The 576,716-nt window shown below is 43.4% G+C and overlaps 5 protein-coding genes, 1 non-coding gene and 1 pseudogene across 13 annotated transcripts; 5 read left to right on the forward strand and 2 right to left on the reverse strand.

Annotated features, from left to right (window-relative positions):
• Positions 1-933: 933 nt before the first annotated feature.
• Positions 934-33,632, reverse strand: FAM114A2 (family with sequence similarity 114 member A2). 6 transcript variants are annotated; one of them, XM_063085950.1, is made up of 15 exons: positions 33,584-33,632; positions 32,973-33,125; positions 28,802-29,025; positions 28,337-28,436; positions 27,859-27,951; positions 24,843-24,934; positions 23,227-23,361; positions 22,566-22,724; positions 21,464-21,587; positions 15,778-15,857; positions 9,963-10,085; positions 9,289-9,428; positions 7,506-7,578; positions 4,420-4,473; positions 934-2,221 (listed from the first exon to the last, which is right to left on the reverse strand). In XM_063085950.1, exons 3-15 carry the CDS (start codon positions 29,009-29,011, stop codon positions 2,087-2,089), a joined length of 1,518 nt encoding a protein of 505 aa, XP_062942020.1. In that variant the 5' UTR covers positions 29,012-29,025; positions 32,973-33,125; positions 33,584-33,632; the 3' UTR covers positions 934-2,086. The 6 variants fall into 6 exon arrangements, with proteins under 6 accessions (XP_062942020.1, XP_062942021.1, XP_062942019.1 ...); XM_063085951.1 differs by having other exon boundaries at positions 33,083-33,125; positions 33,584-33,617; XM_063085949.1 differs by having other exon boundaries at positions 33,563-33,616.
• Positions 33,633-33,666: 34 nt separating this feature from the next.
• MFAP3 (microfibril associated protein 3) lies at positions 33,667-51,102 on the forward strand. 2 transcript variants are annotated; one of them, XM_063087854.1, is made up of 3 exons: positions 33,667-33,754; positions 43,489-43,949; positions 46,979-51,102. In XM_063087854.1, the coding sequence occupies exons 2-3, from the start codon at positions 43,655-43,657 to the stop codon at positions 47,758-47,760; spliced, it is 1,077 nt and encodes a 358-aa protein (XP_062943924.1). In that variant the 5' UTR covers positions 33,667-33,754; positions 43,489-43,654; the 3' UTR covers positions 47,761-51,102. The 2 variants fall into 2 exon arrangements, with proteins under 2 accessions (XP_062943924.1, XP_062943925.1); XM_063087855.1 differs by lacking the exon at positions 33,667-33,754 and adding an exon at positions 33,842-33,985.
• Positions 51,103-184,883: 133,781 nt separating this feature from the next.
• On the forward strand, positions 184,884-422,771 carry GALNT10 (polypeptide N-acetylgalactosaminyltransferase 10). The gene is made up of 12 exons (XM_063086762.1): positions 184,884-185,111; positions 303,260-303,362; positions 306,672-306,810; positions 332,038-332,204; positions 375,618-375,803; positions 379,204-379,387; positions 384,712-384,829; positions 402,891-402,998; positions 407,655-407,876; positions 409,235-409,351; positions 420,932-421,081; positions 421,603-422,771. Exons 1-12 carry the CDS (start codon positions 184,953-184,955, stop codon positions 421,759-421,761), a joined length of 1,812 nt encoding a protein of 603 aa, XP_062942832.1. The 5' UTR covers positions 184,884-184,952; the 3' UTR covers positions 421,762-422,771.
• Positions 369,278-369,351, forward strand: TRNAI-GAU (transfer RNA isoleucine (anticodon GAU)). The gene has a single exon. It is a non-coding gene; the product is annotated as a tRNA-Ile (tRNA).
• Positions 422,772-428,999: 6,228 nt separating the features above from the next.
• LOC134371245 (5S ribosomal RNA) lies at positions 429,000-429,118 on the forward strand (annotated as a pseudogene).
• Positions 429,119-445,893: 16,775 nt separating this feature from the next.
• SAP30L (SAP30 like) lies at positions 445,894-459,635 on the forward strand. 2 transcript variants are annotated; one of them, XM_063087526.1, is made up of 4 exons: positions 445,894-446,611; positions 450,873-450,995; positions 453,221-453,319; positions 454,474-459,635. In XM_063087526.1, the coding sequence occupies exons 1-4, from the start codon at positions 446,414-446,416 to the stop codon at positions 454,600-454,602; spliced, it is 549 nt and encodes a 182-aa protein (XP_062943596.1). In that variant the 5' UTR covers positions 445,894-446,413; the 3' UTR covers positions 454,603-459,635. The 2 variants fall into 2 exon arrangements, with proteins under 2 accessions (XP_062943596.1, XP_062943597.1); XM_063087527.1 differs by having other exon boundaries at positions 453,221-453,323; positions 454,474-454,599.
• Positions 459,636-473,107: 13,472 nt separating this feature from the next.
• HAND1 (heart and neural crest derivatives expressed 1) lies at positions 473,108-475,346 on the reverse strand. The gene is made up of 2 exons (XM_063082981.1): positions 474,801-475,346; positions 473,108-473,212 (listed from the first exon to the last, which is right to left on the reverse strand). The coding sequence occupies exons 1-2, from the start codon at positions 475,344-475,346 to the stop codon at positions 473,108-473,110; spliced, it is 651 nt and encodes a 216-aa protein (XP_062939051.1).
• Between the last annotated feature and the right edge of the window lie 101,370 nt (positions 475,347-576,716).

The following is a 576,716-nucleotide window of genomic DNA, read 5'->3' on the forward strand; positions in this document are numbered from 1 at the left end:
TGTGTACCCACCTCAAATGGAATAATGAAGCACATACCTTCCAAAACACATCACCATAATCCAATAGGTTTCAAAGTGATCCGTGAATTTACCTAGCCACCTGTCAATGAATGTTTATGTGGTTATTTCTCTATCTCCACAGAATCAAGGAACTTTAATTATTTTTCATTACATTCTATGTCGAGGGTAAGCAATCGTTACTCAGATTTGGTCCTTTCATCATTTCACTAGTGGTCCCCAACTCCATTAAAAAAAACATTTGGATGGGTGGGAAAAGCTCATGGGGGAGATGTGGAGGAAAAAAGAGATGGTGAGTCACATCCACCTTCTGTGAGGCCTAATCTAAATCTAGCCAAATTCAGAGCTGAAATCTGGATAAGCACATAACAAGAGGCACTGCTGTCTCCCCTGTATCTACACCCCACTTGATAGAAAAGCCTTAGAGATGTTTGTAGATTAAAGAGTAAAAGCTGCCAAACTACTTTTGCACAAAAGGCTTAACAGGTAACGTGTCCAGTTTCTAAACTTTGCTCAAGGAGCAAGGGTGTTCACACCCAGCAACTGAGCCTGTGGCAACAATTCAGAACTGGGGACACCAGCTTTATTTACAAGGCAACTGTTTTTCTGAGATTTCAGAATTATTCAAGTTGGGAAGGGTGACATTTTTGTCTCTAAAAAGAAATATTTGAAACTTTCTGGTCATATTAAAACAGGATATAAGCACAGTAACACTTTAGTGCTGTTGGTATAGCTTTTTTGTTCACATTTATTTATTTTCCTCTTGCTTACAAATTGTCCCTTACCCCAAGTTAGAAGATTACATAGAAAGAGTCTCGATATCAATCTATGCTATAGCTTCCCTTTGCTATTTTTTTGGTGTGAGAAAGACACTGGGGCTCATGTTTAGAAAAAGTAAATGAAAGGATCAACTGACACGATTGTTACATTTTATTTTAAAGGTTTTAGAAGATGAGGGGCAGAGCTCGCAAAAGTTACCTGAATCATTAAATACCACAAAGTTGGAGAACTTTTTAAAAAAGAGTGGATACCAAAATAGCTTTTAGGAAGATGATACCTTAATAGTCTCTTAAATTGTTGAAGAGAGCAAGAGAAGGCTTGAGATCTGGAGCATAAGAGTTATATTTTAAAACATGCTAAAGAATACATTGAAACAAAAAGAATGAGGAAAAAACATATTGTGTCTTAAAGGTTAAATCCTATTATAAATGAACACCATTTCTATGTTACAGTCCACTTCAACAATATTGAAGTGGAACAAACAAAACCCCCATTACTAAAAGAGCTTGAACATTCCTTTGGAGTTGACTGCTAAAAAATTTACCCTGCACATGGGGTACACATGAAAAAACATCATGGAGAGACTCAGAACATCTGCAGACATAAAACTGTCTTTCTACATTGCACTTATTGGTCTTGAACCCAGTTGAAGAAGGCTCAGATACAACGTGAAGCTTGTCATCCTGGTGTGGGGGAGCAATTTGAAGCCAAAGGGCACTTTGTCATAGCTAATTTATGTGGCTACAAGTGTAATATTCTGCTCAATTCCAAGTATCTACTGAGAATTAAAGAGCAGATAAAACTTCCTAACCATTTCCAAGAATTCATTTGATAAAGGGTAATCATCACAGAGTTTATATAGGCTTAGTTTTCTTAAAGCCACAGATTTCATTCTAGAAAGGAGAAAGTACATGGCATTAATAGACCAAGCATGCTGTGAATTCTAGAATACTAAACTAAGTTCTTTTTCTCTTGCTTAACAACCAATTATATCCAAGACAGAACTGTTAATATTTTACAACATGTCAAAGAAAGACATAATAAAGCCAACATTTTTGCCTAAGTGTCACACTAACCTTTATCTAGAGCTATTATTCTTGGACTTTCTACAAAAGTTTCTTTTCAAATAATTTATTATTTATAACAACTGGGAAAAAGTGTGAGGACCTGGTAAAGGTAACAAACTTCCTTTTTAAAACTTCTCTCATGCCTAACTTTTTATATACTAAAATAATCCTTCTTCTTTTCTGCAGAAGTACCCAGGGAAAAAGTGACATTTCTCTGTTCTTCAATGTTCTGACAGAGGCTTCTCGCCCTGCAACTCATGTCTGGGTGATTCAGCCTTGTTCTCAATGAGAGAGATCTCTAGCACAGGTAAGAGTAGCTGAAAAGCATCCTGAATGTAGGAAGCACTGTTTGACGCCTGCCAGGAATGGAAAAAACAAGAAAAAGAAAATATCAGTCACTTAAACAAGAAAATATACTGTAAAACAACAAAAGAACATATTAATTTTTGCAATCTAACTGAATGCCCAGCCTGGCAAATAAGAACACATACTTGGCCTTTTGGGTAAACTTTATTATACAGAGAAGAAGAACCTAGCTCTTAAGATGATACAACAGCACCAAAAGAGAATTTAAGCATTTGTGTCCAACATTACCACCAGAAATGGTAGTTGTTCTTTGGCAACAACGTCAAACTTGACATTCAAAGCTTCTGTATTCCTTGAGTGGGTAGATTCTGTCATAGTACTGAAGTCAATTACTGAAAGAAGGATTCAAAAGGCTATGAATTCTGCACCTATAGCATTTCCAGTCCATAGTGATAGCTCTTCTCCCATAGACTCAATGCAGTCAGTGAACATGAGACAGCTGCTCACAAACATAAACAAAAACCGGTGCTTCCAAAGATGACAAGCTAGCTGATTAGCTGAATTGGTTAGAGTATGGTACGAATAACACCAAGGTCTAGGGTTTGATCCCTGTACTGGCCAGCAATAAATAAACAAATAGATAGATAGATAGATAGATAGATAGATAGATAGATAGATAGATAGATAGATAGATAGATAGATAGATAGATAAAAAGTGACACAGTATAAATATATTTCTATCTCTCACTACAGACATATTTATGAGAAGTGTTCTGGAATCATTATGCTCAGAGTTTGCCAGACCTCATTTATATCTGACAAGTTCTCACATTCCAGAAGAATAACAAGAGAGAATTCATTATATTAAGATAAAAATATATAATTTCAAGGACAAGAGTGTTTCAAATCTGTAAGCAAGAACAACTCAAAATAGCAACAGGAAACCCATATCACATGAGATTACCTTTTTTGAATTTATCAGTGGCAAATACTTATTTGAACTTCAGTGTTACATTTGCTACCAAATTTTCCAGCCAAAAGAGACCTCAGATATCATCTAGTTAAATCTCTTATTTTGCACATGAAAATGAGTCTGCCAAGAAGGTAAATGCCAGGTCCACGGTCATAAAGCAAATTAGGGAAGATTCAGGACATGACCTGGCTCCTGGTTTGCAAAGTTCTTTCAACTATACCACTCTGTCATCTACTAAATCACAAACTTATATTTTAAAAAAGTGAGAAGCTAGTAAAGGGCCACAAAAATTGATTACACTGTGTAATTATGAATATACTAATTATCCTGATTTGAGCATCATGTATTGTACACAGGTATTGATATTCAACGCTATACCCCACAGATATATACAATCAATTATATTTCAATAAAAATAAATAATTGTTTAAATGATCAAGAGTTTCCCTGACTATTTATGGAAAACTGTGCAGTTAAGGAATTAAAATCACTTCCTTGATGGTAATTTTAAAAGAATTTTAAACTAGAGAATTAATATTCCAGTAGTCAAAAAAAAAAAAAACTTAATTTATATTTAAAACCTATTTATCAAATACATTTACTTTCTCTCCCTGATTTACATAAACATGTTTCTAACAGATCATCAAAAGTCTAAATTGTCTGCACAATTCATTTACAAGACAGAGTTCTTAAAACATGGAATCCAGAATGCATCATGGAAGGAGGTAACAGATTCAGATCATGGCATCCTCTTGCACCCCCTCTTCTATGGAGTTAAACCACCGACCTCCTTAAATCTAATGGACTGATGGGGATTAGGTAAACATAGGCAAAACAAAGCAAGATTTCTTGGCATGGGAATGACAAAATGGGGGGTTTTTTTGTTTTGTTTTATAACAAATCTCTGCATAAACCTTAGTCCTTTAGGTAGCAGTGCTTGCGTGTTTGTAATTTTCAGTCCTTCACGTTTACCAGCTGGTCTCTATAAGGTGTTTCATTACTGAGAATTGTCCATTAAGCTGTCAAGGAGTAGTAGTAAGTAATGACAGCCTACCACTTCTTCCATTGCTCTTTGCCCTACAGCTTCAACTTTATGCTTTGTAATTAATGGGCAAGGAATACACATCAAATATATACCATTTTGGTCATATCTGCATCAACATGGTTAACCTACCAATCTGATTAAAAAAAAAAAAAAAAAAAAAAACACAAACTAAAGACTTAAGAAGAGTTAATCAATACGTAATACATTAGGACTTGAAAACAATTACTAACCTCTAGAAATACCGCAGTGATTAATGGGTTAAGAACGTCTGCCTTTTCTTTGACCTGGAATAAAGGATACAGTGTTTACTGAGCACAGCAGATTAAAAAACAATAAGTAGAGTTATGATCCCACTTTGAAACATGCACATACCCACACATAAACATAAGCATAGAAAGTTTGGAATGGCTTACTGACTAGCTCAGTTGCTTAGAGCTCAGTGCTGGTAACCCAAGGTCAAAGGCTCAGATCCCCACACCAGCTAGCTGCCAAAAAAAGAAAGTTTGGACTGAGAGCAAAATGTCATCTCTGGAAGGTAGAATTTTAAGTTCTTTAAGCTTCCCTCTTTATACCTTTCTGTGCTATCCAAATTGAGAGTGTACCACTTTATAGTTTATTATTGACTTTAAAAAGTATACTCATTTTGGAAGAAGGGACGGTAAAGATACATTGACCACAAAACTTCAAAACCATTTTAAAACAAAACATGCGGATAAAACATGTGCTTAAAAAACTCAATGGTTTTTACAATGAGCTGTTTGGAAAAGTCTTCATGGAAATAATGCAAATTTAATACCTGCATGTATTAGCACCTTATAGTTGATTCACTGGCATAAAGTATCTTTATGGAATATGTGGAAAGACTTGGCCTCATACACAGAGCTCTTCTTTTAAAGGAAATACTAAGAAAAGAGAAGCTATATCATGAGGATATTCTTTATAGGAATAATCTAAATTCAAATTAAGAAAATATAACTTGGGCGTGGTCTTACTAAAATAAATGTAAGAATCCACAGTAAAACTTGCTGCCACACTGACACTGACATACTTACTATAAAGTGATTTTTATTTGCTTGTTTAAAATGCCCTTGGTTTTATATCCTAACTCATGATTACTGGTTTCTCAATCATATTCCAAAGTTCACACATCTTCAGTAAATTTTTACAATTCCAATTAAAAAAAAAAAAAAAACCTTTAGCTTTAACTGCAGTTCTCCCACTGGGTGGCAACTGCATAATATGAGCGTTGCCATAGCCTAAATAAGGAACTGCTCTTTAAAACCGGAGTCAAAATTGGGGGATTTTTATTTTACCAAGGTCTACGTTTCCATTATAGGCCTGATCGGACAGCACAAAGAATACTAAAGATTTCATAAAAAGAGAGAAAATAAATGAGTTGCAAAAATCAATTATATATACACAAGCTGATCCTAAAATTCACATGAAAACACACGGGGCCCCAAATAATCAAAAAATCTTGAAAATAAAAACAAAATTGGAGGACTCACACTTCCTGATTCAAAACCTACTACAGGGCCGAGCCCGTGGCGCACTCGGTAGAGTGCTGCGCTGGGAGCATGGCGACGCTCCCGCCGCGGGTTCGGATCCTATATAGGAATGACCGGTGCACTCATTGGCTGAGTGCCGGTCATGAAAAAACAACAAAAAAAAAAAAAAAAAAAAAAAAACCTACTACAAAGGTACAATAATCAAGACAATATGGTATTGGCTTAAGGATAAATTTACAGATCAATAGAACAAAAACGAGAGTCCAGAAATATACCCATCTATCTGCGGTCAACTGATTTTCGACAAAGGGACCAAGACAATTCAATGGCAGAAAGAAGAGCCTTTCCAATAAATGGTGCTGGGACAACCAGAGAGCCACATGCAAAAGAATAAAACTTGACACCTACCTCACTCCACACACAAAAATTAACTCAAAATGGATCACAGACATAAATGTAAGAGCTAAAACAAAACTCTTAGAAGAAAACACAGGAGTAAATCATGATCTTGGGTTAGAGAATGATTTCTCGGATATAACACCAAAAGCACAAATGATAAAAGAGAATACTGACAAGCTGAATTTTGTCAATATTTTAAAACTTATGTGCAAAGGACACTATCAAGAAAGTGAAATCACAACCTATGGACTGGAAGAAAATACATGCACATCATATATCTTAAGAAACTTATATCCAGAAAATATAAAGAACTCCTACAAGTCAATAATAAAAAGACAAGCAATCCAATTTAAAAAATGGGCCAAATATTTGAACAGACATTTCTCCAAAGAAGCTATACAAATGGTCAACAAGCACATGAAAAGACGCTCAACATCCTTAACCATAAAGAAAATGTAAATCAAAACCACAATGAGACACCACTTCATATCCACCAAGATGACTTAAAATAAAAAAGACAGTAACAAGTGCTGATGAGCATGTGGAGAAACTGGAACCCTCATACACTGCTGGCAAGAATGTAAAATTAAGCAGCCACTTTGGAAAATAGTTTGGTCATTCCTTTATTTTTTTTTTTTAAATAAGATGACCAGTAAGGGGATCTTAACACTTGACTTGGTGTTGTCAGCACCATGCTCATCCAGTGAGCTAACCGGCCATCCCTATATAGGATCTGAACCCGTGGCCTTAGTGTTATCAACACCACACTCTCCAAAGTGAGCTGGGGGCCGGCCCCTGGTCATTCCTTAATGACCCACATCACCCATATGACTCAGCAATTCAACTCCTAGGTATCTACTCAAGAGAGATGAAAACATGTTCACACAAAAAATCATACATGCATGTTCAGAGCACCGTTATTCATTACAGCCAAAAAGTAGAAACAATCCAGATGTCTACCAACTAATGAATAGATAAAATGTGATATGTATCCATAAAACAGAATATTATTTGGTAATAAAAAGTACTGATACATGCTATAATGTGAATGAGCCTCAAAAACATTATGCTAAGTGAATAGAACCAGACACAAAATACCACATATTATATAATGCTATTTATATGAAATATCCAGAATAGGCAAATCTATGGAGACAGAAAGTAAATTAGTGTTGCTTAGAACTGGGAAGTGTGGAGAGAAAAGGAATGAGAAGTGACTGCTAAAGGTACAAGTTTTTGGGGGAGATTAAAATGTTCTAAAATATGATTATGATAATAGTTACATAACTCTGTAAATATACTAAAAGCCTTTGAATTGTATACTTGAAGTGGGTGAATTTTATGGTATGTAAAGTGCTAAAAAAAATAAAGCTGCTGAAAAAAAAATAGACATTAGTATAAATTCTTACCCCCTCAGTTGTTAGGCAGCTGGTGAACTCTTTAGATAGAGAGGACAACTCTTTACACAACACAACTGTCATCCTAGGAAAGAAAGGAGAAGTCAAGAAAGTTTTTTCTTTTTCTCTTTTTTTAAATAAGCTATATTTAACACTGTCAGAAGAAAATAAATCACTTCTGGCACTAAATGTGAAAGAAGAACGCTTTTAAAGAGAGTAAATATTCCTAAATCAGCTACCTAATGTATTTGGTGACCCATCGGAGCAGGCATTCATGCTACAGAAAGAGAGGTTCAGTCTTTAGAAAAACATTTTTCTATAAAATCCTCTAGAAAGCACTATACTTTCAAGATGAACCAAAGGAAATAATTAAAATAATTTTAAGGAGACAATATGGTACTTAAAAGACCCTACATTCCATTTAGAAACACAGTTAAAATATTTATTCATTCATTCAGCAAATGTTTACTTAAAGTCTTCTATATGCAGGCATGGACCTAAACACTGGAGACATATCAATGAATAAGCAAAGTCCCAGTTTTCACAAATTCTAACTTACCTGTTAAGAGGGAGTCTTTATACAAGGGTGCTTTGAAAAGTTTGTGGAAAGATTCATATTATCTTTTAATCCCATTTTTCCACTAAATTTTTGAATCACCCTCGTATATAAGTAGATATATATATATAGATACACACACATACACACACATATACATGTATATATATGTATGCATATACACAAATATACATAAACATATACACACATACATATATATGCATGAGGTGCTGATATGAGCTGAGAAAATAAAGCAGAATAAAGGATTAGAGAATGGTCAGAGATGCTATTTTAGATTGTGTGGTGAAGAAAGGGCTCTCTGAGAAGGTGGCATTTGAGTAGAGACCTGAATTCAGTGAGGGAGTGAGCTACATCTCAAAGAACATTACAAGCAGTAGGAATAGCCACTTCCACAGAACAGGCTGCTTTAAGGGTTTTGAGTCTCTCCTCTTAAAGGGTCTTCAAGGCAAAACTAAGCCCCGCTCATGGAATGCTATGGAGGGGCAGTGATGCTGCAGGTAGAGGTAGTCTGGAGAATATCAACAGCCCCTCCCAATCCTAACACACTGGATACCCTCACACATTTTTTTTTCCCCAATGAACATCCTCATTATTTCAATCAGGAGATTTATTTAGAAACTACTGGGCTTTTTTTTTTTTTTTTTTTTCCCTCCTCTAATTATCTACATTCTACTCTTTTTAAATATTTTTGTTCAAAATTGGCAATATGGTGAGAGAAAAGGATGGGTTTGGAACTTAGTCAGATCTGGGTCTAAATCCCAGCCACACAACCTGGGCAAACAACTTCTGTGTTTCCTCATTTTTAAAGTTGGACTAATCACTTACTTTTAAGATTACATGCAGAAATGATACATGTAAATCCCTTAGCATGGTGCCTGACATATAATTAACACTCAATAAATAATAACTATTATTAAGAATTGAAGTTCTTAGATCTATTTTCTGTTTTCACGTACACCAAATTCCAATCCTATTGAGACTAACAATCTGTGAAGAAATAGTTTTCAGAGCATGAGCTGTTTAATAGAAAAGGCAGATTTATAATGTAGGCTAATGGCTCAATGAAAAGAAAAAACACCCAGAATGAACAAACCTCTAATACGTGAATTGGTGCAATGTGAATAGCAACTTGTAGAGCGGAAAGTTTCTAAAACTTAGAAAATAAGCTGAAAAAACTCAGCAATTTGAATCATTTAGAGGGATACTCATCACACTTACTGGGAAAGAGTTCGGCTCCTTTCTATAGCTGTCACTTCCTGCTTCCGGCCATGCAGAACCAACGCTGCTGTTTTGTGGAACAGTTCAATTGAGCAGGCAGTCATTTCCGCTAAACTCCGGATTGCAAATGCATGGATATCCTGGATGGAAAAACAAAACAAAGCATAACAATACGAAGCATAACAAAACAAAACACTGGTCTTTTTTTAACCTGAGTGCAAATGACATTGCCTTGCTTCTCTCACACTAAAGGATTCAATATTTTGAAAGTAGCAGAGACTAATAGCTGCCCTTCAATAAACATTCTCTTCTTCTTCCATGGCAGTGATATAATTTTATAGCTGGATTCATAGCTACAAAAGTAAAGGCTCCCCTGAAGTCAGGTGTGACCATGTGACTACATTTTTGCCAAAAGATTTAGATAAAAAGTGCCTGGTGGCAGCTTCTAGGAACCTTCCTCAAGACAGTACATGTGCAACCTTTCTCTTTTTCTTTACTCCTCCTTTAATCTTATAGTCTGGATCTAAAATACTGCAATCTTGGATCACAAGGTTGAAATTATGGATAGTAGTGAAACAAAATAGAAGGAGCCTGGGTCCCTATGACACTCACATCTCAAATCTATTAAAAAAAAAAAAGAAGAAGAAGATAAAAGCTTTAGTTGCTTTGGCTACCTCTATTGAATTTTTATTGGCTTGCTCTGTATTTTCTGCTTCCAACTGTTTTTCTCCTCCTCCTTTCTCTGCTAATGGCTTGGTCAGAGATGTCCTAATCCATTCATAGGCAGTATTTCTTGCCTAAATAAAAAAAAGATTATTGTCCATCAACAATTCAATTCAACTCACCAAGATTACTGTATACCTACCAGGAACACATTTTCATCCTGGAAGTCATGTTCTTGTTCTCACCTTAACATACCATCTAGTTTTTCAGTCCTTATCCTACTAGACCCTCTCAATAGTCCTTAACACTGCTGACCACACATTCCTTTTTGAAATTCTCTAATCCTTTGGCTTTAAAAAAAAAAAAAAAAAGAGGTACAACTTACATAAAGTGAAGGGCACAAATATCTAGAGTACAACTCAAGAAATGTTTACATGTGTATATGCTGAAACTATGACCCAGATCAAAATATAGAACATCCCCATCACCCCCAGAAGGTCCCTTCAGGCCCCTTCCTAATTAATACTGCTCAAACCACGTCACCCTCCTCCTGCCCAAAGACAATCACTCTTTTGTTCAGTATAAATTAATTTTATCTGTTCTTAAAATCCATAAAAATGGAACCATACATTCATTCTAATTTGTGTCTGGCTTCTTACACACAACATACCATCTGTTAGATTTATCCTGTTGTTTCATGTATTAGTAGTTCATTTTTATTAATTATTGTGTAGTACAGTAGTTCCCCTTATCCACGATTTCACTTCCCATAGCTTGCGTTACCTGCAGTCAACTGTGGTATAAAAATATTAAATGGAAAATTCCAGATATAAACAATTCATAAGTTTTAAATTGCACACCATCCTGAGTAGTGTGAAGAAATCTCACACCATCCCACTCGGGCCATGAATCATGTCTTTGTCCAGGTATCCATGTTGTATATACTACCCACCTGTTAGTCACTTAGTAGCCCTCTTGGTTACCAAATTGAAAAACATAATGTATACAGTTCAGGACTATTTACAGTTTCAGGCATCCTCTGGGGGTCTTGGAACGTATCCCTCATGGATAAGGGAGAACTGCTGTATTTAATTTTATAGACACACCATAATTCATCCATTGTCCCAATAAAGAACCTTTGGGTTGTTTCTAGTTTTCTTTGGCTTTTGTAACACAACTATCTTCTGGTTCTCTCCCTACCTTTATGATCATTCCTCCTCAACCTCTTGTATGTATTGGTTCTACTTGGCCAGTCCCTCAAACATCAGTATTATTTGGAGTTCTAGCCTTGACTCTCCACTTGTCTCACCTTACTCCCTCTCCTTGAGCACCTCCATCCATCCTATTCCAGTGATTTTTAACCTATCCCAGCCTTGCTGCTGACTTAGATCCTTGTTTCTAGCCCTGACATCTCCTAAAAACAACTTATTCCAGATGCCTGCTGGACACATGTACCATGACATTCTGCAGGTACTGCACACAGAACATGTAAAAAATTTGAACTCATATTTCTATTGCTACCCCCAAAGTTTTCATCCTCTTTTGTCTCCCAGAGTTGTAGAGATGCTATCACATAGCAGTCACTTGAACTAAAATAAAAAACCCATCTTAGATTTTTTCCTCTCCACTCAATACCAATATGCTCTGATTTTACCCAAGTCGTCTTCCTCTTCCTACCCCTCTTCTTCCTCCCTGGTATTACCTCTTGAGTTCAGAGCCACTTCATGACTGGTCTCCCTGCTTCTGATCTGACTCACCTTAAATCCTTCTTTCATAATGTTACCAGTGCTCAGTGTCAAGCTCAGAGCTGACCATTTCTCTTTCCTTCAATGGCTCCTCATCAACTAGATCATGCTCCTTCACATGATGTAACAAGTCTCCATGACCTACACCCTGCGTACTTCTCCAGCCTCATCTCTTAACACTTTCCACTTAATGGCCTGGTAATAATGACCAATACTGTGTCTGTTCTTTAATAATCCACCCAGACATTGTCTCCTCCAGGTAACTTAAATTTCATACTTACCAAATTTACTGGCCACCTCTTAAATTTAGAACTTACCAAAATATACTGAATTTAACTATGCATCTGTTTCCAAACTAAACTACGTATTATAGGATAGCTGTAGAGTGTTTTAATTGGCTTTGCACACCCAGTGTCTGGCACATTGTAGAGAACACCTACTGTTTCTACCTGGCCAGCATTCATATCTCCTCTTCTCAGTTCATATGGTTTAGATGGGGCTACCTCTATCCCACAAAAAGTCTTCAGAACAATCCAGCTCTGATCTTACTTAAATATTAACCTCTCAAATTAACAAAAAAACAAACAAAATGAACTATATAAAGTATTGAAAGGAGGAAAATACAAAGTGTGTTGAGCAAACTGTGAGATATCTAGTAAGACCTGACTATAGGCTATGGGCATTTATGAATTAATGCATTTATTGTAAATATGTACTGTATACTGTGCTAGGTGCTGGGGTTTCAGTGGTAAACAATACAAACTGGGGGCCTTCTCTATTCTAGTGAGGAAAGACAATCAACAAGCAAACGAACACACCTGTGAAGAAAATAAAATGGGATGATGGAAAGTATGGACTGGGTAGGTAGAGGACAGCTTGAGTCTGGGTGGTCAAGAAGGGTCTGTGAGGAGATATGTAAGCTAAAATCTGAAGGACAACAAGGAGATAACCATACAAATATTTAGACAAGGAGAGTTGTAAGCACAAGGAAATGAGCTTGGTGTATTTGAGGAACAAAAGCCAGCATGGGAAGAATATAGAGGATGGGGGAGCAGGATAGGATTGGTAATACTTATAGAAGAGAAAAATGAGAGATGAGACTGGAAAGAACGCTAACAGTTGACTAACAGTCCAAACAGCATGTGAAATGGCAATTTATTTGAAGAGATAAAATGAGAGAAAAAAAACAGGGATTGATTGATTTGAGATTAAAAAAGAAAGACAGCTGGCTGATTAGCTCAGTTTTTTAAGAGTGTGGTGTTAAAACACCAAGGTCAAGGGTTTGGATCCCCTTACCTGCCAGCATCAAAAAAAGTAAAATAAATAAAAAAAATAAAAAAGAAAGAAAAATGGAGAGTGATAAGGCCACATAAAAGAAAACTTTTTATTTATTAAAACATAAATTTAATATACTTGAAGGAGATATTTTAGTAGGCATAGTGCATACCCAAAGTAACCTCTCTTGTAATAATACATTAAGTGAAGTCATCATGAACTACTCTGCCAACTCAAGGTAATTATTGCTTTCTAAAATTATTAATGTCACCCACCCCCACGATTCAGTCTGCAACTTGCCATTGGTGAAATCTGGAGACTTAGAAATTAAAAGCACTTTTGAGCTTAGCTTATTTTTCTTTCAGATAAAAAATAATGAGGCCTGGAGAAGGAATGGGATTTGCCCAAGGTTATACTACATGTGTGTATCAGAATAAGAATCAAGGTTCAGAACCCATACTGGCCACAGAATCTTATTCCCAGACTCTTTACTTCAGTGCTCTTTCCCCTAGCATCACACAGCCTCCCATATGAGTCCTTTAGGATCAGTGGTTAGGCCTTGATCCTTAGCCATTCTACATCTTAATTCTTAATGCCTAAAGTTTAAACAATCTGAAGACTGCTTTCAGAGTATGGCTAGAACTACCAGACATATAAGAAGTTACTGGTCTATTAAAAATATTTATTAATGTGACCTCCTTTAGCATGGAAACTATGTCCTTTTCACTATTATTTCCCTAGCACTTAGCAAATTACCTCGAATAATAAAGGCTTATTGAACATATGCATATTTACTGAACACCTGAATGTACAAAACATCAGGTTAACTTCTATGGGGCCATCAACAATGATCATTTATTTACCATGAGCCAGGCACTTTGGCTTTTTTTTTTTTGGTGGCTGGCCAGTATGGGGATCTAAACCCTTAACCTTGGTGTTAGCAACACTGCTCTAACCAGCTGAGCTAACTGGCCAGCCTACTTTGTAAGATCTTTGTGTGAATGAATGCATTTAATCCTCACAGGAGCCGTACATTATTCCCACCTCACACATAGAGGAACAGAGGCACAGAGAGGTTAAGCAACTTGCTCAAGGCCACACAGAAAGTAAGAGATAGAAGAGCTGGGATTTTGAGGACCAATTATGCACAGACAATTATGCAATTACGCCTATAAGAAACTTAAGATTTCGGGTGGGAGGTAATATACATGCATTAAAAAGCCTCTATGATAAATTTATGAAAATATATATGCACAGGTTAAGTGAAAAAAGCAGAGTGGTAAAGAACATATATGAGGGGTCTTCAAAGATTCATATCATCTTTTAATTCCATCTTTCCAAGGACTTTCTGAAGTACCCTTCCATAGTTCTGTAGTATGCTAACTTTTCTGTAAGAAGGAGATAAAATATATTTGCTTATCTTTACTAAAAGAAATATAGGAGGGATAAGCGAGAAAACAAGAAAGTTTAATACATAAAAGGAGAGAGGAAAATGAATGGAAAGGAATTGGGAAGGAGTGACACTTACTTTGAGTATATTTTTTGTACAGTTTGGACTTTTGGAAGCATGTTAATACTCTACATATTCAAAAATTAAATTAAATTAACATAGAGAGACAGCAAATAAACCATAAATTCCTTTTACAGCATTAAAGGCAAAGCAATGAAACTATTTCAGATGCATTATGTAATCAAGGAAATGTGCTAATGTTGTTGGGAGGCAAGGTTCCTACTGTGGAAGATGGGAGATAGACACAAATGTGTAAAAGGGAAAGGCAAGGAAGAAACCAACAGAGATGGATTAAAATTGAAGTTATGAGTGTGAACTCATAATTTCTAAAATATGTATATGTGTACATGTACGCATATTATGCACCTACATATATATACACATTCATGTATATATATGCGTATGCATGTATTTATGTTATCTATATATATGTTACACACACGTGTGTATGTGTACCTGAGTATACGTCCTAGCTCTACAGAAAGGGCCTAGGAGCAAAGACACTCCACCAGCAAGTACTCAAGTCTTGTTCTGTAATACTAAAAAGGAACCACAACTTCTTGAAGAAATTGCTGACTCCAGGTCTGGGGCATAGAAGATATGTTATGACAGAAAATAAAGTACCCCCAAAATGATGGTGGCATGTCACACGTGAGCCAGCTTAAAGGACAATTTGAACATCAAAATAATTAAGGACAGTGATGAATTACAAACCAACAGGGAAAAAGGAGAAATCCATTAAACCATACTGACGACAAATATACAAAGAAAGAACAAAATGTGGGAGAAGGGAGAGCTCTTGACTACAGTAGAATGCTGAGAACCGACTGGTAAGTGTAGAGGGAATAGTGCTGAGGCTGGAAAAAACCATCATTCTGCAACCTTTACAGTAAATATTGGTAGGACAAGAATCATGAATAGATGCTAAATTTAGGAGAGAAATTATGACAAGGAGTAGGATATCTGTATGGTCTTACAGTGTCTCCCCACAGAAAGCTTATTAGTGGCATAGGAAAATAAATCATAACATAATGAGAAAAATCAGACAACACATCACCAATAAGGGGCAGATGGACATCATGTGCCTTCAGATGGGCAGGACATATCATCACTTATGGAGTATTTTGGCCATAAATGCATAACCCGATTTTAATCATGGGAAAACATTAGGCAAACCCCAAATGAATATACCCTCAATTTTGGTGACATCCCTGCCAGCAATTTAAAATCTTAAGCTCTTTATCCACTAAATTCTTACAAGTAAAATAGTGAAATCACCAAGACATAACAACTTACCCTGGCAAGTTTCTCTGGCTTGGAGGAGACATGCAGCTGTGAAAACAGCTCTGTTATCTCTTTGGTGAAATCTTCATCCCCTATAAAACATATAGAACATATAAAACACTCCAGAAAGCCTGCTCAGAATCATGAGGAGGGGGGCGAGGAGGGAGAAGAGTGGCAGTAGCAGCAGTAGTAGTAGTAATAACTAACAGCAGCAGCAGCAGCACTTTAGATGAGCATGGTGCCTCAGTGCTTACAGAATCCTTTTATGTATATTATATCAATGAATGCTTTCAATGGGCTTGTAAAAAATGCCATTATCCCACTGTAGAGATGAAAAAATGAGGGCTTGAAGAGGTTACGTGATTTCCCCAAGATTTCACAGCAAAGGTTAGGAGTCAAACCTTGGCCCTCCCCATCCCAGTCCAAATCCTGAGCTCTTTGTATTACATCCCAGAAGCATGAATGGAGAAGTGGTGAAGGCAGAGTGCTAAGCAGGTTCTGTGCATGTGCTTCCAAGGAAGCAGAATTTAAGTTAAGACTGAAAACTGAGCACAAGTTAGCCACAAGAACAGGAAGAGTTTCAGGCAGAGAAAACAAGTGCAAATATCCAGAAGTGAAAGAAAGAAAGCATGGCAAGAAGTTTAATATGGTTGATAGTGTCTACGTAAGGGGGAGAAGAGGGGTGAAATGAAGCTAGAAAGGTGACTAAAATCCAAATAAAGGGCCTTATAAACCATAGCGAGGAATTCAAACTATAAACTGAATGAGGAACCACTGAATGATTTTAAACAGAGATAGAAATTATCATATTTAAGTTTTAGAAATATCACTTTGGCTTCTGAGCGGAGAATGGATTACAAGGGGAGGAAGGGAGACAAAAAGGCAGAGGCAATAATCCAAGACCCAGGTAAGAGATAATGCTGGATAAGAAGAAAGGAGAAGAAAAAGGGATTCCAGGGTGTTGGAAGGATGGTGAAGAAGCTGCTAGTCAGCCTGGTGAGAGATGATGAGGAACACAGACCACCAATACCTGAGACATACAAGCAAATGTGTGAGTCAAGATCAAAACAACACATCCAAACGAATGGCAGGAAATGCACTTCCCCTCTCCACTCATCTAAATCCTATCCATTCCCCTCTTTGAGGCCCAGCCAAGGCTTTTCTGCAACATGGAATGCAGAGGAGAACTCTTGTACACAGAAATCTTCTTGCACTTACAATCTATACAAGTATTTCTTAATTCACCAGTCCAAGGGCTGGCCAGTTAGCTCAGTTGGTTAGAGCACAGCCTTACAACACCAAGATCACGGGTTTGGATCCCCATACCGGCCAGCAACCAAAAAAAAAAAAAGAGAGAGAGAGAAATTCACCAGTCCATGGTTTACCAGGGCAAATTATTACTGCTTCATACCTGGTATCCTCCCCCAAATTCCCAGGAGGGAAAAAAAAAACCCATCTTGGCTCTTCTCTGTCCATCCACTATCTTTGTGTTCCTCTCTCTTGGTGTTCAAGGCACAGAAATCAAATGGTTTAGTGATCTCAGGTATAATATGGTTTGGGAAAAGCTGATCTCACTAACTGATACAACTCTGACCTACATAATTCATCTAAACAACTCCTAATAATATCCTACTACCTAAAATCTATAACTTCACTCTTAGGTAGGCAATTTGTTTTCCCAACTAAACTCTAAATTATTTTGGCACAAGGGATGAATGTGAATCCATAGTCGGATGCATGAACCTGAAGAGGTTCACAAAATAATCCACTGAAGTGCAGGAAAAAATAACGGACCTTTTATTTACAGAGATTTATCTCATTCTATAAAAAATTCTATTTTAGGTATATTTTAGAATGTAAATAATATATTATATGGCAATACATGTATATAATTTAAAAACACTCAAATATCCATATATTACATCTGAGTGCTCAAAAAACTTTTACCGCTAAGGGCTGTGATCAAAAAATGTTTGGAGATCACTGTCACATACTCTCCCAGAACTGAGTATAAAAAGTAGTTGTTACATTAAAATACAAGTATATAAGCATGGAAAGGAGACAGGGCTAGTGCTTTGGAGAGACTCTGGAGAGAGAAAGGAGTCTTGCCAAGCACAAAGACACCTGAAAGTAAAAGGATCAGGTGTGTAAGACAGAGGGGCAAAGGCTATGGATGCTGATAGAAAAAGAAAATAACCAGACAGATAAATGAACATCACCAGAACCAGGATCTACGGTTTTCTCTCCCCTCTGCTACAACCAAGTTTTTTAATTTTTTTTTTTTTTTTTTTAAAAACAGCTTCACCAAGATATAACTAAATACCAAGGTCACTGTTGCATTCTCAACCAAAATCACTGAGGACGGGTTGGGACAGGGTAGGAGGTAGGGGAAATCAACTGCGATCTTTTCAATCTCTGATGAACAGGTACGGGGAAAAAATACCATAAACACAAATCCATCTGTTTAGAAAGTCCTAGGAGTCCTCTGAATGGTACTTAAAGATCAGTATTTCTGATTCTATGCAAAGCCAGATGTTCAAAAATACTGTTAATGGCACCATGTACAAATAAATTAAGTTTATAAATAACTGGGGATTGTCACACCAGGGCTTGATTAATAACAATGGAGAAACCTAAGCAAATCAAAATTAATTTATAGATTTCCTGCTAAGGGAAACTTTTAAAATGTGGATTCTTATTGAATGCTTACTGTGTGCCACACATTAAATATTTTATTAAGTCCTTATAACAACCTGAAAGGAATTTGCATACTCTTCTTACTGATGAGGAAACAGAAGCTCAATATTAAGTAACTTCCCAAAGTTGCACAGCTTAGTAAATGGCAGATCTTGATTTTGAAGCCAGGTCTAATTTCCAAACCTATTCTTTTATTCATCATGCTATAATGGCTTCTCAATACCTCAGGATGCTTTAAAACCTTTTATTCAAGAGCTTTAAAAGCTTTATTTAAAGCTTTATTTAAAACTTTAAAAACTTATGTTCAAGAACCATTCTAATCATGATCAGTACCTTTACATAGAATAAGATATCATTTAGTGAGATGTTATATAACCAACCAGTCTGACTTATTAGAACACAATGCAGAACACAAATGGAAACAAAATAAGAAAAAGTCCCTTATCTGTGCAGAATCCACACACTCAACTTTACAACCTTCTCTCACAGGAAAGACCCTAAGACCCTCACTCAGAGCTCCTTGCTCTTAATAGACAACTGGAATAAGATTAGTTATGTGGTTTCCTACCCACAGTAGATTAGAAATAGAAAACCAAATGAGATTCAGGGAAGCAAGCTTAGTGATAGTGAAGAGAAGTAAAAGATGGACAGATTAACACACAAATGAAAATAAAGATTTGCAATTCTAAAAAGTAATAGGAGACTTTTAAAAGCACTGAAGTTTAGGATAATTTAATCAAGCAGTTCTCAAATATTATGGTTTCAGGACCTCTTTATATTCCTAAAACTTTTTGAAAATCCCAAAGAGCTTGTTTTATGTAAGTTATCAATAGGTAGATATTGATATATATAAATATTTATGTTAAAAATTAAAACTGAAATGTTTAAAGTATTAATTAATAATCATTAAAAACAATAATAAATACCCTGCTTGTTAACATAAACAGCATACTTTTTAAGAAAAATAACTATATTTTCCAAAAAAGAAAAATTTTAATGAGAACAGTGCCATCGTTTTACATCTTTGTTAAATCTCTTTAATTCTAGCTCAAGAGAAGATAGCTGGATTCTCTTATCTATTTTGGCATGCAGTTTGTTGTGATATACGGCTTTGTTTAAGTACATGAGTAAACTCATTGCTTACAAAGACACATAGTTGAAAAGGGAAGAAATATTTTAATAGTTTTTTCAGATAATTGTGGATACTGTTTAATACTACATCAAAATTCAACAAGTGGTCATTTGTTAGAGGTTAGCTGCAATTAACTATATTGCAGTAAACCTAAACGCATATCATAAAATTTTGTACTGTTACATTAAATTAAAATCCATTAGTCTATCTTTTGCCCATGCATAATTTTATAACATCCTGCATTAGTCATTTGGAAAATATTGGTTCTCTGAGTTATGCAGATCTTCCAAATGCTGACACATTTCACTGTAAAATACCCAAAAATGATCTTATTTGTTATTATAACCACGGATTTCAACAGAAAAATCTGTAAGCACTGGAAAGGTGCCAAGCTCATCATAGTAGCAAATGTATTTTACAAAATTCTTACTTTCAGTTAGTTTGAATTTTTATCATTAGTCACAAATACAGTTAGTTGTTTTCCTTGCAGTAAAGGCTCATTTCATTTTCAAGAATACGTATACCAAATATCCTGGTCTGAATAGTCTTTAAAAGTTATCCTTTTAGGTAAAAATGGTGTTCCATGAAAAAAAGTAAGCAGTTCAGCTCACAAGTCCAATAAAACAAGTGCTTTTCCTTGAGACAACCATCATACTTTAGTATACTTCAAACAGAATATTAAAAAGAAGTATACTCAAAGGTCAAGATTTAATAAAATAATAATTTTTACTGCTTCATCAAGGACAAGGTTAAATTAAACTGGTACTTTTTTTCTTTTTTTTTTTTTACTGTGAGTACATGGCAGTGTAAATACAATGATACTAGTATATTTTGGTGCTACTGTCTTAATCTATGTTAACATACCAGCAATTTTACCCATCATTGCTTTTCACCATTAGTGCAAATGTTAAAACAGTAAAAAAAAAAAAAAAAGAAAAAAAGAAAGAAAATTAATTTAAAAAATATAAATAACACCTTGGTATTATTACGCAGAGTTTTGATTCAAGGACTCCTTGAAAGGGTCTTGAGGACTCAGGGTCTGCAGACCACACTTTGTGAACCACTGATTTAATCTACCACATGGGTGATTGGCCCTATATGTCTTGATGAAGCCTGAGGAAATTTTTCTATTCATTTTTAATCTTTATAACTGATTGTTTCATTAAGAAAGGCAAAATTGTATTAATTAAAATGTACTTTTTAAAATGTCCAGTTAGTATATATCTTAGAAATGTTTCCAGCTAAAATGTTAAAATAAAACAACACTTCGAGCTTAAAATTCGGTTGTCCAAAAATTATGCTTTATGTAAAACACCTCATTTCCTGACAATTCTGCAAAAATGAGTAGTTTGCACATTTACATTTCCTGAGAGATGCAGATATTAAAATATAGAATAAAGGAACTTTTGAAAATTAAAAAGATAAACTATCGCCCACATTTTGGGTAACAGCCACCCTGCATGCCTCAATTCAAGATAGGGTCAGGAACCACAGGAGTCAGAGAGGCATGGATGAAGTATCCAGGGATATAAAAGTTCACAGGGAAGAAAAGTCAAACTGAGGCAAGAATCTGACAAAAAGCAGCTCCCTAACTGCAAAAACAGGCAGAAATGTGAGTTGCAAGATTAGGCTTAGAAAAGCTACAAAAAGTTTGGCAGGGAAGAAGTGGGAAGACATAGGCACAGGCTGACTGCCCACATCAATGTCTAGTCAGAGGCAAGGCTGCAGAGAACTATGCATAAAAATTCTCACTGAAAAAAGTAAAATTAGGCTAGTATAATTAGAGAGCAAATAATTTATCTCAAGGGCAATGCACTGCATACAAACACACTGCATCCTTCCCACTCAGACACTGAATATTCATAGTACCTTCTTTCTCTTCTTCCTCTTCCTCACAAAGCTCACCCAGGGAAAAAGCTTCCTTGAGTTCCTCTAATTCAAGTTTTAGAGTCTCTAATTCTTCTCCACTCAGAGAATTAAGGATAGATTTCACCTGAAGATAATAATAAAATAATATAATAATAAAATAATAAAATAAAATAAAAAAAAATAAAATAAGATAATAATAAAAAGTTGTGGGAGTTTGAAAGAAAAGAAATACATTCTCAATTGAAGAGGCTTTAAATCACATTTAAGTCAAAATTATGAGCTCATCAGCCAACACAAACTATTACTTAAGGATCTTAATACAAAGGCCAGTTATTACAGAAAGGCAAGGAGAATTTTTACTTCCAAAAATAATACAAACCAGAAATGTCTGGAAATTATTAGTGTGTAACAACGGCTAAGCAATCATGGGGAAAAGCTGGACAATTAGTTTAGCTGGTTAGACCATGGTGCTAATAACACCAAGGTCAAAGGTTCAGATCCCTGTACTGGCTACCCACTTAAAAAAAAAAAAAAGAAAAGAAATTGGGGAAATAAAATAGTCTTGAATCAATTCAAAGCTAACAGGTAATTGTACACAAATTAGCAGCTTAAGTCAACAGGTTTCTTGGCAGCTTAAGTCAAAAACTTAAAACCAAGGTGAAGGAAAAATAGCAAATGTGCTATTAAGACCTCTTTGTTAATCTGTCCTTTTTTGTTTAAATTTAGAGAAATAACACTTGACTCCTTCTATCTCTAGCAATTAGTTCAAATATTAGTTTTGTTTGTTTTGGTGTAGTATTTCCAGAGTCTCAAGCCTCCATAAGAAATACATTTCATCTTCCAACTATACAAAGAGAAGAGAAATTATGCAGCAGTGGGGAAAGGGAGATAGGGAGGGAGGTCAGGGATAACTGGAGGACATGGGATACAATCACAATTTGTGGTAATGGGCATGCTGCCATTATGGATCTGGACATCACCTCTTGGGCACCAGAGGTGACAATTAGCTTTGTACCATGAATATTCATAACAACAACAACAAAAATCTAATTCTCTTCCAAAAAAAGAATATTTCCAGTTAAGATTTTTGGTTTAGAATTACCTTTATTTCACTTTCTCGGGAAAGCATCTCCAAAGCTTCTAGATGTGAAAGGCCTTGAAATTCATCAAAGAGTAGCCCATAATGAATTTTCTTATCTGTTTCCATAGTAATCTCACTGGAGGTCCATAGCTCTTCTTTTTCCTTAGCCTCTCGCAAAACCTAAAAAGAGATGGGGCATCACACTGAAGTAAGTAATGAGAGCTCAAGGGTGAGTTTTGAGAGTTGAGAAAAGCAAAGCTGAGACGGGTTACAGTACAAAGCACTGCCCTTTCATTCTTGGCATTACAATTCAATCTGACAGGCTCAGGAGCTGCAGGAAAAAAATGATCACACATAATTTGATCCTAGACAGTGTACATAACATCCAAGGAACCAGGTGTTTCTCTGAAAGAGATTTAAACATCAGTCTAATAAACAACTCTGACAAGGGTTAGCATCGTGCGCTGCACTGACAGGAGGCTCCTGCAGAAAGGAAAGAGGAGAAAAAAAAAAGAGTTGGGCATTTTTCTAAGCATTAAAGCTTTCATTGCCAAAAAAAAAAAAAAGCCTTAGTAAAATAATCACTGAAAACTCTTCAAAAGAAAACACTAACAAGGTCCCAGGTTAACAGATGCAAAAATACAAACCAAAATAGAAACAAGTAAGCTGGTAAAGACATTACCTGAGACAATGTAGCATTCCGGTTCATCAGACCCTTGGTTCTTTTAAATCCAGGATCCCCTTCTGCTATTACATCCATTGTCTTTTTCCCGATGAATTCTAAGGCATCCAAACCCCCAGTGATAACACTCTTTCCCTAGAAAACACATGCAACCTCATTACAACAATACTGAGAAAATACATTTGCATGTTTTGATTACATAAAAGCAGTGACTAACAATACCAAGCACTGACAAGAATGTGGAGCAACTGAAGCAACCATACACTGCTATGGAAATGTAAACAGGTATAACCACTTTGGAAAACTGTCAATATCTACTACAGCTGTGTGACACAGCAATTCCATTCATGGTTACATGCCCAAAAGAAATGAGTACAGAGGTTCATCAGAAGACATGTACAAGAATGTTCACAGCGACACTATTTGTAATAGCTATAAACTAGAAACTAACCCAATGCTCACAAACTGTGGAATGAATAAATAAAATGTGACACAGTCACACAACGAAATACAGAAAGAAAATAGAACACACCACACAAACTGCATTATGGATCATCTGTACAAACACAATGTTGTGTGGGAAAAAAAGATACAAAAAAAAAAATACTCTGATTCATTTATATAAAGCTTAAAAGCTGGCAAAATTAATCTATAACGGTAGGGGTCAGGACTGTGAGTACCTTGGTGGGGAAGAAGACAAAAGTTGCTGGGGGGAGAGACTGGGGGAGGAGACATCTGAGTAACTGTAATGTTATTTCTTAACCTGGGTGTATTCACACCGTGAAAATTCAGACCAAACACTTATAATTTCACTTTTTCATTTTTATGTTCAAACTGAACACTTAAGATTTCATTTTTTCATTTTTCTGTATGTATGTTATACTTCAATAAAAAGTTAAAATAAAAAAGTACTAGCTATTTATCCTCATGTAGGAAAGACATTAAACTTCCTATATTATCCTTTTAAAATTGTTTCTAATCATAGTTTTACAAGAAAGATCACATTTCCTCTTTGTCTAAAAGATACAATTATGAAATATATAAATTCACACACACACATACACACACAAACCGGGGGGGGGGGGAGGAAGAAGATATAACAACCACAATTATTTGAAGTTGATACAACAAACAAACAGAAAGGACATTGTTGGGGGGGAGGGGGGGAGGGAGAAGGGAGGGAGGTTTTGGTGATCGGGAGCATTAATCAGCTACAATGTATATCGACAAAATAAAATTTTTAAAAAAAAAAAAATTTAAAATAAATAAATAAATAAATAAATAAATAAATTTTTTAAAAAAAGATACAATTATGAGAAAAATATTTTTGTAAAGCAGAGACATTTTCTAGGGCCACCAAACTAAGAATTTCTGGTCCATAAATTATGTAAATTATATCTCTGTAACTCATCCCCTACTCCCTTCTTTACCTCTTTAAAGAAAGATGTCAAATAGCTCTCACTCTGCCCATAAGATCAAAATGATTGATCTTTAGCAATTTAGCCTCCCTTAAGAATAATCAGTCCCCATGGCTTTTCAAGGAAAAGAGGGAGAAAATTATGCAAACCCATAATAAATATGTAAGGGAGCAGGCTACCTTGCATTTTTTTACTCACTGTGCTCTGAACAGCAGTAGAGATGGTCGAGAATACACCAAAAGGTCCAGCAATTGGGGAGGAGTTTTCATTCTCTTTGGCATTTGTCTCTCCTACAAGAGGGAGGGGATGTGTAAACATGAAGGGAAGGTTCATTATTTGTTTTGCTTTATTAGCAGCTATGCGAATTTTTTAAAATTAGACCCTACATCCTACACACAAGGCCTTAAGCCTTTTTGTTTTATTATTTTAAACCATTTGCTTATTTTTAAATGAAAGCTAATTAGGCAGCTTTTTTCATTTTCATTTCAAAAATAAAATCCAGTCTTTTGAATAAACTATTGATATATACAAGAACAAACTATATACTATATGATTCCAGTTATACAATCTTCTAGACAAGGTAAAGCTATAGGGTCAGAAAACAGATTAGTGGTTGCCAAGGGCTGCAAGAAGGTGGAAGAGAGTGACTACAAAGGGGCATGAAAAAACTTTTTTGGATAATGAAAGTATTCTTATATCTCAACTAATTATCTATATAGATATAGGAAATATTCTATATTTGTATAATCACAATGTACTATACAGTATAAATAGATCTGTATACATTTGTCAAAACACTTAAAACTGTATACCTAAAGAGTAAATTTTTCTGTATGTATGTAAATTATAACTCAATTTTATCCTAGAAAATTATGTCTATTTGTAGGAGTCAGACAAGCATTAATTACAAAAATGGGTATGTTTCAAAAAAATGTGTTCTATTTTATTAATTTTGAAAATCTCTTATAGAAGGTCAATTATTATATCAAGTAATCTAACTATGTTATATCAAACACTCCATTATAGGGAAGACTTCCACTTCCAGCTATGATGAATTTAACTGATATTGGACTTGCCCTCCTACCACAGTAACTAGAAAACTGGACAAAATACAAGAAACAACTGTCTTCAGACACTGGACAATGGGCAGTACAAGATAGTCCATGAGAAAAGAGAAACAAAGTGACCCTATGACTGGCTTGGTTTTCTATCTAGAAGAATGTTCTAAACCATAATACAGGGAGGGGAAACCCAAGCAGAAAATGACAATCATGATGAGTGGAGGAGACAGAGACTGGAGTTTGAAAAGGCTGAAGCAACTGGAATTTGCAGGTTAGAAAACTGTAGAGGAAAAAGCTACATAGGTAAAGAGTTTCGAGAATCTAAAAGGCAAACCCTTGTGTCTTTGGCTGAATACTACATTGCTCAGGCACTGGAAGACTGTAAGACTGGCTAAAGAACTATCATGGAGCTGTAAGCTAAACAATCCCCAGAACTCATGCTAGGCTAACAGACATTTGACTTCCAACCAACCAAAGCAGAGAGACCTGATTAAACACCTGGAAATTAGGTAGAGACCTCAGAAGAGAGAGGACTTAGTAGTAGAGACAAACAAGTTCTTAGAATAAAGGCTATTCTAGATTCATCCTAAACAAACTTAAAAACAAGCCTTAAAAACATCAATCTAAGCTATACATATCATAATCACCTGCCAACAAAAGGCAAGCTGAAGACAACACCCTTTAAAGGAAGACAACAAAATCCCTAAAGATGATCAAATGATCTCCTCAGTGGTGTCTGCTTATCTCAAGGTTCTGAAAACACACAACTTGGTTACGATATTCTTGGCAGAGGAATTAATCTCCCTCCTCAGAAACTTTAGAAGATGGGAGGGACTTATTATCAAAAGGCAGTCCATTCTAATTTTGGAAGTTTTTCACTATTAAACTCTTTATCAAGCTAAAGTCTAGGTCCATGTAACTTCCCTTCATGTTTACACAACCCCTCCCTCTTGTAAGAGAGACAAATGCCAAAGAGAATGAAAACTCCTCCCCGGTTGCTGGATTTTTTGGTATATTCTCGACCATCTCTACTGCTGTTCAGAGCACAGTGAGTAAAAAAGTGCAAGGTAGCCTGCTCCCTTACATATTTATTATGGGTTTGCATAATTTTCTCCCTCTTCTTGAAAAGCCATGGGAATTGATTACTCCCCTTAAGGGGACGCCAAATTGCTGAAGATCAATCACTTTGATCTTATCAAAGCAGAGTGAAAGCTATTTAACATCTTTCTTTAAAGAAGTAAAGAAGGGAGTAGGGGATGAGTTACAGAGATATAATGTACATAATAATTTATGGACCAGGAATTCTTAGTTTGGTGGCCCTAGAAAATGTCGCTGCTTTACAAAAATATTTTTCTCATAGTTGTATCTTTTAGACAAAGAGGAAATGTGATCTTTTTTATAAAACTATAGATGATCAGAAACCAGGATCCAATATAAAGCTGGAGCTGAGCAAGATAAACAGAGAAAGCTAGTCTGCTTTGAGAGAAAAATGATAAAGATGAACAGAGAGAAGCAGGGTTAAGAGAGAATAAAGCCCCTGAAAAATGGAGAGAGCAAACCCAGGCCCTAACATGCTTTCTACTTTCTGGTCCCAACCCTCTTGAACCCTGGTTATAATCTTTCCTTTATGGTTTAAGTGAGAGGTTTCTGTTTGATCAAGGCAGTCTCCAGAATTGAATTTCACCTTCATAAAAATCCAAATTCAAAAAATACACCCCCCCAAACTAACACATTAAAATATTTTCTCATCCCTGTACTGGCCAGCTGCCAAAAAATAAATAAGTAAAATATTTTGCTCATATCACAATAGATTCAAATTCAAGTAACTCTTATTGATTACTTACTCAATTATGCCAAGCAAAATGTCAAGCAATTCTTATGTTCTACATTCATGGCCTTATTTATTTAATGTTTGTAACTGTCCTTTGAAATATAAAATATCATCCCATTTCATAGATGTAGAAAATGAAGATTCACATGAGTGGATACAGGACACAGATCTCTTAACAGCACTAAAGATTCCAAATCCCCTTTCTCACCACAGTCCTGTGATATCTTGAGTATCAGATGTTCAATAGATATCTACACAAAAATTAGCTCAACTGTACCATTTCAGTCCATAATTCCAGATCTTAATGTTTCTATATACTGACCTGCTGCACATTTGACTTCAGTTGAAATTTCACTGGGACTAGGGATTCCAAGGGAAGTCTCTGCCTTTTCAATGACATTTGAAATACCTTGTCCTTATGAAAAAAATGATAATATTTTTTGCTATTAGTCACCAAAACTGAAGAAGCAAACCAAAAGTCAAAACTGAAGATTTTTAATATCATTTGTGGCCACAAGTTACATTATCTTGACAATACATAACTAATCCTTAGGACTACCTCCTCACAAAAAAAACAAAATTGATTCATTATCACCAAAGAACAGGCTTACATTAACAATTCCTAGACTTCAACCTTCTCATGAGGAAATGCTGCAAACTCTATGACCCATTATTATCAATGCATCCTCAAACTATAAAGCCTTTAAGTAGACATGGAAGGAAGATTAAGAAGTCATTTGTAACACAGACCTGTAGTAAAAGTACACACAAAAAAATAACAAAATGACCAATGACCTTACCTACTGTGGCTACTGTAGCTGAGGCTGAGGAGAGTAAGGACTTGCCCCAGCTGCCCCAATAGCCCCACCCGGTCTGGGGTACATCTTCAGAGACAGTCTCCTATTTTTCCCATTAAGTGGAAAAACAAAAGGCAAAGAAAAATGGAAAAATCAGAGGAGAATCAAAATGTATAGACAAGATATCTAATTATTAGCCAAAGTATGGGTGAACAAAAACATGTCATATGGCTAAAGAAATGTATTACTTGAATAACAGATGAATGTTGTCAGCATGTAAACACCATACAGCAAAAGCAACTACTCAGAAAGACATTTATGGAACTGAGAAAATTGTATTTTACGGTTGTAAAAAGAAAGAAAGACAGACAATCCTACATTGGTATTGATTCCAATTCCTTTTACCTCCAACATTTTTTAATCCCAATATTTTAACAGATACTCTACTTTGCCTGCAGCCTGTGATACCTCAACAGGGAGAACTTTTGAAGTCTCAAGGTCACTGGAAGGTTTGGCCTCTGGTCTTTTCCTAGTGGAAGGTATAGGCTCTGATTTACTCTCTGGTTTGGCACTTTGGTCAACGGAATCAGAATTCTTGGCTGGCTCACAGTTTCCATCTTCAAGGATGGGGGCTGCTTCAGTTATCACTGGAGTCTCAATATCATCTTTATATGACATGATTAGAACATGGCCTGGTAAAATAAACACCCAAGAAAAAATTTATTTATATATCCTTTTTTTGTATAAATTATTTGTTATAACTTTTTATTCTGACACTATCGTAAATTCACATACAGGTATAAGAAATACTAGAGAGATCCCCATACACCTTCACGCAGTTTTCCTCCAATGGTAACAACTTGCATAACAATAGTACAATATCATAACCAGGAAACTGACATTGACACAATCCATTGATTTTATTCAGATTTCACCAGTTTTACATGTACTCATTTATGTGTATTTAGTTCTATAAAATTTTATTTTATGTGACCATCACCACAGTCAAGATACAAAACAGACTCAATCACAAGGATCCTTTGTGCTATCCTTTTTAGTAACAGCCACTTCCCACACTCCTTCCAACCCACAGCAACTACTGATCTCTCCGATGGAGATATGTTCTCCATCTCCGTAATTTTGTTATTTCAAGATGTTACATAAATGGAATCATACAATGTGTTAGCTTTTGAGATTGACTTTTTTCACCCAGTGTAAGTCGCTCAAGATTCATTTACATTTGTGTATCCATAGTTCCTTCCTTTTTTACTTCTGAGTAGTATTCCAAGGTATGAATGTAATACAATTTTACTACATATCCACTGAAGGATATCTGGGTTGTTCCCAGTTTGGGACTATTATGAATAAAACAGCCAAGAAAGTTCACATACAAGCTTTTTCAGGAACGTAAGATTTCATTTCTCTGTGATAAGTGACTAAGAGTGCAATTGCTGGGTCATATAAGTGCATCTTTAGTTTTATAACATATAACATATTGCCATACTCTTTGTCCAGAGTAGCTATACCACTTTAAATTCCCACCAGCAATGTATGAGCAGTCAAGTTTCTTTGCATTCTTGCCAGCATTTGGTGTTGTCACTATTTTTTATTTGAGCCATTCCTACAGGTGTGTGGTAGCATCTCATTATGGCTTTAAGTTGTATTTCTCTAATAGCTAATGATGTTGAATGTCTTTTCATGTGCTTATTTGCCATCTGTATACCTTCTTCAGCAAAATATCTATTTGTATCTTTTGCTCATTTTCTAATTATATTTTTTTAACTGTTAAGTTTTGAGAACTCTTTATACATTTTAGATTCAGGTCCTCTGTCAGATATGTGGTTTGCAAATATTTTATCCCAGTATGTAGCTTATTTTTTCATTATCTTCATAAAGTCTTTCACAGAGCAAAAGATTTTAATTTTGATGAGATCTAACTTATCAATTTTTCCTTTTATTGATTGTCCTTTAAAAATCTTAATTATTAACCATTCCTACCTCAATTTTACCAGGGAGATTATGAAATTTAAGCCATTAAACAGGATTTATGTCAAATCATCTTTCGAATAGCAATGCTACCCAACGCAATTCCTTCCAGAAGTAGAGCTCTTTGGCAATTAAAGCCAAGATATATTGGAGTTGCTAAAAAGAATAGATACTAGTTACAAGGATATCACCTGGAGAGAAATGTATCTTACACATACAAACATTTATACACACAAAGACACACACACGTCTTAGGTATGTATAAATACATACATTATACTGATATATACTAAGTGCAAAATGAAACCCAATCCATGCCATTAAAACATTTCTAGATGAAATGAGAGACTAGAAAAGAGACACATTAACAACTAAGGCAGACTGAACACAGCAGTATAATTGAGGAACACACAAAATGTCAAAAGAACAGAAAAGAAGTCGCCCATTAGAATCAGGGAATATGATTCATGAACAAAATACCTAAAATAAGCCTAGAGCAGTGATCACAAACTGGGAATCTGAGTGCCAAATCCAGCCAACAGGTGTTTTTATTTGGCCTGCAGAGTGTTTAAACTTCTTTTTAATTAGGTGCTAACATTTAAAAATCATACTTCATATAAAAGTATGAAATCATACATATAAAAGTTCCAACTTCCCTTGTAAAATTGAAAGAAACATCTTGCAACACTGGGACCACATTCAACTTGGTAATAACCAGTTCATGCCAAATAGCTGCTGGGCAGTGCTCTCCAGTTCCCCACAATGCCCACCCAAATCCACTTCACTCATTTATGTTGCCTGATTAGCCCCTGTGGGCATTTGAGTTTGCAACACTTGCCTTAAAAGATGGTTAGGATTTTGACAGATGAAAATTCCAAAAAGAGAATTAAAGGCTATGGAAACAACACATGGGAGTGCTCAAAGGCCTGAGCTATGACAGTATGGGATGTAGACAGTTGCTAGAAGCAGGAAATATGGAAGAGAGAAGAACAATTAGGAGGCATAAGGCTAGAAAGGTAGATTAAGACAACATCATGGAGCCTAGATTATATGGGTATATGGTGTACACACATTATACATTCTCAAAAACACAGAGAAAAAATGCAGATATAACTACCCACTGACATACAAACCAACTTTGTTAGAATGAATTCTTGCAAACATTTTTTGAGTACTACCTACTACGTACCAAGCTGTGGAGATAAAGAACTAACATAAGACACATTTCTGCCCCACTAACGTCAAGATCCTATCCAAGGGAAAAGACTAAACAGTTCTTGCACAAAGTTCAATGTTTCATGTAGATGAAAAAACATGTATTTCCTTTCCTTATTCTCTCTCCAGGTTACAACACATTATCATTATCATCATAAATATTACATATGTAACAATAAGAACTCCCATATTTGATCATATTTGATCCTTTTCCCTAGGGCTAGAGCAGGCCTCAGCCTTGGAGGAAGTCTGCAAGGCAAACTTGACGGCTGAATCTCCAGAAGTAGAAACACACTTGTCTAGCAGAATATAAGATAAACATAAAGTCTAGTTTAGCATGCATTTCTCTGAGTTCCCTCTTTTCCCATGGTTATTTGATATCTGGAACTTTGGTTATTGGGCAGGATGATATCATTTACATTAAGTATAGAGCTGTTTTCCAGACAACCTGGAGATGCAAACTTGCTATGAGGCACATACTATCCAGACCCTGAGAAACTGAGGAAGACATCAATAAAGTTATGCTGATTCCACCCCAAAGCAATCGAAATCCTACAGGACCCTAAGATAATGACAAGGATGCACCTGGTACCTTACAAGTCCCCCTCCAGCTTGCTTTTCACTCCCTCAACATCCTCCTTAAAAAAATCATCAGTTAGGAATGGGTAAAGGGTCACAAAAATCAACTACAATGTATTCTGAGAAGTTAAAATAAAACAAAAGAGGACAGAAAAAAAAAAAAACTCTCAGTTAGCTTGGGAATACGGGATGGTTTAGCCTACCATCTCCTCAGGCTTGAATAAAGCTGCCTTCCCTTTTCACCAACACTGGACTTTTGAGTCGTTTGTTTCTGTTTGGTGGCAGGCAGCTGGACTTGGGTTCAGTAACATATATAGTATACTACACGTAGTGTGTGTGCATATATAACAAGTGTGTGTATATATATTACATAAACTCACATAATTTTATAAAAGACTGGAAGGACATATTTCAAAATACTAAACAGTGGTAATCTCTAGTCTTTGATTTGTGCAATACAGGTTTAATGAGCATCTAAAATGTGTCAGACAATTGAGTTAGGCCAGAAGAGTTGTGGAGGGTTGATAGTTTATACCATCATTACCATATTAACATTATTAGAATGGCTGTACCATCCCTGTTCTCAACAGATTCAGAATCTAGCAATAAAGGCAAAAAAAAAAGAAGAAGAAGAAGAAAAGAAAAAGAAACATGTAATAAATATCAAGTACATGGAATTGTACTATTTAACATTTTTGTAAGTTTTCCAGGTATTCTGTAGCAATTGTGTTACTTTTCATAATTGGAAAAGAAAGATTCCAATATCTGAAACATTAAAAGTAAAACCAAATGGCTGAGCCAAATTTTTAAGGAATAAAAACGCACACACATAAACGAGTATACCCTTCCTCCCACTTACCAGAATGGAGAGCGGTATATAGTTCAGTAGCTAAAAGCACGGGCTCTGGAGTTACACTTTCTTCCACCCCTGTACTGCAGCGATTGTGGGGAAGCTAGTAGTCCACCTACCTGCGTCTCTGTTTCTTCATCTGTCCAAAGGGGCCACGGGTTCCTAAAAAGATTAAATGACGCGATGTGTGCGAGGGGTTCGGAACAGTGACTAGCATATAACCGCTCACAGATCAACAGCTGCTATTAGTATTCGTGCTGATGGTGGTGGTTTATATCCTAACTATCGGTATTAATACAGCTGTCTCTAGATGGGCAAACGAGCGCTCCCACTTCCTCCCACATCCAAGAACAGTTCCCGAATGGGAGGTCTGGTGTAAACATGCATTCCTAAGTTCCACTGACGCTGACAACGACGAGTATTCCTTAACAAACGGAGCGTTTCAACAACCAAAGCGCTTTCACAGTCCTCGCACCCTGCCGTTGGGTGTCGGCCGTCCCCCCTCAGACCGCCGCCTACCCCTCCCCAGAGGCCTCGGCCGCAGGGGTCCGGCCCTGGGACCTCGCACCTCGCCTGCCTTGTCCCAAGAAGCCCCGCACCTAGCCGCCCACTCTCCTCACCACAGCCTCCGCCGCCAACTGGCTGCTCCTACTGCCCCGGAAGTGCTACTTCAGCGCGGAGGCGGGCTCGTCTGTCCGAGAACACTTCCGGGTCAAACAGCACTCCTCGAGCCGGAAAAGGCTCGCCACGGGTCCGGTGATGAGACCTCTATTGGAGTCGCTGCGAGAAAGGTACTGAGGGGTAGCCAGGCGTGGGTCGGGGTCGGACGTGAAAGGGGCTAGGTTGTTCGCCATCCCTATGAAGCCTGCCCTGGGTGGAGGAATTCGGTCGTTGAACCTTCACTGAGCACAAATATCTGCCAGGCACTACCCTGAGCGCCGTGGACTCACCGGTAAACGAGCAGACAAGGGCCCTGCTCTCAAGTAGCTGACAGTCTAGTGGACGAAGCAGACTATAAACAAGTAAGCAAACCGGATTATCTAAGGTAGTATTAAGTGCTGTAAAGAAATTTAGACAGGATAGTGGGACGGGACGGAGTGAGTGGATAATAAGCCTTATGAAGATTTGGAGTAGAGCATTACTGGCAAAGGGAATAGCAAGTGCCAAGGCCATCCAGTGGGAACAACTTAGCAAGGTCAAAGGGGAAAAAAGCCACCGTGGCTGGAGCAAAAAGGGCAAAATGAGAATGGAGGGAGATGAGGCCAGGCTCTTAGGCTCCAAATCATGTAAGGCATAAGAGCCAGGATAAGAAGTTTAACTTTTATTAGGAACTCAGTGGAAAATGATTGAAGGTTTCTAAGCAGAAGAGTAACATGCTCTAATTTATGACTTTAAGATTACTCCTGACCCTTCATCAGAAAGATGCATCTGATCTTCATTTGCCATTGGGAGTGGGAGTGCGTGAAACCCAGACTGACAGAGCCAGAAAGGGATTAAGACAACCTTATTGTATGGATATGAAAAATTGAATCCCAGAGAGGTAAAGGGACTTGGCCTTCTAAGAACACCCAGGTCTTCCAACTCCATTTAATGCCTTCAGAATTATCATAATGTCCAGATGTAATAATTGTCACTTCCTAAAACCCTTCAGATATTTCCCTTTGCTTTTGATGGTGGTTCTGTAAACTTAGATGCATCAGTATCACCTGGGAGCTTGCTAAAAATGCCTATTCCAAAAAAATATTGTGTAAGTATAAAATAGATAATTTCCTGATTTTCCGTTGTAATGGAAAATACATAGAATGTGAGGCTTACGTATGGAGTCTTGGTAAGCCACTTAACGGTTTCTTTATATTCTTATCTTTGAAATGCTGCTGATAATAATTATAGCAGCAGTTCTAAAACCTTTTGGTCTTAGAATTCTTTTATGCTTTTTGGGGGGGAGGGCAGGTAAGGGGATCTGAACCCTTGACCTTGATGTTATAACACCATGCTCTAACCAACTGAGAACTTCAAAGAATGTTTGTTATGTGGATTATATCTCTCGATGTTTACCATTTTAGAAATCAAAACAGAAGTTTCGAGAAAGTTATTAATTCATTTTAAAATAATGCACTTACTACATGTTAACATAAATAGCATTTCTGTTTAATAATAGAAATTATTGGAATGTCACTGTTTGACATTTTCAAAAATCTCTTTAATGTCTGGCTTAATAAAATACAGCTAGATTCTCATATCTCCTGCATTCATTCTCTTATTGTATATCTCATCATGTACTCGCCATACTGTGTGAGAATGAGTGCAAAATACAAATGTCTTAGTATTTTGAAAATAATTTTGAAAAAGTCTCTGGAACACGAAGGAGTCCCTTCTCCACTCTTTGAGAATCAATGAATTTGGATATTGTCATGATAATCAAAAAAATATGGACTTGATTTGTAAACCAGTGAAACTCTATGCACATCAAAAATGTAGGTGCTCAGGCCCTCCCCAGAGATGTCCAGTCAGTAAGTCAGAGTGGGACCAAGAAATCTGCATCTTCAACAAGCACCACATATTAATTCGATGTAAGCAGTCTAAAAATTACAGTTTGAGAAAACCAGTTATAGATGAGTTCTGCCTTCTAAAATCAAAAAAAGCTGTGTTTTCTTATCTTCAAATCTCTTCATTAACATTTTCCAGAACCTGAGACTGGGAAGTTAGTAAGAAGTTTGTAGCAGACACCTTTCTGACTACCAAGGTGATGAGTGTCTGAACTCAAAATGTTGAGCATTGGGCCGACCCCGTGGCGCACTCGGGAGAGTGCGGCACTGGGAGCGCAGCAACGCTCCCGCTGCCGGTTCGGATCCTATATAGGAATGGCCGGTGTGCTCACTGGCTGAGTACCGGTCACGAAAAAGACAAAAAAAAAAAATGTTGAGCATTTGCTACAGGCAGTGACCCTATGCAAAGGACTGAAGTTTTTAGACTTTTATTATTAAGCTTACAGTCTTTTGAACAGATAGATAACTGGTAAAATAGGTAAATTGATAAGTCTTACAGTAGAGTACTCTCAGTGTGCTAGGGAACTGACAGAGCAAAAGAAACTTGTCTGAAATTAAGAGGGTGGGGGTGAGAGTTTAGGGGAAAGGGCTTCTTAAATAAGGTGAAATTAGAGTTGGATATGTAGGGAGGATGGAATTTCTTCAGGAAAATGTTTGATGGGGAGGAACAGTTTTAAGCAGAAGGAACAACTAGAGCCAGAACTTTAAGATGAAGAGTTAATTGGCGAGAATAGAGAGTAAAACAAGCATGGTTGAAACTTTAAGACATGACAAGAAAGCTGGGAAAACTACAGGATTTAAGCAAAGAAAGGGATGATAATAATAATCAGCCTCCAGATGAGGAAACTGGGACCATGAGAGCACATCGTAACTAATTAGTGATATAGATACAACTAAATACCAAGCATAACTTCTAAATCCATTCATTCCTTCAGCAAGCAATTACTGTACATACAGGCACTGCTGGGCTTCTTTTTATGCTACCTGTCCTGCCACCTGAATCTTTTCCTAAAGAATTATGAATGCCAGATTGGAATTTTAAGCTTTTCTCATGGGCAGTGGAAAATCAAGAATAGATTTAAAAATCACCTTAACTTGCTTAGATTTGTGTTTAGGACCAATTCTGAAAAGGGCAGTGTTTAGATACATTAAAGGGATATGATTGGCATTAAGGATACCCGCTTAGAAAATTAAATGATAGTGTGGTTCCCAGGTGAGATAAAAGGACTGTTACCTAGGGCAGGGATAGTAGGATTTAACTGAAAAACACCTCAGAGGTGGAATAATAGTAACAATAGCATGTATTTATAATTTACCCACATTAGTTCATCTAATCCTCACAACTATCTTATCAGGTGGTTACTGTTAATAACCTTATTCAATAGATGTGAAAAATAAGACCTCATTAGCCCATTACTTCACCCAGGGATAGTCAGGCACTGTAACTCCAGAGCCCATGCTCCTAACCACCAAGCCATGATAATCCTATAATTTTGATATTGCAAAACTGGAAGAATTGTGTGGCTATCTTCCAAGCTATGCATATGCTAGACAAGTAGATCTGAGGATGACAGTGAGCAATTCTGTTTTAGTTATGCCGAGTTTAAGATATTTGGGGGTGTTTTAGAATATAGAAGAAAAAAATTGGGGGGGTGGGGAGATCATAAATCTAAGCCTGTTTCATCAATGTTTTTGTCATTTGCATCCAGTAGCTATTCAGCAAATTGTTTATGGCAAAAGATAAAAGTTACAAGTATAACTGAAATAATCCTGGGTTTGAAGCAAAGCTCCAATAAAGATAAGTAAAGATGTTTCTCAGTGTGCCAAAAAATATGTTGACGTTTGAGCTGCAACTGCCCAAATATCAGTTATGACGTGTGATGGCCCGAGGATACTACTGGGAGCATAAGGGCTATTTTAATTAGAAACTTTTAAGTAAATGTCCCTCAGAATGGTTATTGAATATTTCTAAACTTTTTTTGTTACAGAACCGTATAGTAATGCTTGAGTGTAAGCAGAACAACTTTGTTCTTTGCAAAGGATAGAGTACTGCTAAAAATCTGCTCTTCCTTTGCCTTTTCAGAGTACTATTTTGTCAATGGGCATGCCGCGTATGTAGGAACTCCTCCATTTTCCAAGTGTGACAGTGCAGGCAGAGAAGAGTGGATGAGATGAAAATACAGCCTAGAACACATTTAATTATGGAGAATGAAACATTAATATCCCAGTATATTTGGAGCAACAACAAAAAAATACCATCTGGGCATCAGCCTTTTTCCCCTTTTGAGTTATCCCAGAACTATTTCGGCAAACAACGGTTTCCTCAGCCAACTTAATATTGAGCCACCAGAACGGAAATCAGTCACATTACTTCCTTATTTACTCATGTTGAGAATTGGAGCAGAATAGAAATACTTTTTCTCTCAGAAGTTGGCAGGAACAGCAAGAAGGCAATCTGTTAGAGATGACAGCTATAGGCTCTTTTCTCTTTTTTATAATAATATAGTCAATATTCAAAATGATTTTCTAGGGTAAAATCATCTACCTTTCTGATTATTTATGATCCTAGCAAAGCTTACTTTCTATATACTACCTAAAAAGGAGAAAAAGAAGTTGGATTAAACTTGAATATCATGCTTATCTGTTTCATTCTCATTAGTGCTGAGGAAAGGTAATACTTTGCCAGTGTTTTCTCTCACAACTGCTCAACAACCTTTTATCTACAAGTGGCTTTTATCTCTTTGTAGCTCTAATCAGAAGTCCTTTGTGTTCAGGATGCCATGGTATGAGTATGAAGTACCCAGTATTGACTGGACATATAAAGCTATTAAGAGACCTGTTTCTCTCCTGGCATGAAATCAGTGTTATTAGGCTACTTCTGCCACCTTGGGCCTAAAAGCACTTTAGGGTGTTCATAGTGTTTTTCCAGACCCTGTCTTGTAGGTTTCTCTAAACTTCTAGTAGAGGCAAATGTCTGTGTCTGTACAAAACAGGAACTACAAATCTTGGCCACATAGACAGTTTGCTTGCCACATGCCAGTGTGTCAGGAGAAGAATAGAGATCAAAGATGGGGATTGCCCAGTAGCCACAGCCACAGTTCAGGCATTTTTAGTAAACTTAATCTTTTTTCCCCTATCTAACCATTTCCCCACTCCCTTCCTTGTTTTCACGTTGTCTTCTTTTTTGTGATTTTAATTTTGAATATAATTGAAGATGTGTATTTCTTTTTTAAAAAAACAAACAAACAAAAAGTTGTATTAGAGCCGGGACATAGAATTCTGTCAGGAGCAGAGCAGAGTCAGTCTCTCTTTCTTTCCCCTGCTCCCTGCCTCATGCAATCTCTGTCCTCTTACTGCTCTTTCCCTTCTCCATCCCTGTTGTCCTTTCTCTCAGCTTCTCCTTGTATGTGGCCCATACCTGACTGCCTTAGCCCCATGTATGCTTTCTCTTCCTCAAATGGCGCTAACCCACAAGTGTCTCTTCTAAAACAAAGATTCTGATTGGCTTAGCTGATGGATTGACTTCCCCCTGGGCCCAAAAAGATAGAGGCAGGGCTCAAAAAAGGGAGCCATAGGCTGAGTAGATCACAACAAAGATTCTCAACCACAAACCCAGGACACATAAAAACAATGTAACATATCATGGTTGGGATCCAAGCTCAATTTACAGTGCCTGTTTGATCTGTATTGTTGTAAAATATTTATTTGCAGTAAGAAAAAGAAAAATGTGAAATTTTAAATTAAAGATTAAAATTGCATAATGCCCCTCCCCCAAGTTTTTAAATAGTTGAATGATATTCTGAATAAAAGTGTTTTATAATGGTTTAACTGTCAGTAGTATATTTTAGCACAGTATCTAGAAGACGTATCTGAAGAATCTTCAACAATAACAATAACTTGAGCTTATTTAGTGATTACTATTGCCAGACTCTGTTTTGCATATACTATCTCATTCAGATTTCTCAATAATCATATGAGAATAGGTACTATTATTTTCCCCATTTTAAAGATGAGGAGACTGAGGCACACAGATTAAGTAATGTACAAAAGTTCCAAGGCTTGTCAGAGTCAGAACCAGGATTAAAATCAAGGAAATCTGGCTCCAGAGTAATCTAAATCCAGAATAGAATGTGAATGATTAGTTCTCTCATATTGAAAGTGTTCAGTCTGTAGCACCATTAGGCAGGATTGTTGTAAAAGGAAATAACAAGCTATGTTAGTGGCCTCTTGATGCCAATCCATGGACCCACTGCCTCAGAATCAGCCAGGGAAGTAATTAAAAACCTCAGATTCCAAGGCCCAAACCCAGAGATTCTTACTACATCTGGGGTGGGACCCAGGAATTTACACTTTTAACAAGCTCTAGGTGATTGTGATATTCAACTTGGTTTGGAAACTCTGGACTTTTGATGATCTTTTATTCTCATCATTATCTTCTGGGACAAGATGATAAATGAAGACTTTAGGGGTTGGGAGTCAATTTGAAGAGTGCCTTTAGGTAGGTACCTTTAAAGTCTTTTGAGATTGTTACCATTGGCTGTTCTTGTCTCAGAATATAATAGGTGCTAGTAAATGTATGTCAGTTTAAGTAATTATGTTCATTGTTGTATAACATTATTCAATTTATAAAGATCCATTACATACTTTATCAAATTTAAACTAATCTCCATCAGTATTTATTGAGCGTATGCTAGTTATGATGTATAGCAATAAAAAATATAGTCCCTGTGGTTAAGGGGCTCATAAGTGAGATGGGGGTAGACTGCTTAGAGTACAGAGCAGCATATGCCAGAGCCAGATGAGTAGTGTGGGTAGTGAAGGCTTTGGTGGGTCAGGGAGAAGATATCCTTTATCTGGGTTTACTCTGGAAGCCTTGTGTTCATGAGGACACTGCTTGCCCTGCAGCCCTCCTTTGTGGAGGTTGTTCATTCTCCCGAAGCTCCTGAATCTCAGCTCAGGGAGAGTAGGTTCATTTACACTATTTCTAGTTTCTTCTCCACTAGCTGCCTTGATCTTGGGAGGACATGACCATTCCCATAGGTGGTATACCAAACTCCGGAGCCTCTCAATTCTTTGACCTCTTCATCTTGACAAGTGTCTCCTTCACTCACTTCAGCCACTGCAGTTCCCAAAGTCCATCTCCAATTTTGCCATTGGCCCTATCTCTTCCCCTCTAGAATCCAGAGTGAAACCCAACATTTTCTGGTCACCACCTTTTATTACCACAACTTGTAGCTCTTTTTTCTGAACACTTCCTGACCAGTGACCCTCTGCTTTTTCTCAATCCTCTGTCCATCTACCTGGAGTACTTCCATTTTTGATTCCTGTTTATCCCTCAGGTCCTGCTGCACACCTTACTTTCTCAGAAGGCTTTCTGTGATGAGGATAGCCACCCATGTTGGGTACTCCTGTAGCATCCTGTATTTTCTCTTGGGTGGTATTGAACATATTTTGTATATGTTTAGTTATTGTCTATATCCTCTGCCAGATTGAGATCTGTGAAAGGAGAGACGACGTCCGTAGGACAGTAGGTTGGCACAAAGGTGCTTAATAGATACTATTGAAAAGATGAAAATATATACCTCTAGTCTAAAACTCAGTAGTGAGAAAGGATGGGGAGGAGGGAGATGGCAGGATAAAAAATGATGTGGTATTAGAATAAACTGGAGTGGGGGGCGGGGGTTGTTTTTGTTTTTCCTACAAAGAGAGCAAGACTCCAGCTCATAGCCTTAAGCAGATGGCAGTATCTCTGGAAGTTAATAACACTACTCTGCTTTCATTGTACTTGTGTGTGTATTTAGTTTTATCCACAGAAGTGATAATAGGATTTCCTTTTTAAATAAATGAATGAAAATAAAATAATAAGTTGATTCAAAGGAAAAGTATAAATGATGGTAATTTAGTACTTGAATATAGCCACACACACACACAAAATCATGACAGTAGAAGGAGTGGGCGAAATTTAGAAAATGCTGGCTTGAATGAAGCCACAGGAGCTCGTTATAAAAGTCTGAGGAAAGTCTGGAGCACTTTTCAGCACATTCATAGCCTATCAACATTAATGACAAAATCATGTATGCCAATTGTTGTATATCTTGTAGTGAAAAAGAATTTGGGAGATTGCATGTCAAGCCCCAAGCACAGTTCCTGGCTTATGGCCATCATTCAGTATATATTTCCATTGTTTTCGACTATTGCCACCTCCTAAAAAAAGGAGACCAGGTTTTAATCTGGGTTCTCCTACTAACTTCTAGCATAGTCTTACGAAGCAAGTCACTGTGAATAGATTTGGTTAGAATAGATTTCGGTTAAATCCCCTCCGATGCCCAAGTTTTTGTTTCCGTCAGTGTCATTTTAGTGGGGTTTTAGAAAGAAATGGAAATAAACGTGTTCAATCTATTATGTATTGCTAAAGTCTGAAATTTTTTGTTTTACTCTAAATAGTCAATCCTTAAATTTTAAAGATTTAGAAAATTATTTATTGTCATTATATTCAACCATCCTTTCAAGGGCTAATGAAAATTAAATGACATTTACAACTTATAGTAATTCAGACTTTTAGGAGTTTAATGGCAAAATACAATGATCCATTGCTTTTTATGTTCTGTGATCAAGCAGCCTTCATGTAAGTATGAAAGAGAGTGTCATTTCTAAAACTAATTATCTTGGGCCTTTACAAGAAATAAAGCTAGGCATTTCATCCCATATTTTATAGAAGTAGAAGTTGAAATTTTTCTTTGAGTCAGTGGTTTTAAAGGGGAATCGGGGCTGGCTAGTTATAAAGCTTAGTTGGTTAAAGCATGGCGCTGATAACAGCCAGGTCCAGGGTTCAATCCCTGTACTGGCCAGCTGCCAAATAAATAAAAGGGAATCAAATTACCGGGAAGATGATCATACTAGACTGGGATGTTACTTTGCTTTTTATTCATAACATCTTGCTCTTCTTTTAAATTTGCCTAACAATCTTTCCATGTAGTTTTTATATTTACATTTCTACCAGCTAGACACTTAAGATGTCAGTTCTCCCTTTAGCTAATTTTATAGACTTTTTTTTTTTTTTTAAGATGACCAGTAAGGGGATCTTAACCCTTGACTTGGTTTTGTCAGAACCATGCTCACCCAGTGAGCTAACTGGCCATCCCTATATGGGATCCGAACCCGTGGCCTTGGTGTTATCAGCACCACACTCTCCTGAGTGAGCCACGGGCCGGCCCTAATTTTATAGACTTTGAGCTAGAAATTTGGTATTTTTATAAACTGTTAAATATGCTCTATTTTGTCTCTTGATAATGAAGAAACTATTAAAGGAAAATTCTTTTATCTAACATTCTTGCCTGAGAGAGGTTTTATAGCCTCAGAAGTCAATATCTCTATTTATGTATATGCAATAAGTATAATTTTCTTCGTAATATTAAAACCAAAAAACTACGTCAAGTGTCCCTGCATTATTTATATCTAATATATCTATGTACTTGAATTACTCAAAATTTTAGCTTCATGTTTATGATTATGATGTACCAGTTGATTTACATTATTGATATAACAACAGATGGTAATGATGCAGGTTGAAATAAAAGATCATTGAGCTAAATATTTTAGCATTCATTGGCTCCCTGTTGCATAGAATTTGTCAGAGTGAAATAGAATCATAGCATTTCAGAACTGGAAGTGTCCTTAGAGATTATCTCATCTAGTCCCTCATTTGACAGATGAGAAAGCAGAAGCCCAGAGAGAATGCTATTTGCCAAGGTCGTACAGCTAGTTAGTAGCAAAGCTGGGACCAGAATCTAAGTCTGCTGTTTCCTAATTCATTGCTTTTTTTACTGTCTCTGTGTGAGATTTTTAGGTGGTTGTTCTCTCTAATCACTCTCTGTCAGCACCAATTATTTAATCAGTTTCACATATATTTATGGAACATACAGAGTTTTACCCCATTATAAGTCTCAGTTGGTTAAACTTTGTATCTGACTTTCTTTTAGGTTGGTCTCCGCTCATGTCTTTTAATCTTGAAGACTTCAAAATACACTTGGATCTACCACTCTTTCGGAAAACATCTCTACCAAGCAATAAATTACCCACTGTACTCTTATATTATAGAAGTTTTTGAGTTCTCCAAATCTAATCAAGATTTCCTTCCATTTTCCCATGAAGCCACATTATTGCTTATTCACTTTAGTGGTGAGTGTTATTGTGCCAGCTGCTTTTGTTTTGGAAGATGTGGACTTCAACCAAATGTCCCCACTGGGAGCAAATCATAGTTCTTACAATGCTTCATTTCCCCTAAGCTTTGAACTCTCAGCAAATTCCCACTCAGGTGATGATGTCATCATAGCCAAAGAGGGAACTAGCATTTCAATCGAGTGTCTTCTCACAGTTGGTCACAATGAAGATGTCCATTGGTACAACTCAAAAGGACAACAGCTGGATGGCAGAGGCAGAGGTAATGTGTCAGGGTGTAAATAATCAAGTTTACTCATTTCCTGTTTTGCCTTCTTGGTTTTATCATACCTTAACAAGAAATCTCAAAGATGAGGTGCCAGGGTGAATAGTTTAAAACTTTTGGAAGGCCTGGAGTGCTGTACCTATCAGAAAAAGCAAAGTAATTATAATTATTTAACCAGAAGAAGAAGAAAAAAAGAATTGTTATAAGTAAATAAAGGTATTCGCATGATGACAATGAGGTATTTTCTTTCCTCTTGATGTGTTGATTTCTTCATTGAAAGTGACTAAATCAGGACTGCTGCATATAGTTGTGCAAGCAGTGCTCTGAACAGCTCCAAAGGCACCATTCGTCTAGACTGCAATGTGAATTGTACAGTATGGTTGCCCTTTGTGAACATGCATCAGGAAGGATTTTAGCTGGTCTTAAGGAAATTTGTCATAAATTTTTTGCTGTGAAATGAGTTACAATGAATGTTAAAGGAAATGTAGAATGTTTTTAAATATGAGTATAAATCTGTGTATAAAACTTTTTGAGTCCCTCTGAGAGTTAGACACCGTGGAACTGTATAAGGCCTTCCAGTTCATTTTTTTTCTATTCTTTATCTTAATTTACTTGAAAACAGGGAAGTTTCTCTTGCTTTTTTTCTCAGTCTTAAAAATCACAAAAACATAACAATAATGCGACCAAAGTCTATGTTTTGACTAGTTTTTATTTAATTTTGCTATTTGTGGGCCTATGAACACTTCTTAATCCAGACTACTATTTCTTTAACCAGTGTTCTGTTAGAAAGATCTTTTTGGTGGGTACTTGAATTATAAAGTACCTCAAAAAGTAATCACCATGGAAATCCAAAAGGATGAAGATTAAGTTCTGGGATCCCTACAAGCTACACTTTCAGAAAAAGCCATCTTATCTTTTCTGCAAGAAAGATAGTCTAACCTCTTGAAAAATAAAGGATACTGGTTATTCATTTTACGGTGGAAAATAGAAAAGGAGACAAGTGGTATTTCCTTCAGAAGTATATGCTAAACATTTTAACCTTTACACACTGAGTAACTGGTCACCAAGGATTGAAGAGTTTGAATTGTTAGAACAGAGTATTTCTAATCAGCTTGTTAAAAATACAAACCTATTGAATCAGAATCTCTAGAGTAGTATCCAGAATGTGTATTTTGAACATGATTTGGGGTTCTGCATGTGGACTCACTGGCCTAGACTCCTATCTCCTTTAGGCTCTAAGAAATCCTGACCAAACACACCTGTGATTTTGAATTATTCAGTAGGTATGATCATTATAGACTGACTGCATAAACAAAGCCTTAGGTTAGGACAAGACCAGCCAAGTGGAATGGCAGTTTCATCCTGTTTTGCCTTTACTTTGAAAACCACTAACATCTATCATTGATGCTTTCAGCAGCAGCTCTGGAAAATTGTATTAAATTTTATGAATCTCAAGTGAGAGGAGTTTAAAGAGCATGTCAGTCTAGTATAAGGTTCATAAATCTTGAGGTATTATCAGCATGTGAGCTAGAGAGTTTAGATGTGGCTGTAGTAGAGTGGTTGATGAATGGAGTCTATGTAGTTTATCATACTTTGAATTCAGACTGTCTTTTCCATAGCTCCAAGTTCATAGAACAGAACCTTATGGAAAAATGGCTGTATTCATAACTACATGTTTTCCTCCTCTTTTTGTATTAGTGAAGCAATGGCTCTTAAAAATAAATATAGCTATAGAATTTAGATACGTTTTGATGATGATAAAAATGGGCACAATCCAGAGTGCTTACTAATTTATATGCTACTAAAATAATCCACAACCATACAATCTTGGGGGTGAAAGAAATTTTGAGGATTAGGCAATCAGGTGATACTTAACAAGCAGTCACCCACCCTAGAGATGGGACGGCTCCACTAGTCATTGGGATGCATATCTGCACCCCAGGTTAGTCCATCCATCCCACTATTGAATGGCTTTTGTAATTAAAGCACAGAGTGTTGTGGGAATTTACCACAAAGGTGGGAATGTGCAGGCAGAGCCAAGTTATTGAAGGATGTTGAATCAAGGTATGTGGTCAATATGTTCTGCTTTTCATATACTTGTGTACTTTTTTTTTTTTTTTTTTGGCAGCTGACCAATAGAGGGATCCCAACCCTTGACCTTGGTGCTACAAGGCTGTGTTCTCACCAACTGAGCTAACCAGCCAGCCCCACTTGTAGACTTTTGTATATGCGTCCCCTGAGTGAAGATACCTTCATGTATGACAGAGAGGCAGCATCTTATAGGTTTAAAACAGAAGCATAAACATCTTAAGGGCAACTGTATTCTCTTTGCCAAGTTGTTCGTTTACCCTGACTTGTGAGATGTATCTTGGCTTGTGCTTCATTTACTTTTGCCAGAAGTCAAGATATCATCATCAACAAACCTTTCCTAATAAAAATTAATATGTACAAGGCATATCAGATTAGTTGGTTAGTAATTGAACAAATGCATTAAACTGCTAGGTTTTTTTAAAAAGTAACTTTTATTTATTGTTATAAAAGTTCATTATGGAAAGTGAGCAAACAGTTAAATAAAAGGAAGAAAATTTTATAACAATTTAAAATGTCATTATTTTAAACCATTGTTTTATACTTCTGAGGCATTTCCTTCTAGTATATGAAAATGTATAGGTGGAGATTATGTGTAGACATACACACATATATAAACAATTTTTTATGATTATTCATTTAGCATTATGTAGAAATACTTGTCTACCTGAAAGACTTTTTATTTCTAGCAGTGAAAAGGAAGCTATGGTAATTATTACTGTCAGGAAAGATGATCTTGATTTTCTTTTTAAGTTCCAGGCTAATTAAATTCTGACTGTGGACACAGTAATCTGCCCTTGTTTATTTGATTTAAACAAACAGTAGATTCTAACAGATGAGTTAAAGTGCTTTCATGAAGAGGTGGAGGAAGGCAGCTGTTATATGTAGTAATAATATTCTCTATGCTGTAATTTTTTTCATTTCTGTTGGATTATCAGGTGGAAAATGGTTGGTTTCTGATAACTTCCTAAACATCACCAACGTAGCCTTTGATGACCGTGGGCTCTATACATGCTTCGTCACCTCTCCAATTCGTGCCTCCTACTCTGTCACCCTACGAGTCATCTTCACCTCAGGAGACATGAGTATCTACTATATGATTGTTTGCCTGATTGCCTTTACAATCACTCTTATCTTGAATGTCACACGGCTGTGCATGATGAGCAGCCATCTTCGCAAGACTGAGAAGGCCATCAATGAATTCTTCAGAACTGAAGGGGCTGAGAAACTTCAGAAGGCCTTTGAGATTGCAAAACGCATCCCTATCATCACCTCAGCCAAGACTCTGGAGCTCGCCAAAGTCACACAATTTAAGACCATGGAGTTTGCTCGTTATATTGAAGAACTGGCAAGAAGCGTTCCTCTTCCACCCCTTATTCTAAACTGTCGGGCCTTTGTTGAGGAGATGTTTGAGGCTGTGCGAGTGGATGACCCTGATGACCTGGGAGAAAGAATTAAAGAGAGACCTGCCTTGAATGCTCAAGGTGGCATCTATGTCATTAACCCAGAGATGGGGCGGAGTAATTCACCAGGAGGAGATTCAGATGATGGTTCTCTGAATGAACAGGGCCAGGAGATAGCAGTTCAGGTTTCTGTCCACCTTCAGTCAGAGACCAAAAGTATTGACACAGATTCTCAAGACAGCAGTCATTTCAGCCCGCCTGATGATACAGGATCAGCCGAATCTAACTACAAAGGTGGGGCATATGAAAACTGTTAGCTATGAGCTATCACTATACCTATAATAACAGTTCTCAGAAAAGGAACCTATTTCTTGGAGGAAATAACATTTTTACCAAAAGGTGATCGGGTTTTCCCTTTGTTAATATTAAGCACATCAGAACATGAATTGCCAAAATCTTTGTGAAAATGCAGTGTTTTCCTATATAATATTTCTCAGTCATTTTCCTTGAGCTTGATTAAATGATGCATGTTAGGATTTAAAGGAGCCTAAGAGCTAAACATGATGGGTAAAGTACTGAACTAAGAGTCTCATGGTTTCTCTTCTGGTCGCAGATCTTCCATTGGTTAGATCTGACACTTAACTTGAGGCCTCAGTGTTCCCATCAATAAAATAAGGGATTTGCATTAAATAAGATCTAAAGTTGTTTCTAGCCCAATAACTACTTACCCTTCAGCTTTAAACTACCAAAATTTTTAGCACATCTCTAAGAGAACCTTTCCCTAGACTTTTAGTCTCTTATTTTGGAGAAAACCAACCTGAGACTTTATTTTGTAATCCAGATTTCTACACCAGTGTACAGACGTGTGGGTGTTTTTCAGATATTTCACCTTGTGGAGCATGTAATTATATGTGTGAGGTTGGATCTTTTTGATGTAGCACATGTCTGTTATACAGATAGCAAGACGCTAACTGTTCATTAGTAAACTATTTTGCGTGAGTAAATTGGTCCTTCTTGGGGTATATCATGTCTTTTTAATTTACTGAGACATCACTTAGTTTATTGAGACTGGCAGTGATTTCCCAACTGATATCCCAAAGTGAGGAATTTGTTCCTAAGGAATAATGTCTTTGATGCTTTTAGAATAAGATCAATGAAAAATCATGTTTGGCAAATGATGGATTTTGATAATTCTGTTAATAAAATTCCTCAGGCTTTCCTTTTCTGAAAGAACTGGACTCTGTAAGTAGGGTCTATGTTTGGGATCCCATTCTAAGAAAACCCAGAGCTGGATTCCTCATTCAGACCTCTGTCAACACTCTCGCACTCTGTGGTCTTAAGTATGGTGCTAAAGGTTTAGCCTCCTTATCTTGTTTGTTTTGTTGATATTTTATTGTAGAAGTGTTTATTTTTTGTACTTCAGATACATAATTCTAAGCTAGGGCTGCATTTGTGGCCTTTCTGAGAAGCACTAACCTGAAATAAAATTAGATAATTATGTGTGATGTGTTACTATATTAAAGTACACACACACACACACACATACACACACACACAAATAATGTAGACATAAAGAGGGGGAAAAATGATGGATGATGCCACCTGGTTCAGCTGTGTATAATAAACACTTAAGATGTCATTTCTTGCCTGGATGAGATCTGATATAATGGAATTGTAAATACTCTTCAGAGCTATTTCTTCAGCTCCAGGAAGCTTGGTGCCATATAATTTTAAGAACTTAGCTGTGGAGCTCCATTTGGTGCTTCACGTTTCTTCATTTGGCTTCTGATTATTGAAGCATTACTTAAACTAGAGGCTCCTGAGGGAAACGTACAGAGGAGGTATTATCAGGATTTTAATTTAAGGTTTCAGAGGAGGACAGGAAATTCAAAGCATGACCAGATAGAATTCATGCCTCCCTTTGTCCAGGCTTATCAGAAGTAATACATCTGCTCTGGATAACATAAATGAATCAATGTGCAGTTCTATCAGGTGGCATTATGTATAAAGATAATGCTGCCTTTTCTGTCTCAGGCTGTTTCCATGGAAACCTCCAGAGCCAAACAAAAGCTACCAATCATTTAGCCAAAGCTTGCTTTGGCTCATAGACCTGTGTTTCTTTAAGGAAAACTACTTTCATATATTTGGTAATGAGAGCAAGGGCTCTTGAGCATATCCTAGATTATAGACCACTTTTTCCATTCAAACAATGTTTCTCTTGAAAAATTAATAAATGTTCAAATCCTTTGGGGTCAGTCCCCTGAATATCCCTCAGATCTTTAGACAGTACTCCCAACACTGTCCCAACGTAGCAGGTTTAGGATCATTTCTTAGAAGGTAGCTTGTCACATTAAAGAGAATGGTGTTACCCAACAAGTTCTCATAAGGGATATTAGTGTTTGGAATCCTGAAGTAGACATATTTAATGATTGAAGTCCTGGGAAACAGAACTTTTGAAAAATTGGGAAATATTTTTTAAATCTGTAGGTTTGCACAATATTACATAATAATTAAATACAGGCTACTCCATTGTGTCCTTGATAAATTATTTTAGAAACATAACTGTGACCTAATTTGGTGGCCAAAGTAACTGGTTTACTCTGAATGTTCCAGGTTATGGTGTCATTGATGAAGAATTAAAGTAGGTCAGAATTAAATCAGAGTTGGTATTATTTTGTAAAGCTAGTTTTCAAGAGGAAGAAAACCACACTTACTAATGTTTTTTGTATCTAATCAAATACTCTTCATATATAATTAACACTTCTTAAGTTATCCTTTTGTAAAATCCTTAACCTTTTGAACTTAAACTACAGTCTAAAATCTTTTGACAATAACGGTAGTGTAATTATCTTTTTGTCTCACTGGATTTTATAGTTAGTGAAAAATGCTTTTACCCAACAAAATGTATTTAAAATAGTTCTGTCATCTCATTTGTAAATTTTGTCTTGGATTGTGACTTAATGAATCTTATTGTCCTTATGAAATGGTAGCTTAGTGAAATAAATTTACCAAAAACTGGCATTTAACCATCTTTATAGATTCCTTACCAGCCAAAACCGGATAGACAAGTATCTTTTGAGCTGGTACCCCACCTGAGTTTATAGGTAATTCGATAACCACCTATCCTCAAAGTTGGGTCTGTTGTGATAGTTTAATTCGAGTCAGGGCCAGTGAGCATTTATATTTTCTACCAGCTACCTTGATATAAATATCATGGGAGTTGCTGACCTCGAGTGGTTGTGAAAAGGCTCCTGGCTTTCTTGCCTCACTTAACATCTGTTAGTCAGAGCAGTATCTGCACACTGCTTTTCCTTCTTTCCTCTAGCCACAGGGAGCCCCTTGATCCAGTCCTCTCCATACCCTGCATGTCATTTTACCCTAGATCAGACTTTTGTCTCGGATCCCAGAGCAGCACAGGAGGAGCACTTCATGCCTGTTTTCTAGAGCCCAACCAGTCATGGGTGCTACCCTTGTCTCTATACACCAGCAGTTGTAATGCACGTGTGCTTTATTTCCTGAGTCACCACTAAGAGAATGCAGTCTTCTCATGTAGGCCAGGAATGTTGAAAATCCTCAGCCTTATATAAAAACTGGATTCTCATTAATACATTTCACAAAGGTACATGAGTATTATTTGATATGGTTCAGATAAGATTTAAATGGTCAGCATTTTAATAAATATTTGCATTATAATTTTGTCCTTTTTAAAAAAAAAAGTTGTACTTGGATGTAATTTATTAAATGTTCAACAGTGTATTTCATTTGTCTGAAATCTTCTATAGAGTCTATTTCATTTTTATGTGTGATTGATTTTAAAAAGGAGTAAATTTGGATTCAACCTGCATTCCATCATGGTTAGCCACTTTAACCTTACAAATACTTACTAAGCATCTATATGTTTTTGGTGCTATGAGCCTCAGTGAAATAGGTATCCTGCCCACAACAAGCCTGCAGATACCAGACTGTCCTCTTTGGGCCCGAATATAGCAATTTCCCACTTCTGCAGTATAGCATTCCTGGCAAAGGCAAGAGCTTGAGAAAAGGCCCATAGATAAAAGGATTTAGTACATGTTTTGGAAAGCATGTGATTAGTGTGTAAAGTTTATAATGATGCTTGGCAGCCGGGAGGGGTAGTTCTGGTAGACGCAAATCTGCAGTCCCATAGGAGTGAAGGGTGGTGATGAGAAATGGACATGGAAAAGCACAGGGTCCCAGGAGGCAGGTAAAAAGAACAGGTGGGTGGTGTGACTCGTGACTTAAATGCCACAGACTTAGAATAAAAACCTAGCCCCTCTCTCCCTATGGCAAAAGTTCCTGATTTCACCACTAGCCTTTGTAACCACGAGCAAGTGACTCAGCCTCTCTGGGCTTCAGTAAAATGGAAGTGATAATACCTGCCTCACAGAAGTAATATGGTATTAAATACAGCAACATGTAAGCAAATGACATGCTAACTGTAACATGCCATATAGTGTAAGGAACTACTAATGCAGCCAGAGTGTTAGCTTCATTAGCAGCCATGTCCAACTGATGATTATGGTTGCATTTGTAGTCAACTAAAAATTCCTCCACACCTCTCAGAATTGCATGTGGCTGCATGCTGTAGAAACCTGATTACGGTGGCTTACCCAAATAAGAGATTTATTTTTCTCAAATAAGTCCAGTGATAGGCAGTCCAAGGCTAGGGCAGGGGCTCAAGTCTGGCATCAAGGACTTGAGCTACTTCTAGACTCCTCTCCATTCTTAGCAAGTGGCTTTTATCCTCACAGTCACAAGATGTCTTGGGTTGGGTTCCCCCAAAGGACTTCCTGTGACAAAGATATGGGTGCATGTAATTTATTTAGTAGGTGATCCTAGGATGGTAGGGGGAGTGGGAAGTGAGACAGAGAAGAGAAGAAAGCCAAGACGATGTGTTAATGAGTGGGTTACTGCTATGAGCAACTGGTGTTCAGTCCTGCTGGGGACCTCAGGGAGCTCTCTGCCCCCAGTGTATGTGGCTCATGCTCAGAGTTGTTCCACCAGGCCAAGGAGCTGGGAGGGGTATTTATCTATCAACTCTCATCTGTCATTAGTTAGCTGTTGCCAGGGTCATGAACACCCTGGCGCTTCTAGCTTGCCATATATGAGCTAAGTATGATCCTGTCACTAGTGAAAGCCCTCAGGTAAAGAATCGCAGGAGCTTCCAACAGGAAACCTGTGGTGAATATAGGAATGGGTGTGTCAAGGAGTTATGGGGAGAGTGCTGACAGCACCAGCTACACAGAACAACTTCACCTCTGGGATCATGTCTACATTCCAGGCAGGGAGAAAGGTAGAAGATCAAAGGACAGAGAAGACACATAGCAGCTGAGTCTACCTCTATCAAGATAGCTTTCCCAAAGCCTCCTGCAACTTCTGCTACTTAGCAGCTGGAATTGGGTTATTTGGCAACTTGCTGTAGCTATAGGAAAGACTGAAATGATGAGTGTGTATATTTTTAACTGGACACATTGTCCCAAAATTTGGGTTTCTGTTACTAGAAAGGAGGGAAGAATGGAAGTTGTAGGTAACAGGTAAGGTCATCTTCACATGAATTACAGGAGCAAAATGTGATTTGGTGGATAAAACTGCAAACCATGTTTCTTGAAGGTAATCACATGCATGAACAAAACAAGAATCGGAAGCAATAAATATTAGGCTAAATCTTCAAGCCTTCACTTATGTTGTCTCCAATACAGACAGCTTAAACTGCAGACACTCAAGTTACGGGATTCTGCTGGGGCATTGTTAGCTTATCTTAACCTATTTTTTTATTAGCAAATAGTTACTGACCACCTGCTATGTGCCAAGTGCTCTTCCATGAGCCGGGGACTCCAGAGTGATAAAGACTGGCAGGGTGTATCTATAATTGAGGGATCAGAAAAGCCTCTCCAAAGAGGACATTATCCTGAGACCCAAATGATGAGGAGCCAAGCATTCAAAGATTAGGGGGAGGGTACTCCAGGCAGAGGAAAGAGCAATGATAAGCTTGGCCTGTTGGAAAAATAGAAGAAGTAGGCCTATGTGGCTGGTTAGGGGAGACAGAAGCAGACAGGGGCCAGAAATATGGCTGGAAGATTCTAAAGCTCTTTTTGTCTGGCTCCAGAAATTCATTTCTTAGAAGAAATGCTAGAAGTACCTAAATTGGAAAAGGAGATTTACATATTTAAAGGAGAAAATTTGATCATTCAGTAGTACTATTGATTTTTTCCTGAAGTCATCTGCAGCTAAAAAACAATTGCACTGATTTTCTTTAAGGAATTAAACTCCTTCAGGGCCCCTTAAATTCCAATCATGTTCTTGGGTTTTCATGTTTTTGCTGGAACCTATTGATTAGGAAATATGTATATGTAAATACACATATGTCACTCCATCTGCTTGGAGGATCTGTGGCTGCTGCCAGCATGCTTATTCTTCCTTACAGTTGGAAACACTCTGCCTCCAAATCAGCTGTGTAAAAGGGAGGTATCAAGTGTCCTACGTGATGATAAAGCATCTTTCAAGGGGCCTCCTTTGGATAGAATAGCCACCCTTTGGGAAAGGGTGGCTTAGTTTGTCTCTAAGCAGAAGGGAAGTTCATCAGAAGAACTCCCTCTGTGGGGTAGTTTTGCAATGTGAAATTCATTGCTCTTTCAGAAACTGCAAGCAGACAGACCATTCCTGAGGCTACCCCTCTCACAGCCCCCTGATACCATGAACACCTAAGGCCATGCCAATTCATTTAACTTTTCAGCAAATCTTGGTTGCACACAAACTGGGGACACTACCACAAGCAAAACCAAAGATAGTCTTTGCTCTTTGGGAACTTACAGCCTGTGAAAGACAGATCCAATTCAGTTACACATAGCGTGTATAGTTAAAAACTAAGGTGTGCTGGAGAAAATGATTCTACTAGCGCCTGGAACAAAGGAGCCTGATCTAATTAGAGGTCAAAAAAGACTTCCTGGAAGAGGTGATACTCGAATCAACAGGCATTGCTTGAGGGCTTATTATGTTCCTAGCCCTGAACCAGGGGATATGGATTTAAATCATGGATCCTGCTTAGAGGGAATTGGAAGACAAGCTCAAAAAATAAGATGTTTCTATGATAAACTATCTGAAAGAAATACTGTATCAAGTGCTAAATGGATTAACACTAGATAAATGCAGAAGGACTTAAAGATGAAAAGTGAGTGTGTAAGCAGAGGACAGGCAATGCTTTGTGGACTGGGTGAGATTTGAGCTGGACATGGAAGAATGAATAAGCCATGGATAGGGAAGGAAAGGTGTTAATCTGGTCATGAAACTCAGAAATCTTCAGTGGTGCCCTGTTGTCTGAGTAGGAAAAAAAAAATCCAATTCTTGACCCTCCAAGATCTCCCAACCTATCTTCCTAAGTTTATCCTTTGAAGATCCCTTCCATTCCCTTGGAAATACCTTTAACATATTCTTCATTTTATGAGAGAACTTCAAAAAGTCCATAGAAAGATTCATATTATCTTTCAATTATGTTTTTCCACAAACTTCTTGAAGTACCCTCGTGTATTACAGTTACTCTCTCCCTACCAGTTTGTGAGCAACTTGAGGGATGGTGTCATGAATTAGTCACCTATCTGTGTAGCCCCTATTTGTTAGGGTAACACTTTTCATATAGAAGAGACAGTAAGTGTTTGTTGCCTTTAATGGAATAGAAGTGGTGAAATTGTTGTGCTGTGGGATATGGTCATGTCCATTGGTCAATGTGGGAATTAGGGATGAAGGCTTGGGAGGTATGGCTGCCCCTTCTCCAACAACACTCTCTTCCTTGGTGACATTACCCACTTCCAAAGTTTTAAATACCATCTTCACACTGGTGACTCCCAAATGTATGTTTCAAGATCCAAATGCTCCCTTCCAGACTTGTGGATCTAATGCCTTGGCCAGGCATCTCTAAATGGCAACTCAGAATTACTATGTCCAAAACAGAATTTTTGATTCCTTTCCTTGATGATAAAATAATACACAGTTTCTCTCCCTGCCATGTTCTCTCGGGAAATGGCACCACTATCTACTCATTTGTTCAAGCCAAAAACCTGTGTCATCCTTGACTCTATTTGCCTCACTCTCCATGTCCATTAGGTCCACAAGTCCTGTTGTCTCATTCAGAAAACATGTATCCAATCCACCCAGTACTCTCTTCCTCCGTTAACATTGTCCTAGTCCAAGACACCATCGTCTCTCACCTGCACTGTTTGACGGCCCCCACTGAGCTCCCTGCTTCCACTCTTGTCCCCAGGTCATCCATTCTCAACACTGCCACCAGGATGAACTTTCAGAAGCATAAATTATATCATGTCATCCTCTGTTTGTAATCCACAGTATTTACCCTCACTAGGAGAAAATTCTAGAAGGAAATCCGTACTCCTTGCCATGGCCTACAAGACCCTATATTACCTGGCTCTCTCCTGTGTGTCTCAGCCCATCTCCAGCCACTCTGGCCTCCTGCTGTTCCTCTAATACACCAAGTCTGCTCTCACCTCAAAATCTTTGGTCCTGCTGTCTCCCCTGCCTAGAATGATCTTCCCCCAAATGTTCCTTTCACTGACTTCTTCTTGGCATTTAGATCTCAGCTCAGTTGTCACCACTTCAGAGAAGCCTCCCTGATCACACTAAAGTAGTTGCTCCCAGAGTTGGGGTTAGGGTCAGAGTTAAATAACTCTCTATTTCATTTTTCATTTATTTTTATCATCGTGTTTGTCACTATTTGGTATTAATTTTTTATTTATTTGCTTACTGGACTGTCTATTTCCCCATCTAGAACATGAGCTCCGTGAAAACAGGGACCTTATCTATATTATTTCCTATTATATTCCCAGCAACTCAAACAGAGCTTGGAACCAAGCAAGGGATCAGTAAATATTTATTGTGTCATTGATATAGAGAGATGGGTGAGTACTGATTAATTGTGTGAACTTAAAGAAATCATTTAGCATCTTTGTCTCAGTTTACATCCTTACCTCATGAAAATGAAGGTAATATGCTACTTAGCTCTTCTGGAGCACAAAGGAAGGGGTTAAGATAAAATAGAAAGCTGGAGGCTTTACCACTTATTATGAGAAACATTGAAATATATGGGCAGGGATCCATTTGAAAGTGGCAATGACAAGCTAATGGAGAAAGAAGGTCATTTGTTTTCTTACCCGTGAACCTCCTGAGGACTGAGTAAAATGGGGAAAAATAAAAAATACCCATTTGCAATATAAAGATTCATAAATACAACTTACATTAATTCAAAGTAGAGTAACACTGTTTATCTGGCACCAATAAGTATTTTGCTAAGTGTTTTGTTTTTTCAGATAGTTAATATGCCCATTGAAAGACAACTTTTTTGAATTTGAACATTTTAATGAAGATAATTTTCAAATGAATTTCAGCTTCACCTTCTCTGTCAACACACCAAACAGAGCATTTTGTTGATAACTTGAGGACATCATTATAAGCATACATTACTATATTTGGGTATAAAATAGTGATAAGTTCTGAAATCACACATGTGCAGAACTGTCACACTTTCTGTGTATTGTATAGGTTTTTTCCTCTTCTCTCATTTCATTAATCAACAAGTATTTGTAGGGCACCTAGTGCATGTCAGGCTGGCTACTGAGGAATACCCAGAGTTAAACACAAGGTAAATGTGGTCCCTGCCTTCCTGGAGCCCAGAATCTTCTGAGGAAGACATACCGTGATCAAGTAAGTACAATTGTGACCAAAGTCTGAAAGACCTACCTAGGAGCTTGGGGAAGGCCTCCCCAAAGAAGTGGCCTTTAAACTGATTCCTATGAAGGAGTTGCTCAGGGGAAGCTTGCTCCAGGCAGACAAAAGAGCATGTGCAAAGGTCAAGATGAAAGACCTGCATAGCTGCTGATGATGCCACAGAGTATGCCAGGGCCAGATTGCAGAGCCCCCTGTAAACCAGGGCTAGGAATTTGTCTTCATTCTAAGAACAAATTAAATGGTTTTAAAGAGGAGAATGACATGATCATTATCACTCTTCAAAATACGTGTTAGAAGAAAACGAAGTAACCAGTAAACCTGTGCTTTCAAAACATGTTTTTGGTTTAGATGAAGTTAAAGTAAGTGGTGCTGCAGTAATCTGCTTTCCCTAGACCTTGGAATTGACAAGTAAGTGGTTCTCAGGGGCATGAGGAAAATGCAAAAATCAAAAAGTGGATATTCAGGTTTAGGGAGTTCAGGTTTCAGAAAGGAACCTCATTATCAAATCCTATTACATTACTGTACATATAAGAGCCCCAATTTAATTCAGCTCAACATTGACTGAAATACCTGCTATCTATGCAAGGCATAAGAGGAAGTTTGTTAGAGTGGAAGGACAAGCACTCGGAATGGAGACCTGAGTTCCAGGGTCACCTCAGCCACTACCTGTAGACTAAGGTGATGCCTAAAGGATCCTCCCCTCTCTAGAATGTTGAGATGCACGTGCCTTGGCAAGCAGGAGGGTCAAAAGAGGGGCTCCACCACCAGTTACTCCGCAAGCAACCTTGGACAAGTTATGTATCAGTTTACCTATCTTTGAAAACCTTACTGTATTAGGTTGTTGTGAGGGCTAAAATGCGCACAGAGAAATCAACCAGTAAATATTAGGATTTTATAGCTTAACATCTAATGGCTCACAAATTAGCCCACTAAAGCCAGAGAAAGAGTTTGGAAATGAATGTTTCCTTACAGAAAAAAAGAGGCCCCTTATAAATTAAGAATTCATGTTACATATTACATTTTTTTGTATCCTTGTGAGACTTAGTAACAATTTGGGAAGCATCTTGGGCCATCCATCTGCCCAACATTTGCACTCTGGAATATCTTTCCTCTAACAGCTTGGCTAACTCCGTTTTGAATCTGTTCCGTTCTGCTATCCCTGGTCTATTCTGAGCATGTTGTTAACCTGAGCTTGCATGTAACAGTATAAATTCTGCTAAGAACCAATTTTTTCTTCATTTCGGAGTATCAGTGCAGAAATAAGCTTGTGTGGTTTCTTTGTGGTCTTTTTGCAGACCCCAAGGGTGTTAATAACAAGTTACATATTGTATTTTCTTATTATTTTTAAGTAACTGGGTTTTATATTATAGGTTTAATACATGTACATTGTTTAAAAATATGAAAAGTATAGAAGTCTTTTAGGTTAAAAAAGAAAATCTTTTCTTTGCCTCCCACCTCCAGCTTCTTAGTTATATTCCTCATATATTAGCAGAATTTTATACATCCTTCCAGAATTTTTCTCCCTCCTTCCCTTCCTTTCTTTCTGTATATATTCTTCGTAATTGTCTTTATTTTATACAAATAACATTAGAGCATCTTTCTTTCCCTCCTCCCTTCTTATATATATTCTATATAATTGTATTTATTTTACACGAATGGGACTATACTGTTCAAATCCTGTGTCCTAGACATTTTTCCATGCTGTACATATAGATCTGTCTTATTCTTTGCAGTGGCTTTCTGGCATTCTGTTAATGAAATGTACCCTTTAACTAACTCCTGTTTATGGACATTTTAGACGGTTCCAATATTTTTCTTTTACAAACATTTCTGCAACAAACATCTCTGGACATATGTCTTTGCACGCTTGAGGGACTTCATCTGTAAGATAAGTTCTTAGAGAAAATTATATTAAGTGAAATAAGCCAAGCACAGAAAGAGAAATACCACATGTTCTCACTTATTTGTGAGAGCTAATAATAAATAAAGAAATAAATACACAAATAAATAAATGGTGAAGAGTGGGGAAGAAGACACAACAATCACAACAATTGCTTGAACTTGTTAAGACAAGTGAACAGACATGATGTTGATGGGGGGAGAGGGGAAGGGGAGGGGGAAAGTGGAGGAATTGGTAAAGGGACATGAAAATCAACTACATTGTATACTGATAAATTAAAATTAAAAAAATTTTTTAAAAACCCAGAATAGCATCCTCCTGTATGTTCACCAGACTGCTAATGTCAGGCCTCCAAAAAGAGCTTTTTCCAAAGCCGTTGGCTGCTTTATTGGACAACATAGAAACAATCAATACTTTGAAAGGTATCATTAATCTTTATTGTGAAGACTGGTGATAATGTAGCAAAGTGCTTAACAAATATCTGACATACTGTCATTGCCCAATAAGTGGTGGCTGTTAGTCATATTGCCTTTATCCTTGTGAACGTCCAGTGAAGAATTTATCTCCAAGGCCTGAGGCTAAATATAACTAGAGTCAATGGGTTGGTATAATATTGGTAAATTTTAGGTGGCACCGTTTTTAGGAAACTCAGCCATTTATTTAAGAGGAATGTCCAATGGGACAGGAAAGTCCTTTTTAGGTGGTAAAAGAAACATTATGCTTCAATATTAGAAATTTTCTCTGGCTAAATCTCCAAGAAGCCTTGACATTTTCAACAACATGAAATCAATCTACAGTTGGTAGGCATTAACCTGAGTATTTGGAGAAAAGTAATTGCCGACAAAGGACTGTTGGTTTTAATCTTAGCAAGCCATGAGAACATTATTTGAAGGAATCCTGAGCTGGAGATCATGCATTTGCATTTCATTCATTCATTCATTCATTCATTCAACAATTGTTTATTATGTACCTGCTAATGTACTAGGCAAGATTCCAGATTACAGAGGATGCATTGTAAACCAAACAGGTATGGGGCCTGCAATTAAATAGCCATGTGACCTTGCACAAGCCCTTTGTCCTTCCTGAACTCTACTCTCCAAGTCTTTAAAATAAGCTGACAAAACTACATTATCTCCAAAGATCCTTCTCAGTGTATCATTCTGTGCCTTTCCTTAATGCATTCTTAATGATGATCTCAATCCCGTGCAGCACTAATTGGTGTGCATGGCACATGAAAGTACCATAAAATCCTTCACAGGTGTACTGCCAAGTTCTGTCCAATGGCTACTATGTTAGTTTCCTTGGTCTACCATAACAAATTACCACAAACTTGGTGGCTTAAGATAACAGAAATTTATTCTGTCATGGTTCTGGAGGCTGGATGTCTGAAATCAAGGTGCGGGTCATGCTCCTTCCCTGTCTCTTCCTAGCTTCTGGTGTTGCCAGCAATCCTTGGCATTCCTTGGCTTGTAGTTGCATCTCTCCAGCCTCTACCTCCAGCATCACATAATGTTCTCCTTGTGAGTCTGTCTCTGTCTATTTTCCTATTAGAAAGGACAGTAGTTATTGGAGTAGGGTCCATACTAATCCGGTATGACCATATTTCAACTAATTACACCTGCAAAGACCCTATTTCTAAATAAGGTCACATTCTGAGGTTCTAGGTGGACATGAAGTTTGGGGAGGCAGGGACACTATTCAACCCAATACAGATACTATTCCTTTTTGCTTCTACCAGGGATATGAACAGTTACAGCAGTGTCTGTCAGCAGGTCATGCAGCCTGATGCACAGGTATGCTACTGTGAGGAAGAGGTAGCGAGCATGTCTGAACATCAAAGCTGTCAGCAAAGGAAGGGGGCATGTTTAATGGAATCTGTGAGACTGCACCCTGCAGGTACATAAGGTAGGTATGAGCAGGGTCAGGTTGAGTGCCCAGGATCTTCCAGGAAGTAAACAGTTCTGTGCAACAACAAGTTTAGAACAACAGTTCTGTGCAAAAACTATGGAAGCTTTTCTAGACACTGGGAAACTTTATAACATAGTGCTATAGTCATGATTAATTTTGATGGTTGATTTCTTTAGTGTTGTTTTGAGTCATTTCACCCCTTGTAGCTGAGCATGAAAAATTCAAGTATTTAAAAGAGCATCTCATGTGCAGGAAGGCTGATGGCTGAGCTGTGCAGAATAGAGGTTAAGGGCTCTCTCTCTGAAGGCAATTCCAGGGTGGAACCTCTGCTCTCCCATATTATTGGCTATGTGTCTTTGGAAACGTTAGTTCATTTCTCAGAGCTCAGGCTCCTGCATCTATAAACTGAAGATAAATAATAGAATCTCTTCATAGGATTGTGGTGAGGAAGAAATGTGAGGAAAATAATTTATGTGCAAAATTAAACATAGTGCCAGGAACATTAAAGGGTGCTTAATAAATGTCTGTTTTTATTAAAGTATTTACTAATTTTTCCCTGTGCTGATAGATCTTCCCCAACAAAGATATAAACATGCTAATTCTCTCATGCTTTTTTTTTTAAAAAAAAAAAAAACTTTTTTGACCTTATTCTCCAACACCCTCCCTTTACAGCAAAATTTTCCAAAAGAATTGTTTGTCCTCTCTGTGTCCAATTCCTCTCCTCTCATTCTACAAAAAGGCCTTTGCCCCTATTCCAGTCCCTCCACTGACATTGTTCTCAGCCATTGTGGTCCCCTGTGACCTCCATACTGTTAAATCAGTGATCAATTCTCAGTCCTCATCTTACTTGATTGGTCAGCAGCTTGTGACAGTTTGGTCACTCCCTCCTTCTTGAAACACTTTTTCACTTGGGTTCCTGGGACACCCCTCACCCTTGGTTCCTATCCTAACTGAAGTCCCAGGGACTCCTTCGGACTTCTCTTTTTGAATTTAACCTCTTCCCTAACTGATCTCATACAGCTTTAAGGCTTTAAACACCATCTATCACTGACAGCTCATAAACTTAGATATCTAGCCTGGACATCTCTCCTGAACGTGATCCATTCAGCATCTCCATTTGGATCTGGAACAGACATCTCAAACCTAACATGTTCAAAATTGAACTCCTGATTTTCCTTCCTGATGAAGCCTGTTTCTCACACAATCTTCCCTACCTTAATAAATGGAAACTGCATCCTTCCAGTTGCTTGTAGTAAAAACCTAGGAGTCATCCTGACTTTTCAATTTCTCTTACACTCTGCATCCAATTCGTCAGCAAATCTTCATAGTTCTGCCTTTGAAATAGATCTGGAATCTGACTGCTCCACTGCTGCCACTCTGGTCTAGGTCACCCTCACCCCTAACCCGTATCAGCAGTAGCCTCCAAATCTGCACCCTGCTTCTTTCCTTGGTCCCTTCAGTCTATTCTCTACCCAGAAGCCAGAGGGATCCCACCCTCAGCTGCACTTTAGAACCACTTGGAGAGTTTTAGAAATTCCAATGCCCAGGCCACATCTCAGACCAATGAAATCTGAATCACTGCAGGTAGGACCCAGACAAAGTATGTTTTGTTTTGTTTTGGTTTTTAAGTCAGATCATATTACTCTTCTGTCCCCAAATTTCCAATGGTTTCTCATCTCAGAACAAAAGCCAAAGTTTCCACAATGGCCTATGAGGCCTCACATTAGCAGTTCTCTGACTCACCTGGAGGGCTTGTTATACTCTGCTGGGCCCCATCCCCAGGGTCTCTGACTCAGTAGGCCTAGGGCAGGGCCTGATACTGGCATTTCTTAAAAGTTCCAAGGTGATGCTGCTGGTCTGGGAACCAAACTTTGAGGCTCTCTGCCTTACATGATCTGGACCCACTCTCTCTCAAACAGCATCTCCTGCTACTCTCCACTCATTCGGTCTGTTCCAGCTACACTGGCCTCGTTCCCAAAACAGGCCAGACGTCCTCTCTCTTTGAAGCCTCTACCCTTGCTGTTTCTTCCATCTGGATATTCTTCCCTCACCTCTCTCACATCCCACTTAGATGTGACCTTACCAGTGAGGGTTTTCTGACCACCTTTGAAAATTGCTACTCTCATCCCCTCCCTGCTCCTATTCTCTGCTTCATTTTTTCCATAGTTCTTCTGACCATACAACAATGAGGATGCTTCAAAAAGTTCATGAAAAAATTCCTATTATCTTTTGATTCTATTTTTCCATGAACTTTTTGAAGTACCCTTGTATATGTATGTATGTATATTTTCTACCCCCCCAACACACACATACACTAAAGTATAAACCTTATGAGATCGAGGACTTTGTTTTGCTCAGTGGTATGTCCACAGTGTCTAGAACCATGCTTGGCTCACAGTAGGTCTCAATAAATATAAATGCAAAGAATGAAGAAAATGCTGAAACCTACTGAGACCAGACAATAGTGCCTGAAGCTCTAGTGATGGCCGCGAGAGGCCACTGTTGCTCTGGGGAATGGAAAAGAGGGCACGCAGCAGCTCTTCCTCCCACAGCCTGCCGGCCAGAGTACTGGGTTGGAAATAGGCCGGCACCTCTGAGTCCAAGCAGGCCCGTCTGGGACATGGAAGCGTGTTTATTATCGCCTCCTAAAGGCTCGTGCTCAAAACCCAGCCCGGTAGCTCCTAATCAGCTGCAGCCCATATCAGTAACTTTTGGAAGGGAATGCCAAGGGTGAGAGTGTTTCAAGTCCCCAGTGGGGGTTGAAGGACACCAGCTCCTGCAGAAAGCCAGAGGGGGAAAAATGAACTTGGCCTGGTTCAGGTAGACGGAGCCTAGAATCTGAATCAGATAAAGTTGGGGCATACCTGAGAGTTGGAGACCAGAAACCAAATTCCCAAGAATTCCAGAGGAGATGGACAAGGAGCTTAGCCTGACTACATCCCTTTCTGCATTACAGATGTTCCAGGGCCCACTCTTTGCTCTTTCCTCATTAATACAGCCATCTTTCTATTCACATGCACATATACACACACATACATCTGAAGGCTCCAAGAAATGGGGCCCAGTTCTCTTTAAAACTCACCTGCTTTGATTCTCTATGACACATTAGGTAAAAGCTCTGGGCTTGGAAATTAAAAAAGAAAAAGCAAAGACTTCTGTGCCATATCCAGCTGTGTGACTCAAGGCTTACCTGAAAAAAGTGGTCAGCACATCTGTGTTCCCTACTTCACATTACTTGTGCTGATCAAATGATGAATATTGCCAACGTTCCTTGTAAACCATCCAAATGTCAGAATGGTTCTTCTTTTAATGATGGGGATGACTTCTTAGCTTTCACAAATGGCACTTAAAGCCAGTAGGACTTTATCAGCCAGCTGTAGAACTAAAGGGTAGACACAATTTTATTTGCATGTGGTTTGCATTTAATTTAAGAATAATATTAATAATAGCTAAAAATTAGGGAGCTCTTGCCATGGGCCCATAAACCCATTACATGCTTAATTTCATTTAATCCTTGCAACGTGTCTATGAGGTAAGAGCTATTCTAATCCTTCATTATACAGATGAAAAAACTGAAGTTCAGAGAGATTAAGTAACTTGCCCTAAATGACAGGCTTATAAACGAGACTTGAACCCAGGTAGTCAGCCCCCCTTCCCCACCATTCACATCAGAGCCTGTTGAGTGAGATAAAGGGACAGTGAAATTGGACTTCATAAAACAGCAGCACGATATGGTGGACCAGCCTTGGACCTCAGCGTCAGGCAAAACCTGGTGTGTATCCCAACGTTACTACTTCTAAACTGCATAAATGGGCAGTGATTTATCTTCTCTAAGCTGTTGGGTTTTCCTCTGTAAAACAAAAATATTGCCCTTGAAAGTTGTTGTGAGGATTAAATGAGATAATACTTAAAGCACCCAGCCTAGTTCCTGTCAAAGTAGACATCCATTAAATATTAGTCTACCCCTGAGTCCCCATTAAAGATGAAAAATACCAGAGCACCAAGAGGCTAAATGTCTTAGCCACCATTACCCTGTGTGTTCCCTTAGGCTTTGTGGTCAGTCATCAGGCCATCTGCAGATGAGATTCTATCCTCACTGTGGTTGGTAGTCTAGAATCTTGACTTTTCTAAGTTCTCTCTTAGCTAATTCCTGATCCACACCCTCCCCTGTCTCTGTCTCAGGTGGGATCCTGAGAGATAGGACCTATTGGAAGCCTTTGCCCAGCTACCCTGCCCCCTATCTGGCCCCTCTTTCCTGCTCCCTCCATAGGTCAAAAAGGAAAAGTGAGACAAGGAGAGGCTTCCCTTGGTTATTAAGAGAACTAAGGCCAGGAGAAGGGAAAATGTGGAGGGGAGTGATCAGTGGCTTGGGCCATGCCCGCTGTCAAGTCAAGAGCCTCTTAGCTCTACGTCACCCACCTAGGCACAGCAAGATTCACTTAGTGACACAGTCTAGAATCGCATTTGGTATTAGAGCTGAAAAAACCCTTAGAGATGACTTCATTTTCAGCCAAGCTTCACGCTTGGTAAATGAGGCATCATAGGGTAATTAACCTGCCCAGAGTCTCACATTAGCACAGCTGACTTCAGCACCCCAGGGTTTTGGCTCCCCATCCTCTTTGCCTTATACCACTCTGACTCCCATGACCTTGCCATTCTCTGCAGGATCATTGGCCCTGGAGCTTGGCACAGTCAAGGCTGCAGTGGTGGACTTTGCTCTACAGTGCCATCTTCTCTCCAACACTCTTGCTCTGCTGGGCATTATTTAGTCCCCACTAAGCTCCTGGCTATCCAGGAGCCCACACAAAGGTTTCTTCCTTGGGCAAAAACCCGGGTCCTGAAGTCTCTCCTCTGCCCATTTTTCTATCAAAACTTAACTTTCCAACATCCTAACCAACTTCAAAATTCAAAAGAAAATCTGCTATGTGCTGTGGATTGAATGTCCCCCCAAAACTCATTGAAAACTGATTTCCATTGTAACAGTGCTAAGAGGGTGGGAAATCCAATTATGGTATTTGCAAGGTAGGGCCTTTAAGAGGTGGTTAGATTGTGAAGACTGTGCCCTGAATAGATTTATCCATTCATGGAGTAATGGGCATGGTTCTGATGGCTTTAAGAGGAGAGCAAGTAAGGTTAGCTCTCTTGCTCAGCCCATTCTTGTCATGTGATACCCTGAGTTGCTGTAGAAGAAGGCCGTCACTAGATGTGTTCCCTGGACCTGAACTTCCCAGCCTCCAAACTCTAAGAAATAAATTTTATTTCTTTATAAATTACCCGGTTTCAAGTATTCTGTTATAAACAACAGAAATGGACTAATACAATATGTAATAAGATCCTCCATGACTTGTAAGGGACTCAAATGGTTTCATAGTTGTTTATTTTTAAAACTGGTCTCCAGAGGAATGAAACCTTTACCCAAAGGGATAAGGCCCTTATGGTAGAATTCTGGGAATTCTGAAGCAGAAAATGCTCCCCAGCATGCCTCCAAGTATACAGGGGAGACAGCATCGATATTGCCCCATGTGATACTAGCCCCAAGTTAAAGGTATGTGTGGTTTCAAGCAATATGCTGATAATGGTTTGGTCTCTTTTCTGGACCTAAGGAATTCCTTTCTTCTTATCGTACTGACTTTAAAGTCATTTATCTCCATTTCCTTGGAGCACCCTTTCAATCCATCTCTCTTCACCCAGTGCCTGTAGTCAGAGAGTGAAGGAAATGTGGGGAGGGTGTCAGTTGCCCCATTACCACTTCTTGTAGCAAATCCAGGGGCAATTAAATTCACCCCTTCTAAAAACTTCAAGTATCAAATCCCAAATGCCTCATTTCCACATGACTTTATCCCTTTCCTACAATGCTTCCTAAGTTAATTGTAATAATAAAAATGGTGGTGCTAGCTGTAATAGATTTCTTTTCCGTGTTATCATGATTCACAGTGGCCCTGAGAGATAGGGAGAACCCATTACAGAGGAGCATAGTGGTCAAGAGTTGGCATGACTGCACATCCTGTTTACACCTGCTGTCCTGGCGTAATTAATAATAGTGCCTTTCTTTCTCAAAAGTGTACTGGTTTGGATGATAAACTATACGGTCATCCTATTAGGAGCATGGGCTGGAGTGAATTTGACTGGATTCAAATCCCAGCCTTGCTTCTTACTATCTGCATGACTTTGAAGAGTTACTTAAGGTCTATGAGCCTCAGTTTCCAAATCTGCAGACAGAAGATACTATTAGCACCCAGTTCATAGTGTCGTTTGGAAGCACTGACCTTTCACAGTGCCAACTACATGGTAAGATTGCAACGTGAGTCATCTCTGATTCTAGAATTACAGAACATCCACATACATTCTCCTCATTTGTGGACTTGTCTAAGCAGGGACCTAGACTCTTTTGAGGAATGTTTTGCAGTGGAAAAACCTGGACTTGTAAACAAACAGAAGAGCAATCAAAGCCTAGCTCTACCAACTAGCTCTATGACCCTGGGAAATTAAATGAGCTTTCTGAGTCTCACCTTGCTCATCTATGCAAAGAGATAAAAATCTCAGAGTTGTTGTGAGGAGGAAATAAGGTAAATGCTGTCTCTTATTATTACATTTGAGGAAAGTGAGGCACAGAGAGGAGAGAAGACCTCCCCAGGTACACAACTAGGGTTCACCAGTAAGGACAGAAGCATGTCTGGCCCTGTGCTCTTTATACTCGATCTCATTGGTCTCCGAGGACTATGTTCTTCCTCCTTGGGTTAAAAGGATGTCTTAAGCCGTTAGCATTATTTGCAATTTTAAATCTGTCTCAAGCTTTCTCCCTCTCTATCATGGAAATTAGAAACTGGAAAAGGAAGCACCATGATGACATGCAGATGGCTCTGGGTTTTTGCATTAGAACCAAATTTCATATTTGTGAAACTGATGTGAATTTGCTTTCTGTGTGACACTGGGCAAATTACTCCACCCCGCTGCACTGCAATTTCCCCATGTGTAAAAAGAAAATAATTCCTCTTGCAGGGTGAGCAGTAAACTCAAGTCCTTCTGACTCCCAGGCCTGTGCTTTCCACCTCCATTCTGCCTCAAGTTCAGGAGCTGTTCAGTTGTTCAGTCCCATGGCCATCTGGGGGCAGTTAATATGATGACAGGTAGTAAATCTAGAGCCTACATTTTAGGTGTGTGGAACTGAATTCAAAAGTTTGGGATTTGAGCTAAGGTATGAGGTATGATGCTATCTCATGTGGTTAGGTATTTTATTTAAAATAGTCTACAAAGAATTTGGCCTGTTTTTGTTTTTTATATGTATAATCCTCTAGTACAATCTACAGCCTGCCAGCCAAAGCCTATCTTTGTAAACAGACTTTTATTGGAGCATAGCCATGCCTATTCATTTATGTACCATATGTGTGACTGCTTCCTTGCTACTATGGTAAAATTCGGTAGTTGTAGCAGAGACTGTATGGACTGTAAAGTTTAAAATATTTGCTATTTGGCCCTTTACAAATGAAGTTTTCAATCCTGTTATAGGGTATAACATTACTTTAAGTTTTAATAATAATAATGACAATAATACCTTACTCTGTGCCAAGTTCTGTTCTAAGGGTTTTATATGTACTAAGGGTTTTATATAATACTTGCAAAAAATCCATGATACACACACATGCTATTACTCCCATTTCATGAGTGAGGAAACAGGGACAGAAAGAGGTTAAGTAATATGCTGAAGGTCTGGTAGCTGGTAAAGTTTGAATTCTAACCCAAGTAGTGTCAAGTATCAGATTTCCTTAGAAACTTTCACACACAATATGATTTTCTTTCCTGATCCACTTGACCACTCTGATATGAGAGATGATTTCAGGTGTTTCACAAATACATCATTTAAAAAATCTTCTTCTATGGTGAAAAAGCTATTCCCTTTCAAGTTCTCTTTTACGTGAATCTCCCTCTCTCCAGAGAGAGTGAATAGTCTCTTCACAAACAGCAGTACCTTGCTAAAATTTAACTGTATTGCTTCATTTCGTAGCATTTATTTTTTATAGTTACCTTCTATTTGTGGCAAACAATCCTTGCTTTCCCTTTACAGCTATTTCCTTTCAAAATAAATTTATTTAGGAATAAAAAATAGAGTCCATACAAGTATGAAAGAAACCATGTTAATAATCGTGCAGATGGTGTGTAAATGTGACACAAATCACAACAGTGGTACAAACATGAATAACAAAGGTTGGACGCCCTGTCCAGAGCACTGGCCCAGGAGTCAGGTGATCTGGCTCTTGTCCCAGCCAGCAGCAGTTTGGTACGTGGCTATGGACACACCAGTCCCCTTGCTGAGCTCAGGTTCCTGTATCTGTTGAGCAAGGGAGTTTGAATTAAATTATCTCTAACATTCTGTAGCATCCCAATTTATTCTTCCTAGCCTGGAATTCACCATACTTTAACTTGAGCCAAGATTAAACTAGACTTGTTAGAGATCCATCCTTTCAAACCCTGTAAAGACAAAGGACTCAACCGCACCCGCTGTGTCTTTCCCTCTTAGAGTAAGTCTGTTAATCCCCATCTAGATTCCTGCAGAGAAACATGAGGAGATAAATGCATGTAGTGCAGGATTCAATTTGTGCTTCTTGACTAGAAATTAAATGAGTCCAGATTGGTCCGGGACATTTCCCAGGAGAAAAAGTTCCTTGACATTTCCTCATTCATAGTTATTGCACCTCGGCCCAGCAGGCCCAGCCTGATGGGGTTTCTCTGCCTCTGGAGAGCTCTGTGTTTGCTCACCCAGAGACAACTGTGGTCATTGCTCATGATGGCTAGAAGAAAAAGAGAAGGATTTTTATTAGAAAACACAAGATGCAGCACTGCAAGTGGATTCCAAGTCTATGAAATGTAACCTGACCAGAAGTAGCAAGAGTGGAAAAACCCATTCTTTTTTGCCTATAAGAAGATTTGTGGGGTAGAGGGGTACCCAGGACAGACCAGGTACAATAACCTATGCTGTCACTCTGCTAGATTGAGTTCTTTAAATCCCAGATCAATCCTAAGAGGTAGGAGTTATCATCATCATTGTTTATTGTATTAATTTTATTACACTTTATAGTATAGATTAAGGAACTGAGACTAAGAAAGGTTATAGTCCTTTCTAACTGTAATACAGTCCTAAGAGGCAAAGGTATTATTATTACCTATTTTATATGTAAGGAACATGAGATTCAGGGAGATTAATTCACGTAGCTGGTGAGTGTTAGCACCAAGATTTGAACGCAGGTCTGACTCTCTGAAGGTCTTTTCCCTGAGTTTCCTCTTATGGGTCTCAGGAAAACTTTGCTTTATTTCCTTCTAGCACTTAGCAGGAGAAAGGAAGAGAGGGTGAGAAGCAGGCAGGCTTGGTTCCGATGGAGATGATAGTACGAGAAGGCTAGGGGAGGAAGCCGGGGAATTTCTCCCACATTTAAATTTTCATAAAGGCACTCAACAAAATTGCCATTTTTCATTTCTCAGTTGGTTCAAGAATTCTTACATGTTTATTACAATGCACCTCTTTTTTCTCCCGGACATCCATGTCGATATGAAACCATCTGTCAGCCCTTCCCAATGACAGCTGATGGAGATATCTGTGGCCAAAAGCCACCACTGCCAGCAAGGAGTGGGTTAAGAGCCTGTTTTATGTCTCAATTAAAATTCTTACCCATGGGCTCTTAGGCTCCGCACACAGTCTGTGAAGCACAAGTTATCTGCAGGGCCAGAAGCTCTGTCCTCAGCAAGTCCCCATCTGTAGTGAGCACTGCTGATGTCCCACCCAGAACCCCTCAGACCCTCTTAACCACTAATACGATGCTTTGGCCAGCTTCTATGTGTTTTGCTCCTAATGGCTCACACCTACAACTATCTTCAGAGGACTGCTCTCACTTTTAGATACCTGTGAGTTGTTGGGATCCAATCCTGACTAGGGCAGGAGTATGAAAGCCTAGCTCTCTTGCCACAAGTCAGGGCCAGCTATAAGGTACAATTTACTCTACAGAGCTCCCCATGGGATTAGGCTGGGATCAAATGTGAAAGCACACCTGTGCTTGACCTCTTCCCCATCCAGTTCTGCTACTCTCACTCCCTCACCAGCTTCACCTTGGAGCACACCCTAAATAAGTCACATGCAAATACAGTATCATCTCAGGGTCTCCTTCTGGGGAACCTGACCTAAGACACTGTCTCTAATCTATCAGCTACTTTCTATCTACACACTATCTTCCCTTGAATAGACATACCCTCCCCATCGTCTCTTGAACAAGTCACCCTGTGGACTTTTGTCTAATGGACATAAACATGGCAAATGAGAGTATCTGTTTGAAGTTATCAGCAGGTTTCTAGGCAACAATGAAATTAACCTGATAGTGTCCATGTCCATCTTATATGTAAAGCTTTTTTTTTTTTTGGCAGCTGGCCATCACAGGGATCCAAACCTCTGACTGTGGTGTTGCAAGGCTATGCTCTAACCAACTGAGCTAACTGGCCAGGCCCCTACATGTAAAGCCTTTTGGATAAAAGAATTTCTCTACACACAGTGCTGACCTTAGCCCATTCCTTTTATAAAAAGAAAAGAGTAAAGAAATTCAAGTTAAGTTTCTTTTGGTCCACCCACTTATTAAGCAGACAACCTTAGATAAGTGACCTAACCTTTATTTTATTTAAAAAAGGAAAAGGAGGGGGCTGGCCAGTTAGTTCAGTTGGTTAGAGCACAACCTTATAACACCAGGGTCACAGGTTCTGATCCACATACTGGCCAGCCACCCACCCTCCCCCAAAAGGTTCCAGATCCCCATACTGACCAGCTACATGCACATGCACAGAAATAAAGTAACTAGAAAAGGAAAATGTTTTTTCTCCCAGACCCAAAGTAATACATGTCCTTTGTGGGAAAATTTAGAAAATTAGAAAAGTGTAGTAATCCAGACACTCTAACATCAACCAGTGCTTTTTGGTACATTTCTATCCAATCTTTTTTCTATGCACATATTCTTAAATAATCGTGATAGATACTACTTGTGCTCATCATCTGGTTCTCGTCTCCTTCCAAGCGCATGGAACAATTGCACTTCCTTTCCCCCCGGATATTAGGCATGGCCATATAATTTGCTTTGGTCAATGAAATGTGAGCCGTGTATTTTAAAAGCCAGGATACCATTCTCCATGCCCTCTTCCCCTGCTAATGTGGACCAGGAAGCTTCCCGTTGAGATGGTGGCTACTCCATCGGCTCAGTACCTGAATGATGACACCAGCAGAGTTCCCTGCCATCCCAAAAGGGGCATCTAGCACATGCAAGAAGCAAGCTGTTGTTTTAAGCCATTGGGATGCAGAAGATATATTAATTTGCTAGGGATGCTGTGACAAAATACCACAAACTGGGTGGCCTAACAGCAGAAATTTCTTTTGTCACAGTTCTAGATCTTAGAAGTCCAAGATCAAGGTGTTGGCAGGATTGATTCCTTCTAAGGGCCGTGAGAGAGAATCTGCTCCTTGCCTCTTGCCTCGCATCTGATGGTTTGCTGACAATTGGTGGCATTTGTTGGCCTGTGCAAGCATCAATCCAACCTCTGCCTTCATATTCACATGACATTGTGTGTGTGTGTGTGTGTGTGTGTGTCCAAATTTCCCCATTTTATATGAATATATTTGTCATATTTGATTAGGACCCAACCTAATGATCTTGTCTAGTTACATCTGCAACAATCCTACTTCCAGTAAAAGGTCACAATGTGAAGTACTGAGTATTAGGACTTCAACATATAAATTTTGAGGGACACAATTCAACCCATAACAGTGCATCTTTACTACAACAATATATTTTAGCCTATACTGACCAATACAGGGATCATCCTTCTCACACTGTTTTTTTGACCTCCTATTTTCACTTTATGAGGTTTGAGCAACTTGCCTACGGTCTTAAAACCAATAAGAGGTAAAACTAGAATTCTAATCCTGGTTTTCTAATTTGATAGCCTTTGCTTTAAACCACTCTCCAGAGGTTATTAGTCCCTGACAGTCTAAGTGCTTTGCAGTTTACCACAGTCCCCACCACTCCCTATTATTCCCCCGACACTGAAGCTAAGTACTCTTTGTCTCTAGACTTGTCCTGTTGAGCTTCCTGTACACAGCCTAATTTACTCATGTATATTACCTGTTTTCCCCCTGTGGGATTTACATTTGCAACCTTGCACTATGCTGTAGCTCCTCTTCTTTATTACTAAAAGAGTAACCCATACCCTTTTAATTCACCTTCTAGGTCACTAAAAATCCTTGAGACATTAAGACAATCTGTGCAAATCTCACCCTGAATAACGCTTGTCCCTGACTCTCTGCTCCCACTTTCTAAGCACAGACCCATGAACTAGGCCCCATCATCCCTCTTGTACCTATTTTCTGCCAAGCCAATTTCCCCTCGAAAGAATAAGCCAGGAATAAAAATATTTGATCAATTAAAGCAAATGGGTTGTAAGGAAATGGCAGCTCCTCCTGTGTACGTCCTTTATAAAAAAAAAAAAATCTCCCCATTATTAAGGACTCAATCAAATGGCAATTTTCTCCCATTCCTGATGTTTGCATTTCCCAGTGCAGAGAAAAGAAGAAACCCCGCTTTGTGAAGCTTATGCACAGTGAATCACAGAAGCCCTTGAATCACTTACTGCTTTCTCTCTCTTGCCATTCCTATTGAGCATGATGTCTTTTTTATCCCACACTGAGGGGCTTTGTGTATGTGCTACTCCTCATTAATTTGATCACACAGGGCAGATCTAAGATGTGATTCAAATAAATGAAAGGTTCTCCAGAAGCTATCCAAGTAGAGGCATTCTATTCTAAGCCCTCATCCGTGCCTTTCAATTCATTAGCTTGGAGCATACAGCACTTCCAAAGAGGCACGTACACCGAGTGTACACACTCTGGAGAGCAAGACTCTGCAGCCTGGCACCAAGTCACCTTCTCTCAACCGAGTCAACGAGACACACATTGTGTTTATTCCAATTTTCTCATTAATTCTGCTGGCTGCCTGACAGCCTCTGCCTCCCCAGATTAGATTTCTGGAATTAGACTGATCTTAATGTTGTAAGAGAACATTTCTCTTTCCAGGCAGAAATCCCCATCCCCATTTTGCAGATTAAGGCAACTGAAGCTCTACCTGGAAAGACCTCTCTAAACTGGTAAGTGCTAGGGAGAGTAGCCTTTATGTGTAGGTCAAGTGCTTTGCTTAATCAGAAAGACAACCTCACCAGAACATCTCTTGGGCTGTCTGCCACTATGCTGCAGTGTACAGCCTTGGTCCAGGATTTACATGAGGTATTCTAAAACACAGCACTTAACCCAGAAGGATTGCCATAATATGCCGTTAATGCTTTAGTGCAAATGAATTTGATCAAATTGACTTCAGCCACCTGACAGTGTCAAGAGGGACACAGTGAGATAAATTTTAGTGAGGAAAAGGGGTTCAAAAAGACAGCAAAGCCAGGAATAATAAGGGCCCTGAGACTCCAGGAACAGCAATGGACATTGGGCACCAGCTGGGAAAATGAAATGAAGAAAGACCAAGAGGGTATGAGGAGATGGAGCAGACAACTCTTAGCCACCCAACAGTCTTAGGAGGACTTGAGATGAGGTCAAACACATTTCCTAATGAATATCCAAACTGAGTGATCTTGAACGACTCCCTTAAAAATCTCTGATCCTACTGCAACTATCAAAACAAGATAACAATAGCTTACTTACTCAAAGTCAAAGGAGTGAATCGAAAGATCCCCGGAGAACTCTTCCTCCAGGAAGATTCTGTAAATCAAAGTGAACTTCAGTCAATGAAGAAATCCTCTGCTTTTACCTTTCCCAGACTTAGCATCATCTTTACAGCCCAGACAGACTTTGTTTCAATTCTCAGCTCTGCCACTGTGTAACTCACTGGGCAGCCTTAGGTAAGTCCCTCAATCTCTTTGGGCCTCGAGTTTCTCATTCTACAAGTAAATCATAAAACCTACCTCACTGAATTGTTGGGAGGTTTCAATAGCACAATGCATTTGAATCCCTCAGTTCAGCGTTAGGCACAAAATAAATGCTCAGTAATAACAATTTAGCTGCCATGTGTCATCACACCATCATCATCATCATTGCACACCCACCAGAGATCCTGTGTCTCCTGGTGGGTAGTAGTTCAGCAACATCATGGCAAATGGTCTGGGTTCTGGAGTCAGACCATCCTGATTTCAAATATGGGCTCTAATGGGGACCAGGTATCTGACCTTGGGCAAGTTATTTATTCTAAGATTCAGTTCCCTCATCATAAATGGGAATGAGAAAAATGCGTACCTCAAAGGTGAAGATTAAGCAAGACAATGCATGTAATTTGCTGAGGGTGATGGCTGGCACACAAGAAGAACCTAATAAATGAGAGATGGGTACCTCAAAACTCTCTTCCTCTGCCTGTCTCTCTCTGCATGTCCTTCTCTCTTTGCTGACAGATGTGGTTTAGTAGGGAGGTTGAGATCCAGTTCTATGGGTGATGAAAGCAGATGCAAAAACCTTGCTTTTCAACCAGTGAGACAAAGACCTGGAGAATCAGCTCAAAGAGCCAAACCTGGTTTCATCCAGCTCTCATGGTAGTATTCTGGCTTTGGGGCTGCAGTACAGAAAATTAGCTCACCTGAAGTCATCCCCTTCAAAGTGGAGCTAAGGAAGATAAAAAGTGGCTAAAGAGCTCTGAACAATGGCTAATCCTCTAATTAGCACTTCAGAGAGAAGTGATAACTAGAATCCACTCTCAGCCCTAAGCTCCAGGGAACAGCAGGGTCTGATCAATATTTTCCTGGAATCATACTCAAAGCCACTGAGCTTCTTCCTTCTAAGTTTGTCTCCTTCCTGAAGCATTGCCTTCTTTTCTTCTCTTTGGTTGTCTGCTCCTCTTCCTGTTTTCCTTTGTCTATCTCTGCTCCCTTCTGTCTCTCATAACTCCCCCTCCCAATCCTTCCATCTCTTTCTCTCATATCTGCCATAACAGGGGGCGTGTGTATAATTGGTGTTCATTCCTTCATTTGTGAGACATTTACTGAATATTTACAAGGTGCTAAGAATATAGAAAAAAATAAGATGGGCTCTTCATTCTCAAAGAGATGGACTAGCAAACAATGGAAGATGCTTCCAAATGACTACAATATGCTTCAGCAAATGCTTTTCCAGAAGTATACACAGGGTGGGTATGTACAAGCAATGCCAACTTCTGGCTGGGTTGAGCAGAGAAAGCTATTCCAGAGGAGCAGATGCTGGACCTAAGACATGAGGGATAAGTCTAGTTTTTTGAAATAGTCTAATCATTCAATCAATTATGTTGTTCTTGGTCTTCATTCAAACAGCTGTGACTTAAGCATGCATTTGTCAAATGGAAATTAAAATTCCTAAACTGAGTTATTTTTGACATATGTGTAACCCTCATTTTTCCCCTATATAACAGTGACCCAATAGGAGGAAAATGAGCTTTCCCTCTTTTGGGGGCCCCTTAATCTAAATGGGTGACTAAGGTAGGGGTAGGTGGGGAACTAAACTAGTGAAGTGATGAGAGAAGATACAATAAGGCTCCTCACCTGTAATGTTTATAAAATGAGAGCCCTATGCTTTACAATCCATAAGGTTTATTCTTAGTGATTAAGCCAAGGTTTTAAAATAACCCAATACCGATTCATCCCAGGGATGCAAGGTTGGTTCAACATACGCAAATCAATAAATGTGATACACCATATTAATAAACTCAAACACAAGGACCATATGATCATCTCTATAGATGCTGAAAAAGCATTTGATAAAATTCAGCACTCATTCATGAAAAAGACCCTCTATAAGTTAGGTATAGAGGGAAAGTATCTCAACATAATTAAAGCCATATATGCCAAACCCACTGCCAATATCATCCTGAATGGGGAAAAGCTGAAAGCTTTTCCTCTAAGAACAGGAACTAGACAAGGATGCCCACTCTCACCACTCCGATTCAACATAGTGTTGGAAGTACTAGCCAGAGCAATCAGAGAAGAGAAGGAAATAAAGGGCATCCAGATTGGAAAAGATGAAGTCAAACTGTCCCTGTTTGCAGATGACATGATCCTATATATCGAACAGCCTAAAACCTCTACAAAAAAACTCTTGCAATTGATAAATGATTTCAGCACAGTAGCAGGATACAAAATCAACACACAAAAATCAGTAAAATTTCTTTTCTCCAATAGTGAACATGCAGAATGAGAAATCAAGAAAGCCTGCCCATTTACAATAGCCACCAAAAAAATAAAGTACTTAGGAAGTGAGTTAACCAAGGATGTGAAAAACCTCTATAATGAGAACTACAAACCACTGCTGAGAGAAATTAGAGAGGATACAAGAAGATGGAAAGATATCCCATGCTCTTGGATTGGAAGAATCAACATAGTGAAAATGTCCATACTACCCAAAGTGATATACAAATTCAATGCAATCCCCATCAAAATTCCAAAGACATTTTTCTCAGAAATGGAAAGAACTATCCAGACATTTATATAGAATAATAAAAGACCACATATACCCAAAGCAATGCTGAGCAAAAAAAAATAAAGCTGGAGGCATAACACTACCCGACTTTAAGCTATACTACAAAGCTATAATAACCAAAACAGTATGGTACTGGCATAAAAACAGACACACCGATCAATGGAATAGAATAGAGAATCCAGAAATCAACCCACACACTTACTGCCATCTGATCTTTGACAAAGGCACCAAGCCTATTCACTGGGGAAGGGACTGCCTCTTCAGCAAATGGTGCTGGGATAACTGGATATCCATATGCAGGAGAATGAAACTAGACCCATATCTCTCACCATATACTAAAATCAACTCAAAATGGATTAAGGATTTAAATATACACCCTGAAACAATAAAACTTCTTAAAGAAAACATAGGAGAAACACTTCAGGAAATAGGACTGAACACAGACTTCATGAATACGACCCCAAAAGCACGGGCAACCAAAGGAAAAATAAACAAATGGGATTATATCAAACTAAAAAGCTTCTGCACAGCAAAAGAAACAATTAACAGTTAAAAGACAACCAACAGAGTGGGAGAAAATATTTGCAAAATATACATCTGACAAAGGATTAATATCCAGAATATATAAGGAACTCAAACAACTTTACAAGAAAAAAACAAGCAACCCAATTAAAAAATGGGCAAAAGAGCTAAGTAGGCATTTCTCTAAGGAAGATATACAAATGGCCAACAGACATATGAAAAAATGCTCAACATCACTCAGCATCCGGGAAATGCAAATCAAAACCACACTGAGATACCATCTAACCCCAGTTAGGATGGCTAAAATCCAAAAGACTCTAAACGATAAATGCTGGCGAGGTTGCGGAGAAAAAGGAAGTCTCATACATTGTTGGTGGGACTGCAAAATGGTGCAGCCTCTATGGAAAATGGTATGGAGGTTCCTCAAACAATTGCAGATAGATCTACCATATGGCCCAGCTATCCCACTGTTGGGAATATACCCAGAGGAATGGAAATCATCAAGTCGAAGGTATACCTGTTCCCCAATGTTCATCGCAGCACTCTTTACAATAGCCAAGAGTTGGAATCAGCCCAAATGTCCATCATCGGATGAGTGGATACGGAAAATGTGGTACATCTACACAATGGAATACTACTCAGCTATAAAAACGAATGAAATACTGCCATTTGCAACAACATGGATGGACCTTGAGAGAATTATATTAAGTGAAACGAGTCAGGCACAGGAAGAGAAATACCACATGTTCTCACTTATTGGTGGGAGCTAAAAATTAATATATAAATTCACACACACACACACACAAAAAAAAATCTGGGGTGGGGGGGGAGAAGATATAACAACCACAATTACTTGAAGTTGATACGACAAGCAAACAGAAAAGACATTGTTGGGGGGGAGGGAGGAGAGGGAGGAGGGAGGGAGGTTTTGGTAAGGGGCAACAATAATCAACCACAATGTATATCAACAAAATAATATTAAAAAAATAAATAAGTAAATAAACTTTAAAATAAAATAAAATAAAAAATAAATAAATAAATAAAAAATGAAATGATCCATTTGACAAAAAAATACAATAAAATAAAATAAAATAAAATAACCCAATACCTTTTGTCCCCTGTCCCTTTCCCAAGCCGAGAGGTGGCGAGTAAGAGAGGCATGGACTTGAAAGCCAGACCTTTCCCTACCCAGCAATTGATCAGACCTCACTCTGACAGATCAATGGTTGCAGCAATTTCTGAGTGACAGCTCACAGAGCCAGCATGTTACATTTAAACCATTTAGTTTTGAAGCCTTTTAAGTCTGTCAAAACAATGCCACCCCCTGCTGTGTCTCTGGCATAATAACTATCTTGAGCAGGGCAAATCTTGACTCAACTTCCATGTGACCATGTGAATGTGTGGGTATTAAAGGAGAGACAGAGAGAAGTTTTTCTTTATTCCCCAAATCCTTAACAAATATACGGAACTTTTGGTCCAGTTTCCTTCTGATTCAATGCCATGCCCCAGTAAATCTGAATCTGAGAAGGGCCAGTTTATCTTGGATTATTAAGGATTTAGCAAAACTCACTCCCAGGGTTCAGAGGAAGTTAATGAATATCCAGTTACCTCTATCGTGGTGAGGATCTTAGATGCCTTATTCACTGGATTCCATGGATTTGCCCACTGTCTGATGTGTAATAGATGATCAATATATTTGTCAAAGGAACTGGTGTTTTTAATAACACCATCTCTACATCTCTCAATAGATTTCCATCTTGTGGCTGAACCCATTCATTCATTCATTCATTCATTCATTCATTCATTGTCTTATGTTGTATGGAGGGTAATATGGGCCAAGCTCCCAGTTAGTGACAGGAATATAAAGATAAGAGAGATATAGGAGATGCCCTTGAAGAGATTACAGTCTAGTAGAGAAGACAAGCACACGGGCATCTAAAATCCTGGATATGATTCTGGGCAAAATGAGAAAACACAGAAACAGGAAAGAGAGGGCAATTTCACAAGGGAGCCCCCATCAAGAAGTTCAGAGGAATGAGAGATGACTAGTTTGTGGATGTTGGGGCTCAGGAATGTGGACCAGTGAAAGAACTATAAAAAGAGTGGCATTGGAGTTGCATACATATGGTGCAATAAGCATAATTGCCCAAAAGCGGCCCCAGGGTTTATTCTAGGTTGCCTGGAAACAAGCTAGCTAGGACCAAGATTCCTCCACTTCTCCCAACCAGAAGGGCTGCACCCAAACTCAGCTTTGAATAGGACTGATGGCTTTCTTTACTTGTGAAGAAGGACTCTAACTTTCTATGCACCCCAAGATGAATTGTGGGGCAACTGGTGTCCCCAGACTGTTCCTATAAATGGTTGGCCCCACAAGTCTGGACTAATGACACCAAGTAGCCTATGTACTCCACGTTCTGACAAGGCTGTTTTCACTTTTGCCCTGTAAATGGAAGAAGAACAGGGATTAGGGGGTCCCTCCTGGAAATCAGATCTTTACTGAGGGCCTAGCAATGGCTCCTCTCTGTGGGGTGTGAAAGCACCAGCTTTGTAAGTTTTCCCTGTCTACAATAAAACCTACTCCTTAACTCATGCGCAATTCAACCCAAGCCCTGATGTGTGATAGGCAGACCTGGAAGGGTCCACCTCACATGAGGTGGGCTTGAGACCCATGCAGAGTAGGCAGCAGGGCATCCCAGCGTGAGCAGGGCATAAACAGGAGGAATGGTGAATTCAGTGGAGAAGAGGGGACGGTGTACACTGGGAGTCATGGAAAGTGGGCCAGCAGGGGTGGCTGGAACCTCTTTGTGCAGGGCCTTCATGGTAGACATCTGCTGTTTCTGCCTTCCTGCCTTCTTCCCTTTCTTTTGGTAACAGTACATCAGTATTTCTTTGGGGAAACTTCCTTCCCCATAGCACACAGTCTGGCAGGCCTGTCAGTCCTGGCCACTTGCTAGCCAAGGAGAGAGCTGATCCATGCCACCAGAATCTCTCAGAAATTTAAATCCTCAGCAGAGGACATGGGGACTGGAAATCAAGACAAAGACTCACCTGATGGAGTCCCCAGGGAGTGAGTCGGTTCCTGCCCTGGATTCCAGAGCTGCCTCTGCCAGCCCTGTCCAAGTCTTCAGCCTTTCCTTTGATTCTGCCAGCCCCATAGCCTTCCATCTGTCCCTTTGGGCCTGTGTTAGCTTGAGTCAGTCTGGCAGCTTGCAAACAAGCCTAATAGTCTTTTTTTTTTTTTTTTTAAAAGATGACCGGTAAGGGGATCTTAACCCTTGACTTGGTGTTGTGAGCACCACGCTCAGCCAGTGAGCGAACCGGCCATCCGTATATGGGATCCGAACCCGGGGCCTTGGTGTTATCAGCACCGTACTCTCCCGAGTGAGCCACGGGCCGGCCCTATAGTCTTGAACACTGAAGCTCATTAAGTGAATGCCATCAAGGACAAGAATAACATCAGAATTCTAGAGCTCAGCTTTGTGACACCAAGGTCAAGGGTTCAGTTCCCCATACCAGCTAGCTGCCAAAAAAAAAAAAAAAAGAGTAACATCAAAATTCATACTTTATGTTTGTATGGTGCTGTATGTTTTCCTCACACTATTCCCTATCCCTGTTAGAGACTTTAGAAGTTGAGATTGAGAGAATTGGAGGCCACCTGGCCTAGTTCTGTGTCCTGACTCATATTGAGGATGTTCAATTAGAAATGTGTTGGGATTGGGGATAGCTCTTTACCTTTCCAACTCCAAGCTGCCTCTGAAGCTTAATAAGGAAATCAAAGTTCTGTGTGCACATGAGTGTATGTCTGTGCCCAAGTGTCCCTGGATGGTATTCGAAGAAGCCATGCAATGTATTTGTCATTGTCATTTGCTAGTGTTGCTCTTGGTTGATAAAATTCAACCTCAGCATATCCTCCCGAGCCTATTGACAGCCACTGCTTCCTGGAGCTCTGCCTGGGATCCGTCTTGCTCTGACTCTACTCTATGCTTTTCTGCATAGGGTCCTGGAGGTGGGAGATACCTAGCATGGCCCTCAGAGAAGGCCATTCTGAGCAAAAACCTTTCATCTTCAGGTTCGCCTGTAGACAGCCAGGCAGCGAGCTGCACATATGTACCCATTCCCTCCCCAGATTTCATTGCCCTGGGTAGAAGGAAGGAAGGAAGCGCACATAGATTTTCAGGACAGATGTCAACTCCAAAACCCTTGAAAAAGGGCCAATTTAACAGATGTTCGGTGTCTAACCACTTGATTGCTGGGGCTTTAGCCCCTCAGTGCTGTGCATAATCAGCAACAGGGGGCCTTGTTCCTCACTACAATGGTTTTCACTGTCAAGGATAGTTTTCTCAGAGCCCATTGTCATCTTACCAAATATGCTTTCTGAGCAAAGCATACTGGATAAGGAAATTAAATCCGGGCTAGGGAAGACAACTCAAGTCTTCTGCTTTTAAATATATAGTCTGATTAATGAGGACTTTTTTTTATCATCTCAGAATCTCAGAGCAGAAGCAATTTTAAAGGTCACCTATTTCCAAACCTTTATCTAATCCTCTCAAATTAAAAAATATATATACATAGATATGTGCATATTGAATGCTTACAGGCACCGTGCTAAGTACTCTTTATGGGTTCTGTCACTGAAATACTCTGAATCCTCACAACAACTCTTTGTGGTAGCATCATTATTCTCTCCACTGTGCAAAGCAGGAACCTGGGGTTCAGAAGTTTCTGTCACTCCCTCCGGATTATACAGTAAATATGTAGCAGAGCCTCTTCAAAGATGGCGGCCCTGCAGCTCTTGGCCAAACCTGACCTGCATGTGTGCTTTAAATTTTTTCAATATATTGCTAATAATTTAAATTTGGGATCTTGACATTAGAAATGTCTAGATTTTCAGCTTTCTCTGAAAAGTCAGAAGACCTGGCCACACTGGGCTGGCATTCCTACATTGGAAACATGAGCTGGAGCTAAGTAGCTGCCAGCACTCAGACACAAATCAGGTCACATCAATAACCTGCTCCTAATCACACTTAGGGTAAAATCCAAAGTCTTTGCTATAGTTCGTGGGCCCACATGTCTGGCCCCTGTCTCCTGCTCCACTCTCATCCTGCCTGACTCCCTGGGCTCCATCATTCTGGGGTTCTCTGCAGTCCTTCTTCAGGGCCTTTGCTCTTGCTGTTTCCTCCACTGGGAAAGCTGTTTCCTCTAGTCTTCACATTTCTGACTTATGCTGAACTTTTAGCTTCAATGTCACTTCCTCAGAGAGGCCTCTTGACCTCTCTGGTAGATAGAATAATGCCTACTCCTTCCCCCCACCCCCAACAAAGATGTCCACATCCTACTCCCCAGAACCTGTGAGTGTGTTACCCTGCATGGCAAAAGGAACTTTGCAGATGTGATCAAATATCTTGAGATGGGAAGATATCCTGGATTATCCAGGTCAGTCCAGTGTAATCACAGGAGTCCTTACTAGAGGGAGGTGGAAGGGTCAGAGTCAGAGAAGCAGATTTGACAACAGACAAAGAAGTTCGGCCTAATGCAAGGAAGGGACCATGAGCCAGCTGGAAAAGGCAAGGTGATGGATTCTCCCCTAGAGCCTCTAGAAGAAATACAACCCTGAGACACCTTGACTTTAGACCAGTGAGATTGATTTTGAACTTCTGATTTTTAGAACTGTAAGACAATAAATCTGTGTTGTTTTAAGCCACTGAATTTATAGTAATTTGGTACGGCAGCAGTGGGAAACTAATACAACCACTCATTCTAAAATACTCCCTTCCCCCTCAGTAGTCTCAAACTTAGCCATTCATCAGTATCCTTTCATGCTCTCACCACAACATGAAATTACTGCGTTTGATTGTTTGCTTGCTTAGTATTGGTCTCTTTGGTGGCTGGACCTGAAGTCCCAGGAGGATAGTGCCATATCTCTTTAGTTCATGGCTATTATTCCAGGACAGAGCAAATGTCCAGCAACCATTGGAGCTCAGCAGATATGTACTGAATGGCTAAATTGGTTATTGAATAGTTGGCCTCATTACCCATCCCAGATACTCTCATCTGAGCTTATCACAGTTTGAAAATGTCCCTACTTAATGGTGGAACTTAGAATTGAACTCAGCCAGGTGCAAGTATTTCTCTGAAGCATGAGAGACAATCAGAGCTTTTAAGGAAATTAGGCAGCAAGCCCAAATGACAAAACAGGCAATGTGCCCAAGAAAAATTAATTTCCTGTTTCCTACATCCTTGCTACTATCAGCATCACCTGGGAGCTTGTTAGAAATGCAGAGTATCAGGCCTCACCCCAGAGCTACTGAATCAGAATCTGCATTTTAATAAGACCTCCAGGAAATCCATATGTTTATTCAAATTCCAGAAGTGCTGCACTCCATATGTGGTGGTAGAAGGGCAGAAGAACAAGCTACAAGTACATTTGCCACAGGTAGGTGCAGTGAGCACTATCTATCCCATCACAGCCTGAGTGCACCCCTGACCCAACAGCTCTTTGCTGCCACATCCCATCACCTGCTCCCTAGGCTGAATTCTCTGACTCTGCTAATAATGTTTTTCATTCCCATCTCCCTACCCCCAACTACCTTCCAAGTCTGTGGAGCCAGACAAACAGATGAGATTTTAGGCACCCACAAGTCCCATAACAACCAGGTTTGGCTGGTGGAAGAATCCCCTTCCCACCAGTGGTGGTAGTGGTGGGGTCTGACTTTGTTGAATTCTGCCCTGCATTATTCTTCCAGGGAGTAAAAGAAGCTAAAAACTGCTGAGAGTGTTTAGGCAGCTGGGTCTGCAATGAACCTGCTGAGCTACTGCTGCCCCAAAACACTCCTCACACCACCCTTGTATGTCCTGTATAGACATTTGCTGAAGGAATGTGTTTATAAGGGCAGATGGGACCCTCATGTGCCTAGATAACAGATCTGCAACTGTCCAGTATCTCCGTGGCTTCAGAAAGCTCTTGTGAGTCCTTTGCAGTCATTAACACCTAGTGCAGCATCTGGAACATGATATATAATAAATATTTGTTGAATGGACAGAGAATCCCCAGATAGTCTGTTGAGAACATTTAGCCATACTGTCCTTGTAGTACCTACCATTCTCCACCTGTGTAGGCAAGTCCTTTAGTAGCACATATCAGAAAGTCCAACCAAAATAGCCTTGAATAAAAATGAGTTTATTAGCTCACATGAGTACAGTTTGATTGGAGATGCAAATTATATCCTCAGGACCTAATTTCTCTCTTTCATTTTCTCCCACATATGACCCTGTTCTCCAACAGATTCCCCCTTAGGCCACAATAGAGCTGGAACTGCTCCAGCTCTCACGCCCTCTCAGCTTCAAATTTAGGAACAGGAGTCTTATTGATTCTGATGAGCTGACATGCTCATCCCTAAGTCAATCCCCTGGGAAATGCAGTTAATGATGGGCTTAGGGCTGCTCTTATGTTTCCCATCTGCTGTAGGGTAGGGGGTGATGGCTGTCTGTGCTTGGACTTCATGGACCAAATTTGGAGGAGTAGATCCTTGAGTACCTGTTACCAGAGGTTGGGTGACAAGATGCTGAATGACCAGGGACACAGCTGTCCTTATCAACCTTACACAGCACTTGTATTGAAGAAAAATAAATCCTTTGCAGGTGGGGAGGTAAGGCTTTATGAAAGAGATAGCATTTTAAGTGAAACCTGAAACACTGGGTATGATTTAGATATGCAAAAATGGAGAAAAAGGCATTCTTGAAAATAGCAGCAGTTTGAGCAAAAGCTTGGAGAAATTAGATTATGTGCAGGGAAGAGTGAGGTCAATAGGATATGAGAAGGAATAAGGTTGGAAAGAAGGAAGTTGGAAGCCAGATTATGAAGGATCCGAAATTTCAGCCTAAGTAATCTGCATTCAGGGAGGCTTTAGAGTGTATAAAAAATGCATACTAGGATAAACAAACTGTAGTATATTCAAATTATGGAATATTATTCAGTAAAAAAAGAAATGAGCTATCAAGCCACAAAAAGACATAGAGGAACCTTAAATGCATATTGCTTAGTGAGAGAAGCCAGTCTGAAAAGGTTACATACTGTATAATTTCAACTATATGACATACTGGAAAAGGCAAAACTATGGAGACAGTAATAAGATCAATGGTTGCCAAGGTCTCGGGGGAGGGAGGAAGGGATAAATAGGCAGACCACAGGGGATTTTTAAGGCAGTGAAACTATTCTGTATGATGCTATAATGATAAGTATGTGTCATTGTACATTTGTTCAAACCCACAGAATGTACAAGAAGAGTGAAACCTAATGTAAATTATAGATATAGATTTTGGGTGATTATGTGTTAATATAGGTTCATCAACTATAAAAATATATCATACTAATACAAGATGTCAATAATGGGGAAGATGGGTGGTTGTAAGTGGGTGTATGGGAACTCTCTACACTTTCTGCTCAATTTTCTGTAAACCTAATACTGCTCTAAAAAATAAAGTCTATTAATAGTAATAATAAAAAATAGAAAAAATGCAGACCACTGTGATTTAAATCTGGGTGAGGCACTTACAAGTTGAGAGCTCTTCAGAGGATTTATTTAATCTCTCAGCCTCAGTTTACTCAGCTGTAATATGAGGCTATTAATACCCACCTCATAGGGCTGCTGTGAAAAACAAGTTAATGCATGAAATGCCTAGCATAGTTCCTGGCATCATGTAGCAACCACTCTTATGTGCTAGGATTGGGAGGTGGGCGTGGAGAAGGTGTTGTTTATTTGTTTTCTGTAAACCCTCAAGAGGCATTGAAATTTTATATGCTGAGAAGCAGTTGCCAAGAACTTTCCCTCAATAGTTGTCAAATGGCAGCTGCTTGCAGAATGGATTGTCATACAGAGAAGTTAGAGGCATGAAGATGTCAGGACATTACTCCAAGAAGAATGTTAACATGGCAGCAGAGATGGAGGAGAGTAATGACAGAGAAAGAAGAATATAAAGAGAGGACTTGGAAGGAGAACAGGGTGCCTTGAATGAAGACTGGAAATGTGGAGTTGGGGGGAAATATCACTGGGATCTTAGACTGATGAAAGAACAGGCCGGATTACTCAGATTGTTTACCCCTTCCTCTCCTGCTGAAGATAGCCATGTCTGACTGCCATCAGACAACCCTGGCATTATTTCCCTGCTCCAAAGCAGAAAGTGAATTTTTACACAGAAATTTACCTGCAAGCTGCACTGCTGCCTTGACATTTTAAGTAGTACCTGCCCTTCTGCATCAGACATTTCCTGCAAATAAGAAAGTGACAAGCTTCCCTAATGGGCACTCAAGTGTTCGATGAAGTGAGAATCCTGCTAGAGGTGGGGAAATCTGGTGTTTGCTGAAGACAAAGGGAAAATCAGCAACAAATATATGTCCGGCAATTATCTTGGGTCCCTCCCACCCAGTGTCCCTGTGCTTAGCCAAGCAAAGTCTTCAGGAGGAAAGCTGAGTGGATGGGTGCCTGCTCCCCACCTCTTGCTGAGTCACCAAGGCAAATAGCAGCAGACAAATAGAGCCACCTCAAAATTGGTAAGACTACATCCCAGGGAGCATAAATATTGGCCTTTTCAATTTGAAAATGGGTGAAAAAATATTGGCATCAGACTGTCATAGGAGAAAGAATGATAAAGGTCATGTGGACTCATGTCACCATCTTATGATTGAATCCCCTCTGTGACGTCATTGCCATGTGGTTCCCTAGCTATGATTTAAGCTTACACCCAGTGACAGAGAGCTCACTACTAAACTAAGGCTGCCTGGTTCATTGAAGGCCTTAGAGATAACCCACTCATTTTACAGCTGGGGGATTCAAAACCCAAATAAGAGAGGTGGCTTGCTCTAAATCACCTAGTGAGCCAGGACTGACCTTCCTGTGTCTTCTATAACTCATTCCTGAGCATGTTCACTAGGCATAACATGGTTTTTAAAAGGATGGGTTCTGATAGACCTATAGCCAAAACCCAGCTCTTGCCCCAAATCAAACAATCTTTCAATTTCCAGTTTTCTTGACTACAGTATAGGGACAATAATAGTACCTAACTTGCTGGGTTGTCATAAGGATTACATTAGAAAATAGATATCAAGTACTTGGCATTGTGCCTGGCACAAAATAAGTGTGCAATGGTGGCAGCTACTAAATATAATTATCACTGATTCTGCTTATGTTTACCTACCATCCCAATTGAGCATTAGGGAATCATATGTACCATCCTGACTCTGGATTGCTCATCATTTGGTTCTGTGTGGATCCCAAGGTCTCAGAGAGAGCCAAGATGAATATGGCCTTCCAAGAAGACATGCTGACAGGAAACGATTCCAAGGGACCAGGGGTCTCCTCTCCCTACCAATTCTTGCAGACTGGAACCCTAACTGTTCATCTCTCTGTGCACAGCACAGCCTTTAAGCTGAGCCTAGATGTCTCCCCGACGATTTCCGTAAGAATATCACCTGTCAGAACCTTGGACAGCGTACAAACAATTGCATCTCCAGGTACGGGAGGTGTCAATTCCTTCACATGAGGCCAGGTTGGCGGCAGCTAAGATATTTAGCAAGAAGGGGCGCAGAAGTCTTCATTCCTTATGGCCAGATTTCTAGGGAAATTTTACAGACATGGAATAAAGCAAACAAACTAAGAAGAAAACCTCCCATATGTATGGCTTTCATTTCACAAGACTGGCTGATTTGCCAGCTCTCTCTCTGAAGCATTGTTACCAATAGAGCTATTCTTAAGTATGTAATTCATTATGGACACATTATTCCTCAGAAGCAGAGAAGAGCCAAAATCAAAGGTTTATCTTCTGGCTGTTGTACGTAGAAGGCAGCAGGCTGCCTGCAGGGCACATTTGGGTGGCAATTGGAAACCAGACCTCAGGGACAAATATGCATTCCACTGAGTTCCTCCACTTACCCAGAAGAAATGACGCTATTTGCATCAAGGAAAGAAGGCTGCCAGCCCCTCTGTTGGCTTTCTGGGTAATTTTCAGTCATCTGGACAGCAATGAGTTGCTGCCAGAAAAGAAAGGGGCATGGTTACCCTCACTCCTAGAGCTCAGAGGAAAGAACAATTACCACTATGTGCCAGCATTGTGTTAGACATCTTTTTTGTGTGGGAGAGGTATTACTAAACTCCATCTGGCAGAAGGCAAAGCTGAGGCTCATAGAGGTTGTTTAGGACTCTTTCAAAGATGGAAACCTAATTCTGACAGGCTTAAATAAAAAAGGGAATATATGATGGTACTTCAAAAAGTTCATGGAAAAATTAAATTACAAGATAATACAAATCTTTCCATGAACTTTTTGAAGACCTCGTATATTGGCTCAAGTAATTTGAAAGTCTAGGGTTAAGTTGGTCTTCAGGTATAGCTGGATAAAGGAACTAAAAGATGTCGTGACTGTCCATCTGCTGCCTTGGCTGTCCTCTGTGTTGCCATCCCCAACCCCCACCCAGGACAGGCTCTTCCTCTTGGTTGCAAGATGGGGACAAACTCCTGGCCTCATCCTTCTATGCTAGCAACCCAAGTGGAGAGAAAGCTTCTATTATTTGATAGTTCCAGCTAAAGTCTCAGGACTGATATCCATTGGCCTGTGGTCAGGGAGGTGGAACAAACACTGACAGGCCAGGCCTGATTCAAGGGCCCTGCTGTGGATTGAATTATGTCCCCCAAAGTCCATGTATTAGAAACTTAACCCCCACTGTGACAGTGTTAAGAGGGTGGGAAATCCTCTTATGGTAATTGAAAGGTGGGGCGTTGAAGATGTGATTAAATTGTGAGGACCATGCCCAAGTAAATGGATTAATCCATTGATGGTTTAATGATGGTCATGGGCATGGTTCTGAGGGCTTTAAAAGGAGAAGGAGCAAGGAGTTAACTCTCTCTCTCTCTGCTTCCTCCATTTGCCATGTGACACTCTGCATCACTGAAGTCACCACCAAAGAAAGCCCTCACCAAATGTGTTTCCTGGACTTCACACTTCCCAGCCTCTGAAACAGTAAGCAATAAATATTGTTTCTTATAAATTACACAGTTTCAGGTATTTCTGTCATAAGTAACAGAAATGGACTACTATAGTCCCACAGCTGGAGTTGAGGGAAAGCCCACCACTCCAATATCATGCTGGCTGAGAAGCAGAGCAAGGCTGGTTCCTTAATGAAATATGACTTGCAACTTTAAAAGAGGGAGGAAAGGAGACAGGTGGACAACTAAATGTGCATTATAGCCACACTGCTGAAAAACAGCCACATTCTTCCCACTATCATATATGTAAATCACTTAGCACCGTACCTGGCACACACCCTACACGTTATAAAGCTTCTGCTTAGGGACCAAGCTACAGTACTTAGCAGAGATAATATTTTATGTTCCCACTAGGTTTGGAAGGAGAAAGCCAGAAAATTATGCTATGTAATTGAGACTCCATTCTGACACCTTCTCCAAGTCAGTCATTTTCCTACCTTGGGCTGATTGGATGATCAGGAAGAAAGTGATCAGGATTGTTCTAATGAGAGAACATATACCTTATCATCTTGCCCAAGGAGCGCACAAATAAAATGTGTTTAAAGTCTTAGGCAATATATCAAGAACTGAGAAAAAAACATAATAATTAAGGAATAAAGGGCTAATTAAGCCACTATTCTTGTCATCAGGGAATAAGAAATCATTTAAAATGTTTTTACAATAGTAGCAATTGCTAATTGTGTACCAAGTGATTTACACACATGGGTTCTTCATTTAATCTTCACAACACTCCTATGAGGTGTATAATATTAAAGCAGCCATTTGTTCCAGGCTTGCTGATGTTGAGCGGCTTGCCTGGTATCTACAGCTAGCAAGTGGCAAACCCGGCTATCTCTGATTTGAAATTAGTGTTTCTGATCTTATGCAAAAATCTGTATGAACCTTCATTCTTGATAGGAGATGAGGTAGTTTCTTGAATAAGGTGGCATTTGAGTAGTGTATCAATCAGAAATTTTGATTGTAAATGACAGAAATTCCTTTCATACCAGTATAAGCATAAATATAGGGTTTTTTGTCTTATGTAACTGAAAAACCTAAGAAGAGATGGGACTGCAGGCACATGCTGATCCAGGGGAACATGTGATGTCACTCTCTGTCTCTCAGTTCTTCTCTGTTCTGTGTTATCTTCATTCTCAGGCAGCCCCTCCTCTCAAGATGGCAAGATGCCAGCTGCTCAAGACTGACATTCTCCTAGCTTAGCCACCTCAGTAGAAACAAGACATCATTTTTCCAGGATCCCAAAAGAATTTGAGTCTTACTGGGCAGTCTTAAGTCATGTGCTCTTTCTGGTGGCCAGAGATAGACTAATTGGCTTCCTTGGAATCAGAGGCAGCAGGTCGGATCAGCTTTACCAGAAGCACATAGCATGGAGGACTGAGAATGGAGGAGGGTGTTTATTGATATAAAATCATGTTACCATTACTAACAAAGGGGTAAAAGATATTAGACTGATAAGAACAACTGATAGCTGCGTTAGTTATCTACTGTGCTTAACAAACCACCCAAAATGTGTAACTTAAAACCACCACCATTTATTTAGCACAGGATTCTGTGGTCAGCAATTTGAGCTCATTCATGTATCTGCAAACAGGCCAGGTCAACATGGGGCTCACTGGTCTAGGGCCCTCAGGTGGACTGGCTCATTTCTGTTTCACAAGGTTTCTCAGCTTCCAGCACAATAGCCCAGGCTCATTCACATGGTGGCAGAAGGTTTTCAAGAAAAACAAAAAGAATTCAGGCACATTCAGGCCTCTATTTGCATCACATTTGCTAATGTCCCACTGGCAAAAGCAACTCACATGACTAAACCCAGAGTCAGAATTGGAGGGCACTTGAAGTCACACAGCAGGGGGGCATGTATTCAGGGAAGGGAAAAACTTGTGGCCTTTTTTGCAGTCTGCCACTATGGCCATTTCAATAGCCCTAGACTATTGTCTGGCACATAGTAGACACACCAACCAAATAACATCTTGTCATATAAATGACAATCTTAGGATGAGAGAAGAGCAAGAAAGGCCTTCAGGCAGAGGAAGTAGTACCAGCAAAGGCCCAGAAGTGGTAAATACAGATGTCTTTGTATGCTAGTGAGTTCCTATGCTATATTTGAAACATGAAGTAGAGGAAGTGGTGGGATTTAAGGGCCATATTAGAGAGGGCCGGGGATGCTGAGTTTAGGATTTGGATTTCTATTTTATATGCACTGGGGAGCTATTGAAGGTTTTGGGGCAGTAGCATGATTCAATTAACAAACCCCAAGCAGGGTTTTAAAGAGTAGCTTTAGGCAGGCAGCCTCCTCCAGAGGATGAAATCTCAGGGAAGGGGAGGGACAATGGCAACCTTAAAAGCATAGAGACAGAGCAGCTGCAGAGTCTACTATGCTCCAAGTTTGGAACTCACTTTTGCCTTGGAATGTCCCAGATCCTGAGCTTCCTCATGGCTCCCCCAGGCTGTGAGGACTTGGAGACACTCTGTACCCTGAGCACCAGACAAATGCTGCCTGTTTTCCTTGTCAGCTTGTATGCAGCCACCCCCAACACCTGGGACCAGCTGGCTGTTAGTCCTGACACACCCAGATGTTTCTTGATGGGTCTTTAATGTGTTAGTACCTTTTTGGGAATAAGATTTCATCTGTAAGTTCCCATCTACTGCTCTCTTCTGAAATCCAAACCTCTGCTCACAGCTGACCTGTCCTGGTCATCACCAACCCCTCCCATGAGATGCTAGGAAGCAGATTGTCCCGCAAGATTTCCAGCAAATTCCAAAGGCCCGAGACACACTTCAGAGTGTCATTTCTTTGTGCAGAACCTCTCTAAGCCTAGTCACAAGCCCAGAAGACTTTGGACATGGCTGCGATAGATCATGCTTGTCCCCTGATTTGACTGCCTTCGTAAGAGTGCTTTGCAGCGTGGGCTTCTTAGTTGGTTTATTTGTATGTGTGTTTTAGCAAACAAAACAAATGCTGGCCTGTGGCAAACAACAAACCCACAGTCCACATTGTTGCCTTCTGAGAAACAACAAGCATTATGTCCACATACCAAAATGATATCCCACAGCCATCCTCGCAGCAGTGCTGCAGGGTGAACTGTGGTATGGGCTTCATCTGTAGACCCTGGCACTAAAGCCAGAGGTGGCCCCTTCAGCTTCAGGGGTAGAATTTATAGCTTGCAAGTGTCTGAATTGCTGCAGTCATTCATTCATACTCAATTTCTACCTAATGATGTCCTCTGGGATGAAAGGCAAGAATCATAGCATAGTGCAGGTCCTTGTTCTAAGCACTTCACATATTTTCACTCATTCAGTCTTCCCAAGAACCTTTGAAGAAATTAAGACACAGAAAAGTTTAGGGACCAGATAAAGCTTGCACAGGTTGATAGTAATGCTGCCTTCATGATTAAATGCTCAAACTTCAAACTGAAGCTAAAAATAAAAATAAATGGATATTTTCAATAAAATGAGTTTAAGCAAATGGAAAACTCCAACAAGTCTTATTGGAAAGAGCAGGCAATGCTGCTCCAGCATTACCATTGCATCAGCTTTTCAAGACCCCACACGCTCTACCTGCCCTCTCCACCACTGGAGAAGTGCTGTCTCCCTTCTTCAGGATTCCCATGGAGATGCCTCACACCTATTCCTATAGCATCACTTCTTAATGTAATGCACATTGCCATTCATGTTCCTGTGTTTCTCAGTTGAAGTAAAGCTTTTCAGCACCTGGCCACTGCCTGTCACATAGCAGATACTCAGCTCTTAGCTGAAGACTGAAACTTAGAAGGGTCTCTAAGTTCTAACCAGAGCTCATAATTGTAATGATCATGAGCAAGTCATTGTCTGGTCTGTGCCTTTGTTTCCCCATTAAAAAAAAAAAAAGAAAAGAAAAACCTTTAGACAGAAGGCATCACTGGTTAGTTGCTGGAGTGGTGGTTAACTCAGGAAAATTGTATCTATGGAATCCCAAGCTCAGAACCCAAGAATTGAGAAAGCACGCGTGCTCAGCTGCATGCAGGAACAAGTCTGCCCAGCCCGCTGCCCAGCATTGGTAGTGTCTTTAAGCGGAAGCTCTCCCTCAGCACCCATGCTGTGATGCTGTGGCTGCCACATACAGCAAGGAGGTGTGACTGAGTTAGCAATGGCACTTCCCTCAATCACTGCATTATCCAAAGGCTTCCAGGTGGCAGCTGGCATCTTTGGCTGCCAGGGTAGACCAGGCAGCGTCTGTTGCTCCAGGCACCCAGCTGGCTCTGTTGGGGAAGGACTGGTGACTGCCTTCCTCCTGCTGTGTGCCTTGGCTAGGAACACTGAGCAGGCGGGGGTGGGGGGCCATCAGTAACACTTGGCTTAAAGCTGATCACATCCCCAACACTGGGGGTTGGGGGTTGGGGTAGGCTGAGCGATATTCTGGATTCCTGACACCCTCATCTGATGTCTTCTGCTCGGTGCCATCTGGGTAATCTCCAAACAACTGATTACAAGTCACAGTTCCTTCCTCTGTGACCTAGGGCAAGTTTACTGGATTTCTCCAAGCAACAGCTTCCTCATTAGGGAAAAAAGGGGGTGAGGGGAAGAATAGGTATCTGGCAAGGTTGTTGTAAATTTCAAGATGAAATGTATCATCTCCATACTCCAAATACCTGAACTCCAGTCTACCTGTTCTCTCTGCAGTCACTGGCCATGATCACTCACCTAAAGAGTGCCCACACAGGCCCTCCCTACCACACTGTCCTGATCTGTTTTCTATGTTCCTCTTACCATAGTTGTTTAAGGTCTTGTTTAATTATTTGTTTGTAAGATATGTATTTGTAAAATATTTGTTTAGAATATTAATTAGTTAGGGCCGACCCTGTGGCACACTCAGGAGAGTGCAGCACTGGGAGCGCAGCGGCACTCCCGCCGCAGGTTTGGATCCTATATAGGGATGGCGGGTGCGCTCACTGGCTGAGTGCGGTGCGGACAACACCAAGCCAAGGGTTGCGATCCCCTTAACGGTCACAGAAAAGACAAAATAAAATTTTTTTTAAAAAAAAGAATATTAATTAGTTAAATTCATTCACCATTTTGTGCCTCTCCTCCACTAGAACATAAGTTCCATGAGGGCACAGACCTGCCAGTCTTAGTCCCTGCCGTTCTTCCAGCACCTTGTTCAAAACCTGGCATATAGTAGGTGTTTGAAAAATAATGGTTGCATGAATGAGTGAGTGAATAAATGTTAACTCATTTAAAAAACTCTAAAATACATGGCTAGCTAGTTAGCTCAGTTGGTTAGAGTGTGGTGCTGATAACATCAAGGTCCAGGGTTTGATCCCTGTAGCCAGCCAATAAATAAATAAATAAACTCTAAAATGCTCTTTAGAAGTTATGGGTTATTATTACTATGGAAGTATTAAAGCCAGACCAGAGGCTGTAAGTAAAACAGATACCCATGAGTTCAGGTGTTCAAGGAACAAGAAAGAAGAGTCTACCAACAATATACCTGGGGGACAATGCCAAGTGCAATGTAGCTAAAGTACACAGAGATTCACCCTCACCAGAGTCATCATAATTATGATTATCATCATAATCATCGGGGCTACCATGTAATGATGCTAACTGTCTGCCTGGCACTCCAGTAAGTGAAGGGGAAACCATTGTTTATAGCAAGAAAATATTTACTTACTGTTAATATCATCTACACTTCCATACAAATTTGCATGTGTAAATGTGCACACACACATATACGTGCACGCCATCTGTCTGAGGTTGAGTTCCTGCAGAAATGACCCTGAGACAAAGATCAGGGTGTGCATAGTTTATTTGGGAGTTAATCCCAAGAAGTGATGGTAAGGGAGAGGGTTAAGAAAGTTAGGAAAGGGAAGGAAGCCAATACCCAGTATATTTCTGAGAGGGTGTCTGCTGAGGGCACCTGGAGCTTGAATCTGCTGGGGCCCTCAGGGATGCAGGATGGAACATGCCTCAGAGCTTCCCCATCCAAGGATGAGAAGGACAAGATATTTATCCACCTACTCCCATCCATCACCCAAAAGAGTCAATTCCTGGCACTACTGGCCAGCCCATATGTAGGCTGCAGGAGGTCTTTAGACAAAAGTTCATAGGTGTGCTCATAAAGAAGCAGAAGTGACAGTCTGGGACGTGAGTGCCAAGGGGATATAGACAGAACAGGGATAATGTCTGCTACACCATCTCAGAGTATGGATCTTGACAACTAAAGTCTAGCCCGTTGTTGGATTTGAGTGTACCTGAAGACAACATTAAGTGATGGACATAAGATACAAGATTGGAGGGACAGGCTACAGTTAACTTCCTCTGTCTGAAAACAGAGAGAGTTATAAGGAGTGACTCAGAGGATGCATGGGGTTGGGGGCAGATAGAGAGTGATGATCAGGTGATTGGTAACCCAGGACAGTCTTGAAAAGATGTCTATAAAGGATTTGATGTAAATTGCTGTGCACTGTGCATGGTATACGCCTTCTTCTCCATCTCCCTAGCAATATCTTTAGTAAAATTTATGTTGCTTCTTGAGGTCATGTACCAGATTTGAGTGGGGAGGGGCAGGGAGAGTTGATCAAGTGCAAAATCTGACTTGGGAGCTGGTACAGACTGAACAAAGCAGAGGCACGTGGAGAGAGCCAAGATCCGGGTAGCACATGCATATTATCTTTTAATCCTGCTATTGCAGCTTCACTGTATTAGTCAGCTGTGGCTGCAATAACGCTGCACAACAAATTACCCCCCAAAACTCAGTGGCTTATAATAAAAAGCGTTTTATTTTCTAGTTCATGGGTCTGCAGGCCAGTTTGGGGAAGGGCTCAGCTTTAAGCCATAGGTTGTCTCCACACTGGTGATTGGTTTCAGTATGTTCCACATGTGCCCTCTTTTTCCTTAGACTAGACACTACAACGCACAGATTCTGCCAATGGTGGGTCATAGGATGTGAGAACCAAACTAAACCCTGGAAGCACACTTATGGCCTCTGCTCACACCAAGTTCATAATCATTCCATTGGCCCAAGCAAATCACATGGCCAAGTCCAACATCCATAAGGTGAGAAAATATACTCCTGTGGACGTGTGTACACTGCAAGGTCACATGGAAAAGGGAAGGTATGAAGTATTGAGAACAGCAGCCCCATTTTATTGGGGGAAGCCAAGGCTTACAACAGTTAAGCTATTTGCCTGAAGTCACCAACCTTGTATATGATGCAGCTGGGTTTTTGACCAGCTTTGTCTGACACCAAAGCTTGTATGCTTAATATGCTGAACTCCTCTGCTAAAATGCAACATGAGCTAAGCCCCTCAGGGAAGCAGCTCCTCACCCACTCAGCAGCATGCAAAGCATCCGAGTTAACCAGAAATCCCCTGTCTGTTCAAGGTCATGCCACCAGTTGGTGACAGGGCAAACCCTGGAAACTTGTTCTTCCTCCTGCTTGCAACATTCTCACCAGATAGAACCACGTGCGCCTGGCTTTAAAACATCACCCAAGGGGGTTTCTCCTCTCTGAGGATTACTCACTTTAATCTAGCCAGAGGTTTCTGAAGCAGGCCCAGGAGACCCAGAGGTGACAAATAGTTCTGTTTTCACTTCCCTAAAATTTCCCCTAATTTTGCCTACTCTGCCAATTGTATCTGCAAAAGGAAAGAAGTGAAGTTCACACAATTCAACTCCCTGGCTGTTGCCATGGAGCTCATCCTGACACCAACAAGCCAGCAACTCTGGCTGCCTTTGCAGCAGAATCAAAAGAGGGGGAAATAGTCAGTGGGGGAGCCAACTCTTGTTTAAATGCAAATACCTTTGAGAGGAAGCAATTGAGGGAAAAGAAATTATGAAAACCTCAGTAAAGAACATGGAGTTGGGGCTGAGGCTGATAAGCCATGCGTTCCCCCAGCGGGATAGTCCCTGCTCCATCTCCTGCCAAAGTGGAAACCGTCTTTCCAGAAACGATTTGCCCACAGTACACATCCTAGTCACCCCTAACAAGGTTCTTAGAATGAAGCAGATCGGACTTCCCGATGGGTGGAGAGCCTGTCAGAGCTGAGGGGCGCTGACAGGAGAGCTGAGCTGGTTTGCACTAGAATTTAAAGTGAAGGAAATGAAGGTTGAGAATTGCAGCCCAAGTGGGAGATTTTAGAAGACAGTATCAGGCTCCCCAACGAGGGGGATGTGCCAGGGAAGTGGATGAGTTGGGGGGAGGGGTCTGAAAAGCACTATTAGAGCCCGTGATGCTTTTAGATCCTTCTAATAAGAATTATAGATTTTCATTTGCTAATCCTGTTTTGTTAAAAATAAACAACCATTCATTTTTTGCTTACAAATTGCTAAAGCTTAAGTATTTAGCCACAAGGGAGATTGTGTCTTATATTGTATTCAGGATTATTTTGTCCTGTAACATTTTAAGACACCCTGCAACTAAAAGACATTTCTGATGGATCTTGGACATGACCAGCACCATTTTGCACACTGAGCACAAAATGGCACCAGTCATGTCCAAGATCCATCGATTTCATGACTCTGACTCAGGAAAGTGAGCAGAGCTGGGAGGCTTGAGATGAGGAGGATTGCTAAGACAATTCTGGTGCCTGGAAGCTCCAAATCACCCCCTTGCCGCCCACCTCCTGTCTTAAGCCACTGTTGCACTACAGGTGTTACACGCAGGCACATGGGGCAAGGGTCTGTGAATGATCTCAAACTACTATACGCAAGCACTGTAGGAAAGGACTGTAAGAAAGGGAGAGAGGTGAGAAGCTCTGCGTCTCCTGCTCCTGAGCCCTATAGCATCAAGGCTGTTGTTACCAAACAAGGGGTCCATCCCTCGGAAAGAGCAAGACCAGGATAGGAGGAAAAGGCCTTAATACTTGCAAGTAAGGAGAAAACTGGGGATCACTCCCAAAGCAGTGTTTCCCCAAACAAGGAAAAGGGGTTGTCTTGTATATCCGAAGTTCCCACCTAACTTCCCACCCAAGTTCTCATCAAGGTCCTCTCATGTAAATGAAGGATATAAGGTTGTTCAATTTGGATTGGTTGACTATGGGACATAGTTCACTGGTCAATTCTGAAGCCAAATTTGTATTTGGATCCAGGAAAGTATGTAGCCTTTGGGCAACAGTGGGACTTCAAGAAGTTGTCACATGGGCTAAACCTTGAGCCCTTGGCTAGTACAGTACAGTTCATAGGAGGTGAACTGAGACTTCCTGTTGCAGCTGACACGTGACATGAAACAGGGCAGGTAGGTATGGAGATTCCAGCTCCTCCTTGGGCAGAGATTCACCAAAGGTCATCTCTGGGGCCCATATTTCAGTTTCAGCATATACATTTTGAGGGCATTCTAGCATTCCATGGTTCATGACTTCCTGCCACCTCCCGCAAGAACAGAAACTGAGAACAAAGGGTTATGACCAGTTAAGTCCTGTTTTTGACCTTTAATAGCAGCAAGTGCCCAAGCATTTAGGAGTCTCTGGACCCAAAGTTATACTGTGAGCTTCCAGAAGAATTCCTGTGGCTTGGCAGAAAGAGCACCAGACTAGGAGTCAAAAGACCTGCGTTAGAATCCTGACTCTAATATAATCCTGCCATGCAACCCTGAGGAAGTCATTTCACCTTTCTTAGCCTTGGCCTCTATTTCCATATCTGTAAAATGGGGTTGTTGAGAGAGCTAAATTAAAAGATTGGGGTTCTTCCTTCCATTCACTGAGTATTTAATAGAGGTTACAAACTGGTGAAATGTGGGTCTACATCCTGGCTGTAGCCATGTCTTAATTTGGCATCCACTATGTTGTATAAAAAAAAAAATGCAAGCTATTATATAAAAATCAGGCCAGTTTCTCTTGGAAAAAAATCAGATCTAGCAACACTGGGACCTACAGTGTTGTAGTCGTGGAAGTAAACAGCCCCATTTAGAGGGAATATACACTCTACTTGGCCACAATCCCCACCACTCCCTATTTCCGTAACCCTAAGGCTGAGGGCCAGCTGCATGTTTATCACAGAAACTATATTTTATATTATAGTAGATAAAAATTTCCTGGACTATATATTTAATCCTCATAACAGTTCCAAGCAATAGGCAGTTAACCCATTAGGACAGTAATAAGCAGTCCTAACTCCCATTTTACAGGTAAGAAAACCAAGTCTTCTTGCTCTTCTGCCTAAATAAAATTATCCATACTTTACGTTGACTGACACTTGCTCAAGGTCATACAGGTAGTTAGTGGCAGAACCCAGATTTGATCCCAGGCTGCCTGCCTCAAAGCCCATGCTTATAACTACTTTGCTATTCCGCTGGTCTATGAAAGGCACCATTAAATATGTGACGTTATTTAGACCAGTCAGGGGGTTTAGGGAGATGGTAGCCCACCTGGGTTGCTTTTTCCACATCTCACTTGTTCCTGGAGATAAGTGGGCTGCACAAGGATCACAGCCATGAATAAATGGGAGCAGAGAAAATGAGAGCCGAAGGGGCCACAAAAAGATGGTTTAGTTGAACATCTTCATCTTAAGAAGGGAAAAGAGACTTGGAGACTTTGAAAGGTTAAAGGATTTGCCCGTGATCACATATTTCTTAGAAATATCAATGCTAGGATTAGATTTAGGAAAATGAAATGAAGTTTATTACTAGCCACATATATTTTAGGTTCCCAAATGAACTGAGATTGCAACTGTGTAGATTTTACATGTAAAAAGTTTTGGGGTGGGGATCAGAATTATCTGTGGAATTGCTTTCATTTTCTCCTATGTTCTATCAGTGATATTGTCCCCAAAATTTTAGCAAGGGGGTAACATAGCCACTTACCAGTTTCCTTTTAGAAGAATTGACATTCAGAGGAACAAATGTCATCAAAGGTCACCTAAGCCAACCCTTTTATTCTGTAGGTGAGAAAACCAAGGCCAGAAGGTGAGGGACTTGCCCAGATTGTTCCACAAGTTGGTGCAGAGCAAGACAAGCAGCATCTCCTGCCTCAGCCTCAGCCTCTGACTCCTCTTGGTCCCTCACATTGATGGTGCACTGTTACCTTCTCACCTGCTCGGCTTCCATCTCTTCCTGGGAAGAATTTTAATGATGTTGTTCAGAGGCTCTGCACCTCAGGGATGGGAGGACAGCTGGTCTAAAAAATGCTCACAGCTGGATTAATAAGAGAAGAGACACCTCTGAGTTCCTCTACTTCGGCAGGAGGGCAGGGAATGCAGCTGTTTTTCTCTCTGCTTCCCAGATGCTTGCCGGGAGGTGAAGATGTTCCTGGCTTTCCTGCCTGACTAGAATTATACATGCTTCATGTCATGTGTGTCCATGTCTGACGCTTCCCCCTCCAAGCAGCCTTCCCCGACTCCCAGCAGGAGTCAGAACTCCCTCCTCTGAGCTCACTCCATGACATTTTCAGCAGAGAAACTTACAGCACACTGATGAATGAGCTACTGCTGATCTCCCTGGCTGTAATAGAAGCTGCTTGAAGGCACGGACCAAATCTGATATCTCTCCCCTTCACCCCCAGCTCTCAGAAATGGCACACCTTGAGTGCAGTCACAAAAATAGTTGCTACCATTTGTTTAATGATTGTCATGGGCGGGTTCTGGGCTAAGTACCTTGCATATTTATCTCAGTAAATCCTCATGCCACCATGCAAAGAAGGTATTATTATATCCATTTTATGGATGAGTACACCCAAGGTTAACTTATTCACAGACTTCATTGCAGAATTAAGAAATTTAAAACTTTCCATTATGCATTACATCTCCCTCCCTTCTCGCTTCACTCCCTGCATTTCTCCAAGGCCCTCAGACATGCTCAGCTTCCTCCTGCCTCAGGGCCTTTCCCTGAGCAGTCTCCTCTGCCTACATTACATGCTCTCCTTCACCCAGTTAATTCTGGTGTAAGATCTTTGGATCTTGGCTTTAAGGTTTTTCTCAGGGCACACTCTCCTAACCCCTAAACTAAGTCATGTCCCCTTGTAATAAATAAGCTCTCATAGCTTCCCCAACTTTTCCTTCATGGCATTTACCACAGTTTGTAATTTCATGGTATGTGGAATCAAGTGATTACCATCTGTCTCCTCTATCAGTACAAGCTCCATGAAAACAGACCCCTTGTCTATTTTGCTTATTATTTTGTCCCCACCACCTGGCACAACACCCAACATAGAGTAGCTGCTGAGCAAGCATTTATGAATGGACATCTGACTTCAAGGTGCATGTGCTAACTTAACTACCATGCAATTCTGAAAAGTAGATGCTAATAAATGGTTACATCAATGAAAGAATGGATGGAAGAGGTGATCAGCTACAAGATGCCAGCTGGGAAAGATAACTGCTTGACTGCTAGAAAATATGGAGGCCCAACAGCCTGCTGGATCACTTTCCAACAAAGCAGTCTTCCTCTTTGGCAAAAAAATAATAATAATAATTTGGTTTCCCACTTTACATATATATATTTTTTTTTATTATATTTTTATTTTATTTTATTTTTTTTTGGTGGCTGGCCAGTACTGGTATCTGAACCCTTGACCTTGGTGTTATAACACTGCACTCAAACAACTGAGCTAACTGGCCAGCCCCCACTTTCTCTTTTCAGTAGCAATTGGGAGCCCATGGCTTGAACAGCCATCAAATGCAAATGAAAGAATAGGTGGGCTCATATCAGAAATGAGTAATTAAGAGCAACTCTATTACTTCTTTCCAAGTGCTTTGCATTCAGCCTCCTGGAAGAGCTACTTTATCATCAGCTCAGCCCCTGAAATCACGTGGGCAATTTTTTTTTTTAATTGGGTTTTCAAACTTCTACTTACAGGAAGATGGAGAATGGGAAGGATGACCTGAAGTGACTGGAAAATCAATAGCAGGGTTTCAAAGTCATTCTGGATGAAAGGCTTAGAGGCTGTATGATGGAAAGGAAGAGAAAAGGAGGGGACAGGGGGGCAGTGCTGCAGGTCTCTCTGGTCTTCTCAGAAGGCATGCTCCCTTTTCCCTGGGAGTGCGAAGAGATGGGCACATGCAGATAAAAAGTGTAGCTGGACAGAAACCCAAGCCTAGAGTTTGTCTGTAGAATCATATAAAGCGGAGGCTGGAAGGCACCTGTGAAATGGATCATCTGGTTCAGTCCTTCATTTTATACCTACCCAATTTCCAGAGAGGTAAAGGATCACCCAGGGTCCCACCACGAGTCAATACAGGGTCCAGACTAAAACCCTGGACTCCTGATTCCCACCCCAGGGCTCTTTTCATTACATCAAGATTCCTTACTCAGTAAATAGTCTGATGTGGTAGGCAGAATAATGGCTCCCCAAAGATGTCCATGTCCTAATTCCGAGAGCCTGTGACTGTGTTACCTTATGTGGCAAAAAGGACTTTGCAGATGTGATTAAGTTAAGGATCTTGAGATGGGGAGATTAATCTGAATTATCTGGATAGGCCCAATGTAATCACAGGGTCCTTAGAAGAAGAAGGCAGGAAGGTCAGAGTAAGAGAAGGAAATGTGATGACAGAAGATGAGGTCAGAGTGACACTGGTAGCCTCTAGGAGCTGAAAAGGACAAAGAACCGGATTTCCCCCCAGAGCCTCCAGAAGAACCTGTTAGGCTGTCAAGACAAGCAGAATGAAAGACTCCAAGCCAAATGTTTATCAAGTAAAGGAGTTCACTCCAGCAAACCTGGAGGGGAAACTGAAAGATTAGTGTTCTGCCCTTGTACAGACTAGCCGAGGCTTTGTAGGGTTTGTCTGGGAGGGGTTTGGGCAGCTATTCTGAGCACTCAGCATTCCATAACAACTTTGCGGGGTTTTTTGCGAGATGATTTTATTGGAACGCACCAGCCTGAGAGAAAGGGAGGAGGTAGGGGGAGACAGGGTGAGTTGTACCAGGCATTCTTATCTGAATGTATGGGCCTTGAGGGAAAGGGAGGGGGTAGGGGGACAGGGTGAGGGGATAGCAGATGTGCTTATGTTAAGCTGACTGTGAGACCTAATAAAACCGTAGCCCGGCTGACCCATTTTAGACTTCTGACCTCCAGAGCTATAGAATGATAAACTTGTGTTGTTTTAAGCCACTGAGTTTGCAGTAATTTGTTACTGCAGCAACCATAAACTAATGCATCCAGTGATTCCACTTACCCCACATACTAACGATGCAAAACCATCACAGACTGGAATCCTTGGGGAATCCAATCCATCCTTGAGTGGCAGTATAACATAGTGATTATGAGCATGCTCCGTGGAAGCAACCCCAATGACCATCCATAGGTAAATATGGATTGGTGTGTTCACACAATATGGAATAATACCACATGACAGTGCAAAGGAGCAAACTTCTGATAGATGCAGTGACATGGATGAATGTCACAGACACGACACTAGAGATAAAGAAGCCAGACACAAAAGAACATGTACTGAATGGTTCCATCTACATAAAACTCAAGCATAGGCAAAAGGAATCTATGGTGATAAAAATCAGAATGGTGGTTACCGTTGGAGGGAGAGTATCACAGGGAGGGATGATGAAGGGGCCATCTGGGGGCTTAAAATGTTCTCTGTCTTGATCAGGTTACAAGGACGTATACATATGTGAAAATTCATTGAGGTGTACACTTAGGATTTGTTCACTTTATGTAAGTTATACTGCAATTAAAAAAATCTTAAATAGTAAAAAAAATCAAAATTAAAAAATAAATTAATCAAAAGAGCACAAGCTCTGGAGTCAGACTCTCTGGGATTAATCTCAGCTCCATCATTTCCTAACTGCATGACCTTGGGAAAGTCACTGAACCTGAGACTGCATTTCTCACCTGTATAATGGGGATATTAACAGCTCCCACCTTGTAGAGTTGTGTGTGTTAGTACATATGAAGTGCTTACAAGTGTGCCTGATACATTAGCAAGGGCTTCATACATGCTGGTCATCATTACTTGGGTGTAAATGCAGAGTGTGCTGGAGCCAGGCTGCACCAGCTCCTGAAAGCCAATTGTGCGAATCTCTTCCCAACTCCACAATCAGAGACGTCTCCTTGGTAGCTTAACATTGGCCACGGTGGGACTATTTACATCACAACAATTAGCGACAACTATAAATCAATGTCTTTTTTGTTCAGAAAGCCAGTTGTTAAACATTTAACCAGCACATAACTGTGTAAATGGCTGAAATCAGACCTTCTCTGGAGAATGTTTTACTTTAGGAATGAGAGAGAGAGAAGCTAAGGAACCCAGGGTGAGAACAGCAGGACCTGCCATGTGCCCTCCACTCCTCACTGAAGCCCAGAGGCGGGGAGGTGCTGCCAGGGGCCAACCCCTAGAGACTCACTTGTGGACCTCATGACAGCATTGTGTCACACTGCCAATGACTATCTTTCCTCCGCTCCCATGCCTGGGCTTTAACCACTTGTTAATGCCAGCCCAGGTTTGCAGTCCCCGTCTGCCCTCAATATGGCCCTCATGAGAGGCCTGGCCAACCTTCCCACCCATCTCCTAGCACCAGGGAGGCCTCTCACCAATCCTTTCCCCGCCAGGCCCTCCTCAGAAAGCTCGTTCAGAGCAGGAACAGGGACTTCCTGGCACCACCTGTTCTTGGTCCTCTTCAGACCAGCTCTTTCTTGTCATTAATGTCTTAGCTTAAATATCTCCCCAGAGAAGCCCTTCTTGATCACTCTCAATCGTAATCCACCAGATTACGCATCACTGACTGACATTCTTATACCTGTGACTGCTTACTGACTCAGTGCCTGCCTTCCCAACCAGGGGGTAAATTCCAGACTATACACTGTTTTCATCATCCCCATTCTACATGTCAGAGAGGTGACTCACCTGTGGCCACAAAGCCAGAAGTGGCAGAGCTGGGATTTGAACCCACACAAGCCCAACCTCTTAACCACCTTGTCATGGTAGACTGGCTACTGGTTGTGTAAGCAACTGGTAAGTCCAGAGAGAAGACATCTCATCTAGAGCCTAGGGCTGGGGGACCCACTGCCAAGCTGAGGAGTTTGACAGTCTGGCTGGAAATTTGAAGTTGTAAGTCCTGAGGCCAGTGCCATGCTGAGGTGTGGGGAGCAATAACAGGCACAAAGGAAGCAGTGAAGCAGGGCATGCAGAGCACCTCTTTACGCATTTATTTACACAGGCTGAGATATTAATCAAGGGCCTATTCTTTGAACTGTCAGTGCCTCCTCCTACAGCAGCAGGTGTGATGAGCAGGGGCTGGGGAAGGAAGTAAAATTCTCTGCTTTTCTCTAAGACTCATGCCACTCCCAGGCTCCCCACTACAGAGATCTCCCACCAGGCCAGGGAATCGATCCTTTAGCCAGAGGCTCCATGCAGGAAAGCAGGGATCAGGAATGGGAGTATGGGAAAGCCAGCTGGGGCTGTGGAAGGAGGACTGGACAGGAGTTCTCAAGCCCCATAGAACTGTGTAGACCACTTAGCACAGCCCCTGGCATATACTCAGCACTCAAGAAATGGTTGTTGGTGGTGGTGGTAGTGGTGGTTGTCCTGACTCTTTGTGACCTAGAAAAGTCACCAGTCTTTCTGTGCCTCCCTCACCTCGTATGCAGAAGACAGATGAAAGAATTGCCTGCTGAACCCTCTTCTCAGAGTAGTTGGGAGATCTGATGCCTTACACAGCCCTCAGCACGGTGGTTGGTGCCCCATAAATACTTATTGAGTGAGTGTTGTGTGTGTTAACCACAAAGCCCCATAAAAATGTAAGTAGTTATTATTTCAACTGCCACCTGAAAGTGGAATAAGCCATCCGGGCAGGTGGTAAGCTCCCCATCACTGGGTTCACGCAGAGAGTAGCTGAGAGAGGAGATGCTCACATGGAGCGGAGCAGCAGCTTAGGCTCCCGTCTGGGGAGACGGAGCTGTTCAGTGATGTAGGCCTAGAGCCCAACAGTGCAAGTTCACATCCTAGCTCAGTTACTCATTACCTGTGGGGTTTTGATTAAATTCCTTAATCTCATGGGTCCTTTGTTCCCTCATTGCTAAAACTGAGATAATAACATTACCTGCCTTATGTGTTTGTTTTGAAGATTCAGTAACATAATGGACGAGTAACTGGTTTATTGAGCCATTCACATGAAATGGCCTTTCTTTCCCTTTTGTTTTCTTCCTCTAGTGGTACCCCTCACACATTTGGTGATGATGACTTTAGCAGATGCCAAAACATTCTGGTCATTAAAAGTCCATTCTAATTTAAAACTCTTGCTTGATTTAAATCTCATTTCCTCACCAGCGCCTTGGGGCCCTGCCCCAGGGGGCCCAGGGCATGGAGTGGGGGACCGGACCCCCACACAACCAGGCATACCACCACCACCAAGGAGCATGCCAAAAACATCACCTTCATGTGGGTGGCCCACCACAGCCACCACAATAACCACAGTTGCCATAAAAGTGGCTAGACATCACAACCACCAGCAGATAGTCCACCAGCCACTGGAGTGCATTAACACAAGGAGAGTCACCGGCAGAGAACAAAGAAAAGAAAAGGATGTCTCTCTCCACAAAGCCCATTCCAGAGTGACAGAAGAAACATCTGCTCTATGATAATATTGGGGGACCTGAACTCACCTCTCAGCATTGGACAGATCATCTAGGCAACAAATCAACAGAGTAACCATTACTCTTTCAGAGGAAGAGAAGAAATCTAGGGTTATCAGAGGTAGGAGGGGGTAGGGAGAGGGGGATGGGGAGAGATTGGACAAGGGGCATAAAGAATAAGTACAGTTTGTAACAAGATACATACTATTAATATTGATTTGATCAACATATGTCAACATTGAATCCTCAAAATATGTATAATCAATTATGATTCAATAAAAAATTTTTAAAAATAAAAATAAATAAATCTCATTTCCTCCCTCCTCCTAGTGTGGGTTGGACCCATGACTCAAGAAACAGGACCAGAAATGGGGAAGTGGCTGGGCCTGCTCATTCATTCCCCCTCCTCCCTAGCACCTCAGAGCGATGGCCATATCCTCCCTCTGTTCTAGGTGTCTCCCTCCTCCTCTAGGGGCCAGTGTCCAAGGCAGGCAGCTGATGTGTTACACATCTGACCACATGATGATGGTGGGCAGGTGTCCCTAGGCTCACAGAGGGTCTTTCCACATGTTGCTAGTGGCCTCTGCTGATGTGGTGGTCTTTGTACTGGTGGTATGTCTGCTTTTCTTGGGGGTGGCATTTAGCTTAGCTTAATAGCAGCTCTGAGGATCACCCAGAGAAGAACATCCTGTGCATCCTTTAGCCCTGCCAGGAGCCCATGATAGTCCTTCTCCTCTCAGAGTGCACTGAGCCTCTTTTGGCCAACTGTAGCCTCTTTTGGAAGCCTCCAGGCTCCTTCACAAGGAGGTGCAGAAACCTCCAGCCACCCAGTTCTGTGGGTCTTCAGGCATGTACTATGCACCAGCTCGCTACTCACCCAGCTGGCCCAGGCAATCCAGTTGTCCTTCCTGCTTCAGCATCAGTCTCCATGCTCACATCCAAGCTACAGGGGACCCATGCCAACCTCATCACATTCATTTCCCATAGCACTGCAGACTGGGCCTGCAGGTTCTGACACTCAGCAAATGTCCAGCTGAGAGGGACTTGTCCGTCTCCCCTTCTCGCAGGATCCACCAAACTGCAGGAGGGCTTCCCTTGAAGCCCTTACACCTCCTTCCCTTTGACTGGCTTGTGGGGAAGACGTGGTGGGGTGGAAGTTGGGGAGAGAGAAGGAAACTCTCACCAGGAACACTGCTCCCCATGAGGCCACAGCTCGGCCTCTCTCCTTCTTAGTTTTTCATTACAAACCAAAAGGGGAATTGGGGACTGGCCAGGGATGACAGGGCTCATTCTGCTGCCTTCCAGTTTGCCCTGGGGAGCATGTCTGGACACTATCGCTGGCAGTCCTCATTGGAAAAGGGAGAAAGCCTCAGTTTCTTTATCTTCTGAACTGGACTTTAGATGCCTGTCCCAGGGTAAAGGATACATTTCCCCAACATCGTGTTACACAAAGAAAATGATTAATCCAACAAACAATGAGTATTGGCTGCAGTTTAGCTGTTCCCTGCTTGACTGACTGCCTGCATTGCCTTTCTGTGCTCCAGCCTACTGAGCTGCTCTCAGTGCCTCCCATCTGCCTCTGGGTCTTCTCACCTCCCCTCCCTCTTCCTGGGGAATGCTGCTCTCTCCTCCTCATCATGGGGCTCTCGGCTGTGGTCATCCTTGGGGATGCTCTGGCGGACCCTCCCTGCATGAGTCAGGTACTCCCACTGGGCATTCCCACAACACACTCCTTCTGTTAGAGCCCTTTTTTTTTCTCACAGGCTCATTTTTCTGCTTCTCCCCTAGAATGCAGGAAGATGCCTCTTGAGTTTTCCTCAGCCTTCACTAGCATAGAGGAGGCACTCAATACTTGCTTGTTGAATGAGAAAATGCTTAGCTGTTCTTTTTCCATGCAATTTTTTGGTGAAGCTCTCAAATCCTGGGGGAATGGGAGGCCTAAGGTGTGGAAACCTGGAACCCTCTGCTCTTCCCTCTAAAGAGGTAAAGAAACCCCTGAGCAATGGGTGCCAGGCCCCCACCTCACCAAGGGCAACACGCATCCTGCATTCCCACAGTGCTCTCCCACTGCTGTCAGCAGATTTGTGGAGGCCTAGGAGGGATATGTGGAAAGACAAATAAAGAAAAAAAGACTCAATCTTGACTCTTTGAAGCTGTGAAGTCACCCAGGGCCCATTTCTCCCCCAAGACCCGAAGCCTCCTTCCCAAGGATCTGTGTTAATGGGGCAGTTACTAATGTTCCAACTGAGAGCAACCTGAGACAGCTAAGGGCTTGAGACCAAGTCTGCGGCCATTAACCAGCTAATAGGTGAAAAAGAACACGCGGCCTGCACTTGGAGGGCTGTCAAATGCCTCACCTGGGTGGTGCAACTGGCAGAACCTCTTTGGATCCCTTTCCCTGCCACCCAGTGGTCATGTGACCTTTGCTAAGTCAACTCTCAGAACCTGATTGGTAAGTGAGGATTTATTTGTTCTGCAAATATTTGCTGAGCACCCTCTAGGTGCCAGGGCCAGGGATTTCATTGATTCCTTTTCCAGTGGTTTTAGGAAGAGAAAGTACAGACTCGAATGCCTTCAGGGCACAGGCAGGTCACAGAACAAGGAGGTGGGGGTAAGTTTGGGAGTGCATGCAGGGTCTAAAAGGGCAGCAGGTAGCTCCAGCTGGATGTTTCCAGGTGGGAATGTAGCCCAGCATTGTCAGAGCTTCTCTCGCTTTCAGAGAATCTGAAAATCTATATTGTTGTGTGAAATCTTGTTTTAAATTTCCATGCTGACCAAGCATATGGGCTAGATTTGGCTTGCCAGAGGCTAGCTAGCGGCCACTGGGAAAGGCTGTGAAATAATTGATACAAAGGACCCAGTAAGAGTCCCTACTCTTAGCTTAGCTTTTATCAGTATTATTGTGACTTACAATAGATACACAGTTCCCAGAAAACTCTTAGCCCAGAAGGAGAAATAGGGTATACAAATGCACAGGTGGAACTTATGGTTGAAAGTGTTCATGTGAACCAAAGATATGTGTAGAGGATGGAGAGATCATTTTCCTAGAAAACGAGGCAGGCTGCCTGGAAGAGGTGGCACAGGGATGGGCTCAGGAGGACTTGTAAGACCCAGTGGTCCTCAGCCACATGACCACACAGAGCATTTCACCAGCTCCCTAATCTGATGAGGTAATCAAAAATGTCATCTGATACCATGTTTTCGGATAGAAAGAGTCAACATCATAAAAATGATAATTGTCCCTAAGTTAATTTATAAACCCTAGGCAATCCCAGTAAAAAAATACCACCAGAATTTTTTTTTTTCTGCAGCTGGACAAATTGATTGTAATTGGGAAGAACAACAAACCAGAATAGTGAGGAAAATCATGAAAAAGAACAAAGAAGAGGGCTAGCCCTAATAGATACTAAGACATACTAAAAAGCCTCTGTAATTGAAATGAAACAGAATAAGCAAGTCAGAAAACAGACCCAGTTGCATATGCAAATTTAGTATATGAAAGGCTGCAGCTCAAATCACTGGAAAAATAATGGATTTTTTCCCCCCAGTATTTAGATCTTTGGTGATAATTTTTCTTTATTTTTTTCCATGAACTTTTTTGGTTTTTTTTAAATTTTATTTATTTATTTTCTTTACTTACCTATTTATTTACTTTTGCAGCTGGTTGGTACACGATCTGAATTTTTTTTTTTTTTTTTTAGTTTATCAATATACAATGTAGTTGATTTTCATGTCCCTTTACCAATTCTTCTTCCCCTCCCCCCATCAACATCATATCTGTTCGCTTGTCTTAACTTGTACATATTTGTGGGGTACAGTGTGCTGTTTCAATACATGCATACACTGTACAATGATTAACTTAGGGTAGATAGCATAGTTTTGTATCCGTTAGTCCTATAATGGACTTTTAAATGATTATATTCAGATAATTAGAGAGTCATAGAAAAAGATAAAATTGGATCTATTCTTCATGTCATTCACCAGGATACATCCCAAACAAATCAGAAATGTAAATGTAAAAAAATGAAACCATACAAGTACTAGAAGAAAACATAGTTGAATTCCTCTATAAACTGAGAACAGAAAAATCATTCCTAATTACGACTCAAAATCCATAAGCAATAGGGAAAATATAGATACATTGATTTTATTTTATTTTTTAATTGTTTTTGCATGGCAAAAGATGTGCAGGAGAAAGATAATGACAAACTGGGAATAATATTTACAACCTGTGTAATAGACATAGAGTTCATAATAGGTAAAAGAGCTTCTAAAATTGGAGAATAAAAAAGCCAATAAGCCTACAGAAAAACAGGCTAGAGAATTGTACTGATAGTCTACAGAGAAAGAAATGCAAGTGGCTCTTAACCTTTTGAAAAGATGCTCAAATTTGCTCATAATAAATGTAAATTAAAACTATATTGGGGTATAATTTCTCACCTACGTAACTGGAAAAAAATTAGAGTGTGACAAATTCTCTATTGGTGGATTTGAAGAGACAGGCTCTCAAGCTCTGCTGGTACAAATATAAAATTGTACAATTCCTATGGAGGAGAATTTGACAATATCTGGAAAGATTACATACATATTTTCCTTTGAACCAGCAATCTTATTTTCTAAAAACACAACATAAAAATACACTGGCAAAATATGAAGAGATGTACACATAAGGATATTTATTGAAGAACTACTTATAGTGGTAAAAGATTGGAAACCACCTAAATGTCTATCCAAGGAAGACTGATTGAATACACTGCAGTACACACATAAAATGACAGGGCAACCAACCCACCCAGTTTGCCAGGGACACATGGAACTTTCAATGCTAAAACCAGGAAATCCTGAGCAAACTGGGACAAGTTAGTCATTCTTACAGTTGAGAACTATGCAACTGTAATGAAGGAATAGCAGTATCTTTTTATACTAGTGTGGCGTGATCATCAGAATACACAGTTACATGAAAAAAAGCAAGCTAGAGGAAAGTATGTAAAGTATACTACTATTTATCTAAGTAAAGAGTGAATAGAAAACATACACACACATACACGTACACACACAACTGCTTATATTAAAAGAAAGAATGGAAAATAAACCATAATTATAATTTTTAATTGCTATATATAGGAGATGAAGGAAATAGAATGGAAGATACAGGAATACAAGCTAGACTTGTTTGAATAAATCTTTTGTAGACTTCATTTGAAGTTTTGTAAATATTTTATATAATTACAAAATAAAAAATTAAATTACAAAATGAAATTCCTAAAAATTAAAAATATGACTTCTACTGCAGGTCAGGATAGAGTAACTAGAACTGGGCCAGCTCTTCCACCATGTAAAAATATATAAAATAACTGTTTTTAAATGTTGCACAACAGGCAGTAGAGGGCTATGATCCATTAGAGAAGTTTCCCTGGCTCTCTATTCAGAGGCACTGCTTTAGCCCACAAAGTACAGGACGATGGACTCCAAGCAGAGGTCAGAAGTTTTGCTAAGATGAGGGGGCACAGATTAGAGTCCAAGGCTGCTGAACTAGTTGGAATTGCAGGGCTGGGTACCAGACAAAAGGAACTCATGCATAGAAAGAGCTCTGAAATCTACCTAGAGGTCCCCTTAAGTCTTCAAGCAAACATTAAAAGCAAATACACAGCACTGGGTTCTGCAAAGCCTGACAGAGAACAGCTAGAAAGGAACTGTGAGCTAAATGCAGATTCCAAAAGTCACAGTTGCGGGAGATATATAAGTTCCGATCATCCAGAGTGAAGAGACCTGCTGAATACACTAGGCATTCAGCTAAGATCCTGGAAAAGCCATCTCCTAGGATATAGGACTATTCTAGCTCCAGAGTTAGGACTACTCTAGACACATCTTTATAAAGCTTAAAGACAAACCTTTAAAGGATTGAGCTGATCCACTAGTAAATTAACTGCGTTCCAGAAAAAAATTCAAAACTCTTTAAAGAAAGACACAAGATTCCAGACTCTGCACAACACAGCATCCACAATATTTATCTTATAATCAAAAGTTACTAAGCACGTGATCTAACAAGAAAAGGAAACCATAACCAGGAAAAATAATCAATAGTAACCAAGAGAAACAGACCCAGAGACAACAGAGATGTGATTAGTAGATATAGACTTTAAATCAGCTATTATAAATATGTTTTAAAGATTTCAAGGAAAAGATGAATATGATGATTGAACCTACAGAGGAATATCAGTAAAGAAATGGACACTATTAAAAATGGAAATTCTAAAATTGAAAAATATGACATCTGAAATGAAAATCTTAATGGATAGGCTAAACAGCAGATTGGGCACTGGAAGAGAAAAGATCAGTGGACTTGAAGATATGACAATAGAATCAACCCAAAGAAAAGTACAGAAAAGAAAAAGGCTAAAAAAATAATAATAATAAACAGAGTCTCAATGATTGTTGGGAAAATGTGAAGCAGTCTAACATGTGTAATTAGTGTTTCAGAAGTAGAGGAGATTAGGAAAGAAAAAATATTTGAAAAATAGTGGCCAAATTTTTTTCTAAATTTGATGAGAAATGTTATTCTACAGATTTCAATAGCTCAACAAACCCCAATCAGGATAAACACAAAGAACGTATAAGCACATTATGGTCAAATGACTTAAACCGAAGATGCAAAGAACATCTTAAAAGTAGCCAGGGCCAAAAGATACATTACATACTGAAGAACAATGGAAAACCATCCACTTTTTTTTTTCTTTTTAAATTTACAAAGAAACAAAATTTATTTCTTACAGTTTTGGAGGCTGGGAAGTCCAAGGTCCAGGGAGCACATCTGGTGAGGGCATTCTTGCAGGGGGTGAGGGGTGAACTCTATGGCAACACAGGGTATCACATAGTGAGAATGGCAAGAGCAAGCTGAAAACCACCCAGTTTTTATTGGAAACAATGCAAGCAAGAAGAAAATAACATATTGAATGTGCTGAGAGAAAGGAAATAAAACAAAACAAAACCTGTCAATCTAGAATTCTGTACAAAGATAAATATCTTTCGAAAATAAAGACAAAATAAAGACATTTTCAGAAAAACCAAAATAAAAGCTGAAAGGATCTGCCATCAGTAGATCTCCACTGCAAGAAATAATAAATTTCTTCAGATGGAACACAGATCTAGGTGAAGAAATGAAGAGAGCTAAAAGTAGTAAACATGTAGGTACATATAAAAGGCTGTTTTCCCCTTGTTGCTTTTTTTTTTTTTTTTTGACTGGTAAGGGGATTGCAACCCTCGGCATGGTGTGGTCTGCACCACGCTCAGCCAGTGAGCGCACTGGCCATCCCTATATAGGATCCGAACCCGTGGCCTTGGCGCTCCCAGCACCGCACTCTCCTGAGTGAGCCACGGGGCCGGCCCTTCCCCTTGTTTCTTAATTTTTTAAAAATATGATTGGTGATTTAAAGCAAAAGCAATAACATATTGTGGAGTTTAAAACATATGTTTTAAAAGTACAATAACAACAGAAAAGATGAGTAGGGGTAAATGGAAATACTGTCATAAGTTTCTTATGTTACATGTGAGTCAATATAATATTAACTCTAAATTGACTATGATAGGTTAAGGATGCATATTGTTTCCATAAGTCAACCATTAAATATGAAACAAAGAGATATGGCTTAAGAGCCAACAGAGAAGATAAAATAGTAAAAATAATTCAAAAGAATGTGGAAAGTATGAAAAAAAGAACAAAAGAACATATGAGCAAATACAAAACAAATTGTAAGATGGTAGACTCAAAACTAACAATATCAATAATTTCATGACTTTACGTTAAATTTAAATAGACTAAACACTCTACAATTCCAAGAAAGAAATTTTCAGGCTAGATAAAGAGTGAGATCCAACTATGTGCTAATAGCAAGAAATGCTCTTTAAATATAAAAGGACAGATGAGATCGAAAGTAAATGAATGTGAAAAGATTTACCATGCAAATAGCAAGCAGAAAAAGGCTAGTGTAGACAAAGATTTCTTAGATAGGAAACAGAAAGCAATAACAATAAAATATCAATAAATTTATCTTCCTCAAAAACTTCTGCTCATTAAAAGACATTAAGAGAATGAACAAGCAAGCCACAACCAGGAGAATACACATGTATTCAGGATACGTAGTCCAACAGAGGACTTTTATCTGAAATACATAAAGAACTCTTATAACTCAATAATCAAAAGACAATTCAGGGCCAGCCCATGGCTCCCTTGGAAGAGTGTGGTGCTGATAACACCAAGGCCATGGGTTCGGATCCCTATATAGGGATGGCTGGTTAGATCACTTTGGAGAGCATGGTGCTGACAACACCAAGTTAATTGTTAAGATCCCCTTACCGGTCATCTTTAAAAAAAAAAAAAAAAGACAATTCAACTTTTTAAAAACTGGGCAAAAGAGTTGGACAGACACTTTCCAAAGGAAGATATAAAAATGACCAATAAACAACTGAAAAGGTGCTTAACATTACTAGTCATCAGGGGAATGCAAACTAAAACTATAATGAGATACAACTCACACTCCTCAAATATGTAAAATTTAAAAGGCTGACAACTTCAAATGTGGGCAAGGATGTAGAGTTACTAGAACTATCATCTATTGCTGATAACAATGGAAAATGGCCTGTCAGTTTCTTATAAGGGTAAACATTCCTACCCAGCAATTCCACTCTTGGGTATTTACATAAGAAAAATGAAAACATGCTTATAAAAAGACTATGTTCTAGCAGCTTTATTTATAATCCCAAACAGGAAACAACCCAAATGTTCATCAACAGAAGTGTGGATAAACAAATGATGGTGTATTCATAAATGTAATGTTATTCAGCAATATAAAGGAATAAACTACTGATGTACATAACATGAATAAATCTCAAAAATATTAAACTGAGTGAAGGAAGCCAAACATGAGAGCATTCATACTATATTAATCAATTTATATAAAGGTTCACAGCAAACTTATCTATGGTAAAAAAAAAAAAAAAAAATCAAAGCAGTGGTTGCCTTTGAGGTAGGGAGGGAGGCAATGACCGATAAAGGATAGGAAGGAACTTTCTGGGTTGTTGGCAACCTGTATCTTGCCAGCAGTAGGAGTTGCATGGGTATATGCATTTGTCAAAGGTCATCAAACTGTAAAGCCACTTGCAAAGTAAAAACTTTAAGATATGAGCATTTCACTGTGTAAATTATACTCAATTAAAAAAACGGAAATAAAAATCTTAAATGAACTTAATTATGTATGTATTAGATGGCATACCACACATAGCAGAATATTTCAAGAGACTTTAAAACACAATAATTAGACTATACATCCTTAGTAGTATATATCCCAAGGACAAAGATGACTTCACAAAACAAATCATAAACTCTCTTCAGTAATCACCCTATTGCTGGTACTGCTGGTACTATTATTTTCAGACTGTACTGTGGGATAAAGCAAGCGATAATTAAATGATATTCTAATGCTGTCATTGTCATTGGCATTGGCATTGAGAACCAAGATTCTTAATTTAGGAATAAGGAGATACTGATAGATTTTTATTTATTTATTTATTTTACATTCTAAGATATTGCCAAGCAGTTGGGGGGAGGGGGAGGGAAGAAGAGGAGAGGGATAGAGTGGCAGAAAGAGGAAGAGGGGGTCTGATCAAGGCCCATGACACTCCCCTCATTCAGGTAGAGGAGCCCAGGGTGCTTCCAGCTGCAGCTTGGTCATCACTGCTGAGTCACCACCAGAAGCGACCCAAGCTCCAGAGCCAGGGCAGTGGGAGGCCGAGGGCCTCAGCCACACACCCCCCAACATCCCCACCCAGCCCAGATAGAAGATTTATTTTTTTTAAAGTGAAGTAAAAAAAAAACCTAAAGCATTGAATTTAACTTGGAAGAATCCGTATTGAACACATAAAATACTTTATCCTTAAAATTTCTTCAAGCTCTGTCTACTGAAAAGGCCAAAATTAATAACCATCCAATAGCAATAAGCACCCTTAATAATCACGTTATCATCTTGAAATATCATTTCCCACCAATGGGAACTAGGTATTCTTTAAAAAGTGTCAGGGACAAAAATGTACAAGATGAGTCGAGAATGTCTTATTCTTGATAACAAGAAGACTGTCCGCAACTACTAAGGACATGTCAAAAGGACTCAGTAATCAACTCAAAGAGGTTTCCACTGGCCAAATATAGGATAAATTGAGCATCAATAAGGCCGATAACTGCAATGGATTGAAACATTCAATACATTTAAATCGATGAATTCATTATAATATTAAAACAAAAAAGGAGTAATTGAACACTGCTGGATGATGCAAGATAACCAACTCATTATTTTGAAAATTGGTAAAGAAATGGAATCAAGACCATATCCTGTATTTTCTACTCAAAATGTATTACTGGGAAAAAAGTAGTAAAGGAGGAGACATTTTTCTTTCTAGAAGCATTCCAGCTAATACATGAAGAGGAAAACCACCACTTTGCAATCCCTCATGAATTAATGAATGTGGCAACAGGTAGCAACAGCTGCTAACATCACAAGTGAGTCAATCAGACATTATGAACATCTTAGTGGAAGAACCACCCATGAAACGGTGTCACTGGAAAAAAAATGAAACTGAACCTGATCAAGCCTCTAGATCTAACTACGGAGGACAGACAAAGGAACATGTTAAACAGCACCACAGGGATGCAATCTGTAAAATTTATTTACCTGTGGGATACGCTAAAGGACAACTTGACAGACTGCAAGGCAAGAGAGAAAGATAAAGATAGACGGGGAGGGGAAGCTATATAGATTAAGAGACTTAAAGTGACGAATCAGCTAAGCCAAATTTGTGAACCTTATTTGGACCTTAATCTTAATAAATGGAAAAAAGAAAAAAAAATTTATGAGACAATTGGAAATAATGAACATTGACTGGAAATGTAATAATATTAAGGAAATAGTATTATTTTTTAGGTATGGTAATATATTTTAGTTTTTAAAAGATTTCTTATCTTTTGAAATACATACTGAAATTTTTACAGATGAAACAATTGTAGAGAGTTCCAGGGATTTGGGGGCTGATCAAGGAAAAACATGACTACAAGAGGCATTCACACTCAACAAGCTTTACTGGGAGGCACTTGGACAGGGTTACATGAGAGGGAAGTCCCTCATAGCACGAGACCATCCAGAGGCTTAGGGCAGTGAGGGGACGAGGGGGAGAGGGCAAGGGAATACCCAGGGGAGAGGGGGTCAGAGAGGTGGCTTAGGTTTTCATTGATGGGGAGTCTAGTCTGTGGGTCAGAGAACTCTCAAAGGGCCAGTAGCAGCTTGGGCTGCATACTATCAATGATCAGCAGATACTGGTGAGGTTTCCTGGGATGTGCAACGCAGGCAGGCTCTAAGTGAAATCTTAAAATTTCCTTATTAGGGCTATTTTGCAAACATAAAAAATTCGACAGGTCTCAGCCTACAGTGAAAAAATGAACAACCTAGGGGCCAATACACAGACACCATCTTTGGCTCATTTATAACAATGCATGATTTCTGAGACTGCCTTCAAAGTAACACTGGCAGAGGGGAAGTGAGTGAGAATAATGAAACTAGATTGGCCATGTGTTCCTCATTGTTGACAATGAATGACAGGTACACAAAGGCTTGTAAATACCAGTCTGTAGCACCGAAATGATTCCAAACACTCACAGTTTGCTGCATGAGTGATATATAAATGTTTTCCTGTGGTAAGAATTTGGAACGTGCTCCCCTGCCATCAAGAATATGGCATCACAGCTTATCAGACACCAAATGTGAGTTACTGACCTCCATTACTGGACTTCAAAATACTTATAAACTCAAGAGTTTGACAGACACTTTGAGCGCTTAGGCCACAGCAGGCTACCCTCCGTCAGCCGCCTCTCCAAAGACCGACAGCTCAAGCTGAAGTGAACTTTGGGAAAGAGGGAGAGAAGGTTGATGAAAAGAAAAGAAACAGCAAGGAGAGCTGAAGGGGTCACAAAATAAACAATCCAGAAGTTGCCTGGTGAGTTCCCAGCTGCATAAAGAGGGAAAGAAGGTTTGGGCATAATTTAGGGCAATAGTTTCAGTGCAACGATGTAATAGAAATCAGCCCCTTCCTGTGGGCTCCCCAACCCTGACTCTTGAATCATCAGTAAGAACACAGAGCCCTGCAGGCATACACTGAGATTGGGATTAAGCTTTCACTCCTTTGATTTGTTTTTCTTAACCTAACAGTATCCCCACAGGCCCTTCATGTCAAAGGCCTGGGGATTTGGGAGCTGATGTCCTGCAGCCACTGCACAAAGAGATGGAAAACAACAGAAAGGGATTTTTGCCGCAAGTGCCAAGATGAACTGCTTTAGCCTCATGGTTAAGAGTTTAGGCTGTTAAAAAAGGAAAAACCAAGTTTAAATTTATCAGAGTTTATTTGAGCAAACAAACAGAACCCAATAACAACAATTTGCAAATTGGACAGTCCTCAGGAATTCCTGACTACTACATGGTCAGGCAGCATTTATGGACAGAAAACAGAAGTAGAACAAAAAGAACAACTCAATTAGTTACATCTTGGCTTTTTTTTCTTATTTGAATCAGGTGGCAGCCTAGTATTGACTAAAGCTCAGCTGTTGTAACTAACTGAAACAGCTATTTGTTACATGAGTACACTCCCAAGTTCATTAGTTTTATTTAGCACAAATGACTTCATATTGGTTTGGCCTGTTGGGCTCAGTACAGGAGCCTGGTCCATATCAATGGCCTCCTACCAATTTTTTTTTTTTTTAAACAATTCCCTGCTTTTTGACCCAAACTGAGGGCATCAGCAGTACTCTGAGTTGTCATCATTTTAGATTACCAGTCTCAACATGTCGTTCATAGGTTACGGTGTCCTTATAGTCACATTTCTTTCAGTTTTTGTTATTCCAACCAAAAGGAGACCATTTGATGTTTGACAGATGGCTGTACTCAAACATTTAAAACTTTTGAGAAAATACAGCACACTGGGGAGACCACTATTTTGACTATCAGGGAGATAATAATAAGAGTTTGAATTATTAGTCCAAGCTAAGAGTTGGACCCTGAGCCAGGGTCTCCATGAGCCAAACTAACTAAAATTAAATAAATCAAAGAATAAACTAGCTAAGGAGTCCACTTGTTTTAATCAAATAGCCTGTTCATTCATTTTTTGTATAACTGAGTGTCCACAATACCCAATGTATCCATATACAACAAAAATTATTAGCAACTGCACAGACCCCTCCCTGCTCAGCCAATAAGCAATCTAGCATCCCATGACTGGGCCCAATCAAAGCAGGGAGTGAGAACAAGTGGGTCCAGAAATCTAACTTTATAAAAGGTACCACTAATACAATTTAAATAAACAGTTGCATTAGGAATGTTGCTAAAGTTAATCACTAAGTAGAATAAAGGATCCCTTAGATCATGTAAAGATCTAGGTTTGGCATAACAGATCCAACATTTTGTAATGATTGTGAAGTTCTAACTACAGCATTATCCTGCCAAGTGAAAAAAAGTAGGCATAAACAAGGTAAAAACAAGAGGAGGAAAAGTCTCATTATGATGAAGGGTCTTGTTCTGTCATGTTGAGAAAAACTGTTCAAGTCTAAGATGCTATTTGCTTCTGGTCAGCTTTATCTTAAGGTCTCCAATAGGTTTACAGTTCCAGGAATCTAGAGGGACCTTTTGAGCTGTGAGATATGGACCCAAGGTTCAAGACCCTGAAGCATCATTGCCTTGGATAGTGAACCTCAGGTAGAGGGAAGAACTTGGTATGGGTCCTTTCCAGTGGGGTTCAAGGGAAGACTTTCTCTGAGGTCATTTCCAGAAGACCCAGTCTCCAGGGTCTAGCTTCTGAAAAACTTGATTGTTGGCAGTCAGTGGATTACAGCATTGGGAAAAAATAGAAAAATGCTCAGGGCCCCTCAGATGTTCAGAATCTTGCCAAACATTTGCTGTGAATAGGTTGTGTGTGGGCGGAGATAGTGTGCCTTCATGGCACCGCCACCTTGGCTGGAGTTTAGTGCCTTGTGTGGCCGCCACTGCACAAGCAGCCATGCTTTCCAACTTATGGCTTCCAAGAACCTGTTTACTGGTTACCTAGCTCATAGACCTGCATGTAAGGGGTCTGGTGACCCAGCCTGGCGTGTGAAGGGTCTGGGGACCCAGCCTGGCATGTGAAGGGTCTGTGACCCAGTCTGGACAATGGGCTTGAGGGGTCTGTGAGCTCCAGACCCGGCCCTAGCTCAGCAATGGGCCCAGTCGGCAGGATTACGGGCAGGTAAAAGAGCACAACAATTAGCCCCGTTGGCAGGATTCCAACATTAGCCTAGCTCTACACACAGAAAGCTTCTTTTATTGGGTGAAAATATACCTTGGCATAATGTATTAAAGCTCAATAGCATTTAATCATATCAGAATTTAGGACAGCAGGAGATAGATGAAGTTCTATTATTAAGGACATAGGCCTTCCAGTAACTATTTTGTAAGTGGTCAGTTTAGGTTTCCCAGTGGGAATAGATATAATTGCCATGAAAGCCAATGGTAGTACCTTTGGCCATGGCAATCTAATGATTCAGTTAACTTTGCCAATTTCAGTTTTTAAATGTCATTTGTCCTTTCAACCTTTCCAGAAGACTGAGAATGACAGAGACAATGGTAATGCTATTATGTTCATAACACCTTGTTTAACTGCTTCATAATTTTCCCTTCAAAATGAGTCCCTCTGTCACTGGAGATCTCTCCAAGGATGAGACATAATGGAAACATATTTTCTAAAACTTCTTAGCCACTGTCATAACATCAGCTTTCTTACATGGGAAAGCTTCTATCCAACCAGAAAATATGCAAACTATTATAAGAATATACTGATACCCCATTGAGGGTGGCAACTGAATGAAGTCCATTCGTAAATGTTTAAATGGTTCATCAGATGGTGGAAATATACCACTTGAAGTTTTCATTGTCTTCCTAGGTGTAGGGAAAATATAGGAAAATGGTCAGGGCCCTCAGGTGTTCAGAATCTTGCCAAGTATTTGCTGCAAATATCCACGTGTGCCCAGTTGTTCCTTAGTTACTATCCAATGTAATTGTGTATGGGCACCCAAGTGTCCTGGGTTATGGACCTAATGGCTCTGATACACAGTGGTTCTCAGGACACTCCGGGAGGCCACTAGGGCAGCTGCTCCTAGCTCTGAATAAAGCCTATTAATTTTTTACCCACAGCTCCCAGTATCTTTTCCTATTACCTAGTTCATGGACCTGTGGGTGAAGGGTTTGTGACTCAGTCTGTACAATGGGCTTGAGTGATCTGTGAACCCTATCCCTAGCTTGACACCAGGATTATGGGTTTGACAAACCAAGTATTTGTTATAAACCATTTTAGCAATTTTAGAACAGTCATCCCACCAATATTTTTTCATAACTTGGATTATCTTGCCTATTTCATGATGAGTTGTTGAGTGCAAAACTTTTAATAGTGGAAGCTTCAAGGACTCAGGTAGGACCAGGAAGCTGTCTAGGGTATCAGGTGCATTGCACTGTTATTAAATAGATCATTATAAAGGAGTTAACTTGGATCAATATTATGAGTTTATTCAAATTGCACATCTTAACAATTTCAGTACTGGCTGACCAAGCATGAAAATCTGCCAAAGCATGTCCTTGATAATCAGGTTCAGTTTTACAGGTATGAGCTTTACTCTTGGCTGCATCCAGCTAAGACTGAGATTCTGATAAAAGTTGCCTCAACCCACCACCTTCTTGGCATAGTTCTGGCATTCAGCACTGGCTGCTTCCATGAGCTTCTCCAGTTCCACCTCTAGATTTGAGGTGTGCTGCCTCACCTGATCTGAATTTTCAAGTTCTTTTTTTTTAGCTTCTCTACAACCTCTTTGAGAAGGTTTCACTGTGATCCATGACTTCTCGAGTTCCTTTGTGACACCCACTTTGGCCATCCACGCCTGCTCCTCCTGCTATGCATCCTCCAACTTCTCCACCAGCTCCTTTCTGACTTTGCTGAGATCCTTCTGGAGCTTGGTCAACTCTCTGTTCTGCTTGCTCTCCAACTGGTTTGTGGCCTGGTTCAAGGCATCCCTCAAAATAGAGTTTCCCTGCTGCAGACAGGCCAGCCAAGTGTTGGAGCCATTCTCCAGCTGCTCCTGAAGAGTCCAGATCTTTTCCTGCAACTGCTGTACCTCCTTTGTGTGCTCCTGGTAGCTGTCCTGCATGTACGCCTACATGGCCACAATCTCCTGCTCCCAGGCCATGGGCTGCTTTTTCACCTTGACCTTCCTAGGTGCTGCTTTGGAGCTTTCCATTGCCATCTCCTTAATGAGTTCCCTCAGGCTCCTCTTGGTGACAGCTGTATCTTCCTGTTCCATGGCCTGCAGCTTTTCCTTCTCTTCCAGCTGGCATTTTAGAATTGCCATGGGGCCACACTTCTGAGTGGAGAAATAGTCCAGTCTAAAAGGAGGAGGCTTATTGGTAAACTGGCATAGAAATAGACAATCTCTCTTCCAGTGTCCTGGTTGTATGCAATAAAGGCAGACATCTTAGGATAAAGGATTTCTTATTCTAGGTCCTTTGTTCTAGCCATTGGTTAAAATAAGAACAAAAAGGTGCCTTTGGTCTGGGCATCTTTAATTGTCATAACTGGAGAGACATAAGCTTGTTAGTGTTTAGTTTTTTTCCTTGCTCTAAAGTCATCTCAAAATGTTTACTTAAACCAACAATTCACCCATGTCTGTAACTTCTCATCCCAGTTTTTATTTCTTAATCAGACTGCTAAGTTTAGGACAAAGTCCATTTATAAATAAAGCAGTTAATGCCATTTCAATTCCTACAGGAAATATCCCTTGCTGTATTTCAAATCCAGAATGTTCCACAAATAGTGTTTCTAAACAAGCTCTGTAATCTGAAATTTGTTCATTTGTTTTTGCTGTTGGCAATATTGTATGATGGACCAATCAATTTTTGTGGGAAACCCTAGGGGTTGAGTTTAAAAGGCTTTCAGCAATTCTTATAGCTCCTTTTGGCCCTTCTATTGAGAAAGCTTTGGAGGGGTCTTTAATATCTTCCTTGGGTTTTTTCCATTCTGCTGTTGCCACCCAATTTCGAGACTCACCAAATCCCAATATTAGGTTAATAAATTGGCAAAGATCAAGGAATCCTGGATTGTAATCTCCTATGAGAATCCTAAATTCCTCAGTACACTTTTGAGGATTTTCTCTTGGATTAGGGAATTATCTTACCATGGCTTTAAATTCAGCTTTAGACTATGGAGTAAAAGTGGTTGTGGCAGGTAATCCTGGTTGTTCAGAGGGCCTAACTGTGTAAGGCATTTGTCTAACTTCCCCTTTTTTACTATCACAAGATGAAAAGGTAATTAAGGAAAAAAATGTTAGTGGACTCAGAGTATTGAGGTAAAGATGGATAGAGAAAAGGAACAATCAGGGTTAATTCAGTCAGGGACCAGTCCTTTTTTTGCCATGTTCTCAGTTTGTTACTTAAGCTTTTCATTTGCCTTTTGTAACGAATCTCTTAAAGAGGCAACTTTTGATTCATTTAGTCTTTTAGATGCCGTTACATATCAATTTTAAAATGCATCCTATTGTTCTTGTGGGACTTTCAATCTTTGTTTTTCTAATGTGCCCTGCAAGTAAACAATTTTATCCAAATTAAAAATGTCCCTACTGTGGCCAGTGTAGATGTAAATTATTTTTGGTAAGGTTCACCCATTTCTCTAGAAAAGCACATGTTCTGGGTGCATAGTTCTAAAACATGAAATTGGCTGGTATTCCAGATGGAGGAATTTTTAATTCCTTAGATCCAAATGAACCCATAATTCCCTGCCTCCTTGTAACCCTGCCTACTGAATCGAGTTCAGTTCCTGTCTGAGCCTGTTCTATTTCATGACTTCAGAACCCAGGATGTATTAAATTGCCCAAACAAACTCAGAGAGCTCAGAGCACAAATGAATGGAGCTTAGAATCTGAGAGAGAACTCACCCATGATCCTCAGTTGCCATGAGAGATCAATGAACACAATGGGTGGGCCCATGCAGATACTTTTGCTTGATTACTCAAAACCTTAAGAAAATTTTAATTTATCAGAGTTTATTTGAGAAAAGCCACAACAACAATTTGCAAATCAGGCAGCCCTTAGAACCAAAACAGATTCAAGAATTTTTGCCTGCTACATACATAGTCAGCAGCATTTACGGACAGAAAACAGAAGAGGAACAAAAAGAACAACTTAATTAGTTACAGCTTGGGGTTTTGTCTTATTTGAATCAGCTAGCTGCCTTTCCATTAACTGAAGTTCAGCGACTATAACTAACTGAAACTCAGCTATTTGTTATGTCAGTATACTCTCAAATTAGTTATAGATGGTCCCCAACTTACAATGGTTCAACTTACTATTTCTCAGCTTTATGATGGCACCAAAGCAATACACATTCAGTAGAAACTGTATTTCAGTCATTCACTTTCAGTACGATATTCAACAAATTACCTGAGATATTCAAGATTTTATTACAAAATAGCCTTTGTGTTAGATGATTTGCCCAACTGTAGGCTAATGTAAGTATTCTGAGCATATTTAAGGTATGCTAGACTAAGCTATGATGTTCAGTAGTTTAAGTGCATTAAATGCATTTTTGACTTAGATATTTTTAACTTATGATGGGTTTATTGGGACACAGTCCCATTTTACGTCGAGGAGCATCTATAGTTTTGTTTAGCATGAGTGAATCCATATGGGTTTAGTTTATTGGGCTCAGTACAAGAGCCTAGTCCAAATCCATGGCCTCCTAAAAATTTTACTTAACAAGGCTGTGGATTCAAATTTTAGCTTCACCACATACTCGCTGTATAGCTTTTGACAAGTTTCATAAATTCTCATCTGTAAAATGAGGTTAATTCCAGTTTCCAAATCATATTGTCCTGATGAAGATTAAAGAGCTAGTGTATGCAAATTACATTCTCCATGTTAACTGTTATAAAGAGGTAGATACGCCATAGTCTCTGCTGGCAAGGAACTCATCCAGTCAGAAAGATTAAGCTAGAGACACAAATGACGATATTGAAAGGCATAAAATGCTAATGTCCCAAGGGTGGAAGAGTTGAAGTGTTGCATGAGTACAGAAGAGAGAAGAGATCATTCCTGCAGCCAGACAGTACGGTGATCCCAGGGGTGGTAACATTTCAGCTAGACGGAGGATGGATGAAATCTAAGTAGCAGAGGCCAGATGGCAGGAACAAGAGAGAGAGGAGGAGGAGAGGAGCATTCCTGGCAGAGTGAGGGATGTATGGAGGAGATTAAGAGCTCCATTTGGCTGAAGATTGAGGTCCCTGATGAGAAGTGTGGGAGATAAAGCTGATGGGGCTGCAGCTAGGTTCTGGATTAGGTTCTTTGGGGAGGAGAGAGAGATTCAAGCTCGCTTGGGAAAGCCAAGTTATTTTAAGGAAGAGATGCAGGAAGATCCAGGGAAAAGGGAGAATAGTGATTTTAAGAGTTGGGTTTTGCAGAGGCCAGAGTGTTGATTCATTCATTCAACAAATAGTTACTCGGTACCTCTGAGTGCCCAGCAGTGTCCCAACTGCTGTGAACAAGGTCCCTTCCCTTGGGTGGGGGAAAAGGGGCAGACAACAAACAGGGAAACAAATCAATAAGATAATTTCATGTAGTCATAAGTGTTGTAAAGAAAATCTTAAAATAGATTAATGGGACAATGATTGGCAAAGGGAAGGGGATCAGCATTGATGGGAGTCAGGAAGGAGCTCTCGGTGAAAAAGTCAGTTAGCAAAGACCTAGGAGGGAAAGGTTGCTGGCAGAGGGAACTGTGAGCACAGAGGTTCTGAGGCAGGAATGAATGATCTTGGACTGGCAGGAGAGGAGGTCAGAGGAAGCCAGGTAGGCAGGGCCAGATCATGAAAATGTTAGTCTTGTTAGCCACTGATAAGGGGTTTGGATTTTATTTTAAGAGGGATGTGAAGCAATTTAAGGGTTTTAAGCAGAGGAGTGGCATGATCTGATAGGCATGGTTATAAGCTAGCTCTGGTTGCCATGTGGAGAATGGATTATAGGGGTGGAGGGTGTGAGGGCTGGATGCAGGAAGGCTGGTTAGGAGGCCGTCTCTGGGTCTATGTGTGGGATGATGAGAAGCTCTGGGGATCTTGGTGGGGGAGTGTATACATCTTCATAACAGGGGGCCTGATCAATAATTCATGGCACATCCATGAAACATTCGGCAGCTACAGCCCTGGTGCAGATCTGAGTACACACATCCCTCGACATGTGGTCGGAGTGAAAAAAGCATATTGCACAACTGCACGAATATTTTATGAGCCCAACTATGTAAAATTAAATACTCATTTCTGTATCAGTTTATCTACATATAAAGAGACATCTGGGAAGATAATGAGTTGTCAGTGATTTTTCTGGAAAGCAGTTTTTTAATTTGTTTTTATTTTTGCTTTTTTCACCTTGTTTTTTGAACTTTTCTGAGTTAAATGTTTTCAGTGAGTATATATCATTTTGAAAAAAAAAAGGGTGGCGTAGGGAAGGAAGAAGGGAGGGAAGGAAGGCAATACACACCAATCCCCTGTGGCCCTAACCCTGCCAGCACCCCACCACGTGCGCACACATGCACACACACACCAGCATGGAGAAGTGAAAAGCAGCTGGACCAACTTCAGATGTGTAGCTTCCAAGGACACCACTTGAGTCGCAGAGAGTTCCTCTTGGAGAGAATGATTAATCCTGCTACACCACGGCTCAGGCACCCAGAGCAAAGATCCTTCACTCCTTGAGAGGTTGGCTTTGAATTTAAGAGGCAGGAAGCAGAGATGATGATTTTGAAGCTCCCCCTCATACCTCCGCCTTTGACACACATGCGTGCACACACACGCGCACTCTCTGAGGCTGCTGAGCTGCCTTTAACCCACCTGTGGAAAGTTGCTGCAACATCCATAGGCAGGGAAAAAAACAGAGCATGGGGAGGTGGGCGGGACGACTGTAGCCTGGAAACCAGGCTCAGATCTCTTCATCCTCTCAGAAGGAAAAGTCAGAGCTCACCAGGCAGTGGGATGGACAGGACAGAAAGGAAAGGGGAGAGGGTGGAGGAGGCGTGGAGCTTAGTGAGCAATTCCTAGGTTCCATGATTATCACGTGGCGTCTATGCTCACAAGCTCCTGGCCCTCTGGACATGCTTTGTTTGGCCCACACTGTGCTTAAAAACTATAAATTAGTTGCCAAGGTCTAGACCTTGGGAGTTTTTATATAAAAATCTAAATTTCTACTTTTTCTTGGAAAATGGCACTCACTGGGCCTGCCTTCCCACCCAGGAACAGTTGGCTGGAGCTGAGTGGTGGCATGCCCCCCTGCTTGCCACCAGGTAGTGATCACTCATCTCTGTTACTTTTCTGGGCCGTGTAGGCATATGCCTTTGCTACCCCTGACATTTAGTAACTCCTTTACTCCTCATACAAACCTACAATGTGGGAACTATGTCCATTTTATGGAAGAGGAAGTGGAGACTCAGAGATTAAATGACTTTTCCAAGATCACACAACTATAAGTGAAAAGCCAGGAGTCAAATCTCTGACTTCAGAGGCTATGCCCTTGGCAGTGGGACAAAGTCACAGAAACAGAAATCAGCATGTCATCTCCCAAGTTGCTGACCATGGCCTCTTTAATTTCCAGGAAGAACTGGTCCTCCAGTCTATCACAGCCCTGGGCCCCAGGTGGTGGCTACCTGGCCCCACCTGAGTACAAAGGAATGTAGAGAGTGCAGCAGGAGGCTAGGTAGGTTCTCCACCTGTAAAGCGGAAAGGGTGAGGAGCTTAAGGTTTTTATATGTGCTGAGACCTCTGTTGCCTGAGTGAAGTTGGTTGGGCATCACCTGAGCAGGTGGGGCACAGTGGCCCTGTCCCCATTTCCATCCTCAGGCCAAAGGAGCTTGCTTTTTTATCTTTTCTATATCAGGGTTCCATTGAAAGCTTCCTTTGCACAAAAAGGGATTTTGCTGCTTAAGAATAATTTGAAAAAAATTGACCTTTTGGGTTTGTATCAAAAAGCCATAGATAAATATTTTTTGCAGCTAAGAAGCTATCACCAGAAGCAGAATCATCAAATGAGCCCCGTAGGGCCATGGCTGGCCTCTTATCTTCAGCTTTCAGGAGGGGCCTCCTGCTAGTTTCACCTCTCCCATGGCTCCTGAAATGGAGCAGGCCCTCCCAGGACTCCACACAGGGCCCAGAACTTGTCTGCATGGATTTGCATAAAAAGCTTCACTGAATGAGATTCACTGAGATTTGCTGAATGCAGGTGAGATTCTCCGAGTCCCCCAGAGCAATGATTTTCTCTTTGAATTTCATTTTCTCTTGAGAAGCAAACACTTTACTTCTGTGGCTTTCTCTCTCCACCAGGCCTGAACTCCCTTCTCATGCCCTTATTCCTCTATATCTCACACACACACACACACACACACACACACATACACACACATACACACACACACACGCACTGCGTGCACATGAACACACATGCACACATACATAAATGCACACTTGCCCAACAAGCTTTAAGTCATCGCATAAATGACTATGTTGTTTCTATCACAGATGGATCCCATACTTTTGACTCTGGCCTTAGCAAAGTCCATCTGGGGTAAGAAAAAGAAGCTCTCATTCATGCTTGCCTGAAAAGCACATGCCATTTATTTGGTCATGGCAGTGTAGCCTCCAGGGAGACATTTGTGAGACTCCACCCTGTGTCAGACTGAGGCCCAGGAATCTTCACTATAACCAGCTTCTTGGGAGAGTCTGAAGCCCGGCCAGGCTTGGGAACCCCTGAGGAAAAACCTACCTTTCTGTTCCTAGGTTGCATCTAGATTCTTGGCAAAGACCTTCTGACACAGTGTCAACCAGACATTGTCACCCACCCTGCACATGGGGAGTGACTCCAACAGTAAGGCGTATGGCATCACCACAGAGGTTGAGGTGGAAGATTTGAATGGACCCTCCTAGCAGCACACAAGCATAACATGGAATTACCTGAGGCAAAGATTCTCTCCTTGACCACTCTCAGGCTCCCCCAAACTCTCTTCTCAACTGGGCCCTGACTTTTGGGCTTCTGCGGTTGTCTGTATTGTCCAATTTTAGCAAGAATCCTGCTTAAGTCAGTTTGACCAGTATCCCCCACCTCCAGCATGTGATAATAGCTGACTGACTTCCTCATCCTCCATCATCCCCAGGCAATGTCCAGTCACCCTGGCTTGCCTTCAGCAAGAATCCTATTAGGTTGGTTTAGACAGAATCCCCCCTTACCCCTAATGTTTCCTGTTAGTAGTTTTGCTTTTTTGTCTTTAATAAGTGTCAGAATAATTTTTTTCTTTAACATCTGCCATCCTAATCAGACACCCAGACCTGCTAAGATACCTAAATCGCTCTATCCCTGGGCACTGAGGATATGATGAATGGGCTTCCCACCTCACCAAGCTCTTCCCCACACTTCCCTGCTGGACCTGGCATCCTGGGGGAACTGCATGGGGCTCCCTGCTGGTTAAGGCTCCAAGCCCACTTCTTTCTTCTGGGCTGGGTCCCTCATGCTCTTCCTTTCCTTCCATATCACCAGCCCCCACTCCCAACCAGCCCAATTTGTTCACCTCTTCCTGGTTCCCTGACCTGCTCTGGCTCCTAGGTATCTGCCCACCCCATCTCCTTCAGTCCCTACACAGCTCAGGGCCATGTCTAGTCCCCTTCAGACTGATCCCCCTGTAATGTTAACCACAACAATAGCCAACACTTATTAAGCACCTATTATGTCACAAGTACTGTTATTCACTTTAATTCTCACAATCACCCTCATGAAGTAGATCTTATTATTACTCCCATTTTATAGAGGAAACTGAGTATCAAAAAGTTAAGGAAACTACTCAAGGTCAAACAATTCGTAAGTGGCAAAGCAGGCTTCTCACTCAAGTCTGTGCTGTGTATTGCATACCCCTTATCCCTAACTGACATCATATTGCACATTTATTCATTTGGTTGTTATCATCTAGAATGTAGGCTTCCTAAGGTAGAGACTGTCTTATTCACCACTTCACATAACAGTATCTGCTATGTAATTGATGCTCAATAAATATTTAAGTGAATAAATGAATTGATGGCAAAATCCATGCTCTGTTTTTAAGATTTATTAATTTGAAAGCAACAATACACATGGTTAAAAAAAATCAAGGAGTATAAAAAGGAACAGTAAAATTTTAATCTCCTTCCTTGATACCCAGATCCCTTCCTCCAAGGTTACAAGGCTGTTATGTATCCTTCCAGAGATATATGAATATTCCATGCATGCACATGTATGCACAAGTAAGTATGTGATATATGTGTGTAGTAACACACCATAGAAATTGCATTAGTCAATTTTCTGTCCCTTATAACAGAATACCTGAAACTGAGTAATTTATAAAGAAAAGAAATTTATTTATTACAGTTTTGGAAGCTGGGAAGTTCAAGGTCAACTGGTAAGGGCCTTCTTCTTGGTGGGGACTCTGTGTAGAGTGCCAAGGTGGTGCTGGGCATCATAAGGTAAGGGTACAAGAGCATGTCCACACACTCTCTTCCTCTCCTTATGAAGCCACCAGTCTATTTCCATGATAACTCATTAATCCACTGACCCACTAATCCATTCAGGAGGGCAGAGCCCTCACGATCCAATTACTTCTTAAAGGCTCCATCTTTCAAATACCATATTGGGGATTAAGCTTCAACATGAACTGTAGAGAGGCAAACATTCAAACCATAGCAAAAACCATTCTGCGACTTGATTTTTTTTCATTTGATATGTCTCAGGAATGTTCAAATACAAACACACACACACACACGCACGCACGCACACACACATCCCTATGCTATTAACTATCATGCTAAGATTTCATACCCATCATATGGGTTCCAGAGCAGTCCCTGAAGACTTTTTCAGGGTGGGGTAGTAAGTGTAAGCTGGCATAATCGAATGACCCAGAATCTTGGGGCAGGAAAGGACTTCTGAGATGGTCTGATTCAACCCCCTTGAGTTACAAATAGGGAAACTGAGGCCTGGAGGATGGTGGTGGGAATAGACACTCCCAGAGTCACAGAGAGTTAACTGCAGATCTGGGGTAAGAACAGGGCTTCTGGAATCCTTGGCCAGGCTCCTGCTGCCCCAGTCTCCTCTCTGCTTGGCAAGCTCAAAAGAAATCATATCCAGTTCCCAGCAGGGAGAATGCTTGGTTGTGCTTTGTCAACAGCAGTGCCCTCCCAGGCAGGCTGGGGTGAAGTGATTATGTAGGTCACTTGGTAATCACGAGAGAGAGCTTGAGCCCTTTAAATGCAGGCTGTTTCATTTGGTCCCAGAAGATTGGATTAGCATCAATTGTCTGCCCTGGGCTAGTAGATAAAAGACCCACACCGAAAGGGAACATCAGCCAAGAGGATGCACCAAGCTGTACTCTCAGTGCTCTGGCATCTGGGACTTCCTGAACCCATCAGCAGCTTTCAGGAGTCTGTGTCTTCTCCTCCAGTTGGCAGAAGCAGGAGCAGGGGGAACAGAATCAAGAGGCAAAGCTAGGGGAGCAAAATGCAGGCAAAGTGGTCTCTCTTGGGATAAATGCCCTCCTCTGTCTCCTGATGTCTCCCATCCCCATCCTTCACCTTACCCTCCTTCCCTCACACCCACACACGCACACACACACAGTAAGCTCCATGAGGGCAGGAACCCAGTACACCTTTGCTGTGATCCCAGTGCCTAGTACAGTACCTGACAAATTAAGTGTTCAATAAATATTCGTTGAAACAATCAATATACGTATGCACATGTATCATTCCTACACATGGAACACACACTGTGCATTCCCTCAGTCTGCATTCTTATTTAACCCATTCCCTATCACTCACCTGCCCTTTTCCCTCCCTGCTGCTGACGGTCTAGCAAAAAGGTCTCCAGGAAACCTTCCCCACTACTCCAGCTCACATCGACCTCTTCTTTCCCTGAAGTTCTCATAGGCTCAATGGGCAAAGCAATTACCTCTTCCCAGCCCCAAACCCAGACATGGTCTGTTGGATACCTGTGACTTACAGGAAAGATGAGACAATGGGTTTATTTATTTTTGATTTTTAAAAATTTTTTTAAAACATTCAATTGGTACAAAAACACAGGGTTTAAAATTAGGACACTTGCAGAAAATCCATGCTAAAAATATGTATTGATACCACATAAGCAATACGAGTAGTTAATTCTGCATTGCCTTTAGATAGAGGTAGGTTGGGGTAGTGGAGGGAGCCTTGGGGATGCCGTCACATAAACGGGTTCAAATCCTGCCTCTGCTGCTTGTAGCCTCACAACCTTGGATAAATTGCTTAGCCGCTCAATGTCCAGTCCTCATCTACAAAATAGGGTCATAAGACCCTCCTCACAGGGTTCTGAGTATAAAACAAGTGAGCACTAGAATGCAAATTCCACAAGAACAGGATTTTTGTCTGTTTTGTTTACTGATATATCCCAGCACCAAAAACAGTGCTTGGCACATGGTAGGCGCTCAATAAATGTTTGTTGAATTAATGAACATGTAATAGTAATAAAGATAGCTGTGATTTATTAACCACTCACTGTGTGTCAGGCTCCATGCTAAGCCCTGAATATATATAATCTTACTTAATCTTCACCATAGTCTTGTAAGCTCATTCCACTTTACAGATGAAAAAAAAAATGAGGCTAAGCCCCGAGCTTCATAGAAAGTTTTCAGTAAGTACATTACCTTCCCTGCCCCCACACCTGCTTGCTTCTCTCTTTCCTCTGCATTAGCTTTGTCTCCCACACTCACCCTTCAGCTCTTCAGCTCCTAAAGACTCAGTCTTATCTCTTGAGGGTCTCAGACCCAGGCCCTCTGCTCAGGCTGCAGGGTCCAGCCTCTACTTGTATCCAAACAGGAAAGCTTTAAAGGGCCAGCCAGACAGATGGATGCCCATTTTCCCTACTCCATTTTTCCCTCTGGCTACAAAGCAGCTGTCTACGTTCCAGATCCAGCCCTCACTCTGTTCATCACTCTAGCTTAGTCTCTGACCTCCAAGACTTGGGCATTTTTCTGCCTACACTGAATCTTTGCCTAGAACACCCTTCGTATCTTCTTCACTTGCAAATGACTAGATATCTCAGGCTAAGGGTAACATTTTCCAGGTAATCTTCTCTCATCCCTCTTGCCCCATGGCAGGTCCCTTTTACTGTTCCTGTGGCTCCATACATCTCCCCTGACCCCCAGCCTGTTTAAATGTCTGCCTTCTCCCACTAGACTCTCTATTTGGGACCAAGCACTGTTTTCATCTGGCCCACACTGCATCCCTCACACCTAGCTCAGCAGCACAGAGTGGGGCTCACTAAACAATCTGAGTGCATGGCCTGCCCTCTGTATTAGCTGACTCACACTCTGCCAGGACCTACAGTTCTGCTTTCTCTTCCCAGGCCTGTCTGCAACCCTGCAACCTTGCAACCTTGCTAGCAATCCCTTCCTCCTGCTGAGCCAAACTTCTGGATTTCCTCACCAGGCCAGGCCAGTTACCACCAATGCTGGGAGAATTCTTCCTCACTAGTTCATAGAGTTTTTACAGGCTTTTGGGAAAAAGTAGATCATATAGTCTGGCCCTTTGATGCATAGAACTCAGGTAAACTGGGGTGAGGTGAAGGGGGCTTCCCAAGGTCACATGTCTGCTTAAGGCAGAGACAGAAACAAAACCCAGGTTTCCCAACTCAACATGCAAAATCTTTTCTCCACTTTTAGCCCATGGTACATACAAGGCCAAAGAATAAGACTTCTTTAGATGAGATCTTGCAATCATAAAAGTCCAAACTACAACTTGAATCTGAAATTTTGGATGTGATTATGTCTCCTGTCTGGTTGCATGTTGGGAAGCAGAATAAAAAGCATGGGTAGGACTTAGGCGTTCTTGCTCTAGCCTCAGCCCTGTTATTATTTCCACCTTCTCAGAGAACAGGGCGTTTGTCTGTGGCATTAGCATTAGGGGAAGAATAGTGGAAAATAAGGCTGGAAAGGAAGGGTGTGGCCCAATCAAGGAGGTCTCCTCTGAGTCTTTGAGATCGCCTGCTCAGCCAGGGGCTGAGCCCCTAGGGAACATTTGGCTAATAAATCTGGGTAGAGAAGCCATCATTTTATGTGAGGTTGTGACTTTAGCCATCTACTGGGGAGGATAATGTCTCAGTAACTCTACCACTCAGTAACGGCTATCTCAGCTTCCCTAAGGACTCTCATTTCACAAGCTCAGTTTTCCTGAGGGAGACATTAGAGCAAGTAGAAAGATTCCCCAGGTAAGTCATTAGCAGAGTGGCTGGAATCTCCATCTAGAGCTTTGATGAATAAATATGCTCTGAGAGGCCACTCCTTGGCTAATCTGTCATGAGGCTCTAGGGATCTCACCCAGTTTGTGTCACAGAAGCTGGCCTTCCAGGAGAGGATGGTAAGTGGAGCCAGAGAAAGGCCCCAGCAGGACCATTTCTTTAAACAGCTCCGGTCCCGGAGAAAAAGAAATGATTCCTGTAGGGGAGCTCAATCCAAGCCAGAATGTTGTATCACCATTAGTACTTCTGCTCCCAACTTGGGCTTTTAAGAGGCTGACATAGGGCAAAGAATTATCTTGGCCTGAGGAAGACACTCCTGCCACTAATAGGCTGTATGTCTCTGGGAAAGTCCCTTCACCTCTCTGGGTTCCTATTTTCCTATCCATTGAAGGAGATGTTTGGACCCATTCATGGATAGCAAATAAGTTCCATCTTCCCTTTCCAACTCTGATCAATTGTTAGTGATTGTCAGATGCATGTTAAGAATAATTCTGAGGCTACATCTAGAAAAGAGTACAGCATTCTATCAAGTTCTCCAGATGACAAAGTAGTAGTAGCCTGATGTATTATCTTCCGATTGCTGATGTAACAAATAACCACTCACTTTGTGGTTTAAAACACAAATTTATTCTCTTAAAGTTCTGGAAGTCAGAAGATTGAAATCAGTTTCATTGGGCTAAAGTCAAGCTGTTGGCAGGGCTGGTTGCTTCTGGAGAGTCTAAAGAGAACATCTCTTCCCTCGCACTTTTCAGTTTCTGGAGGCTACTGTATTTCTTGGTTGTGGCCCCCTCCTTCTTTAAAGTACTTCATTCCAGTCTCTGCTCCCATCATCACATCATCTTCTCTTCTTCTGTAACCAAGCCTCCCTCTTCCTCTTATAAGGACCTTTATGATGAACACTTAGGGCCCACCCAGATAACCCAGAATAATCTCCCCATCTCAAGATCCTTAGCTTAATCACATCTGCAAAGTCTCTTTTGACACGTAAGGTAACATTCACAGCTTCCAGGGATTAGGACAGGGACATCCTCTGGGGGACTGTTATTCAGCTTACTATACTTGGCATGTGGCACTAGTTTGCAGTCCCTACCATCAGCCTAGAATTAGAACTGGAATGGAATAATGGAAGCTCAAGTTAGTGTTGAGGGCTGGCGTATGGGAGCAATAACAGAGAAAAAGATTGCACGTGGCATTTTCTCTGTTTCAAGAATCACTTCAGCCTCATTGAAATTCTACATCCCACTGCCTTCTCCTGACACTGTATCATTTACAATGCTCCTGAGGCTAGTACAGTGACTCATTATTATTAGTTAATGAAGCATCTAAGGCCTAAATCCACAGTCAGCAGCTGGAAGAGAGTGAGGATGGAGCTGGACTGCAGCGAGGTCTGAGGCTGGGCTGTAGACCAGAGAAGAGAGAGGCAACTCTGTCCTCGTGCATTCATTTCACAGACATTTTCTGAGCACGTAGTGTGTGCCAGGAACTACGGATATGACAGCAATAAGGGCCACAGGGGTGGTCCTTGCCCTCAAAGAACTCACAGGCAAATGTACATAAATATACCAAGACACCCATAAAAAATGCTCCAAAGGGGGTGGGGGCTGGGAGAGCACTGAGGACAGTCTCTGATTCTCCAAGAATCAGGGGAGGCTTCCCAGAGGAGGGGACAGTTGAACTGAGTCTTGAAGGATGACTAGACTTTTTGAGGCTGGAAAAGGGAAGGGAAGGGGAGGGTATTTTAGCAGAAGAAATCACAGATGCTGTTGAGTGGTGAGATGCTAAGCATGCTTTCCACAGCGGCCTGAGTGAAAAGGAGAGAGATTCCAGCAGGGGGAAAAGAGGATCTGGAAAGGTTGCCCACCAACCACAGTGATGGCCAGAAGGTGACGACTGGCTGGGTCATGGAAACATGGAACCAAACCACTCAGTAAATTCAAGAGACTGCAAACAGGCCAAGTGCTGAAATGGGAAAGGCAGACTCACTTGCTAGCTCTGTGACTCTGGGAAGTTTCTCAACTTCTGTGAGCCTCAGTTTCCTCATCTGTAAAACAAGGAAAATAATCTCCACCTTTTTGGATGGTTGTGAGGTGGGGGTCATGTCTGTCTTGTTTTCTGCTATGTATCCAGCATCTATCACGTGTTTGTACATTGAATGAATAATGTCTGACCAATGTTTGGCATGGTGTCTGACAAATAATACTTGTTTTGTGAATTAATTAGTTACTTTTAGGGAAAAAGTTTCATGATCATCTGTCCCAGTCCACATGTTATATTTGGGGGTTCTGTAATATGCCTGATGAGTGGTCACCTCATCTGGGGCCATGCCAGCCTGTAATAATGGAAAAGAGCTCTGAATCTGGAGTTGGGAAGGGAAAGTGTTAATTCTAGTCCTGACTTTGTCACTCATGAACTGTGGTCTGGGAATACCCATGTCCCTAGTCCATGCACTGTGGCTTCTTCCAAGCCATACCCCAACCCAGCTCTGCCTCATTCCCAGGCAAGGTCACTGAGGGCTGAGATGGACACCAGTCCATTTGGGCTTCTTTTTTTTTTTTTTTTATTTTTTGTCTTTTTCGTGACCGGCATTCAGCCAGTGAGTGCACCGGCCATTCCTATATAGGATCCGAACCCGCGGCAGGAGCGTCACGGCGCTCCCAGCGCCGCACTCTCCCGAGTGCGCCACGGGCTCGGCCCCATTTGGGCTTCTTGATGAGTTCTATGTCCCTTCCATTCTTTCTCAATCAGCAGCTCAACAGAACCTCCAGAACCTTCCATGGGGGTCTCGTACTGCATGGTCTTTGGAGCTATGCCACCACCCACAAGCTGTGCGACCTTGTAGAGCCTCTCTGACCTTCGTATCTTTACCTATATTTCAATCCTGGCTCCAAAACTCTCTAGCTATGTGTCTTCAGGGGCTGAACATCGCTGTATTTCAGCTTCCTCATCAGTACAATGTGATAATAGCTCCTCCTCCCAGGGTTACTGAAAGGATTGATTCCCAGGGCTAGCATAACCAGATTCCCACCTGAAGATTTGGGCCTACCTCAGTGTCTCAGATGCATCCTGTCTCAGGCTGTCCAGTAGCTGACCCCACCTGTGCTGAGTCTCCTGGCTCTAGGTACCAGCATTTGGGAACTGGTGCCTGGGTTTTCCATGCAGTCTAATGATGGAAGCTTGCCACCTTCCCTGGGCCTGGGATGGTCCCTCTGGAGGAAGCCTCTGAAGGCTAACCTTTCCCCTTCCTCATCAAGTGTGGGTGGGGACGCTGGCCTTGGCCAAATAGCATATACATTCCTCACATCAAAGACCACTGGTCTCAGAGAGAAATATTTTGAAAGAAAGGGCTTTGAAGGGAATCCTTTGAATCTCTCTGTCTTTACATTTCACCTTAATAAGCTGCCATTAATTTCTGCAGTGCCTCAAATAAGAGAATGCAGCAGCTTTCCCTTCAGGTGCCTCAGAAGACCGGCCCCCTCACATCACCAACAAGTGCAGCGTCACGTGAGAAGAGGACATCTCCTCGGCTGTGTGGAGAAGGACTTTGTTAGGAACAGCCCTCTGCTGCCAACCAGTGTCCCTCCCTCTCTAACACACACACACACACACACACACACACACACACACACACACACACTCATATACACATAGTCATTCTTACAACAGGTAACCTCTACCAGTTCTGCATTGCCTCGATCCTAAACCAGAATCATACAGTGGTTAAGGCTTTAGGCTCTGAGTAACTCAGCCCATCTCCAGTGTGGGAATCACAAGTCTGCCGTTTCCTAGCTGGGCAATCTGAGACAAGGTCTGCGACCCCTCTATGAGTTTCAGGTTCCTTATCTGTAAAAGGGGAAAATAACAGTACTTCCATGATGAGGTCTCTGGTGAGGATGAAATGAAATGAGACCTGTGAATGAAGCATGGAGCACATGGTAAGTGCTCTTTAAGCAGAGGCCATGGTTGTTACTATTATTATTTCCATGAGAAGGTAAGCTCAATGAAGACAAGGTCACTATCAATGCCTCGTACATCATTCTATCCCCATCACCTAGGACAGGGCCTGGCACATAATCCGTGCTCAGTGAGTATTTGGAGAATCAATTAATGATCATACTTCTTGAAAGCATGGCCTATTCTCTCCTCATGTGATTAAAAGCACCCTCTTCTGGGCTCCCACACACCCGGACACAGTAGTTACCACAGGAGCTTTCTATGCCAGGCACTGAGCCAATGGCCTCATCACACATTGATTGTCTAGCTTCTGCCCCACCCCCACCCCAACTGTGACCTCCTTGACGAAAAAGAGTGGGGTTATAACTCAAAGAGCTTAGCAAGTATTTTCTGAAAAAGTAGATAATAGAGCAGCCTATTTTATATCTGAGGAAACTGAGCCCCAGACGGGTCAACACACTTATCCAGAGCTGGAGGGGAGTCCTAGCCCCCAGAGGGCCAGAACAGCACTGTCTCTGCCCCACTGCACTGTTCCTGCCACCCCCCATCCCCAACACTGGTGACTCAGGATGGATGGGTCCACCAACACCAGCAGGTGATGGATGAATGAAGCCAGAGGAGGAGAGAGGTGGGTGTTTCAACATTACTTCCACAGCCTGTCGTGTGGGAGGGTTACCTATGCCACCATTATGTGCTTTTCATTAAAGCAGTGCTCCCTCACAGGTAGTCTTTGAAATGTCAATTTTAATTAAAACCCTGATCCTAATAAGCACACCATAGATTAAACCCAGCCAGAGCAGCTTCCTGCTGAGTGAACTTCTCACATGCTTCAGTAGACAGAATTGTCTCCAGTAAAAGGGCACATCTGGGAACATCCAGTTTATCAGGCAGCCTCACTCAGGGAAGGGCCTCCCTCATGCACATATCACTGACTCTAGGCTTCCAAAGATACAGCCCAGAGTGAAGACAGCTGGGTGCCAGTTTCAGGTCAGCTGCTAATATGGAGCCAATGCTTAACCAAATAGAATCAGAATTGTCAGCATTAGAAGGGACTCTGAGATCATCTGGTTCATGTCCTGTTACAGATGGGAACATTTAATCTTAGCCAAAGGGACAGAGACCTATTCGTAGCAGGAACCCAGATTTCCTACCTCCCGGCTCAGTGCCCTTCCCACTCTCACACTGGTGTTGCCAAATAGCAGCCGTGTATCCATGGGTAAATCTGTTTCTTTTCTGAGCTTCAAATTCCTCAACTATAAAATTGAAGCACTTGGACTAGAGGACTAGTTCTCAGCCTTGACCACACATTAAAATCATCTGGGGAACTTTTAAAAATCCTGGTGCCTGGGCCCACCTAAGACTGATTAATCAGAGTCTCTGGGGTGGGACCTGGGCATGAGCGGTTTGTAAAGTTCTTCAGGCAATTCCAGCGCGCATCCAGACTGAGAACCAGTAGACTAGATAATCACTGTGTCTCTCTTTTGCTCTAACATTTAATGAATTTAGAATTCCTATTCCTGGAGCCCCCTTGCATATTGTATACTCCCATGCCATACCACCCTCCCCCCCTACCCACACCGCTCCACAATTGGTTTGAGCAGATCCTTCTCAAGTTCAAGTCCCAGCTTAACTATCCCTTCATTAGGCAGAGTGAGGGAGGCATTACCTGAGTTCTTCCCCTCTCACAGTCTGAATCACACTTCACAGTAATTTTATTTTATGGCTGTCTTCCCTGTAAACTGAGTGGCAGCAGAGACTATATACAGTGGACAGACTGTAACATGGTCTCCAATTATCCCCATCTTGTAGCAGTCACATCCATGTGTAATCCCCATCCCACCCCCTGATTGTGGGCAGGAATTGTGACTTGCTTCCAGTCTGTACAATATGGCAAAGGTGACAGGATGTCAGTCCTATGTTACACAAGACGGCAATGTCTGTCTTGCTAGGCTCTCTCTCATGCTGGCTTTGATGAAGCAAGTGGCCATGTTGATAAGCACCACATGGCAAGAAACCGAGGGCTTTCTCCAGACAACAACTTGCTAGGAACTAAGGCTTTTAGTCCTACAGCCTGCAAGGACCAGAACCCGGCAAATCCTACATGAGGAACTGGATCCTTCCTCAGTCAAACCTTCTGATGAGAACTTAGCCCTGGCTGACACCTTTATTGCAGCCTTGGAGAGGACTCAGCCAATCTGTGCCCAGACTCTTGACCCACAGAAACTCTGATATCACAAATGTGTTATGTTAAGCTGCTAAGTTTGTGGTAATATTGTTATGTGGCAATAGAAAATGAATACGCTGAGCCTATCTTATTCGACTGCTGTGTTCCAGGCATCTAGCACAATACATGGCACATAGTAGGTGCTCAAAAATATTCGGCAAATAAATGGATTAATTAATTAGTCAGAGTAATGTCATTCAGTCCTTTGAATCCAACATTTGCCCAATCCTTTTCCTTTCTTCCTCCTAGTCACAAGCTAATAGTTCAAAATTCAATATCAGCCTGTTAAGCAAGGGCTGTACTCTAAAACCTTTGGCTCCTCGGAGGGCAAGTGGGAAGCACACACTGTTATTATGATGATTACTATGATCCAGCCCTAATAAAATCAACGTGCAACTAAATAACAGTTTGCTGAGTATAAATCGTTATTGTTATTAATAGACCATTTCCTTCACCTGATAAAGGCATGCAGTGCTCCAGGTAAGGAAGCAATCCTGGCTTTACGGATCCAGAATCATTCCAAAAATGTAGAGGATGCCATTGACCGCTGTGGGTTGGCCTTTGGATGACACTGGCCCTCAGTTATAGCTGGCACCTGGACTCTCCTACAGAGTCCAGATTTTAGGCCTGCTCAGGACAGTTGCTCAGAGCAAACACCATAAGGCACAGTTCTGCCTGGGCATTTACTAGTGCTTTTAGTGACCTGAACAGCAACAGAAGCTTCCAAAAGTAAAAAGCAGACAGTACATCCACTTTTCCTGCTTTGGTGACAGCCAGTGTCAGGCTGCTTTGGTCTTGACAGGGCCAGGACTCTGCAGGCTCAGGAAGGCTCTATGAGGTTATCAGACTTTCCAAGGTCACTCAAGGAGTCACTGATAGAGAATGAGACAGGGGCTCACGGCAAGACTGGACTGGCCTCTGCTTCATTTCAGGGCAGCTTATCTAGAACACTGCTGACTGGAACACTGATAAAGTTCAAGTAAATTGAATGTGGCTTAGTCTTGAGAATTAGCTGGAGTACTCCATGGAGGCTGCTGAAAACACATTAGAGGTCCCTGGAGAAAGAGTGGAGGGACTTTCTTAGGGAATATTTGAACCTGGTGCTGGGAAGACAGTGTTTGGTCAGAGGTCCCGGCACAGAGAGCTGTCTGAACCCCTTTTCTCACCCTCACCCTGCTCCTTTCTCTCTCTCTAATCCTCAGCTTCCTCATCTGCCCTAATTATGTCTCAGGCTGGTCATTGCTCCCACCCACCGAAAGCTCACTGCTAAAGGCTCTGGCAAAATTGACTCTTGCTCCTTCCAACAGCTGGGCCTACTGAAGCAATCCTCCGATGCGGACAGGAACCACTCACAACAGTAATAACAGCAACAACAGGAGTTATCATTTCATGACCACTTACCATGTGCAATGGGCTAGGCTGTTACGCACGTGAACTCACTGAATACTCTTGACTGTCTAATGAGATAGGATTCATTTCTGTTTTATGAATGAGGAAACTGTGTCTTAAAGAGGTCTAAAATTTTGTTTCATGTCACACAAAACACAGAGAAAGGACACTTACATGTCTCTATGTGGCTGACATCTAACTTAAAACTCCCCAAGTCTCCCATGTTTTCACCAATAAAATAAGGATAATATAAGTTGTAAGGACTGGCACATTCATTCATTCATGGAGGAAATGTTTATTGAGAACTGGTCACTGTTCTAAGTGCCAGAGATACTGTAATAAGAAAAACAGACAGTGGAATTCTTCCCTCATGAAATTTACAGTGAAATTATTACACAAATACATGTGATGTCTGAACTATAAAAAGTGCAAAGAATGATATACATGTAGTGCTATGGATCCATATTATAGTGGGAATTGACCAAGAAAAGGCAATTAGGGATGGATTCCCTGAGACATTACGTTTAAGCTGAGGAGTTAACTAAGTGAAGTAGGATGGGAAGGACTTTCCAGTAGGGGAAATAGAATGTGCAAAGGCCCTGTGGTAAGAGGGTGTAGGGAAAGTACAGGGCTAAAAAAGCCCAATGGGGGCAAGAAGCAAAGAAGGCAAGAAGGATGTTGTGTGAGATGATATTGACCAGAGAGGCCTAATCTGTGCCTGGTCAGGGCTGAAGGCTGGGGTCCCAACAGGGAGCAAGACAAGGGCTCTGATTTGGGAGCTTATAGCCTACTAGGATAATTTTAAAAACAGACAAATGAATAAACAACAATGTTTCAGAGGTCAGCAAAAGCTATGAAAAAAGAAAATGAGGTAGTATGATATAGTCAGTAATGCTAAGCAAGGAGTTCAGACCAACTCTCCAGCTGAGAATAATAAGAAAAGCTGGACAATTTTTTTTTAAGTCAGCTTGAGTATATCAAAGGGCTAACAAGGATAGTGAAGAGTCACTGGGACAAGATCTAGGGGCAGAGGGTGGGGGGAGATTTAGAGATGTGAGTTCAGCATTTTGTCCCAGAGGTCTTTCCTGATCCAAATGAGGCCGCTGAGAGGCTGAGAAGTCCTTTTACCAGTGTCTCTAAGCTAAGGACAAAAATCGAAGTCTAGAACCCAGGTAATCCAGAAGCAAAGTAGCGCTGCTCTAACAGCAGCCAAAATTAGAAATTTTGTCTTAAAAGTGGCCCTAGAAAAATGACACGTTACTTTCAAAAAGGAGCAAAAATTAGACCAACAACTCATTTTTCAAGTGAAACAGTAGAAGACAGAAAACAATGGAATAATGTTTTTAAAATGATGAAAGTATGTGCCAAGTGAAATTCTATAACTAGCAAAACTATCCTTCAAAAATGAATGTAAAACAAAGACATTTTATACCAACAAAATTTTGTCTGAGAGACTTTATCACCAGCAGACCTGCACTAGAGGAAAGAGCAGTGTTTTCTCAGGCAGAAAAGAAACATTCTATAGAGAAAGTGAAGTCAGAAGGCATGAAAATGGTAAATATGTGGTGAAATCTAGATGATTAATTACTATATGAAGATAATGAAACCTCTATTCATATGAAAATCTAGATTAGGGAAATCTATAGAGACAGGAAGTCAATGGTTTCTTAGGGCTGGAATGGGAACGGGGGACAGAGGATGATAGCTAAAGGGTACGGGGTATCTTTCTGAAGTGAGGGCGATGTTCTAAAATTGACTGGTGGTAACTGCACATATCTCTGAATATACTAAAAACCATCGAATTGTGCACTTTAAATGGATAAATTACATGGTATGTGAACTATATTTCAATAAAGCTATTTTTAAAATGAGGCATTCTTGTGGTATTCAAAATATACATAAAGTTAAAATACAGGACACTGATAGCATATAAGTTGGAAAGAGGTAAATGCTGTTACAGCATTCTGAGTTTCTGGCAGGGTTAGGAATAAACATATATAAATTCATACAGAGATACGAATTTAGACTTAGATATAAATGGACTAAATGTTCCAATTAAAATAAAGATTGTCAGCCTGGATTTAAATAAACGTCAATAAAGTCATGCGGTTTATAAGAGACACAGCTAAAACTTAAGAATACAGAAAAGTTGAGAGTAAAAGGATAGAGGAAAGTAATAAAGATATACCATACAGATATTAATCAAAATAAAGCTAGTATAGCTATATTAATAGTAAGTAGACATTAAGTAAAAAAAGTACCATAAAGATAAAGAGGGGTTTTTCTTAATGATAAAAAGCTTGATTCATTAGAAAAAAGAGTAGCAGATTTAAATTCATGTATACCTAATCACATGGCCTTAAATATATACATATTTTAAAAGTAGACAAAAATCAGCACAAATATAGAACATGTAACAATATGATTACAATATGTACCTAAAAGGCATAAATAAAATTTGACACCTGCAAGATATATATCATTTCAAGCACACACAGATTAACTACAAAAATTGGCTATGTATTGGCCAATAGGGGAGTAGAAACTAATCTCAAAGGTTAGAAATCATGTAGAACATATTCCCTAATCACAACTGCAATTAAGCTATAAATCAATAGCAAAAGCATAAGTAGAACTCTTCACATATTTTTTAAATGAGAAATATACTTATAAATATTCTATAGATTCAAGAGGCAATCACAATGGGAGTTAGAAAATATTTTGAACTGAATGTTATTGAATATATGATATATCTGAACATTTGGATACAGTTTAAAATGTGCTTAGAGAGAAATATATAGCCTCAAATATACATGTTAGAAAAGAAGAAAGGCTGAAAATATAGTCAATTATTTATCTCAAAACAATAGAAGAAGGACAACAGATTGATCCCAAATAGATTAGAAAAAAATAATAATAAATTAATAATACAGAAAACAATTATACAATAGACAGAATCAGTAAGGCCAAAAGTTGGTCCTTTGAAAAGACTAATAACATTGATAAATGGCTGGGAAGACTGATCAAAAAAAAAAAAAGGAGAGTAGGAGTAAATAAACAAGGAAAAGGGGAATATCATTTCATATATAGAATTAAAAATATAATAAAATGATAGTATAAATTAGGTAAAATGAACACATTTCTAGTAAAACACAACTTACCAAAACAGACCCATGAAGAAATATAAACTCTGAGTAAGACTATTTATAATTCATAGTTAAAACTCTTCCTTAAAGAAAATTCTAGGCCCAGATGGTTGCACAGGCCAATTCTATCAAATGTGTTATACAAACTCTTCCAGAGAATAGAAAAAGGGGAAATTCTTCACAACTAATTTTATAAGACAAGTTATAATCTTGATACCAAACTCTAGCAAGTATACTACCAGAAAGGAAAATTACAAGAAATCTCTCACTCGTGAACATAAATGAAAAAACACTAACCAAAATATTAGCAAAATTATTCCAGTAATATATAATTATAACATTCTAACTAAATGGGTTTATTCCTGGATGCAAGGTTAGTATAAAATTAAAAAATTAGTATGGTTCACTATGTTAACTGAATAAAGGAGAAAAATTAAATGATAATCTCAATAGGTACAGAAATGCATATGATAAAATTCAATATCTAATCAGGAATAAAAGAAAATTGCCTTAATTTGATAAATGTTATCTAGAAAAAATATCTCAGTACAAATATCCTACTTAGTGGTGAGATGCTGAGTTTCTCCTGAGATGTAAACTTTGACAGGGATGCCTGCTATTCCCACCTCTATTCAACATTATACAGAAAATCTCAGCCATGATGGTAAGATAAGGAAAAAAATTAAAGGCAGACTGGAAAGCAAAAAATAAAATTATCATTATTTACATTTGATATGCCTATATGCAGAAAGAATTCATGAGAATCCATTGATCAATTACCCATACAAAAAAAAAATCAATATCAGGTAGAACACAGATCTAAATCTGAAAGGCAAAACAATAGAGTTTTAAAAGGATAACACAAAAGAATTGCCTATGATGGAGAGATTTTTTTTTTTAATGCACAAAAAACCACTTAATATAAAAGGAAACAAGTACAAATTTTACTACACTAAAATTTAAGAAATTTTTAAGAAAAATTAAGAAAGTGAAACAGCAAGCCACAGAGTGGAAGAAGATCTGTGTAAAAATTTTAACTGGCCAAGGGCTCATACTCGGAATATATAAAGAACTGCTACAAATCAGTAAGTAAAAGACAACTCAGTAGAAAAGCAGACAAGAGATTTGAACCAGAACTTCACAAAAGAAGTTATCCAAATGACCAAAAAATACAAGAAAAGGTTCTCAACCTCACTATTCATCAGGTAATGCAAATTAAACCAATAATGCAATACCACTGTATAGTATATGTATGATACTCACCAGAATAGCTAATATTAAAAAGACGACAGTGAGTTAGTAGTGAGAATGTGGAATGATAGGAACTCCTGTGTATTGCTGATGAGAGTATAAATGGGTACAACCACTTTGGAAAAATTTTATCCACATTCCCTATGACCTAGCTATTCCTTTTCTATGTCCAATAGAAATTTGCGCATGGTGGCACCAATAAATATGTATAAAAATATCCATTGTAGTATTTACTATTTGTAAACTGGCAACAATCCAAATGTCTATCAAGAGAAGAATGGATAAATAAATGGTGACATGTTTACAAAATGGACTATTACACAGCAATAGAAATGGATAAACTATAAAACAATGCAACGAACATCATGTTGAATGGAAGAAGCTGGACACCAAGAGTACATACTGTGTGATTTCATTTAGGTAGATTAATACCACATTTTAGTGTTTAGAAATGCAGCCTTAGGTGGTAAAAGCATAAAGAAAAAAAGGGAAATTGTATCAGATAAGGTGCACTCCTTATGAGACAGAAACCACTACAAGTTATTTTAACAGGCAGAATTTAACATAAAAATTATTAATCAGGTATTAAAAAACTGAAAAGGCAAAATAGGTTCATAGAGGTAGTAATTGCAGGAAGCAGTTACCCAGGGAAACAGAGGGAAAAGGTTGCAATGACTAAAACTGAGAAGCTTGGTGCTGGGACCCACACTCCCGAGAAGGGGGTGCTAGCCAGCTGACAGGTGCTGCTGTCTCTGAAAGTACACAATTAGATTGCTTCTGTGAGTGTTGGAAATACTACAAATTGAGATCAACTTCTGCTACTGACACAAACTGCCTTGCTGGGTTGAAGCTGACAGATTCAGAGAGCAAATCATAAAAATCAAGTCCTTTCTCCCTCCTCCAGGCTGTCCCTCTCCCTATAGCACCCCCATCAGCAAAATCTAGTAGGATGCCAGCTGGTAGAGGAGAAAAGTGGCTTGCAGGGTCCCAGCCTCAGCATCACAAAGCAGAGATTAGAATGGAGGGTTTGAAGCCTGGAGACAACGACGTAAGAGCCAGCACACACATGATTACCAAAAAGTCGAGGTAGTGGTTACCTTTAGGAAAAACAGAGGGGGTATGCCCAGGAGGAATATTTAGGGATGGAGGAAAGCTTCTTACTAAGGTGCAGGCAATATTTTGTTTCTTAATACGGGTGGGGGGTGGCGTTACATGGATGTTTGGTTTATAGTCAGTCACCGCGCTGTACACCCATGACCTACATACTTTGCTGTTAAGTGTGTTATTTTTCACAACTAAAAGTGAAATACATTTTTTAATGGAATAGCTGGGCATGGAGAATAGTGTTGCTGTAGACTGGAAGGTTAGAGAAGACCTCTCTGAGGAGGGACTATGTGAGCCCAGCTTGAATAATCAGAGGGACCAGCAATGCAGAGGGTGAGGGGACACCTACATTGTACGAAAGCAAGCCTGGTGGCAGTGTATAGGGCGGCCTGGAGGAATGTCAGGCACCACAGGCAGAGAAATGGCGAAAGGCTCTTGTTGTGGAAATTGAGGGGAGAATGCCAAGGTGGGCCTGGCTTCAGGGGTGGCCCAGGCGGTCAGGTGCACATGGAGCAAAGCATCCAGAGACTGAGCCACTCCTTACCCACTGGAGGGCCAAGGAAATGTACCCTGATACTCTGGACGCACTCCTCTTCAGTTCCAGCCTCCTGGAAAAACATCTCTAAGTGTTGAGAGGGGATTCTGGGACACAGGAGCCAGCAGATGGACTGGCTCCAGAGTGCCTGAGGTTTCTGAACCAACTCCACTCCGCATTCCTGGGGCTGGCAGAGGCTTCTGGAGTGAATAGCAAGATCTAGGCTTGTGCTGTCTAATTCCCTCTTTCCCTTTTTCTTCCCTAATTTTCTTCCTCCAGCCTTTCCTTTTGTACTAATTCCTCCCTCTCCTTTCCTTCCTCTCTTCCTCCCTCCCTCCCTCTCACACATTTACTAATCCCTGATCTGACATAACATCCGTGTATGTAAATATACACACCCATATGTCCACCTCCTACACACATTATTTATATCCACCTCCCACACACAGACAAATTCAAACACACACAACATATGCAGTTTCATTCACACACATCTCAGGTATATTCCCCTTACGCCTGCCAGAGCACTCTAAAGTCCAGCTTTCAAGTTCATAGCCTCCTTGCAAGTAATAGCCCCCCTATTTTATAGGTGAAGAACTTGAGGCTCAGAAATGTTGAAGAACTTCAAGATCACAGAGCTGGGAATTGACAGAGTTGAGACTAGCACTCAGGTGTGCCTGGGCCTGACTGTGCTTCGGCCACACCCTGCTACCCGCACACAAAGAAACATGGACACACGCAGAGGCATGCTGCAAACACTCATATGTATGTGGGCATACTTACCTCACATGTACTCTCTGACTACATTTCTGCCCACCTGTGCACTTACACACACTCCCAAACATGGAAAGGAAGTTCATTGACATGTTGCCAATGGATCTAAGGAAGGATTGGTCTTTCTAAAAATTTGTGGTTTTCTCGTAGCCAAGACTTGTCAATTGTACGTAATAGCTCCTCAGAGACACCCAGAGGACTTGGTTCAATAGATTTGCTCTGATAGGTAGAAGGCAAATGGTAGAGATGAGTGAGCTTTTGTGCTGTGTGTTTGATTTTCACAATCCTTTCTACCTTATCTCAGAATATTGTCTGTTCTTACATAAGCGTACAGGTAGGCATGAAAGGAACAATTGTACCCATTTCACAGATGAGAAAACTGGGAATCAGAGTGTTCAAGGGTAACCCAGATGTCTCCATCTCCTTAATCATGAAGAATCTCAATTCCTTTCAATGTCCAAATGACAACAGCCCAGATTCCCTCCTACCTTGACATCAGAAAGTCCACTACACATCTCCCCAAGTGATATTATGCGTACTCAGGAGGAATAGTTAAATGTTCTAACAGTCTCTCCTGGCTGCCCCTTGTCACATTCTACCTTGAGTAGGTTCTTTCCTCTGCTGTGCATCTTCAATTTCCTCATAACCTCTGCTCCATATTTTTGACTTTTCTCCTTTTTAAAGCAAGGATACCAGCTCTCCCTTAATTTTTAAGGCACATCTCATTGGATGCCTTTGGCTATAAGTAACAGAAAACCCAACTCGAATAAGCTTAACAAACATGGACACTTTATTCCATTCTATAATCAGTAGTTCCAAAGTGGGGTAGCTCCAGGGTTAGTTAATTTAGTAGCTTGGCAATATCATCAACAGACCACATTCTTTCCATTTTTCCCCTCTGCCATCCTTAGTCTTATTGATTTTGTTCCAGAGCTGACTCTGTTTTTCCCCAAGTCAGTCATCTGACACCATTCCAGGTGCCACTCATAGAAACCATACCCAGCAAAAGAAGAAGTCTTTTCTTCCTGTGTGTCTCTATGTAATAGCAAGAAAACATTTTCTAGAAGTCTTCCTGCAGCCTTACCCTTGCATCACATTGGACAAAATTTTGTCACATGAGGAAACTTTTAGGTGCAACTGATATCTTCATTATTTTGATTGTAGTCATGGTTTTACAGGTGTGTGCATGTATTGTATTGTATGCTTTAAATATGTGCAGTGTATTATATGTCAATTATACCTCAATAAAGATGTTTTCAAAGTGTTTATTTAAGTAATAAATAAATATGTTCTGGTGAAAAGTTAACACATTACACGTAACACTAAAGTGTCTTTTTCCAGACCACATGCCCCGATGGGCCCACGCACCAGAGCAGGTGGCCGCCATGGTGGGACACCACCAACCCGAGCCCAGGGTAGTGTGCGCTGCCCAGAGACATCCCCCCTAGAGAGGCCCGAGAGCCACCGCAACCACATGCTCCAAGACGCCTGCACCAGAGCAGGTAGCCATTGCCACAGGACCCCCAGCCCAGGTGAGTGCGCACAGCCCAGAGAGGCCCTAAAGCCCCCAGGCCCTCAGGGCCCTGAGCCACCTGCGTGGGAACATGTAGGTGCCGCTGCTGGACTCCCAGCCCAGTCCAGTCCCCATGGCCCAGAGAGGCCTGAGCCTCCTGCCCACAGGCACTGACGCAGCCATGCCAAATTGGCAGTCCTGGCAGGATCCTAGCCAGATATTAGGGTTGAACAAGTGGACTGTGAAATCCCCTGCCACAATGAATAGACACCAAAGGAAAGATACCAGCAATATGAAAAATCAAGAAAGTACACCACCAAAGAGTAATAATAACTCTCAAGCTCTAGATGCTATAGAACAAGAAGCCCTTGAAAAAACTGACAAAGAATTTTGAGCAATAATTCTAAGGAAACTAAATGAGATACAAGAAAACTCAGCTAGACAACACGATGAAATGAGGAAAAGTATACAGGACCTGAAAGAAGAAATGTACAAGGAAACCAATGCCCTGAAAAAGAATGTAGCAGAGCTTGCAAAGCTGAAGAATTCATTCAACAAAATAAAAAGCACAACAGAGAGTTTAACCAGCAGGAAAAAGCAGAAGAGAGAATTTCTGATGTTGACGATGGGCTGTTTGAAATAACACAGGCAGACCAAAAAAAAGAAAAAAAATTAAAAACATTGAAGAAAATCTAAGAGAGATGACAGACAACCTTAAGCACTCAAATATCCAAGTCATGGGTATTCCAGAAGGGGAGGAAAAAAGAGATTGCATTGAAAACATATTCAACAAAATAGTGGTGGAAAACTTCCCATGTATAGGTAAAGACACAGATCTTCAGATTCAAGAAGCTCAAGGATCCCCAAATGTGTTCTACCCAAAAGGGTCTTCTCCAAGACATGTTATAGTTAAATTGGCAAAAATCAAAGACAAAGAGAGAATCTTAAAAGCTACAAGAGAGAAGCATCAAGTCACCTATAAGGGGGCCCAGATCAGACTAACATCAGACTTTTCATCACAAACCTTAAAAGCCAAAAAGGAATGGGATGATATATTCAAAACACTAAAAGACAGAGATTGCCAGCCAAGAATACTTTACCCAGCAAGGCTATCCTTCTAAAATTAAGGGCAAATAGTATATTTCTCAGACAAACAAAAACTGCAGGAATTCACTACGACATGACCACCCTTACAAGAAATTCTCAAGGGAGTACTGGGTTTGGTACCTGAAAAATAACCACCACTGCCATAAAAACTCAAGAAAAATCAAAACCCACTAGTAAAATAAAAACGCTAACAGTGAAGAGAGAAAAAAAAGTTTATCTAATACAGAAGACGAACAGTAAATCAGAAAGAAAGGAACAAAAGACACCTAAGACATCCAAACAAAATTCATAAAATGCTAGGAGTAAATCAACACTTTTCAATAACAACTCTTAATGTAAAAGGATTAAATTCCACACTCAAAAGACACAGACTGACTGACTGGATTAAAAAGGTGGACCCAACTATATGCTGCCTTCAAGAGACTTACCTCACCTGTAAAGACACACATAGACTAAGAGTGAAAGGATGGAAAAAAATATACCATGCAAGTAGAAATAAAAAATGAGCCAGAGTAGCTATTCTTATATCTGATAAAATAGACTTTAAGCCAAAAACCATAAAAAGACATAAAGAAGGCCACTATATGATAAAAGGATTTATCCATCAAGAAGACATAACAAACATCAATATATATGCACCTAATGTTGGAGCAGCCAGATTGATAAAGCAAAACTATTAGACTTAAAGAAGGAAATAGACACTAACACCATAATAGCAGGGGACCTGAACACCCCACTGTCAATATTGGACAGATCATCTAGGCAAAGAATCAGCAAAGAAACACAAGATCTAAACAACACTTTAGACCAATTGGACTTCGCAGATATCTACAGAACATTCCATCCAACAACCTCAGAATATTCATTCATCTCATCAGCACATGGATCATTCTCCAGGACAGATCACATGTTAGGTCACAAATCAAGTCTTAACAAATTCAAAAAATTGAAATTATCCCATGGATTTTTTCAGATCACAATGGATTAAAATTAGAAATCAATAACAAATGAAATTCTGGAAACTATACAAACACATGAAAATTAAACAGCATTCTATTTAATGACATATGGGTCCAAGAAAAAATTAAACAGGAAATCAAAAAATTTATTGAGACTAATGAAAATAATAATACATCATACCAAAACCTGTGGGATATTGCAAAAGCAGTACTAAGGGGGAAATTTATCACATTAAATGCTTACTTCAGAAGAATGGAAAGATGGCAAGTGAACAACCTAATGCTCCACCTTAAAGAACTAGAAAAACAAGAACAATCCAAACCCAAAGTTAGCAGACAAAAAGAAATCATTAAGATCAGAGGAGAACTTAATGAAACAGAAACCCCAAAAATGATACAAAAGATCAATGAATCAAAAAGTGGGTTCTTTGAAAAAATAAATAAAATTGACAAACAATTAGCATGGCTAACTAAAAAAAGAAGAGAAAAGACTCAAATAACAAAAATTAGAAATGAAAAAGGTGATATTACAACTGATATCTCAGAAGTACAAGAAATCATTTGTGACTACTATAAACAACTATATGACAAGAAATTTGAAAATCTGGAGGAAATGGATAAATTTCTGGACACACACAAATGACCAAAACTGAGCCAAGAAGATGTAGAAAATCTGAACAGACCAATAACAATTAAAGAGATTGAAGCTGTTATCAGAAGGCTCCCAACAAAGAAAAGCCCAGGATCAGATGGCTTCACTGTACAATTCTACCAAACCTTCAAAGAGGAATTGAAACCTATTCACTACAAACTCTTCCAAAAGATTGAAACAGACACAATTCTGCCAAACTCATTCTATGAAGGAGACATCACCCTGATACCAAAACCAGACAAAGATACAACAAAAAAAGAAAACTATAGGCCAATATCCTTGATGAATATAGCCGAAATAATCCTCAATAAAATACTAGCTAACAGAATACAGCAACACATATGCAAAATTATACACCATGATCAGGTGGAATTCATCCCAGGGATGCAAGGTTGGTTCAACATATACTTATCAATAAATGTGATACACCACATCAACAAAATCAAACACAAAGCCCATATGATCTTCTCTATAGATGCTGAAAAAGCATTTGACAAAATTGAACATTTGTTCATGATAAAGACTCTCTACAAGTTAGGTATAGATGGAAAGTATCTCAACATAATTAAAGCCATATATGATAAGCCCACTGCCAATATCAACCCTTAAGAACAGGAACTAGACAAGGATGCCCACTCTCACCACTCCTATTCAACATAGTGTTGGAAGTACTAGCCAGAGCAATCAGAAAAGAGAAGGAAATAAAGGGCATCCAGATTGGAAAAGATGAAGTCAAACAGGCCCTGTTTGCAGATGACATGCTCCTATATATCGAACAGCCTAAAACCTCTACAAAAAAAAAAAAAAAACCTCTTAGAGTTGATAAATGATTTCAGCAAAGTTGCAGTATACGAAATTAGATAAAAAAATCAGTAGCACTTCTATACTCCAATAGTGAACATGCAGAAAAAGAAATCAAGAAAGCTAGTACATTTACAATAGTCACCAAAAATAAAATACTTAGAAATAAAAAGTTAACTAAGGGTATAAAAAATCTCTACAATGAGAACTACAAACCACTGTTGAGAGAAATTAAAGAAGATAGAAAGATATCCCATGCTCTTGGATTGGAAGAATCAATATTATGAAAATGTCCACACTACCCAAAGTAATATACAAATTCAATGCAATCCCCATCAAAATTCCAATGATATTTTTCTCAGAAATAGAAAAAACTATCCTAACATTTATATAGAATAACAAAAGATCAAAAATAGCCAAAGCAATTCTGAGCAAAAAAAAATAAAGCTGGAGGCATAACACTACCTGACTTTAAACTATACTACAAAGCTAAAATAACCAAAACAGCATGGTACTGGCATAAAAATAGACACATGGATCAATGGAGTAGGATAGAGAATCCAGAAATCAACCCATACACCTACAGCTATCTGATCTTTGACAAATGCACCAAGTCTATACACTGGGGAAGAGACTGCTTCTTCAGCAAATGGTGCTGCGATAACTGGATATCAATATGCAGGAGAATGAAACTAGACCCACACCTCTCACCATATACCAAAATCAACTCAAAATGGATTAAAGAATTAAATATACACCCTGAAACAATAAAACTTCTTTAAAAAAACATAGGGGAAACACTCCAGGAAGTAGTACTGAGCATAGACTTCATGAATACAACCCCAAAAGCATGGACAACCAAAGGAAAAATAAACAAATGGGATTATATCAAACCAAAAAGCTTCTGCACAGCAAAAGAAACAATTAAAAGAGTTAAAAGACAACCAACAGAGTGGGAGAAAATATTTGCAAAATATACATCTGACAAAGGATTAAAATCCAGAATATACAAGGAACTGAAACAATTTTACACCAAAAAAAACAAGTAATCCAATTAAAAAATGGGCAAAGGAGCTAAGGAGGCATTTCTCAAAGGAAGATATATGAATGGCCAACAGACACATGAAAAAATGCTCAACATCACTCAGCATTCGGGAAATGCAAATCAAAATCACACTGAGATACTGTCTCACTCCAGTTAGGATGGCTAATATCCAAAAGACTGTGAATGATAAATGCTGACGAGGTTGTGGAGAAAAAGGAACTCTCATACACTGTTGGTGGGACTGCAAAATGGTGCAGCCTTTATGGAAAATGGTATGGATATTCCTCAAACAATTACAGATAGATCTATGATATGACCCAGCTATTCCACTGCTGGGAATATACCCAGAGGAATGGAAATCATCAAGTCGAAGGGATACCTGTACTCCAATGTTCATTGCAGCACTCTTTACAATAGCCAAGAGTTGGAACCAGCCCAAATGTCCATCATCAGATGAGTGGATATGGAAAATATGGTATATCTACACAATGGAATACTACTCTGCTGTAAAAAAGAATGAAATACTGCCATTCGCAACAACATGGATTGACTTAGAAAAAATTATATTAAGTGAAAAGAGTCAGGCATAGAAAGAGAAATACTACGTTCTCACTTATTTGTGGGAGCTAAAAATAAATAAATAAATACACAAATAAAGGGAGGGGACGGGAAGAAGACACAACAATCACAATTCCTTGAAGTTGTTAAGACAAGCAGACAGATATGAGGTTGGTGGGAGGGAGGGGGGAGAGGGAGGGGATGGAGGATTCTGTAAAGGGACACAAAAATCAACCACATTGTATATTGATAAAATAAAATTAAATTTAAAAAATAAAAATAAAAAAATAGAAAATGTAGCAAGGTAAATGAGGAAAAGGGAATGGGGAAGCTTTATTTCTGGTTCCTATTAAGGTATTTGATTGAGTTGTCAGTAACTGTTACAGCATGTTTTTAGTTTTATAGATACTTCGAATAAACTTTAAATGTGTGGACTAATGGGTATGAAAATATGCTATCTACGCTAAGTGAATCATTGTGCAGTATATGCATATATTGAAACAACACATGTATCCCTCAAATATGTACAAGTAAATGTTAAAATAAAAATTAAAAAATAAATAAATTAATTAAATGTCTTTTTCCGCTATCCCTCAGACCCTCCAGTTACCAGATTAGTGTATTTTTCCAGATCTTTTTTGTACATCTATAGACATACTTGTACTCACAGAATACACATAAAGTATTGTCTGTTTGTTTGTTGTTGTTATTTTTATATGAGTCATGTTGTATGCATCATGTTGCAACTTGCTTTTTGAACACAATGTTTCCTGGAGCTGTTCTCTAAATCACAAGTTAGAGATTCACCTCATTCTTTTTAACTGCATAGTATTGTGAAATATAGGTATACTGTGGTTTATTCAGACATTCCTCTCTGCTTTAGTTTATTTCCAAAGTTTCACTATTTCAAATAATCCTGCAACAAGAATGTTACATAGTCCTCTTTGTGCAAAGTCCCATGACATGGATCTCAGGGCAATAGGGTTTGTGTAACTTTAATTGCCCTCCAAAGTGGCTGCATCCACCAGCAGTGGTCGAGAGCACACATTTTCTGACACCCTCCCCAATGTCTTTTATTATCAAATTTTTGTTTGCCATCTGATGGATAAAAAATGATGTCATTACAGTTGTCCCTTGGTATCTGAAGGGAATTGGTCTAGGACCCCCTGAAGGTACCAAAATTCATGGATGCCCAAGTCTGTTATATAAAATGGCATAATATTTGCATATAACCTAGGCACACCCTCTTGTATATATACTTTCAATCGTCTAGATTACTTATAGGACCTAGTACAATATAAGTGCTACATAAATAGTTTTTATACTCTATTTTTTATTTGTATTGTTTTTTATTGTTTTGTTGTTTTTGTTTTTAAAATTTTTTTCTCCCAAGTATTTTCGACCTACAGTTGAATTCGCAGATATGGAACCTGCTGATATGGAGGGCCAATTGTATTTTAATTTGCATTTTATGGGAAGCTTTCTCAAAAGAAGAGATTCCTACACCCCAATCTCAAGTCATTCTGATCTGAGGCTCAAGAATCTGCATGATTTTTTCCAGGTGATGTGTGGCGAGGTCTGAGAACTAGTGGTCTGAGGACAGGCAGTGTTCCTTCCAGCTGTTTTCTTCTAGGACCCTGGGACTCCTGCCTCCTCCTAGGCCCAGAACTTGTTTAGGCCCAGTGTCTACACCATCTTTACCACTTAAAATGCAGTTTTCTCCATGGGGGGAGATTTTTAACACAGAGGAAGTCCTGGAAACTCTGGCCGTTTACAAACTGTGGCTCATGGAGCCATATTTCAGATGTCACGCTGAGGAAATCCTGCCCCTCAGAAAGAAGGGAATAATCCGTGCTGAGAATCTATTGTTTGCTGGGCACTGCGCTGGTCTTTTTAGTCTCTTGACTTCTACTAGATAATTTAAATCTCACAGCAACCTTGGGAAGTATTACTGTTCTCATTTCACAGATGAGGCAACTAACGCCCAGAGACTCTTAGTTATTTGCCCAGCATCACACAGCTACCAAGGGGCCCCTATCCCAGGCCTATTTCACGCCAAAGCCTCTTTTCATTATATCACTTGCTTACAAATGAGGGTGCCTTAGGACAGAGATCCCATAACTGGTCAGTGCCTCCTTTCCACAGATGCTCAGAGGAATCAGCTCACTTTGGCTCCCACCTCTCAGCCCCTTTCTGCCTTAACTACCCATGTTCCTCACTCCTGGAGGTCTCTGGAAGGTGAAAATATTTCATGGAAAGAGTAGAATTTTATTTTATTTAGTATGGAATAGGTTATTTGATTCAATCCTGGATAATTTGATCTTGAAAACATGGACTGGAGGATAGATGGACTGGGGGTATGAGAGAGAGAGAATGATTAAGTTCCACCTTCTGATTTTCCCTGCTGCTTCCATCTTCTGGGGTTAATGTGGAAGCAGAGAAGTACAAATGTGATCTGTCTCACTGAAGAATAATCAATTGTTCAGTTTCTTGAACTTTCTTTTTTTTAATTCTGAGCAATTTTACAAGAACAGCATATACCACATAACCAAGTTATCCAACATCTAAAAGTGACCATTCAAAAATTGTTTGTCAGATTTCTTCTATATTTTAAATAAAACAAGCAACATATCTCACCTGAAGTGAAATCCCCTTGGTTCCCTTTCCAGGTTTCATTTCCTCCCTCCTTCATCCCCCAGCAACCTTAGTCATAGACTTAAATTATTTCTGTTTTATCCATTTTTATACTAATATGCATAAAGTATCCATTAAGAACGTTATCATGAACAAATAAAAATAAATATTTAGTTTATATAAACGGCGTCACACTACACCTATTATTCAGCTGCCTGCTTTTCTCCTCTTTACACGATGCCACTGAGAGCTCTTTAAAAGTTAAGAATCATGTCTTATTTAATCTCAGCATCCCTGGTTGCCTTGTACCTTCTGAATGCTTAATAAGTCAGAAAGGAAAGAAGGAAGGCAGGGAGGATAGAATGAAGGGAGGGAAGGGGGAAGGAAGAAAGGAAAGAGGAAAGGAAGGAAGGAAAGAAGACCAGCCAACAGGGTCAGTCATTTGAGCCAAAACTTTTTGTGTGGCTCCCAGTTAGAATGAAGGGTCATTACAAAGGTATAAGTCCTTCGTACCATGCTTTCCCTCATTCTGAGAACTGCTCGAGTCCCATTAGAGCAGACAGTCTCTCCATCCCGTGATCTGCTTCAGGAAGTCCCAGGCATGACTGCGAGAAGTTCCAGGCCACACAGCCGCCTGATGTGCTTAGCTCAACTGCGGCTCAACTCTCATTGGTCATAAATCAAGCAGCCAAGGCTGAAGACTGCATTACTCTCTATCTCTCAAAACCCCTCAAGGATTTGGGGAATTAGCTGCCAGTTCAAACACTTGTCTTCCCTCCTTGCCTTCCTCCACTCTGTCTTTGTCTCTGTCAACCACAGAGTGCCTCTCCGTGTCTGCTCTGCCTCTCTCAGGCTGTTTCTCGCTGAGTATCTCTCTGTCTCTGATTCAAAATCATGTCTCTGTGTTTCTTTCTTCAGCCTCTGCATCTACCTTCCCGCCCTTCCCCCTTCCCTCCCCTGAGTCTTGCTGCAGCCGTAGATCCAGATCCCAGCTGGGCCATAGATCTCTCTGTTACTGCTGTTCTCTCCCTCTCGCTTTTAAGAATGCTTTTTATGGTGGCTTCTAGCACAAACAGCTGTTGGAGCTTGTTTGAAAAAACCTCCAGGAGCAGATGCTCTGGCAGCCCTTCAGATTCTTTTCTCTGCAATTTGAGATGGATTTATGAAGAAATCATTCTTTCATTAACCCATTGAACAAATATTTATTGAGCTCCTATTATGTGCCAATCACTGAGGTGGATGCTGGGAATACATCAGTAGGTAAAACAGCCCTCGTGGAGTTTACAGTCTAATGGGGAGAGGCGCATATAAATCTAATAACCACTCAAATATATAATAAGAAATGGTGATCAATACTGTGAAAAAATAGTCCATGGTGTCTAGTAATAATAATAATGTCTATTGAGTGTTTATTATATACCTGGCACTATTCGAAGCATTTCACATACCTTTACCTTAACAATGACTTCCATTATCCTATTTAACATATAATGAAACCAAGGAAGAGGGTGGGTAAGTACCTTGCTCAAAGGCACACAGCTTGTGAGGTGGGAGCCAGGATTTGAACATAACGTGGAGTTTGGGGTAGCAAGAGCAGGTAAGCCTCCCATGAGTTCAGTTTCCTCCCATGCATGAAGAGAATTTTTTTCTAAGATCACATAGAAAATAGAAGGCAGAAACAGGAATAGAATCCAGCCTTGTGAATCCCAAACTAATCGGTTCTAAAGGCAAGCAAGCTGGAATATGAAGTCTGGCTCTGTTAATAAAACTATTAAGCCTTGTGGGATTTTGTGGAAAATAAACTGGAGTATGGGAGTGGTAGAAAATAGAAATAAACCCATCCTGCTTGGCTAGGCATGTGGGGGCTTGAGCGTCCATCCGTAAGCTCCGGGAAGGAGGGAAGGTGTTGTGTTCTCTGGTGCATAATAGGTGTTTAATCGTTATTTATTGAAAAACAAACGAACAAATAAGTTGCATTAAATGTAAGTAAATTAAGTAAAAAGGATGGAACAGATGGAAAGTCCGTGCTTTTTCCAGGCTAAAGGTTTATGATTCCAATAACTTCATTCCTTTCTACTCTCACAAACACCAGCCAACAATACAGAGATATCCTGCCAGGTATCTGGGTTCATTTCTCTCCTTTCTCTTCAATCTGCATATTCAAAATGTATTCCTGCTGTTTCACAAAACTCCTTCTTACATTTTTTTTTTTTTTTGGCTTTTTCTGATTCAATTAAAAGCTGAGTTTGATCTAGAAACCTTTCCTCTTCTTAAGACCCTTTTAATAAAACAGTCCCCAGAGTACCCATCTCTTTGAAGCCTTCTTTATGAATTCTGGAGCTGAGTAAAATGCCAACCACTTTCAGGATAATTACACTGGAGCTGACACATGTTCCTGGAATCTGTTTCCCAGTCTGAGTAAACAGAGCCTGGTCCTTTTCATGTTGTAATATGCACTGCCTTCTCTTCATTTTCCTCTCTGTCTGGAGAGCCTCCTGTGGGTTATTTCATCTCTGGACCAGCAAAGAGAGAAGGAATGTTTGGGAAAGCATCTTCCACAGGAAATTTGGCTAGGAAGGGACTTTTGGCTGGGGGGTATGGGGTGTGGCTGACTTGGCTGATTCTGGAACATTCCACCATCCCTCCTGCCCCATGAAGAGCACAGGGAAGCCAAGAACCATTCAGCAACCTCAGAAAAGAGTAAAAAATGAAATGTACCCACCAGCTCAAGAGTCTTTAGGCTGAAACAATCAACTGAAGCAATACCTGCTGTCAAATCTTTTTTGCAGGTGATATGTTGGATAAGGACATCTTGGTTCCAGTCCCCACTCTGTCACTTAAATTAGCTGTGTGACTTGGGACATGTGACTTAAGCTCTTGTGGCATAAATTTTCTCATCTGTGTAATGTGAACAATAATAGTATTTATCTCAAATGTTTACTGTAAGAATAAAGTTAGATAATACATCTAGAAAAGTGTCTGGCATATAATTGTAATAATTATTATCCGTGACATGCAAAGCACTTTCACATTCATGTTTACATTTGATCATATTTTTCTTGTCCTCTTAGTAGGGGACCCACATTTGAATCATTGTTACTGAATCCAAGGCCAGTTGCCTGCCTTATACAAAAAAATAAATAATCCAAAAGTCACATGTTGGTGGAATAGGAAGTCAGCTTTATTTAGGAACACCAGTGACATGAGGAGTGATGTTAGGCTAACGTATCTCTCCAGCAAACCTGAAGGAGAATGGCCAGGCTAAAACCATCTCAAAGACTCAGATTTACTGAGGGTTTTTTTTAAGAGAGGGGTGAGGGAATGGAATGTGGAGAATGAAAAGCAGGAAGGAAGGGGATATGTAAGGGGCCAGGTGCAAATTGTTGCCAGGGCTCCTTCTGGCTTCTGTTTTCGTCCTTGATGTTATCTTAGGGTTCTACTTTGGGGTGGACTCAGCATAGCTTTATTGATGTCTTCCTTGGTTTCTCAGGGTCTGGATAGTACATGTCTTGTGGCGAGTTTGCTTCTCCAGGCTGACTGGAAAACAATTTTGCATTTATGTAAATAATGTCATCTTGCCCCATAACCAAGGTTCAAAATATCAAATAACCAGAAAAGAGGGAACTCAAAGAAATGCATGCTATGAAAAAAATTGTCTTATTTTTTTTTAAAGCCCATGCGGTTTTAGGTCCCAACATGGTTTCAGACTTCCTCACTCCAACACCTGTTCTGACTCTTAACCTCTATGCTCTTTTATCTTAGGCCATTCCAAAGGAGTTTGACTCGCTCTCTGTGAGTCGATGGCCAAGTAGATAGAAACTACAGGAAGATGGATTTGGGCTCAAAATAGGGATATTTATTTATGATCAGAGGTCTTCAAAAGATAACTGACTCAAAAGAGGAGTGTGTTTCCTGTCTGGGGGCACACGCCAAGGCTGGCCAGCCCCCTGGAGAGGATATTAAAGGGAATGGAGAAGTTAGACTTTGTGGCTTTCCATTCTGAGATTGTTTCTCTTAACAGCAGGAATTGTCTATTTCTGCCAGCTCTCCACCTCCATACCCCTCATTATTTTTCCAGAAAATCCCATGGGTGGGGTTTGATAGTTATAGTAGCAGATGCAGCTGTCACATTCCAGCCTATTTGACTAAAGAACCAATTTCTTTGGGATTTGGGAAACTGGATTCTAGTTTTCTTTCTGCCTCTTATTCTCCAAGTGATCTTGGGTAAGAAAATCCTGTAGTTTATGCCTGCCCAGCATCTCCTCCCATTCCCTGGTAACAGTTCTCCATTTCCGTTTGGGAACCACCCCTTCCCTACTCTCAGACCATGTGACTGGAGTAAAACCGTCTCATCTCCAGGGAGTCAGCACATGACCCAGGTCTAGCCAATCAGAGTGTCCCAGCTCCTCCCTTGCTACAGTGATTGGTTCAGGAATGGGCATCTGATTCAAGTTGAACCAATCAGAATCCATCTCAATTATTTTGTTAGAACTGTTGAAAAAGAGATGCTTTTTCCCTAGAGGTTGCTAAACTGAATTTTCTAGGGTCTACCACATGGGCAGACCCTGTCTGAAAATGAGGCCAACACTGAGGCAAGCAAAGTTGAGAAGTGGTGAATACAAATTCTCATGATATCACTCAGATGCCTGCATTCAACAGTACCTGAAGTTAGACTTACAACTAGAGTTTTTAAGTTATGCTAGCCAATAAATTCTGACCGTTTTGTATTTAAATTTTGGGTTATTGTTTTTACTTATTTTATTTTTGCTTTTTCTTTTGGCTCAAATACGTTTGAGTTGGATTCTTATCACTTGCAACCAAGAGTTCCAGCAAACATACCACAATGCTTTGCAATGAGGAGGGAATATTCCTACAGAAGGTAAGTTTTAAGCTGCATTCTTCTCTGTACCAGGATATACATAATAAAATTCTAGGTAAAAACTGTTAATTGTTTAAGATGACACTCTATGCAGAGAACCATTAGGGTCTTAACCAGAGCCATCCATGCCTTAACTAAAGTGAAATTTGGGACCACTTCAATCACTGTTATAGTTATCTCTTGCACTACCTGTAGATAACTCTGGTCCATCCCACCATTTCCTAGGATTTCTCCCCTTTTCCTTCTTAGTGAATGGAGTCATCATTCATCCACGGAATAATGACAGCACCTGCTATGTACCAAATATTATAATAGATTATGTTTAGAGTACAAAGATATGTAAGATATTAAGAAGCTCACAGTAAAACCAGGAGGCAGCATTTATAGTGAACTTTCATGTAAGCAACCCATTGTGCCTGGCATTTTACTGATTAAAAAAAAAACACAATAATACTTTATTAGTTTCCTATTGCCGGTGTGACAAACTACCATAAACTTGGTGGCTTAAAACAACATACATTTATCTTATACCTCTGGATGTCAGAAGTCCAAAGCAGGTCTCACTGTGCTAAAATCAAGGAGTCAGCAAGGCTGTATTCCTTCTGCAGACTCTAAGAGAAATCTGTTTCCTGGCCTTTTCCAGCTTCTAGAGATTCTCATTCCTCGGCTCATGGTCCCTTCCTCCATCTTCAAAGCTAGCAGCATAGCATCTTGAAGTTTCTCCCTGACTTGGACCCTCTACCTCTCTCTTATAGGAACCCTTGAGATTCCGAGCTACTCAGATAATCCAGGACAATCTTCCTATCTCAAGATCTTTAATTTAATCACATCTTCAAAATCCCTTTTGCCATGTGAGGTAACATATTTACAGGTTCCCGAGACTAAGATGTGGGCATTTGGGGAGGACCATTATTCTGCCTACTGCAAGATCAAAGTAGGGGTTATTATCCCCATTTTACAGAGAGAAAAACTAAGGCTGGGAGAAGTTACAGTAACCCTCCTGATAACTAGAGGCAGAGCCTTGATCAGAGCCCAGGGTGTCTGATCCAGAGTCTATGGTTATGGTGTTATTCTTCCTACCAACTAGAATTATGGATTTAAGGTCACACAGACTGAGGCAAGTTGCTTAACCCCCCGTGCCTACTTTTGTTAGCTGCAAAATAAAACTAATAATTTTATGTTTATGAATATCTGAGGTTATGCATGTGGCATTCTTGGTGCTGTGTCTGGCACATGGTACACTCTCAATATGTGGCCACCATTCTTAAAACTGTTATTCAAGTTGCAAAGATAGCAGGTACCTGAAGAGGCAGATTCAATGCCCTTGAGTGGGGTGGGAGTTGCTCTAAGGAGGAAATGCTCACTTTTGGCTTAGAGGAGTTGGGTCTCCCAGGACAGCAGTGCGGCTCAGGATGAAGTGGGATGCTTTCTTCTGGCTTTTAGAACATGGATGAGAAGACGTGTAGCCAGGTTCACACATCTAGGGGAGCAAGCCTATGCCAGAGAAAGCTGGGGTGTGGAGCCTTCATTGTTGATTGGTAGGGAAATGAGCAGATTTTTAAAAAAAACACCCTCCCCTCTCCCTCCAACATCTTTCTCAGAACTTTAACAACTAGCATGTCAACCCGTCTACTCAAAACAAATTATTGGCCCAGCCCCACTTTGAGAGATGTGCTTGGGGAACAACCACGCCCTCCAGTCCAGAAGAACTTTGCTACTGGGTGTGCCCTCGGCCCTTGTCCCCTACTCAGCTGGTTTGTGGCAGGGGGTGTCTGACAACAGAAGGACAGCAGGATTTATCACTGTTCTAACTTGCCCATTTGTCTCCAGGCCAGAGGGTCCTGCTGGGGAGTTTCCAGGGACCTCACTGAAGCGTACTTGAGTTCTTGACAGAGACACATGGCAGTGATTACATGCAGCGTTAGGCACAGTTACTGCAAGACGTGGCAGCTCCAAGTCCTCTCTTGAGCAGTCTCAAACTGACTCTACAGTCTCCTTTGCTTCCAACTCCTGTTATAAATTATGTGTAAAGGGTGGAGAAGGAGAAGGGGGAGAGGGGATGCACAGGAGGCTGGAGGCAGGACTCCTCTTCCCCAGAGGCCAAGTTGGGGCACCTCTTTGGCACAATTGAATGGGGCAGCTTGAAATGCTCTTCTTCATCACCACTTCTTGTCCTAGCACACAAAGGCACTCGTTCTATTCTCAAACATGAGACCTGAGCCAAGCATCTCCCTGGGAAAGGGATCGTGGTGACATGATACAAACAACTGACGGCATTTCCTGAAAGACAAAGGGTAGAGGAAAAAGAAGATGGAATTGCAGAGATTTTCAGAGTCATGAAGTCCAACTCCTGAACTAAGGCTTGAGTCCTCTCCCATCTCTGTTGGGTATTCATCTGGCACTTGCTTGCACATCTTCCATGACAGGGAGCTCACTACTTCTCAAGGCAGCTTATTCCACTCTTGGGCAACTTTGACTCTTAGAAAAGAGCTTTAGATTGAACAAGAATCTGTCTCTCAGCAGCTGCTCTTGGTTCTGCCATTTGGTCTGCTTTCTTGGCTATCGTGTTTCTTCAAGAGTTGTCTCTTGCATAAAAACCATTTGTGGAGCTCATTAAAATTAATTGATATACAGATTCCTGGGCCCAACCCCAATGTGGTGAATCAGAATCTCTGAGGCAAGGTCCCAGGAATCTGCATATCAATCCAGGATGCCTGATCTATAAGATGAGAGTTGTGGGCCCCTGCAATGAATTGGAAGGGTGCCCACAAGCTGAATAGGAATGTCCAAAGGAAGGCCAGTGACCCGGAGGACAAATTTCCCCAACTTATTGAATTCTGCCAAGGGTGGGGCTGAGTGTGGAGGAAGCCACACCAGATAGGAACAAACTAACCAGGAAATCACAAATAACAGCCACCACTTACTAAGTACCCCCCTGTGCAAGCATAACCCCTCTATGTGTAGGCATTACCATCATCTCCATTTAAGAAACAAGGAAACTGAGACTTAGAAAGCTGATGTGACTTGCCCAAGGAAATACATCTGGGAAGTGGCAGTGCCAGGTTTGGTGTGACTCTAAACCCCTGACCGCTGCCTGACAACTTGCTGGGAACCCCAGATCTACTCCTCCCAAGGTCCAAGCCTCTTCCTTTATCCCAAATGAGCAGATGCAAAGTTGCTGTCCTTTGACTGTGGAACCAATTGCACTCCCACCTCCCAGAAGGACAGAAATCCCTCCAGCTGCTCCTGAGGCAGGGCTACCTGGGGCTTCCAGCTGACAACTGCCACCCTGGGGAGAAGAACAGACCCTCAGGGAGCAGTCTTGCTTCCCTAGGCTGTTCACCTCCCCTGGTTACTCCAGCAGTCAGGCCCACCCCAAACATTTGCTGGGCCTGAGCAAGAGCCCAAGTGGAGGTGCACATATCACCTGTTGGAATAACTAGATGTTATAAATTAACACTCTGTAAATAATACATGTTCTATCTTCTAATCTTGGCAAATATTCTTTCATCACGGCCTGGGAGGGTGAAGTTCAAATTTAGAATTTGAAGGTGCTCCCTCCTGGAACGTGGCAATGCAGGGAGAACTGGCCCCCAGCCTCGGCTCCTGGCACAGCACCTTTCCCTTTCCATCCCATCTCTGCCCCACACTCTGAAGGCCTCACAGCCTGCACACCCCAGCTCTGTGCACATGACCTGCAAACAGCTGCACCTTGGGCACCTTCAGGCTAGGCAGAGTCATTTTGGGGAGCTCTGTTTTACCCTGTCTTCTCCAGCCATGGGCCCTGTCTGGCTATCTCTGTTCCCCGAATCCATTTGCACCAGCAGCTGATCATAGGGGCCTGAGATAGGAGAGGCCACCTGCATTAGTATGCCCCTCAGCTGCCTGGGGGCCCACAGTCCCTGCTGTCAGCCTGGCACCAGGTCTGGCAGAGGTCTGTGGGAGGCAGCCCCTCCCACAGCAAATGAAGCACAGGGAAAGGAAATGAAATCTTGAGCTGTTGCTCTAGCCAGCACATGAGAGAGAATCATGTGCCTTAGGTAGGGAAAGAGGTCACCTAGATCATGAGATCATATCTGTTTCACTCTCTGACCTGAAATTTGTCTGTTGAATCTTATTATCTTTGTGTTTTAAAAACATTATGATGCATATCACTTGGGGATAATATCAGCTGTAATCCTACAGGTCAGTGATTATCAAAGTGCAGTCTGGGACCAGCAGCATCAGCATCGCTTATTGTTAGACGAGCAAATTCTCAGTCCGACCTACTGAATCAGAGTCCAGAGGTGGGGCCCAGCTATCCATGTTTAACAAGCCCTCCTGATGACTCTGATTACACTGAGCTCTGAGAACCACTGATGAAGGCAATGCAGAGTTATTGATTGCTTCAGAGCAGAGTAGTGATTCCATGAGAGCCATGTTTGTCAATATGTGTTCATTCAACACATACTTACTGTGAGCCAGACACTGTGTTAGGTACTGGGATTTAAGGTACAGTCTCTGCCCTCAGGTTGCTCAGTCAAGCAGAGGAGCAGGTAGGAAATCAGGTCAGTACAATAGGAAGTGACATATGCTAACATCCACAGGTGGAGGCACTGTGGGGGACTGTCAGATGACTTCCCAGAGGCAGTTCAATGAAGTGTTCCTGGTGACAAAGACTCTCTCCTTGGCCAAACTTTAACTGGGCTCCTCTGAGCCCTCTTCTCTACTAGACCTTGATGTTGGCTCCCATCTTGCCCTCGGCCTGCCCAGCCTAGTCTTAGCAAAGAATCCTACTAAGTCATCCCTTACTGTGAAGATCTGATCACCCTTGAGATCTGATCAAATTTCTTATCCCCCATCCTTGATGTCTAAGTCCTTAGCCTACCTTTAGCAAGAATCCTATTAGGCCAGTTTAGCAAGAATTCCCCTACTCTGATGTCTCCTCTGAGTAATTTTCCATCCATCTGCCCCTCACTCTGCTCCCTGGTTATAGATCCTCAGCTGTCTTTGTTTTTTGGATTTGTTTTGTTTTTATTTATTATATTTATTTATTTTGGTGGCTGGTTAGTACAGGGATCTGAACCCTTGACCTTGGTGTTACAACACTGCACTTTAACCCCAGCTCTTTGTTGTATTGGGAGTTGAGCCCAATTCCTCTCCCCTACTGCAACACCTCTATTGTAATAGTCCTGAGTAGTCTTCCTCACCATTTTTAAAAGTGTCAGAGTAAATTTTCTTAAACACTGGAGAGGGGAGCAATTGTGCAGGGGTGCAGAGGAAGGAAAGAACATGGCCAGCCCATTCAGGCCCTGAGTGTGGCTCACAACTTAGCGGCAGTATGTGAGTGAGGCATCTGAGAACAACCAGGGGGATGGGTCTGCGGAGGTAATTGGGGGCTTCGTGAGGCTGTCCAGGAATTTGAGGGTTCTCCTGAAGGCAGTGAGGCACAGGGGGGAGTTTCAAGCAGAAGAGTGACATGATTAGGCTTTCATTCTAGAAAGCTTTTTCTGGCAGACTGCTATGAGATGAATGAATTGGGGGACCCAAGCCTGGAACCCCAAGACATCAGGGAGCAGACTGCTCTCCCCAGGGGAGAAGATAGAACTGGCGGGTAGACCTGGAGTGGGGAAAGTGGCTGCGGGGAAGTAGATAACTCTGAGATTAGTTCAGAGAATGGGAGCAGATCAGAAGCTCCTGAGGAACTGTTTAAACATACACTGGTCCCGGCCCCCATCAGAATTCCTGAATCAGAAGCTCAAACATTTGTATGTTTAAAAAGCTTCCCTGGTCATTCAGCCACAGCCAGGGCTGAGAATCACTGAGGTAGAAGGTGAAGAGACAGGGCTTGATGCATTGTCAGAGGAGGGGAGAGTGGAAGAGGAAGGAAAGTGTGGCATGGTTGGCGGGGCGGGGCAGGGGGTGTCCCCCAGGAGTCTGTGTGAGTCATCTGGGATGCTTGTCATTGTATTTCTAAAAGGTGAATCGTGACACTGGACTGGGGAGGTCAGGAATGAAAAGCTTCATTCCCTCCTTTCTGGGTGCAAAAAAGAGACTGAGTTTTGAGGAGGCTAACTCTCACACAAATGAAGCATTCAACTAAAAAGGCTTAATCAAGACTCACTCATTCGCTCCTTCATTCAAGAGATGTTTACTGAGTACCTACTATGTGCTGGGTGCTGTGCTGGGTGCTGTGTAGGTGCTGGGGATACAGTCGTGAGCAAAATCAGAGATGGTCCCTGCCCTCACAAGGGTTCCAGTCTAGTGAGTAAGGCCAACTTTATACAAGTAATGATCCTAATAAATGTAAAAATACAACTGTGCTAAGTGTAATAAATGGACAATACTTAGAGAACACAAAATAAGGGATATTCCAGAGCCTGGGGGATCTGGAAGTCTTCTCTGGAAGTGTCACCTGACCTGAGATACAAAGGCTGAGTAAGAATTAGCTAGGACAGTGGAAGCTAAAAGGGAAGAGTGTGCTACTTGCAGAGGGACAGCATGCACAAAGCAGGTGGCCTTTATCCTCAAATGCTGAGCTCTTCACAGGCATGTAGGTGCAGATTCTCTAACATGGGAGAAGCATTCCCTGGGAGCAGCCCCTGACACCCCTTTTGGAAAGCCTACTTTGGAACTGGTGCCAACAGGGCACCCCAAGTTATCCACAATGGAGATATGACCAGAGGCCTGCATGGAGTGAGTTCCTTGGTGTCTTCTCCACAGACTGGCCTGGCGGGACAGGCCCAGGTGTGTGAGCCAAGACAACCTTGCAGCGAGGTCATTCGGCACATCCACTGGGGAAGTGCTTCCCGACAGCTGCTCAGAAGCGATTTTCCTTCAATTTCCATTTTATAGCTTCGTGTTCCCTCCTGGCAGGAGACTGTCTCTGAAGGAGTCAGGCTGACATTGCAGGCTGCAATTACCATGAGCTTTGCCTGCCTGAGATTTGCTGGTCATCTCCCACCTTCGGTGCTGTTAAATTTCTCTGCATTTGTTCTATGACACAGATATTTATCAAGCACCTGCTGTGTGCCTGGCACAGAGCTGGGTACTGCAGTGGATGGGGATGGAAATCAAGAAAATCTGAAATGACATTTCCACCACCCAACTCGCAGGTGACCCCACACAGCCAGTAAGCAAATGTTTGTAGAGTAGGAGCAAGGAATTGAGGTTTCAGTGCATTATTTAAAGCTCCAAACGCACCCACAACAGAACTAAATATTGTGTTGTATCTACCTAAAATCAGTGTGCAGAAGGCAGGTGTGTTAAGTGAGCTAAATCCTCATCAATTATACTAAGAAGTCAGTAGGTAATACCCAGAGTTGACAAATTAAGGAGCAGAGGTAATAAAGCTTTGACAGGAACCAGCAGAGTGTGGTGATGAAGAACACTGGGGTGTCTGAAGCAGACCTTCTGGGCTGAAATCCCATTTCTGTTGCTCACCAGCTGTGTGACTTTGAACAGATCACATACCGTCTCCTTAGTTTTCCCTTCTGTAAAATGGGCATAATAATTGTACCTGCTTCATGAGATCATGGTAAGCACTCAAGGAAACAGTGTACATAAAGGGCTTAGCACAGCCTTGGCACATGACAAATGCTCAGTAAATATTATCCAAGGCTAAAAGCAGAACAGTTAAATATCAGTGGTTTGTGGGGAACAGGACATACATGGGTGGGGGAGGGAGGGTACAGTTGCTTTTTACTATAAGCTCTCTGAATTATTTAATTTTATAGTCAGATGCATATATCACATCGTCAAATGTAAACTTTCAAAATATACATACAAATTGGGTGATTATTATGGAAAACCAGATGTTGCCTGAACTCTTCTGGCCTGAGCATCTCCCTTCCTGCTGCATTCAAAGCTCCTCCCCCTTCCCTGCCCCATTTTCATCCTCAGCTTCCCATCCCTCCTCCCCACTTGCTCCTCTGCTTTAATTGTCACCCATTCTCAACTGCTCTCAGGAGGGCTTCGTGTCCTTGAGTCATCCAGCCCCCAGTCCCAGGGGCCTGTTGCAATGCCATTATGAGGCCTAGGCCAAATATCAAGCTTATGCCTGGGGTACACGGTGTGGCATCTGCCACAGTGTGAGTGATCCCAGAGTTCCCAGAAATGCCCACATCCTTCTCCTAGGCCTCCTTGCCTCCTCAGATGAGGGAGTGCTCCCTGCATGAGGGTCCTAGGATCCAGGGCACCAGGGTTCCTCCTGAACTCTGCCGCTACTAGGTTGTGTGACTGTAGACAAATCACTTCCTTTTCTGAGCCTTTACTTTCTCCTCAATAAAATGAAGAAGTTGTTTGTCCTAAAAGACTTGAATTCTAATCCCTGCTCTTTCTTCCTCAATCTTTGCCAGTCTAGGAAAACTGAACTCTTGTCTTCTGGTTTCAGAAATAGCAATGTGTGTACAACTCAATTATATGAAGACTCCTCCACCCCTAATAAGACAGATGTACTATCAATCCACCACTATTGCAGAATCTGAGAGTCTTGCCTGTCCAGTACCCAGCCGTCCTTCCTCAGGACACAGGACTCCGAATTTCTTTGAGGCTCATTTTTGCCCACTCTCAGGCATTGAGGACTCAGGTGGAGCTAGTCCTTCACTCTAAGGGGTGAGCAAATGACCCAGACCTAGCCAATGAGACTCAGTGTAGAATTTTTAGTGAAGCTGTTGGGAAAGAGAAGTCAATTTTCCCCTGGCATTGCTAATAGTCAGGATAACGCAAACCTGGAGTTGCTGGCAGATGCCCTGTCATCTGGAGAGAGTAGCCTGCCTGAGGGCAAAGAACAAAAGAAAGAAGCAGAGATGAGAGAGAGAGTTTCTGTGGCTTGATGGCATCCTTTGAACACTTGGAACTCGCTGCACCTGGACTTTTCAATTAAATAAGGCAGCAGATTTTTTTCATTCCTTTTCTCTTTATTTTTTATTGATCAAATCTTTTTTGATCTGATTTTCTTTTACGTTCTGTGAAATAATCTTGTCCTTTAACATTGTTTATCTTCAAGAGATTGTTTCCCATGTCTCTTCTTTTTCCTAGCAAGCTCCTATGCATCCTTCAGAATCCACCCCAATATCAACTCCCCTGTGACCTCTCCCTTGTGCCCCCCAGCAGAATTATAAATTCCTTCCTATGAGCTCTCACAGCAGCCTGTACATTGCTCCAATACAACACTGATTGCAGTATATCAAGCTTTTGCATGCTTGTCTGTTCAGAGCCCTCTGTTTAAGTGCTTGTCTTTGAATTCCCAGCATCAAGATCAGGGGTGGGCACACAGTCTGTTTTGATGAATGAGGGAATAAATTAATACATAACCTGAATCCTTCTGCTGTGACATTAGCCCTCTTTTTCAGTTTCTCAGAAAAAAATAGAAACCAATTTATCACTCTCCTTTCTGTGGATTAGTCACAGTTTAACCAGCTACAAGGTGGTGTAATGTATTTACTGAGCTAAGTAAATGCTGAAAAACAATTCCAATTGTAATGCTGAATTGTCAGTGCTTTTTTAATACTTATCTTCCCTTGCTACCCAACCCTTTTGTACTTAATCTTGGGTCCACATGATGCAGTGGACTAGGAGTTAAGAGACCTGGGTTCTAGGCCCCACTTAGCTCCTTCTGTGAATTTGTGGAGACTTATCATCTTCATAATGAAGGAGCTGAACCAGATCAGTTGAAACTTCTAAGACACAGGGCTATTGTGACCACTCAGCTCCAACTTGTATGGCCATGCAGGAAAACAGGCCCAGTGTTGCCAGATCTTACAGTTTTAAAGAGAAGCTAGGAGTGTAGATTTTTATATAAAATGTGTGCTTTAAAAAAATATTGTGTGGGCCCAAGCTGTGAAAAAACAGACTCTCTCCTACATTGCTGGTAGGAGTGCAAAAGGATTCATCCCTTCTGGTGGAGAATTTGGCAATAGCTTTCACAACTAAGAATGTGTTTATTCTTTGATCCAGCAAATTCCTCTTCTAGGAATCTCCCCTGAAGATTCATCTCCACACTACAGAATAAGATGCACACAAGGTGATTCATTATTTTAATAGCCTGAGATTGAAAACAACTCCAAATGTCCATCCAGAGGGGACTGTTTGAACCTTGATTCATTTGCACGTGGAGTACTTTGCAGCTGGAAAAAAGAATGGGATGATCTCGCTGTATTTGTGTAGTCATCCCCAGTAATAAAAGCATGCTCAGTGCACACAGAAGAGTTCTTCTAACTCAAATCCCCCAGCTGTGAACAGGGCATTTGCAAAGCCTGCTGCATTGGCTCTCCTTTAGGCAAGTGCTGCAGCTGGGAGGATGGACAGTGGTGCTGCCATTGTGTATATTTGTGTGTGTATGGGTGTGCATATGTATATTCAGTAAGTGATGGGAACCTCCTAGAGGGACAAGCAGTGCTACTCAGAGGGCCATTGGCAAACCCAACATCCCACTAGAAGAATGGACTAGGGGAGTCATGCTAGTATAATTTTGCAGAAAGAATGTTGGGCACGGATTGCAACAGTATTGGGTTCTGATACCAGATCTACCCCTAACAGCCGTGAGAACATTTCTCTTTCCTCCCACCTAACATAATTGTTATTCATGCATTCATTTCTACAATATTTTTCCCACCACTGGACCAAGAACTCTGCGAGACTGTGACCCATGTGTGTGCCCACCACCAAATCCTTAGCATCTGCTAAAATGCGTGGTGTGTGGTAGGTTGTCGATAAATATAATTTGAGTGAATAACCAGAATGAGTCAACGAGGTGATGTACATAAATAACTTAGCATAGTGCCTAGGCACGGTTAGGTGTTCATTTAAAGGTAGTAGTAGTTTACTGAATGTTAGGATGATGACGATTACTAGTTGAACAGCTTTCAACAAATTAATGAAATCCCTGAGCCTTGGTTTCCTCATCTGTACTATGGATCCAGTAATACCTATCTCCATGTGCTGTGTGAGCATGAATGAAATATATCTGCATATCACGCAGTGTAAGGCTTGGCACAAACGATACTTAATAAGTGGTGGCTATTACTTGAAAAAAATAGTGTAAAATAAATAAACAGAAGAATCAGGCAAATCTCTTGACTGATGTTGAAATGAGAAGAGCATTGCACAGAGGCTCTCCCTTGCAGCTCACCTTGTCCTCTTACACTGGGGGCCGACCATTCTTCAGCAAGTGCTGGTTGAACAGATGCTATGTGCTGGGCACCATGCCAGCTCCTGGGAGCAGCATTAAAAAATGAGCAAATAATGGATATGAGTTTCTTTTTGGGGTGATGAAAATGTTGGAAAGTTGATTATGGTGATGGTTGCACACAACTCTGTGAATATACTAAAAGCCATTGAACTGTACACTTTAAATGAGTGAATAAATTGTATGGCATGTGAATTATATCTCAATAAAACTTATTTTTTTTAAAAAAGCAACAATAGACCAGAGTTGACCACATTCTATCTGTGTGACTTTGGGCAAGTCACTTGGCATCTCTGCTCCAGTTTTCTCTTCCAGAAAACGGTAATAATAATAATAGAACTTACTTCATAGGGATCTGATGAAGATTAAAAGAGATGATTCTGAAGTGCTAGCTTAGAGCTTGGTATGTAATAAGAGCTCTGTAAATGTTAGCTAACGTCATCACTCTTATCTTCATGCCAAAATAGAAATATACATAGCCATATGGGCAAAAAGAGGAAGGGGCTCTTAGCCCTACTGTGTGGGAGGAGGAGGGAGTGAGTGAAGAAGTGAAGGAGCAGGAGATGACATCTAGGCTGAGTAAGAATTTGTCAGCACAAGAGGATGAGGAAGGTGTCCCCAGAAGGGGGAACAGCATAAGCAAAGGCATGGGGGTGAGAAATAACATCGCTAAGGTAGGGAACTATTAGCAGTCTGGTAAAAAGTGTAAGGCCAGCACCTTGGACTTTATTGTGAGGAATATGGGGGGACAACCAGAAGGAAGCCACATGGCCAGTTTGCAAACCAGAATGGTCACTACAGTGGGGAAAATGAAGTTTAAGGGACACAGGACTGAATTGGCAGAGGAGTTAGGAGTGAGAGATGCAACAATTCAAGTGAGAGGTGATAAAGGCTTTAACTCGGACTTTGAGATAAGGGCATCAAGGCCTTGGTCATAAGAGTATCAAGACTCCTTTGGTTGTAAGGGACAGAGAGTCACTCATAACTTGAGAGAAAGGGGAAACCTTGCATAAACCGTAGGACAGAGACATCAGTCCAGGTCCAGCCAGGCATCCCAGAAACCAGAAATGGAACTAGAAAACCAGGAGCCAAGATGGTTTTCTTTCAGTTTTCTCTCTCAGCTTCTCTGTTCCCCACACTTCTGCTCCACTGTCTTTTGACTGATGTGTGTTTTCTGCTACCCATGTTTCTGCTTTCCATATCTCCTCCTTGTAAATGGTCCAAGTAATCTCCACCCTGATGCTACCTGAACTGCCACCTTCAGGGACCACCACTGCTGCCTTCTTCCCTCTGTGTCATTTGATTGCAATTTCCGAATGGCTCGGCCCATCCTCTTGATCTAAGTCAGTCAGGTCATAGGTCAAGAACCATGGATGAGGGTAGCGGCTGTCCACATTCAGCCCTTTGAGGTAGCGGGGTTCTGATCATGAATTTTTCTTGTAGGCATCTGAAATATGTCTCATATACTAGGCTCAAAGGGGAAGGTATACATTTAAAATTTATTAGGCAATAAACTCAGCATTATTAGGTAATGGTTTGAATGCAGGAGGTGAGTTGGAGTGGAGGCACAGATGACGTCGTGGTTGGCTTGGGTAACTGGGGGATGGCTCAGCTTCATTTTCCTCTGTATTGAGGCTGCTCTGAGGTTCTCAGGAAGCTTCTCCTTTTGAGTCAGGGTCTGGGCAGGACATGGATGGCACTCCCATGCTGAGAAATTAGAGGGGAGTTTAATAGGAGGACAATGGGGCAGGGTATAGGGTAACCACAAGGGACAGTGAAGTATCCTGGGATTAGACACAGTGTGTGCTTTTTAGCCCTAAGCCCAAATGGTGAGGGGTGTGGCAGTTTTGGAATCCAGAAAAGGAAGGCTGTTTCAAGAAGCCTGCATTACAAGAGCCTTTAGCTCAGACGCCACCAGCCTATGGCACAGTACCAATAAGTAGCTGGGGAAAGAAAGACTCTGGCCTGGCTCTTCTCTCTCCCTCTTAAATCCTGCCCTGACTTCCCAAGGGCTAAACCCAACAGGAAATCAGAAAGCAAGGAAGACCACTGATATCTTTTCTGGGGTGGGGAGAATTTCCACAGGAGCAAAGGTAAGATGTCCAGTACACTCTTCACGGTGGGGCTCCTACCCAATCCTCTCAACAACCAAGCTGAAAGAGGCCACTACTTCCCAGATAGCATCTACATAAAAACCACAGAATTGAACACTGATCATTCAGATTTGCCTTGTGGAGGTCAGGTATCCCTTCCTGTACCAATCACTGTAGCTGAAGGGGATAGAGTGCTGTGACTGGCTAAGAGAGCAGCTGACGGTGGAGTTGGTTCTGACCCAACCTCCCAGCTGAGATGGAAGAGGGTCAATCCCCAGGGAAAATCAGAGTGGTGTTAACTAACCAGATAAAAAGAACAGATGTCAACTACTGAACCTAAAGGGGTTTCTTGAGGACTTTTGAGTGAGGGGTTGTTGTTCTTGCTGAATGGATTGTGGGGCAAGAGACCAGAGCACATGGGTAAATCAATGGATGAGCGCAGTCATAAGAGATGGAGCCGCCCCCTCTCCAAGCCTCATTTTCTTAATGGGGACAAATCTTAACATTCTGTGGCTGCAGTGCTCACCAGCAAGTTGTTAACCAGAAAGTTCAGCCTTCTCATCAAGAGTGCAGAACCCTCATTGCTGGAAAAGGCCACCAAGTCCTGCTTTATGAATTCAGTCCTTGTGATTAGACCTAGACAAGACCTTTCTGGACCCACTGACGTTTGCTGGAAGGTGCCACCTAGTGGAACATCAGGTGACCTACCACTCAGACCAAAAAAAAAAAAAAAAAATTTTAGCAGAGTTTTAGAGTCCTGAAAACCATTGAACAGTGGTTCTCTCCAACTTAGCTACAAATTGGAATCACTTTGGACCGACTTCCAGAAATTCTGACTTAATTGGTCTAGGGCGCAGGGTGGGTATTCTGAGTTTTAAAAGGTCCCCAGATGATTCCAATGTGCAGCCAAGTTTGAGACCACTAGGTTACAGAGTATCCAACCCCCTTACTTCACAGAGGTGTCCATAGACAGGAGCCACTCCTCCAAGAGTCTCAGACTCCTAGGTAGTCCCCTTTGCCCTGCACCCCACTGCTCCTCTATCAGGGATTTGTACATTTTTCCCTCTATGCAAAAAACAATAAGTAGTTAAAAAGAAAGCACTCTCATTCCCTAAACCCTGATATTTTTATGGCAGCACCATGAGGAAGATGGCTCCCTATACACCTGATATTTGCATCTGACCCTACTGGCTAATGCTCTATTTGAAATGTGCCCACCCAATGACATAGTATATTCACTCCTTGTTTGAGATTTGTGGACTTCTTTGTTTGCTCTTTCAAAATTTATTCTACTTGAGACATCTTCCACTGTCTTGATTCAACAGCATTTCTTTATAGTTGACAGAATTGGTTTAATTGGCATCTCAGTGTGGAAGTGACAGAGTAGACTTAGAGAGAGAGAGAGAGAGAGAGAGAGGCAATTCCCTGTCTAGAGGTCACTTCAAATAGACATCCTGAAAACCCTTTCTTTTTATTCAAACTAGGATCTGAAGTGCCACTAAATGCAGACACTGGATCGAACCCCCAGAGTGGTGTTCCACGTCTGGGCCTCATTCTCCCATCTTACCTTGCAAGATTGAGTCCCAGAATTTCAGAACCAAAAAGTACCTCAAAGAGCATCTGGTTCAACAGCTTTATTCAATACAACCATATTCTATGTTTATCTGGACATCTCTAGCTTCTGCTACCACATACGCTCACGGGCCCATACATAATAAACCTGAAGCTCAGAATTTGATTGATCTGTCTGAGGATACAAAGGAAGTTAGTGGCAAAGTCTGGACTGATTCAGGCTGACTAGATGCACGTGGGGAAACTTCAGCTTCAAGAATTTTTTCTCTACCAAGTCGGTAGAGAGAGCAATTTGGGTCATTGAGACTAGTTTTAATGAGTTTCCCAAATGCAGGTTTTATTTATTTTATTTATTTATTTATTTATTTATTTTGTCTTTTTCGTGACCGGCACTCAGCCAGTGAGTGCACCGGCCATTCCTATATAGGATCCGAACCCGCGGCGGGAGCGTCGCCGCACTCCCAGCGCCGCACTCTCCCGAGTGTGCCACGGGCTCGGCCCCCAAATGCAGGTTTTAAAGAGGTGGGCTCCTGGTTGATTAATTAATCGACTTATTAATTCGTTTATTTCCCAAATGTTTGTTGAGCACCTATTTTGGGCCGGGTACTGCGCTAGGCATTGGGGATATGCAGGGGAGGATAAAGAAACATGGCAAATAAGCATATGAAAAGATGCCCCACATCATATGTCCTCAGGGAAATGCAAATTAAAACAATAAGGTACCACTGCATACCTGTTAGAATGGCCAAAATCCAGAACACTGACAGCACCAAAAGCTGACAAGGATGTGGAGCAACAGGAACTCTCATTCATTGCTGGTGGGAAAGCAAAATGATACAGCGACTTTGGAAGATAATTTGGCAGTTTCTCAAAAAACTAAACATACCCTTACCATATCATCCAGTAATAAAGCTCCATGGTATTTACCCAAAGGAGTTAAAAACTCATGTCTACACAAAAACCTGCACATGGGTTTTTATAGCAGCTTTATTCATAATTGCCCAAACTTAGAAGCAACCAAGATGTCCTTCAGTAAGTGAATGGATAAATTGTGATGTATCCAGAAAATGGAATATTATTCAGCACTAAAAAGGAATGAGCTATCGAGCCATAAAAATACACAGAGAAAACTTAAATGCCTATTGCTAAGTAAGAGAAGCCAATCTGAAAAGGCTATACACTGTATATTTCTAACTACAGGATATGACACTCTGGAAAAGGCAAAACTATAGAGACAATAAAAAGATCAGTGGTTGCCAGGGGCTGGGGGAAGGTAGGGAGAAATAGTGTATTTTTTGAGCAATGAAATTACTGTGTATGATATTATGATGGTGAATACATTATCATACATTGGACCAAAATCATAGAATGTACAGCACCAAGAGTGAATGCTAATGAAAACTGTGGACTTTGGGTGATAATGATGTGTCAATGTAGGTTCATAAATTGTAACAAATGTACCACTCTGGTGGGGATGTTGGTAATGCAGGAGGCTGTGCATGTGTGTGGCAAGGGAAATGTCTGTATCTTCTTCTCAATTTGGCTGTGAACCTAAAACTTCTCTAAAAAGTAAAGTCTATTAAAAACCAACAAATGAACAATACGAAAAACCAAACATGTTCTCTGTCCTCGTGAGGATTATGGTCCAGTTGGAGAGAAAGATATCAAACAATCACCCAGTAACCATAAACATTGTAACTCTGAGGAAAGGCAATTTTAAGAGTTCATACAACTGAAGCACTTAGTCTGTTCAGTGAAATCAGCCAGGCTTCTCTGAGAATGTGTCAGTTGAGCTTGATGACCCCCAAGGAGAGGAGGAGCAAGAGGCTTTAGGCTTGCAGGAGACACAGAAATCCAGCACCTATAGCTTTTTGGGTTTTGCATGTAGTCAAGCAGACCTCTCTCTCACCAGCCTGGAAATTATATCATTACAGAGTCATGATTATCCCCATTTTGCAGATAAAGAAAGGAAGGTTCAGAGCAGCTAAGGGACTTGGCCAAGATTAGAGTGTGTTACAGGTAGAATGACATGCAGACCAACACCTCCTGACTTTTTGATCTATTCTCTTTTTTACCCCTCAGCTCAGGGCTAAGCCAGACCAACCTGAAGGTACAGTCCTTGACAAATGGGGTCAGCAACAAGGGACCCAAGGAAAGCCAAGATGAGGATATCTAGTAGGAAAGGTTTTTTTATCCTCATCAGGAATACTGAAGGTCTGCACGTGTCACCTCTCCTCTGGTTGACCCTTCTTGCTGAAGTATGTCCTAGGGGATATTATAAGACCTGACTGTTACTGATGGCAGGATGGAAAACTAAAGAGTGAGCAAGAGAATAAGCAGTTTATTAGAAGAAGAAGAGGAAGAGGAGGAGGAAATGGGAAGATGGAGGAAGAAAGGATATATCCATCATTCATCAAATAGATGTTTTAAGCTCTATTCATATCAGGCACAAATGTTTCAGGATGTGGGGATATAACAGAGCATGAGCAGACAAAGCCCCTGCCCCATGCAGCTGATACTATATTTAGAGAATCCCAATAATAAACAAGTAAATAAGCAAATAAGTGAGACTATGGCAAAGAAAGATATCCACTATGAAGAAAACATAGAGAGATATAAAGTATGGGGGAAAGTACTTCAGGTGTGATGGTTAGGGAGGGTCTCTTTGAAGAGGTGACATTTAATCCGGGACCTGAAGGATGAGAGGGAGCCATCAATGAGGGAAGATCTGGGAAACAGCTGGCAAAGACAACAGCTAAAGCGGAGTTCTCTGGGCTGGAATGAGCACAGTGCCCTCAAGGACCAGGAGGAAGGTGGTGGGGGCTGGTTTGGAATGAGTGAAAAGAGCTATAGGAGATGAGGTAAAAGAGGCACAGGTCAAAGAGGGAAAGATTTTGCCCTGCAACTGAACTACTGTTTATCCCTCCTCAGTGTTCCTCTTGGTGTTGGGCTTTTATTTCTCTTATAGATATTAGTGCTTATATTAGAAGAGGGTCTGCAGTAAGCCCTTTAGTGCACATTATCTCATTTAATGCCCACAGTAGGCCTAGGAGGGTTCAATCTGAAAGTAACATTTCTTGGTCAATTTCAGCCAATGACCAGGTCAGTTTTTCTAGGAAAACAGCTAGAGCTAATAATGGGCTGCCCACATGTCTCCAATGGTGTTGTCTCAGTGAGTGGGATAAAGTCCCAGGAGCCCTCCCCTTGCCTGGTGCATCCCACAATGAAGATGATCAGAAAGTCCTTGGATTAAAGCTGGGTTCTGGGACTAGAGTCCCCATTAGGGTCACACTGGGCTGGTGTGCAGCTTTGATCAACAAGTGACTCTGGTAAGATACAAGAAAAAGCTCAAATCCAATTTTGTGCAGAATCCTCTAAGGAGCTAGAAGAAGGGGTGGGAAAGAAAAAGAAACTGAATTTCACACCCCAACCCCCATTTGACCCCAACTGGTATACTTCACTCAACTGGTAATTATTGAGCAACTACCCTGTGCTGGGCCTGAGAGGGGCCACAGCTTAGCTTGGTGTGGTTAGGCAGGAGTATGAGCTGAAATCCATGTGCCTTTGCTGCGCTCTGCTACTTTAGCCAGGGAGAGGGGGACCCTTTTTTGCAAATTCCTCTGCCTAGAAGAAGCTCCAGTTCTGATTCACAGTAAAGGAATGTATGTGCTGACAGAGGCAGGGGATATTTTAGAAGACAAAAAAATACAAAGTTTTTGCTTGCTTGGAACTCACATTCTAAAGAGGGAGACCAAAAATGCCCACTCTGAAAAAAAATCAAGCAAATGGAGATGATGGGGGTGCTAATTTTGGAGGACTTTGTGGAGGAGGTGGCAGTTCAACTTGACATGCAGAGATGAACAAGATTTCCACCGACATAAATGGGGAAGAGGAGAGGGCTCTGTGCGTAGAAGGATCGGCGAGGTCAAGGACACATGAAGAGAAGCACAAAGCCAGCAACCGGGCTAGGCGAAGCGTAGCGCAGGGCAGGGCAGCACAGTGCGGAGAGCAGGGAGAGGTTTGATCAGTACTAGCAGGTCACGCGACGGGTATGGTCTCTAGAGCCAAGATAAGAGGAGCCTTGAAGGTTTTGTAGCAGACGCCAAGACCAAGCTGGGATGTTAGAAAATTGAATCACCATCGCTCATCTTGGAGGTGGAAGAACTGGGAGGTAAGAGTCGTCCGGACAGTGGTCCAGGGCTGGGGGCGGCTAGGCTCGCTGGTCAGAGAGAATCAGGAGGATGCACGTGGGGTGGCAGAGAGGAAGGCAGCCAAGAGGATGCTTCGTCCGTCCACACCAGGGAGGAAGTAGTTAAGTGTTGAGTACTGAGCGCCCTGAGGAGGAGCCGCTGGCGTCACCTTGGGAGTCTGGCTCCGCGGCCCTCTGAGGAAGCGCCCAGGCAGCCTGACTTCTCCTTCAGCGCCCTCACCACAGTTACAGACATCTTGCCTCGTCTAGTGCGATTCCGTGTTTAATGTTTCAGCTCCCACACGTCAGGGCTCGGGTCTGTTTTCATGTCATCCTGGAGCCTGGCACAGTGTCTGGCACATAGTAGGCGCTCACTAATGTTTTGCTGAGTGACTGAATGGGATATAGAAACCAGCAAGAGGTTTCAGGGAAGGACTCCATGCGCTGAGTGTACAGAAGCACACGTGGGACTGCGAGGCATTACAACTCCAAGGGGGTTGTTGGACTTGTGTGAGAAAAGGTCCTGAGGAGAGGATCCGGTCACCGTCCTGCCGGTTTGGAGGTGCTACAGACTGGTGGCGGGAGTGCACAGCTGTCCGCAGTTTGCAGAGGACGTTCGCACGTAACGTCAGGGGCTTCCTAGAGGAGAAAAACCAGAGCCCGCCCGAAGAACAGTGCGCGTGGAGCACAGCTGTGCTCCCATTTCACAGCTGGGAATACTGAGTCCCCGGGGTCAAAGTAGGTCCACAGGTCTTTGGAGTCGAGCCTAAGTGGGTAAGAAGCGACAGCCCTGGAGGCTGCAGGGGCTGAGCATCCGGCCCGACTCCAATACTATTTGCGTATCCCCCGGGAGATCGCAAACTCTCCGCCGCAGTCCGGAGCAGAGGATGCCATGCGAGGCGCTGGGGTCCCCAGTTGTGCCCAGCGTGCTGACACGTGGCCCACCCCCCGGTGCCCAGCCGGCACCGGTTAGCGCCCAACTCCCCAACTCCCGACTTTCGCAAAGCTCCCGCGGGCGGGGGAGCCGCCGAGGAGCGGGACGCACCATCGCAGCCCGAGAGGGGAGAACGGTCCATCCCGGTACCCTGACGTGCCCCGGCAGATGCGGACACACCGCGAGAAGGCAGAGGCCGGCGGTGCACAGCTCTCGGTAGCAGACGCGGGAGACAGCGGCACGCGGCGCGCTGCTCAGCGGGGCCCGGGGGTGGCGGCGGCGGCGGCGATCCCCCCGTGGCGGCGGCGCGGTGGTGGCGCCCGACTCCCCGGCCGGCGAGCGGCGGAAGTGCCGCGGAGTTGGAGCGGGGCCGGCGTCGCGGCCGCTTCTGCTCGCAGAGCAGCTGCCGCCGCCGGGCGGACGGGCGGACACGCGGAGCTGGGGGCGGCTCGGAGAGGCCGGCGGGGCGCGGCGGGGCTGACCGGCCCCGATGAGGCGGAAGGAGAAGCGGCTCCTGCAGGCGGTGGCGCTGGTACTGGCGGCCCTCGTCCTCCTGCCCAACGTGGGGCTCTGGGCGCTGTACCGCGAGCGGCAGCCCGACGGCACTCCCGGGGGATCGGGGGCGGCGGTGGCCCCGGCGGCCGGACAGGTGAGTCCAGTTGCCATGGGGTTGGGAACACCCCCTCCCCGAATTTAATTCTAGCCTGAGGTTCCTTCCTTCACCTTCCCCTCTTTCTTCTCAGAGTCAGCGCCAGAGATTCTTCTTCCCTTCCCATTTTTCAGATGGTAAAATTGAGGTTCAGAGGGCCGAGCCCGTAGCGCACTCGGGAGAGTGCGGCGCTGGGAGCGCAGCGACGCTCCCGCCGCGGGTTCGGATCCTGTATAGGAATGGCCGGTTCACTCACTGGCTGAGTGCCGGTCACGAAAAAGAAAAAAAAAAAAAAAATTGAGGCTCAGAGAAGGACAGGGAGTTGTCCAGAGTTCTACGCCAGTCAGAGAGCTGGAGCTAGAACCCAGGACCTCAGGAGCTCAGAAAGGAGTTCTATTTCTTAGCTTATGTTACCATCCTCCTTTCTGTCCCCGTCTGGTATTCCCTGATCTCTTCCAGCATCTCTCTCTCTATTGGGGATCCTATCTGCATCCCTGTATCCCAGGATGACTCCTTCTGCTGATAGGAATGGAGATACTAGTCCTATTTGGTGTCCAAGTCTTCTCTGCTTCCATCCCACCTGCTGATCCGAGTGTTCGCTACTCAGGTCAGCCGCGCTCCTGTTCTTCCATCTGCCCAGCAAGATACCTGGGCCTCCCTTCTCTCCTCTCCTCATTTGTTCAGTCTCTCCCTTCAGCCTTATTCCTGTAGATTCCTTAGAGGAAGCAAAGATCATGTTCCTCTTGGAGCTTCAGTCCCCTAGGGGTGGAGAAGGGGGTGAACTCTTGATTCTTGAGGGACCTGCTGTCCTTGACCTCCTGGGAGTCCAGAAGGTGGAGGATTTTTTGGAGTGACCCCCAAAATATCCCAGAGGCTATTGGTGCCCACATGCCTTCTCCGTCTCTTCTGAATTTGCCCAGTCTGATTATGTGTGGTGTTCCTTGCAGCCAAAACTGAGATCTTAACTGTTTCTGCCTCCTCTGAACGCACACGTATATGTTTTCTGTGTGTGTGTGTGTGTGTGTGTGTGCGCGTGTGTGTGCGTGTACATGCATTTAGACTTGCAGCTCCCTATAGCAGAAGCTTTGTCACATCACTCCTACCCTTCCAGCTCCTAGCTCAGTAGGTGCCAGTGAGCATAAACATGCCTGAACTGTTGCATACAGTGAGGCATTTCAGGTTTTCTTATGGGACCTCCCTGGTCCCATGGGAAGTGGATAATTTGTGCATTGGGGTCAGAGTTAACTGATTGTTGGCTGGCCTCAAGGGAAGGTTGACTTTTCTGAGGTTGATGGTTTTCCTTTTTCTTCCCAGTGTCAGGCTACTGTTTAGGCAGTCTGGTATCTTGAGCACAGAGTACTCTTTGCTACAGGGCTGACCAATTTGAGCTCAGCCTGTCACTCTGGTAATTATTGCAAACCATGGGGTCTGGTTGATCTTTTTGGTAGATCTTACTGTTTAGGAACGAAGGGCCCCGACTTCTTTCCTAAACCCCTGGTTCAAACCCTGATAACCAACTTAGACCCTTACATTTTCTATCTGTATGGGTTTTTCCTTCATGAAGTCTCTTTCCTCTTTTCCTACCCTTTAGGAGCATCAGGGTCAGGAGGCCAGGGTTCTGTCCTCAGCTCTACCATTAACTTTCTGTGTGTGTCCTTGATCATCTCCCCCATCTCTCTGAACCTTACTTCTCCATCTGTAAAATGTATTTATTGGTCCTGCTTCAGCATTCTGTGATACTATCAATGAATCAATGAAGAGCTCAATGGTTACTTTTTTTCTTTCCTGAGGCAGAGGTACCTTGTAGCATCCCTAGCGGTGGGGTCTCCATACCAGACACAGCCCCAGGTCCAGGGAGAGTGTCCTGCCCAAGTGCAAACTCTCCTTTGGAGTAGCTGTAGCCAGTTCTAAAATAGCTCTTGACATTCTGCCTCTGCCTGGAGAAAGCCCTCGTATTTCATACACTATAGATGCCAGAGATGTCCTGATTTTCATTTTCTATAGACCCAGATGTGTAGAAAGAAGGTCGAGGTTAACTGCCAGTTTGGCAGTTTGGCCTGAGCTTTCAAAGTAAATTACTCACTTGTGCAAGAGGAGATTGATGGAGTAAAGGTAGCCTTTTGGGCAGAGAGAGAGGGGAGCAACAGCTTGGTGCTGCTTGGAACCCCTAACTGAAATGGACAGAGGAGCTTATCTGGGAAGGTCTCATTCCTGTTCATTTCTTTTTCTCTGGTATAGCATGAAGAGGAGGAGGAAGAAGTGATGGAGGGCTTTGGTAGAGTGCAGGGGCTACCAACTGATTATCCTTGCTTTAAAGAAAATCTCTTTGCTTCCCGAGAGCTGCAGAATGGAGCTGTTTCCCCAATGCTAAGTTCTTGTAGGTGCTACAGGATTCAGCATTCATCTGCTGCCATTCAGGACACCCTGCCAAATTTCCACACAGCCCCTTTTTGTTTCACTCTCCCACAGATGCAGAGCACTGGGCTTGGCCCCCCGGCCCCTTGTTTGAATATCAGCTGGCCTCAAGGGAAGAAGCTGACTTCTCAGAGTGATAGTGTTCCATTCCTCATCCCAGTGCACTGGAACGTGCACGTAATGGGTCAGGCTGCTATGTGGGAAATCTGGCATCTTGAACACACAGGGTTTTTTCGAAAGGGCTAACCAGTTCTGAGCTCAGCCTGTCACTCTTGTAATTGTTGAGAGTCATCCCAGAGCACCTCGTTTATCTTTCTGGTAGAAATAACTGCAGAGGCACTGGAAGGAAGTCTGACAGGACTTTATCCGAATGAAAAATATGTTCCTTGTGGATCCGAGAGAAGTTTCTTTGAGGGTAGCATACCCACTGGTTGAGCAGTCTTGTAACTCCTTGATTTCTCCACTGTATTGAAGAATAAAGAGTTTCAAATTGAGAGCATTTATCATCTGCTAGAATGTAGGTCTACATAACTGTCATGGTAGCTCATCCTGTGTGTACCTCTGGAGCTGGGTAGGGCAGCTGATTTATAAAGGACACATAACGCTTCTAGGATTTCAGCATTCATCTGGTCAGACAGCTGGCTTCTCGTAAAGCTGCAAAACCAAGCAAGAAAAGCCAGTTTTGAAGCCATCTTCCTTTTAATTTGAGGGTCCCTCTCATTCCTAGCCCCAATCTGCTTAACATCTTGGTTTAATTCTACAGTCTGTTTCATATTCTAGGCTTGGGAACTGGTTATTAAAAACCTATGTTAGGAAACTCCATGTAGTCCCTCTCCGTTTCTGAGCTATAATCTCTTGTGAGAAATGACTTCATTGGATAATAGCATCCATGAAGTAGAAATTGGTGGGATAATGGAATACCAATGACTTTAATTTTCAAATATCAGAAGTTTTCTTATTGTGTCAGAGCTGAACTTTATTCTTAGACCATCCAGAAATCAATACATTTTTTCCCTTTCTTTAGTTTTTCTGGTGGCAGAGCCTTGGCCATTAGAAAGTTAAAGTACCATTAAAAATGCAGCCTTGGATCGATTTCTTTAATTTTCCACAGAGGGAAATCCTTTAGATTGCTAATCACTCCTCTGTCTCTATGCCTAGGTGAAATCTGATGCCACTATGGAAGGGTCGCTGATTTACCAGAGCAAATCTGGCTCCCTGCATTCTTTCTTTCATTCTGGGCTTGCTGTCTCCCAAGGAGCCCAGTTGAGGAAGGCCTGGGAACAGAGGCCTGGCTTGTCGTCCTCTCTTCTGTCCTGAACTCACTGTATGACCTCAGGAAAGTAGCTTAACCTCTGTGGGCCTTAGATTCTTCATCTGTGAAGTCAGGCTTAACTTCAGAAGAGGGAAAGGCAAATGTGTATTATAGTGGTGTTTCCCCTCCCAAGGTCAGGGCAAACATTACTAATCAATCTCTTTCTCATTAAGTCCAGACTTGACCACCTCGGACTGTTTCTCAACACTGTGCCTCAAGTGGAGTTAACGACTTGTTGAAACTCATTTGCAATGTAGGGAATAGATACTTTATTAGGACTTTTCCAACTCTAACATCCTGTGAGTTGGTTTGGAAAGGTCTGGATAGGGAAGTGTTGTTTAAACAGGCCTCCCTAACTAATTTGTGATGAGGCCACAATTTAAGGATATGTTCATATTCTAATGCCTTCTCTTAGGCTGTAGTCTAAGGATGTCGAGCCTTTAATCTATTGGCTCCAGTGACATGATAACAGATAATGAAATCAGGAATGAAAAAGCAAAGGCCCATTTAAAGATAACCATCTAGCTTGCTAATTGTATCTTGTCTACAGTCAGCTCTTACACAGAAATGGCATCAGATCTCCTCACTGTGTAAAAAGCACCTCAAGGCAAACGTGGCAGCTAGAAGTATGTCCATGGCAGCTAAATGCTCCTACCAGTATTTGCAGTGGGGTCTGTGTTTTGTGTATATCTGACTCTGCATCCCATATGTGTGTCAGAGCCGGTAAGGGAAGGACTTGAATAAGAGGCTTGCCTCTCCGGAGAACCACTGTCCTCATGCCCAGTGGAATGGAGAAAGGAGGGAGCCTATACATGTCTGAGTTCCTGTGGCCACGAAGTGCATTGTGGCCTCCCCTCCCGGAAGTGTCTTGAGGTGGGAACCACATTCTGTTCTAGCACATAGCACAAAGTTTGGCACTTGGAAGAAAGGATGTGTTTGCTGAAAGATCGAAATGTGTCAGAGCAGGCAGGGGTGCTTCTGAAGTCATCTAGTCCAGCCTTCTCATTTTGTAATTGTGGAAACTAAGACCCAGAAGAGGGGAAATCAGTTAAACAAGTTCTCATAGGGAGAAATGCAGACCAGAATCCAGTTCTTCTCCAAGTTCTCGCTCTTTTTACCTTGAAGATTTGTTCCCTTCACATACTATTATTTGATCCTTCTCTACCATTATGTCCTTCATGAGCCAAGATTATCACCCCAAGTTTTGGAGGCCAGTATTTAATGAGACCAATTATCAGGTGGAATTTACTTGGCTTTTTTGTAGATATATTTTGGTAAATTTTCTTCCCAACATTTTATAGTTTTAAAGCACATAAAATGGATTAAGCTTTAAGGTGGCAAAGGGACCCAGCAGGGGAGTAGAGGAATTAAAAGGATGCATAGCACATTAGTACTGTCCATGGCAGACAGAGCTAATCTGAGCCTAAGAGCCACCTCAGATTCTCTGTCAGTTGCAATTAACAATGAATTAAGCCACATGGGCTGAAATGAGTAAGGGACTATATTGGCTCCTGTGACTGCAATTGGCTTCAGGCATAGTATAATCTAGCAGTTCGTGGTTTTGTCAGGACTCAAGCTCCTTTTCTCTGGGTCTTGGTTCTAACTTTGTATGTTGGCTTTGTCCTAGACAGAGCCCCGACAGTAGCAGCTCTTTCAGACCTCATATCCACACCTAGATCCTAGAGGAGAGAGTCTGTCTCCTCTGGTAGATTCTATAGAAGAGAGAGGAAGCGTCTTTCCTATAAGCTCTATTAAGATCTCCTCAGGTCTTATTGGTCCAATTTGGATCTAATGGGAACCATTTAGGTTTGGATCTAATGCTGAACCATTCAAAGTTGTAGGATCTAATGCTGAACCATTCACAGTTGTAGGATGAGGTATGCTGATTGACTTAACCTACCCTGGGGCCAGGGGTGTAGTCAGACCACCCAGATCTGGGGAAGAGCAGTTTCCCAGAGAAGAATCTTGGCTCCTGTGGGGAGGAAGAGAAAGATAGCTAGAGAAGAAGTCAATGAATGCCCACTGCAGAGGCCTGCTGACAGCGGCCCAGGCAGTAGTCACTCCCTAGGGGTCAGACTTGGTCCTCCTTGAGAGAAAATTTCTTTGCTACCCAGGACCTGCAGTCTGGGGCTCTGTATTCTCATCCCAGCAGCCCTGCCACCCTTTGGCTGAGGTGATTCACTGTGGGGGCCTCGGTTTCTTGCTAGGGAAAGCTTGGGTACTAATGTTTGCCAACACACAGTAGAGGGTTGAGAGGAGGAGCAGTTGAAAGCTATATTTATTTAGTATTACTTACAAGTTCTGCCGCTGCCTTCCTTTCCCCTCACAGCATCCCCCCACCTCCATACACACTAAAAGTCAATTCACTGAAAATTTCTCTGAAGCTGAAAAAGAACTTCCGTCTGTTCAGCGTCGACTTTTTTCCGCCTGGCCCTCTTAGCTGGGGGAGGCAGAGTGTTCATACTTTGGAAGCTAGAGGAAGCTAAACAATTCCTCTTGCTGGGGTGGGTGGGTGTGTATTTATGCATGTGTGGCTTTCCCTCCATGTGTCTCTCTTCTCTCTCATCTTTGGATGGTTCCTGTTTGCTGCCCTCTGCTGAGTAGAGATAGGAGAGGGAAGGGGAAAAAGCAGACCCATTTTTTCCTTTCCTTTCAATTTGAGAGAATTCTGAGCATGAACTGCTGAATTTTCTTTAGCTTTCTCAGGTGATGAAAGCCACAACATAAAATGATACTAATTAGCAGAATCATGTTGATGTGGATGATAATGAGGATGATGATGTTAATAGTAATAGCAGTTACCATTTATTTAGCACTTAGTCTGCTAGGCCCATTACTTGTACATCTTGTTAAATACTCACAGTGATGAACAGGTAGAAATGAATGTGGGAACCAAAGTTCACAGAAGTGCAGGCACTTGACTGGGCAGGCACAGCTTGTAGTGGTGGAACTGGTATTGGAGCCTGTGAGTCTCTGACCCAGTGCCTGAGTCTTTAACCACTCTACCCTCCTTCATATAACAGGACAAAGGACCTGTCTGCCCCCTGTTGCCCCTCCACTCTCTCCTGCGAGGCTGCTGTGGGAGCCCATGTGTCTGAGCAGAGGGGAGAGACCTTTGCCCTAACACTGAACCGCTACAACAGCCAAGAAGGAGCCCTTGGTCACTTGGAGGTGGTGTGACCTTGAAGAGGAACCTCTGCCCATCCCTCCCTCAGGCCCATTGGCAAAACGATTCCCAGTTCCTTCTAGTCTGAGACATTGTGGGGCAGTGTGTAGGGCTCTGGGTTTGGATCTACACTGTCTGGTTCAAGTCCCTAGGCTTGAGCAAGTCACTTGACCTTTGTGCCTGGAATTCTTGATCTATAAAATGAGAATAATGTTAACTGTGTTGGGGGTTCTTTTGAGGGTTGAATAAGTCACTGTGGGCAAATCCCTGAGCACATTGCTCATCGTAGAACAAGGGCTCAGTAAATGTGGTTGTGCTGTTGCTGTGGGAAGGGTGGAGGGAATCAGGTGGGTGCAGCCTCTCTGATTATTGGGGATGGGAGGAAGTTATGCATACAGAGGCTGCTCTTTGTACCCCACTCCCTGACTCTTTGGAATCTGAAACAATTGTTGGGGATACCTTCTTGGTACCCACCCTGGGAGAGAACGCAGACCCTCTGCATTCTTCTAGTTTCAGCTCATAGCCTGCACCTCCAGGAAATACCCTTTGGTTGTGCCAGCACCCAGGGGCTACTCACCAGTCATAGTTCCTTGAGCCCTGATTTTCTTATCTGCCTATTTAGATCAGAGGCCCTTCCAGGGAGGGCTCTCACACCCTTCCTCCCTGACTCCTTGCCCCCAAACCTAACGAACCCCCGCTGGGGCAGCTGGAGTTGGCACTCTCTCCTCTGGGGTCCTAAAGCCCTTTATATAAGTCTGTCATGCAGTGTAGTAATTGTTCTTAATCTGTCCAGGCTGTCTGCTTCTTGCAAGCAGGAACTAACCTCTGCCTTGGTCTCTCTTGTTTGCCACAATATTTGTTGCATGACTGAGAGAACGAGTGAATGACTGAATGAATGGCATGGTTGGCACTCTGTAACTGCCGGCCAAGTGCAGAAAGCTTGGCCTTGGGGAATGGTTCTTCTTAAACTTGAGGGTACTTCAGAATCCCCAGGGAGCCTGTTAACCATGGAGACTCCAGGGCCCACACACAATAAGCATGATTGGGCAGGTCTGGGGTGGGCCAAGGATCACACGCTTAACAAATCCTATTGAGGGTCCCACAGGGATGCTCTTCTCTCCACCCACATCCGAGGAGACAGACCTCTCCTTCCCCAGGGGCCCACTCCACTCTCCCCAGGGTGCTTCAGGACTTGCCTATGAACTTCTGTTCCTGGGGAGTGTGTTTATCTGCAGCTTCTTGAGTTGCCAGTCAGCACCAGCAGGGGAGCTCTGTAGTGCCTGTTAGTAACAGCACCATATCAGATGCAAGCTGATCTGGCTTAAAGGCCAGGATCTGGTATGAGCGGTGCACTTTGGAATCCCACTGCCGTGGCTGCAAGGACTGGCTGGGGCTCTAGAACTTGGTTTTCCTCTGGTGCCTATAGTCTGCTGCCCTTTCAGGATAGGTGCTCTGCCTTCCTGTCATTGGAGCAAGAGTGAGGTGCCTGTAAGCAGATGAGGGGCTAGACTAGGGGTCTCTGGGAAGGGGTAGCATTATGGAGACCCAGTGAACCTCTCCTTGTACTGGAGAGAGGAGTGTAGAATTGGAAACCAGCTTGACCTGATTACCAGGTCTAGCTCTGTCACTTGCCAGCTCCATGCCTGACCTCTGGGTCTTTAGCCTCCTTCTCCTAAAATGAGCATAGTCATCACTACTGAACAGTGTTATGGTGGTGATTAAAGATGAGAAAATTAAGGTGTAGAGAGGTCATGTAACATATCCAGGGCCACACAGCTAAGAAGTGATGGAAACAGAGTTCCTCTGGCCTCCACCAGCCACTGACCACAGATCTTGGCCGAGTCCATGAGTTTGCCCCCTCTCCCTGGGACAGGAGGAGTCCATAGTGGGAGGTTATCGCAGAGAACCCCGGGAGCCTGGTTCTTAGATGTGTTGTTGGCTTTGGAAAGCTCTCCTTTAGCTGAATGCCCAGGCGGCGGTGCCAGGTCAGGGATTACAGCAGGTCCCACGTGCCGCCGGGAAGCTGCACTCAGGCAGCCTCCCAAGAGCCCAGTTCGCCAGGGTTGTGTGTGTTTGTATGGGTCTCCCCTGTGAGTCGCAAATGTCAACCTCCTCTGAGAGGCAGGCTGCTGAGCAGAGGGGACTGGCAGGAGTTTTTGGAGGAAGGGAGTCTCTTCACAGGAACAGGTTGGAAACATCTGGTAGGGGTGTGTGTGTGAAAATTACTTCCTGCTGCTAAAGTACATTGTATGTTCTCAGCTGAAAACTGTTATTTTTTGCATGTTTCCCCCTGAGTATTGATCAAAGTCAGCTGCTGACAGTTAAAATGTGTATGTATGTGTGTATCTATGTGCGAAATAGCCAGCTTCTAAATTTGGCATCTAACTTTAGGGAAAACTTAATGATTCTGTCCTTGGAGTGCCAGGGTCTATAGGTTGGATTCCTGGTTATTTTATCGATAATAAACAGTAATAGCTGTTGCCTTCAGAGAGCTTTTTTTAAAAAATTAATTTATTTGATCTTTAAATATATATACTTTTAAAAACCTTAACATGTATACTTTAACGGAGGTTATAAACCTGTGGGCCAGATAGAGTTCAGAGACATTTTGTGTGGCTCACCAGCACCCTGCCCCCTCTAGACAGGTCCCAGCTCTCAGTTGGCCGCAGCCCCTGCCACACTTTGTGGTTTCAAACCTGGCCTTTTGTGGTTTCAAACCTGTGGTTTCAAACCACATAAGTGGCCTGGCCTCAGGAGATATTTGCATTTGGGAGCCCTGCTTTCTAATCTACAAGCTTCCATAGCCTTTTTTCCAATTTGCTCTTTTTATCTCATGGAGGAGGCAGGGCATGACTTATGGTCCCCGTTTTACAGATGAGAAAACTGAGGTTCAAAGAGTATAAGTGACACGACTAGTCGAAAAACCAATAAGTCAGGGTTAATCTTTCCAAGATTAATGCACTTTTCAGAAAAAAAAAAAACAACAAAAGATGATTACTTGGAAATATGAATATATAAACCTTGGGCTCTTGAACAGGCTCACTTAAGTTTATATTCAGGTAATTCCTGCTTTATCTCAGCCCAGGAAACCATTTACCTTGCTTTTCTCTTTCTGTAGGTATCCGAATTTGAGGTCCACCCTGTCTAATAAAGTTTGTTCCATCTGTATCAGGGGCTGCCATAGGTTTGTTAGCAGTGATGCCCACTTTTACAGAATCCACTTTTCTTCTGCCTTATGCTTCTTAGCATGTCAGGAAATCCCAGAATGTGTGTTTCTGTTATTGGGGGAGTGTTAGGATCCTGCAGAATGAGAGCAAAGATGGCTTTCCAAGCAGAAATGGCACATGCTATGTTCCCTTGTATGAGAGGACTTTAAAGTCATCCAGGGTTATTTCTGGAAAGAGGGAGCCTGTATGAGAGCAGTTTGGGGCCCCACATAGCTAACTGGGTGAGGCATTTATGACAATGGCAGCTACCCATGTCTCTGTGTACAGGGTCCTTTGCCAGGACAGGAGTGACGCAGCTCTGCCTGCCATTCAGAAGCTTTCCCTTGGAGTTTCCAGAGGGCTCCTGGTGTGACAGTGGGGCACAGGGTGTGGGGCACAGGTAGGTGTGGCGGCCAGTCCTGGACTCAGATTTAGCTTTGTCTTTGTGTCCTGGCTCCATAACAATAACAGTGGCAGTGATTAATTTACTGCATGCCATGCACTGTGCCCATCTCATTTTCTCAGTGCTGTAACTTGGGGGGTGAGTGCTCTTACTGTTGTCATTTTATAGATGGGAAAACTGAGGCTCAGGAAGCTTATACAGCTTCCCAGGCCAGCATAGGAAATAAGAGGTTAGATTCAAACTCAGATTATTGACTCTCAAACTTGTGCTCTTAGCTACCAAGTTTTACTGACTCCTCTGGGCAAGTCATATAACCTCTCTTGGCCTCCATTTCCTCACCCATAAAGTGGGAATTACACCTTCTGGCCTGCTAACAGAGTACAGATAAGTGGACTTGTCAGTTTTCCCACCCACAACTCTACTTGCCACCCCTGCCTTGAGGCTGTTTTCACACATTGTGCTATGGTGTGCGTTGTCTTTCCCAATGGAGTGGGGCCCCTCTGCTTGTGGGGACAGGGTCTCCCAGCAGAGCCAGCTCTGTGGGCCTGGGGTGCACCTCCCCCACCCCTCCCTTCTCCAGCCTGGCTCCCCTGGTAGAGGAGAGGCAGCTGAGGGCTCCTGCCGCCTAGGCCCTGCCGGGGAACAATGAGGCACGTTAAGAAAGCTGCCAGGTGCCAAGCCAGAAGTATTAGAGGGACATTTGATTAATTTTAACCCTAATTGCCAGGCTTTTACTCTTTTTTTCTCTGTAGCAGTTAAGTAGGGGAAAAAGCCCTGGCGTGGATTTCCTCGTGGGCTCTTTGACTTTGGGTGTGAGTACACCTCTTCCACATTCTTCTCTTCTCAGCCCTCCGCTCTCTCTATCTCTGTGTGTGTCTCTCCCTCCACCTCCCCCCGTCCCACCACCACTCCAGTTGTCTCTATGCTGTGTGTGTCTCTCAGCAAGTATAATAAGGGATGAGACTAAAGAAATCATAGTCTGCCACTGTGGAAGCCGTAATTTCAAGAGATTATGTCTTTCATCTTGTCCAGTCTCCCTCAACCTTATCCCCGCCTAATGTCCAGCATCTTTGGCTTGAACACCCCCAGTGATGGGGAACTCACTCCCTATAGTTCAGCAGAGTCCTAGGTTATCTGCTGTGGCTCAGGGTGACTTAGAGGATTTCTGGAATGCCCTCCACCCATCTTTTCAGGCTCCCCTCAAATCTTTCCTTTTCCAGAAAGCCTTCCATGATCTTTCCAGTTAGAAATAATCTCTGTCTCTTGGAAATGCTTATAGAACTTAATTTTTACAACTTTAGTGGTGTGAATGTTACAGGACTGTGTTTTGCCATTTCCCTAGGCAGAGGGAGGTAATGTTGAAGGAGCCTTTCCCACAGGACAGCCCCTGGCTGAGGCTCCAGTTAGAAAGAAGGGATCCCAGAGAGCTGTCAGGTCCATTCTGAAACTCGGCCAGTATGTTTTATGTGATCTTTTAGTCCAGAGACTACTTTAGGCTTTGTGGGCTACATGGTGTCTGCGACAACCACTTAGCTCTATTGCCGTAGTGTGAAAGTGGCCATAGTCACTGCATAGATGAATAAGTGTGCTGTGTTCCAGTAAAATCTATTTGTAAAAGCAGGCAGCAGGCTGGATTTGGTGGGCTGTGGTTTCCACTCCTTGTTCTAGAAGAAGATGAAGTCCTGGGTTGTGATCCAGGAGCCTGACCTCTAAGGTAGGAGCCACCTTGAGTTGCTGTGTAACCTCTGGGGTGGGTTCCATCTTGGCAGGGCCTCAGTTTCTTCATATGTAAGTTGTGTTAATTAGGAGATGAGTTCTAAGAGTACCCCAGCTCTTGATATACTCCATGAAGCCCTGAGTTCTCCTCTGGGTCTGACACGTCCTTTCTATTGGACTCCACCTCTGAAACAGATCCCAACTCCGTCCATTTCCTTCTACCTTCCCACTAGCCCATCCTATCTCACCTGGATTTCTGTCCCCACCTTCTGGCTGTTCTCCACGCCTCCACCCTGAAACCAGTGCATTTGTTATATACAGCCAGATTGCATTTACAAGCATAAGTCAGAAGTTCCCATTCCTTTTCTAAAATTCTTCAGGGACTTTCCATGACTGCCCTGAAAATACGGTACAAACTCCTACCTTGTCTGGTCGCTGCCTACCTCTCCAAATTCATCCGCTTCCCCTTTCCCCTGCATTCATTGCATCCCAGCCACATGGGCCTTTTTACACATCAGACATGTTCCTACCTCAGGACCTTTGCACAGGGTCCTGCCTGGAATGCTTTTCCTAAAGACTGTTGCATGATTGGTTTCTGCTCATCTTTTGGGTCTCGCCTCCAGTGTCACCTCCTCAGAGAGGCCTTCCTTGAACCTGCTATCTGAAGTACCTCTTCCCTATTCACTCTGCAACATGTCTAACTGTGAATTATCCACCTAGGAACTTAGCACTATCTATAATTTCCTCGCTAATTCATTCACTTGTTTATTTCTCTGCTCTAGTGGATACTAAGTACCATGAGGGTGGGGACCTCGTCTGTCTCATTTACTACTGTATCCATAGTGCTGACACATGGTAGATGCTCAGTAAGTATTTGTTGAATGAATGAATGAATGAGTGAGTGAGTGAATGCCTGTGTCTGCAAGTACCCATCCAGGTAGGACTCTGACTCTCTGACTGCTCCAGGTTACTTCTTGCCACCCTCCTCCCCCTGCCCCATCCATGTTTCATTCGAACATCATTCTGTTCTTGCTGTTGGGAGAAATTGCATGCTTTCATCCTAAGGGAGCATGGGAAGAAACACTTTTTTCTCCCCTATTGAGATCAGAGGGCCTCAAAAGCATTAGCTCCCTAGAACAACAGCCAGCAGACTGTTGGCCAGAGCTTTGAGGGGAAACTTTCTCACTCTTATTCTCAGATCTTTCCATCAGAAGTAGTTCCTGCCCTCAATCCACACAACTTCGTTGGTGGTATCTCTGGATCCATTTAATTCTCTCCCTCCAGACAGTCTGTAGAATATGAATTAAGTAGGTTATCTGGAATTATATTTTTTCTCTTGGTTCTTAGGAGTGTGGACCCCTGCTTACTTCTTTTGGGGAGAGGTGTGTGCTGAAGGTGGGGTTTAGTGTCCCTTCAGTCCAGAGGGGCTCTCTTAAGGAGATGGGCTGCTGGCTAATGCTCCAGTCTTTCCCCAGGGCCACAGCTCCCATTAAGTGGATAAATGGACTCTTATGGGTTGAATTGTGTCTCTAAAAAAGACATGCTAAAGTCCTAAGCCTCAGTACCTCAGAATGTGACCTTATTTGGAAATAAGGTTGTTACCATTGTAACTAGTTAAGATAAAGTCATGTTGGAGTACGGTGGGCCCTTAATCCTCTATGACTGTTATAAGAAGAAGAGAAGAGACACAGACACAGACACAGAGAGGGAAGCTGGCCTTGCTAAGATGGGTGCAGAAGACTGGACTGATGTCATAAGCAAAGGAACATCTGGGGCTACCAGAAGCTGGAAGAGTCAAGGACTCTTCTCCCCTAGAGGATGGAGGGAGGATGGCCCTGCCAACACCTTGACTTTGAACTTGTAGCCTCGAGGACTAGGACATGATAAATTGTTGTGGTTGTGAGCCACTCAGTTTGTGGTACTTTGTTATGGCAGCCCTAGGAAACTAATACATGGGCTATTTTCCATCTTCTAATCAGATTGTGTGCATGAGTGTTTGTATGTTGCGTTTGTGGGGAGGTGGATAAAACCCCTTTGCACGGATAATTGCTTAATCTTTTCCAGCTACTTCCATTCCTTTTTAATTCATGGAAAAGATCCTCTCTTCCTATGGAGGATTAGCATATTTTACTGCACGTATGTATTCTTTAACTAAAGCCACTCTCCTTATTTAGAGATCAACCTCTTTTTTTAAAAGAACTCATCCATTAGCCTTGAGTACCAGTGAATAAACACATGGTACATACTGACTTTTACTTAACTGTATCATCTCTCTTTTTGTTCTGAGTTTCAGCCACATTGATTTCAACAATTTATTTTTGCTCTGGGTTCCAACTAAATTGATTTGGGGGATTACTACTGATAGATACAAAAAGCAGTAGCTGCCTTTAGAGAGCTCCTAGTTTAAAAGCGGGACATAGTCAAGTTCAGAGTGATGTAGCATGTGAGGCAGAACATAATTAGTACTGTGGGAGGGGATCTACCAAGTGCTGTAGGTGCCAAGAGGAGGAGAGCACAAGAAGAACTTCTGAGTAGTGGTGATTTTTAAGGTGGTCCTGAGGAAGGTTAAGACTTTAGCAAAGTGTACATAATAGGACTGGGGCCTTTTAGGTAGCAGAAAGGTGGGAACCTGTTCCGAGAACAGAGAGCAAGCCAGAGTCACTGAAACTTCAGATGTCTGTTAGAGTAAGTGGAGAGGTGGGTGAGGGCCGGATCACAGGGCTCTGATTGCTAGGCTGGGGAGGCCAACTTGAGCAAGCAGGGAAGCCATGGCTAGTTTTGAGCAGAAGATGACTTGATGAGAGGTATGCCTCAAAAAAGTAATGTGGCAATGCAAGAGGCAATGGTGACAGGGAGACCAGTGTGGAAGCTAATGGGGTGGAGGGAGAATGAATTCATTCAGTCATCCACTGTGTTCTGCTGTGATCCAGACACTGTGAGACCACCAGGATGTGTAGCTTGCAGCCTCTGAGTTTAAGACATTCGTAGTAGTAACTGCTGTCACAGGCTGTTTTTATCAGGCACAGGGTTAAGCACTTTGCATACATCATCATTCTTAATCCTCACAGCAACCCAATAGCATATGCATTATAATTATTCCCATTCTATAGATGAGGGGCATAGGGGATGAAATGTTTCATCCAAGGTCACACAGCTGATCACTGAAGGAGCTATGATTGGCCTACAGAGTTCTGAGCCTTAACCACTTCCCTTGGCTCCACAAACCAAACAGGTCAAGTCAGAATACAGTGGGATCTCTCTGTGGTAGCTGTAGATACAGGATTATATGTGAGCATATAGGAGAGCCAGTGTACCCAGATGGGCATGGTGGGTGGAGCAGGAAAGGCTTCCTAAAGGAAAGACTCTTGGCCTATGTCTTTTTTTTTTTTTGTCCTTTTCGTGACCGGCACTCGGCCAGTCCTATATAGGATCCGAACCCGCGGCGGGAGCGTCGCAGCGCTCCCAGCGCCACACTCTACCAAGTGCGCCACAGGCTCGGCTTGGCCTATGTCTTTAAAAGGGAGTGGGATGGTTTAGCTAGGCAGGGAAAGGCTGGGGGTGGGGTGGGGAGTGGAGGGATTCCAGGCAGAGGAGACAGCACAGTCAGAAGTGAAGAGGGAAACAGCATGGGGTGTGCAGGGTCTCCCAAGTTCAGTGTTGCTTGCCCCTAAAAAGTAAAGCCAGGAGTAGAGCTGGGAGAGGCTGAAACGCAGGTGGGGCCAGGTTCATGGAGTGAACTCTATCCTGTGGTTCCCAAGAGCATGAAGGGTGTTGGGCAAAGAAGTCATGTGGCCAGATTTGCTTTCTTGTGGGTCCTGGAGTTTAAGAGTTGAAAGAGACCCAGGAGGCCATTTTGTCAGCCAATGTCAGGTATCTGCCCCCAGATTAGGTAAGGCAGAGGGGCTCTAAGGACAGGCCTCAAGAGGCCGGGTTACTGCAAGCACAGGATCTGACCCAGAAGCCTCAGCCTTCTGTGTAGCTGGCATTTGGGTCTGTGGTTCTACCTCATTTATGACATCATTTATCCAGCAATTTCTGAGTGAATACTGAGTGTACCGCAGGCTGGTTCTGTGCTAAGCACTTAACATTCCAAGAGTAAAGGACATGGTCTTTGCCCTTGAGGACCAGCTGGACCACTAGACAGATAATTCCAGGGCATTGGAATGCATGCAATCGGTGGTATGAGCACAGGCCTGACAGCAGGTGAGAGACACACACTAGCCTTCCAACTAGCTCCCCTGCCACCTCTACTGCCACCTCATTCCTGTTCCCAGGTTATAATGCCACAGGTTTGCCTGGGTTTAAATCCCAGCTCTGGCCTTTACTAGCTGTGTGGCTTTGGGAAAGTTCCTTAATCTGTTTGCTTTCTCATTTCCTCCTTTTTAAAAATTATTTATTTATCTATTTATTATTATTTTTTTATATTCTAAGATGTTGTTGCAGAACAGTTGAGGGGAGGGGAGAGGGTGGGAGGATGAAGGGCAGGGGGCATGGTTGAGGCTGGTGGCACCCCCCTCATTCCAGCAGGGGAGCCCAGGAGACTTCTGGCAGTGATTCAGTTGTGGCTGGACTGGATGTGGACTTCAGGGGATATGACTAAGGCTCTCAGGCCTCCCTCCAGCCACCCCCCCGACCCTGGAAGCCCAGGGTGCTTCTGGCAGTGGCTCAGTCATTCCTGGACTGGGTGCGGATGTCAGGAGAGTGAGGCTGAGGTCCTCAGCATCCCCCATCCAGCTTGGGAGCCTGGGGTGCTTCCACCAGCATCTTGGTGGTCATTGCTATGCTGGGTGCAGATGTCAGGGGAGGGGCAAAGCTGAGGCCCTCAGTCCTCCCCCAACTCTGACTTGAGAGCTCAGGGGACTTCCAGCTCTCCTAGATATTATAGTTGTTCTTTGGTGGTATTAGATGTTTACTGTTTAATATCAAACTTTGTCTCTGATCTGTGGAGTTTTTGTTTTTTCTTTCAGTTCTGTGTTAGTTGGATTATTCGCTATTCCCACCACTTAAACTGCACTGGAACTAATTTGTTGTTCTTTGTTTACTTCTAAAATGGGGGAACTTCCTAAGGGAACCAGAACTTGAGCCTCCTGGTTGAGCTAAATTGCTGCTTTGCTGCTGATTCTCTGGGGAAGGCTTTTTGTGTAGCTCAGGTTTTAATTGTTAATCTTGTAAGTACTTCTAGGTCTTGTGAGCTCCAATACACCTGGGTTGTGTGGGAACTCAGGTCTGGGCCTGAGTCTTTTCAGCAAACTGTACCTCCTGCAGTTCTGTATTCCTCACCAGTCTCCACTGAGTGAGCCTGTGCTGATTGGAGGGTAGATCAGCTATCCATGCTGTGCCCGTGTTCCCCTGGTGGGCCCATCTCCCCCACCCCCGTACTGCAAACACTTCCCATGGGACAGGCCATGTGATGACTCACTGGCCTGTGAGTGGCTCCTTTTTTCAGTTGTCTGTGGCCCCTCACTCTTATTGAGTTAATGGGAAACCTGTTAGTGATCTTGCTGATATGGGGGCCACCAAAGCCGTCTTCTCCCCTGCAGCCTCCAAGCAACTTCATACAAAGGGCACAGCTGTGGTTTTTGCCAGCTCTTGCTCTGTATGCTCACCAGGGCCAGCCTTGAAATGATGGGGGCTCAAAATGGTGGGAGCAGTCCTTTCTTTCTCTCATCGTGGCTTCTCCTGCCTCCATGAACTCTGTAGGTCTCTCCTCCTCTTCCCCTGAGCTCTAGCAGCCCCAGCTTGGCAGTCGTTGCTTTTTAATAATTATAAATTGGTTGATTGTGGGAGAGGGTGATGCTGGGGACCGTCTTTTCTGCCATCTTGATCAGAAGTCTCTCTGCAAACATTTTTCATTTCCTCCTTTTTAATGAGGGTGTGATAACAGTACCTGCTTCGTAGGATAGTTATCAGGATTAAATCAGTTCACAACACAAAGCCCTCGGAACAGTGCCTGACATTTAATAAGTGGTACATAGATGCCATTATTATTTCAGGTCTGGAATCTCTTAGCCTAAACTCTTAGGCACATTTTAGGATTCAGAATATTAGTCAGGGTTCAATCAGGAGAGAGAGACCACACAGTAATTTGAACACAGGAAGTTTAATGTAAAGAATTATTAACTATAACAGGAGATTGGCATAATGAAGGAGGACTGAAGAAGGAAGAAGGATTGACTAGTAAAAAGAGCTCTGAAGAATACAGTAGTAGCAGATATAGGAGCACCCACCACCTCCAGGGCTGAAATAGAGTGCCCAAGGAAGACTCCCTCCACCCCAGGCTGAGTTCCTGTCTTCGTTGGAGAGGGCACAGCGATGTTTCCTGAGTGGCAGAGAAGTCACTGTGGAGCTACACCAGCAAAAATTTCTGGAAATCCTCCTGCTAGGGTGCTGGGGAAGGAAATTCATAGTGAAGTGTCTCAGGGAAGGCATTTCGCTGCAAAACCACTCGAGAGAATGGGTGTTGGGGGGCTTCTGGGGACTTCTGGGTGCTGTACACTGCAGGAGCCGAGCAATGTAAAAGTTCCACACATGGCAGTGGCTGGACATGGAGAAGCTGTGCATGTTGCAGGAGCCTAGCACCACGCCAGAGAAACCACCAATGCTGCCTGCCTGGTGAACACACCAGAACCTTGGTGGAAAAAAACCTTCCCCATGCAGTGTCTGTCCAGCATCTTCTCCTGACCACTATTAACATCGTATTAGCTGGCATTAAGTTGATAACTGGCTGTCTCGGTCAGTTTGGGCTACTGTAAAAGAATACTGTAGACTGGGTGGCTTAAATAACAAACATTTCTGTGTATTTCTCATAGTATTAGAGGCTGGATGTCTGAGATCGGGGCACCAGCATGGTCAGGTTCTTGGCCCTATTCCTGGTTTATAGATAGCCACTTTTTTGCTGTATCCTCATGTGGCAGGAAGCAGAGAGCAAGAGAGAACTGTGGTGTCTCTTCTTATAGAGGCACAAATCCCATTCATGAGGGCTCCACCATCATGACCTAACTACCTCCCAAAGGTTCCACCTCCTAATACTATCACATTGGGGTTTAGGATTTCAACATATGATTTTGGGGGGTAGGGGGGAACAAAAACATTCAGTCTACAACACCGGAACAAGGGTCTTTCTGATTAAAAATGTTAACAACAATACATGTATTGTATTATGTAATAGCCCTGGGGGAGTCTACAGTAGCTCCCCATAATGAAACACATTTTTTGTGTGTGTGGCAAACATATATTCACACTAAGTGGATAAATAAAGACTATAAATAGGCTCATGTCTATTCAGGTCAGGCTTTGTCACTAAATGAGTTATAAAAAATATGTTTTTAAAAAAAGCTTTTTGGATTTTGGAATTGAGGCTAAGGGATGGACCTGTATTATTTTCAATGTCTTTCTCCATGCAGCAGTTGAAGTGATCTTTTGGAAATGTAAATTATGCCACTGGCTCTCCTGGGAAACCATCACTGGCTTCTGTTCTAGGAAAAAAACTTCACTCCAGCCCCCACCCCACACTGCCCTCCCCTACCTTTGCTCTCCATCCACACAGACTTTGAATAAGCATGGGTCCTGCTGCAACAGAACCTTTCACACGTTGTTCCCACTGCATAGAGTGGTCTTCCAGTTACCCCACCACACACACACACACACACACACACTCACACTCATACTCACACACACACATAATTTGCTTGGCTAACACTGCCTCACTCTTCAGATCTCAGCTCAGGTGTCCCCACCTCAGGAAAACTTTCTGACCTCTTCCCCTCTAGCCCTCACCCCACTCAGGGCTTTTTTCTTTAAAGCATATGTCTTAGTTTGTGATTACACAAATTTATAATTAGTGTGATTATTTGATTAATATGTCTTCCTGTTAAACTGTAAGTGACAAGAGGGCTCACTCCCATGGCTGTTGGCAGAAGGCCTCAGTTCCTCAGCACATGGACCTCTCCATGAGGAACCTTGAGTGACCTTATAGCATGGCAACTCACTTTCCCCAGATCAAGCTATGCAAGAGAGAGAGAGCGTGCACATGCAGGAAGCCCACAATTCTTTCTATGACCTAGTATCCAAAGTTGTACATCATCACTGACATTTTATTCTATTAGAAGTGAGTCAAAAAGTTCAGCCTACACATAAGGAGAGAATTTGGCTCCCTGTCTTGAAGGGAGGACTGTGAAAGAATTTTTGAACATTTTGAAACTACCACAGTTCCTGAAGGCCTACTGTGTGTGTAACACTATAAGTTTACACCTGCTTAGGGAAGTAAGACATGCTCCGAAATTGGTCATAAGAACTAAGATGTCCTGTGGTAGACTGCTTGACAGAGTTCTGAGAAAGGAGAAATCAGAATGGATGGTGGCAAAGCAGAGCTCTTGGGAGGAGCTGACACCTGCCTTCATGGATGAGCAGCTTTTCTCTTGGTTCTTGACCCTGGTAATTGACATTGTCATACAATGATAATGAATAATAATGGTGGCATTTGAGCATTTTCACTGTGCCAGGCAGGACTGCCTTGTAGCACATCTCCGTGTGTGAATAGCATCCCTTGGAATTGTGCAGGGGCCCCATCCTGATGCTAAGTACTTATATTAATCTCTTTTAATACTTTGAAGGGCCTTATGGGGTCACTGTCATTACCCTCACTTTACAGATAACGAAAGTAATGCTTAGAGAAATTACTTTCACAAGATGGCACAGCTAGTAAGTGGCAGAGTGTCTAAGACCACAGGCCCCAGAGTCAAACCTGTAGGTTTAAATTCCAACTCCTCTACATTAGGGTCTTAGAGCCTTGAGCAATGACTTTAACTTTTCTGTGCCTCAGTTTCCTCATCTGTATTATGCATATAAAGCTGTTTAATGTTCTCAGCTCAGTGCCTGGCATGTGGTGAGCATTAGCTAATATTGCTGTTATCTGCTCAGAGTCAAACACAGCTGTGCTGTCCTCGAGTTCCTCCCATTAGTTTGTTTAATGGGTTGAGGTGAGAGAAGCAAGTGGTAATGACAGCCACCCTCTCTTCATATGTAAGGATTAAGAATGGGGAAGGAAAAACAACTTGTCCAGCCTCAGCCTGCCAGTAGGTCTTAAATTCCTGATTCTGCCATTCCCAGTTTCTTTCTGTTTTATTCCATGAAGATGTGAATGCTTTCAGGGATGCCTGCCCATTCCCTCCACTGTGTAGGCTCAGACAGAGGCTGAGCTGGATTTTAAGGAGCTGAACTTGAGTTGGCATCTTTCTTTGGAAGGGCTTTCCCTGCTAGGGAGCAAGGAGCACTGGCCAGGAAATGTCAGTCAAAATATGTGTGTGCTGTGTGTTACTGAGCCAATTACTAAACCTTTCTGGGCCCCAGGGACCTTCAGGAAGGGTTTGGCAACCCCTCTCCTCCAGAGGTCTCCATCAGAAAGAGGATGGAGAGGTTATGTTTTGAAACCCTTACAACTTTAGTGCAAGGTTTCGGAGCTCTGCCTTTCCTTCCAACCATTTGAGAAATGTGGCTTCTTCAAGCAACTGGAATACAGAAAGGCTGTTTGATGGGAATCGCTCCACCCTGCCTACTGCCACCCACACCCTCTTTGCCAAAACATTTTTGAGAAAAATCAATTTTGATCCGAATTCTGAGGAACAAAACAACCTCCAAACAAAATAAAAAACCACGTGGTTCTCTTTTTGAAAATTCAAACCTGATAACCAACCTGGGGGACTTATTTTTTAGGATTAATCTATTTTCCTTCTTTAATGACTTGGCGTTTGTCTTCTGTGCCAGTTCAGTATGGAATTCAGCCGAATGTTTCATTGACTGTGATCTCAGAAGCAGAGAGCACTCACCACTGGTGGGAATAACAGTCTACTTAAAAAAAAAAAAAACCCAAAACCTCCTTCCTTTCATTTCCTCAGTTAGACTAAAATGCTTCCTTTTTTAAACTTACAAAAGGGAGTAATTTTTTTCTTTTCAAATTGATTTGAATATGCATGAACCATTTTTTTAAAAAATGATTGCACATCTCAGTGTATTCGTTACACACCAAGGTTATGAGTAAGTCTCCCCTGAATCATCCTGTGGCACAAAGTGACGGAAGGGAGTCATCTTTTCAGGAGGCTCATTCTCAGTTTCTCTCCTCCATTTTCTCATTGTTACACTGTACTTCCCAGAAGACAAAAAGGGGAGAGGATAAGGGAAGGAGGAAGAGGAGGAGAAATGTCAGAGGGAAACCTGGAGCTATTAGTGATTTCTACTCTCCATCTATCTGAACTCAGAGCAGTTACTTAGAGTCCCGGTCCCACATCTAAAATGGGGGTAATGACAGTAATAGCGGTATTGCAGGGCCATGTGGACAATTACCTGAGAAAATAGGCAAGGGAAAAATGCTTTGTAAATTTCATTATACAATTGTTGGTACCGAGATATGATTGCGTATATGTATGACGTGTCATTTAAAAAAAAATAAATTTAAAAGGGTTGCTTTTATTTTTAGAAACAGCCTGAGCTGGAAAGGAACCTTAGAAATCATTCAGTACGTCACACCCTGGGGAGGAATCCTCTCTGCATTTGCCTTCAAAGGTATCATCTAGTCTGGGCTTGAATAGCTCTGGGGTGTAGAGGTCACCACCTCTGCCTTTTCTTCTTTTCCCCAACCATCCCAGCCTTTTAGTTCTTCTTGACAAAAGACAGCAGTGATTTCCCTTCTCCCTAAGATAGACAGCGGAAGAGTACTACCATGGCTCAAAATGAGCAAACGTGCCACGACATGCATCGTGCAGATCTGCCGTCGGCACACATTACTGCTGCAGGTATATTAGCCAGTCTCCAAAGAGTCTGAATTGCTTGTTTGGGGGATCTGGTATTCTCTGTAGCAGAAGCTACTGAGTTATTAGGACTAAGGCTTAAGCTCTGGGGCAGGAGGAGGACTTGGCAGGGCACTCTTAGCTCTGTGCATCTGAACACTTTTCTCATTTTCAGCTGATGAGTTTTCTAGCTCTAGGTGTATAGTAAGGATTTATCTGGAAGGTACAGTCTGTGGCAGTAACTGTTACCTTCTCTTCTTCCCTCCTCCCCTTCCCCTCTGAAATGGGGAGGGGGGGAGGGGGGGGTTCTGTTTGCTTCAGGCCTGCATCTGCCCCTGGGATTTTCATTGCTTTCTGTTCAAGATGTTATGGTGAGGGAGGAGGCAGAGACCAAAGTCCTGGGGGGACCTGGGAGATATCCCAGCCATCACTTTGCAAACTGTCTCTGGAAATCCATATGGGTGCTTCAGTGTTTACAGTGTTCTGTAAACATTGTTTCAGATTCAGTTAACTCTTTAAAACTGTAATAATAAGAATAATATTTTTAAAAAGCACTTGTATATGTTATATACCACATTTTTACATGTGGAAACTCAGCAGCTTATTCTTTCAGCAGCTGTTTCATTGAAAATAATCCTGAGATTGTGTTCTTTAAAGATGCATCTACTTATTCATCAAATACATCTACTATTCATTAAATCCAAAAGATTTTCTCAGCATTGGGCAACTAAAGCAAAAGAGAGGAACTGTACTTTGAGGCTGTTAAGTCAGCTGCAAGCTGCTGTCTCTAGTTCCTGAGTTCAAATTATTCATGTTGATCAAAACAATCTCATTGTCTTCATTTGTTAACTTTACAGTAAATAAATGTGATTAATTTGAAAATTAAAAATTTATAGTAATAAAATGCTACTTCTTGGTCTTCACTCACTGAAAACCTACCAGCTTTTCAGAGAACATGAAACTGACATCCCTCAGTAGTTTGGTATGTTCTTCTAGTTTATCGTTGGTTATTCATTAAATTGTGTCCCAGGTAGTCTGTGTAACAATCTGATGTTTGCACAAGAAGGCCTACCTACTGGCAACTACATTTACATTTTCATGTTCGCATCCTAGCAATTGCTTTTTACTTGTGAGTGGACCCTGGCAGATTTTTCCCTTCTAGATAGTATTAAGCTATGAAAGAAAAATATTCTCTTCTCTTGTCCTCCTGAGAGAGAGATTCTTCCCTCTGCCCAGCCCCAGGTGGTCTTGCATTAATTATAAGATCATTACCTTTTGCCTTCTGTTCAGTTTGTTCCCCGTGTACTCAGAGACTTGTTGGGCAATTTGCCCATAAAAATAACTCCAGCAGCTATTGAACGCCTTGTATGATAAATAGATAATCCCTCAGCCTTCTAGAGGCCATGCAGCCTCCACTTCCTTCCTCTCACTGGCTAGACCTCCCTGACCCCACTCCCATCCTCCCCAACCTTTGTGAACTACAGTAGCTTCAGCCTAAAGCATCGGGCCCCAAGATTCGCATGTTCTGTGACCTCTGGCAGGCCAGGCTCTCCTTGTGGAAAATGGGAATGTCAGGTCACCCTTCCTGCCTCACAGGGTTTGTTGAGAGGGGCAAGAGGCAGTGAGGGTTGGAGGGCAGACACTTAAATGCTGTGGGCATTGGAGGTTCTGCTGTCTCTGCCCTGTGGAGTGGTTATGTGAGCCCTTTAGCCTTTCAGTGCCCCAGCCGTGTCTGCTAGTATATTTGTTCCCGAAAGCAGGAAGTGGGAGAGATGGAGAGAGTTCCAGCTTGCCTTCCAAATGAAATAAAATCATTGAAAGTTCCCATGTATGTTGCTTTGTGTTGCTTCGCCCCCCACAGATTTGTTATGCCACTTCCCCTGGGTGACGGAGATGCAAAGGATTACTCATAACCCATCTCTTCTGAGCAGTGAGAGGCCCCAAAGTGGTTAATCTCCCTGGGAATGCTCAAGTGAGAGCCAACCCTTCCATTTGGGAAATTAATGCCGAATTGGGGTTCTCTTCCTGCATTTATTTTCCAGACCAGGAAGTTACAGGAAGAGAACAAAGGTGGGGTTATAGTTTAACAATATAGGCTGGTAACTTTCAGTGAAACAAGCCAGATGACATTCCAGTAAGGCTATCATCAAAAGCTTGATCTTAGCAAACATTCCTTCTTATAGCAATTCTCAGTATCTTTACGTAACAATCAGTAACTAGTCTGTCTTTGAGCCAGCAACCTTCTGTGCCACAATTCTTATCTTGCAATAGAGATTTATACGCTGAGGGAAATTTCCCGTCATCTGTAAGGTCAATATTTGAAACTGCAAGGCTTTGGAAAACCAGGTCCTGTGAAGTACATGTGCTTTATAGTATATTCCACACATGTACATAGAGTCAGCCACATCCCTCCTCTCCCCATCACCAACACAAACACAGTGAAGGGCCCTCACCCTCTGACACCACACCCTCTCCAGCAGACTAACTCAGGTTCGGCAGTCAGAAAGGCCCGGATTTGAATCTTTGCTCTGTTATGTGTAATAGCTGTGTGGACCTGAAGGAAAATGCCTAACCTTTTTGAGCCTCAGTGTTTTCATCCGCAAAATGGAGATAATAGCTACCAACTTTGTATACTTATGCTAAAGATTAACTGGGAGACTATACACAGGGCCTGTGCCTGGCACATTGTAAGGGCTCCAAAATAGCTGGTTTTGATGACAGTGGCTTTTGGCTTTTGGAGACTGTTTTCCTTTCTACAAATAAACTATATGGTTTAACTTGGCTGATTTGACCTGGATAAAAATGGGAATATAAGAAAGGGAAGCATTCCATGTGATCTGTCCCCTCTACCTCTCCTGCCAACTCCCTTCCCCAGCCCAGTCTGGACACTGAAAGCAGGATTATTACCACCTCCTAAGAGCAGAGAAGGGCTCAGATGCTCAGTCTTGGCCTTCTTGGAGTGGACATTTTCAACCACGGATGACATTTCCTAATAGGCCTGCTGCATCTCACCCCTCCCCACCTCATTTCAAAAGTCCTCTCAGGACTTCAAGATGAAACTCTTCCACACTGGGCAGATCGTTTTCATTGAATTCTCCAGTTGGCTGTCTCCAGTGCTGAGGAGAGACATTTTAATTAATTACAGTCCCAGTGGGCTCATGGATCAATAGCAGGAAAGCACTGTGGAGTGAATTCCTAGCCTCTGCTCTGTTTCCAGCTCTCTCCGTGACCTTGCTCCAGGTGCCCAGCCCTCCCAGCCTTGCTTTCCTCCTCTCTGGAATCAGAGTGCCTCCTTCACAGGAGTGTTGGGAGCCTTTAGAAAGGCATGGTGGTCAAAGTGTTGTAAACTGTAGAGTGCTGGCCACAAGTGAGTAATTATTAAGACGGTATTTTTATTCCCAGAGGGCAAGCATGGGGTGTCTCTCTTCTGAGCCATTTCTAGAACCTTCTTGCTTTTGCTACTTGATAACTTAAAACTAACTGGCAGGTTCCATTTCCCTATCTGAGCCTGAGAGAAGCAAGCAGCCCAGACAGAATTAGAGGGATGAGAGGGTGTGTAGGTGGGAAGAGGTTTCTGTTCTCCCAGCCTCAAGTTTCTCCAACAATAAAAAGGTAATCATACTTGTAGGACCTGGGGTAAGAAGCCAAAAGCCTGGGATTTCCCCTGAGAGTCTGGGCCGTTCACCACACTGGCCACCTTGAACACTGAGCCTTTGTGTTGAAGAATGGACAGCTTGTTTATTCTAGCCTCTTCTTCCTTCTTCCTGCATCCATTGTTCACCCTGCATTGTATTCTGCATACAGCAGCCAGAGTGATCTTTCTAAAACACAAGTCTGATCATGTCCCTACCCTGCTCAGAGCCGTTCCACAGCTCCCCTAGCCTTTAGGATAAAATCCAAGGTTTTTGGTGTGGCTGCCCAGGCCCTGTGTGATCTGGCCCCTGCCAGCTTCTCTGGCCATGGTCTCCTGCTCTCCTTCTAGCTCACCCTTGGCTCCAGCCATGGCCCATCCACTCCCTAGACACGTGTACTCTGCCTGGTCCCCAGGCCTTAAAATGTTTCCAGTTTGGGCTTCCCCTGGCCAGGCCGTCGGCTAAGATGTCACCTCCCCCAGCAAGCCTTCCCTGACTACCCTGCCTCCCTCGGTCTGAGTGGGTTCCTGTGGTGCCCTGTGCTAATGGGTGTCTTGACCCTGACCACCCCTCACCTACCCTATGAATGCAGGAGCTACTCAAGGGCTGTGCCAGCCTGACTTGTTTACTGTTATAGCCCGCAGTCCTTAGCACACCAGCCACAGAATGCGCACCAAATAATGAAGTTGAAGAATGGGCACAGAATCAAAGATTAAGAAACCCAGAGGTATCAGAATCACCAGGCACTTGTCAACCTGACTGATTCCTGGCCCCACCTCAGCCCTCTAGGTTCAGAATTTCTGTGGGTGGGCCGGAGAATCTGCATGTTTAACAAAGCACACAGTCCACCCCACCCCATAATTCTAATGCAAATTTGAGAACCTCTGGGTGATCTGGTCCCAGCCTAGCAATTTACAAAGGGGCAACTGGTCCAGAGACACATAGTAAGTGACTTCTTTAAGATCTCAATCCATCTCTCTCTCTCTCTCTCTCATTCTTTTCATCTGTGAGATGACAAAGGCCCAATCCTTTTTCCACTCCTACAGTGTTGATTTTCGAGAAAGCCTCAGGAAGCATAGGAGAGAGAATTTTTCTCTTTGCTCTGACCTTACTTAAGTCTGCACTGGGGAATATTGGCATATTGTTTATTTCCTTTCCATAGAAAGTACTTAGCCTCAGAATATGGGCTACTTATTTTTAACTTTCTCAACAATTACTTTCAGTCCAAGACTTACATAATTTTTTTAACTTGGGAAATCCCTGATGTTTCATTTTTCTGTTTCTGAAATGCTTTGCAGAGAGGATGAATTATCCTGCCTGATGCCATGGGGTCTATTTTTATCATATGGGATGTTGAAACTAAAACTGACAGAACATGTTTAATGTTGCTTATAGTACTCAGTGACACTGCCTCTCTTTAAAGCCCATCAGAGGAGAGCCACCACGCAGGAACATGTGTTAGTAATTAATTCAACCTGCTCACTAGGACGGAATGGGAAGGAAGAGCCCTCATTTGACACAGATAAAGTGTGGAGCATGTTCAGAGGAAAGCACTGGGGACACCAAGAGATCAGGAAATTGTGTCTAAAGGGAAGGGCTGAGGAAACTGGACATTTAGGTTTCCATAGAGAGAATCAGGGGTATTAAAAGAAAGTAGACCCTGGGCCTGAGGGTGGAAGTTACTGGGAAAGAACTTCCACTTGAATACAAGGAAGAACTTTCCAGTAAATGGCATCCTGCCAATGTGTATCCTAAAAAGGTAATGAGTTCTCTCAGCAGGAGAAACGATCAAGGCTGGGGCCATCTAATGGGCCTGTCACAGAATGTCCCAGGTGAGGGGCAGTCTGGATTAGATGAAGTCCAAGTACCTTTCTGACTGAGTCTTAGGCAAACCCAGATGCCTCCAGAGCCCAGCCAGTGACCCAAGTGAGTGAAGGGCTCACTGGCGGGGTTGGTCCTTTCTCAGCTCCAGCTGACCGCTTACAAATGTGGGGCCAGTGAGGCCAGGTCTGTCTTTGAGATTTTCAAGAAAAGACCTGTGGACGTTTTTATATGGACTCTCCTGAGCTTTCAATATCATGCATGCCAAGTCTCGGCTGTGGCCTACCATTTTTACCTCTGTGTTCCAGGTTTCTCAGGGTTATGTGCGCTTCAGTCCTTTGGAGGTGAAATGAGTGAAGTGTAGAGTAGGGACAGCCTTTCCATCCAACAGATGGGGGGCCAGGACCCCTGGAGGTTAAGGGGCTTCCAGAGAGACCTGCTGCAAGGTAGTAACAGCCATGGGCTAGAATTAGGGAAAGTAGGATGAACAGGCAGTGTTAGCCAATTATATTATCTCCCTTGCTTATTCCATTTTTAAGTTCTCTTAAAATAACATTTGAGGAGAAGAGCAATGGGAAGGCCTAGTACTTCCTGGGGATAGGGCTGGAGTAGGGAATTCTGCCTCCCAGGGGCACTAGGGTGAGGATTGCTTTCCTGTCCCCTCCCTACACTACTCCTTGGGTTAGGGTGCCCCCTGGGGGTGTGCTGTGCTCGGTCTGCACATCCTTGCACAGAGCTCCTGCCTGGAGCCGTTCCAAAGCTCTGCCTCTCCTTTTCCCCCCGAGGATCTGTGTCTTTAGGCCTCCAGCCATGCCTGAAATTTCACCATTATAACCCTGCTTTACAGGCACCCAGGAATCTCTTTAAAAATGCACACAGGAAAAGAAAGAAAGCCACAGGAATGCAACCTGACATCTGTCTCTGGCCCGAAGTATTGGACTGCCAGGGACCTGGGCACTGAATAAATTAGTTTTGCCATGAAGGCAACCTCAAAAAGCCAGTCATATCCAAACCACATTTATAGCACTCCCCAATGTGATTTGAGGGCTGTCTGCCTAGCTTCCTGCCTCTTGGACTTCCTGCCACTCTATGCTGAGGCCATGCTTCCAAAGCAGCTTTCAGACCAACTTGAGGCTTTGTCTACTTTGCTGATGAACTGCCTGCTTGTTTGTTTGTTTTTAAAATAAACAATTGGTACTTTTTTCCCCCATAGAGCTTTGTTGAGGTATTTTTGAAGTTAAAACTGCACATTGAAAAATGTATAATGTGATCAGTTTTAACACATATGAAGCTGTTATCACTGTCAAGATAATGAGCATTTCCATCACCCCCAAAAGATTCTTTGTGCCTCTTTGTCACCCATCCCTCCCTCTGTCCCCACACAACCCCTGACCTACTTTCTGTCTTTCTAGATGAGTTCGCATTTTCTAGAAATTTATATTGAGGAAATTATACAGTATGTGTTCCTTTTTGCCTGGCTTTTTCTTACTTTTTCTTAGAATGATTTTTGAGATTCATCCATGTTCTTGTGAGTATCAGTGGTTTATTCTTTTTTTATTGCTGAGTAGTATTCCATTACCCAGATTTACTATAATTTGTTTGTGCATTCATTCACCTGTTGATGGACATTTGAGTTGTTTCTAGCTTTGGCTCATAGAATAAAGCTGCTATGAACATTTGTATATAAGTCTTTGTGTGGATATATGTATTTTTTTCCTTGGGTAAATACTTACAAATGGAATAGCTGGGTGGTATGGTAGGTGTATGTTTAACTTTTTAAGAAACTACTAAACTTTTCTTTTCTTTTTAAAAGATGACCAGTAAGGGGATCTTAACCCCTGACTTGGTGTTGTCATCACCACACTCTCCCAAGTGAGCTAACTGGCCATCCCTATGTAGGGATCTGAACCCTTGTCCTTGGTGTTATCAGCACCACACTCTCCCAAGTGAGCCATGGGCCGGCCCTAGAAACCACTAAACTTTTCTAAAGTGGTTGTATTTGTCTGTTTCTGTTGCTTGTAATAGAATACCTGAAACTGGGTAGTTTATGAATAAATGAAATTTATTTCTTACAGTTTTGGAGGCCAGGAAGTCCGAAGTCCAGAGTACATGTCTGATGAGGGCTTTCTTTCTGGAGAGAATTCCACAGCAACACAGTGTATCACATGGGGCGAGAATGGGCTGAGCAAAAAAGACATAACCTGCTCACTCGCTCTCCTTATAAAGCAGTCAGAACCAAGCCCATTACTCCATGAGTGGGTCAATCCATTCACAAAGGCACAGTCCTCACGATCTAAACACCTCTTAAAGGCCCCATCTTTCAAATACCATAATTGGATTTCCCACCCTCTTAGGACTGTTACTGTTACTGTTATCTTTTGCTTGGAGATCAAATTTCCAATGCATGAATTTTGGGGGGATACATGTGACCCATAGTGGTGATCATATCATTTTGCATTCCCACCATCAGTGTGTGAGAGTTCAGTGGCTCAGCACCCTCAACAACACTTAGAATGGTCAGTCTTTAATTTTAGCCATTCTGGTAGGTGTGAAGAAATGAAATTTACATTTCTCACATGAAACTTACATGCTGTCATGAAGAGCATCTCTTCATGTGTTCATTGGCAATTTTATATCTTTTGTGAAGTGGCTATTAAATCATTTCCTAATTTTTAATTGGGTCATTTGTCTTATAATGGAGTTTTAAGAGGGTTTTTTATATTCTGCATGCAAGTCTTTTGTCTGATATTCTTTATGAATATATTCTCTCAGTCTGTGGCTTGCCTTTTTGTTTTCCTGATAAGGTATCTTCTGGTAAAATCTGGAGCATATGGGGTTTCCAGGGATCAGAAGGACATTGAATATTTAATAGATGTAGTAAGCCTTAAAAATCCTGTAGAACCTGAATGAGGTACCAGCATGAATGAGAGCATACTTAATACCACATTAACTCTTGATTTGGAAATTATTGTGCATAATTTGAGAGGAACACTGCATGGGGCACCATACTGGGTGCTAGAAGAGATAGAAGGAAAGATATCAGCATAATCAGACATGGATACTGTTCTCAGGGAGCTCACATCTGTGGAGGGAAAGGCATATGGCAGGCATTCTGATAATAATCATTTTTGCATGTGCTATGTGGTTTACTGGCATCGTGTTATTTAATCTTTGGAACAACCCTCTAAGGTAAATTTTCCCTGTTTTGCAGATTTAGAGACCGAGGCTTAGAGAAGTGAAGTAACTTCCTCAGTTCATTCAGCTTGGACACGGGGGCGCTAGATTCAATCCCAAGTCTGTCTGACTCCAAAGGCCACATACTTAACCTTTGGACTAGATAGCCTCCCAAGTAGAGCATAAGATAGGATGTGTTAAGAAACCATAAAAGAGTTATAAACAGAGTGCTATAGAACAAGAAGTGAAAATATATTTGTGGCTCTGTGCCAGAAGGCACCGTGGAGGAGTTGGCATTTGAGCTGGGCCTTGAAGGATGTATACAATCTCAGTAACAAAGATAGCAGAGGGGGAATGAGAGTTGAAGCGAACAGCATAAGCAAGGATGCAGAGGTGGGAATAGCCACAGGATTGTTAACTAAAGCCCAGTATTCCTCAGGGGGAACAGTGAGAGAAAAAGGGATTAAAATCTTTTCACAAAAGGCCTTGAAAGTTGGGCTAAGAAGTTTGGATTTGATTCCAGAAGGCAGTGATGATCTATGAAAGTGTTTGGGCAAGAGGGTGGGGTGGGGGTAGTGATATGATGGTTGCATGTCCCAGATGGACAAGAAAGTAGAGGAAGGGCAGAGAACAGTCGGGGATCTTGTGGCCCCTACTGCAGGTATTGAGAGCCCCAACTAGGGCATCAGCCTTAGAAATGGACAAGAAGGGATAAATACATAATTCAAAAGTAGAAGCTACTTCCCATGCATCATTTTTATTCTATCATCTTTTCTGTAATCTATGACTAATTTGACCCAGTCCCTTGATGCCTTCTCCTTCCTGGTCCATCTGTATTTTGCATACCTCATTGCTCCCAGTCAGTAGCCAGGGAGAAGAAAGAAACTCAATTTGTCCAGCCTACAATTTGTTGGCTAATTCTGAAAAATGAGGTGATTCCTGGAGAAAGCAGAGATTTGGGGCCAAAATGAATTTCTATATTATTTGTACATTCATTTATTCATTCAACTCACCAAATTAATTCATTCAGCATCCATTCCTCCAAACATTTATTTGTCTATTCAATAAACATTCATTCATTTACTATTTATCGGGTATCTTATATTTGCCAAACGCTGTGGTAGGTGCTGAAAATACAGTAGGCAACATAAGACAGTCTCTGGCTACAAGAAGTTCACATTCTAGTGAAGGATTATTTCTGCCTTCTTCTTTGGGGCATTTTTTGTATCACATTTTAATGTTTTTTCCCCCTTCTGCTTTTTTGCCTTCTTTTGAATTTTTTCTCATTGTACTTTTTTTCTTCTACTAACAAAGTTCAGTATTCTGTTTCTACACTTTGAATACTTAACCAAGAAATTTTAACATGCTTTCCTGGGTCTAAAATTAATCAATACTTTTACCCTACTCCTGCCAATCCAAGGAACTTCTCAACTTTGATCACTCCACCTTGTCTGACTTATATGCTATTGTTGTCATGTATTTTAGTTATTTTTTTAATTCGTTAAGATTGTACTATTACTATTTTATACAGGCCTTTTAAGTGGAAACATTTTCTTTCTGCCTGAAGCATATCCTTTTAAATTTCTTTTAGTGGGAGCTCTTGATAGCAAACTCTCAGCTTTTGCTTGAGAATATCTTTATTTTGCTCCTGTTCTTGCCTGGTATACAATTCTAGTTGACAGTGTTTACCCTGAGTACATTCAATACATTATTCTTCTGCCTTCTGGATTCCATTATAGCTGTTGAGAAGTCAGAGGTCCTCTAATAATTATTGCTTTAAATGAAATATATCTTTGAAATATATCAGTGCAGGACCACTCAGAGGAGACTGGTCAGGAATGCAGAATTGCATGGGGTGCAGTTTGATGAAAAAACTCAGGCCCAGATCAGAGTGTCTACACAACTCAGGTGCACTGAGTATCTGGAGAGCCGGAAGTACCTATAAGGTCAACCATTAAACCCTGAGCTGCACAAAAAGTCTTCCCTAGGGAAACAGCAGCAAAGCAGCAATTTAGGCCAACCACAGTTTAAGTACTGGTTCCCACAGGAAGTTCCCCCATGTTAGAAGCAAGCAAAGTGCAAAAACTTAGTTCCAGCCCAGGCACACCGTAAATGCCTTGGGGTCCACCAGGGGACATGAGGCATGGAGCCAGGGGCAGGATCCCTGCCCACAACCACTCATACTGCCAGCACCTCAGGGCCCCACCTGGGAACCCGAGGATTAGAGCCAAGGACTGGACCACACTCCCACATACAGGCACACCACCAATGTCTAGGGGCCCACCCAGGGACCCGGGGCTAGCAGCCAGGGACTGGACCCCCTTCCCACACCAGGCATGTTGTGACAGTGCCCCAGGGCCCCACCTGAGGGCCCAAGGCATGGGGAAGCGGACTGGACCTCCCTCCCACAACCAGGCACACCACACCAGCACCTCAGGATCTGCCTGAGGACCTGAGGCATGGAGAACAGGACCAGACTCCCCTCCCACAACCAGGCACCCCACACCAGCACCTCAGAGCCCACCCAGGGACCCAGGGTATGGAGCCTGGGACCAGAGCCCCCCTCACACAACCAGGCACCCATGCCAGTGCCTCGGGGCCCACCTGGGGATCTGGAGCATGAAGAAGGGGACTGGACCCCCCTCCCACAACCAGGCACACTGTGCCAGTGCCTTGGGACCCACTCGGCGACCCAGGGCATGGAACTGGGGATCAGACACTTTCCACAACCAGGCACACTGCCAGCACCACGGAGCAGGCCAAAAACATCTCTTCCATGTGAGTGGCCTACCGTAGCTACCATGATAACCATGGCTGCCGCGAAGGCAGCTAGATGTCACAACCACCATGCAGATAGTCCACCAGCCACTGGAGTGAGTTGACACAAGGAGAGTCACCAGCAGAGATAAAGAAAGGAAGAGGATGTCTGTCTCCACAGAGCCCATTTCATGGTGACAGAAGACACATCTGCTCTATGATAGTATTGGGGGACCTGATCACACCTCTCAGCATTGGACAGATCATTTGGGCAGCAAATCAACAGAGTAACCATTATTCTTTCAGAGGGAGAGAAGAAATCTCGGGTGATTAGAGGGGGGAGGGGGGAGAGAGGGATGAGGAGGGATTGGACAAGGAGCATAAAAAATAATTATAATTTGTAACAATATATATGCTAGTAATATTGATTTGATCAACATATCTCAATGCTGAAACCCAAAAATATGTATAATCAATTTTGATTCAATTAAAATTTTTTTTAAAAAAGGGCTTGCTGGGATTTTTTTTTTTTAATTATTTACTTTTATTGTAATTGCATTGAATTCACAAGTCAATATTTGGTCTTCTGACCCATATACATTGTATATTTTTATTGATTTAGTTTTTCATTAATTTATCTTAGCAATATTTTATAGTTTTTAGTCTTCACATATTTTTCAGAATTATTCATAGAATTTGATAATCTTTGATGCTCTTGTAAATGGTATTTTTTAAATTTCAATTTTTGATTGTTCATTACTAATACATTGAAATACAGTTGAGTGTTTTGTATATTGGTCTTGTCTCCTGTAATCTTGCTAAATTCACTTACTTTTTTTTGGTGGCTGGCCAATACGGGGATCCTATCCCTTGACCTTGATGTTATAACACTGTGCTCTAACCAACTGAGCTAACCAGCCAGCCTCTGAACTCACTTATTAGTTCTAGTAGATTTTTTGTAGATTACATCAAATTTTCTGTATAAACAATTATGTCCTCTGAGAATAAGGACAGGTTTTCTAATCTAGATGGCTTTTATTCCTTTTTCTTGTTTTATTGCATTGACTAAAACCTCCAGTACGATGCTGAATGCAGGTGGTGAGAGTGTACATCTTTGTCTTATTTCTGATCTTAGGGGCTAACGTATTCAGTGTTGTTGTTACCTGTAGGTTTTTTGTGGATCCCGTTTATCAGATTGAGGAAGTTCCTTTTTATTTTTAATTTATTGACAGTTTTAATCAGGAATAAATGTTGGATTTTGTCAAATTCTTTTTCTGAATTCACCAAGATGATTTTTTAATTTGTTAATGTAGTAGATTGCATTGATTGATTTTGAATGCTAAACCAACCTTGCATTCCTTGAATAAACTCCACTGGTCGTTTTTTATTATCCTTTTTATATATTGTTAGATTTCATTTGCTTAAATTTTATTTAGAATTTTTACATCTGTGTTCAAGAGGGATATTGGTCTGTAGTTTTCTTTTTCTTTTAATATCTTTGTCAGGTTTTGGTATTAGCAGTTTTTGTTTGTTTATTTTTATCCTGCTTGTGATTAGTTAGTCTTTCAGAATCTGGATTATTGTCTCATCAGTTCAGGAAATTTCTCAGGTCTTATCTCGTCAAATACTTCCTTTGCCCCACATACTCTTTCCTTTTGTTCTGGAACTTGAGACACTGAGACATCTATACTATAGCTTCCGTGTCTCCTAACTTCTTTCATATTTTCCTACTTTTTTCTCTCAGTGCTTCATTCTGAATAATTACCCCTAATTCCCTTCTAGTTAATAAGTTCTTATTGGAGATCTAGGTATTACTTTACTTATCCATTGAGATTTCTAAAATTTTTCCTATTATTATAGTTCTAAAAGTTATGTTCAGATCTTCATAGGATCAGCAGGATTTTCATATCTGCTTGGTCTTTTTTATAGTCTCTTGTTCTTATTTTAATATTGCCAATCCCTTTAATTATTAAAGCATATTAAACACATTCTATATCTGATAATTCCAGTATCTGAAGGTTTTCTGTGGGTCTAATTTTGCTTCTTCCCCCTCACCCCTTACTGCTCTTCTGATACCTCATTTCTTTATATATTTTTTGTGTGTGTTTGCCTGTTTTTCTTTCTTCTTGTTCTTGTTCTTCTTCTTTGGTTTTTTTTTTTTTAAACCCTGAACTCATTTTTCTTGGAACATTTTCTGTGGGGGTCCTTTGAGGGGCTGGGTCAAGGTGGGTTTTTCCAGAAAAGTTGGCATTTGCTTCTGCCAGCTACCTAATAGGATCTCTTTACATTAAATTTTCAGCTTGAAGTGTTTCAGACCTCCCAGATACTCTGCTTATGGACCAAAAACCTATATGAGAACCAGCAAATTGGTAACAAATTCTCAGGAGAGATTTCTTCCCACCTTATTTATTCATTGCTAGAGTTTCAGCCACTCCTCTAGTGAAGTGGGTTTATTTCTCATTTTTTCTTGGATGTGGGGAGTCCTACTTGTATGTGGCTGGTGGTATAGTGTAGACTCCTGTCAGACTCCCTGCCTTATACAGACTCTGGGCTTTGTCCTCTGTGTCCTGTGTTATAATCAACATTTTATATGGAGCGTATGTTTTTAGTGCGGGCAGGGAGTAGTTTAAGTAGAATTTTGGCTTTGGGTGCTGATAGTAAGATGGGAAGTTCTCTCCTTGATTGTCCTAGGGAGAGTGCTTCCTTCATTTCTGGTTTACAAGGCCAGGGTAATTTTTATACTACAGGGACTTCTTCATTTGAGAAGCTTGTTTTCAATGAGGTTGGCTAAGGGTATAAGGATTAGGATGGTGGAGAAGTACAGGAGGGATGCTGCTTGGCCAGTAGAGGTGAAGGGGTATTCTGTCGGCTGGCTTCCAATTCAGGTGAGTGTGAGGAGGTCGGAGGCGAGGACTCAGGATAGGCATTGGTTAATTGGTTGGAATATCATGCAGCGTTGTTTAGATAGTCGTAGGGCGGGGATGAGTGCTAGGATTAGGATAGATGTAATGAGGGCGAGGACTCCTCCCAGTTTGTTAGCGACGGAGCGTAGAACTGTGTAAGCGAATAAGAAGTATCATTCCAGTTTGATGTGGGATGGTGTGCTCAGGGGGTTGGCTGGGGTGTGGTTGTCGGGGTCTCCTAGAAGGTCTGGATAGAAGAGGGTGAGAGTGAGGAGAAGCGAGATGAGTAGGAGGATTCCTAGGATGTCTTTGGTTGTGTAGTAGGGGGGGAATGGGATTTTGTCTGAGTTTGACGGGATTCCCGAGGGGTTGTTAGATCCTGTTTCGTGCAGGAATAGGAGATGCACGATAGCTAAAGTTAGGATGGCAAAGGGGAGGATGAAGTGAAGGGCGAAGAAGCGTGTGAGAGTGGCCTTGTCTACTGAGAATCCGCCTCAGATTCATTCTACTGTGTCTGTGCCAATGTATGGAATGGCAGATAGTAGGTTTGTGATTACTGTTGTTCCTCAGAATGATATTTGTCCTCAGGGTAGGATGTAACCTATAAATGCTGTTGCTGTGGTTGTAAGAAGAAGGATGATGCCGATGTTTCAGGTTTCTGAGTAGGTGTAGGATCCGTAGTAGAGGCTTCGGCCTATGTGGATAAAGAGGCAAATGAAGAATATGGATGCTCCGTTGGCATGGGCATGTCGAATGGTTCAGCCGTAGTTCACGTCTCGGCAGATGTGAGCGATGGAGGAAAATGCTGTTGTTGTGTCTGCTGTGTCGTGTATGGCTAGAAAGAGTCCTGTGATAATTTGGAGTACCAGGCACGTGCCTAATAGTGAGCTGAAATTTCATCACATTGAGATATTTGATGGCATGGGAAGGTCAATGAATGAGTGGTTAATAATTTTTAGGAGCGGGTAGGATTTTCGGATGTTGGTCATTAGGTTCTTGTAGTTGAAGTACAATGGTGGTTCTTCATATCGTTGGTCATGGTTACAGTCCATGCGAGAATTATGATATAAGTCACATTTTTATTAAGTGTTGCTTTTGTTATTGGTTTTATGGGGTTTTCTTCAAAGCCTTCTCCTATTTATGGTGGGATGGGGTTGCTTATTAGTGGGGGGATTGGTTGTGGTATTGTGGTTAGTCTTGGGGGGTCTTTTTTAGGGTTGCTGGTGTTTTGGGTTTATTTGGGAGGAATGATGGTGGTGTTTGGATATACCACTGCTATGGCAATTGAGTAGTATCCTGAGGCTTGAAGGTCGAATGTTGTGGTTTGGGGGCTTTATTGCTGGGGCTAATAATGGAGCTGTTTGTGGTTTTTTGGATGGCATGTTATGATGAGGTGGAGGTTGTTGTTTTAAGAACATGGGCTATTGGGTAATTTTTGAGGGGGAGGGGACGGGTTATTTTCATGGGGATTCTACAGGTGTGGCTGCGTTATATAGTTATGGGTGTTGATTGGTGGTAGTGGCTGGGTGGTCTTTGTTTATGGGAGTTGTTGTTTTTATCGAAGTCACTCAGGGTGGTTAAGTAATTAGTAGTATAGTCGTTAGGATTGTGATTAGGAAGGAGAGGAAATAAAGTTTGATTAGACCTTTTTGGTTGGAGGTGGTTGTTGAGACTAGCATTTGGAAGTGGGCAGTGTTTTTTGGGATTGCTTTTTCCAGTCAGGTTAGGTCCAGCGTGTGGGAGGCTGTATTGTGGCTTGCGGTCAGGCTTAGGCAGGGCACTGTGCGGTGAGTGAGGGTTGGGAAGAATCCTAGAAGGGTAGAGAAGTTATGTGGGGGTGAGGGTAGTTTGGGAACTAGGTTGAGTGAATTTAGGCATAGTTCTAGCGCTAGGATAAAGCCTAGAATAGTGATAAGGAGGGCGGATAGTTTGAGGTAGGGGGGTATGGTCATTTGGGGGATATTTGTTGGGGGAATACTGTTTGAGATAATGAAGCCGGCGAAAATGCTGCCGATCATTAGACGCTTGGTTGAGTTGGTGAGGTTAGGGTTGTTTTCATTAATGGTTATTAGGGTTGGGAAGCGGGGCTGTCCTAGTAATGTAAGAAAAATGAATCGGGTACTGTAGGCAGCTGTGAGGGTGGTGGCGATGAGTGTGACTGTGAGGGCTCAGGCGTTGGTATACGATGTGTTTATGGTCTCAATGATTAGGTCTTTGGAGTAAAAGCCTGTTAGGAATGGCATGCCTGTGAGGGCAGGGTTTCCGATAATTAGAGAGGTCGATGTAAGGGGTATGGCTTTATGTAGGCCTCCTGTTTTTCGGATATCTTGTTCGTTGTTTAGGTTGTGGATAATAGAGCCAGAGCATATGAATAGTATGGCTTTGAAGAATGCCTGCATACAGATGTGGAGGAATGCCACGTGTGGTTGGTTGATGCCGATTGTTACCGTTATCAGGCCTAGTTGGCTTGAGGTGGAGAATGCGATGATTTTTTTGATGTCATTTTGTGTTAGGGCACAGATTGCTGTAAATAGTGTGGTGAGGGCACCTAGGCATAGTGCTAGTGTTTGGATTATTTTGTTATTTTCTATTGGGGGTGGAATCGGATTAGTAGGAAGACTCCTGCTACGACTATTGTGCTGGAGTGGAGTAGAGCTGAGACGGGTGTGCGGCCTTCTATTGCAGAGGGTAGTCATGGGTGTAGGCCAAATTGGGCGGATTTACCTGTTGCAGCGAGGAGGAGACTTATTAATGGGAGGGAGCTTGGGTTCATGTTGAGAATAAATAGTTGTTGGAGGTTTCATGTATTTGAGTGTACGAAGAATCATGCTATAGCCAGGATGAAGCCGATGTTGCTGATGCGATTGTAGATAATTGCTTGCAGGGCTGCTGTGTTTGCGTCTGTCCGGCCATGTCATCATCCAATTAGGAGGAAGGATATGATGCCCACTCCTCATCCGACAAGGAGTTGAAGTAGGTTGTTGGCAGAGACCAGAATTAATATTATGATAAGGAGGATGAGTAAGTATTTAAAGAATTTATTGATGTTGGGGTCCGATTGTATATATCATAGGGAGAATTCTATAATGGATCATGTAACGAAGAGGGCCGTTGGGGTAAAAACTATGGAGAAATAGTCCAGTTTGAAGCTGAGGGATAATTCTAGTGTTTAGATAGTAATTCAGTGTCAGTTGGAGATGATTATTTCCTGTCCGGAGTGAATAAATGTGAGGGCGGGTGTGAGGCTGGTTAGAAAGGCAAGTTGGGTTGAGGTTTTCACGTGGTGGGGATAGTGTTTGTGTATGTTGGTGAGGGTAGGGATGATGAGAATGGCAAGTAAGATTATTGTTAAGGACAGGGATAAGTTTATTACTTTTATTTGGAGTTGCACCAAATTTTTGGTTCCTAAGGCCAATGGATTGCTTCTATCCTTTAAAAGTAAGAAAGCCATAGTTTTAGATATGGTCGTAAGAATTAGCAGTTCTTGGGGTCTTTCTTGGTAAATAAGGGGTTTTGAGTCTCTGTTGTCAGGTTCACAGCCTAATGTTTTGTTTAAACTATATTTACAGTAAAGAGGCCCTAAAGCTGTTTTGGGGTTGAGGGACAGGAGTAGAAGTGGGGCGATATGTATTAGTATTAGGGAACTTTCTCGTGTGAGGTTTGGTTTGATGTTGGTGATGTGATGTGTGAGAGCGCCTCGTTGTGTTGTGATTAATATAAACAGGGTATATAGGGCTGTGATTAGCATGTTAAACCCTATGAGGATGATTGTGATGTTTGATCATGAGAATGTTGTTGTTATTACGAATAGTTCGCCGATTAGATTGATGGTTGGTGGGAGGGCTAAATTTGTTAGGGAGGCTAGTAGTCATCATGTTGCTATTAGGGGAAGAAGTGTTTGTAGTCCACGAGCCAGGATTATAGTTCGACTGTGGGTGTGTTCGTAGTTGGAGTTGCAAGGCAGAAGAGTAGGGATGATGTAAGTCCGTGGACAATTATTAGGGCTGCGGCTCCTGTGAATCCTCAAGGTGTTTGGATTAGGGTGGCTACGATCACTAGGGCTATATGACTGATGGATGAATATGCAATGAGGGATTTTAGGTCTGTTTGACATAGGCAGATGGAGCTTGTTATGACTATTCCTCACAGGGAGAGAATAAGGAAGGGGTAGGCTGTGGAGTCTGTAAGGGGGTTTAGAATGATGGTGATTCATATTATTCCGTACCCTCCTAGCTTTAGGAGGACGGCTGCGAGGACTATGGATCCGGCGATGGGGGCCTCTGCGTGTGCTTTTGGCAATCAGAGGTGAAGTCCGTAGAGTGGTATTTTTAGTATAAATGCGATTATGCATGCCATTCATAGGAGTTCATAGGAGGGTGTTGGACCATGGGGGCAGGGGCGTTTGGGTTCAGTGTTGGAGTAATAGTAGGTTTAAGGAGCCAGTGGAGTTGTGGATGTGGGTTAATACAATTAGTAGTGGTATGGAGCCGAAGAGGGTATAGAATAGGAAGTAGAGTCCTGCATTTAGTCGTTCCGGCTGGTTGCCTCATCGGGTGATGATAATCAAGGTTGGGATTAGTGTTGCTTCAAATATAATATAGAATATGATTAGTTCTGTGGCAGTAAATGTTATAATTAAGAGGATTTGTAATGAGGTTAATGTGATGATGTATAGTTTTTTTGAATGAGTGTTTCTTTGGAGAGGTGATGTTGGCTTGCTATAATTATTAGGGGGAGGAGTCAGGTTGTTAATACTAGGAGGGGGGATGAGAGGGGGTCTGAGAAGAAGTTTAGCGATGTGGTTGTGCTGTTTTCATTGTTGTGGTTTAGGAAGAGAAGGGTGATGAGGCTAATTAGTAGGCTGTGAGTTGTTGAGTTGATTCAGATTATATTGTTACTGGAGTATCATGTGGTGGGAATAAGTATGATTGTGGGGATAATGAGTTTTAGCATTGTAGGAGGTTAAGGTTTTGTACATGGTCCAGGCCGTAAGTGTCAGAGATCATCACTAGGAGTGCTAGGCCTACAGCAGTTTCGCAGCCCGCAAAGATTAGGAGAGTGATGGGAAGGGTGTAGGATAAGGTGAAGTGTAAGTTTAGGGCTAGAATGGTATCTAGAACGAATAGAGATAATATTATGCCCTCCAAGCATAATAGGGAAGATATGAAATGGGACCGGTATATTAGCAGCCCTACGAGGGATGCGGCGTATGCTAGGATAATATTAATATAAAGTGGAGGCATTTAGTAGTTACGAGATGTCGTAATTTAATGGGTCGAAACCAGTTGTTTTCATTAAACTAACTACTATATTTGGCTCATTCTAGGCCTTTTTGAGATCATTCGTAGGCCATGCTTAGTGCTAATGTGAGGATTAGAATAAGTGCAATGGTGAGTATCAGTTTAAGGTTGTTTATTTGGGTGGCTCATGGGAGTGGTAATAGCAGGGTGATTTCCAGATCAAATAGTAGGAATGTGATGGCTACCAGGAAAAACTTTATGGAGAATGGTAGGCGGGCAGACCCTACTGGGTCGAACCCGCATTTGTATGGGCTTAATTTTTCTGCATAGGTGTATGTTTGGGGGAGTCAGAGGGCGATGGTGATGAGTAGGAGTGCTAGTGTTGAGTTGATAAAGAGGGTTAGTGTTAGATTGATTATTCTTTTCTGGGTTGTGACCAGATCTAATTGATTGGAAGTCAATTGTACTAGCTGATACTGAAAGAATAGGATCCTCATCAGTAAATGGAAATGTATAGGAACAGTCAGATTACATCTACGAAGTGTCAGTATCAGGCTGCTGCTTCAAAGCCAAAATGGTGTTTGGATGTGAAATGGAATTTTAGGTGGCGTAGGAGACAGATGATGAGGAAGGTGGATCCGATCATTACATGGAGGCCGTGGAAACCTGTTGCTACGAAGAACGTTGATCCGTAGACGCCGTCGGAAATGGTAAAGGGGGCTTCAAGGTATTCTGAGATTTGGAGAAGTGTGAAGTAAATGCCTAGGGGAGATTGTGATGAGGAGGGCTTGTAGTATATGTTTGCGGTTTCCTTCTATGAGGCTGTGGTGGGCTCAGGTGATAGATACTCTGGAGCCTAGCAGTACTAGTGTGTTAAGCAGTGGAACTTCTATGGGATTAAGAGGGTCGATGCCCGCTGGTGGTCGGCAACCCCCTAGGTTGGGGTTGGGGCTAGGCTTGAGTGGTAAAAGGCTCAAAAGAATCCGGCGAAAAAGAAAACTTTGGATATAATAAAGAGAATTATTCCATATCGTAGTCCTGTTTGTACGATGGTTGTATGGTGGCCTTGGAAGGTGCTTTCTCGTACTACATCTCGTCATCATTGATATATGGTCAGTAGGTTGGTTAATAACCCTAGTTAGTAGGGTGCCGGAGTTAAAGTGAAATCACATTGTTAGGCCAGATGCTATGAGTAAGGCAGATAGGGCTCCTGTGAGTGGCCAGGGGCTGAGGTTAACTATGTGGTAGGCGTGGGTTTGGTGGATCATTAGGTGTCATGTAGGTAGAGGCTCACTAGGAGGGTAAATATGTAGGCTTGGATTAGGGCTACTGTAAGTTCGAGGATAGTGAGTAGGGCGAGAAGAGTGAAGGAAATCGGAGCTGTTGGGGGGCTTAGGGTAATGAATACTGATATAGCGTTTCCGATGAGGTGTATGAGTAGGTGGCCAGCTGTGATGTTAGCTGTTAACCGTAAGGCTAGGGCTAAGGGTTGAATGAAGAGGCTGATGGTTTCGATGATTACGAGTATTAGGATGAGAGGGGCGGGTGTGCCTTGGGGTAGAAAGTGAGCTAGAGATTCTTTCGTTTTATTGCGAAGACCTAAGATTACTGTTCCGGCTCACAGGGGGATTGCTATGCCTAAGTTTAGAGATAGTTGGGAGGTGGGTGTGAATGAGTGGGGTAGTAGGCCTAGTAGGTTTGTTGAGCCAATAAATAGGATTAGTGAAATTAGTATCAGGGATCATGATCGTCCTTTAGTGTTGTGGATTGTCATCAGTTGTTTTAGGACAAGTTGGATTAGTCATATTTGTAGAGATGTTAAGCGGTTGCTGATGAGGCGGGGGGGGGGGAAGAGGATATATTGCGCTGGGTAGGAGGATGATGAGGGATACGATGGGTATACCTATTAATGTGGGGGTTGTAAAAGAAGTGAACAGATTTTTGTTCATTTTTTTTCTCATGGATTTGTGTATTTTGGTAGTTTAGTAAATACCCTCAATACTAAAGCCAGTTTCAGTTTTCCATGTACTTCTGGGTTCCTATTTTCATTTGTTTTTTTGTTTCCAAATATTTCTTACTTTTTTGCAAGCTTGTCAATGCATTTAAAGTATGTGTTTTTATTGCTTTTTTTTATTCCAACTGAATTATCTTCAGCTAGTGGTTTGGTCAGGATATGCAGTCTGCCGTACTACTGGAAATGAAAGTTAGGTCTCATTATTTTTACTTGTAGTTGCTAGAAATTGTTTCTTCTCTAGTAACCTTGGATTAATTGCATTTTTGTTAGGTTTTGTTTCCATTTCCTTTGATAGCACTAGAGAACCAGGGGAGGAGGGTGCTTACTTTTCCCATATTGATGATCTGTGCAGACCACCTGTACAACCACCTATGAGTCCCTGGGCTTTACATCTTTCCCTTTTCCTAAATCATCCATGCCGACAAAGTGGAGTATGATTAAAATTCCTGCACTGTACCACATCTAGAGTTAGTCCCTTATTATAGACTCTCATACTATTCTCTAGCTCTCCGTTGTATTATTTATTACAATTAAAACAGTGTGATTATTTATGTGACTATTGGATTTAAAATCTAGGTCCCCTGCTAAGAATGTAAATTCCATGTGATTAGGGATTAGGACAGTCTTGCTGCCTCCCATAGTGTATCTATTTTAGCCACAGTGCCTGGCATATAAAGAGCATTTGATAAACAAAATGAATGAATGAATGAATGACAGGGTCTGTCAGAATACATTGAAGAAGCAGAAATTTGTGGTAACTCAGTTTAGTTCAACAGCCATCTCCATGCCAGGCATATTTGGAAGATGCAGAGATAAGAAAAATAAAAATTTCACCTCAAGGAACCCTCAGTCCACTGGAAAAAGGCAGTGTTTCCATTACTGGAATTTTCAAATTCAAATGATAAATTTCTCATCTTGTGAGTAGATTGCTGGGGTGTAACCTCACTGTTGATTAACCATTCAGAGTTTAAATTCTGGAATCCTGTGTACACAAAGTTTCATGTCCTGGAAACATCCCCAGATGGTAACCTTGTGCTGTGATGCCCAAACCCCTGTCAGCCTTCTTTTTCTTTCAGTTAACTGTCAAGTGCTTCTGTATGCCCAGGAGTGTATCAAGTTGTTTGGGCTAAGTTTAAAATAAAACATAGATTCCTGTCCCCAAGGAGTTTATTAGTTAGAGAGTGTGGAGATCATGGACAGCAACCACTGGACCTGCCCTAAGTGGCAAATAGAAAATAGAAAATTCCCAGACCCTGCAGAACAGGGCACAGATAAAAGGACACTGCTGCTTGGTGCACAGCAAGACTTTCAAGGCCCCAAATCTGCACCACAGGCCTCGGTGTCTGGCTTTCTGAGTAGCAGATTTATGGTCTTTGAAAGTTGTTTTCTAGGGGTGACGAGGCTAGATTCATGGTAGGTAACAAGCCCACTATTGTATGCTTCTCAGACCTGTAAAGGTCTTACCTAGGCCACCTAGATCCTTGGGCCCTAAATGTGCCTTGGAGAAAACACGAGGTGGTGGGGAGCTCTTTCCTCCTGTGCGCTTCTTCTGCACTGCTTACTTGCAGCTTTTGGGTTAAACCAAAACAAGTGACTCTGAATCCAGCCCAGGTCACAGTGTTTACTCTTTCTGCAGCTCAGCCAGTGCTGGGGTCTGGCTTCGCCTAGGAAGAGAGGATGCAACAGTTGGTAAAAAAGAGAGTCAAGCTCATTTGACATATCTTTCATGCATGGTTATTCACAGAGATGGCAAGGCACACACCAGGCAGGGCAGGTCTCTGCAGCTCCTCAGAGCCTGCCCGTCACCATCTTTGTCCACTGCCTGGCCTCCCTAGGCCTCCTTGTTCTTACATGAAGATGAGGGCTATAGGCTGGAGCTGTGATTCCCAGTAACTGGCCTACAGATTCCTTCCAGTTAAGATTTTCACCAGTCCAAGGGAAAAATGAAAGAGAAAATAAGGGTTGAGAGGTGAGTTGTTCAAAAAGCCAGTGTGTTACTGATCCTGAATGGACATCATTCCAACTTGGTATAATATGTCCTTTATTTTATGAGATGATGGTGATGGCAGATGGTATGTTGTTTTTCTTGGTTGGTTTCAATGTACTACTTATTGATCTGAACACAAAGCTGTTAACACTGTTTCTTCCCAACACTTTTCTGGGGGCAAAATCTTTTAAAGTCCATTGAAGTCAGAACCATCAGGTTAAATGACTTCAAAATTGAACAGGTTTTCTGATGGGTAGATTATTGGGAGGGCGAGAGGCATTTTCCTGTTCTTTTTAGCTATAATGTTTGGGTTTTGATTAATTTTCCTGTTTTATTTTTTACTATGGGCATGGTAGAATGAGAGTGAACCCCACTCCCTTGTGGGGAATTGGCCATTGTGGGGCAGCATCTTGGTCTGTTGTTTCGAGACCATGCATGTTTCTAGGCCGTGGGTTTGGCAGGAGCTTTATTGCTGCCATATCTCTGCCTCTTACACCTTTCTAGCTGTCTGGAATATGGAGAAGTCCTTTGACACTTGCATATGTGCCTTTGCTGAGAATCCTAGAAACCTAGGTTTTTGTGTCCATCAGCTTTTCTGCACAGGATCCTGGGTACATTCAGTTGTAGATTAGCTTCACCCTGGAGAGCCTCTTAATTCACATTCTCCTGCAGTAAGTCAGCTCAAAGAAATGCTGCAGGCATGGGCAGCTCTCTGCCCTCCAGGGAGGGAGAGGGCTCAGCAAACTCACAGTGGCCTATGAGGATCTTTAACTGAAGGGGAGATATTTTAAGCAGATTGCTGTAGAAAGTGAGTTAGAAAGCTAACCCATGGCTGAGTTCAAAGCCCACCTCTATCTCTCAGTGCTGTGTGGCTCCAGGCAAGCCACTTAACCTCTCTGGGTTTCTTATTTTATTTTCATTCGTAATAAAAATAGAAGGCTGTTACTTATCCTACTTTTATTTGGTTATAATAAGGTTATTTGGCTATCATGTAATTTGGTCATTTTAAATGATATATAAGATTACTTATTTATTTATTCAATACACTAATGCTAATGCCTGCTATTTGCCAGGCATAGTTTTGTGTAGTGGTGAAAAAACCAGACCTAGCCTTCAGGAAGCAGCTTACATTCCACTGGAAGAAAAAGACAATGAACAAGCAAACAAATAAGACACTGGTGATGGGTGCACTGAAGGAAGTAAACAGGCTGGTATAAGGGAGGCCGGGGAGGGGATTAGAGGAGGTATTTCTGAAGATATCATTGTCTGACTTGAAGCCTGGGAAGAAGCTAGAAGAGCGTCCAGGTAGAAGGGTCAGCACGTACAGGGGCCCCAAGGCTGCAAAGAGCTGGCTTTCTGGAAGACTAAAAAGGGATGCAGCATGCCAGAGCACAGTGACCTATAACAGACATATGGTTAATTTCATAAAGTATTGAGTAGGTAGGTTGAACTTCTTTTCATGTGTTTCTTCCCATTTCTCAAGCTCATTTGTCTTGGGGAACAAAAATAATTTACAGATATATTCTGGATATTAAAATCATTCTTTAAAATATCTTTGGAATGTAGAAGGGAGAATACTGTAGAGTAGTTACAGGACTATGGAGTCAGTTGCCCGTGGATTCACATCAGCTCTGCCACTTAGGAGCTTTCTGTCATCGGACAAGTTACTCAGCCTTTCTGAGCCTCAGTTTCCTCATTTGTAATATGGGGATAATAATCTCTGAGCGCCATCTTTCCGATTGTTATGAAAATAAAAATTTTTAAAGGAAACCATAAATATGAAAAGGCCTGGAATGTTTAAAGGGCATTATTAATGAGAGAATGTTTTCACTCCAGGTTGGTTCTTTGCATCCAGGGCTTGTTTGGCTGTCTATAATTGCATACTCTCAGACAAGATTTTCCGTAGCTGGTTTGAATCAGTGTTAACTAGCAGGTGGGAAGCCTGTTCCAGGGCTTGTCCTTCGAGTATGGCAGGGATGGTATTACAAGGAAATAAATGAATAATAAATGAAGGGCTCTGAAGTCAGGCTGTTCCTGCAAGATTTCTGTGTATAGGAAACTCAGCAAAAGGAGATGGTCTCATTGTGCTGTCTCTGCGAGGAGAAATGAGCTTCTGCCGGCAGTGCCGGGTTGCAAACAAAAACTCTGATCTCTGAGAAGAGTGTGTGGCACCAAGGGGTGGAGACCTTGTGGGTTGCCCAGCAGGTCAGTAGAGGCACTGGGATGAGATTGTAGCTCTTCGGGGTGCCACCCCAGAGGTCTTTGTATCCCAGTCCTCTGCCTTTGGTATTCTGAAACAGTCATTCCACAACATGTGGTTGTTGAGTGCCTCCATGTTTTGATACTGTGCTAGGCATTGGAGATACAGAGTACAAGGCCCTCCCTCATGACACTTATAGTCTAGATGGGAGACAGACTGTTAGCAAGTACTGTAATGGCAAGAAGAGCACACACAGCAGGTATCAAACCCAGAGTTTTGTTCTGGTGTCTTTTTGGTTTTTTTTCGTTGGGGGTGGGGGAAAGCTTCTCAGGAGAAGTGCCATTTAAGGAGATGATAAACAAAGGATGAGTTAGCCAGTTTGGAGCGTGGGATGAGAAGAAGGTTCCAGACAGTATCCGCAGAGACATGGCTTGTCTGACTGGGGCTTGGCCTTGAAGGGCTGAGCAGTGAGGGCTGGGACCAGAGAGGGTGGAGGGTCTGGGAGGAAAGTTGTGATCCATGAAAAGGAGTTTGGATTTTGTCTCAGTGTCAGTGGGAAGTCATCGGAGGGTATTAAGCAGGAGAGTACATGGTCAGGTTTGCCTTCTGCCGGGGTCGCAGCTGCAACTGGTTTGTGGAGACTGGCCTGGAGGGGACAGGAGTGCCAGCAGGGCAGCAGTCTGTGAGGCTGTGAAGCCCAGGCACATTCAGGAGACATTCAAAGGTTAGAGTCCGCAGGACTTGTCACCGTGACTAGCTTCTTGAGCAGTTTACTTTTCTCTTATTATCTAATCAGTCATCATGAGCTTTGGTGGTAGCCATGAAGCTTCAGAGTCCCTTCCTTCTCTTCCAAGGCCCTGGGAAGGGTCCTAGCCGTACGTTCCATGGTCATGTTCTTGTAACATTTGCAAAAGTGAGATAATTGAACCATGGTCAGTTAAGACCACTATCTCTTTCCACTCTAACTTCTGTTTCTCTTGGGTTGTGGAGTGGCCACAGGCATTTTTAAGATCCTGGGGTGGGAAAGTTGAGTTGGAACTACATCTAGCAGCCTTTAAAAAATACACTGTGTATTGGGCTGACCAGTTAGCTCAGTTGGTTAGAGTGCGTTGCTGATAACAGCAAGGTCCAGGGTTCGATCCCTGCACTGGTCAGCTGCCAAAAATAAATATTGAAAAAACATATTGTGCACATGCCTTAATTTCGTATACTTCTTAAAGAGCCTTTCCTCACCCCCACTTCCTTGTGCATAAACATCCCACAAAATGGGATCTTCCCATGGTAGTGGCTATGATTTTTCCTACCTGGGGCTTTCTTGGCTGGAAGCCATGACAGGAACCAGCCACATTGTTCCAGGTGAAGAGAAGGCTCACAAGCCTGTAAAAGCTGTCTGTAGATGTCAAAAGGGCTGGCATGGAGATCACTAAGCATACTTTCTCTGTCCCTAGTGTGCAACTTGGGCACAAAAATGATAGTGTTTACTCTGAAACAGGTACATGTTATGTAGTAACTCCTTTATTCCTCAGAAACTAGTTTATGAAATATATATTATTTCCTCCATTTTACATATGAGAGAAGTAAGGTACAATTAAAGGTCAAGTAACATACTGGTACTGGTTAACAAGGGGGTTCAAACCCGGTGGGTCTGGTATTGGAATCAGGCCATATGGGCACGTGACCAGTGCGTGTGCACAGGGTACTGCACTTTGCATAACACTCTGCTGTTCCATCTTAAAACTCAATTTTTGAATGAGGGACCCCACAGTTTCATTTTGCACTGGGCCCCGCAAAGTATGTAGACAGTCCCGATCCATGCTCTTAACCTTTCACTGCTTTATGCTAGCAATAGACAGAATATATAACAAGCTTCCTCAGGAGGCAGTGAGTTCCCCAACCTTGGAGGCGTTCAGGCTGAGGCTGGACAACACTTGAGCAAGAATACTTTAGAGGAAGCCTAAGTGCCAGATAGGAGGGAGGTAGATTAGACAACCTTTAGCATTTGAGATCCTCTGAGCCCTAAGATTCTAGGGCTTTCCCTTCTACAACTTTACTGAAAGTCAGAAAATAGAGGAAACAGGGCCTGAGGGAACTGGTCTAGTGCATAGAATTTTATGAGAAAGTGGGTTAGTTCCCAAAGGAAAGAAATCCATGGAAGGACAAGGAACCTGGAGACATTTCCTTAGATTGCTGGCAATGGCTCTGGGCTGCCATCCCTTCAAAGCCCAGCACAGACCTGCTTCTCTCTCCACTATCATCAGAAGTGTCCCTGACCAGCTGCAGATAATGAGCGTTCAGTGGGAAAGGGCCTCTTGGTCTTAGTGAGCCTGCAGGTTCTACTCATGGATCACCAGCCACAGCAGCGGCTGTAAACAGAATGTTTAGGGTAGAGACTTTGAGGTCATTGTCCTCTGTCACTTGTCAGTGTTTGCAGAGTCTTTTCCTTCCACCTGGAGATGTGAACAGTGACATGCAGCTTCAGAACTAGGAAAGAACCTTAGGGGTTGATTACTCAGGAGTTCTCAAACTATATTCTCCGGAGCCCGTGAGAGAGAGAGAGAGAGAGAGAGAGAGAAAGAGGAAGAGAGAGAGTGTGTGTGTGGGTGTGTGTGTGTGTGTGTTTTGGGGACCAGAGAGAGAACTGAAGACAGGAGGAACAAATGACCCTCCAGACCTTCTGTCATGGCTGTGTCATTAACTCTCAATGTTGCGACTCTGAGCAAGTTATTTAATCCCTCTGAACCTGTTTCTGCCTCTGTAAAGGGGATATGAGAGAGTGAATGTTAGCATTTGACTTGAAAAGATTTTTTTGTAGGTACTCTCATTAATAGTACAATTTGTAAGGTGCTGTGGGGTTTCCGAAGAGCTTTTCGCATATGCGATCTCGCCACATTGTCTTAACAGCCAGAAGGTGGTATTGCCCTCATTTTACTGATAAAGGAGGAACTGAGGCTAAAAAAACTTAGCAGGTAGCAAAGCCAGGCCTAGAAGTTCACAATTTCATATAATAGGGATCCTTTCTATTTTCTAAAAGTTTGTACTTTTGTTCATTGTGCTGATGACAGGTTCCCACAATTTGACGATGACATAGTCCCTAGACCTCTCTTGTGCACAGTGATGTTCACTGAGGTTTAGGGAGTCCTTGACGTGCTCCATTTTAAGTCTGCTTGACTGGGAGGGAAACCAGCAGGGTGAGCCAAATCCTGAGCCAAGTTAGACTCTTTGTGTTCACAGTTCCAGTCTGTCACTCACAAGCTATGTCACCTGGACAAGTGACTTAACCTCTTGGAACCTAAATTTTCCCATGGACAAAATAAGGACAATCATAGCACCTACCACGTGGACCTATTGTAAGAATTCGATGAGATAATACATGTGAAATGTTTAGTCCAATGTCTGACCCAGTACATCTTAGCTGTTGTCATTACTGTTGTTATAATTATTAGCACTTTCACACTAAATGTATCCATCTTCAAATGGGCCACTTTCCATATTTTGGCCGTTACACATTAAACACATTTTTAATAAATGTATTTTAGGCTTGAAATGGTAGTCTCCTCTGGTTTTCTTTTTAGCATCTGTTGGAAGTATTTTTAAAAGCCCTGCCTGAATTCATGGGGAGCCCTTGTAAATCCACTTGAAAGCAGATCTCATCACTAAAAACCCACAAAACACCTCAGTGAGAATGGAGGAATCAGGATGTAATTTACGGCATCCACTTCTCGCTGCCATTTGGCATTTTGCAAACTGCCACTGCCATTAACTGTCACTTTTGAGTATTTATGGTCTTGTGGTTGGAGCTCTTTGATTCTCATAACAGAAACAGGGTCACATTTAGAAAATGTACCCTAGACCTAGCTGGAAAATGAGATCCCCCAGGGTGGCTGATGGATGGGGCCACATAGGGGAAGTGTGGCCTGCCAGCCAGCTGAGCTATGCCCTTTCCATACACCCCAATTGGAAGCTGTCTTTTTGTCTCAGGCCTAACCTGCCAGGTCTGAGCATTCTGCTTGGCGATGGCTGGGGGTTGGGGGAAAAAGATGCATAGCTAAATACCAAACGTCTTCCATGTGGATGCCCTTTACAGTCACGAGGTTAGCAAAGCTAGAGCTAGGATTTGGCAGGAATTCCTTGACGGTCCCAAACTGGTTCTTTGTGTCCTGGGTAGTGGAGAGAGTTTTGGTTATTGCACGTGAGGAAAGCATGGTCAAGTGTGTCACCAACATACTAAACTGGCAACATGCAGGACACTGTCTCCCACTTAGGGCCTCAGGTTTTCCTCTGCCTAATGGTCCTGGTGAGCTCTGAGGACAATTCCTCCAGCCCATTGAATCTCTTGATTCCCGTGAGGTGCTTGGCTGCCAAATTATACAGGATTTTTGGTCAAAAGAAGTTGAGGGTTTTCAGAGAAGGGAATAAATTGCACTTAAATTGCAAATTTTTTAAAAATCAAGATATTCAACTATGTATGAAAAGGAATTCACCTCCACCGTTGTGTAATACACCAGCCTGCCTGTGAGAATGTACCCACCAGGAGACTCTGAGGCAAGGATCACAGTCCTGAGTGCTGTCTCTATGAGACCTCGGATGGGTTTCTCCTCCTAGATTTGTTTCTCCCTCTGGGAAAATCCCTCCAGGATACCACATTACATTAAGTTGCCATGTCTACTTAGGCTCTTCTTGGTTATGACAGTTTGTCAGACTTCCCTCGTTTCTGATGAACTTGGCAGTTTTGAGGAGCCCTGGTCAAGCATTTTTTTAGATTTTATTGGGATTTGTCTGATGTCTTTCTGATGCTTAGATGGGGTTATAGATTTGGGGGAGGAAGACCACAGAGGTGAGACGCCATTCTCATTGAAAGAAGTGTTTTCCAAGCTAGCCGCAGGAACGCCATTCCGCAAGGCACAGAAAAATACCCTAGTAAAAAAAAAAAAAAAAAAAAAAAAATCAACAGCAGTTTCCAGGGCGCCCTTCAGCTGTTTCAAGAACTCCCACATGACCCGCGCTTTTTCCCTGGCCTTGTTTAAACCGACCAATTACCTTGCTTCTCGCTTCTGTACCCGCGCTTTTTGCTATAAAACAAGCTCAAAAACTCTACTCGGCGCGCCAGTCTACCGAGAGACTGAGCCGCCCGGGTACCCGTGTGTTCAATAAAACCTCTTGCTAATTGCATCCGGAGCCGTGGTCTCGTTGTTCCTTGGGAGGGTCTCTCCTGACTGATTGATTGCCTAAATCAGGAGTCTCTCATTTGGGGGCTCGTCCGGGATCAGACCCCCACCCAAGGACCACCGACCCACCAACGGGAGGTAAGCTGGCCAGCGATCGCTCCGTGTCTCGTTTCTGTGTCTGACTCCGTAACTCTGACTGTCCCTCTGAGTGCGCGCATTTTGGTTTCAGTTTGTTCCGGGCTGATCGCTCTGGGAGCGACGTGTGAGTAGCGAACAGACGTGTTCGGGGGCTCACCGCCCGGTAATCCTGGGAGACGTCCCAGGATCAGGGGAGGACCAGGGACGCCTGGTGGACCCCTCAGGAGAGGATCATTATGTTCTGATCCCACTGCCGCGTCTAGAGAGGCGCGCTCTGCCATCTGACTCCTTCTTTTGTCTCTACGCTACTCGATCTCGCCGCCGTTTCTGGTTTCTTTTTGTTTTGTTCCTGATAGGCCTCTGTGTCGTGGTCCCTCTCTTCGAAATGGGACAAAATAACTCTACCCCTCTCTCCCTCACTCTAGATCACTGGAGGGACGTGAGAGCAAGGGCTCACAATCTGTCTGTGGAAATCAGAAAGGGAAAATGGCGGACCTTTTGTTCCTCCGAGTGGCCCACGTTCGGTGTCGGGTGGCCGCCGGAAGGAACTTTTAATGTCTCTGTCATTTCCGCAGTTAAAAGGATTGTCTTCCAGGAAATCGGGGGACACCCGGACCAAGTTCCATATATCGTGGTGTGGCAAGACCTCGCCCAGAGTCCCCCACCATGGATGCCGCCCTCTGTCAAGGTCGCTGTCGTCTCCAGTCCAGAGAGGCCATCCGCTCCTCCCCGACCCCCCATCTACCCGGCAACAGACGACTCGCTCCTTCTCTCTGAGCCCCCGCCCTATCCGGCGGCCCTGCCACCTCCTCTGGCCCCTCAGGCGGTCGGACCGGCGCCGGTCCAGGCGCCCGATATTTCCGAACCTGAGGGACCAGCCGCGGGGACCAGGAGTCGCCGTGCCCGCAGTCCGGCAGACGACTCGGGTCCTGACTCCACTGTGATTTTACCCCTCCGAGCCATAGGACCCCCAGCCGAGCCCAACGGCCTAGTCCCTCTGCAATATTGGCCTTTCTCTTCAGCAGATCTTTATAATTGGAAATCTAATCATCCTTCTTTTTCTGAAAATCCAGCAGGACTCACGGGGCTCCTTGAGTCTCTTATGTTTTCTCATCAGCCCACCTGGGACGATTGCCAACAGCTCCTACAGATTCTCTTCACCACGGAGGAACGAGAAAGGATTCTCCTTGAGGCCCGCAAGAATGTCCTGGGGGACAACGGGGCCCCTACTCAACTCGACAACCTCATTAATGAGGCCTTCCCCCTCAATCGACCTCAGTGGGACTACAACACAGCCGCAGGTAGGGAGCGTCTCCTGGTCTACCGCCGGACTCTAGTGGCAGGTCTCAAAGGGGCAGCTCGGCGCCCCACCAATTTGGCTAAGGTAAGAGAGGTCTTACAAGGACCGGCAGAACCCCCTTCGGTTTTCTTAGAACGCCTAATGGAGGCCTATAGGAGATACACTCCGTTTGAGCCCTCTTCTGAGGGGCAGCAGGCTGCAGTTACCATGGCCTTCATCGGACAGTCAGCCCCAGATATTAGAAAAAAGTTACAGAGGCTAGAGGGGCTCCAAGATTATTCCTTGCAAGATTTAGTGAGGGAGGCAGAAAAGGTGTACCATAAAAGGGAGACAGAAGAAGAAAGGGAAGAAAGAAAAAAAAAAGAGGCAGAAGAGAGAGAAAGGCGGCGCGATAAGCGCCAAGAAAAAAACTTGACTAGGATTTTGGCCGCAGTGGTAAGTGAAAAAGGTTTTAGAGATAGGCAGACAGGGAATCTGAGCAACCAGGCAAGAAAGACACCTAGGGATAAAAGATCTCCTCTGGACAAAGACCAGTGCGCATACTGTAAAGAAAAGGGTCACTGGGCAAGAGAATGTCCCCGAAAGAAAAACGTCAGAGAAGCCAAAGTTCTGTCCCTAGATGACTAGGGGAGTCAAGGTTCGGACCCCCTCCCCGAACCCAGGATAACGCTGACTGTGGAGGGGACTCCCATTGAGTTCCTGGTCGATACCGGGGCTGAACATTCAGTTTTGACCCAACCCCTGGGAAGGGTAGGGTCCAGACGGACAGTCGTACAAGGAGCAACAGGGAGCAAAGTCTACCCCTGGACCACAAAGAGACTTTTAAAGGCTGGACATAAACAGGTGACCCACTCCTTTCTGGTCATACCCGAGTGCCCCGCCCCTTTGTTGGGTAGGGACCTCTTAACCAAACTAAAGGCCCAGATCCAGTTTTCTGCTGAGGGCCCACAAGTAACATGGGAAGACCGCCCTACACTGTGCCTGACCCTGAACCTAGAAGAAGAATACCGGCTACATGAAAAGCCAGGTCCCTCCTCTATCGACCCATCCTGGCTCCAACTTTTTCCCACTGTATGGGCAGAAAGGGCAGGCATGGGACTGGCCAATCAAGTCCCACCAGTGGTAGTGGAACTAAGATCAGGTGCCTCACCGGTGGCTGTTCGACAATATCCAATGAGCAAGGAAGCCCGGGAAGGTATCAGACCCCACATCCAGAGGTTCTTAGACCTAGGGGTCTTGGTGCCCTGTCAATCGCCCTGGAATACCCCTCTACTACCTGTAAAAAAGCCAGGGACCAATGACTATCGGCCAGTCCAAGACCTGAGAGAAATTAATAAAAGGGTACAGGATATTCATCCCACCGTCCCAAACCCTTACAGCCTTCTGAGTTCCCTTCCGCCCTGCCACACTTGGTATTCAGTCTTAGATCTCAAGGATGCCTTTTTCTGCCTCAGGCTACACCCCAGCAGCCAGCCGCTATTCGCGTTCGAGTGGAAAGACCCAGAAAAAGGTAACACAGGTCAGTTGACCTGGACACGGCTGCCCCAAGGGTTCAAGAACTCTCCCACTCTCTTCGACGAGGCCCTCCACCGAGATTTGGCCCCCTTTAGGGCCCTCAACCCTCAGGTAGTGCTACTCCAATATGTAGACGACCTCTTGGTGGCAGCCCCCACATATAGAGACTGCAAAGAAGGGACACAGAAGCTCCTACAGGAATTGAGTAAATTAGGGTACCGGGTATCGGCTAAAAAGGCCCAGCTCTGCCAAAGAGAGGTCACCTATCTGGGGTACCTACTCAAGGGGGGAAAAAGATGGCTGACCCCGGCCCGAAAGGCTACTGTTATGAAGATCCCCGCTCCCACGACCCCCAGACAGGTCCGTGAATTTCTGGGCACTGCAGGATTCTGCAGGCTCTGGATCCCTGGGTTTGCTTCCCTAGCTGCACCCCTGTATCCCTTAACAAAGGAAAGCATCCCTTTTACCTGGACTGAGGAACATCAAAAAGCTTTTGACCACATAAAAAAAGCCTTGCTGTCAGCCCCCGCTTTGGCCCTCCCAGACCTCACCAAACCATTTACTCTATACGTAGATGAGAGAGCCGGTGTGGCCCGGGGAGTGCTTACTCAGACTTTAGGACCCTGGCGGCGGCCAGTAGCTTACCTATCAAAAAAATTGGATCCGGTGGCTAGCGGGTGGCCAACCTGCCTGAAAGCGGTTGCAGCCGTGGCACTCCTTCTCAAGGACGCTGATAAGTTAACCTTGGGACAGAATGTGACTGTGATTGCTCCCCATAGCCTCGAAAGCATTGTGCGGCAGCCCCCCGACCGGTGGATGACCAATGCCAGGATGACTCATTACCAGAGCCTGCTGCTAAATGAAAGGGTATCGTTTGCACCCCCTGCCATCCTGAACCCAGCTACCCTCCTACCAGTCGAATCGGAAGCCACCCCAGTACACAGGTGCTCAGAGATCCTCGCCGAAGAAACTGGAACTCGACGAGACCTGAAGGACCAGCCATTGCCCGGGGTGCCAGCCTGGTATACGGACGGTAGCAGTTTCATCGCGGAGGGTAAGCGGAGAGCAGGGGCCGCCATCGTAGATGGCAAGCGGACGATGTGGACAAGCAGCCTGCCAGAAGGTACGTCAGCCCAGAAGGCCGAACTAGTGGCTTTGACGCAGGCATTACGCCTGGCCAAAGGAAAAAACATCAACATCTACACCGACAGCAGGTATGCTTTTGCCACTGCTCACATTCATGGGGCAATATATAAACAGAGGGGGTTGCTCACTTCTGCGGGAAAAGACATTAAAAACAAGGAAGAAATTTTGGCCCTGCTAGAGGCCATTCACCTCCCTAAGCGGGTCGCCATTATCCACTGCCCCGGCCACCAGAGGGGAAATGACCCTGTGGCCACCGGGAACCGGAGGGCCGACGAGGCTGCAAAACAAGCCGCCCTGTCGACCAGAGTGCTGGCAGAAACTACAAAACCTCAAGAGCTAATCGAACCCGCCCAGGTTAAGGCCGAGCCAAGAGAGCTCACCCCTGACCGGGGAAAAGAATTTATTCAGCGGTTGCATCAGTTGACACACTTAGGACCAGAAAAGCTTCTCCAATTAGTAAACCGCACCAGCCTCCTCATCCCGAACCTCCAGTCTGTAGTTCGCGAGGTCACCAGTCGGTGTCAGGCTTGTGTCATGACTAATGCGGTCCCAACCTACCGAGAGATCGGAAAGAGACAACGAGGAGATCGACCCGGCGTGTACTGGGAGGTAGACTTCACAGAGGTAAAGCCTGGCCGGTATGGAAACAGGTATCTGCTGGTATTCATAGACACTTTTTCCGGATGGGTAGAAGCTTTTCCTACCAAAACTGAAACGGCCCTGACCGTCTGCAAAAAGATATTAGAGGAAATTCTACCCCGCTTCGGGATCCCTAAGGTACTCGGGTCAGACAATGGCCCAGCCTTTGTTGCTCAGATAAGTCAGGGACTGGCCACTCAACTGGGGATAAATTGGAAGTTACACTGTGCGTATAGACCCCAGAGCTCAGGTCAGGTAGAAAGAATGAACAGAACAATCAAAGAGACCTTAACCAAATTAGCCTTAGAGACCGGTGGAAAAGACTGGGTGGCCCTCCTTCCCTTAGCGCTGCTCAGGGCCAGGAATACCCCTGGCCAGTTTGGTCTAACTCCTTATGAAATTCTCTATGGGGGACCACCCCCCATACTCGAGTCTGGAGGGACATTGGGTCCCAATGATAATTTTCTCCCTGTCTTATTTACTCATTTAAAGGCTTTAGAAGTTGTAAGGACCCAGATCTGGGACCAGATCAAGGAGGTGTACAAGCCCGGTACCGTGACAATCCCCCACCCGTTCCAGGCCGGAGACCGAGTGCTTGTCAGACGCCACCGACCCAGCAGCCTTGAGCCTCGGTGGAAAGGCCCGTACCTGGTGTTGCTGACCACCCCGACCGCAGTAAAAGTCGACGGTATCGCTGCCTGGGTCCATGCTTCTCACCTCAAGCCTGCACCACCCTCGGCACCAGATGAGTCTTGGGAGCTGGAAAAGACTGATCATCCTCTTAAGCTGCGTTTTCGGCGGCGGCAGAACGAGTCGGAGTGAAAACCCTCACCAGCCTGTGACCCTCACCTGGCAGGTACTGTCCCAAACTGGGAACGTTGTCTGGAAGACAGAGAAAGTCCAGCCCCCTTGGACTTGGTGGCCCATTCTTACACCTGATGTATGTGCCCTGGCGGCCGGTCTTGAGTCCTGGGATATCCCAGAAACCGATGTATCAACCTCTAAGAGAGTCAGACCCCCTGACTCAAACTATGAGAACGCTTATAGACAGATCACCTGGGGAGCCATAGGATGCAGCTACCCTAAGGCTAGGACCAGAATGGCAAGTTCCACCTTCTACGTGTGTCCCCGGGATGGCCGGTCCCTTTCAGAAGCTAGAAGGTGTGGAGGGCTAGAATCCCTGTATTGTAAAAAATGGGGTTGTGAAACCACGGGGACTGTTTATTGGCAACCTACGTCCTCCTGGGACCTCATAACTGTAAAATGGAATAACACAGAGCGATCATGGGGTGCCCTACTGGCAACCTGTGAAAAAACCGGCTGGTGTAACCCCCTTAAAATAGATTTCACAGAACAAGGACGGCAATCCAAAGAGTGGATAATAGGAAAAACCTGGGGATTGGGATTCTATGTGTCTGGATATCCAGGCGTACAGTTGACCATTCGGTTAGAGATCACCAGCAAGCCAGCTGAGACAGTGGGCCCCAACTCCGTCCTTGCGAAACAAGGACCCCCTAACAAAAACCCCCCTTCCCCAACGAGGGAAGCGCCGCCCATCTCTCAACCCTCGGCGGCTCCTAGCCAAGTCCCTACGGTACTGGAGGGAAGTGTTGCCCTGAACACCCTGTCTCCCACCACGGGCGACAGACTCTTTGGCCTTGTGAGGGGGGCCTTCCTAGCCTTAAATGCTACCGACCCAGACGCCACGAAGTCTTGCTGGCTCTGTTTGGCCTTGGGTCCCCCTTATTATGAAGGAGTTGCCTCCTTGGGAGGGGCCTTCACTTATACCTCCAACTATACCCAGTGCCGCTGGGAGAGCCAAGGAAAGCTTACCCTCACTGAGGTCTCAGGACACGGGTCGTGCATAGGAAAGGTGCCCTCTACCCATCAGCATCTTTGCAACCAGACCCTACCCATCAACTCCTCCACGGAACATCAGTACCTGCTCCCCACCAACCATAGCTGGTGGGCCTGCAGCACCGGCCTCACCCCCTGCCTCTCCACCTCAGTTTTTAATCAGTCTAAAGATTTCTGTATCCTGATCCAGCTGGTCCCTCGCATCTATTACCATTCTGAAGAAACTTTGTTGCAGGCCTATGACGATCCTCACCCCAGGGTTAAAAGAGAGCCTGTCTCACTTACCCTAGCTGTTCTTCTGGGGTTGGGGGTCGCAGCAGGTATAGGTACTGGCGCATCCGCCCTAGTTAAAGGGCCCATAGACCTCCAACAAGGCCTAGCCAGCCTCCAGACCGCCATGGATACTGACCTCCGGGTCCTCCAGGACTCAATCAGCAAGCTGGAGGACTCGCTGACTTCCCTATCGGAGGTAGTACTCCAAAATAGAAGAGGCCTTGACCTACTGTTCCTAAGAGAAGGAGGCCTCTGCGCGGCCCTAAGAGAAGAGTGCTGTTTTTATGTAGACCACTCAGGTGTGGTGCGAGACTCCATGAGAAAACTCAAAGAGAGACTAGATAAAAGACAGTTGGAGCGCCAGAAAAACCAAAACTGGTATGAAGGGTGGTTCAATAACTCCCCTTGGTTCACTACCCTCCTATCAACCATCGCCGGGCCCCTATTGCTCCTCCTTCTGTTGTTCACCCTCGGGCCCTGCATCATCAATAGGTTAGTCCAGTTCATCAATGACAGGGTAAGTGCAGTAAAAATTCTGGTCCTTAGACAAAAATATCAGACCCTAGACAACGAAGACAACCTCTAAATTCGCTCTAAGATTAGAGCTTCCCACAAGAGAAATGGGGGAATGAAAGAAGTGTTTTCCAAGCTAGCCGCAGGAACGCCATTCCGCAAGGCACAGAAAAATACCCTAGTAAAAAAAAAAAAAAAAAAAAAAAAATCAACAGCAGTTTCCAGGGCGCCCTTCAGCTGTTTCAAGAACTCCCACATGACCCGCGCTTTTTCCCTGGCCTTGTTTAAACCGACCAATTACCTTGCTTCTCGCTTCTGTACCCGCGCTTTTTGCTATAAAACAAGCTCAAAAACTCTACTCGGCGCGCCAGTCTACCGAGAGACTGAGCCGCCCGGGTACCCGTGTGTTCAATAAAACCTCTTGCTAATTGCATCCGGAGCCGTGGTCTCGTTGTTCCTTGGGAGGGTCTCTCCTGACTGATTGATTGCCTAAATCAGGAGTCTCTCATCATCACATTATATCCAGAGTACGTACTGTTACCATGACTTGGCGATGATGTTGACCTTGATCACCTGGCTGAGGTAGTAGTGCCTGTCAGATTTATCCACTGTAAAGTGACATTGTTTTTTCTTCCCTTTCATACACTACACTTTGGAAGGAGGTCACTATGAGCTGCCCTCATCCTCCTCTTTTGACAAGGGCTTTGGGGCCATTTATTTGTTTTGTTAAACATTATTGGTTGTTTCCTACACGACTGGTATAGTGTTGGGTTCTAGCGACACGGAGATATGCAGGATGTGACCTGTGCCATCAAGGCATTCAGGGTGTAGAAGGCAACACGGCCATGTGCCAGCAGTCACAACACCCTGTGGTAAGTGCAATGAGACATTTCCACAGTAGCGCAAAGGAAGTCACATCACACCAGGCTTTTGTATTTTATATTTTTGTGCTTTAAGTGAATTTTCCTAATGCCCTCCATTTCCTTCAATCATAAAGTTTTAAATGTTAAAAAAAAAAAAAAAAAAAAAAGGCTAGCTTATTTCCTTTCCATACTTACCCTGAGACTTCTGGATGTTATTATTTAAGCATTTGCATAGCACTTTCCATGTTAAAAGCATTTTTAGTCATTAATTAGTAATTCACATTAATATGCAGATTGAATTAATCTATTTCAGGCAGAAGTTTGTCTTGAGGAAACAAAATAGCTTAAGTGTTATTCCTCCCCACCTGCATGGTCTCTTTCTCCCCCTACACTTTAGCCCGATCATTATTAGGATTATTGCCCTGATTATTAAATCCTGAATGAGCACCGCAAGTGTCTGTGGTGCTTCAAAGAACTCCGGGGAGGCCAAGTCCCTGCTCTCAGGACTCAGAGGTGCACAGAGGCTGCTGTGGGAGATTCATTAGCACTAGAAAAACCAAAATTGGCCTCATAAATAGTCATCCTCAGGAAACAGTTTAAGCTCTCCTATTTCTATTTTAGTTGTACTAAGCTGAATTCCTCTTTGGCTCTGTTATTGTCTGAGGAGGTTGGCTTTTACCGTCAGAAAAAAGTGTATCCTCCATAATATGACTACCATTTATTGCACTCTACTGTATACTGAGTGTTCAGCAAAGCTTATATTTGATTCACACCAGACTTATGGGGGAGGCTCTGTTATCTTCCTCTTTGCAGAGATGAGGAAGCTGAGCCTCTGAGGGAAAAAAATCTCAAGGCTGGTAGATGTCAGACCTGGGATTTGAACTCTTAAAGCCCTCCCTCCGAATGTCTGTCTTTAGTCCACCATTCAAGGCCTTTGCAGCTTCAGTGCCCACTTTCCCCTGTATCATGACATCCTCCCTCCTGTTCTCACTGGTCTCAGGTAGGTAGATGGCTTTCTGTGGATAGTTCAGTTCAGCCTTATTATAACTGCAGGGTAGGTACGATTTTATAGTGATCTGGCTCAGGAGCCCTCTGCTGCCGCTGGAGGAGGTTCTCTCTCCCCTCTTCCAGCTGTGTGTCCTTCCGTGCACAGCTCAGAGTTACCATCCAGGGCAGGAAAGGCTGTGTAAGGTCTCTGCCCTCATCAGCCCCTTGTTTAACACTGTTTATTGGCTGGTGCTGGGGTTACAGATGTAAACATCATATGCTTGTCCTCAGTGAACTCACATTCTGCTGGGGAAAGAGAATACCTTCAGTTCCAGATGTCCCATTAATTGGGCACTTCTGTTTCTGGTCTTGCAGTAATAGAGATCTATATTTTAATAAGCAATTACTACATGCCAGGCCTTCTGCTCAGAGAACAATATCCATCACTCTTGTTTATTCCTCTTACCCTCCCTAGCATATGAGTTTGTTGGTCTCCCCACATAACAGGTGAGGAAACAGAAGCTCTTAGAAGACTGAATTGCTTAAGAAGAGACACTTAACGAAGTGGCAGAGCTACTATTCAACCCCAGATCTGTCTGAATCCAGAGGCTCCTTTTTGAGTCCTCTTGATAGCTTTTCTTGTAGTATTTGCCTGTGTGTGTGTGTGTGTGTGTGTGTGTGTGTGTGTGTGTGTGTGTGTGTGTGTGTGTGTGTGTGCAGGACTAGGTCAGTCAGGGACACATGTCTATCTTTACAAGCCTTCAATCTGATGAGGTGACAGACAGACACAAGAATAACCCTCAAATGTGACTGAGTACTATGGATGCTAAAAGAGCATTTCTGGTTCTTTGTGACTTTGGGCAAGTCTCTTAACATCTCACAGCCCCAGTGTCCTCACCTATAAAATGGGGATAATAAAACCTGTCTCCCAGGTTTATAATAAGGATTAGAAGAGAAGAAGTACATAAAGCCCTTGGTGTGTGGTAGATCCAAAAAACGGTAGCACTTACGGCAGAAGTACTACTGAGGTCCTGGTCACAGGTTAGAGTAGTCAGTAAGGGGTCAGCTTGACACAATTTTGTGGACTTCTTAGTCTGTCGGTCTTAGATATACAGTGAGATAGTTTTTTATGTCCTGGGTTAAGAGTATGAGCCTCTCTAGCACACAGAAGACATACATACTCAACACCTAATAAATTCTCACCAATTGACTGAAAACAAGTCTCTTTTGTGGCTGGCGAATGGAGTCTGGGAAGTTGGGAAAAGTCACATAGGGGTATAAATACTTTATTTAGAAATTTCCAGTGTTGAAGAGTCCAGTTCCTTGGATGAGGAAAGAGAAATTCAAGGCCAGGTACCCCAAGGTATACGAAACCAGATGCTGTTTCACTGTGGCACCCAGCAGAGTCAGACCTGGGTCTGAGGCCCTCTCAGGCACTTCTTGACAAGGTGACCCAGGTAAGGTATAGCAGAGCCTCAGGTGTCCTCATTGGTAATTAAGGGGAAAAAATACCTGCCTTGCAAGGCTGTGGAGGTCAAATAAGGTAGTGCTTGGAATGCATTTAGTACAGCTCTCCAGCATGGAGTAGAGCTTAAATGCTCAGTAAATGGCTAGAGGTGTTGCTTTGAGGGGGCCCCTTGTGGAGATTCTGAGCACCACAGAGTTCTGCCTGATAGATGGTCTATTTAGGACTCCTATCATTCTTGCTTTTGACTGAAGTTCTTTCTGGAAATGCCCATGGAAAGAATGTGCTCTTGCTGGTTAGATGAGGCCCCTCTAGAGAAGCCCCATCCCAGCCCGTTCCTGAGGAGTATGGGTTTGGGGTTTGGCAGTTCCTTGGAATGCTGACCCCAGCTGGGGGCAGAGCTACAGGATTAGTCAGCCCAGAGCCCCTGGAATGTGGAGAGAGGCACTGGGGGGTGGTATTGGAATGTTGGAGGCAGAAGGTGAGATTTTTCTCTTTTTTTTTTTTCCCAACAGCAATATAATCTCACTGTAGAAAGTTTATAAATACAGATAATTACAAACATGAAAAGAAAATTCCCGGTGATTTTGACCATCAGAGGTACCCACAGTTGTATTGTATCTATCTGTTCACCTTTTTTTGGTATGCAATTTATATATTTTTAAGGAGATTATAGATTATAAAGAGGTTTGTGTTAACAGGCTTTGTTCACTTAATATGTCGTGAATGGGAATTATTTTATGTTAATAAATAGAGCTGCGCATCATCATTTTAGAATACTGGATACTATTCCTGTTTGGCAGATAAACTCTAGTTTCTTTAACCATTCCCGTGTTTGGGGGCATTTAGGTTATTGCCAGTTTTTCATTATTATAGACAACACCCAGTGAGCACCCTCCTCAACGCACATTAGCTTGTTTGTCCAGTTAGTTTCCTCAGTGCATACCCTTAGAATTGGAGCTGGCATATGGCTTTTTGGATGATTCATTTTTTCCTCTTTGCCACTTCAGGATGTGGAAGTGGTGTTAAGAGAAGGATGCTGGAGCTTGGAAACGTGCTTCTTATTCTTCGTCACTGTCACCATCATCACCACAGTAACTCACGATGCTCAGCCCTTCAGAGCCACAGAGGATTTTAAGTCTTTACCTCATATGACCAGCTCTGTGAAGTGGGCAGTCAAGGTATCCCCATTTTACACATGAGGAAATTGAATGTTAGGGAACTTTTAAGTGACTTGCTCAAAGTTGCACAGTTAAAAAAGAATAATTGCTGGAATCTTGATTTTACTTCACTCAGCCTAATTCAATGAGTCTTTTGATAGTAAATCACTATTTTTTCACGAGTCTAAGGCCCCCCACAGGACAACCACCTGGTGGGAGAGGGTGCATGTCACACATGCTGCTCTCTGCCCCACCTTAGACCTGCTGAGGAAGCCCTGCTTGGGGTAGCTCCGGAAGCTGCATTTTAACAGCTTCCTAGGGTGGCCATTGTGGTTGAGAATTGCTGATCTGAGCCTGGGTTCTTTGCACCACTGGCAGGTGTTTCCGTTGTGCCCCTGGGCACTTTTTCTTCTTCCTCCTTCTCCTGTGTTGTGCTCTTTGCGTATTCTTTAGTGTATCTGCCCATGTGTCTTTTCCAGGGTTAATAATAATCATGATCCTGTGGAGTGTGAACCCTTCCTGGAGGGGGGATCCCAGCGGCCAGACAGGAGATCTCTGTTCTTCTGTCCCTCTCCTGAAAGCTGACTCTCATTACTAGTGGGATAATACCCAAGCACTCAGAACCCTCCCCTGTGTGACAATATAGTCCTGGCTTAACCTTGCCAACCTTGTCTATTTGGAATGTCTGAGACTGTGCTGGCTCCTACTCCTGACCCAGACTTGCAGATATAACCCATGCATCAAAAAGTCCTCCCTCCTTTTTATTGGCCTCCCTGAAACAGAGTAGCCACTGTCTCTTAAAAGTGCTTCAATTAAAACTACAAGAAGATATCATCTCATTCCAGTTAGAATGGCTGTGATCAAGAAGACAGAAAATAACAAATGCTGGCATGGATGTGGAGAAAAGGGAATTCTCATACATTGTTAGTGGGAATGTAAATTAATACAGCCATTAGGTAAAAGAGTTTGGAGGTTCCTCAAAAAACTAAAAATAGAACTCCCTTGTGACCCAGCTATCCCACTACTGGGTATATATCCAAAGGAAATGAAATCAGTATATCGAAGAGATACCTGCACTCCCATCCATGTTCATTGCAGCACTATTCATGACAGCCAAGAGATGGAATCAACCTAAATACTATTCATGACAGCCAAGAGATGGAATCAACCTAAATGTCCAGCAATGGATGAATGGATTTTTAAAAATGTGGTATATATGCACAATGGAATACTATTCAGGTATAAAAGAAAAATGAAGTCCTGTCATTTATAGCAATAAGGATGGAACTGAAAACATTATGTTAAGTGAAATAAGCCAGGCTCAGAAAGACAAACACTTCTTGATCTCACTCATCTGTGGAATAAAAAAAAGAAAAAAAAAAAACGTGGTCTTGGGCCGGCCTGTGGCTCACTCGGGAGAGTGCAGTGCTGATAACACCAAGGCCATGGGTTCAGATCCCATATAGGGATGGCCGGTTCGCTCACTGGGTGAGCGTGGTGCTGACAACACCAAGTCAAGGGTTAAGATCCCCTTACTGGTCATCTTAAAAACAAAACAAAACAAAAAAAAAAAACGTGGTCTCATAGAAGTAGAGAGTAGAATAATAGTACCAAAGAGAGGCCAAGAGGGAAGGGAGGAGCAGGGGAAGAAAAGAGATGAATTGATGGGTACAACGTTACAGGTACATAGGAAGAATAAGTTCTGGTGTTCTAGGTTAACTAGAGCTAATAATATTATATTGTATATTCCTAAATACCTAGAAAAGAGGATCTTGAATGTAATTACCACAAAGAAAAGATCTATGTTTAGGTGATGGATATGCTACCTACCCTGAGTGAATTGTCATACAATATATGCATGTGTTGAAACAACACACTGTACTCCACAAATACATACAATCAAAAAATTTTTTTAAAAGTGCTTCAAGCTTGTTTATTCCATTGTTACCTCTAGTCTTTTATAACTTGTAATTTGTCCTATTTTGTCTTGTTTTTTAATTCTTCAGAGCTTGAATTGTTTTCCTAAGAGCTAAGTCCATTTCATTAAGAGCACAGACCTCAGAACACAGGCAGATCTGGGTTCACATCCTAGCTCTGCCATTTGATTTAACTAGCTGTGTTACCTTGGAGCTGGTTACTTCATCTCTCTGTGCCTCCTCTCATTATTTGCAAGATGGGATGGCATTAGCACTCACCTTATAGTGAATAAATAAGATAACAAATGAAAGCACTTAGCAGGGTGCGTGGTACCTGTTGCTGTCATTGATAATATTACTGTATGCTCCTTTGAGAACAGACGACTCTTTCGTTTTCTACCCCTGCTCCCTTCTGAGCACTTTGCAGTTCCCATAATAGACAGATGAGAAATACATTATTCACTGAACAAATTACTTGATTCTTCCTGTTTTCATCTAGCTACCCATTAGGACTGTTAACCAGGAATAGCTGGGTGTTCCTGGAGTCTTCAGCACCTTCCCACATAAACAAGTTTCTCTCTCTTTTGGATTTAACCAAAGGATTTAACCAAAGGAGACAACATATGCACAGTGGTAAATAATGCATGCTCCAGAATTAGACTACCTGGGTTTGGCTCCTGGTTCTGCCATTTAATAGCTATGTGACCTTGAGGAAATTGTTTAACCACTCTGTGTAAAATAGGGGCAATAATAGTTCTACCTTATGGGGTCATCATGAGGATTAAAGTAGTTAATACTTAACTCTAGTGCCTGTCACAGAGTAAGCATTTGAAAAAAGTTATTATTAAGTTATTACATTCTCTCGAAGATTTTTTGGGAAAGGTCTATTGCTGTCTAAAGGCATTTTAAGGAGTTGCTGAGAGGAGCTGGGCTTAAAGCTCAGAATTCTTCCTCTAAGCCATTGTTTGACATTTGTATATTATTAATTGGTCCCCATCTTTTTAGTTACCAGTGGCCAAATGAGCATTTAAATTCCTGAGACGTTAGAGCTTTAAAGGGTGCTTAGAGGGTTTCTAGTCCATAGTGCTCATTTTATAGGTGAAGGTCAGAGGCCCAAGCAGGGAAGGGGTTTGCTCCCCCAGGTCATTCAGTAAATAAGTGGCAGTTCCAGGAACCAGAAGCCAAGTCTCCAGCCCAGGGCTCAGATCATGAGAGCAAGCTCATAGTTTTCGGTGCCACATTTCACAACCCGCAGAGGATGAGAAGGCTCCTTTTCTTCCTAAACAGAAGCGTTGCCACTGCTGGACTGGAATGACCACCTGGCAATGGATGGCTTACATAGTTAGATATCAGTCATATGGCCTGCTTTACTCATTACATAACCACAGCCACATTTGCACAGAGAATGATTTCAACCTGCTTTGCTAGTGCGATAGATTTGGGAAACACTGGAACAGGTTTATTATGTGAGCCCAGAAGGCAGAGCTGGGACTAGTAAGATTTGGGGAGTTCAGTCTTTATCCATTTGTTAGTAAGTTTAGGATACTTTCTCTGTGCCAGGGAGAGTGCCCAGGATAGAGTGATAATCCAGCCGACAGCAAGGACAGCAGATGTGAAAACACATAAGCCCAGTAAAGTGGAACAGGTGCAGAAGCAGGTGCAGCAGCCGGAGAGAGCATGAAGCAGGGGCAGCCACTTTTAGCTGGGAACAAGGCCTGCAGGAGGTGCCAGCACTGGGCTACATCTTGAAAGATGAACGTGGGCTTGCCAGGCAGATGGGGGTCAGGGAATTCCCGACAGAGCACAGTAGTGTGAAAAGTCCATCATTTTGGTAGTCTTAAAAGTAATTAGGTGTAGAGCACGGGAGCAATAAGGTAAAGAAGGGGGTGCTGATCACCAGGGGCCTCTGGGTTCTGTCCAGGAGCTGGAATTCCACCCTGAAGACCTCAGGGATTCTGGAAGCTCATGCAGTGGAATGAGCAGCTCGCTTTGCCATTTATAAAGTTCACTGGGCTGTCAGCCTGGACAGCAGATAGGGAGGAGTACTGGAGGCCAGGAGACTTGTTGGCAGGCCTGTGTGGTGATGCTGGGGGATGAGATGAGGACCAGAACCATCACAGCGGCAATGGGCATAGCATGCAAAGATAAAATGAGAGGACGCATGTGGGAACAGTTATAGAGGTGACCAGCATGACTAGGTCCCCAGATGGACATGAGGAGGTGACGCTGAGGATAGCAATGACAGCTGGTATGCATTGAGCACCTAGCTGTGTGCCCTGCACCATGCGGAGCACCTTGACATGTGTTTATCTCATTTCATCCTCACTGAAGGTTGCTACCCCTGTAAATTTGCTGTCCCCACGTGAGCTGAGGAGACTGGCTCAGAAAGGTTAAAATGCATCCACAGTGAACAAGTCATGTAGCTGTGATTTGAATCCAGGCAGTCTGTTTTCTGAGCTCCTGTTTTAACTACCCTGCCCCACCATTCCTTGGGTTTCTGGCTTAGGCCACTGGGTGAATATGTGCAGTTTTCTCTAATGCTGGCCATATAGAGAAGTCAGAAGGGGAGAGGCTATCCTGTTCTTATTGTCCCCTGTTGAGAATAGCTCCAGGTGAGTTGCTGGGATGTAAGCAGAAATCCTAAAAATGGGTAAGAATGGTTTTGAAATAGCTCACGGTAGCTTTGTGGCTTTGCTTCCTTTTGTGATGTGTTGGGAAACACACTAGTTTGGGAGTCAGAACCAGCTTCTAGTTTAGCCTCTGCTACTTTCCAGCTATTTGATCCTAGCTGGTAGTCACTTCAAGTCCTTGGGCCTATCCTTTTCTCCCTACAAAATGATGTTGTTGGTCTAGTCTTCATGTGGGCTTGTTAAAAATACAGATCTCTGACCCCACTCTCAGAGGTGTGATTTCAGTAGACCTGGTGTGCAGCCTGAGAATCTCCATTTCCGACGAGCTTCTAGGGGAGGCTGATGCTGTTGCATTGGGGCTGCACTTTAAGAACCACTGCCCCCAGTGTTCTCTCTGTTCCTTTTGAGCACATGGGCTCCATTCCAGTGGTCAGAGGCACACCAGGCAAACACACCACACACCACTGTTAATACCAGAGAACATTCAGTCCAAGGAAAAGGCATTGAACAAACAAAAGGGGTGGCACTTCTAAGTGACAGTAGGGTACAATCCACCCTGTCATTCCATTCTCTTCCACTTTTTTTTTATCCTTTCCCCACCACCAGTGACCCCTAGTCCAGACCCCCCTAGTAACTCGTTTCCCTGTGTGGTTTTCAGGATGGGTGGGTCAGTGGAGGAGCCCTGCATATCAACTGTTGTCAGGGCCAAGACACCAGCCCTAGCAGTTGGTGAACTGAAGACATGTAAGATGGGCACAAACTCCCCAAATCACAGAAGCTCACCAGCTTGAGAGATAAAACTCCCAAGAGAGTAACCAGTAAGGCTGACCTCCACCTTGGTTGCAATGAGTATTACCAATGACCTCCACCTATGGCCTGAGTATTACCTTTGTGTGAGAAGAGGAAAAGCTTCTCCCTCCTGCTCCCTCATAGATTATCCATCTTTGCTTCTGTGGCCTTCAAGGGCATATAAGGGAAAGTTTTTTCCTGACCTCACTCCAGGCATGAGCAGCATCATGCCCTCCTGTGACCCTGTGCCAGCAATTCAATGAAGAAATTCCAGGGAGACAAATGGAGATTACATGGAAATCAATCACACGCAGCTGGTATTCTCTGCAAGCCACTGTTCAATCTTATTTCCTTTTCATTTTTCTCCCTGTTCCCTGGGATCAACTCCTTTAAGAGCTTGACACCAGCTAGACTTGTGTGATTGAGTGGTAAACTTAAGGTGGCTGCTGGAACCCTTTGTGTGTTTCTGTGGAACTGGGACCACTGCGTGGGGACTATTTAAAGGCATTTTGGTCTTTATTTCTTGGAGTCTTATCTCTAAGTGTGTAGGTGGGCTTTTTAATTATTTTCCCTTGAAACCCAGGTAAAATTTTGACTGCTTTTAGCTACAGGTAATGGAGGACCCAACTCATTTAAATGATATGGACATTTATTATCTCACCTAACAAGAACCCTTGCAGAAAGGTGACTGTGAAATTAATTAATTCAGTTGATTCAGCAACATCATCTGAGATTCATATTCCTGCCATCTTTCTGCTCTGCCATACTCAGCATGTTCTCCCCTGGTTAAAGTTCCTTATTGTCCCAAGGTGGCTACTGCAGTTCCAGACATCGCATGTCATCACAGCAACCTGCAGGATGGACAAAGTAAATGTTTTCTTAGGAAAGAGGAAGGGGTTGGTGTGAGAGATAACCTCTGAAGTGGCTCAAGCTGGATGCCAATCCTTTTTCACAAACATTTGCCCTTTCTCTTCTGCTTAAGAGATAAAGAACAAATATCTTGTCCTGACATAATGATACTTCCATAGTGTGCCCTCAATTTACATTTCCTACTTTTATTTCATACTGTTCTCTGCATGTAGCCATTGGGCAGCCAAACAGGATATTAGCCAAACTTGCTATTGCCAGAATTTGTCACACATCTCATTTCTACCTCCTCGCCTTACTTAGGCTGTGCTACATATCTGAAATATACTTTGTCCAAGATCCGTATCTTTCAACACAAAACATGTCAAAGGATAGAGATAAAAACAGAGCCTTTATCTTCTCCTTCCTGTCCCTGTCTTTTTAAAAAAAACTTTTTATTTAAAATAAGATACAAGATATAGAAATCAATACAAAACAACTGTAAACTTAATGAATTATTTAAAGTTGAACCCCCCTTGCAGCCACCACCAGGCAAGAAATGGAACATTTCCCTCAGAAACCAGTCCCTCTGGAAACCCTTTCTTGTGCCCTATTTGATCACATTCCCATCTCCCCTTAATAGTAACCTTAATTTTATAGCAATCACTTTTCAGTTTAAAAACAAATTTAACACCCAAATGTACATCTGTAGTAGTTTATTCTTACCTATTTTCACTAGCACCACACTCTACCCAAATGAACTGACCCTTCAGCTCTCAAGTCTTACCAGCTTTTAAATATGTTTTCTAAGTCTCTTTAATCTACAGGCTCCTTCATTTCTTTCTTTTCCTGATAATTTATCTATTGAAGAACCCAGCCCTTTTGAGTATCCCACTGTCTAGTTTTTGCCAATTGTACACTCATGGTTAACACATTTCTAAGTTTTCTTTATTTTTTGCAAATTGGCAGCCGGATCCAGAGACTTGATCTGACTGATGTTGATTCTTCTGGCAAGAATATACGTGGCGCTGTGCTTCCGCATCAGGAAGCACAAAATGTCTCATAGTATTCTGTCATTTCTTTTGTCTCATTGTATTCTATCATTTCTTTTTCATTTATTCAGTGGGAGTCTCTTCAGGGTGGACACTGAGTCTTTGTGATATGAGCCCAGTTGTCTTTGATGACTTCCTTGCTCTTTGCTATGTTAAGATGTTCCATATTCATCTGGCACATTTCCTACCGCAGACTTGGAATCAGTCATTTTTCTAAGAAGCTGCTTGGTTTCTTTTAGTGAGAAATGGTGTTTTAAGACCACAAAATGGGTACTAGGGATGCTCTTTGCTACTGAGCTGGTTCCTGGCCTTTTCAATGGACAGGGGTAGGAAATTATAAATACGTTTATATTTGTATTTTATTTACATTTAAAGATAAAATACCCTGTGAGTTTATAAATATATATTTAATTTAAATTCAAGACTCTAGAGTTTTTTTTTTTTTTTTCTTTTTTTTATTACATCTCTGTGTCTCCTTTCTTCACATCAAGAACACTGGTTTTCAAGGACACAGAAGGTAGTAGAATTAGACCCTTGTCTTATCCCACATTATACACACAGCAGTATCAGAATAACAATACTGATACTATCACCAATATGATTATGGAAAAACACTAAAAGATCTTTTTTGCATACGCTGTCCGTTAGCCCCATTGTTTGTACAGTTGCCCTATGTCTGTGTCCTAAGAACCACTGTCTCCCTCATAATTCTCACTCAGTCTTACTGCTACAGCTAAGTATATATTTAATGTTTGCCATCAGTATGTTGGTTGTCTGAAACTCTTTAGTAGATTTCCTAGGAAGGGCTCATGGGAACAGTGTTTCTTCTATTCTTAAAGGTTGATAACAGTTTTGCCCTTTATACGTGAAAGTCAGTTTTGCTGGATATAAAATTCTTGGTTCATATTTTCTTGAGTATCTTGAATTTGTTACTCCAGTTTCTTCTGGCATAAAGTGTTACAATTGAAATGTCTGGTGATAATCTAATTTTCTTTCCTCTGTAAATCCTTTGCTCTTTTTCTCTAACCCAAAAGGATACCCCTATTTTCTCCCCTCCCCCCTTTATTTCTTCCCCTTTTTTCCAGAAAATTACTGGATTATGCTTGGTGTTGGTTGTCCTGACTTGACATTCTTAGTTATAGAGGGTGCTCTTCCAATTTGTGCTTTAAAATCTTTTTTCCCCCTTCAATTTCAGGAAATTTTTCTGGAATTATAGTTCTTAGTATTTTTTTTTCTATTACCTTGTTTTGGTTTTCTTCTTCAGGGACTTCTCTTATCTGTATGTTAGATCTTTGTTGCCTGTCTTCACTATTTGTTACTTTCTCTTGAGTCATTACCTCTTTTTTCTCCCATTTCTTCTTGATTTAAATCTTTTTCCTCGTTTCACCTATTTAGGACATTAACTATTGTGGTGGGTTTTTTTTAAAAAAAATTCTTTGTTTCTTTTAGTCTACTCTTCATTTATGAATTAGTTTTTGTTGTTGTGTGGCTGGCTGGTACAGGGATCAGAACCCTTGACTGAAATGATTTTTCATTTTATTTTTAATTCTTTTCTGATTTCCTACCTCATTTCTGAGTCTTTCTAATTCTAATTTATGTTGTTGATTTCATATCTTGGAGCATTTTGTTAATGTCTTTTAACTAATTTTGAAATAGTAGATTGCAGTTTGATCTTTTTTGCGAGCATGTGTTTCAGGTATGCTTTTATTATCTTTAAGAATGCTCTTCTGCTTTCTGTTCTTTTTTAAATAATAATTTAGTATAGGATTTGACATCAGTTCTTTTCTCTTGTCCATTTTTTGGTGAAATTAGTTTTCTTGAACTTTCAGAATAGGTGGGGTTCAGGAAAGCTTTTCTAACTTCATAGATCCTCCTCTTCTCTTTGTATTTTGTGTAGTGTTAAAAAAATATGGTGGCTTGCTTTCTTAGATTTCCTGGCTTTGTTTCTGCTTCCACTGTTATCTGAAATTCCTTGTTTCTTTGTCTCCATTGTTTCTGTCTTGCTCAATTTGTACTATACTCTTTGTAGTTTCTCCTCAGTGCAGGTCTTGGTCTGCCCTGGCAGATCAGCTTTAAGAGTTCATAGGAGACAGACTGCTCCAGCCCATTCAGACCTGCTTACTGTGGACCTCTTACACTCTCCTGTCATTGGATTGGGCAGAAGCCCTCTCAGTTTTGGCTGTGGTTCTCACCTTGGCCTGTCGTGCTCTCGCAGTGAATACCTGTTGTCTGTTTTGGTGTTCTGCAGTCAAGACCAGCAGCCACTGTTTTCACTGCTTCTTGTTTCTTCTCATACAGATGCCAATAACATGTGAACTTCGTGGTTAATTATGGTTTGCTTTCACCCACTTGTATTTTAGGGTTCATGGAGAAGCCTTGTTAGCTAATTCGGTTGTACATGTTGTTTTATGAGTTTTGCTATCTAGTTGCTTTGCATGTGTTTCTGTGCGGATTGAAAAAACTGTGTTGCTTCCACTGCCATCTTTCTTTTTCATCAGTGCCTCTTACATACATGGTAGATGCTCACAAATATTGAGATCACACTGAAGATCGTTTCTGTTGGCAGAGAAATATTTATCTGGAGATATTTTGTTTTATGCAGCCTTTTTGGTCCCAGAATTCCTGTAGAGTTTTTTCTGTCTTCAGGTAACTTTTATTAATAATGAATTCCTGAAAGGGACAGCATCATATCAGGAATTTTTTTCTGGCATCAATACGTCTTTGACAGAAGTACATAGCTTCAGGAAGGCAAATATATTTTTATATCAGGTGGTAATTCTGATCAATTGATAATGACTTTCTGAAGCATTATGTTAAGGAGTCTAAGGCCATATCATAGCTCACTAGGTTTATAAATTAGCATGCTTTGGGCTGCAAGTAACAGAAAACCCAGTTCGAAATGACCAAAACAATGAGAGCATTTAGTATATTAAAATAACAAGAAGTTCAGGGACAGGGCAGCTTCAGAGCTGGTTGATTTAGCAGCTCAATAATATCATCAGGGACCTGATTCTTTCTGTCTTTGTTTATTATCATCCTCAGCATATCTGCTTTTTTTCTTCAGAGATATAGGATTCTTGCAGGAGCTCCTGCCAGGAGCAGAGAAGACAGTATTTTTTTTCATTATCACCTTTTAATCAGTGAGGCCACCCTTTCCCCAACCCCATCTCTAACCCTGACAGACTTCCTCAGTTGGTTCTATTCTTGAACCAATCCCCAGTAAGGAAAATGGGACCATGAAGATTGGCACAAACTCAGCAAGACATATACTTCAATTATGTGAGGGAGATCTGGTAACTATATCAAAATTAGGGCTCCGCTAGCATGGCAGAAGGGGAAAATGACTCTTGAAGTACTTGAAAATGACAGTTGAAGTACTTGCTACCATGAGAAGGAGTGTTGTGGTTGATTACGTCTGCCATGGCATAAGACAGAGATGTAGAGATGTATTAGGGGTCATGCATTTGTTGCACCTGGCTTTACAGTTTAGAAAAATATTTTCTCTGCTATTGTCTGTGCTGTTGTTGTCCCTGCTGTTGGCCAAAACTATCCTTGACCTAGCAGCTTAGGAGTTATAATCCTTATTTTATAGTAGGAACACTAAGAGCCAAATTGATTTGTATAATGTCATGCAGCCAGGGTTTCCTGCCTCCAGGTCTAGTATGCCTTCTTCTTACCACACTTTCTCACCCTGGTGGCTGGCTGAAAACCAGATTCCTTTCCCAGGGAGTAGGAAAAGGGAAGCTGGGAGATTACCAAGGGCCTTGTCAGTATCACAGTCTAGTCAAGACCCTACCCTACAGGAAAGCTTTCTTCTTCTTTTCTTTTTATTAAGTAACAGCTTTATTGAGATATAATTCACACACCATAAAGGTCACCTTTTAAAGTGTACATTTCAGTGGTTTTCAGTATATCCGTAGAGTTATGCAGCCATTACCAGTGAAGCTTTTCTTTCTTAGTGACCATGTAACTTTGCTTCTTGAGCTGGGAGGCTCACAGAGGAGGAGCCTGGTGATGGCTCCCTGAGCTCCCTGATCTCCTCCCTTCTTAAGGGTAACAGATGCAGATCCCTAGAGGGGTTTGCGGTGCCTGCCTATGCAAGAGACTGGGGAGAATTGGTGAGGGGGCAGATGGGGTGGAGAACATGCCCTACCATGTAGTGGGGCACCTGCTGGCAACTTAGCTCCTGCCAACTGCTACCGTGCAGGAACACAAAGCTGGAGTTGCCAGGCCTCCTGGTTATTCAAAGGAAGCTGGACATTTGGATCTTTAAAAGAACTTTCTGGGTTTCTAAACATTGGCTATTTATGTTTGTTTGTTTGTTTGCTTGCTTGCTTTAAAAAAAACCCTGTACATGGTTCCTTGTAAATTGAAGATGACCTTAGACCTCCAGCTTGAAATACTTTTTGTTTGATTTATCTCATTCTGTTTCATCTGTTTTCATTAACTTTTTTTCATTTCTTCCACTCTTTATTATTTTATATCATCAGGGAGTGGGGTTTTCCGGGTGTGTCACAGGAGCCAACTTTTAAAAACCTAATACCAGATAATCCCCCAGAAGATCCATTAGATGAATGTAATTGTGTTCTTAAATGTTACGAGTACGCACTTCCATGAAAGACGGAGGGCTTATGATGAGGTTTATAATCAGATGTCTGGTTCACATATTTGTCTTCAAACACTGTCACAGTGTTTAGATGAGATGCCTTCATTTTCCCCCTTGTTCTCGAGTCAGCCGCAAATGTTCTTGGTGTTAGCACTTCCACATGGGCTTCAGCAGATGTCTCCCCAAACCCAGCTGCTCCTTAAACAGCACATGTGCACACCATCCCCTTCCATCTGATCCCGCATCCAGCAAAGGAAAGAAATGATCTCTTTTGATTGGGCAGTGCTTAGCTGTTTCATCCATTAACTCTTTGGTTTTTATACCAACTCTGTGAAATTATCACACCCCCCTTTTAGAGGCGTGGAAACTGAGGTTCAAGTTTAGCAATTGCCCAAGGCCAATTACCTAGCCAGTTGCAGAGTCAATTTTAAGTTGAGTTTTAGAGATTAAAAAAACCCACTTCATCTCTGCCTTCCTAATGTTTTCTAATTTTTAAAGACATTTGTATTAGGACTCTTTCAGTTGCAAGGGACCTAAACTCATCTCAAAGCAGCTTAAGCAGAAAAGGGATTTTATTGGGTTCTGTAACTGAAAAGACTGGGAATGTACTGCTTGAATTCAGGGATGGCTTGACTCAGAGGCTTAGATGTCTCAGTACCCTCTGCTCGGTGCTGTTTTCTTCTCCTCAGAAAAGCTCTTCTTCCCCTTCGTGGCAACAAAAGACCTTCAGCAGCTTCAGGCTTCCTTCCTCCCAAAGGGAAAAAAGAGGCTCTTTCCTGATATACTTGCAGTCAAGACTTCTGTGCCTTCTTTTCACCTCTAAACCTTTTACTATGGTAAGGAGGATTCCATATTCTTTGGCACATGGGTTAAGTCTTCACTCTTAGAGTTGAAGGAGATGCCATTCCCCCTAAACCTTATGGACTAACTGTGGGAGAAGTCTGGTTCCCCAAGATCAGGATGTGGGTTCTAGAAAAAGGAGGTTATGAAGGATGGTCACATAATTGCCTGCTTTTCTATTTAAAACAACAGATATCTTAATGTTCATTAACTATCCCAAGGACCAAAAACACCTTTCAAAGAAAAATAAAGGGTCCAAATATGGATTTTAATACCCCTTCCAAAAACAGGTAATCTGTTATCAGTGGTTCAGTTAATTCCTTTAAAAAAGAAAAGGACCATTGGGACATTTGCCAAACCCACACTTTTCCATAATAGAAAAAGAAAGGGTGAGCTTTATTTCATGCATGACTAATACATGTACAATATAGATTTCCTAGGGTCTTAACACAGCTTCCTAGTAGAGCAGTGCCTCATTTATCTAACATCATTAGGTAGTGAGGTTTTCTGGATGAGTGGATTTTGCAGATATGAGTGAATTTTAAGATTTAAATCTGTTTAAAAAAATCTTTCTTAAAATATTTCCTTGTACTAACAGAATACACTGATAAAATAAACATAAATTAACATTTTCTAAGCCATTTTGCATCAAGCTTATAGAAATTAGGGTATGTGCCAGCAGGTGTGAGAATCTATAGAATAAATATGATCCTTCTTTTCAAGACCTGAGTTGGGAGGGACCATAATTTTTATGTGAAAATAAACATGAGTATGTTGTAGAATAAAATACAAAATTCTTTAAAATTTTTTAGATGAAACCTGAACTGATTTAGGCTACTAACCAGATTCCACATTTCCCTCCTTTCCCATCTCTTTCTCCTATTTATATCCATGTGCCTTTAGGGAATAGTTGACCTTGAACACACTCAGAGCCTACTTCACCAAATGTCTCCGAACTACAGTGCTTTTTTTCTTCTTCAATGTGTATTCTCTTGAGCAGTTCTCCATCCCTGCTTAGTCTTTACATTATGCTAGGAAATAACTGGGCATTGCCAGGAGAAACCAGATAGTCAAGCTTTTAAAATGTATAACAAAATCTTCACACATACGTAAATCAATAGACTTGGCAGGACAGGGATTCTGTTCTTATGAAATAAGTTCAAGGCTATGTGACTTGGCCAGTGGAGACTGACACTGGGAGGAGATTGGTGAAGTCTTTGGTACTCTGGCGCCAGATAAATGGGACTTCAACCAACCTGATCACTGATTCCAGCCCATGACCCGTTTCACTTAAAAGGATGTGGGTTTTCTATGGTTTATTGACACTAGTGCAGAATGGGCAACTTGTTCCTCACTGAATGATTCTTATTTCCTGCCCTTTGGACTTTTCCTTCAGGCAGGTACAGAGCATGATGGCCTGGCTATTCATGACTATTCAAAACTCATCGCTTTGATCATGAGGTTGAATTGCTGTTGGCCTCCAGTGAGGCCTGCCTCTGTCATATTTGAAGGTCAATCCAGGCAAAAGTATAATTGTATGTCCTGTGAGTGGTGATTCCTGTGAGTGGTGATTTGTTAAACTTGATTTAGTTGCAGAAACTTTTTTAACTTTTATTTTGATATAATTTTAAATTTACAAGAAAAAAAAAGGTTGTAAACAGAATCTTCTGTATTCTTTACTCAGCTTCCCCTAATGTTAAAATCTTACATAACCATGGTTCAATTATCTAGACCACAAAATTAACATTGAAACAGTGTTATTAACCACAAACAGATCTTATGTGAATCTCAGCAGTTTTTCCCACTATTGTCCTTTTTTCTGTTCCAGCATCCAATCCAGGATCCCACATTACATGTAGTTGTTACATCTCCTTAGTCTCCTCTAGTCTGTGACATTTCCCACATCTTTTCTTTGTTTTTCATGACCTTGACACTTTTGAAAAGAATAGCCAATTATTTCATAGAATATGCCCCAATTTGGCATTATCTGATGTCGTCTCATGATTAATTTGACGTTTTTGGGCGAGAACACCACAGAAGTGACATGCGCCCTCTTCAGTGCGTCGTATCAAGAGTATAGTTCTCATGTCTTATTACCGGTTGTATAACTTTGATCACCTAGTTAAGGTGATACCTGCCAGGTTTCTCCAGTGGAAAACTACCATTTTCCCCTTTGCCATTAGTAAGTATATTGGGGGGAGATGCTTTGAGACTATATGAATATCCAGTTGCAAGAACTTTTTCTTCAAAGGATATTTTATGTGAAGGTCTAGCATAGAAAACAGGTAGAAGTGAGTTGTGTCGATTGACATGGATGTGGGATGGGGCAACAGCCCAGTAGCCTCTTCCCACCTCCCTCCTAAAACAACCCCTGAGTCACCTCTGTTGAACTCCTAAGCCTCTGTGGAATGCTGAGAGAAAATCATGGGTCTAGGTTGTGGTTTTTGGCTTTTAGTTGTTATGATTCTTACATATGCTATAAGCCTCTTCAATCAAAACGTTCTGCAAGATGGTTTTCTTCCAAATTGAAATTAGCAAAGTTAGATTTAATGTACACAACATGAAGTATAACTAATACCAATCAGCAAACTTTTATTTAGCACATTCTGTATATCAGTCACTGTGCTAAATCTAGAGAACATAAAATTCATAAAACACAATCTCTGCTCATGAATCCTGCATCTTTTCTTTCAGAACAGAGAAGAATATATAATCTAGACCCACGGAAGAAACATGGAGGGAGAAAACAAAATAAAAAATTGGCTTTTGGGGGAAATATACTTGAGGGTTTTTTTGTTTGTTTGTTCTTTGATTGAATGCAGCGGCCACTTTGGCCTAATTGGCCATCATGTCTTGGTCAAAAGCAGTTATTTCCCCTCTGAGAAGCATATATACTTTTGCAGAAAAAAAGAGAAATAGATGCAGTTCTAACCTCTCCCCAACCACAAAAAAAGACCCACCCTTTGGTGTCTTTGATTCTCTTTTCCACATTCAAAAGGATCCAAATCCTTGTCCTTCATGGATGAGGTGTTTTAGCTGTCCATAATTACATTATTATTCCAGACACTGTCAAAATGCTTCTTGCTGAGGAGGGAGGATTAGGCTGAGGAGGCTGGAGCTTGCTGCCAGTCATCTGCCCTTTGCCTGGAAAAGGAGATTATACCTCTGGAACCGAGGTTTCTGGCTGAGCCTTTGTTACTTAATTAGTCTCCTGTCTCTTTTCCCTTTGTAACAGTGGCAGAATCCAGGACGCACCCCCTTTTAAATGAATGCAAATGCCTCCAATGAAGTTTCATAGTCGTTTATTTTAAACAAATCAGAGAATTGTCAAATCCACTCTAGTTGCAGGGAATTCAGGGGCAGGAAATAACTTTTAAAAGTGTGTGTTTCTCAAGGGAGTAAAGTAGCAAGTACCATCCCTTTAAATTCTATTTAACATGAAGTCTTTATTGACTGCTCATGATGGTTCTGCACAATTTAATGCTCTTTTAAGTGAATATTATTTAGCTTCTTCACGCAAGTCATTGCAGCCTCGTGGATCTGTAAATTTAGATGCTGATCACAACCAGAAGTCAATGTATAAAATGGTTACAATTTAATTAACCGGTAATAGATCTTATGCAATGTCAGGTTAAAGGGAATGTATAAATATTGCTTTATGAACCAGCCTCTGCAGAATGTGGAGACACTGGCCATTCTCTCTCCTCTTTCATGGAATGAGTTATGAGATGGCCCTATTAACTGCAAAGGAGTGGGGGGACCCATTATTAAACAGCTGTGTCCAACCAATCAGCCTTGAAGAATTTGACTTAAGAGATCAGTAAAGATTCCTGACACTGTTAATTTCACCTTTTGAGACACCATTGAAACTCATCAACTCATGTTTTATCTTTCACTTTTGATGTTGCAAGGGAGAGAGAAAGTTTGATGGCTTACAAGTAGGTTTGAGCTAAGGAACAAGCTTGAGGTCAACCTATTCACCTTATAGGTGGAGAAACTAAGCCCCAGAGAGGGGAGAAACCTGATAGTCTCTTGACACTGTGCAGCACCACCACCAGTCACTGCTGGTGAGGTCAAGGACCTCTGCGAGGTTTCTCAAAGTCTAAAATCCCTTGGGAGTCTTACTCAGACTTCTTGTCTCTTTAGAAGATGAAGCCCTTGGGCACTGGAGCGCATTCATTCTGCAGCTCTGTATTCAGCACCAAACAAGGGAAAACATGTCCCATTGCCCTTCTTCCACCAGCCAAGTAGGCCCCAGGCAAGAGTTCTATTCCTACTGGCTGAGGCATAGATCTCCCACTGCCTTGGTAGAATGGAAAGAGCCAGAGGTCCCAGTGCCACACGTTCTCATTCTGTGAATGACACCTGAGGCAAACCATGGTAAAATTCCTACCTATCTAGGTCACTGTTGTACCCTCATGGTCTAGCACAGCATGGGCACTTAGTGGATGATTATTCTTCAGGAATGAATGAATTCACCTCAGATCTGTGAACCATCATCTGTAGAATGTGAATGATGACTCAACCTATATCTACCCCATTTGGGAACAAGTGAGATAACGTATGTAGAAGAGCCATGAGGGCTCCGTAAATGTGAATAGATAGTTCGTGTGGGTTACTGGTACTATTGTGACATCGTAGGTTTTAGCTATACTGCATTTAGGTCTTTGTGCCATGATTTTCCTTTGACAAGGAAGGCATCTTAGTTATTGTCAGTAACATTAACTGACAGTATCTTGTCTAGAATGCAAGACCCCTAACATTTAAAGAAACCTCACATGCATTCCTCTTCCCCCTCACATGCATTCCTCTTACAAGTTAGGGAGGGGCCCAGAAAGTTAGTTTACATGCCTGACATGATGCAAAGAATCTGGCTAAGCCAGGACTAGGTCCTAGGTCCCCTGATTATGTACCCCCCAGCTCAGTGCTTCAAGTCTTCATTCCTTTTGGAGAAGCTGTGAAGTATTTAATTAGTTAGTCTGAGATGCGATATATGTCAGAGCTGATTACAGTTGGGGGTCTGGTGGGTATTATTCTCCAGGGATACACCCTGTTGTAGTTAAATGACCCCAATTAACTCCAACACTCAAGACAGCCCAGCTGGGCAGGTGTCACCAAGGGCTACTTTGAGGTAGGTGCTGGCTCCCAGTGTTCCTCAGACGTGTTCTTTTCCACCTCAGCCTGACCTGCTATTCTTCCCCTGAACTCCCTGTTGATGCCGAACAGAAACCTTAAGATGTTGAGAAGCATTTTCCAGTTAAGAGCCATGAGATCATTTTGCTTGCCACTAAGCTGGGCTCTAGCTTATCTCCCTGGAGGCTGTACTCCCAAAGCCCCCAAGTTGTCCATGTAATGAGCAGGAGAAAGGTGCTTTAGGTTCCCACCAGAATTGGGAATAAATCCCTCTTCTGAAGTAGGCCCTGTTTTTATTCTTTTATTGTTAACACCAGTAAAGGCAAAAGAAGGCTGGTTAACTAGTGCAGATTAAAGAACACAAAAGAGGTGTGACAACTGAATACAGCATATAACCCTTGATAGGATCTTGGTTTGAAGAAAAAATAGCTATGATAGCAATTTGGAGATGGACAATAACAAATATTGGCAAGAATGTGGAGAAACTGGAACCCTTAGACATTGCTGCTGGGATGTAAAGTGGTACAGCCACTTTGGAAAATAGTCTGGTGTTTCCTTAAAAGGTTAAACATAGAGTCATTATATGACCCAGCATTTCCATTCCTGGATATAAACCCAAGAGAATGGAAACATACGGCCACGAAAAAGTTGGACATGAATATTCATGGCAGCATTATTCAAAGTAAACAAAAGGTGGAAACAACTCAAATGTCAGTCAACTTATGAATGGATATACAAAATGTGGCATATCGATACTATGGAATATTATTCTGCTGTAAAAAGAAATGAAGTACTGGTACTTGTTAGAACAGGAATGAACCTTGAAAACGTTATACTAAGTGGAAGACGGCAAACACAAAAGGCCACATATTGTATGATTCCATTTTTATGAAATGTCCAGAATAGGCAAATCTATAGAAACAGAAAGTAGATTAATGATTTCTTAAGTAATAGTGAGAGAAGGGAAAAATAGGGAGTAACTGATTATCTTAATCCATTCAGGCTGCTATAACAAAATGCCATAAACCGGGTAGCTTATAAACAAGAGAGATTTATTTCTCACATTTCTGGAGGCTGAGAAGTCCAAGATCAAGGCACCAGCAGATTCAGTGTCTGATGAGGGCATGCTTTCCGGTTCATAGACGGTGCCTTCTTGTGTTTTCACATGGTAGAAGGGACAAGGGATCTCTGTGGGATCTGTTTTAATAAGGACACTAATCCTAGCCCCATGACCTAAACACTTTCCAGAGGCCCCACCTCCTAATACCATTACCTTGGGGTTTGGATTTTAACATATGCATTCTGAGGGGACACAAACATTCAGACCACAGCATGTATAATGGATACAGAGTTTCTTTTAGGTATGGCGGAAATAATCTGGAATTAGATAGTGGTGATGTTTGCACAACCTTTTAAGTGTTGCTTTGCCTCCCACGGATTTGTCACCCCTTTTCACCTGGGTGACGGAGCCACCAAAGATTACTCAAAGCCCATCTCTTTTGAGCAGTGAGAAGCCCCAGAAAGGGGTTAATATCCCAGAACTTCCTCAAGTGCAAGGCATTTCTTCCATTTGGCAAATTAACCATGAATTGGGGTTCTCTTCCTGCATTTATTCTCCAGACCAAGAAGTTACAGGAAAAGACATAGGTGGGGTTTTGCTAAGTACAGTTTAACAAGTTTTACAATAGAAGCTGGTAACATTCAGTAAAAACAAATCAGATGACATTCTGTTAGGCAATTAAGAGATCCACTAACAAACATTGATTTAGCAAACATTCCTTTTCCCTCCAGCAGCTTTTTAGTAACTTTACATATCAATTAGTAACTTGTCTGTCTTTGAGCCAGCAACCTTGCTGTGTTACAATTCTTATCTTGCAACAGAGACTCAATAGCCTGGGGAAAATTTCCTGTCCTTTGCAAGGTCAATATTGGAAACTGCAAGGCTTTGGAAAACTAGGCCCTGTGAGGTACGTTTGTTTTATGAATCCTCTAGATGTAAGAATACTAAAAAACATTGAAATATATACTTTGAAAGGGTAAATTTTATGTGAATTATATGTCAATTAAAAAAATAGGGCTGGCCAGTTAGCTCACTTGGCTAGAGCATGGTGCTGATAATACCAAGGTCAAGGGTCCAGATTCCTGTACCAGCCAGCCACAGTAAATAAATAAATAATTTGGGGGACAATGGGAAAATTCAAATATGGAGTGTATATTAGACAATAGTTCATGTCAGTGTGGTAATGGAATTGTAATTATGTAGGAAAATGTTCTTTTGCTTGAGACATGAATGCTGAAGTGTTTAGTGGCCAAGCGTCATGACATCTGCAATTTACTTTCACGTGATTCAGCAAAAAAATATATATATAGGTAGAGAGCAAATGTGGTCAAATATTAACAAGTAGCAAATCTAGGCAAAGGGTATACTGGTATTCTTTTTACTATTCTTACAACCTTTCTGTTGAAAATAGTAGACTGCTACATAATATTTTTATAAGGCAATGAGGTGGAATTTTTAGAATACCAAGGGACAGAGGTAAGTTGAAGAGCTTCTGGCTATCTGCCTTGGCCCTTTAGTCTCTATCCAAGACAAGGATAAACAAACACTTGTTTCAGCCTTCCTCAGGTGAAATTAATTTCATTTCTCAGCAGTACAAACCCTTACTTAGCTGTTCTTAGGGAGTGCCCAAAGCCCACAGCCCAATATTGTGGGCCCCTCATGTTGACTATCAAATAGGGGGCTTTCTTACGACCTCCAGTGTGCAGAAATGACAGCCATCAGGACCACCAGTCGCATTTCCCTTCCTGACCTCATTCTGGGCAGACTTTCTTTCCTGTTCCCTAGGGGAAACACTAAAATGGCCAGCAAGCATCACTTCAGGACAGAAAGATTTCTCAGTGAGTTTTTCTAGACCTCACATGTTCTCCCTTTGTTGCAATATTTAATTTTAGGAAGGGATGTATGGAGCCTTGTGGTAACTGGACAAGTCTCTAGTTTCCTGTACCCCTTTTCCAAATATGGAAAAAATTAGCAAGGTGGCAGCCAGTCTTTAGACTCATGAAGGAGAATTTTGTCAAATCCCTTCCAGAACAAGAGGAAAAACTAAATAACCAAGAATGTCAGACCTGGAAGGGACCTCAGAGCTTCTTCATTTTTTCAGTGTTGACAAGGTTTTTCACAAGAGAAACCCACTGATTTTATACCCCATGCCCACTCGGGAAATATAGTCAAAAGCATTTGCCAAAGCCTTCAAACCAACAACTGCTTTTACAATGTGCAGGCTGATTTTTCAATGTGCAGATTTGCTATGAATTTATAGAGTGTTTTGATTCTAAATTCACAATGTGCATCTTTAATGGCTCCAAGTTTGGATAATTTCATGCTGTTTATATCCTAGCAGCAATGGTTTATGCATATTTCCCAAGTTATTACCCTCCTAGGAGAAGAATGAACAGCCTTCTTTTACAAAAGACAGTCCCATATGTCCTGGTTTAGTGCATCTCTCTTCAAAGATCATTATGCATTGAGATGTCAAGAAAGCATGGCAGCTGGATGAAGTACCTACACCAGTTTGCAGGCAGGTGGGCTTTCGGGTTTCTGGACCCTCTTTTCTGGCTCCCAGATGGCCTTGCATTTGAAAATCCCCAATTGGCACTCTGCAGTCACCTGGAGTTTTTCTATTGAGACATTTTTCAATCTCATTAAAAAAAAAAAAAATATATATATATATATAGCACCCACCTCCCACCACTCTCATCAGGAAAGAAATTTGTTAATATGCAATGAGAACCTTACAAAAATGATCCAGGGATTTTCCTTCTGAGAGTCCAGCCAGAGGAGATAATTGGAAATGTAGAACGTATAGAATGTTTATTGAAACTTAAAAAAAAATTTAACTGTGGTAAAATATATATATCATGAAAAAAATGTTAGTAGTGGAAAACTTGGAAGCACTTAAATGTCCAGCACTAGGGGATATGATGCATCCATGTACTAGAATATAATACATTCTTTGAAAATACTTTCAAAGAACTTTTAGAACAGGAAGTTTCTCTTGACACATGATGGATGAAGATAGCTGGTTCCAGACTGCCAGTTAGGTCTTCAGATTTCAGACATATGGGTTGAAACAAGATAAGAAGGGTAACCACAAAATTATTAACGATGATTACTGGATGGAGGATTTCTTTAATTAATTTTTTAATTTTCAGTTAATTGTAGATTTCACATGCGTTTATAAGAAAAATTACAGAGAGATCCTGTGTACCTTTTACTAGTTTCCTATAGGGAATTTTAATTTTCTCCTTTGTGCTTTTCTTTTTCTCAAAGCTACAGTCAGGGAAAATAAAATTGAGAGCTATCATTTTTAAAAGATAAACTTATCCATCCTTCTGGATAACTTTCTCCAGATTGTAATTGATATCTCCTTTCCCTATAAACCCACAGCCCATTGCCTGGCCCTTTGGTCCACTGTATCTTAGCACCTTCTGCTAATACTGGAGTGAATTGCATCCTTGCCTATGTATGGGCTTCCCCGCAGTGAGCTCATGTAGGTTAAACAAGGCATACCTTCCAAAAACATCAGGATCACTCAAACAATTTGGAGAAGAAAAAAACCCATTATTTTTATATTAAAATAAAACATCTAAGTTAGGGAGTAGAAAGTAAGATTTGAGATATGAGATGAAAATATAAGGTAAAGCAAAGTAGCTGTGGCTACTTTAGGTTGCGTGCTCTGAGCATATCATCTCCTTTAGGGAAAGTGGCAGCAGGGTGGAAGGTGGCGGAAAGGTTGAGAAGCACTGCTAGTAGATGTCCAAGAAATGCATCTTGAATGGAATTGGGCAGTCTGCTTCTTCAGCCGCTTTCTTGTCCCTGCTCAGCAGGATGTCAAAGAACACACAGCACTGTAGGAAATCACTGAAGAAGACGATGACTGGAGTCCTTCTCTTTCATTTTTTAAAAAACTGTTGAGCTTTTCTCTCTCTGCCATAGGTCCCATGTCTTGCTGGAAATCACACTACTGAGGGAACCGGGGGCCATGGGTTTGATTCTCGGACTCAGTATTGACCTGTGTGTGAGCCTGGCAGGACGTCTTATCTCCAAGTTGCCTTTTCCTTGCCAGCAGAATGAGGTGTTCAGACCAGACATTGCAAAGAGTGCTCTAACTCTGAGATGCTAAGGTTCCATCAGCCCAAAGCATGGGGTTTTCCCAGATTTCTGAAACTTCTTGCACCTAATTGAAAGTGCACGATAAACTTGCTAGAATTTTAGCATCTTTAGACATCAGTCTTCACTGATTTGGGTATTTCTTTGCCGCCTCAGTGAACCTTGGTGTCAACACTGCTCTTTTGTCATAAAGGAAAAGAAGGCTCAAAAGAAAGAAGGTTGTAAAAGCTGATTAACAGGATACCCCCTTTTTTTCTTTCCCCTGAAGAGTATCTTGGGGATGTCAAAAGCAATTTTTATAGGCAGGTTGGTCTTTTACAAGAGATGTGTTTACAAAGCATGAAATTAACATTTTGCACAGAGCCAAATAATTGCTTATAACATGGTGACTTTAGCAGCAGGTTTGCAGCTTGAGCAGTTATTAGCAAGGTCAGATGGTATGTGCAATAATGCAATTAGCAAACTCTATCATCAAAGCAAAGGTAGCCAAGCACCTCATGAGGGAGCAGGTCCCTTTTCCTGAAAAGTTCTCCTATGATGTCATTCCAAATGTTGGGAGTGGCACAGTGCATTGACACTGCAGTCCACTGAACACCACAGTGTTTTGGAAAATATAAAGAATCTGAGATGCCCTCATCTCTCTGTGGCTCAGATCCAGGTGTGTGGAAGAGAAGGAAACTCTTTCTTCCTCTATGCTTGCCCCTCTGGCAGAATTTATACTCTAAAACAAGGAGAACAAATTAATGCTTGAGATGGTCTCTGCCACCTTGGTGGGAAACAAATAAATGTTTGAGATATTCTCTACTGCTTTGCAGAGTAAAAAGTTGCAAGCATTAGAGTCAGGCAGACCTGGGTTCAACTCCTGGTTTTACCACTTGCTACATCTGTGGCCTTGAGCAAGTTATTTAATTCCTTTAAAATCTTAGCTACTGTCTGTAACCCTGGGGATAATAATTGTACCCACCTCCTGGCTTGTTTGGAGGATTAAATGAGATAATGCATTGAGAAGGAATTATTCTAGGGACCAGCACATAGTATGCACCCATTCATCCATTCATTCAGTTTATTCAGCTAACATTTATGGAGCACCTATATGTGTCTGTTGCAGTGCTCGGAGTTAGCAAGCCAGGTGTTACAATGAGCCAAAACAGACACTGCCCCTGCCCTTTTGGAGCTTATAGTCCAGGCACCGATATGCATTCATTAAATAATCACTCTAAGTAAAAGTCTACTTACTAATTTAGTGTTCTGAAGGACAGGACCATACTGTGTCTTCCAGCACCTTAGGTTAAGAGGTCAGGGAAGACTTCCCAGAAGAAATGGCATCTGAGCTGAAATGTGAATTGAATCTGGTGGGGAGTGGGGGGAGAGGACAGGATGTTACAAGTGTTCAAGGGAAAGGAAGTAGCTTATGCAAAAGGCACCATGGCAGGAGAAAGTGAGGTACATTTGAGGGACTTAGAAAAGTGAGTGGAGCTCTGGCCAAGGGGAGCATGGTGCAGGATGGGCTGGAGAGGTGGGCAGAGGCCAGGCCCTGTAGAACCTTCTAAGCCTGTTAAGGAGTTTGGTTTCATCTTAAGAGCAGTGGGAAGCCATTTAAGCAGGGGCTTAAAAATCATTAAGCTCAAAAAATGTTAACTATTATTGTTACTTTCTGGGAACTTGTATGCTACATCCCACCATTATCAGTTCTCTTATTGGATTTTGTGAATACCTAATTTTAAAAAACACAAAAATATCCTATTGATCTGTTTGGTGTTCTGAAAGCAGAATCTGTAATACCCTAGAATCACTTGGTCTATTATGAAGTGCTTCCTCCTCTATGTGGTATCAGAAGAATGCTAAAAACAGCTTGGATCCAGGAAAGAAAGGTGAGACAATCAGAACCACAGCAGGGCCCAACTGGACATGGCTGGAACTAGCAGACTCCATGGGCCTGCTGAACCAGAGCAGCTTCCACAGTAGAGCGAGGCCCCTCCAGGCCTCTGCCAGTGAGTGGTTAACAGGCTGGCAGGTGGAGAATGGTGCCAGTGGAAGGTGCAGACAGGACATCCGCATTAGGGAATCTGGGATACCCCTGGGGCTGGACTGGCAGAGGGCAGGAAGAATTGGGCTGTGAGTCAGAAGATCAAGGGGGAGCCCACAGTGACACTAAGGTGAGAGGTAGGCCCTTGTCTGAAGGAAGAAGGAAGGAGTCTGGGCACTGAAGCTAGTACAAGAAGTCCAAGTAGTCTGACCCAAATAAGGATGCTGAGCCCCACAACCTGGGATCAAGGGAGCCTACTCTTTCTCCTGTCTAAGGCCAGACTGATTCCAAAAGACAGTGGCTTGGCTGAGGGAATCACATGGTCCTGTTAGGGCATTTTTGACTCATACCTTGATAAATCCATGTCAACTGTCTGGCTCAGAACTAGAGCTCCTAGAAACTCTACTGCCTACCAAGAGCTTGTATCTCACATCTTTCAGCCTTTCCGCACACATTTATCTATCTCTTTCCTGTGGTAAATCCCATAGTTGGAACAGCATAGTGTGTATTTGTCATACATACCAGCTCTATATCTATTATTTTATCTAGCTCTATTTAGTCTAGTGTAACTGGGTAACTAGTTATAGAGTTAACTGAACTTAGCATCATTGTGCATAAGAAAAAGGGCCAGGCCCAGCTGGAGATTTCCTGGACCCACAGACTCGACAGGCTTTTTACAGAACAAGAAGCAGACAGACAGTGCTTTCCACATCCTCAGCTGAACAACATGAGACCGCTGGTTTCATGGGTGACCCAGTTCAGAAGATGGGGATGACTGCTTCCATGGACATGACTCCTTACAGTCATGAAATGCTTTCCTATACGCATTCTCCTCTGGTCCTCCAACCAGCTGGTTGAAGTAGCCTGGGCAGCTGTTACCCTCACCCTTCTACAGATGAAGAAACTGAAGCCTGGTTGATGGAGTTTGGATGTGTTGTCCCCTCCAAAACTCATGTGGAAATTTGATCTCCAATGTGGCAGTGTTGGAAAGTGATTGAGTCATGGGGGCGGATCCCTCATGAATGGATTAATGCTCTCCCTGGGGGACGGGGGATTAATGAGTTCTCACTCTGTTAGTTCCCACGAGAGCTGGTTGTTTAAAAGACCTTGGCACCTTCTCTTTCTCTCTTGCTTCCTCTGTCTTGCTTCCTCTTGCCATGTGATCTGCTTGTACTTGCCAGCTGCCTGCCACTTTTCCACCATGAGTAGAAACAGCCTGAGGCCCATGCCAGATGCAGCTGTCCCAGAATCATAAGCCAAATAAACCTCTCTTCTTTATAAATCACCCAGTCTCAGGTATCTCTGTGATAGCAACACAAAACAGACTAAAACAGAAAATTGGTACCGAGGAGTGTGGTGTTGCTAAACAGATACCTGAAAATATGGGTGCAGCTTTGGTACTGGGTAATTGGCAAAGGTTGAAGGAGTTTGGAGGACTTAGAAGAAGACAGAAAGATGAGGGAAAGTTTGGAATGTCTTAGAGACTTATGTGGTGGCAAGCAGAATGCTGATAGAAACGTGGACAGTAAAGGCCATGTGGATGATGAGGTCTCAGATAGAAGTGAGGAACTTATTTGGAATTGGACAAAAGATAACCCTTGCTACACCATAGCAAGAAACCTGGCTGCATTGTATCCATGGCCTTGGACTTTGTGGAAGTTAGAACTCAAGAGTTGTGAACTAGAGCATTTGGCCAAAGAATTAAGCAGCAAAGTATTAAGGATGCTACATGGCTACTTCTAACAGCCTACCCTGAGTTATGGCAGCAAAGGCATAATATAAAGCCAGAATTTAAAAGGGAAGCAGAGCGTAAAGATTTGGAAACTTTGCATCCTGGCCATGCGGTAAAGAAGTAGAGAGCTAGAGAACAATGCAAGGGTGAAGCAGATAAATTGCTTGCTAAAGACATTATCTTGGCTGTGAGGCAGCCCAGATGCTAATAGTGGAGAAAATGAGAGGAAAGCCCTGCAGGCATTTCAGAAGTCTGGAAGGGTGCCCCACCCATCACAGACCCTGAGGCCTAGAAGGACTGAGTTGTCCCAGAGGACAGACCTGGGGTCCAGCTGCCCTCAGGATCCTGCTTCCTGTATCCCAGCGGCTCTGGCTGGAGCGGCCCCAAGTGTGGTTCCTGCAGCAGCCCTGGAGAGTAGAGGCCCCAAACCTCAGTGGCGTCCATGTTGTGTTAAGTCTGCAGGCCGGCAGGATGCAAGAACAGTGGAAGCGTGGCAGCCTCCACCCAGATGCCCAGTTGTGCCCAGGATGCAGGACTTGGAGTCAAAGAACATTATTTTGGAGTGTTAAGACATAATGTCTGCCCTGCTGGGTTTCAGAGTTGTTTGGAGCCAGTTTTTCCTTTGTTCTGGCCTATTCCTCCCTTTTGGAATGGGAATGTGTACCTTATCCCCGTTCCACCATTGTATCTTGGCAGTAGATAAATTTGGTTTTGACTTTTTCAGGTTCACAGCTGGAAGGACTTTTGCTTTTGGTCTCAGATGAGACTTTGGACTTTGGACTTTTAAGTGGGTGCTGGAGCAAGCTAAGACTTTTGGGACTGTTGGGATAGAATGATTGTATTTTGTATGTGAGAGTGACATGAGTTTTCGGGAGCCAGGGGCGGAATGATGGAGTTTGGATGTGCTGTCCCCTCCAAAACTCATGTGGAAATTTGATCTCCAATGTGGCAGTGTGGGAAACCAATTGAGTCATGGGGGTGGATCCCTCATGAATGGATTAATGCTCTCCCTGGGGGAGGGAGGAATTAATGAGTGAGTTCTTGCTCTATTAGTTCCTGCGAGAGCATGTTGTTTAAAAAGACCCTGGCAACTTCTCTCTCTCTCTTGCTTCCTCTCTCTTGCTTCCTCTTGCCATGTGATCTGCTTGTACCCACGGCTGCCTGTCACTTTTCCGCCATGAGTAGAAACAGCCTGAGGCCCGTGCCAGATACAGCTGTCCCAGAATCGTAAGCCAAATAAACCTCTCTTCTTTATAAATCACCCAGTCTCAGGTATTTCTGTTATAGCAACACAAAATGGACTAAAACACTGGTCATTAAGTGCTGCAGTCAGGGTCACTTGTGAAATCACAGCTCCTGGAACACCAAGTGGTCAGTCAGGATTAACCTGCTGGGAGCAGGTTGTGTGGTTCACTCTATGCCTTAAAAAAAAGATATGGTGGGCAAACGACATGATTGAAGAAACAACAACCTGGACAAATATTTAAATCCTGTAAATGAGGGTGGGGCTGTATGTAGAGCAGACAGTGCTTGGTGTAAGGGTTTAACAATGGATGACTTTGCTGCATTCAAGCTTTCCAAGTACAAGGGCGTATGTGTGGCTCTGTCTGTCTGTCTTATTACATGTCCATTTCCATCTGGTGAGGAAGCTGAGGTTAATATGTCTATAAATTTTGTGTCCTTTGAGCACTGCTGTATTTCAGGGAGTGCCACATGTCTAGTCATCCGTGACTCCTTCAGGAAACTAAAACACATATCAGGAGAGGAAAGCATTGAAAGCCAGAAATACAGGTAGAGTCCATGCTCAGGTTCAGGCCAGCCAACATAGCATGTTTTTTAGAAAATAGCCTCTGTTGTATGAAGAGGAGAGGCTTCTCCCCTCCTCTGCCTCCATCCTGTGTAATTTTTAAAAGCATGAAAAATGAAAGGGGGCCCTTCACATATGAGACAACTATATTCTCAGGTCTCACACCTTCCTTACAAAATAGCCCTAATAAGGCAACTTATAATTATGCTTTGCCTGGCAGCATATTTTTGCCTTCTGAGTGAAAGTTGAAATTTCTTGGCAAAGAAACGCCATTGAGAATAAGCCTACCTTTTCTAACCTGGTGCCAGGTTGCCCCTCTGTGGCAGTCTTCCTACCCACACAGGCCTCCTTGCAGAACTTAAGTCATTTCACCAAGGAGTTCTTCTCAACTCCTTCACTTATCCCAAGGGTGCAGGGAGGGCTGAGCACCCCTCCTGAGGGAGCCACACCAGTCTGATTAACTAAGGTAAATAGGGGAGGGATTGGCTGAGGCTTAAACTCCAGGCAGGTAACCTAGGCAACAGCAGAGAGTCTGCACCACAGCTAAGTAACATGGGATTAATTTCTTCCCAAATCTGTGGCCTTCTGTTAAGTTCAGAGTCCACTTCAAGAGCCTCAAGAAGGAGCTGGCTGTTGGATAACAGGGGGAAGGGAATTAGAGCCTGCGGGTTTACTTGTAGGTGCTTTGTTCCCTTCGGGAACATGATGTGGGCAGTGTAATGGGCAGACGTAACATCAAAGACCTTGTGGTCAAGGCAACTCACAGCTTTAGAAACTTCAGCAAATCCCTTCTGAACCTTGGGTTAGCCAGCTATGTGTTCCTATTCCAGACTTCCAAGTCAGTTTCCTCATCTGTGAAATAGAGACAATAATAATAGTGCCACCTTCTATGCTTGTGGTGAGTTTAAGGGCTGGAAATTGCCTGGCACAGAGCCTGGCATATAGGGAGTCTAATAAATGTTAGCCCTTTGGGTCTTCTGTAGTGAAGAAAAAGGCCCCGGGTGCTCTGTCTTTTTATGTACTGTTTATGATCAGGCAGAAAATGGGCTTAGCCTAGAGAGGGATTCAGGGTTTCCAGTGGTTAGAGAGGGGGCTGCAGATAGGGAATGCTGGGGGAACAACTGAGGCACAGAAGGCAGGCAGGAAGGTTGGGAATCAAAGGGCAGGAGCCTGAGGGCAGGAGAGCAGTGGAGAGGCAGGCATTACACCCGGAGAGCATCCAAGGCTGGAAGACGAGCATCTTCTAAGGCCATGGGGATGGAGGTGTTGCCCCTTGCAGGAGTTTGATTCAAGCCTGAGTTCCCTTCTAGTGGCCCAGACTGTTTGCTGAGCATGCAGTTGTATAGCTGCTCCCCCTGGCTTAACAGTGGCCAGTGTAGAGAACCTGATTCTAGTTGTTTCTCCACTGTGTGAAACAAAGACCATGGGGAAATAGGGTAATGTGAAAAAGACATGTGATCTTCCTGTTCAATGAGGGAGGCCAGCAGTTACATAGTGTATGGTTTCTGACACTACTAATTGGATTGGGGAGAGAGTTTGATATCTGTTGAAACATTTGAGACTTTAGCAAGTTATAAAAGGAGAAAGAAATGCCAGGAGCATAATGTCCAGTAAGTAGCCCTGGATCTGGCTGTATAACCTCAGACAAGTCAACCTTTTTAAAAAATTTAGAAGGAATATGCAAGAAATTGTTAATAGTGGTTATCTCTAGGGATTGAGTTTAGGGGGTTGGAGTGGGGAGAGGTTTTTATTTTTTATTGTATACTTTTTTTGACGGTTTGAATCTTTCACCATGTGCCTTTATTATTTTTATAATTGCAAGTCAAATTATAGGGTTTGGCTTTTAAAAAATGCAGTGAAGGGGTTGGATTAGATCATTGGTTTTTTAAACTTGTTTTTTAAGCAGTGGAACACTTTTCACATAATCTTACTTGAAAGCCTAATTAATGTGTAACAAAGAAAAAAATCAGAGCTCCTCTTGCTGGGACTCCCCCTCCAACTCCCAGTTGCAGCATGTCCAAGGGATCCATTGAACAAAGTTTGAAATTAACAAGTTTAAATGATTTCTCTCGGGCTCCTTTTACCTCTTCAATTCTATGCTTCTCTTTTATTTATATAGCAAAGGAAGCCGGGGCATCTTAGCCCCGTGGCACAAGCTGCTGCTTATACTGCAGCAGCTGCAGACACATCCTGGCCCTTTGCACAGGCAGCAGTTGGAAAAGATGAGCTGTGCGCAGGCTGAGTATCACTCAGACTCTGGGGGACAGGAAACAGGTCACCCTTCAATTGCTTCTTCTGGGTTGAAATGATAGAGAAATGTTAAAAGGTAGATTTTGCAATGATTCCAGGGAAAACTGAACCTGGGGCTTTGCTAAGCAGGATGCTACAGGGACAGTGGCATGATGTTAGGTAGAAGAAGACCTATTCACCTCGTAAAAACATGCTTATAAACACAGACCTGCTGCTTACTTGCACTTTGATCTTTGCAAGTTATATAGCTTCTCGGAGTCTATAAAAAGGAGAAATACTAGTGCATACTTCCTAGATTGTTGAAAAGATTAAATGAGATTGTAGGTCTATGTGCTTGGCATAGCACCTTGCCCATAGTAGCAGCTCAATAAATGTTGCAATACTAATCATAATCCTCATCACCATCAAATTCCTGGACAAGTCATAAAATGGCCTTGCCACCTCTTCCTATGTATTCTTGGTGAAATCTAACCTCTCAGGACCTCATTTCCTTACCTGTAAATTAGAGGTGTTCCAAACAGATTAGGAATTGCAAATTGGTGGCCTGCTGGACAAAATCTAGCCCACAAACATGTTGGCTTAACCATTGTAATATATTAAAAATCAAGAAATGCTCCCTAGAATTTTCCAGCTTCTCTTTAAAAAATGAATATGTGGTTGTACTGGCCATCATCTGACAACAGTTGGCTAGAGCTGGGGTGGCAGCTGCCCCCCCACATGGGCATGTATACACTTGCCTTTCACAGCCTCCTCCTCCTCTCCATCTTCTCTTATACCTGGCCAACCCCCTTCACACATAGGCAGTTGGTTTGCAAAGCCTGGCTTGGAAGGATTCAGGAATTTTGTGCCCGTATCCTGGTTCTGTCACATGCTTATTCCATGACCCTGAGCATTTTATTCCCTGAGCGTGCTTATTCCCTGACCCTTCACCTCTCTGGATGAGCACAACACCATCTAGAAAATGAGGGAGTTGAGCTTCCAGCCTCAGCTTTCTTTGGGTCTTCTGTTCCGTCAAAATAAACATTTACCAAACCTTTCCTATTTCCAGGAATTCTAAGGGGCACTTGGGAGGAAGCAGAGATGAATAAGAACAGGGCTGGCCAGAGATGTTTTATATCAGTGCCTCTCAGAGTATAGTCTGCAGATCAGTGCCAGCTCACAATGAGATAAATACAGGAATTAAGGATCAGCATTCAGAAACTTTTGTGGCACTTTAACAATGCCGTGATGGCCAGGTGCAAGCTCAGTGGACTCATCTTGTTGAATAGACACAGATCAGTTCACATGCTGTCAAGCTCACGTGGTGAATTGGATGTGGCGCAAGCTGCATGCTTGTTCCAGTTACTACTGGTGCTTAACAAATGCCCTAAAACGTAGAGGCTTAAAACAACAGCAGTCATTTATTTGCTCACAGATCTTCAATCTGAGCAGGATTTCGCAGAACAGTTCATCTCCCCTGTACACAGTGCCTGCCAGGGTGGGTCAGCAGGGGCCAGCAGATCCACTTCCAAGGTGGCTCATTGATGTGACTGACAAGTTGGTGCTGGCTGTGGGTTCCTTTCCATGTTGGCCTCGCCACAGGAGCATCTTCATAGCATGGTGGCTGGGTTCCAAGAACGAGTGTCCCTTGAGAACAAGGAGGAAGTGCACGGCATTTTTATGATCTAGTCTCAGAAGTCACATTGCATCTCTCTTGTCAGACTCTACTGATTGAAGCATTTACAAAGGTCTGCCCAAGTTCAAAGGGAGGAGACATAGATTCCACTTATTGATAGGCTTGTGGGAAGCTCTAGTGGGACAGAAGATTTTGTTGCAGCTAGCTTTGGAAAATATAACTTGCCATACTGAGAGGTATGTTTGTTTCCTGTTGCTGTGTAACCAGCTACCAGAAATTTAGTGCTTAAAATAATACACATTTATTAGCTCAGAGTTTTATAGGGTATAAGTCCAAGTAGACTTGGCTATATTTTTCACTTGGGGACTCACAAGGCCAAAAATCAAGGCATCAGTTGGGCTGGGCTATTATCTGGAGGCTCTGGGGAAGAATCCTCCTGCAGCCTCACTCAGGCTGTTGGCAGAATTCTGTTCCTTGTGGTTGTAGGATTGAGGTCAGCCAGGGGTTGCTCTGTGCTCCTAGAGATCACCCATACATGGCCCCCTCGATCTACAAAGCCGGCAGAGCCACACCGAATTTTTCTCACTCTTTGAATCACTTTGACTGCCTTTTATACTGCCAGATGGAGAAAGCTCTCAGATTTTTGTGTTACTAGGTTAAGTCAACCTGTATAATCTCCCTTTTGCTATATAACATAATGCAATCACAGGAGCAATATTTCATCATATTCAGAGGTTCCATCCACACTCAAAGGGGAGGGAATAATAAAAGGATGAAGGTCATTGGAAGTCATTCTTAGAATTCTGCCTACCACAGATGGTTTGGTTCACAATGAATTGGAAATCAAAACAAAGTGGTTCTTCATCGCAGATAGTTTAAAAACACTGGCTTGGAGTCCAGTAGGAGGGAATGACATGTATACAAATGGCTGTAATTTAAGACCTTAAGTGCTAACTTCCAAAAAGAGAAGGGTAGAGAGAGTGCAGTGAGAGGTCAAGGGAAGGGAAGATTATTTTTTAAGTGGAGAGAGATAGAATTAGGGCTTCTTGAGGATGTGGTATTTGAACTGAGCCTTGGAAGACAGGTGTGATTTAGATCTTTAAAAATGAGGTGAAAAGGGCCGAGCCCGTGGTGCACTCGGGAGAGTGCGGCGCTGGGAGCGCGGCGATGCTCCCGCCGCGGGTTCAGATCCTATGTAGGAATGGCCGGTGTACTCACTGGCTGAGTACCGGTCACGAAAAAGACAAAAAAAAAAAAGAGGTGAAAAGACTGGATTCAAACAGTTCTATTTCTATTTTGGCACCTTTGATACAAACACAGAACTGAATTGAATCCTCTCTGAGGTCATTTTACTACTTCTTTCTTACCACAAACTGTGCTGTGTAACAAACGATCCCAAAGCTCAGTGACTTCGAACAACAACCATGTATTATTGCTTACATGTCTGCAGATGAGGGGTGTGGTCTCTCTGGCCTTGGCTGTGTTGATCGAGCATCTCTGGTCAGCCATGGGTAGGCTGGATGGCTTTGCTGGTCTGGCTAGGCTCTCTCACATCTTTGGGGGTTGGCTGTCTGTCACCTAGTCTGGAATGGCCTCAGTTCTTCTACACGTGTCTCATCTTCTATTTGCCTCTCATTCTGTAGCATATGAGGCTGGGTTTGTTCTCATAGATGAGGCAGAGGAACAAACAACAGGGGAAGAATGCCAGTCTCCTGAGGCTTAGGCTCAAAACAGGTATTCTGTCACTTCTGCCTCTTTTGGCCAAAGCAGGTCAGGAAGCCAGCCCAGCTTCAAAGTTGGAGAAATAGCCTCCACCCTTGGTGGGAGGAGCTGCACAGTCCCATGGCACAGGGCACAGATATGGGGAGGGATGGATCCATGGGCCACTTTTCTCGTGGATCTACCACAGTCATCCTGAGAAATCCTCCTAAATTGTCTGGAATAAAATAACTTCAAATGCATTGTTTCTCAAACTAAGCCAAGGTTTTTGGAGAGATAGGTGGGAAACCATTTGGGAGATGTAAAGTGATCCATCAATCAGAGTTGTAAGAAGCCAGGCTTATAAAACAGACTACAGCCTTCTTTGTGAGTAGACGATAAAAGGAGTATTTCAGGACAGCTGTATCACCTTTGCTCATGTGGTGCCTCCACCAGTGCACATTATACTCATCCTTCAATGCCAGCCCCAGTGCCTGTCTGCAGACCCATTCCCAGAACCATACATCTCGGAAAAGAACACATGGTTCTTCTCCAGGTCCCAGGAGCAATTTTTAGAGTGAAATCATCTCAAATCTGGCCTGTATTGTATACAGAAACTATTGTCTTTTATGATATGCTTTGAAGCACCTAACCTAAAGCCAGCAAATAAGTAGTTACACAGTAAACATGTATTAGATGAATGGATAGATGGATGCATGCCTGGGTGAGTGGACAGATAGAAGACATGCTTCAGAAGTTGACTGAAGACTTCCTTTAGGAAATGTTACATTATCATAACTGTATTTCCCTCCTTCCAAGTTATTGTGTTAGCTTGAAATCTTGTGTAGTTGTTTCATGTCTACATGCTTAAGAAAAAAAAATGACAACACTGGATCACATGTTGCAAGGGGAGGAACCATGTTCTGTTCTCCCTCATAAACCCTGTCATTACTGGTATCACAACGAGGTCCATGAGTTCCCTAGGATTGTCATCATTCTCTAGCAGGCGGGGATGGGGAAACATCTAGTCAAATAGGTTTGTGAAATGCTTAATTAAACAAAGTTAGATTTTTTTCTGTAGGACTATAAAGAACCTTTAATATGTTAATATACATTGTGAATCTCCAGAAGAGCAATAGAATACGTAAGGATTGAAAACTGGAAGGGTTGGCTTTTTTTTAGAGGGAGGAGGAGGAAGGTGTAATTTTTTTATTGTAGTATAAAGTATATATATAATATATATAACATATTAGTTATCATTTTAACCATTTTTAAGTGCACATTTTATGGCATTAAATACATTCACAATGCTGTGTAACCATTACCACTGCCTATACTCCATTTTTTTTTCATTCCCAACTGTACTAACACCCTTTAAACAGTAACTCCTCCCCTCCACTCTCCTTACCCCTTGGTAACCTCTATTCTATTTTCTGTCTCTGTGAATTTGACTATTCTAGGTACCTCATATAAGTGGAATCATATAATATATATCTTGCTGTGTCTAGCATATTTCACTAAAGTAATATCTTCAAAGTCCATCTTTGCTGTAGTATACATCAAAATTTTGTTGCTTTTTATGGCTGAATAATATACCATTGTATGTATATGGCACATCATGTTTATACTTTTATCTATCAATGGAAACTTACATTGTTTCCACCTTTTGGCTATTGTAAATAATGCTACTGTGAACATTGATGTACAAATGTCTGTTTGAGTCCCTGCTTTCAATTCGATTAGATATATACCTAGGAGTGGAATTGCTGGGTCATATGATGGTTCTACGTTTAACTTTTTGAGAAACTGCCAAATCGTTTTCCACAGCAGCTGCACCATTTTGCATTCCCATCAGCAATGTAGCATGAGGGTTCTCATTTTTCCACCCACATCCTCACCATCACTTGTTATTTTCCATTTTTAAATTATAGCTATCCTGGTAGGTGTAAAATGGAATTTCACAGTGGCTTTGATTTGTATTTCCCTAATGACTAATAAGATTGAGTTGTAAGACTTCTTTATGCATTCTGAATACGTCATTCATCAAATACATGTTTTGTAAATATATTGTAGTTCATGGCTTGTCCCTTGAAAAGCAAAAGCTTTTAATTATAATGAATTCCAACTTATCAATATTTTATGTTGTTTGTGTCTTGTTAAAGAAACCTTTGCCAAAACCAAAGTCATGAAGATTTTCCAACATATCTCCTTCTACAAATTTTGTAGTTCTGGCTCTTGCATTTAGGTCTATGATCTATTTCAAGTTTATTTTTCTGTATGGTGTGAGGTAAGAGAGGAGGTTTATATTTTGTCATATGGATATCTAACTGTTCCAGCATCATATATTAAAAAGATGATCCTTTACCCATTGAATTTGCTTAGCTCCTTTGTTCAGAATCCACTGTCTGTGTGTGTGTGTGTGTGCGCGCGTGCACGTGTGTGTGTGTGTGTGTGTGTGTGTGTGTGTGTGTGTGTGTGTGTGTGTGTGTGTATCTGAACTCTCCACTCTGCTTCATGGATCACATGTCTATCCTAAATCTAGTACCACACTCTCTTGGCCACTGTAGTTCTAGAGCAAGCCTTGACATTAAGATATGTAAGTCTTCCAACTTTGTTCCTCTTTTTTTTTTTTTTTTTAATTGTTTTGGCTATTCTTCCAAGTACCTTAGATGTCAGTTTCTACAAAGATGGCATTAAGTCTATAGATTAGTTTTGAGAGGACCAACATCTTAACAATATTGAATGTTCTGACCTATAAACATGATATATCTATTTACTTAGATCTTTGATTTGTCTAGCAGTATTTTATAGTTCTCAGTGTATAGGACTTATACATTTTTGCTAAACATCCCTTAAGTATTTAATATTTTGACACCATTCTAAATGGTATTTTTATTTCAGTTTTCAGTGTTTCACTACTAGTATTTAGAAGTAAAATTGAAGGGTCGGCCTGTGGCTCACTCGGGAGAGTGTGGTGCTGGTAACACCAAGGCCACAGGTTCAGATCCTATATAGGGATGGCCGGTTCACTCACTGGCTGAGCGTGGTGCCAGCAGCACCAAGCCAAGGGTTAAGATCCCCTTACCAGTCATCTTTAAAAAAAAAAAAAGAAGTAAAATTGATTTTTGTATATCAATCTTGTATCTGTAACATTGCTAAACTCACTAGTTCTACTAGCTATTTTTGTAGATTCCTTAGCATTTCTTATATAGATAATCATGCCCCGAGCAGATATTATTTTGGCCTTCATTCTACAGTCAAATGTTGACCTTCATTCTGCAGTCAAAAAAGAGAAGGGAACCTGCCTAAGGTGCTACTCTTCAAAAATACAGAGCCTGGAGTCTGAAACCTGGGTATTCTGGTTCCTCCTTCAGGGTCCTCCCCACCACACTGAGCTGATTTTCAGTCTTTCACACCTCAAGAGAAGAAGCTTATATCAGTTAAGATTAGATTTGAATAGGGCCAAGCCCGTGGCGCACTCGGGAGAGTGTGGGAGCGCGGCAGCGCGGCAACGCTCCCGCCGCGGGTTCGGATCCTATATAGGAATGGCCGGTGCACTCACTGGCTGAGTGCCGGTCACGAAAAAGACAAAAAAAAAAAAAAAAAAAGATTAGATTTGAATGGCTCAAATAAGATAGAAGTTTATTTTTCTCCCATTTAAAAGTCTAGAGATCTGCAGCCCAGGACTGCTATGACATAAAGTCCTCAGAAACCTAGACTCCTTCCTGCTGGTGGCTTCACTATCCCTAGGGTATGGCACTCCTCCTCATGGTCCCTTATGGTGGCATTTGCATTCTAGACAGCAAGATAGAGGAAGGGATAAAAAGGAGGGGCAAATGTACACACCACCAATTTCTTCAGGTGGGTTTCATGAGACTGCGTCATAGCCCGTTTTGTGCTGCAATAACAGCAGAGACTGGATAATTTATTTATAAAGAAAATAAATTTATTTGGTTCATAGTCTGGAGGCTGTAGTCCAAGATCAAGGTGCTGGCATCTGGTGAGGGCCCTCTTGATGCATCATGATGCATCTTGGGTGCACACACATGCACAAGAGAAAGAGAGGGTGGGCCAAACCTATCCTTTATAAGATACTCACTCTTGAGATAACAACATTAATTCATTCATGAGGGCTGAGCCCTCATGACTAATCACTTCTTAAAGGTTCCTCCTCTCAGCACTGTTGCATTGGGCATTAAGTTTCCAACACATGGACTTTGTGGGGCACATAGCAAGCCATCACACAGCATCTCTGCTGAACATCTCATTAGACAGAACCTCATCAGGATGTCAGGGAAATATCTTTATTCCAAGCACTCATATTCACAGCTAAATTTCTATTACTGTGGAAGAAAAGGAGAATAGCTCCTAGGGGACATACAGCAATTTCTGCCACAAACTTTATTAAAAGGTTAGGAATCCAGAAAGGCAACAGTTTGGAAATGAAAGAAGGAAGAAGGTGGAAGAGTTGACAGCCCATTGCATCTTTCGGAAATCATCTAGGCTCAGGTGAGCCAGCTCTCTCTGGAGTTTTTTTAGCCCATTAAGTTGACCTGAAGCGATTTAGTCATAGGATAAAGTTAAACCTCAGAACCCCTTTATGGTATTAAATCCTTGTGACTAGATAAGACATGTCTAATCCCTGGATGACCTTTCCTTCATCTAGAAAAGATACAACAAAAAGTGTCTCTGCTCATTCATTCATTCAGCAAAACCTGATATCTCTTACCCTCGTGGAGCTCACGATTTGGGGAGAGACAGACAATAATCAAACGGTCACCCACATGAATGTGAAATCACATAGGAGCAGTGAGAATACCATAAGGATACATCAGGGGCTGTGCTCTTGTCAGGGGTGGGGGGTGGAGGAGGGGTAGAGTGGGGAAGTTTGCCTGAGGGTTGGATTCATTCCTGCAGGAGTGTCTGCTTTCACAGCAGTGTGCTGTGTTGTGGTTGCACCTCACGCATCCAGCCTGGGGGCACCGTATGTCTAAGAGATCACTATGTAAAAACAAGAATGTGAGAGTGAGGTGGGGGAGGTGAAGGGTGGATGCTGCCAAGGACCTTCAGAGCCCTTTGTGGGCTCCACCTTAAGAGAAACGGAGAAGAGGAGATGAAGTCAGCAATTCCAAGATGGCAGATGGAGGAGGCCAGGGTCATCGTCCAGTCAGAAACTCCTGGTGGGCCAGGGAAGAACCCAAGGAGCTAATACCAGAAGGAATATTCTAATAACTCTAGCCATCCTATGGAGGAAGAGAGTTTCCCATCCCCTGAGTGCCCAAGCCAATCTCAGTGACTGTCCATGTGCTGTAGCAGAGAAAGAGTCACTGGATCTATCCATCCAAGGAGATGACATCTCAGCTCCCACTCGGCAGCTAGAACAGCAACTCTGTGAGCATGGCACATGGAAGGCCCCAGCAGTTATGGGTGAGGGGAGGACAGCACCACAGGAGGGGATCACCATCAGTCACATTCTATCTTCCCCAACCCCTGTCCTTCTGCCCATCTTGGTGGACCCTTGCAAGTAATGAGCAGCCAGCCAGCCTGAAGATCTAAGACTGTAATCAACCAGTGGATCACTGTCTACCAGTTGGGAATTCACTCTCCCAGCTTCAGGCAGGCATGGCAGATGGGTCCTGTCCCCCGGCCCATGCTAGCTGACTATAAGGGCCACTTGGAGCACAGTGTTGAGGAAGATTCTCTTGAGTCTAGGATCCACAAGGAAGAACATTAAATAGATTGGTTATGTCTGTCTTCATCCTAGTGCAATTACGATGAAGAAAAGGGAAGTATACATAAAAATGCTTCGTAAATTGTAATGTACGATCCAAACTAATAGTGGCAGCTACAGTTTTTGGTGCTTCTTAAATACCAAACACCACTAGGAGCTATACATTCTGTATCTCATTTAATCCTCAAAATAACCTTTATGCTAGATACTGTTACTGTCTCCTAGTTTACAGATGGGAAACCAAACCTTGGGAAAATAGTGTAACTTGCCTAAAGTTGCAGAGATAATAAGGAGTAGAGCTATGACAGACTCCAGAGCAAGTGCTCCTATTCACCTTGTTTTGCTGTCTTCTAAATGTAGGGGATTATAATTATTACTACTAATAGAACAACTAGTCTACTACTTGGCGGGTCAGCCCTAAGTCCCCAACAAGGAAATTAATAGGATGTGTTTGCAGTCATTTTTCAGTCCCTGGAAGGTTGGAACTTGCCTTCTTTTGAGCTTGCCAGTTTTGCCTGCTTTTCTTTTTACCATAGAAAGCAATGTAATGACCCTCTGTTATGCACAGCTGCTCAAGCCTCTGAGAAGAACACTTTTTACAGGGCTTCCTGGGACTAGGCACATAGCAGCCAGACTGAGATTCTTCAAGATCCCTTGTGAACTGCTCTCTTCGTGCAGAAGCATGATTTACTTCAGCAGGTTTTCCTTTCTTAAGAACTGACTGTGTTCTGAGCGCCCTTCTAGACCCTGAGATGTGGGGAGGAGTGGGCAGATAGGTACTATTAGCTGTGATGGTTACACTCATGTGGTGGTTGGCAGTTTGCAAAATGCTGTTATATCAATTTTCTCTCCAAGCCTCAGTTTTGTCATCTACAAAGTGGATATAATGACAATAATAATATAGTTAAGTCTCATCTCATGAAAGAGTTAGGCTATAATAAACTCACCACTTAAGGTGAAAATAACATAAAATCAGAATCATCCTTGACAATCACCCATGGAATATAAGGACAAACCACCTTTCAAAAGTCCAGTTTAGGCAGTTTTTCTTCCAGCATGAAAACCTATTACTGTTTCTTTGGCTGTAGTAATCGCAGCGCCTTCTGAGGTAATGAGAATACTTATCTTCCAGGAGTGGGCTCACTCAACACAGAGTGAGAGAACTTCTGGAGACTGGAGAGAACAAGGGCTTCTAGGAGGCCATGGGGTCTCAGGCATACTGAGCATGAGGGCGGGAGGCTCTTGGCCTCCCCAGTTAGGATTTCTCTTTCCCTTTTTAACTGTGTGTCACTGAATTCCTGAAATAGACATATCTTCTCACTTCATTAGGTCTGGTTTCCTGATTTTCTTTCCATGGAGAGTATTGCAAGTTGAAAGTAGCATGTGATGAAACAAACACCAGGCTAGGTGAGAGGAGAGCTAGGCACGGGTCCCAGGTGGGTCCCACCTGCATCTATGGGACTGGGGGAACCGGATCTTACAGGTAAACTGCTCACCTGAGTGTCTTAAGTTCTCAGGCTACATTTCTTCACTCAGACCCGAAGACTCTCATGACCCTATTTTAAAAGAAAATGTATCTGTGCCCATCCTTACTTCTGCCTTCCTAGGCCATGCTAGCATCATCTCTTCCTGCACCAATGTGATAGCCACCTCCCTGGCTGTGAGGAATGCCCTCACCCATCCAATGCCAAAGGATGAACACGGAAACACGAGGTACAACGAAGTGAGACTTTAATTACAGCCTTGCAAGGTTTGGGTGTCTGAAGGACAGGCACACATGAAATGGTTACATTGAGCAATTTATTCCCTAGTGCGCAAGTCCCTTCCCCCACTTCCTCATTGGCTGAGTACAACTATGGGGTAAACAATCTTTCTGAATGACGCCTAAAATTTATTACCCCCTTGCAAGAAATTCCTTTGTCTGTGGGCTCAGGACAAGCCTGCGAAAAAGGCCTGCTAAAGCCCTGTGAAGAGAGCAACACCAGGGAATGAAGAAAACAAAAGGAGCTAGCAACTAATTACCATCTCAAGGAGAGCCTTATCTGTTCAGTGACCCTCTGGGAAAATGAAGAAAACAAAAGGGGCTAGTAACTAATTACCATCTCAGTAAAACACCTTCAGATGAGTCATTTCTGAAGATGAATCACTTAGATTATTTTCTTACACTGGCCTCCACCCTTCCTCTTGGCCTCCTAATCCCTTCTCCATTTGGCTGCAAGAGAACTTTCCAAATGCAATCTGACATTGTCACCTCCATATATAAAACACATTTCCTGGGGGAAAGACAAAATCCTTGTCTCTGCATGCTTCTCATTCCCACCAGGCTTCCCCTTCTCTGTGCACCACACACACTGCTCTTTCAGTCCCTCCTGTGTTTTATGTTTGCCCAACTACAGGGCCTTTGCATGTTCTTGCCTTTTCCTGTGTCTTATATGCTCTGTTCTCCTCTATCTACTGAGTTAACTCCTAATCCAATTTCCTCAGGGAAGCCTTGCCAAATGGTTCAGAACTCCCTGATCCAATCTGAAGGAAAAGGACTCTCTTTGCACCATGTACCTCTCTTTTATGCACCTGCCCCTGTAGCTATTTTATTTGTGGCTCTGGATTAAAGTCTGTATTTCTCTCCTTCCACACACACTCCTATGAGCTCTGTGAGAGTGGGGCCCTTGTCTGCCTTGCTCACCAATGTATCCTGCCTCAGCACCTAGCACAGAGCCTGGTTTGTGTTGTATTCATTGTACATTCATGTGGATGGATGTACAGACAGACAGATGGAAGGATGGATGAGTGGGTGAGAAACATAAATAAAAATTATCAAACTATCAATCGGTGAGTTTGTGTTTGGGGTGTTTCTTTTGTTGGTTTTTTTGGTTTTTTTCTCCCAGTGATTTGGGTACTTACTATGAAGAAATAGTTGCAATTGTTCATTTAGAACAGAAAGGAAAAATTACTGTATTCTGTTTACCCTCTAGATAATAGACATTCTGTTGAGCTAGGGCTGGTTCTGGAGCTCACAGACCCCTTGAGCCTGTTCACAGACTGGGTCACAAACCCTTCACATGCCAGGCTGGGTCCCCAGACCCCTCACACGCAGGGCTATGAGCTAGGTAACCAGCCAAAAGGTCCTTGGAGCCGTAGGCTCAAGAGCGTGGCCGCATGGGGCAGACGCCTGAGGGAGTCAATGCCAGCCAGGTGGCAGTGCCGTGCATGCACACTAACTCCACCCACACACAACTTGCTTACAAAGAATGCACCGCACCACCCCCAACCAGACCTAAGGCGAGGGGGCCTGATTAAATTATTCTATTTTCCCAACAATCCACCCCTTCAGGGTCCCTTGCCATACAATCTACATGTTCAGAATCTTCCCCGATGTTCCCTTAGAGAGGGTAGACGACCCTTACGTTCACATATTACACATTCCATCCCTGTCCCAAAAGTCTTTAGCTTGTTGCAGCACCAACTCAAAAGTCCAAAGTCTCATCTGAGAGAAAGGCAAAACTCCTCTCAGCCATGAACCTGTTGAGTCAAAAACAAGTTTATCTACTTCCAAGATACAGTGGGACAGACATTGGGTATCCATTCCCATTCCAGAAGGGAGGAATAGAAAGGAAAAACAGGCCCCAAAGAAATCCAAAACCCAAACAGGGCAAATGTTAAGCACACTGGGGCACCTTGACCCCTAAAGCACTGGGCAACCTCCCTCCTACAGCTCTACCAAGTGCAGCCCATTGAGCTGCCCTGGTGCCTGCAGCTTTTCCAGACTGGCGCTGCACAATGCCAGTAGCCCTATGGTTCTGGGCTCCTGGTGGCAGTCCCACCATCCTGTCTCCACTAGACATTTCCTCTGTGGGGGTTCCGACCCCACTTTTCTGTTCCATATTGCTCCATAGACCTCTGCAGCGGCTCCATCCCTGCAGCAGGTCTCCGCCTGAGTCCCCCAGCTTTTTCATACCTCTTCCGAAATCCACTCCTCTCACATACTGCTGGCCTGCAAACCTAACACAACATGAACACCACCAAGGTTTTTGGCTTTTCACGGGTGCTGAAGCAGGATTGCTTCAGCCAGAGTGGCTGGGATGTAGGGCGCAGTTTGCCAAGGGCAGCAGTGCTCCAGGTCTGTCCTCTGGAGAAACTCAGTTTTCCTAGGCCTCTGTGATGGGAGGGGTACTCTCCCAAATTTCTGAAATGCCCTCGGGGTCTTTTCATTGTCTTGGCTATTAGCATCTAGTTTCCCCATCCCCTCTTCCTGGCTCCTGAATTACTTGAATCAGCTCAGCATACACTGGCTATTCATTCACAGTCTCGGGCAGTTCTGCAGCATTCATCCACAGTTCGAACAACTGCATTCACTCAGTCACTTTTCTTGGGTTTATATGGCACCTGTAGAGCCATCTACTTTCTCGGGTTTATACAGCACCTGGCCAGCCATTAGGTTTAAGTGGCAGCCTCTGAGCCTTCTCGGGTTTAAGTGGCACCCGGTGAGCCATCTGCCTTCGGACAAACACGATGTGCGTTTACTACATCATATGCGTTTACTACATCGTCTCCAGAGCACATTACACCATCCACCCTTAGGTCCCATAGCTTCAGCAGCCAACCAATTCATCCTGGGTAGACGAGACATAGGTGGTGAACTGGGTCACCTGTGGGTTGCCCACCAGTTGTCCGTCTGGTCCCATAGGCTGCTCGTATTTCAATTTCTCATGGACAACAGGTTGTGCCTGGAGACACATGGTCTCCCTCAACTCACCACTGGGTTGGTCGTCTTCCCTGGTGTGAGAGGCAGGAGTAGCCAGTCGCTGCACATCATCCTCCAGGATGATCATCCACGCTTCCAACAACTCTGCTTTCTGCCACAAATCTCGATCAGTCTGCAGCATAGTGAGCAGCAGCCAGGCTCTGGTCAGCAGAAAAGTGGCCACCAGGCACCACATGCTCAAGGATAGCCACTTTTCCTTCCCTTCCCAAGGGGTTTTCTGCTGTAGTGCGTGGTCTATGCTGGCTTGCAATACAGTGAGCAGCAACCAGATCACAGTCTACAGGAAGGTGGCCATAGGGCAGAGCATATTCAGATGTAGCGACATTTCTTCCTTCTTCCAAGGGCTTTTGGCTCTGTACCTACTCAGAATCCTGCTACAACTATGCCAATTGTCAAGCTCTTTTACCTGCCTGTAATCCTGCAATGACTATGCCAATTGTCAAGCTAGGGCTGGGTCTGGAGCACACAGACCCCTCGAGCCCATTCACAGACTGGGTCACAATCCCTTCACATGCCAGGCTGGGTCCCCAGACCCCTCACACGCCAGCCTGGGTCACCAGACCCCTCACACACAGGTCTGTGAGCTAGGTAACTGGCCAAAAGGTCCCTGGAGCCGTAGGTTCAAGACGGTGGACGTCCGAGGCAGTCAACACCAGCCAGGTGGTGGCACCGAACATGCATACTAACTCCACCCACACATAACTTGCTTACAAAGAATGCGCCACACCACCCCCAACCAGACCTAAAGCAAGGGGGCCTGATTAAATTATTCTATTTTCCCAACACATTCCAAAATACCTTGGCTTTTTTTCCCCCTGCCATTTAACAAGTCTTTTAATGAGCTTTCACACCTTAAGAAGCAAATGACCTTTTCTAGAGCCATCTATACAAAATAAAGGATGAATTGGATGGGTGGTATGGTTCTGTGAATGGAAACGTAGGATCAGCCTTTTTAAACAATGGCTCCTATCCGTGAGTGACCTTCCCCATAGGGAATGGGGACCCATCCAGATTTCAGATTCCAACATCCTGGTGTTGAGACAACACAGTTATTGGAGCAGGGAAAACTGACCTGGCCCGATTGCTGCTTGGAACAGCAGGAGGTGACTGACATGGGCCCAGGAGATTTAGTCTCATAGTTGCTGAGTTGTAGCATCTCCTAAGATTCATAAACAGTTACATTTTGGATTGATTGATAAAAACAATCCAGCTGATGTCTTCAAAAATCATGAAGAAAGTACATTTATCTAATTGTTCTAACTCCTTTGCCTGAAGTAACTTTATGCTTTTGGCTAAATTAAGCTCTACTTGGTCCTCTTTGAAGTGTAATCTTGAAGGTAACCTTGAAGAGAATGCTTTGCTGTGTGCACGTGAGAGAGATGGTTATTAGAATAATCTACTTAGTAGATAAACAAATGTTTGGAATTATGCAGAGTCATTTAAACCTCAAAGCAAAAACATTCCAGTGCCCTTGTAGGGTTGGTTGAGAGGAAGGTGGGGGGAAGCCATCCTAAAACTTACAGCAGAATCTGATCTGTAATATAACCTCAGACCCTGGAAGAAGCAGATGACCTGCTCAGTTTTCTTTTCAGCATTGCTGTTTTAGAGCACACAGTCCTTCCATTGTTCTGAAGACACTGGCCAGCTTGGCCAGAGACACAAGTGTCCTCACCGAGCAGGCTTTGCCAACTCTGCAGTCTGGGGATTAAAGTATGTACTTTCACAAATCTCTCTTCTTGAGCAGAATACACTCGGCCTGCTTCACCACCATTCTTTCCTCCCTCCAAAGGGTGCCAAGCACGCTAAACAGTGATTAAACAAAGATTAAAATTCCATATGTGTGTGTGAGTGTGTGGCTATTTGAACACTAATCTATTCCTTTAGTGGAATGTTAAGTAAAAGCATGCAGATTCCAGAAGCAGTTAGTTAGAGCAGCCAGTCAAAATCCATTTTCAATCTATTGTTTAATGTGATTTCCACACTAATTCTGCCAGCCTTCTCCACAAATTCTCCCTAGCCTCTCTTGCCGTGCTCCTTCCCAACCCCTTGCCTCCCTGCAGCAAAAGGACATCTGGAAACTGAGGAGAAGAAAAGTAGCAAAAGATGGTTGAAGGAAAATAATCACCACTTTTATGGAAAAATCTTTTGAGTCTACAGAATTAAAGAAACTTAAAGTTGCCTCTGGAGTGAAAATCCAGACGTGCTCTTTTAATAATATTGTGATTGCTATTGCATAAGAACTGCTATCTTTTGAGAAGTGTTGTTCGTGCCTTTTCTGTTGCTAAAGATCTGTGGCATTAGTTTCTATTGTAAAACACCACTATTAACTAAGAACTTTCTTCTTTCCTTGAAGAACACTGAGTTTCCACATGGGCATATGACATCCTGTTAATGAGGAAACTGTCTAAATCCTGTTATCGGCAACAGTCAGTTGAATTGGATCAGGTGTAAATAGGTTGCCTCTGCAGGACCCACAGTTTTGTTATTAGATTCCCATTCCTCTCCTATTCCCCAAACATGGGCATCACAAGCACCAGAACATACTTTGTTTTCATAAACTTTCTCTAAAAAGAATGTATTAATAGTAGCTGTCCATTGCTGAGAGGACTTAACTTTATCCTAGATACTAGCTAAATACTTCATATAGAGAGTAGCTCAGTTAATTCTCCCAACAACCCAGAAGTAGGTACTGTGTTCTGTTAGTATTCCTATTTATCAGTCAGGGAAACTAAGATCTACCTGCCCAGGAAGTGAAAGCTAGGTTTGTGCAACTCTAGAACCAGAATGCTGTAAGTCATTAAACTAGACTACGTACCCCATTGATGAGCAGTTCATTCATTCATTCATTCTGCTGTTATTTATTGAGGGCCTAAAATGAGCCACGTATTGGCCTAGAAATGCACAATAACGAGCCCAAACATACATGTCCCTGCCTTGAAGGAGCTCACATTCTATCCCAGGGAGAGAACAAGCTATAGGATCTAGGTCAAGTCCATTCTACTCTGTTAGTCTCAGATTTCATATCTATAAAATGAGGCAGCTGTTATTTAGATAATCATTTTCCAACTTTATTGTGAATCAGAATCACATGGAGAATGTGTTCAAAAAACTCATCTTCCTGGGCTTCTGTCCCTAGATACTTTGACTTAGTAGATTTAAGGTGGAGTCCAGGAGTTTGCATCTATCATGAGGGCCCAGTTCCCCCAAGAACCATGCTTTGAGAGAGACCAGTTTGGCTGTAAATGCTATTAATGCTTACAAGGGATCTGTATTGTCTTGCCTGGAGCCCCAGTGCGTAGCACTCTGCCTTGCACAGAGTAGGTGTCGATAAACATTTGGTAACAGTTCAAATAATCTGAAGTTTTTAAATCTGCTCTCTCATGAAATTCCATGGATGGACCTCAGAGACTCCTAAGTCACTTGAAATTAACCACAATTTTTGTTAAGGTTTGTGGGTAGGATTTTAAGGAATCCAGAGAATACTCTGTGAATTTAGGACTGAAACAAGTTTTCCACCCTATAAAGTCTCAGATCTATTATTGGAAACCTTTTTAACCTAAATAGTAAAATGTGAGTCCTATATCAAGGTGATTTGGTGAGAAGATGTCGACTGAGTCAATATTCACAATCTGTGTAAATTTTGAGAATGTTCAGGATATATTGTTTGTGATTTTCTCAGTTCATCTGGAAAGTACCTTTTGGGCAGGTAGTGCCATCTTCATTTTTCAGGTGGGAAAATTGAGGTCCTGTGACTCCATAGCTTGTGCAAGGTCATACTGCAAGGGCCCTTTTCACGAAAAACTAGCCTGGGAATCAAAAGACATGGCTGTTACTCTCTTGCCTGCCTTGTGGCCTTGATTGGGTAGCTTGGCCTTTTTGAACTTCAGTTTCCCTATTTGTAAGATGAAGAGAGGTGGACTAATTGTCTCTGAGTAGCTGCTTAGCTCAGATGTTTAAGGACTCTAGCAGCTGTGTGCTTAGACATGTAGAACTCCCTGTGTCAGCAAGTTCCGAAATCCTCTTGGTTTAGGCAAGATGTAAGGACTAATGAGAACACCTGAAACAGCATGGGTCACCTCTACAGACCCTGCAAGGGAGGGAAGGAGGGAGGAATGCACATTATTAAGGCAAGGGCAGTGGAGTTGAGTATGAAACTCCCAGGATTTGGAACCTTAATTCTCAACACTGTCAGTTCAGCAATCCACCGTTTCCTTTTGAGAACAAGGTTCAAGTTTACTTCCGTGAGGTCATGACAGTACCCTATTCTCAGTAGCATCAGAAGGACTTTCATACGCACATGGAGGAAACATTGCCCTTCATGGAATCGTGGACTCAGGAAATGTTCTTTGAAGCTTGCCTAACCCTTGCTACTCAAAAATGTCTTTTTTGGACCAGCAGCATCAGCATTATCTGGGAGCTTGTTGGCAATGCAGAATCTCAGGCCCCACTCCAGACCTACTGTATCAGAATCTGCATTAACAAGATCCCCACGTGATTCTACTACACATTAAAATTTGAGAAGCACTAGTCCTAACCAGCACTTGATTCCCCTCCTTCACATCTTGATGTCAAGCTTTCTATACCTGGCCTCCTCTAGCATCTTCTTCCAAGTGATCCTGTTGCTTCCTAGCACCAATCCAACTTTTGGAATTTCTTCTCTATCTTAGGCTGACCTATAAATCACTCAGCAAACCTCTACTATTGGCACTAACGCTAGTCTCGGGATGTCAAAGAACAAGGTAACTCCTCCCATGACCCCCAGGGCTTCTTATCTCCTAGTCCTCATACAATAGTTTCTAATCTTACCCATCCAGGATACATTTCTGTATATCTCAGCATGTTACAAACTCACTGGGGCCGGGCTGGTAACACAAATGAGAGATGAAAGGCAGGTGAAAACAATAGGGAATGGTGTAGACTGTGGCAAACTGGAGACATGCCCCACCCATACAGGGCAGCCTTTACTCAGCTCAGCTGAGGGACTGAGGGAACTTAGTCCAAGTATTGACATATCTTTTGGTTTATCAAAAGAAGCCAAAAATCTTGATAAAACTATGAAATTTTCCTGTTTTTTACAAGCTAGAATTTAAAACAAAAACAAAAAACAAGCACACACCTTGAAATCCACTAGATTGTGTTTGCAGGGGATCATATGTGGCCCACAGGTCTCAGGTTTTTGCAGCCTTTGATGGTAAATATCTGCTTAACTTGGATACAGTAGCCCAGGTTTGGTCTGAGCACAGAGCAGGCAGGATTATCACCTCCTTCATTCTGGACCAGAAGTTCTCAAACTTGAGCAAGTATCACCATCTCTTGGAAGGCAGAGAAATATAGATTGCTGGGCCCCACCCCCAGAGTTTCTGCTGCAGGAGGTCTAGGGTGGGCCTCAGGAATTTGCATTTCTAACAAGTTCCCTGGTGGTGCCTACACTGCAGTCTCAGGGACCACATTTGAGGACCATGGCTCTAGATTTGTGCCTTCCATTAAGGCAGCGTCAGTTTGCAGAGCATCTTTAGTCCTACCAGTGACCTAAAGTCATCAGCCAAAGCTCCCAGGCTTTGGGTAGCAGAAAAGGGAAAAGGAATTGGGACCAAGGACTGGAGAAAGGAGAGCAAAACAGTCCCTGACTGATCAACCCAGACATAGAAGAAGCAGACTATGACCTTGGGCAGTCCCTGGCCCACCTCAAGGCTTGGTTTCTCTGTCTGATATAGGGAAATGAATCTAGTTCAGTTTCCAAATATATCTGTTTGCTCATTTTGGAGATGCATTCATCTATTTGTTTTTAGCAGAGGAACTTTTTAAAAATGAAATCCCACCTGCAACTCCATTAGATAAAACAGATGTGTTATTGCTCTGACTGAAGAGGTGGGGGGGGCGGGCAAGCCCCTACTTTCAGCCTCCCCCTTCTCAAGATAGTGCCTGAGGCGGGCACCCCTTGTAGAACTATAGCTCAAACCTGAACTGATTAGGTGGTCCTTTAAGGACCTTCCAGCTTAGCTTCTGTGATTTCTAAAAATCCAGAGAACTGTCTGAAGGCACAGGCCTTTGTTTTTTATAGTTTTCTTTCCCTGTCTGACCAAGGCATCTAGCATACCAACTTTTAGAGTTATCTTCTTGCAACTCCGAGAGTGTGCAAGAGAGAGAATGCAGAGGATTGTTACTATCACTGGAGCTGTTGTAAAGATGTTGTGGAAAATTTACTAATGCAGGGATCAGCCAGAGACTTAATAAACAGGCGTGGGGATGATTTTTTTCAAGAGGCTTCTTGTTAGCACTAATGTTCCAGCACACCACATGTTCAGGGCCTTCACAGTTAATTATATAGGAAATAGGACTATTGGATTCTGCACAGTGGAAAGAACAAGTCTGCAGGATTTTTAATGGGCAAGGTGATCCAGAAAGCGTTCTCATTTACGTGAACACAGAAGATGTGTAAATAGCTGTGCGGAATACTCTTAACTTGGGAAGGTTCTAACAGACCCTGGAGTCTAAGCCCTTAGACTTGACTGTTGGCATGGGAAGCATCAGGTTCCTTCCGATGACCCCAGCCACTGGAATGCAGCCTTCTTTAGGGAAACTACTTCCTAATAGGCCCACCAGAATGGGCTCACCTATGCAGACACATAATGAATGCCTTCAGAGCCCCCATGGCCCTGCAGGCTGCTCTCTTCTGGCTGCTGTATATTCCTTTTTTTTTTTTCCCAGTCATTCAATTGCTTGTTCATACAGTCCACACCCCTTTGCCAAATGTTTGCCCTCTTTGGTACTGGGCGCTTAGGACCATAGAGATGACCAAGATCTACTCCTGCACTCAGGCCACGCACAGCTCTGCCATTCTCCCCACCTGTACCTCACAGTCTGTGCCCAGGCTGCTTGCCCTGCCTGCCTCTCACTTCTTCTGGACTGAGGCCAGCCTGGATGTCTTCATGTCCATGAAATGTTCTCCATTCCTCCCCAGTGGAAGTGAGCTCCTGTAGTGCTTTCTCTGGTCCTCTCACCTAAGATTCACTCACCTTGCCCTGTCAGATATGTAGCCACTAGCCACATGCAGCTATTAAGCACTACAAATGGGTCTGAATCAAAATGAACACAAGTGGGGCCAGCCCCGTGGCTCACTCGGGAGAGTACGACACTGGTAGAGCCGAGGCCACGGGTTCAGATCCTATATAGGGATGGCTGGTGCACTCACTGGCTGAGCGTGGTGCGGATGACACCGAGCCAAGGGTTATGATCCCCTTACCGGTCAAAAAAAAAATTAACACACGTGTTAAATATACACTGGATTTCAAAGACTTAGTACAAAAAAATAATGTAAAATTCCTCAATAATTTTTTACATTGGTTACATATTGAAATGATAATGTTTTAGACAGAGCATATTGGGCTAAATAAAATATATTACTCAAACTAACTTCACCTATTTCTTTTTCTTTTTTTAATGTGGATACTTGAGAATTTGAAACTACATATGTGGTCGTATTATATTTCTGTTCGGCATCCCCATGCTTAGCACCATCTCCCTTGGGTGTAAAGAATGTGTCCTCTCTTTTCTTCCTTGCTGGTTTGTGAGTTCCCAAAGGGTGAACACTGTGTTCCTGTCACCTTGCTGAGCTTTGCACGCCTGGCTGGCATGCGGCAGGCACTAACAAAGGTACACTGAAGGAATAAACAAAAGATGACAGACATTCGATCAATACCAAAAGCTCCCTCAGGCAGTATAATTTCTCAGTCTGTATTACTGAACTTATTTCTCTTTCTCTTCTTTTTAACAGTTTTTGTCTTTTTTTTTTTTAAGGGCTCACACAATCAGCAAAAGAAGACATTTTTCTTGGGAGATGGGCAGAAGCTGAAGGACTGGCACGACAAGGAGGCCATAAGGAGGGACGCTCAGCGCATAGGTACACGTTGCACTCTCTTTTTCCTCACACGGATTTGCCGCCTCTCTTCCCTGGGTGAGAGAGACGCACAGGATTACTCAAAGCCCATTTCTTCTGAGCAGTGAGACATCCCAAAGGGGTTAACTTCCCAGAACCCTCAAGAGAGAGGCATTCCTCCTCAGGAAATTAACACCGGACTGGGGTTCTGTCTATTTATTCTCCAGGCCAGAAAGTTACAGAAAAGGAACATAGGTGGAGTTATGGCTAAGTATAGTTTAATAATAGAAGCTTGTAACATCAGTGAAATAACAAAGTGACATTCCATAATGCAATTAGTAAGAAGTTAAGTCAGTCCACCAACAAAAGCTTGTTCTTAGCAAACCCTTTCTTTCCCTACAACAATTTCCTTAGCATATTTACATAACACTCAGCAACTTTCTTAACATATCAATCAGCAGGTCAACCTGCTCCAAGGACGTCTGTCCTTGAGCCAACAACTTGGCTGTTACAATTCTTTATCTACATCAGAGACTTTAGCCTGGGGAAAGTTTCCTGTCTTTTGCAAGCTTAACATTTCCATATGTAATTTTTAAAAGTTGGGTTATACCTGAAACTACAGAGCTTTGGAAATTAGGCCCTGTGAAATACATTTGCTTTATAAATTTTAGTATGCTCCACAGTATGGAGGGCAGACTCGTCCATGGGCGGGTTCTGAAGAGCGTGTGTGCACACGTACATGTGTGCACATGCTTGTGTGTATATGAGTGCATACATGTGGGTGGGTGGGTGGGTAGGTTTAGCGGAGCTTCTGGACCTCCTGTTGACTCCCTCCCCTTCTGCTGCCATCTCATCCCCTGATTCCCAGGACCCCTTTCTCCATTAGCATCACCAGATCCACTGCCTACAAGAATTTGCCTGCCACCTCTACTGAGTGATTGAAAATGTCTTCCCCCATATAGGATATTTTAGTGATATATTATCTCCTCCATATACCTCTAAAACAAGGAGCCATAATATCAAGAGCCAACACTTATTGAATACCTGTGGTGAGCAAGGTCAATGCTCTGCACTTTTCTCTTGAAACCCTGAATCAGTCTTTATGGCCTATTTAACAAAAAGAGAGCTATGGCTCAGAGAGGTGCGATAATCTGCCTACCGTCACAAAGTGAGAAGGAGGCAGACAGGATTTGAGCCCAGATGTAAAGGGCAGAGTTGATCCCTATGAGGTTGAATTAATTTAGTGGGCTTCAGTTGAAGTTTTCTTAAAACTTTCAAATTAGTTTTTGGAGCAGTTCCTATTAACCTAGAAAGTTGGAAAAGGTTGGAGTAGGTGGTATAGAAATTATGTGGGGAATCATCTCTAGAGAGCCTGGAACTAAGGAGTCAGGAAAGCAGCTGTGATGACACTTACCAGTCATGTGAGCATTAGAGAAAGCCCATACTCCCTGGGCCTCAGTCTCTCCATCTGTCAATGGAGCTCATGCTTCCTGTTTTGACAACCCCAGGATGTTGTTCTGAAGGTGACAAGTAAAGTGATGGGTGTGAAGTAGCTTTGCAAACCTGGGAAGCCTGAAAGAAATATAAGGGATTGATATTTTATTCATTTTTATCTCAGTTAAAGATACCTACCAGTATTGATTGTTTTAAATTACATTATGACAAAACCAGCTTGTCATAAGACTCTGAATAGAGCTGATATAATAACTTAACTGATGGTCAGAGAAATCTAAAGACATGCCATATATTTTTCTGTATGCCAGTGATTTACAATGAGGGGGGTGGAAGGATGCTCCTTAAATTAAGAGAGGAAACTTGGAAAGAATTGATTTGCCAAACAGTTATACCAGAAATATTAGAACACTAAACTAAGCAGCAAGAAAAGAGTAAGCAGTGGAGACATTAAGAATAATAATAACCAGCATTTGTTGAACAATAACTGTGTGCCAGGCATGTTGCCTTGCATTACCTCCTTAATGACAACATGATCATTAACGTTAAGGATAGTGTTTCTTATTGCAATTACTGCAAACGGCAAAAGGCACACCGAAGATGACATAGCTGGGGACCAGAAGGGTCGGCCATTGAATTCCACTCTGCCAGGCTCCAGGGTCTGAATTCTGACTTGCTCCCCTGTACTGTCCTCCTGAAGCTTCCCTCCCAGAGCAAACACTTCTGGTCTGCTTTTTCTGCTTGCTGCATTGTATCCCTTGTGGAATCCATCCTGGGCACTACTAGTCAGCGATGTCTTACCATGGAGCATTGCAAGTTACAGACAATGGAGTCCTGTCCCTTATCTGAGTGAATGAAATAGCCACAGCCCTTCACCTTCCTGTCAAGCTGTTGTTGTCAGCATTTACTTTGCAAAGTAAATAGGTGTTGTTCAGACCACAAGCTCTGGAAGGTGAGGTTATTTTTAACCAGCTGGTTTTATTGCTTTTTCTTCAAGACCCTGACAAAGGACAGATTTGTGGGCTACTACTGCAGGGGTTGGTGTGGACATTCCTACTCACCATATGCCTATGCTCTTTGAGAACCCAGAGAATAATTTCCTGGAGTGTCGGAATGTGAAGAGCGAAGAAAGCTAACACTTCATCCACCCAAATCGTAACTTAAAACAGCACTTTTCAGGCCTTGGCTTAGTGAAGGTAGATCTTAATTTGTTTACTGGCTTTAAAAAAAAAAAATCAAAGAATCTTTTATCATTTATGACAATTTTGATTTATATGTAAAGTTTGCCTTACCTAGAATAATCATATTTCCTCACATTTATATAGTGTTTTATAGTTTACAGAAAAGCTTTTGTGTATCCAAACTTTCATCTGACTTTCTCAAACATGCTGTGGGTATCAGACGAGGAAGCTGTAGAGCAGAGAGCTGGTGTGACTTGCCCAAGGTTGATCAGCTCATAGGTGGTAGACCTGGCCTCCTGGGCAGGTGATCTACTCCAAGAGCAGGGGTGTTTGGGTGCCTGATGGAATGGGGGGGGCATGGGTTTTGAAACCCACAAACCTGGTTTTATAACCTTTCTGAGTCTCGGTTCATCTTTCTATGGAATGAGAGCTCACATGTCCACCCTATAGGGTAGCTGTGAATAACACATAAGAAAAACATTTCTAAAGTGCATGACATGGCTGTGGCTGAATAAATGTTTGTTCCCCTCCCCCTCTGTGCACTTCCCTGTGCAAAATCTGGAGGTACACTCTGTATCCAAGTATAAAGTTTTATCTTTATGGTTTAATCATATTTTTCATCCTTCTTCCACCACTCCATACACAGTACCCCCATAAATGTTAGGTACTTAGCAACACCGAATTTTCTCTTTGCCTCTAGGAGATGGAGAACAAGGGAGACCTTACGCCATGACTGATGCTGAGAGAGTGGATCAGGCGTACCGAGAAAATGGATTTAACATCTACGTCAGTGATAAAATCTCCCTGAATCGCTCTCTCCCTGATATCCGGCACCCAAAGTGAGTGTAACATCTCTCATCTTCTGGGATCTAAGGATTTTGCCCCTGGCTCTTGTTGAGAATTAATTAAAGAAACAAGTACATGAAGCACTGCTGGTGGAGATAAACAGGGCGTTTGTGCAAAGGTTCATGAGATCAGATTCTCCCAGAATTTAGAGCTGACATGGCAGGGGTTGTGAGGGGAGGACGATGCTGTCTCTCCAGAAAAGCCAGTCTCCTTCCTCTTTTCAGGGAGTTGGAACCATGTAACCTATTTTCCCTTTTTCTCTGGCCCGCAGGGAAGATCAGACCTCAGTTTATTTTTTTATTTTATTTTATTTTTAAAAGATGACCAGTAAGGGGATCTTAACTCTTGAATTGGTGTTGTCAGCACCACGCTCTCCCAAGTGAGCTAACCAGCCATCCCTATATAGGATCCGAACCCATGGCCTTGGTGTTATCAGCACCATACTCTCCCAAGTGAGCCATTGGCCGGCCCTAGGCCTCAGTTTAAAGGACAATTGCAGTGGCAGTTTCAACCCTTTCTCTGCTTTCTGTGATGTATTTCTTTTTTTAAAAAATCTTTATTTTAGCTATCCTGTGTACCTATACATTTGTGTCTTTGTTATAAACTGCCTCAAATCATGAGAGGCCATATCATAATGGTTATGAAGATAACAGTGGTGGCTTATATCCTTTGAACAGGAGGCAGATGCCAAGCACTGCGTTTGTATCACCTCAGGTGCCTGAGGTTAAAGGAGGGTCATAACTCACTGAAGGCCACGGGGTGGCTAAGACGTCGAGCCAGATCTTAGACTCCAGTTCAACCAAAAGCTGTACTCTGGATCTTAAGCTCCTTCTGATGTAAGGATCCTGCCTCCCTGTATATTTTCAATATGGGTTATTGTGGCAGTGGTGGCAGTGTTGGTGGTGGTAGTGATTTTCCAGTAGAGCAGTTCATAACCTTGATGTGCCTTGGAATCACCTGGAGGGCTGTGAGAACGCAGGCTACTGAGCCCCGACAGTTCCTGATTCAGTAGGTCTGGGTTAGGACCCATGCATTTCAAACAGATTCCCAGGTGAAGCAGTGCTGCTTATTTGGGGGCTGTGCTTTGAGAAGCACTGCAAGTAGAAGATTTCAAAATCACTTCCGCACAAAGGCAGTCCTGAGTAGCACTGTAGTATAAAGCGTTTTGCTCTGGGACTAAGAAAGTAGGGCCCAGGGAAAGATAATAACAGCTCACACTTACTAGGTGCTTACTAGGTGTTCTAAGCCAGTGGTTCTCAAAGAGTAGTTCCCATACCAGCAACATCAGCATCACCTGGGAGCTTGTTAGACATGCAAATTCTTGGACCCTAGCCCAGACTTACTGAATCAAAGGCTCTGGGGAAGAGTCTAGCAATCAGTGTTTTAACAATTCCCCAGGTGATTTTGATGCATGCTCAAGTTTGAGAACCACTGTTCTAGGTCCTTTAAGGACCTTCCCAAACCCCTATGAGGTAGGTGCATTTATTATCACCATTTTACAGATGAGGAATTGAGGCACAAAGAGATTAAATAATTTACGTAAGATGACACAGCTAGTAGGAGGTTAAGCCAGCATTTGAACCCAGGGAGTCTGGCTCTAGAATCCATGTTCTTAATTGCTGATTCATAAGTCTTTCCACCTACAAGAATTCAGTCAGTGGGATGCAATAATAAAGACTTAATCATGGTAGCATATCTCGCAACTTACAAAATGCTTTCATCCCCATTACTTTATTTAGGTACTTTGAGGTTGGCATTATTATTATCATCTCCATTTTGTGGGAATCCTCAGCTAAAAGATGTGCTGTCACCCAAGATTGAGTCCTTTTCCCAAGGATTTCTTGCAGTGAGGGGGTATAGCAGGGGCTTTGGTGTGCTTGTCCATGGGGTTTGCAATTTGTTTCATTGTCTTCACGTCAAACCCCAGACTTTTTCATCTCAGTCTGAGAGTGTAGTTCAGTTATCACTGATGTTGCTGGATTCAGAACTGTGACTTGACTCTAAGGGTCAGAAATTCAATTTATGTGTTTAGCCCCTTGCAGAGTTCAGAATTCTGCACCAATTTCATCTTTCTGGATTTAAGAAAGAAGTTCATTTGAGAGCATTATACTCTAACCTCAGCTGCTGTTCTTGTGGGTTCTCAACTCTGTTCTTTATAAATTACCCAGTCTCAGGTATTCTGATATAGCAGCACAAAAAGGGACTAATACACCTTCCCTGATCACTCTATTTAGAATACTTTATCCTGATTGATTCTTCTTCATTGCACTTATCACTACCTAACATATGTGTAATTAATTTGAATACTGTATCTCTACAAAAGAAAGCAAACTCTGTAAATAAAAATTTTTCATTTGTTGCTACTAAAAAAAAAGTAAAATGTGCAAAGGCTGGGCCCCAGACCACTGGAATCCGAATCTCCAAGGGTGTGGTCTGGGTCACAGTATTATCTAAAATCTCCAAAAGCAATACTCACGTATAACCAGGGTTGAGAATCACTGGTGTGAAACAAGAAATATGTTTGCAATGAGAGAGAGAGAGGCTGGGTGTGGTCACAGCTTTCATCCATCCATTCATCTATTCATTCAATAAATACATGTGGATGGTCTTCTATATGCCAAGCCCTGTGCTTGACAGCAGGAACACAATGATAAATGAGCCATTATTGCTGTCTCAAAAGAACTCAGACTCGTGCAAGACGTGGGGACAGATGGCATAAGCAGGTGATTACACCACAGTTGAGAAGATCAATAATAGGAGTAGGCACAGGTGATTTAGGACCACAGTGACTCTGTGTCAGCCTTTTGAGAGCTAGGAAGGCCTCCCGAAGGAGATGCCATCTGCTGCATCCTAAAGGACCAACTTGGGCTAGCCAGGTGATAGAGAACAGGAATGACATTACAGGTAGAGAGAGCTGCCTGGGCAGAGGCTTCCAGGCCAGACAGCACAGATCCTTTGGCTTAGGACTTAAGAAGATGAGGCTCCCAGCTGACTAGAAGTGGAGCCAGTATGGTGACCTGGCCCCTTTGTCTCCCAGCATGGTGTACTTTCCCAGCAACTCAGAAAAGGAAACATCTTAATCTAGGAGTCCTGGGGTCCATGGACAGGTCTATGGATAGAATTCAGGGAGTCTATAAACTTGGATGAGAAAAACATTGCATTTTTCTTTTTAACTTCTAGCTGAAATTTTCTGTTCCTTTCAGTTATGAGTGTAGACAACAAAGCCCCATGATGTCACCAAACACATTTACTTTCATATCACTTTAAAGACCTCCTGAAATGCCATGTACACTCATCGCTACTTTGGAATGAAGGTGGTTTCTAGAAACTACTCGATCTTGTTTTTTCGTGTGTTAATGAAGAGGCACATTTATTACCATATTTTAAATTTTTTGGAATAAATGTTGAGAGCTGTATTTCAGTCTAATCGGTTTCCTTTACAGTCTTATGTATTTTATTTTATTCATTATGAGTATTGCTCTGAGAAGTGTCCATAGGCTTCGCCAGCCTGGCAGAGGGGTCCTGGGCATGGATAAGGTGAAGAACCGCTGTTCCAAGTGAATGGGAATTGAGCTAAGGAGGCCTCTGGCACCTCCATTACCAGCCCACCCACCCAACCAGCATCCAAGTTACTAACTGCGAAAGATGTCACTAAAGCCAGTCTCCTGACACACCCGTTTTTTAGAATCGCCAGTGTGGAAGCTGACTTTTCAAAAATGAGTTGACAGATACCTTGAAGAGCTTTTCTTTTTTTCCAGGGGGGAATTTTCCTTGCAGTTTGACAGCAGAAATGTGAGAGTAAATTAGAGCAGCTGAGCTGCTCACTCCCTTTGGTTTCTTTTAGCTTAAACAACTTCTCCAGCAGGAGCTGAAGTTTATGTTTGCCTTTTATCCCTTCACACTGAATTTTGGCAACAGCGTGTCAAGAACGGGACTAAGGAGCTGTTTGTGCCAGCTGCCCTTGCTTCCACCAGAAGCTGCGCTGGAGAATGCGCAGCACTGGGAACAGAAACCAGGGAGTTTGGCCCCAACTTGCTGGGTTTGCTTGTGGGCAGCGGCCAGCTGGCTCGAAGGGGGCCTGCCCTCTGTACCTCCCGCCAAGTGAGCGTGAACAGAGGCTGGCTGGCGGGCTGGCCCACTTTCCCTTCTCCCTGGGGAGCCTGCTGGGCTGCTTGGCAACAGAACTTGGAGGTCCCTCCAGGGCACAGGGCTGAAGGCACAAGGGAGACCCAACTGCTAAAGTGGCTGGGGTCTGCAGGTTCCTGTGCAAACCCCACTGTTGGGTGGTCAGTTTCTCCTGTGCAAAGATTATCCACAGTGGGAATGAAAGCAGTCTACAATCCTTTCTCCATTCCGTGGGTTTAGCTTCAGTAATGGGTGAACCTGAATGGAATCTTTGTAGCATTAAAAGATCCAAGTCTGCCAGAGTCTGCTTCCATGCTCCTATGTGCTTTTTCCTTTTTAAAAATTAATACAGTTAACTTATGGGTTGTGCTGAACTTCCTCAAAAGAACTTATAAGCTCATGTTATTATGAAAAGCCAGTATTCTGTTGAGTACATTTATATCCCCAACAGGTTACAGAGTAAAATAATAAGGAAAGAAGCAAACATATATGAAATATGTACTCTGAAAAAAAAATGACCACTGGCCAGCACAGGAAGTTTAAGTCAACCACATTTGTTGTAATAATGATGATAGTAATAATAATAATAATGATAATGATGCCCCAATATGAACATACACATAGACATAAAAAATACTACTTGGGGGCAAAGATGGAGTAATAGGGACCAGATTTACCCTGCTACCTGAAACAATTTAAAAAAAAAAAAGTGAAACAATGGTTTTTAAGACACTGGATATCAGGCAGTGAAGGACAGTAATCCCTATGAGATGGAAAACAAATGAGGTAAGCCCTACAATTGCCCCAACTTATAGCCTTGAAAGAGTTTCCAGCCATGGTGCACTGAAGGGGGATCCAGGTAGAGCTCAGAGGACTTCCTGAGTTGAGATGTTAGCTGAGAATCCAGGGAGACCAAGGAGGGTAGAATTCACAGGACAGTACTAGAGAGGGGAGAGCTGCACAGAGAGAGAGCTACAGAGATCTACAGAGGGTCTCCTCAACTATTCAGCATATTACTGATTAGCATATGCCTATGAGGAAGCTACCTGAGGCTGGGAGAAGAATCACCCAAAAGTACTAAAGGGAGCAGTGCCTCACACTCAGGGGCAAGAATAGCACCTCTTCCCACCATCCAGACTGGAAAACCTCAGAATTCATAACTCATGGGGAATTGGGTAGAATATTTAGAAGAGTTTTGCCTTAGTGGGGACTAATTAGCCCTAGACTGAAGAGTGCTCTGGACCAGTCTAAAAAGTCATAAATTATGACCCAAAAGGATCAAACTGTTTTCAGGTAACTTAATGCATCCCAGAACAAAGACTGAGAATACTTATAGAAATACAAAAATATTTAGCACTGCACAGTGTAAAATCCAATCAAAGATTACCAGGCATACAAAGAAGGCAGAGAAAGGTGATCCATAATGATGAGAATAATCGGTCAAAACCAACCAGAGTTGACACAGATATTGGAATTAGCAGAGAAGAACACTAAAACAGTTACCATAACTGTATTCCATATGTTTAAAAAGTTAAGTAGAGACATGGAAGATATAACAATGCCTAAATCGAACTTCTGGAAATGAAACCAACAATGTCTAAGATGGGAAAAACACAGATGGCATTAATGGCAGATTAGACACTGCAGGAAAAAAGATTAGTGAACATGAAGACATAGCAAAAGAAACTTCCCAAAATAAAACACAGTCAAAAAGAATTTTGAAAAGTGAAAAGAGCATCAACAAGCTGTGTGACAACCTTAAACAATCTAATGTTCATGTAATTGGAGTCTGAAGGGGAGGAATGGTGGAACATTTTCCAATTGGATGGCAACTGTAAAACCACATTCAAGAAGCTCAGTGAAACCCAGCCTCAAAAAACATGAAGAAAATGACATCAAGGCATATCGTAATCAAATTAGTGAAAGCCAGTGATGAAGAAAAAAATTTTAAGAAACCAGAGAAATAAAATCTCTTATGCACAGGAGAATAAGGATAAGATGACAGGAGAATTCTTGTTGGAAACAATGCAAGGAAGAACATGTTGTAGCATCATCTTTAAAGTACTGAAAGAAGAAAATTCTGTCAGCCTAGAATTCTATCCACAGTGAAAATATCTTAAAAAAAAAAAAAAAATAGTAAATAGAAATAGTGATCTTTATTCACAAAGAATGAAGACCCCACTGGAAATACTAGTTATGTGGGTAAATATATACCATTTTTCTTATTGTTCAAATTTTTAAAAGATAATTGACTATGTAACAAAAAATACTAATAACATTGTAGGATTTAAAACATACATAAAAGTAAAATGTATGTCAGCGTAAAGGTTGCAGGCGAGAAATGGGAATATGCTTTTGTAAGGTTGTCATACTACATGTGAAGTGGTATAATATCATTTGAAAGTGGACTGTGAGAAATTAGAAATATATACTATAAACTCTAAAGCAAGCACTAAAATAACAAAACAAAGAGTTATAGCTAATAAGCCAACAAAGGAGATAAAAGAGAATCATGAAAAATACTCAGTCCAAAAGAAGGTTGAAAAAGAGGGAAAGGGAAACAAGTATCAAAAAGGAGAAATACCAAAATGATGGACTTTAACCTAATCATATCAATAATCACATTAAATGTAAATTGTCTAATCATTTCAATTAAAAGAGATTGTCAGATTGGATTTTACACTGTAATCCTTTGTGGCTCCATCACCCAGGGGAAGTGGGGTGACAAATCCATGGGGGGCAAAGGAACAATGTCAGCTCTTACCTTTAGAAACTAGAAAAAGAAGAGCAAATTAATCAACAGTAAACAGAAGAAAGGAAATTTAACAAGATCAGAGTGCATAGATCAATGAAATAGAAAATAGGAAAACAGTAGAGAAGATCAATGAAACCAAAAGCTGGTTCTTTGAGATGGTCAGTTAAATTGATTAACTTCTAACCAGCTTGATAAGAGAAAAAGAGAGAAGATACAATATCAGGAACAAGAGAGGTGACATAACCACAGATTCTGTAACTATTAAGAGAATAATGAAATAATAAAGGAATATTCTGAACAACTTTGTACCTATAAATTTAACAACTTAGTTGAAATGACAAATTCCTTGAAAAACAAACTATCAAATCTTACTCAAGAAGAAATTATTAACCTGAATAGCCCTATATCTATTAAATAAATTGACAGTGTTGTTAAGAATCTTTCCATAATGAAAACCCTAGGCCCAGATCATTTCACTGATAAGTTCTACCAACAATTTAAGAAATAATACCAATTCTACACAGACTCTTCCAAAAAATTAAAGATGGAGTACTTTCCAACTCATTATGAAGCCCAGATTATCCTGATACCAAAACCAAACAAACATATTAAAAGAAAAGAACATTACAGACCAATATCCCTTATGAACAGGTTGAGAAGGTGGTATTTTACCATCATCATCATTCACTTTTTTCAAATTAGCAAATGGAAGAATCAAAGGGGAGAAGAGGTGTGCCAAAGTCACATAGGCACACCCTGAGCAGAGTGGTATCTAGAGTCCAGTTGGAATGGATTTGTTATCATGGTTTGACGGCCACTGCAGCATCCAGAACAACCGGATAAAAGGGTGGGGATCAGGAGAAGGGAGAGGACTGTGAGGAAATAGCTTCCTGGGCCCAGGAGAGCTGGCACTGAGGTCCTATTCAGGGATCACCACCTTTGCCCAAAAGAATGTGGCCTTGGTGATGCTCAGTTTGGCTTGAGAACCAGGTGTTGGGAAAATAGAATAATTTGGTCAGGGCCCTTGCCTCGAGTCCAGTTGGGTGTGGTTTTAGCACATCCTTTGTAAGCAAATTGTGTGTGTGTGTGTGTGTGTGTGTGTGTGTGTGTGTGTGTGTGTGTGTGTGTGTGTGTGTGTGTGTGTGTGGAGTTAGTGCGCACGCACACCAATGTGCCTTTTTAGTTTTGTTGCTATTCTTGTGTTCTTCAGAGAGAGAGAGGGAGGGAGAGAGAGAGGGAGAGAGAGAGAGTTTTAGTGAAGCAGGCAGGCATCTGCCTTGGGCGTCCACCCAGCACAGCCATGCTTTCCAGCCTATGGCTCCAAGGACCTTTTGGCCAGTTACCTAGCTCATAGACCTGTGTGTAAGGGGTCTGGTGACCCAGCCCAGCGTGTGTGGGGTCTGGTGACCCAGCCTGGTGTGTGTGGGGTCTAGTTATGCCTGGCATATGAAGGGTTTGTGACCTAGTCTGTGAATGGGCATGAGGGGTCTGGGAACTCCAGACCCAGCCCTAGCTCAATAATTGGCCCAGTCAGCAGGATTACCAGCAGGTAAAAGAGCCCGACAACTGGCATAGTCATGGAGCTAGACAATTGGCGTCAGGAACAGGATTAAGAGCGCTACAATTGGCGATGTCGACAGGATTCCAGACAAGAGCCTTAGCTCCACACCAGGAAAGCCTGATGTTTATAAATATTCCCATAAGCAGAAGGGGAGTCTTCTTGAACGGTGATGTAAGTCTGAGCTAGAAAGGGCAGAGATATATAAGAATTGAACTTTCCTGACCTGGAAGGTATCACCAGCTGTGCATACTTGTTGGGGACCGTGGCGGCCAAGGGCAGCTGTTGGCCAACTTGCCGCCTCTGCTCTTGGGCTCCCACCCTGCTTGATCACCTCACTGATGTATCCAGAGCTAATTAAATCAGGAGCTTAATCGAAGGTAGCTGTGTGTTCGTTAGGAGCTTCTTTTCCACCCTTCCACCCCCAGTCTGCAGACCATCTGAGATTCAGCCAGCCTCTACTCAGGCTTATTTTACTAAAATGATCAAGAGATAGTCCCTGCCTTGAAGAGATTCCAAGCCTGTTAGTCAGTTGAAACTGTCTCTGTAAGTCATTCATTCATTCAGTAAATATTGAGTGTTGAAATGTGTGTGGTCTAGGCCCCTGGGAAATAGCAGTAAACAAACAGGCAAAGTGTTTTCTCTTCCTAGAGTGTATGTTCCAAGGTAGGGTGGGTGGGGTGGGGAGAGTTGCGGGGGGTGACAATATAAACAAATATATTGATTTTTCAGATGGCCATATGTGATGTAGGGAAAAAACCAAGCAGGGTAAGGGGTAGAGAGAGTGTTGGGATGGGGTGTATTTTATTTCAGAGGTCTGATAAAATGACATAATGAACAGAGATATAAAGTAGGGTGGGGCCTAGCAGGGCCCTTAACTGGGGGAAGAGCCCTGCAGGCAGAGGAAACAGCAAATGCAAAGGCCCTGAGGCCATTGTGCTTGGCTTGTGGAGGCCAGTGTGCCTGGAGCCCAGCGATGAGATGTGAGGTTGAGAGGGAGCTGGGTGGTTCTCAGGGGTCATTGTGGGGTGGGGCTTTTACCAAAGTGAGTTAGATGGAAACCACTGGAGGGTTTTGAGCAGAGCGTGATACGATGTGATTTTCATTTTAAAAGGATCGCTTTCTTTGCTATTTTAAGAACAGACTGTAGGTGGCCAGGGGTGGAAGCAGGGTGACTAGTTAGGAGTATATTACAGCAGGGCAGAGAGTGATGGCAACTCAAACCACAGTGGGAGTAGCAGACTAGTCGTGGCTGGATTCTAGATGTACTTTGAAGGTGGAGATGACTGGATTTACTTACATGTATTGTGAATATGAGAAAAGGAGAGGAGCCAAGGATAACACCAAGGTTTATGGCCAGACCAGCTGGGTAGATGGAGTCATCATTTATGGAAATAGAGAACAGGATTGGGGGGAAATCACAATTTTTGTTTCAGATAAGTTTGAGACACTAATATCCAAATGTCAATGTCAGGTAGGCCGTTCAATAAAATGATGCCATTCGTGTTGTACAAAGTAGAAAAGGTGACGGGATTCTTGTCTGAGCTGCTATTTTTTATTGTGGTTTTAACTAATTCACATTGCTTTAATAGCAAGAGATGCCTGAGGCATAACAAATAGGAAGTCTAAAAATGACACGAGACCAGCCATGGACTGTGGTGTGCGGGATAATGGAGTGTGGGACAATGGATTATGTTGAGTGTTGAGAGCCCGGCATGAGCAGTGCCCACCACCTTCCACCATGTTCGAAGGTAATGAATGACTGGAGCCTGCACCCACCCTCACCCCACCCCCCATGGTGCAGAGCACTTTGTCAGACCCTCAGTGGAACAGTGACAGGCTTGGAAGACATATTTAGTACTTATTAGCAGTTTTTCCTCGTTTTGTCATGATTCATGTGGTAGGGTAAGCTCGTTTGACACTTTTATAATGGAGTACTTTGGTATAAGATTAGCATCCCAGAGATATTCAGGATGTGAGAGTGATGAGGACTTCCCGTTTGGCAGGTTGCTAGAGAGGCAGTGGAGGCGGAGGGCGGGGGGTGAGTGTAGACTGAATGATTTGTGAGCTGGGAAAGGAAAAAGTCCAGGTTTCTTTAGAGCGTTGCTGATTTTTTTAGGAGACTTCAATCAGCTCTCCTCCTCTGAAATTAAATGACTCCCTTCTGAACAATGATGTTCTTTCAAGATAACATTTATTGATCCATTGGATCTAATATTGGGATTTAAAGGTGCTCATAAGCCTTAAAATAAAATAGCAGCCAATAAAATTTCTCAAATTGACTTTTTTCCTCTAATTTTTAAAATGGATTTCAGTGAATTCAGCCCTTGGGTTGAAATTGTAGAGATTAAATAGTTTACAAACAAAAATGGCTGCCTGTCAAGTAAAAATAAAATGGGCATATATCCCCTATGATTTATGCTAGGTAAAAACCACTCGACGTCCACTTGAGCTGATGTGTGGTTTGTGTTCTTTTATCATTTCTGCAAACACATGCACTTTCTAAGTCTTATACAAATAAATGCTTTGTTCTCTGTTAATAACATCTCCCATTTATCAAGTGCTTTTACTTATTTATCAAGGTGCCAGGTATTGTGCTGGGCATTTCACTAATCCTACCTTACTCATTCCCACTCTAAGCTTTTGTGTGATAATAATTATACTTCCTTTATGTTTCGACACCTTCTGGTTTACAAAAGCACTGTTACAACTGTTCTGTGGTTCCAGCTTCTCTGAAATGTTTTGTATCAAATGGGGATCACAAGCTCCATTTTACAGATGCAGAAACTGAATCTCACAGAAGCTCAGCTCTTAGCTCCAGTTCACACAGCTAGCAGAAGGCAAAGAACACTCAAACCTAGATTCAAGCGTCTGTTCTTTCTACTGCATTATGCATAGGCTGAAACCCACGTCTCACACAGAAGGAGGGAGATATTTTTAAATTCTAATCATCTGTACATGAAGGTTCTTGAACCAGGTGTAGCAAGCAGGATTGGCTAGATAAATGGACACAACCAACAGACTCCTCCAGTTGCATTTTACTTATCAGGCTAAAGGTGATATACACTTATCCAGGAGCAATAAATAGCATTCAGTACAACTGGTTACAGAGATGAGTTTGATTTCTTAGTGGTGTTGGCCTTGAAAGGGTTTGAGGAAAAAGAAACTAATGACTGGAAGATAAAATCAATTATCAATTCTCTCCCTTCGTTAAGATGGTATCGTTAAGATGGTATCGAGGGCAGCATGGTGATAAGACAAGCAGAACAGGTTAGTTAGGAGCACTGTTAAGTAGAATAGAGCATAATTCCCTCCTGAGTGTAAGCCTTCTTCACGCCTTTTTTGAGGAAAGAAATCAATAGTCTCTCTCTCCTCTTCATCCCCTATATACTTCAGTCCTAACTCTGCCCACGTAGTGAGTGGTTAACAATGTAGTATATAGCTTTCCATAGTTTTTTTCTTTGCTTATGCAACATATATAGACATATGAATGGGGTTTAAGGCGTGGTTTTGTTTTACAAAAATGTGGTTGTATTATTTGTATTTTATTCTACAAGTAGCATTTTTCACTTAATATATTATGGTTATATTTCTAAGAGCTGTGTAATATTAAACAGGAATGTAATCTATTCAACCATTTCTCTGTAAACAGGCGTATAGGCTGTTTCCAGTTCTTTGCTTCTGGAAACAGTACGGCAAAAACATCCCAGAACACATATCTTATGGGTTTTTTTTCTTCTTTTCTCCTCTTTCATGAATCATCAAGACTCTTTATTAAAGTTTATTTCCTCCTAACGACTGTTTGCCTGGCAGCTGGCGTCTAACTGGGATCTGAGGAGTGGTCCCTATGGTTGTTATTTCATACCGTGTTCATTAATTGAGGTCCTCCTTCCTGCCGTCAGCCTTTGTTTAAAGTTTGAGGACGTGGCATACATTGCACGCGGTATCTGTAGGAGGACCAAACATTTTATCATCTGGGACAAAAGTGAGAAGAAATTGTTGGCGGTTTTTTTTTATTATTTGTTGTTTTTATGTCTTAAAACTAGATATGATCTGAACAAACAGGTTTCCAAAATGTAAGTTAAAAAGAATAGAAAAAGACAGTACAAACCAAGATCCTTTAAATACTGCTTGGATCTGATGTCACTGGTGCAAGTCAGGGAGTGCAAAACTGGTAATAAACTGATGATGCAGAAGTTTGTAATTAATAATAGTAATAATAATAACCTTTGTGCCTCTCTTAGCTGTCTATTGAGAAGAGGGAATAGCAGGTGGGTTCAGGTGACTCTCAGCAAAGCCTCCCGTAAATGGAAAAGAGCCTTTGTAAAGACGTCAGCCTTGGCCCATGTTGTCTCGCTAAACTTCTAGCTTCTCTGATTCCAGCCAAACTGTGTTAAAGAGAAAGTCAGCACCTCTCCCATGCCCCGGAGAAGGGTAGAGAAGGGCTGGGGAGCTGAGCCCCAGCCGAAGAAGGAAGGCTTACTGTTTATGTGTGTCTGGAGAGGGCCTTAAATTTGTGTCTGGAGGGAAGATGGGGCTGGGGCCAGAGACTTTTCATGCTCTGCCCACTAAGCCTCAGTTTCTTCCTTTCATTGCAGAGCTTGGAGCTGTTCGTAACTTCTGCTTAGTCAGCTTCTTGGTGGCTCCGGTGCCCATTGGACATAGTCTTTTTGAGAATATTATATTATAAGAGACTGTCCTTTATGCAAAATAGAAAGGGGAGAATTCCAGAATTTCTAACTTAAACCATTTGCTGGAAAATGACATACACTGTGGCGTCTGTGAAGTGGAAACATATTTATTTGCCAGAGGCTGTACCAGGTGCATTCACATATGTGTACCTTTTTCATTCCTTTAACAGCTTTAATAGGACGGAATTATATCTCTGTTTTACCCAGGTAGAAACTAAGGCTCAGGGAGATTGTGACTTACCCAAGGTGACTGAGTTGCTTAGTGAAAGAGGTTGGATTTGAACGCAGATCTTCAGCCCATACCCTTCCCTCACCACACCTGCAGTTGTATCCTCATGGAGTGCCTTTCCTAGAACTCTTATCCTTGGACCAAGGGCCACTATTTGAGATGTGGATATTCTGTCTCACTCTGTGACCCTCCTTTTTCTGGGCGTCAGTTTCCTCATGTATAAAACAAGGAGCACAAGCAAGATGAGAATTAGGTCCTTCCAGCCTTAATAGTCAGTGGTTCTCATTGGCTTTGCAGGTTGAAGCTATGCATATGGCCTGGGAATGGTAGTTGGCCTTCTACCTAGTTCATCTACCCAGAGTTGCCTTCTACCACTTCCAAAACACACAAATTATCTCCCAACAGGCACCATCTGGCCAGTGGAAAATCCAAAATTGTTATCTGTTTGGCAAAGGAGGGTATGCTGGATTTGGTTCCCAAGAGAAGGTGCTAAAATGGTGCCCATTTCCAGAAGAAGATTGTTTATCTAGGAAGTCCAAGCACTGCGAACTTCCAAACAGCGAAGTCACTTCATGAGAACTTTAAAATGATCATTCCCTTAAAAAAAAAAACAAACCCTCAACATTGTCATCACTGAAGAACACTTTGCTATAGTATGCAGAGCATAGTAGTGGTGAAGTGCTACGGGTTGCAAGTAATTGCCCATGATTTCATGATGGCTGCTTTGGCACAGTATTGATAGGGCATTGCAAATCATGTAGAACGATAACAGTGTGTCCAGCAGCCCCACTGTCCATGGTCAGGATCCCCAGATTTCCATATTAGCAATATTATTTATGTTTAGAAATTTTAATTCTTAAAGAGTCCAATTATTTTTAGAATAATAAAGAAAAAATAAAAATAATTGATCCAGATCTAGTACAACTTCTGTATGCTTTTGTTTTTCTTTCCAGTGAATGAATTTAGGAATAGGATGAACCTCCTTGGCTATAATGTTACTTCAACTAATGTGGCATCCCATGGAAGGAGGCAGGGGTAATAAAGGGAAATGGGCATGTTGGCCAGGTGGAATGTGGGAAAAGCCAAACAGTCATGATCCCTCGAGGAGGAACTGGAGCCATGGCACAGCCAAGCCTCCCTGTGCCTGAAATGGGAAGATTTTTCCAAGTCTGGTTCCAGGTTCTCTTATGGCCCCCTCAACACCAGGAATTTCTGTATCCCACCTTTAAGAGGTCTTAGCTCCACTCTCTGTAGATCTATGTCCTCTCATTAACTCTGTGACACTGTTTCTATACATCAAGGTCAGGTCCCCAAGAAAGAGAATTTGATTGGCCTGGTGAACCCCATTTGGGCACAGATTTCTTGCAGGGCCATTGGTCACAGGCAAGTCAATGAAAACTGGCTGCCCTTGGGTCAGGGCTCTGCTACTGCCCAGGCAGCTATGGCCAGGGAAAGGGCAGTTGTAGGGCCCATCCAGGACTCGTTTCTCAGCTGGGGCTGTGGGCTTGTTCGTTTCTGTCAGAAGGGAAGGCATGGACAAGGCAGGCCTCATGACTGACCTGACCAGCACAGAAGTTCCTTTTTGGGCCAAGATGGCACCTGATGCACCCTCATGTTTGCAAAGCACCAACATGTTCCTTCCTTATTCACTTCTTAGCTCAAACCTGCAAGTCCACTTTATAAAGGAGGAAACTGAGGCTTGCAGAGGTTTGGTAACTTGCCTAAGGTTATGTAGCTAGTAAGTGATCTTTTCAGCTCCAAGTTCATTCAAAACTACTTCTGATAAATGAGAATGAACATTGAATGGACATAGCAAGCATTTTTAGGTCATCCACATTTCTACTAGAGAGAGATTTTACTTGAAGTTCGTAGAAACCCCCTGAAGATCTGACTACTCTAGGCTGTGTAGTCCAGCCTCCCACAGACCTTTCAAGCTGAGAGACAGTACTTGGAACATGATGGCAGACACCAGTTCCTTGAAACTGTGTCTGATTTAGATTTGTCATTCATATCCAGGTTCTCCAAAGGATTTTCTCTTTGTGTCATGACTAAACTGAGGAGCCAGGTTCACCTCCCAGTCCAACACCAGCTGGGCATGTGATCTGGGATCACCATGTAATCTCTCCAAGCCTCACCTCCCTACTTGCGAAACAAAAGGGTTGAACTAGGCCCCACCTTCATCCAGTTCAACCCAGCAACAATTCATGGCCTCGTCGCTGTTGGCAAGGCACAGGCCTGGGTGCAAGGGTGCACCACTCATAATGCCTTCACTGTTTGTCTTTCTAGACTGTTTTCATCCCATTTTCACCTCATAGCCATATGCAGGGAGGCAGGAAAAACTTATCATAATTTATTACTGTTCATATGATTTGTCTCTCACCCCCGCATTTGACTCTATATCGCATGAGATAGGGACAATGACTTGTTCCTCACCATTATAATCTGAGGACTTAGCATAGTATCTGTCACGTAGTAGGTGCTCAGTATACATTTCCTGAGTACATGAATGATTGAGGGAGTGAGTGAATGAGAACACTTTGAGTCATGAGCTGGCTGAAGTCTGAGGTACCAAGAGAAGAGTTCATGTCTACAAGAGCAGAACTCTTAAGCCTTACTGAAGCCCCATGCTTTTCTTGGGAAGGCCAACCCCACTTCTGAGAGGATTGAGATCGGGAGCATTCTCTTCACTATGAGTTCTCCTCCACATTTACTCACCTCCAAGGTGAGCTGGCCACATCTTCTCTCTTCACATGGCTGCTTTAAATGTACTGTTTCACCTGGTTCTCATGATGTTCTCATGATGTTAGAAAAGGAAGCTGAAGCTCAGCAAGGGATGGGAACTTGCCCGGGTCTCACAGCTGCAGAGGGGCAGAGGCAGGATTTGAACCCACATCCAGAGCATTCTTGCTCCCGTAGGCATATGCAACATCGGGTTTGTTCAATCGACTTGCATTTCAGTTTGGTCTGTGGATGGTGTCCCGTGCTAGGGAATTGAATGTCTGTTATAGTTCCCTTTAAAATGATTGAATTGTCCTGTTTCAAAGTTGATTCAGAGAGAATATTTTTGAAATGCTTCCCTTGTATTTTGACTTCTTTTATATTCTAGTGCTGCAGCATTAAGTCATGAGGGTGTATCTTAAGGGCTAGTATATTAGTTCATCTTTGTGTCCCAAGAGCTCAGAATCCTTTAGGAAATACAACCATTCCTCTGTATCCACAGGTTCCACGTCCTTGAATTCAACCAACTGAGCATCAAAAAATATTCAGAAAGAAACAAATACAAGTTAAAAAAATAATACAGTTTAACAGCTATTTACATAACATTTACATTGTATTAGGTATTATAAGTAATCTAGAGATGATTTAAAGTATATGGCAGGATGTGTGTAGGTTATATACAAATACTACACTATTTTATAGAAGGGATTTGAGCATCTGTGGATTTTGGTGTGGGGGTCCTGGAACCAATCCCCCACAGATACTGAGGGGACTGTATTAAATTTGAGATTGCTCTGTCACAAATGCCCTCAATTGTCTCCCATTCCTCCTACTGCCTTTCATCTCCACCACAACCCTCAGCCCAGGTCACTTTCTTGTAGTCAGGGAATGAGTGAAGTTCTCCCCCTGCAGCAGAAGAGAGAGCCTGCCCCCCTCAGATCAGTGGTACCTCCTGGGAATGAGTTCTGTCTCTTTGTCCTTCAGAAGTAAACAGGTCCAAAATAAGCTGATTTGACTAAAAGGGCATAGAGATTTTCCTGTTATATTAGCAAGAATTCTTTGAGTTGCAGGTGATAGAAACCTAATTCAAACTGACCTAAAGAAAGAACACGTATTGGTTCATATAACTGTAAAGGCCAGGGATAGACCTTGGCTTCAAGCATAGCTGGATCTAGGTCCCAACGTGATGCCAGCAGGAACTTCTCTCTACAACTCTTGGCTGTTTTCTACTCTGTTGACTTCATTCTGAGGCAGGGAACTGTCCTCATGGTGGCCCCAGGCAGACCAGATTTATATCCTCCCATGTTCAACAGAAAAGAGCTTACTTCTCCCCCAGTTATCTCAGCAAAGCTTTACTGTGACTTACAGGTGCCTATCCCTGAATCAGTCACTTTGGTCGGGGAAGTGTGATGCTGTGATTAAGGCAAGGGGGGATGCAGTTCCCCAAACCCTGCACAACTGAGGGGCAGGCGATTCCCTGAGAAAAATCAGGATGCTGTTATCAAAAGAAACAGGAGAAATGCAGAGCAGGCACATGAGACTTACCCCATGACCTCAGTCCAGCTTCCTCATTCATGTGGGGGAAACTGAGATCCAGCGAGAAGAAAGGACCTGGATGTTACATGGCAGAGCAAAGGCTAGAAGACAGGACTTCAGACTCCTAGTTAGTTTCCTCAATTTTTGGTTTTTATCCATTCACTCTTCTTTTTGCTTATACAATTAATAGCATTAATAAATTATCCCTATAAAAATATTAATAAGTATAAAGGACAGATCTGGGCTCCATCCCTTACCAGTCATTTGACCACAGGCAAGTTCCTTAACTTCTCTGTGTCTTGTTTCTTACTCTTTCTAATCAGAATAATAATAGTTCTTCCTTCATAAGATGATTGTAACTATTAAATGGCTTCCTACGTATTAAGTGCCTACAATACTGCCTGGCATCTTGGAAATCCTCAACAGATGTTTTCTATCATTATCATCTTTCACCTTATTTTTTTAACGTCCTATCGGTATTCCATAGTTTGAAATTTTCATCCTTTAATTATTATTCTCCTGTGGATGGACATTCACTTTTTGCTTCTGCTCTTTTCACTGTCTCAAACATCCCCAGCCCTGCCTCTTTGTTCTCATGCTGTGCACTTCTAACTCAGCTCTGCCCAGTCAGGGGTGGGACCAAAGGACAATGGAAGTACTTGTGCAGGGAATAAAATGTTTTTCACACAAGTCTTACTGGTAAGATTCTAAACTCCACAGAATCTCTTCTTTTATGGGCCATTTTGGATCAGAAATATTGAGGGCCTCAAGATTGAAGTCATGAGCTAGAAGTTATAGTGTCACCTCTTTGACCTTCTGCAAGGACATCGCGGAGCCTGAACCTGCCCCCCGTAGAGGCTGTTCCAGATATCTCAGGAGGCCATGCTACATCCAGAAGTCCAGAAAGACTTGGACACCATCTGGGGTGGGGATAGGAGAGGGAGGACACTAAAGAGTCTGTGTGCTATATGCCATGTTGTAGAAATGAATATGCATGTGCAGAGAACACAAAGGAAGATATGTCCTAAATGTTTAGCAGAGGTCAGCCCCAGGTGTCAGCATTGGGCAGAATGTTTGCTGTTACCAGTTTTCTTTTGAGCCTTTCTGTTTTCCAGACTTTTGTGCTGAGCAGTTAACACTTTTGAAATCAAGAAGAACATAAATGTTATTTTAAATAAATACTATTTGGATTTGGGGTCTGGATCCAAGTCACTTACCCTTGGCCTCCATTTTCCTCATCTGGAAAATAGGGTTAGCACTCTCAGTTCATCTCCTTCCCAAGGGTGTGGTACAGATTAGAGGAAAGGGAAAGAAACATACTCTCTATCCATCAGGTGTGATGAGCCATGAGGAGGCGGGGGCTGTTATTTCCTGGCCCACTGTGGCAGCCACACCCAACTGTTTGCCTTGGGAACAGTGTCCTAGTCCTCCTTCCTGGAGACCATTTTCTCTGCGACTTTCTGAAGGCATCTGGATGAAGGGATGCCTCTTGTTTATCATCCATAAAAGAACTGGGCATGCTCCACCATCCAGTGTTGAGATCTCAAGACACAACATTCAGACGGGTTGTACATGGGGCTGCTACAACGGGGCCAGTAAGAAGGGGGCATCACTGGAGCTGATGGCAGCCATCTATCTTCCTCTGAGCTATCCTCAGGTCCCATCTGTCTGCTGCGATCTGAGGCCTAATAAGGGGAGGAGAAATAGGGCTCCCAACAGGAAGGTGGCCTGTGGGCTGGTCTGTGGAACCAGGTTCCCTGCTGGATACTGGAGAGATCAATGTGAGCATGTCATACATTTTTTTTGTTTGTTTAAAAGAAGAGTCTCTGCTAAGCTGGGACCAAACCAGTGACTAGTGCTCATAGCAAAAGTCGAATTGAAGTTTGTGTTTTAGTAAATGGATGGATGGAGGAGGGAGAGAAAGAAAGTAGATTTGAAAAAAACCAAGAACAAAAACAAAACAGACACACATTCATGGCTGTGATCCAAGCTGAGCCTTTTATTTGAGTTCTGAATAATCTTTAATTCCATGATTGAATTTAATTAGAAGTGAATTTAGTCTGTTGTGGCTTTGTCTGCTTCCTTAATGCGCGATGGTGTTTGTATATCTACTGGCAGGCTGTGGGGCCCAGCTCTGGGGTTGGAGAGAACCGGGGCTTTCTGCTGGGTAACATCTATATTGCATTTCACCCGTGGACTCCAGGTGGTTTATTACAGCTAACCCTCCCCTCCAACCCTGCTTCAATCGAGCAAGCCTCCTATGCAATTTGATGGAAGGTAGGAAATTTAGTAGAAAACTAGATATCGCCTGTCTTTCTTGGCCACAAAGGACTCAGTCTAGTTCAGGGAAAGGAATTTTTGAGAAGAGGTGCTTTCATTTATTTGTGAAGCCCAGCATAATGAAGTTGGAGAAAGTTCCCAGAGAAGACTAGATAAAATGATCAAGAGGATTAGGGAGGTGGGGAAAGAGGCAGAGGAGGGTTGTGTGGGTACCAAATAGAAACAGCCCAGTAAGATAAAAGAAGTCTGAAAGGTCCCAAAGGGGAGGAGAGACTTGTCCATCAGAACTGGACTGCTAGAATTAGGGAACTGCTGTTGACACAGATGGGAATGAGCTCTCCACCAAGATAGCAAGGGTTCCTTCCTGCCAGGACTGGAAGGGTTAAGTCTGGGGGAGAGGGGGCTCATCTGCCCTCCCACAGCTTCCCTTGATGCCTCTGGCAGAGGTAGAATTTGAAACTAAGAAGACCGTGAACCCTGACCCATTTTTTCCCCAGCCCTTCTTTCTGAAAATTGTCAAACATACAGAAAAGTTGAATTGCACATCAGACACCCATGTTCTCACCATCTAGATTCCACAGTTAACATTCCCCTGCTTACTTGATCACATATCCATCCAACCCTCTCTCCATCCATCAATCTGCTGTACTTTTTGATGCATTTCAAAGTAAGTTGCAGAGAGACCCAGGCCATTTTGACAGTTGAACAGTGGATTTCAGTGGCAACAAAGGGGAGATTTTGTTGTTATGTGCATTGCTCCAAGATGTCACACATTTTCCCCCTAAACTTCTTACCAGTCTTTGGATCCTCCTCCTATGATATTTTTTACTTCCGGGCTCTCAAATTCTATTGTCTCAGGGGCCTGGGAGGTGACATGAGGGAGTGAAGCAGCCCTGGTGTGAGGCTGTGGGGAGGGTGACCACCAAAGTGACCAAAGAGCACCTGCCCCACAGAGAAGGGCCTCCACTGTCACCGCCAGCCCACTGCTGCAGTGTGAGACTCAGGTCAGTGTTACCTGTGTTTTAAGAAAAGCCAGAAATGAGGGCTTTTATTGTAATCTTTCACTTTTTACATGTTTGTAAACAGTATAGATAGTTTCCACTTTTTACTTGCTGGGCAAAAGGGTATCAAGGATGACTTCCTTGTGTGTTATTTTTCTATAGCTGTCATAACAAATTACCATAAATTTAGAAGCTTAGACAATGCAACATGCAATTGATTCTTACCATTTTAAACTACATACATTTATTCTTACAGTTCTGTGGGTCAGAAGTCTGACATAGGTCTCACCAGGCTAACAGGTGTCAGTGTCCCGGCCTTGTTCCTTTCTGGGGGTTGTAGGATAACCTTGCTTATCTGGGTTGTTGGCAGAACTTGGTTCTGAGGACTAAGGCTCCTGTTCCCTTGCTGGCTGTCAGTTGATCATTCCCGCCTTCTAAAGGCTGCCCACTGTCCTTGGCTCACGACCCCCTTCCTATATCCTAAGAACCAGCATTGAAGCGTCAAGTCCCTCTCACACTTCAAATCTTTACTCCTTCTTCCTTCTCCTTTCTAAACCCAGATAGAAAAGTTCTCTGCTTTTAAAGACCCACGTGACTACTTTAGACCCACCTGAATAATCCTGGATCCCCATCTCAGGGTCCTTAACCTCAATCATGTCTGCTAAGTCCCTTGTGCTTACCTTTTGTAAGGTAAACATGTTCACAGGTTCTGGGGATTAAGGCTTGGTCATCTTTGGAGGCCACTACTCTGCCTACCACACGTGGTTTCTGGCTGGAGACACAAGGTGGATGGTTGTTGTTCCTTCTGAGCCTGCCTGGTCCTCAGGTCCCTTCTTCTGGGCTCTGAGAAAATCCCCTCTGCTCCCATAGGAGCCAGATGTCCTCAGTCAGAGCTCACCATGTTAACACAATGCCTGAGATGCCCTCTCCTCCCTGGAGCCCAGCCTCATTGCAAGCTCCAACAAGGACATTTCTTGTAGAATTGCTGCCCTACATCTGCAACGCATAAGAGATGTGTAAGGGAAAGAACTTGGGATGTGTTGTAAAAATCTTGTGGTTGAACTCAGGGGTCATTCATTCATTCAGCAGATATTTATTCATCACAGACTGCATGCCTGGCACTGTGCTAGGCTAAACATAAAAATCCCCCTCATCATGGAGCTTATGTTCTAGCAGGGGAGACAGACTTGAAAACACCCAGATAAAATATGTAATTATCAAGTGTGCTGAGTGTAATGAAGAAAAAAATAGGGTGCTTTGAGATGAAATAGGGGTGGGCAAACATCTTCTCTAAAAGGCCAGATAGTATGTGTTATAGGTAGGCTTCAAGGGCCACAGAGAGTCTTTTAAATATTCTTCTTTGATTTTTGTTTTGAAAACTCCTTTAAAATGTGAAAGTCATTTTAGCTTGAAGGTCACACAAAAACAGGCTGCCAGATTTGGCCCTCAGACCGTGGTTTTGGCCGATCCCTGAGATGGAATATCAGGAGGGACCTACCTCAAACTCGGGAAGCAGACCAGGGAAGACTTCTCTGAGGAGGCGACGTTTAGGCTAGGATGTGGAGTGTGAGAATAAGCCAGCCAGGCAGCCATGTGACATATGTGGGGTGGGGGGAGATGGAAGCGGGGAGGGCGGGAGACCCCAGCTTACACCTGAGGAACCAAGGGGAAGCAGCAGTGTTTAGCGCTCCCCGTTCCCAGGCAGCTCTCTTCACCTCTCTGAGCTTCCTCACAGATTGTCTTGAGCATTACCTGAGGTACTGTCTACCAGAAGCCAGGTATGGTAGACAGAATGCTGCTCCCACCCTCTCAGACGTTCAAGTCCCATTGCTGGAGACAGGCCTATGTCACACTATAGGAATTCCACTTCGCCTGGGCAGCCGCCTCCCCTGCCTTAAGTCTCAGTGCCTTCTGTAAGTGGGGGTGGTAAGCCCTGCTCTGCCTGCCCCTTGGGGGCTCTTGTGCAAATTTGGATGTGACAGTGACTGTGGGTGTCAGCCCAATGGTTGTGAGTGCAGTACGCACATGCAGATCCTTCCTGTTTCTAGTTGTGCAACTCTGGATATGGTGCTACAACCTCTCTGTGCTTCAGGTTCGTCATGTGCAACATGGAGAGAGTAATAATGACTTCCGTGTAGGGTTTCTGTCAGTGCTGTAGGGAATAAGGTGGCACTTTGCCCAGCTCCCCTCTGCAGCTGAGGCACCCATCCCCTAGGCAGGGGACGGCTGCAGCTGTGCTTCCCACTGAGATTGCCATGGCATCAGGGAGCTGCCTTGCTCAAGATTACACCCCCTCCTGGTGACCAGCTGATGCTTAGCTATAAAGGCCAGGCCCCTTTCTCAATCTAGGACAATTTAGAAAGGCCATCTCAGCTCCACAGCTCCTGAAAAAATAAAAATGGGCTGAGGCCGCAGGTACAGCCACATGGAAGTCACACTTCTTCCTCGCCATCCTGCCCGTCTCACTTCCTTACAGGTGTATCTCCCCAGAGAACTCCCCAAGAAACCATCTGCACACAGTTTGTCACCTCAGGATCTGTTCCCAGGGAACCTGATCTCCACCAGTTATGAATGGGAATACGAGGGTCCTTCAAAAAGTTCATGGAAAATGGAATGAAAAGATAACAGGAATCCTTCCATGAACTTTTTGAAGGACCCTCATATTTTAGAGCAATGATTCTCAAACTTGAATGAGCATCAGAATCACCCAAGAGGCTTGTTGAAATAAAAATTGCTGGGCCTCACCCTGAGAGTTTCTGATTTGGGTAGACCGGGGAAGGCCCGAGAGACTGCATTTCTAACAATCTCCCAGGTGATGCTGCTGCTTCTGGCCCAGGACCACACTTTCAGAATGGCTGTTTTAGAAACTCAGTAAGTTACATCCTTCTTCCCACCTGAAGCTAAATAATAAGGCTTATTATCGGGCAAATAAGTAAGACTTATTTCTGTAAAATGGTCTTGGTATGATCAAATGGACTTGCTTATTGTTCCTTGCATTGAACTTACCCACTTCGTTAAAAAAAAAAACAAAAAACTGTAGATCTCTTATGGCATGATTTTCAGGATATAATGCGAAGTGAACAGCAAGGAAATGAAGAGTGCGTATAGCATGCTACCATTTATTCAAGAAAAGATTGAGGGGATAGCAATTTATATATGAGTTACTCACACTAAAGAAAGAAAACAATGAAAGGATAAACCCTCAAATAAAATGGGGTTCTGGAAGGAGGTAAAAAACAAAATTAGGAGATAGGGGTAAAAGCCAGAAATCTTTGAATAATCTTGTTTTCACATTTGACTTTGGAACCATGTATATAATTTATATAACTATAAAAACAAGATAATTCAAACTTAAAAAGTAAAAAGCAGTCCTTAAAAATCAAAAGCTAAATGAAATAAATGAGCCCTACTGTTTATTGAGTTGGTGGCCTAACCATGCAGAAGGGAATTATTTCAAATGACTTCAAAACATTAAAGTTTGACTATATGGGGTTACATCAAACTAAAAAGCTTTTGCACATCAAAGGAAACTGTTAACAGAGTGAGGAGAAAACCTACAGAATGGGAGAAACTATTTGCAAACTGTACATCAAACAAGCGATTAATATCAAGAACATGAGGAACTTAAACAGCTCAACAGCAAAAAAGCAAATAACCCAATTAAGAAATGATCAATGAATATTAAAAGATCACTTCTCAGAAGACATACAAATGGTCAACAGGTATATGAAAAAATATTCAACATCACTAATCATCAGGTGTATTAGTCCGTTTTGTGTTGCTATAATAGAATACCTGGGACTGACTCATTTATGAAGAACAGAGGTTTATTTGGCTCATTATTCTGGGACAGCTGCATCTGGTGTGGGCTTCGGGATGCTTCTACTCATGGCGCAAAGTGGCAGTCAGCTGGGGGTACAAGCAGATCACATGGCAAGAGGAAGCAGGAGAGAGATGGAGGTGAGGTGCCAGGGTCTTTTAAGCAACCAGCTCTCGTGGAAACTAATAGAGCAAGAACTCACTCACTACCCCCCATCCTCCCCACCCTCAGCATTAATCCATTCATGAGGGATCCGCCCCTGTGACTCAAACAGCTCCTAACACTGCCACATTGGCATCAAATTTCCACATGAGTTCTGAGAGGATAATACATCCAAACTCCATCATCAGGGAAATGCAGACCAAAACAATAAGAGATCATCTCACTCTAGTTAGAATGGCTATTATCAAAAAAACAAAAGAAAACAAGTGTTGGCCAGGTTGTGGAGTTCTCTTGGCAAGAGGAGAGCTGAACCTGTCTGTCCCTGTCCCTTGTGTCTCCCTCTAGCTGCAACAGCAAACACTACCTGGAGATGCTCCCTAACACGAGCATAATCATCCCCTTCCACAACGAGGGCTGGTCCTCCCTCCTCCGCACCGTCCACAGTGTGCTGAACCGCTCACCCCCGGAGCTGGTCGCTGAGATTGTGCTGGTCGACGACTTCAGTGATCGAGGTAGGACCTGCCACACCCAGCTTCCTGCCGCCTGTGCTCTACCCAGTGGCTCCCCAAAGGGGTGGCGGGTTTTCCTTCTTTAGCAGCATCAACATGTAGGCCATCATTTACTGCCTGCTTGCTATGTGCCAGGCCACAGACCTTGTACTGTGCATGCGTTATCGCATTTAATCCTCACAGCAACCCACAAAGCGTCTATTTTTATCCCCTTCGTATCAGTTTAGAAATGCGTTAAACTGCAAAAGATAGACAACTTAATAAACAATAGCTCAAACAAGTGAAGGATTCATTCTCTCTTTCTTTCTCTCTCTCTCTCTCTCTCTCTCTCATCTCTATCTCTATCGTTATCTCTATCTATCGACCTATCTATTATCTATCACATAACGAGATCCTGGACTGGTACAATTGGGGACTTGAGGCTGTCATCAGAACACCAGGCCTTTTCTTTCTTCCTGCCTCCTCATCCTCATGGTCACAACAGGCTGCTGTACCCTGGAAGGTCTGCCTTTCAGGCAGGAAAAGGGGGAAGGGCGAAGGGCACAAAGCCCCCTGTCGAGGCTGTACCTTCTTATTTGGGAAGATCTCCCAGGAGATTTGGTCAGAACTCCGACATCTGGGCCCCCCTGTCTGCAAAGGAGGCTGAGAATGTGAGTGTTCTGCGTTTTGGCCTCTTTAGTAGAGGCAGGAAGGGGAGAAGTAGATTAGAGGTGTCAGGTAAGCCCACCTACAGTAGCTGCCACACCATTTTACAGATAAGAAAACTGAGACCCAGAGAGGCTAAGCAATTTACCCTTGGTCACTTAGACAGTAACATGAGTGAACCATGTCTGTCACCAGGCGTGTGATCTTAACCACATGCAGAGCCTCTTAGCTGTGAGTCTCACCCTGTGGAATCTCTCTCAGCCCTGGGTTTAAGAGACTCAGAGATGGGGCCAAAAATGAAATCCAAGAAGAAATTGCCCTCCATGGGCTGGCCCGTGGCTCACTTGGGAGAGTGTGGTGCTGATAACACCAAGTCGAGGGTTAAGATCCCCTTACCAGTCATCTTTTTTTTAAAAAAAAAAAAAAGAAAGAAAGAAAGAAATTGCCCTCCAGCCAGTGGCTTCAAGCTTATTTTTTGCATCAAAGCTTTTATTGGTTGCAGCAAAATCAAGAGAGGCTCTTTCCTCTGCTAACCTTCTTGGAGAGGCACTAATAAGCAGTGAAGAATGGAGTGTGATGGCGCTCCAGAATAATCACAGCTGCCAGTTCCGGGAACATCCCACCTGCCCACTGCTCTGTTTTAATACCACACTCTTAATTACATGCCTTTAGTACAGTGGCCTCTGTGGGTTTGTGTGTATACTTACACACACATTACCACGTGTATAAGGCCTTCCCTAACTCTTGGCATACAATCATTCTCGTGGCACTCGTTACTTATCACGGGTGGAATTAAAATACTCATTTGTGTAAACACTTGTTTGTTGTGTGTCTCCCCTGCTAGACTGTACATTCTGAGAGCAGGGGCCACTGCATTGGTCTTGTTTACCACTGAGCCCCAGCTCCTTAGGCTTATAGTAGGCACTTAACACATGTTTGATCAGTAATCAGAGCTCCTTTCCTCTGTTCCCTTAGCACTTGCACCATGGTGACAACAGCCTCGAGCTCATGATATGAGATTTATTTTTGTCCACAAAGCGAGGTCTGTGAGTCCACTGATGACAGGGCTGTGCCTTCCTCTTCCCCTATCCCTGCTCTTTAGCAGAGAGCCTGGCGATAGTTACCTCTCTGATCCTGGCCCTCCGTGTACTAGCTCTGTGACCTTGACCCAGTCACTTAACCTCTCTGCTCTTGAGTTCTCTCTGTTGTAAAATGGGATCACAATACTACCTGCTACCTCTTAGGTGGCTGTGACTGCTAAATGAGTTAATAGATGTAACACACTTACGACAATGCCTGGCACATGGTGAACGTTAAAAATAAACATTTAAGTTTGGTGTTATTATAATTATCGATATTACTTATGGCTGGTTTACAGGAGGGGGAGTCAGGGCTGAGTGCACAGACATGGAGGTGTATGAACATTCTCCTTATTCTGTGGGTGAAAGGGTTTTGCAGATTATGAAACATTAAACAAACTATTGTCTCATGTTCTACCTAAATTGTCTCCCTGTCCCTTCACCTCTTTCTTTTAATAATAGCAGCCCCCATTTAGGGGACAATTTCCATGTGCCAGGCCCATGTGTTGTTTATGCCTGATAGCAACCTCTGAGGGAGTCCTTGGGATCCCTGGCTCAGGCGAGGAGCCTGGGATTAAGGATTTTCCTGGAGTCACACGGCCACCAAGTGGCTCACCCAGGACCTGTGCTCACTCCTGTCCTTTGCTCCCTCTCTCCTGCTTTTCTTCCCCAGTCTCTTCTCCCAACTTCATCCTTCTCCCAGTTTGGGCCCAGCACCCCCAGGCAAGGTTAACAACCGGGCAGTGGAAAGGGGAAAAATGAGTGGCCTGCTCAGTGATTATTAATTTCCTGCAGTATAAACAGCACCTGCCACTCAGGAGCAAACACCCAAGCCTTCCCTCAGGACGGGCTGCGCTCATTCATCGCTCCGCTCTCTGTGTCCCCGCCACAGCAGGGCTGTCTGCCCCAGAGCACACCAGGCTACCTGCCTCGGAGTCTTCATGTGCTGTTCCTCTGCCTGGACACCTCTTCCAGCTCTTCACACAGTGGGCTCCTCTCGTGCCACCTGCACTTAGGCCACCTCCACTACCACTGTTCACTGTTCTCCACGTGTGCTAACGTGGCTGTTTATTGCCCTGTTTATTCATTGCCAGTCTTCCCCACGAGACCATTTGTGATCTCCATGTAAATAGTTAATAAATGTTTGTGAATTAGTGAATGAATGAATGAGGAGGGAGAGAGGAAACACATGGCAGCTACATCCACACACACAGAAAACCATCACTAGCAAGGGGGCCATCTTCGCAGCGAGACAGATGTGGCTGTGGAAGACACGGCAGACCCTGTAGTGACTAGCACTGGCCCACATCTGTATGTTTTCAGGCTTGGGTCCCTGAAATCTGTTTTTCTGAATTATCAGCTGCCCTGAAGTGAACCCGCAATACTTGGCAGGATCCCTCTCTGAGCCACACAGGGCATTAGTCCTCCAGACATAGAATAACCCAAGCTTCAGCTTGATTAGAAACAAACATCTCTCCATGATCAGTTAGAAAAGAATTTTGAGATTGTGTAGGCCAGTGGCTTTGACCCTCCTCTTAGAGCAGTGGAGGCCCCAGGGATCTGTCAAGAAGTGCTGTGAGGGGCATGGAAAACCTCACAGGCACAGATGGGGTTCAGGTGCCTCTCCAGGTATGGTCTGTATTTGCTTTATGAAGAAGTGTTCACTACGAGGAGCTCTACTGCTTAAAAATGTGTGAAACCCACAGACATAACTTCACCTGCTTGTTTTATAGATGGGAAACCTGAGGCCTGGAGCAGTGGAGGACAGACTTAACTGAGCGCACATGGCTAGCCGGTTGCAGAGGAGGGACAAGAACCCTGACTGTGGGCGCCCAGTGCAGGCTTGTCCCTCCTCGCCTCAGCTGGTTAATGACACATCTGCAGAAGTGTGTTACTCTTTTCTATTCCCAAAGGCACTTCTCAATAAATTACTTTCCCATTGTATTAAAGGGTAAACTTCTTGCTGAAAAGAGCTCATTATCAAACCCTGCCAGTCCTGGACTATAATGATTTGTACTTCTAATATACCAGTTTTCTCAATGTTGTACTCAGTGGTAAAGATAACAATATAACCCTTCCCCAAAATAGAGTAACGATCTTGATAAAGACATTCTCCAAGTGCATCTATCTCTCCAGAAAGCAAAAGTATTAGTTCAATGTAATGTCATCCCAAGTCCCCCCCAAAATAGGGAGAAGAACAAATACTGTCCCATTTCACAGATGAGACCAAGAACTGAGGCTGATTGCTATCCCTTTGTCTCAATGAATCAGGCACGGAGCACTTAGAACTCTCACCTTACACCCTTTGGTCTTGCACATTAGCTGTCAGATTTTGCAACTAGCATTTTTCAGAAAAGCAATCATTATTCTTGTTCCAAGAAGGAATTCTCAAGGCAACTTTGAAAGAAAACTTACTCAGCAGTGATTGTTTTTAAAATGAGATTTGGGAGACACAATTTCAGAATTATGGAGAACAGCAAATATGGGCCATCGCAGAAGACAGATTTCTCTGAGCCACGTTAGCAGAGGCAGTTCTCAGAGTTGAAATTCACAGATGCTAACTACAAGCTAGATTGGCACTGCCTAGCAGAAAGCATTTTTCTCTGAAATGACTCTCCTGCAGGATCCTCAGGGCAGCTAATTGTAATTCAGCTTAGGGTCGAGACCTCAGGTAGGAGACAAAATTGGAGCAGATGAATTCTTGAAATAAAATCTAGAGCATTATGCAGGCAGCATAAGGGACTAGAGTGGAGGCAGACGCTACCACCAGAATAATCCTGGCCCTGCTTACAAATAGAACTCAACAGAGTTTTCCAGAGGTCTCCAAAAGCTCTTCAAATCTATGAGCTTTGCCCGAGGGTTAGGAGGAGGACATGGAGGTATTTTTGCACTTGTGGGAGAGAGAGGTGAGGGTGTAGGCTGGCAGACCTGTCTCCGGGTTGCACTGCCTGGTTGGCATATTTTTATCAGGTAAAACAAGAGAGGTCTTTGTTTGTTTTTATTCCTTTTCTCCTTTCCCCTCCCCACTTTCAAACAGTGTTGCTTTTCCAGAAAATTTAAAAAAGGAAAAAAAAGGATATGTAGTAATGGAAAGGGTTATTGTCTTTGGATGAACTATGGGCGCCTGGAAGGTACAGAAGTGAAAGGCTATGGTATGATCTCACTGACAGCATTTTCTCCAACTCAACTCCCTGTTGACAAACAAAAACATACACAGAGAATGGTTCCCGACAGGAACTTCTTGAGGAAGTGTTTGCAGAGATGTTGATTGGTTGTGGGCAGGGACTGGTGCTCAAAGGAGTATGGATGTTGCTGGGCCTCTTAGCTCACATGGTAGAGACCCTCACCAGTGGGGCCAGAGTCAGAGGTCCTCTTCCCATGATGGGCTTATTAACTCTGACCTGCCCTCTCACCCCATGCCAGTCATGGGAGCACATCACGGAAAGCCACTTTGCCCTGTCCCACTTTGCATTTCAACATACCACTCTTAACGTGGCCCAGTAAGCATCTATTCCTCATTTCGTGCCATCTCTCCCACAGCCTTGGTTTGCTTTCAATACCACCACAACTGTTGGGGTGGCCATTCCCCACTTCCCTTTTATTGCTTGGGTTCTTTCATCTTTTTGAGTTTTGTGCTGCGTATTTTGTTTTTCCCTACATTTGTCTTGATTTATTAAAGTAATTCATATCCATATATTCAACAATATTTCTGAAATGACTGTGCCAGATACTGTACCAAGGTCTAGAGGTACAACCAGGATAAAATAGGGTTCCCTGGAAGGCGTACCTCCAGGAGGGGAGAGAGACGAGGTGAGGGGCAACTGGAAGACCATGGAACACATGCTACCTGTGGAGCACAGAGGAGAAGGGGAAGATTTCCCAGAGAAAACTCCAGCTAAGCTCAATCTGAAGGGATAAATAGATATTATTCCTTGGAATGGGGAAGAAGGAGAATGTTCCAGGCAGAGGGAACAGCACGAGCCCAGGCTGGATGTCAAGGAGAAAATGTGGGCAGTGAAGATAGAGCCATGTGTGACCTCATCACCAGGAGGCAATTACTGTTAACATTTAGGCTTTTTTCTCCAGTGGTATTTTTTTTTTTAATAGACCCTATCTTTTCGAGCAGTTTAGGTTCACAGAAAAATTAAGCTGAAAGTACAGAGAGTTGCCATATAACCCTGTCCCCCTACAACACACAGTCCCCCACTATCAACATCCCCCACCAGAGTGATACATTTGTTACAGTCAATAAACCTACATTGACACGTCGTCATTCTCCAGGGAGGAGGAAGAGAGCCAGCCATGCCGGCACACTTAACCTACCTGGTCTCACTTCCCTGGCCACCCTCAAAGTGAAATAGTGTCCCCTCTATAGAAGCATGGGGGTAGGGGAAGCGGTTTCTTCTTATTGACGATAAAACTGAGGCTCAGAGAGGTTGTTGGTAGGTGGCCTAAACTGCTTACCTGCCCTTACAGTAGTCACCTCCTAGTTGATAATCACCTTTGACAGGAGGGATTGCTCTCAGTGGGTTCCATAATCTTAAGAATACCAGATCACGAGTATCAGTCCCTAGGGTGTCTTACCACTAAGAAAATCCACAGGCTTTCTTGATTTTCTTCTCCTTTAATATCTTTGACATCCTAAACACTTCTCCCACAGACTCCAAAGGAAAGAACCACTAAGAAGATTAAAGCTGTTACAGAATATCAATTAGTTTATAATGAGGGAAATCTGTAAACCTTTTGGTGGATATCTGTTAGGAACACAGGATGCAGGAGTTGATATATTTATGGTATAGTCTGTGCATCTTTAAAAAAAACAAGAATTTTGTGAATCAAGCACTGTATAAATGATTTACTGGGAGAAAAAAAATCAAATTGCTCACATTGCATCTGAAGCATCAAAAGCTCCAATGTTTGGGAAGGAATCGTTTCTGTAGTGGAAAATAGCTGTGTTATATTTTCAGAAAGGTGACGCTTCTATTGAGGGGGGTGAACCTTCTACATTTTGAAACCTTGGCATAGCAAGACTATGCTAAATTGCAGATATTCTCCCGATTTTCTTGTGAGAATTAAAGTCTAACCTTTTTCACTGTGTTAGTGTTTCCTTAAAAATATAATAGGGGAGGAAAAACCCAGTGGAGTGTGATATCGGAGGTCCTCTGAATAAGGTCCCCGGGGAGAGGGCTATGAAACTACCCCACTTCTGTCATAGTCTGTCTTTAGAAAGCTCCTGAGCCTCTCTGCCAGCTTAGGTCTGACATAAATTGTTATTTATTCAGGGCCTAAAGGGAGATGAGATTTGAAGCTGAAATAAAAGAGGTTCCATAATACCTAACTTGGTCTAGCGCAAACCAACCAAGTCCTGTCCTTTCACACTTGGCTCAGTAAGTAGAGAGCTGAAGGTGCTGATTTTGTCTGCATCACAGAGGGGAAAAAAGCAATAATAGCAATAAGGATAATGCTGCATAGAACCTATATAGCACTTACTACATGCCAGACACTGGTGCAAGCGACTTAAACAAGTTATATCTAATTTTAGACAAAGTGTCTCAGTAGCCAACATTTGCCTAAAGGGAAAATTTACATTTAGTAGAGAGTTCAAAGTACAAGAAATCCCCCTCCTCTCTGCACCCCACCTCCTAAATAAAACAACAACATGCTCAGCCATGATATTTGATACATGTCCATATGTCTAATAGGCTTGTTCTGCTGTGTTCATTTATCATAAATATCAACAAATCCTCTAATAATGTTGGCTCAAACAGGAAAATAAAGCACATTGGCCAAAAAGTAGGCATTAATTCTAACCTACTGCCCAACACCCAACCCACAGGCAACACCCAAATGAACCTATCGCAAACAGAGATACTTTGGGAATTCTTCCCAATTTCTGTGCAGAACTTTCAGTTCCTGAAATATTCACGCATGTCTTTATCAGGCAACCACAACTCCAGGGCCAATTTTGGTTTGATTTGAATCCAGAGGCACCTTCAGAGCTGTTAACATTGAAGCTTAAAATGTTACCAATTTTCATAGCCAAAAATAGGCAATGCTTGACAGCTCTCACTATCAAGAAGCCCAAATCCACACATTTATACACCACGTATTTATTCCAAAAATTTTTTAAAAGAAAATTGCAGCACTGTAAATCAATATAGTGTTCATGGGCATTGAAAGTTTAATTTCTCTTTTCTCTCACTTTACTATCTCAAGAAGAGAAATCTCATAAAAATGTAATTTTTACATTTTTATATAGAACAAAGAAGTAGGCATATATCAAAGCCACAGTAACATTCCTTCCTTTTCCTCCTCAGAGATGCCCACATTATTTACTAGCAGCCAAGAACCTCAAAATAACCAGTAACTTCTTGCTATCTATTGTTTGCCCTCCACTCCTGGGCCTGTTAATGAATGGGGATTTATTGGGCATTGCTAATAATCTTCCATGAGGGCGAAAATAGGTGGCATGATAAAGCTATGCTTTCTTCCCAGTCTTCTCCAAAACTTTTTTTCTATATGCGGTCAGACTATATGGTCTAGAATATTCTAAATAATAACTGCACTCCAGTCTTTGTTAATGGAAAACTCAAACTAACAATTACTTTCCCAGAGCCTCCACACCAGCCGTCAAATTTGTTTTAACCAGGCAAGAGGAAAGACCAGCCCTGATGTTTCCCAGCAAACAGGTCTCTGCTGCCATATGACAGCACTTTATCTCGTGAGTGAGTGAAAATGACCTAGAAATAGACCTTCTCTCTGAGCAGAGCTGACTCTAGATATTCCTGTGGTAGACACAGATTCTTTTTTTTTCCCCCGCTTAGGCTGAGGGGAGATGGGGAAGGTAGTTTGGTGAACTGTTCCTCACCTACCACTCAGTCCACATGATGCCAGCTGGGCTCATCATAAGTCCACATGTGTTTTAGGCCACTTCCACCCTGTCCTTTCCCTATCCCATGAGCCAATACATTCTCTTCTGTGTAAACTAGTTGGAGTGGAATTTCTTTCACTCCCAACCCAAAAGCTGTCATTTCTATCTTCCTTTCACTGGTTTGGAAAGGATTAGGTGAGATAATGTATTATGTCAGGGCCCAGCATGTGGTCAGCATCCTTGTTAAAGGACCATTTATGGTAGGGCTTATTATTATTACTATTAACTGAAACACTGAGCTACCCCATCTACATCGAAGAATCATTGTGGGGATGAGATGAAATTAGAAATGTGAAAGAGCTTAATGAGCTAAAAAGTGCAATAAGGACATAGAAGAGGAAGCTGATTTCCACAGAAGGAAAGAAGCCCGAGGAAAACTCTAGTCTGGTAGCCAAGGAAAAAGTGACCTCAAAGGCAGACATCCCGAACCTGGAGTGTGTCCCCCGTGGTCTACAGTTCCAACTAGGTACAAGCAATGGCTCTTCACTTTTATCCATATCAGCATCAACTGAGGAGCTTGTTAAAATGCAGGTTACCAGGGCCCATCCACAAAGATTCTGATTTGGTGGTTCTGGGGTGGGCCCCAGTCATCTGCATTCTTAAAAGACATCTCACATTATTTTGATAGAATTGAAAAGATGCTCACACTTCTGGAAAATGCTGGATTATAGGCATGGCAGGCCACAAAGTGTGCCTTGTGATATATTTGGATGGTGTTGTCTTTTGAAAGTATACCCTGGATCATCATAAGTGTAAAAACACGGCTCTTGTGGGGGAAGATAAGTTAAGGTGCTCTCAGCTGGGGCCAGACCCTTGTTTTCTAGGATGCCTCGTCGTAAATAACTGCCTCACTATAACAAGCCTGTGTGGATTTATGGTCCCACATTTAATTTCAACCACTATTCATTAATCCTCATGATCTCACTTAAATTATTAAATAGTCATATTCCAATTTCGAGGTCACTAATTATATCCTTGAGAGGTTGTTATTATCTGGATGATCAGATACATTCAACCAACACTAGACTGTTTTCTCCCCACTCATCAGAATTTTATACATTTCAGGATTTTTTCAGTTGCTGAGTGTGTATGTTTCATATGACAAGATCTCAGAGCTGAGGAGTTATGAAATACTAAAGCAGGGCTTCTCAAATTTTGGTGTGCATAAGAATCACCTGGGGAATATGTTTAACACACAGATTCCCAGGCCTTGCCCCTGTGAATGTCAAGGTCCTTGGTCTGGGTGGAGCTCAGGAATCTGCGCTATAACCAGCTCTCTGAGGATTCTGATGCAGGTATTCTTGGGACCTCAAGAAACTCTGCCTTCTGATGTTAGCACTGATAGGCGCATTCATGGAATATTTAATGAGAACAAGCACTGAGAGATGAGAACAGTTCCTTTGTTTTTCAGTAGGGAAACTGAAATCCACAGAGGGGAAAGCTCTCATTCAAAGCCCCACAGCAGAGACACAACCTACATCCCTAGCCCATTGTAAGGATAAAATGAGATATAGATGGGAAAGCACTTTGGAAAGTATACAGCACTCTTATAAATACAAGAAGGCACTATTATTTTCAAGCTGCAACGGCCTTGTGACAGAAATGGCTTGGTACTTTCTCTCTAAATTACCATAATCACCTGTTTGAGGCCCCAACCAAGCTCATAACTCTAAATTCACCAGACATGGAATAAATTCCTCCTGAAATGTCCAATAAAATTTTTTTTTGTTGGGAGAATGTGCTTGAGGCCCTACCTGGTCCTCAGTCAGAAGCTTCCTGCTTTTTCTGCTGCCTGGCCCTGTCTATTCTGGAGTAGATCACATCTCTAACCTCAGGGCACCTGGTATAAAGCCCTGCACTTCAGCACATGTATTTCTGCCCTTTCTAGGGATATGTAAAATTCACCTGTGAACATTTTTGCACCCAACATGCTTGCTCCATATGAGCCCACTTCTAACCACTTTCATGGCTTTGGAAATAGGAAAGCTCAAATCAAGTCCCCCTGGATCTTGGTTCGTTCAGCATGGTGTACTCACATGCTTGAGTTTGCTGCAAGTGCCCTTTGAGGCGATGTCACTAATCCCAATGGCCTCTGTGCACCTGTGCCACAGTTGTTTCGCTGTGTCATGATTAACTGGACAGCTCTTAGGAAAGCGTTTCCTTGTAATGAATTAAAACCATCCTCCTTGCAGGGTGTCTTCCTGCACGACTCCCTCCACATTTTGGGAGACCCTGTTTGTATCCCCACCCCCAGGTTTCTTCCCCTGGAAAACACATTTCTAAAAACTGTGGTGGTAGAGTGAGTTCAAGAACAGACACTGGTTCTATTCACATTTCAACCTTAAATATTTCTTCTACACGTCTACAGATCCTATCTCTTAACACGCTCTGCACTTGTGAAACCTCAAGTTCAGGCATTTGCAACTTACCCACATGTAAAGTCTGTTTTTAAATCTGGAAGAAATCAAGGCTTTCTACTGATGGTTCCCAGGCAGCATGACTTGAGAGTTCAGGGAATTTCTGCACTGCTTTCAGGAATCTTCACCCAACTTGTGCATTTTAAGAGACAAGAATGTGCATTTTAGGGACCTGCCTAAAGCCATATGGCTAGTTAATGACAAGTCCTGCTCCACATTCAGGGAGCACTTGTTGCTGGCCAAGCAGGCCCATCCAGAAGTCAGTACAAAGTCATACCCCACCCCCAGTCCAGGCTGTCCCCAGCGAACATGCAACTGCTGATAGGATCATCCATTGTGCTCAAGGGCAAGGCTGCCAGAGGAGATATGGACACTCCAGTCCTGTCTGTTTTTGTTCCTTCACTAACTTAATATATGAGCCAAAGCCTATCCTTCTCTCCCCCATCTTTATTGAGGTATAACTGAAATAAGAATTGTAAATGTTTAACGTGTTCAACATGATTTTTTGATATACGTACCATACACATTGTGAAATCATTACCGCAATCAAACTAATTAATGTATCCATTACCTCACATAGTTACATTTTTTGTGTGTGGTGAGAACACTTAAGATCTATTCTTTTAGCACATTTCAAGTATGTAATACATTATTACTGCCTGATACCCAGGGGTCCTGAGAGACAGGAGCCATGGGTCTTAGTCCCGCCCATACTGCACATCCAGGCCAGCAAAGGAGCCAGCCCCATACCTGGGGGTCCTGAGACCTTGTGTGTTTCATTGGGGTGTGTGACTTACCTGCTCATGTCCTTCAGCAAATTTCTGCTTAGATGTTTCTAATTCATTTTTAAGAGTTCTTTTTGCAATAAGGATGTTAATCTTTGTGTGTTAAAAAAAAAAAAAAAAAAGTAGAGAGTAGAATAATGGTTACCAGAGGCTGGGAGGGGTGGGAGGGGGTGGGGGAGAAGACTAGGGGTGAACTAATGGGGACAAAATTATGCTGTCTACCCTAAGTGAATCATTGTGCAGGATATGCATGTATTGAAACAACACACTGTACCCCACAAAAATATAAATAAAATTGAATTTAAAGAAAAAAATACATTATAGTCACCAGGCTGTACATTAGGTCTGCAGAACTTATTCCTTGTACCCTTTGACCAATATTTCCCTATGTCTCCCACCCCCCAGCCCTGGATTACTACCATTCTACTCTCTGTTACTATGAGTTTAATATTTTTAGATTCCACATATAAATGAGATCTTACAGTGTTATCATTCTGTGTCTGGCTTCACTTCGCATAACGTCCTCCAGATTCATCCACGTTGTCACTATTTCCTTCTTTTTTAAGGCTGAAGAAAAAATAGATATACAATATTTTATTTATCCATTCATCCATTGATGGACACTTAGTTTGTTTTCATATCTTGACTATTGTGAATAATCCTGCAGTGAACATGGGAGTGCAAATATCTCTTCTGGGTAGTGATTTTATTCCCTTTGGACGTATACCCAGGAGTGGGCTTGCTGGATCATATGGTAGTTCTATTTTTAATTTTTTGAGGAACCTCCATACTGTTTTCTATAATGGCTGTATGGAAAATATGAGCCAAAGCTCATCCTTGAATATTTTTCTTGACTAGTGCAGATGAATATTCACCCCATTTTAACATGTTAGCTAATTGCTAACACAGCACATACAGGACACACTTTCAGCAAGACTGAACAGTATTTTTAGTCATCTAACAAAGGCATTTTCCCTCTTGACGACTTCTTTGGACATACCGCCATGGGCTATCAATAGCTGACTTAATTACAAAAGCCTACCTTGGCAGTATCAGAAACCAAATTTTATGACCACTAACTCCACTATTAGATACTACTGCTTTTATAACAGTGTAAAATCACACTTGTGCCAATTTTTAAAAAAAAAATTTTTTTTAAATAAATGTAAGACTTAAACCTTAAGTTGTTTGGGTTTTGAATCATTGAGTTCTAAGAACCTAAGCTTTAGTCAGATGGTAGGATGACCTTGAGCTAGTACTTAACCTCTCCGTGCCTCAGTGAGTAAAACGGGGCTACTTCCTCAGAGAGTTGTACAGATTAATTGAGCTATTGCATGTTGAGGGCTTAGAACAGTGCCTGGCTCAGAGAAACCATTAACCTCAATACCATAACATCCCTTGATATGAAATTCTCTGTGTTCATTTTGTCCTGTCTTTTTCCTTCATTTCCCTTTCTAGCTACACCTTGAAGACCTCAATCTTAAACCATCATTATGGATAACAAAAACTATGAAAACAGTAATAATAAATGCCACCATTTATTAACACTTAATATGTGCCAAGAACTGTTCATTGATGAAATCACTGAATCCTATGAGATTGGCATTGTTGTCTAATACTACAGATGGTGAAACTGAGGATTACAAAGGTCTGAACTGGACAGCAAGAGAGCGGCATAGTCAGGATGCAAACTCATTTATTTGGATCCAGAGTGATACACTATTTCGTGTTACCTCCTCTGTGATAATAGGAAATTACTTCTAAGGATTTAATGCCTTGTATTTTTCTCATTTGTTTCTCATTGATCCATTCACTCTTGGCACCCTGACTGAAAATCAGGGTCCGGGTTAACCAGAATGAAATATCCACCTATTAGGGGAAAGAATGAAAAAAAACAGACATTTTTCTGCTGGAATTCCCACAGTTGATTTGCTGAGAATGTTCCCCCCTCTAAAACAGAGTGTGATTTTAATTCCCTTCAACCTCCGTGCCACTGAAAAATTTTAAATTATTCAAGACATTGAAAGTTTATTATCTGCTGGAAGGCTGTAATGTAATTGCAAGGTATCATTTAAAGAGCTGTCTGTCTATATGAACCACCTTGTTCTGAACATCTGCTCCTGCATAGAGAGGAAGATGTATATTTATTTATCAGTGGTGGTTTATAACTGCCTTAGATCAATGCTATTATTCTTTCTTCATGGCCCAAGCCCCCAAAATAAATGGCTGCAGATGCATGGAGCATTAAAATCATTTGTGTATCATCAGCCGTTTGTTTCTCTGCTGTCATTTGCATCTTGATGGACAGCCATGCATTTGGGGAATTTTGCTTTTATAACAGCCTTTGGTCACATTGTCCATTTGTAATACCAACATGAATATTAATCACCCCAATTAGAAAATGCCCTTTCAAGTGTTCTATCACCCCCAAATCGTGCTATTTACTCCATTTTAGTCATAGAGATATAAATGCCAACTCTTGTTTCATTCTTCCTTTTGACATCTGTTTCTAAATAGAGAGGTATCCTTACCCAGTGTTTGTCATCAGTGATAAGAGAAAGTATCTTTGTGTAAGGGAGCTGGGGAAGATACATTATTGTTTCCTCCATAAATGCCTCATCAACTCAGTGGCATCCTGGAGTAAAAAGTTTATCAAGTGGATTTTCCAGGTATTGATATGAGAACAAGTAGATCAGCTTTGGTTCCAGCTCTGCAGATAAATAGCTTTGTGACCTTGAGCAAATTACGTCACTTCTTTTTGCTTCAGTGTCGCATCTTTAAAATGTGGATGACTTCTAAGATCTCATCAAACTTCAAATCCTAAAACTCTAGGATGACTTTCCTCACTTCTTGCCCAGAGTTTAGAGTTATCACTTGATGCCTTATAGTTGTGTGAAAAAATATCCGTTATTTAAGATACGCAGCCCTCAAGAACTCCTGGGGTCTGGGAAAGTATTTACCCTTGCACAAAGTGACCTAGTGACTCGGTTTCCAGAAGCCCAAGATTGGCACTTACATATTTTTCTACATCTTCTCCCATAATGCCTAAGTCTTTAAATGACGTTTACTTCTTGTCACCTCCAGCATGTCTGTCGCTAGGAGCCTTTTTCCCTTTCTAATTTGCTATTTCAAATCAGCTTTGGAATAAGAAATCCAGTTATTAAAATTTTTCAAATTGTATCTAAAATAGGGGTTAAATGTGTCCTAAGTGGGTGAATCAAGGCTCTCGTCTATGATTAGACTTCATGAGCCATGTCTAGAGGCTACACAGATGGTGAAGCTTTTAATTCTAAATAAGAATAATCAGAGAGGGCTTCCTAAAGCAGGTGTCTTTGCTGAGGGAAGGAGGTTCCCTGGGCAAAGGGAACAGCATAAGCAAAAGCACAAAAGCAAGATGGTCTGTCAGCCATCCCTAGTAGTGATTGCTGGGAGGCTGTGCCTCTTGAGTTACTGACCTTTTCTCTCTACTGAGCTGGAAGGTCATTTCCCAATCCTCAAGGGGATGCATAGTCTGACAAAGGTAGAAAATATAGTCTGGGAGATGTCATTTGAATTCTGAAATATCAGATTTCCAGACATTTAAGAAATTTCAGTATGTCAATGTTTATGGGTCATTGGGAGCAAAATATTTGAAATCAAAGCTGATACAAATAATGCAGGATCTCTGGTCACCATGGCTATCAGTTATAGAAGAACTACAAGCCACAGTTCCTCTTGAATTCCTAGAGCTGTGCTGTTCAATATGGTAGCCACTAGCCACATGTGGCTATTTACATTTAGATTAATTAAAATTCAATAAAATTAGGAATAGAGTTTCTCAGTCACACAATCCACATTTCTCATGTTCAATACCCTTATGTGACTGGAATAGAGCAGATGTAGAACATCACAGAAAATTCTACCAGACAGCACTACTCAAGAGAGACAAGTGTGTTTGTTTTTTGGTTTCTTGGTGGCTGGCCAGTACAGAGATCTGAACCCTTGACCTTGATGTTATAACACCAGGTTCTAACCAACTGAGCTAACCACCAGCGCATAGAGAGACAAGTGTAAAACCCCTGAAGTAGCAGTTAATATTCAGTCCCCACAGAGCTGGAGGCACCAGAGTGTAGTTGGGGGAGCAGTAGTTGGTATAGAATGTCAAGAATTGCCCTGTTCTTCAGCATGCCTGGGCCCAGAGCAGGATTCTGGGTCACAGTCCATAGTCAGAAGTCCATTATAATTGGGGGCAGGGGAATAAACTCATTCCTACTATGCTGGTAGGAGTATAAATTGCCAGGCCCAACTGGCAGTGTTATCAAAACTCCTTAAACATGAGCATATCCCTTGGTCTAACAATTCCATCTCTAGAAATTTTTCTAAGGAAACAATCAAAGATAAACAAATAGATGTATATACATGGATATCCACTGTAGTGTTGTTTATAGTAGAAAAAACCAACAGAAATAGCCAGTAGTGTGCTGATAGAGTTAACAACCAGCTGGAGTGAAGGTGAGGAGCCCTGATTTGTAGCCTTTGCTGATTTCTGTGGAGTAAAAACTCCCACCTTGACTGATTTCAAGCTACCAACGGAGTACTAGAGTTGGAAAGAGATGTTCACAGTCACCTCTAATAAGCCTGTATAAGCCTGCTCCAGCACACTGCTAGCAAATAGCCTAAATGTCTGAAAGAGGAGACTGATTAAATAAATCATGGTAGAAAATGCTGTGAAGCCATTAAAAATATGCTATAAACCAGTGGTTCTCAAACTTGAGTGTGCATCAGAATCACCAGGAGAGCTTTTTAGAACCTAGTTTGCTGGGCCTCACCTGTAGAGTTTCTGATTCAGTAGGTCAAGTTCTGGCCAAGAATTTGCTTTTTAACAAGTTCCTGGGAAATACTGATCCTGCTGGCCCTGAGTCCACACTTGGAGAACTACTGTTACAGAAGAAAATTTGATGACATGATTGTGACCAAAAAGATCCCATTTTGTGAGTGTGAAAGTATGGATTATAAAAAAAATAATAATAGCTACATTTATCGAGTTCTTATAAAGTGACACATACTGTGCTGGGTATATAATATGCATTATCTTGTTTACTCCTCACAACTGTCTATGAAGAAAGTAGTGTTACTATTATTCCCATTTTACATACAAGGAAACTGAGGTTTAGAGAAGTGAGGAACTTCTCCCACACATCTAGTGGGAGATGTGAAACTGGAGTTTGAACTGGGCAGCTGACCTTGGGGACTGCCTTCAAACCACTCTAGGATGCTGCCTCGGGTCCGCTCACCTGTGGCTCACTGATGGCAGTGCGACACTGAAACATGAATGAATGCCCTCGGTTTGTTCTAGATGATGTAGTCACAGGAGATTTCTATGTCTTTTTATGTGTCCTTATGTGTTTTCCAAATTTTCTACAATGCCATATTTTTGTCATCAGAAAAAATATCCAACGTAGTAAACATTATAAATAGGAAGTGCCATTCTACCCTTGGCTCACTGTCTGCACACCTTGCCCTTGGCATCCTTTGGTTCGGACGGCTTCCATACCTCTGTAACCCACAGTCCAGCTTGACTATGCTCAGCCACCGGCATCTGCTTACCACTTTAGAGTTTACAAAGTTTTCACTTTGAGTAATTTGCCTGATCCCCACAGCAATCCTATGTCTTAGGTCACCTGACTGTGTCCATTTTGTAGCTGAGGCACCTGAGGCTCAATAAGGTGAAATGACTTGCCCAAGGTTACACACCTAAGTAGAGTGGTTTTCCCTTCAATTATGACTCTGGCTCCTACTCTTAGTTCACGGTGTAATTCAGTAGCAGTAGTTGACTGAACACTTACTTTGTACTAGGTATTTTACTTACATTGCTGCATTTTAACTTTGCAACAACCCTGAAAGGTATTATGTATTGTCATCTTTTTAGGGATGACAATGGGACTCAGAGAGTCCACATTGCCACATATAAGAATGTGCAGCCAGGCTTATGATTCCAAAGCCCATTGATTCCCTGGGGAAAAATTATAAAACATGCACTGTGTATCTGCCCACCAGATACCTGAATTTCAGACATCAACCAGTCCTGGCTAGACTCTGCAGCCAGCATTCTGACCTGGGCCCTCAAAGGAAGGCTTGCTCTGCTGCCCTGGGCTCAGAGAGCACTCTTACACACCCAGGACTCACCACAGGCCTCTCTGATGGGAACAGCTCTGTGCGTGCTGAAAGCCCCACCCCAGGTGGACATAAAGGTCACCTGTCTAACTTGGGTTTTCACCTCAGGAGCCTGTTCATCAAGAGAGTGCTTGCTGTGTACCAGCACAGTCCCAAGTGAGTCACACGCACTTCTGAATAATTTTAACACCAGCACTGTGAGGTGGTGTTATTAGTCCGTTTCTATTGCTTATAACAGAATACATGAAATTAGGTAATTTATAAAGAAATGGAATTTATTGCTTACATTTCAGAGGCTGGGGAGTCCAAAGTCTGGGGAACACATCTGGTGAGGGCCTTCTTCTGGGTGGTGACTCCACAGAAACTCAGGGTGGCACATAGTGAGAAAATGGCATGAGCAAGAGAGAACTAAGCTTCTCTCTTGCCCTCCTTATAAAGCCATCAGAACCATACCTGTTATTCCATGAATGGATCAATTCATTCACAAGGTCACAGTCCTCACAATCAAATTGCCTCTTAGGGGCTGCACCTTTCAAATACCATAATCAGATTCCATTCTCTTTGCATTGTTATAATGGGGGTCAAGCTTCAATGAGTTTTGGGGGGACATTCAATCTACAGCAAGTGGGGATAGTATCCCCATTTTGCCCATGAAAACCCTGCAGCTGGGAGAGCTTAAGCAACTTGCCCAAGATCACACAGCTAGGAAGTGAGAGCTAGGAGCTTCCCTGGGATGGGTGGGCCCCAGTCCCCAACGCTACTTCCCACCATCTCACTGCTTGCTCCCAGAGACCTTGCCTGTCACTCAGGAGGCAGAAGGGAACTGGCCTTGGACCTGTCACTGTCACATGTAATTTTTTCCAATTATGCCAGTTGCACATTTGTTACCACAGAGGTCTGTTTAGTGGAATGTAATGTTATGAAGCCTTTTAAATTGTTAGTGTTAATTGGGCAAAGCCCATGTTGAGTGACAGAAATGCCAGCAGGTGTGCAATTGCAGGGTTGCCCAAGTTAAGGAAGGTAAGCCCCACCATTTTAATGCAGCTGCTTAGGAAATTTTATTCCTTTTTTTTTTTTTTTTTTGGTTCAAGAAACCTATCTTCCTACAGTCTTACGTCAAGACATGGCTATAGCAGGGAAGAAATTTTACAAGTCCCCCAAATCAGGTGGGCAAAAATGTAAACTTTTTACAAAGAATGGGATTTCTTTCTATTTTAACCTCTGTGTCAGCTGAAGGCAGAACTTAGACCCAGAGATCCTCACCAGCTCTGACCTCTCCTCTCCAATAACGTCCCACTCTCCAGCCCAGGAGTGTCTGTAGCTCTAGCAGTGATGAGGGCCATGCAGGCTGGATATCTACTCAGAGGTGTTCTTCCAAGTGTATCATTTATGCCAGGACCTTGGCTTTTGCCAAGAATTTGTGTTTTTGTTTTCTGATGTTGGTTATATCTTCCATCTGCAGGGGCAGTGGAAGCCAAGGTGTTTTTGTTTAGGGAGGTGGTGGTGGTAGAGAGTGAAGCAGCAATTATGGGTAAACTGCAATGACACCACCACTATTACCACCCCCTAGGAAAACTTTTATTTTTTTACTGAAACTTAATTGACTATACATATCTGTGTGGTACAGAGTTGACTATCAGTATTTGTGTACAATATGTAATGGTCAAATCAGGATAATTAGCTTATTCATCATTGCAATATATAATCATTCTTTGTGTCCATTAACCTATTTCTTGCCGACCCCTCTCACCCTTTCCCACTTCTAGTAACCACAGTTCTGTTCTCTCCTTCTGAAAGCTCAACATATTACTGTGATTGTCTCATTTTTCCTTCTATTTATTAATTAATTCATTTATTTATTTATTTATTAGCTCCCACTTATGAGTGAGGAAATGCAGTATTTCCCTTTCTGTGCTTGGCTTATTTCACTCCACATAATTTTCTCCAAGCTCATCCATGTTGCTTTGAATGGCAGAATTTCATTATTTCATTCTTTTTTATGGCTGAGAAGTATTCCATTGTGTATATATTACCACATTTCCCTTATCCAGTTGTCCATCAATGGACATTTAGGTTGGTTCCATAACTTGGCTATTGTAAATAGAGCTGAGATAAACATGGGAGTGCAGGTATCCCTCTCACATAATTTCCATTCCTTTGGGTATATACCCATTAGTGGGATTGCTGGATCGTATGACAGTTCTATCTGTAGTTGTTCGAAAAACCTCCCCACTGTTTTCCATAATGGCTGCACTAATTTACAGTCCTACCAACAGTGTAGAAGAGTTCCCCTTTCTCTGCATCCTCACCAGGAATTGTTATTCTGTGTCTTTTTCATAATAGCCAGTCTAACTGGGGTGAGATGATAGATACCTCAAAGTGGTTTTGATTTGCATTTCCCTGATGAATAGTGATGCTGATCATTTTTCATGTACCTATTGTCCATTTGTATGTTTTCCTCTGAGAAATGTCTATTCAGCTCCTCTGCCTATTTTTCAATTGGATTGTTTTTTCACTGTTAAATTGTTTGAGTTTCTTGTATATTCTGGATATTAATCCCTTGTCAGATGTATAGTTTGCACATATTTTCTCCTATTCTGTAGGTTGTCTTTTCATGCTGTTGTTTGTTTCCTTTGCTGTGCAGAAGCTTTTTAGTTTGATATAATCCCATTTATTTTTTCTTTTGTTGCCTGTGCTTTTGGGATCTTATTCATAAAGTCTTTGCCCACTCCTACACCCTGAAGTGTTTCCCCTATGTATGTTTCCTTTTAGGAGTTTTGTACTTTCAGGTCCTAGATTTAAGTCTTTTATCCATTTTGAGTTGATTTTGGTATATGGCAAGAGGTATGGGTCTAGTTTCATTCTTCTACATGTGGATGTCCAGTTTTCTCAGCACCATTTATTGAAGAGGTCGTCCTTTTCCCAATGTATGTTCTTGGTGCTTTGTCAAAGATCAGTTGGCTATAGATACGAGATTGATTTCTGGGTTCTCTAGTCTGTTCCATTGGTCCATGGGACTGTTTTTAAGCCAGTTCCATGCTGTTTTGGTTACTATAGCTTTGTAGTATAATTTGAAGTCAGGTAGTATTATGCTTCTGGCTTTATTTTTTTTTTGCTCAGGGTTGCTTTGGCTTTTCGGGGTCTTTTGTTGTTCCATATAAATGTTAGGATTGTTCAAAAAAAACCCTTTTAAATATTATCCTCCCTCAATTACCACACTCAATTAATCATTAACCAAATCCCCACCAGGGTTCTCACAGGCGAAGCACTTTCCACCCTGCCCAGAGAAATGGAACAAAGTTGCAGAGAGGGCTTCTCTCACTCCTCAACAACCCCTTTCCCAGAGAGAACCAGGTTCCAGGGAGTCACGGGGTGGGGGGTAGCCGATGGGAAGGAATAAGCAACATCTCTCAGGCATGTTGGGTGGAAGGGAGGGGTAGATCACTGAGCTAAGCTCTCCATGCCTTTCTCTGCTTCCAGAAATCTCTGCTGAGCTCCTGCTGTGTGCCAGGCTTCTAGTTAGTAGACTATAGGGATACCCTGATGAATAAGAAGATGTGGGTCCTGCCCTGAGAGTCTGGGATTCTAAAGCAAAGTGAAGTCTGTGCTGCAAGAGAACAAGTGTCAGGCAGTGAGGGTTCAGAGATAAGAGTGATTTATTCCCACTCACCTTATCCTCCTGGCAAACTGCTGTTCATCCTTCTGGACCAAGTACAGGAGTCCTCTCCTCTGGGAAGCCTCCCCCAACCTCCTGTCCTCAGGCAGGGAGGATCCTTACCTGCTCTCTTTGCTGTGTCCTGTGCTTTCCTGGTGAGAGAGAAGGTGATGTCATTGCAGCTGTATGCACGACCCAGGGTTCATCCGTATAATACTGCCACTTCCTGAATATCACCAGTCATGTGTGCTACCCTCTAAACTCCAAGTCCATCTGATACACTGGGTATTGATTTTGTTTGTCTAATTCTCATCTCCCCAACCAGATTGTCAAATTGTTGTGGTCCTGCTAGTGGATTGTGCTGAATTATGACACCCGAATGATATACATACGATGCCCTTTGTGATGTATTGAGTACACACTGCCTAGCATTCTATAAGGCAGGGCTAGAACAGATATGGCTGGGTGCTGCTGCAGGACAGGGTCAGGTGACATTGCCAGGAGACTGAGGCACAGAGCCCACCTGCCTGCCCAACCTCACCCCCCATCACCCTCTCTCCTCAGCACACACTTCCTTTCACGGCTGCATGCACATCTGTTCTTCTGCCTCCGGGACAGTCCTCCTCGCCCTTCAAGACCCTCTTACCTCTGAGAAGGCCTCTCTGATGCTCCAGCCCCTGCTGGTCTTTTCCCTGGAGGTCCTGAAGTCCCTTTTGTTTCAGCCAGGTGCAGTGGGAGTGGACCTGCCTTCAAAGCTTGCTGGCAATGAGAGCACTTGCTAGAGCATGGTGTGTCTGATGCAGCAACTGCAATTGTTTGGCAAGGAAAGAAGTGATTTTTTTGGTTTCCTACTTTCTTTTTAGCGAGAATCTCTGATACCTGCTCTACTTCCCAGCGTTAAGTGGTTTGCTCCTGTTTTGCACATGAGGGAACTGAAATGCATAGGGTAAGGGACAAGATGCATAGATGGACTCCAGACACGTCCCTCATTTCCGTTCTCACTATAGTCCAGGGAGCTCAGCTCTCTTACAGTAGCCACATCATAGAGATGAGGAGATTGAGGCCCAGAAACGATAAGTGAGTGGCCCGAGGTCACATGGAAAGTTTCAGGCAAGACTCACTCAGGCCAAAAGCCAGGTCCACAGGAAAGACTGCCCCACCTCCCATCCCCTCCCCAATAGGCCACAGACCCAGCCTAGTGCCACCATCAGACACTTGGCTCCAGGATGCGGGGAACCTTCATTTCCTGAAAGCATCAGTTCTGGTATTTACAACGGGACTAGATTCTAAAGTTGAATTCATATCATCTTTTGGTGGAATTATAAAGGTGTCTCCAGCTAAAAAGATGATATCTGTATTTACAGACCTACCAATGACGTCCACTGCCCCCTTCTTGTAAATCTAGAGACCTACAGCCTCACACACCTCTGGGATGGTGCCAGGATTCAACTTGAAGCCTTCTGCACCTCTTAGTTTTGTGTCTGCCCACCTGCATGGAAGAGAAAATGTATAGGGAGCCCTTGAGAATGAACGCTTATTTTGGTGACAGCAAGGAGACAGGGTGGAGAGGGATGCTGTGAGGGCTGGGGGTTGGCTGTGAGAAAGGCTCTGGGAGAGGGATCCTAGGCATGGGGTTGAGTACGCTACAGACGAGCTGGCCACCAGGAAGCCCTGTCCTCTCAAGATCATAGCTTTACCATCTGTGACAGGAGAAGGGCCCACCTCTGTGCTCTTCCAGCTTTTTTCCTTTTCCTAAGGTTACACACCTAAGAGGTGCCTGAAAAGGACAGCGTGCAAAGATGTTTGGAATGTAGGGGGTAAGTGCAGGAAAACAAAGGCTACAGATCAGTGTGCACATCTGGGCCCATTTGTATGAAATACAAAAAACAAGTGAAACATCTGTAACCACAGATATATATGAGAGTACTTCAAAAAGTTCATGGAAAAATAGAATTAAAAGATAATACCAATCTTCTCATGAACTTTTTGAAGTACTCTCTGTGTATATTTTTTAAAATGCTTGGAAGAATATATATAGTAAAATGTTAATAGTGGTGTGGGTAGTAGAATTACAGGTGGTTTTTATACTCTTCTTTTTCCCAATCCATTATACTCCTTTGGTCTTAGAGCACTCCATTTGACGAATTACTCCTCCTTTGCTCTAGGTCATAAATTCGTGGCTTTGAAGGGTTTATGTTTCTTTTGAGGTGCTGGATACAGCACCATAGAACTTTTTATTTGCCCTTCAAAATAATTTTTTTTTTTTTTGTGACCAGTAAGGGGATCGTAACCCTTGGCTTGGTGTCACCCACACCGCGCTCAGCCAGTGCGTGCACCGGCCATCCCTATATAGGATCCGAACCCGCGGCCTCGGCACTCCCAGAACCGCACTCTCCTGAGTGAGCCACAGGGTCAGCCCCAAAATAATTTTTTAAAAATCTGATTGAATGGCCAATATTTAAAAGTTCATGGAATTCCCGTAACAATTTGGTTCTCCGGCTTTCCTGATATCATCTTTGGGCCCACATTCCCATATGACCCCATTTGGGTTTGGGGTTTCCATCTGGCCCATTTCCCACACATGCCCACCACCCCCACCCGCATTCTCAGGACTCTTCAACCTGGGAGCCCTTTAAGCATTCCACAGGGACTGCTTCCCCTGTGAGCTGAGGTGGGGATTTGACTTACATGAGGCCCAGGATGCTCCAAACTTTCTTTATGGGAAGAGTTTAGGGACGGCAATTGTGTTGGAAGAGGAAGCTTTGAGACCCTGTTTGTACAACACTTTACATAAGATGAATGGGGGTGGGGGACAAAGTGGTCAGGTGGCGTCTTCTCTGACTACATCCTCATTAATTATGGAATATTAGACAAAAAGCACCAGTGAGGTGTCGGCATTTCTACCTAGCAGTTCACATTTTTGAAAAGGCCAAATGGAAAACAGTCTTTACCATTTTTCTGCCTAAATGAAGCTCATGGAACACCAGGCGGGAATTTTGTGTAGGGCAATCAGGGGCCCTGTCTGACCTTGATTAAGCAGAAGAAATGGGATTTAAAGGGTTCTGCATGGGGGAAGTGTCTCTAGTCAATGTAAATTGGGGAGGTAAGGTCTCCTTGGGAGCTCCAAGGCTGATGCCATCTTCCCTGGCTTGGAAACAACAACAATAATAAAAACCCCAGTTAACAAGTGCTGATGCTCAGTCTGTCTCAGTCACTGGGCTTGCTGAGCGTTCTGCACACATCCTCTTATATATCACCGTAACACCCTGAGAAAAAGGGTTCTATTGTTAGAACCTTTCAGTTGAGAAAACTGAGGCTTAGAAAAATTTAAGTAGCTTGACAAAAGCTACTTATGCAGAAAAAGGTAGACATTCCATCTAAGTCTGCCTGATTTTAGAGCCTCACTCTTAATCACGGTGCTGTACTCCTACTGTGTGCTCCCTTTCATTACTACTGCTCACAATGATGATGTGCCCCCTCTAAGCATCCTTGAGCACCTTCTGTACAAACATTCCACCTGAAAAGCAGGGAAGGGGTTACTATCCCCATTTGACAGACCAAACACTGAGGCCCAAAGAGGGGCAGTGGCTTTTGCAGGGTCACATGGCTAGTCCTCATCCTAATTCCTCAGAGCATTCTCAGGACGTTTTCCCCCACTAATTGTGGCTGGGCTGTCCCAAACAGTCACAGTCCTTCACAACCTGTTTTCACAAACTCTGCTTCACTAGTGTGCATTCGTCAGAGTTTTGTGTTGGTTTATCCCCCCCTGATTTCCGCCTGCATGTGTATGAGCCATGCCACAAGAGCCTTATTAATCATTCGTAGTTGAAGGTTACCAAGAAAAATATGCCAGAGTGTGACAGGCCATTAGTACTTGCGTTGTAAGGAAACCAGTAATCATCTTAATTGGTGCACACTTTGGAACAGAGCGAGGCCCTCTTCTGAAGGGTTGTCTCCTCCTTCATAAGCTATTAACACCGTGGCAGATGCACCTTCCTCACCACTGTCTGCAGAGGCAGCTTTTATCACTGGAACCGCATTTCACCCCTGAAATCCAGGGCCGTCAGAGACAGACAAGACCTCTCACTCAGACCAGGTGGGTGGGAGTGTTTGACCCTGGTAGTGATTTATGATGTGGGTGAAGCAGTCCTGCCTCTGGCCCCAGAGAATTTATGCCCAGCCATGTGTTTTGATGGTGACCAGACATGCCTCCTAAAACACAAGTGGCCCCCGAGGCCCAGGAGGAGAGTAGTCTGCCTGCTTGGCCCCCTTCTTCCCAGCCTTTAATCAGTGACCTTCATGCAAATCCTAACTGGGCTCTGTTTGCTTTTTCTTTTTTTTTTTTAATGCTTACTTCCCTTTAAAAAACTGGCAAGACCTATCCTTTGCCCACCCCCCACCAGAGATTCTTAGAGGGGGGCAGCATATGGTCCTCTCTTTGAAAGAGGCCACCCTTTTGTGTATCACCCCAAGCCAAGACTTTGTCCAGCTCTACTTCATCTAGTTCATGTTATGAAAACACTAATTACTTTTCTAAATGTTTTATTAGATTGAATATGCCACTTAAAATATACCTTTTCTCCTCACTCCACCCCACTTTCCTTCCTAGGATTCTTACCATTCTAAACAGGAACTGCTGATGGGACTAAAAATTGGGAAAGCCATTTCAGAGGGCAATTTGGAAGTAATCAAAAAAAAAAAGTTAATGTACGTGTCCTATAATTCAGGAACTCTACTTCTCAGTGTCTAGCCTAGAGAAATATTCATTGTTCATACTATGAGCATACATAAGAATGCTTACTGCAGCACTATTTGCAATAGTACCAAATTAGAAGCAATCTAAATATTCATCAGTAGAGGAAGGAGAATAAACTATGACATATCTATAATGTGGAATATGATGCAGCTATTAAATACAAAGTACAGAGCTCTGAGATGTATTGTAAAACTTAAAGAAAGCAAATTGCATAACCATTTATGTAAACACAGCACTCAAACAAAACCAATACTCTCTTTGCAGTGTGTATGTATATGTGTGTGTAACATGTAGAAAAAGACATAGAAGGATATACTCCAACCTGCTAACAATGATTATCTGTGAGACAGTGAATCAGGATCAAAGGTCATGGCCAAAAGAATCTTTACCCTCTCTTATATTTGTAATGCTTTATTTCTTTTTAAAAGGAAAATATGTTTATGTATTTCTCATTTATTAAAAAATAATTCTATCTTGAAGAAAAGAAGGTGATTGATCCAATCATTTATTTCCTGCTAGGTTTTAGAGATTTAACATGTTCTCCTTTCCAGGAGGGGGTTTGTGTCTTAATCTTTTAAAGGCTAAATTTTTGTTTCTTAGAAAAGCCTATATTTGATACTCATACATACTTAAGAAATGTACCTTTTCAATTGAAATAAATTATGAATTATCTCTTCGTTGTTTCTAAATAAGACTTATCATTAGTGAGAAGACATTTCATTCTAATTCCCAGTGTACTCTGCTGTTTTAAGATTCCGTGCCTTTGTATGGGGTTGTTCTTTCTTCCTAGAATGTCCACCCAGATAAAGTCCATTGAAACTCTGCTTAGGAGATCTCCATTGCCCCTGGTCCCACTCCCCAAAGTTAACCCATTCTTAGAGTACTGTTTGTTTGAATAGGCTTCCACTATTAAAGTAAAGCACAGTGGCTAGGAGCGCAGGCTCTGGAGTCAAACCGATCTGGATTCAAGTCCCTGCTCTGCCACTTACTAGGAGTGTACAGGATACTCCAACTCTTCAAAACTTGCTTTTCTCATCCCTAAAATGGGGATTACATTTCCATCTTGCAGGATTATTGTGGACATTAAATAACACTTCTAGAATGCTTTGCACTGTGTCAAATACAGAGTACACTCTCAATATATGTCAGCTGTTCATGTTGTTCTTGTAGCAGAAGTATCTTCCTCAATAGACCTGGGGCCTTGAGCTTGGTTATCTAGGTTTCTGATCAGCTCACACCATCCCTGGAAAATACTTGAGACTTAGCTAAATGTTCTTTTGCACTGAACTGTGCAATAAGGAATAAGGAAGGCTGACCTTCTGAACCATGGGAATTTTCTACTAATGGGACATGAAAATCCCACAGACTGTGAAGTATTACAAAAGGAGTGCGGTGCTGATAGCGCCGAGGCCACGGGTTCGGATCCTATATAGGGATGGCTGGTGCGCTCACTGGCTGAGCGTGGTGCGGACGACACCAAGCCAAGGGTTGCGATCCCTTACTGGTCAAAAAAAAAAAAAAAAAAGGCCATCTAGCTGCCTGGTGTCCTGAGATGGGGGCCACGGGTCAGCCCCACCCTGCCTCCACAACCAGGCAAGCTATAGAGCACACCAAACCCATAGTGGTTAAGAAAGTTCTTGAGGAGAACCAATGCAGCAAAATACTTACCACCAAGCTGCACTCCCTGGAAGAGAAACCTCAAAGCAATTAATCTGAGACACAGCAGAGAACATATGCCAAATCCCTCAGAGAAAAAAAGGCATTATATACCAGTCCTGAAAAATGAGCAAGTCTAAGAAAAATGTTTGTCCTGTCGTCTTCCTGTTACTTGATCTTTCTCAACAATCAATAGCAGTATCTCCCCATTTGTCTGGAAGAATGTCACATATAAATATGATGACTCATTTGATTATCCTATAGGAATATGTTGTCAATTCTTTGTATTGAACAAACCTCATTCCTTAAAAAAAAAAAAAAACCAAAAAAGGCGACCTAGACAGTGGAGTCATTGGCAATATTTTTAGTTTTTCATATCTGACTTTCAACAATTTCCAAAATAAGTATATATTATTTGTATAATTTTTTTGCTTTTATTAGTTTTAATTAACATGTACTAATTGTATATATTTATAGGGTACAGTGTGATATTTCAATACCTGTATGCAATGTGTAGTGATCCAATCAGTAATTTTTTAAGTGTCCCACAGAGGGAGGCAGTGGTAACACACAGGAATGGTGTCACCAATGTGGAAAGTCAGCCACTGTGACAGACCCAAATGGAGGAGGCATGGGGCACTGCTGGCACATCTCAGACCACACCACCTGGCCCCTGGGTGATGCCGATAATCTATGGCTCTGCAACCCAGATGGCCATCTGGGTCCCTGTGTGAGAACAAGGTGCCTCTCCAGGGCTCAGAGTCCCTTGCCACAGTGTGCCCAGGCCAGTGTTTCTTGTTTGGTTTTGAGCTTATGATACCCTGGCGAAAGCAGCAATTTCTGTTCTCACAGGGCACCCCTCACCCAGCAGTGGTCATTAGGTGTGGGGTTGGGGGTGTTGGTTCATGTTCACGTTTGAGCATGCGCTAACATATTGGAATATATGGGCATAGAGCAGCTCATGCACAACCAGGGGACTGGAAAAATCTCTGTCCATCATTGGCCTGGATTCAGAATGCACAGAACTCCCAACCCACGCTGCTTCATACACACAGCCACATTGTAGAGTTCCCTGGAGGAAGCATTCCATGTGTTTTCTGTCCTTTGACAAATAAAACGAAAACAGCATTGAAAAGTAAAAGTTGCTCACAGCTGGGGCAGAGAGAAAATTTCTGGGGTAGATAAAATAGGCTACAGTTTATGAAAATAAAACTACATTCTCTCTATGCTGATTACTAAATGTATCTCAGAAGGAGCTATCAGGTTAAAGGAGTAAGTTCTCAAGGCTGGATTTTTACAATTCTTAGAGCTGGTTGTACAGTTAGTCCTATCATCGTGGGACTGTAGAATCACACAATTCCAGTGCTGGAGGAGGCTTTTGAGGCCATGTGGTTCAACCATTTCTCCAACATTTGAGTCTTTTCAATGGTGTGCATAATAAGTTTTACCTCTGATTGAATTCTTCCAGTGATAACTCACTCACTGTCTTATGAGATATCCCATTCCTTTGCCAGACAGCTCTTATTATTAGAAAGTTCTTTCCTTCCATTGAGCTGAACTGTAGCTCTCTGCAAAGCTTGCCTTCTGGTTCTAGTCCTGTCTCCTGGAGGCAGAGAGCACGGTATCAGGGACAGGGTGTGACCTACATAGAAAGAGAGCCCAGTCGTCTAGTCTACCAGTTGTTGTCTCTGGCCAAAATACTCCACCTCTCCCACCCATAGTCCCTGTGTCAGCCTAAGTAGGGCTCCGTCCCTTACTTGGGTTAATTTGAGGATCAAGTGAGATAGTGAAAAAAAAGGTCATGCTAGATATACATGTACTGATGTAGAAAGATGATTGTGGTATATTATTAAATGGAAAAAAAGAAGGTTTCAGAAGAAATAAATAAATATGCATGAAACATCAGGAAATTAGGTGAGAAATACAGCAAGCTAGTAAGTGTGGCCATCTCTAATGGGTGTCAGTGGCTTGTCACTCAGATGTTACATGCTTCCATGATGGTTAAAACCTTTTTTTTTTACAAAGCTACATCATATTTAGAATTACAAAAAACAATTCCATTTTGGGAAGAAAAAAATGAAATATCCAGAATTCTTTATGTTTAAAAATGGAGACCACTTGAATCAATTGTGGTGTTTCTTCCCCTGCAGGATGTCTGAATGTTGGCATATCCTAACACGATTTTGTGCCAGTGTCTATCTAAAAAAAAAAAATGGGCTTAAACATCTAATAACACCACCAAAAAAATCAGTGACTGCTTTAGGTCGTGCCCAGTCTACCTCAGGGCCTTTGCATCTGCTGCTCCCTCTGTAGCGACTGTAATCAGTTCATGTTATATTGCTAGGTGGTCACATCTGAAACAGCTGTCTCACAAACAGACTTGGATGTGATGGACAGAAATATAACCTTTTGTTAAGTGGGGAGTGATGTGAGTGGAAATGTCATGAGTGGTCAGTTCATTGATAAATATTCCACTGGGAAGATGACTTTTGCTTCCCGATGCTACCTCCTATGTTTGGAGACTTACAATTGAATACCTGGATGGCAGGGCCTCCCTTACCTGCTTTACATCTTCCCTTGGGTGACATGCCGAGTCCTCTGGAAGCACATGGTGTATATGGATTTTTAAAAATGAAAGCAGCAAATGATAAGCAAAATATATCAAATCAGGGTCATTCACCAGGCATCTGTTAGCACCTCCCATGTGCCAGGTGCTGTGAGGGAGATGAATCACTCTAGGTCCTGCTCTCCCACAAAAGCTTGCTGCCAGGCAGATGGACCCAAGTCCAAACCAGAACGTGCATCAGAATGCAAAAAGAGCTATGACTGGAGCATGTGCTGCTCTCAGTGGTCCTCAGAGGAGAGCATCGTTCATGCAGATGATGCTTCAGGAGGTCTTTGAGCTGAGCATGGAGGGAAGAATAGGATTCCCTGGGACAGAGAAGCAGAGAAGGATAATCTGAGCTGAGGGATTTGCAAGAGTAAAGGCACAAAGGCAAGGTCATTAGTCAAGTGATGTCTGCAGAGGGTGGATCAGGCGTAGGATTCAGATGAGAGATGGGCCTGGAAAGGTGGGCTCTGGCCATTACTGAAAGACCTGAAATGTCTCCACATGATGTGAGTAGACCTGTGCTGTAGCAACAGTGTGGATGGGATGAGAGGTGAGGGATTAGAGGCCAGAAGACCAGTGTACACCATCCCTGGCGGGGACATTTCTGTAAGCAGCCAAAGATCCCACAGTTCCTGCTCTGGTGCTAACCATTGCGGAAGCAGAGAGGGAAGAGGCCCCAAAGGAGAGGTTTCCAAATATTCAGTATTGGGTTGGGGTGGGGTTTTGTGGGGGAAAAGGGGGCAGTGGTGTTTGGAGGGGGTGCTAAGGAAGCTCTGACATATGTTTAGCTTTCTCTTCCTGTGCACTGAGCAGGAAAATTTCCCCCAGGAGAACACTTTTGCCCTTTAACAAATACGAAACTGACAGGCCGACACTGTTGCTGAAGTGGAAGAATGTTTTTTTTTTTTTTCTTTTTTAATAACACCTTATCTCCAACACCTGACAACCTGACATAATTTAAAAGCAGCTACCAAGAACCCACAATTGGAATTGCCTATGAATCTGCCCCCTGGATGGGCTCCAACTGGGTGAAAAAGTAGAGTGGGCCAAGTGCAAGGGACCAGGCCTTCTCTTCTCATTTGCAGCTGATTGGCGGGGAGTCACTTTCAGAAAACAGGGGCGGCTGTAATTAACTTGACAATAGTGGTTTGTGGAGTGTTTTTATTTGTTGTCTGATTACTAAACAGATTTAAGGTCCTGCCCACCCACTGAAAAGGGACCAAGGCATTTAGTTGAAATTAAAAGTTCAGACAAGGCTGCCTGTTTAGACAATAGCATCTCTTTTTTAATAGATTACTTGTCTTCTGCAAAATAAGGGAGAGGAGTTAATTTGTGTGATGAAGTGCTCTCTATTTCTGGGAGCTGGCTGGTGGATGTGATTGCTCGAAGAAGGGGAGTAATTCATTCTTAAAATCGCCAAAGACATGTTCAGGCCAAATACCTATACCCCAAGGAGTTGGGTAATTCATAAAGTGATGCCAAAGAACAGAGAGGCTTGTAGTTTCAAAGCAAATGTTTGAGGAAGGTGTATAGTTTTTTTTTAGGTTGCGGGTCACCATTTGTTTTCAGGAATGTGTCAGAGAAATCAACTTAACATGTTAATCTAAGCCATCAGACGAGGAGGCCCCTGATTGTAAGGGACAGTGAAAAGAGACAGACTTGGGCTTGAATTCTGGAGACAGCACCATGAGCTGTGTGGCCTTGGGCAATGACAGACCCACTGAGAGTCCATCCCCATGTATCAAGCAGAATCGACCCTCATAGGGTGGTGGTGAAGGTTCTAGTGTGGAATGGGGTCTGCCAAGTGCCTAGGACAGTGCCTGGTGACCAGTAGGTGTAAGTCAGGGTCAGCTGCCTCTTGTCCTCTGGCTTCAGCTCTAAGAACTCACTGTTTTCACCCTGGATGGAGAGCCTGGCAACTCCTGTAGTCCCCTGACAGAATCCACATGCACAAAAATATCAGGGAGGACTTTAGATTTCACTGATGGAAGGGGCAGAGGAGGGGTTTTACATCACGTACTCCACAGCAGCCCACTTGTAATCTCACTAGACATTCCTGTTCTCCCTAAATTTGCCCCCAGAAATTTATTTTGTTACTGGAACATGGCCATTAGCATTTCACCCAAACTCCCCCTCTCATTTCCCCTCCCCTGTTGCCAACTGTCTCCCAAAACAGCTTACAGACAAGTACGGTATTCTCCCCAACGTGGATCCCATTGAAAGGCTTGTCTCCACCTCTTTGCTCTCCACTCCCATCCCCAGGTATACCACTGCTTTGACTGGTCCAGGAATGCATGGATATCAAGGGCAGATGTATTTGTCAAGGTAGATACTCCACCAGAAGTTATTCACTATTTTGGAAAATCACATCATCAATAAAGGTACTTGAGGTGCCAACCCAGCACACTGTACCAGTCTTTTAGGAGAAATAATAATGTGTATTCTGAGATATGGCACTTACAGGTAAAGCATTTAGCTGCTTATCTAACTCCTTGTAGTCATCCCAAACATTTATATAGTGAAACGCATATTTTATTATTTCTCTTTTATATCACAGTTGGGCATTATATAGAATTGTTTCATGATAGGTGTTAGGCAGGGTATATTATTTATGAATTTTATATTAAGATATTAAAAGACACCATACAAAACAGCAGTTACATAAAGGGGCATTAAGTCACAGGGGGTTGAGAACCCCTGAATTAGGAGAATCAGCCAGATGTTGTAGCTATGTTGGCCTTAAAAAAGGGTTTAGGTCCAGTTACCTCAGATGTGCTTGTCCTTGATGGTTTCCAGCTGCCAAGAAATAGGCCCATATTTGCCGAAGGCTCTGATACACATGTTTTCCTGGCAGCTCTTACAGTGAAAGACACCTAAAATATGCTCTCTGAAGTCTTTGGCAGAAGGAAATTGGCCATTTGGGAGTAACAACTTTCTCTACCCATTGGTATCCCAGAGATCACAAATCAACAGAAAATAATTCTATCAGTGACCTATTGAGATAAGCAATGCAGTGACAGTCCTGTTTATAGAACTGGTCCCCAGGTGCATTTTTGTGCATTCTCAGAAGCCCAATAATAATAGCAATAGCAGCAGTGGGATGTCATGGAAGGAGAACCAGCCTCAGGTAAGGGGCCATGGCCAAGAACCACCCACCTCAGGATCAAGTGGGGCATCTTTTAACACTGTAGGTTCCACACTGTGCCCTGAGCCAGGGTTTTTCAGATTGCAGGAGTAGACTCACTAGAAGGTCATGAAATCAGGTTACAGAGTCATCATGCACAGCTTTTTAACAAAAGTGGACTACAGGAGGATAGAATAGGAAAAATATATCCCAGTGTATTACACTGTGTATTTCAGTTACATATGTACATATATTTGTATGCATGTGTACTCCAGGTCATGATGTAAGATGTATTTCTTTTTAGGGGTCATACTCCAAAGGTTTGAAAGCCATTGTTCCCAGGGCATAGCATCAGACTCTATGATGCTGCCCGGACATCTGTGTGAAAATCAGTTCCCCTAGGATTCTTAGGACTGAGGTCTGAAAACCCTTGCTGTGAGTCCCATCAGGGGGTGCATTCATTTGTCAGATCTTTTCTCACTTGCAGGTAAAAAGAGAGGAGGAGTTTGGGAGGGAAGGTAGGCCAGGCCAGGTTGGGGACACTGAGAGACAGGAGGAGGGTTGGGAGGGCACCTGAGCCAGCACCCATCCCCCTCACAGGTTTGCTGGAGGGTGGTGTAGCAAATAGTCTTGGATCCCTTGAAGAACTTCAGTTTTTCCATTTTTCTATCAGGCAACATCGGTTCTGTTATCAAAAATAAAGAAGAGGAGGAGGAAGGGGAGAGGGAAAGGGAAGGGGAAAAAAGAAACTGCTGGTTTTCCAAAGCCACACATCAAAAGTGTCCATTATGCCTAAGATTGTCTTATGCTCAGACCCCTGTCAAAGGAGAATGAAGAAGGTCCTCCAGCTGAACTCTGAGTTCTTTCAGGACTACCACTCTCTGAAATTCCTCCTGGGACTTGGGGCAAGAAAAGTATGTCTTTCCAGAAGGGCTGGTCTGTTTTCCTTTTCCAAACTGTAGACGATTCTTAAATGCCTGTGCATTTCACCTGCCAAAACCCATCCTGGTGTAATCATGGTTTTCCTTCCTGATCTGTCTTTCTAATTTCCCTGCTATTTATATTTACCTGTCTGTAAATAGTTTTTCAAGCATGTGAAAGACCTGGACATCCCAGAGGGTTTGGGTAGTAGGGCTGGAAATTGGTAACTGCCAGGCAGAATGGGGAGACCAGGGGCACTGAAAGATGGTGCAGTTGCATGGTGAATAATGCCAGCTGTGGAATGGCAAACACCCAGTATGACTCCTGCCAGCTGTCTGAACATGAGTCCCACAGAACTTCTCTGAGGCTCAGGCTCCCTTTGTCTAAGACAGGAGTGTTGATAGTGCCTACCTACTAGAGTTGTGGGAATGAAATGAGACAGTGTATCTAACAGCACATGACACAGGGCCTAGGCATACAGTAAGCACCTGACAGAAATCGTGATGATGATAGTGATAACAATAAAGGTGAGGGCCCACCTCCTCTTAAAATTTGTCCTTTGTCTAGAAACACCTGTGTATCAAAACAAAACAAAGGGTGATGCTTTTGAACACCATGTGCCCGCCCCTCTCTCCAAAAGGATTGCCAGTGCCTTAGAATACACTGCCTAAGACTTCCAAGTGAATAAATCTATCCCAGGAAACATATGAGCTATGACACTTTAATAGCCAGCAGCCCAGCAGAGCCGAGACATGACAAGACCTGGAACACCTACAGGTCCCAGAAGTCAGGCCAAGTGTGCCAACCGCAGCCTCTTCTGCCACGGCTTCCATGTTATTAGTGATGCCCCCAGAGGCCAGAGAACCAACTGTGGGGCGGATGCTGATTTATCTGGCTTGTGACCTGCCTCCTACTTCCCTTCTCCTCCTCTTCCCTCACTCTCTCCATGGGGCTGTCTGTCAGATGCTTGGTGTCCTGCCAGGGCGTGGGACACACAGAGCTCCTTTATTTTTGGTGCTGCTCAGCAGGGGTTTTTCTGCAAGGCTCAGGGCATCAGAGATTGAAATGCTGGTGTATTCTACTTGGGAATTAATATGATTACATAGTGCATTGAAGATTCCTAAACAAACCAATCCGAGTTCTGTCTTTGGCACTTAACTTGCTGGCTGTGTAACTTTGGACAAGAAACAACATTTTCTGGACTTATTTCCCTCCTCTTGCAGCGAAGATAATGAACTGCAGCCTGCTTCCCTCACAGGGCTGGTGAGGAAACACCAGAGGAAACGATGGAGGAAGATTCAGCGGAGATTCACAGAAGCCTCCAGCGCTAGGCACAAGGGACATGCTGGTGCACAGTGCTCACAGAACTTGCCCTTGTGGATCTTAGAGCCTAGTGAGGGAGACAAAGTGAGGAACTCCATGGATACTTAACAGTGATCACAGCCAGCTGCCATGAATAACAAGTTTTGGGACTGCAACAGGCCGATGTAGGGACCTGCTCTGGTCTGGGAGGTCAAGAAAGGCTTTTGCAAGGAGTTAGTTTGCACTGAGATCTAAAGGATGAGCAAGAGTTAATCGGGGGGAAATGTGTGGAGAGGCTTAGGATCTGGAGCAATCCAGGCAGAAGGACCAGCATGGGTGGAGATCCCAAGGCCAAAGGAGACATGAAGGGGCTTTGAACCCTGTAAGATGACAGGAGAGGGGGCACTGAGGACAGGAGGAGCAAGACAAGGCTGGAGCGGGGGCAGGAACTGACTATGCACAGTCTTTTCATCCCTGGTAAGGATATTGGACATTCTTCCAAAAGCCATGGGAAGCCACTGAAGGAGTTTAAGCAGGGGAGTGGGGAGTGGAAGGGTGACAGATGCAATTTACTTCTCTCTTCAGCGAGCACCTGAACTGCTACATGCAGACCAGATGAAAAGGGGCAGAGTCCTTGCTACTGCAGTTGGCCATGGACTGCAGAGGTCCAGACAAAGCACAGCAGAGGCCTGGACCAGGGCCTTATTCACACCGTGTCACTGTCACTATGCCAGTGTGTAAGAATCTCATCACTCCTGTATTAGTTTCCTATGGCTGCCATAATGAAGAACCACAAACTGGGTGGCTTAAAACAGCAGCAGTTTATTCTCTCACAGTTCTGGAGCCTAGAAGTCCAGAATCAGAGTGTCGTGCTCTCTCCAAAGTCTCCTTACCTGTTCCTAGCTTCCGGTGTTCCCTGCAGTCCTTGGCATTCCTTGGCTTGTAGACACGTCACTCGATCTCTACTTCCATCATCACATGCTGTTCTCTTGGTGTGTCTGTGTGCCCACATTTTTTTCTTAAAAGTACACCAGTAGGGCTGGCTAGTTAGCTCAGTTGGTTAGAGTGTGGTGCTGATAACACCAAGGTCCAGGATTCAATCCCTGCACTGGCCAGCCGCAAAAATAGATAGATAGGTAGGTAGACAGATAAAATATTAGTAGCAAAATTACCCCAGTCACTGAATTAGTGCCCACCCTAATCCAGTATGACCTCATCTTAACTTGATTACATCTGCAAAGACCCTTTTTCCAAATAAGTTCACATTTCACAGATATTGGGAGTTAGAACTTCAACATGTCTTTTTTGGAGGACACAACTACTCCTCTGAGGGCAGCTCCTCCTTGTGCCAAAACCCTCCAGGTAGAACCATCCTGAAAGTCCTAACAGCCCTTCAGGCCAGACAGGAGGGAGAGGCTCCACTTCTAAATAGGAACCAAGAGGGCCACAGGCCCCAGAGAAGCCACAATGTGTGTGTGTGCACGTATGTGTGTGTCTTCAGGGCAGCGTGTACAGTGAGGACTCTGGGAAGCACGGGCCCTGAGTTCTTGTCCTCACTCAGACCTCATCAGCTGAGAGAGTTGGGGCAAGGCCTTCCCTTCCCTGGGCCTCACTTTCCTCTCTGGTAACACCAGAATTGATGATACTGTCCCATCCTCTTTGTGTTGGCTTTGGGAGGAGTCCAATGGGATAATCAAGTATTTCCTAAGAAGATACTGTGTGCCCAGCACTGAGACACCTCACTTGGGAGAAGAACAAGAGTTATACAAGTTGAAGTTGTAATATCTTTCTGCATTATTCCCTTGGCTTTTCTCCTCTTCCAGCAGGATGGTTACAATTTCAGGCTCCATTAGCCTCAGAATCATCCCATGGGCAGGGGCAGAGACTAAACAAGAGTGACCAGGAGTTGATCGTTTCTGAAGCGGAGTGATGGGTCCATGGGGGTGCTCGTTATTCTATTCTATTTTTTTACATATGTTTGAAATGATTCTTGATTTTTTAAAAAAATAGTTTAACAAAGAAAACTTCAGACTTTGGAGCCAGATTGCCTGGGTTTTCATCCAAGATCATCCACTTACTAACTGTGTGGACCTTGGAAAAGTTACTTAACCTCTCTGTGCCCCAGTTTCCTCATCAGGAAAATGGGGATATTAATCAGCCACTTGCCTCACAGACTTTTTGTGAATATTAAATGATTAAATAGATGTAAAGCACCTGGTTTAGTGGTGCAGGTGAGTACTAAGCAAGTGTTAGCTATTACTTCTAGAAACTGGGCGCAAGGAACTGTGAGGTGTCTTCAAAAAGTTCATGGAAAGATTCATATTATCTTAATTCCGTTTTTCCATGAGGTTTTTAAAGTACCCTCCTCATATGTGTTGCTGGACGGAAATTATCTCTGTAAGCTTCATAGAATCACACATTCAGCTTTGGAGATGTTTTAAGTCATACCTGCTGCTTGGAATCTGTCTGAGTTTGGGTTTCCAGGAGCAGATCCTGAGATAAGGATTTGTGTGCAAATACAGATGCTCCTCAACTTACAGAGGGGTTATGTCCCAACAAACCCATCCTAAGGTGAAAATATCAAGTCAAAATGCATTTAATACACCTGAACTACTGACATCATAGCTGAGCTTAGCCTACCTTAAATGTGCTCAGAATCCTTACAGTAGCCTACAATTGGGCAAAATCATCTAACACAAATTCTATTTTATAATAAAGTGTTGACTATCTCATGTAATTTATTGAATACTGTACTGAAAACAGAATGGATGTTTGGGTACTCAAAGCAGTTTCTACTGAATGTGTATCGCTTTTGCCCCGTCGTAACATTGAAAAATTTTAAGTCGAACCATCGTAAGTCAGGGACCATCTGTAGTACATTTGGGAGGAGATTTCAGTAAGCACCAGCAAAAGACTGGGGAAGTGATAACGGGAAGGGGAGGCAGCCAGTAAGAGTGCCTGTGATAGGCACCACTGCAGGCAATGACACCCGATCCCACTGGAAATTCCGGGAGCCAGCATAGAGCATTATTCAGGGTTATCCTTCCTGAGGGCGAAGGAGCAGGGGCAGTTCTCCACCAAACTGTAGTCGTTGGGTGAGGCATGACACATGGGTGCAGAGAGTCCCCAGGCAGAGTGGCAGGTGGAAGGCAGGCAGGCAGACACTGGAAGAACATGAGGGGGTGCAGGTGGGGCACCAGTGCATGCACTGCAGATCCATCTGTGAGCTCGCTGGCCGGTGCTCCTCTAATACCTGCCTAAAGCCTTAACAATGACGGGGACTCACCACCTTCAGAATCAGCCTTATTTCCTGCTGATGGCTCTGACTTGTTAAATAGGGGTAATAAGGGCAAAAGCAATTCTGTATTGTATTAACATCAAGGTGACCCCTGGAATAGGATGATGAGTATGTGGCATTAGGGCTGTTGCCTCCCTGCTGGGTCAAGGCAGACATCTCTTCTCAGTTCTGGCACATTCATGCTGAGCCAGGATAGAGCCTCAGAATCTTTCTTAACACAGCTTTAGGTATCCGTTACAAACCTGTCAGTGTAAGCAGTTCAATGAAGCCAGTCTGCCATCCCTGCCCTAGTGCTTATGAAGCTGGAGGTAATTGTAGGCTGGAAAATGCCCTGAACTGGGTTACAGCCCTGCCATGTTGCAGCCTCGCTGTATGACTGTAGGTAAGATATTTAATTTCTCTGGCCCTCCTCTCTGGATAGAATGAAGTGACTCAGTAAAGTGAGGCAAAGATGGGGTTTGGTGCAATAGGAAGAACGTGCTCTTTTACAATCAGCCAAGGTGAGTCTTAGATCTTGGCTTCGTCATTTAAAAACTATGTTCCTTGGGCAGGTTACATCACACACTCTGAGCCTCGGTATGTTCTATAAAATGGGGCCATAATACCCAGTTTGTCATGGTGTTGTAGGTGTCAGAGATGATGCATATGAAATAGGGAGCTCCGTGTGTGAGCAGGGGCCCAGTAATTGTTCCCTATGATTGTCATCATCATAACCATCATCATCTTCATTTAAAGTCCCTTCCAGCTCTGAAATGTATGACTTTACGGAATGGCCACATCCAAGAAGTCAGTGTGGTAAAATAAGGCAACAGTCCTAATTTTGTGTAAACGCACTTTCTAATAAGGACAGGAGGAGCATAATTGTCCCTAAATAATTGCTCTGACTTTACCACAAGCTGTCCAAAGGCCTTAATTGGTTGATCTGTAATGACTGCGGCCATCTGCGTTCAGGGTGATTTAGCAATGGGGCTCAGCCCGAGCAGGGCCCTCAATGATTAGAGCTGGACAGGGTGATTTTTCTCCCTCTGATGGGAGTAGTGGTGTGTGGTATAGAAGATTATCTCATTCTTGTTTTAATGACCTACCAGTTGAACCCAGCCAAGAAGAAGCTGTGATCACAGATAATGCCTGTGGATTTTTTTCTCCTTTTTTAAAGATAGTGTTCCTGCACGAACAGCAGCATAACTGGAGCACGATTGTGCCTATTGCTATCTTGTCTCATTGCCCGAGAAAGTCTCTTTTGGGAAGATTTAGTCCCTCAATTAGGGCCAATTGATTTCTGCTCTCTATAGAGTCACTGTTCCAAAGAGAAGTGGGAAAGGGCGAGGGAAGCCATATTAATCTTCGTGTGCAAGCAAGAAGAGACTTGGAGTGTTTTTTATTCTTCTAGCCTCTGGTTGTAGATGTGTAGCAATCTTTTCTCTGTATATATTTTAATTGCGTCAGCCTAAAAGATGCCATGTGAAACACACTTCATCTCACAGAAGTTTCTGGAGACCTAAGTGAGAGTGTCCAGAGCAGTGTTTACCTAAGTGTGCCAGTACGAAAGTGGTTTTAAGTGGTCTCTAAGATGATTTCAGGTGGTTCAGACTAAGTAATGTTGGATCATGTGGAGAAGATTTTTCTTTTCAATTCTTTCGTTTCTTCTGATTACCTCAGATGGAGAGTCTCAGTTGGTCTCCATATCTTTCTTCATGACAAAGAGAGAGCAGACCTTAAGCTCACAGTTGTCGGGAGGACAGGAGTATCTGGCGAAAATCCAAGAACATTATTTTATTTTTATTTGTTGGAGATTTTTTTATTTATTAGTTATTTATTATAAATGATACCAATTTTCCATTTATGGTATTTAAAGTTTCTTTTAAAAATAAATTTAATTTAATGGAAAATGTAATTTAAAAAATGAATTGATTTTTTTAAAAAAATAGCTCAGTAAATTGTAGTAAAGTATGTGGATGTGGCAAAAATCATGACAGCAGTGTATGACTGCCAGCGGTTGGGGAAACATGACAAGAAAGGGGAAAGCATGTTTCTACAGAAAACCCAGTAATTTACTGGATGTGCGTGCAATCTTTATGCCTTTTATTTCCTTTTTTCTTTTTAGCAATTACACTGGCTAGGAATTCTAGTACAATTTCTAATAGAAGTTGTGAAAGTGTACAGCCTTTCTCCTGATCATAGGAGGAAAGACCTCAGTATTTCATTAGTAAGTATGATGTAAGTTTGGGGGGGTTTCTGTATCCATCCTATAGTTTTTATAAAGGACCCTAATCCTGATTAAAATCAAGAGACACCAGCATTAAGACTGGGATATTTAGGAAAAAATAGGCTTTTTTTTTTTTTTTAGTAGAACAGACTGTTGTCTTATTCAAAACAACTTTTCCATCATGGGGCCGAAATCCACCCCACATTAGAATAAGCAAGGAGAGGAATTTGTTGTCATATGTAATAAGACTATCTAGGAATCCATCTGCATCAGTGTAGAGCTAGAGCTGGGGTCTGGTGCTCACAGACCCCTCGAGCCCCTTCACAAACCCTTCACACACAGGTCTGTGAGCTAGGTAACTGGCAAAAAGGTCCTTGGAGCCTTGGTTGAAGTAGGAACGGTCTTTATTCAGCACACACACACTATGAGCTAAGCAGTCCACAGAGAAACTCAGAAGCTCAACTGCTACGCAATGTCCAAAGACAAAACTGAGCAGCTGCCAGCAGAGTAAACATGCTCTATTTTTAGACATGAGCTCTGCAGCCAGCTCTGCTTCACCAACTGAAGAACACACAATAGCAATTAACTAAAAAGCTACATGGGTGCACATGTGCACTAACTCCACCCACACACAACTTGTTTACAAGAAATGTGGAGGGAACCTGACTAAATTATACTATTTTTCCCACAATCAGCCACAGGGGGGACTAGAGAATGGAAATGTCATCAGGATAATGTCTCCCTCCATCTCTTGATTCTCATTTTTATACAATGGCTTCAGTCTCAGCAGATTCCCCCACCACCTCTCATCACCTCATTTTGCCAAAGATGTCGCCAGCAGCTCCAGACTTATGGCCAACTAACTTAGCAACTCCAGCAAAAAGAAAGGGTCTCGTTTTTCAATAGTTCTGAAAAACATTCTCAGGACTCATGATGTGGACCAATTTAGGTCACGTGGCGATCTTTGAACCAATCACTGTGGCAAATGGAATGGAATGCCCTGATGGGTCAGTCCTGAGCCGCATGCTCCTCCACCTTGGAACCAGGGGACAGAGTCAACCCAGCCACGTCTGATGGACTGAGAGGAGGAGGGGCAGTATCCCAAAGAAAAATCAAAATATTATTACCAGAAAATGAGGGAATGGACCACAGCCAGGTGTAAACCACAGATGCCCCACACCCTTATACAGAAAATCTCTCTGTATTCCAGGTCTGGCACTATCACTGGACCTCTTTGAACCTCAGTTTCCCCATTTGTAATACATAGGTGATGATCCCTGTCCTTCTTGGCCCTATCTGAAAGGTCCAATGAGGCAGTGTACAGGAAAGCTGTGTGTAGACTGTTAAGTGCAGTGCTCATGGAAAGGAGAGGTCACAAGAATGATTACTAAGTGTAGTGGATCGAATCATGTCCCCCCAAAACTCAGTGAAGCTTGAATTATATCCCCCAAGTTTTATGTATTAGAAACTTAGCCCCGACTATGACTGTTAACAGGGTGGGAAATCTTATTATGGTAATTTTAAGGTGGGGCCTTGTAGAGGTGATTGGGTTGTAGGACCGTGCAGTAGTGAATGGATTAAAAATGGTGGTCAGAGGTGTGGTTCTGAGGGCTTTAAAAGAAGAGGAGAGTCTGTCTTTCTCTCTCTCTGCTCTCTCTGCTTCCACCATCTTGCAATGTGAGACCCCTGGGTCACTGTCGCCACCACCAGATGGACTTTGGACTTCTCATCCTCAGAAACTGTAAGCAATAAATGTCGTTTCTCTTTATAAATCACCCAGTTGTGTGTATTCTGTTATAGCAACACAAAACGGACTAATACACTAAGTAACTATTCTGACCCATCTGTCCATCTGTCCTCTTCTTTCTCCCTCACAGAGCACCTAAAGAAGCCACTTGAAGACTACATGGCCCTTTTTCCTAGCGTGAGGATTCTCCGAACCAAGAAACGGGAAGGGCTGATAAGGACCCGGATGCTGGGGGCCTCAGCAGCAACTGGGGATGTCATCACATTCTTGGACTCACACTGTGAAGCTAACGTCAACTGGCTTCCTCCCTTGCTCGGTAAGGGAGCCCCCGCCACCATCACTGTGAGGCAGGTGGCCCGGGGTGAGCCCACAGTGACTGGCCCCAGTGTTGCTGCAGGGAGTCCTCTGTGAGGGTTCCCTTGCCTGCTTGAGATGCATGTAGCATGATGCCGGGTGCCATAAGGAGTGCTCAAAGAGACCTTTAAAATTCATCAGTTCTGTTCATTTCATAGAGAAGGAAGCTGAGACTCAGAGAGGGAAATGATTCACCCAAGGTCATATAGCACATTAGTGTCTAGTGACAGGACTGCTTCCCTCAAATTACTTCAAGTTCTATTGGCAAGCAAGCCAAGGCTGTCTACTGGTCAGACCCAAATTGTGGGGCACATCATCATGTCAACTTAGAGTAGCTGCCACTTACTGCACTGCAGCTGTGAGCCATGCAGGCTGTAAGCATTACCTCTAACCCTCACAGAACCATGCAAAGTCAAAAGTATCCCCCTTTGTAGTGAAAGAAAGAGGTTCAGAGATATGGAGTGACTCGCTTGTCCCCTTGGGCCGTCAGCGTTGACGTCACCATCTGTCTGGCCCCTAAGTCTATTCTTTTTCACAATCCCACATTGCCTCCTTAAATTCATTTCCTTGTAGACAAGAGTTTCTGACGGGTATCAGGGAAGGGCTATAGACAGAGGGCAATGGGATCCAGGAGTCATCCGCCATAGCCTTGTGGACTCAAGAGACATAAGGAATAGGTGCTGGGCATCAGGGGCCTCAGAGCTGGCTGAAGAACCAGGCCCCATCCTGAGGAGTTCAGCTTTGATGAAGGGAGTGAACTGGTACTGACAGGCGGACATTGAAGAGGAAATGTGCTGCTGAGACAAGGAGTCAGGTGAGGGCCAGGGCCAGGGCCAGGGCTGAAGGCAGATTGGGGACGAGTTACCAATCTAGAGAGAATTATAAACTCCTCCAGAATTGATGAGTAAGCTCTCCATAACAGAAGGCGTCAGGAGCAAAGAGGACTGAAGTTTAAGGCAGACTTGAGTGGGCATCAGAATCGCCTGAAAGACTTGTTAAAACACAGAGTGCTGGGCCCCACCCCAAAGTTTCTGATTCAGGAGGTCCAGTGTGGGTCCCAACAAGTTGCATTTCTAACCTGCTCCCAGGTGACGCCAGTGTTGCCGGTCCAGGGACCCCACTTTGAGGCGCACTGAGTAGGAATACCACCATCCAGGAGTAAGGACAGAAAACAAAACCCATGTAGTTAAACAGGATAATCCAGCAAATCTGTAATACTGATCAGCAGGGAGTTTTATTATTACATTATGTCCTCTGACCCCAAGGGTCTAGGATCTCGCTGTGTTAGGTAAAGGATGTAGCCCAGAATTTCCGGTAAACCATTTGATTAAACCAAGAGATCTTTTGCATCTGCCTCGTGTTACCAAAAGAGAAAAAAAAAAAAAAAAGGAAAAAAAGCCTCACCGTAAATCACCTAATTTATAGTCCTGAAGGAACAGCCCATTTGTAGGGTCATTCGGTGGCTCATAAAGAGAATGAAGTGGTGGGGCTCAGAGCTGAGCATGTAGTCTAAATAGCCCTTAACTCTGTTTCTATGGAAATATATGAGGGCAATTTTCATAATCTGCAGACATACATGGAAGAAACATCCCCCCCTTTTTTTTCTTTTTCCAGTAGAAATGTGAGCCAGTGGTGTAGCTTTAAAAGTCTGTCCCTGCTAATATCAGCAGCTGACAGAGCACATAATGGCTCTTGTTTGTGAAACCATGAACACCTCCATGCACAGCTCCCTCTGCCTTCTTTGGAGAGTACACTTTTCTGAGCCTGAGAAGGATTCAGCCACCCCCATAGGAAAGCCAGCGTTGATCATCATTTCCTTCATCGTCATTGTCAACATCATCATCATCATGGCTCTAATAGTCCTTAGCTTTTTAGACCACGTTAACATTTGAATGTGGCCATTATGTGGTAAAGCACGCAGACCAGCCATTATCACCCACAATTTGCAAATGAGAAAACAGAAGGGGCAAAGAGAAGGAGGGAGATGCTCAGCCCTTCAGCTCCTGCTTCTGAGCTTCTTTCAGGGATTCTGGTCACAGAGACTGCCTGCTGTGTGCTGATCATGTGCTAGGCTTGGCTCTGTTGTCCCACTCAGTCCTCACAGAGACCCCATGAGACGGATGCTGGCTTCTTCATTTTGTTGGCAAGGAAACTGGGGCTCAGAGGAATCAGATAACCTTTTCCAAGATTTTACTGCTAGTAAGTGAGAAAACCAGAATTTGAACCTGGGCATTCTGTCCCCAGGTGAGCACAGCACCATGAGATGCTGGCTTCTGAGGCTATCTTGACCTCATACCTCCCACAGTCAGGCAGCATCCAGCCGAGCACTGTGACCTCAGCCCCAACCCTCCTTAGAAGTGAAATTCCCTGAGTGGCCACGAAATATTAGGGAGTCCCATCTCTAGATCTTTCCCTGGAGTAGGTTCTTAAGCATCATTAAGAATCCCCCAGAGCCTGTCCACAGGCAGATCCAAGCCCCACCCCCAGACATTCTGATTCAGTGGGCCTGGGGTGGGGGCGGGCATGGGAGGGGGTTAAACACACTTCAGGTGCATCTGGCACTGGTGGCTCCTGGTCCACACATGGGGATACACTGCTGAAAGCAGCATTTCTCAAACTTTTTTTTTTTTTACCATGTGCCACACAGAACTACATTGGACATCTCAATTCAGTACACACATGCTCACACTCATAGCAGGAGAAACATTGAAGGATAGAGCAAACCAAAGCTGGAATTCTGAGTGACTGTTATAGAATCAGTTTCTCCTAGGCCTGATAGGGACTATAAAGCCACCTAGGTCAAGGCCTCCATTTATCATCTTGAATCCCCTAGCCTATCACATTCCTGCAGAGTGGTGGTCCTCCAGGCTGTGCTTGCATACCTCCAGTCTTGGGGAACTCACAACATTCTGGGACAGTGCATTCTCTCTTCCATAGTTCCAGCTGTTGGAGAAATTGAGCTGAACTCTTGCAAGAAGGTCCATTGGCTCACTGACTGCAGTGGTATTTATCATTAACTGACATCTGTGCTAAGCACTTTCAAACATTGTTGTGTGTAGTCCTTATAACCACCTATGAGACAAAGCCCCTTCTTGTCCCATTATCTAATGCATACTGAAGCTTGGAGACATTATTTGTGCAGCTACCTCAGGGCCCCATCGTGGGTGGCAGGACTGGGATGGGAACCCTACTCCTTATTGCTTAAAGCCTGCGCTTTTCCTTCCTCTCCATGGATTCTCACACTCGAGTGTTCAGAGACATCACCTGGAGAAATGTTAAAAATGCAAGTGACCTGCAGAATAAGGTGGTGCACTTAGCTGCTCCCCCATCCTGCCTCATCTAACAGGCATCTCTTTCTTCAGACCGCATCGCACGGAACCGCAAGACCATTGTGTGCCCAATGATTGATGTGATTGACCACGATGACTTTCGGTACGAGACACAGGCTGGGGATGCCATGAGGGGTGCCTTTGACTGGGAGATGTACTATAAGCGGATCCCGATCCCTCCAGAGCTGCAGAAAGCTGACCCCAGTGACCCATTTGAGTAAGTATGAGCATCCCAGGCTGGTCCCAAGGGTAGATCCAATGACCACTCCCAATACACACACACACCTGAGAATGGCCACCTCCCCCAAAAGTGCAGTACAGAGGGTCTAGCTTCCCACCCTGCTCAGTACCAAGTGTCACATGTCCCCATCCAGAAGCACTACCCTTCCTAGCTTGTCACCAAGCTTCAGCCCATGGACTACCAAGCTGGTCACCTCCACCTTACCCACCTCTGGGCAGTTTGCCATGATTGCCAGCAGGGTGAGGAGAGCCTCTCATGCTCTCCTCAAGCCTGGCATCCCATTGTCATCATTGTCACACCAGGAGCCAGGCACAGTGCTGAGCACGTTGTACCCTGATCTGATTTAGCCGCCAACAAGCATATGTGCTAAAAATTATCATCCATGTTTTCCAAATGGGGACACCAAGACTCCAAGGCTAAGTAACTTGCCCAGGTCACACAGCTACTTAGTGGCAATGGCTAGGTGCAAATGCAGGTCTGTCTGCCTCTGGAGCCAATTTTCCCACCATTCTGTTATGCTCCCTTGGAAGCACTAGAAAAATGACAGCTTATCCCACAGCACAAGTTTGCAGGGGGCGCCTGGCTGGAGAACTGGACCCATAGCATCCCAAAATGCGAAAGCTGGTAGGAACCTACAAATGAAGGACTCAAGCCCTTGCCAATGAGGAGACTGAGGCCCCAGGAGAGGACCAGGCTTGCCCTTGGGTACACAGTGAGTTAGGAGCTAAGCCAGAAGCAGAGCCCAGCTCTCTCTGGTGCTCCAAGCTCTGGAAAGGGTCTTTTCTTCAGCAGTAGGCTCGCCATCCCTGCACCTGTCATGGGAGCCATTCTAACTCTCCTGCCAGAGGTGTGGAAAAGATCTTTGAACACAAAGCCAAAGCCCAGGCTCTCTTGCTGTATTAGTGTCCTAGTGCTGCTGTGATAAACTGACATCTGTGTCAGTTTTACCACAAAACCCGAACTTACTCTCTTAAAGTTCTGGAGGTCAGAACTCTGAAATGAGGCTTACTGGGCTAAAATCAGTGTCAGCAGGTCTGCATTCCCTCTGGACACTCTAGGGGAGAATCCATGTCCTTGCCTTTCCCAACTTCTAGAGGATGTTCACATTCCTTAGCTCATGGCCCCTCCCTCCATCTTCAAAGCTGGGAGCATAGCATCTTGAAATCTCTCTGTTTCTTTCTCTCTCCCTCTCCCTCTTTCCCTCCCTCACACCTCCCTCTCTCTCTCTCACCTCTGCTTCCATCATGATATCTGCTTCTTTCACTTATAAGCCCTTGTGATTACATTGATGATATGTGATTACACTGGGCTCACCAGGACAATCTCCCATCTCAAGATCCTTAACCTTAATCATATCTTCAGAGACCCTTTTGCCGTGTAAGGTAACATATTCCCAGGTCCTAGGATTAGGAAATTGACATCATTTGGGGGGTCGAACCTCCCCCAGTGAACCCCGACTTTTCTGCACCCTACCCTTCCCATCTGAGAAACAGGACTGTTGGCTCAGCCATCATCATGGGCACAGCGCATACCCAGGGTTCCGGAGGGGCCCCCCCAATGCTGTGGTCCCCAGGGAAGGCTCAGAAGTAGGAGGAGCTGGGCTTCTTTGAGGAAATGAAAAGTGACTGGGGCCATGCAGCAGCCTGAGCCAAGAGTGGGGGCATGAGTGGATTCCATGTCCTCTTCAGCAGGCCAAACATTTGGAGTCTTCTCCTGACCTCCTTCCTGTTCAACTTGGTCAATCACTGCTGTTAGGTTCCTTCCTAGTGCAAAGATAAGACCACCTCATGCTGTCAGTCCCACCCTCCCTAGATCTCAGAGTCGATCCTCAGTTGACCTGAATTCTTGGGGAATAATATTAACAACAGGAGTAACTAACATCTGGCCTGAGTTGGCAAAGCAATTTCAACTAACATGATTGTGGATGGTCCTCACAACAGTCCCCAGGTGTAGGTAGAATTGTCCTCATTTGACTGATGTGGACTCTGTGGTTCAGAGAGGAAATGGGACAGCAGAAGCTGAGGTTGGAATGGGCCAGTCCAGAAAGCAGAATTTTCAGGGTAACTGAGGGGTAATCAGAACCCGCTTTATTGTTTATTGTTTGAACCTTTGCCATGAGCAGATTCATAGGCCCTAGATTCACTGTCCTCATTGCACTGTGAGGAAGGGGTAAGTCCAGGTCGTGCAGCTGGCTAGTAGCAGAGGATCAGCTGGTGTCCTCTGGTACCTCAGTCTCCTCATCTGGATATTGAAATGGTTGGCCTTGCCTGAGACCAGTGGTTCTCAGTCCCAGCTGCACATTAGCATCACCTGGGCAGCTTGTAAAAAAAAAACACCCGGGCCACCCCACAGACCAATTACATCAGGGTCTGTGGTGGGATGCGGGCATCATTGTTTTTTAAAGCTCCCACATGATGCTGATATGTGGCCAGGGTTGAGACCCACTGGTCTAGAGGCTTTCTGAGGGGCTTTCCATCTTTTGTGTCCTCTGATTCCTTCCAGAAGTCTATCTTCTGTATCACACTTGGACAAAACCGTGGGGAGTGGCCACTAGAAAAGTCCTGGTCATTTTCTGCATGCCTTCCCACGGTGCCCAGTGAGCTGCAATCTGCAGGCACAGCGTGGTGTAATGATGTTTGAAAGACACAGGTTTAGGGGGCAGGTCCCAGTTTGAATCGCAGTGTATCCACTTACCAACTGCATGCCCTTGAGCAGATTATGTAGCATGTATGAATTTCAAATTTCTCCATCTGAAAAGGGGGCTAGTAATTGAGCTTTGAGAGAGCTTGAGATAATGTCGGTAAAGTGACATTTTACATAGCACATACTGGATGCTCAGAATTGTTGTTATTATTGCTGAACACAGCAGAGAACAACAGGCTGGAAGGAGAGGACTCCCTCTGGGGGCAAAGCCTCAAGCATCCAAAGTGCCTTAAGGCTAAAAACCTACCTGGTCCACGGCAGCTCCTCGGCCTGTGCCAGGCTGATTTTCACGTGCAGTTCTGGGATTGATTTCCCATGGAGCTGTGAGTCAGGAACACTCTCTGCCTCTCGCAGCAGTTCATTTAGACCCCTAGCCAAAAAAAACACCCAAAACCCGCAATCTCCAGAAGATAAGGGGGAGTCGATACTAACACCTTGTTTTCTTATAGTACTGGTTACTTTTAGAAATATGCTATCAAGCAATGTGATAGGAGGTGTAGCTATAACTCCCTTGTGTAGATGGGGACTCAGGCTCAAAGAGGTTAAATCAGCACTGTCCACTATAATGCAAGCCACATTTGTAACTTTAAACTTCCTAGTAGCCACGTAATAAAGGTAAAGAGAAATAGCTAAAATTCATTTTAATAATATATTTTATTTAAATCGGTATATCTAAAATATCATTTTAACATGTAACAACACGTTAAAGTTATCAATGAGTTCTTTCATACTCTCTAAGTCCTGGAAATCTGGTATGTGTCTTACATTACAGCACATCTCAGTTCAGAGCTGTCTCATTTCAAGTGCTCAGTGGTCACTTGTGGACAGTGGCTTCCATCCTGACAGCACAGGGTTAATGGTTAAGCCCCCTCATCTCAGGTCACACAGCAAGCTAAGGAGAGCAGAAAATAGAGTGAGGGTTCCCCAGTTTCTGATCCCCTGTCCTTTCCATTCACTGCCTACTTCTCAGTCTTCTCAGTCCTTCCTTCCCTACAGGAGAAAGTATGTTGTGGTGGCGAGAGGGGTGCACGGTGGCTTAGCTCACAGATTCCAATCCCAGCCGTGCTGCTCAGTAGCTGCGGAGCCTGCAGCAGGTCAGCTGTCTGTACTCCAGTTTCCTGTGTGTGAAATGGGGGCGACAGTGATGAGGCCTACTTCCTGAGGGCCCGCTGGAAGTTAATTCATTTTATTAATAAATTAGTCTAGCACAGCACCTGGCAAATGCAAGCCTTCAGTAAATACTCAAGGGGATCCCCTTTTAAATGAGTCCCCTCCTGTGTTGTAAAGGCTAATGTGGGTTAAAAAGTGGGCTTTTTAAATCAGCCCACTTCCCATGAGCTTGCAGTTCCCAGGGCCAGAAAGGGGGTGGAGGCTGCTGCTGGAGTGTTGTGGTTGGAGGCCACGCTGGGATAGATTCCACACCGCAAACACTGGTTGGCCCCTGCCAGGCCCCACACGAGGCACCAGGGGGCTTCCAGGCTTAGGACCATGCCATGCTGACTTCCTGCTCCCTGGGGTGCCACGCCCGTTTTCATCTCTGCCCCCTGGCGTGCTGAACCCCTTTTCATCTCTGTGGCCCTGCTGAGGTGGTTTTCTCCTCCCAGCTCACCCTTGTCCACACCCACTCAGATGCCCCCTCCTCGGAGACTCCTCCTACCTTGAGCCTTGCCCCAGCTTCCCTCCTCGCCCTCAGAAGCCAGAAGCAGGCACACTCCCTTCACCTTCCTAGAGTGCTCGTTCTGCCCCTCCCGGAGGCTCTTACTGCACCCTGCCTGGTCTTCTGCATCCTCTGTCCTGAGGTGGCTGCCCCATCATACTGGCATCCCCTGAAGGACTCTGACAGTATTCTTCCAGCTCCTGCTTCACAGCTGGCACTCAGTGAATAAACTGATGAAAGAACGAATGAGTGGAGTTCATCTCATATCCCAGTGTAACTAAAAGCACAGAGACTGTGGCTTCTTCCATAAACACCACAGCAGAACTAATGTCCATGCTGGGCTTGCGGAGTAAGAACTGTCAAGGAGAGTGTTCAAAAACAGATTCCTAGGCTCCACCCCCAGGGATTGTTTCAGTGGCTCTGAGTAGGGCCCAGCAAGCTGTACATTTTTTCATCTCTCTAAGAGATCCTGCAGCGCAGACAGGCTTGGAGAGACCTGATTCAGACCATTTCACTAGTGGGAAGTCTCACACATGCTCGCTCTCTCTCTCTCTCTGTCTATTATATGTACATACACACACACACACACACACACACACACACACACACATATATAATGACATAGCTACAAGGCCCATGAGGGAAAAGTACTGTGATTTCGTCTCACAAGTATTCTCAGGTGTTAATCTTAGGTGTAATTCTTAGGTTTAAAGGAATGTTGGATCCGTTTGGTTAGAATGTAGCATTTGTAAAGAGAAATGGTAGGCAAGAAAGAGAAAGCCTGGGCCCTCCCTGGGAAGGGCCTTGGGTTCCCAGGTAGCCACATGGGCTGTGTACACAGAGTACATGGAACCAACACTGGGGACAGCATCATCAGGCTGCAGGAGGAGCAGGCAGCCAGGATGTCTGCATCTTCACACGATGTCTTCTTTTCCAACAGGTCCCCCGTGATGGCCGGCGGACTGTTTGCCGTGGATCGGAAGTGGTTCTGGGAGCTGGGTGGGTACGACCCAGGCTTGGAGATCTGGGGAGGGGAGCAGTATGAAATCTCGTTCAAGGTGAGCCACTCCCTGGAGCCCCCTTCTCCTTGGCATGGCCCCCTTGGCACCTGTCCTGGCAGGCATCTGCCAGGCCAACCATCTGTCAGAGCCTAGATAGACTGTAGCCCCACTGCTCCTCAGGCGAAGAAGGCAGGGGCCTATGAGCCACTCCTTGTTGGAGATGTTCAGGGGGGCACCCTCAGACCACCAAAGGCTGATCTTAACCACAGCTCTGACTCGCATCTGCCTTACGTCTCTTCTTAAGATGCTGGAATAAGACAGGTCTGGCTTCCTATCTGTGATTGAGGGGAGAGGACAAGAAGGCCAGACGAGACACACAGGCCTAGAGGACTGCTCCACTCTGAGAATGGCCACCTGGCCTCACAAATTCCCAGTTGGCCATAGTTCCTGGCCAACTTTCAAGGTTTTTTTTTGTATCTGTCACTGCAGAAGTTTGCCATAGAGACCAGTGGATAAAAGCTCCAGTTGTAGAATCAGAAAGGCCTGCCTTCAAATCCCAACTCCAACACTCAGTAGCTGTCTGACTCAGGACAGATTAGACCACCTCTCTAAAGCTTTCTTTCCTCAGCCGAAATAAAGGAATAATAATACTACCTACCCTACAGAGCTACATGAAGATTAAATTAGGTACTGTCTAGAAAGTGCGTAGCACATAACCTGGGAACATGACCAGCAATTAATACATGGTAGAAATTTTTAACGATTCAGCAAATAAATATTTACTATAACCTATTTGACCAGCCCATGAGTTGAAGAAGCTTTCTGACAGTGGTGGTAAAGGAGTCACTGGTTAACCAGTAACTAGGTAACCACCCAAACTTCTGAGGCCACATTCTCCTCATTTGTGGGATTCTGTCTTGTTCTCAGGTGAAGAAGGCTTGAACCCACTGAAGAGAGAGTTAGCTTGTCTCATGCCCTTGTGGTCTGCCAGAGCCAGCTTCTACCATTCCTGGGACACCTGACTAAGTCATATCCCCCTGACTAAGGCATATCCCCAGCCCACAAGGGATGGCTGGCACCATTGCTGAGCTGGCCTCTGTGAATACACAACCCTGATGCCCCTTAAGTTGGGCATCAAGTTTCAAAGCAAAGGATCGTTGTCACACACACTGATTAAGACTTTGATACTGGGGTTAGATTGCCAAGATCAGATCGTAGCTCTGCCACTTCCTAACAGCGGTGTGATCTTGGACAAGGAATCCTTGCCTCACTGAGCCTCAGTTTCTGCTTCTATGAAATGGGTTTAATAATACTTTAATCCTCACATGGTCATTGAGAGGATTAAATGAGACCATGCTTGTTAAGTGCTTCTTAATAAATGCCCTAAAGATTATCATTATCGATGTATTAATATAAAAGACTGGTGGAGCAGTCCAGAACTGGGGAACATAAACTCTTGTCTAGCAAAAAAACAACAACTTAGAATTCTGCTAAAATAATATTTTCATTTGAAAAACATTATACATCTGTTTTAACCTCCAGAGTTCTGAAGTTGTTTCCCAGAAGGAGATCAGCTCCCCAAGTGAAACTAATATTAATACCCAGGGGTGTTTAATACAACCCAGGGATATTAATATTAAACAACTATGATGGCATAAGTGCCAACCAGTGAGAACAATGCCAGCTGTAAACAACTGTACACCCACTCTGATGTGTAACAACTGAATTTTACCCCTGATCAGAGCTGACAGGGCACTGTGCCAAGCTTTTCACCCATGCTGGCCTGTTTAATCCTCATAGGAACCCTAGGAGAGTGGCATCATTCTTATACCCATTTAAGAGGGGAGACAACTGGGGCTCAGACCAAGACCCTACACAGTGGGAAGTAACAGAACCAGGGCCTGACTCCAGAACCCATGCTCTGACCTGCTATGTTTTGTGGGTCTCTATAAGGACATGAGAGAAAAGCAGTTGATGTTACTAGAAGTGGGAAAGGGGAGTGGGGAGGGAGCGTAATGAGAGGCTGATTAATGGACACAAAATTACAGCTCAATAGGAAAAATAAGTTCTATTGGTGCACAGTTGAGCAAGGCATCTATAATTAACAATAATTTACTGCATGTTATCAAATGGCTAGAAGAAAGGAGATCAAAGATTCACATCACAAAGAAATGATTAAGTTTTGCAATGATGAATATGCTAATTACCCTGATTTGATCATCACACATTGTATACATGTGTTGAAATATAACTGTACCCCATAAATATGTCCAATTAATACATGTCAATTAAAAGAGAGAGAAGAGCAGTTGAGAGGAAACCTCGCCTAAGTATTTGGCTGCAATCTCTCGCCATTTCTTCCCAGTTTTTGTCTCTTCCTGGGGTTATTCCTAATTTACTTGGATGTTCTGTGACCTCCTAGTAAACTGAATTAAAAACAGTCTAAGTCAGAAATAGCAAATAGGTTTCCTCTCCCAGCCAACTCTGATCCACTGGCAGGGGCTGCCCCAGTTCTGTGTTGATATGTATTCTGAGGCTGCATCCAAGCTTATGAGAAAAAGAGTAGTGATTGATTAGTGATGTCTGCCATGGCTGTGGGTTTGGTGAGTTATGACACATATGTCATTTATTTAGTATCCCTAGCTCATGCAATCTAGTTTTCCAAATGTCACATCCGTATGGGTACAGCAAAATCACACACAAGGAATCAGAAGAGTTTTAACTTAATAGTTCCCCAATCTTTCAATTAAACAAGCTTGGTTTATGAGGTATTCACCCAAGTTTATTCCTAGATATGAACACATCTGAGTCGTGACTTCTTACCAGCATAGAACCCTTAATAGGGTAGGGATCTTTTTGTGTTTTACTCACTGCTATATCCCAAGTACCTAAAGGATTGCCTGACATGGAAAAGGCACTTGATAAATATTTGTTGGTTGAATACTGAGAGTTAAGTGTGTCACTGGTTAGAAACAGCCTCTGAGTTCCTAACTAGCTCCTTGGTCTAGAAGTCCCCCTGCAGAAACTCCCTCTATGGAGAATAGTGAATGGAGGATTTGCACAAAGGAATTTCTAAACCCAGTATGACTTCATTCTGCGTCTTTCAAAGATCCACCTAATGATGCTCATCAGGTAATTATGTCAGAACAAATGGCATTTTCTCCACACAGTTTATTTACAAAAGACTTGGTAATGAAACCATATTGGAAGTCTGTCATCCAGGAGGGGGAGGGAGGCTGGCTCCTGTTTCCATTTGATCCAATTATGTCTGTCACTCCCAAGAGGAAATGAGACGGTGTAATGAGGAGGCTCCCAAGGGCTGGAAGGGAGACTTTTCTCCCTTGGCTTTCTCTCTCCTGGCTTTGAGAAGGCAAGTTCCTGGAGCCAGCAACAGCCCATCTGCCAGTGCATTGTCCCCAGGCCCCCGTGCAAGGCTGGCCACAGCTCCAGAGGGAACAGGCGAGCCCATTCATCCTTCCAGCAGCTCCTCACTGAAATGAGGCTGTTCTGTTTCAGCCAGAGCCGGGCATTTACCAACGGCCAAATTCCCTCTGATTAATCTCTATTGAGATCCCTTCTTTTCTTGGTGACAGGGAAAAGACTGGTCTGAAAGGCATGAGTGTATTTTCAGAAATTAAGATAAATCGATATGTGCCTTCAGGGCTGATGGATTAATAATTTAGCTCTGATTCCAGAACAGTCCGTCTATCCTGATGGGAAAACCCCAGAAATGTTGTTCCAGTGGCTCTGAAATTTCTGGAAGAGTCACTGACTCTCTTTCCCTCCCTGTCTGTCTCTCTGTCTCTTTGTCTCTCTCTCAGAAGAGTTTTTGTTTCCAAAAGGCACATTCACCCCATCAAAGGTCTCCTGCGTGTAGTTTAGAATTGCCCCAGTTCTAGCGGTTGATGGATCTTTAACTGCAGAGCCTGGCCTCCAGCTAGATTCATGAGCCAGCCCCTGTGGGTCTCTCCACCATCCCCCTTCTCCTCTTACCCACTGTATTAGTCTGGATTCTTGGTTACTGGTGACCAAAACCCTAGTCAATCTCATTTAAGCAAAAAACCAGAGTTGATGGGCCCTCACAGCTGAAATTCCAGGGAAGATCCTACAGGCCCGGCTGGTTCCGGGGACTAGCCCATCTCATCCAGGCTCTGTCTCTCTCAGTCACTTGGCTGTGCTCTCATCTGGTTGGCTTCCCACTGGGGTAGGCTTTCTTTCATGGATATCCCCAGCAACCCAGTGGAAAGAGAGTTCCTCTTCCTTGTCATGCTATAGAAGTCTCTGAGTCGAGTCTCATCAGGATTCTGGTCCCTTGCCTATCCCTGAGCAACATTCTCATTGCCCAGCTGCAGTCACCTGCCCATCCTGGAGCCAGAAGGCTAGGGATGGGCTGGTTCCCCAAAGGAAAGTCCCAGTGATGTGCCCAGAAGGGGGAATGGACGTGGGGGAGAGCAAACCACAGATATCCACCTCACCCAGCCATGCAGGACTGCTCACAAGTTCCAGGCACACATGCCGGGCCATCTTTGGAGGCACTGTTCACTTTCCCTGAAATGCCTTTCCTTAACCTGGCCAGCCCACACTTATCCTTCTGGACTCAGCTCACACAGATGGCTCCTCTCGGCCTTCCCTGAGCTTCGTTGCACTCCGCATATCCCTGGCTCCCAGCATGGCTCTGAATACCCTGTGTAGGCATGACTGGAGGATCTGCCTCTCTTCCCCACTGGACTCTGAGCAATCTGGAGGCAGGAAGTGGGTCTTGTCCACCTCTATACCCCCAGTTTCTGGCCCATATTGGTGTTTTAAATAACTGTTAGTGGCATAACTGCCAATTGGTAAAACTTACTTCATACTGCCCTTTCCAGCCTTCCGTCACCATCTCTGGGTAGTAGTGTGTGGTGGGAAAGGTGCTCAGCAAGAAGACAGGGCCCTGGCTTCTCATCTTTGCTCGCCATCCATCTGGGGACCCTGGGCCAATTGCTTGACCTCTCTGGCCCTCCCATCCCAGGTGGCTCTGATAGAAATCTCCTCCCTACACCACAAGATGGTATCAAATAAGATGCTGTGGGAAATCTCTTCGGCATACACAGATATGAGGGGTTGTTCGGATTAGAGGTGGTGGTGATAGGATGAGCAGAAAGGGGTCTGCAAACTATCCCTAGGAGACCATGGTTAGAATATCTTCAACTATGAGATTCAGGAGAGAGAAAGTATCAAAGCAGGACAACATGACTCAAATGCAGTGAGAAAAATGTAGGCTTTGGGGGTATATCTTTTGTGAATAGCAATTTGGCAAAATCTGTTACATTTCAGAGGAAGCACATTCTTTGACCTGAAATTCCATGCCCAGAGTTTATCCAAGAGAGACAGTGCATAGATGAGCAAAGATTTAGGTAGAAGCTCTTTGTTGAAGTGTTACTTACAAATGGGTAAGACTAAAAATGACCCAAATGCATGTCCTTAGGGGATAGATAAGTTAGAGCACAACTGGGTGATGGAATATTACATAAAAGAAGTTAGATGCCTCCAAAATTACACTTAAAATAGATGAGTGGAAAAATAGTATATATGTAACATGATCGTGTGTTCAGCTTTTAAAAATATGACAAATGCAAAGAAAAAGCAATATCCTTGTACCGTAATGTTTATTGAGCACTTATACTCCATAATGTGGGAGACCATGTACTTGGCACTGCATCATTTAATCTTAATAATATGCCCAAGGCAGTGCTCCCATTCTACCCATTTTATAGATGAGGGAACTGAGGCTTAGATTAAATCACTTCCAAAAACATACCCAAGTGCCATGAAGGCTTCCTGTGGCCATTGGGGTGGGAAGGCTAGAGTACAGCTGTCCCTTTCTACGCAATGTGTGTCTGGAACATCAAATGTGTTCATAATAAATACATATTATTTCCATAACCAGGAAAAAAGTTAAGATGTTTTGTAACTTAAGAAGAAGGAAGAAAATGTTGGTTTCTCACCACTCCCAGCCTGCCCTCTCCGCATATACATTCCAGCATATAGTTTGGGCCATTGCAGGTTCAGCAATGAGATTCCCCGTGAGTCAGGCGTACAGAGAAGGATGTCACAGTGATGACACTCCCAGGAAAGGCCTGAGCCCCCTGAGAGTACCTCTGTGGGATCTGTCCAGAGGCAGAGGCGGCTCCCTCAGAGATGGACCTGGGTCGGAAGGTCACCCAGGGCAGGCTTGCAGGAGTGAGGGAGTGATGGAAAGCCACATGAGGGGACAAGGGGGAGGATGGCCCTCCTTGCAAAAGTCAAGAAGGTCTCTGAGCCTTGTTCTGAGAGGGAAACCCATGTGTCTAAATAGAAGAATGAAGCCTCAGGGGTGAGTGGGGTTTGCTTTGTTTGACAGTTGATATGGTTACTGAAAGGCTAGCCCAGTCCCAGACTGCCTTGGACAGATTGAAAAAAAAAAAAAACTTTCAGATTTTCCTTCCATAAAACTCACAGTATTGTCAAGAGGATTAAGTGAACTAGGATGTATGAAAAGAAGGCAGATATGCTCCCAGAAACTGGTCAAGGTTTATGTCGCAACCCAATGCCCAGAGCTGTTAGGTGACTGTGCCAGGGTCCCTCAGCTAGAAGGTGGCAGTGCCAGAGCTCCAAGCACAGTGCTCATCTGGTTGCACCTGGTCGGAGGGGTGGAAAAGACATATATCCAGTCTACAGAGAGGCCATTGTTACAGGAAGGGCCCAGAAGTGAGGACCAGCCCTGAAGGGGATTAAGTTGCCACACAGGAGGGAGAAATGATTTCCAAAGGCCAGCCCAAGTGGTAGAGGGAGACCTGGGGCCACCATCCAGGCACCTGCATGGCAGTGCATTTCCCGTCCTTTTCACCGTCCCCTTCCAGGGCCTTCTGTCTCGGATCAGCTGCAGCATCACTGCCAGGAACCTGGTGCTTGTTTCTTTCTTACGTCAGTTATCCGAGGATGCTGGGAACACGCTCTGTTGCTGCAGCATTTTCCTCTCAGGGCCACAGATGCCCAGCCTTTCCAAGAGCCAGGAACAGGAAAGGCATTCTGCTCGTGACTCTCAGCAAGCCATTTGAAATTCCATGAGCGTCTCTGGCTGTGGGAGCCTCCATCTCACCATTCCTCCAGGAGGATGGCTCAAAGGGCCAAGGGGTCACCTGTCCGTACAACACTCCCTAACCAGCACACACCTGTCTCATCCTGCCTTGGCTCTTTCATCGCTAAAAATGGTAATAATCATAACTTCTACAAAAGTGTGTTGTAAGAACTAAATGAGATCATACATTTATTTTGCCTGAAGCCAGACAAAAAGGAGGCACTCAATGAATGGTAGCCATTACGATCATAATCGCCAGGTTAGATAAGGAGGCAGAACAGCTCGGGATTAAGCACATGCGCTTCAGAATCAAACTACCTGGGTTTTAGTGCAAGTGTGATCAGCTATTCCCTGTGTGACCCTGGGAAAGTGACTTCACCTCTCTGTAAAATGAGGATAGAATAATCCTTACTGCATAGTGTGGTTGTGAGCATATTGGTCAAAATATATTAAGTGATCAATAAATGGCAGCTGTTAATGTCAGCATTTTGGTGGTGGCTGTGATCGAGCTGTGGCTGCAGGAAGACAAGAGTAGAAAGAGCTTTGAGACTGGCAAGACAGACTGAAGGCCTTGGCTCTAGGCCCAGTTCTGGAACAAACTCTCAGTGAGACCTTAAACTCACCTGCCCTTTCCTGCTGAACTTTTATTTCCCTATCTACACAGGGGCACTAATAATCCCAAATTCACAGGGCTCTTAGGAGACATACTGCGAACTGGCAGACACATTCATCTGAGAGAGGTTGTCACTATTCCAGTTTGCAGTGGCTGTCAAAGTATGTTTCCTGGACAAGCAGCACTAGCATGATCTGGGAACTTGTTAGAAATGCAAATTATCAGGCTCCATCCCAGGCTGCTGAGTCAGACGCTACGGAGGCGGGGCCCAGCGGTCTGCCTGTTAACAAGCCCTCCAGGTGATTCTGATGCTGGCTATTGAAAATCAGCTGCAATGAATAGGTGGGGTCTTGTACAGACACAGTGCTCAGGCTTGGGTGTGGTTGAACAGAGTAAATGGGTGGGTTGGTTGGCAGGTTAGCCAACAGATTCCAACACCGTCACCCAGCTTTCAATGCTCTGTATCATTGGGTCCACACTTAGTAGCTGGTTTCTGTTCCATTTCTTCCAACAGGGCTTTAGAGCAAAGCTGCGCAATGACCAGGTCATGTGTGAATGCATAAATGAGTTAATTGTTTGTATTGGGCTGCAATGTTCATGGGGAAAAAAGCACATGTGTCCCCTGGGGCAGAAAAGTGAGTGCACTGCAGCTGGCTCTCAGCAGCATCCACACTGGGAGTCTGAGGAGTGTGGAAAGAGTAGGAGGCAATAGGAACAGGTAACAGAGGGTTTTGACTGCCAGCCAAGGGTGACCCCCTTGTTCTGCAGGCAATGCAAATGTTGTTAGGGATCTTTGAGGGAGACTACGATAGATGGGGTCAGGACCAGGCCCTGGGGAGACTAAACCAGGAAGGCAAAGTCTCCATGGAGGTCTCAGATCTTCCTAGTCTGGGACCCAACCCCACATTCCATCTGGGTTCTGCCATTTATGAGCCAGGGAACCCTGGAGAAGGTACTTGATGTCAGTAGGCCTCAGTTTCCTCCCTCATGTGTCAAAGGGAGTGACAGCACCTCCCTCAGTGGGTTGCTGTGAGTTTGCTGTATTTCCAAATATGAGTCAAACCTAATGTAAATTAACCACCCCCATTGTTGGGTGTTTCTAACTATAAACACTTAGAGATATTGTTAAAATAGTCAAAATGTTTAATTTATTAATTTAGATACACAACATACTATATCGTATAAAAATAGTAGACTTGGCCGGCCTGTGGCTCACTCGGGAGAGTGCGGTGCTGATAACACCAAGGCCACAGGTTCGGATCATATATAGGGATGGCCGGTTGGCTCACTGGCTGAGCGTGGTGTTGACAACACCAAGCCAAGGGTTGAGATCCCCTTACCGGTCATCTTTTTAAAAAAAAAAAAAAAAAAAATAGTAGACTAATTTAGAAGTAAATGAAAATTGTTTTTAAAACGAAAGGAAAACTGTTCTTTTCTACTTTTTTTTTTATCAACTACATCAGTAACCATTATAAACATCCAAAACTAGCATGACTGAGGCCATTTCATGCTGGTGAGACTTCATGAAACTATATCTTATTATTCAAAACAAACTAATACATTGAAAATAACATGAATTTCTTTCCTGAGGGGAATCGCATGGCGTATGTGCAGTGCCCACCAGCAGCAGCCACCCCAGCCATGTGTTCAAGTGACATCAGGCAGATAAGTCACAGTGTCCTCTGAGCTTCCACATTACCTCGTTTCAGCCTCACCACCACCCTAGGAAGTAGGCAGAGTAATTTTTCCCATTTTGCAGATGAGGAGGCTGAGGCTTTGGCAAAACTTGCTTACAAGTCAGGGTTATCCTCAGTTCTGCCTCACTCCAGAACCGAGCTCACCTAACCACTACCCTGCATGCCTCCTAGGCACACAGCCAAGGCCGAATACTTGATGGCAATTATTGTCATATTATTTCCCCCAAGTGCAACTGCTGAGGGCTTGAGCGCCACAGAGGCCCTCATCCGAGCTCTGCCATCTGTCAGCAGGTAGGGTGCTGTGCCATTCCTGGTTGGCGTCCAGGCACCCTTTCCTTGACAGAATGAGGGTTTGCTCAGACCTGCTCCCTGTGTCCCCTCCGTGGGATGGGCCCTTTGCAGCACTCTCTCTGAGTCCCGTTGTGTTTTCCTGATGCACATCACCACCCGCTTCTCTCCTCTTCAGTTTAGGAGAGAAGAGAGAGCCATTGTCTTTTATAGACACTGTAATGAAGCCTGTCATCACACAAAAGAAGTTTGCTCAACACATACGAAAAATTATTCATCACGATCAAGTGGGATTCATCCCAGGAATGCAAGGTTGGTTCAACATACGCAAATCAATAAATGTGATACACCATATTAATAAACTCAAACACAAGGACCATATGATCATCTCTATAGATGCTGAAAAAGCATTTGATAAAGTTCAGCACTCATTCATGACAAAGACCCTCTATAAGTTAGGTATAGAGGGAAAGTATCTCAACATAATTAAAGCCATATATGACAAACCCACTGCCAATATCATCCTGAATGGGGAAAAGCTGAAAGCTTTTCCTTTAAGAACAGGCACCAGACAAGGATGCCCACTCTCACCACTCCTATTCAACATAGTGTTGGAAGTACTAGCCAGAGCAATCAGAGAAGAGAAGGAAATAAAGGGCATCCAGATTGGAAAAGATGAAGTCAAACTGTCCCTGTTTGCAGATGACATGAACCTATATATCGAACAGCCTAAAACCTCTACAAAAAAACTGTTGGAATTGATAAATGATTTCAGCACAGTAGCAGGATACAAAATCAACACACAAAAATCAGTAGCATTTCTTTTCTCCAATAGTGAACATGCAGAAGGAGAAATCAAAAAAGCCTGCCCATTTACAATAGCCACCAAAAAAATAAAATACTTAGGAATTGAGTTAACCAAGGAGGTGAAAAATCTCTATAATGAGAACTACAAACCACTGCTGAGAGAAATTAGAGAGGATACAAGAAGATGGAAAGATATTCCATGCTCTTGGATTGGAAGAATCAACATAGTGAAAATGTCCATACTACCCAAAGTGATATACAAATTCAATGCAATCCCCATCAAAATTCCAAAGACATTTTTCTCAGAAATGGAAAAAACTATTCAGACATTTATATGGAACAATAAAAGACCACGAATAGCCAAAGCAATGCTCAGCAAAAAAAATAAAGCTGGAGGCATAACACTACCTGACTTTAAGCTATACTACAAAGCTATAATAACCAAAACAGTATGGTACTGGCATAAAAACAGACACACTGACCAATGGAATAGAATAGAGAATCCAGAAATCAACCCACACACTTACTGCCATCTGATCTTTGACAAAGGCACCAAGCCTATTCACTGGGGAAGGGACTGCCTCTTCAGCAAGTGGTGCTGGGATAACTGGATATCGATATGCAGGAGAATGAAACTAGATCCATACCTCTCACCGTATACTAAAATCAACTCAAAATGGATTAAGGATTTAAATATACACCCTGAGACAATAAAACTTCTTAAAGAAAACATAGGGGAAACACTTCAGGAAATGGGACTGGGCACAGACTTCATGAATACGACCCCAAAAGCACGGGCAACCAAAGGAAAAATAAACAAATGGGATTATATCAAACTAAAAAGCTTCTGCACAGCAAAAGAAACAATTAAAAGAGTTAAAAGACAACCAACAGAGTGGGAGAAAATATTTGCAAAATATACATCTGACAAAGGATTAATATCCAGAATATATAAGGAACTCAAACAACTTTACAAGAAGAAAACAAGCAACCCAATTAAAAAATGGGCAAAAGAGCTAGGTAGGCATTTCTCTAAGGAAGATATCCAAATGGCCAACAGACATATGAAAAAATGCTCAACATCACTCAGCATCCGGGAAATGCAAATCAAAACCACATTGAGATACCATCTAACCCCAGTTAGGATGGCTAAAATCCAAAAGACTATGAACGATAAATGCTGGCGAGGCTGCGGAGAAAAAGGAACTCTCATACATTGTTGGTGGGACTGCAAAATGCTGCAGCCTCTATGGAAAATGGTATGGAGGTTCCTTAAACAATTGCAAATAGATCTACCATACGACCCAGCCATCCCACTGTTGGGAATATACCCAGAGGAATGGAAATCATCAAGTCGAAGGTATACCTGTTCCCCAATGTTCATCGCAGCACTCTTTACAATAGCCAAGAGTTGGAACCAGCCCAAATGCCCATCATCAGATGAGTGGATACGGAAAATGTGGTACATCTACACAATGGAATACTACTCAGCTATAAAAACGAATGAAATACTGCCATTTGCAACAACATGGATGGACCTTGAGAGAATTATATTAAGTGAAACAAGTCAGGCACAGAAAGAGAAATACCACATGTTCTCACTTATTGGTGGGAGCTAAAAATTAATATATAAATTCACACACACACATACACACATACACACACAAACCGGGGGGGGGGGGGAAGAAGATATAACAACCACAATTATTTGAAGTTGATACAACAAACAAACAGAAAGGACATGGTTGGGGGGGAGGGGGGGAGGGAGAAGGGAGGGAGGTTTTGGTGATGGGGAGCATTAATCAGCTACAATGTATATCGACAAAATAAAATTAAAAAAAATATATATATATATATATCCATAGCAGAAACGGGCAATGGGAAGATTGGAGCTCTCTCCTCCCAGTATTTGATGAGAGCCACTGATCCTAGCAATTCCCCTGTTGTTGGACACTGTACTGCTTCTAATAGTTCACCACTATAAATAATGCAACAGCAAAAAAAAAAAAAAAAAAAAAAAAAAAAAAAAAAAAAGAAGTTTGCTAATAAAATAAATCAAAGCAGCAATGAAAATGAGTGGGGAGCAGGCTTTTACGATTAGATTTGTACTTGTCTGGTGGCACGGTGCTTCTAGTGAGAAGATTCCTGCGCAGGGTGGGTCTCACCAAGAAACGAGCTGGCATGTTATGTTTGGAAACTCCTTACGGTGCAGCAGCAAGGCTCCCAGAGCAGATAGCTGTATCCCCCACAGGTCATGCGAGGCCAGGTTGGGGAGAAAGCTAACATCAGACAGCACGGGGAAAGGCACTGCAAAAATCCTCTCTGTGGCCTGTATTTGTTCTCATCTCCAATATGATGGGTTCACAGTCAAACATGATCTGGCTGGTGTCAGCACGGCCGTTCACCTTCTCTCTGCCACCAGCTGGCCTCTTTTCCTGCCGGTTAGGTGAGAGGATGGTGCCCTTGGGCTCCCAGGCCCCAAATGGTATTTGGTGACTGCCCCACCCCACCCAGTCCTGTCATTCTCTTGGTCAGTTGCAGGGTTTGCCACAAAGTCAGTTAAGAAAAACTACTTCCTCTCTCTGAGCCTCAGTTTCTCCATTTGGGAAATCAGGCCATAAGATAAAAACACGATGGTGTTGGGCAAAAGGACACACAGCATATAATTTCAAAGTGGTGGTATTTCTCGTCCTCTTACAAGTAGAATAAATTCACCAGGTTTCCTAGGAGCCAGGCAACAAGCTACGTGCTTTTCTCGGGTTGTCCCAACAGCCTCGTGAGGTTATTCCCACATCACAGATGAGGAGAGTGGGGCCCCCCAGGTTCAATGATGCACGAGGTGACACAGCTGACGTGGTGGCATTAGGACTGGTGTGCAGGGAGTCAGGCTACAGCATGTGCTCTGACCTCTGCGTGCAGAGGTCTGGGTCCTGAATGGCCGCTGCCTCAGCTGTGGAGGAAGGGAGGGGGCTAAAAATAAAAAGGATGGGTAACTGGGGCTACGAGCAGAACCACAGGGGCCAGAGCCAGCTCCCTGCCCAAGGCAAGTCACAACACCATTCTGTGCCTCCTGCTTTTATCTGTGACAGCATGTCCCTGGAAAGAGAGTCCCCTCCAGTCTTTGATCCTGTCTCTCCAATGGCAGAGTTAAGAGTTGTTTGTCACAAGAGGGAGGTGACCATGATGGTGACTCTTTCTCTGGCCCGCTGTGTCTCTCCCACTCCACCCCAGACAAATCCAACCAGGATCCAGCCTGAAAGAAATGGAAATAGTTCCTTCTGCCCAAGAAATAATAAAGCCTTCTGCTCCCAGCCCATGACTTATATTCTGCTAAGATTACTAGAAGCAAAAAAGATGCAGTGCATTTCCTCTGGAGACTAAAGAACTGATGACACAATGAGATTCATCCTTCTCTCTAATCAAGTTCTATTCCCAAGACTTTGCATCAGTCTTGATTCATTCACTCCTTTGGGAATTCTACAAGCGCAGACTGAGTGCCTGGTACGGGCAAGACACTGTGCTAGGCACTGGGGGGCCAATGGCAAGTACAATGGATGAGCCCCTTGACCACAGTGACCCTGAGTCTTAAGGGGGCACATAGAGGGGTTGGTAAGGACTTATACTAAAAGTGAAAGAAAACTATCTTAGACTGGCTGTAACCAAGAAAAAGGTTGGGGGTGGGTAGTCTGTCTTCAGCCCAGTAGGTTCCAGCTGCTCTAACAGGTGTCTCTCTCCCTCTCTTGGCACTGCCCTCTGTGCTGGCTGCATTTGCAGGCAAGCCCTCCCTTACTGTGTGGGGGCTGCAGTACACTGTCCCCTTTGCTCTCTAGTCCAGAGAAAAGTGTGTGGCCAGCTCTCACATCAAGCACCAGCATGCAGAGCGACCGTCAGAAGTACCCACAACCCTGCCTTACACCAGCTTCGGAGCACAGGAGGCTGGGGTGCTTCAGCTGGCCCAGGGTCCCAGGTAGAGTGATTGGGAGGACAGTCCCCAAAAGAGAGAAGGCACACTAGGCAGGTAAAAATGACAAATGCCCATTGCAGGGGGATTAGATCTGAGACATAACTGTGTGGATAATTAATATTGCACTACTGATAAAAACAATGAAGGAAAAGCAGAAGGTGCTACATGCGGTATAAAAAGGCGATGAAGCCCAGAGCTGTGGGTCAGAGAAGCCCCTGAGGAGGTGGCAGGATGAGGAGGAGATACCCAGGCTATGGGAGGGGCAGAGGGAGGAAGCTGTGGAAGGGCCCAGCTGTCAGGTGAGGATGTGGGGATCAAGAGGAGCAGGGTGAGATGAGTGTGGAGGGATGGAGGGGCAGGGCCCACCAGCGACACCATGGGGCACGTTGACTGATGTGTAAGATGTATACTGGGTGGCCGGAGGGCGTCCTGAAGGGTTGGGCGTGGCCTGCCTCGGGTGCTCCCAAAGCTGTAGCTGAACAGGGGTCTGTCTCTCTGAAGGCAGTTCACATTCTGAGTCTGCCCCCAGCACCTCATGCCCTGGGCAGGGAAGCCATGGAGTAAACCTACTTTCCAAAGCCAGGACTCACTCCAGGCTCCAGACTTCCAGGGAGTCTGAGGGCATTTGGTATGCCGCAAACCTTTCCAAAGATCAAGGTCACCCTGGTCCCTCAGGAACCTTCAGGCTGATGGCCAGTGGGGTCAGGGCCAAAGAAACCAGGGGTCACAGCAAAGAGGATTTGGAAATTGATCATCAGTCTGCAGAAAGGAAGGTTCCTATGCCAGGCAGAGCTGGAGACCCAGCCTCGTAAGCTAATGCGAGTTTAATATGGAGTCGAGGGAGCTGGACGCTGGCCTGGTCAACTGCCTGGGAGACGTTCAAAAATAGAGCAGGGTAGGGTGTCCCCCGCCTGCCCCGCACTATTCCGCCACCCAAAAGGCAGAGGCAGTCCAGCAAGCAAAAGCATCACTTCCACATCAATCACTTTGTATAAGGGAAGAGTTATTGTTATGGGATGCTGGCGTCTGATCAATATCTCCTGCTTTGAAAATAAACTTCTTGGCTTGGCCTTGACATTAATCTACCATCAGGAGCCCATTATCTCAAGACCAATGTTCTGTTCTATTGACTTGCTTGATATTTTTTTCTCCCCCAAGATCAGAGTATAATTGCATTTCTCCAGGCAGCACTTCCACTAATTGCAGTCCCATGAGTATCTCCTCTCAGGAAGCCCAGGACAGAGTACATCTGGGCTGGGGATGGAGACAGCAGGAGGTAATGGGGGAGCCTTAGGTGCAAGGCGGAAGAGCAGCCCTTCTAGAGCTCCTGAATTAAGCAAGACATGAAGCCCCATCCCCAACATTCCATCGAGCAGTTCAAGCTGAAAAGGTCACTTGTGCACAGAAGCGAGGTTGTAGATGTCCCCACTCCTACTTCTCATTCCACAAATGAGAGACTATGATAACAAGAAGAATAATGTGCCAAATCCAGCTGTGTGCCTCCTATTTGGACTGCTACAAGAGCCTTCTAGGCCTTCTCTCCCCAAAGCCTGCACCCTACAGGCCATCCCACAGGCAGACTCATCTTTGTAAAATATAAACTGGATTACGTCATCTCCCTCACTGAAGACTTTCTGTGAATACTCCTTATTCTGCCCCAGAGACCCTTATAAGAGTGTCCACCCACCTCTCTTCCCTCTGCACCCTCTGCTCCAGGCTTCTGGCTGTCTTTGTGCAATGATTATGCCAAGCTTGGCCCTACCCCAGGGCCTTTACACCCACTCTTCGCTCCACCCGTTCTCTCACCCCTCAGATCTTTACGTAACTTTTACCTTCTGGTCATTTAAGTCCCACCTCAAATATTCCCTGACTGGTGAGGGTAAAGTAGCATTCCACACATCCACACACCAAGTCTATCCACCTGCCTTGGTAGGCACACGCTGCCATCGGAAACCATCTCCCCAGGGGAGTTAACTGCAAAAAAATTACCCCAAAACATATCATCTTAACACAATAAACAGTCATTAGTTCCAAGTTTCTCTGGCTCAGGGATTGGGAGTGGTATCATTTGATAGTTCTGGCTTGGACCTGTCATGAGATAAGAGTCAGGCTGTGAGCCAGGGTCGCAGCCATCTGCATGCAGGACTGGGACCAGAGCCTCCACTTCTAAGATAGCTCACTGGCACAGCTGGCAAGTTAGAGCTGTTGGCAGGAAGCCTCAGCTCTCACCACATTGGCCTCTCCACAGCGCTGCCTGAGTGTGCTCAAACATGGCAGCTGGCTCCCCCAAAGCAAGTGATCCCAGAGAGAAAGGTGGAAGCCACAGCATCTTTATGACCAACTTTTCTGCCATATCCTATTGGTTACACAGCTCAGTCCTCATGTGACTCATTTGGGAGACAACTACGCAGGGGCACAAATACTAGGAGGTGAGGGCCATTGGGGGCCATCTTGGAGGCTGGTCACCACTTTACCTTCCATGACAGCAGAGGCCTTGGCTGGTTTACCCACAACTGGATGTCCCCAGCACAATGTTTGGCCCATAGTAGGTACTCTATAAATATTAATCAAATGTATGAAGTAATAATTATAATATCTAACACAACTATGACCATGTGCCAAGTCTGTGCTAAGTACTTTATGTGCAATATCTCATCCCCTAGTCCCACTTCATTTAATCCTTTATATATGAGGAAACTGAGTCTCAGAGAAGTTAACTTCCTTGCTCAAAGTCATAAAGCTGGTGTCTGAGCCAAGATTTGAACTGAGGTCTGCCAAAGAGGATCTGTTTCAGCTGGTCCCCTCAGTCGGTATGAGTCAGCATTGACTGTACTTGTTAAGAATCCCCAAATTTCTGTCAGACCAGCATGTAGGCAAACTCAGGGTTCTTTGTGAGGCTATATATTCCTCCTGGGAGGGGGGCACAAGGAGAAACCTCAGATCCCACACTGCAGCAATACCCAGTGGCTCGGCTTAGCAAGGCCCACTACAGAGAAGGTGGGGCAGGGGGGCTGATGGAAGTGCCCAGGGGAACCCAGCAAGAGGCTTGAAGATCTAGCAGGAGACTCCAGAATCTAACTCCAGAGTCAGCAAATATGCAGAGCTATGTGCCACCTTATCCATTCCCACTCTCACCTGAGGCAGACATCACTGTGCAATCACCATAGTCTTTCCCTCCGAGCCCCCGATGCTGCCTTAGAATTCTTGTCAACATGGCACTCCAAGCATCCGTAGTGGTTTAGAGCTCAGACTCTGGAATCAGTTAAAACTGGGTTTAAATTCTGGCTCCATCACTTACTAACTATGTGACCTTAGACAAGTTTCTTAGCTTCTTTGAGCCTCAGTTTCTGCATCTGTATAATGAAGCTATGTTACTTCCTACTTTATAGGTTTTCTGATGAAGCTTAAATGCAGTTGTGCATGTGAAGCACTTAGCACAGTGTTTGGCCATGATAAGCACTCAGTGCTGTCAGCTATTTTTACTGCTGTTGTTATTTTATTACTGTGGTAGTATTACCTTGTGAGTTCTCTGAGCACGTCTCCAGTAGACAATCCAGGCTGATGCTTTCACTGAATGCACTAAGGAACACTAATCTTTGAGGGGACAGTGAATCGGAGTCAGAAACATCATCTCTCTCCCTTCTCACCTGCAGGTGTGGATGTGTGGGGGCCGCATGGAGGACATCCCTTGCTCCAGGGTGGGCCACATCTACAGGAAGTATGTGCCCTACAAAGTCCCTGCTGGAGTCAGTCTGGCCCGGGTAAGGTGGTGGCTTTACTGGGGGGAATCAGTATGAGCATCACTGAGGCACCATGAGGCACCTTGGGACCCAAGCCAAGTGATCCCTGGGTGTGAGGGTGTGCCCCCATTTTCCAGGTGAAGTCCAATTTAAAAGAACTTAAAGCGCTGCTTAACTACTTTTTGGCTGTGACTTTGGGAGGGTTGTTTAACTCCTCTGAGCCTGTGTTTCTTCCTTTGTTTACAGGGAGCTAATTCTTTCCAACTCTTAGTGTTGCCAGGAGAATTAAGGAAATGATGCAGTTTCCCCAAGTGTGATAGATGAGATGATCTTAGGTGGTAAACACAGAAACGTTTTCATTTTTGTGTTTAAATTAATGTGGATTAGAAATTAATGTGTATTAGTGTAGCAAACGTGATTCACAGATATTATTACTTAGAATAAAGATAAAGTAGGTGCAATGTTAGAACAAGGGGACTTAAAGAAACGTGTTAGATAAATATTAACACAGGTGGTATGGTCTTTGGGAAAGCTGGAGAGGAGGTATTTAAAACTTCCTGCAGGGGGAGGAGGGGCTAATAATGTCAGTGTCTTTCTCTTCCCCCCACCCCCTCCCCACTTTCACTGCCAAAAACTACGTGTATCAGACTATTTCATTGCCTTAAAATGGTTTATATTAATCATTGCTTGAATTAAATTGGCCACTGGGTACAAATGGAAATCCGTTAGCCAGAGTTTCGTTTTTGGTTTTTGGTTTTTGTTTGGTTTGGTTTGGTATTAAATGTCCTGGGGAAAAAAATAATAAATCAGGATGACCGCAAAAGAAAAATGAAAAGGTGGGAGGGTTCCCAGAGGGTAAAGAGCCGCAGGGAGGTTTGGGGGGAGCTGGAAAGGTCACCGTTCCCACCCCCGCCGAAGGAGACCCCCCTCGTGCGAGCCTGTCCGCCTCCTGCCCAGGTCGTGCCTCCGCCTCCCTCCTCATCTGACGACCTTGACGTGCAGACCTGTAGCCCCTGGGTCCTGTAACTTACAAGGAAAACTGAGAGGCTCGAGCAGGCAGCGCGTCTCCCCAGGCTCCTTCCGTGGGTGACGGGAGCTCCGGGCAGCGTCCGGCGCTGCTTTGGAAGCGGGCATTGCGGGAAAGGAGAGCCGGCAGTGCCATCTAGTGGTGGAAGATTCTAATGATGGTCTCAGCAGCCATCGACGCTGTGGACAGCCCATCCGATACTGGGGTAGAGTTCCAGACGCATACCGGTGAGGCAGGAATCGCATGTCTTCTGAAATACCATTTGCGATCTCTGAGGAAGGTGCCAAGGCAGGAAAACAGAGCACAGGCTCTCGGTAAACCTAAGACTCACTCCGTAGATGAATTCAATGAGTGACAGCTGACTGTAGGAACACAGAAATTTCCTTCAGCCAAGCTTCATGCAAAGCATCTTACATACTTATCTTACTTAATTCTCACTTGTGCTTAATTAACCCCGATTTTAGGAATGAGGAAAGTGAAACATGGTTAGGTTAAGTAACTAGAGCCAGAATTCAAACCCGTTTAGGTCTGACAAGTCTAGCACATAGCAGTCATTCCTTACATAGTGACTATTCTTGTTAACAACAGAATCAATATTAACAATTAACACTGGAAAGTTCATTTCAATGTCTTATCTGAATTCTGTGTTTAGGCAATTTAACTTACTTCTTTTTTAGCTCTCTGTACCAAATCTGTATCCTGTGTTTGACTTTAAACCAGTTATCAGTCTGAGTGGTACCCCATGCCTCCTTCTCCCTATGAGCTCTGTGATCTGATTATGTGTAGGTTTGCAGGACCACAAAGATGCCTGAATTAGGGGAGGCCTTCTGTTACAGGATCTAACTACCTTCATTTAGTTGCAGATCATATTTTAAATGTTTGCTCAGTGTTTTAACAACCAAATCCTAAGCCTTCTAGAGCATGATCTCCTAGAACATTCTTTTGATAGATTTGAGGAAAGGTGTTCCCATAGCCCTAAGAGAGTGAGGTAAAGTGGAAAAGTGAAGTTGTGCAGATTCCAGAAGGACAAGCAGCCAGACAGCAGTGAGGCAGCATCAATTCGGTAAGGATGAGCTATCCACCAGTGTGCCTGCCTCAACAACAAGTAGCCTGTCTTATTTTGTTTACTAAACTTTCTAAAATATTTCTTGTCTCTGCCTCTGGAAAAAAGGTCTTAAGGAAGGCGATAACAGAAACGCTCTCAAACTTAGTGAAACAGAAGCGTAGACTTATTCCAAGGATCCAGGCAAATCTCTGTAATCCAAACTGGGACTCAGAACCAGGAAGTGTTGAAAGCAGGGGTGTGAGGAGCACAAAGTCCACTAAAATCTCAAGATGCTTTTCATGACTCTAGTAAGGGGAGATGTAAGAGAAATAAATGTAAAGTCCTTTCCTTTGGTCTAAATACTCAGCTATGTAAAAGATCAAGATCTGTGAGAAATGGCTTATTAAACCATGCTTGGAAAACATAATCAATATTAATTTAAATAGTAATTAAAATATTAGTTAGAATTAAAATATTATGTTATATGGTCCTTTAAGAATAACACTGGCGACTTTTGGCAGCTTTCTTTGGTCAGGTTGGCCAGCCTTGCTTTTGGTTGGAGTGAAACGACAGTAGTTCTCATTACCCCAACAGTTTGAGCAAGTTAGACAATGAGCCAAAGGACTTGAGTGGGCAGACTGGAAAAAGGAGAGGAAATACTGTGTTTTAGAGTGTTCAGGTATACAGGCTCTGTTAGGCCTTCAACTTCCTCTGGGCACAATTTTAAATTAAACACAGCCTTTGCTGTGTAGGGGCCTGGTGGGGATAACACTGTTCCCAAACTGTTTTCTAACCCGCTGTGGACTCTAGCACGCAGGAAAAACTAAGCAGCAAGGAAACGTAGTGGTTTCCTGGTCGCAAATTCAGAGCCAGCAACACTGAAGAGCTGGTGGATTTGGTCTCCCGTTTAGGGGTCTCCCTCATGTTAGTTTCCTTCCCCCTTACTCGGGAGTAGGCAAACCACATTTGTATGGCCCATGAGCTAAGAATGGTTTTTATATTTTTAAACAAACAGTTGGGAGGAAAAAAATCAAAAGAAGAAGAATACTTTGTGACACATGAAAATCAAATTTCAATGTCCATAAGTTTTATAGGTACACACATACCATTTACATGTTGTCTATGCTGCTTTATAGCTACATCAGACTTGAGACCATATGGTCTAAAAGCCTAAAATATTTACTATCTGGTCCTTTATGAGAAACATTTCAACATTTGCCACCCCTGCCTCCTAGATCAGTTCTTCACACGTAGGTGTGAATGACTGATAACAGCCTAAAATGCTAACTCCCCTTTACCCTTCAGAGGAAAATTTGAATTGAAATAGGGGAAAAAGCCTTACAACAAAGGTAAAGCCTGAATAGTTATGTGTATAAGAAGGTATTTCAAAACGTTCCTGGAATTAAAAGATAAATCTTTCCATGAATTTTTTGATGCACCCTCATATGTGTGTGTGGTGCTGGTGGGGTAGGGATGGGAGTCCTCGCAATAGCCAGGGATTGGGGGAAGATGTTTTGGAGCAGGCAGTTTCCTCTGAACCTTGAATTTGTGCTCTCCAGGATCAACTGTCAGAGGTTCTCACTGGGTGATGTCTACACTGCAAATGGAATAAGGAATTTTCATCACAGTTACACATAAGAATTCACTTTTCCTCTATCCCCAAGTCTGCTCACAAAACAGAATGTTTCCTCACCTGCTACCTCTACTTGCCAGTAATGTGGTGGTCATTTTTTTATTGATTACCTGTGTGCGTCAAAATAAAAATAGCAGCAACCTTTGCACCTCAAAGAATTATTAGAATTTCCAGCTGTTAATAGAATTATACCTTTTGGTTGCAAATTATAATTTGTTTTTACCATGCAATTTGGTCAGAACTCTTTTAATTGAAAATGACAGAAACCCAACTCAAATTGGCTTAGCAAAAAAGGGAATTTACTGGCTCATGTAACTAGAAAGTCCTGAGGTGGTTCTGCCTTCAGGCATGGCTGGATTCCAGTGCTAAAAGGAGGAATGTGTTCCTCGATCTAGCCCTCAATGCTGCTTCATTCTGGGGGTGATTTCATCCATCGACAAGCTTTCCTCATATGGTGGCCATATGGACCCCCAACTCTTGCTGACATCTTACCCAGCAATCCAAGAAGAAACAGAGCAATTCTTCCTGGTAGTTCAGAAAAAATTCCAGGGCTAATGTCTCTATTGGTTCTGATTGGCCTGGCTAAGATCACATGCTCATTGCTGACCAATCCCTGTGTCCAGGGGTGTCTACATTCACATCAGCCAGGCTGGGTCTTTCTTCCAACCAGTAAATTGACAGTGAGACAGGGGTGGCTCCCCAAAGGAAAGTTCCTAGTGACACGGTGGCTATCACTAGAAAAAGAGGGGATGGAAGATGGACGACAGCAGTCTACTACTATTCAACTGTAAGTTGTAAGTCCTCAAAACATGCATAAATAACAGAGAAATCCGGAAAGCCTAAAAACATGGTGGGACTAGGATCTTTGCTGCAACCTAAAATAGGAAAGGGTTGCCAGGACTCTTTGCACCGCAGCCCCTGGCCTTAGTCCCTCGGCGAGCCTGACTTTTCCTCCCGCCTCTGTGCCCCCAGAACCTTAAGCGAGTGGCGGAGGTGTGGATGGACGAGTACGCCGAGTACATTTACCAGCGCCGGCCGGAGTACCGCCACCTCTCGGCCGGGGACGTGGCGGCCCAGAAAAAGCTCCGCAGCTCCCTGAACTGCAAGAGTTTCAAGTGGTTCATGACCAAGATCGCCTGGGACCTGCCCAAATTCTACCCACCCGTGGAGCCCCCGGCTGCGGCTTGGGGGGAGGTGAGTGTGAAGGGCGGGGCCCAGTGTGAATGCAAAGGCAAGAGAAAGTGCGCGGAACGTACTAATATGAAACCGTGTCCTTTCTTTCCTGGCGTCTCTCTGAACTTGTCCTGGTGTTGTATTTGCAATAATTTAGTGTTCTAAGTATAGAAAAATTAAAACTTTAAATAATTTGCCTGAATCTTTGTATTACGCATTGCGGGTGTTAAATGCAGATGAAGGGCATGTAACTCATGTTCAGAACAGATGAAATGACGGATCTGTGTTTCACACCTCCAGCATGCATAGGTATTTCCTACCAGAATAGTGAAAAGACTGTGCATAGGTATTTCTTACCAGAATAGTGAAAAGACTGCATAAAACATACTCAGCTGTTTTGAGAAGCTGATGCCACAGTGGGATTAGACGTGCAAGAGGTTTATTGATGAAATGCCTGAAAGGAAATGAGGGAGCCCTGGGAGACTGGGAGAGCAGGAGACCATGGTTCTGGTCTGACCTCTGTGAAGGGGAGGGCAAGGAGGGAGGCCTGGGGTAGGAAGAGTCCCAGACTGCAGCGTGGCTCTGAGGACATTGTGGCCAGGTTAATGAAGAGTCCTCAAGCCAACTCACCTGTCAGAGGGATTCAGCACCTCCTAGGAGTGGTCTGCCATAGTATCCCTGCCCTTTAGTCACTGGCTGGGGAGCAGCCCACGGGAAGACCAGGTGCTAGATTCAGACCCCACAGCATGGCGTTAGACTCCCTGCAACAGGAAGTTTAGTGGCCCATTTTTCATAGCTGCTACGTCCCCCCCACCCCTCAGACAACATGTGATGTGACACCAAGCACAGTGGCCTGCCCATAGTAAGTGCCCAGTCAGTATTTGTTGGCCAAGCAAGGCTGGTGGGGGCTGCCACCTCTTGTCATTCACCTGCCCTAAAAGGCAGATAGTCCAAGACCTATAGCAAAGATTTTGTGTCCTTTTCTACAGGGTTTTGGAGGTACAGTCCCTGGACCATCTGCACTTGGGTCACCTGGAATGGGGGTAAATTTGATTCCTGGATCTATGGGATCAAATTCTCTGGGAGTGGAGCAGGGAGTCTGCCCTTTCACAACTTCTCACTTCCAGCCTCCCACCACCACCAACCCATGACTCTGCATGCTCTAACACAGCAGTATTTTGAGGATTACTCTCTGTGGACTGAGTATTCCCCTACTGAGAATCTCCAGGCACTTCCAACAGCCCAGGGCAAGCTTCATTAAGACAATTCGAAGCTGCGCCCATCTAACGTCTCTGCCTTGGTTCCCCTCCCTGCCAGCAGGGCCCAGTGGGTACCTTGGGGTGCCTCACTGGTCCGCTTCTTCCCTCTTTTCCTCTTAGATCCGCAACATGGGCACAGGGCTGTGTGCAGACACAAAGCATGGGGCCCTGGGCTCCCTGCTGAGGCTGGAGAACTGCGTCAGGGGCCGCGGGGAGGCTGCCTGGAACAACATGCAGGTAAGGGCCACTCTTCAGGGACTGGCAGCCAGGTTCTCTGAGCCCCCCGTGGTCAGGACTGGGAGGGAGAGGCCACGGTCAGTGATGAGTGACAAAAGTCAGCCTAGGGGAAGAGTTATAAGAGCTTCCTAAACACCCTGGAAAAGACATTTCTTCACTGTAGAGCTAGGGCTAGGGTCTGAAGCTCACAGACCCCTCAAGCCAGTTCACAAACCCTTCTATGAGCTAGGTAACTGGCAAAAAGGTCCTTGGAGCCTTGGTTGAAGAAGGAATAGTCTTTATTCAGCACACACAACACTATGAGCTAGGCAGCACAAAGAGAAACTCAGAAACTCAACTGCTACCAGCAAAGTCCAAAGAAAAACTGAAACTGAGCAGCTGCCAGCAGAGTAAACATGCTCTATTGTTAGAGGCAAGCTCTCTGCCCCCAGCCTGCTTGCAAACTGCAGAACACACAAGAGCAATAACTAGAAAGATACATGGGTGCACATGCACACTAACTCTACCCACACACAACTTGTTTACAAGAAATGTCCAGGGAACCTGTCTAAATTATCCTATTTTCCCCACACTTCACACTGCAGTAAAACCATGAATCTATACCGTTTTGGTTACAAATGATGGAAACCCAGCCCAGATGGCCTTCAACAAAAAGAGGGAGTTATTGGCTCTTGTCACTGAAAAGTCTCCTCCATGATGTCATCTGTATCTCTCTGGAGTCTGCTTCCTTCTTAACCTGGCTCTTCCTACATGGTGGCATATGTGATCATTAGCAGTGAAAGCTTCCAGCCCTCCATGGGTAGGCATGCCCCTTCCAGGAGTTTTGGAAAAGGCCTGGGGGTGTGGTCAGCCTCACCTGAAGGATAAGGAGGAGGGTAGGAGAAGGTTGGTTACCCAAGTAATGTTATCAGGAGAATGTGGGGTGTCCCCCAGACTTGCAGCCCCTACTCTCAGGAAACTACCTTTAGTTTTCTGTGGTTCCCTCCTGTCTGGCTATGACAAAGGCTACTGTGAAGCTAATGTCTCAAATCCTGCTCACAGTGCCAATTGTCTAGCTCTTAATCCTGTTCGTGACACCAATTATAAAGCTAGGTGACCACGCTAGTTGTCACAGCTCTTTTACCTGCTGGTAATCCTGTACCGCCTGGGCCAATGGTTGAGCTAGGGCTGGGTCTGGAGCTCCCAGACCTCTCAAGCCCATTCACAGACTGGGTCACAAACTCTTCACATGCCAGGCTGGGTAACCAGACCTCTTCATACAGGTCTCTGAGGTGGGTAACTGGCCACACGGTCCTTGGAAGCTGCAGGTCTGGAAAAAACATGGCTGCCCAGGGCGGGTGCCTGAGGCAGTAAAAATCAGCCAAAGCAGCACTGCTGTGCAGGCGTACTTACTCCACCCCCACACACAATATTACCGAACCACCCCTAAACTGGCTCCGAGGTGAGGGGAGCCTGACCAAATTGTTCCATTTTCCCCACAATCCACCCCTTCGGGGTCCCTCATGTACAATCTATGTGTTCAGAATCTTCCACAATATTCCCTTAGCGAGGATAAATGACCCTTACATAACCTATTGTCCATTTAATATGCCTTAAGGCTTGTAGTTCTGTCCTTTCATCTGTCAGCTGCATATGTCCTGTTAGTAGCCACCATTGGTGTGATCCTCCGTGCAAATCTATAGTCATACCGATGGGCAGATCAATGCATATTCAGCAGGCTGACATGTTGATCACGCGACTCTGGTGCAGTGCCTGCAGCCAGAACACTATGGGCGAAAAGACAGAAGAGTTATTGGTACCAATAGGGGAAGTTTTCGCCCCTCTGGTAAGATACACGCCAGTTTGCCATCCTGAGAAAGGATGGTTGCAGGAGTAGGTATCTTACCTGGCTTATGATACCATACTTTATCTGCTAACACTGTTGGATCTGTAGGTTCTACATGTAACAGTATAGGGGAACTCATAATTGGCCATAATGATAATACAAATGTGCCCTTTGGAATAGAGCGCTCATCTGTTCCGGGCCATATCACCTTTACTCGAGGAGGCCAGGTACTTGTCATCCAAGGTGAAACTTGCAAGCCTTCCTCTAATCCTTTTCCCCAAGGCCCTATTAAACCTACCCAGCATATATGGGGGGCTTTTATTCTCCAAGTCCATTTCCACTGTACTGTCTGTCCCTGTTGCAAACAGATTGGGGCCGGTAAGAGAACATTTCCATTCTTGCCATATCCTGGCTTCAAAAGCTTATCTTTAGTAGTGATTGCAGCTGTATAGGTGCTGCAGCCCTATGCAACAGAGCTTCCACTGGAGAGGGTCTGCCCTTGAGGGGTCTCTCATTTAGAATTCTGACTGTTGGCTATAATCGCCATGCCCACCCCTTCAGGGATGGGGATTGGGTAGATAGCCTTAGTCCCTTTTTTTAAAAGGCCATTGTACTGTTCAATCATTCCCGCTGCCTGGGGATGATATGGCACGTGTAACTTCCACTGAATGGACAACTGGGAGGCCCACCTCTGAACCCCATGTCCAGTGAAGTGGGTTCCGTTGTCACTTTCTATAACTATAGGCCGGCCATACATAGCAGCAAGGCTATTCAGTGCCTTCACAGTGTTTACTTGGTCTGGGGCGTTACAAGGCCATATGAACAGAAGACCAGTAGCCGTATCAATACCTGTGAAGATGTATCTGAAATTCTCCGACCTTGGCAGTGGTCCGACAAAGTCTACCTGCCATCAAGTCAGGGGCACACTTCCTCGAGTTATTTGCCCATCTGTATGGGGCATCCGCTGGGGGTGTGGACTGTCTTGAGCACATACTGGACAAGCACAGCAGGCATTCACTACATCTTCCCATTTTATAGGCAAGGCCCATCTTTAAGCCGCCATCCACATGGTTTTGCTGCCAGCATGCTGCATTTGTCAATGTAAGCACTAGGCTACATCAGTAGCTAGGGCTCTTTCCAGCCATCTTACCTTAGCCAAGGCATCGGCTTCATCATTTCTTGAACTGGCTAAGGGGAAGTGTCCTGTGACTTGGAAAAGAGTTACTTCTTTCCCATGCCCCAATTCCCATAACTCTTGCCACATGGTTGTCCCCACAGGGGTCGGTGGCATACCATCCACCATTGATACTTCCAAGTAGAAATCCAAAGGGTTAAACCTTTGCACACAGCCCAGCTGTCAGTACAGATGGTTAATGACCCTGGCTCATTCTTTATCACCATCCATACTGCTCTCAGTTCAGCCCATTGACTGCTTTGCCCTTGCAATTTTCATACCACATGGTATCTGTTAAGGGCTGGACAGCAACTGCTGTCCACGATGCTGAAGGTCCCATGCTAGAGCCATCTGTATACCAAGCTTGCTCTGTGATAGGTCCCTGTCCCTCATGGAAAGGTGTAGCCTCCACCTCCGTGGGTAAAGATTGTGTCAAAGTTTCCTCCACAACCTCTACTAGGCCTAGCACAGCTTGCAACTCTTTGGACCGAGGACTTGTTGACACAGTGCTTCTTTGTTCTATATATGCTCCCCATTTAGACAGAGCGGAGTCTGAACTATATCCATTTTAGGGTTGGTTGCCCACGTGCGCATCCAACCTAGTATGGGTATATCATCCTTACTAGGACTATGGCAGTTCCTGTGATAGCTTCAGTGGCTATCAAGGCAGAATACACAGCTGCTAACTGCTTTTCTATTAGGGTGTAGTGCACTTCAGCACCCTTCCAGAGCTGAGACCAGAATCCTACAGGTGTGTGGAATCGGTCTTGTCTCTGCCACAAACCCCATCCTAACCCCTCCTGGGTTATATGTATGTCTAACTCAAATGGCTTAGTGGGGTCGGCCACTTGTAAAGCTTGTACTTGCTGTATTGCCCTTTTTGTAGCCCAGTAAGCTTGTTCTACTTTCTCAGTCAAATCCCAGAGGGCTCCTTTCTTTGTCAGTGCATATAGTGGGCATGCCATTTGGGCCATATGGGGTACAAAAGCTCTCCAATACCCCAAAAGTCCCAAATATGTCTATAGCTGAGCTACCATTGTGGGTCGAGGGTATGCCTGTATCTTATCTATAATAGCTTCTGGGATGACCCTCGTCTTACCTGACCAGACCACTCCCAGAAATTTGACTGACAGCCCAGATCCTTGCACTTTGGCTGTGTTCGTGGCCCACCCACATTGTTCCAAATGACTTAGCAGCATTGGAGCTGCCTGGGTTAAATCTGCAAGAGAATCAGAGGTTCATAACACATCATCAATGTAGTGAAACATTGTAACCGTGCTGGGCCTAGTCCACTTGGCTAGGTCCCCAGCCACCAAACCATGACAGATGGTTGGGCTATGCAGATAACCTTGGGGCAATACTTGAAAGGTCCACTGTCTTCCTTCCCACGTGAACGCAAACTGATCTTGGCTATCAGCCGAGATTGGAATGGAGAAAAAAAGCATTTGCAAAGTCCAATACATAATGATAAGTCCCCAGCTGAGCCGTCAGCTGATCCATCAATTCGTGAACTGAAGGCACAGCTGCATGCAAAGGAGGCACTACTTTGTTCAGTTCTTAATAATCTACAGTCATTCTCCAGATACCATCAGGCTTTTTCACTGGCCATACTGGAGTATTAAATAGGCTCTGAGCTGGGCAAATAATACCAACTTTTCTCTAATTCCAATATAGTAGCACTTATCTCTGCATGTCCTCCTGGTAGGTGATATTGTTTACATTAACTACACGTCTTGGCTTGGGTAACACCTGTGGGTCATGTTCAGCATATTCTCGTAACACAGGCTTTACTGTCCGTATTCACAGCTGACACTCTCCAACTGTTGTTTGCAGGTGCAAACCACAAAGTACATCCATACCCAAGATGTATTCAGCTACAGGAGATATATATACAGTATATACACGAGGAGGTAATCTTCCTATGCCCAATAACAGTGACACAGCTTTGACCTCAGTAGTATGTCCTCCATAGCCATCTATACGAACTGTGGCCCCTGGAAACTTATCTGGATTGCCGTATATCAGGCTACATTCTGCACCTGTATCCACCAATGCCAAAACACACTGCACATTCATCCTCGACCAATATATTGCCAATTCAACATGAGGCCTCCAGTCTTTACGTGCCCCCAGAAGACAAGTACCTTGACCTGCTCCCTAATCAGAATGGAACAGTTCATCCGCCTCCTTGGGAGCAACCAAAAAGTCCTTTAAATCCACTGAGCGTTACCTTGCTACCTGTTTCTGGACGTTTGGTGAAACACTGTTCAGGGTGCAATTGCTGCCACAAGGCAAACAGAACTGCATTTGGCTGCCAGTCAGTTTTCTTTTTATCAACCCCTGCTGCAAGCAAGTCAAGCCACATCTGCTTAGTCTTGCTCGGTCCCTTTGGGATAAAATCCCGAGTATTTCTTGGAGGTTTGGTCTTAGCCACCTTTCGGACCGCTTTTGCTTGTCTTCTATCCTCTGCTTCACCCAGGCTGGCTATCATGGTCATTACCTCATGTATAGGACGACCAATGTATGGGGCCAGTATGGCCATCAGTGACCCAAAGGACATTGATGGGGCATTCTGCAGCACTATGTCTCTCATGCTGCCTGTAAAGTTCTCATCGTCCGGGCCACGAGTGTTCGCATTAAACATGGACTACTGCATCCCCAGCTCTCGAATGATTTGGATCAGCTCAGCATACGTTTGCCATTTACTAACAATCTTGGATAGTTCTCCAGCATTTGCCCACATGGTTCGGGCAGCTGCACTCACCCCGTCCATTAAGGAGTGATTACCTGGCCTTTGTGCATATCTGCGGCTATTCTGCAGCCGCTGCCTCAAGGACAGGTGTATGGTAATGGAGGCCAATTTCTCCACCTCCTCACCAGAGCACATCACACTCTCCACCCCTAGGTCCCATAACCACAACAGCCGAGCAGCCAGGGGCTCCCCATGTTTCTGCCTGAACTGTCTCCCCAAGTCAACTAATTCAACCTGGGTATATGGGACATAGGTAGTGAACTGTGTCACCTGTGGATTTCCCACCAGTTGTCCGTCTGGTCCCATAGGCTGCTCATGCCTCAATTTCTCATGCACAACAGGTCGTGCCTGGAGATGCACAATTTCCCCCAATTCACCATTGGGTTGGTCATCTTCCCTGGTGTGAGGGGCAGGAGTGGCCAGTTGCTGCACGTCATCCTCCAGGACATTCGTCCATGCTTCCAGCAACTCTGCTTTCTGCCTTGAATCTGCCAATAGCTGCACATCATCCGCCAACAACTCTGCTTTCCACTTCAAATCTTGATCAATTTGCAGCAGAGTGAGCAAAAGCCAGACTCTGATCAGCAAAAAAGTGGCCAGCGGGCACCACACGCTCAAAGACAGCCACATTTCTTCCCCCTCCCAACAGGTTTTCGGCCATAGTACCTGGTCTATGGTGCCTTGCCATACAGTGTGCAGCAACCAGGTCCCAGTCAACAGAAAGGTGGCCATAGGGCACAGCATATTCACAAATAGCCACATTTCCTCCTTCCAAGGGCTTTCAGCTCCCATATCTGCTCAAAGTCCTGTCGCAGGCTACGCCAAATGTGGCGTAATCCTACCTGACTACGCCAATTTGTCTGGCTACAACAAAGGCTACTGAGAGGCTAATGTCTCGAATCCTGCTCACAGCACCGATTGTCTAGCTCTTCATCCTGTTCGTAACACCAATTGTAAAGCTAGGCGACCATGATAGTTGTCGCGGCTCTTTTACCTGCGGGTAATCCTGCACTGACTGGGCTGAGGGTTGAGCTAGGGCTGGGTCTGGAGCTCCCAGACCCCTCAAGCCCATTCACAGACTAGGTCACAAACTCTTCACACGCCAGGCTGGGTCACCAGACCCCTTCACACAGGTCTCTGAGCTAGGTAACCAGCCACACAGTCCTTGGAAGCTACAGGTCTGGAAAAAAACATGGCTGTGCAGGTGCACTTACTCCACCCACACACACAATGTTACCAAACCACCCCTAAACCGGCTCCAAGGCGAGGGGAGCCTGACCAAATTGTTCCATTTTCCCAACACCTCCTCTAAGCAGTTAACCCCACTTTAACAGTGACCCAATATGTACTGATTCTTAGTCCAAGAATACATTTTTATAATCTTTTTACTGTGGATTTCCTGGCATATGGGAAGTTCATTCTGATGTAAGCCTACTAACGTGAGTCCTCCGCATAAACAGGACTCAGAAGAAAGGGGTGCACGCACACACCCTTGCAACAGGCAGCACGCCTCTCAGGTGGGTACAATGCCCAGCCCTATGACATCTGACCATCCTTCAGAATGCTGTTCACTCTGCGTCATGCTTTCATGACAGCAATTCTTCCTAGACAGTGGCTGTCCCTGACTAATTCTTCTGAGTTCTCCACTGTAGTGGGTGGCTGCTCCTCACTCCCACCCCACCCTAAGACTCCAAAAGAGGCCAGAAAGAACATGAGACCTGGAGAGAATGTGCCCAGGGAGCTTGGCCTCAGAACAGAGTCAAGGTGTGGCAAAGTCCACGATTCTGCCTGAGGATTCACTCAAACGAGCACAAAACAGTGCCCGGGTATGTGGCTGTTCCAATCTCTGCCTTCTGAGATGGGAAGCATGGCAGCCCAGTGACCCCAGTGGAATCTGTGTCCCCTGGGGCCCTCAACCACCCTGAGCAGAGAGCCCTAGTGAGCCTGTGAAGGGAGAAATGAGTCTAAAAGGCACCTCCTGCACTGGAGAAGGCCTGGAAATTAACATTTACGAGGTAGTGGCTGACAGTCTCCCTCCACTACCACCATGACATCTGCTTCTGGCCAAGATGGAGTAACAGGGACTGTGCTTATCTTCCTGCCAGAAACAACCCCAACATGGACAAATATGTGAAACAATGGTTTTTAAGAGGCTGGACATTAGCCAGTGGGGGATAGTAATCCTTGAGAGATGGGAAACCAACAAGGTGAGCCAAGTAGTTGTCCCAGCTCCCTTCCTTGAGGGAGTTTCCAGTTCACAGGACAGGGAGGGAGAACCCAGATAGAGCCAGGCAGAGTCCCTGAGTTGAGGAGACAGAGCTGAGACTGCAGGAGACCAAGGTGGCTAGAATTCGCTAAGCAGAATATGGGAGAGTGCACTAAACAGAGAGAACGCCCGAGGTTTACTAAGGGTTCCCTTGAATACTCAGCAGAGTACTGATGAGTGGATGCATGTGAGGAAACTTCCTGGGACTGGAGAAAGAAACACCCAGGAGGATTAGAGGGAATGGTGCTGGGCGTTCATGCAGGGCCTGGAATAATACCTGTTCTCACTAGCCCTAGTGGAAAACACCAGTGATTCTATTAAAGAAATTGACATTGTAGTTGAAAACCTTCCCATAAGGAAAAATCCAGGCCCAGAGAGCTTTACTGGTGAATTCTACCAAACATCTCAAGAAGAATTGTTACCAGTTCTACAAGAACGCTTCCATAAAATGAAGGATTATTTACCAACTCATTCTGCAAGGCCAGCATTACCTTAATACCAAAACCAGTCTAAGACATTATATGACCAACCACAGACCAACATCTCATGAACACAGACAAAAAAATTTTAACGAAATTTTAGAAAACCATATTAAACTATATATAAGAGGGATAATATATCATGACTAAGTGTAATTTGTCCCATGAATGCATGGTTGGTTTAACATTAGGAAATTAATATGATTTACCACATTAACAAACTGAAAATGAAAACACAGATAATCACCTCAATACACCCAGATAAAGCATTTGACATAATCCAACATCCATTTCTGGCAAACGAGGAATAGAAGGGAAATTTCTCATCCTGATAAAGGGCATCTATGAAAAACCTATAGCTAACATCAAGCTTAATGGTGAAAGTCTGAATGCTTTCTCCCTAAGAGCAGGAACAAGACAGTAATGTTAGCTCTCCTCATTTCTATTTGTCACTGTACTGGAGGTTCTACCCTATTCAAAAAGACAAGAAAAAAAAAATCAAAGTCATCCACATGGGAAAAGAAGATGGAAAACTCTATCTGTAGACTAGATGAGCATCTATGTGGAAAATTCAGTTGGATCTATAGAGAAGCTACTGGAACTAATAACTGAGTTTAGCAAAGTTGCAAGATATAAAAATCAATTGTATTTATATGTACTAATGAAGAATCAGAAATTAAAAACAAGCATTTACAATAACAAAAAATATGAAATCCTCAGATATGTAACTAACAAAAGATGTGAAAGTCCTATACACCAAAAACTACAGAACATTGCTGATAGACATTAAAGAAGATCTAAATAAATGAAGATATAGACCATGTTCATAATGATATTAATTCTTCCCAACCCAATATATAAATTCAACACAATTCTAATGTCCTAGCAATCTTTTTCTGTAGAAATTGAAAAACGGATTCTAAAATTTATATGGAAATGCACAGGACCTAGAATAGTCAAAACAACTTTCAAAAAGAAATACAAGGTTTAGGGACTTACACTGCCTGATTTCAAGATATGTTATGAAGTGACAATCATCAAGACAGTGTGGTATTGACGTAAAGATAGATAATGGAACAGATTAAAGTCCAGAAATAGACCCACACATATAAGGACAACTGATTTTTGACAAGGTATAAAGGCAGTTCAGGGAGAAAAGATAGTCTTTTCAGCAAATGGTGTTGGAGCAATTGGATATCCATCCATATGCAAAAAAAAAAAAAATTTTTTTTGACACATACTTTACACCATATACAAAAGTTAACTCAAAATGGATCATAGACCTAAATGTAAAATCTAAAATTTAAAAGGTTTTTAGAAGAAACATAGGCAGAGGTGTTCGTGACCTTGAGTTAAGCAGTGATCTTAGATATAACGCCAAAAATCCAATCCATAAAAGAAAAAAATGATAAATTGGACTTCTTCAAAATGAAAAACTTCTGTTCTTTAAAAGACATTTTTGATTTTTGTACTTCACAAATTAATAACCATGAGCTCGTTTTTTATAAACTCCCAACTTCATTGAACTTCCCTTCAAGGAATATGTGCAGCACAGCTGCCCAGGTGGGGAGCCCCAGCTACCAGCAGGCCCTGGCACCTGCTACCCAGGACCTGCCACTGCAGCAGCCCCAGCTCTCAAGAAAAAAAAAAAAAAAGACACTTTTAAGAAAACAGAAAGGCAAACCACAGGCTGAGAGAAAATGTTTGTAAAGGATATATCTGACAGAGGAATTAGGCACAGAATATATAAAAACTCTCAAAACTCAAGGTCAAGTGTTCAGTTCCCCATACAGGCCAACTGCCAAACAAACAAAAAATAAAATGGGCAGAAGTTTTGTACACTTTACCAAAGAAGGCATATCAATGGCAAATAAACATATTAAAAATTTTTAACTTCATTAGTTATTAGAGAAATGGAAATTACAGTTGCAATAAGATACCACCACACACCTGTTAGACTGACTGTATCAAAGGTCAGCAAGGATGTGGGTGAACTGGAACTATACACTGCTGGTGGGAATATAAATAGCACAGGCACTTTGGAAAGCAGTTTGGCAGTTTCTTAGAAAGTTAGGCATTGATCTATTTTATGAGCCATTCCACTCCTAGATATTTATCCAAGAGAAAGGAAAACATATATCCATACAAATACTTGTACACAAATGTTCCCAGTCTCTTTATTTGTAATACGCGGAAACTGGAAAAAACCCAAATGTCCGAGAACAGGTACATGGTGTACCCTGCAACGAAATACTGCTCAGCAATAACAAGGAATGAACTACTGATAACTGCTGTTATAACATGGATGATTCTCAGCAAAATTATATTGAGAGAAAGAAATCAGACAAAAGAGAATACATTTTACATAAATGTAAGTGATCATTTTACGTCAAGTCATAGAAATTGTAACTAATCCCTAGTAACAGAAAGCAGATCAGTGGTTCCTGGGGTATGAGGGGGCAGCAGGAAGAAGGGATTACAAAGTAGCTTGAGGACACTTCTGGGGGTGATGGATATGTTGATTAGCTTGATTGTGATGATGGTTTTGTGGGTGTAAACATGTCAAAATGTATCAAATTGTACACCTTATATGTGTGCAGTGTATCGTACGCCAATTATTCTTCAATAAAAATGCTGGAAATTTTTTAAAAAATGCTTATCAACCAAATGTAATATATGGACCCAGTTTGGATCCTGATTCAAATATACTAACTGTGAAAAGAAATTACTAAGGCAATCCAAGAATGCTTGGACTCAATATTTGATGACACTGAGGACTTTGCGATAACTTTTAATTGTTAGAATGGTACTTAACTGAAGTATCTATACCTGACATGATACAATATCTGGCATTTGCTTCAAAATACTGTGGGGGTAGGGATATTGGTGGGGTAGAACTGTAACAAGATTGACCATGAATTGGTAACTTTTGAAGTTGGGTGATTTAGAACAGGAGACATGGTCAATATACTCTTTTCTGGACCTCTGTGTTTAAAAGTTTCATAATTTTGAAAAAATGGAGGGAAAAAGAAAAAGAAAGTCCCCTGCCTTGCTGTCCCTACCATGATGTCTCTGTGTGTGCAGGTGTTCACCTTTACCTGGAGGGAGGACATCCGGCCTGGAGACCCCCAGCACACCAAGAAGTTCTGCTTTGATGCCATCTCTCACACCAGCCCAGTCACCCTCTATGACTGCCACAGCATGAAAGGCAACCAGCTGTGGAAATACCGCAAAGTAAGATGAGATGGGGGGCTGGGAAGGGGGGTGACCTGCTTGGTCTTTAAAAAAAAGAACTATGTAGTACCTCACTCCCTCTCAAAACAGAGCCCACCCATTCATTCATTTGTTCCACAAATCTACCATGCCCGATTTTCCAGTCATTCAAGAGAAACTAGAAATTCAGACTTTGATGTGAAATCATTAGATTGTAAATGTTGGCAACCGAGTCCATTCAAAAGAAAAATAAAAAACACACCATGAGGACCAATGAAATTTGACTGCAGGTGGACAGTGTTTAGGGCCCAGGCCTAGAAGTGGCCTCCATCACCTCTGCCCACATTCCCAGCTGGCAGAACTCAGTCACATGGCAACGCCCACTGCAAGGGAAGCAGGGCAGCATCTGGTGTGTGCTCAGGAGGAAAACGACTAGGTCAGTGAGCAGCTAGTCAGTTGCTTCCTCCTTGCTGTTATTGTTGCTGCGGTGTGACTGTTCATGTCCCTGGTGCTGCCTGTCTGATAACCTCCCTGTTTTGTAGGACAAGACCCTGTACCACCCTGTCAGCGGCAGTTGCATGGACTGCAGTGAAAGTGACCACAGGATCTTCATGAACACCTGCAACCCCTCCTCTCCCACCCAGCAGTGGCTGTTTGAACACACCAACTCAACAGTCTTGGAAAATTTCAATAGAAACTGAGCCTTCATGTCCCCTTGGCAGGCCCAGCGGGGTACCCTGTGGCACTCACTGCAGGCTTCCTCTCCTGAGGGAGGCAGGGCCTCCGTGGGCACCATGGTGTAAAAGGTGCTGTCCAAATGGTTCCAGGTGAAGAGGGCTCTTGAAACTGGAGCAAGAGATCTGCCTGGTCCTTGAGCCCCTGAGTCATGGGGTGGGGTGGAGAGCATGCCCCACAAGAGACCCCATAAGAGAGCAGAGCCTGCTCTAATCCCTGCTGGCATCGTGGAAAAGCAGGGGGGCCTTTTTAACTTTGTCTCCATATCCCCTCGGGCACTGTGCAAGAGAATACCAGGGCAGCTCTAGGCCACCCAAAAATGAGTCCTGCAAGGTTGCCCAGACCGCGTGTGGCTCTCATATGTGACGGTGCTTTAGAAAGAGAGGCAACGTTTGTCTCTCTGGGGCGGCTGTTAACACCGATGCCACCCATCTGCAGCAGAAGGGAAAGCTCTTCTAGGAACCTTTTAGTTTCTGCCTGTGACTGAAGTTACTTGCCCAGCTTCTGTTCTCTGTCACAGCCTCAGGTGATGTAGTCAAAGGCCATACCTGGGGCTCTCAGAGGGTTTAGTACTGAATGCTGGCCAGCTGCCAGGCATGGGTCAGAAGAGGGACCTCCAGACATTCCTTTTCGGCCAAGGGTATATGGGATGTCTACCCTGCTCTCTGGGTATTTGAAATGCTCATTTTAGTGCTCTGCAGGCACCAGGGAAGCCCAGCCACCAGCTTTTCAGGGCTTGGTTCAGATTGCCTTGGGCCCATGAAAAAGGACAAGTAGAAGACCTCCAAACTAGAAATGCTGGCTGAATTTCCCTAATCCATGCTTCCACTTCCCTTTCTCTCTTTCCCGGGCAATTACCTGCCTCAGGAGAGGAGCCGAGGTGCTGCAAGGTGTTCACCTCACAGTCTGGAGCCTCCAGGATCAACCGTGGGCAAGGTGCCTACCCTCTGACCTCACGATGGTTCTAGTTCTCATATGAAACTCTAGAATTTTTAAAGAACTCTATAATTTGATTACAAAACTAGAATGCTACATGTGATTCTGGTTTTTTAGCATCCATTGTGGATTTCTAGAATGCAGTGATTCAAGCAGCCAGCCAGGTATAATATAGTGAAGGTAGCCCCAGCTCAGAAACAATCTGTGAAATCCAAAGTTAGTGGTGTTGGGCGGAGGGAGCAGGGGGACCTGTGTCCATCAGCTCTTACCAGAGGCTTTGGTACAACGTGGTCTTCAGGAAGACCTAGAGCCCTGGAACCTCCCACCATCATCACAGCTGCAGACTCATTTGCAGTGGAGAGACAAAGCCAATATCCCACTACGAGATGGACACCCAGCTCCATGCCAGCCTTTCATGTTTACCTTTTGCTTTGTTAATTACATGTCAGATTCTCACCAGAGGGCTCCCAAACTAATAGAAAGCATTTCTTTAACCAACCTGCTACCCACTGATTCAGAAATGGAAATCACATTCCACAATCTATGACTTCCACCAGCTAGCCTAGGAAATACTTGTAATCAGTATTCCAATTAGAGTTGTGTTTCTCAATTGTGTCATTTCCCAATTAAATAACTGAGACATAAATCTGGGAACAGAGCCACAAATCTGCCTTTGAGATGCTGGCTGATCTCAAGGCCTTCGATTTATCTGGGGGAGGAAAGGATAAACACTCCAAGCCACCACTACCCAGATTGAGCGTGTAGCTGGCAAAGGATCACTTCCACTTCTGCCCAGCACAAGCCGTGCTCTGGCCTGCTATCCACAGAAGAGGTAGCCCCTGTGCTTGCAAAGCCTGCTGGTTGATCCCTAGGGTCCCCTTCCAAATGAGTGCTATATCTTTAGAAGTGGACCTCTATAGAAGTCAAAAGATGAGGCCCCTTCTAGAATCTTGGGTAACAAGCGTTGCAGTTTGGGGAGCTGAATTAAGATTCATCAGCAGAGAGCAATGCAGCATCATTAAAATAAAAACTGTGCCTTTTAAAAAAGAAAAATGCAAATGTACAGCAAATCCCTAAACTTGAACCATTTCCTAGTGCCTTGCTAGACAAACATAAAGGGGCAGGGTTGGGGGGAGGGGAACATTTTTGGTGGCATGTGCAGTTCTTATTGAATGAGTGTGTTTTTCTTAATGTCTCATTTCAAGCAGGAGATGTTGGGCCTAGAGCAAGATCTGAGACTGAGATGCCCCCCAAGAGCCAAAGACCAGAGTTGTTCTAGTCCGCACAAGTAACACTCTAAATTAAAAGGGCAGCTGGGCAACTCACTTAGTCCATGGTCTAGAAGGGCTTCAGCAGCCCCTGAGAGAAGGCCTTGCATTACCTCATTAGGCCCCCATCCCAACCCCCAAACAGAGTGCTTGTCCTGTCCATTGCCATTGGGATGAAGGATTGCAGAGCACTGACTAGATTTCCAAATGGCCTCACTCCAAGTGGGCAGCTGTGTTCTCCACAAGACCAAGCTTCCTGGGGAAGAAGGAGCCAACAAGCCGTCCTCAGCCTTTCTCTTTCCCATACTTTGGTTCTCCTTTCCAGTCTGGTTTCATACCCCAGGCAGTTGGGCGTGTCCCCCGAGCACTCTGGCATTCATAATTGCTGAGCCCACACTAGTTCGTCCTGGGGCTCGACAAAGTGTGTAATAGGAGAAGGAGGGACAGAATGTTGTTGGTTAGATTTTATCTAGCAACTGACTGATTGCAAATACTTGTAATAAGCAACTCATTGTTTCGGCCTCTTTTTTGAAAACCACCTGTCTCAAGGATTCAGGTTTTGCTCCCATTCCCAGCTGATACTCAATAGAACTCAGCCAGATAATGGGTGAGAATGTGGGCCCCTTTACCTCTAAAGGAAATTCTGAGGATGATGTCACAACACAAGGTGTTGCTAGAAATTGTCACGACCATGTGCCCCACCAGCACTCTTTCCAAAGAGGGACTGCAGAAACATTTCAGAATGCAAAGAGCATCTTTGCTGTAAGTACAGGCCTTAGAAGTGGCTGAATTTGCAGGCATGTGTGTGAAAAGCCATTCCATCTTGTAGTTCCAATTGGAACTTTCAACTTTGAAAATAGACCAGGAACTGTCCATTCTTCCCTTTAGGAAGAAACAGCCCAGAGGAAAGCGGTGTAACATCCACAGAAGAGATCTGACAGGCGGGTGTGACATTAGGCCCAGAGGAGAAAGAGCAGTTTTTCGGGAAAATGTAGCATGTGGATTTCCAAAGTCCACATTACATTCACTTTTCACACATCCTACCTGTTGAATTTCTTTTCCTTCTTAAGAAATAGGTAATGTCCTCAAAAGTGGCTCCATATTTCTTTCTGTGCACCTCCATTCTTCTAGAATCCGGAGTCTCAAAAGAGTGGCAAAGCACTTTACTAATAACTGAGAAATCTGGATTCCTTGCTTTACTGATCAATCCCTTGTTTGTACAGATTGGGTGATCTTTTATAATTCTGAGGAGGCAATGCATTTGTACTGTTTTCTGAAGATTTACAAGTGTGGGAGAGGAAGAAGGAGTGCAGTTCTGTTCTGGAATTCTTTATTGTTTTCAACTGATGCTCTTTGTGAAAAATCCAAGTAATTGAGTTCAAACTCGATCTTAAGCCAAGGCCCGCTGCCACCTCTGGGTGTGAGTTGGAACTACATACCAAGTGACAAGGTCATCTTAATATTTGCTTCCAAAATGGCTTTGATTCAGCGGTGCCAGACAACAGGATTAGGGTCTTGCTCTGTTACTGGCTTGAAATATGGATCCCAAAGGGGTTGCAGGCAGGGAATATTTGGGAAGTCAGACTGGGATTCCATAGAGAAAGCTCAAGACCACCAACCTCTCTTCTCCTGCCTGGAAAAGTGAGCCTTTGTGAAGAACTGACTTAACATGTATAATTGTGATTGTGACTGTTGTTGAGTAAACCTCCAGACTTTCTCTAAAGTGGTCTCTGGCTTATTTCTTGTCTTGTGCCATTCTCCCTTCCATGATTCCTCACTATTTATTGAGCACCCACTCAGTACCCAGCACAGTGAACAAATTCCCAGCAGCCATCGTTCTGGAGGGAAAGGCAGATCTAAAATAAATAACTAAGATGATTTCAGATGCAAATAGGGCCATGAAGGGTATAAAACAATGATATTTATAGATTGGGAACATTAGCTAGAATGGTCAGGAATGCCTCTCTGTCAGAGCTAAAAGACATGAAGGAGTGTGAACCAAGAGGCAATTGAGGAAAGAGAGTTCCGGGCAGATGGAATAGCCAGTGGAAAGGCCCGAGGTAGGAAGGAGTTCCTGTGCTGGAGGCACAGAAGGAGGTGAGCTCAAAGAGTTAGGCGGGGCAGCCCACAGAGGGTCTTAGAAACTACACCCAGGAATGGAAGATTTCAGGAGGGCAGTGACAATATGAAATTATTTCATCAGCCACAAATACTCACTTACCAAAACATTTTGATGCTATTGGGTATTAGGTTTGTCTAATACCATGAAAGCACTGGCTGACCCAGCTGTGTGAAAAACTCAGTGAGATCTTCTGCAAATCCTTCCCCTAGCTAGGCCTCAGTTTTCCACAGTAAAATGACAAGTTTTTGGATGACGCTTCCAGCTCCTATGGTCTTATGGTTGAGTCTTAGTGGAGGGCTACAAGTGACCACGAGCAGAGGCTGCCCCCAGTGCTATCACTCAGGGCCCACCAGAGAATGCCATGGTCCAGGGCTTGGAGAAGGCTGAATACAGGAAAGGAAATCTGGCCCAGGTGGCAGCTTTGAACCATAGAATGAGAGGTCTTCTTAAAGGTCATTGGTGCCTCTGAATACTGTTTCAAATTCTCAATTTTTCAGATAAGAAAACAGGCCCAGAGAAAACCCTGACTCAAAGTAACATAGTGGCGAGTGACACAGTTCAGGTTTTCAGTATCCCCTCTCCCATGTTAGCCTCACACAATACCACCTTTTCATTTTGTAGATGTGGGGAGATTCCATTTGTAAAAAGTCCTTTGTACCTGTTGTCCCCCAGCCTCTCAGAAGGATTTCATGAAATAGATAAGACAAAAATATTAGCCATTTATTCAGTAAAAATGTATGAGTATTAAGTGCCTACTATATGCCAGTCACTCTGTTAGAAATTAAAAGATTGTGCAAAGATCAGCCAAAACACACACTCTCTGCCCTCACAGCACTTAAGTCTAGTTGGGTAAACAGACATTAATCAAATGATCATTAAAAGAAGTGTATAGTTAGGATTGTGGTAAGGTCCACAAAGGAGAACTGCATGTGAAATTATGTTATGAGAACTTGACCTTAGTGGGAGGTCATGGAGCATGCTGAATCAGCCAAGGTCTTGGCATGAAATAGCTCACTCACAGGATAACAGAAGAGAGTTTAACAAAGAGACTATTTAAGAAGTGTGGGTAGAGTTAAGAAAACCAAGGGTGGTGAAGCACCTAAGGATTAGCAAAAATGGGAAGCTGTTACCACTCCTAAGCCTCAAGAAGCAAGAAGCAGTAGTGTTACTGGAACCCAGAGAAGGCTATAGCCAGGGGGAGGGGCTTCCCAGGAACTACAGCTATAGGTATAAAACTGCAGCAACTGCCAAAACAGGGAGGGGATGGGAAGAATACATACCCTTTCCTCTCTCCTTTTCTACCTTCCAGTCATCTGCCACACCTTCCATTGACTGAACCCAGTAATTCAAGTCCACATGGAGAAATAAAAAACACCGATCAAGGTAACTACATAGGTAAATATAGATGACAGTATACAAGGGTTTTGTTTGTTTATAACTCTTTTTTCCTCCTATCTAATTTAAAAGAAAACTGCATAAATCAATAATTATAAATCTTCTGATGGGCACACATTGTGTAAAAATGTAATTTATATGACAATAACAGAACAAAGGAAGAGAGAGTGAGCAGAGGTATATTGGAACAAAGTTGCTATATACTACTGAAATTAAATTAGTATTAATCCAAAATAGAATGTTTTTAATTAAGATGTTAATTGTAATCTCCAGGAAAATGACTGAGAAAATAACTCAAAAATATATAGAAGGGGAAAAAAGAGAGAAGGGAATCAAAACGGTAGACTACAAAATACCTATTTAACACAAAAGAAAGCAGTAATGGAGACAATGAGAAAAATGATATAAGACATAAAAAACAAAAACTAAAATGGCAGAAATCTTATCAGTAATTACATTAAATGTAAATGGATTAAATTCTCCACATAAAGAGCACAGGCTGGCAGAATGAAATTTGTTTTAAAAGATGCAACTATAAGCTGTCTACAAGAGACACATTTTAGATTCAAAAACACATAGAAGTTTAAAATTAAAAGCTAGGGCTAGCCACTGGCTCACTTGGGAGAGCATGGTGCTGATAACACCAAGGTCAAGGGTTTGGATCCCCATACTGGCCAAAGGAAAAAAAATAAATTAAAAGGTGGAAAAAGATATGCCATACAAACGGTAACCAAAAAAGAGCTGGAGTGGCTATAATATCAGATAAAATACGTTTTAGGATAATTTTTGCTAGAGGCAAAGACATTTTATAATGATAAAAGGATCAATCTGTCAAGTAGATATGACACAATAAATACATATGCACCTAACAACACAGTCCCAAAACACATGAAGCAAAAACTGACAGAATTGAAGGAAGAAATAAACAAGAATTATTCAATAATAATAGTTGAAGACTTCATACCCCACTTTCAATAATGGATAAAACAAGTAGATATAAGATCAACAAGTAACTAAAAGACTAGAACAACACTATAAACCAACTAACACTAACTGGCATCCATAGAGCACTCCACCCATCAACAGCAAATATAATAACACAAACGAGGAGGGAAGTAAAAGAGCAAAAACAGAGTTCAAGTGCACATGGAACATTCTTCAGGATAGACCATACATTAGGTCATAAAACAAGATTCAGTAAATTTTAATGGATTGAAATAATGTAAAATGTGTTCTCCAACCACAATAGATTAAAATTAGAAACCCATAATAGGGAAAAACTTGAAACATTCACAACTATGGAAATTAAACAAACACTTTTAAATAACCAATTTAATTTCTTCAAAAACAAAATCAAAGAGAAATTAGAAAATTTGAGATAAAAGAAAATAAAAACACAACATATCAAAATGTATGGGATGAAGTAAAAGCAATGCTCAAAAGGGAAATTTATAGCTGTAAATGCCTACATTAAAAAAGAAGAGTCTATGGCCATACCACCCTGAACATGCCCAATCTCATCTGATCTCAGAAGCTAAGCAGGGTTGGCTCTTGTTAGTACTGGGGTGGGAGACAACCTGGGAATACCAGGTGTGATAGGCTTTTTAAAAAGAAGAATAAAGATTTAAGTCAATAACCTAAACTTCCACCTTAAGAAACTAAAAGAAGAAGAGCAAACTAAAATCAAGCAGAAGGAAGTTGATGATAAAGACTAGAGCAGAAATAAATGGAAGAGATTAGAAAAAAAAAAAATAGAAAAAAAAAATGAAACCAAGAGCTGGTTCTTTAAAAATATTAACAAAATGGACAAACCTTCAGCTAGACTGACATAAATTAATAAATAATAAATAAGTAAGTAAGTTGTATTTCTACACTGGCAATGAACAATCCAAAAATGAAATTAAGAAAATCCATTTATAACAGCATCAAAAAGAATAAAATACTTACGAATAAATTTAGTCTAAGTGCAAAACTGAAAACTACAAAATATTGTTGAAGGAAGTTAAAGAAGACCTAAATAAATGATACCCACTGCTCATGGATTGGAGATTTAATATTAAGATGGGAATGCTTGCCATACTGACCTACAGATTCAATGCAATACCTATTAAAATTCCAACTGCCCTTCATGTAGAAATGGACAAGGTGATCCTAGAATTCATACAGAAATGCAAATGATCCAGACTAGCCACCACAATCCTGAAAAGTTGTATGGGCATAAGGATAGACGTATAGATGAACAGAATAGAATTGAGAGCCCAGAAGTAAACCCATACATCTGTGGTCAATTGATTTTTTTTTTTAAAAGATGACCGGTAAGGGGATCTCAACCCTTGGCTTGGTGTTGTCAGCACCACGCTCAGCCAGTGAGCAAACCGGCCATCCCTATATAGGATCCGAACCCGTGGCCTTGTTGTTATCAGCACCGCACTCTACCGAGTGAGCCACGGGCCGGCCTATGGGGTCAATTGATTTTTGACAAGGGTCTCAAGACCATTCAATGGGGCAAAGTAGTCTTTTCAAACAACGATGCTAGAACAACTGGATATCCACATACAAAAGAATGAAGTTGGTCCACTACCTCACACTATATATAAAAATTAACTTAAAATGTATCAAAGACTTAACTGTAAAAATTAAAACTAAAAAATTATTAGAAGAAAACATAGATGTTAATCTTCATGGATTAGACAATGGTTTAAAACATAGGCGTTAATCTTCACCTTGGATTAGACAATGGTCTCTTAAATATGATACCAGAAGCACAAACAACTAAATAATAGATAAACTGGACTTCATCAAAATTAAAAACTTTTGTGCCTCAAAGACACTATCAAGAAAGTGAAAAGACAACCCATAAAACAAGAAAATATTTTTAAATCATATATTTGACAAGGGTCTGGTATCCAGAATATATAAAGAACTCTTACAACAATGAAAAGATAAATAACCCAATTAAAATATGGACAGAGATTTGAACAGACATTTCTTTAAAGAAGATATACAAATAGCCATGAAACATACACAAATTGCACATTAAAAGATCTCAACATCGTTAGTCATTAGGGAAATGCAAATTGAAACCATGATGATATATCATTAGGATGGCTATAATTTATTTTAATGGAGAACAACAAGTGTTAGTGAGGACATGAAGAAATTTAAACTCTCATACATTGCTGGTGGGAATGTGAAATGCTGCAGCCATTGTGAAGAACAGTTTGACATATGAAAGTTTGACATAACTCAAAAAGTTAAACATAGAATTCCCATAATACTTAGCTATTTCACTCCTATACATATATATACCCAAGAGAAACAAAAACATTTTCACTAAAAACTTGTGCAGAAATGTTTATTACTGCATTATTCATAATAACCAAATAGTGGAAACAACCCACATGCCCATCAACTGATAAATATACAAACAGATGTTGTATGCCCATACAATGGAATTTTATTCAGCCATAAAAAGGAATGAAGTACTGATCATGCTACAACATGTATGAACCTTAAAAACATTACATTAAGTGACAGAAGCCAGACACAAAAGGCAACATACTGTATAACTCCATTTATGTGAAATGTTCAAAATAGGAAAATCCATGGAGACAAAGAAGATTGGTGGTTGTCAGGAGCCCAGAGGAAGAGGGAATTGGGAGTTACTGCTAGTTGGTATCGGGTTTCTTTTGGGGGTAATAAAAATATTCTGGAATTAGGAAGTGGTGATGATTGCACAACCTTGTGACTATATTAAAAACCACTGAATTGTACACTTTAAAATAGTGAATTTTGTGGTATGTGAATTTTATCTCAATTTTTTTTTTTTTTTTTTTTTTTTTTTTTTTTTTTTTGTCTTTTTCGTGACCAGCACTCAGCCAGTGAGCGCACTGGCCATTCCTATATGGGATCCGAACCCGCGGCGGGAGAGTCGCCGCGCTCCCAGCGCAGCACTCTACCAAGTGCGCCACGGGCTCGGCCCTTATCTCAATTTTTTAAAAGTCATGTCTCAAGAGATGAGGAGCTGGTGTAGCTCTGGTGCAAGATGGTGAAGTTAAACTGTTGTCCCTGTCATGTAAAAGTAGAATGCTTCTGGTACTCAAGGCTAATTTGTTAATTGTCTGATTATATCTTTTATTATATGTTTTTTAAGTTTTAGCTCTTTTATTGTCAACACACAAGAATGTTCCATTACATGTAGATGTTAAAGCTTTGTCCTATATTTGCATTTTTTTATTAAATTTATTTGGACACAAATTTGACGTGGCCAAATGTGTCAATCTTTTCTTGATAACTTCCTTTGTTTTTTTGCTTGAAAAATCTTTTACCACTCATTAATAAGATAAATTTTCATCTCTATTTTCCTCTAAAATATTTAATCATTTCTTTAAAACGATTAAACTCTCTTACTCTGAAAAAAAGAAGGGAATGGGAACGGGAGAATATTCCAGGTGCAGAGGCAGCATGTGCAGAGACCCCATGGGAGAAGCATGATGGGTATGGTCAGTGAGTCTGGAGCAGAGACGGGGAGGGAAGGAGCAGAACAAGAGGAGGGGACAGACAGAAGCTGCACCGTACAGTACCTTGTGGGCCATGTTAAGGAGTCTCTGATCTCTACTTTGAGAGCAATAGGAACCATTACAGGGTATTTCATCAGGCAGAGTGAGCACATCAGAATGTCCTCGACTGATGTCTAGAGCAGGGAAGTGAGGAGCTCCAGGTCCTGGGCACATAGTAGGCTCCCAGGGCCTACAGAGTGAGAAACAAGTTCAGGGCAACTGGCCCTCTGGTGCCTCCTCAAAGAAACCGACCCCTGGGAGGAAAGGGCCTTCCACCCTGGAGCAGGTGGGAAGATGGGGGAGATACCTTTCTTATACATTTTAGCTTCTCCTCCTCCCAAGCCTGCAAGAGAGAGATGAATCCACGGTAGCTAAACTGCTTAGCCAGAGTGGGAGCTATGTAGTTTTAGGTTCTCCTTTTCTCTGAATTTGGTTGGATTAGGGCCTGGGGCCTCCTGGAACCTAGTTAGGGGCTCAATAGATATTTGATGAATGGACAAAAGGATGAGTAACATAGTTTCAGATGCACCTCAGGCCTTTTTTCCTCCACTCACAGCCCACTGACCTTCTGATAGGCAGTGCTCCTGCATTTGCTATATGCTGTTGAAGGTGGGAAATCCTATTATGGTAATTGGAAGGTGGGGCCTTGAAGAGGTGATTAGATTGTAGGACCATGCTGTAGTGAATGGATTAATAATGGTTGTCAGGGGCGTGGTTCTGAGGGCTTTAAAAGGACACTGCGCGAGGAACTGTCTCTCTCTGCTCTCTCTGCTTCCACCATCTTGCAGTATGAGACCCCTGAGCCACTGTCACCACCACCAACACCCTCACCAGACATATTCCCTGGACTTTGGTCTTCCTAGCCTCCAAAACTTTAAGCAAATAAATTTTGTTTTCTTTATAAAATACCCAGTTCCATATATTTTGTTATAAGCAGCAGAATCAGACTGATACATATGCTATGTGCCCTTGAGACAGTTCTTTCCCCTCCAGGCCTCGGATTCTCTATATCAGAATAGGGAGAAAGGAGGCAAATTAGATAATGGTCAGCCTGTACTCTTACGGGTTTACAGATCTTGCATCTAGTATGTTGCAACGGCCCTGGCCTTGTTGAGGATTTATTTTCCAAGCTCAGCTAGGGGTAGGGTGGGGGTGGGACCCCCTCATGGATCTATTGTTGATATCTCCCACCTCAGGGCTTCTGAGCTTTTGTTGGGAGTCCCACATTCAGCATCCAAGGCTTCCTTCTTGCAGCTGCTCACAGCTCTGCCAACCTCTGGCCTCGGGCAGCTGGCTCCTCTTTTGTTTACCCTCAATGCCTGGGCTGCCAGGCTTGGGGCTACCTTGGGTCCATGATGGTGCCCCAGGGCAACCTGCAGTTCTTCCCTTCAAGTGTGACTTCATTTGGGGCTGGCAGAGTGACAGCCCTCGGTGTGCTCACACTCACACACACACACAATGCCATGGAAACAACAAAACACACGGTGAACCCTCAGAAAAGCAGGTTTCTTAGCAACTTTACAGCCTTTGTTCATGAGCTGCTTGGAATTAAAGTAGCTATGATCTCCTGCCAGCTCCCACCTGGGGACAGGGGAAAGGGTGGCAGGTCTGCCTTTGTCAGAGCTGAGAACTAAGCTCTCCCCACCACTGGTCTGTCAGTCAGCCTGCAAAGCAGAGGCCTGAATTCTGGGTTTGTCCTGGTTCTGAGGAAAATCCCTGCTTTGGTTTCTTCACAGCAACAGTCATAGAATCCCAGGTCTCGGTCATTTAATCCACAAACACAAACTGAAACATGTACCGCAGCATTTCGCACTCTGGCCACAGTGGTTGGTTCCACTTCTGTCCTGGAAATACAGAGGGACATGAGGGATGATCAGTGACTCTATAGCCAAGTGATGAGAACAGACTGGTACCCAGACTAGGAAAAAGAAAATAACTTGATTGCTGCTGCCCTGCTTATAACTTTGCAGCTTGTAACTTTATTCCGTACCTTTAGTATAAAACGCAAACTCTTTAGCCTGGCCCAAAAGGCCCTTTGGGGCTGACCGCTGCCTACTTCTCCGTTATCTCCCAGCATGGCTTCAGTTCTCCACACCATCCAAGGCCTTCTCACCTGCAGACCCTCCTGTTCCCTCTGCTTAAATGCTCCTCCTCTGGCTCTGCAGTTTCTCTTCATCCTTTATGTCTCAACTTAACTGTCACCTCCCCTGAGAGGCTTCTTTGACCACACTGTTAAGAACAGACCCCCCACATACATCACTCTCAGCACCTTTGCAGCTCCCTTCATGGCGCTTTTCCTGATATACAGTTAATTCTCGTTATTTGTGGTGGATATGTTCTATAAAGTCACCATGAACAGAGTTAGTGAATACCAAACCATTGCTCCTGGAGGAACTACAGGATTAGGTTTCTTCAAACCTCTGGTCACAATATTTTCATCAATCAATCAATACATGACCTAGTTTTATATACATTTCTGTTTAGAGACACCTTATTTAATATTTATCACTGATTCATTAATACTGAACTCACAACCAACAACACTATAACTAATGCCTCAACAGAGTTTATCTAACACATTTTCTCTGTAAGGCGCATCACAGCCTTCTTGTGCCCAGGAACACTAGACAGCACTTCAGCACCATACTTGGGGACTGTTTAAGCCAAAATAACCAACAAAAAGCACAAAATATGAAAAGTGTGGCACCAAAGGGACACTTGTTTACAGAATGAGAGTTGAAACAAGAAGGTGGATGTCCCCTTGCTTGACATCAACTGGGAATGTGTGTGTCTTAGTCAGTACGGGCTGGTATAACAAAATACCATAACCTGGGTGTCTTATAAACAACAGAAATTTATTTCTCACAGTCTGAAGGCTATGAAATCCAAGATCAAGGTGCCAGTACATCTAACGTGTGCTACGGAGCCACTTCCTCATTCATAGATGGCCATGTTCTCACTGGGTCCTCACATGGCAGAAGGGAGGAGGGAGCTCTTTACATTCTCTCTTATAAGGGCACTAATCCCATTCATTAGGGCTGCACCTTTATGAACTAATCATCTACTAAAGGCCCCATCTCCTAGTGCCATCACATTGGGGGTTAAAATTTAAACATATGAATTTGGACAGGACACAAACATTCAATCCATAGCAGTGTGTGTTGAACTATTCAATTTTTTTTCTGTGCGTGCATAAGTCCTCAAATGACCTCAGAAGTGCTGTGAGCATTGATTTTGAGGTTATGAATGAATTTTAGTGAGTAGGTGAATTAGCAAATATGAAATCCATGAATAATGAGTATAATAATGGAATCTGAATAATGAATAATTATTTTATTTATTCATTAACTTGTTTAATGTCTTTCTTCTCCACTTGGCCTCAGGAGGGCAAGGTTGTGTCTGTATCATCTACCATTTTATCTCCAGCTCTTAGCAGAACTGATTTGGGCCTCAGAAATTGTTTGGCTGCTGCTGGACCAACCAAACTCAACTCAATTCAGAATTTTAGTTTTGTGAGATTTAATAATCATCCTATTACTTATGTCACTATTATTTGCATACTTAGTTATGGCCAAAATAAAACATCTTTCCAGGGCTGACTTTACCCAACCAAACTCACAAAAGACTGATCTATAACCCAAAATTTCTTTTTACATGAGCTTTAGAATTTTCCAGCGACCCAAATAATTATGTGAAGTCTTCTAGTATCATCTGAATCATTCCTTAGGGAAAGTCTGCTTGATGATCTGGCATTAAAGAAATGGGAAATGTAGAGAACTAAGAGATTGTCTGACTTCTTCATGACACAGTATACATAGATCCTACTTCCATACATAACCTGTTTCTGAAAATGTGACTAATGTTGAAAGTACAAAAGTCAAACAACAAATTTATTCTGTAAACATTTGCTCCTAAGGAATAAAAAGTGATATAAAATTTCCAATTACACCTCCATTTTTAAACAATTTTTGATTGTCTTTCCTAATACAGCTTCAATTCGATTATTTTCCTTCACAAATCAAAAAATAGCAACAGCCTTAAGAACATTCAGTGGAGGCTAAAGATTCATTCCTTTCAACAAATCTAATGATTTCTCTTTTTGTATTAAGAGTTAATAATACATGTACTCCTTTTTAAACAGTTTTATTGATATAAAATTCACATCCTATATAATTCACCTATTTAAAATGTACATTTTTTTTTTTTTGTCGTTTTTTCGTGACCGGCACTCAGCCAGTGAGTGCACCGGTCAGTCCTATATAGGATCCGAACCCGCAGCGTGAGCGTCGCCGCGCTCCCAGCGCAGCACTCTACCAAGTGCGCCACGGGCTCGGCCCTTAAAATGCACATTTTAACCAGCCCAAATATCCATTATCAGATGAGTGGATAAGGAAAATGAGGTTTATCTACACAATGGAATACTACTCTGCTATAAAAAAAAAAAATGAAATACTACCATTCACAGCAACATGGATGGACTTAGGGAAAATTTTATTAAGTGAAATAAGCCAGGCATAGAAAGAGAAATACCGCATGTTCTCACTTATTTGTGGGAGCTAACAATAAATAAATAATTAAATATACAAACAAATAAATGCGGGGGCAGGGAAGAAGACACAGCAATCACAGTTCCTTGAACTTGTTAAGACAAGTGAACATATTAGGAGGTTGACGGAGGGAGGAGGGAGAGGAGAAAGGAGGCATTGGTAAAGGGACACGAAAATCAACTACATTGTATATTGATAAAGTAAAATATAAATAAAATGTACAATTTAACCTTTCTAGTACATTCACAGAGTTGTGCAACCATCACCACTATCTAATTCCAGAATATTTTTCCCCCAAAAAAGAAACCCTGTACAGTCACTTTCTACTCCAACCCTTCCTATTCTTTCAGCCCCTGGCAACCACTAAGCTATTTTCTATCTCTATGGATTTGCCTTTTCTGGACATTTTACATAAATGGGAACATCCATATGTGGTCTTTTGTGACTGACTGCATTCATTTAGCATAATATTTTCAGGGTTCATCCATGTTGCAATATGTACCCGTATTTCACTCCTTTTTATTGTCAGCTAATATTCTATTGTCTAAACATACCACATATTATCTATCCATTCATCAGTTGAGGGACATTTGGGTTGTTTCCACCTTTTGGCTATTATGAATAATGCTGCTATTAACGTTTACGTAAACATGTTCTCTTGGGTAGATACCTAAGAGTGGAATTGCTGACTATTACAGTAACTATGTTTAAAATTTTGAGTAGCTACTAGACTGTTTTCCAAAGTGGCTTCCTCATTTTGATTTGCATTTCCCTGATGATTAGTGATGTTGAATATCTTTTCATGGGCTTATTGGCCATTTGTTTACCCTCTTTAGAGAAATGTCTATTCAAACCCTTTGCGCACTTTTTGATTAGGTTGTCTCTTTATTATTGAGTTGTAAGAGTACTTTATATATTCTGAATGCAAGTCCCTTATCAGATAAATGATTTGCAAACATTTTCTCCCATTCTGTGGGTTGTCTTTTCTCTAACTTGATGTATGTACATTTCTTATCACACTATTGGTACTTCCATTTTTTCATTCACACGATTTTATAAAATAATGACAAGATGCAATAAAATAATCAAGTACTTTCCATGTCATTGTTGTGCAGATGAATCTGGAGACTGCCTACAGGGAAACTGAACAATGGGCTGATAAGCAGTACCACCCTGCCATCTTGCAACATGATGTCTCCTCTAACATGCAGAAATCTGAACTCAACGTTCAAAGGAAGTTCACGGGTATCAGCACACAATGTATAAAATAATAATTGCCACTTACTGAGCACTTACTATGTGCAACACTCTGTGCTAAGTGTGTTACATTATCACATTTGATCCTGCCAACAGCCCTATTAGAAGTGCTGCTATCATCCCATTTTACAGATGCAGAAAACTGAGGCTTGTGGAGTTTAAGTAAGTTGTCAGTGGTCCTACAGGTAGTAAGTGGCAGAACTGGGATTCAGACCAAGCGCTTCTGAGTCCAGAGCCCTTGCTCTTATCCATGAGGACAGAAGCTATGATGTCTGTCAAGTGCCAGACTGCAGACTAGCACCAAAGCTGGAGGAAACTTTCACAGGTCCTCAGTGGAATGAGGAAAATATGGACAATGTTATGGGTTTTTCATAAAGCTAAATTTACTCCCTTTAAATATCCGTCCTTTATTCTGAGATTCTTCGTACTTTTTTGGTATTCCATATTCCTGTTAATAACAATACTAGGAGATGGTTTTTTTCTTATTATCATTATTATAAAAGAAATATAGGCACATAGTGGAAAATCCCAATAAGAAAAAGGCATATAAAATTTTAAAATTTCCTGTTTTCTTCCTTGATCCATAGTCCCTACTCCAGGGGTAACCACAATTGCTACTTTCTTGTATATCCTTAATGTATGTGTGTGAGTGTGTGTAAACATTTAAGAAACACAGATGGAATTACACATTATATATTGTTTTGTATCTTACCTTTTTTACTTAATAAATATCTTGGTATAGTTGGGTATATTTAAATTAATTGATTGAAAAAATGTTTACTGAGCTCCTACTCTGTTAGCCACCAGAATTGGAGAATTAGTGCTCCACGCACTGGAACTACAGCAACAAGACAGACAAAGTTTCTGCTTTCACGAACCTTATTTTCTAATAGGAGCAACAGTCACAGAACAATAAGACAACAAACAGAATAACTGCATATTGTGATGAACACTAATAAGAAAAGACATTGGATAGCAAATAGTGGCAGGTGGAGGTGGGCAAGACCAACTCCTTTTAATCAGAGAAGGCTCTCTGGGGAGGTGACATTTAAATTAAGACTTGAAGAATGGAGCCAGCTGTGGAAAGAGCAGACAGAACAGCATTCCAGGCAAAGGGAACTGCAAATGTAAAGACTCTGAGGTAGGAAGGAGCTTGGTGCATTTGAGGAACTTAAGAATCGCAGAGCTGCATGGTGAACAGGACAAAGAGATGGCAGGAGCATGGTCAGAACACAATGGGAAGCTAGGGAGGGGCTTTCGGAGGGTGGAGCATGGTCTGGTTTGTGTAGATGCTTGCTGGGTAGAGTAGCTTAGGGACCAGCTCGGGGGTCCTAGGCACTTCAGGAAAAACGATGATAGTCTCACCATGGGAAATGAAGCAAAAGGGACAGATTCCAAATATCTAATGGAGGTAAAGAAAGTGGCCTTGAAGATGGGTCAGTTCAGAGTGTGGTGAGAGGAAAGGAAAATCAAGGGTGGTACAAGTGGCACAGTTTATGGAGCACGGATTCAGGTGTCAGAGAAGGTTTCAACTGGAATATCTTGGTCTGTGATGCCTCTGAAGCATCCCAAGCAACAAGCTGAGTGTTGCTGCCCGGAGTTCAAAGGAGAGGTCTCAGCTATAAACTATAAGGTTGGGAGTTATTGACCGGCCTATTTTAAATATCTGAGGGTAGGTCTGGGTATGAGAAGGATTGTTATAGTTACTGACTCAAGTTGACCACTTGAAAACCTATCTTTTTTTTAAAGGCTTCAAGTTCCACTCACAAATCTTGTTATTCCCCTTTAAATCTAATAATTTTTCACATAAAGATAAGAACAATCACTTTCACTTGTTCTTTGATTACTGTTGAATTAATTTTAAGTTTAGTGGATTCAATCTTCCTTAAACATTTAATAAACTTACCACCTTAATTAATCAAATTTCCTTAGACATTTTAAACTACAATTATAAATTTAATATGCCTGATTTTCTCAAACTTTAAACGCCCAATAGGGTAGACTTACAAGTCTAAAAAGCAAAATCTTTCTAAGCACTTAAGCAACTGTTGTAAATTAATTACCTAAACTTATAAATAGTAGTAACTCAGATTCTCTTGGCCATTCAAGAAACTTAAATCCTACACAAAGCAGAACAAGGATCACAGAAGCTTCTATGCCATATTCATTTCTTCATTATTTGAATGTTTCTTTATATTTCCATTCTGGAGTTACAACTTTACTCCTGCAACAAAAAGATCAGAATTTTTTTGCAAATATTGCTAAAGGCAACCAATCTATTTCACTTTCAGATATATCATTCTGCCCACAGGTTTTCAGATATTTATTGACAGGAGACATTAGCATATGATGGTTGTGAGGACAAATGATATCATCTAGGGAGAGGGTACGGAGAAAAGAGAAGTGTGTTCAGGAGCAATCCCGAAGGCCAATACCTAGACTGGAGGTAGAACAGGTGGAGCTAGCAGGGAACTGCCTTAACTCTGCCAAATAAAAGGTGTGTAACCCCTTACTGGTCTCAATTTTAAAGAGGGGGGCAGAGATTTTATAGATAATCCCAGCAAATGCTGCCTCCATATACCTCTCCAGTCCTAACAGCCATTAATCACTATGTGTGCTTGGATTGGTTCAACCTTGCTGATCTCAGATCCCACAGGCTTAAATAAGGGATTAGATTCCCAAGACACTTTCTAACATCCAAGAAGTCCAAGTCAGGGAGCATCATAAGCAAAAGAGTGAATATAAGAAAATACATGTGTTTGGGGCTGAGCCCGTGGTGCACTCGGGAGAGTGCGGCGCTGGGAGCGTCGCCGCTCCCGCCGCAGGTTCGGATCCTATATAGGAATGGCCGGTGCACTCACTGGCTGAGTGCCAGTCACAAAAACGACAAAAAAAGAAAGAAAAAAAAAGAAAATACATGTGTTTGGAAGAAAGTGAGGAGGCCAGTTAGACTAGAGGACATAATTGTTTTCAATGAATTTTTATTACACCCTATAACCTTTAAAGCAGGATGTCTTAAACTTTACTGTGCATTAAGAATCATCTGACTCACTCTTTAGTAGTTGTGTGGCTTCAAGAATGTCACTTAATCTCCCTGTGCCTCCTTTCTTTATTTAGAAATGGGGGCTAATCATACCTCCCTGATAGGGTAGTCATAAGGGTTAAGTGAGAGGATATAAGTAAAACACTTGGGACAAGGCCTGGCATCTTTATTATGACCTGGTCATCTTTATTATGGATAGGGTTCTGGAGAGAAGACAGAAGACATGAAGTTTAAATTACCAACCTATAAAGTGGAAGTTGAGAAGAAGCTACAGTAGTACCTCAGTTTTTCTTGTTTGTTCAGCATCTGATCCCCATTTTTCTCATAACAGTACCTGGATTTTCTTGGAGAATCACCAGCACCTTCTATTCCTAGTTCATGTGGTTTGGGTAGACAGATTTAAGTAACCCTGCCTTCCATGTCCGTGGGTGAGAGTGACCCAGGCCTGGCCAGTCAACAAACTTCATTCCCCCTGACCATTCATGATTGGTTCATAATGAGGACCATGACCCGAATTGGTCCACTGAAATTCAATCTTGGAACTTCCACTAAAGCTGTGAGCTTGGAGCTGAGTTGCTGGCTGCTATCTTGCCAGCAGGAGGGCAAGGAGAATAAAGCTCCCATTACCAGAGGTTTATGCAGCAATGGAGGGAAGAACAGAGATATGGAGAGCATGGAGCCGAGTATTAAAGATATTTTCCAGCCCTGGAATCTAGACATACAGAAGCAATTCCAACCTAGGACTTTTCAGTTATATGAGCCAATAAAAAATATTGCCTTAAAAAAAAAAAAAGAATTATCTGAGATGATTTAACTTAAATGTAGGTTAAATTAATGTGTTTTAAAATGTAGATTTCTGAGCCCCATATTCTTCCCACCAAGATTTTATCAGCTGGTCTGAGATGAGTCCTGGAAATTAGTAATTTTTTTTCTTAATTTCCCTAGGTGATTGTGACGTAAAGCGATATTTGACCACGGGAACCTGGAAATCTTTCCTCTGAAGACTTGGGTGATGTACACTCTTCTGGAGACAGTAGCAGTTCCTACAATGCAAGCTGCAGAGAACATTGTTAAGATTCAGAACCCTGACAAGTGGCAAATGCGGAGGCTGCAGCGGCCCCTGGTCAGAACTGCGATCTCTGTGGCCTGTAGTAGTCAGGGCTCTCCAGAGAAACAGAACCCATAGTAACAAATATGCACCCCTAGAATTTAGGGGATAGGGACATTCTAAAAAGACGTATGGCAGAGATGGCTGGTTGTGTCCCAAATACACATTCCACCCTTCTACCCAAGTAATAGAACCTCCATTTGTACCTGAGCACACAGCCACCAGGAATAAATACTACATTTCTCAGCTCCGCTTGTCGTTAGGTAAGGCCAAATTCTGGTGAAAGAGATATAAGGCGGAGGTTCACCTACAACTTCTGGAAAGTGTCTTTAAAGAGCAGAGGTGAGACCTCCCTCCCCCTTCCTCCTTCCTTTGGGCTACAATGCCCAAAATAGATTCAGTCCCAGTAGCAATCTTGGTCGTGAGGTAACCTTTGGAATGGAAGCCATATGTGTAAGTCCATTTCTGTTGCTTATAACAAAATACCTGGAATTGGGTAATTTATAAAGAAAATGAAATTTATTGCTTACAAGTTCAGAGCCTGGGAAGTCCAAAGTCCAGGGAACACATCTGGTGAGGGTCTTCTTTGGTGGTGGCTTTACAGCAACACAGGGGTCTCACATGGCATAAAATGGTGGAGCAGAGAGAGAGACTCTCACATGCTCTTCTTTTAAAGCCCTCAGAACCACACCCATGAACTAAATAAGACATGGTCCTACAATCTAATCACCTCCTCAAGGCCCCACCTTTCAATTATAATAGGATTTCCCATGCTCTTAATACTTTCACAGTGGGGCCCAAGTTCCTAATACCCAGAAGTTTGGGGGATACAATTCAAGCTTCAGTGAGTTTGGGGGGGGGGACATTCAATCCACAGCACCACACATGGCAGAGCAAAGAGCAACTTTGGTCCCTGACTCTGAGGAAAACTATCTGATCACCTCTAGAATTCTTGAAGATGAGAAAAAACGTAAACTTATTTTGGCCTTTTCTGTTACTTGCCAAACCTAATTGTAACTAATTTAGCCAATAATAATAACTAGTGCTTATTGAGCACCTAATATGTGCCAGATACTGTTATAAGTGGTTTATATCTATTAACTCAAATAATGTTCACAACAATCCTGAGATTACTATCTTCCCCATTTTACAGATGAGGAAACTGAGGTATAGTAAAGCTATGTAATTTTCCCAAGTCCCCAGGCTAGTAAGTGGCAGAGCCAGGATTCCAGCACAGTCTGACTAGATCTAGAGTCAGTGCTCTCAATCATTATGCTGTACTGCCTCTTGATTCCACAGGTCAAGTCATCCGTCATCCATCTATTCAACAAATATTAATCAAGTGCTTTGACACTGAAAACTTTATGATGAACCATATAGATAGATCCCTGTCCTCCCAGAGCTTCCAGTCTCAGAGCAAGCAGCAAATTTACAAGTACCTCACTGAATCCAGGGACAAGCCCAACCACCAGACCATGGGGAGCACAGGAGGCAGGACCCACCACTATTGCCTGTTCTCTAACCACCCCCAGCATCCACCTCTCAGTTCCAACAGACACATTCACTGGAGAGAAACTGACCAGTGCAGTTTGAGCCATAGGTCTAACCCCACATCTGTCCTCTATAATCAGGTGATGCTCATGAACCAAAGAGACTCAGTCACTAGGATCCAGCCCTAAGTGTCCACCTGTTCCCAAAGGGCAATCATTGGAAATCTCTCCCAGAGCCGTCTGCCACATCCCCCAAAAGGGGGAAAGAGGAGAGCAGAAGGAAGGAAGAGCTTTTCTAGGACTGTGACCACTTGGCAGAGGTGTCCAACTTGGATTTTTAAAGGCTTGGAGGGAGATACCTTCTAAAGTGGGGCTTGATTGGATGGAAGGAGTGATTTGGGGGTGGACGGAGCAGGGTAGCCAGGAGTGGGAAAGAGAGAGAGTCAGGGAGCCTGGTCAAGAGAAAAACCATGAAAACCATGTCTTTGACCACAATTCCTCTTTGGAACTCTGATAAGGTAATAATCCTAAATAAAGAAAAAAGAAAATGATTAGGAAAAATGTAAAGGTAGAACAAAAGGAGAAAAAATATCAACCATATTCCTCTACCCAGGAATAATCACTATTAGTATTTTGGTGTATTTCTTATACACAAATAGTTTTCTTTAAAAAAAAAAAAAATCATATACCATATGCAATTTTATCTCCTACACTTTTTACTTAATACAAAAAAAAAAAAGAAAGCATTTCTCCAATTCCTCATCAACTCTTCAACAAAGAGAAAATGTTTACATTGGTGTTGAAACTACCTTGACTGCACAATATCTCATTTTGAAGATGTTAGGTAGTTTACTTAACCACTTCCCTTTCAAAACTTTTAGGTTCTTATTTTTCCTAGTATAAAAATTTTGTCTGGTAGGCCTATTTCCTAAGACGGCTGTCCCATGTGTGAAATTACTAGGTTTGACGGTACAAATACGTTTACGGCCACTGAGGAAAATTTAAGATCATAGGACAGCTGCTTCTAAACAAGGAACAGGATACAAACCCGAAGCTCCTTCTATGCTCTGGTGTACTACCAAAATAGGAATGCTTGCTCACCTATCACCTAACACACCCTCTACCCCACACCTTTCTTCCCCTCCTTTCGGAATAACACGCTACCCAGCCCTAAATGATTGCACGACCTTGGGCTAGTCCCATCCGACCTTTGGACCTCATTTGTCTCCTTGCTGCTCAGCTGGAGGGTGGCCTGACTAGAGGTGCTAAAGGATCCCCTACAACCCTTGGGTGAAGTGGGGGAGGGCGGCAGGCGGGGCGTGCAGGGCGCGGTCTTCCTGCAAGTAGACCCGGAGGTTTAAAGCGATAGAACTACAGTTTACAGCTCCAGGGAGGGACCAAGATACCGCCAGTCCTTCCCCATCCCGATCCCGAGATTGGCACTGGGTTCCCCATCCCCAGCCTTATCTCCTCTGCAGCTCCTCCTCTTCCCTGCGGTTCACTAAGTCCACCCTCCAAATCTTATCCGATCTCTAAATATTCCTAGTACAGGGGTCGCCCAAGCCCCTGGGGGTCTCCTTCCCTCTCCCCCATCTTTTCTTTCCGCGCCGTCCAAACCAGTCCCAATCTCACAGTCTGGGGTCTCGCCACCTCTAAGATTCCGACTACCTTGCAAGACCCTTTCCTCTTCCCCTTCCCCCCACACCTACCCCCCTCATCGGATCCCATAACGCCTCCGCATCTCTTTTCCACGTATCAGCATGGGATGGTCCTTCTACCTTTCCGGCCATGACTGGCTTTCTGAGCTGTCTCACCCACCCTGCCTCCCATGGGCCTGCGGGTCCTCTGGCAGGACCCAGTCTGTCCCTCTTATGACAAAACCTCTATCCCCTTTAGGTCCCTCCTCATATGCCCCACCCCCAAGTCTGTCCCTCTGCGTCCCCGCCCACGTCTGCACTTCTGTCAGTCCCCGAACATGTTCCTCTGTTCCTGAAGTCTGGCCCTACGTCCAGCCAGGACCCTGCTCACCATCCTTCCCCGGGGCCAGAGAGTCTGCGGCCCTGTTCCCCTCTCTCGCCTGGGCAACTCTTTCCTTTTCCACTTTCTCTACTTTGAACCCATCCCAGCAGAGTCCAGGAAGTAGCCTGGCGCCGGAGACTGGCGGCGGTGGTCCCCAATGGGGCGCGCCAGCGGCGCCAGCGGCCCCGCCCAGAGAGCAAACACTGCCAATAGGTGCGCGGGGGCGGGACTTCCGCTGTCCTGCGGAGGGCGGGGGAGCGAACTGTTGTGGTGCGGCGCGTTGGGCGGGCGGCGGCCGAGCGGTTCGGGGGCTGCCGCGGGACTCGGGGCGCAGCCGAGCGGCTGCAAGGGTGGGGCGGGCCGGACGTGTCGCGGGGCCCGGGCGGCGCGGGTTCGAGGCCGGGCCCCGCGCGGGGAGGCCGCGCCATCCCGGGGGAGCTGCCCGGTAGCGAGTTTGCCCCGCAGCCGAAAGAAGGCGGGAGCCGGCGGGGGCCTTCGAAACCCCCTGGCAACCCGGGCCCGGAGTCCCTGGGGAGCAGCTGCTTCCTGGGACGCCATCCCGGACGCCCCCGTCCTAGGGTAACGGTTCTGGGCCCCGGGCGGAAGGCGCCGCTGGGTGACCCCCAACGGGGCCCTGCGAGCTGCGGGAGCCGACCCGGGGCCTCAAGCGAGGACGACGGGGGTTTCTGGAGACGTGGGGCCAGGGGCTGAAGCAGCCGGTCCTCTCGGACGCGGGGCAGGGCAGCGCCTGATCTGGAGACGGACTCTGGGACTTTCGGGAGCGGGGGTCTCAGCGACCTGCCCCGCGGGGAGCGCGGCCGCGGAGTGGCCTACTGGGGACCCTCCCCCTGAGGGGCCGCTCCGGGGAGGGGAGATGAACGGCTTCAGCACCGAGGAGGACAGCCGCGAAGGGCCCCCCGCCGTCCCCGCCGCCGCCCCGGGATACGGCCAGAGCTGCTGCCTCATCGAGGACGGTGAACGCTGCGTCCGGCCCGCGGGCAACGCCTCCTTCAGCAAGAGGGTCCAGAAGAGCATCTCGCAGAAGAAACTCAAGCTGGACATCGACAAGAGCGTGAGTCTGCCCCCGCCCCGTCTGGGCCCCCGCGCCCCGCCGCTCTCCGGCCGCTGCCCCGGGCACTCCCCGCTGTGGGCCTCGCCGCCCTTATCTGCAAAACTGAGGAGTTGGACTCGGGATTTCGAAGGCCGCTTCAACGCTGACACGCTCTGTGATTCTGCCCAGATCCGGAAGGTTGGGGGCGGGGGGGGCTTCGAGGACTCTTCCTGCCTGGGAAGATTTGACAGCAGTTGTTTTATTGGTTTAGATATTAGAGCAGAGAGAGGTGGGTTAATTTTGTTGGCCCGTGAAGGAGCCTCAATTGGGGAGGGGGTGATAAAGGGACCCGGCTCTTCTCTAACTTCTTCCTTCTAGGAACCCTGTTATTCCTTCAAACGAGGAAAGGTGGCAGTTACTTCCCTGTCTCTCGCGGCCTCACTTTCTGCAGAGGTTCACCGAGCTAGCTGCTTCGCAGGCAGCCGTAGAAAAACCGAATGGGTTTTTCTGAGATGTGACAGAAATAAGGCCAAGGGCAGGTCTTGGGAGATGGCTCTTGCAGTCAATGTGACTGGAAGGGGAAAAAAATAAATTTTCTTAAGGGTCGTTTCTTTAGAAATGCGGTGGTGGCGGGTGGGGGTGGGGATGGATATTTAAATTTAAATAGGATTTCCCCGCGCTTTGTGCCTAATTATAGGAAACTTTTCCAGTGTGATTTCACCACTTTTATTTAACAATTCTAAAGATGTGCCTATTGTCAACCAATTAAGAACTTTTTAGTTTGACATCTGTTGCTGCAGGCCTTAAGTGGCTGCTTCCTGATTAGGAATTGGAAGCGAGTTAAGGGGGTATTTAATATTCAGGTAGCCTCGCTAAGAGCTTAGATGATTAACATCCATTCTCTTTTAGGACCAAAATTTTTTCACAGTTGGAGAAAATCAGAGATTGCTTTTTAAACTGAAAGGGAGCCTACTTTTTCACTTCTGATTTTACATTTGAAACTCTTAGTAAGGCTTATTCACGGGGCTTGAATGCCCAGAGATAGGAAGTGACCATGCCAAATACATACAGCACCTAAGAAGCTGGTTAATTTCTTAAACCCATTATCTGATTTACTTTCAAGCCCTGTGCATAAAGCTTTCATTAAGTCTTTAATAAATAAAACATCTTCGCTGTCCTTTCTTCCAGGCTCTTCCCTCCCACTTGCAATTTTTTTAAAAAGTTGACTGTTATAATACATTTGCAGTCCTCGCATGGAAAGGTGCTGATTTTAAATGGTTGGGGTGAGTTAGTGGCTTTCTTATTATAAATTTCTATCAGTGAATGAATGAATGGAATTCTGAGAGCAAACAATTGGCTAGACAGCAAGGTGGTCCCTGATTAGGTCACATGTTGGAAAGAAATGCTTAATTCTAGGACGGCAATGAATCCATCCACTTGGAAGCACTGCCTACCCTCTGTGTATGTTGTTAGAAGTATTTACTTGAGCAGTTTATAATATTTTTCAGTCCTTAAAAAAAAGAAATTTCAAGTCCTTTAAAGTCCTTGGATGCTTTCACATCTGAATGATTTCACTGGTGCAAGTGGGGCTCCATTTACCCGTTTACCCCATTAGAAAACCTGTGTTGGGCTATGTTGATCAATGTTGATCATTTCATACGCATTGTCTAGAAGAGAGGCAGCCTAAGCCTAGCATTCCCAAAAGGTAATGCTTCTGAAGGAGTAGGGTTTTGAGGTGGAATCACTCACAATTTGTTTCAAGGTGGTGGTGTGGAGTCATTGTTTCTGAAAGGGATTCTGTTTCATTCTCACAGGCTTGGGCAGGAATTCAATTCCAAGTAACTGCTGTGTTACAAGAATTTTTAGCTGTTGCAGAAAGTGGGGGGTAAGGGGGGAGGTAACACACTGGAAAACTAAAAAGCACTATGTTACCACCCTCCTGCCACCACCCCACCCCTAAACAACACTAAGCTCTAAAGTTTCTGAAAACCAGTGTGTACTTGAAAATGGTTAAGGAGAAACAGTGACTATAACAGCACCAAAAATTCAACTCAGGCAGTTTATCTCATTTTACATAGACATTGGCAGTGTTCTATGATTTATTAAGATACACTTGCAATATGCTTTTTTCTCTTTTAACATTTTATTAATATATTACATAAATAGGTTTTCTAACATTAAACTAAATTTGCTCTCTTAAAAAAAAAAGAAAAAGACTTGCAAACATTTCTCCAATTGACATACAGATTGAGTTTCCCTAATCTGAACATCCAAGATTTGAAATGCTTCAAAATTTGCTCATTGGGGCATTTAGGATTTTGGATGTTCAGATTACAGATGCTCAACCTGTATATAATCTGCAAATATTTTAAAATCTTAAAAAAGTCCAAAATCTGAAATACTTCCAGTCCCAAGCATTTTGGGCAAGGGATATTCAGCCCGTATTCCTGCTTTTTTCCTGGAGAAAAGTAGAAGTTAAGGATAGTATAAAGGAAAATGTTGGGGGAGGAAAGGACATGTGCCGGAGGTCAGAAGACCTAGGAGACCTTAGCCATGTCAGTTCTCCACTCTGGGTGGCTTTAGTTTACTCTTCTAGAAAATGAGATTGAGGCCAGTAGGGTTGCATGAGTTATTGTTAAATTCTCTTCCAGCTAGGATTCCATTATTCTAATGTCCTGACCTGAAATCTAGCCAAAGCTTTAGGAAATCACCTATTCTGCCTGTGGTTCTCCTACTAAGTTTGTCACTCTTTGTACTTGAGGAGCAGCTTAATCTCTCAGAGTTTACACACCAACCTGGCTAACACAAAGGACCAGCTTCCTCTGGGATACAGAGCGCACTTTGGTGTGCTTTCTTCCTGGAGAAAAAGTCATGTCCAGTAGTATATACATCAGTGAAGTGGGATTCTTTGGAACAGTGCTGTGTCTGAAAGTGCTATGAGAATTGAATCTGGCAAAGCTATCCCAATTCGTAACCATGTAAGTGGTTGCTTTTACTGGTCTAAGCTAGTTTTAGGTGTAAGGGACTGCCTATATCGATGCATCAGCATTTATTGACTACCCGCTGATTGCAAGACACCATCACAGCATAAACTTAAAACTACTTATGACTCACTAATCCAACCACGTGAAAGTTATAATTCATCAGAATAAATAGTTTTTATTATCTTCCCCTTGAAAAGGACTGAATTAATCAATGTTGATGTCCTGTCAGCTTATTACATAAACTCAAATTCAGAAGTCTCTCCAGAACATTTGTGCAACATCTGTTTCAATATCAACAACCCCAAGTCATTTATACAGGCATTCAGTTTCTGTGAGATTTTTGAGTGGTTCCCCTAGCCAACCCTGGTACTTACATTCTTAAATAAAAACATATTTTTCACATCTTAGCTGCTGTTGTCATCTTCACTTCACTAGTTTGCCTCCAGCCTATGTTAGAAAATCAGCGGTAGTATCCACCCTCTTTTATGTGGTTCCACCTTGTGAGAATTTCCCTATCTCTTTCCACTTCTCTTTGTGGATCAGATGTGAGGTGGTCCAAGAATTATAAATTGATACATGGAAATAAAGTTTTTCAGAGAGTTATCACCCTAGAATAGTAGCAATAGAGTTATCACCCTACAATAGTACACAGTCTCTTCTTTCTTGCTTTCCACCTCCCCAGGGTAATGCATTCCAGCCCACTGAAGTTCATAACTCCTACAGATCCGAAAATGTCACATCACTCCCTGCTTCAAAAACGTTTAGGGACTCTGTTTTGTCTGAAGGAAAGTATAAGCTGTTCTCATGCTCCAACCCCTGAATTTCTCGTTGTGCTTCTACATGGGCAGTCCCCGCCATAACTGACACTGCATTCCCTGGCCCTTCTCACTCACCCCTTCTGTCACTCTCATTGGAAACTCTAAGTCTTGTCTCTCCTGCCCATCTGGAATACTTCCTGTCTGCCTACAAATCCTTCCTTCTAGTCAGGGGCCTCTATCCTGACTGTCTCTGCTGCAGGAATCTATCCATCCCATTGCTGAATCCATCCCATTTATTGTCTTTACTATTCAGTGGAGGCTTGGTTTATAGACACTGCCCAGTGTAGTGTTAGCACTCTCTTAGTGTGTTTTTCTTGTTCTGCAACTCAGTAGTAAGCTTCTAGAAATTATGACCCACATCTTGTTCTTCCTTCTGTCTCTCCAATGCTTTGCAAAGGAGAAAAGCACCGTAATTTGACAGATTACCTGTTGCTGTTTCCATGGAATTGGCAACTCTGACTTTAACTTCCTTCCCTTCAGGTAAGGCACCTGTATATCTGCGATTTTCACAAAAATTTCATCCAGAGTGTCCGAAATAAAAGGAAGAGGAAGACAAGTGATGATGGTGGAGATTCTCCTGAGCACGACACTGACATTCCTGAGGTAAAAGCCAAAAATACCAGCTTGAGAAAGCTGGAAGAATGGATTCTAATATGATCCTTACCTCTGGTCTGCTTTTGTGCTAAGAAGTAACTTTAGTCCCCTTTGTTTTGCTGTGGTTTATTTGAAAGATGAGTCATAGAATCACAGTAATATTGAATCTGAGAGCAGGAAGCTTGGAAATCAACTGGTCTGACTGCCCCATCATTTTACAGACAGGCACAAAGACCCAAGGTCACATATATAGTTTGGAGGCTCTGATCTAGTGCCATTTCCAGTAGACCACACTGCCTTTCTTCAAAAAGCCCCTGACAAATGCTTAAAATTGACCACAATGTCAAATTTTTAAAAAAATTTGTTTTTGCCTTTAAAGTTGGAGACTGAGAATATTTGGTTTGGGGGAAGTCGTCTCTTCGTCTTTGTTCTATAAAGTGAAGGTGTAAGTTGTCAGTTCATACCAGCTCTGATTGTCTGTCACTCTGACTCCATGGCTCCTAGTCTAAGCTTGTTTCCAAGGATCCATTCCAAAGTCAATTGTACTGGATCAGGGTTTCTCAGCCCTGGCACTATTGAAATTTGGGGCCAGATAATTCTTTGTTTCAGGGGCTGTCCTGTGCATTGTAGAATGTTTAGCAGCATCCCTGGCTTTTACCTACTAGATGCCAGTCACACCACCCCCTTAGTCACAACAATCAAAAATTGTCTGTAGACATTGCCAAAAGTCCTCTGGGGGTGCAAAATCGTCCTTTGTTGAGAACCACTGCACCAGACCAAGCTTCTCAAACCAGAATGCCACCTTTCCTTCAAGGTGCCAGTGTCTATTAGGTGAGGCTCCAGGAAGGAATATTCAATTTTCTTTCTACCTAAATTGTTTTCACTTAAGGCTCAGCAAAAGAAGAACTGTTTATAGTGTACATTGAATATTTGGTGCATGAATATTTCATAAAACAACCGCCTGTTAGCACTCAGAGTGAAAATGACTGTGTAGGAATAGAAAGAGTAGGCAGGCCTTTGTCTGCAGATATGGGAGGAACCTTTGAAATTCCAGCCCTTTCCCTCTGCCCCTCCCTGTGTCCCCTTTTCCAACATTGGTTTACAGTATCTTTCTGTTACCTTTAGCATTATTATTATTTTATAAAGAAATGGATATATTCAATTTCTAAGTGCTTTTCACCAAAAAAAAAAAAAAAAAAAAGGTTTTGAGGAATGTTTTGAAAAGAATGAAGGACCTTTGTCCCTCATATTGATCATTCATTTTGTTTTTAAGTGCTCTCCACCTGCCTGAAGCAAGAACATCTCTTTTAGAGGCAGGTAAAGGCAGCCCAACTTTCTGGGCCTTCAATATTTCATGACTGTGCAGCTTTCCTCTCTTCCTGTGTTAGAAAAAAATGGGGGGGGGGTCCCTTCCCCTCTGTTATCCAGTCATCCGCCGAGACCCTGACCCTAATCTGCTGATTTGTACATTCACTACAGTAGCTTTTGAGCTTTCTCTGGAGAGTTGTTAAGGATTCTAATACCTGAAGGCTGAGCCTAGGAAAGAAGTATGTGAGAATAATAGTTCTTCCCATTGCCCTTCATGCCCTTCTGTCCAGTCTGCTACCTGATTCTGGCATGTCTTCCTGCAGGATGTGTTTCTGGTTTTTGCCTTTGCTCTCCATCCTTGGTGTCCCCCACTAGCATCACCACCCCTCCAAAGCCCAAATTGATCATGTCTTTTCTAGATCATTGTTACAGTATCTCCCTCTGTGCCCCACCCCTCATCAATCTTCCCTCTAAACCGCCACCAGATTCATTTTCCTGAAGCATCACCCTCCACCACCTGTGACAGTTCCTTCTGTTTTTCAAGACATGCCACTGTTCAGTCTCATTTTTTCAACCCACCACCATTGCCTATGACCCAGTTTGTCTCCCCACTTTCTGTCCTCATAATCTTCTTACTCATTTCCTACTCTATTCCTCATTGCCTTTCTAGACCTGCCCCTCCTTAGCTTAAGTTTCACCTCCTCTCCCAGCCTTCTGAGATCAGCTTACCTCACTTCAGCCAGAACTCTTTTTCTGCTGTTATTTTTGTCCTAGCCAGTTACTAGTTCTCAATGGACCCTTTCTAAGACTTCTTTTGTAGCCCTCCCCATCCTCACCCCTACCTCATGTAGCACTAGGCACACAGTGGGCTCTTGCTGAGTCCCGGCTGGTCACCATGCATAATGTGTTTCTCCTCTTCTCTCTAGGTTGATCTGTTCCAGCTGCAGGTAAACACTCTACGACGTTATAAACGGCACTACAAGTTGCAGACCAGACCAGGCTTCAATAAGGCCCAATTAGCAGAAGTAGGTAGACAAAATTGCCCTCTAAAAAGAAAGAGCCAACACTGTGCTTCTGATGGTGACCCTGCTTCTCCCCTCCCACTGTATGTGTCTGCTAATTGTAATCTCCTCCATAGCTCTGGAAGCAAGTCTCTATTCCCTCTTTTGCTTAATGTAGAATCTCATAGCTTTAGACCTGGAGAAGACCCATTTCCAGTAAAGAAACCATGGCACAGAGACAGGAAAGGACTTGCTTTAAAATCACACAGCAAGTTGGTAGCAGAATTGAGTTTGGAATCTCAGGACTTCTGATTCTAAGTCCTGAGTGTTCTTTTGTTTATTCATTTGTTTGAATCTTTTTAGCAAGGTTCTTTATAGATAAGGTCCTTTCTGCACATCAGGTGTGTCAGATTAATCATCCCCCAAAACTTCACCGATGTTCTGCAGGAGCTATTTTTCTTTCTTTGTTTTTTTCTTCAACTACTCTGGTGTCGGTAATGGAAGTATTTGTTATAATGAATGACACCCAAGAAAGTTTTCTGCTGCACTGAGTTCTTAACACAGTTTGGAGGGGATTGGAAAATGCTCCACTGGCCATTGTTTTTAGTATACTGACAGCCTGGCTTGATACTTCTGTCCTTGGCATTTGTGTGGGTGTCTTCTCATCCCTCTTTTTTAAATGTGTTTTTCTGCCTATTGTAGAAAATTTGGAAAATAGAGAAAAGGAAAAATACTCACAACCTAACCACTCTTTATTTCTCATTGTCTGTCTTTTTATCTGTCCTGGCTACCTTGATCCATTCAGATATTGAGGCTCACAGCCTGGTTGGTTTTTGGTCTTTCCAGCAGCTGGCCAACCAGAGAAGTCCCAATCTCTTCCTCCATGGGCATGGCCATGAAATGATGCCATGATAGATGGTTGGTTGTCCCTGAAATAGAACTGTATTTTGTTAGTGTTGTAGATTAAACTACCACTTTTGAAAGCCTGGCAACCAAACCACTTAAACCCCTGGGGGAGAAGGGCATTCTGAGTTCTGCACTACTATAGAAAGTTTTGCAGTAGTCATAACTCCTTCCATAGCACTGGAAGCAACTCCCTGTCCCCTCTTTTGCACAGTTTAGAATTTGTGGCCCTGATTTATGTGTGACTTAAGGGATTGGTTTTTTCCCCCACGTAGACTGTCAGCCGACACTTCAGGAACATACCTGTGAATGAAAAAGAGACCCTTGCCTACTTCATCTACATGGTGAAGAGTAACAAGAGTAGACTGGACCAGAAATCAGAGGGCGGCAAGCAGCTTGAGTGAGGATGAAGCAAACCTTAAAGGAATGAAGTATAATGCTTAGTGCACAGGTGATGTCTGCTACATTTAAGCCTGTAAAGACTGTTAAATTTTATTGTAAATAAAAACGTTTGAATGATGAATACTGTAAATCTTTTTGGTCAGGAGGATTATATTCTCATGATTCAGCATGTATATAGAAAGACTTTCTTTTAAGATGACTGCTGGACTTAAAAAACAAGATTATAAAAAGAATTAAAGAAAAACTATGTATCGCAGCATTCAACAAAGATTAAGTCAATTCTACTAGAAATGTGGGATAAGAAATATTTTGGTAGTCACCTTTGTAATACCAGGCTACCACGTGTGAGACATAGCCCTGGAATAGCAGCAAGGTGCAATTGATGGTGGGGATGCACGTGCAGACCCATCTGGACTTGCGTGCTGCCTGCTGGGGACATAGATGTCCTGCTGTGTTGCGAGCTTTGCCATTTACAGCAAATCGGTTTGACAAGGTCCCCCTCACTATCCCTGTGCCTTGTATACAGTAGGTACTCAATCAGTATTTGTTGGCTAATTGAGCTGTCACTGACAGTGCCAGCCTTGTAACATCTGCTTCACAACTTCTTGTTACTGAGACCTCTTCCATTTCTGTTGCTTACCACTTAACTGCTAGACTGTGTAGGAAATCCTGATGTACCAACAAGGAGGTTTCAAATCAAATCAAACAAGGATTTCAGGGCAGTTGCATAAGAAAAGTTATATTTGTCAAGGTTCCAGAAACACTGATACAAAGACCCTCACAGGAGATGTCCTTTGCACACCCTTCTACTCTCACTCTTTGGGGTAAAGTTATGTATTATGATTTTAGCCAAGCTCCTAGGAAATAAATGCTTTAACAAACAGATATTTAGTGGTTTGGGGCTAATGTTTTCAGAAGTATTAATCTTTAGTTCACAGCCACCACAAAAGTTGCCAAGGACCATGTGATTCCTGCTCAGAAGTCCAGCTGTGGGACTGAAAGTCTGGCTGGCCTTGACTCCCTGGGCTGTGTTCAGCAGCAAAGCATGAGTTTGAGCAACAAAGGTCAGTGCCATCTGATGCTCATTTTTGAGACAAATTTGCCTCCCTCTTAGGGATAAAAATTGCTAAAATAATTTTTTTAAAGTATTAATAATTACCTGATTTTTTGTTGTTGTTCACAAAGTCAGATTCCTATCTAATTAAATCAGAGCCAGAGTATCCTGTTGAAACAAAGCTTTATATCAAAAAGTATACTTTTGAAAAATTCTCTAGTCAATATGTTTGGAGCAGAGAGTGTGGGTAGGAGTGTGTGAGAAAATGACAAAGGGTTTGGATTCTCATTTATGATCATCTTGACATTTACTATGGTTAAAGGTGTCATTTTCCTACTCACTTTCAATTCTGAGTTATTTCTTAAGCCTTAAATAATAAAAGGAGCAATGAACAGCCTGGCCTGGCAGAATTTCATAGATGGCTTATTCTGAACACAATCACAGAGAAGTCAGAACTAAACCCCCACTGAACAGTGTGACAGAGTGTCCAAAGGTCTCAGTTCTGTGGAGCAGAGTACTATGCTTTCTGTGGAATGGGGACAGGGCTACCATGCTCACTAAAATTCAGTGTGTTCCATTGCAGCAAAGCTTTCACCAATGTTCAAAATGCATGTCTAGCAGATTGCAGCCATTTAAATTAAATATGTATAAATGAATGTACATAGAACATACTCTGGACTATGAGGGAATCCTATTTTGATATGAATCCTGGCTGTGGATGGCATGTCAAGATGCTCTGTGAATGTTTTCAATCATTCAGATTCAGTATGTATTTAGATTGTTTCCCTACTTATAGCTGAAGGATGTTGATACACGTGTAGGCATCAAGGAGGCTTATCAGGGGCTGGAGTTTGGGGGTAAATGGGGCCTGCAGGTTAAGGCATTGTTAACTTGCTCTATGGCAATGTACATGTCTTATTGAGGAAGAAAGTATATCTTTCTGATATTCAAACCAAAATTGTGGGTGTGTAGGTCATGTCAGTGTTTCTTTAACAGCAAATCTGTTTTCCCAGTTGAGAGAGTCAGAGTACATTTCTTTACAAGATGTGGTGTTAGGATCCGTCTGTTCACGCATGTCTGTGAGAATGCTTTTGTTCCAGAGTGAAGCCTGGGGAAACTTTTTACCTTCAGCCAGATGCCGTGCACATTTGAGTCCTTTGTCATCTTTCCACTAAAGAGAGGAGCTTTTGAAAAGTAGCGGTTGTGGGTTTCTTTTCAACCTTTTAAAACAGGTCAGGTGAGAGAAAAGACAAAGCTGTTTGAACTTTATGTTTTTCTCTGTCCAGAAATCGGTTCTTTCATCAAACCACTAAACCACTTGCCTTAGCCTTTTCTGCAGTTTCTGATGGCTTTTCTGTGGGCAAGAGACTTCTACCTGTGAGAACTGGCCAGGCCCTCCAAAGCAACACGGTCTGGCTTCAGAGAACAGTGGGGTTTGGGAAAGCAGTGCTCATCTTGGCTGCCTGCATTTTTATACCACCTGTCAAGGACTCGCGCTTCTCTCCACCTGTGATGTTGCAGCATTGCCTTCTCTCCTCTTGGTGCTCCTGAGCAAACTGGAATTTGAAAACCAGAACTGGCATTGTCTTCTTAAAGAGCACGGTTTGTGCCTCAGTCTGATATGGTATGATTTTTTCATATGCCTTGAAGGTTGTTACATGGAAATGTCACTATTCTGCCATTTATATTCCATTTTAAGATTTTAAAAAACAAACGGACAAACTTCTTATTTCAAGGAATAAACTCTTAGGTTGTCAGAAGCATGTGAAAAAGATCATAGCTGAATCTCAAAAAAGATTGAAAACCAAAGGATTCAAGACCGGTGTTGTAAAAGGAAGAGGAATTTCACTTATGTGTTATAGCTGCCAAGTTGTTAAATGTTCCTGTCATAGCTAAATTGTCACCGCTAGCCTTCCAGAGAAGAGATATTAATAATTGTTTGCAGCTGGAATGTTGTATCTAGCCTTGGCTTTGGGCTATTTATTTTGTGGAAAGTTTTTTGTTAATATCCTGCGGGGCAACTGCCTGGTGGAAGGGAGAGGGTGGGAAAAGGAACTTACTTTGGGTCCTTGCCTATTGAAGTAGGCTTTCCAGTGTATGGATCCCTGCATAGTTGCTTTATGGAAATCATCTGAATGCCCTCGGTCATTACACTGACAAGATCCAAAAGTTGGGAAAGGGCCTTTTAAGTCATCCACTTTAGTCTCCCCATAGGTGCTGACATTCTGCCTCCAACAATCCCACTACAGGGTTGAGCAGTCTGGGCTTAAACACCTCTGAGGACAGAGAACTCACTACCTCATGGGGAAGCCTATTCTATCTTTGTAAACCTCTGTCTTTTCTATGTCCTCTGTAATTTCCATCTTAGTCTCTGTACATTGGGGGGTGGGGGGGCCACATGGAACAAGTTATCCATCTTGGCAAAGGACCTAATTTCTGGCATTGTCTTAGAGCATAGCATTTGTCTTTTGGAAAGGAGCAGCTAGGACATAGACACTTTAGTGTCCTGACTGTCCTTACCCCTGAGTATTGGTCTGCTTAGTTCCTTGTTAAAAAATGTTGATAAAACCCCATCAGCCTATGCTCACTTGTTCTTACCAAAGCCAGTGGAAGTTAAGGGGAGGAGGGGATGTTATCAGCCTGCTAAAAACTAACCTAAGACAGATGAGGCCTTAGTTTTGGGCTTGCCCCACAAAAACGGATGTTTGTGATGTCACTTAGGAAAAACTTCAGCTAGAAGATTTTAAAGTAATATTGCTTCACATGGAGTTTAAAGGTTCCGTGGTTGCTGAGGGCTTGTATCTTAAGATTCCTGTAAGGTCTTCACACTGTTTTTACTGAGAAAACAAAGCATAAGAACTTGAGGGTAAGGGACTGTATGTATCAGAGAAGTGCCATATTTTAAGGCTGGAGAGTCCTTTAAGGTTGCTATTGTCCAATCCATTCTTAGAGATGGGGAAACTAAAATTCAAAAATATTTGCCTGAGATCACATGGCATTATTGGAACTAACCTCTAGTCCTCTTGACCTGTCCAGCACTCTTCCTACTTTCTGACTTGCAGGATGACCCTAATCCAGTCTAAAATAAGCTGCCCTCAGATTCTTGAGACCTTGTAACTGAGAAGAAGTTCCCAAGGCCATCCTGGCTCTCAGGGACTGTGAACCAACCTGTAGAACTCAAGCTTGAATGAAATGAATTAGGCCAGTTGAGTTTTGCAAAACAAGTGGTAGGGAAGAACAAACCTATAATTTAAGACCAACGTTCAAAAGCCCTAATGGAAGATGTAGTGTTGTCCTAGACATATTATAAAATGGGCTTGGTCTGTGATCTCTTGGTCAGACTTCTGCCTTCCAGGCAGTCCTTTGAGGTCCATAATTCAGCTGGCCCTGGCTCTTGGTCTCTGTTACTGAGCTGGGCAATCAAATTGATGGACAGTGGAGCTCAAGATCATGCCCTAGGAAGCATGGCGCTTTAGGAATGCCTTTTTATTCCTGTCATCATATTAGACTTTCCAAGTTTATGGCTAGGAAGAGTAAAGTTGATCTGATGTTCTGAGATAGCATCCAGTCTGAGTGAAGGTGGGACCAGTCTATCTACAATCAGTTGTTTCATTGAGCTTGCATCTTAAAACACAGATCCTTCAGTTGCTTTCACTTAATGAACACATTTGCCAGTGACAGAGGGTTGCTACAGGATCCCTGTTTTACATTTCTATCATCTGTTATGCCCATCAGACTGTATTTTGGGGTATAGGTTTTTTTTTTAATTTTGTAACTGCCTTATTGAAAAGTAAGTGCCCTTCCATTCCAGGCCTCCTCATATTGTACTTGTTTTCTACCAAATTTGGGGGATCATTTGTATTTAATTTTGTAATCTATGGCTCTGTACTGTTGAAAGGCTCTCAATTCTATGGGGTCTCTTTAGTATGTATTTTCATGTTGCACTATCACATAGATGGGATGGCCCGACTTTCACTCTTAATAAACTATCTGAATGAATAAGAGACACGCTGTTGTTCCCTTTGAATTTCTATACAGAATTCAAATGCTTTCACTTCCACATTTGGCCTGTGGTGTGTATTATAGTCATTAATGACAGTGGTCTTTCCTTCCAGCTCCAAGTATTAGCACCTCATTACCCCTGCAATCCCAGTGCATACCAGATGAGTTTAATTTTTTTTTTTTTTTTTTGGTGGCTGGCCAGTACAGGGATCCAAACCCTTGACCTCGGTGTTACAGCACTGTGCTCCAACCAACTGAGCTAACCAGCCAGCCCACCAGGTGAGTTTAGATCACAGGAGGTTGGGCCCAAGTTCTAGTCATGCTCTCCCACTCACTCACCTGGAAAGACACCGACTGGATCCAACAGCCCAAATCAGCCTGGGGCTTGACTTCCGTGTAGTGTGCCAGATACCCAGGACAAATGGAGTTCATTTCTCTGAGTCTTTGGTTATCCATCTATAAAATGAGAGTCCTAAGTAAACTGGATGGAGGATTGTGAATTGAAGTGTCTGCAGGGGGCAATCTGCAAACTGGAAAACTCAGGTCCCTTCTAAATGCAGCCAAGGGTAGGCTCCCACCTATTGTCATGTGGGAAGGCCAGTCCTGTGTGGCCAGGTCTTGCAATTTGACAAGAAGAGCTGGAAGTCCAGACCTGTAGGTAAATATCCCAATATTTAAAAGTGTCAAAAACATTTTTAACAGTGGGTGGACTGGTGGTTTTTTACCTACAGTGGAGCCATGCCATTTAAAGTTGGTCCATCATGTGAGCACTTGTTAGAAATGCAGAATCTCTGCCCCACTCATCTGCCAGCCATTTACTGAATCAGAATCTGCATTTTCACAAAGTCCTCAGGCAAGTCATGTGCACATTACAGTTTGAGAAGCCTGGGCTGTGTGACTGAGCTTTACTGATGGAGGTCTGTCACTAGTGGCCACTTTACCTTACCTCTGTCCTCAGTGGAATGAAAGGGAAGATATGCAATAAATGTTTTTCTTGATCAGATTAGTTAAATAGAAGTAATATATCCTGGCTCTAAAATTTTTAACTTCACAGAAATTTAAAAAGTGTAGCTCCTCCCTTCACTGCCATACTTCCCTTCTCCAATTCCACTCCTATGTAAATAGTGTAGAGAGTGACTTTTCATGAGGTAATCTGTGGGGGCAGGGAGGGCAGGGGGTCCTGGCTGTCACCAGGAGCCCACAGGACTAGTGATGGATTGTTGCTGAAGGACACCATCATTTATAGAGTCCCTGAGCTGATTTCCTTTAGAAAGCAAAGGAAGTTCCAATTGTCATACCATGCTATCTCTTCATTTGAGGCATAGCATAAGTAATCGTTTCTACTTCTCTGTCTGCTACCCTCCCATTCTTTTATATACTGCTGGGGGCTTCCTGCTATCCTCTAACCCTTCACACACTGAACCACAGAGAGGTACTTTCTCTCCAAGCTTCCTCACAACTGGCTGGCCCCTTCCATCCTTCGAGGATCCACAGGTATCAGTTTTAATGGAAGGATGAGCCCACATTTAAAGTACTGTTAGAACAGAAGTTTCACTAGGAACCAGACACTTTTTTTTCCAAATAGAACTTTAGAATATTGAATATCAGATCATCTGAATAGTCCAGTGTTTTTGAAAGTGTGGCACTTGACACCCTCCCACCCCCATCAGAATCCCCAAAGAACTCTCGCAGTGCCAGTTCCTGGGCCCCCCTCTCAGATCCTTAGGATGAAAAGTTCAGGGGCTGGATCCAATGATACAAATTTTTAAATTTCCCCACATAAGACTTAAGCTCAGTAAAGTTGAGAGCACTAATGTGGTGTAGAGGTGTCCCGAACCCAATCCAGAGATTAACAGCTTCAGCTTCAACTGAATACTGGTTAAAAGTTCCTGGTGATTCGCACAGCAGGATGTCCTGAAAAAAAGTTCCTTGTGAGAGCTACTGAATAAGAATTTCTCAAATGGGGCCCAGGAAACTGTTTTTGCAAAATCCCCCTGGAACTTATTTGCACATCCAGGTTTAAGATGTGCACTGAGTTTAACCTCCTGAGGCCCAGGACAGGAAAGTAGCTATGTTCAACATCAAGCAGAAGTGTCAGAGCCCAAGCAAATATAGTATACATAAAATATGTATACATGTGTATACACACTACATGTAATATGTATGTGTATATATGGATGTATAATACATACTATATGTGACATACACAGCCACAGAGACACCATTGAGACAAATTCAAATGGATGATCTTCAGTCTGTGTACAACCAGAGTGAAAATAACTCATGGTTCCTAGCACAATGCCTCGCATGTAGGAGGACACTGTGAACGGGATGGAATCTTCCATATACTAAACAGTTTTTTACTTTACAAAGATCTTCCACATCCAGGAATAGTAAGAGCTATCAAGTACAGGGTGCATGCCAGACAACAGGCTAATAGTTTTACATGCATTAACTCATTTAATCTCACTACAATCATATAAAGTAGGAACTGTTATTAACTCCAATTTATAGAGGTGTAAATACAGACTCAAAAGACGTTGAGGAACTTGCGCAAGTAACAATGAGTGCTAGAGGCACTCCTGGGATTGGATCCAAGCTTTGTCTGGCCCTACGGACACTGCCGTCAACCCCACCATTGAGGAACTCAGAATGCCAAGCATTAAAGCAGTGCAGCCACAACAGCCACCCTTATCCTGATCAACTGGATTTACTAAACTTTAATGAGGTATTCCAAGAAGTCACTAAGACTCTAGTTGGGAAATTTAATAGGGTTTAATGGAGGTTAACAAGGTACATCCAACCTTCTAGCCAGGTTTTAACTTACTGGAGCTGAACAGAGATTAACAAGCCCAGAAGGTGTAAAGGCACCTGCATGATTTAATGGGGTTAATGAAACTGTCAGAGGTTGGCCAGGAGGGACCGCACTGGAGCATGCCACTGTTAACGAGTCAATCTGGTTGAGGTCAACAGACATTTATTAAACAGCTGAAGCCTGCCCTGTCCTGCCCTGGGCACCACAGGGGTAGCAAGTAAAAAAGGGCCACAATCAATATGCCAACCATAGTGCTGGTTGGTGGGTTTTGGAGTGAGTTTTACTTTCTCTTTTGTGCTTTCTTCATATCGTCCAAACTGTTTATAACAGGCATGAATCATTTTCACCATAACTGTAAAATAGCGGAGGAGTTTTTTTAAGTGCCCTCAAAGCACTTACTATTTGCTTGCATAGTCTAAGCTACATATTCCTGAAATGTGTAGAAAATAGTAAGAGAAGTAAAAGCAACAGCAGTAATACACTTAAATTTGGGCAGCACTTAAGTGTTATAAAGGGCTGTCACCCATAGTCTCCGTGGGTTTTTGTCATATGCTATGAAACAGTGATATACAAGGTCACCCTGGTAGCAGAGAAGCCAAAGCAGATCCTCATCATCTGCCTCCCAAATTGGTACAGTTTTTTCATTGAGCACTTACTATGTGACGGGCCCAATGTTAAGCATTTTACATGCCTTGACAACCCTGTGAGATGGGTACTGTTATTATCCCTCTTTTATAGACAAGGAAGTAGAAGTTTAGAAAGGTGAAATGGCTTAAGGTCACCAGAAGGTGGTGGGGATGAGAGTCAAACACAGGTCCCACAGGTTACTATGCCATCCTGCCTTCTAAGTGGGTAAGATAATATTTCACAGGAGCATTGTTTAACACAGTATAGAACTAAAAACAGCCTATAATATCAAATAATAGGGGACGGGTTTTAAAAGTATTATATGTATATCATAATTGCACAATAATATTTAATGATAGAAAAAGACATTGCATATCAGTTTAGAAATACTATGTATGTGTACATATACTACGTATGTATCTGTGTATACATGTGTATACATACTACATGTAATATGTATGTGTATATATGGATGTATAATACATACTATATGTGTATATGTGTTTATAGATTTATACACACACTTGTGTCTATGACTATGGCCATATTTAAAAACATATAAGGCACCTATTTACCAACTCCATATATAGCCATACTATATCTATATGATTCAGAGTAAGAGGGAAAGAGGAAGGAAAAGGCATTATAAAGACCAAGGGAGCTTCCTGGGAGAAGAGGCTTCTAGGAAGGTACTTGAAGGAAATAGAAGGTTTAGTAAGATGAGAGTAAGTGGAGGCCCAGGTCAATGTGACTATGAATGAGGAGCAGAAAGCCAGAGATGCCAGAATGGGGAGCTTGGACCTTGGAGTCACCAAACCTGTTGGTTTGGTTTTTCGTCACTAAAAACCAAACAAAACAATGAAATATGGTCAAGAAAATGTTTGAGTGTCTGCTGTGGGCCAGGTGCCTATGGGAATGGACTCTGTCCTCCAGGAGCTGGGAATTTCAGAGTGAAGACACAGACAGGAGTGGAAAGAAATCCTTTCACTGCTAATATCATAGGATCTGTGAAGAAGCTCAGTGCCCTGCACCAGCCCTACTTCTGAGGAAGGAGTGGTACACAATGGGCTCTTCAAGTCTTAGAGAAGCCAATGAGGCTTAGCAAATGTAATGAGCTTAATTAAGCTAAGACGGCTAATGAGACTTCCTGAGGACTATGGCCACCAGCAAGATTGGACTCTGCTAAGTGAGCAGTGGGAAGGCACCTGTGCCCAGCCAGCCCCCTCTCCTGCTTAAGTGACCGGGGAGCCAAGGATACAAGAGAGGACCAGGCTTCAGGGGGAGCCATCCTGTCCACTGGGCCGGGATTGGTTCAGCGGGGCTCAGCCTCAGCCATGTCCATAAGCAACTGCCAGAAGGTGAAGCTGTATCTAAGGAGGCTTAGCAAAGCCCAAAGAATGAGGACTGAGGGAAGCAATTACTGACAAGACCTCAGCCTGCCTGCTGGGGGTTATCTAAACTAGATGATGTTGAGCTTGGCTGACTCACTTGAAACGGTTCCAAGGAGGCTTCTCCATCTTCATCTAAGGGTTTTTTATCGCTTGTTGCTAATATCATTTTCAAATACATATTGTTCATATTTCTATCTAGGGATATTTGTAAAGCTATGAAACAGTGATATACAAGGATATGAAAAGGTGGCCAGGATGGCAGAGCTGTAGAAATATAGCTATTATTTGCACCTAATAGGAAGTAGACACTACTATGCCAGGATATTTAGGCATATTGTCATAATCCTCACACAAACCTGCAAAGAAGCTATTATCTGTCATCCCTAATTTTCAGATAGAGAAACTAGGCTTGGAGAAGTTAGGTGGCTTACCCGGGGTCTCATGGTGAGCCGGGATTTGAACCCATGTCAATCTGCCTCCTCCATGTACCATGCAACCTCCACCCCAGAGAGAAGTGGAATATTGGCAGTGTTGGGGAGATGGAAGAGTAGTAAAAGCTGTTGGAAGAACTCAGGATCCCAGCAGTCTGGGGTATTTAATGCAGTGGGAAACTGCCCTCTGCATTCCATTAGCTCAGTGTAGTAGGAGCAGAAGGATTTTGAGTTACCAAGAGAGAATTGTGTTTTGTTCAGTGGCTTTTATTCAAAGGAACAGAAAAAAAAAAAAAAAAGTGCGATGCATTTTAGAATTTACATAGTAAGGAAATGCAGACCCCTGTCCCTAAGGTGCCTTTAGGGACAAAGGCCTCTGAGATCTTGGATTGCAAAACCCCAGTGTCCCTCGGGAGTTAGCCTCACACCCAGAACTCTTGGTTTTGTGAACTTGCTGAGTCCCTTCTCTATGCCCCTGAACTGCCAGAGGAAATTAGAGAAAGGGAGCCTTGGGGCTCTGGACTCACCTTACATAGGGGAGTCTGGGGTCCTCACTGGTTTCTGTGCACTGAGTGCAGAGGAGGGAATGTGGCCACCAGGTGGCACCCTCCCCTCAGTTGGTGGCAGCCCCAGGCCACAAAAGAAGACTCAGGGATATTTTCTGCCCCCCTCAGATATGCTGTATTTGGTGAATGCTTTGATTCATACCATTGTAAAAATCCTAGACTGTCAATGCAGAAAGGGACTTAGATCTCTGGTCTCACCCCCTCATTTCACAGATGACACTGAGATCCAGTGGGGGCCAGAAAGTGCCCAAGGTCACCCAGCAAACTGAACCCCTTCTCTTTGCTCCACCACACTAACTGTTCTGGCACTCCCACACACACCTCCTATTTTCTCCACCACACTAACTGTTGTTGCACTCCCACACACACCTCCCACACCCCACCACTGGACTGCCAGAATGCTGCCCTCAGCCAGGAGCCTTGTCTCGGGGCCATGCTTGCTGCCCTTTCCCTGTTGCTTCCAAAGCCAGCCCAGCAGCTCAACCCCAAATAAAACAGCAGCAATAATAATAGTTCATTTTCACCATCTGCCTACTCTGGGCGAGGCTAAGAGATTTCCAATCATTATCTAATCATTATTGGATCTTCACAACATCTCTGGGAGCTGTTCTGCTTTCCTTTTTACAGAAGACATCTCTAGGGTTCGGAGAGGTTTAAAAACCTGTCCAGTGCCACACAGCTCCTTTAACCAGCATATCTGGTTGTGCCAGTCCAGAACTCTGTTGGCTTTGGCCAGGTCTCTTGTGCTATATTCTGTGTTTCAAAACACTTTCAAAGACCTTTCCCACTTCAGACTGACAAGAGTTCTATGGGGATGAGGAAAGGTATTGTTAACCCACCTTAGAAATTAGAAAACTGGGGCACAAGGGGATGATTGGCTCAAGGTCACCTGACTCGTAGTAGACTTGGATCTGGACAAAGGACACCCCACTTCTCACTGCCAAATTGCAGCTCCTCTAATGAGGAACTCAGTGGCTAAAATTGCAGGTTTGGGAGTCAGGTCTAGGTCTGTATCCCACTTAATAGTTTTGTTTGGGCTGGCCCCGTGGCTCACTTGGGAGAGTGCAGCTCTGGTAGCTGAGGCTGTGGGTTCGGATCCTATATAGGGATGGCTGGTGCGCTCACTGGCTGAGCGTGGTGCAGACAACACCATGACGAGGGTTGCGATCACTTTACCGGTCAAAAAACAAAACAAAACAAAAAAAAAGTTATGTGATTGAATAAATGGCTTACCCTCTGTGTCTGTTAGAAGGAAATTAACCCATGTATGTGGAGCACTGCTGCTTAATACACAGTAAATGCCCAGTAAAAAATGTGGCTACAACTAACTGAAGCTCCATGTTTAATATTCTGCTACATGGGCCTGTAGACCTGCATTTTCCAATGTGGTAGCCACTAGCCATGTGTGGCTATTAAATACTTGAAATGTGATCCAAACTGAGATGTGCTGTGAGTATAAAATACAAGCTCACTCCAAAAAATTTGTGGAAAAATTAAATTAAAAGATAATACAAAGATTTCCGTGAACTTTTTGAAGTACCCTTATATACCCCCCGATTTTGAAGGCTTAGAGTGAAAAAAAAATGTAAAATATCTCATCGGTAATTTTTATATTATTCGAGTTGAAATTATGTTTTGGATATATTGAGTTAAATAAAATATATTATTAAAAATAATTGCACCTTTTTCTCTTCACATTTTTAACATGGCTACTAGAAATTTATAATTACATATGTGACTCACATTTGCGGTTTACATTATATTTCTGCTGCCTTAGATGGTTTTGGAAATTCAACTGCTGCAGCCTGCCAGCCCCCCAGTTTACCTTCATGATGTGGAAACTAGAATCCACTCATTGGCTACTGTACCCTTGGACAAGTCACTGAAATCTTTTGTGCCATTCAGAAATCCATCCTGCTTTTCCAAAACAAGCAAACAAACCAAAATAAACCCTTAATACCTTACAAGGCTGTTGTGAAGATTAAATAAAATAATAAAAATAGCTCTGCCACAGACAACATGTTAAGTGCTTTGCACACTTTATCTCATTCCATCCTTACAAAACCCCGAGAAATTGGGGCAATGATCTCTCTCGTTTTGCAAATAAGGAAACTGAGGTTCAGAAATGTTCAGTAACTTGTGCAGGGTCTCTTGGCCACTGTATTGTTCTGTATCCTGTGCTAGAAGTAGAAGGTTTAAAATAAACAAAGGGAAAAGAAGAGCACAACTCCCCAAGTGACCTTGGCAAGTCCCTCACACCTCTGTGGGCCTCAGTTCCCCTTCTGTAAAATGAGGGAAATGTTTGGATGGTGGGTAAAGATCTTTGAGGGCTCAGTGTTATGGGATGCTTTGAACATTTCAGTGAACATAAGACTTCTGGGACTCCTCTAAAGTCCGATATGCCTTCAGTTGTCCATTCTGTGGGGATAAATGTGCATTTCTGTTTGTTTTAATAACATTTGTAGAAGCTTTATATAGTGTCTATGTCTGCTTACATTAGACGCTGTGTATTATAGTTAAGAGTCTTTCACAATTTCCCATATAAACCTTGTTTTTTATGGGTTTGGGAGAGCTCAGCTGTAAAAACTCTCTCAGCTGAGAAAAATTTTTTTTCAAACAAATTGGGTTTAAATCAGGAGGTTGGTTTCAGACACTTTAGAGGGTGCATATTTTTTCTTCCTAGTCACTTTTCATTTAAAAATGAGACTGGCTGATTTCTTAGTTTCGTTTCTTTTATGAGGATTTAGCAAGACTGTAAGCTTAACTGCTGGTTGGTTGCATAGAGAAAAGGTATTCTGAGCCTTTTCCAAGAGATCCCCAGGCCTGACGCCTGCAGACATGCCTTCTAATCCCCGCTCAACCTTTGACTGTCTGTGTGACCTTGAGCTGGTCCCTTCAACTCTCTGGGTCTTTCTTATCCCATCCGTCCATGAGGAGTATCATTCCTGCCTTGGCTACCTTCTAGATTATGGGAAGAAAAATGTGCTTATAGAAGTGGAAGTACCAAGGAAAGGTGAATGTGCTATGCAAACACCAGAGTCTGCTGCAAAGAACAACGTGCTGAGTTTTTCACCAGGAGAAAATGGATTCCTGGATTCAGAACGTCACAGTCAGGAAAGAACATAGAGATCTTGGAGCTCACCCTCTTCCTCATTTATAGATGGGATCCACTCAGAGCCCCAACAAGGAAAGAGGGTTCCAGGAGAAGGCTGGGGTTAGAATCCCAGACCCTTTCTCTAACTCCTTCTTTTTTTCTTTCTCTACCTTACTTTGGGGACCAAGGAAGATCATACTGAAAGAAGCTGTTTTTGGATGCACTTGTACACACACACACACACACACACACACACACACACACACACAAACCCTGCGAGGTGCTCCAAGATGTGGGGAAAAGCGGTCTCTGGAGGCAGCCAGGGCTGTACTTTAATTCAAGCATAACCTACCTTTCACTACCTATGTGACCTTGAACAAAGTTCTTCACCTCTCTTAGCCTCAGCTGCCTCAATATTGACCTCACAGAACCCTTCTGAGGCTTATATGAAATAATGCTATACTAAGGATTTGAATAGTTTGCTTTATAAATTTTAGCTGTTATTATTATTTTATTCATCAATAGGTTTTAAACGTAAGAAAAAGATTATATTTGCTGTGTGGAGGAAATAAACTCTTCAAGACAAACATTTACTATTGCATGTTAACTGATGATCATTATTAGGATCCTTTTTTGTTCATTATATTCATACCCACAGTGTCTAGCACATGGTGGCACTCAATAAAAGTATGTTGAATAATTGACATATTGAAAGTATGCTGGCAACAGGAGAAATTAGAAGGAAATTGCAGCTTAATTTTTATTGCCAAAAGTAATACCTACTCATTGTAAAAAATGTTAGAAAAATATAGCTAAGCATGAGGAAAAGTAAAAATTACTCATTCCCACAAATCAGATGTACACGTGTAAATGTTTTGATGTATATATATTCTTTCCCTTTTTCTCTGAGTGATTTTATTTATTTTTACATAAAGGAAGTCACAGTAGAGGGTGTTTAGTAATGTGGGAGGTGTTTTCCCCTCGCTATATATCATGAACAATTTCCATGTCGATTTCCACATTTCTTTCTTTTTTGGCAGCTAGTGGGTGCGGGATCCGAACCCTTGCCCTTGGTGTTACAACGCAGCGCTCTAATCAACTGATCTGGCCCGCCAGCCCCCCACGTTGTTTTCTAACGGTTGAGTCGTAACCCACCGTACTGGTGGATTTATTTAGTCAGTTCTGTAGTTACAGCACATTGGGGTCCTGTCCTGTTTTTCACTCTTCAGTAGAATAGTCCTGCAGTTAAAGCTTTGTAACATCAGTGAGTATTTCCTTATGATAAATTCCTGGAGTTTACTTTTTATTTGTAACCATTCCATTGTCTCCCTATATTTTTTTTAAAAACTGTATTTAATTCAAAAAAAATAATGACTGCTTGTGCCACAACCAGTTTGAGGTGTCTGACAAAACTTGTCGAAACCTGGGTAGAGAATAAGCAAGTGCACGGCAGGCTTTAAAGATATTTTCAAAGGAGGGAGGGCTGGGGAGGTAGGGGAGCCTGAGAGTCGGGTGGCAGTGAGAACTGGGGACCCTGGGCGCAGACCGGTTTGTGAAGCCTAGAGCAACCCGTTCCTCTCTCGGGGCCGGCCGGGGTTTTTCAGCAGTGGAGTGAGGCCTGGGGATGTGGCTTGGGCATTCGCGGCCGCTGGAGTAAGACTTGTGGAAAGTGCGAGAATATCGAGAATACCCGGCGAACGCCTCAAAGGGCACTGACTCGCTGTTTCAGCTCCCAGGTTTGGGGTCTGAAGTTGGGACGGACATGACTGGGACTAAATTTAGGGCTGCATCTCTCGCTCCGCAAAGAGGGTTTGCGACCGGCGGAATGGGGTTTCCAGAAAAGGCCTCGTTGTGCCAGACTTGGCTCTGGCTGCCGTGTGCGGTGCCCCTTGGTACCCCTTCTCCTCGCACTGGCTCTAAGAAAGCAGGACCCGGGTGCGCATTCTTCCCGTGCCTAGGATACTTCACGGTGCTAAAAATAGTCGCGGGCGCTGGGCCCTGTGCATAGCCAGAGTCTTGTCTGTCAACTAAACTGGAGTCCTGGGTTCGAATCTAGATAACGTGCCCTCCGTGCTGTGGGACCTCAATCGGCTTGCTCCTTGGGTCTCAGTTTCCTCGTGAGTGCCAGAATTTCTAAAAGGATTCCCAGCTCTTGGAAAGAAAAAGAAAAAAAAGAAGGCAAGAAAAAAGAAAGAAACCTTGGATTTTCTTTCTGCGCCTCCCTGAAGGGCCTGGAGGCCTCGGGCCGGGTACTGAGGCCACGGAAGGGTGCGTCAGGCCGGCTCATTACCGCGAGGTGTTGCCCTAGTTAAATCTCGGGCCTTTTTGATCTGGCGGCGGGTGGCGAGAGGGAAGAAAGGAAAAAGTAGGGGGGCCAGAGTAGAGAGAAGCTCACACCTCCCCCACCGTTTCCTCGCGCTCGTAAAACACCTTTTATTAACTCCTCCGCGTCCGGAAAGAACCGCGTGGCCTCTCAGCCCCTGCCACGGTGTTTACAGCTAAAACTAATGGGGCCCCATATTCACCCCAATGTCCAGACGAGGCGCCTGGTGCCCCGCGAGGCCCTGCCCCGAGCTGCTCAGGATCTCCTTTCGTGTCCCCAAGCTCGAGCTCCGGGTGTGGAGCGCGAAAGCGCGGAGAGACCCGCGCCGGTCTTCCCGCCTCCTTCGCAGTGAGCACTGACGAGCGTGCGTTCCCTCGGGCAGTCTCGGGAGCTGGTAGGAGACGCAGAAGCGCATAGCACAGAGCCTAGCACACAACTGCGTGCAAACAAAACTAATTGTCTGCACATTGTTATTCAGGGACATGTAAAAGGCCTGCGTTTTCCTCCGCAGTTTAGCCCAATAAGCATCCGCTTCCCTTGGCAAATGCACCTGAATTTATTCACGCCACACCCAGCCATCGGTGCGCATGTGAGGACACAGACACGGAGGCTCTCCTGCACAATTAGCACACATACACACATACCCTATCCCTCTGCACAAATCCATATGCTCTCACAAACGTTAGTTGAGCGCTTTCTTGCTGGAGAGAAACCTAAGTGCTTCAATTTAACTATAAGCACTGACAAGCTTATTTTACTCACGGTAAAATAATAATAGCTGCTATGACTTGTCGAATCCCTACTGCGTGCAAGGACCTGTGCTAAGCAGACCCTCGCTGGTAGCTCCGTTTGCGTGCTGACCTGCCACATGTACACCTATATGTTCAGAACTTCACGTTGGAACGAATATATTGCCTAGTGAATCTCCCTCTTGTGAGCTACCCTGCCCTGGTGATGCCATTCATTTGTGTGAAAGGCACCCTTCCCCTCCCAATTACTCTGCCAAATAATTGTCTGCAGACACCAGTGTGCATACTAATCAACAGACAAGCTCGAATACCCACCCACGTAAATCCTAGCCCAGCCTCTCTGGATCTAATTCGTTTTCAGCTTTCGTTTCTCCCCATTCAAGTAAGTTATCTTGTCCCGCTGTTATATTCTAAGGAGGAGAACTCGGCTCTTTGTTCCAGGAATAATGTCTTTATCTGACCCCTTCTCTTGACTTGATTTGCAGTTTGCTTCGGTATTTATCAAAAGAGGAGAAGCAGGAACACGAGGCTTTCCACCTAGCAGAAACCACGGAGCTGACGGGGGATCCCGGCTTGAGACATCACACAGGCTTCAGACTATTTCAGAAAACTTTTTATTAGTCAAGAGCATAGATACTGCTTTGGCAAAGGGAGGGGGCTGTGAGTGGTTGTACAGATTTGAGGTAGAAAAGGGATAAGTATGGGAGGATAAACAAATACCTGAGCGCAACAGGCATGGTAGGTAGTTTAAATACATAAAAACTTTCCAACATAGAGAAAAGTTTTTATTTACAAAGAAAAAAAAAAAGAAAGAAAGGGAACAAAGGAAGGAAGGAAGGAAAGAAAGAAAGGAAAAGTGTTTCCCTTGGAACTAGGTAGGAAGTGCAGCAACAGAAAGAGAAATAAAATAAAAACACCACTGTTTCAAGGAGAACAACAAAAGGCAGCCTTCATCTTCCTGCTTTTGGCTCTCTTTCCCAGGCAGAAAACTATTGATTCCTCTTATTGCATTTTTAATTAGAGAAGAGGGCGTCTGGGGGATTTGACACAAAGCAGAGAGAGGGACAAGAGAGAAAGAGAGTCAGCGGAGTGGGAATGGCATTTGGAATTCTAAATTCGCCCCAGAAGGGTAAGAAGGGTGCGTCTTTGCACGCATGGGTTCCGTAGTCCCTGCCTTCTGCATCTTGCCGCCAAAAGCCGCCCTCAATTAGGGGAGGTGGATATATATATATTTCTCTTTCTCTTAATGTATTAAAAACAATTTCATATGACATTGCACGTGCGATCCAAGTATGTGGTTGCAGCCATCTACCTTCCAGCGCCTAGCAGAGGCTCGGCAGGATGCGCTGGCACAAGCCGCCGGAACCCAGAGCCTGGCATTGGCCGCCACCTTCCTCTCTTCCCGGGGCTCCAGAATCAGCCAGCGGTGGCCAGGTCCTCGGCGCGGGCCTTGGCTCACTGATTCAATTCCAGCGCCCAGACTTGCTGCGGCCAGCCTGTGCGCCCTTTAATCCTCTTCTCGCCTGGGCCCAGGGCAGGAGGAAAGCCTTCATGCTGCTGCTGCCAAAGGACACACACAAGGAAAGAGGCGAGAGACACAGGTTTAAAATTTTCTGCACGAATCGCTGGTCTTGAAATGAGGTGGAGGGAAAGGTGTTGGGAGTAGTAACTGGGAGTCTTTAAATAAGTGACGGATTTCTGTTAGTGAAATAGGCAAACAGGCTCATAAATTTGTCTTTATGCGCCAAGTTCCTGGGACCCGGGATGGATTGGGCAGCTTGGGGAGGCTTAGTAACCCGAATTCTCTGCGTCTGGTGAAACTGATGCATTGGTTTGGCTTTATGGCGCCTAAGGGAGACAGCAGGGGGGTTGGAATAGGAGGGGTGGGGATCAACAGTTTTCCCTGCTCGCGGACCTGTCCTCCCTCTTCCCCCAACCCCATCCCACTGGCTTCTCAACCTGGTATAGCATCTGGGCTTGGATACAGGGTTGGGTCCCCTCGAGCTGGCGCTGGGAGCCTCAGATGATTAAGCGAAGGAGAGGGGAGTCGGCCTGGCCTAGCGTACTCCTTCCTTGCTCTCCTAGCAGGAACCAAGCCCTGCAATTTGAAGGAGGTGGCGACATGGGGGGGGGGATCGGGATTGAGGCGCTTCCCAGGCCTGCATTTCCCCCAGCCCAGGGCAGAGGTTTGGAGACTCAAAGCCTATCTGTCTTCCCCTATGTCCCCGGGTGAGCTTTCCCTAGTTTATCACAGGTCCCACAGGTCAAATATGACCCAGTCGGGCTCTCCGGTAGGCTCCATCGTGCGGCGGCCTGAGCGTACCAATCTGGAGCAACAACTAGTTCGCCAACCTGGAAATCACCGGGTTCAGAGGTCCCGGAACCCTAGGCAGCGAAACTGAGTGCCAGAAAGCTTCGCCCTAACTGGACAGGATCAAGAAATGCCGAGTAGGGATTGCAATCTCCAAAGCCAAAAGTCTCTTGCTTGTTTACACACAAATCCGTCCAGGTTACCCTCAGAACCTGCCCATGGTCAGTGGAGCGGAGGAACGTGCTCTGGAGTGGGAGTAGAAGACTTGGCTTGTTTTACCTGAGCTCCACCTCTCACTCCTCACGTAGGAACCCTCCCGTCCCCTCCCACTCGGGGCCTCAGTTTCTCTATTTGTACAATGATGGAAGTAGACTAGCCTCTCTAGCAAAGGACCTTTGAAAACAGTAACTGAGTCCACACGCATAAATTCACACTCAAGCAAATTAAAGTAACAAACTCTTACATGCATTCTTAACCTGGATTCCAGGAGACCAGTGATAGATCAGGCCTTCTGCATATTGGAAGTAAACTATGTAGTGTGTGCATTTTCTCAGGGTGAGAGGGTTCCAACAGATTCTTAAGGCCCTAAGACCCCTTCCGAAAGGGTTAAGATTCTATGTCCACTCAGTCTTACAAATACTAACCCATGTTACAAATGAATTCAGTTATGAATCTGCCTCCCTCCATGCACACAACCGCACACTATGACCATCTCAGAACTCCTTTCAGCATTTCAAAATCGCACACACAACTCAGCTTCCTTCCCCTGCTTTCACGGCCTGCGGGTGCTCAAACCGCCAGCACCCTTGGCTGAGGCGTGCAAGCCCCGGGACTCACCAGCTCTCTTTTCCTCTTGCTCTCGCGGCCGCCATCCGCCTTCTTGAGTTCAGCCTTGAATGCCTCGGGGTCGCCAGCCTGTGCATCCTTGGCCAACACGTCCATCAGGTAGGCTATGTAACTGGTGGCCAGGCGCAGAGTCTTGATCTTGGAGAGCTTGGTGTCGGCGGGCACGTTGGGGATGCACTCGCGCAGTTCTGCGAACGCGCTGTTAATGCTCTCCGTGCGTCTCCGTTCCTTCTTGGGTCCTGAGCCTTTCCGCCGGCCCAGGCGGCCGCCGAGCGCTTCCAGCCGCCCGGGACTCTGGCCTTGCCTAGCGTCCGGACCGTAGGCGGCGGCGGCCGCAGCGGCTGTGGGTGGTGGCCCCCCGGCAGGAAAGTCCGGGGCAGCGTCAGCTGGGCTCAGCAGCCAGCTCTGGAAGTAGGGCCGCTCCTGGTGACAGCGCGAGGCTGGGCCGAAGAGGAAAGGCTCGTGGAGCATGGGGTGCGCGGGGTGCGGGTGGTGATGATGGTGGTGATGGTGTGCGTAGCTGCCCACGAGGTTCATGTTGGAGCGGCTCCTGGCCTGCGCCGCCAGCCGGACTAGCACAACCCCATGCGCCCCAGAGCCTGCCGCCAGGGCCACCCGTGGCTCTGGGGCCGCTGCACTGCTGGGCGCCGGCTTTGAGGGAGTCCGGGGCAAGGCTGAAGATGAGACGCGCAGACCGCCGCCCTCTTGCTAGTTTCTGTGGCGGGCGAGGTCTCCGATGCCCAAAGACCTGTTTAACCCTTCTGCCTACTCCCCTTCAGGATCTGGCTTATATAAGGCCGCAGCTTTGATGTCAACCTCTGCCTGGAGCCAATGGCAGGGGGGCGGGGAGCAGGAAAGGGGGGTGGCCGTCCCAGGCTTTACGCTCAGCTAGCGCCACTCGACTCTAGGCCGCCAGCGGGGACAGGGTACCGGCCCCGCCTCCGTCACTCCCCCCCTGTTCCCAGCTGGGGGGCGGGGGGAGCAGGGGCTAGTACTTGAGGCACAGGCCTGCCAACGCCCTGGACTGTCGCTGCCGCTCCTTCCTCGCGGATTCAAGGAAAGACATCTAGAATCATCGAGCAAAAAGAAAGCCTTCACGTAGAACCCACCCTTGATTTTACAGATAGGGAAACTGAGGCCCAGAGAAAGAAAGGTTCTTGTTTCTAGACTCCCAAGAATTCAAAATAGGAATTCTAGCGGCTCCCAGGCCCGAGTTCCAACTGCTCGGCTTAGCGTCCGAGCCAGAAGACGAGGGCGCTGCTGGAGGCGGGATAGGCCCCTAACGTTTTTCCTTAACACCTCCCAGCCCCCAAGTCATCCGCCCCTTTTGGCGGGACTGGAAGCAGCTCTTGCACGGGGTCCTCACCAGCCCACCAACTCTGGCTAAGTCGTGGGCAAACGGGCAGACGATGACTGACCAGCGAAGAGACCTTTCTGAGGCCGGGGTGGGGTGGAGGGCGGGAAGGCAAAGCGGCCTCCACGCCCACGGGCATTTACCGGTTTGTTCCGGGCTCAAGGGCCTGATACCCGCTCTTCTCGCCTCCTGGATGTCCGATCCAGTCCAAAAGCCCGCCTTGGCCCGGGGGCACCTAGCTGGCAGGACTCCCTTAGTCTCTCCGCGGCACTCGCACGGAGGGCACGGAGGGCCGGGAGCGTGGCCACATTGGGCCACTCCATCCAGATCGTCATCCCTTGAGAAACGGTTTGAGTCTCTAAAGACACGGGTGCTGAAGCTCACACCGCGAGAAACCAGCTTTCGGCGGCAAACACATGCAGAGGGCACCACGACCTGCACAGCGTCCGCGAGGCTGGCGCGCCCTGAGCAAAGCCACGCCGGGCGTCTCGCACCCGCCGGCGCAGGCACGGTCGCGCCCGCCTTCCCTCGCGCTTGGGGCCATTCCCCACCTGTGTGATTCTCCCCACAGGAGGCTTTCCCCAGCCCCCCTTGGGACCTGGGAATCCCGGGGTGGCGACGCTTCAGGCTGAGGACTCTCGGCCTTATTGCCAGCTAATGTCCACTACCTGGGCCCCTCCATTCTCGCCTTCCCCAGCCCAACCTCCGCTTCCCGAGGTGGGAGAGAGGGAGTGTAGTGTGCCTTTCTCAAAAAAGCAAGGTCGAGGTGAGGCTGAAAGGAGAAGATGACGTGAGCGCTCTTTTTAGAGGGCAAATTTATTATTGATTCATTCACTCAACAACTATTTATTGACACCCACCGTGTGCCTGGCACGGTTACTAGTCCAAAGGCAGAGGGAGGAAGGCCAGCTCTCTCCTTGTACAGATGGGAGTGAGGCCCAGAGACGATGAACCACTTTCCTCGAGGTCCGGCAGCGAGTGGTGAGTAGAATTCCACACCCGGACAAGGGGGGTGCGGGGCGGCGATACAGGAGGGAAGGGGACAAACACACGCCTAGTCCTGAGCCAGCCGGTTTCACCTGTGAGAGCTTGGCGGGGCTGGGGGCCCGGGAGGTGCGTGGGAGGCGATGGGCGGGGGGCGGCGGAGTGAGGTCCTGGTTTCCTGCCCGAGGCGGGCTGGAAACCCGCCGCTCTCCCCGGCGCCTGGCGCCAGCAGCGCTGGGGTTGGGCCGAGCGCGGAGCCGGAGGCTCGCCGGGAGGGAGCGCCGGGCGCCCGATTCAGCGGAGGCTCCGCGGGGTCCCGCACCTCGCCGGCCCGGAGGCGCTCTTGGGTGAGGGTGTGCGGGTAAAGAGGGTAATTCCTCTGCGGAGAAGGACCTCCATCCTCAACACACACCAGCCTTTGTGCAAATCCGAGCACGATCTTCACCCGCAGCCTCCACGGTGGCACACTAGGCCTTTCAACTTGTACGCGGACACACAACCTCGCTGGCTACACAAAAGCCTATATATTCATATGGTTGCCCCCAAAGTATGCATGTTCTCACAGAAACACACATTTACACTCGTGATACACGCAGTATCTCAATATCCATGCATTCCTAGGATTTTACACATTATCTTTCTGTCACCCACAGGGTACACATCACACTTTAAATGTGTTAACGGCTAGGAACCACTCCCAGTCCTATACTCAGGCGTGCATAAAGACCATGGTCATACAGCACAGACATAAATTCTAAATACCACACAGATGCAGGATTTTATACATAATCTTCCTGTCACAATTACACACAGACACAACCCATTTGTATTTTCTTACATTTTCTCCCGATTGTACTCAAAGTACAAACTTCCAAAAACCCCATCATACGACATTATGTATATTCTCACTGTCACAACTAAGCCATCGGTCCCACGAATGCACACAAGTACATAGCCACAATTACTACTATGTATGCACAGCTCACAAACAGGCGTTCTCACATGTTTGCACATTACACACAGGCACACAAATTCCAAATATTCAATTTGACATGTATTCTCAACCTTACCTATAGTCACATCCACAAGCCCTTGAAACGTACTTGTACAATAGTATGCACATTATCAAGGCACCCACAATGACAAGCACTCACATAGGTACACACAATTACCCACATACAAACACAGCTCATACACCCACCTACATGAGTCCCAATCACTTTCCTGACATTACACAGATCACTCAGGGCTGTATAAGCCCCCCAAATATCTGGCCTGGTTATTGTGGTGTAGAATGCATTATCAGTACTGGGTGACTGAGTTCAAGTCCCATGAGACCCCTCGAGGGCCCTGAGACTGCCTGGCAGGCCTCCTACCCTCTCCATGGGTGTTAAAAAGCAGGGTGTCCCCAGACACCAATGCCACGAAGAATGCTGTTTCCCACCCCCCAGAAGGATAAGAAGTAGTTCGTTGATCAGCATCCCCACTGGGAGCATGGCCCTAAGGGACCCACCAGGGAGACTACAAGGCGCCTAGGCTCCAGACCTGGCCTTCCAGAAGAACCCAAAGTGCTTTTAACTCCAGCCAGACTCAGGTGTGTGAGGAGTGCAGAGGAACTCCAGAGACAATGGGGACCTGGTGAGAGTGTTCTCTCCCTCTGCCCCAGGCTATATGGTAGGGAAAGTTCTGGGACCTAGATGTTTGGTCAAATTTGCTTTAGGCTGACAGGTCAGTTCTGGCTCTGCCTAGCACCCCACTCTTCCTTTCCAGCTCCAAGCCTCAGTTTCCCCATTTGCAGAAGAAGGGGATAGGATTGATAGTCTGGAGTTCTGTAATTTCCAATTCCCCATTGTTGCATGGATCCTGCCCTGGTTCCTAAATCAGGCATGCTGAATTAATGCTTGGCTCATGGGCTCAAATGAGAGGACTCCATTCTCCACTCCCCAGACCGAGGACCAGGACCCCACCTCTACAGACTGAGGACCAGAAGTTGGGTAATCCTGGGCTCCTAAAGGCCAGTCCCATGCTCCCCGAACTGACCCCCCCCCCCATCTTGCTCACCTAGAGAGTGCCTTCAGGAAGTTTGGCATTCCTAGCATTTTCAAATTCAAGCTTTTCAGTTCTTCCCCCAGTTGTGCTAATGAGGCTAGGCAGGAACTCTTACCCCATTTTACAGAGTAGAGAGTTTAAGCACATAGAAGTTAAAAGTTTGTATTAAAGGAGTGCTTAAGAGAGCCCCTCTGTGGAATCAGTCCCACCTGGGTTTAAATAGGGCACTGTCATTCCTTCCTGTGTGAAACTTCTGAGCCTCAGTTTCCTCCTCTGTAAATTGGGGAACAACAATTCCTGCCACAGAGGGACAGCATAAGATTAAGCGAAATAATGTAGGTGAGACTCTTAGAACCATTAACAGTAAACCCGGATAAATGGTGGCTGTTTTTAGGAATATTAATTTCACAAGGGAAGAAATGGAGTTACAGGAGACCACACAACTGCAAAGCCCTGGGTGGGGAGAGAGGTCAGGCCGCTGGATTTCCCCTGTAGTGCTCTGTTTTCACCTGTCTGCCCTGTTTCTGACTGTGTTGGGGACCTTCACTTTCCCCACGACCCTACAGAACCCACTGTCTAGGCTGGAGGTGGAGGAGACAGTGCGTCGCCAGGTGTAGAGATTATGTAGCTAGAGACTCGAATTCCAGTCCCAGGTCATACCCTCCACCTCCGTTTCCCTCCCTCAACGATCTCGGGGAGTTCTACCTCCTCCAGGACTCAGTTCGCCCATCTGTACAGTGGGTCAGCCGTATCCTAGGACTTGGCCGCCCCGGAGCGTCAGGGTCTCTCCCCTGCCCTCTCAGCCCCTCTGCCCGCATCCCCGCCCTCCCTCCCGACAATCAGGCCTCGGAGAGCCCGCGCCACGGCGCCTACCGCAAAACCTTCTCCAGCCGAGTCCCGTGACCTTGACGCCACGGGCAATCCCCGCACCGGACCCCTTATCTAAATAGGGCAGTAAATCAAGGAGCTGTCAGGGCCCGGGTAATTACAGGAACTCCATAAAAAGGACCCGGCCGGCCGCCTGTTTATATTAGCGCGGTGTAAAATATTCTCCCTGTCTTGGGGAATCGCGTCGCGCAGTAACGCGCCATAAATCAGCCCGCGGGCCATTTACCCCGCAGCTTGAGCGCGCAAATCCCTTAAACATTTCTCTGCCCTATCTAAAGAGGGCCGAGGACTTTCCAATCTGGCCCAGCGAGCTCCCGGGGCTGGGGGACAGTCGGGTCAGGGAATAGACAGGCAGGGGTCTCTTTATCCTGAGAAGGGGTGGATTTATCCTGGAAGCTCGTAGGGTGAGACGCCTGCTCGCCTTTGCTGGTATGGGAGAGTAGCAAGTCTATTGAGAGATCACGTTAGGATCAACCTCTGTATGTAGATGGGAAACAGGCCCAGAGAGGGGAAGAGACTTCCCTAAGAGCACACAGCCAATGAGTGGCAGGGGTGCGGCTAGAGCCTAGACCTCTAGGGGAAACCGGGGGTCGATGGCAGCCGCTGTCACCCCTTATTACCCACTTTGTTGGGATTAGGAGTGGTCGGGCCAGAGAGAGTCCAAGACGGAAGGGACGTTTCTTTACCTTTTGGCTTGGGGGTTCCTGAGCTTCCTGCAATTGTGCACAGAATTATGTGTGAATGCTCTCGTGTGCAACAGAGCCTCTGATTCCTTGTCCCCGTCTCCTTGTTTTACAGGTAGCAAAACACAGGCCCAGAGCATGGGGAGGGACTTGGCAAGGACATACAGCTAGAAATAAAAAACCCTCCGCTACTAAAATAATCTAGTCGAGTTTATCTCCCACCCCGCCCCGCCCTTTCCTAAAGAAAAACTGAGAGGGTGTGCGTTGCATTGGGGGGCATATCCTGTCCGTTCTCAGGTTTGTAACAGCCTCAAAAATACAAAATCTATTTAAGGTAAACTCACTGCTGCCCATTGTCTAACGAGTAACATAAATCAAGCTTGTGGAAAAAGTATATTAAATCTTCTGTGTCTTCCCTCCGGGATGCGGCCTGAGGATTCAAGGGAGAATTAAACATGTATGTGTTTCCCCCCACTTCTTCTGTCTTCCTCCCCCATTCCCTTTCTCTTCCGTAAATGACAACGTGTTTACACAAGTTTTTATGTCGTCTGAGATTCGTCCCGGCTCCGTTTCCTCCTCTGTGTATTTTCCCCGCAGAGGGATGTCTGCTTCGGGACGCGTTCAACCTAAACAGAACCCCGTCTGATTGGAAAATGTATTTATTTGAAAAATCGTAACTCACGGTTTTGGTGAAAACGGCCCCCAAATTTATGGGATCGCTTGGGGCGCGGTGGTCGTAAATCAAAAAGCACTGGACACACATCCCCGCAGCAGCTCTGGTCAGGACACACATCCCCACCTCCCACATCCCCGCAGCAGCTCTGGTCAGGTTCTCCCAAACACCAGGAGACCAGTCTCCTCCCCAGTCCACCGTGTGGCCCTGTAGTGGTTAGTTGCCAGCAGGCAGGTGGATTTCACTCTGATTCGTATCACCCCGTCCTGTTGCTTTCCGGGCAATTTCATTCCGGTCAGCTTAACGGAGATCAGATTAAGGTGGTCAGTTAATGTGTTCTATGGTGTGCACCAGTCTGTTTTAGACATATCGAGGTCTTTTTCGTTGGTCGCACACTGGTTAGTTTCGTGGTGCTCCATGCTCTGCCTGTCGCTTGTAGCCACTCCCCAACCCACGGATCAATTGTTTGCAGAGCTGTTTTATGCCAAGAGGTTTATCTACAGCCAGTGTCGTGAAAGTCAGTTTCACCGACTGACCATTGCCTTCCAGGTCAGGCTCTCCCCGCCACCCCCCTCAGTCTAATCTGAAGTGCACAGTGAGGACTGAATCAGCCCTATCTCCTGGATCCTGCTGCCAGCCGACCCCAACTGAGGAATTGTTCTAGCAAAGCTGGACACACAGGGAACGGAGATACAGGGCTGAGCCACATCTCTGTCTTACTAAGGATCATGCACTTCTCTGGCAGAGTCTCCAGGGAAAACAGGGAAAACTGTCTGCTCTAGGCTTCTCCATCTAAGTGCTGTTGGTCTCCCAGGGAAAGGGTGTGAAGATTCATTAAAAACTTTTGTTCTTTTTCTCCAGAGGAGGCAAAAGAGCGCTCAGGAGCGATGCTGTTCTTGAGCGACAGTGGCTGCAAGGTAGCGCGGGAACCTAAGATTGTGCAGCAAGTCTTACCCCAACCCTCCAGCTCCACCCAGAGCAGCCTGCCTCGAAAGCCGATCCGCTTGCCGGAGCCCTCAGCCACTAACCTGCCAGGAGTGATCTATACGCAGTAGCATTTGGTTCAAAGAAACGCCATAAATTTCAGAAGAGAAGGTAGAGAAAACCCCAGTCGGATCAACCTAGTCCATGCTGGGAGATAAAGAACTGATGTGAGGTAGAATGCGTCAAAAATGGTGAGTGGACAGAGGGCTCTGTTTCCACTATTCCCGCTTAAAACTTGGGGCTGGATGTAGAGGAAGGACTGGCCCCTGTTTCCTTGGGCCTTATTTGTCCCAATTTAAAATGGCCTTGCTCTGTAATGAACCGTGTGATCCACACATTTTCAGGAGCTGCTACAGGACTGGAGGGAGATGTGGATTTTTAAAGTTGCTTGAAGCATAGGTATTAATCTTGGGAAATCTGCCTTTGTCTGATAAAGTCCGCAGAAGCCTAAGGATTTCTAGCAACAGGTTGGGGGATAGATCAGAGGCTGGCTACACTTACTAGTGAAAAGTCTAGGCTCTTCAACCCTTTCTTTTTCTGTAGGGGCTTTCAGAAAGAGTTTGCGGGAAAGAAACTGTATCATTATTAGTATTATTATTTTAAACTGGGCCAGGCTACATCCGTCATCTTTCCCATAATGGTCAATTGTAAACACACTTTAAAAGAGAAAAAAAAAAGGGGATTTAATGTTGACACTGGGAAAATGCTTAGCCCTGGCATTGCTGGGGAATTGGCAGGCTCTCCTGTCCTTTGGGAGAGAAGTTAAGTGCTCAGTGTTTTTTGCTTTTTCCATTGAATTTCTAAAACTCTCAAGGGTCTTCTTTGTCTCTTTAGTTTAAGGAGGGAAGTCTGTCATTAAATAGTCAAGGATGAATAAAAGGGCCTTGGCTTCGGAATGCAGAAGACAGTGGAGAAAAAACGCTGCCAACTCAGCAAACTGTATTATCCTTTTCATTGTCATGGTCAACCTTCTTACCAACACCGTTCTTGGTGTCAGCCTCTTTCTGCCAGACGATTCCCCTTGCTGCAGCCGAATTTTGCTCTGGAAGTGGGAGATGAAAAGATAAGTGAATGAATGACGGAAAAAAACAGAAATTAGAAAAGAAAAGGGAGAAGCATGAATGGTGACTGGAGAAAGGGGAAGGACACTTTGGTTTTTTACTTCATTATCAAATTTTAGAGAAGGTTCCCTTCCAGAAAGCCTGGGTTTGAAGCACTTCTATCCTATGTGATCATTGCTCCCCAGACACATGGACACCCCAATCATCTAACCTAACCCACACACACCAGAGGACACAAGATTGTCCTCGTTAGCTTCCTAAGACCCACCCAGAGCATGAAGCAAAGCCCAAGAAGTCATAGTGGAACCTGGCCCCAAACTCAAACCAACTGCTGGCAGTTATTAAATTCATTTTCATCCATGCAGACAAGGCTCCAAAAAAGCCTATATATTTATATCAACAACAAAGGTGGCAGGAGAAGAGAGAACAGAAAGGCAAGCCCCAGAAACCAGAGCAGAAATTAATTTAATTACCTCTTCTCCCCTGCCATAAATTCCGCAGAGGAAATCAAATCTTTCTGTGCATGTGTATAAAAACCAATCAGTCTACTGAGCTCGCCAAAACCCATTATGTCTCAAACTGGGTATCTTAATTGAATGAATCTGAATGTACCAGGCGACCAGGCATCAAATAAGCCAGGTTTTTCTGAGTGCGCTTGCCACGGAGCCAGAAAGGATAAACATCGGTTGGAACCACACGCTAATCAGCTTGCTTGCAGAGAATGGGACCATTGCTGAGCCTGGGGGAGGACTGTGGAGCCTGGGCGCTGGCAGATGCATCCTAACATTTTGCGTCAGATTGTAATGGAATATTTCTCATAAACAGCCCAGTGTCTCTCCCAGCCACTCACCTGACATGTTTTTTGTTGTTTAACTTCAGATCTGACAGATGATGATAACCTGGAAAAGAGAGAGGTTACAAAAGCTGAGAGCTGTGGGGCTGGCCAGTGTAAAGGGTGCCTGCTCAAGAATTAGGACAGGGCTGTGATTTGTAGGGCCCGGAAAAGGCTGTTATGCAACCCACAGCAGGCAGGGCTGCTGGGAGAGAGGACTGGAAAGCAGCAGGGGAGGATAGCTCAGGCACAAGCGCTCTGGGCTGCTTGCTCTAAGGAAATGTGCCACTTGTTTTGTATTTCATTTTGTGAGACAGAGAATGACCCCTCCCCCTCCCCTCTTCCCACCTTCTCCTTAGCACCGTCCTCTCTCCCAGGCACACTGATTTATAGCACCTGTTAAAAACACATAATGGATGCAATTAGCTGTGGCACTGGAGAAAAAAAGGTAGGAGTTGACTTTATTCCAATAAAAGATAAATGTGTTTGTTTTCATTAATTTAGTGTATTAATTTAAATTTCCGGGGCCAATTTTTAAAAAAATCACGGCTGCTTTCTTTGCCACATGGAAATCATCCTAATAGGCATTAGTTCTCCAAGTTTTGTGGGTGTCACAATCCCTTTAGGGAATGTGTTTCAAATGCAGGGACCCCTGTAGGTGAGGGGTGGGCATGGGATTTGCATTTTCAATAAAGCTCACTAGCAAATTCTGATGTAGGAACCATGCTTTGAGAATATGACATATGGATATAGTAGGTACTCGAGTTATTTACTGAGGAAAATTTTTCTTGTGAGCTGTGTGACTCTAGCAGAGTCCATACACTCGTATATACTCATAATACAATTAAATGTGACACGTATCTATTATGAGAACATTAGAAAATATAGAAAAACATAGGAAGAAAATTAAAATTTCCTTGATTTTGACAAGCTTTGTTTCCCTGGGCTGTAGTTTTCTCTGCTGAAGATTCCTAGAAGGAACAGCTGTCTTTGCTGTCCCACCTCTAGCACCCAGCATGTACATCTGGCACATGTAAGACCTCCAAAAACTTTTTGCTGAAAAATAATTGGTTAAGTAAAACTGTGAGATTAGATGATCTCTAAAGTCACTGACAATCATAACATTTTATTTTTTATTCTCTGTTCTAGGAAAAAAATGAAATTGCACAAACACAGATATATTTGTCACTTGGACTCTTGACATTCAAATGTGTATGTTTCTTCTCCATGTCTTGTCATTTAATCAGACAGCTTTCTGCTTGCTGTATCTGATATTAACTTAGGGTTGTCCTTGCCTGAGGCAGACTAGGCCATCGGCATGGATTGGAATTGAGCAGGGCCATCCCCACCTCGCACCAAACAGAACAGTCTGAGGAGATTTTTTTAAGACTCCAGCAAAATTGTGCTGACGGCACCAGAAACAGGAGAATTGGGCATTTTCAGCTGACAAATGTGTAAGTCTTTCCTAAAACTTTGAAGCAGACTCCCTTTTCCTGGTTAAGCTTTTACTATGTGCCATTCACTTTACACAAATTTCTCATTTAATCCTCACAGAAACATTACTAACCCCATTTTATAGATATGCAGTTAATGCCCTAGGTTCCTCAGCTAGGACATTGGAGAACTGGGATTCAAACCCAAGTCTCGCTGACTCCAAAATCCCCACTTTTAACCATTACAATTACGTGTGCATGTGGGGAGGGAGAGGTAACTAAAATGCTAAAAATATTTTAAATTCTCCAGCAATATCATAGCAACCATAATTAGCAACAATAAATTATAATAACAATTATTTATTGTATTATTACTTATTGTATTTATTTATAATTTATTACAAATAAATACAATAATTAACACCAATAATTAAAGAATAATATGATATGTGCCTGCCATCCAAATATTGACCTCTGTTTCATTCCCTTACCCCCAAACACTACGTCCTAAGATTCCTTTCGGCTACATGAAGTTCATGTTCATCAGTTTTTAAACTAGCATCTATTTTGGCTTGTCATAATGAGTTACAAACCCCTTGTGGAGAGGAGCTGAATCTGTTCTATTCGCAATTTCAGCACCTGAAATTACACATGGAAATTACTCAATAAATACTTTTCGATTGAATGAATGGCAACTTGCTTACTACAGACGATTCTGAGGAGACGCCACCGACAATAGTTATCCAGGACTCAATCATACAATACAGCCCTGTCACTCAGAGGTGCTTAGGAAGATGTGATGGAAGGAATAATCTTTTAGGAGGAGAGCTAGCAAATACTAGATGTTCAATGTATGTACTCACTGTTGGGGTCACTGTAAAAGCATTTTTTGGTAATGGCTTTATTGAGATATAATTCACATTAAATGCATACATTTTCAATAAATTATTTTGGAATAATTCTAGACAAAAACGCTGCAAAGATAATACAGAGAGTTCCTGCATACCCTTCTTCACTCTTTAGTTTCCCATCATGTTACCTCTATCTTACATAACTACAATACGTTTATCAAAACGTAGACACTGACATTGATACATTACTATTAAACAAAACTCCTTATTCAGATGTCACCAGTTTTTTCATTTATGTACTTTTTCTGTGACAGGATCCAGTCCAGGAGACCACATTGCATTTAGCACAATTGTATTTGTCAAGTTGTTTCTACCACAATTTACACTTGACCAACAGCTTTTTTTTTTTTTTTTTTAATTATTAGCTCCAGGAATTTTAAAAATAAAGTCTCATCCAAATTAGTAAAACAGAACTGAAATAGATTCTCCACCTTAGTTAAGTTCCTTGCTGCCTTTTTCATAAGGAGGGCCATACTTTTTTTTTTTTTCGCATTTAGTCCGGGATTGGAGCCCTTGACCTTATAACACCACACTCTAACCAACTGAGGAAAGTCATGCTTTCTGGTCTCAGCTATGTGCCCCCTCATCATGTGACCCCATACCCAGTTCCTCCCCAGGGACTGTCTAGCCCCAATGGTCTATGTGTTTATATAATCCTAAGTCATGTGTCTTCCACCAGTGCCCACATTGCACAGAGTCAGACCTCAGCCAAATTCATTGGAATGATTTGGGGTTTGCATAGTCTTTGAAAGTCATACTTTGAAGGTCATATTTTGTATCTGCTCCCATTTTTATTTTTAGAATGAACTTCTAGGGAGAAAACAAATATGATCTAATGTTAAGTAAAAAAGCAGGACACAAAATTAAACATACCGGGCTATTACAGCTCTGTCAAAATATGCATATGAAGGAAGACACCAATACCCAAAACAATCACTGTTATATCAGTGTGGTGGGATTATGCATGATATTTGTGACTTCTTAATTTTCCAACATTGTAGTATTGTATTTTTCTTTGTACAATTACAATTTTATAATTAAAGAATAAATTTATACTGACAAACTAAATATATCACCTAAAACATAATACCTGTGAGAGAAAACAATCTATTTTAAAAAGTGCCTAGGACAGGGCAGCTTTGGCAATCACAACATTTATTTGGCATTCCTAATGTAGTAGGCAACGTATTAAGTAATTTACAGGGATTATCTCATCCAATCTTTAGAAGTACTTCATCAGAAAAGTGCAGTTATTATCTCCATTTTGCAGGTAAAGAAACTAAAGCACAGAGAATTTAAGTAACTTGTTCAAGGTTCTCTAGCTGATAAATAGCAGACCTGTGACTTGAACCCATTGGTTTTCCAAACACATGAGTGGAAGGATGGAAAAAAGAGAGAAGGAGAGAAGAAGGAGATGTGAGCAAAATTGGCCTATTGGTAAAAATGGTTTGACCAATAAAATGGATGTCTGAGATACCTGTGGTCTACCCCTAACACCAGGCACCACCTACAGGGTTGGTTAGAAATGTAGAATCTTGGCCCCATCTCAGACCTATTGAATCAGAATAAAGCATTCCAAGTGATTCATATGCACACCTAGTTTGAAAAGCCTAGTAAGGAGACAGTTAATATAGAATCCATTTAGGGAGAAAAATATATATATATTATACACACACACACACACACACACACACACACACACACACACACACGTAATTATTTGTATTGGGCTGATACCACCTTGCTCAGAAATAGAGACATAGTTGTACAAATCAGAGTTTTTCAAAGTGCAGGTGATGGCTATTTCATGGATTGTGAAAACGCCTTCACAGATTACAATCGGAAATATTTTTTAAAAAAGAATAGAACAGAAAATATCAGAATGCATCTCATGAAGGAAGGGTAAGTGTCATTGCATGAAAGTTTCAAGTGTGTATGTGTATATCGGGTCTTGAGGTAAAATGTCTTGTGTACTCTCCATCTAAATGGTTTTCACTGGCCTTCACACTGCATCCTGAGGCAGCCATGAAATTCCAAGCTGACATTTACAGGTATAGTGGATTTGCTCCCTATTTCTGATAAATCTAGGAATTCTGAATGAAATCAGAGTTCGGTGGGTAGGAGGGGGATGAATGTCTCAGAAATTATCTAGCCCAGCTCCTTTCCTGTCCAGGTGCAGAAACACAGTCCCAGAGATGGGAGGGACTTGCCCAAGGTCACACAGCAAAACTGGGACTCTGGAAAGAGGAGCATAGCAATGTCAGGTCTTTGTTCCCTTTTTTGTCTCAACCATGAAAGTCCTGGGGGCTGGAGGGATCTGGCCTGGAGGCCAGGCAGCCCAGGGGACATGACTGTGGAATGTGTTGGGGAAACAAGATGCCTTCTCTTCCAGGCTCGACAAGCCAACAGGCCTATGTGTGGCAAGAAAGGGCTCTGGTTATCTGCCACCCGCCTCTGTTTCGTTTGGTCTGTCAACTCCAATAGCAAAGTGCCCCAAATGTGTGAGACTTGATAAAGGTGGGAAGGTAAGAGGGTGGAGGCAGCAGGACACCAAGGACCGGAGCTTGAGAGACATCCCAGAACATCTGTGTCTACCTTTCTTCCCAAGAAGCTGAGAGAGCTAGCAGGATTCTCCTATCTCCCTTCCCAGCCTCCCTCCCAGGGTGAGTGTGGGTGAGACCCCTGGGGGGAGACCCCCGAACTTCTCTGGAGGGGCTGGGTCTGCATTTCAAGACAGAACAGGATAAACGCTTGAAACTTGGAAGCTGAATCAGAGGATTTAGACTTTTAAAAAGAAGACTACCATTTTATTCTTCCTTTTATATTATTTTTTAATTGAAAAAGTGACACAAAGAACTTGGGAAAGAGAAGAAACCATCTATAATCCTTCCACTCCCAAATAACTATTCTACCATTATGACATGTATGTTGCTAAAATGGAGTCCTGGTTTGCTTTTCTCACTTAGCAATGGGTTGTAAGCTTTTTCTGGGGATGGGGGTGGTGGGATGTCAAAGAGTATTATTCAGTTTATATTACCTGGATATTTGATGATAATTATTGATTATTGTTAGGTTGGGTTTTTTTAGGTGTGATAATGACATTGTGCTTATGCTTTTTCAAAGAAAGTCCTTTTTGAGATATATTCTGAGCTGTTTCTAAGTAAAGTGGTATCTGGGGTTCCCTCCAAAATAAGATGGGGGAGAATTGAGTGGAGGGAGAGAGAAAACAAGTTTGGCTGTAAGCTGGTAATTGTTGACACTCTTCCACCTACCTTTTTAAATGAAAGGTTTTTTCAATATCTTTCTCTAATAGTAGTTTTTAGCCTATTTTGGCCACAGATACCTTTAAAAATCTTAAGCAAGCTCTAGATCCACTTCCCAGAAAAACCCATATTCCCATACCACACCCACAATTTTAGGAGGCTCACAGTGCCCGAAAACCCACAATGTATGCAGGTTAAGAACTCCTGGCCTACAACATGACTTTTTAAATAAGTGTTCTTCCATAATTCACTTAACTAATCTCCCTATTGTTGAGAATTTTAATAAAATTATTAATAAAACGTTGTATTACATACAAGGTACTTCAAAAAGTTTGTAGAAAAATAGAATTAAAAGATAATATGAATCTTTCCATGAACTTTTTGAAGACCCCCCGTATGTTTTGCATGTGTATTCTGTTTTGTTGTGGGGTTTTTTTGTTTGTTTTTTGGCAGTGGCTGGCCAGTAAGGGGATCTGAACCCTTGACCTTAGTGTTATAACACGCAGCTCTAACCAACTGAGATAACCAACCAGCCCTGCATGCATATTCTTTAGAACAAACTCCTAAAAGTACCAAGGGATACACTGTTTAAAGGCTTTCTTTTACAGAATATCACATCGTCCCCAGAAAGTATTGTTAATATATATATATATATTTTTTTTTTAATTTTATTTTGTCGATATACATTGTTAATATATTTTAAAATCAATTATTTCCGTACCTGGAGTTCTGCCAATCCTCCAATTGCCCTACACAGCAAGTGTTATCATCCCTCTCATTTCACAGAAGAGGAGGCTCAGAGAGGTTTTGTCACTTGCCTTAGGCAACCCAGCTAGTAAATGGTATTACTAGGAGTTGGGCTTTGATCTCAAGTGTGTCTAATACCAAAGCGATGTTTTTGGTTTTGTTTTTTAATATTTTATTTTATTTTATTTTGTCAATATACAATGTGGTTGATTATTGTGGCCCATTACCAAAACCTCCCTCCCTTCTCCCTTCCCCCCTCCCTCCCAACAACCTCATATCTGTTCACTTGTCTTATCAACTTCAAGGAATTGTAGTTGTTGTGTCTTCTTCCGTGCTTTTAACCGCCCTGATGTGCTATCTCCAAGTGGGAAGAGCAAGCTGCTGTGGGCTACAACTCTCCATTCCCCCTGCTCTTTGTTAGGTTGATATGCAAACGAGCAGATCACCATTGCCCCCGGAGGCCGTAGGTTCTGGCAGGCTAAGTACCTGGGCTTTGGAGTTTTGTTGGAACCCAGGCTCCACCACTTGCTAATGGTGTCAGTTGGGCAAGTTACCTAAGCTCCCTGAGCCTCAGCTTCTTCATCAGTTCAATGAACACAATAATGCCTAGGAAAGATTGTTGGGAGGATTGAAGGAGGTCCTGAAAGTGAATTGATTGGCTCAGTGCCAAGCATGAAATAAGCAGTCAATAAATTGGAGTTGTTATTAATTACTGTTGTGTTACTTCCTGACACATAGAGTGACTTGGCACATATCTCAGCCAATGAAGGGGCCAAAGGAGGCCCGTGGCGAGGACCATCCAGTGTTTATTTGGGGCGCTCTGTCCTTACCCCAGGTGAACCCATGGGAGATTCTCCCCAGGGCCTGCTTCCTCGTGTGCAGAGGGTAGGTAGCATAATTGACCAGAGTGGGTCAAGTGGGCCTGTGTCAAGCTGGAGGGCAGTGGCCTGTCTGAGGAGGGCATCAATGCTCAGCCCTGGCTGGTTGTGGCCATTTAGGAATTTGAGCCCAGAGCTGCCAAATCTTGTGAGTTTTCAGGAAAAGCTGGAAATCTAAGCTATTATATCAAATCTCCCAATTTTTAAATGTTTTAACTTAAAACACATTTTTAATGTTGATTGGGCCAAACTAAACCCATCTGGGGCTGGATCTGGCCTCAGTTTGCAACTGTAAGTTAGAGGCTTTCATTAATGTCTTCATTGTGTGATGACAAAAGCTGCCCTCCCCGCAAATCAGCAGACTCCATCTCCAGAAGCTGAAGACAGGGCTGGTTCTAGGGTCTTCTCTGTCTTTGGCTGCTCATGGTTTGAGGCGCTCGTTTAGAAAGCAGGGTCTGAATTCACAATGTGAGTTGAGCCCTGTGATGCCAGGAGAATCTAAAGTGGCTAAGATCCACTTCCTGCTCTTGAAGGAGGTAAGGTTTCATGGAGTGAGATTTCATGTTCACCAACAATGCAAGGAGAGGAAAGAAGGCAGGTATGAGTGTGTGTGTGTGTGTGTGTGTGTGTGTGTGTGTGTGCGTGTGCGTGTGCGTGTGCGTGTGCATGTGTATGTTGGAGGGGGATGAATATGGAATGGTCCAGCTCAAAGTTCCAAACTGAAATCCTGAAGTTACTGAGTAGCTTTCATTTACTTCCACTTGTAGAGGCAAGAAAGGAAATCAGATATTTATTGAGCAAATCTAAAAAGAAATTAGAAAGAGTTTGTTTTCTCTCCAAGGGATGTCCATGATCTATGGTCAAGAAGAAAAACAAGTTGCATTGTAGATGGTAGTGTACAAGATGATTTGATTGCAGTAACAACAACAACAACAACAAACCCCAAACTGATCATACATCAGGGTGTCAGTCAGTCTTTGTGTGTGAGCAAGAGAAACAGTAGGACTAATCTCCACTGGGCTGCTGACATTGGTTACCTCAGGGGCAGGAAGGTTGGGGGACTGGACAACAACTTTTCATGTGCACACATTTGTGTTCTATTGTTTTACTTGTTTTGGTAAGCCTGCAATGCTGTTGTAATCTGAAGGCCATACAATTAAGACAACAATTTAATGCATATTACATGAGCACCTACCAAAAAGACTGTCATCCAAACTGTAGAGCCATCTAATTTTTTCCCCATGACCATTTTTGTCAATTACACTGTTAAACATGTTCACTACAGAAAAATCAGCAAGTGCTCAAGAGTAAAAATGAAAAAAGAGAAAAATGGAAATCACCGGAATGATACCAGCCATGAACATTTTGGTGTGTATCCTTTCGACCTTCAACTCTGGCAAACAACTAGCACTTCCTGCGGGCAAGACCCTGTATTGAGCATTTGGGAATGGTAGGACTAACCTCACCCCATGAGGCAGGTCCTGCCAAGTCATGCTCAGGACATGGCAGCAGATTCATGGGCCTCTTCCCCTGGAGATTCTGGATCAGTGAAGCTGGATGGGCCTGGGAATCTGCATTTGACAAACTCCCTGGGAAATTCTGAATGCAGGTGCTCTTTAGACCACACTTGAGTTAGCCAGCGGTAGTCCAACTTGCTCACTGCCAGATGACAAGACTGAAGTCCACAGAGGAGAAGGGACGTGCCCAGGGATACCCAGCCAGCAGGGCAAAGCCCAGCCTACAGGATCCCCCACCCCTCCCCTCCTTGCTAGGAGCTCTCCCTGCTGTGCTCCTGCAGCCCTCCTCATGCCGACAGATGTTATTGTTTTCTTATGCCTCCAATTAAACAAAAAATCCTGTCAGCAGGCGACAGGCCTAATGCATGGAGGCATTAACCAGACTCGCAACCCAACCCAGGCCTGCTCCTGTGGGTAAAGCACATTCCCTCCACAGGCCACTGCAGCAGGCTCTCTCCTGATAAAGGGCCCCACCAAGGCACCATCACCCTGCCTAGTGGGCACCATGACCCCTGCAGAGGCCTCTGGGAGCATGAGCTGTTCAACGTGGCATTATGGCAACCCTGCTGTAGCTTTGAGGCCCCCCGAGGTAGCCTTTCCTAGAAACTAGGAAGGTCAAAGTTGGGGAAACTGAGGCACAGAGAGGGGAAGGGCCTGCCTGAAGCTACCTATCGGGTCAGGAACAGAACCTCCCACCTGTTTCCTTTCAGTTTCAGGCTGCTAAGGGAAGCAAGAGACAACTGGCAACCTTGGGGGAAGGTTTCCTAGGAACGGGGACTGCAGGACATGGGGCCATTGCTAACTTCAGGGCTGGAGTTCTGCCTGCATCCCAGTTTCTGGTCCCAAGGGAAGAGGCATTGGGGTGTGGGGGCAGCTGTGATCTCCCCAGTCCTGTTGCCTGTATGGGACCAGACCCCTGCGCGGGGAGATGTAGACATGTATCTCAGGCCTGGGAAACCCTTAGGGAGCAAATTCCAACTCCTTCATTTTGCAGGTGGGGAAATCAAGGCCCTGAGAGCATGAGATACCCATCCAAGGTCACACAAACTCAAACCCTGTTCTCTGAGTCCCTGACTAGTGCTTTTACTACAAGGAAACTGATTCCACTGGAGCTCAGTGGAAGCCATTTCCCCCGCTCTGCCTAGCCAGTCCCTGGGGCAGATCCTGAACCCAGGTCCCAGTCTCCTGGATAGCACCTGAGATGGCTGCTCTGCAGATGAGCAAAAGGTGGGGCTGTGAGACCCACTTGGGAGGGGAATAGGCCCTGGTGGGGCAGGTCATCCAGAAGACACATTTTGGAGAGCTGCCTTCAGATACTTGATGGGCCGGCACTTGAGGGAGGGGCCTGCCTGTTCTGTGAGGGTCCTGACCACAAAACAAGGCCATCAGGTGTAGCGATTCCGACTCTATATGCAAAAGTCATTTCTATCATTCTGGCCGTGGAAGCCTGACAGGATCTAGCCTCCTGCCCGCCCCTCACTCCTCATCTCATACATCAACTCCTCTCCCCACACCACTAAACACAAAACACTTGCTCCCACCTCATGGCCTTTGCACTTTCTTTTCCCTCTGTCTGGAGTGCCTTTCCCCAGCTCCAATCTGGCTTTTTCTTGTCATTCACATTTCAGCTAAAATATCACTTCTTTGGAGACACCTTCCCAACCCACCCTATCTAAAGCATCTTGTCACATCAGCTTATTTTAATTCTGCTTAGAACTTACCACTGTCATTTTTACTTGTCATTGGCCTCTGTCTGCCCCTGCTCCCTAGAATGTAAGCTCCATGAGAGTGGATGTCTTGCTCATCCCTCATCCCCAGTGACAAACATAGTGCCTTCATATAGTGGTGCTCAATAAATACTCATTAACTGAATGAATAGATGGAAGAATGACCTCTTATGTAGGGCACTCCCTGACAACAGTGAGATGTGGGTGATGCGATAGAGATGGCATGCCTTGGTCATTTGGAGAAGTTAGAAATCTCTGCTTTGGTACATGCTTGCTGTGTGAGTCGGTGGAGGGGTGTGGGTTACAACAACTCTCTGAGCCCCACTTTCTCCATATGTGAAATGAGGGCCCTAACCGAACCTACTGCATAAGGCAGTTGTAATGATTATATGAGATGCTGTTGCAAAGAATTCAGCCAGGGCCTTATAGATAATGAGTGCTCCTTCATTGGGAGGCCAGGTGTAATATGCAACTTGAAAATCTTATTCTGACTGTAAGCCCCTCTGACTCTTGGACACATGAACTTTTGGATGACATGTGCACTTGCTTGAGGATACCTAATTGTGTCTCCCAAGCACTATCTACCCTTACCGCCTTCCTCATGTACTCCCTGTGCCAGGGCCTCTGAGGCTGTGGATAGCCACATAGCTTCTCTCCAGTTACTGGCAGTGTGAAGGGAGAGATAACATGCCTGAGCCCAGTTCTCAGGGGGTGTGCCTGTGGGAGGCAGAATGGAGAGAATTACATTTCTGCTAGATTCCTCAGGGAAAGCTTCCCAGAGGAGGTGGAACTTTAACTGCACCTGGCAAAGTGGACAGGATTTGGAAACAGGAAAGAGGAAGAGAGGGACTGCAGGCAGAAAGAATGGCATAAGCCGGGAAGAGGAGATGCATTCATTCATCCATTTGTTGATTGGAATGTTTAATGATCACATGCTATGGTCTGAATGTGTCCCTCAAGGCTCATGTGCTGGAAACTTAATCCCCAATGCAACAGTGTTGGGAGGTGGGGGCTAATAAGAGGTGGGAGGTCACTAAAGGATTTAAAGAAGGGTCTGAATAGATTGGAGTTGCATTTGCCAAGAAGTCATTCTGTCTGTGTGGAGAGAGGAAAATGCCAGGAGTGGAGGAGGCCCAAGGAAGACAGGTTAGGTTGGATAGTGCAATTAGTCAGCGTGCGAGATTCAGTGACCAGGTGCAGAAATGGGAGAAAGATGGAGTCTCCCAGGAGACCTTCCTTGATGGAACTAGGTGGGAGAGGGTGGGTATGAGGAATGAGAGGGAGGCGGGCCTATGGATTACAAAGGGGGAGCGGCTATAAAATTTTGTTTTGAGGTGATTAAAAGGCATCATTTCTCAGGGGCCCCCAGGTGGGATACAACTGCTGGAAATCTTAATAAATAATCAGAATGGGTAATGAATTCAACAACTATTTACTGAGAACCTACCACATGTCCAGCATTGCTCTAGGTCCTGCAGACACAATGGTGCACAAGACAGAAATGTCCTTGCTTATGTTCTGGTGGAGGAGAGAGACAATAAAGAAACCTATAGAGGGCCGACCCCGTGGCGCACTTGGGAGAGTGCGGCGCTGGGAGCGCAGCAGTGCTCCCACCGCGGGTTCGGATCCCATATAAGGATGGGCCGGTGCAGTGACGTGTGGCCGGTCACAAAAAAAATAAATAAAATAAATAAAATAAAATAAACCCCAGCTCTTTAAAAAAAAAAAAGAAACCTATAGAGAACACGGCAAGTGGTGACCAATGGGTGATCATTAAAGCAGAACGAGGGTATGTGAGAGGGGCAGAGAAGGATTGCAGTTTCAAACACAGTGGTCAGCGAAAGCTTCATTAATAAGGCCACTTTCTTTCTATTTTCATTTTTAAAAACATACAATACCATTTACCCTTTTGAAGTCTGCAATCCAGTGGCTTTTAGTATGTTCACAGAGTTGTATAACCATCACCACAATCTGATTCCAGAATGTTTTCATCATCCCCAAAGGAAACCCTGCACCCACCAGCAGTCGCTCCACATTCCCCGTCAATCCTAGGCCCTGGTAACCACTAACCTCCTTTCTGTCTCCACAGATCTGCCCACTCTGGACATTTTATATAAGTGGAATCATGCAATGTGTGCTCTTTGGTGACTGGCTTCTTTCACTTCTGATTTCAAGGTTCATGACAAGGCCACTTCTGAGCAGAGACACCTGGAGGTGAGCATGTGGGCTGTGTGGATGTTGGTGATGGCATTCAGGGCACAGAGCCATGACTGGTGAACCCCAAACTTCAGGACTACAGAAAGTGAGGCACTTACTCCAGCCAAGCTGCCCGGGGCCCTCAGGGGGAAGGCAGCTTGCTGGGCAAAGGTAAGGATGGACAAGTTAGGGCAGCTGGGTTGGGGAAACCTAGAAAGCCTGTTTTCAAGCTCAGGTAGGTGGGTTGCAGAGATGGCCTCTGACACCCCAGGAGACTTTGAAAGGCTCCTTACTGCAAAGCTGAGGTAGTCATTTGGCTCCTCTGGCCATATGGAATTGGAATGGCATTCCAATGGATGTGAGCCCGTATGGATCAGATGCCCAAGAAGGGTAGGAAGGGCAGGTGTTGCTGTGATGGTTTGGGCTCAATGGGGGCTCTAGAGGACTAGAGGATGGCCTCTGGTTAAGAACCAGCTCTCCCTCACCATCCAGAATCTCCCACCAGACCCTCAGTGATCTAGATGGGCCCTTTGATGGGAGTTTTGCACAGCCAGAAGGTGAAGAATAGAAGATACCTCCTTGTGCTTACTGGCAATTTTTGATATTTCTAGGCTGGGTCAAGGTGGAGGGCTTGTGAAGGGGAGGAGATGCCCAGAGCTAGCTTCAGACTCCTGTTCTTCACAGGAATGGAAAGTAGAGGTGGCAGGTGTCCTGGGAGAAGGAGAAGGGGGGATCTTGCTCATGGTGACCTTCAACCAAGCCCTTTACCTCTATGGTCCACAGACTCCCCAAATGAGGACACTGGGCAGCACAGTCCAGGGCATCCCCCTAACTTTGACATTTCAGGACTCCAGACCCCTGGAATTGGAACCACTGCAGGAGAGAAGACAGTGCCTCAGGGACACCGAGACTTTAGTAGACTCAAGACGGGACACATGGTTTGACATAAGGGTTGGCAAGAGGGAACAGTTTCTCTCTGAAAATGTGATACTTTTTTTTTTATTTTGTAAATATTTTAGTATATATCTCTAAAATACAAGGGCTTTTTAAAAGAAGCAAACTATGATACCATTATCACATCTGTGTAACTCAACTGTTGCCATAATAAGGCCGAGTAATAAAACACCCCAAAGCTCAGTGGCACATGATGACGAGCATTTGGTTCTTCCTCACGTGTCTGTGGGGCAACCGGGTCTGGCTGAACGAAGTGGGGCTTGGCAACAGGTTGCCGTTGGGGTTGTACCAGTTCTGTGTGTCTCTTATTCTTCTGGGGCCAGTGGGCCACCCTAGGATGTGCTCTTCTCTTGCTGAGGGCAGAACCCCTACTCTGCAAGCACATTTCAACATGTGGTTGGGTCATGCACACCAACATCTGTAGCTGAAGCAAGTCATCTGGCCAGGTCTGGAGTCCAAGAACGGGGAAATAGATCCCACTCCTGATGGGAGGAGCTGCCAGATTCCTGTAGACTCAAGGAAGGGTGAAGAATTGGGTCCATTTTTGCAATTGACCAAACCTCGCATCTCTAGAGGTAACTAATGGGGTATGTACGTATGTATGTGTTTGTGTGTTTGTCTGCTTATTTATTTATTTATTATTTATGAATCGTAAATTGATTGTGGTTATTTATCCTAACTAATACTCCTCTTTCCCCCTCCTGTCTTTAGCCAGTGGTAGCCTCTCCAGGTAGCATGATCCCAGTTGTCTCTGAGTGCTTCCTTGTTCTTTCATGTTCATTATAAGATGTTCCAGGTTCATCTTATACATTTTCTGCCCCAGACCAGGAATCATCCTATTTTTTTAAAGCTATATACAGTCGTAAGGTTTATAAGTCAAGCAACTTTTAAAGCATAAAATGCAGAGCCAACCCCCAGCCAGCAACCCCCACAGGCTTTCCATTCCCTTGCCTAGATAGAGGCATCCATTGTTATCAATGTCTTGTGGATCTTTCTGGCGATATTCTATACCTAATTAAGCATATCTGATATGCATGTTTTTTAACGCAAAAAATAAGTCCACTTTTATTTTATATTTTGCAGTGCGTAATGATTTCATTTTACAGTATATAATAATAATCATAGCTAACACTTACATAGCAGTTACCATGTTCTGGGAGAGCTGAAGTCTGAATGGAAGTCTGCCTAAATCCAAAGGCCAGGCTTTAACCACACCCTGCTGTCTTCTCCGGGCACCAACCTCCCCCACTCATTGTAAAGTGTTTGACTAGGTCAACGTTTGCCGAAGTATGGTAAGCTCAGTGATTTTACATGGCACAAAGTAAACATTTGTTATTTTAATAGTTATGAATATATCTTAATGTCTAAGAGAAAAAGTAAAACAAGGAAGCCCATGGTGTCCCATGATTTCCAAGTCGCTTCCATTACTGAGTTTGTTTGGGGCCAGCTCTCTGCATCTCTGCTTCCTCCTCTACCATGAAGACGCAGCCTCTGGGGGTGAATTCGGAAACTCTGATTAGGATCAATATATCGCAGAGGGCCTGAGCATCATGGACTCCCAGAGGCCATCTATCCCAAGCCGTTTTTGTGCAGATGATGTATTCGTATGCTTTTTGTGTTGCTATAACAGAATATCTGAGACTGGGTAATTTATAAAGAAAAGCGGTTCATTTGGCTCAGATTCTGGGAAAGCTACATCCGGTGTGGGCCCCAGGCTGCTTTCACTCCTGGCGGAAAGCGGCAGGCAGCCGGCAGGTGCAAGATCACGTGGTGAGAGGAAGCAAGAGAGAGGGAGGGGAGGTGCGAGGGTCCTTTAAACAACAGCTCTCATGGGAACCAATAGAGCGAGAACTCACTCACTGTCCCCCTCCCTAGGGCATTAATCTATTCGTCAGGGATCTGCCCCCATGATTCAAACACCTCCCAACATTGCCAAGTTGGGGATCAGATTTTGATGCGAGCTTTGGGGGGACAAAATATCCAAACTCTATGAGATGGAGACACTGAGACCCCAAGAGGAGAAGGGGCTTGCCTAAGGCCACACGACGAGTTACACAGTCCAGACACCTTTATGCCACACCGAACTGTACCAGTAGGTCTGTGTTCCTGGGGGAGGTGGGAAAAGGCAATCGCAGTGCTTGGAACCATTTAGAAAAGCGGAGGATAAGGGCCGAGCCTGTGGCGCACTTGGTAGAGTGCTGCGCTCGGAGCGCAGCGACGCTCCCGCTGCGGGTTCGGATCCCATATAGGAATGGCCAGTGCGCTCACTGGCTGAGTGCTGGTCACGAAAAAGACAAAAAAAAGAAAAGCGGAGGATACCTTCCTTCTAAACTCAGTCAGAATTATGGGATTTGGGCAGCCTCAGGCAAAAAGAATCAACAAAAATACATGTTCAAATAGTCCAAAAGATAAAAAATGAAAAGTAAGTGTCCATCAGTAACTCTCTGTCCCACCCCTCCCTGCCAGCCTCCCTCTCCAGAGACAAACACTGCTAGATTCTTGAGTATCTCTGCACACAGAAGTAGAGGCGTGCATGTGTGTGTGTGTGTGTGTGTATACGTGTGTGTGTGCATGTCTCATAAAAAGTCATGTGCCTGGAGTTTCAGTTTGGGATGATGAAAAGTTCTGGAGAAGATAGTGATGATGATTGCACAACACTGTCAATGTACTTAATACCACCAAACTGTACACTTAAAAATGGTTAAAATGGTAAGTTTTACATTCTGTGCATTTTACCACAATAAATATTTTTGTGTGTCTACCATCCATAATTCCTTCCATCTTGTTTCAATTCACCATACATCGAGGAGGTCATTCCATCACCCCAAGGTGACTTGTTCTCGGTCATCTGGGTTAAGCTGGGAACCGTGTTTCCCAGACTTCCCTGCACAGTAGGGGTTCCAGTCAGAGTTGGCCAGAAGAGGAATTTGAGGAGATCTGGAAGATGAGAGTGAGTCACTAGTCATTCCTCTCTCAGGGTGTGCTGGTCAGATGTGGTGATAGGCAGACGCAGAAGTGCCAGCAGGTTCCAGATTCTCCACATCCCACTCCTCTTCCCAGCCGATGGCCCAGCTGACCGAGGGGCCTGGACTCACCACCAGAAACATGGGGGCAGGCCGTAGAGACACAGCCACCTGGAGACGCAGCTTCCCATAGACCTCCCAGGGATGTCCCCTTCCAGTCCCACCTGGGCAGCTGAAGGTGCTCATTCCTCAGATCACTGGGCTCTTCTTATCCTCCAGTTCCCTCCTGATTTCCCATTTTCTTAATTCTGGGAGGGTGTGATTCCTATAGCAAAGCCCTTATTCCAGAAATCATAGTGGTTTGTTTCCCTGAAGGAACCCTGACTCTTTCACCCCATATTCTGCTTCATCCTTTTAAAAAAAATTGTGGTAAATACACATGACATAAAATTTAGCATCCTAACCATTTTCAAGTGTACAATTTGGTGGCATTAAGGACATACATGTTGTGCAACCAATTTCCAGAACTTCTTCTTCTTGAGGCACTGAAACTCTGTACCCATTAAACAATAACTCCCCAATCCCCCGACCCCTCCATCTTTCTACTTTCTGTTTCTGTGAGTTTGACTACTCCAGGTACCTCGAGTTCTTGTAAGTGGAATCATACAGCATTTTTCTTTTTGTGACTGGCTTGTATCACTTAGCATAATGTCTCAAGGTTCATCCCCAACCAACTTAGCTAACCGGCCAGCCTACCTCATCCTCATGGAGTAGAATGTCATGGCTAGGGCACTGGGTCTGGAGCCAGAGGGACCCAAGTTTGAATCGTGCCTTCACCCTGAAGGCACATGTGGGACCTGGGGCATGTGATAAGTGTTCAATGAAGAAGAACTGTCACCCACACTATGATCATCCCTGGGAGAGGTTCTCTCAAAACCACAGCCACAGCTATCCCCTCAGGTCATCCCGCTCTCAGCAGCCATCTGCTTGGCTGGTACTCCAGGGCTACCACTGTCTGTCTCAGTCTCTGTCACCTTCCCGGCCTGCTCACATTTGTGCTGCCACCACACTGAGCCATGGAACACTTGGCACAGACCACCATGTATATGCCATGTCTGCCCTCCACGGAGGCCTCCCATCACTGGGGAGTGACCTGCCTCTGGCATGCTCCAGCCATCACCTAAAGGTAACAGGCTGGGTGGCAGTTCTGCTCTCGAGCCCAAGGTGCCTCCGGCTGCAAAGGCAGGAAAGTGTTCTCCGCGAAGCAGTTCTCCCATTTGCTTTGCACATTCTGGGGTGCAGAGCACTGGACTGGGAGTCAACACACCCAGACCTTCATCTCACCCTGCACCAGCCCGTTTCCTTCCGTGAGTGCAGACAAGACCCTCCTTCTCCTGTAAAATGCAGGAATTGGCTGATGGTCTCAAAATGCTCCCCTAGCATGCCCAGGCTCCGATTTTCTTCTGCCTCCTTCAGTCCATAGTCATCCATTTATTCTTCCACCCTTCCATCCATCATCCAATGTTTTTCTTTATTTTTCATCTTTTTGCTGTTTTTCGGATTTCAACGTGTTGTACTTGCACATGGCAAAATTTTCATGCAGGACTTAGAATGTGAACATCCCTCTTAGTCACATCCTTTCAGCCAGTGGGACCAGGAATAGGGGTTGCCCTCAGGGAACATTTGGCAAAGTCGGGAGACATTTTTGGTTGTCACAGTTGGGAAGGTGCATGCGGGGTGTGGGGAGGAAATGGTGCTACTACTGACATCTGTTGAGGAGAGACCAGGGATGCTGCTGAACATTCTACAGTGCACAGGGCAACCACCACAACAAAGTATTATCCAGCCTAAAATGTCAATAGTGCCAAGTTTGGGAAACCCTGCTCTGGAAATTAATGCTGTTAATACTTGGGTATATGTTTTTCTAAAAATGTCTATAAATATACAAACATAAATGTGTGTATTTTTTAAACCAAAATGGGCTCCAATTATAGTTTTCTTCATTCCTTTAATAATATTGGCGGTGATGTTTCGAGCAGGCAAGAGCCCACCACTAGAATGGGGCTGTCTGAATTTGAATCCCAGTCTCACCACTGACTAGCTGTGTGTCGTGGCCTCTCCGTATCTCAGTTTCTTTATCTGCAAAGTGGGGATAACAACAGTCCCTACTTTCCAGCATCAGCATAGCACTGGCTATTTGTTATTATTTGTATTCCTTTGTGTTTGTGAGGAAGGAGGGAAAGGCACCCCTTGCCCACTGCACAGAGGAGGGCTCTGGGTCTCAGAGTCAGGCTGCCTGGTAAGTCGGTGGCTCCTGGTGCCAGCCAAGTGCTCTCTCCAGCTTACACAGAACTTCTGGTAAAAGTGTATGTTTTTTGTTTGTTTGTTTGTTTGCTTTATTCTGTTTTCCTTTGGTGGGGGTGGGAGCAGTCCCAGAAGAGAAAAATGCACGAGCCCTGTGCAGGGGGTGGCAGAAAGAGTTCTGTGCCAGGCCTCAGAGCCCGGGTCCCTCCCTCTTTGCTGAGAGGCTCTGAATCCCCCACCTCCCCGCCCCACCTCCTCACCATGGCTCAGCCTGGCTCTCCACTAGGCTGTGAGCAGGCCCTGCCTTATCTCCAGACGCCTGTTATCTGCACACCCATCTGTGGACAAATGGCCAGCCGGCTGGCTCCTGGTCACCCCCGCCCAGAGGGGGGCCCTCCTCGCAGGCCTGTGTCTGGCAATTTGGGCTGGAGCACAATGTGGGGGGTCTCTCATGGAGGAGGCCCAACCCAGCCCCACCCCTGAGGCTTTAAACCCCAAAGTGATGCTGCTTGGACATTCCATTCATGGGACAGGAATTCTGGCCAGGAAACCCAGCCCATCCCACTACCCCTTCACTCACTTGGTTTCACAGCAGGCCTTATCAAGTGGGTAAGGGTTGCAATTGTCATTCCCATTGAGCAGATGGGGAAACTGAAGCTCAGAGAGGGGCTGTTACTTGTTGCAGGTCACGCAGTGAGGCAGTGGCATTGCTTGGAGCAGTACCCAAGTCTCTCCTAGCTTCTATCTTGGCCTCCAAAAAGGACAGTCCACAGACACCATGCTACAGGCCCCCACCCCCACCCTCGCCGCCGCCATGGAAGCCAGTGTCTGGGGCACAGTCACATGACTTCCTTGGGCCTTGGTTTTTTCCCCTCTCAAACATAGATAAAAGTGGGTGAGAGGGACAGGCCTTCTCTCAGCTCCAGGAGGCCAGGGATGCAGCAGGTAGAAAATGGCAGAGAGAGCTGATGCACATGGGCTGCAGGTTCACCTTGCCTGGGTTCAAGTTCCATCTTCCCCACTTACCTCAGCATGACCTTGGGCAATCACTTGACCTCCCTCTCTGTGCCTTGATTTTCTCACATGAAAAATGAGAGAATAAGAGTCCTTACCTCACAGGGTGGTTGTGAGGATTAAAGAAGTCAATCCACATAAAGCACTAACTAGAACATTACTCATAAGTGTGAGTTACTGTTATTTTTATTACTAGTAGAATATTGTATAGTAATTGCAGTATCTGGGTTGATGACATGGCTGTGCTGTGTGACCTTGGGCAACTAATTTAACATCTCTGAGCCTCTGTTTTCTTGTCTATAAAACATAGGCAGTGTGTCTTTGAGGCTTTGGTGACTGGCCTGGCACAGAGCATGGCCCCAGTGGTCAAGGCAGGGCTGGGGGCTACCAGTGACCCACAGGAGGGGTGTCTGCATGGAAGACGGAGACAGCCTATGGCCTTTGTTTACAGAGCCCATCTCTCCTCTGATGGATGCGGCCCGCAGAAGTCTGTTTGCAAGTTTCTTCTGGAAACATGAATCAAGGTCTGTTTGGAGAATACGTGCGCTTCTCTGTCAAACATTCCACCGTGCTGGGGCCACAGCACCCTGGGAGGTGAGAGCAGAGTGTGTCCCAGATTGTCCCCAGAGACAGAAGACAGGCTGGGAGACCAAGTCCCTCTAGCCAGACCTAGGACAGCCTGGGCTCTGTGGTCTCAAAGACAGACAGACACCTTACCTGGCCTCAAGGAGCTCTCTAGAAAGCAAGATAAGCCCTGGACTAGACCAGAAAACAGGGAGGGAGAGATAAGTACCCATCTACTTCCATCTTGTCCCCTGTGATCCCTCACAGCAGTGCCAGAGTGATCTTTTAAAAATGTAAATCTCACCATCCTTTCTCCTGCTCATGACCCCCCACTGACTTCTTTTGCAGTTGAATCAAAATCGGATTCCTTAAAAATGACTTGGAGATCAGAGGTCTCAGGGGACCTCATCCCTGCCTGCACTGGGACCCCAGCTCCTGGCACCCCCCCTCCTCTAGCCATACTGGTTTTCTTTCAGCTATCAAGCCTGCCTCATGCCTCTCCCAGCCCTTCCCGCCTGGGCGCCCTTGGGTCTGTGATGCTGGCCCCTCTCACACTCAGGCTGAGCTTAGCTCTCTCTTCCTGGGATACCTCCCTGGCCACCCTCCTGTCACAGCAACTTGCTCTTCCCTTGACGCCCCCTATCAAATTTGTAATTATGTGTGAGCTGTATTTGTTTACACTTTCAGTCCCTGTTTCCACAGTGGTGGGGCCAGCATCTGTTTTACACATCAGTACATGCCCAGCCCCTGGCACAATGCTTGCCACGCAGAAAGCTCTGTACAAATATTTCTTTAGTGAATGAATGACTGACCGTGAGAAGGATCAATCTTGCTTGGGCGGCCAAAGATGGACAGTTGTATCCAGTAGGGAGGGAATCAGAAAAGACTTCTTGGGTAAATAGCAGTAAAGCCAGGTCTCAATGAATGGGAAGATTTTGACTGGCAGAGAGGAGGAAGGGAGAGTGTGGTGTTTAGGCTGCGGATGGGCACTGGGCTGAGAGCGGCTTGAGGGAAGGCAGCACTGTGAGGTGCCAAGCCCACAGGCTGCAAATCCAGCACCATGGGCAATTCTCTTCACCCTCTGAACCTCCATTTCTCCATCTGAATTATGGAGGCGATGATGCTTACTGCACAAACAAGCCATGCAAGGAGGAAATGCAAGGAGGAAATGCAGAGATTTCTACGTGGCAAGGAGGAAATGGGGTACGTAAAGTTCACTAAATGGTAAGAATCATTACAGATTTTCATTTCACCAGCATTCCATTCTGAAGAAGGAGGTATTGCTGTCTGCACTTTTCCCTGTAATAAATTCACTTTATTTGTTTTTAATGCTACATATTTTTTAAACTTTGAAACAATCTCAGGTTAATAAACAAGTTGAAAATACACTACATAGAAGTGTTTTTCCCTGAACCATTTGAGAGTGAGTTGCTGATAAGATGCCCCATCTCACCTGAACATCTCCATGTTTGTTTCCAACAAACAAGGACAATCTCCCGCATAACACAGGCATCACCATCAGAGAATTAATATCAACACATTCTTACTATTGAATCCTCATACCCCATCCAAGACTCTGCACTGAGTTAGAATCACATGCCATATTTAGTTGACATGTCTCTTTGGTTTCCTGCAGTTTCAAACAATCCCTGATTTTCTTTGAATTTTATGACCTTGACATTTTGAAGATTTCTGGCCAACTATTTTGTAGAATGTCCCTTAATTGTGTCTTGTCTGATGGTTAGGTTCAGGTTATGCATTTTCAGCAGGAATACCACAGAAGTGAGGCTGTTTCTTCCATCTGCAGTTTTTAAAGGTAGGGAAACTGAGGAGGTGGTGAGAAAGGGTTAAAGGAAATGCAAAATGGCCTCTGAGTAGAAAATACTGAGGTGGGGAAGTATATGGCATATTCTACTCTAAGTCCTTTCTGCTGCACGAACGTTCTCATCTGCTAGATGATCACTGCAGCTGATCATGGCCAGAACCCTCCCGACATCAGGTAAGAGGCAAGAAGAGGGTAGGGACATTTGGAAGCCGTAGGGTTGGTTCTTTCCCAAGGGACGAAGGTGCTGGGCTGCCAGTGTCCTCTAGGTGGCGCACAACTCTCTAGGGAAAAGGAGAGTCCCTGTGAATTAATTCCAAGAGGAGAGATGGTTTTAGAGGGGCTAAACCCCGCCTATCGGCTCCTGTAGGGGAATCAGCTCCTTATCCCCGCCCCCCGCCCCCTCTAGAGAAGGGTCCAGCATTCATTCATTCATTCATACAACTTTTTTTTTTTTCAGTGTCTCCTGCCTACCTGTAGCCAAGACTCTTGACATTTGTAGGTCAGAGCACAAAGCAGATGAGGGCAATATCATTGAACTTGGAGCTCAGGAGACCTAGAGTCAGGTCCCGGTTTTGCTTCTGACTTGCTGTAAGACTCTGAGCACCTTTCTGGGTCTCAGTTGTTCCAATAACTGAGTGCCCAGGACCTTTGCTCCAGTCTCCTCCTCTCTCCCATGAGAAAGAACCTCAGTGTAGGATTAAAGTCTCACAAGCAGGTGAGAACAAGCATGAAAGGGCCTGCGTGGTGAGGGAGGGGTGGGCACCTCAGCAAAATCTCTAGCCACAGGAAGGGAGAGTGGGGAGGAGGGAGCTGGGAGACTTGGCGGGGTCTCTCTTCCCCACCCCACCCTCAGAGCAAAACAGTACCTTGGCCCTCCTCTTCAAGTGCTGTCCCATGGCTTGTTCACCAGGAGTGTCTTGCCCACCTAGAAACATGGGGTGTCCAGAGACTGCTGTCTGCTCCCAGGTTCTACCCCAGCCACAAACTGTGTCCTCTGGAGTAAATGACTTACCTCATTGTGCCTCAGTTTCTTCACCTACAATACAGGGGTCAACAACACTTTTCTCATAGGGAGGTGATAGCTACAATTGCTGATTCAAATGCTTCTCCAAAGGGCAGGACAGATGTAAGGGAGGCCTGGGGCGACTCCACACCCTGACTCAGAGGAAGATCCTGCAGAAGAGGGCTGGGGGGGTAGTCATCACAGATAAGAAGCCCTTTGGTGCTTCCCACATCTCCTACACTAATCCCACAGACAGCATCTTGCAATGTCCAAAGCACTCCCGTATTCATAACTTGATGTGACCTTCATTTTCTACCTTGATCAGTGGGGAAACTAAGGCTTGGGAAGGGATATGTGACTTGCCCCAAATCACACATCCAACCAGCAGCAGAGTCGAGCTGTAGAGTGCAGAGGAGGAGAGAAGGCAATCAGGCAGTCCTGGGTTTGCATACTGGCTCTGCCACGTCCAAGCCTAGAACCTTAGGCAAGTCACTTCATCTCTCGGAGCCTCAGTTTCTTCATTTATCCAGTGAGGACAGAACAAAGTTATTTTGAGGGTTAAAGAAAACAGAGTGAGTTACTGGTTTTGCTAACATTCAAAACAACTACACAACTTTCTCGGTTCTAAGTGACCATTCTTGGGGATGGGGATTTGTCTTTTTCTCATCCTACTTCTTTGTCTCGCTGGTATGATTTCCCTGCCTCCCTCTCCTTCCCCCGTTATCTTAGTCTATTCCTCTGTCTTCCTGGCTCTATTGTGAGCACCATAAGGTCAGGGATTGGGTATGAGCTGCTCACTGCTGTAAGCCCAGCAAATAGCACAGCGCCTTACCCTGAGTAAGGACAATGGCTTGCACTTCAGTGCTTACTGTGCACTGGTCCTGTGCCAAACACTTCCTCTGCCTCTTTTCATTTAATTCTCACAACCCTCATCCCCATCATATGGGTGATGGAACTGGCTTTCCAAAAGGACAGCCCACCAAGGCCAGGTCAAGGGTAAGGCAAGCAAGGTACGCCAGGTGCAAAATGTTAGGAGGCGCTCAGTTTCAGGGTCATGCTGTGATTTGAACACAGGTCTGTGTGACTCCGGTGCTATTAACTATACAGCAGGCCCAGTTAACTGCTGTTTATAAAGAACATGATGCATGGAATATTGACCACACTAAAGCCATGGTGACTATCACATGACTGTTTTTATCCCCTTCTGATTCCCAGTCCCTCCTTTCAACGTACAGCCTTATGTTGTCCCTACCCATGTCCCGCCAATGTCCCACCCATGTGCCACCAACACCCATCTCTCTTTAGGGCTTCTCCCAGCTAGCTGAGATGATCCCATGTTAACATTCCCCAAGCTCTGTTTCTCAAGTTTTATCTCCACCATCAATGACCAATTCCTCTGCGTCACAGGGAAATGCTCCCACCTGCATTTATTTCAACTTTGTCTATTTATAGGAAGCCACATTGTCTTGACTCTGTTTCTGTTAATATGGCAGGCATCTTGGCAAACTGCTCACAAAAGCAGCAGAAACCTTCAGTACTGCTTGAGAAGGCCCAAGATACGTCTGTTTCCAGAGGTTTTTGAGAAATCAAACTGATTCAAAGGAAGATATGAGCGCAGACTTGCCCCCTTCCCTTGCCCACCGCCCCCAGCCCTCTCATCTGGACAATAACAGCTCCTGTCTCTAAGAAACCATTCTCCCAGGTCCAGCTGAGTGGCGGGATTAGACCTCAGGGTTGCAATTAGCTGATAAGGCGATGACCTCACCCAGAGCAGAGTAGAGAGAGGCTGGCTAGCTAGAGCCTGCCCACGCAGGACCCCCTGCCCCGGGCCTCCCTCGCTGGACTTATAGTCAGGAACCCTGGTTTAAGGCCTTGGGCAAGGCTTTTCCCCTTTCTGGGCCTCTGATTACCCATCTGTGAAATGGAGCATATTCTGACCTTTACAGGCTTATGGAAAGCACCAGTAAAATATTAAGTAAGAAATTGCTCTGGAAAGCATTCTGGCGGCAGTGCATTGCTGACCACAGACAACCATAGAACTAGAGCCTTTCTGGAATATTCCTGAAGGAACAGAGAAAAGAGGGCGCTGGCTAGGGAATCAAAAGGACCTGAGTTTCTGAGTCCTGGCTCTCATGTTCAGTAGCTGTGTGCTCTCAGACAGGCTGCCTCTGTTTCCTCTCTAAGACAGGACAAAGTGCCTTGCGCTCCTTACATATGGTTTTGAGATGCAGAGATACATGAGGCAGGAGAGCCTACTGGTTAAGATTACAGGCTTCACATCAGATGGACCTGAATTCAAGTGCTGCCTTGGCCACTTAATTACTAACTGTGTTCCTTTATGCAAGTTACTTAACCTCTCTGAGCCTTAGTTTCCCCATCCAAAAATGGTGAAGGGACAAAGGGACAATGGCGTGACTTTGAGCAAGTAGTTCTACCTCATTTAATTTGGTCTCCTCATTTGTGAAGTGACCCCAAAACAGGACAGGCAAAGCTGAGAGAAGCACCTTAGGCTTCAAGGACATGGCACAGAACAGCAGAAGGGCTCGGCCGCTCTCAGTGCACAGAGTCAGTTAAAGAAAGGTGTCTTTCCATCCATAGGCCTCTACTCCTTCTCTGCTTAATAATGTAGAGGAAGAGAGTGTTGGCCATGAAGCCAACTTACCAGCTGTGTGACCCTGGCCAAGTCAGTTAACCTCTCTGTGTCTTACTTTCTTTATCCAGGAAATGGGATGATGGTAATGAAATCTACCTCATGGTTGTTTAAGGTCTAAATGTGTTAATGCATTTAAAGTGCTTAAAACAGTGCCTGACATCAGAGTGCTCAACACACATTAGCTTTTATACATACTATTTTGAAGTTCTTGTATTCTCATTTCAAGCTGTCTTTGCAGCTGATGGTGCTCGGCTGATTCCCTGAGAGCACATGGAGAAGCTGTAGAGGGGTCAGTGACAGTCCTGAGCCTGGCCCTGCTGCTTACAAGCACACAGTGTCTCTGGCAAGTCCTCTCCCCATTCGAGGCCCATGTCCCCACTGGGAGCATGGGAGGGTGAGACCAGGAACATTCCGGAATTCTAGGTCCCAGGGCAGCTGAGTCCCCAGTAAGGACTCCTGAGGGGCCCCCTTTGCTTACTGGCCTCCGGGAGGTCTGGTAGGGCTGAGGTACCCGCCTTGGTGGCCCCCCTTGTCTCTCTCACTCCACAGCTCTGGCCCTGAGAGAAAGCAGACCCCAGCCCGGGCCGTCACATAAGCTGACCCCAGACTGGGCCGAGAAAGAAGGGAAGAGGGCCTGTATGCTGGAGTGTGCACAAAATCACATAAACTCTCACACGGACAGACACACAGACACCCGTGTACACACACAGACACACGTCAACCCCAACACACACCACAGTTACGCAGTCAGACGCCACAGCCCCCAACACCTCCCTGAGACAACCACAGGTAGGACCCCCTTCCACCCCACCCTGATGTGGAAGGACCTGGCCTGGTGCTTTGCACATCGTGGCTCTGAGCAGGTATTTGTTGACTGAACAAATGAAAACTTCAGGAAGGGTGCTCAAACTCAACCAGCCCCCAGACCAGGGTTTCCCACAGCACAAAACTGCAACTGCTGGAGGGCTGAGAGGATTTTAGATGGCTCCTAGACAAGCCATTCTAACTCTGATAGGTACAAATTTACTTAAACTGTCTTAGATAAAACACAACCAGTAGTTAGAGTGGAATGACAGAAGTAATCAAAATTTTCCTCATTTTTAGAAGTTTTCTTTTCAAAAAATAAATTAAAAATAAAAGTAATTAAGTTTTTTTTTTTTAAATAGTCCTTTAAATAAAAGTTTTAGGCAAATAATACTACAGGTGGAACTCAGATGAGGCAAAACCTGGGGTGCCTGAAGTTTGTGAAACACTGTTGACACCATTCAGTCAAAATCCCTCTTCATTTTATAAACAGGGAAAGAGGCCCAGCTAGGGAAAGGGTCTTTCCTAGGATGAATTGGGGTCCCAGGGAGCGGGGCTTGTGGTTCTGCCTCTGACTGACTGTGTGACCTTGGGCAAGTTGCTTCGACTCTGGCCTCAGATTTCTCAACTGTAAAGTCAGGGAGAAATTTGTCCCTGTGCTGCTCGCCTCCCAGGGCGGTTGTGAATCACGAGAGGCAAGGAGTGGGAAAGCACTTTGTAAACAGATTTGGGGAACTGCCTCAATTGGAGGCAGAGCTGAGTGTAGAACCCAGGTCTCCCCATGTCCCACTCAGGGCTCACTCCGGGGCAGCACACAACATGATGAAGGGAAGAGGATCGGTCTGGGAGCCAGGCAGATTGGAGCCTGAATTAGGTCTTCACGTGTTTATTCACTCCTCCAATGTGTGTTTTAAGTACCATAGGGGGACACAGTGCTAAATACTGAGAAGGCAATAGGGAACTAGAGGATGCACACATTAGTCAAAATAGTACACAAACAAATGTAGTAGTATAAGTGCAGTAAGCACCTCACAACATAGGTTCACAATGGGAGGAGGGGAATTGTTCTGGTCAGGGAGGTCAGCACAGCCTCCCTCCAGGAATGATGATCAGGCTGAGACTGAAGAAAGGGAAGAAGTTAACTTGGCAAAGGGGAAAGGAAAAGCATTCTGGGCAGAGAAAACAGCCAATGCAAAGGCCCTGGGGCAGGTGGAAGCAAGAGCACTTCTAACTTTGATAACTTTAGTGCGGCTGCAGTACAGAGTCCCAGGTGAGGTGTCCTCAGCCAAGTGAAGCTGGAGAGCTAGGCAGGACCAAGCATCCAGGGCTCAAGGGCTGGTTAAGATTTGGGCCATAATTGTAAGAGCAATGGGAATCCATTAAAGGCTTTTAAGCAGAAAGTGATATCCATTTTGATAAGCCCACTGGCTGCATGTCAAGTGCAAAAGAAAAGAACATGAGGGGAGACTTCCTTTACAAAAACCAGAACATACAAGGAAGTCACTAAAATCAGATCATTGTCGTATTAGAAAGGCATAGACAAATAGATCCATGGAATGTAATAAATAATCCAGAATTAGACCTCAGGATATAATTGTTAATATTTGACAAAAGAAGTACCTCATCTCAATGAAAAAAGGATAGTTTATTTCACAAATGGTGCTGGCCCAATAATGTAGCCCTCTGGAATAAATAAAAATGAACCCCTCTCTTAAACCATAAAATACTAAATTTCAGGTGGATCAAAAGTTCAAATGTAAGAATTAAAACAATACAAAAGAACATAAGAGATTCTAGGAGACTGCACATATAATGTAGAGCAGCAGCCGGCAAATTATTGCCCCTGGGCAAATTCAGCTGGCTGCCTTTTTTTCTTTCAATAATAGCTTTATTGAAATATAACTCATATACTATATAATTCACTCATTTAAAGTATATGATTCAGTGGTTTGTAGCATATTCATAGATATGTTCAACCATCACCAAAGTCAATTTTAGAACATTTTTATCATTTCAAAAAGAAACCCCATACCTATCAGTTATCAACCCCCATTCCCTGTCCTCTCCAGCCCTAAGCAACCACTAATTTACTGTCTGTGCTATGGATCAAATGTGTCCCCCAGAAGCTCATGTATTAGAAACTTGATCTCCAATGCAACAGTGTTAAGAGGGTGGAATATCTGATTATGATTTCTGAAAAGGGGGCCTTTGAGAGGGGATTGGATTGTGAAGACTGTGCCCTCATGAATGAATTAATCCATTCATGGAGTAATGAGTTATCATTGGTGTGAACTGGTGGCTTTATAAGGAACACAGGACAGAGCTCTTGCCATTCTCTTGTCATATGATACCCTGCATTGCCATGGGACTCTATAGAGAGTTTCCACCCGGAAGAAGGTCCTCACCAGATATGCCCCCTGGACCATGGACTTCCCAGCCTCCAAAACTGTAAGAAATAAATTTTATTTCTTTATAAATTACCCAGTTTCAGGTATTCTGTTACGAGCAATAGAAACAGACTAATGTATTCTGTTTCTATAGACTTGCCTACTCTGGACGTTTCGTACAAATGGAATCATACAATATATCTTTTGTAACTGGCTTCTTTCACTTAGCATACTGTTTTCAAGCTTCATCCATGTTGAAGACTGTATTAGTACGTCATTCCTTCTCATGCCTGGGTAATATTCCATTGTATGGATATATCTCATTTTCTTTACCATTCATCAGTTGATGGACATTTGGGTTGTTTCCACCTTCTGGCTATTATAATTAGTGCTGTTATGAACACTCGTGCACAAGTTTTTGTGTGGACCTATGTTGTCATTTCCCTTGGGTATATACCTAGGAGTGGAATTGCTGCTGCTTATTTTTGGAAACAATGTTTTATTGGAACACATTTGTTGACATATTGTCTGTGACTGCTTTTATGCTACAACGGCAGAGTTGAGTAGGTACCACAGAGACTGTATACCTCTCAAAGCCTCAACTATATACTTTGGCCTTTTACAGAAAGAGTTTGCCAACTTCTGATCTAGAGGCAGGGAACACCTGACATGTCAAGACAGAAAACCAAGAAGCCGTAAAAGAAAAGAGAGATTATTTAAAAATTAAATTTGACTCCCTCTGTATAAATACTATCTTTAGTACGGCAAAAGATACTAAAAACAAAGTCAATGGGCGAAAAGTAGAGCTTGGAAAAAACCACTGTAACACAGAGAAAGACAGAGAAAGAACTCCTATCTTGTATCAGTCACAGTCCTTGCAGGAGGTCAGTGGCATACCCCAACTGGGTCATTTAATGAGAAATGACACAGAAGGACTGTTTTCAAAGAGGAGCACAGAGTTTACCAAATGCACTCAGGGAGGTGCCCAACCTCAGGGCTGGTATCAGAAGAGAATTGTTTCCACCAAGGCCTAAGACAGGGAAAGAGAGAAGATTTCAGAGCCTGGAGGTCGGGGGTGGGGGTGGGGGGGAAATTGCCAAAGGACAGGAGCTGATCCATCGTGCCCAGCAGGTGTGGGGAAAGGGCTTGGGAATAAATACCCCAACCTGTCTTTCCTCCTGCCCAGCAATCTCCAGGTGTGCCTCCCATTCACCAAACCCAACTGCATGATGAGGACAGGTAGATCATCACAGTCCATAGGGTATAAGAGCACAGAGCAGATGGAGAAAGGCAGAGAACACTTGTGGAGGGACAGATGGCAGATCTCCAGCATGTAGCTTTGGAAGAAGAGGAAATCCCCATAGAAATATGGGCAAAGGCCAGGACTAGACAGTTAATGACTGAGTAAACTGAAATGCCAACAAACCCATCAAAAAGATACTCAAATTTATGTTAGGAGTCAGGAAAATACAAAGGAGCTGAGCACTGGGATGGAGTTTTACATCCAGCAGAGCTCTAACACCTACTGCTGGGGGGGAGGTAAAAAAGTGGTACTCCTACATATTGCTGGTGGAAATGTGAAATGTTACAAACATTTTGGAAAGCAGCAATTCAGCTCCTGAGGATCTACCCCATAGAAGTAAAGGCCCCATAAGGAAGGACTTATGTGCAAGAAAATCGCAGTAGATACTGACATACTTATAGTTGCGCGCCATCTTTCAAATAGCCTTTCTCTACATTTAGGGAAATTACCTCCCTCTTTCAGGAATTTCAGTTCAAATTCTGGCCTCCTCTGCAGCTAGGAATGTGGCCATCCTACCAGGCTCCGTTGATCAGATGCATCCTGTGAGGCTTCTCCCATTTTGTGCTGGTGTTGGGACAGAGAGGGTCTGGTTCTGGTGGCTGCAGCACTAGGGGAGGTTTCCAAGGGACTGCAAGGAGGAATTCCAAGTGCAGAAGTGGCCTGGGGCAGGGCAGGCAGAAGCTTGGTAATACAGTAGCTGGTAAGCTATCAGGCCATTTCATAGCATGGTTTAGGGCTTTGATCCTAGAAACTGAGCCTCCAGCTTAATCAAACACCATCAACTTCCATTCTTCCTAAGGACCCTACCTAAAACTTACTGCAGCATCACTCCCAGTGGTGACAAACTAGAAGCAGAAAATGACCATCGACAAGGTGATGACCGAATAAGCCGGTATGAGTACATTCACAGAGTGGAATATTATGCAGCCATTAAAAAGAATGAATTGGTTGTTCTAATTGTCTAGCTTCCCCATTTCCTAATAGAGAACTGTTTGGAATTGTGAGAGATCCCAAAATAATGAAGAAAAACAAGTAATGTCCATTTGTCACTCTAGTGCTCATACTGGAGACTGGCTAATGAAGTTGGCTTGCAAAATGACATTTATACTTTGCTCTTAAGGCTATCTGGAGCATTTTCTTTTCTTTCATTTTGTTTGTCCTTTAAAGTTTCTCTGGCACTTTCACTTGTAAAAATCGCCTTTGCAAGTAGTGCCACAATTGAACATAGAAGTGTTCTCTCTGTTTCGATTTGGAATCCCACATACATAATTATTCGGTGACTTTTCCAATCTGCCATGTTCGTGATAGCTGTATAGCAGAGGGTGCCATCCCACAGTTATTTTTTTTCTGAAAATTAATGGTGTTGCATGTCTCTGTTGAAATAAGTATGCCTGACTTCTCTATTAAAGTGTGTTATCCTAAAAAAAAGAGAGAGAGAGATGAATTAGAGCTATACAGTACCAGATGACTTGAAAAGAAGTTCATTTTACAAAGCATTATTGGATGAAGAAGGCAAGGAGCAGAAAACTATAATACTGTTTTAAATGGATTTTTATAATATGGCCCCATTTTTAAAAAAAGAAACAATAACAAATAAACTCTTTATATGTAAAAGTGAATACAAATATATGCTTAGGATTGAATGAATACAGATAAAAATATGGAAGGACACACACCAGGTTGTTGGCACAGAGTGTGTGGTGCTGTGCTGAGGTGAGGAGGTGGGAAAAGAGGAGCCAGAAAAGTAAAGAAAAGAAAGGAAACTGTACTAACTAAAGTGCATTTCTGATCATTTTTAGGTATTTATGTAAAATTATATAAGTGTATATATGTACATATGTATGTATGAATATATTGTGGGTGCATGTATAAGAAATTACATTTCAAAGATTTTAAACCTGAAAGTCACTAGCTACAGTATTGAAGTCAGAGTGGGGCCAGGGAGACCAGTTGGGAGGCTGTGGCACTTACGCAGGCAAGGGGGATTGTGGCTTGGACCATAGTGGTGGCGGTGGGCATGGAGAGAAAAGGATGGATTTGAGAAACACTCAGCAGACAAAATGGCCTGGACAGGGAACAGGCTGGTTTGTGGGCTGGTGAGAGAAAGGGAAGCATCAGGGATGAGTCCCAGGTTACTAATGGGTGATCTTGAATTCCTCGTTCCCTCACCTGTACACTAGGTAAAATGACACCACCTATTTCTCAGTGTTGGGACTACGAAGTGAAGTACCATATAAAATGCCCAGCAAAGAGTGTGCTCACAACCCACTTTCACTCCCAAGGAACCTTTAGGCCAGCGCCTGCCTGGTTTGGTCTCACTGTAACTCCAAAGGCCATATATTCTGTGGGCTCAGCTGGGGAAGGCTGAGGGCCTGGGTGCTCGGGTCATCAGAGCAGGGTGGGGCTATGGAGAGGGTGCAGGGTTGGATGGGTGATGCGGCTCACACATCTTCTTTGTTATTGCTGAGCTGGCCCCACCCTCAGAGGAGCCTGTGACTAGAGCATGTGCAGACCGGGAACTCCCTCCAGGCACCCAAGGCTTTGGCCATTAGAAGAGCACCTCTCTGCTCAACTCAGTCCAGCTCTGGAGTGCTCCCTGTGCGCAAGAAGGGCCTGGGGGTGGGGGGTGCGAGTGTCTTAAAAAACCCCTAGGTGGAAAAAAGAGCCCCAGAAGTATACCAAATAGTAGGTGATAAGAGTCTTATGATAATGGAAGGGCTCTGGGATTTCAAAAGAGGAGGGAGTGGACACTTCCACTTAAAGTGCTCCTGGAAGGCTTTTGGGAGGAAGTGGCTTTTGAAGGGCGGGTGGAATTTAGACACACAGACATGGGCAGTTTGTTTTTCTAAAAGGAAATTCTTCCCATTCTTAAAGGATCAGCTCAAAGGCTGCCTTCCTGCTTACTGGGTCTCTCTGGTTGGAATTATTCGTATTTTCCTGAGCACCCTCTTAACACTTGTGGAGCTTGATGAACAGTGCAGCCTGTGCATGCCTGCCATACAACTGGTTGTTTGTCTTCACCTCCAGACTAGGAGGTTTTGAGCAGCTTGAGGGCACAGGCGATGTCTTTAGTCTTCTTACTGCCCAAGAGCCAGCGTCGTGCCTTCACTTGATTGGTACTCAAGAAAAAATGTGTGTTGAATGAGAAAGTGCAACCAATCTTGCAGCTAATATTTATTTGCCAATCCAACAGATTTCACCAATAGATTTGGTGAAATACACATTTTTATTTTCCTCTGTTCAAGAACCCAGCAAGCATGTCCCAGTATCTTTATTTCCTGAATCAGACCATGAAAATATGTTTCTGAGAAACAAGTAATAATAGTTTGTGTGTTAAGCCTTTATCATATGTCAGGCCCTGTACAATGTGCTGTATAGACTTTATCCATATAATCCTCAGAACAGTTCTCTTAGAAGAGGCTTTCGACTATGCCCGTTTCATAGCTGGGAAAACTGAAGTTTAGCACAATCAGCAATTTCATCGGTAATGGCAGAGTTGAGATCAGAATCCCAAACATGAGAGTGCTGTCCCTCATGTACATACAAAATTGTGTGCATGCACATGTGCACAGAGTTCCCAAGTGTGTAAAGTTGGAGGTTGCTGTCGATGAGCTTGGATAGCACCTTGAACCCTGACAAACCAAGGACTTGATTCTATGAGTCCTTGTGTTCGTTTAAATTTAGAGTCCAGGTTTATTTCATTTAGCATAATATCCTCCTGGTTTATCCATGTTGTTGCAAATTGTAGAAACTCCTTTTTTAAAGTCTGAATAATTGGGGGATGGCTGGTTAGCTCAGTTGGTTAGAGCACGGTGTTGTAAAGGCTGAATAATACTCATATATATATAAATATAAATATATACATATATCTTACATTTTCTTTATTCATTCATCCATTGATGGACATTTAGGTTGCTTCCATTTTTTATCTGTTGTGAATAATTCTGCAGTGAACATGGATGGGAGTGCGGACGTCTCTTTGAGATACTGATTTCAGATCCGTTGGATATATACCCAGAAGTGAGATTGCTGGATCCTATGGTAGTTCTATTTTTAATTTTTGGAGGAACTTCCATACTCTTTTCCATAACAGCTGTGGCAACTTACGCTCCCATCAATAGTATACAAATATTCCCTTTCTCCACCCCCTGACCAACACTTTTTATCTTTTGTCTTTTTGATAATAGCCATTCTAACGGGTATGAGATGACATCTCTTTGTGGTTTTGGTTTGAATTTTCCTGATAATGAGTGATGTTGACCGTGTTTTTATGTATGTTAGCCTTTTGAATGTTTCATTTTGAGAAATGTCTATCAGGTCCTTTGCCTATTTTTAAGTCAGATTATTTGGTTTTTTGCTATTGAGCTATTTGAGTTCCTTATGTATTTTGAATATCAACCCCTTATCAGATATGTGGTTTGCATGACCTCTCTTATATGTGGAATCTAAAATAGTCAAACTCGGTAAAGCACAGAGTAGAATGGCAGTTGCCAGAAGTCAGGGCGTGGAGTAAACGGGGAGATAACGGTACGAAGTTTCAGTTTTGCAAGAGGAATGACTTCTGGAGATCTATAGTTAACAATACTGTGTTGTAGACTTGAAGTTTTCTAAGAGGGTAGAGTTTAGGTATGGTCACCAAAAAAAAAAAAAAAAAGTAACTGTGTGAGATGATAGATATGTTAATTAGCTTGATTGTGGTGATTATTTTACCATGTATATGTATATCACAACATCGACTTGTACACCTTGAGTATATACAATTTTTATTTGTCAATTATACCTCAATAAAGCTAAAAAAGAAAGAGAGAGAAAGAAAGAAATGAAAGAAAGAAAAAAAGAAAGGAAGGAAGGAAGGAAGGAAGGAAGGAAGGAAGGAAGGAAGGAAGGAAGGAAGGAAGGAAGGAAGGAAGGAAGGAAGGAAGGAAGGAAGGAAGGAAAGAAAGTAAAATAAATTAATTAATTTGGGGCCCAACTGATCCCAGTTTGGTAGTTGAGAAAAAAGGCTCAGCGAGGCCATGTGACTAACACAGTAACACAGCTCCTTTGTGGTCACGTGCAAAGCTTCCTGGGTCTTGTCAGGTGAGACAGCACTGGAACCAGTCAGGCAAAGCAACTGTTAAGGATAAACAGAAGCCTAGGACGCACAGCCAGTGAGCAGGTGCCCTAAGGCTCAGGTAAGCTGCCCAGGGCAGACAGAGTCTCATCTGCAAGCTCCACCTCACTCCGCAGCTGAGGGACCCAGAAAGCACTCCGCTCTGGGTTTTATACCCTGGGAGCAGCTGGGATCACTGAGTCAGCATTACAGAATAGCCTGTTCTGGGAGGAAAGAGGGTTTAGCCCTGATTTGTTCCAGATAGTTCCTCTTTATTTCAGGATGTTGTGTCCTCAGCACGTTCTGCCCAAGAATTGAAAGCAAGATGGAGAAGAGCTGGGTCAGCCAAGGTCATCTGGGCACCTGTCCTCTTGCACCAAGCTGGGTGCGGGACAAGGTCTTTCTGCTCCTCCGCCTATGTTCTTTTCCACCATGCCACAGCATCTCTTGATCCAGTAGCCCTCAGCTGTGGACTACATGGAGGCTGCCATCTCGATGGTCTGCTGCAGATCTGCTATCGGGTCCTGGAGGAGATGGGCGTTGTTCCTCACTGTCCATCCATATGATCCCTTTTCTCTTTTTAAAGAATATTAAGTACCATTTCCCAGGCATTATGGTAAGCACTTTTTAAGTGCTTTTGACCCTTGCTGAAATCCGATGAAGTAGGTACTAATATTATTTCCATTTGATACACACAGGACATTGAGCTGAGCAAGGTTCAGTGGCTTGCTAATGTACTTAATTAGAAAGTAGAGGAGCTGGGATTTGATCTTAGGTCTGGCTGATCCAAAACCCAACTTTCTCAAGCATAAGCCCGGTGTCCACAACACAGCTCTGCAAGGATCTTTACTGAGAGTGTGAGTGGTGAAGGGCTTCCTTTTTTAACAACACACTGGGAACCTGGAATTGTCTATTTCTATGCCCAAGGCTTTGGGGGAGATACACTGTTCTTGTGGCAGCTCTGGGCTATGGTGAGGATTTTATGGGGCAAGGACACTGAATGTGTGAGCAAAGAAGGATACAGCAATAGATGTAAAAGTTGCTTGCACCTAATAAATATCCCATTCCTTCCTCTCTCTCCTCCCTCTTTCCCTTGGATGATTAAGACCCCGACTTTGAAGTTAGGCAGACATGAGTTAAAATGCTGGTTCAGCGACTGACTAGCTGTGTGACTTTGAACAAGCCACTTAACCTCTCTGGTCTTCAGTTCTCTCATCTGCAAAATTGGGACAGTGACAGACACTATCTCATTGTTGTTATGTGAATCAGAAAATACAGATAAAAGATTTAGCACAGTGCTGACTGTATTGTACTCATAAATGCTCAGTAAGTAGGTAGCTGTTATTATCAATCCCTTCTGCTTCCAGTCTGCCCCTAACAGCTGAGTGATCTAGGTCAAGACCCTTCCTCTATAGGCCTCAGTTTTCCAATCTGTACAATGAGCACGTTTATCTAGGTCAGCATTTCCTGAATTGTGGTACACTGGTGATAAGCTGGACAATTTAACGTGATACAAAGTGAACATTCATTATTTTAAGTTATAAATATATTTTAATGTGTAAGAGAAAAAATAAAACTAAGATAGCCAATACATGATTTCATGAATATTGTTTGGAATGAAGTGAAATAAGAAGTAATGATTTAAAATAAAAAGCATTAATAATAGATCAGGTGGCACACAGATATGGCAGAAGTTGAGAAGGTGGCCCTTGAACAGCCTGGATTCAGGGAAGTCTGGGCTAGATGATCTGGCTTTGATTATATGGCTACCTAGAGAAACTCCAGCTCATGAGTGACTTGCTAAAGGGACCTCTTGTACCCTTTATTTTTTTAAGTGACCAGGCCCCTGTAAGCTCCATTGCTAGGAGTTTTTGCTAATGCCCTTTCAGTACACGTTGCAAAAATAATATAAATAACTCATCCTAGGACTTCAAACATGCCACCTCAGATGTATGGTGGGAGATTACAGGTTTCCAAGACGCAGCCCCTTCATCATTCCCGTGGCTTAGAGGCTTGCCGGAGAGCGGAGATCAATGCTTTGGTTTTATGGGCAGCTGGGCCACGTGACTGGGCCCCAAATCCTTTGCTTTATGGGTTGTTTACACATTCCTGGTGAGAAATGGTTTACATTCTGGGCCCTGAGCACACTCCTAAATCAGCTGCCGGGTTCTTGCAGTTGGAGGTGAAAGAGATCTGTGTGTCGGTGGGCACCAGGAGGCGAGGGGAACAACAGAGAGAGGCAGACTAGAGGAGAGCTGGAGAGGGTCCCTCAGGGCCCCTGGGTTTCCTGTCTGTGGCACCTGGAAGCTATTTCTGAGTCGGCGGGGGGCGCTGTGCAGGGCCTGAAGCGAGGAGGAACCTGAGGGGTTGGCTGTGCACAATGATACGATTGCGCTGGGCTCTCACTGGATGTGGGCACTTGGCCCACATTAGCTCATCAGGTTCCCAAAACAGTCCTGAGAGGTAGGAATTATTTCCATTTTCAGATGAGGAATAGAGTCTCAGAGAAGTCAAGCAACCTGTTCCCTGTTACACAGCTGGGGAGTGTCAGAGTAGGATTTAAAACGCCCTCTGACGAAGGCAAAGGCTGTTGTCTCACCACTATGCTTTCTTGTCACTGGGGTTTCCTAGAAGCTATTTGGGCTGGAATTTAGGAGATGCCTCCTCGCACAGAGAGGGAGGATTAGAAGGCAGTTCCTGTCTGGGTTTTGCCCCTGCCTTGGCTAAGTCACTGTCTGAGAATCCCATGTCACAGAGTTGACCTTGTAGACCCTTATACAAGATCCCCTGGGAATTATCTGGATAAGCTCAGGGGTACCCAGTGGGCTCCTGCTTGCCCCTCCTCTCCCACCCTATGCTCCTGCCCCTCCCCTCCCTATTTCCTCTTTCCTCTTCCTTGTCCCAGTCCCCCTTCCCTTCCCATCCCCCTCCACCCTGAGAGGGTCCTCACTGTCCACTCATTTTTCTTCTCTCTGTCTCCTGGGCCCCAGCGCTGCCCTTGGCAGCTGTATGGGCTTCTCCTAGGAAGCTGCTCAGATGCTAGGGGCAGCCCTCAGCCCCCTGAGTCTTCTACAAGCCACCCAGCCCCACCCCAGTGCCTTCAGTGATTCCCCAAATGACGTGGCTTTTAGCCCCTTTCTCATCCTGGCTGCTGCCTTCTGAGACCAGGGCAGAAAGATGACCCACAGTCAGAGAGGGGAGTTAGCAAGCAGCCTGGGTTAAGGAATATTCTTCTCCCTCTGGGTGGAGAGTCAGCCAGGTGTGGTGGAAATTGTGCAAGCTCTGAGGTGGGACAGACATTGATTAAAGTCCTATTCCAACACTGGGTCAGCTCACTCAAGGCACTTAACCTCCCTGAGCCTTGGTTTTCTCCTCTGTAAAACAGAAGTAACAATTGTCATGGACATCTGGGCTTCCTAGCTGCACAGCACCTGTCCACCTTCTACCTGGTACCCCAGATTCCTGTAGGGCACTCTTCCACTCCCAGCCTGTATGGTACCAGGCTAATCTTATCCTTGGCTCAGAAGCTAAGCTACTCAGCACTTCCCTACACTACCCGCCACCCCCAGTGATTGGTTCAGCGATGGACATGTGACCCAGCTCCAGCCAATGAGAAGCCAGCTGTGATGGGACAGAGGCTGTCTCTTTTCAGTAGGTGTAAAACTGTGAGGATGTGCAATATGGAGTTGCTTTTGTTGTTTTGCTACTCAAGGAAAATCATGTCTGAGAATGGAGCAACCTATGGAGCAGAGCAAAGCCAGGAGACAGGAATATTCTTTGAGTGCCTGCATTAAGCTGTGCCCGAAGCCAAATTATTTTGACTTTCTAACCAATTCCCTGTGGAAGATTAATTACAAAAATCACCACACTTCTCCACCCCTCCCTGTATCCATGTTCTTGTAATATGGCTTTGCAGCAATCCCTATCAAGAGGTGGAGTCTGTTTCCCCCCTCCTTGAATCTAGGTTGGTCTTGTGATTTGCTCTGGCCAATAGAATGTGGCAGAAGTGGTGGTGGGCCAGTTCCAAGCCTAGGTCTCAAGGGGCCTTGCGTACTTACATTTGCTCTCTTTGACCTGTGAACAAGCCTGGGCTGCCTACTGGAGGAGGAGAAACCCGGTTGTCCCAGTCAAGGCCATCCTGGGCCAGCCTACAGCCTGCTGGCTGGGAATGCATGAGAGAGCCCAGCCAAGATCAGCTGAGCTGACCACAGATTCATGAGCAATACTAAATGATTATTGTTTCAAACATTGCATTTTGGGGTGGCTTATTATTGCAGCAGTAGTTGATAGATTCCCTTGTTTTGCTTAAATTAGTCCTGGCTAGTTTTTCTGTCATTTTCAATGAGAAAGTCCCAAATGATGCGACCATAATACCTACCTCATAGGACTGCTCTGAAGATTAGAAACGACACCAGCAGAGTACCTGGCACACTTGAGGTGCTCAGTAAATGATAGCTGTTGTCGTTATTCCTGTTCATCCTCCCAGGTGCACCCTCATCCATGTGCTCCAACCGGAGGCAGCAAGTTCTCCGCCAGTGTGGAGAGCAGAGGCAGGGAAGTGGCAGAGGGGTGCCCCAGGTGGCCATGCTGGGTGCTCCCAGGCACTTGGGAGAAGACCAAGAAACCCAGTTTTTGTTTCCCCATCTCCTGGAGGTGAGCCCCTAAGTGTCCCCTGAGAGAATGAGCTGAACTGCTGTTTTCAAAATCTTCAACAAGATTTCCCTATGGTTCAGAACTCTACTTCTGTTATGGACTGAGTTGTACCCACCACTCCTCTGTCAAATGTCCTATGTTGAAGCCCTAAACCCTAGTACCTCAGAATATGACTGTATTTGGAGATAGGGCCTTTAAAGAGGTAATTAAGTTAAAATGATGCCATTAGGATGAGACCCTGATCCAATCTGACTGGTGTCCTTTTAAGAAAAAGAAATTTGGACACACAGACACCAGCAATATACATGTACAGAGGAAGGACCATGTGAGAGCTCGGTGAGAAGGTGGCCGTCTGCAAGCCATGGAGAGAGGCCTCAGAAGAAACTAACTCTGACAGCACCTTGATCTCTGGCTTCCAGCCTCCAAAACTGTGAGAACGTGAATTTCTGTTGTTTAAGCCACCCAGTTTATGGTATTTTGTTTTGGAAGCTCTAGCAAACTAATACAACTTCCTACCTGTGTATCTCTGGGCCACTTACTTCACTCCCCTCAACTTGTTTCTTCCCTTATAGAATGAGGTTTTAAAAAGCATAACCACTGAAAGGTGAAGATTAAATGGGATTACGTGTGCAGGGTGGGTGCCCAGGGCCTGGCACAGGGTAGGAGCAGAGTATGCTGGCCATCCCTGGTAGTATGTTGCTCATTTGAATTTATTTTTTAACAACTTTTTATGATTACAAAAGCCATGATTGTTTACTATTCAAAAATCTTTTAAAAAATACCAAAATATCTACACAAAAAAAGTCCTATGTCAGTCAACCCCTTTTCTACATATATGTATGCGTTAAAAAAATTATATCCATACCACGCATACCGTCCCCTGACTTCCTTCCTTCCTCCGGCAATAGATTGCAAACAGTTCCCAATGAATTAAGCGCCCATTACAGTCCTACTTTGCTGGGAAGGGGGAAAGGAGAAAGTAAATTGGGTTTCAAAGAGAAAGGTCCTGCTTCCTCCAGGGAAGCAGTTGGCCTCTCTCATTATGGGGCACTGACCCCTCACACCCCTTCCTGGAGATATTAGTTGGAAGAGGTCCCCCCCATGCCCCTCCTCAGTTGGCAGGTACCCAGCCTCTTCTCATCCCCCTCAACCACCCTAGGCACCCCTGCAAGTCCCCTTCTCTGCTCTCTAGCCCCACCCCTCCCAGGTGTTAAATGGGGGGAGAATTTCAGTCTGGAGTGAATGTTTACAGCTTACTTGAAACCCTTAAAAATAAAAATTCATCATAAACTGACAGACCCTTAAATTTAACTGTGCAAACAGTGCCGCTATAATATTTAAGCTCCGCTTGAATGGATATTCTATCAAAACCACATGGGCTCCCACCTGGTTCCCTCCCTGTGACTGCTAAATTTGAGGAAATGCTGGCGGGATGTTTATTTGGGCTGAAGGCACAGCTCTGCTTGCTCTGGGTTACCTTTTTTACAGGGGTCTTCGTGTTACTTGGTCAACAGTCCTGGGCCTTGGGCCTCAAGGAGATCTTCTGGAGGCATCATGAGCAATTAATGGTGTGGGCTGCGGGTTTGCTCAGTTTGAATATTGGTTCTGCAAGTGACTAGCTGTGTGACTTCAGAATCTTATCTGACCTTTCTGTGTCTCAGTTTTCCTACCTGTAAAGCGGGGGAGGGTGCGATGACAATTGTTCCTCCTTATTATAAAGGCTAGATGAGTTAATTTAGGTAATACACAACAATAACTGGAATATAACACATCCTCAATAAATGTGTGTGTATGTGTGTGAGAGACAGAGAGAGGGAGAGAGGGAGAGAGAGTGAGAGAGAAGGAGAGAGGAGAGAGGGAGAGAGCACATTCAGGTACAGTGGGTTGAGTTGATCCAACTCCTCAGTTTACGTCACTGTCGCCACTGGTCTGTGCAAAGCCCTGCTCTTATTTTATTGATTCATTCTTGTTTATCTTCATTCCCCTTCCCATTCTCTGCCTACTGTATGCAGACATTTTAGTCTGTGTGGATCTTCTCTTAGTGGATCTTTAGCAGATCTTCTCTTTTGGTATATATTCTTGACAAAATGGAATGTTCTTTTGGTTTTCATATGTTTTTTTATTGACCTAAAGGTGTGTTATAGATTTCATTGTTTTTATTTTTATTTATTTTTTACTCAGCGTTATGTTTTAAAGATCCACATGTGTTGCAGTGTGTACATCAAGTCTCTCCTCTAACTGTGGCAGGGCACCCCACATGATGTGCTTCCAGCAGGCCTGACCAGCCACTCCTTAATTGATGGCCTCCAGATTGCCCCCAATTCTGCCACATAAACAATACTGCCTTGAACATAATCAAACATCTCCTTTATGGGCCTGTGTGAAAATTTCATTAGAATATCTGGCTAGTAATGGAGTGGTCAGATAATACGTGTGCATGTACCTAATTTGACTAAGAACTGTAAACTGTTAACTCATACCCTTACCCAATTTTGTTTTCAGGCTCATTTTCTAGTTCATTGTCAAGAGTTCCTTTCTATTCTCATTAGTTTTTGGCAATGCAAATTATCTTCTTTTGGTCTGTCATCTGTTTGCCGTATCTGTGTTATTCTTCATTGAAAAAATCCTTAATTTTGATATCTTCATATCATTTTTCCTTGTTGAGTGCTTTTTTGCTTTACATAATTTTTATTGAGATATAATTTAAATATAAAAATTGTCAGGTATAAGTAGCAGTTGAATGAGTTTGGGCAAGTGCGTACACTCATGTAACCACTCCAACAATAAAGATATAAAACATTTTCATTGCCCCAGAAAGTTCCCTCTGGCCACTTTCTAGTTAATCCTCCCACAAAAGGTAAATACTGTTCTGATTTTCATCACCATAGGTTAGTTTTCATATTCTAGAACTTCATATAAATGGAATTATACATATACTTTTGTGGCTGGCTTCTTTCAATTCGTTTTTCAGATTCATTTATGTTATTGCATGTATCAGTAATTCATTCTTTTTTATTGCTAAATAGTATATCATTGGAAGGAATTGTTTATTCATTCATCTTATTACAGTCATTAGGAGTATCTCCAGCATTTGGCTGTCATGAATAAAGCTGCTATAAACATTCATGCACAAGCCGTGTGTGTTGTGTGTGCATGTGTGTGTATTTATTTTCATTCCTAAGAATGAAATTGCTGGGTCATAGAGTAGGTAGGTATATTTTCCCTTCAAATGCCAAAGAGTTTTTTAAAGTGGTTTCACCGTTTTACTCTCCAACCAGAAACGTAAGAGAGTTCTGGGTGCTCTGCTTCCTCACCACCAACACTTGATATTGTCCATGTTTTTAATTTTCACCCATTTTTAGCCATTCTGTTATGTACTATCTCATATTGGCTTTAATTTGCTTTTCCCTATCTCTACTGATATTGAACACCTTCTCATGTGCTATTGAACATTTCTATATCTCTTTTGTAGAGTATTTGTTCAAGTCCTTTGCCCTTTTTGTTTTCAATTGGGTTGTTTGTCTTTCATTGTTTAGGTGTAGGAGTCTTAACATACTCTGGATGCAAGTCCTTTGTCAAAATAATGTGTATTATAAATATTTTCTCCCATTCTGTGATTTTTCTTTCATTTTTTAACAGTTTTTTTGATGAGCAGAAGTTTATATTTTTATGAAATATAATTTATAGATTTTTGAATAGACTGCCTTTTTAGAGCAATTTTAGGTTCACAGCAAAATTGAATGGAAAGTACAGAGATTTTCCTTATACTCCCTGCCCACACACATGCACAACCTCCCCCACTATCAACATCCTAAACCAGAATGGTACATTCGTTATAGCTGATGAACCTACACTGACAAATCATTATCACCCAAAGTTCATAATTTACACTAGGGTTCATTCAACCTTGGTATATATTCTGTGGATTGTGACAAATGAATAATAACATGTATACACTATTGTAGTATCATACAGAATAGTTTCACTGCCGTAAATATAATCTGGGCTCTGCCCATCCCTATCTTTTCCCTAACCCCTGGCAACCACTGATGTTTTACTGTCTCCATAGTGTCTTTTGCAGAATGTCATGTGGTTGAAGTCATACAGTATGTAGCCTTTTCAGATTGGCTTCTTTCACTTAGTAATATGCATTTAAATTTTCTCTGTATCTTTTTCAGGGCTTCATAGCTCATTTCTTTTTAGCAGTGAATAATATTCCACTGTCAGGTGTCAGGATGTACCACAGTTTATTTATCCATTCACTTAGTGAAAGACATCTTGGTTGCTTCCAAGTTTTGGCAATTGTGAATAAAGCTGCTATAAATATTCATGTGCTGGTTTTTGTGTGAACATAGGTTTTCAGCTCATTTGGATAAATACCAAAAAGTGCAATTGTTGGATAGTATGGTAAAGTTATGTTTAGTTTTGTAAGAAACTGACAAATTGTCTTTTAAAGTGGCTGTACCAATTTGCATTTCCACCAGCAATGAATGAAAATTCCTGTTGCTCCACATCCTTACTAGCATTTAGTGTTGTAATGTTTTGGATTTTGGCCATTCTAATAAGAGTGTAGTGGTAGCTCATTGTTATTTTAATTTGCAGTTCCCTAATGACATATGATGTTAATCATCTCTTGAAATGCTTGTTTACCATCTGTACATCTTCTTTTGTGAGAGGCCTGTTCAGGTCTTTTGTCCATTTTTTAACTGAACTGTTCATTTTCTTATTGATGAGTTTTAAGAGTTATTTATATATTTTGGATAACAATTCTTTATTAGATATATCTTTTGCAAATATTTTCTCCCAATCTGTGGCTTGTCTTCTCATTCTCTTGAAAATTTATCAGTTTTTATCTTTTATATATTTTGCTTATTGAGACCTCTTTCAAGAAATATTTGTCTATCCCAAGGTTGTGAAATACTCTCCTGTGTTTGTTTCTAGAGGCTTTTAGTTTTAGCTTTTGCATTTAGATCTTTGATCCATCTGGAATTAATTTGGGGGTATAGTGTGAAGTAGGGGTTGAGATTCATTTTTTCCTATATTTAGTTGATATCTAGTTGCTGCAGCACAATTTAAAGAAAAGTCTTTTCTTTCACCATTAAATTACCTTGATACCTTTTGTTGAAATTCAATTGACCACGTGTATGTGTGGACTTGTTTCTGGACAATATTCTGTTTCATTGATTGATATATCTATTCTTGGGCCACTACTATGTTGTCAATTGTTGTGGCTTTATGGTAACTCTTGAAATCAGGTAGAATAAGTTCTTCAACTTTGTTCTCCTTTTTCAAGATTGATTTGAATATTCCAGGTTGTTTACATTTCCATATAATTTTTAGAATCAACTTGAGCTTAAAATATTCTGCCATAATCTTGATTGAGACTGTGTTGAATTGATACATAAATATGGAGAGAAAACATCTTAATAATATTGAGTCTTCCAATTGATGCACATGGAATATCTCTCCATTCATTTAGGTCTCCATTAATTCCTTTTATCAATATTTTATAGTTTTTAGTGTAGAGGTCTTACACTTCTTTTGATAAATTCGTTCCTAAGAACGTCGTGGTTTTTGGAGCTATTGTTAATGGTATTGTTTTATTTAATTTTTTAATTGTTGTGCTACTATGTAGATTAAATTGATTTTTTAAAATACTGACTCTTTGTCCTGAGTTTGATAGTTTCTTTTGCATACTTCTTAAGATTTTTCACACATAATCGTATAAAGACAATTTTACTTCTTTTTCAAACTTTATGCCTTTTATTTATTTTTCTTGTCTTGTTACAATGCTAGAATAGTCACTATAATGTTGAATAGAAGCAAAAAAACCCACAAAAAACATTGTGGTTTTGTTCTTCGTTTTGAGGGGAAAGCATTCAGTTTTTAAATATTTATTATGATGTTAGCTGTAAGTTTTTCATAGATGCTTATCAGATTAAGAAAGTTCTCTTCTATTCAAATTGGTAATGATTTTTAAAAATCATGATTGGGTGTCAGTGTATTTTTCTATTCCTGGAAAGCTGTGATGTCAAATTTTGTCAAATACTTTTTCTACATCTATTGAGATGACCCTATGATTTTTCTTCTTTATTCTATGAGCGTGATGAATCACATTGATTGCCTTCTGAATGTTGAACCCACCTTGCATTCTGGGGTAAATCTCATACAGTCATGATGTATTATCTTTCTAAAACAATACTGATTTTGATTTGCCAATTTTTTGTTAAGGATTTTTGTTCTCACAAAAAAAATCTTTATCCATTATCTTTTTTCTTTTCTTGTTATATCTTTGTCAGATTTTGGTATCAAGATTATGCTGGATTATAAAACAAGTTTGAAAATGTTCTATTTTTATTCTCTGAAAGAATGTACATATGAATGATGTTATTTCTTACTTAAATCTTATATAACTCACCAGTAATTCCCTCTGTGTCTAGAATTTTCTTTATAAAAAAAGGTTTTCTTTTTTTTTATTGTAACATAGTTAATTGTACATATCTGTGGGGCACAGAGTTGAATATCAATACCTGTGTGCAATATGTGATGCTCAAATCAGGATTAGTGTATACAACACTATACAATGCAATAATTTTTCATGGCCCTTTACCAATTCCTCTCTTACTCTCCCCTCCCCCTCTCCCACCTCTGGTAACCTCAGTTCTGTTCTCTCCTTCTCAAAGTTCAATGTATTATTGTGATTATTGTATCTTTCTTTCTTTTTTTATTTATTTGTTTACTATTTAGCTCCCACTTATGAGTGAGGACATGCAGTATTTCTCCATCTGTGCCTGGCTTATTTTACTTAACAAGATTTTCTCTAAGTTTATCCATGTTGCTGTGAATGGCAGTATTTCATTCTTTTATTTAAAAGTTTTTAGTTACAAATCCAGTTTCTTTAGACATAAGGCTATTAAAATTTTCTAATTTTTCTTATGCTAGTTTGATAACACAAATTTGTCTCCTTCATTTAATTTGTTGAATTTATTGGCATAAAATTGTTTACAATGTTCTCTTTTACCTGTAGGATCTCTAGGGATATCTCCTGTGTCAGCCCTGATGATGGTTGATATTGATTGTGTCCCTAAAGTTTTATGTATTAGTAGCTTGATCCACACTGTGACAGTAAAGAGGGTGGGAAATTTTATTATGGTAAGTGAAATGTGGGGCCTTGAAGAGGTGATTGGACTGTAGGACTGTGCAGTAGTGAATGGATTAAAAATGGTGGTCAGGGGTGTGGTTCTGAGGGCTTTAAAAGGAGAGCACATGCAAGTCTCTCTCTTTCTCTGCTCCACCATTTTTCTACCATGTGAGACCCCTGCATTGCTGTAAAGCCACAACCAAAGAAGACCCTCATCAGATTTGTTCCCTGGACTTTGGACTTCCCAGCCTCTGAAACTGTAAGCAAAAAATTTTGTTTTCTTATAAATCACCCAGTTCCAAGTATTTCTGTTGCAAGCCACAGAGCTGGACTAATACAATGGTAATCTGTGCTTTTATCTTTTTTCAAAAAATTTAGTTTAACTAGACATTCAATTTTTAAAATCTTTTACGAATAACTTTTGGTCCTCCTGATTTTTTCCTTATTGTTTATTCATCTTCGATCTCATTGATTTCTACTCATCTTTATGCACTATCATCTACACACTTTGCATTAATTTGCTCTTTTTGTAGTTTCTTAAGTTGAAAGCCTAAATAATTGATTTTAAATCTTCTTTTCTAATATAAGCATTTAAGGCTATAAGTAAATAAACATAAAGTTATAAATATTCCTCTAATAACTAACTGCATCTCACAAATTTTAATTTTTTTTATAATTTTGTCCAAACTACTCTGTAATTTCCCTTATGACTTCTTTCTTGACTCATGAGTTATTTATTAGTATGTTGCTTAATATTCAGTTTTTGTAGATTTTTTATATGTTATTGCTATTGATTTCTAATTTAATCCTGTTGTGATCCGACCACATACTCTGTGGGATTTCAGTTTTTTGACATGAACTGAGACCTCCTTTATGGCTCAGCAAACAGTCTATCTTGGTAAACATTTAGTGTGCTGGTCAAAGGAATGTATATCTAGCAGTTATTGGGTATACTGTTCTATAAACACCAATTAGATTAATTCGTTTGATCTAATCATGTTATTTAAATACTCTATTTCCTTACTGATTTGTTTCTCTGCTTGTTTTATCAATTACTGGAAAAGGGATATTAAAATCACTTACATATTTATGCTTTTTGTTTTATGCATTTTAAAGGTTTGCTATTAGATGTGTGCACATTTAGGATTCTTATATCATCATGATGAATTTAACCTTCTGTCATTATGAAATAATCTTTATCTCTGGTAATACTCTTTGTCTTGAAATTTAATTTGTCTGATATTAACATAGTCATACTAGTTTTCTTATGCATAGTGTTTGTGTGACATATTGTATTTCATCCTTTTTTCACCTGTCTCCATCTTTATAGTTAAAGTGATTTTCTTATACATAGCAAATGGTTGGGTCTTGCTTTTTTATCCATTTTGACAAACTTTGCTTCTTAATTGTACATTTAGGGATGGCCAGTTAGCTCAGTTGGTTAGAGCAGTGTTGCAACACCAAAGTCAGGGGTTCAGATCTCTGTACTGGCCAGCTGCAAAAACAAACAAATAAATAAATAACTTGTACATTTAATGTAATTATTAATAAGTCTGAGTTTAAGTCTATCATGTTGCTGTTAGTTTTCCATTTGTCACTCTGTTCTTTATTCCTTTGTTCTTTCTTTCCTGCTTTCCTTGGTTTCACTGAGTCCTTTTTTTAGTGTTCCATTCATTTACTCTAATTGCTTTTTAGGGCTACACTTTTTGTTTTTAATGATTGCTCTAGGGATTATAATATACATCCTTAACTCTTACACTCTTCCTTAAATTTGATATTATACCACTTCACATATAAGGTAAGAATTTTATGGCAGTGTAGTTTCATTCACATCCTCTCTCTTCTTTTATCCTACTGTTATATAGTTTTCCTCTATATAAGTTATAAATTCCACAATAAAGTGTTATTATTTTTACTTTAAAACTATTAAATAAATTTTAAATAATTAAAAAAGATAAATAAAGTAGTCTTTTATATCAACTCACATATTTACCATTTCTGATGGTCTCTATTTCTTCCTTTAGATCTAATTATTCAACTGACCTAAAACTTTGAGCCTGAAAAACTTCCTTAGAATTTCTTAGAATGTTGGTCTGTTGGTGATAAAGTTGAACAGTGTTTGGGTTTTTTTTGAAAATGCCTTTATTCATTTTATAAAGACATTTTATGCTCAATATAGAATTTTGAGTTGATTTTTTTTTTCTTCTAATGCTTTGAAGATGTTGCTCCATTGTCTTGTGGACTCTGTTGTTCCTCATGACAAGTTAGCCCAACCATTATCCTTATCATTATTCCCCAATATATAATGTAATTATTTCCCCTTGACTGATTTTAAGATTTTATCTTTATCTTTGGTAGCCGTGACGCATCTTGCTGATTCTTCTTTGTGCTTTGGGTTTGCTGAGCCTCTTGGATTGAAAAGTATTGTTTAATTCCAGCAGAGACTCACATTACTGTAGATCACCTTGGCCCTGTGGAGGCTTGGTTTTAACTTTGTTAAGAAAGGCCTGTTTGATCTGGCCATTAGTTCTAGGGTGCAGCCCTTAGTCCTGGGACATGGTCTCAAGTCCTAAAGTATGGCCCTTCTGGGGTGTCAATCAAAAGCTGGGAACGTTTGCCAAGTCTCTCTAATTTGGCAGGATTTAAACTCCAAACTCTTTATTCCCAGTGCTGAGCAGCTGCTGAAATTTCTGCTCAGCTCTTTCAGCCTTCCAGCTGTTGCTTTCCCCATGAGCTCATTGGAATCTTACCCTGCATATGACCAGTTCAGGAGTTGGCTAAGAATTTGAGGGGAATTTGTGCACTGATTTTGGAACTCTCTCTTCTGTGGCTCATGTTATTCTGTGATTACCACCCCCCGCCATCACCCCCAATTTCCAGCTTCTCTGACAAACCTGAATTCTTCCTGCTGACTATACAAGCCCAATAAGGCTGCCACTTTCTGCTCGAGCTCTACTCCACAGACCACACAGCTCACGAGTGTCCTCAGAAAAAAACCCAGATAAAATTATGTCTCATCCAGTCTGATTTTCTTCTTTCTGTAATTAATCCCCTTCAGTTTCTGCCTGTTTTTAGTCATTCTCCAGTGTCTTCAAACAGTCATTTATTATATTTTGTCTAGAGTTTGTAATGCCATTGAGAGGAGAATCAGTTCAATACAAGCCACTTTGCCATTACCAAAAGCTGTAAGTCTCTTAGGTCCCAAAGATACTCAACATTTTTTTCTACTAATTTTTTAGTCTTACCTATAGTGTTAAATAGGTATTTGGTTTATTTTTCCTCACATAGGAACCAGTTTTTTCAACAGAATCTATTACTAAACAATCATTTATCCTTTCCCAATGATCTGGGGTAACATCTTTATGTATATTAAGTTCACATATGGAACCAACTCTGAACTCTTTATTCTGTTCCATTAATCTTATGTTCCATTGCTTTATCTGGTCTTGTGCCAAACCACTCTTGTGTCCTTGTAATATGTCTTAGCATCTGATGTAGCAGGTATACTCCCCTCCCCTTTATTATTTCTCATAGATCATTATTTATCCACATAAATTTTACCATAAGTTTATCAAGTTCCTAGACAAAAAATTTTAATTTTGGTTGGGATTAAATTGAATTTATAGATTAACTTGGAGAGAATTAATCTCTTCGTAGTATTAATTTATCCCTACCAAGAGCATAGAATGTCTCCCTCTTTATTTTGATGATATTTTCTGTCCTTTATAACAGGTTTCAATTTTTTTCATAGAGGCATTGTGTATCCTCAATTGCTCCCTAGATGCTTAACAGGTTTTATTACCACTTATAAATGGTATCTTATTTTTCAATCATATTTTCTAGTTGGTTATTGCTGGTATAGAGAAATATTATTGATTTTTTTGTAGGTTGATCTTATTTTTCTAAGTCAATGAACATAGGCACTACAAATAGTGATAGTTTTATTTTTACCCTTCCAATTCTTGCATCTCTTAATTCTTTTTCTTCTCTTATAGCTTTGGCCAGTTCCTTTAGTACTTTGTAAATTGTTTGCACTGTAAATGATTTACACTTTACAGTTTACAACCTTCCCTTCTATTTGTGACCTCATCTTGTTATTTCAGCAACTAACTCTGTGAAGTAGGAATGACCTGAAGCTGTTTCTATCTCCATTTCAAAAATGACAAACTGCAGCCAGCCCAGAAAAGTCAAGTGATTTATCCAATAGCTCTTAAATAACTTTTTAAGAAATATAAATTTTTTAAAATATAAATTTATTTATTTATTTGTTTGTTTTATTTTATTTTATTTTATTTTATTGAGTCAAAATTGATTATACAAATTTTGGGGATTCAACACTGAGATATGTTGATCAAATCAATATTACTAGCATATATATTGTTACAAATTGTAATTATTATTTATGCCCCTTGTCCAATCCCTCCCCATCCCCCTTTTCCTCACCCTGCCCCTGTCTAATCACCCTAGATTTCTTCTCTCCCTCTGAAAGAATAATGGTTACTTTGTTCATTTGCTGCCCAAAAGATCTGCCCAATGCTGAGAGGTGTGATCAGGTCCCCCAACACTATCATAGAGCAGATACCTCTTCCATCACTCTGAAATGGGCTCTGTGGAGACAGACATCCTCCTCCTTTCTTTATCTCTGCTGGTGACTCTCCTTGTTTTAAAGCACTCCAGTGGCTGGTGGATGATCTGCATGGTGGTTGTGGCATCTAGCCACCTTGATGGCAGCCATGGTTATCTTGGTGGCTGTGGTGGGCCACCCCCATGGAGATGTTTTTGGCATGCTCCTTGGCCCTGGCAGTGTGCCTGGTTGTGGAGAGTGTCCGATACCCAGCTCCATACCCCAGGTCCCCGAGTGGGTCCTGAGGCACTGGCATGGTGTGCCTGGTTGTGGGAGGGGGCTCTGGTCCCCTTCTCCATGCCCTGAGTCCCCAGACAGGCCCCAAGGCACTGACGTGGTGAGCCTGGTTGTGGGAGGGGGGTCCAATCCCCTTCTCCATGCCCCATGTCCCTGGGTGGGCCCCAAGGTGCTAGTGAGATGTGCCTGGTTGTGGGAGCAGAGTCTGGTCCCCTTCTCCATGACCCAGGTCCCCAGGTGAGCACTGAGGCACTGGCACAGTGAGCTTGGCTGTGGGAGGGGGGTCCGGTCCCATTCCTCATGCCCAGGTCCCAGGTGGGACCTGAGGCACTGGTGCAAGGTTCCTGGTTGTGGGTGGGGGGGTCCTGTCACCTTCTCCATGCCTGGGTCCCTGGACAGGCCCCAAGGTGCTGGCGCAGTGAGCCTGGTTGTGGGAGGGGGGTCTGGTCCCCTTCTCCGTGTCCCAGGTCCCCAGGCAGCCCCGAGGCATTGCTGGTGTGCCTGGATGTGGGAGTGGGGTCTAGTCCCTGGCTCCAATCCTCGGGTTCCTGGGTGGTACCCCAAGGTGCTGGCGGTGTGAGTGGTTGTGGGCAGGAGTCCCACCCCTGGCCTCATGCCTCATGTCCTCTGGTGAGCCCCAAGGCATTGGTGGTGTGCCTGGGCCAGAACTAATTTTTTGTCCTTTGCTTACTTCTATCACAGGAGAACTTCCTGTGGGAACCAGTACTTGAGCTGTATGGTTGACCTAAATTGCTGCTTTGCTGCTGTTTCCCTAGGGAAGACGTTTTGTGCAGCTCAGGGTTTAATGGTTGACCTTATAGGTACTTCTGGCTCTGATACTTGGTGCACCCGGGTTGTGCAGAAACTCTGATCTGGGCCTGAGTTTTTTCATTGAACTGCATCCCATGCAATTCTGCATTCCTGACCAGTCTCCTTTGAGTGGTGCTGCACTGATTGGGGGGCGAATCAGTTGTCCTTGCTGTGTCCCAGTGTTCTCCCAGTGGGCCTATCTCCCCCACTGCCCATGCTCCAAACACTTCCCATGGGACAGGCCCTGCACCAGTCCCCTGCGTTGACTCACCAGCCTCTGAATGGCTCCCCTTTTTCAGCTGTTCTGGCTCCTCACTCCTGCATGGGTCAATGGGAACCCTGTTAGTGGTCTTGCTGTCCTGGAGGCCACCAAGTCCTCTTCTCCCCTTCTGCCTCCAAGTAACTCCATCTAAAGGGCACAGCTGTGGCTTCTGCTGGCTCCTGCTCCATGTGCTCCAGCATTAAAGCAGCTGCGGGTCGAAACGCTGAGAGCAGTTTTTTCTTCCTCTCATTGTGGTTTCTCCTGCCTTCATGAGTTCCATAGGTCTGTCCTCCTCTTCACCTGAGCTCCAGTGGTCCCAGCTTGGCTGATGTTACATTTTTATAGTTGTAAATTTGTTGATTTGTGGGAGAGAGTGATGCTGGGGACCGCCTATTCCACCACCTTGACCGGAACCAAAATATAAATTTAGTTTTTAAATAAATAATTCAAGTTTCTTGAAGCATATTTAGAAAACAGAGACAAAAATAAAGAACATCAGTATGTAGTGCCTACCCAGAGACAGTGCTGTTAATGTTTTTGGTTATAGCCTTCTAGACTTTTAAATGCATATATATTTTAATTTAAAAAACAAGATTATCTGTAATACTTTTTTATAATCCACTTTTCTCACTAAGCAAAATGTCATAAACATTTTCAAGTCAATTAATAAATTTAATGGTTGTATAATATCCCATTTTATGGCTGTACAATAAGTTAAGCACTGAATTACTCATTCCACAATTGATAGACACCTAATTTGGTTCCAATTTTTCACTATTATAAATAACGCTGTGAAGAATTTTGCATGGCTATATTTTTATTTTAAGAAAACTACAATAATTTTCTGTACAAATTCTGGAAAGTGAAATTTCTGGGTCAAAGGTTATATAAAATGTTCAGGCCTTTGATATCTTTTGGTAAGACACTCCTTTTAACAGTAATATAGTAGATAATCAATAAATCCATGTTGACTAATTTTTTTCCTCCCCACATGTAGGCCCCACTAATCTCACTGGCTCTGCCCATTCTCTACCCTTTTCTAATTAGAAATGTCCAATCTCTTCTCAATCTCATTTTATTCACTCAACAACATTCAGTGATTATGTATTGAACATCTACTATTTTCCCAATTCTGGAGATATATTGATGAATAAAACAGAGCTCTGTGCTCATACAGCTTGCCTTCTAAAGGGAGGAGACAGTCGACAAATATAACAAGTAAATTATACGGCATGGTAAAACACCAAGTAATATGGGGGAAAGAAAACTAGATAGAGCTAAGATAACTAGCACAGTTAGTGGGATCAGGAGTGTGGGGAGGTGACAGTTTGCAGTTTTTCAAAGGGGCTTCAGAATTGGTCTCAATGAGTAGGAGACACGAGTAAAGATTTGATGGAGGTGGGAGAGGGAGGGAGAACATTCCAGGAAGAGGGATCAGCAAAACCCTAAAGCAGGGATGTTCCTGGTGTATTCAAAGAAGAACAAGGAGACCAGTATGGCTGGAGCAGAGTGAAGAATGGAGAAAAATATGGAGATGAGGTCAAGGGGTGATGGGGAAATGACAGACCATGCAGGGCTGTGGAATATTGCAAGGACTTTGGCTTTTACTCTTACTTTGAAGGTCTTGAGCAGGGAAGTGACATGTCTGCCTTACAATTTGCAAGAATCCCTGTGATTGCTAAGTTAAGAACAGACTGGAAAGCTGGGAGATCTGCTAGGAGTCTATTGCAGTAACCTGGTGATGGGAGATGGTCGCTGGGACCAGAGGTCGCTAGCAGTGGAGGGGATAAGAAATGGTCAGAGTCTGTCTAAGTCTGAAGGGAAGCCCGTGTTTACTGTGGAATGTGTGGGTCTCTCCTGTTTGCCCCTCTAGATTCACTCTCCAGCTCTCCACACCCTGCTCTGTGCCCTGGGAGGCTGACCTATATGAATGCACCAGCAATTTCTTTCACCTTCTGTTTCCCACTGGTTTGGCAAAAAGGAGTACTGGCAAGAATCTGAAGGAAGGAGTGTGAGATGGGGTTATATTTCCTTGACTCCCTCCTTGCGGGTTTGACTGAGCCCCTCTACCAACGGCTGGTTGCAGCTCTAACCAGGCAGCCCATCCCAGAAAAGCTGCTCCTCAGGGGTGGATAATGGCTCCCTCTGCCCCTCAGACCTAGGTGGTAACAGCTCCCTGCTCTTGTCAGCCCCAGAGAACTGTAATATAACTTGTTGCTTTCCCTATACCCTGCCTGTAAATCTGTGGACAGTCCCATTATTAAACTCCCCTCAAATCATCCAATTTGAGTGTGCCACCTGTGTGCTGCCGGGACCCTGACTCATGGAAATGGGATGTGGATTATGAATCAGAGTGGAGTTGAGGATGGATGCCTTGGCTACAAGACCCAAGGTTCACCAAGTCCTCCCTTTCTGTACAATTCTGTGCCCCAAACCTGGAAAAAATGCAATTTGTGGGAGCTTTATTCCCATTGGAAGTAACCGAATTGCATAGAGCTTCAAAGGTAACAGTAAACATGGCCATATTCTCCCACCCCCCGATCTTCCACACAAGGCTTGGTGTGGAAAGCACCCTGCACAAGGAGCTGGGACAATGGATTGACTTCCAGAACAACCATTAGCAAGTCCCTTGACCGCCCTGAGCCTCAGTTTCCTCATCTGCAAAATTGCTAATACTAAAACCTAACTCAAAGAACTGCAGGGAAAGACCAAATAACACCACCTGGAGCAGTATGTGATCTGGTGTTTAAGCTTGGGAGGCAAAACACCACAATTGGTATTCAGACCTTGCAGTTCACAAGCTATATGACATGAAGAAGTTTCTGACCCTCAGTTGCTTTACCTGTAAAATGAAAATAATAGTAGGATATAGTACATTAGCTTGGTGTGGAACTTAAGTGAAACAATGGTATGCCTGGCAAGAAAGTATTCAATAAGTGTTATGTAGTTAACAAATATTCAATTACTTTCTTCTTCCTTTCTGTGAAATGAGAGAATTGAACCTATTAATACAAAAGGTAACTTTCTTTGCTGCCACTAAGTCCAGGGTCTTTCGAAAATTGTATTATGTACTTTTTTCAAAATTATTTTTAAAATATATATTAATATAATAAACACCCATGTATACACCCACTAGCTTAAAAAATAAACATTACTAGGGTAGTTGAAGCCCTCTGGGTACCCATCCCTATCTGTATCTCTCACTTCTCTTTATTCTTTATCTACATGTATCTCTAAAGATAGATAAATAGATGGGGAATGATTTTCAATGTTTTAAAGTTTTGCATAATTGGTATCATGTTATAAATTCATCTGCAGCCTGCTTTTTCCTCCACAATATGCTTGTAAGATTCATGCATTTTGACATGTATAGATCTTGTTTATCAGTTTTCACTGCTGTATGGTATTACGTTGTATGAATTTGCCACAATTTATTCATCCATTCTCTGGCTGATGGACATTTAAATTGTTTCCAATTTCAGAGGTTTACAAACAGTGCTACTTTAAACATCCTGATGTCTCCTTGTGCCCACAGACAAGTTTCCAAGTCTAAGTCTTTGAGTTTCTCTTCAGCCCACCAGATGCTGGTGGGCGCTCCAGTTGAGAGAGGGGCAGGGGAAAGAGGCTGGAAGTGGGGTGGTGTGGGGTGGAGGGATGGGGGTGCTGAATCTTATTTAACAGGTTCTGAAGGCTTTGTAAGTAACAGCTCTTAAAACACAATATTTTGAAGATTTAAGTGTAAATGAATCAGAGCCATATGGATTACATTTACCTTAAATTACAGAGATTTAGAGTGGGGCGCAGTGCCCTGGGGCTGAGGGTGCAGGCATTTCAAGGTCTGCCTCCTCTGCTTGCAGTCAGGCTGCAGAGGAATGGAATGAACTGTCCCGAGGGACTACCTGAGGGGAGCACTGCAGAGCCTCAAAGCCAGGCATTGAATACCTGAGTCCTACTTCCCGCTCTGCCACTGTTTGCTGTACGGCCTTGGGTCAGACACCCTGCTTCTCTGGGCCTCAGTTTCCTTGTTTGTAAAATGAGATGGCTGAGAGGCAGTATAGCATAGTGACCAAGAGCCTGGGTTCAAATCTATCCCCTAACCTCTCTCTGGCTGTGAGACCTTGGGCAAATTACTAATCAGCCACTCTCTACCTCAGTTTTCTCCTCTGTAAAATGGGAATATTGGTAGTATCCACCTCACAGGTGGTTGCAAAGAATAAATTAGCTATTAGTACACCTTAGGAAGTGCCTGGCTCCTAGTAAGCACTCAGGAGATATCACTTTTATTTTATTTTTATTGTCGTTATCAAAGATGATCCAAGTCTGATGTTCCTGGCCCCCTCGGGCACAGAAGATGGAAGTGAGCGTAAGAAGGGGTTCTGCAGTGGCTGGTTCCCATTCTTTTAGCAACCACAGTTCTAGTTCATGTTCATCATTCCATACCATTTTAAATGCAAATATACACACACCTGCTTATAACATGGATCCTGCTGAGTTATAATCGCTTTTTTCACTTTCAGTACATTGTATCTTTTCATGTCATGAACATTCATCTGCGACATTTTTTATGTCTGAACAGGAGGGCAGCAAGGTAGCATTTACCAACTGCTTACCACGCACGAGGCACAGGACTAAATGTTCCCCATGTGTGTCCTCAGTTAACCCTCAAAACAAGAGAATGAATTTGGCATTATTATCATCCCCATTTCACAGCTGAGAAAAATGAGGCTTAGAGAAGCAAAGTAGCTTAAAATATCACTGAAGTCCTGAGCATAAGTGCTACCAGGCACTGTGTGTACTATTGAAATAACATGACTAAGTGACTTCAGACCCCTATTCTAAAACACTTGAATTTTTTTTTTTTCTGGCCTCTTACTTTTATCAACAGCATGTGATGCACAGTCTTGTAGGAAGACCCTTACCTACACCATGATCGCTTCTTTGGGATAAATTCTCCAAAGTAGATGGCCCAGTGTTTGGGGCTTTCATTTCAGAGATGAAGAGAAACAGAGGTCCACAAGCCGGGTTGGAGATTGGACATGGAGGGAGAAGCAGGAAGCCATCCAGAAGAAGGGCCCGACAGGAAAGCCAGGGTGCCTGGCTTGTCCACAGAACACACTGCTTCAGTTTACTTGAGACTGGTCTCCATGTTCCTGGGGCTCACTCTGAAGCCCTGGTTTATTTCCATCCTGGTTTTGCTGACTTGGCTGAAGTCCCTGCTCAGTGGATCAGCTGCAAAACACAGACACACACACATACACACACACGTGCACACACGTGCTCACACACACCACCCTCCAGGAGTCAGGAGATCAAAATCACCTATGGAAAGCAGGGGTCCCTACTTTACACAAGGAAAATTCCCAAGAAAAACTTGTTCACCAGATTTACCTAAATCATTTCCTCTCTTAACTGGACTGGGTTAGTTCAATAATTTTGTAACAGCTTTATTGGTTTTCTGAGAAAAAAATTATATATATATATGTTCATTGTTTTTAAAAATCCTTCAAAAATATAGAAACATCTTTGAAGATGATAAAATTCTCATTTCAGACTGCATGGTGGAAAGCAGTGCTTTTCAAACTGTAATGTGCACATGAATCACCTCTGATTCAGGAGGCCTGGGCAGGGCCTGAGAGTTTGCATTTACAGCATGTTCCTAGGTGTGGCCGCTGCTCTGGGCCATAGACCAGTAGGGAGGAGAAGAAGATATATCTGATAAAGTCGAGAGTCTTCTATCATGGAATTGCCACTCCCTGTTACCGCTCAAAATGTTCTTATGTCAGAGCTGAAATGGATGTTAGAAAACATTTGGTCAGAGCCTCTGTTGGCAGATGGGGAAACTGAGGCCCAGTGAGGGGAAGGGACAGGCCCAAGGCCAGGGAGCTTGAGCCAGAGCATGGCTGGGGGCTCTGGATTCCTTTTGTTTCCACGGAACCCTGGAGCTTAGTCAGTTTTGGCTGTGGTACCAGGGAAGGCTCTAAGAATGGCTGAGGGAAGCAGGGTCCGTGTGAGGATGACAAGGCCACTAGGCAGACAGTGTAGACTCCATGCTAAGCACCATCTAGATGCTTTGCGTGAATACCCTCTCAGAGAATCCTCACTATGACCCTGCATGGTAGTATCATCAGCTCCATTTTACACAGAGAAACGAGGCTCAGAGAACAAAGCAGTCTCCAAAGTTCACACAGCAGGTAGATGCAGAGCCGGCCTCAGTCCTGTGTGTGAGAGATGCCCCATCCCACACAGCCATCACTCACAACTGTTGCAATGATTGTGCTGGAACAAAGCTTCATCTTCCATAAGGAGAAAACCAGTATCATCTGAAAGAGACTGTGGAAAATGCATTCAATGAAAACAAAAGTGTTATTAAAATCTAGCTAGATCTTAGCACCCCACAGTGCCCTAGCCCTGCCCTCTTTGTTGAAGGGGAGATTAGCAAACATTTGAGAGGTGTTAAAGACAGACTGGCAGCACACTGATGCTTTCTTCTGCATGAAATCCAAAGGACTGAGAGGAAATTGAAGATAATACTTTTGCAGGACATGAGTTCACCTTTGGCATTATCCTGTATGAATTCAACCTTTCTTCCATCTCCAGGGCAAGACATCTCACACTGAATTGTGCTACCCTTCAGCCCTGAGGCAGGTGGTGTCAGTCAGGACTGGCTTCCTGCAAGAGGTACCTGGACCAGGTTTCACATCCCAGGAGGCCTAAGCTTGTGGTGTCTCTACTTAAAGCCCTTTGCCATCCCAGGGAGCACAGTCCACACTCCTCCCAGGGGGCCTGGGAGTCCAGTCAGCCAGCTTCCTGGAGCCAGGGCATGCTCCCTCCCCAAAAGATGCCCCAGAAGCATGTTTGCCTAATGCGACCACTTTGGAAAAATTGTTTGTTCTCCTCCTACTAAAAAGAGCTTCAAAGTGACTCCCGTCTAGACTGTGCCAAGGTTGATTATCAGATCCCTGACCTGATCGAAACCACAGGGGGACATAGTCATTTGCTTTAATGCAATTAAAACAAAATATAATAATGTATCCAGGCCAAGGACAAGAGTGAGTCTCCCTAGAAGGTGGGAGGAGAAACCAGCTCTGGATAATTTCTTCTCAGCTCCAAGGTAGCAAGTTTGGACTTTTCCCGCCTCTGTCTCCAAGGCAACCTCAGGCTCTGGATTGTCCCTTGCTCTGCTGAGGGCCACCAGGTGAGGGTGGCCTGGGAGTGTGTGGAGCTGGGAGAAAGTGGTTTTGCGGTGGGATGTGGAAAGTGGGGGTTTGCAGAGCACAGTCCAGGAGAAAGTTAGCCAAAGAAACAGGAAGGAAGGAAGAGAAAAAAGATCAAAGAGAGGGGAGGAAATGGATGCAGCCAGCTTGGTCATTCCCGGAATCTCTGACAAATGCCCAGCCTCAGGGATGTTGAGCCTGCCAGGTCTTCCGAGAGGACGGCAGCAGTCCCCAGCAGCAGGTGAGGTTCGTGCAGCTGGGCTTCCATGAGAGACACCAGGAAAATAGGTTTTCACTTCTCAGGGAACCACATAGAGATGAAAAATCAAGGCAAAGGCCTCGGGCTGGTGTCTGGACGTGCCTTTCCCAAGTCTCACAGCTTCTAGTCCAACATCCCAGGGTCTGGAGAGGAGCCAGGTGACTCCTCACACCAGGCCCCTGCCTCTCCCTCCGGGACAGGCGGGGATGAGCAGGCCTTGCTGTGCTCATCCAAGGAGAGCTCCAGGCACTGTCTGTGTCAGTTTGCTAGGGCGGCTATAATGAAGCATCACAGACTGGATGGCTTAAACCATGGAAATGTATTGTCTTGCAGTTCTGAAGGCTAACAGTCTGAGACCAAGGCGTCGGCAAGGTTGGTTCCTTCTGAGGACCGTGAGGGAAGGTTCTACTCCAGGACTCTCCTTGGCCTGTAGATGGCTTCTCCATGTGTCTCCCCATTTCAGTTGTCATCTTCCTTCTATGCATATCTCTGTGTCCAAATTTCCCCTTCTTATAAGGATACCAATCTTATTAGATTAGGGCTGTCCCTAATGACTCTCATTTTAACTTGAATATCTCTGTGAAGACCTTATCTTCAAATAAGGTCACATTCTGAGGTACTGGGGGTTAGGACTTGTTATGGACTAAATATTATGTCACCCCCAAAGCACATATGTTGAAATTCTACCCCCCAATGTAATGGTATTAGGAAGTGGGGCCTTTGGAAGGTGATTAGATCAAGAGGGTAGAGTTCTCCTGGATAGGATTAATGCCCTTACAAAAGAGACCCCAGAGAGCTCTCTCACCCCTTCCACCATGTGCAGACACGCAGAGAAGATAGTCATCTATAAACCAGATGCAAGCCCTTACCAGACTTCAAATCTGCCACTGCCTTGGTCTTGGACTTCTCAGCCTCCAGAAGTTTGAGAAATAAATGTTTGCTGTCTAAGCCACAGAATCTGTGGTACTTTCTTACAGCTTGAATGGACCAGGACAGGCCTCAACATATGAAATGGGGTGGAGGGACACAATTCAACCCATAACACTGTCCATGGGGAGCTCCATGCTGCTGCCTGGAGGGCAGGGGGAAGAGGGAAGAGAGGAGACGAAGCTTTGGCAATGCCCAGCTTTCTCTAGCTCAATGGCCTTGAACAAATCATGTCACTTTCAAGAGCCTCAGTTTTCAGAGCCTCGGCCTGCTCATCTGTGAAATGGACAAAGTAATACTGCCAGCACTGGATGGAGAAGAGGCGCGGTATGTCTATGCTCCCTTCCCTTCTATGTTTATTTTATTTCAGAGCAGAGAAACATCCTTTGAAATCCTGCAGGCTCTCAGGTCCTCACCCGGGGACCCATGGCATGGATCCGGGGACCAGACCCCTTGCCCACAACCAAGCACACCACCAGCACCAAGGAGCATACCAAAAACATCACCTCCATGTGGGTGGCCCCCCACAGCCACCACAGTAACCACGGCTGCTGTGAAAGTGGCTAGACATCACAACCACCACACAGATGGTTCATCGGCCACTGGAGTACATTGACACAGGAACAGTCACCAGCAGAGATCAAAGAAAAGAATAGGATGTCTCTCTCCACAAAGCCTATTCCAAAGTGACAGAAGAAGCATCTGCTCTATGATAATATTGGGGGACCTGAACACACCTCTCTGCATTGGACAGATCATCTAGGCAACAAATCAACAGAGTAACCATTACTCTTTCAGAAGGAGAGAAGAAATCTAGGGTTATCAGAGGGGGTGGGGGGAGGGAGAGGGGGATAGGGAGAGACCGGACAAGGGGCATAAAGAATAAGTACGATTTGTAACAATATACATACTAGTAATATTGATTTGATGAACATATGTTAACATTGAATTCCAAAAACATGTATAATCAATTATGATTCAATTAAAAAAAAAATAAAAATCCTACAGGCTCTCCCTTGCCAAACTTAGGTTCCCTGAGAACTGACAACTGCTTTCCACCTCAGAAAGTACAGCTCTGGCAGCCTTTCCTCCTCCTCTTCTTCTTTGTCCTGCTTTATTGATTCCTAAAGGCTACCATTATTTCCTTGTTGTCTGTTGTTATTGACTACAGCCTATTGAAGACTTCATTGCACAGATATTGTGCCAAGTGCTTTACAATCTTTATCTCATTTTATCCTCGCTATGACTTTACCGGATAGAAAATATTAATATCCCCATTTTATAGATGAATAAACTGAGGCTCAAAGAGTTTGGGTAAGGCCCAGAGGACAGAGCTAGGAGTGTAATGGGGGAAATGAGGAGAAGGCAGACGTCAGCTCCGTGGAAGGAAGGCCTTCCTCATGAGCTGCCCGGGGAGGCAGTGAGGCCCCCACCCCAGTGTGAAAGCAGAGGTTAGATGACCAGAAGGCAGAGGTATTAAGGGGATGGGGTCGGGGGTTCCTGCTCAAGGCTTGGAGAGGCACTGAACTTGGCAACTTCCCAAATCCCTTCACCCCAAGACCCTAAGGACCATGATCCTCATTCTCAACCTCAATGCCTCAGCCAAGGAGAGATCCAGGAGGAGAGAAAGAGACTCTTGCAAACCCTCCCAGGTCAAACTGCCCAGTTGCCTCTCCAGCAACTGCCCAGCATGTAGCAGATACTCAATACATAGTTCATAAATGAATAAATGTATCAACCAACTGCACTCACAGAAATAGCCACTTACATTTAGAGATGACCATCTGCCAGGCTTGGGCTAAGCTTTTGATTTATAACATTTCATTTTATTTCCTCCTCTCCCCGACCTTATGGGGTAGGTCCTATTATTATCTCCATTTTATAGCTAAGAAAGCTGAGACCCAGTCTGCCTGACTCCAGAGCTCCTAACCACTGTGTTAGTGGTTGTCAAACCCTGCCCACAAAAGAGGGTTTATTCAATTAACCATTTCAACAGCCCTGGGTCCCCAGAATCCCTCAGCTCATAGTGGGTGCTTAATAAGTACATAATGAGCCAATAAATCGATCCACGGACCCGAACTAGCCCCCCCAAGGGAGACATAGCAATCTAACAAACAACAAAACCCTTGGGCTCATATGAGTCCCCTAACCTAGTCTCTGTCACACAGTAGGTGCTCAATAAATATTTGTAGGATGAACGGCCCTTTGGCTTTCAATGCAAGTTCGACTGGACATAAATTTCAGCTCCAGGCACTTTGAAGTTCTCCCAGAGGACAGCTGCTTTTCTTGTTATCATGGATGCCCCCCCAGTCCCTCCCGGCCCCCTGGGCCCATCCAGGCCAGGGACCTGGGGCCGCCAGAGCCAGGAGATAAGGATGATGGATAGCCAGTCGCCTGGCTCCACCGAAGCCTGGGGTTTCCTGGGAGCGGGAGACAGTCTAGTGATTCCAAAGCCCGTCGGAATTCGAGTGGAGAGAGCTCAAGGAGGGGGTGGGGGCAACCACTGAAGCATCCCTATCTCCCCAGAGATGCCGGGCCCGACAGGAGGTTTCAGCACCCCCCGGCTGCCTTGATCTCCTTCCATGTCGACAAGGCTTCCTTTCAGCATGTGCTGGACACCAGGACTCATCATTGGAGCTTCCAGCGGAAGGTGGGAGGATGGCCCCCCCGCCCCACCCCACCCACCCCCAGCTGTTGGGCCCAGGATTTGGAGGCAGGGCAGACTCGCTTCGTCTGTAATTCAGGCTCTGCCGTTAATTGAGTCCTTGGCAAATTAAAAATCATGATAATCCTCAGTTTCCCCATCTGTAAAATAAGTCTTGGGGGAGGTGTTCCTTTCCAGCCCTGCTGAGACGGGAGGAGCCGCCGCTGCTGAACGCAGTGGATGCTGTCTGGACGGTGGGGCCAGGCTTGCTCTGGGATCCAGGCAATAATGAACGTTGTTTCTTTAATCAGAAATCTCAGATCCCCAAACCAAGGTGGTTCCTAGCTTTGGGTAGATAGCAGAGCCTGACCATGATAGATTCTTGAAGGACTCTGAGGGATTGAAAACTGTAAATTGATCTTTGTCCTTCCCTTCTCTCTGGACTTAAGTTTATTTTAAATTTAAAAAATATTTTTTTTAATTGCAAACTGAATATGTCTTCCTTGTTTTAAAAAATGCTGATAAAGTTAAAGTGCCCCCAGACAAAGTACCCTCAGTCCTGGACTATTCCCCTCTCCTTCCAGAAGCAAAACCATGCTTAGGGGGTGTACCCCCTAAACTTCCTCGGGACCTTTTTGTATATCTGTCCACCCACAGACAGGCATACAGACTTGTCTTCTAGGGGGTGGCAGTTTATATAAAAGGAATCATCCCAACACTCAGCCCTGTGGCCTGGAGAACACATGGATCCATCCCTGCTGGGACACACGGATCCATCTAACTTCACCTAGCTGGGGTGCAGCTCATGACTGGGTAGACCTGCCAACCAGGTAAACTCCAAGGTGGTGGGGACTTGGTCTATTTTGTTCACTGCTGATTCCCAGGGCCTGACAGTAGTTACTCAATAACTATTTGATGAATGAATGAAGGACTAATAAATGGATGATCTGGTGCATTTAATCCACCCCCTGCTGGTGGATATGTTGATTGCTTCCAACTTTTTACAATAAGCAACCCTGAATATGTATGCCTCTCTGTGTTCATTTTTAGGGAGCAGTAATTTGTAGGGGTTCCCTTAGAGCCCTCAAAGAGCATTGTTTGAAATCCTCTCATTAGGCCAAAGCCTTCATTTCATAGATGAGCATAGGGAGCCCAGAGAGGACAAACAACGTGGCCAAGGTCACCTAGCATGGTAGGGATTGACCATAACCTTGGGGATAGTTTGAATTTCTCTTCTTTCATTGAACTACAAAGTGCTTACACTTTCTCTGCACCGCCCCCCCCCAAAAAAGAACTCCAGCCTGTGTATCTCAGGAAGGGTGACTTCAGGGGCAGAAGTTCTGATTCACTCACAAAAGGCAGGAAGATCCTCCAAAATCAGGAGTCTGGGGGTTATGTCCCAGTACTAAATTGTTGAAGGATCTGCGTAAATCATTTTTCCTTCCTGAGCTTCAATTCTCTAACCTGTAAAATAGGCCTATTGGTTATTGCTTCACTTTTGAAGTGAGATGACAAGGCAGATTTTGTAAAATGGAGAAGAGGGATAAGGAATCTAATAGAGAGCTAGTTTAGTTTAAAATATAGAATTTTTTGCCTTAAGGTGTGGAGCCAGGGGAAGCTGAACCCAGCAGCAACCAGGTAAAGAGCACACCAAAAACACCATTTTCACACGGGTAGCCCACCGTAGCCACCATAATTGCCATGGCTGCTGCAAAAGCGGCTAGTCTTTATAGCAGCAGTCACAGCCACTGTGCAGATGGCACACCAGACTCTCAACTGCCTTGACACAAGGAGAAGCACCAGCAGAGAACAAAAAAAAAAAAAGAAGAAGAAGAAGAAGAGGTCCTCTCCACAAAGCACACTCCAGAATAGTAGAAGCATCTGCTTTACAATAATAGGGGAGGACTTGATCACACCTGTCTCAGTACTGGACAGATCATCTAGGCAACAAAACAACAGAGGAGCAGTTAATCAATCAGATGGAGAGAACAAATCTATGGCTATTAGAGGGGGGAGGGGGGAGGGGGAGAGAGAGGGAAAGAGCGGGGAAGGAGTGAGGGGGTGCCATGAAAAATAAGTATGATTTGTAACAATGAATATGCTAATAAAAATTTTTTAATTTAATAAAATAAGGGCCAGCTTGTGGCTCACTTGGGAGAGCGTGGTGCTGACAACACCAAGTCAAGGGTTAAGATCCCCTTACCGGTCATCTTTAAAAAAAAAATAATAATAACAATAATAATAATAATAATAATTTTTAAAATTTAAAATAAAATAAAATGTAGAATTTTTTTTTAAAATTTCAGGTTAAAAGATATATTTTCACTTTTATAAAAAGGAAAAGGAAGACATTATATATATATATATATATATATATAATAAATATTTGAATAAGTTTGCATAAGTACAGAAAAAGTGATGGCAGGAACCCAGCAAATGGTAATTATTAATTGTTACCTGGGACTGTAGAATTGCAGAGGAAGGAAGAGAAGGCTATTCATATTTTCTTGCTACATTTAGTTTTGTTTGATATGGCAGAAGCTTGACAAGACAAAAGATATATGTACATATTAAGTATCTAGCCTCAGAAAATCAAAAGTAAAAAGACAAATTTAAAAAAAAAAAGGAAAGGCCATGAATAATCTATTTATAAAAGTAAATATACAAATAGCTAAACAAGAAAAAAGCTTAAATTTTAGAGTGATCAAATAGATACAAATTAAAACAACCAACAAAATTCCCTTTTTTGTGCCTATCAAATTGTGAGAAATGATATTAAATAAAGACCAAAGGGTTTTCATTCTTGCCCTGGAGGGAGGGCAATCATGATGGGGATTAGCTGGAAGGCGGGGTCACCCAAGCCCCTCATGGTGATGACATGTCCATCCTGTCCTTCTCCCCAGAGCTCTGATAGAGCCATCCCCAGGCCAAGGAAAGACGACATGTCAGTCTCTGCTTACCTTGGCTTCCACCTCCCCCCATCATGGAAACTAGCCATGGCGTCCTCTAGTCCACTGCCCCCCACCAGGGACACTCTACCCTCATCAGACCTAAATCCCCCTTCCTCTGATAAAGTAGTCCTGGATCCTGCGACAAAACTAGAAATGATTGGTAAGGTGCTTGGTGCACACAGACCATCCCCCACTACCAAAGGAATTGCTAGGTTCAGAACAGAATCCTGTTGTAGGGTCAGAGGTCATCTGTTAAGCCCCTGCCTCGAGGCAAAACTACTCTGCAAAGTCCTTATTTTCGTGGGTTTTTATGCAATTACATCATTCTAGGAAAATCCATTAGTAGTCATCTGGTCAAATATACTCATTTTATAGAAGGGGACACTGAGGCACAGGAGGGCTATGAGAAAGGCAAATCACACAACTGATTAGATGAAGCTATGTCTAGAACCAAGATCTCCTGACTCCCAGTCCAGTTGCTCTTTCTACTCAGATTCATTGTGGTCATATCTGTTTTTGTGGACAGGATCTGTTCCTTCAATCCCTGTACATCAAAATCTATTATGTCCCCAGTTACGGCTAAAAATCTCACTTGTCCACTTGGGGAAGGATGTCGTCCTGAGATTTTACACATTTGTAATGTATATCGTATATTTAATGCTTTTTTTTTTTGGCAGCTGGCCAGTGCCAGGATCAAAACGTGGACCTTAGTGTTATCAGCACCATGCTCTAACCAACTGAGCGAACCAGACAGCCCAGATCATATATTTAAAAGGAGAAAAGATACAGTTCTGATACAGCAATAATGCATAGCATTAATAATAAATAGTAAATATCAATAAGTAATACAATGAAAAATCATTTTAAATAATAAAAATTTTAAGTAAAATAATAAAAGTCCTCTGATGATATCACAATATGCAAATGCAAAACACAGGAGGTTGTTAACGTGCTTGGTACGATGTCTTTATCTTTGTTTTACCTGGCAAATCTTCCTTGACCACGATCCGCCTAGGAAGAGATGGAAGAAAGGTGGAAGGCACACCAGGCAGGAATCAAATCTATGTCTGCCCAGGATTCACCCCAAGTACTTGTTTACCTCCTACCTAAAAGTGTGTCTTGGTATCAAGCAAATACTCTTTTAAACTTCTCAGGGAAAGACTATAAAATGGTGCTTAAGAGTAGGAGTAGCCAACCTCCTTTGGTATAGAGCCAAACAATCAATGTTTCAGGCTTTGTAGAGTCTGTTTGCAATGACTCACCTCTACCATTGTAGCTCCAAAGCAGCCACAGGCAATACATAAACAAATGAGCATGACTGTTTCCAATAAAACTTTATTTACAAAAATAGGCAGTGGGCAGGATTTCACCCACAGGCTATAGTTTTCCAACTCCTAGTTAGGAGCATGGGCTTGGGAGTCAGACTTGAGTTGGAATTTCATCTCTTCATTGTGAGACCTTGAACAACTGGCTTAATTCTTTGAGCTTCATCTGTAGAATGAAGATAATAATAGTACCTGGTCATAGAGCTGCTACTCAGTGGGACACCACTCAGCTCAGGCATGTCATAGGTGCTCAAGAATTGGGACCTAAACAGGTAGGACATAGCTCACCATGGTGGGAGAGACCAGGATTCTGGTTCTAAATCAACTGCTGCTACTACTCATTTAACTTTGGGCAGGTATGTCACTTCACAGCTCCAAAACTCTGTTTCTTCCCCCTATAAAATGGGAAGAGAAATTCATTTATTGCAGGAACTTTATAGACATCATCTTAACTCTCACAACAGCCTTTTTAGTCATTCCTATCCCCATTTTACATAAGAGGAAACTGAGTAACAGAGAGGTGAAGGACCATTAGTAAGTGGTAGAATCTAGACAGTTAAACAGGGACTGTCTGACTTCAAAGCTTGTGATATTTCTTTCTGTTCAACTATGTTGCCTCCCTAGCAAATGAGAAGAGCAAGAGGTGTGGGGTTTCATCAAGTGCTCCAATCCACACGGCTATAAACTCCTGGATCACACTCTGGTACTCAAATCTCCTCCCAACATCCCTGCTCCGCCTCTCCTTCCACACTACCGGAAGACAGTCAGCACTGACTGTGATAAGGTCCTGGACTGAATGCACCTCCACCCTGTCACTGCCACCCGAGTCCAAATGCTCTGAGGACCCCCCCCACCCCAACCTTTATCATCCTTCTTCTACAGATTTGATGACAGCTTTTACATCCCCTAACTCCACAGCCCTGTTTCTACAATTGCACCTCCGCCCAGGGGACGTGGCATGGAAGCCACTCACCTTTCTGCTGCCCCACCCTGGGACTGCTCTGGTGTGTCTATGCCCCTGAAAGACTGTGGCGCCCAGAACTGCGTTCCTGCCCAGCGGGCTGAGATGTCACAAGGGTGAGTCAGCTTGTGCCTGTGATAGCATCTGCACAGCCAGCCTGGGAGGCAGGTACTTCTTGCACTGGAGGAGGGATGGGTTTGGGACACAGAGGAGCCTCTTCTGTCCTTGCTGAGCTTTCCCCTGGGGCAGGGAGTGGGGGTTGGGAGAACATCAACAAGAAAGGCTCACACACACACATACGCACACACACACTTGGCTCTGACAACAACCTTTTGAGAAAGGGGTATCTTGGCCTGACTCTTACAGAAACTAGGTCTTCAGAGGTGGGGTAGAAACGACTGGCCGGGAAGGGGGCAAGGCCATTGTGGACATGAGCTCTGTGCTTTCTGAAGCAGAGAGGATGAGAAAGATCTGATTATACAGAAGGCACCAGCTCTTCCCAGCCACTGGCAGGACCCCTAGGCTGAGGCCAGCATACCTGAAAAGTTCCTGTGATGTCAGACCAAACATATCTCCCCTCTGGACCTCAGTTTTCCCTTCTATGGGCTGACTAGGGCTCCTTCAGACTCTCAGAGAGAGATGCGGCGCAGAGGCCAGAGCTCAGAGCTCCGGGGCTAGAGAGCCTGCTCATGAATCCAGCTCTGCCTCTTCCTAGCTGTTTGACTGTAGGCAAGTTTCTTAGCCCCCTGAACCTTGTCCTTCTCATCTGTGAAATGGGATGTTGAGAAAGTGCTTCACGTGCCTGGGACTAGTTGGTTCTCAATAAACAGCAGCTGTGGTGGTGCCCATCCAAGGTCCCACCCACTTGGGAGTGGAAGAGACAGGGTGCATGAGTTGGGTAGGGCTGAGAAGACCCTGAATGAGCCCGAGGTTCAGTTTTGAGGGGAACTAGACCTCAGGCTGCCTCTGCCGCTTATGCGAGTCATGCATGTCCCTCCCTGCAGGCCTTTTCTGCTCCATCAATGCAGTCCTGCTCACCCTCCAGGGTGAGCGCCATCTCCCTCTGGAGGTTTTCCCCAACCTCTTCCTCCTTTGACATCTCATAGCCCCTCTTTCTGAAACAGGCTTGGCAGCTGCTGCTTATATTTTGCATTACCTCATGCGTAAAGCTGGGCTGTGGGCAGACCCGGGTTATCCATCAGGCACCGTACCTAGGCCCATTGTACATTTAGGGAACTGCAAAAATGTTTTAATGTTAATGTTTTTTCAAATCAGAAGAAAAAAGGGAATATGATAATAATAAATATATAACAATGAATCCAGCCTGGATTCACAACACAGCAGTAAATATTTTGAAGACAGGGCCCATGAAGGCAAAAGTGCCCAAGATCCATGACAGTCATAGTGTGGCCCTGGCTGCAGGGCCACATAGTCATAGTATGGCCAGGGCTGTGTCTGTGCCTTGCTGTCCACCGAGGTCTCTGCCCTGTACTACTAGGCTGCGAGGCCAGGAGGACAGGGTTGGAGTCAGTCCTCTCATCACCATATCTCCAGAGCCTAGTACATAGCAGGTGCTTGATAAATATATGTATGTTAAAGAAGTGGCAGTCAGGAGGCCCATGTGTGGGTGCCTCTAACATGCAGACAAGTGTCTTTCCTGCGTTCATTTGCTCCTGTCTGCAGAACGTGCCTAAGCAGAATCAAACGGGGGCTTAGAATCGCAGATTTTTGCAAAGTGAGAGTGAGAGGGGATCATTCATTCATTCCACAAACACTTCTTGAGCACTTACAATGTGCAGGCAAGGGCACTTACTGAGGGCCCTCAGAAGGAGTTCAAGGGGTCTAAGAACCCCTGCACGTGTAAGTAAAATTTGGAATCTGCATATGTAACTTGCACTTTCTAGAGAGACATCCTGACATCAGACTGCCAAAAGGCCAGTGTCCTCAGAATGCTGAGAACCACTGGTCAGAGTCCGTTACCCAACAGGCTCTTTTCACAGTTGGGGAAATTGAGGCCCAAAACAGAGAAATGACTTGTTCAAGGTCACATAACTAGTCAAGGACAGAGACAGGCCTCTCTAAACCTCAACATCTTCAAGAGAAGACTCCTTTGTTGGCAGGGGGGTGGCTGGAGAGGGGCCAGCCACGAGGTGATTCTGTGGGTCTCTGGATTCCAAGGAGCCCTTCTTCTGAACCCCTGGCCCCCCACCACACACACACTTAAGCACACACGCTCCCAGCCATCTTTCTTAACATCCCCCAGATTCACCCATCAGAGGCCTGGTGTTGGGCCTGCCTCAAGTCAGACGGAGATAACCTCTCCCAGGGATGTATAAACATACAGTGGGCATCCGGGGCGGAAGAATGTGGACGTGGATTCTTTTCCCTCTGAGCACTGGACATCTTCTGCCAGACTGTGTGAAAGCTACAGCAGCCCGAGGCCCTTCGAGTCCCCGTCTGTGTGTGCCCCAGATGTTTTCTCACCATGGATGACATCTCCAGCCTCCACAAAGAAGGCTTCAGTTCCACCCTCTCTCTGCACACGCCTTTCCCGAGCTCCTTCCCAAGCTGCACCTCCCATGGCTCGCAGCCCACAAGCCAGGGCTTGCCAGCTGTGGCTGGCCCTTCCTTCAGAAGGGTGTTAACAGCGGGACCTGTGGGAGATTTTATGTGGAGACAAGTGGATTGAATTTAAGGGGAAGGCACAGGGGAGCTAATTAGAAAGCCTAGTATGGTAAATAGATATTTGTTTTATCCTACTTTTCAGAGAACCGAATTTTAGAAAAATAGCACTGAGCTTGAAATTAAGCAACACCTTTTTTCCCCATCGGCTACAATTTGTTTCCAGGTTGTTGTTTTTTAAATCTCTCTTTCCAAAAATTTGATCAAAAGAATCAGGCGGGGCAAGACGATTAGCTCAGTTGGTTAGAGCATGGTGCTGATAACTCCAAGGTCCAGCGCTGGGATCCCCTTACTGGCCAGCTGCCAAAATTTTTTTAAAAAAGAATCAAGCAGAAATGCACTGAAGCTCTGTCCCAATCGAGGAACCAGAAAATGTGGCAAATGGTCCTCTGGCCACTCCAGGGTCTGTGGGTTTGCCCGTCCGCCCACAGGGTTTTGGCTGTGAGTAGGCAGAAGGGAAGTGGGCACAGAGGGTCCATAGACCCCTGCTGTCCACCCGGCACTCAAAACACAGTGTTGCCAGCTGTTGCCAGTGTTTGGAAAGAGAAAAAAAATGAATCCCACCCCCATCTTTATTCAATTCTTCTTATTGCCATTTGCCAGTTCTACTTAATCTAGGAGAAATACCAGGATGATTTCTGGATATGTTTGGAGTGGCCTGGAATCCATTTTTGGAAACAGAAGCTGTGTCACTGAATTACATGATACTCTTGCACGGCCAACGTGCACGCACATGCACACACGTGCATGCACCCACAGCTCTGCTCAAATGCCACCCTCCTCACGCAGCCTTCCCTCCGGCCCTCCACCCAGACACCACTTCTGCCTCCTCAGGCCTTGCAGAGAACTTGGCAGGTCCTCTGTTCTGGAACTGATTATGCTCAGCCTCACATCAGAGTTACTCGTGCAAATGAAAATCCCCTCCAATCGTCAGAAGAGAGTTCAAAGGCCCTTCACACTGACAACAAAGAATAATAGCATCAAAATTTCAGAGGCAGAGGCACCAATAGAACCTCCTCACAGGGCTGTTGTGAGAATTAAGTGCCTGTAGCTTAGCCCAGAACATGGTAAGTGCTCCAGTAAATATTTAATGAAATGCATGATGGCAGGAAAGAAAATGCTTGGGTCTGTCCCTTTCAGCCATGCTCCTTCCCTTTAACAAGTCTGAGACTGTAACATATTGGGAGCCCTCATATCTGTGTGCCAATGGCATGCCCTTGGGGCCAACCAAGCAACCAAGGACCATGGAAAATGGGAGTTGGAGGGGTAATTTATTCAGCTATGAATTCAACTAGTATTTGGTAGTTTTTGCTGTGTTATCAGCATTATCATGGTATCCTAAATCACAAACCAGCGTTGGAAAACATCTCAGAAGTTCATCCTCCCACCTCAGCCAGGCATCTCCCTCATGGATCGCCACTCAGCCTTTTGAACAACGGGCCTCCACCATTGACACAGTGAGGAGTACAGAAGTCTGTTCTGGTGTTGGACTGAAATCTGTCTTCCTGAAACGTCCACCCACTGGTGACCGACCCACTTCTGCCCTTTGGGACTTCTCAAGTCTGCTGCTCCTCTTCCTGCAGGAGCTTTGAATCCTGTGAAAACAGCTTTCCTGCCCCCACCTCTTTTCAGGTGGTCTTTTTAGGACCAAAGTGAAAATTCTAGAAAAGGGAAGAAAATTTCCCTTGTCATTGTGATTCAGTTGATCTCCCAGGAGGTGTGTGCATCTTGTGTTTTTATCTGGCAAAAACAGCCCAAGTTGTCCTCAAATCCTGTCTCCGGTGTCACCTCCCCCAACGCATGTGGAAAGCCCAAGTCACCACTTCTGTCCATCTCCCTCTTGTCCAGTTTTCTCAAGGCCATGTCCACATGAGAAAGAACCCATCTCAAAGAAGGAAGAAGGAAAGAATCCAAATGGGGTCAGAAGAACAGGGTTCTCCCACAGGCAAGCTGTGACCTTAGGCAAGTGCCTCCGTGGGACTCAGTTTCCCCATTTGTGTAATGGACTGAGTGGTTCCTCAGGGTCTTTCTGGAAATAAGGACAAAGAAAAGGGATGTGGTGTCTCTGGGCAGAGGTGCCTGATGCCACCAGGCCCAAGGTTTCCGTGGCAACTGCACTCTCCATCTCCAAGGTTCTCCCACACGTGAGGAGATGTCGGGGCTCCTTCTGCCTAGGATGGTCCCCGCTGCTTTTCACAAGGCTGACTCCTGTCCTCCTTCAGGCCAGAAGGCCTTTCCTGGCCCCTCCCAACAAGCTGGTCTTCCCTGCACCCTGTGGCTTTCCTCTCCACACTGGTCACTTTCATAGATGATTTCATTTCGTTTCATTTGTTTGTAATGTCTGTTCCCACTGGTAGATGTCAGCTCCATGAGGATAGGAACGCTGTCTGTCTTGTTTACTACTGCACAGGGTCTGGCACCTGGTAGGGATTCAATACGTGTTGAGCTAATTAACAAATGAATGAATAAATGAGTTGAAGAACCGGGCTGGTCATGCCCTGTGGACCACGCCACTCCCACGAGTCACTTCCTTCTCTTCCCTCCTTCTCTGCCTCCCTTCTCTCTTCCCCTTCCTTTGCCCACACCTGTCATTTTCATTCCAGCCACCAGGTGTTTTGCTCCTGTTCTCTCTCTCCTCCTTTCTACCTATCGACTTCACAAGCTCCCTTCGAGACTGGTGTGCGCTGCACTAACACCACCCCCATGAAGCCCACCAGGATATGTTCAGCCCACAGAGCCCTGTGCCCCTTCAAACATCTAAACCCCTTAGTCACAGGGTCCCCTTCCATTCACCACAGACTTTCCTGGATGGGTCCCTGGCCACAGTCTCTGAAGAAGGCAGAGCAGCTATACCCCATATACTGTGCTACTGGGCCCACTTTACTGATAAGGTAGCTCTGGATGGAAGTTTTCAAGCCTCTGCCCACACAGGGCAAGTTAGTGATGGGGGGGACAGCACGTCTGTCCCTGGCCCCAGGCCATGTGGCCTCCCTGCACTCCAGGAACTCCAGCCTGGCGATTTACTGTTTTAACTTTAATATGAAACACATTTATTCAAACATAACCAAAAAGAATAGTACAATGGGCATCTATCTGCCCGTTTGTGGCCTGGTACTTTAGCCTTTTGTTGGCTGTTGTTCTGTTCTCCGGGATGAGTTTGCATGTCTGCTTCTTAGACCCCAAATGTGAAGGGTTGAGTTAACCGCCCTTCTCTGTTCACGGCGCATTGCCACCATCAGTCCCTGCCACCCTGGAGTTCACGTATTTATTTTCTCTATTCGTATTTATCCTCACTCACATCCCACACACGCACACACACACACACACACAGCATACATGCACAAGGCAAGTGCTATACTGGCTTAATGTACCTTTTAAAATGAAATGTGCATCATCGTTCCATGTGTGTGAATTACGTACGAGAAAGTATACATTCCATGAAGTCTGTCGTTTTAACCATTTTTAAGTGTATGATGCAGCGACATTGCATTGATGATGTTGTGTAACCATCACCACTACCCATCTCCAAAACTTTTCCATCACCCCAAACAAACTCTGCACCGATTAAGCAATAACTCCCCACTCTCCCCACCCCCCAGCACCCAGTAACCATGATTCTTTCTGTCTCTGCGAATTTGCCTATTCTAGAAAACTCGTATAAGTGGAATCATACAGTATCTGTCCTTTTGTGTCTGGTTTATTTCATTTAGCATAATGTTTTTGAGGTTCACTCATATTGTAGCATGTATCAGAATGTCATTTCTTTTTAAGGCTGAATACTATTTTATTGTATGTATATGCCACAATTTGTTTATCTGTTCATCTATTGATGAACACTTGGGTTGTTTCCACCTTTGGGTAATTGTGAATAACGTTGCTATAAATAGTGGTGTACAGTATCTGTTCGAGCCCCGTTTTCAATGATTTGGAGTATATAACTAGGAGTGAAAGTGCTGGGTCATATGATAACTCTATGTTTAACTTTTTGAGGAACTGCCAAACAGTTTTCTACAGCAGCTGCACCATTTTGCATTCCCACCAGCAATGCACAAGGGTTCCAATTTCTCTACATCCTTGCCAACACTTGTTATTTTCCATTTTTTTGTTTTTTAAATAATAGGCATCCTAGTGGGTATGAAGTGATATCTTATTGGTTTGCATTTCCCTCATGACTAATTATGTTAATCATTTTTTCATATGCTTACTGGCCATTTGAATATCATCTTTGGGGAAATGTCTATTTAATTCTTTTGCCTATCTTTTAATCAGGATGTTTGGTTTTTTGCTGTTGAGTTATAGGAGTTCTTTAAATATTTTGAATGTGAACACCTTATCAGATATACAATTTGCAAATATTTTATCCCATTTTGTGAGTTTTCTTTCACTCTCTTGATAGTGTCCTTTGATGAACAAAAGTTTTAAATTTTGATGAAGTCCAGTTTGTTTCTGTGGCCTGTACTTTTGATGTCCTATTTAAAAAATCATTGCCAAATTCAAGGTCATGAGGATTTTTCCCTATATTTTCTTCTGAGTTTTATAGTTTCAGCCAACTTTAGATCTTAGTTCCATTTTGAGTTTGTTTTGATAGATGGTGTAAAGTTAGGATCCAGTTTCATCCTTTTGCTTGGAGATATCCATTTTTCCCAATACTATCTATTGAAAAAACTGTCCTTTTCCCATTGAATGGTGTTGGCACCCTTGTTGAAATTGACCATATATGTGAGAGTTTGTTTCTGGGACCTCTGTTCTATTCCACTTGTTCATACATTTATCTTCATGCCAGTACCATACTGTTTTGATTGCTATGGTTTTGTATTTTTTTAAATCAGGAAGTGTGAGATCTCCAGCTTTGGTCTTTTTCAAGATTGTTTTAGCTTCTCAGGATTCCTTGAAATTCCGTATAAATTTTAGGACGGACTTTTTCTATTTCTTAAAAAATGCTGTTGAGTCTGGCCATTTAGCTCAATTGGTTAAAGCGTGGTGTTATAACACCACAGTCAAGGGTTTGGATCCCCATACCAGCCAGCTGCCAAAGAAAAAAAAAAAGAAAAAGAAAAGCTGTTGAGATTTTGATGGGAAGACTGCATTAAATCTGTTTGTGAGCATGTATTTTTAAGTCATGTTATTGTTATTGTCATTGCTATATATCTCTTTTCAACTTTTAAGATCTATCCTTGGTGCTATGTGAACATGTAGTCTGTCATAGCTAAATTCTTCAGAGTCCTGTGTGGTTACCATCCTTGGCCCCCAGCGAGGGACACCAAGTTTCCTTCCAATTCTCCATTTCCATAACAAAGCCGCAACCCACACTCTAGGCAGACCCCCTCTGTTTGAGAATCTCTGTGATGTATCCCCAGTCCAGCTATCCATGCAATAATAATTGTAATTAGCTCATACTTCTGGACCCCTTACTAGCTGCCAAGTACTGTATAAGTGCATCCTATTATTATAATAACAACTCTGAAGACTGTACTCATATTATCACCAGTTTACACATGAGGGAACTAAACCTCCGAGAATCACACACAAAATATCTGAGCCAGAACTTGAACCCAGGGCAGCATTCCAGGGCCTGTCTCATGGAACATCAGAGTCCAGCTTACAATTCCTTTGGCTTCCCCATGTGCCGGCCGGGTGCCAAGTTTTCAATGAACACCTGGCCCTGGAGGACTTGGAATCCAGATTGGGAAGGGACCGGCCCAACATCCTTAGTAGCAGCTAAAGGAGCAGAATGGGGCCTGACCCAGGCGGCATGACCCAGGCGGCATGACCCCTGCCCGTTAGGATGCTCCAGGCCAGCAGCCAGGAGGAGAAGGGTCACACCACGCGTATCTCCCGCGGTGAAAGGCCCTTCTGGCAGCCCATAAATCCAGCTGGGCCCTGCTGATCCTGTTTACCGGATTAGTGGACTGGGTGTCTCCGTATAAATCACCCAGGGTGATTTACAGGGGGGCCCTGAAAGGTCCAAAGGCCCAACTGACTCAGGCCCCCGGGGAGGGGCAGATAAGTGCCTCCTGAGCCCACTCAGCCTGTCCCCCTGTCCCAGTGAGGACCTTCCTGCTCCTCCCGCCCCCACTGGGGTGAGTCACTCTACTTCCATGTTTAAACCTGATCCTCTTCTTACAGGCTCTGCCATGGTTTAAAAATTCCAAAGGCAAAAATGCTAGCACTTTTAGGGACAGCCGCTATCAAATACTGTAAAGTAAGAATGCTAAAGTACAACAGGCAACTGTGAAAGAGGAAGGCGAATTGTGAGGGAGATGAGACTGCAGTCTTTATTCAATAAAATGAATAGCTAACATTTCTGGGTTGTTTACTGTGTGCCAGGCGCAAACCTGTTTTTTAATTTTTTTCCATGAATCATGGTTTAACTTCACAATAAATCTGTAAGACAGGTTTTATGATTACCCCATTTTACAGACAAGGCCACTGAAACACAGAGAAGTTAACTGACTTGACCAGGGCCAAGGTCATGAAACTTGAATCCCAGTAGTGAAGGTGAGATAAAACCCAGGCAGTCTGCCCACCAGAGCCATGAACCTAAGTGCACAGCATTCCTCCTTCTGCTCACTCAGGGTACTTGCTGATACAGGGGGTGGGAGATGGCTAAGGCAGTAAGTCACACAGCATTCAAGAGATGGCCTTTGCACTTGGAAAGACCAGGATTTAGGTCCCAACTCTGCCACTTACTAGCTTGTGACATAGTCAAGTCACTTTAACCCTCTGTGCCTCAGTTTCCTCCTCTGTAATATGGGGATAGTAATAGCACCTTCCTCATGGGAGAGCAGGTCCCCTTCCATATATTTTGAATAGTAAATATGAAAACACATTAAAAAAATGTGCTTGGCACAATACCAAGTATGTAGTTAAGCACTCAATAAATGGTAGCCCATTGTTATTTATTTACCCTGATCTTAAGGAGCTCGTGAGCCAGTGGTGGAGACTCAAATTTACTCAAGGAGCTTCAAACAAGGTGGAGCATAATAATGCAGAATAGAGGTCCAGGCTAGAAGGGGTAGTGGATTCTAAGAGGAGGGACCATAAAATTGTCATGAAGAAGGTAGCTGGGACCTGAGCTCTGAAACCTGAGCAGGATTTCCTACAACCATGAAAATGGGGAACCACTGAGAGAGCTGTCTCAGCAAAAACACCAGGTAAGTGATAGAGTATGCACTATCAACTGACATTGCATACATGAGCTCTTCGTACCCATCTCTCCACTTTGGCTGTGATCTCCATATCAGTAGGGATGGTGTCTAATTCTTCATGACATCTCTCCTATGCCTCTCCATGACTGAATCATAACAGATCCCCAGTACCTGCTGGATGGATGAATACATGGATAGGTAGATGGAAGGTTATGTGAGTGCACTGAAGAATGGATGGATGGATGAGCAGGTGGGTAATGTGGATGGATGGATGGATGGATGGATGGATGGATGGATGGATGGATGGATGGATGGATGGATGGATGGATGGATAAAAGCATGATGAGAGTGCAGCTGAATGTCAGGTGCATGAATGGTGACTGCCTAGTGAGTTTCCACCTCAGGGCCGTTGCCCTTGGGGTTCTCTCTGCCTGGATTATTCTCCAAGCTACTCCCTTGGCTTAGCTCCCTCACTTCACTTAAAGCTCTAGTTAATTGTCACTTCCTCAGGGAAGCCTTCCCTGACCACTCAATCTAAAATAGAATCCCCTTTGATTCCGTAGCCTCCCATGTTTTTAATAGTGTTCATCACTGCCCAGCATGGTAGATATTTGCCGGTTTGTTCTCTCCCATGAAATATAAGTCTCATGGTGGCAGATTCTTGCTCTGTTTTGCTCACTTCTTTATTGCTAGCACCTAGTCCAGGGCCTGGCACACAGTAGGCATTCAACAAACATTTGTAAAGTGAGTTGAAGGATATAATGAGCAGCTAGGAAGAAAAGGTGAGGTCTGATCCTGGAAATCTCTGAAATCTCTTTGCAGACATTAGAAAAATACTTTATAAATGATAATGCTAATATTTTCTCTCATTTGTTCCTCAATTTACATGTCACAAAGGACTTCCTCATCCATTACTGCATTTACACACATTTGAAGTAGGCAGGAAGGATAGCTGAGTAATTTTTTTTCCACAATAGAAATATCTTTATTGTTTGTACTGATCACAAAGCATTGCAAAATTTTCACTTGATACTGAAGGGTAAAAAATATAAAGTGAAATTCTTTCCTCCACTCTACCCTGAGATATTCACTGTTGAATTTGAGGCTGGAGTTATAATCCCCACTCTAGTGGATGGGGAGACTGAGGCTCAGAGAAGATAAAAGACTTGCACAGAGTCACACACACACAGCTACTCAACAGAGCCAAGATATATTCGTCTGTTCCACCTCAGGTATCTAGTAAGTGCCAGCTATATGGCCCATGAAATGGTATTTCTCGGAGCCCCAGTCCCCCTAACCCCAGGGCCACCCCAGGCAGGACTCAATAGAGTAGGTCTATGTGGACTCCATGAGCTCCCAGCACATGGCTCCTGGGTCATCAAGCTGGGGAAGGAGGCCGATCTGGGCTGACCGGAAATGTCCTCAGCCCCTCAGCGGCTCTCCCAGCTGCCCGAACCCCTTTTGCCTCCTCTCCTGTTGACCCAGCAACCCACCATGTGCCAGCACTTTCCATGCAGCATCTTACCTAATGCCTGCAGTAACCCCCTGACCTATTTTAGCTCAATTTAAACTGAGGTCCAGAGAGCTAACGTGGCTTGGCAAAGGCTACTCGGCTAACCAATGAGAGCTGAGCCTTGCTTTCTGCACCAGCACCCTCTGACTCTGGAGCCAGTGCTCTTTCCAGCACCCCATCCCTGAGACCCCCCTGCTCCTCAACCCCACCTCTGTGCTGCCTCCGCACTCTGGGATGGGGTCCCAGGTTTCAGCCTGACCAAGGGGAGGCCTTTGCCCTGAGGGGTGGCCGCTGACCCCTCTCCTCTGCAGATCTTCATGTGCCACCCTCTTCCTTCTGATCATGCCCACCTCAGCCATCCCCCCGGCCCCTTCTTCCTCCCCTTCTGCCAGTTTCTTCCCCACAGTCCACAGACATTCTCCTGTCTTGCCCATTTTTAGAAGAAGGCTCTCCCCAGTCCTTTTTCTCCTTCAAGCTACCACTTCCTCTTTCTCTTTTATTTCATCGCCAAACTTCTTGGGGTGAAAAGGTTTCTATGTGTCCTTTCCAGACGGTGCTCCCCCGCGAATGGCTTGGGTGTTGGACAGAGCTGGATTCCAGTCCTCACTTGTCCTCTGGGTTGTGGTTTGACCGTGAGCTGGTCACGGGCCTCTCTGAGCCCTAGCTCTCTCATCTGTGACATGGGAATATTCTCCTGATGGGCTCCTTGTGATCGTGAGATAAAGTATGTACACAACTGAGTACCACATCTGGCACACAGCAGCAGTAGTTACCCTGCCATGCACCGCGGTCCCCCCAGCCCTGGCATGCTCCCAGCATAGGCTTAACATAAAACACTCAATGAGTGAGAAATTGAGTAAGTGAACTTCACAGGGGCCTTTCCTCCCCACTGCTCCTTCTTGCTCAGGCCCTCCCTGGCCATGATAGTTAATTTTTCTTTTATTGTGGTAAAATATACATAATGTAAAATTTACTATTTTAGCCATCTTTAAGTGCATGATCCAGTGGCATTAAGTGTGTCCACAGTGTTATGCCACCATCCATCTGTAGTACTTCATCATCCCAAACTGGAACTCTATACCCATCAACAATAACTCCCCACGCCTTCCTCTCCCAGCCCCTGGTAACAACTACTCTACGTTCTGTCTTTGTGAACTTACCTGTTCTGGGTACCTCACACAAGTGAAATCATACAATATTTCCTTTGCTATGGTCACTTTTATATGTCAACTTGGCTAGTCTACTGTGCAGTTGTTTGGTCAAACATTGGTGTACATGTTGCTGTGAAGGTGTTTTTTAGATGTGATTAACATTTAAATCAGTAAACTTTTGGTAAAGTAGATTACGCTCCATGATGTGGGTGGGCTTTATCCAATCATTTGAAAGCCTTGAGAACAAAGACTGAGGTCCCCACAAAAAGAACACATTCTGCCTCCAGACTGCAACATGGAAATTCTGCCTGACTTTCCAGCCTTCGGACTCAAGACTGCAGCATCAGCTCTTGCTGAGATTTACAGGCCTGCAGATATTTGTCAGCCGCTACAATTGAGTGGGCCAATTTCTGAAATTCTATCCATGATACATATGTATCCTATTGGTTCTCTTTCTCTGGAGAACCCTGATATACTGGCCCTGCTTCCCCCACATAGAGCTTATTCCCTTCTTCTCCATCAGCCCAGATATCACCTCCTCCAGGAAGCCCTCTGGAGCACTCTCTCTTGGGACACTGGCTACATGTTGCCTCTTGGAGGAAGTTTAATCTTTGCAGGCAGTGGCCATTTTTGCTACTTGCTTCAGATGTTCATTCAACTCTCTCAGCAGTACTGGGGATGTTGGACTTCGTAGGTGTACATAGTGTTTGTGAAATCTGGCCAATTTGTCGAACAGCTCTGAGGAGGCTTGTGGTGAACCTCATCCCTGTCTCAGGCAGAGCCGTCTCCCCACACCAGAAGTTGACTCCGGGCAGAACCACAGCCAGGGGTTAAATCCCACACCACTCTCCCCACGCCCAATTGCTGGGACTACCCCACCCTCAGCTGAGAGCCAGAAAACACCTTTGGGGGCCACCTAGATGAAAAAGGCCCTTCCCCTCCCAGATTTGCCAGGCAACCAGGTGGAAGCAAAGCACCTGGATCCTTCGTGGCTCCACCTTGCCCCCAAGGAGCCTTGAGCTGGCCAGTCAGAAGCCCCAGACATGCCGAGGATTCTGGTCAGGCCTGGGATGTGACAGCAGGACACCCAGGACCTCCCTCTGGCTCCCTGACACACGACCGAGGTTGTGACGAGGATGAGGAGGACTGGGGTGCCCCTCAGGACTCCAGACCCCAGCCCTAGGAAGCTGTCTTTCCAAGTGATTAGGAGCTGGGTTTGTAGCAGAAAATCTGTTTGTTTGTTTGTTTGTTTATTTGTTTGTTTTATTTTGGTGGCTGGACGGTAGGGGGAACTGAACCTCTGACCTTGGTATTATAAGGCTGTGCTCTAACCAGCTGAGCTAGCTGGCCAGGCCCCAGAAGATCTGTTTTTGAATCCTATCTCGGCCGCTTACCAGTCACATCAAGAAAGCCACCCAACATCTCTTGGATTATTTTCTCATCTCTAAAATGGGAATAATAATGCTTATCTCTTAGAGTACTTGGAGGAGTAAGTGAGGTAACTCACAAGGGGCTTGAGACATAGTAACCACTCTATAAATGAGAGATATTATTATTGTTGTTGATGATGGTGTTTTTATTATTAGCTGTGTGGCCTTAGGCAAGTGGCTTACCTTCTCTGTGCTCCCATTTCCAGATATCTGAAACAAGGATAAAAATAATAATAAATACTCCACAGAGTGGCTATGGGTATTACATGAGATAAAACACATAAAGTACCCTACAGTAATAATCTTTCCATACACAACAGCTATTATTAGTAATCAATATTTTTTACTATCATTGTTATTATTTGGGCTGGTCAGCCCCTTGATCCTTCCAGCTGAGCCATCTGAGACTCTGGGTAGAGGAAACCCCCACTCAGAGTCCCCTCCCCGCCCCCACCCCTCAGGCCCCTTTGAAGTCCCCAGGGGCCCCGGGCCGTGATAAATGTCCCAGCCCTATAGGTTATGACTTGCTGCCAGATTTGACGTTAACCATCATGCCCTGGCTGGGTGTTTGAAGAAAGTGGCTAAATGCTGCTGGGGCCGATGGGGGAGATAGCAGCGAGGCCGGTCTTTGAAAGCCCGGGGCTGGGCCGCCCGGCAGAGGCAGAGGCAGAGCGGAGGCCGGCTCCGCTCCAGCTGTTTAGTCTACCAATCACGGTGGTGACAGGGAGTCTGCGCTGGCACAGAGCGGGCTGCTGCGCGCTGGCGGGGCGGGGCGGGGCGCGCTGCAGCCACGGAGGGCGGCCTTGCCTCCTCGGGGGGCTGCGCTTTTCACACCTTCCAGGACAGTGGAGAAAAGGTCGGAAGGGAGAAAGAGCACTGGACTGGGAGCCCAGAGACCTAGGCTGTGGCCCCGTCTTGACTCCCCTCCTCTTACCCTAGGGAAGGAGGGAAGAGGCTCCTCTTCCAGGCTGCGGGTAGGCCGGGTCCCCACCCGCCCACCACCCCCACTTCCCGCTCTGTGACTCGTCGAGAAAGATCCCTGACTCCCCGGAGCCTCACTTTCCTCATCTTTAAAATGGGGGTGAGCAGCAGCCCCTCCCGCACAGGGTCGAGTGAAGATGAAATGAACTGACGTGTGTACAGCGTCCTGCACAGAAGCTGGCGCGCAGTGGGGCTCACAGACGGGAGCTACCTCCAGTATCGGTTGAGGACACAGGGATAGACACCCCAGTTTGCTGCTTGTCTCCCAGATACCTAATCCCAGCTTCCACTTCACTCCACCCTTTTCCACTCATTTGTTCTTTCAAACAACTTTTATCGGAGGCAGAGTAGCAGCATAATGAACAATCATAGACAAGCACTGTGCGGAACACTTTCCACGTCCCAGCGGACCTGGGAGCTAAGCATTACGATTAAACCCTCTTACTCTGTGGAGACTGAGGCTCAGAGGAAACTGACTTGCCTAGTGAGTGGCAAGAAAAAACCCTAGCCTGTTTGTCTCTGGGTCACATGCCATGCTTCAGGGAAGGTGCTAGAGCATAGAGACTTGGGTTCCTAGGCCCCTTGCTAACCAGAAATTTTCCTCATCTGTTAAATGAGAATAATGATACTCAACTTCTGGGGTTGTTGAAGTTTCGGATGAGATAACAGGGAACAGTGCCTGGCACTTAGCAAGGTCTAATAAATGGTAGCTAGTGATTCTTGGGCACCTATACTGTGCCAGCCTCTCCCAGGAACTGGAGACCCAGAGTACAATCAGAGAGGGGGCTCTGCCTTCACAGCACCGGTATCAGTCAGGACAGGCCAGCTCATGTTGCAGTAACAAACAACCCAGGCTGATTTTTCGCTTACACTGTGTGCCCAACGCAGGTTGGCAGGAGTTCCTGTTCACCCAGTCACTCAGGGACAGAGGCTGGTGGACCCTGCTCCCTAACACATTTCCAGGATCACTGTGGCAAGGTGAGGCGAACTTGGGGAATCAATCACACACTGGCTAATAGTCTCTATCACTATTTCTTTGGTTAAAGTAAATCACATGGCTATGCCTAATCTCAAAGGGGACAGGGAAGTATAATTCTATCTTGTGCTAGGAAAGAGGAGGAAAATGACAGCCACATGCCCCACAGTCTGGGAGGGGGGAGGCAAATATGTGACCAGCTATTTTGATGAAGTTAAGTCATCACTGTGTGTTGTGGGAACACAAAGGAGAAGTAAACTTTTCAGGAGGTCTGGGGTGACCTGTGACCCAAGGCCTAGCATTTAGGTCCTGGGTTCTTAAGTTGGGGTTCAAGGATACATGGCTACATGATTAGCCTTCAAGGAACCAAGAACTCCTGAAACTGCAAAATCTCATGTGTAGATGGGTTTGTGCATTTTTCCGAGAAGAAGGTCCTTAACTTTCACCATCTAAGATTTGGGCCACCAGATGATCTCCATGCCTTTCTCCTGACAGTAGTCATTCTTTTACCGTGTATCTTAAAGTGCAATGCTCAAACCACCTGCAGCAGACAGCCTGGGCAAAAATGCACAGTCCCAGGCTCAGCCCTGACCAACCCTACCAGAATCTCAGGGGTGTTTCCAGGCAATCTGCATTTTAATAAGTTCCCCAGGTAACCCTGACACACCCTGAACTTTGAGGCCTTCTCTGCCAGAGACAGCCCTCCCCCTGCCCCGCTAGGCCGTGGATGAAGCACAGGGAGGCCCGTGTGGTTAAGAAGAACCTCCAGAGAGCGCTCCATTCCACAGCCACCAGAGTGTCGCCGCCCTCTGCCCTGTCCAACCTCACAGCGGGAAGGGGGTGGGGGCGCCAGGCTCACGACTGGCACATGGGGGGCTTCGGTGACTATCGCTGAGTGAAAGAAGGACAAATGGAAAGGGAGTAAGAAAGGACAGAATGGCCTAAACATTATATGCTCTGGAATCAGACAGCCCCCCACCCCCACCCCATGCTCAAATTCCAGTCTTGCCAGTTACTAGCTGGGTGACCTTGGACAAGTTACCTAACCTCTCAGGGCCCCATCTTCCTCATCTGTCACCAGGAATGATAACCTTACTTACCTCTGGGACGTTGTTGGCACAAAGCACAGGTTCTATAGAGGTCACCAGAAGGACAATAGCCTTTTAATAATTCCCGGTGATGGTTCTCATTAACTCCATCCTAGAGGCGAAGAGGAGAACCTGAGATGGTTCTGCTATAAGCACTAGAGGCAGGATTCACACCCTGGCAGAGTCCATGCCCACCAGGCCCTGGGCCTTGTCCTCCCTTCCCAGAGCGATTCTGACCAGAGCTGAGACACCTGCTGTGAATGTGGGCGATGGCCCCTCCAGCTCCTCCCCAGACACTCGCTCACCCTCTCAGCCTCACCCCTGCCAAGAAAAGGGGATTCCTTCGTCCTTGATAAGCCCCTTGGAGGCTCCACCCTGGCACAGTAGGCAGACCTGCAGGACTCGCTGATGGTTAAATCAGTGGTGCCAGCCTGGGCTGTGCTGAAGAACCTGGCCAGTGTGTTCAAAGTACAGATTCCAAATCCGACTCTAGGTGTGGATTGGGGCCCAGGAGCTGCAGTTTAACAAGTTCCTGGATTCTGACTGTCAGCCAGGTGCTTGAGCCCCTGCTGTGCCCGCTGGGTGGTTCAGAATGTCTGACAGGCAGATGAGGTCCTGTCCGCAAGAGTGATGCTGCCCCAAGATGAGCCCTTTCCCTCCTGCCCACCCAGCCCCACGATGCCCTATGCTACCTCCCCTCCCCCAGGACTTGAGGCTGGGCAGGCAGGAGCGTAGGGGGGACTGCAAGGAGAAGGGGCAGCTGTATCTTAGATGGGATGGGGTGGTGGGGAGAGCTCTGGGCAGGGAGACAGGAAATGTGCAGCAGAAACTCTTCTGTTCCCTCTGTCCCTTCCAGGCTCGCAGAGCCTCAGCTCCGTCATCTGAGGAGGGTCTTCCTCCCCTGATGATGACGATGACGGGAGATCGGGGGTGAACACTTACCACAGGGCCAGTGAAGCTTAGGCCTCAGGGCCCCTCACCTACACAGGGCCCCTTCTGAAGCCCTGCACCTAATTTCATTTTCTCCTCCTTAAATAGGGCTCCATAAAATCCACACCGGGCCCCTGACAGAAACAGTGACTATGAAAGTGCCAGATGAGGGATGAAGCTGGCAGGCTCTCTCCCCAGGAAACTCACTGCCTTAGAAAGGGGGAGGTAAGCCCTCCCAGCCTGCTTTGATTTCTTCACTTTCCTCTGGCTGAGTCCTGCCTCTTCCTGCCAGGGAGTTTATCAGCAGGGAGTGGCAGGGCCTGCTAATCAGAGGCTGCTCCAGACCCAGGGGATTAACCCGGCAGACCCCAGGCCAGGGTCAGCAGCCCTGGCTACCAGTTATGCCCCCACAGTTTTCAGCTGCAAGTGAGATTGCTTGGGGGAATGGGGATCTCAGGGAGGCACCCACCAGCAACCAGAGAGATTAAAGCTAAGTGGGAATACCTCACTCTCCTGCTTAGAACCTTCCAGGGGGCTTCCTCTGTACTTAGAATAAAATCCAAACCAGTGTCCTGCCCACAAAGCCCTGCCACCTCTTGCAAGGGTGCTCCAGCCACACCTGCCTTCTTTTCTTTCCAGAACTGCCCCCCACAACTTATTCTTGCCCAGGGACTTTGGCACTGGCTCTTCCTGTGCCTTGAACCCCTTCTCAGAACTTCAAAAAGCTCCTCCTCCAGGTCTCTTCTCAAATGTCACATCCCAGAGAGGCCTTCCCTGGCCACCTTTCTTACCTACCTCTAGGATGTTGTTGGCACAAAGCACAGGTTCTCTATAAAGGTCACCATAAGGTTAATAGCCTTTTAATAATTCTAAGGGAGCCCCCTTCCCATCCCGTTGTTACATTATCATATTTGCCTGTTCTATTTTTCAATCGGAGACAGAAATTCATATCTGTTTTCTGCTACTCATCTGTTTCTGCCACAGGGAGGAAACTTAGAGTCTCTCCCCAGTGCTTAGGACAGAGCCTGGCACAGAGAGGGAGCTCAGTACTGATGTGTGAAATGAAAGGATGAGGGCAGAAGATCTGTCAAGCCACTGTCCCGGGATGGACTTTGGTCAGGGCTCAGAATGGTAAGATTGGGGGTGGGGGTGGAGCCAGAATCCCTACCCAGAGGAGCCCATGTCCTTCCCATTGTGGGAGAGCAGACCCAGAGCGTGTGATTTGGAAAGACAAGCAACTCCGTGGTTTCTGTTGCAAGCCCCAGGGCTGGCTTGGAGGAGGTGGTTCTGTACCTGGCTGTGTATTAGAATGTCTGAGGAGCTTGTCACAGAGATGGCTGCCTGGACTTCCCCTCCTTCCCGTGGAAGAGAAGCCTTCCCAGAGGAGCTGTGTTGGGGCACAGGTACCCCTGCAGGGGAAGGAACAGGAGATCACAGGGAAGGCTGGGCCTAGCCATGGAGGGCTGGGAGCAGCAGAGTACCTCCCCTGGTCTCCAAGTCCAAGACCTCAAGGTGAGCCACAGTGGAGACCAGGAGAGGCCCCAGAGAGAGGAGCCTGGGCCTGGCTTCAGAGCCCTGTGCTCCTTCTAGCACCCTCTTCCAAGATCCCACCACCTCCTGCCATAGACGCAGTTCTGTTTCTCAGCTCATCAGAGACCAGCTCTCAGCCTGCTTCCACAGCCCACTGCCAGCGAGACCTGGGACAACTCTCACCCTGCACAATGACGGGCTTGGTGTGAGAGCACGGCTTGCCCTCTGAGTTGGGCTTGGGTTACGGTCCTTACACACACAAGCTGGGTGACCCTAGGAAACTTACTTAAAAATCATCTCTGAGGCTGGCCTGTTAGCTCAGTTAGTTAGGGCACAGTGTTATAACACCAAGGTCAAGGGCTCGGATCCCAGTACCTGCCAGCTTCCAAAAAAGAAAAATCACCTCTGAGCCTCAGTTTCCTAATCTATGAAATGGGATAATAAACAAGATTAAGGGGAGTTAAGTTAATCATGAAGGGCTCGAGCACACGGACTGGCACACAGCAAGCTCTCCTAACTGCAGTAGATTTTTCACCAGCTCTTCCCGCAGAGCCCGACGCTCCCGGGCCTGCCTCGCCCTGGTCTTCAGCGCCACCTACTGGCCCAACAGCAGAATGACGCATACTGCAGTCCCAGGGCTGAGGGCTCCGAGCGCCGAGTGCAAGTCTCAGATCTGTCCTTGCTCCTGGCAGACACGATCAGGCCGCTCCCCTCCGTGGGCCTCACCTTCCTCATCAGATACGTGGGCATGGTGGTCTCCCTCGGCCCCCACGTCGGCATGGTTTGGGGCTTTCAGAGAGTCTCGGGGGGCAGGGGAACAAATGCTCTCCGTGAGGGACTGGCTCAGACTGAGCTCAAAAGGAGAGTCCCCAGGGCGTGCATGGGGGCCCTGCATAGAGCTGGCCACCCCCCTTCCCCTTTGGATGAGCTGTCGCCGTAGGAATGGCTCCTAAACCCAGGACCCAGTCCTCTGGAATTGAAGACGGGTTCAAGGCTCGACTTCGCCCCTCCCCAAGGCAAGATTCACGGCTTGTCGCCCCGACACCCTGGTGCCCACCGCACAGGGCAGAGCGGGTGCTTCAGACCACCGTTCCTCCTGTCTCTCTCACACGCGCGCAGACCCAGAACCAGACCCAGACACAGACCCAGACCCAGACCCAGACCCAGACCCAGACCCAGACCCGCGCACCCAAGCGGTCAGTGCTGTTTCTGGCTCGATTTGTTTAATTTTTCTCCCCTCAACGCTCCCCCTCCCGCGGGGTCAGCTCCTGGAGGAAGGACAACGTCCTCGGCTGTGTGGGCCACCCTTGTCCCCAGCACCTGGCATGGGGCTGGCACACGACTGTTTGTTGAGCTAATAAATAAACAGTAGCCACGACACACGGAGGCACGCACAACCTCAATCACACTCGTCACCCGGCGCAGACACTGTCGCAATGATTTGCTCTCCCAGCCTCCCGCACGCTCGGAGACACCCCTCCTGCCTCACGTGCCGTCCCAGAAGCAGACGCCGCCTTCTGCCGAGCCCGTGCCCGTCCCGCACACTCGCGTGCACTCACACGCCGGGGCACACGTGTGGACACACATGCGCACGCCCGCCACAGCGAGCCCATCTGGTGCCCAGCCCACAGCTCCCCCCACATTTTGCTACTAATGAGTCAGCCGGGTCCTTCTGAAGCCAGCAAGGGAGGGAGATGGGGGGGATGGGGGGCTGAGGGGGAGGGTAGTGACTGACAGGTGGGCACAAGGATTTTATGAACTTGCTGGCTGTAAATTTCCCCCAACAAATCCCCCCTCTTCCCCACCTTCCCTCTCACAAGGGAAGGGGCATATTTCCCCCACTCAGCTCATCCTGCCCGTTCTCCACCAACTAATCAGCCAATTCAAACGGGACTGTTTACCTAAGATCCCGCACAACCACCACCATTTAGATGGCCAGTGTTTGAATCCTAGCTCTGCTCCGAGCAGTGGGTGCTCTTGGACAAGTGATTTGGCCTCTCTGGGCCTCGATGTCTTCCTCTGCAAAATACAAATAATAATAGTACTTAATTCCCGTGGACAGATGTAACAGTTAAAAGAGAATGCACTAAAGCTGGTGTTGCTATGCCTGGTACCTGCAAAATGCTCAGAAAATGGGAGTTATAGTTATTCTTATAATAGGGTCCTTAATATAATTATTCTTAGAATGCTATTTAGACCAAAAATAGCAGAGCTAGACAGGCTCTAGAGACCCCCTATTCCAACCCTGTCATCAGAAGCTGGAGGTGAAGAAGCTCAGAGAGGAGAGGTGACTTTCTCAAGATCACACTGCCAGTCAGTGGTAGAACCATGTCAAGAATTCAAGTTTCTCAGGTGGAGAGTCTGACATGACACCAAAAGCACAATCCATAAGAAAAATAATGATGAAAAATTGGACTGTATAGAAATTAGGAACTCTTGCCTTTTGAAAGGCACTGTTAAGACAATGAAAAAACAAGCCACACACTTGGAGATATTTATAATCATATATCTCATAAATGACTTGTATCCAACATAGATAAAGAGCTTGCAAAAATCAATAATAAGAAAACAAACAACCCAACTTTATTTTATTTTTTTAAAAGATGACCAGTAAGGGGATCTTAACCCTTGACTTGATGTTGTCAGCACCACACTCTCCCAAGTGAGCTAATTGGCCATCCCTATATAGGGATCTGAAACTGTGGCCTTGGCGTTATCAGCACCACACTCTCCCAAGTGAGCCACGGGCTGGCCCTAACCCAATTTTTAAATTGGCAAAAGATTTGAACAGACATTTTATCAATAAAAATGTGTGAATGGCAAATAAGCAAGTGAAAAGATGCTCTTTAATAGTCATTAGGGAAATGCAAATTAAAATAATGAAATACCACTACACACTAATTAGAATGGCTAAAATTGGGAAAAATAAAAAGCTGACAATATCAAGTGCTGATGAAGATGTGAAGCAACTGGACCTCTTACATGTCACTGGTAGATATGCAAATGGTATAGCTCCTTTGGAATAGTTTCACAATTTCTTAAAAAATTAAATATACACTTATAATAAAACCCAGCAATTCCATTTCTACACATTTATTTATCAAGTGAAATGAAAACTTATGTTCACATAAAAATCTGTACACAAATGTTTGTAGTAGCTGTATTTGTAGTTACTCAAAACTGGAAACAATCCAAATGTCCTTCAACTTGTGAGTGGATAAACAAACTGCGTTACATCCACACAATGCAACACTGCTCTGCAATAAAAGTAATGCACAATAAATGTGTTATACTAACTGAAATAAAGCTCAAAAGACTACAAATTCTGTGATTTCACTTGTAAGACATCTGGAAAAGACAAAACTTTAGGGAACTTTAGGGTGGGCAGAGGGGTTGACAACTAAAGGACACAGGGTGATTTGAG

The sequence above is a fragment of the Cynocephalus volans genome, chromosome 2, assembly GCF_027409185.1.
Source record: "Cynocephalus volans isolate mCynVol1 chromosome 2, mCynVol1.pri, whole genome shotgun sequence".
In the NCBI taxonomy this organism is placed as follows: domain Eukaryota; kingdom Metazoa; phylum Chordata; class Mammalia; order Dermoptera; family Cynocephalidae; genus Cynocephalus; species Cynocephalus volans.

Coding starts and splice junctions, on each gene's coding strand:
- FAM114A2 (XM_063085950.1), bottom strand. CDS start 29,011: ATGTCATATAAAGATGATATTGAGACTCCAGTGATAACTGAAGCAGCC. Junction 22,725..23,226: donor GGAATGCTACATTGTCTCAG/GTAATGTCTTTA, acceptor ATCTCTTTTTAG/GTTTTGCGAGAGGCTAAGGA. Junction 15,858..21,463: donor AGAGGAAGAAGAGAAAGAAG/GTACTATGAATA, acceptor TATGTTTTATAG/GGGATGAAGATTTCACCAAA.
- HAND1 (XM_063082981.1), bottom strand. CDS start 475,346: ATGAACCTCGTGGGCAGCTACGCACACCATCACCACCATCATCACCAC. Junction 473,213..474,800: donor GCAAGAGGAAAAGAGAGCTG/GTGAGTCCCGGG, acceptor GTCCTTTGGCAG/CAGCAGCATGAAGGCTTTCC.
- SAP30L (XM_063087526.1), top strand. CDS start 446,414: ATGAACGGCTTCAGCACCGAGGAGGACAGCCGCGAAGGGCCCCCCGCC. Junction 446,612..450,872: donor AGCTGGACATCGACAAGAGC/GTGAGTCTGCCC, acceptor CCTTCCCTTCAG/GTAAGGCACCTGTATATCTG. Junction 450,996..453,220: donor ACGACACTGACATTCCTGAG/GTAAAAGCCAAA, acceptor TCTTCTCTCTAG/GTTGATCTGTTCCAGCTGCA.
- MFAP3 (XM_063087854.1), top strand. CDS start 43,655: ATGAAGCCACATTATTGCTTATTCACTTTAGTGGTGAGTGTTATTGTG. Junction 43,950..46,978: donor GCTGGATGGCAGAGGCAGAG/GTAATGTGTCAG, acceptor TTGGATTATCAG/GTGGAAAATGGTTGGTTTCT.
- GALNT10 (XM_063086762.1), top strand. CDS start 184,953: ATGAGGCGGAAGGAGAAGCGGCTCCTGCAGGCGGTGGCGCTGGTACTG. Junction 303,363..306,671: donor GAGGGACGCTCAGCGCATAG/GTACACGTTGCA, acceptor CTTTGCCTCTAG/GAGATGGAGAACAAGGGAGA. Junction 379,388..384,711: donor GACCCCAGTGACCCATTTGA/GTAAGTATGAGC, acceptor CTTTTCCAACAG/GTCCCCCGTGATGGCCGGCG.